General features: G+C 42.8%; 1 protein-coding gene, 1 long non-coding RNA gene and 1 other non-coding gene across 5 annotated transcripts; 1 reads left to right on the forward strand and 2 right to left on the reverse strand.

The window, feature by feature from the left end:
- Nucleotides 1–202,223: 202,223 nt before the first annotated feature.
- On the reverse strand, nucleotides 202,224–481,639 carry HS1BP3 (HCLS1 binding protein 3). Of its 3 annotated transcripts, none has more exons than XM_089657353.1 (7): nucleotides 481,515–481,639; nucleotides 470,661–470,826; nucleotides 438,240–438,447; nucleotides 431,579–431,798; nucleotides 363,397–363,566; nucleotides 343,220–343,352; nucleotides 202,224–202,792 (listed from the first exon to the last, which is right to left on the reverse strand). In XM_089657353.1, exons 1-7 carry the CDS (start codon nucleotides 481,538–481,540, stop codon nucleotides 202,753–202,755), a joined length of 963 nt encoding a protein of 320 aa, XP_089513479.1. In that variant the 5' UTR covers nucleotides 481,541–481,639; the 3' UTR covers nucleotides 202,224–202,752. The 3 variants fall into 3 exon arrangements, with proteins under 3 accessions (XP_089513479.1, XP_089513477.1, XP_089513478.1); XM_089657351.1 differs by lacking the exon at nucleotides 202,224–202,792 and adding an exon at nucleotides 322,087–325,114; XM_089657352.1 differs by lacking the exon at nucleotides 202,224–202,792 and adding an exon at nucleotides 337,199–338,163.
- A 120-nt stretch (nucleotides 481,640–481,759) lies between these two features.
- On the reverse strand, nucleotides 481,760–481,841 carry TRNAS-AGA (transfer RNA serine (anticodon AGA)). Its single transcript has one exon. It is a non-coding gene; the product is annotated as a tRNA-Ser (tRNA).
- A 283-nt stretch (nucleotides 481,842–482,124) lies between these two features.
- On the forward strand, nucleotides 482,125–486,285 carry LOC149441434 (uncharacterized). The gene is made up of 2 exons (XR_016307374.1): nucleotides 482,125–482,183; nucleotides 485,826–486,285. It is a non-coding gene; the product is annotated as an uncharacterized LOC149441434 (long non-coding RNA).
- The last annotated feature ends 31,721 nt before the right edge of the window (nucleotides 486,286–518,006 follow it).

The following is a 518,006-nucleotide window of genomic DNA, read 5'->3' on the forward strand; positions in this document are numbered from 1 at the left end:
TGTTGGTGTCAGTGGGAGGAACAGTGCCCCTTCATTGGTGTTAGGGGAGGAATAGTGCCCCATTGTTGGTATCATTAGGAGGAATAGTGTCCTCATTGTTGGTGTCAGTGGGAGTAATAGTGCTCCTTCTTTGGTATTAGGGGGAGCAGGGGTGAACTGACAACTCATGGGGCCCCTGGGCAATAGGGGATCATGGGGCCCCTGTGTCCTTGCCCACACCCAAAAAAGCCTATGAATAAGCCAATGAAAGGTACCAGGGGCATCTCATGGGGCCCCCTACTGACCCCAGGCCCTCGGGCAGTGCCCGAGTACCCTAATGGTCAGTCTGCCCCTGAGGGGGACGAATATTGCCCCTTTGTCGGTGTCAATGGCAGAAACTATGCCCCACTGTTGCTGACAGTAGGGGAAATAATGCCCCAATTCCCGTATAAAAGACAGCAAAGGGCCACATCTGGCCCCAGGGCTGCAGTTTGGAGACCATAAAAAAGAGGACCTACTCAATATTAGGTTTGTGGTCATAATGTTATGGCTAATCGGTGTATTTACAGTATAGCTGTAGGACTATACAGACAACGCCTAATAATAATGCTGATACCTGAGGTATGAATAATGTTTATACAATGTATATAGCATTTACTTATCTAAAACATGAATGTTTTGATGAAAACCAAATGTGCCAAAATCTGGCACTTGTCTGTATATAATCCATCAAACATGGGCTGCCCTGATGCTCAGGGACCAATTGCCCTTTTCACCCTCCTTGATATGTGATAGGGTAAGGTCACGCCAACTAATCCGCACATGAAAAAGAGTTGGATGACACTCCAGCTGTTGGCAGATCAGAGCTTCAGGAACTGTCCTTTGGAATTTGAAACTATTTAGGAGCTTGTAAGGGGAAAAAATGTGTATTTATCATTAATGAAGAGCTGTTTTATTTATGGTGTGCATATAATTCATACATTTGTTTCTCAAAACTCTGAACATTCACTTAGGGAAAGATGCAGGACAACCACCCAGACCACGGAGCACATAGTCCAATGAATATATTGTTGGGACCAGGGGCGGACTGACAACTCATGGGGCCCCCGGGCAATAGGGGATCATGGGGCCCCTGTGTCCTTGCCCAAACTCAAAAAAGCCTATGAAAAAGGTACCAGGGGCATCTCATGGGGCCCCCTACTGACACCGGGCCCTAAGGCAGTGCCCGAGTTTCCAAATGGTCAGTCCTCCCCTGGTGGGGACTGTGTCCTATGCAGTAGGGTCCTTAGCTTACATTTAGTGCTGCTGGCCTGAGTTTTGAGTTCATAGTTCTGCTTTCCTTGGGTTTTCCCTCAAGCTCAATAATATTGTTTGCTACTGCCTGCTGTGGAGGATTGTCCCTGACAATAGTGTGAGAAGATACACTAATCTGAGTTATGAATATTTATGTCTCCCTGGCCAACCATTAAAACAATAGTAAACCACAAGAATAAAAATGGGCTCCTGCAGGTGTAGGTCATAATGTACCAGTAGGTGCTGCATACTAGTACATTACGATAGGCTTACCTTTACACAGAGCCCTCCAGCGCAGCTCTGTCATGGATCCCTGGGGCTGCCATCTTTACCCGGTCTTCCTTCCGGTTTGCAGGCTCCACCCATATGGCCAGGGCCGTGATGACGTCACTCCCACACCTGCCTTTGGCTACGGCATGGAGCTCTGAAGGGCTGGCACAGTATGCCATCCCTTCAGAGTGCATGACGTCACCGGTTGCATGTTCTATGAATATCTCCTAAACAGTGCAAGTTTAGGAGATGTTTACTGTACCTGCAGATAAGACTTTTTATAGGTTTACCTATAGGTACAAGTTCTAAAGTTGATTTTACTCCCACTTTAAGAGGTTTAGTGTCAATGGTGAATGCTGGGGAAGGCTTGAGTCTCCCAGACCTGCTACCTGGAGGGGCATATTGCCAAAGTAGAGACTTGAATCTGGGGCTCCAAATGTTCTTTTGCTGTGCTGCTGGGGGTACATCCAGGGAAAGGTGAACAAGAAGGTGGAAATGTTTGGATTGGAGCACCAAGATAAAGACCTGGGTATTCTGTAGAGCTCGGTAGAACTTACTGCTGCTGGGTATTGCAGGAAGTTCTGTGGCTCATCTCTGGGGCTAAATTAAAGCCGCTATACAGTATCAAGAGTACGTATTGCTGGTTCTGGCTTAAAGGTCTTTTTTTCTGTATTCACTGTGATGAGTAGAGTCTTGAGACTGCATTTTGTGGTCATTTTTGGGTATCCAGTGCCCTAAACTTTCTCCCCCTGGTTTCATTGGTCATATATTAAATATATTAAAGTGACTGCCCCCAATTTTGTTTTACCCCACAAATATCCTGACCTGAGGTGAAATTCTAGCCCACTGACCCACAAGGGGTCTTTAACTGCCCCCACAGGGTAAGGAGGTGCTACATATTCATGAATCGATAATTACGTCTATGATAAAAAATAGAGTGTGTCCAACCACAACTTCTTTTTTTAATTTTGGATAGAGTGTAAATTACAGCTGGATAGACAGGTCCTTCTTTCTTCCCCCAATGATGACCTGCCCTAAAATGACCCAGAATTCCCTGACACACCTGTAGCAGTGGAACTACCAGGGTTGCAAAGGTTGCACTTGTGACTGGGCCCTGGCGTTCTCCACTGTGTGTGTACATGTGTGTGGGGGGCACTGAAGAACATGCCAGGGACAGATCGGTACCCCAGCAGTGGTCAGGCGGCTCCCCACTTTACTGATCATCCCCAACCGAAGGTGAAGCCTGCTGCGAAGTTTGCAGTAATTGGGGGGGACTCAGGGAGAGGGTATGGCCAGCATCAGAGGTGATTGTGCTCTGCCCCAGTGTATTTTTGTGAGACAAGGCTGCAAAACGGACTGGTATTTGAGCTGTGTGGTGGCTACTGAGTGGAGAGATAGTGATCTGGAGCTCACAATAACCCTTTCATTGCTAGAAGATGACTGGACACGATTAACCCTTTTATTGCTGGCAGATGAGATCCCAGTTGGAAGTGCATTATTAAACCTTTCTGATCTGTGTTGGAAGTGCATGATTAACCATTTCATTGCTAGTAGATCCCTGGTGGAAATAGCATGCAGTTCTCATAGGGATCTGCTAGCAATGAATTGGTTAATCATACAGTTCCAACACAGATCTGAAGTGGTTAATCATGCACTTCCAACTGCGATTCCATTTGCCAGCAATAAAAGGGTTAATCATGTCCAGCTTCGAGGAATCTTCTAAAAATGAAACTTTCATTGCTAAAAGATCCTTGGTGCCTGGACATGATTAACCCAGTAGTGGAACTACCAGGGTCACCAAGGTTGCACTTGTGACTGGGCTCTGGTGCTCCGCCACCATATGGGGCCCCAAGATGGCAGTGAGGGGGCTTGCTGCAGAACTGTAATAAAGGGCCCTGTGATGGTAGTAAAGGGCCCTGGTATTAGTGGGAAGGTTCCCAGGACCAGAGGATAGGGCCCAGGGGGCCTTTCATGGTTTCTTGCAACGGGACCCAGATGGTTCTAGTTATGCCTCAGACCTGTAGTGCAATGTGTGCATCATTAAAGAACACAACAGCCCTGTAGAAAGGAAGGGTTCATTAAGCAATTTAACAGCAATCAATCAACAATGGACTGTCTACAACATTGTAATTTGTTTTAATGGTGAGAGGTGGGGGTTTATTTTGCTGTTGGTATTTAATTTGATTATATTTTTTACAATAAAGTAATTTATTATGGGAATACCGCTGTTGTCCTCCTGTGGAAGTACTTTATATGGTGGACCTCTTTAGTCCCTATTTTCATTTGTTTCTACACACAGGAGACCCTAACTGGACAGTAGGACTATACACAGCCTGCCTGCATTGGGACCTGTGAACTCCCTTTGGAGAACTGACTCTCTACAGAAAGATATCAATGTTCATGGTGGACTCTCCACAGGCAGCTCTTAGCAACAGCAATAGAGTCATAATCAATACAGGTTGGCCAAAAGTCCTCTCACCACACTGTCATACGGCCATTGTTATATGTCTTGCTTGGCTTTGCTGCCATTTTGGCAATAGTTCTTTTTTGGGTGACAATTTTCTTATTTAGGTATTCAGATTAAAAGATAGGGCAGCACAGTTGCTTAATGGTTAGCACTTCCACCTGGCAGTACTAGGGTCATTGGCTCAAATCCCAACCACAGCACCACCTGCCTGAAGTTTGCATGTTCTCCCTGTGCCTGCATGGGTTTCCTCCAGGTACTCCGATTTCCTCCCACACTCCAAAGACATGCTTGTAGGTAAATTGGCTCCTGTCTAAATTGGCCCTAGTATGTGTATGTATGAATGTAAGTTAGGGACCTTAGATTGTATTCCCCTTGAGAGCTAGGGACTGATGTGAATGTACAATATATAGATATATAAAGCACTGCGTAAATTGTTGGCGCTATATAAGTACCTGAAATTACCAAAATAAATAAGATCTTCTGGTCTATAGCATTAACACAGCAGTTTTTGTTATTCTAAGGCTACAATCACACAGTAGTCTATCTGTGGCCAGGGGTGTCCCCCAGGCAAGAATTAGTAGATACTTGCCAGCAATTTTAGAGCTGTTTGCTCACACTCTATGCAAATAGCTACAGCTCTCAGCATGGCTGTCAGATTTGTAATTTTCAGAAATCTATGGCCGGTGTTGCCGCTGTTAACATGCAATCAAATATCTGGTCCTCAGACTGACCCTGGGTGCAGGGAACATGCTGACAGGAAGAGAGAGCAGAGTGAGCAGAGTATTATTGTATGGCAGCTCCTTCATTTGGCTAATCAACAGAATAAAGCCGGGAGGTAGTACACTATGGGGTAGATTTACTAAGGCTGGTGCACATAGAATCTAGCGCAGCTGTACATGGCAGCCAATCATCTTCAAACTTCAGCTTGTTCAATTAAGCTTTGACAATAAAACCTGGAAGCTGATAGGTTTCTATGCAGAGTTGCACCAGATTGTGCACGCTCCATTTTTAGTAAATAGCCCTCTATATTCCTTATCTGTATCAATGAAAGCAGTGCCATCCTTCTGGCTGTGCAGTCTGGCAGAAGTGTATGAATGACAGAAGTGGGTGGGCAATAATTACCCATACTTTTGGCAGATACGTTTTTAATAACAGGGGTGTCCAGATCACAAAACTCACTGAACAGTATTGCAAAAATCTGTCTGGTAAGGCAATTCATATATATGTGTTACAAGTGTGCATTTACCTGTTTCCCTGGAGTTTTGCACAGTCTTGTACTCAAACGGGGGCTGCTGTGCTCTGTATATGCAAGGCAGGGAAATTTGATTTTTTTATACTATATGTTTAATAGCAAAATGTCAAAAACAGTTTTTAATTTAAAATTGTTAATCTTGTTAATACCACCGAAAGAAAGCTCTATGTGTTGGCAAAAAGGACATAAACTTAATTTGGGTGCAGCGTTGCATGACCACGCAATTGTCAGTTAAAGTAACACAGTGCCGTATCGCAAAACAATGTCCTGGTCAGGAATGGAGGTAAATCCTCTGGAGGGTAAGTGGATATACAGTTCAGTGTTGTACCTTCCCTCACACCCATCTCCTGTTCTGTTATCTGCTAATTAAGTCTCCAGTAGATTTCCAAGTTTTTTTTTAGTTTTGAAAGTAGGAAAGAGTTAGAACCTCTGTAAGTTTTTTTTATTGCTGTCTGTGCCCCTGCTGGGTGGGTTTACCCTCTATTTGTCCTAGAGACCACTGTTTCTGTTGTGCCTACAGGACAGGAAGTGAAAAAAAATCTCTCCAATGGAAAACAGGCTCAGGCTCTTTCAGTGTTGTACAGGCTCCTCTCTTATACTGAAATTATTTAAACTGACAAAAAAACTAAACCAGTTCCCCTATCCACACACTCAAGGTGGAATCCTTCACCACTGAGCTAATGTATTCTGACAGTGGGGAGACTGCCCTGCTGTCAGAATACACTGATCAGTGCTGCAGCCCATTGGCTGCATACACTAATCAAGCAAATATGTACCAACAAGCCAATTCATGAGAAGTAAATCAATAGATCGACGTCCATTGAAAGGGAATGACCACATATGGATTGAAATTCTTCCAGTTTCTGCTGCACCAACAGAATTTTCATCCATTTATGGCCAGGTTTACTCTGATTTTACTGCACACTGTGAACATGTCAGATAGAGCTCACCTGCCGGAGAACATCTATCATCATCTAACCCAGATTGTCTTAACCTTTTTAACATAGAGGAATGCTTGATGATAATTGCTTTATCTACAGCATAGGCTACATTAGTGTGAACAGTAAACTGAGATGTAAGAATAAATAAAAAAGAAGAAGGAATGTGGCATACTTTAGAAATATTTTAGCAATTATATTTAAATTAAACAAATAAAATTAGTGACATGAAAGAAAATTGAAGTGTTTCCTTACATTGATGGCCTGTGGAAAAGTGTAGGCAGGTGCAGTTAGCCTTTCCTTCTGTACGTGGCTTCACGTCATTATTGGATGTTAAGAGGAGTTGATCCCTTAGTGACTCTGTACAGTGCCTTGAGAGGGGAAAGAAGGTTGATTGGACACTGAATGAACTCTCAAGAGACTTTGTCGGCCATCATGGTGAGGGAATCTTTTAAATACGGGACCCCATGTAATTTAAGCTCACTTCTAGCAAGTGGTGGGGACCCTTGCTAGAACTTGCATGAGAGGGACAGTGCTTAACATAATGTTCCAGATGAGGAGAGATAATGCAGGGAAATCTCCTTCTTCACTTTTTCCATTATGTGGTGCAGAGGTATGGAGCCAGTACAGACTGCAGAAACATCATTTGCCTATGTCAAGAAGGTACACTACCCTTGGTAATGGAAACCATCCTCTGGTAACATATCCTTTAGATACTAAGATGTTATATTCTCTGGATTGCTTGTATCAGTGCTGAAGATCAGTGTATCTTTGCTGCCAACAAACTGTGCACAAGTTCTTCCTCCCAATACAAGGTACCTAATCCAGGCCTGTAACCTTACATTGGTGGTCATTGCAGCACTCCTTTACATTGGTGGTCAGTGGAAAAGATTAGAGGTCAAGGGAAGAAGGACCACTTTACATTGGTGATCATTGAGGATTACAATGGTGTAACTGGGAGAAAGGAACCATTGCATTGGTGATTAATGAGAAGAATGTCCTTTACATTGGTGGTCAGTGGGAAGAATGACCTTTATATTGTGTTCGGGGAAGAATGGCCCTTACTTTGGTAGTTAGTGGAAAGAATGTCCCTTACATTGACAGTCAGTGGGAAGAATGCTCCTTAAACTGGTGGACAGCGGAAAGAATGCTCCTTACATTGGTGGTCAGTGGTAAGCATGCCCTTTACATTGGTGGTCAGTGGGAAGAATGACCTTTATATTGTTTTCGGGGAAGAATGGCCCTTACTTTGGTAGTTAGTGGAAAGAATGTCCCTTACATTGACAGTCAGTGGGAAGAATGCTCCTTAAACTGGTGGACAGCGGAAAGAATGCTCCTTACATTGGTGGCCAGTGGTAAGCATGCTCTTTACATTGGTGGTCAGTGGGAAGAATGACCTTTATATTGTGTTTAGAGAAGAATGGCCCTTATTTTGGTAGTTAGTGGAAAGAATGTCCCTTACATTGACAGTCAGTAGGAAGAATGCTCCTTAAACTGGTGGACAGTGGAAAGAATGCTCCTATATTAGTGATCTCTGTGAAGAATGCTCTTTACATTGATGGTCAGTGGAAAGAACATTCCTTACATTGGTGATCTCTGTGTAAAATTCTCCTTACATTGGTTGTCATTGAGATGAATGCTCTCTACATTGGTGGACATTGAGATGAATGCTACTTTTATTGGTGGTCAGCGGGAAGAATCTTCCTTACATTGGTGTCAGTGGTTACTGCTTTTGGAGAACCAATTGCTAATTTGTCAAGGAACCCTTAGCAACAGCTGAACTAACCCTAAGGATCTAAGAACCATCTAACCTGGCCTGCCCCTTTCAATTATTGGATCTCAGTTCTTTCAATCATAGAGGCTCAGCATCCCCAGTGGGTGCTACATCAGCTTTCTGTTTTCAAGAAGCTATGTCAGCACCCTGCTGGCCCCTCCTACCAACCATGCTCTGTCTGCACTGAATAGAGAAGCATAAAAACCTCGTAAAAATATCACTGGTTCTAATTTAGGTATGCAATGAAAATACAAAAAAACACTTTTATTTAATATAATAATTAAATTAGCATGTTAATGAGTGATGAAATGAGGAAACAGAGAAGGCAAAATATAAGCAGATTAAACTTCAGCTTTAAATATAAGAGCACCAGGGCGGATTCTGTGGTTTTATTTATCCTTCTGGTGCCAGGTCTGCTTTCAACCGCCAGCCCAGCAATGAGACAGCCTCCCAGCAGCTTCTGCAGAACCCTCAAAAACTTTCCAAGGTTGTTGAAACTCTCAACCCCCTTTCCGAGTTCCTCCAGATCTGTCCCAGCTGTTCTGACACTGTATACATTTCACAGCCTGGAGGATTTACTAGTCACTTGGGAGGTAATGGTAAGCCCCCATTTGCTTGGCTTTCTCCAGACAAATTGCTCATTTATAAATCATATATAGGTGTATGCTGCTGGTTTATTTTTCAAATTTACAGCTTCGGCCCAGCACATATTACAGAAACCTCTCTGAGAACTGCAGCTCATAAAGAAGCTCCTTATTGTGCATTTTACTGTGCCATAAAATCAGCAATTCAAAGATTTTACCAGTTTATTCTTTTTGCAGTATAATACACTGCGCTATCCCTTAAACAGCAACACTGGATATGTCATTCAATGAACTGCTAATTGGGGATGAGCAATATTGACAATGTTCATCTCGCTCTGCAGGAGATTTCTTAAAAACGTCTCCAGTTCGAGGAAGGAAAATTATAAATCTGAACTCGACAGTCTAGACAGATAAAAAAGACACAATATAATGCAGCTCTGTAATCATTAATATTTAATTCAATTTATTTTGTAAATTCAAGCAGTGTGTTGAACTTCATTTGGTATTAGCCTCTTGTAGTCCCTGTACTGTAGAGCTGGAGAGGATAAAGAATGACAAAAAGCCAATCAGTTCATGTGCTGACAAAAAGCTTGCTGATAGTGGGAGAAAGCAGAGAGCAAAAGAAGTGGGCTCATCAATGTGCTGCTTGTGCTGTCTAGTCACAGGCTTTGGGTGAGTCTGGGATGATGAGGGCTCCAAAGCGGTACTGCTGGGGAAATCTCTGGATAGAAGGTAAATATGGCAGCAAACATTGGTTTTGTTATTTTATCTTTTAATGAGTTTTTCATTTTACCCTGTTATTTTTGGCTGAATGTGTTTTTGGTGGTTTGTAAGGCTGCGATATGGTTTACCTCCTGAGGGTTACAAAAGCTGCTTTCAACTATCCTGCACTTGTTCTTGTGCCAAAAAAGTCATATGCGCTTCATGATTGTTTTTTTTTTTTTTTTTTCAGAAAAAAATTAAAACAACAATACACAAATAATGAAATACACAAAAAAAACACACAAAAAGAAGACTAAATTAAAATTAACCCCTTGACGTCAGCTATATGCACACGTGGCTGTATGACGGTGGGTCCTAATGCTGAGTTTCCACATATATCTGTACATATGGCATCCTTTGTTTTTTTGTGGGATTTCACTCACTTGGCATTCCCAATGCAGTGACTGCGCTGCCCAGGGGTATTTATAATTAGAATGGATGTGCTGAGTTTCCACATATATGTGTACATGCGGCATCCTTTGTTTTTTTGTGGGATCTCACTCACTTGGCATCCCCAGTGCAGTGACTGCACTGCCCAGGGGTTTTCATAATTAGAATGAATACACATATTAAAAGGTCAATCCACCAAAAAGTGATGTTTAAGTTATAAGTAGAGATGAGCGAATCGAAGTATCCGAAGTGGAATTCGAGTCGAATATCGGAAAAATTTCGATTCGTGCCGAATCCGAAAAACAGCCTAATTCGGACGCGCGAATCGAAATTTTTCCGAAAATGGCGGCTGACATGTGCGGCGACGGAGCGGGGATGTCGGGGAAGGCGCGCAGACAAGGCGCGCTGCCCCATAATGCATTCCTCAACGACATGTGATCGCATCAGCCAATCAGCAGCCAGCCAGCCAGCACTGTGTAATGGTCGAGGTATATATAGCGGCCATTTTGGAAATCTTCATTTGCCTGCAGTCATTGAACAGAGGCAGACCGCTCTGTACTAGGGACAGGGACAGAGTTAGGGCCACAGAAACGAGAATTGGGGACAGAGAGAAGTTACTTAGGGACAGAGAACCATTACTCAGGGACACAGACTTGTTAATGAGGGCCACAGAATCGTTATTTAGGGACAAAGAAACGCTAGTTAGGGCCACAGAATTCATACTCAGGGACAGACAGAATTGTTACTCAGTGCCAGAGAATTGTTACTTAGGGCCACAGAAACGTTATTAGGGCCACAGAATTTTTACTCAGGGACAGACAGAATTGTTACTGAGTGCCAGAGAATTGTTACTCAGGGACAGACAGAATTGTTACTGAGTGCCAGAGAATTCTTAGGGCCACAGAATTCATTCTCAGGGACAGACAGAATTGTTACTCAGGGACAGACAGAATTGTTACTGAGTGCCAGAGAATTGTTACTCAGGGACAGACAGAATTGTTACTGAGTGCCAGAGAATTGTTACTCAGGGACAGACAGAATTGTTACTGAGTGCCAGAGAATTGTTACTCAGGGACAGACAGAATTGTTACTGAGTGCCAGAGAATTGTTACTCAGGGACAGACAGAATTGTTACTGAGTGCCAGAGAATTGTTACTCAGGGACAGACAGAATTGTTACTGAGTGCCAGAGAATTGTTACTCAGGGACAGACAGAATTGTTACTGAGTGCCAGAGAATTGTTACTCGCACAGACACAAAATTGTTACTTGCACAGACACAGAATTGTTACTCGCACAGACACAGAATTGTTACTCAGGGCCACAGAATTCATACTCAGGGATAGACAGAATTGTTACTGAGTGCCAGAGAATTGTTACTCAGGGACAGACAGAATTGTTACTGAGTGCCAGAGAATTGTTACTCAGGGACAGACAGAATTGTTACTGAGTGCCAGAGAATTGTTACTCGCACAGACACAAAATTGTTACTTGCACAGACACAGAATTGTTACTCGCACAGACACAGAATTGTTACTCAGGGCCACAGAATTCATACTCAGGGACAGACAGAATTGTTACTGAGTGCCAGAGAATTGTTACTCAGGGACAGACAGAATTGTTACTGAGTGCCAGAGAATTGTTACTCAGGGACAGACAGAATTGTTACTGAGTGCCAGAGAATTGTTACTCGCACAGACACAAAATTGTTACTTGCACAGACACAGAATTGTTACTCGCACAGACACAGAATTGTTACTCAGGGCCACAGAATTCATACTCAGGGATAGACAGAATTGTTACTGAGTGCCAGAGAATTGTTACTCAGGGACAGACAGAATTGTTACTGAGTGCCAGAGAATTGTTACTCAGGGACAGACAGAATTGTTACTGAGTGCCAGAGAATTGTTACTCGCACAGACACAAAATTGTTACTTGCACAGACACAGAATTGTTACTCGCACAGACACAGAATTGTTACTCAGGGCCACAGAATTCATACTCAGGGACAGACAGAATTGTTACTGAGTGCCAGAGAATTGTTACTCAGGGACAGACAGAATTGTTACTGAGTGCCAGAGAATTGTTACTCAGGGACAGACAGAATTGTTACTGAGTGCCAGAGATTTGTTACTCGCACAGACACAAAATTGTTACTTGCACAGACACAGAATTGTTACTCGCACAGACACAGAATTGTTACTCAGGGCCACAGAATTCATACTCAGGGACAGACAGAATTGTTACTGAGTGCCAGAGAATTGTTACTCAGGGACAGACAGAATTGTTACTGAGTGCCAGAGAATTGTTACTCAGGGACAGACAGAATTGTTACTGAGTGCCAGAGAATTGTTACTCAGGGACAGACAGAATTGTTACTGAGTGCCAGAGAATTGTTACTCAGGGACAGACAGAATTGTTACTGAGTGCCAGAGAATTGTTACTCGCACAGACACAAAATTGTTACTTGCACAGACACAGAATTGTTACTCGCACAGACACAGAATTGTTACTCAGGGCCACAGAATTCATACTCAGGGATAGACAGAATTGTTACTGAGTGCCAGAGAATTGTTACTCAGGGACAGACAGAATTGTTACTGAGTGCCAGAGAATTGTTACTCAGGGACAGACAGAATTGTTACTGAGTGCCAGAGAATTGTTACTCGCACAGACACAAAATTGTTACTTGCACAGACACAGAATTGTTACTCGCACAGACACAGAATTGTTACTCAGGGCCACAGAATTCATACTCAGGGACAGACAGAATTGTTACTGAGTGCCAGAGAATTGTTACTCAGGGACAGACAGAATTGTTACTGAGTGCCAGAGAATTGTTACTCAGGGACAGACAGAATTGTTACTGAGTGCCAGAGAATTGTTACTCGCACAGACACAAAATTGTTACTTGCACAGACACAGAATTGTTACTCGCACAGACACAGAATTGTTACTCAGGGCCACAGAATTCATACTCAGGGACAGACAGAATTGTTACTGAGTGCCAGAGAATTGTTACTCAGGGACAGACAGAATTGTTACTGAGTGCCAGAGAATTGTTACTCGCACAGACACAAAATTGTTACTTGCACAGACACAGAATTGTTACTCGCACAGACACAGAATTGTTACTCAGGGCCACAGAATTCATACTCAGGGACAGACAGAATTGTTACTGAGTGCCAGAGAATTGTTACTCAGGGACAGACAGAATTGTTACTGAGTGCCAGAGAATTGTTACTCGCACAGACACAAAATTGTTACTTGCACAGACACAGAATTGTTACTCGCACAGACACAGAATTGTTACTCAGGGCCACAGAATTCATACTCAGGGACAGACAGAATTGTTACTGAGTGCCAGAGAATTGTTACTCAGGGACAGACAGAATTGTTACTGAGTGCCAGAGAATTGTTACTCGCACAGACACAAAATTGTTACTTGCACAGACACAGAATTGTTACTCGCACAGACACAGAATTGTTACTCGCACAGACACATAATTGTTACTCAGGGCCACAGAATTCATACTCAGGGACAGACAGAATTGTTACTGAGTGCCAGAGAATTGTTACTCAGGGACACCTAATCGTTGAATTAAATAGTATGTCAGACAACATGCAGAGGAGTGGCAGAGGAGGCAATGTTTTAGGAGCGAGCAGACGTGGCAGCAGAGGAAGGGGTCGAGGCAGCAGTATTCGCAGCCAGAGGCCAGTGCTCCCGGTGTCATCCAGCGGTCGTGTCTCCACCGACAACCCTGCCGTCATTGATTGGTTGGCTCGGTCGTCTTCCTCTTCCCAGGTCACCTCTGACACCTACAGCCAACGGTCGGTGGGTACGTCAGACACAACCGTTAGTTGGCATGGCCCGGGACCAAGCCCACTGAAATCACGTGTCCTCTACCTGCCCCTGTCCTTTGCTGTTCCCTCACCAAGCGAAGTATCGCATGCTGTGGGCTCAGCCCCACTGTACAGTGAGGAAGAGCTAACAGAGGGCGGTCAGGAACGGGGGGAGACATCGGCCTTTTCAGCAGCCAAGCGAACAAGTACTGGCGAGGAGAGTGGCTCGGTAGCCGGTCTAGAGACAGGTCTGTCTCCTGACCCAGACGCAGCCGAGGGGGCTAGTAGTGAGGCGGAGACCCTACTTGATGATGAGGAGGTTGATCGCACTTGGCAGCCTCGTCGTCATCAGGCAATTTCTTCCGCATCATCAGGAGAAGAGGGTGGCAGCTTGGCAGCGAGCAAAACAGTCGGTGGGTTGCCCAGGAGACAGCAGCAGGGTCGCATCAGTGTCAGTGGAGCCAAACGTCCACGGAGTAGAGCACCAGCTCCACTGCAGCCTACCACCACGGCCAGTAGTGGTGCCGTTGCGCACGGAGGAAGTAGCAGTCAGCCAGTGAAGAGTAGCGGGGGCAAAGTTTCCTACTCGGTGGTGTGGCAATTTTTCCTCAAGCCGCCCGAGGAAGTAAACGTAGCCGTATGTCGACTATGTGGCCAGAAATGCAAGCGTGGCCAGGGGGCCCATGTTGGGACTACAGCGTTGCGTCAGCATATGCAGCGTCACCATTCGGTGGCCTGGGAAAACCGTGATAAACATACGGCGGTTCTGCCTGCCCCAGCCCCCGCTCCATCACCCGCTCCGTTACTTGCTCCGTCACCCGACGTCGTCAATCGCCCTCTATCAGCCAGTCAAGGCTCCAACACCTCTGCTGAGGGGAGTTGTCGCTCATTGGCATCTTCCGCTCGTTCAGATGCTCCTTCTCCTGCTACTCCTCTTCTCGGATTCCGTCAACAGTCTTTCTTGGAATCCGTATCCAAGAGACAACAGTTTGCGAGCACGCACCCGACGGTGCAAAAGCTGAACGTCCTCCTGTCCAAGTTGCTGGTGCTGCAGTCCCTCCCTTTCCAACTGGTGGACTCAGCACCTTTCCGAGAAATGATGGCTTGTGCCGCGCCGCGGTGGAGAGTGCCAAGCCGTCATTTCTTTGCCCAAAAGGCAGTGCCAGCCCTGCATTCACATGTAGAAGAGATGGTGGGCCAGTCTTTGAGCATGTCGGTCTCTGCCAAAGTGCACGGCAGCGCCGACGTGTGGAGCTGTAACTACGGTCAGGGACAGTACATGTCATTTACGGCCCACTGGGTGAACGTGGTGCCGGCACAGCCGCACCAGCAACTTGGACAGGTCACGACGCTTTTGCCTCCACGTTTGCACGTCCTTGGTCCAGCAAGCATGTCCGCCTCTACCACCTCTTTTTCCGCCGTGTCCTCAGCCGCCACCCCCGTGCCAAGTCCCATTACCCGACCGGCATATCACATGTGCAGGGCGCAACGGTGTCACGCTGTGCTGCACCTGGTATGCCTTGGCGAACGTAGTCACACAGGGGAGGAACTGCTGAGTGTAATGAACAGAGAAATCGACAGATGGCTGTCTCCGCGCAAACTAAAAATCGGAACCATGTTGACTGACAACGGAAAGAACATGGTGTCTGCTCTGCGTCAAGGAAGGTTGTGCCATGCGCCATGCATGGCTCACGTGTTCAATCTGGTTGTCAAGCGGTTCCTAAAATCCACCATCCCACTGCAAGACATCCTTAAAATGTCACGTAAACTGTGCATGCATTTCAGCCATTCCTACACCGCAAAGAACACCCTCATTGAGCTGCAGCGGCAGAACGGAATTCCACAGCATCGCCTGATCTGCGACGTTGCAACAAGGTGGAATTCAACCCTACACATGTTAGACCGCCTTTACGAGCAGCGAAAGGCCATCACCGATTTCCTGATGTTACAAGCGGATAAAGGTACTCCCCTGTGTAACTTAGATGTCAGCCATTGGCAGCTCATGCGTGACACCTGCCGCTTGCTCAGGCCCTTTGAGGAGGCCACGCTATTCGTGAGTCGGCAGGACTATGGGATGTACGACGTCATTCCTCTGTTGCACGTCCTGGAACAAATGCTGTTAACAATGGCTGGTCAGGGTGCGGTAGACGTGGCGCACAGATCTCAACGCCACATGACCCCTGTGGGGGCAGGACAGGAAGAAGAGGAGGAGGTAGAGGAGGACATTTGTGCTCAGGAATTATTGAGTGAAATGGGTGGTTTTTCCACTCAGCGGACAGGAGTGGAGGAGCAGGAGCATCTGGTAGAGGAGGAAGAGGAGGAGACAGAGGACCCAGACGCACCGTGGCAGTATGCTGTGGAGATGGAGGCAGGGAGTCCCTCGCATTCCTTGGCACAAATGGCCCATAGCATGCTCGGTTGCTTGCGTAGCGACAGCCGAATAATAACCATCAGACAGAGGGATGACTTTTGGCTGTCCACCTTGTTGGACCCTCGCTACCGGTCCAAAATGGTGGCCTTTTTCACACCTGCTGAGAGGGAGGCCAAAATTACGTACTATAAAAACCACCTATGTAGTCAGTTGGTCTCTGCCTTTGTGCGCCAACGTCCATCCTCAGACACTGTGGGCCCTGTGCGCTCGCGTTCCGCTGGCATGGCAGCAGGGGAGGGGTGGGGTGGTAGGAGCAGTGGCAGCTCCACCAGCAGCGGCTGCCTCAGTCTGCAGTCGATGATGAGTAGCTTTCTTCACCAGCGCAGTGAGGAAACTACTAACCAGCCGCAGCAGCAGCAGCAGCAGCATCAGGTGGACCTGGAGCAGGAGCTCAAACAACAGGCTTGGGCCTACTTGGACAGCACCCTGCCAACCGAGGTAGACAATCCCCTTGACTACTGGGCAACGAAACTTGACCTTTGGCCCCAACTAGCTGAATTTGCCCTTGAAAGGCTGTCATGCCCGGCCAGTAGCGTGGCATCGGAGCGCGTGTTTAGTGCGGCAGGAGGTATTGTAACTCCGCGGAGGACACGACTGTCCACCCAAAGTGTGGAGAGACTCACGTTTGTGAAAATGAATCAGGCGTGGATTAGTCTGGATTTCAAACCACCAGTTCCTGACACAACTGACTAAATCCGCCATGAATCATGCCTCAAACATGTGCCACTTTCAGGTCTCCTCACACTGCTGGTGTGTTTAATTTTTTGACATAGGGTGCTGGCAGATTACGGGCCTCACATAGCTGCTGCCAGGCCCCTAATCTGCCATAGGCCCCTATATACCGCCTCCTCATGCTGCTGCTAGGTCCAGAGTCTCTCATGGGTCCCTGTACGGCCTCCCATTGCTGCTGTCTCCATCGCCACACTCTGCTGCCATGTGCCACTTTCAGGTCTCTTCACACTGCTGGTGTGTTAAATTTTTTGACATAGGGTGCAGGCAGATTACGGGCCTCACATAGCTGCTGCCAGGCCCCTAATCTGCCATGGGCCCCTATATACCGCCTCCTCATGCTGCTGCCAAGTCCAGAGTCTCTCATGGGTCCCTGTACGGCCTCCCATTGCTGCTGTCTCCATCGCCACACTCTGCTGCCATGTGCCACTTTCAGGTCTCTTCACACTGCTGGTGTGTTAAATTTTTTGACATAGGGTGCAGGCAGATTACGGGCCTCACATAGCTGCTGCCAGGCCCCTAATCTGCCATGGGCCCCTATATACCGCCTCCTCATGCTGCTGCCAAGTCTAGAGTCTCTCATGGGTCCCTGTATGGCCTCCCATTGCTGCTGTCTCCATCGCCACACTCTGCTGCCATGTGCCACTTTCAGGTCTCCTCACACTGCTGGTGTGTAGAATTTTTTGACATAGGGTGCTGGCAGATTATGTGCCTCCTATAGCTGCTGCCAGGCCCCTAATCTGCCATGGGCCCCTATATACCGCCTCCTCATGCTGCTGCCAAGTCCAGAGTCTCTCATGGGTCCCTGTACGGCCTCCCATTGCTGCTGTCTCCATCGCCACACTCTGCTGCCATGTGCCACTTTCAGGTCTCTTCACACTGCTGGTGTGTTTAATTTTTTGACATAGGGTGCTGCAAGATAACGGGCCTCACATAGCTGCTGCCAGGCCCCTAATCTGCCATGGGCCCCTATATACCGCCTCCTCATGCTGCTGCCAAGTCCAGAGTCTCTCATGGGTCCCTGTACGGCCTCCCATTGCTGCTGTCTCCATCGCCACACTCTGCTGCCATGTGCCACTTTCAGGTCTCCTCACACTGCTGGTGTGTAGAATTTTTTGACATAGGGTGCTGGCAGATTATGGGCCTCCTATAGCTGCTGCCAGGCCCCTAATCTGCCATAGGCCCCTATATACCGCCTCCTCATGCTGCTGCCAGGTCCAGAGTCTCTCATGGGTCCCTGTACGGCCTCCCATTGCTGCTGTCTCCATCGCCACACTCTGCCATGTGCCACTTTCAGGTCTCCTCACACACTGCTGGTGTGTAGAATTTTTTGACATAGGGTGCTGGCAGATTATGGGCCTCCTATAGCTGCTGCCAGGCCCCTAATCTGCCATAGGCCCCTATATACCGCTTCCTCATGCTGCTGCCAGGTCCAGAGTCTCTCATGGGTCCCTGTACGGCCTCCCATTGCTGCTGTCTCCATCGCCACACTCTGCCATGTGCCACTTTCAGGTCTCCTCACACACTGCTGGTGTGTTACATTTTTTGACATAGGGTGCAGGCAGATTACGGGCCTCACATAGCTGCTGCCAGGCCCCTAATCTGCCATGGGCCCCTATATACCGCCTCCTCATGCTGCTGCCAAGTCTAGAGTCTCTCATGGGTCCCTGTACGGCCTCCCATTGCTGCTGTCTCCATCGCCACACTCTGCTGCCATGTGCCACTTTCAGGTCTCTTCACACTGCTGGTGTGTTAAATTTTTTGACATAGGGTGCAGGCAGATTACGGGCCTCACATAGCTGCTGCCAGGCCCCTAATCTGCCATGGGCCCCTATATACCGCCTCCTCATGCTGCTGCCAAGTCCAGAGTCTGTCATGGGTCCCTGTATGGCCTCCCATTGCTGCTGTCTCCATCGCCACACTCTGCTGCCATGTGCCACTTTCAGGTCTCTTCACACTGCTGGTGTGTTAAATTTTTTGACATAGGGTGCAGGCAGATTACGGGCCTCACATAGCTGCTGCCAGGCCCCTAATCTGCCATGGGCCCCTATATACCGCCTCCTCATGCTGCTGCCAAGTCCAGAGTCTGTCATGGGTCCCTGTATGGCCTCCCATTGCTGCTGTCTCCATCGCCACACTCTGCTGCCATGTGCCACTTTCAGGTCTCTTCACACTGCTGGTGTGTTAAATTTTTTGACATAGGGTGCAGGCAGATTACGGGCCTCACATAGCTGCTGCCAGACATGTAATCTGCCATGGGCCCCTATATACCGCCTCCTCATGCTGCTGCCAAGTCCAGAGTCTGTCATGGGTCCCTGTATGGCCTCCCATTGCTGCTGTCTCCATCGCCACACTCTGCTGCCATGTGCCACTTTCAGGTCTCTTCACACTGCTGGTGTGTTAAATTTTTTGACATAGGGTGCAGGCAGATTACGGGCCTCACATAGCTGCTGCCAGGCCCCTAATCTGCCATGGGCCCCTATATACCGCCTCCTCATGCTGCTGCCAAGTCCAGAGTCTGTCATGGGTCCCTGTATGGCCTCCCATTGCTGCTGTCTCCATCGCCACACTCTGCTGCCATGTGCCACTTTCAGGTCTCTTCACACTGCTGGTGTGTTAAATTTTTTGACATAGGGTGCAGGCAGATTACGGGCCTCACATAGCTGCTGCCAGACATGTAATCTGCCATGGGCCCCTATATACCGCCTCCTCATGCTGCTGCCAAGTCCAGAGTCTGTCATGGGTCCCTGTATGGCCTCCCATTGCTGCTGTCTCCATCGCCACACTCTGCTGCCATGTGCCACTTTCAGGTCTCTTCACACTGCTGGTGTGTTAAATTTTTTGACATAGGGTGCAGGCAGATTACGGGCCTCACATAGCTGCTGCCAGACATGTAATCTGCCATGGGCCCCTATATACCGCCTCCTCATGCTGCTGCCAAGTCCAGAGTCTGTCATGGGTCCCTGTATGGCCTCCCATTGCTGCTGTCTCCATCGCCACACTCTGCTGCCATGTGCCACTTTCAGGTCTCTTCACACTGCTGGTGTGTTAAATTTTTTGACATAGGGTGCAGGCAGATTACGGGCCTCACATAGCTGCTGCCAGACATGTAATCTGCCATGGGCCCCTATATACCGCCTCCTCATGCTGCTGCCAAGTCCAGAGTCTGTCATGGGTCCCTGTATGGCCTCCCATTGCTGCTGTCTCCATCGCCACACTCTGCTGCCATGTGCCACTTTCAGGTCTCTTCACACTGCTGGTGTGTTAAATTTTTTGACATAGGGTGCAGGCAGATTACGGGCCTCACATAGCTGCTGCCAGGCCCCTAATCTGCCATGGGCCCCTATATACCGCCTCCTCATGCTGCTGCCAAGTCCAGAGTCTGTCATGGGTCCCTGTATGGCCTCCCATTGCTGCTGTCTCCATCGCCACACTCTGCTGCCATGTGCCACTTTCAGGTCTCTTCACACTGCTGGTGTGTTAAATTTTTTGACATAGGGTGCAGGCAGATTACGGGCCTCACATAGCTGCTGCCAGGCCCCTAATCTGCCATGGGCCCCTATATACCGCCTCCTCATGCTGCTGCCAAGTCCAGAGTCTGTCATGGGTCCCTGTATGGCCTCCCATTGCTGCTGTCTCCATCGCCACACTCTGCTGCCATGTGCCACTTTCAGGTCTCTTCACACTGCTGGTGTGTTTAATTTTTTGACATAGGGTGCTGCAAGATAACGGGCCTCACATAGCTGCTGCCAGGCCCCTAATCTGCCATGGGCCCCTATATACCGCCTCCTCATGCTGCTGCCAAGTCCAGAGTCTCTCATGGGTCCCTGTACGGCCTCCCATTGCTGCTGTCTCCATCGCCACACTCTGCTGCCATGTGCCACTTTCAGGTCTCCTCACACTGCTGGTGTGTAGAATTTTTTGACATAGGGTGCTGGCAGATTATGGGCCTCCTATAGCTGCTGCCAGGCCCCTAATCTGCCATAGGCCCCTATATACCGCCTCCTCATGCTGCTGCCAGGTCCAGAGTCTCTCATGGGTCCCTGTACGGCCTCCCATTGCTGCTGTCTCCATCGCCACACTCTGCCATGTGCCACTTTCAGGTCTCCTCACACACTGCTGGTGTGTAGAATTTTTTGACATAGGGTGCTGGCAGATTATGGGCCTCCTATAGCTGCTGCCAGGCCCCTAATCTGCCATAGGCCCCTATATACCGCTTCCTCATGCTGCTGCCAGGTCCAGAGTCTCTCATGGGTCCCTGTACGGCCTCCCATTGCTGCTGTCTCCATCGCCACACTCTGCCATGTGCCACTTTCAGGTCTCCTCACACACTGCTGGTGTGTTACATTTTTTGACATAGGGTGCAGGCAGATTACGGGCCTCACATAGCTGCTGCCAGGCCCCTAATCTGCCATGGGCCCCTATATACCGCCTCCTCATGCTGCTGCCAAGTCTAGAGTCTCTCATGGGTCCCTGTACGGCCTCCCATTGCTGCTGTCTCCATCGCCACACTCTGCTGCCATGTGCCACTTTCAGGTCTCTTCACACTGCTGGTGTGTTAAATTTTTTGACATAGGGTGCAGGCAGATTACGGGCCTCACATAGCTGCTGCCAGGCCCCTAATCTGCCATGGGCCCCTATATACCGCCTCCTCATGCTGCTGCCAAGTCCAGAGTCTGTCATGGGTCCCTGTATGGCCTCCCATTGCTGCTGTCTCCATCGCCACACTCTGCTGCCATGTGCCACTTTCAGGTCTCTTCACACTGCTGGTGTGTTAAATTTTTTGACATAGGGTGCAGGCAGATTACGGGCCTCACATAGCTGCTGCCAGGCCCCTAATCTGCCATGGGCCCCTATATACCGCCTCCTCATGCTGCTGCCAAGTCCAGAGTCTGTCATGGGTCCCTGTATGGCCTCCCATTGCTGCTGTCTCCATCGCCACACTCTGCTGCCATGTGCCACTTTCAGGTCTCTTCACACTGCTGGTGTGTTAAATTTTTTGACATAGGGTGCAGGCAGATTACGGGCCTCACATAGCTGCTGCCAGACATGTAATCTGCCATGGGCCCCTATATACCGCCTCCTCATGCTGCTGCCAAGTCCAGAGTCTGTCATGGGTCCCTGTATGGCCTCCCATTGCTGCTGTCTCCATCGCCACACTCTGCTGCCATGTGCCACTTTCAGGTCTCTTCACACTGCTGGTGTGTTAAATTTTTTGACATAGGGTGCAGGCAGATTACGGGCCTCACATAGCTGCTGCCAGACATGTAATCTGCCATGGGCCCCTATATACCGCCTCCTCATGCTGCTGCCAAGTCCAGAGTCTGTCATGGGTCCCTGTATGGCCTCCCATTGCTGCTGTCTCCATCGCCACACTCTGCTGCCATGTGCCACTTTCAGGTCTCTTCACACTGCTGGTGTGTTAAATTTTTTGACATAGGGTGCAGGCAGATTACGGGCCTCACATAGCTGCTGCCAGGCCCCTAATCTGCCATGGGCCCCTATATACCGCCTCCTCATGCTGCTGCCAAGTCCAGAGTCTGTCATGGGTCCCTGTATGGCCTCCCATTGCTGCTGTCTCCATCGCCACACTCTGCTGCCATGTGCCACTTTCAGGTCTCTTCACACTGCTGGTGTGTTAAATTTTTTGACATAGGGTGCAGGCAGATTACGGGCCTCACATAGCTGCTGCCAGGCCCCTAATCTGCCATGGGCCCCTATATACCGCCTCCTCATGCTGCTGCCAAGTCCAGAGTCTGTCATGGGTCCCTGTATGGCCTCCCATTGCTGCTGTCTCCATCGCCACACTCTGCTGCCATGTGCCACTTTCAGGTCTCTTCACACTGCTGGTGTGTTAAATTTTTTGACATAGGGTGCAGGCAGATTACGGGCCTCACATAGCTGCTGCCAGGCCCCTAATCTGCCATGGGCCCCTATATACCGCCTCCTCATGCTGCTGCCAAGTCTAGAGTCTGTCATGGGTCCCTGTACGGCCTCCCATTGCTGCTGTCTCCATCGCCACACTCTGCTGCCATGTGCCACTTTCAGGTCTCCTCACACTGCTGGTGTGTAGAATTTTTTGACATAGGGTGCTGGCAGATTATGGGCCTCCTATAGCTGCTGCCAGGCCCCTAATCTGCCATAGGCCCCTATATACCGCCTCCTCATGCTGCTGCCAGGTCCAGAGTCTCTCATGGGTCCCTGTACGGCCTCCCATTGCTGCTGTCTCCATCGCCACACTCTGCCATGTGCCACTTTCAGGTCTCCTCACACACTGCTGGTGTGTAGAATTTTTTGACATAGGGTGCAGGCAGATTACGGGCCTCACATAGCTGCTGCCAGGCCCCTAATCTGCCATGGGCCCCTATATACCGCCTCCTCATGCTGCTGCCAAGTCCAGAGTCTGTCATGGGTCCCTGTATGGCCTCCCATTGCTGCTGTCTCCATCGCCACACTCTGCTGCCATGTGCCACTTTCAGGTCTCTTCACACTGCTGGTGTGTTAAATTTTTTGACATAGGGTGCAGGCAGATTACGGGCCTCACATAGCTGCTGCCAGGCCCCTAATCTGCCATGGGCCCCTATATACCGCCTCCTCATGCTGCTGCCAAGTCTAGAGTCTCTCATGGGTCCCTGTACGGCCTCCCATTGCTGCTGTCTCCATCGCCACACTCTGCTGCCATGTGCCACTTTCAGGTCTCTTCACACTGCTGGTGTGTTAAATTTTTTGACATAGGGTGCAGGCAGATTACGGGCCTCACATAGCTGCTGCCAGACATGTAATCTGCCATGGGCCCCCGTACCGACTCCTCATGCTGTGACGTTGCAACAAGGTGGAATTCAACCCTACATATGTTAGACCGCCTTTACGAACAGCTAAAGGCCATCACAGATTTCCTGATGTTAAAAGCGGATAAAGGTACTCCCTGTGTAACTTAGATGTCAGCCATTGGCAGCTCATGTGTGACACCTGCGCTTGCTCAGGCCCTTTGAGGAGGCCACGCTATTCGTGAGTCGGCAGGACTATGGGATGAATGAGGTCAAATCGGCCATGGGCCCCCGTACCGCCTGTTCACGCTGATGCTGGTCCCACAGTGTGACCTGGGTCCCTGTACGGCCTTCCATTGCTTCCACTCTGCCATGTGCCACTTTGAAATCTCCTCACACTCCTGCGGTTGTCCATTTTGTCATAGGTTGCTGGCAGATTACAGGCCTTCCATAGGTGCCACCAAGCCCCATATCGGACATGGGCCCCCGTACCGCCTGGTCACGCTGCTGCTGGGCCCATAGTGTGACCTGGGTCCCTGTACCGCCTCCCATTGCTCCCACTCTGCCATGTGCCACTTTCAGGTCTCCTCACGCTCCTGCTGGTTTCCATTTTGTCATAGGTTGCTGTATGGCCTCCCATTGCTGCTGCCTCCACCGCCACACTGTGGCTCCAAACACTGGTTTTGGCCCCGTGACTGGCCAAAGGAGTGAAGTGTGCAGTGATTCTAAGATCGACGGCACTCATCTGCATGTCATACTGACAGACAGTATTATTTCTCTTCCCCAGCAGACTCCAAGGGCATTTAAATTAAAGGTACAGTGTTCTGCACTAATATTAAGTCTCTCTGAAGCCTAGAAACACCCTTTTTTAAGTTAAATTCACAGCGAATTTATTCGACTCGAATCGAATATTGTCCACGAATTCGCCGAATCAGTCGAATCGAATTTTTCATTTCTTCGCTCATCTCTAGTTATAAGTATAGCCTGTCATTGACAACAATAAAAATCAGATATAGGTTGTAACCTCTATATGTATGAGTGTACTATTTCTCTATCACACATGCCTTGATGAAGGGGTCCTGCACACCCCTGAAATCTTAATACTTACTGTGTGAGTTAAATGCAAAAAAACCTCTGGTATATGGATAACATATCTTTATGTAGTTTTGCTGATCAGACATCGCAACACCGGCAACAGGAAGTGTTACAGTACAGTGTGCAATGCAATATCCCCTCCCTGTCCAAAATTACAACACAAAAAAAAATTAGTTGGGGTTTTGTATCAAAGGTGGAGTAATATTTTAAGGCTCACTTCACACATGTGCTGAACATGCCTGCTATTGTGAGTTATTCTGCACTTTAACATGCATTGCATTAATCTCTTCCGATAGGAGTGATCAGTCTTCAACAACCCATTCGATCAGTATACCATGCAAGTGGATTGGAATTGATTGTTAAGATGGAATCATAACTTGCAATTGACTCAGTTTAAATGATTCCTATCCAAATTAAGCCTAAATTGATTGAAAGGGAAGTTAAGGCTATTCAATTGTTTGCAGATTATATCATTTTGATCAAATTGCACATCCATTGGCTAAAAAAAATCAAGTTGTGTTTAGCCACCGTAGGTTGCCCTTCGTTTTGGTCTGATGTGTACATCTCTATTCAAATTTTACTAACAAAAGTGCTGCACTGAACCTTTTATCCAACCTCTACATGACTAGTGCACCCGAGATAGGTTCATCCAGACCCCACTACACCACCGTTACCCTTCCATACCAATCCCCTTTACTTACTATACTTACAGAAAACACAACACCAATTTTGGAGTAAAATGGCCAGCACGGCCTTTTATTAACAAATCAAGTTTAAACACATCAACCATTCCTTATAACAGAAGACGTAAAGAGTTGTCATTGGTCTTTGAAGGCACCCCCAAAACGATCCGAAATGCACCTGCGGACAACCATATTCCATTAGGCCTCCAGCCGCAACCGACCAGCTCGGAGACAACCATACCGTCCGCAGTGCAGCACCACCACCTTCCAGTTAACCCTCGGTTAACTGGGAATGTTCCCGGGCACACCATACCAACGATGGGTCCCACACCATTTTGTACCTCCAAGATAAGAACCGCCTCCAAAGACCAACCACCGCCCAGGAACCAAAATAACCCCCCCCCCCCAGGAGGAACACAACATTCACCAAACAGGGCGGGCGGGAGGGAAGCTCTCTCTCCCGTGTCCAGCTCCCAACTGACGCCCCTCCCCAGAACACCCCACCCTAAAGTGCAGGAGACCCCACCTACACTCTCCTCTACCAACCAGATCCCCCAGCTATCCTTTACCAACTCTAAACAGTCATTAACCCTCACACGTCTTCCTTCCCACTCTGGGCCTAGTCATGCCTGCCCTTCGCTAATTCTTTTCTTCTTTTATCGCTGTGGGCATTTCTTTACTACATTTGTTGTTTTGAAAGGCCATTATAAAGGTAAAATAAAGTTTAAAAACCACTTGTACAATTAAGCCAATCATTTTCTGCATATTAGGTCTTTGTGGTAGGTGTAACCAGGTTCATGGCAGGGACATGTCCTGTGCCTACATACTGCATGCTGAAAGGTGTCCCTATTTATCATTTCAGAAAGTTGGGAGGTATATATGAGTCCATTTTTTCACCATCACAAGATTTCATTTCTATTCTGATCAAACTTGGGGGATCAGCCCAGAATCCTCTGCTGAGAAGAATGGATGGTGTCCATGTGAAAGGGGCTAAGGCAATACATTTTTTTTTTCAAATGGGGTGCTAATGCACTAAAAACCAGACATGTATTTAAAATAAAATATAGCATCCTACCTATCTGTGTATTGGGGTGCATTTGAAAGGTGTGTTGGGTTGCTATTTAAAAGGATCGGGCATTACCATGCACTGCTGTAATGCTCCCTAATGGCATGTATTACTTTCTGTTACCGCAACATACAGATGTGAAGCCAGCCTAAATCTTTGCCACAAAGCCTCCTCTATGTACTGTTAGTGTGCTGATCCAGTGTAGCTGAATACACAAACCCTTTCTCTAATTATGGGACTAAAATGTTAAACAATTATATAGCTAAATGATGTATCGCTATTTACAATGATTTTGCACTGACATCGCCCAAAGCTTGAGAAATGGAATTGAATTGTTCTCTTGATAATTAGGACATCCTGTAATGATTGTTGCATGGAAGTCAGGCAGACTAAGTGATCCAAAAGCCATCTGGGATCAATATCCAGAGACACAGAGGAAGCCACAAATGGGAGAGGCCAGGGACCATGATTCAGACACTTCTATATTTTATGCGGCCATTCACTTTTATAGATCATCCAAAACTTTCTTGTAAATAAGTTCTGTAAAGATATTCACACAGAGTATTGAAGCCAGAGACACCAAAGCAACTAGCCATTTCATAAGACTGACAGAGGAAGTGTTTGTGTGTCTATCATTGTGGGGTTTTCTCTACAGTCTGATGTGGATAAATATATGTATTATATAAAAACCAGAACTTTTCATATCACTATTAATGCCACTTTATGGGCTCCTGTGCAAGGACTGGCTGAGCCCGTATGGCTTAACTTTTGGAGTATTTTCTCCACCTGGGCAGCCCAGGTGCAGCATACAGCCTGTCATTAACATGAATGGTTGTGTGCTGCTGTACTTGAGTATATGCCAGTGCTATTGTAATCATGAGTATATAGGGAATGGGAAAAAAATAGAAAGTTAGGCTGAATGAGCTCAGCCAGCCCATGTACAAGATCCCTATAAATGCCTTGCTCAGACAGTACAGACATGGCATTTTTAATACAAGTGCTATTGTATATAAGTATTTTTGTTTTGATGTAAGTTTATATATATGAAAACATGTATTTTTCAAATGATCTGCTAGCGGTACTTTTTTAACAATTTAAAATGAGGTATTATTGAAAGTTGTGGGAAAAATATATTTTGCAGTAATTGATGCCTCTTTTTCCACCTCAGAAAGATGTGAAACATTTGAAACTTTTTTCATCAGGACTTTCTGATGAACAATTCGTAATCTGGAGGTAAAACAAAGATACATCAAACCCTCCCTTTCTGGAGATACCCATAGATATTAAATACCATAGGATACGCAGAATTCCCATGTAGAAAGACCCTGCCCCAAGGGTGCACTTTGTCCCATATCATAACCAAAACCTAGCTTGAGTGATCAACCAGATGTCTATTCAGTACTGATAACTACTGAGGACTTCTTTTGGTTGAGAAATCACTTGTAAGAAGTCCAACAAAGATGGAGTTTCTTGGTTGATCACTATTGTTCCCACAAAATAATATTGATACTGCAAAGATATCTGGTGAAATCATAGACAGGTATGTTCATAAGAAACATGCATGTGTTTGTGCAAATATGCAGAAAACAATTGTACGTTATATTAGGTATACATCCATGTGTAATCATGTGTAGTCATTCCCATCTCCTGGTAGCAACATGCTCACTGTGCTGAAAAAAATGTTTTTTAGATACCACAGGCACTGGCTTTCAGTAGGTTGGATCTGAATGACTGAAAGAACAGTGATAACACCCCGGAAATAATTCTATGCATATTGATGATATAACACATTAAAGCAGCCTTCAACCTTTTTACCCCACCTTAAAATAATGTTTAGGTCTTGGGGAACCCATTTTATAATCAATTAATTGAGCATCAGTGGAAAAATGTCCTGCACATTGATTGTCAGTCCTTACCCCTTACAGTGAGGATCACAATTCCACGCTAATTCCACGCTTTTAGACAGCTAAAAAGGTATTTGGATTCATGACCGTGGCTCTGCCAGGTAATGTTGGGCCTGGAACTATGCAGGGACTATCAGAAGGAAGGTCAATCAGACAGGACTCAAGGAACCCTTACAAACCTCTGAAGGAATTCAAGGGATGAGAATGGCTGTATTGCAGTGTAGTTTATACCTAAACCATAATACTGCCAGAATTCAGAGAAAGAACATGTACCTTCACGTCATGGAGCTTTGCTGTAAATTGTACGATGCTTAGATTTTATACAAAGGGTATATTATTTTTATTCTTATATAGATATAATTTAAGTCAATGCCTGCCGTCCAATGGCATGAGATAAAACCATTCATCACCTAAAATAAATTAATGTTGCTTTGGTTGGTCAGCTTGCCTTGAAAATGACCGATATGAAAGTGGTTTTACTAGCTATTAAATCTTCCTTAGTCAGTCAGTAATTTAGCATCAGTATGAGATTTCAGAGATCATGCAGCATAGTCAGAACAGAAGTTTGGACTCCAGAACTTATTCAAGGAGGCACTGGGAACTTTTAGACTTGCAAATGTAGTCAGATGAAGGAAAACTTCAAACAAGTTCAATATTTCTGGTGAAGTGGCTCCTAAAGAACAAGGCTTCCCTTGATTTCCATGGCTCAAGCCATAGAAATACAAAGAGTGTCGGCAGACCTAACCAAATAATGGGTGCCAGAGCTGTATTGGCCACTTAATGGAGTGTTACCTGGGACTGGGACCTGGGACAGAAACCTATTAACCTACCAGTATGTCTTTGAAATGTGACAGGAAACCCACACAAGCACAGGTAGAAGATGCAAACCCTATACAAAGAATGCCCTAGTTGGGATTCAAACTGAGGACCCCAGTGCCACAAGGCAAAAGTGCTAAGAACTGAACCATAGAGCTACCCATGAAGACTTTATAGAAAGTTATAGATAGCAACAGATTGACCATCTTAGTTTCCCACAATTTGAATTTCAGCACCTGTGGTAGTGAGCCCTTGTAGATAGTCAAATTGGGGTTCCCCAGGGTGCAGAGTCTAAGCCCCAGCCTGCTTCTTCACCAGAGCCCCTGATGGTGGGGGTGGACTTGCAGCAAGCTGGGACCAGGTCGCGGTCCCCCGGTACGCCCAGCTGAGGATGAGCAAACCGCTCACAGGAACAGAGTACAATAATGGGAGGAGACAAACAGAAATCCGATAGACTAGCCGAGGTCAGGACGGGTGGAAGACAAGCACAGACAACGAAGCCGGGGTCAGTACATGAGTAATCAATGCAGGATACAGGCAATAGCAACACACAGGAGCTCAGACAACTAGGAAGTTGCTCAGGCAAAGTGGCCTAGACTGAGCATGTCTTATATAGGAAGGCAAACCTTCCTATATAAGGGATGGAAATAAAACCCAGAGAACAGCAGACAATGCCCATAGATGAGCACATACAAACACACATGTGAAAGGGATCAGGAACAGCACTGCAGCAAGGAGGTAAGAACACAAACAAGAAACTGCAGGCTAACTTGTGACATTGAAGTTATATACTTCAAAAAACACTACATAATGAAACTTAATAAAGTGGACCAATCTTAAAATATATTTTTCATCTCAAGTGTATGCAGGTTATGTGTCATTGTAACACTTACGTGTGTTTATTATATCTCACAGAAATCACAGTGCTTCCCATGACAAGGTCTTCTGCTTTTCTCTCCAGAAAGACAGAGCCATCTTTGTTCAGTTATCTTCTGGGGTCAGGATCTAGTTCCTGGACTGAGATTCTACCTCATTGATGAGAAAATCATATAAATCTTGGTGCCTGTAGAGATCTTGGATGTGTTAACAAATGTCACATGTCACAGATCAGCTCTGCTCCAGTCTTTCACCTTACGACTTGCTCCAAAGTTAGAGTATTAAAGTGTGAAAAACCAATTACAAAGAATACAGAAAAGTGTGGGATTTTAACGGTACTGAAACCTTCTCTCAGCATGAAAAACAATAATCCTTTATAGTTAAACCATCAATTTTATTACAAAATGAGTTAAAATAGAGTGGGATGAAGCATTCTCAAAGTTAAAAACAAAAACAGCACCTCATATCTACCATTGGCACCACAACCCCCCCAAGATACAGGCACAACCCCTCCAGATAAACTTCTTGAGTAATGATGTAATGAATACAATAGATCACACAATATAAACAAGAGGGGGTGCCAAATCCTGATGCGTTTCGCACTATGGCTTCTTCAACGGATCTGGGGTGTGGTTGTAAGTAGCTGCTGAAAAAACAAAACAAAACAAAAAACAACATAGTATAATATGCAGATCCCATGTATATACCAATAGAACAAATCATCATCATAAAACACAAATATTGTTACACTTACAATTTCCATTGGAGGAGATAAAGATATAATTGAATGATACACTTTGAAAGGCATGTCATTGGCCGCAGAGGGCAGAAGATGTTAACACTATGGAGAGGATGTTCACATCCACATGGGCCACCCATTTTTGGCGTGTGCACACCATGGGCAGTCGCATGGAGGGAGCTGGAGGGATGCTGGGCTCCCTTATATGTTCCCTAGCAAGAATAGCATGACACTTTTGGATTGGTCATGGAAGTGGATTGTGATTTCCTACTGTGCATGGCATTTACCTTTTTCTTGATAGATAGGGTATTTATAGATTTTTATACCTCAGTATTGAGGGGTATGTTGTCTGTTTTGCCTTTTAGGTTTATGCTGTTTATTTCAGCACCCACCTTTTATATTCTGATATCCACACATGTACAGGGTGGATAGAGGAATCTGTTTGATTTTTTTGTTCAGCCCACAGGCTGAATGACAAAATTCTAATAGTGTATATCCAGTTTTAAGTATGAACAGGCTCTGATAGACAGAAACAAGCTGATCGGTAAGGGGTAGAGTCGAGGACGGAGAATGCATAATACAGACAACAGGACATGGCTTCAGTTTGCTGTAAAGTTCCAAACTGAAACGTCTTGCCAAAAATGTTTGCAGGCAGAGCAAAGTTGGGCAGTTGATTGGTAATGGAAAAAAGTTCAAAAAATAATTGGACAATCATATTGGCAAAACATATTTTTATTCTGTATTCCTTCCTTCTAGAAGGTGGAATTAAGCTTTCAAGGTAATGAATATTATGCACTCATGGGATCTGATCTTCTGCAAATGGTTTCCCTGTTTGGAAAGTCCTCTGTAGGTATTCTATTCTTTAAACTTTGGGCCTGTATAAAGGCAAACCATGGTTTAAGCATCCCTCCCTCTGGGTCTACCACAACTCTACCCACAGACATAGGAGCATGAGAGGAAGGTTGAAAAGTGGCCAATTATGTAAAGTGGGCTCCAACCCCACTAACAATGTGTGGAGCCACAGTATAGCTAGGTGCAAAGGTTTGTATAAAGTGTGGAGCATGGTTAGGACATCTTACAATATTTATATTGGTGTCTGTACTTCCTGTTTCTGGTGACAACTACACCCTTTATTTCCTAAAAGCTAGTCATGGGGACAGAAATTGAGGGATAATTTCCCCAATAGGCCAAAAATAAAAACTTGGCAAAAAAATTTAACTCTTTCCCTTGCTCAATATAAAAAATAATAAAAAATGACTGGAGTTAGACTCAAAGGGTAAATCGAGCAGAATTTCTGTCATTATGGTTTCACTGCTGCCTGGATAGCATTAGAAGTCCAATGACTGATGTTACTTATTTCTTAGAGCTAATCTTTAACACCTCTCATCTTCTGGTCCCCTAGACGATCCCACATCTAGTAAACCGTTCATCTTCCCATCATCCATTGGCTGCTCTCCAGCTCGGTCAACTAATGTCTCCAGTAAGAGGGGGAAAAGTTCATGCAGCTCTGGCTATAGCTAGTTTCAGCGAGTTGAAGCTTACAGTAGCGGCTCTTTATCATTCCCTATAGAATATGAATGCTGAACATTCCGCTGATGTTCTGCTCACATTAGAACATCCTGGGGGTCCTCATAACTAGAAAGGAAAAAGAACAGAGGATCAGAAACATATGGAACTGCACCACCAAATTCCTGGAGACAGATTTCCTAGACAGTACAAGCAGTTGCGGCCCCTATAATTGGGCCATAATTACTGCATGTGTAGTTTGTTAATTAACTCTGGGGTGTAATGGTCTGCACAGTTACATAATAATTCTATATGAAGATTAATTAATAAAGACTTTCATAATTATTTTTTTAAGCTGCCATGATGGAAAAATGCACATTCAAATATTTAAAATAGGCTGTTAAATGGGCTGAATACAGAGGGGCACCTCTTTGCAATGGTGAAGATCACAAAAGTGGTCATTGGTACAGTGATAGTGAGTGCTGAAGCATGCGTTGGTGCAGTTGTAATGAATACAGAGTTGGGCCTTGGAGTGGAATGTGAAATGGGGAATGTGGGAGTGGTGGTGAAAGTCTGAGAGAGTATGCAGATCAAACACAGTGGTGAGAGTGGGGTTGGTGTGCAGATGTGATGCAGGGGAGAAATGACGAGGGTCAGCTGGGGGTGGTGAGAGCACAGAGGTGGGTGCTGTGAAGGCACAGTGGTTTTGAGGTTTCAAGCATAGTGGTGAGAAGGGGAGTGCAGGCACAGTGGTGATGGGAAGAGTGCAGGGGTGCTGTGCGTTGGTGGTGAGGGTTTTTTTACAGGTGCAATTGTGAGCGATGCCTCTGTGAAGAGTTATCAACACTAACAATAGATTCAGTCATCCCAGCCAGCAGTAAAGTGACTGGTGGGGGTTGATGGTGTGAGCTGCCAAGCTGGAGATTGCGGTACCACTATAAGCTACAGCAGAAATTTGGGGGGTGGGGCAGGAAGCAGTGGCGTAGCATGTGGCGCAACATTTAGAGGGGTGCAGAAATTAGTCTTGTGCCATCCACTCTGATGCCCCAAAAAAGGCAGTTGCTTCACTCACAGTACTAGTGTCTGTGTCCCACTCCCACTGTCCTGACTGAGACCAGATTCCACCACTGGCCGCCACTGTCTGGTTGCTAGGAAGGCCTGGCATCTAGCAACCAGTGATGTTGCTAATACAGCTAATACAGGCCCCAGCATGCAGAGTGGAGGAGGATGGAACTTCCTCCTCCTAGTGCTCAGCTCCACTCACCTCCTACAGATTCTGGGGCAGCAGGCCCTTTGCTCAATGCTCAGAAAGGGAAGGTGGGAACTGGATTTGAGTCTGTGAGGTGTGGCTGGGGATAAAATCAGTTGGGCTGTCATGAGGGAGCTGCCTGCAGGAACAGAGAGGATGGCAGCTGAGCTGGTGCTGGAAAACAGAGTGCCCTCAAAGGGATGGAAAAGGGAGGAGGAAGTCACATTCTTATATCTCAAGGGTTCATGCTGGGACTTGTAGTCCTTCACTTTTAGGGGATGTGACCCCCCAAAAGTGAAGAACTACAAGTCCCAGTGTGAGTCCCTCAGAGCTGAGGATGTGCCCCCCTCCAACTAGTGAAGAGCTACAAGTCCCAGAATGAATCCCTGAGATCTAAGGGGTCACCTTCTTTAGATCTCGGGTTCAGGCTAAGATTTATAGTCCTTCACTTCTAGGGCATGGGACTCCCCCAAAAGTGAAGGACTACAGGCCCCAGCATAAACTCCTCAACGCTAAGGACATAACACCCCCCCAAAAGTGAAGGACTGCAAGTACCAGCAAGAACCCCTCAGAGCTCAGGATGTGACACCCCTCAAACTAGTGAAGGACTACAAGTCCAACATGAACCCCTTAGAGCTGAGATCATGATACACCCCCCAACTAGTGAAGGACTACAAGTACCAGCATGAACTGTACTAGTGGAAGGGACTCAGGGAGTGCTAAAAGTCTATGAGTTAGGGTATGCAAGTTACTTGCCTTTCCCCGGGCGCTAACAACCCACGCTGTGCCACTAGTAGGAAGGTGGTGTGAATTGATAGAGTCAGAAATTAGAAAGTCATGTAACACTGCAATACAGACATACTGTACCTACTGCAGGGACTACTCTGCATGTGTCTCCCACTGGATATGGAGCTTGTCTACAACAACAACAACGATACTGCGCATGTGCAGTAGCAACACAATGTAAATACCTTCCTACTGCTACTGCACATGCGCCAGGTATTGGCACCATTTTGGTTTATCCCAACGTTTCTACACTACCCCCAGAGTGGACCCGACATTGAGTGACATAGCTGCTGATCACCTTCAATCAGTAGTGATACAGACCATCAGTGTCCAGTACAGAAAGTCTCCTATTAGTTTCACTAATAACATATTTGTGGCTTCTACATGTCACATGATCTACTGCACGAAATTTGAAGATGAATGGACTTCATTGAACTGTATATACTTGTGCTGGATTACCTCATTAGTGGTGAGATGATTGGGGGTAAAGATGGTGGGGGCATCAGAGGACATTAATTACCTTGCCTATTCGGTGTAAAGGTACACTGTCTGTGTAAAGCTAGCCCCCTGACCTTTTAATACTCACCTCTCTAGCTTTCCTGTGGCTCCTTCCTGCGTCACAGTGGTCCCCAAAATACCTAGTGAATGGATGATGAGGGAACTCAGAGGCAGAGGAATGACATCACCCCCTCTATCATGTGATAGTGCTGGAACCTAACAATTGGCTGCTAAGTTCAAATACTGCATAATTGAAGGAGGCCATGTACTCCAACAGAATCAGAAGTATTGTGTATTTTGTAATGCTGGCCACAGAATGAGCACTTGAGGAGTGAGTATAGAGTGGTCAGGGTGGCAAAAAAATATTTAATACCTGATGTACCCAGCACACTGGTGTCATTGAGCATTAAGGGTTTTCTAGAAAAGCACAGCAGGAGTAGTTTACCTTCAGACTTTCCTCCTGATTGCAAATGTAAATATTATACAATAGATAAGCAGGAGCAGTTACTCCTTGAACTCAGTTAGTTGTGTGGCTACACTTGAGCTTCAGCTATTGAGCTCAGGAAACATCAGTACTTTTTAAACATAGCAATTAAAAATAGGTGAACTTGTGAAAGGGAGCCTAGAGCTTCATTGACTAAAGATATAATTACGACTTATCACTCTGTATTGTTTTTTTATATTTACTTTCCTGAAAAATAAGATAAATCTAATTTTCAAGTCTAAAACATAATACGTAAGTAAAGATAATTTACATTCACTGGACACTATATTAGGTACGCCTTGCTAGTGCCAAGAAAATATCCCTCAAACCATTACACCACCACCACCAGCCTGAACTGTTGATACATGGCAGGATGGATCCAAGCTTTCATGCTGTTTCCGCCAAATTCTGACCCTACCAGCTGAATGTCGCAACAACCAATCTGCCCATTCTCCTCTGACCTCTGACATCAACAAGGCATTTTCCTCCACACTAGTGCCGCTCACTGGATATTTATTCTATTTCGGACCATTCTTTGTAAACCCTAGAGATGGTTGTAAGTGAAAATCCCAGTAGATCAGCAGTTTTTGAAATACTCAGACCAGCCTGCCTGGCACCAACAACCATGTTACATGCAGCCATGTGATTGGCTGATTGGCAATTTGAGTTGCCAAGCAATCTAACAGGTGTACCTAATAAATTGGCAGGTGAGTGTATATACAGTACATACAGATGCTCAGGGATGGACTGACCATTTGGAAGCTCGGGCACTGCCCGAGGGCCCGGGGTCAGTAGGGGGCCCCATGAGATGCCCCTGGTACCTTTTTCATAGGAATTTTTGAGTTTGGGCAAGGACATAGGGGCCCCATGATCCCCTATTGCCCCGGGCCCCATGAGTTGTCAGTCCACCCCTGCAGATGCTACATACCCCTTTAAACAAAATATCACTAGGCTTGCTATGCTGCCACAGCAGCTTGTTTTATTTCAGTAATTTGTGTGTTTTGATATGCTCCTGTGAGGTGTTCAATGGTTTAGCCTTTAGCTAAACATTCGCTTCCTAAACATATGTCCTGTTAGTTTCAGTTGTTTCCTGATTTAGGGGCTTTTATAAAATCCTGTAGCTTTGGTTTTTAAATTAATTTTCACCTCTAATCATCATACATTTATTTATGTATTATTATTTATTACAGGTACTTATATAGCGCCATCAATTTACACAGTGCTTTACATATATATTGTACATTCACATCAGTCCCTAACCCTCAAGGGGCATACAGTCTAATACATGTTACAATTTGACATACAGTCTTTGAACAATCAACCTTATATTTACCAGAACTATGTCATATAAGGACCTAGTCAATTAATATATATCCAATCAGACAGACCCTTGTACCACATAGTTTTTAGTAAATTTACAGAAGATTGTATGGTCAGATTGTAATGTGTGTGGTGAGTTTAAGAGACAAAAAAACACCCTCTGCAATCTGCTAAACTAGAGTAAACCTACATTTGGATTCTACTTCTTGGTGAGTTGACACTGCCTGTGGATCTTGAAAGGTCAGCAAGTTGTTAAACTCTTCATACTAACTGGGTCTCAGCAGGTATGTCTTTTGCACAAAGTGTCATTTAAAGCAGAACACTTGCTAGCATATGACACATGAACACAGTGGGCTAGATTTACTAAAACTGGTGCACTCAGAATCTGTGCACGGTAGCCAATCAGCTTCTAACCTCAGCTTGTTCAATTACATTTTGGCAATAAAACCTGGAAGCTGATTGGTTTCTGTGCAAAAGTGAGCCTGATTTTGCACTCTCCAGCTTTAGTAAATGACTTGCTAGCCTCGGGGTGTGGTCCCATACAACTAGGCCTGGGGCAAATGCTTATTCTTCTTCATTCAAGGAAATCTATCATGAAAGAAATTGCATTGCTTCTAAAAATGCAATTCACCTGACTATCAAAGCATCACTGGATCGGCCAGAAGAAATAGGAAGGAACTAAGCAACATAGAGATGAGCGAATTATTCAAAAATTCGATTTGGCTGATTCGCCGAATTTGCGGGAGAAATTTGATTTGATGCGAATTTATTCGCCGCGAATTTAACTTATTTAAAGGGTTTCTAGGCTTCTGAGAGCCTTTATATTAGTGCAGAACACTGTACCTTTAATTTAAATGCCCTTGGAGTCTGCTGGGGAAGAGAAATAATACTGTCAGTCAGTATGACATGCAGATGAGTGCCGTCGATCTTAGAATCACCGCACACTTCACTCATTTGGGCAGTCACGGGGCACGACGAAGAAGAAGAAGAAGAAGAATGAAAAGAAGAAGAAGAATGAAAAGAAGAAGAAGAAGAATGAAAAGAAGAAGAAGAAGAATGAAAAGAAGAAGAAGAAGAATGAAAAGATGAAGAATGAAAAGAAGAAGAAGAAGAATGAAAAGAAGAAGAAGAAGAATGAGAAGAAGAATGAAAAGAAGAATGAAAAGAAGAATGAGAAGAATGAAAAGAAGAATGAAAAGAAGAAGAAGAAGAATGAAAAGAAGAATGAAAAGAAGAAGAAGAATGAAAAGAAGAAGAAGAAGAATGAAAAGAAGAAGAATGAAAAGAAGAAGAAAAATGAAAAGAAGAATGAAAAGAAGAAGAAGAAGAATGAAAAGAAGAAGAGGAATGAAAAGAAGAAGAATGAAAAGAAGAAGAAGAAGAATGAAAAGAAGAATGAGAAGAAGAATGAAAAGAAGAATTAAAAGAAGAATGAGAAGAATGAAAAGAAGAATGAAAAGAAGAAGATGAATGAAAAGAAGAATGAAAAGAAGAATGAAAAGAAGAAGAAGAAGAATGAAAAAAAGAAGAAGAATGAAAAGAAGAATGAAAAGAAGAAGAAGAAGAATGAAAAGAAGAATGAAAAGAAGAATTAAAAGAAGAATGAGAAGAATGAAAAGAAGAATGAAAAGAAGAAGAATGAAAAGAAGAAGAAGAAGAATGAAAAGAAGAAGAAGAATGAAAAGAAGAATGAAAAGAAGAAGAAGAAGAAGAATGAAAAGAAGAAGAAGAAGAATAAAAAGAAGAAGAAGAATGAAAAGAAGAATGAAAAGAAGAAGAAGAAGAATGAAAAGAAGAAGAAGAAGAATGAAAAGAAGAATGAAAAGAAGAAGAATGAAAAGAAGAAGAAGAATGAAAAGAAGAAGAAGAAGAATGAAAAGAAGAATTAAAAGAAAAATGAGAAGAATGAAAAGAAGAATGAAAAGAAGAAGAAGAAGAAGAAGAATTAAAAGAAGAAGAAGAAGAATGAAAAGAAGAATGCAAAGAAGAAGAAGAAGAATGAAAAGAAGAAGAAGAAGAATAAAAAGAAGAAGAAGAATGAAAAGAAGAATGAAAAGAAGAAGAAGAAGAATGAAAAGAAGAAGAAGAATGAGAAGAAGAATGAGAAGAAGAATGAAAAGAAGAATGAAAAGAAGAAGAAGAAGAATGAAAAGAAGAAGAAGAAGAATGAAAAGAAGAAGAATGAAAAGAAGAAGAAGAATGAAAAGAAGAAGAAGAAGAATGAAAAGAAGAATGAAAAGAAGAAGAAGAAGAATGAAAAGAAGAATGAAAAGAAGAAGAAGAAGAATGAAAAGAAGAAGAAGAAGAATGAAAAGAAGAAGAAGAATGAAAAGAAGAAGAATTCCAGTACAGCAAAAAGTGTATCTGCAGAGAGCTCCGCTATTTCTGACAGTTCTCTGACAGTTCTGACAGTTCATTTACAGCGGTTGAAACATTGTATCTATTTATTTCTGAATAAAAACATCTGTATCCTAAATGGAAACAAATAGATACAATGTTTCAACCGCTGTAAATGAACTGTCAGAACTGTCAGAGAACTGTCAGAAATAGTGGAGCTCTCTGCAGTGACACTTTTGCCGGCTGATCGGGGAAAATTCGATTCGTGCATCCGAAGTTTGCTAAAATTCGGATTCGATGCGAATCGAATTTTTCCTAATATTCAAAACGAATTCCACTTCGCCAAGTTCGATTCGCTCATCTCTAATAGACAATGCGGGGAGGAAAAGAGAAGAAGGATCACTTGTGGGGGCAGCATGGATCCTGGTGTTGGGCTTTCATTTTATGTTATTATTTTGTTTTTGTTGTATTATCAGTGACTAATGTCTTATATAATATGGTTTTGTCTTGGATATCTCAGACTGAAATGTGGCACTGTTGCCTGTAACATATGCTCATTCATTGTATTGCACAAAAAACTGAATTTTGCTTTTATAACCCGTGAAGAGGATAAGCGTAGCTGATATTCATCTGTGTGTGCAATGTAGTAATGTAGAATGCAAGGAATCTTAATTCTTTTTGCTGGCAGTAGCTCTTATGACTAAAAAGGGCACATTTTCCCTGTGAAATGACCTCCCAACATGCATTGCACTCTGATGATGTCAATACAAGGTCTCCACTGTGCCCTTTGTCCTTTGCTTGCTGGCCGTAATTCAGTATCAATGACAGCGGATATTGTGTTTGTTATGAATTAAACTTTCCTTCAGCGCGATATCAATGGAGGAATTCTCGTAAAAAAACAAAACAAACTGTAAATAGTACAAACGTAACTTGGTTCTGACATTCTTTCCAGAACTTTTTAGATGTTGTACGAAAAAAAAGTTTAGCCAGCTATGTATAATATCATCTGATTCTACAATCTCCATTTTAGATCTACCAAGAATGATGTAGTGCAATGACTTACCTTATTGGATGTGAATTGAATGGGTTGTTGACCCTGACAATAGAATTGGTAAATTTAAAGGAGATTGTATCATTTTGTTGTAATTGTGTTGCAGATTAAAACTCTCTGCATGCAGCTTCCACACATACCTGCAAAACTATCTAACCTCTGTTTCAGTGTTGCAATAGATAAGACATGTCTTCTTGTTGATTGGTAAGGCTTATGGGAATTTGGTTTGTTGTGTTATGCCAGTGGTCTCCAAAAATGCAACCCGAGGGCTGGATGTGGCCCTTTACTAGCTTTTATCTGGTTCTTGGGGCACTGTTCCTCTCAATGATATGAGACACTATTCCACCCACTTACACCAACAGTGGGGTATAATTCTTGCCACTTTTCCTCCCACTATTTCCAAATATGGAGAACTATTCCTTCCAGTGATACCAATGATGGGGCACTATTCTTCCCACTGACATCAACAATAGGGCACTATTCCTCCAACTAATACCAATGATGGGGCACTATCCCTCCCACTGATATCAATGATAGAGCACTATTCCCCCACTCATACCAATGATGGGGCACTATTCTTCCCATTGATACCAATGATAGGACACTATTCCTCCCACTGACATCAACAATGGGGCACTATTCCCCCAACTAAAATCAATGATGGGGCACTGTTCCTCACACTGATACCAATGATAGAGCACTATTCCCCTCACTCATACTAATGATGGATCACTATTATTCCCACTCATACCAATGATAGAGCACTATTCCCCCCTACTCATACCAATGATAGAGCACTATTCCCCCCCCCATACCAATGATGGGGCACTATTCCTCCCACTAGTACCAAAGATGGGGAACTATTCCTCCCACTCATACAATGATGGGGCACTATTCTTCCCATTGTTACCAATGATGAGGCACTATTCCTCCCATTGACATCAACAATGGGGCACTATTCCCCCCACTAGTACCAATTATGGGGCACAATTCCTCCTCCCACTGATTCCCCTCACTCATACTAACGATGGGGCACTATTCCTCCCACATTACCAAAGAAGGAGAACTATTCCTCCCATTCATACCAATGATGGGGCACTATTCCTCCCATTGATACCAATGATGGGGCACAATTCTTCCCACTGACATCAACAATGGGGCACTATTCCTCCCACTGACATCAACAATGGGGCACTATTCCTCCCACTGATACCAATGATGGGACACTATTCCTCCCACTGATACCAATGATAGAGTACTATTCACCCACTCATACCAATGATGGGTCACTATTCCTCCCACTAGTACCAAAGATGGGGCACTATTCCTCACATCGATACCAATGATAGGGCACTATTCCTCCCACTGACATCAACAATGGGGCACTATTCCTCCCACTCATACCATTGATGGGGCACTATTCCTCCCATTGATACCAATGATAGGGCACTATTCCTCCCACTGACATCAACAATGGGGTACTCTTCCTCCCACTAATACCAATGATGGGGCACTATTCCTCCCACTAATACCAATGATAGAGCACAATTCCCCTCACTCATACTAATAATGGGGCATTATTCCCCTACTCATGCCAGTGATAGGACACTATTCCTCCAATTGATACCAATGATTGGGCACTATTCCTCCCACTGACATCAACAACGGGGCACTATTCCTCCCACTGATACCGATGATAGAGTACTATTCCCCTCACTCATACTAATGATGGGGCACTATTCCTCCCACTAATACCAATGATGGGGCACTATTCCTCCCACTAATACCAATGATGGGGCACTATTCATTCCACTGATACCAATGATAGAGCACTATGGCTCCCACTGATACCAATGATATAGCACTATTCCCCCACTCATACCAATGATGTGGCTACTATTCCTCCCACTAGTACCAATGATAGAGCACACTTCTTCCCACTCATACCAATGATGGGGTGTTATTTCTCTCAACTATACCAATGATAGGGCACAATTCCTCACTCTAATACCAATGATAGGTCACTATTCCTCCCACTGACATCAACAATGGGGCACAATTCTTCTCACTGATATCAATGATGGGGTACAATTCCTCCCACTAATACTAATGATGGGGCACTATTCCTGCCACTGACATCCACAATGGGGCACTATTCCTTACACTGATACCAATGATGGGGCACTACTCCTCCCACTGATATCAATGATAGGGCATGATTCTTCCCACTAATACCAATGATGGGGCACTTTTCCTCCCACTGATACCAATGATGGGGCACTATTCCTCCTTCAGACATCAACAATGGGGCAATATTCCTCCCTCTAATATCAATGATGGGGCACTATTCCTCCTACTGACTCCAACAATTGTGCATTAATCCTTCCACTAATACCAATTATGGGTCATTACTTGTCCTACTGACCACCAACCTTGAGGCAATGTTTATTCTCACTGATGCTGGAACATTTTGTACCCCCACTGGCCACAATCCGGCCCCCCTAAAGTCTGAAATCAGTAAACTGTCCCTTTGTTTGAAAAGTTTGGAGAAGCAGTAGGGATAAGCAAATCTCCTGTAGGGGAGCGCCTATTTACTTACCATTGAAAGGCAAGCCCTTTAATCTCCTTTTACCAGAACTCCCTGGGTTTATGGAAATGCCTAGGGAACATACGTTTCTCACCTTCTTTTCCTCAGGAGCTCAAAGAGGCCACACATGATGAGGCAGAGGTATCTGGGTGAGAGGTCCTCCATTGTCAAAACTGAAGGGTGGGCAGCTGGGCTAGAGCCCAATACCATGCAGCTTCTCAAGCAGAGCATGCTATTGCGGGAGGTCCCTACCAATTGCTGGCAGAGTAGTGAAGTTCCAGTTGGGTCCTTTATTCTTGGATCCCTCCAGCTGTTCACCTGTGTTATCATTGATACTTTGGACTTCACTGTGAGGGATGCTGTTTATGAGGATACTCACAAGCAGTTGTTCTGATTCTCTTTTACTGAATAGTATTTCTCAGCTAGAATATCTGTTGTTATCAAATCTTTAAAGAATATACTATCCGGTGTTTTTTGAGTTTAAAAAACACTAGTGTGCATTGAGCCTAAACATCTGGCTCTTGTGACTTAAATGACAAGGAGCAAAAAATATACATTGACTGTACACATTATGACTAGTTCCTCATTTCTGCCAGGGAACCATTTCAGCCAAAGGTTTGCTATTTGAGATTCTAATGCATCCAAGGGAATTGCTGTGACCCCCTGGTAGCGACAGCCCTGAACCTTATCCCTAAAAGGCAAAAGGGAGATTTTTGCACTGCAGGTCCTCAGGTACAGCTCCCTCTCCAGCAAGGAGAAAAGTCAGCACAGCGATTGTAACATGACTAAATCTCATGAGACTGGTAGTCAGAGGAAGCAATGCCTTTGTAGCACTACCCCTGTAGGAGCCGCTTGTTTTTTTGCATGGGTATCCCGCTATCTTCGCCCCGCAGCCAGGCGCAAGATATATTCTACAGCAAGTTGCACGCACACTTTCGATCGTTGTCTTCAATGGCCAGTCTAGGGGATGTTGTTTTCTACTTTTATTGTAGACCTTGGATGGGGAATTTAGTAGGATACTCCAAAATTAGAACTAATTACAGTTGAGGACACTTGTCCGATCTCTTAAAACTTGCCCTCCAGAGGTTTTACCTCCCTTACTGACCAGGCCATTTTTTGCGTTACGGCACTGCGTTACTTTAACTGACAGTTGCGTGGTCATGCAACACTGCACCCAAATGAAATTTACTTCCTTTTTTCTCACGAATAGAGCTTTTTATTTTTTGCGCTTTAAACAAAAAAAGACCAACAATTGTGAGAAAAAAACAATATTTTTGACTTTTTGCTATTAAACATGTCCAGTAAAAAAAATTAAAAATCAAATTTCATCATAAATTTAAGCCAAAATGTATTCTGTGACATGTCTTTGCTAAAAAAAATCCCAATAGCTGTAAATTAATTGGTTTACGTGAAAGTTATAGCGTTTACAAATGGTGGTATATATTCTGGGATTTTATTTTTTAATTTTTACTAGTAATGGCGGTGATCAGTGATTTATAGCAAGACTGCAGGCATTCTGACACTGGGGGGAACTGACTTGGTGTCACTGACTTCCCCAGTGACACCAATACAGTGATCAGTGCTAATAAAAAGCACTGACACTGTACTAATTGCACTGGGTTAACATGTGGGTTTATCAAAGGGTTAACTGTGGGCTGTATGCCATTTTGCATCATGTTCTGTGTTTGTGCTTCACAGTAAGCACACTGGTTTGTACGGCTGTGCTATGCACAGCCATGCACAGCCATGCACAGCAGTGTGCAGGAGCTGACAGGGGAGAAAACTAATGTTTACAAACAGTTCTCCCCCCTCCCCCATCAGAGATGCTCAGCAATCACCGAGTGTCGGCGAGTAATCACCAGCCGGGACCCGATGATAGACAACTGAGGCAGTATGGGATCCAAATAATGGGGCTATGGGACTGTATCTCTGAATAGTTAGATCAAAACAGGATTCTCTGCATTTTTTAGCCTAAAATCAAAGTGGAGAAATCAACTTGATATGTCATATGACATGGGAGTAACATTATCAGTAACTGGACCACTTAGCACTGTGACAGATCAAGGTGATCAACACTCCTGGAGCTGCAGTGAGAAAGGTAAGTATTCACTCTCTTATTTTGCAAGTATATCTGTTTGGAATTCTGGAATTATTGGGGTCGCTTTAGTTTGGGACTTGGAGTTCACACAAGTTTTCGTCTACTCGCTTCTTTTAATATTTTTTGCAAGTATTATTTCTTCTCTTTCTTGTACCCTTTCCCTACTTCAATTCACACATACCCAAGAGTGATGTATATAGCCCACCCCTGCAGCCTTCTGGGATACCCAAGTCACATTTCCCAGGAGACTGCAGCAGCATGGAAGTTATATGAGATCTTGCTTTATATAAACTGAACATTATGGTACCAGATCTTGGCATTTTACAAGATCTGGTGCCAAGATCTGGTGCCATGCCATCAGGGAGCTGTTTGCAAGAACCAGGAAAAGTCATCTTTCAACCTGAAGATGTAGGAGAGAAAGATGGTGGTGTGAAACCAGGAGTGTAGCAGTGGAATGGCAGATTAGAAGAGGACAATGTGAAATTCACTTTGGTAGTAAGTCTATTTATTGAGCAGCATTAAACAGTGAAAAGGGTAAGATGAATGTAAGATTTTATATGTAGAGGTGAGGATCATCTTTAAGGTTCAGTGTAAATTAGCCATATATCATGGGTACCTCTGACAGTACTAAATGCAAAAAAAAAAATTGAGGTTTTTCAGTGAACACTGGACTAGACATATGTTATTTACCCGCCTGAGAAAAATGTTAGTATTGTCTCAGGATTTATTAGTCTTGGGGAAACTCCCATAAAGAAGTGTGGGCTTCTATTCTGAGAGTCAGCCAGGAGCTGCTAGTCTGTAAATGTTCATGTATGCTACAAATAATTAGCATGGCCATACAGACAACACACCCCCGCCATTCCCAACAAAGAGCTTACTTCATATTTGAACTGCAGCACATTCGTTGTGTCCGGAGCTGCAGCAAATACAGGAGCATACCCTAAACACAAGACCACAGGCCACCACATGTCACTGGTCCTGCTCCTATTTACTTTCCCAGGCTTACACTGCTGTGTGAAGCACAAAGAAAAGACCAAGTCTGGTCCTTTCTCAGGTACAACACAGAAACGTCTTCCTTCACAAGTATCCAAAAAAAGAAGATCACAGGTTTTGAACTGCTATAGGAGAACCTTCAGCAGCATGGACATGGTCACAAATGAAGAGATGCTGTAAAGAGCAAATGGAATTTTAGACAGAAAATTCCAATTGCAAGAACTTGGCTGGAGAGGAGCATGCATGTTTTTTTTTTAAAAAAAGAGAGCAGATTACAGAAAAGGAGAAGAAGAACATCATGGAAGGATGACATCCAGGAAATGACAGGCAGTAGAACATTAACCTGACAAAAGACAAGACCAAATGGAAAGCAGTGGTGTAAGTAGAGTTCCAGGTTTGAAGTTCACCAAAGACCACAAGCAGTTTTGGTATTTTTAATGAAAGGGACAAGCGGCATAGCACTTAGTGAAGTGCAGTCCCATACTGTGTGTAATAACATACATGGGAGGGTTTAGACTGATACCATGTAGATGCAGACTCACAGCACTCATTAGGTATAGACAAAAAACGTTTTTCTTGTGTGTACATGTCTGTAGACCACTGAGCAGGAACCAGATGCAGGAGCACCGAGGTACCAGAGCAGTTGACAGGAACATAGCCAAGACAGGATCCTTCTTTCATTTCACATATGACAAAAATTGTGTTATATCACCTTTTGAATGGTCTTTATGCTGCTCCCGTAAACCAATATTATTATTATTATTATACAGTATTTATAAAGCGCCAAAAGTTCGCTCAGCGCAGTACATTACAAAGGGGGACAGAACAACAACAATACAATGCAAAACATGAGGGGATTGAGGGCCCTGCTCTTTCGAGCTTACAATCTAGGAGGGAGGGGATGGGGGCACAGGAGGAGATAGCTGTGAGAGATGGGGTGGTAGGAAGAGTGGAGGAGGTTGGCAAGTTAGCAGGGGGTGGGGTAGGCTTCCCTGAAGAGGTGGGTTTTCAGGGTGCGCCTAAAGGAGAGGAGAGTAGGTGATAATCTGATGGGTTGGGGCAGGAAATTCCAGAGGATGGGTGACACCCTGGAGAAGTCCTGGAGGCGGGCATGGGAGGAGGAGACCAGGGAACTAGAGAGAAGGAGGTCTTGTGAGGAGCGGAGTGTGCGTGCTGGGCGGTACTTGGATATTAGGTCAGTGATGTAGTTCGGGGCAGTATGGTGGAAAGCTTTGTACGTCAGTGTTAGGATTTTGAATTTGATCCGTTGCGCAATCGGAAGCCAGTGGAAGGATTGGCAGAGGGGGGTGGCGGAGATGGAGCGGTTGGAAAGGTGAATGAGTCTGGCAGCCATATTCAGGATCGACTGAAGCGGGGATAGCCAGCGGCGAGGCAGGCCAGTGAGGAGGGAGTTGCAGTAATCGAGTCGTGATATGATGAGGGAGTGGATGAGCTGTTTAGTGGTTTCCGGGGTTAGGAACGTGCGGATTTTGGCGATGTTGCGGAGGTGGAGTCTGCACGAGCTTGTTAAAGATTGGACTTGGGGCTGGAAGGATAGGTTGGAGTCCAGAATGACACCAAATACTCAGGCCTATGTTACCTGGTTCCAGCACTGCCCTCCATCTGAGACCACTTTAGCTCCCAAAAATAGCGAAGATGGAAAAAAAGACTGCGCAGGACAGAATCATGTGACAAGAGGCTGCATTACTGCTTAGAAACACCATGAGAAGCTTACAAAATCTGTTTTTACAAACCTCATCCTGAGTAAGCATTCATTTTTTTTTAACTTGAGCACAGCTCTAATTTTTCGAAGCAGTTCTTTTAGGCTATCTTCAATAAAACATCCATTGAATATAATGCAATAGAACAGCTATCGCAGTGTATTTTTGGGCTAAACCCTCTCTTGCCTGGGATGAGGACAGCTGTGAGAAGCAGTAAGTGGTAATAGGTAACTGTGGAATAACGCTTACTGTAGCACTGCCAGCTGGTCTGCAATGCTCCAAATGTCAATGAGTGAAGTATGATGCAATAGAGCATCCATTGTGATGTGTTTTTGGGCTACATTTTGCCTAAAGATGGGTTCACACCAGTTCGTGTGCATTTTTTGTGTGTTCTGCACAGTCTGTTTTTGAAAGCTCACTCACTTCAATGGACAGACAAATGCACAAAAAATACAGCAGACACTACTTTTAAAAATCACACTGGATAAAACCACATGGTACTGCAGAACCAGTTAATTAATGGCACCTGTGCACATCTAAGAAGGGAAATGCATTCATGTGCACTAAAATGCACCATTTTCTGGGGTAAACAGGCCCTAAAGCTAAACCCCTCTCCTGCCTGGGTAAGGACTGCTGTGAAAAGCAGTAGATGGTAATAGGCAGCCATGAATTAACTCTTCTTGTAGCATTCTATCATCTGGGACACAATGCTCTAAATGTCGATGAGTGAAGGATGCTATTCAGCTCAGTTTGCAGATTTAGACACCTTATTTTTGGGTGCTTGGCAGAGGTTGCAACCACCCAAAGAACACTCTCTGTAAACAAGTCCTAAATGAATACAATTTCTTTCGACCCTATTACACCTTGCTTCCAAATATCCATTGGTGCATACAATATTTTTATTGCTCAGCTGTAGTTTAATCCACTTAATCAGAAGCCTAGCACACACAGCGATAGCAGTTCCAGTATACTGACAGCTGCTATCAGTATATTAGTCATTCACAACCCTTGTATGGTGTGGGCCAACAAGCCTCCTGTCTACAAGCCTCTTTACCACATCAACAGCTGCAGTATCTTCAATATTCAGAGCCACGTCCCATGGGGAGCAACACTTCTCTGCTCCATCTACTCTCTACACTTTGTCACCATATCATTGTACTGAGTGTGTCCTTTCTCCCCATGTGTTTAATCCACATGTGTTATGGAGCCATTTGGTCTTCTGATGAAAGACATACCATAAAAAAACTGAACAGCCTCCAAGGTCTTTTGTATGAGTAAGACATCATCACTAGAGCTTGCCCAAATCCATTAGTCTGCAATGAGCTTCATAATGGATCAAACAGGTTTGCAGATGCCAAAATATTCAAAAATGTTCCAACATTTAGTCTGCAAAGAAGTCCAATTCCCATTCTCTGTGCAGGGAACTAGAGAGAAGCTCCTTATTAGTTTCTTATCAGCATTCTTATTTAGTAAATTTAAAGATCCCAACTGCCCCCTATTTGTAGGGATAATTACTCTTTTGTAGCCCAAGTCTCATGTGCCTCTCTCCTCAACTGTCTTTCTTTTTGCTCGGATACATAGACTTTTGTTTCCTATTTAAAGCTGAAGTGTGGGGAAAAAATACTGATCTGATACAGTCTACCTTGCATTGACGCAGTGGTTTTTCTGTCTCGCTGTAATACCTGTTGATCCAGCCAGGAATTGTTCTTTTTCAACTTCATGCAAAGTTTGCAGGAATAAAATGTGAATTTTTTTTTTGTCTTAAGAGCCTGCAATGTATCACATTCATGTGTAGACAGGTGCAGTTAGCTACTTTGCCACTAAGTGACTCTGTACCAGAACAGTGTCCGGTTTCAGCAATAGTGTCATCAGGTTCTAGGTCCCTTTTAGGTAGAGCCCTCCTGCAGTGATGTCAATGGGTAAGTCAGTGCCCAGTTATAAGCCAGGTTGAGAGAAGCCCTGCAGCACTTGGGGCATTGGAGCTAAACACCCCACCCCTCTGTGGATGCAACCTGCACATGTAGGCCCTGGATAGGGCAGGAGGCCAGGAGGAGAGGACCTGTACTCAGGATGAATCAGCTGTAGTTTTTCTGTTCCTTATGGAGATGGGGGCTAGGTTGGCCAAGCCAACAGTTCTCTGTGTGGGGCTGCTTCCCTAGAGGGTCCCCAGGAGAGGTGTACTTGAGGAGGAGGTGACTACAGAAAGCACAGTTCTATGAATACTAATGAGCCTCTGGCAAGGAGTGGGACACAAGATGATGGAGTGTTCGGCCTCAGCAGGTGGAACAGTATTTTAGCAGGACGGGAGGTTGTAGGGACTTGGGCTCTTGGCGACAAATACAGCCAACCATAAAGCCCCTCTTACAAGTGATCAGTGAATTGCAGGTGCAATGCCTGGCTCCTGCAGACATGTCCTGCAGCTCCCTGCCTGTAACAATATACAGGCTTTCAGTTACTGAGCTGGAGGACATGTCAATGGACTATGAGTGTGTGATTACCACATTTGTATTCCATTGAGAACTACAAGTCTGTGTGCCGCAGTTCATGCAGATCTCTGTGAGTGAACAAAATGGCCGTGTGGGTGGATCCCCATGTAACCGCACTGATTTCAAAAGTGGTGACGGCAGCTGCAGGAAAGGAAAACCCATCACACACTGTCATAGTAGGGAGCAGTCCGAGGGGATCATTGGCATCATGTTACATGTCATTCTCTAAACGCAGGTGTAACATGGTGGAAAAGATGGAGTTAACCTTTAACAGACCAAGCTGGCCAGCTAAAGTGGCAGTTAGACCACTGACAGGGGTGCTTACAATTAGTCAGCTTTTATTCATTTGTGTAAAGCGTTTATCCCAAAAGGAAAAAAAACTGTTGCTGTAACTTCTTAAAAAGAGTTAGAGGGAGTTAGTACAAGGATAGACATACATTATTAGAAAACAGGGATTTTGGAAGCACCAAAATATTACAACAAAAGAAATATGTAAAACACCATTTTAATAAATCCAATCTTAAGAACAAGAAGAAAGATACATTTGTAGACAATATTATACAAAGATGGCAATGATTTGGCTGCACGTCACCAGAAAGAGAAACCCCAATGCGTTTTAATTCATAATATTTATATTTTGAATCTTCTTCAGTGAGAAACAATATAATACAGCACAAAAGTTCTATAAAATAGCAAAATATTGATAATATTATTATTAATAATATGATATTATTATCAATATTTTGCTATTTTATAGAACTTTTGTGCTGTATTCTACTGTTCCACACTGAAGACGATTCAAAATATAAATCTTATGAATTAAAACGCATTGGGGTTTCTCTTTTTGGTGAAGTGCAGCCATATCATTGCCATCTTTGTATAATATTGTCTACAAATGTATCTTTCTTCTTGTTTTTAAGATTGGATTTAATAAAATGGTGTTTTACATATTTCTGCTGTAGTAATATTTTGGTGCTTGTAAAATCCGTGTTTTCTAAAAATGTATGTCTGTCCTTGGGATATAAGCACCATTCATATTTAGTATAATTATACTTAGTTAGAGGGAGTTAGTTTGGCTTTAATTTGTTAGTTACTTATGCAGCGTAATCTACTAGTCCATCTATCACAGGTTGACAATGCCGCTGTTCAAGGGTGGCTTGAACCAGAGTGGAGATACTCTAGGATGGGAAGTATGCTCTTGGCTAAATCACTAATGCAGCCACCACATCTAAGGACTGGAAATAGGGACTTTGTTCCAAAAGTTGGACAAGTCCCTATAAATAAGGGACAGTTGGGAGCTATGGGTCACAATCTTGCACTATGCTGTATTGCTTTAACTACAGCAGAGAAAAGTAAATGATCAGGGCCTTATTATGGCGTCTAGAAGGTGTGCCTAGATTAGAATCTAGGCTGAACAGAATCACAAGTCTTTTGACAAGACCATTAACACATTTCTCAGGTGCTTACTTAGCTGTTTGCCTACATGCATGTTTTAAACTCTGTAAGTGATCATTCTAACTGATGACTTAGGCAAGCAGATGGCCTGAACAAGCAGTGTCTATTGATCGCCAATCACTTAAACTGTCCATTTCATAACGTGTCAGTGTATTGATTCCCTGACTCCGATAAATTTCTGCCATCCCATTAACAAACCCCTTGGTGGAAAGAGAACATCTGAGAGATAGAGCCTTGGACTTTGTCTTTATGCTAAGCTCAGATCAATCAATCTTCCGTATCTAGAAGAGGAGGTAAAGGGTTCTTGTATGTTATGCCGTATTAGCAATTAATGTCTGACATTTTTTCACAATTTAATGTAATTTAGAATGCATGTGGAAAGTGGTTAAGCACAAAGATTGGCCTCTTCATAGGCTCCATTAACATCTATTACTTTCCGTAATTGTCCAATACTGTATGCAGTGATTTTTTTACCGTCATTTTGACAGTAGTAACACAGACAAGTCATGCTGTTGGTCAGATATTAAAGGAAATCTGAACCCAAAAATAAAAATGTGATAAACTGTGGGCAGCACAGTAGCTAAATGGTTAGCACTTCCACCTGGCAGTACTTAGGTCGTTGGTTCAAATTCCAACCATGGCACCACCTGCCTGGAGTTTGCATGTTCTCCCTGTGCCTGTGTGGGTTTTCTCTGAGTACTCCAGTTTCCTCCCACACTCCAAAGACATGCCAGTAGGTTAATTGGCTCCTGTCTACATTGGCCCTAGTATGTGTATGTATGAATGTAAGTTAGGGACCTTAGATTGTACACCCCTTGAGGGTTAGGGACTGATGTGAATGTACAATATATATGTAAAGCGCTGTGTACATTGACGGCGCTATATAAGTACCTGAAATAAATAATAAATAAATAAATTGCAGCTTACCAGTTAATGTGGTGGCTGCATTAGTTATCTTTTCCCAGACCAGAATTTGTGTCCTCGTAAGGACCGATCTGCAGTGGATTGCTTATCAAAGTGTGGTAGAACAGGCACTGTAAGGCTTTCAGGAGGCCTTTTTTTTTTTCCAAATGGCCATTTACAATGGGGATATTATACCATGAATGTGAGACAATCATTTTTCTTGTGGCTGTGGCACGGACCGGTTGACTTGAATAAGCAAGTTTGACAGTGGGAGCCACCTGTCAACATGACATGCTATCTTAAAGTGGTTGTAAAAGCTCAAGGTTTTTTACCTTCAAAAATTCTATGTTTGAAGGTAGAAAAAAACTTCTGTGTGCAGCAGTACCCCCAGCCCCCCCCCCCCCCCCCCAATACTTACCTGAGCCTCATCACGATCCAGCGATGTAAACGACAGCCTTGGCTGTCCCGGGTCTCTGCTTCCTCATTGGCTGAGGCAGCAAACGGGAGCCATTGGCTCCCACTGCTGTCCACAGCCAGTCAGCCAATGAGGAGAGGGGGCCGTGGCTCTATGTGTAAATGGACACACAGAGCACTGGGTGCCCCATAGCAAGCTGCTTGCTATGGGGCACCCGACAGGAGGGAGGGGCCAGAAGAGCCTGCAGGGGACCCAAGAAAAGGAGGATCCAGTCTGCTTGTTGCAAAACCACTGCAAACAGTAGGAATGTATAGCATGTTTGTTATTTTCCACAAAAAAAAAGAACCTTTTAGAATCGCTTTAAATGTGCACAGCCACAGCAGTAAAACCACACCTCAGTCACCTGTTTTTACCACCCTCTGGCCACCCGTGTAGAAGAGGCCATACTTCCTCTGTACTGAACTGATAGAAATGTTGTCAGTTTTGCCTTCTGTGAACTACAAAGAAATACTTCTTTAAAGCTAAAGCTGGACCAATGTAACTATGTATATAATATCCATACCTGACAACAAATGCAGCTGTTGTGCCCTCCTAGTTAGGAGGCTTGGTAAATTTAGTTTTTGTTTCCTTCTGTAATCAGGGGAGCAGTAACTGTTTGACCTGGTCTGTTCAGGGTTTCACAGGCTGGTAGTTAGATTGCTTCCCCCTGAAGTCTCTGGAGTTTAGGGAGGAAGGATTTAAATAACCGGCCTGAATAAAGAGCAGAGCCTGGTCAATCCCCGGGAAGGTGTGCCCAGATGGTGGCTGGGATGCTGTTAAATAGTCTGGAACCCTAAAGAGACTGTCTTTTCCCTGTGAAGGATTGGATCTGCATTCTTTAGGGGGCTGCTGCCCCTGGAGTGCTTCTAGACTGGATGCTGGACTGCTTTTCAAGGGAACCTATGGACTTATTGTTTGTGAGCAGAGCCCCTTTTATCCATGTCCCAAATTTTAATTGTGGTCTCCAGCTGCGAATCTACAGACTGTTGCACTCTACCTACACCTGTGCTATCGAATACCTTGTAGTTCCCAGTCGTGAGGATTAGGGATGCACTGATACCAGTACAAATGCAAGTACCGATACTTCTTCTCAAGTACTCGCCAATACCAATTACCAATAACTATTTTGCCCTTGGATGCATTTATTTTTTACAGTTCACACCAGTGCAATTTGTCATGCAATTAGACAGTTCAAAATCGCATGGCAAGTCACACCCCATTTGCGATTTCATTGCAACTTGAATTGACATCTTGGTGCCGGGACTAAGCATTGTACTTGTACTCAGGCAAATGCTCTGATCCTTAAACCAATAGTTTTTTGTGATTTCATTGCGACTTGCATTGACTTCGGTTAAATGAAGTCATAAGCTACAATGAAATTAGAGGTCCATGTCTTTGAAATCACTGCTGCACTGTGCTACTTTGAAATCCCACTACTTCAGCACGATTCAAAGCCACAGATTAGTGTGATTTGGACTTCCAATTTCATTGTGGCTTGCGACTTCATTTAGCAGAAGTCAATACAAGTCAAAATGAAATCACAAAAAATTATTTGTGCAAGGATCGGAGCATTTGCACGAGTACAAGTACTTATGAATATGCTTACTTTCAGCACCGAGATGTCAATGCAAGTTGCAATGAAATCGCAAATGGGGTGTAACTTGCCATGTGATTTCAAACTGTCAAATTGCATGACAAATTGCACTGGTGTGAACAGTAAAAGATAAATGCATCCAAGGGAAAAATAGTTATTGGTAATTGATTTCATTGTGGCTTGTGACTTCATTTGACAGAAGTCAATGCAAGTCGCCATGAAATCACATAAAAGTATTGGTTTACTGATCGTGCATTTGCATGAGTACAAGTGCTCGTGCAAATGCTTAGTATCGACACCGATACTGGTACTGAAAGGGCTCGTTCACACTTGACTTTATTTCTAACTCTTGCCAAAGGCCCCTATAGTGTTTGACAGGCGTTAGACAGGCGTTTGGGATGCATTTTTAACACTCCTCAAACGCTCCCCAAATGCTCTCCAAACTCCCTATGCGCGGTTTTGAGGCGGTTGATAGGCATTTGCCAAGCGTTAAAACTGCGCCACAAACGCCTATAATGAAGTTAAATGGTATTAACGCCTCGCAACCGCGTTGCAACCGCACCACAAACACCTGCCAGGCATTTGCGGAGCGGCACCATAGACTTGAATGGGAGGCTTCAACTCCTCCTGACTGGACACGAGGCGTCAGTTTTGCTGCGTCGCAGCGCAATGCTAACGCTTCAGTGTGAACAGCACTGTGTGCTGCCAAGTGCAGAATTTTCATAGGCGTTTGAGAAGCGTTAAAAACGCTTCCCAAATGCCTGTCTGACGCCTGCTGACAAAGCTAGTGTGAACTGAGCCTTTATTGCAACCCTAGTGAGGATACAAACTGTTCCAGTCTGCTTTTACCTGTGCTCAAACCTGTGTCATGGTCCAGCTGTGAGCGGTAGACTGTGCTGCTGAGAGAAGTGTCCTCTGCTTGTTGTGCTTAATGTTTTGGAGGATCCCACACCCCACTGTCCTCTCCTGTTACAAGTTTCTGCAAGCAATAAAAACAAAAAAAGATACCCCCTAGATCAGGGGTCCTGAACCTTTTGAAGAGTGAGGGTCACTTAAGTGATCTGGCAACCAGTCACAGGCCACAATGAAGTGAATTGGTTCAGAATTTCAAATTCTTTATTTTGAATAACATAATGAAGAATTTTCTCCTGGAGTCGCTGAATGCTAGTGGAAAGGAGAAGAGAAGAAGCCAGCTTTCAGTGGTTGCAGGAGGAAAATGGAATTCGGTTCTTGAATATGCTGCTCCCACCACATCACCTGTCCAAGTGTAAAACAGAACATGACAGGGAGGCCTCAAAGGGCCCCTGAAGCATTGGGCTAGGTCGCCATTGCTACCCCTGACACTACACCAGTGGTTAAGGGGGTGGTAAAACATGTCACGAATATGGGGTTTTAATGCCCCTGAAACTGCAGATGTAAACAATCCCTTATTGTCTTGAGCCCCCTATAAGGTTGCTTTTACACTGAAGCGCTGCGTTCAGCTGCTTTCCTGCAGGTTAGCTGCACTTTGCCATAGACTTCTATTATAGCTTGATGGTGTGGTGCACTTTCTGAAAGGGCCCCAAAACTCCTGCATTCTAGAGTTTTGGGGTGCTTTCAGAAAGTGCACCAAACCCACGGGATATGAAAGAAGTCTAACCCACATGAAAACCGCAGGTGCACTGCACTGCACCCGTGAATCAGTGAGAAAGCAGCTTAACAGTTGTTAACCCTTTTATAGGTACTAATTTGCCTATTGAAAAAGTGCAGTGTATGTGTTGTTTAATACACTGACCTTCTTTTCCTCTTCCAGCTTCTGCTGGCATCGCTTTCCAGGTTCCCAGGTGAAGTGCACATGGTGTCACTCCTCATGGGACAAGAACTGGTGCTACAGAGGAAGCTACAGCTTATGCGGCTCCTGCTTAGTCTGCGGCCGCCTGCTTCCTCCACTGCTGGTATTGGCTCTAAGATGATGTGTTGGCTAGCCCAGATTGGGATAAATAGGTTGACAACCCCGGGCATGCACTTCTCTTGTTTGAGGTCACAGGCTACATCAGAAGGGCTCCGTGGGCCATGGGTTAGGCACTAGGGGTGTATTTACCAAGGCATTTGCCTAGGGTGGCATTTTTCAAGGGGGGCAGCACTGCCCCTTGGAAGAAGGGATGGAAGAAGGGACACATGCGGCATGGGGACCTGGTGGGTTCTGAGAGATGCTGTGGGTTTCATGACGGTGTATGCACAGCCCAACTCTCATTCCTGGGGATGTCCAGAGCTGTGAAGGTGAGTGTCTTTCACTCTCTCTCCATGGGGGATAATGACTGGTGTATGGGGGGCAGTGGTAGTGGAAGGCTCGGGTGGAGGGCAGGGGTGCTCTTGGTCAATGTCAGGCTCTTTCTGTGGGGGACTCAAATTTTTGTGTTGTCTAGGGCAGCACAAAACCTAAATACACCACTGTTAGGCACCATTGCTCAAGACTGTCCATAGGAGCCAAAATGAGTCACATCATGTCTGGGTGAACGGGTGGCCTCTGCACTTTTGGGGAAGAACCAGCTAAATACAGCAGACCCTGCGGGGGTAGTGCTACACATCTAAGCCGTCACATCTAAGGATTGGTAAGCTGCAATACTTGACATTTTTGTTTTGGGGTTTAGATACACTTTGATCCTGAACCCCTCAGAGAACCATGTTTGGAAAAGAAACTTTGTGAATCGTTACGCTCAAAGTTCAGTAACTATTCTGAGCCATGTCTGTTTATAGACACAAATTCATTTGCATAGCTCAGAGCATTAAACTGTGATTCATAGTACTCTGGGCATGGAAAATCCATCAAAACACTTCAACAAAAGGGAGGAAGATTCTTCAGTCCTGTGAAGGTTTTTTCTGGCTCCAGAGGGTGACAAGGACCCCCGTGATGTCATGAATGCATTGAGTGTGAGCACATCTGGAGTCTTCAGGGACAACACAAGCCATGGCAGTTTGTTTGTTGCTACAATTGGGCCAATTTCAATTCCTATTGATCCTTTATCATGTATTTAGGATACAATAGGGTCATTGTGCTGAGGTAAGGAAATGTTAATGAGTGAAATAATATTCCTGATTGCCAGTTATCTATTGACACCTCCATGGTACAGCTTGTAAATCACTGTGATGTAACCAAGACGTTTGAGAGAGCAGTAGAGCCGGCCATAGACATTAGTTAATGGTTGGACAAGCACATTCTGACATTATCTGCCCCAAGGAACTAATCACACTTGTCCATTTTCGTCACCCCATTCATCACTTTGTGGCTAGATTATATCTATGTATTGCTGTCCAGGCCTTTAATGGAGGCCACACATGTATCAACATGATCATCCAATGTGACCTAAAGCTGAAGTCTAGGCAAACCGGAGAGCTATTTTACCAGCCAAAGGATTTGTATCTTTGTCAATCCGGTCCTGAGATGTACATAGCTCGGCCAAACAGCACAGGTCTTCTTGATAGACAGAACTGATCTTTCTTTGCATCACTCTCACATTGACTTAAGCCCAGTACACACAGGCTGAATATCGGGCAAAATCAGCCGTTACACTAAAAATCGGCTGACTTTCAGCCTGTGTGTACAGCTGCTGGTCTGAAACAGAAGCCGATCTGACAAGCGGCTTCTATCAAACATGTATGTTTGAAAACATGCAGCTGACTGGCTCCTGATCAGCGCTCACAGCCAGTGGCTGCGAGTGCTGACCAGTGTGTTCTGGCGGGGGGAGGAAACAATAGCACAGGGGGGGAAATCGCTGCAATAACATTGTTTGTGTTAGTACAGCGATCTGCCAGTCTTTTTTTCATTCACCCTGCTGGGCTGAACAAAAAAAAAACTTCCCAGGCTTTACAGGTCTCCTTACCACCTAAAGGCTTTAGCTCAACAGCAATTGGTGAAGCAGAAGACTGATGAGCTCATCACTTTGTTACTCTGCTCTCTCCTCCTATCAGCATGCTTTTTATACTGTGGCACCCCTGATTGGCTCCTTGTGCTGCTTCTCCCTCTCCAAGTCTGAGCTCTGCTGTACATGGACTGCAAGAGACGGATACAAATCAAATTTAAGTGCATACCCTGTTTGCATTTAAAAAAATAAATGTAATGATGTATTACTGTGACAATAAACTGTGTCTTCATTCTGCAAAAAATCCAAACACATTCACTTCATAATGGCCTCTAATCTATTTTTAATAAAATTGTATCTTACTTTGTTTTTTCTGCCTCCTTGTAACATCCTTCGTAAGCTCCTTTTCTCCCTTATTTGTGATTGTTTGGGATGAGCAGTGTATGTCAGTATCAGGCATGTACACTGCTCTATGCGCACTACAAATCCCATAGTCCATCTCAGGAGCAAGCAAGGCAGGGTGGCTACATTTCTACATACAGTGGAACCATGCAAAACTAATGTAGACACCATCTAACAGGAACTCAGATCACAGCTGCAAAAAAATAAAGAAAGAAATGAGCTGCATCAATTTGTGCCTTATATATCTGCCTAGAATGTTGCTTTAATTGATTGAACTGAATAATATTTGCAGATCAGGGGCCCTCAGTTCTGTTGATTAAATGAGCTGTTAATTAGTTTTTACTATGACAAGTCAATCGGCTGTGGCAAAATGCTGTTGATCATTACCAAAAAGGATAACTGCACGTATATCAGAGAACTGATTGTAATACTGATCAATTAGACCATCCTCTAGATTTATGATAGAGAGATGGGGCTACTGTTAGAAACCACGGGGCCCAATACAGCCAACATGACAGGGCACCTCTCCCCAAACAAAAGCACAGTTTACTATGCTTCAGTTATGAATGAACACAGCAAGTGATTGTTAACGATCACTCGTTGTGTTCATTCCGGAAAGGAAGGGGCTTTTAAATGTGACATATTTACTGGAATCTAACCCCACTTTCCATCCTGAAGGATCCTATTGTGTGCTTGCAGCTTTCAGTGGGAAGGAGAGGGAGGAAGCCAGCAGCACTGCGGGGGTGGGGGCATACAGGAGGTCCAGGGTAGCTGAGGGGAAAACGTATTGTACACAGGGAGGGTGATGGGTGCAGTGAAGGGGTCAATTACTGGAATCGATCCCTTGTATGGCTCTCTCTGCAGCAGCTGAAAGCCAGCGGGAGGGAGAGGAGAAGAAGCCAGCTTTGAGCTGCTGCAGAGAGAAGCATACAGTGGATCAGTTCCAGTAATTGACCCCCCCACCACCACTACCACCATTCCAATCACCCTTCCTGCCCACATCCAATTAACCCAGCTGCCTGGATCCCCCTGCTGGCCTGGGCCCCGTACAGGAGAACTGGTGGTACCCCCTTCTCCACAGCCCCATAGATAGATCGTATTTTTGATCAATGCTTTCAGTGTTTAAGTGCGTAACGATCACATGTGTGTTGCACCACTTTATATTTTAGTAGGGAATGAATCGCTTGTTTGTGATCGCTTATAGTTTGTTCAATAACAAACTGCCACCTGTATGACTACCATAAGGCTGGCTTCACATACTGTATATGTGCTGGGGCAACTCTAGCACTGCCCCTAGAGGAGCCTCTGGGTAAGATGGGTTGTCTGATCTTTGCCATGACCTCACTTCAACCCCTATGACACACTAGGTTGATTAAACACAGTTTGTAATAAAGCCGTCCTCACTGCTGGTCTATCAGGAACACAATAATAATACCGCATCAGGAAACATACATCAAGCAGATTGGCAGGGATAAATCTCAATGTATTGAAATACCTTTCAAATGATAAAGGTAAAAGCATAAAACTAGGCAAATAGTTGATAGTTGTACAGATCAATGTATAGTAGAACCAGTATACAGAGGCAAATAAATGACAACATTATGTACCAGTATCAGCATAAACTGTAGCAGATCACCCAGAGAGCTAATGTGGACAGCAAACAGATTAGATTTAACTGCATTCAGGAGGCTATAATGCCAGAGTGCATTAGGGGTGACAATGCTAGACATAGGATCATGGTGTAGAAATACCCGTTAGAGGGAAAAGGGGTAGAGGCTAGTGAAAAGGCCTTATATGGGATGGACAGTCCTTTATGAAGTTCTTCTGCCAGCTATAGTTGGGGCTCTTTAATAATGTTGGTGCACTTAACAACAGTCTAGATGGTCCAGCATATAGTGTACGTGCATTTCATATTCAAGGCAGGCACAGTATGGGGGTAGTGTTGTGATAGTGACACAGTGCAGGTGCAGCATTGTTCAAGTATGGACACTGAGTGTCTTAATGTCCTGCTCTCAGCGATCTAGTCTCAGCTTAATAGTATGATAGAAATGGGCAATCTGCCCTCTCACCAATCCATGTGGCAGAGATGCAATGTTCCTACAGTAGAAAGTAGATGGTTCTAGTGATTGAAGGTGTGAGGGAGGGAAGATGCTCCCCTCTCTGCGTGACAAGTGCAGTGTCAATGTGAATGCCATGGTCCCACATGGTCTCTCTCTCTCTTGAGCACTACCACCTTCCATCCTTGAATCCGTTTATTGCTGTCTCAGCCTACTGGTGTTCTGTGGGCAGATAAGCAGATATGCTCACCACACATTCCCTTGTGCAAAAGCCCTCCCCTGGCTCTCATTATAAGCTGTCTCTCTCCCCACTGTCTTCTCAGGGTCTTTTGGGAGTTGTAGTGTACGCCCCTATGAGACTTATAATGCCATGGATGTCCTGAACTTCAAATCCCATTTTTTCCAGTGCCTTGTAAAGAAGTCCATAGGCTCTCCTGTGTAGTTCTCCCCCTGCTGGCCATAGGGCATAGTATGTTACAATGTCCAGCGTATCTGTGAAAAGTAAAGTATCTAACTGTAAGGAAGCAATGGAGTTGATTTATTAAAGGCAATTAGACTTTGCTCTTTGCAAAGTGCAATTGCACTCTGCAAGTATAGTTGCTCCACAGCTTGGTAAATGAGCAGAAGCTCTGCTGACTGCCATCATCCAATCATGTGCAAGCAAAAATGCTGTTTTTTTTATTTTCCTTGCATGTGATTGGGTATTCTTGGCAAAGGGAAGCTCTACTTGATTTATTAAGCTCTGGAGCAACTGCACTTGCAGAGTGCAATTGCACTTTGCAAAGTGCACAGTCTATTTAGTAAATCAACCCCAATGTCTCTTCCTCCATGATCTTGTAGTCCAGCACTTGGCTACAGAACAAAACCCGTTTTACCATAAAGAATGATAATGCGTTGCCCTCCGTGTGGTGCCATTCATTTAAAGATGCAAAAGGTGCCAACAGACCTGCTCTACAGTTCTCCACCATACAACTGTTTGTCCAGAATTATTTCCACATTTTTCTGAAGCATGTGAATGGCCTGCTCCAACACACCGCATCAGCACACAAAAATGCACCCATAGATGTAAACTGGCCATCAAGAATAATTTCAGGATCAGGTCAACCTCGCCTTCCACTGTGGGGATCACTCCAAAGGAACATCACCAGAGATAACAATGGAGCAGAATTTGGATTTGATCCCCAGAGGGGAAGGCGAAGTTGACATGATATACGCAGGTCCAAAGCCGGAGGTGCGCACAAAGGCATAGTGGTGGTGGGATTAATCATATATGTGGCTTGATATTTTGAATATTGAAGAAAAAATTACACACACATATTGGAAAAAGCAGAATATTAGAACTTTATTGAGCACGTAATACACCAGAGACTTTGTGATATAACAATATTGTTTTATTTTATATACTGGATATTGAGGTATAAGAAAATAATCCTTCACTTGTACTACTGTATACTTACTGAATGTAATGGTTGGCGCAGCATATATACAGTATATACATTATTATTTGGATGTATATCTCCTATAAATGTAGCAATTCATAGATTAGCCACTAAAAGTAGATAACTAGATAAGTCACTATTGTTACTCAACAGACCTTCTTACCAACTGTTGCAATATTGGCCAAACAGTTGTATTGAAGCCCTGTCCGTGCAACACAGCATCCCAATAGACATGAATAGGACTGCCTGCACCCGAATGCCTAGAACACCTGTGCATCCCATGTGAACAAACATGCTTAGGTACGCCCATGTAAATGAGGCCTACAGTAATTGTTGAAATGCTCCTCTTCACTGTGGCTGCTGCAAGTAATCGACTGGTCAGATGGGTTGAATAACTGCTTCCCCTGCTGCATGCCGTGGTTCCTCTCGTCAGCTCATACATCCTGTAGTAAGGTATGAGCAGGTGGGAGAAACCACAGGGAAAGGTGGGCTAGCAGTTTTTTTTATTTCAGAACTGTTTGCACAGCCAGCAATTAACTGTTATAATTAGAGATGAGCGAATTATTCAAAAATTCGATTCGGCTGATTCGCCGAATTTGAGGAAGAAATTCGATTCGATGCAAATTTATTCGCTGCGAATTTAACTTATAAAAAGGGTTTCTAGGCTTCAGAGAGCCTTTATATTAGTGCAGAACACTGTACCTTTAATTTAAATGCCCTTGGAGATGAGGAAGGAGAAGGAGAAGGATGAGAAGAAGGAGAAGGATGAGAAGAAGGAGAAGGATGAGAAGAAGGAGAAGGATGAGAAGAAGGAGAAGGAGAAGGAGAAGGATGAGAAGAAGGAGAAGGATGAGAAGAAGGAGAAGGAGAAGGATGAGAAGAAGGAGAAGGATGAGAAGAAGGATGAGAAGAAGGATGAGAAGAAGGATGAGAAGAAGGAGAAGGATGAGAAGAAGAAGGATGAGAAGAAGAAGAAGGATGAGAAGAAGGAGAAGGATGAGAAGAAGAAGAAGGATGAGAAGAAGAAGAAGGATGAGAAGAAGAAGAAGGATGAGAAGAAGGAGAAGGATGAGAAGAAGAAGAAGGATGAGAAGAAGGAGAAGGATGAGAAGAAGAAGAAGGATGAGAAGAAGAAGAAGGATGAGAAGAAGGAGAATTCCAAGCCGGCAAAAAGTGTATCTGCAGAGCTCCGCTATTTCTTAGCGGAGCTCTGCAGATACACTTAGCGGAGCTCTGCAGATACACTTTTTGCCGGCTTGGAATTCTTCTTATTTTCATCCTACTTCTTCTTCTTCTTCTTCTTCTTCTTCATCCTCATCCTCATCCTCAGAAGAAGAAGAGGATGAGGATGAGGATGAAGAAGTAGGATGAAAATAAGAAGAATTCCAAGCCGGCAAAAAGTGTATCTGCAGAGCTCCTCTATTTCTGACAGATACACTTTTTCCCGGCTTGGAATTCTTCTTATTTTCATCCTACTTCTTCTTCTTCTTCATCCTCATCCTCTTCTTCTTCTTCTGAGGATGAGGATGAGGATGAAGAAGAAGAAGAAGAAGAAGAAGAAGTAGGATGAAAATAAGAAGAATTCCAAGCCGGCAAAAAGTGTATCTGCAGAGCTCCGCTAAGTGTATCTGCAGAGCTCCGCTATTTCTGACAGTTCTCTGACATTCACATTTACAGCGGTTGAAACATTGTATCTATTTGTTTCCATAAATGGAAACAAATAGATACAATGTTTCAACCGCTGTAAAATGTGAATGTCAGAGAACTGTCAGAAATAGCGGAGCTCTGCAGATACACTTAGCGGAGCTCTGCAGATACACTTTTTGCCGGCTTGGAATTCTTCTTATTTTCATCCTACTTCTTCTTCTTCTTCTTCATCCTCATCCTCAGAAGAAGAAGAAGAGGATGAGGATGAAGAAGAAGAAGAAGAAGTAGGATGAAAATAAGAAGAATTCCAAGCCGGAAAAAGTGTATCTGCAGAGCTCCTCTATTTCTGACAGATACACTTTTTCCCGGCTTGGAATTCTTCTTATTTTCATCCTACTTCTTCTTCTTCTTCTTCTTCATCCTCATCCTCTTCTTCTTCTTCTGAGGATGAGGATGAGGATGAAGAAGAAGAAGTAGGATGAAAATAAGAAGAATTCCAAGCCGGCAAAAAGTGTATCTGCAGAGCTCCGCTAAGTGTATCTGCAGAGCTCCGCTATTTCTGACAGTTCTCTGACATTCACATTTACAGCAGTTGAAACATTGTATCTATTTGTTTCCATAAATGAAAAGAAGAATGAAAAGAAGAAGAATGAAAAGAAGAATGAGAAGAATGAAAAGAAGAATGAGAAGAATGAAAAGAAGAAGGAAAAGAAGAATGAAAAGAAGAATGAAAAGAAGAAGAAGAAGAATGAAAAGAAGAAGAAGAATGAAAAGAAGAATGAAAAGAAGAAGAAGAATGAAAAGAAGAAGAAGAAGAATGAAAAGAAGAATGAAAAGAAGAAGAAGAATGAAAAGAAGAAGAAGAAGAATGAAAAAAAAGAAGAAGAATGAAAAGAAGAATGAAAAGAAGAATAAGAATTAAAAGAAGAAGAAGAAGAATGAAAAGAAGAATGAGAAGAATGAAAAGAAGAAGAAGAAGAATGAAAAGAAGAATGAAAAGAAAAAGAAGAATGAAAAGAAGAAGAATGAAAAGAAGAAGAAGAAGAATGAAAAGAAGAATGAAAAGAAGAATGAGAAGAATGAAAAGATTCTTCTTCTGCTTCTTTTCATTCTTCTTTTCATTCTTCTTCTTCTTTTCATTCTTCTTCTTCTTCTTTTCATTCTTCTTTTCATTCTTCTCATTCTTCTTTTCATTCTTCTCATTCTTCTTCTCATTCTTCTTTTCATTCTTCTTCTCTTTCTTCTTTTCATTCTTCTTCTTCTTTTCATTCTTCTTTTCATTCTTCTTCTCATTCTTCTTTTCATTCTTCTTCTTCTTTTCATTCTTCTTTTCATTCTTCTTCTCATTCTTCTTTTCATGAAGAAGAAAAGAAGAATGAGAAGAATGAAAAGAAGAATGAAAAGAAGAAGAAGAAGAATGAAAAGAAGAATGAGAAGAAGAATGAAAAGAAGAATGAAAAGAAGAATGAGAAGAATGAAAAGAAGAATGAGAAAAATGAAAAGAAGAATGAAAAGAAGAAGAAGAATGAAAAGAAGAAGAAGAATGAAAAGAAGAATGAAAAGAAGAAGAAGAAGAATGAAAAGAAGAAGAAGAAGAAGAATGAAAAGAAGAATGAAAAGAAGAAGAAGAATGAAAAGAAGAAGAAGAAGAATGAAAAGAAGAATGAAAAGAAGAAGAAGAATGAAAAGAAGAAGAAGAGGAATGAAAAGAAGAATGAAAAGAAGAATGAGAAGAATGAAAAGATTCTTCTTCTTTTCATTCTTCTTTTCATTCTTCTTCTTCTTTTCATTCTTCTTCTTCTTCTTTTCATTCTTCTTTTCATTCTTCTCATTCTTCTTTTCATTCTTCTCATTCTTCTTCTCATTCTTCTTTTCATTCTTCTCATTCTTCTTTTCATTCTTCTTCTTCTTTTCATTCTTCTTTTCATTCTTCTCATTCTTCTTTTCATTCTTCTTTTCATTCTTCTTCTCATTCTTCTTTTCATTCTTTTTCTTCTTTTCATTCTTCTTTTCATTCTTCTTCTCATTCTTCTTTTCATGAAGAAGAAAAGAAGAATGAGAAGAATGAAAAGAAGAATGAAAAGAAGAAGAATGAAAAGAAGAATGAGAAGAAGAATGAAAAGAAGAATTAAAAGAAGAATGAGAAGAATGAAAAGAAGAATGAAAAGAAGAAGAAGAAGAATGAAAAGAAGAATGAAAAGAAGAAGAAGAAGAATGAAAAGAAGAAGTAGAATGAAAAGAAGAAGAAGAAGAAGAATGAAAAGAAGAATGAGAAGAATGAAAAGAAGAAGAAGAAGAAGAATGAAAAGAAGAATGAAAAGAAGAAGAAAAATGAAAAGAAGAAGAAGAAGCAGAATGAAAAGAAGAATGAAAAGAAGAAGAAGAAGAATGAAAAGAAAAATTAAAAGAAGAATGAGAAGAATGAAAAGATTCTTCTTCTTCTTCTTTTCATTCTTCTTTTCATTCTTCTTCTTCTTTTCATTCTTCTTCTTCTTCTTCTTTTCATTCTTCTTTTCATTCTTCTCATTCTTCTTTTCATTCTTCTCATTCTTCTTTTCATTCTTCTTCTCATTCTTATTTTCATTCTTCTTCTTCTTTTCATTTTTCTTTTCATTCTTCTCATTCTTCTTTTCATTCTTCTTTTCATTCTTCTTTTCATTCTTCTTCTTCTTTTCATTCTTCTTTTCATTCTTCTCATTCTTCTTTTCATTCTTCTCATTCTTCTTCTCATTCTTCTTTTCATTATTCTTCTCATTCTTCTTTTCATTCTTCTTCTTCTTTTCATTCTTCTTTTCATTCTTCTTCTCATTCTTCTTTTCATGAATGAAAAGAAGAAGAAGAATGAAAAGAAGAAGAAGAATGAAAAGAAGAATGAAAAGAAGAAGAAGAATGAAAAGAAGAAGAATAAGAATGAAAAGAAGAATGAAAAGAAGAATGAGAAGAATGAAAAGATTCTTCTTCTTCTTCTTTTCATTCTTCTTTTCATTCTTCTTCTTCTTTTCATTCTTCTTCTTCTTCTTTTCATTCTTCTTTTCATTCTTCTCATTCTTATTTTCATTCTTCTCATTCTTCTTCTCATTCTTCTTTTCATTCTTCTTCTCATTCTTCTTTTCATTCTTCTTCTTCTTTTCATTCTTCTCATTCTTCTTTTCATTCTTCTTCTCATTCTTCTTCTCATTCTTCTTTTCATTCTTCTTTTCATTCTTCTTCTCATTCTTCTTTTTATGAAGAAGAAAAGAAGAATGAGAAGAATGAAAAGAAGAATGAAAAGAAGAAGAATGAAAAGAAGAATGAGAAGAAGAATGAAAAGAAGAATGAGAAGAAGAATGAAAAGAAGAATGAAAAGAAGAATGAGAAGAATGAAAAGAAGAATGAAAAGAAGAAGAAGAATGAAAAGAAGAATGAAAAGAAGAAGAAGAAGAATGAAAAGAAGAATGAGAAGAATGAAAAGATTCTTCTTCTTCTTCTTTTCATTCTTCTTTTCATTCTGCTTCTTCTTTTCATTCTTCTTCTTCTTCTTTTCATTCTTCTTTTCATTCTTCTCATTCTTCTTTTCATTCTTCTCATTCTTCTTTTCATTCTTCTTCTTCTTTTCATTCTTCTTTTCATTCTTTTCATTCTTCTTTTCATTCTTCTTTTCATTCTTCTTCTTCTTTTCATTCTTCTTTTCATTCTTCTTCTTTTCATTCTTCTTCTTCTTCTTTTCATTCTTCTTTTCATTCTTCTCATTCTCCTTTTCATTCTTCTCATTCTTCTTCTCATTCTTCTTTTCATTCTTCTTCTCATTCTTCTTTTCATTCTTCTTCTTCTTTTCATTCTTCTTTTCATTCTTCTTTTCATGAATGAAAAGAAGAAGAAGAATGAAAAGAAGAAGAAGAAGAATGAAAAGAAGAATGAAAAGAAGAAGAAGAATGAAAAGAAGAAGAATAAGAATGAAAAGAAGAATGAAAAGAAGAATGAGAAGAATGAAAAGATTCTTCTTCTTCTTCTTTTCATTCTTCTTTTCATTCTTCTTCTTCTTTTCATTCTTCTTCTTCTTCTTTTCATTCTTCTTTTCATTCTTCTCATTCTTCTTTTCATTCTTCTCATTCTTCTTCTCATTCTTCTTTTCATTCTTCTTCTCATTCTTCTTTTCATTCTTCTTCTTCTTTTCATTCTTCTCATTCTTCTTTTCATTCTTCTTTTCATTCTTCTTCTCATTCTTCTTCTCATTCTTCTTTTCATTCTTCTTTTCATTCTTCTTCTCATTCTTCTTTTCATGAAGAAGAAAAGAAGAATGAGAAGAATGAAAAGAAGAATGAAAAGAAGAAGAATGAAAAGAAGAATGAGAAGAAGAATGAGAAGAAGAATGAGAAGAAGAATGAAAAGAAGAATGAAAAGAAGAATGAGAAGAATGAAAAGAAGAATGAAAAGAAGAAGAAGAAGAATGAAAAGAAGAATGAAAAGAAGAAGAAGAAGAATGAAAAGAAGAATGAGAAGAATGAAAAGATTCTTCTTCTTCTTCTTCTTTTCATTCTTCTTTTCATTTTTCTTCTTCTTTTCATTCTTCTTCTTCTTCTTTTCATTTTTCTTTTCATTCTTCTCATTCTTCTTTTCATTCTTCTCATTCTTCTTTTCATTCTTCTTCTCATTCTTCTTTTCATTCTTCTTCTTCTTTTCATTCTTCTTTTCATTCTTTTCATTCTTCTTTTCATTCTTCTTCTTCTTTTCATTCTTCTTTTCATTCTTCTTCTTCTTCTTTTCATTCTTCTTCTTCTTCTTTTCATTCTTCTTTTCATTCTTCTCATTCTTCTTTTCATTCTTCTCATTCTTCTTCTCATTCTTCTTTTCATTCTTCTTCTCATTCTTCTTTTCATTCTTCTTCTTCTTTTCATTCTTCTTTTCATTCTTCTTCTCATTCTTATTTTCATGAAGAAGAAAAGAAGAATGAGAAGAATGAAAAGAAGAATGAAAAGAAGAATGAAAAGAAGAATGAGAAGAATGAAAAGAAGAATGAAAAGAAAAAGTATTCCAGTACAGCAAAAAGTGTATCTGCAGAGAGCTCCGCTATTTCTGACAGTTCTCTGACAGTTCCTTCACATTTACAGCGGTTGAAACATTGTATCTGTTTCCGAATAAAAATATCTGTATCCTAAATGGAAACAAATAGATACAATGTTTCAACCGCTGTACATGTGAAGGAACTGTCAGAGAACTGTCAGAAATAGCGGAGCTCTCTGCAGGGACACTTTTGCCGGCTGATCTGGAAAAATCCGATTCGCGCACCCGAAGTATGCTAATATTCGGATTCGCCGCGAATCGAATTTTTCCTGAAATTTGAAACGAATTCCACTTCGCCTGGTTCGATTCACTCATCTCTAGTTATAATCTTGGCTGGAAGCAGTTTGTGTGCATCCAGCCATGACCACCTCAGTTAACCACTTGCCTACCAGGCACTTTTACCCCCTTCGTGCCCAGGCCAATTTTCAGCTTTCAGTGCTGTTGCACTTTGAATGACAATTGTGCAGTCATGCAACATTGTATCCATATGAAATTTTATCTTTTTTTCCACACCAATAGAGCTTTCTTTTGATTGTATTTAACTGCTACTGGGTATTTTATTTTTTGCACTATAAGCAAAAAAAGAGCAAGATATTTAAAAGAAAAAAAGTTTTTCTTTGTTTCTATTATAACATTTTTCAATGTAATGGGCACTGATAGGCTGTAATGATGGACACTGCTGGGCAGCGCTGACTGGCAGCACTGACTGACACCACTGACTGGTGGCACTGATGATCAGTGCACATGTCCTCTGTGTCATTTGCCGGTTATTGGCAGTACTTTCCTCGGGCTATGATAACATGAGGAAAGTGCAGCCGATAAACGTCAATTGTATTTACATTGTGTTCTGCTGTGTTATTGGACACAGCTGATCACGTGGTAAAAGGATGCTGTGATTGGCATTTTACCTCATCATGTGATCAGCTGTGTCTGTAGGAGAGCGCCAGGTGCGCGCCCCTGGGGGCACGCGGGAGGGCGCGTTCTGGGAGGACGTCATATGATGCCCTCCCAGAACTGGACAACCGTGCTGTCGCCGTCATTCGGTTATAACGCGGTTGTCAAGTGGTTAATCACTGGCTGCACAAATCTGTCAATCCAGATGCAGGAATCTGCAGATCTCACAGGGCATGATAATCGCCCCTCTAGATGTAGCATAAGAATTAATCCACTAATAGGTAAGGAACAACACTGTTGCCACAGCAGGTGTGCAATCAACCTCACATAACATAAAACACATCATAAACCACACTGCAAACTCTACCTTGGATCCAAATATTTGTGCCAAGTATCAAGTCACTTTGATACTGTAGTATCCTAGACACCACAATAACAAACTTGTGCTGCATTAAAAATATCTAGTTGTAGCAACTGGGAGAAACAGAAAGTCTGCTGTAATATATGTAGCACTATCCCCTTAGGAGCTGCTGAAGTTTTGGGTCCTCCTATAGTCCTGCACAGCCAGGCAGCATGCATTTTTTTTAACACTTTTTTTGCACACTGAAGTCAGTAAACACTCCTTGAGCTTGGTTTTATGTTTATGAAGATACATTCCTTAGCAACTATATACAAGTCCATAGAAGAGTTTCTCTTCTTAGAGAGCTCCCCAGCCTTTCCTGGTGAACCACCCCAAACCACAGATAGTTCTCTTCTCTCCAGCTGTCTGGAGGAATCCCTGGGCAAGGGGATCCAGTGCTGCCACTTTAAAAGGAAACAGTCCTGGGTAAGGAGCTAATCAGGTTTGCCACCAGAGTGCTTTTTTCCACTTAATTGGCCCAGCAGGTAGAAGATTACTCACCCAGTTTCTTTCCTGTGGGCTGGTTTAGGTAGGTGGCTGCCTTCAGTCCTTCTGCTGGGCTGGCTCCTTCCCTGGCTCCCCAGGTGGTCCTCGTTCTGGGGCCAGTGAAACTGTAGGTCCTCCTGTCCAAATCCCAGCCTGTAGGTAGGCCCTTTCCCATTTGGCCCTCTCCCAGGTTCCTGGATCTCAGCCTTCCTCACATCTTCCACCCGAACTCTCCTGCTACTGCTGTCCTATCCCCAAGACAAGCTTCCTGCTTGGGGATTAGTCAGGATCCCCCAAGAGTGCAGACCAGCCCCTCCTGACTGCAGCCCACTGAGTTATAGAGACGTCTCCAAGTCTCCAGATCAGGGGGAGGTATCAGAGAGCTGATCTGTAGAGCCTCTCAGCCCTGACCTACATTTGATGCCTCTGACTATCACCCAGGCTGCTGCTAAGCCTCTCTATCTAAAAAAAGAATCTGCAAACTCCCTCCTAGCTAACTAGGAGGGTGCTACATATAGATATTACTCACAGACCTCTATCAGCAGAGAATTTCCTTTAGACAGGTAAAGATGTTGTCTCTTACTCTTATGGAATAAAGTGTTCTCTGCTTCGCTGTTAAAGAGGAACTAAAGGGTGAACTAATGGGTGAATACTTACTTATCCAATTGTCCTTCTCCTGCATCTTCTTCTGAATGCCGGTCTTTGGGTCTCTTAATCAGTGGGCCAGCGGGAATGACGTCACTCATGTGCCTGAGCAGGAGCTAATCATCCTGGCACCCAGAGACCAGTCTATCACTGTAAGCTGAGCTACGCATGTGCAGCTAAGTTTACAGCAAAGGAGAAGACAGCAAAAGGCAGGTAGGGGCATTTTATTGCAGAAGAGATAATGCATGTCTCTTCTGCAATAAAATCCTGCCTGCTTGTTTTTTTCCACAGCGAAACTTCAGTTCTACTTTAACTGAAATTTCCTGCTTGATAATAAGCTGCTCTCTCAAAGCAGGTTTGCTCAATGGAATCCATGATCAGTGCATTCACACACTGTCAGTACAGCCACAATTGCAGTAGCATATCAAGTCTCATGCTCCCTACTTGGTCATGGGCTGGATGAACTCCAGATTGAAATCATTGCAAACACAATCAAAGCCCAAATAGTTACTATATACTTAGGTCTGCACTATTGGTGGTTTGTTCAAAGGGCAGAAAGGAAGGGTGGAAAAACCAAGTGTTTAAGACCCACTGAAAGAAAACATGCCATGGCTGTGATGCTTTGCTTTGTAGAAAATATTAAACACCCTGTCATGTTCCAGAGGTAGTACCACTGTTGAAAATAACCCATTAAAGTTAATGGGGCCGAGCCACAACCACCCTGCAACTACATGCAATGCACTGGGTTGCAGCATGGTGATTTGGATTTTTAGGGTTAAGAACAAACGAAGAGGGTTCTTAGTGCATTACCAAAATAACAATTTAGTTAGAACGTGTAAAAGAGGTAATCTACTCACAAACACGACATGCATTAGCATGCAGTATAATAGGATGCAGACACGACTTCTTCCAGGTCCATGGTGCTCAGGCAGTGGTATGGGAAGTCTCCTTAGCGTCCTAAGGCTTTAAGGCGTTTCAAGGGTCAGACCCTCTTCCTCAAAGCCAAATAAAGCAGTGGATCTGAGTGAGTATACCTGCACCCCCTGGACAGATAGGGGAGGGAGCGCTCTGGTGGAAAACCAAATTAGCCCCCTACTAGTGACTGTTCCCCTATTGAAAGGGACAGGATCCAGATCCCCTGCTCAGGAAAACCTCCAGATTGCTGGGAAGAGGAGAATTTCATCTAGGTTCTGGGGTGGTACATTAAGGAGATGCTGGCTAGTTCACGGAGACTGTGCTGCAGAAGAGAAACTTGTGCATAGTTCCAGGAAGTTTGTCCTCAGTTGTGGTTTCTCTTGGGCATCCTATACCCCCAGGGGCGGATTGACCATTTGGAAACTCGGGCACTGCTCGAGGGCCCGGGGTCAGTAGGGGGCCCCATGAGATGCCCCTGGTACCTTTTTCATAGGCTTTTATGAGTTTGGGCAAGGACACAGGGGCCCCATGATCCCCTATTGCCCCGGGGCCCCATGAGTTGTCAGTCTGCCCCTGTATACCCCCCCCTTACCATATCCACGTTCTAATCCCCTCAGTGAAAAAAAGAAAAGCTCAAGGATTGATTTCTGACTCTGAATGAAAGCTTGTGTGAAAAAATGCTAAATGACTGGCTGGCAGGACCATAGGGGGACCCAATTCATCAGCAACTCCTAAGGGGGTAGTGCTACATAAGCATGCAAAGCATTCCCTGCCCTGCAGTCACATGCATACAAGCTCATAGTCAGGGGCGGACTGACCATTTAGAAACCCGGGCACTGCCCGAGGGCCCGGGGTCAGTAGGGGGCCCCATGAGATGCCCCTGGTACCTTTTTCATAGGCTTTTTTGAGTTTGGGCAAGGACACAGGGGCCCCATGATCCCCTATTGCCCGGGGGCCCCATGAGTTGTCAGTCCGCCAATGCTCATAGTATACATGAGCTGGAAATGCCTCGGCCACAGATTATTGGCCTAGTATAGGTGACAGCATCCTAGCAGACTTGCTCTGTTGGTTTCAGACTGGAATCTGAATACGTCTGAGCTCACCACTAGGTTACAGGAAATTTCAGCAAACAGGAGATATTCCTTATTCCTTGTACTATCTACCCATATTTTGTAAAATGCTGTGAAAACTGTTGGCTCTTCATAAATCCTGTATAATAATATTAATAATAATAATAATTCTTTAGGCGTAACAAATAACATCTATATCTACATAAAGAGGATCCTATGCCTGTAGCAGTCTGGAAGTATAATCTACATTACTGCAGACTTTACTTTCTGTTCTTCCCTGTTGCTACAACTAGATACTTTTATTACAGTACAAGTTTATCATTGCGGTTTCTAGGATGCCATAGTATCAGAATGATTGTGTTTATGAAAAATCGTTAACACTTGGCACAAATAGTTGGATGCAAGGTGGGCAGTGTGGTATGCTTAACACACAGGACGTCTAGCTACTCTACCTCCAATCTTGACATTTTAGCGCCCCTGGGAGGCACAGGTGCAGTGTCTAGTCCCACTGCTTGCGGCCTGTTAAAGTCTATAGGGGGAATTTGCTAAGACTGGAGCAATGCACAGTAACCAATCAGCTTCTATATTCGGCTTGTTCAGTTAAGCTTTGAAAATGAAAGGTAGAAGCTTGTTGGGTAGGTGCAGCGTGGTGTGCGGGAAGCAAGCACACAAAGTCCTGATTTGCCAAAGGTGATGTAGCAGTGCAGCGTAGAGACGGCAGTATGTAGACTCAGTACTGCCGACAGCGTCTGCCACGAGGAGCAAAGTGCGGCCTGGCCAGTTCAACCCAAAGGGGAAGCTTCCTGAGAAGGTAAACATAGTCCCTGCGCTCTCCCTACTCTACTGGAACCTTTCCCTATTACTAGTGCTGTCCCTGACAGACGGGAAACCTGTTTCTACACTAGCACGCCAAAACCCAGGGTCAGAGTCTTAAACAGACTCTGCTTGACCCAAGATGGATGCCAGGGTCACATGGAAATACGCTGCACTGGACAGGGACCTGAACACTAGTACCAATCGGTATAGTGTTCAGTCCCATCCAGCATATTTCAGCCCATCATAGACTTTTAACAGGCTGCAAGCAGTGGGGCTAAATGCTGCACCTGTGCCTCCTGGGCACACTAAAATAATGAGATTGTAAGCACAGGAGCTATACGCCTCATGTACAATATGATATCCATCTATGAAGGGAATTCTTCTAATTTAGGAGAGATTTCCTCTAACTACCTGTTGCGTCTACAGGACAGATAGCAAAGGGAAATCTCAGCCAACAAAACACAGGAATTAAAAAGAAACTAACATAGATTGATCCCTTCCTACTCTATGCCAAACTATATAAAAAAATCTGGCTAGGTTTTAATCTTCACTTGGAGAGTAGTAAAGACCCTATATAAAGTCTGAGCCTATGATCTCAGGAGCTCCACTGGGATTAATGTTGAGCAACTATTAGGCCAAGCCAGACACACAACATTCATGCAAGGTACTGAAAAAAGTACACAACATACAGAGATGCATCAGGCATCCAGGATACAACTAAAATGTAGATACTCAATCTTGTATCTGAGTAGTGTGGTTTCCATTACAGGAAAACACAATACTTTTTGACATATTTATGGACAGACTTATTTGGCCTTCATTTCTATAGACTTTCTGGAAATCTCTGGCAACCCCAGAGGCAACTAATAGTCAGTGAGCCAAATTGCCCAATAAAATGCTGAGACACTTCTTGTGATTGCGTGCCAGGCATCAAGAACAAGCATCAAGTGATCCCTTTTGGTGCTCTTATTTATTACAAAGTCCTTACAATGTCATATTTGTCCTTTACGATTTTGCATAGTCATATTAACTATGTAAGTATTGAAACATTTTTGTTTAAATATAGATCATTTTCATACATGATACATTTTTGCTATAAGTATAAATATTTGTATACAAAGACCTATTTATATTTTCTTTTTAAAATACGGTTCTTGCACATGATCAGAATATTCTGATCTATGATGCATTTGTTCCATATGAAAATATTTTTAATACATTACCCTCACAGCAGAGGTGCTTAGCCGGAGGTCCCTGTGCTTCTCATGCTCGGGATGTGCGGTGTGTGCTTCTAAGAAGCGTTCAGGTACGGTTTGTTATGTTGTGAGCCGGCCAAAGGTCCCTCACATCCTGATCCTTGTATGGACATCAGATTGGCCCTTGTATGAACATTTGTTCTTTCATGTTTATGGCCAATTTAAATTGGCACTTGAGGCAATACTGAAAACAAAAAGGAGAGTTGAAAAATGTAAATAAAAGATGACGGCAAATCAAAGTAACAAAAAACAGATGTAGAGGCAACTATTCCAACTACATGTATAAGGATGGGCACTAGAGTTGTACCTGATGGGGAGGATGAGCAGATATACAGTTGCAAGAAAAAGTATGTGAACCCCTTGGGATTACGTGGAGTTTTGCATGAATTGGGCATAAAATGTGCTCTGAACGTCATCTAAGTCACAACAATAGAAGAACACAGTCTGCTGAACATAATACTACACAAACATTAGATGTTGCCATGGTTTAATTGCACATAACATGTAAACATTCACAGTGCAGGGAGGAAAAAGTATGTGAACCTTTGGACTTAATAACTGGTTGACCCTCCTTTGGCAGCAATAACCTCAACCAAACGTTTCCTGTAGTTGCAGATCAGACCTGCACAACGATCTGGAGTAATTTTGGACCACTCCTCTTCACAAAACTGTTTCAGTGTAGCAATATTCTTGGGATGTCTGGTGTGAATCGCTCTCTTAACCTCCTTAGCGGTAATTCCGAGTGTAGCTCGGGGTAAAATTTCTATACCAAAAGCGGTAACCCCGAGCTACACTCGGGCTTACCATGCGGCGCTGCTCTGGGGGTCCCTGCAGCACTTACCTTGTCCTTCGCTCCCGCGATGTGTCCCCTGCAGCGTCCCTGGCCATCTCCTCCGGCCGATGCCGGCATCCGGCTTCTGTGTTCCAGTCCCTGTGATGTCGGGATGTACGGGCGCCGGAACCGGCGGGAAATTTGAAATTTTAAAAAAATGTCATTTTTGCTGTCATTGCTGTTTTAATGCATTTCACATATATTTTGTCCCTAGTGCTTTGTCCTGTGCCCTGCCTGCATTTTGAATGTTCTTTCTGCCTGGAAACTTAGAAAAGTCCATGGCGTCCAAAAAGCGTCCCTTTACGTCAAAAGCGGTTTTATAGCAGCGATAGTAAATCAGAACCACTTGCAGAATTGAGTGATAATGATTCGTGGGGAAATTCGTCATCAGACACTGAAAACGATTTTGCGACTTTGCTCAGCGATGTGCGAATTTGCCTCTGTATTTCAAATTTCAGTGTTTTTGGTTTGATTATATTATTGAATTAAATGTATTATTATTATATTATTATTTTTTATGATTATTTATTAAATTATAATTTATGATTTCGTGTTTCAAATTTTATCATATCCGGAATGTTTAATAGACTCTTGTTCGTACAGATTTCAGTGAGTTATTCCTAAAAATTACAGCCTATGTTGCACATACGGTAAATAATTCAACTGTGCGAAGGATGGATCGGGTGAAACCAGAAGTGCTTTATTAGGAATGGCTGTAACAAACACAGAAAACCCTTTATTACATGTGACTGGATATGTTCACTGTAATCACTGTCCTGTAGGAAACAAAGTGTTAGCTTTTTTAGTTCCTACTTCTGTGTCTTCCTATTATCACAGGAAGTAGTTCTGCCCTCTTGTGATGGTACAATAAAAATGCAATCACTAGTATCTTCTATTGACAAAGATAGATTACTGTTATATTAGGTATTAGGCTTTGGATTTAAATTTTATGGGGCTGCCTATTTTCTACACCTCTTACACTCTCCCCCACAAATTTGTTATGTCGTCCCTGACATACGCAGAATTTTTTTAAGAAAACATTCTTTTACTTGTCTAGTAGTAACCATAGGAAGCCAATGGTAAGTAGTAACCAAGTTACTTGAGGAAACATCCTCCCTGTGACATCTACTCCCTATTACATCACAGCTTCCCACCAGGCCCACAGCGCTATAGTACCTGGCAAGATATAGTTGCGTGTAACCAACTATTTAGTAAAACCCCTTTCTATACATATTTGTATAGGTTACTAAGTTTAGACAAAGGTGATGAGAAACTAGGGAACATTTTATTACTTTTATACCTTTTTATATCATAATGGCGGAATACCCATTGTACATCAACAATGCAGCATAACGTTGCCATCTACTGCTCTGTACTTTTATCGGCCGACTCTGTCTCTTTGTAACATCTAGTTCCCTCACCTAAAACTGTTTCTGCCTGACTTACAATATCTGCAGTACAAATGCAATTACATTTTTCCTTACTTGAACCAACAGAAAAGCAACATATAATTATTCTGGTTTTGGTAATTAACTTTGGTATAGTGTCCCAAATAGTAAACAATGGATCAATAAACATAATCACTTCTACCAACTTCTATAGTCTTCAGCAAAACATTCTGAACTGAAATACCAGCTAGAGTCAACAGGTAATGTAGGAATACTGTCTATAACCTGTATAGATGAAACTCTGGTAACACTACTGGGTTGACCTAAAGTGTCATATGTCAAAATCTTTGGTTGTCTCCCGTTCCTGTAGGGTTGTATTCTACATTGTGTATTGAGGAAGTGAATCTGAAAGGTCCTCATTCTCCTCTACATCACTTTCAACAAGTTGTTCTGTGTTCTCTGTTGCTGGGCATTCTTCTTCTATACCTCCAAATGCATACTCAGTTTGTTCAATTTGATCTATAGGCTCAGTCTCTCTGACTCCTTCTAAATCATACTCACTTACTTCCAGCTGACGTGGGTAGAACTCATTAGCTTCTGGATTTAGCTCTGTACTTTCCTCTGAGTGGTAATGCTGGGTGACTGGGATGAAAGATCTCCAGTGTCTTTGTTCGTGATCTGATTCATTTTCTGATTCTCCCTCAGATATCTGTGTAGGTTGTTGAGTTGTATTTCGATCCTTCACTTGCTTTCTTGCATTGGTTCTTTTGGGTATCTGTTGACCTTGGTCACTAGGTAGATAATCACATGGCAATAGTAAGTTGCGATGTAAAATCCTTGTTCGGCCTTTTCCAGTTTCTGGTTTGATTTCATACACTGGACTGTCTGCACACTTCTTTTTAAGAACAACATGTATGGTATCTTCCCAAAATGATCTCAATTTTCCTGGACCTCCTCTTTCGGTAAGATTTCTGACTAGAACTTTGCTACCTGGTAGAAGTTCAGCTCCATGAATTTTCTTGTCATAGTGTTCTTTTCCTCTCTGTGCAGCTTGAGTAGCTATTTTTGAAGCAACCTTATAGGCCTCAGACATTCTATCTGTCCATATGTTCACATATTCAGAGTAGTTCTTGTATTTTTCAGTTACTGGAGTGTCAAACATACTATCAATGGGTAATCTTGGAGACCTTCCAAACAGTAGAAAGAATGGAGATTGTCCTGTAGCTTCACTTCGAGTACAATTATATGCATGGACTACCTTTGCTAGTGAATATTTCCAGTCCTTTTTGGAATCTGGTGACAGGGTACGAAGCATAGATAGCAGGGTACGATTAAATCTTTCAACTTGCCCATTACCTTCTGGGTGATATGGTGTTGTGTGAGAATTTTGGATGTGGCAGTGCTTCCCTAATGTCAAAAACAAGTGATTTTCAAACTCTCTACCCCATATCATGGTGAATTCTGGTAGGAAATCCGAATTTCAAGACAAAATCATTAAATATTTTGTCAGCAACAGTTTTTGCGGACTTGTTCTTGGTTGCATATGCCTGAGCAAATCTTGTAAAATGATCTATTACCACTAAGATATACTCATATCCACCTTCACATTTCTCGAGATGAAGAAAGTCAATGGAGACCATCTCAAAAGGATAAGTTGTTACAATATTGTTCAACGGGGCCCGAACAAGCTTATTTGGCCGTTTGTCTTTCAGACAAGTACATTGACGTGTGATGTAATGCTCAGTGTCCCTTTGCATATGTGGCCAAAATAATCTTTCTCTGATTAAATTTACAGTCCTTTCTACTCCTAAGTGTCCCATCTCTTCATGTAACTCTTTCCATACTAAGTGATGGTACAACTTGGGCAACACTAGTTGAGAACCAGATGATGTTTTCCGTCTCAAAATTTTATTGTCGTCGAGGTAGTTTGGTCCACTGTTTCATAAGTATGAAAAGATCAACAGGTTCACCTTGTCGTTCCTGTTTGGATGGAAACTTGTTTTGGCTTTTGTACTTCCATACTTTTCCAATCACAGAGTTTTCCTTCTGTGCGGTTCTTATTGTCTCTTTTGGTATTTGAGTTACCTTCTTTGGTGTTGCATCGGTTGTATTGGCAATCGTCATTGGACATAGCCAAGGTATCCTTTCTTTTTGATGTGCTTGAATTGCTTGGGTTATGCAAGTGATGACTTTGGGGTCTACTGCTTGTGAACATTGTTGCATGTATTGTTCAGGACTCAATGGCATACGAGAAAGTACATCTGCATCAGCATTCCTTCTCCCAGGACGATATTTAATAGTGAAGTTGAAGTCAGCTAGTTCTGCAACCCATCGATGTCCTGTAGCATTCAATTTTGCTGTAGTGAGGACATAGGTTAGTGGATTGTTGTCAGTATATACAACAAATGATGGACAGTAATATAGGTAATCTCGGAATCTATCACATATTGCCCACTTCATTGCTAGAAACTCGAGCTTCCCTGAATGCATGTGGTAATTTTTCTCAGCAGGTGTGAGAGTTCTAGACCCATAAGCAATCACCTTTAGTTTCTCCTCTTGCTCTTGGTATAATACGGCTCCTAGTCCTTCTTGTGAGGCATCACAGTGAAGAACAAAGGGTTTGGAACAATCGGGGTAACCCATAACTGGAGGATGAGTTAACACTTCAAGGAGCTGGTTCAGTACTACCTGATGATGGTCAGTCCAGGCTATAGACTGATAGGATGGAAGTTGACCTTTTGACTTTGGGATTGGTTTCCTCCTCTTCTTTGTCTGGTGATCTGGTGTTGAGGTTGTGGTAGGTGTCAAACCTGCTGACAATAGTTCATAGAGAGGTTTGGCAATTCTGGAGAAGTTTTGAACATAAGGGCGATAGTAGGAAATAAATCCTAATAGTTTCCTGAGTTCTCCGACAGTCTTTGGTTGGTTGTTTCTTAAGGCAAGAACAGGTGTCGTGTCGGCCGGGTCCATAGAGTGGCCTTCTTTTGACACAATCTTGCCCAGGAATCTGACTTTATTTTGAAAAAGTTCACACTTCCTGGCTGTTAACTTGATTCCGTGTTGTTGGTAACGTTGGAGTACTGATCGGACATGCTCCACATGCTCCTGGAATGATTTACTATGGACAAGGTTGTCATCTAAGTATGGCAGGCAAACCTCATCTCTCAGTCCTATTAAACATGTCTCCATACTGCGTTGGAATTCGGCTGGTGCAGAGCTCAGACCAAAGGGTATTCGGATCCATTCATACAAACCCCAAGGTGTAATGAATGCTGTCAATGGTCGACTGGCTTCTTCCATAAATCCTTGATGGTATGCTTTCCCCTGGTCTAGCACAGAAAACCATGAACTTCCTCCTAGACTGTCCAGCATGTCTTGGATTCTAGGAATTGGATGACGGTCAGGAATGGACTTCTGGTTCAACTCTCTATAATCGCAACACAGTCTTAAACTGCCATCTTTCTTTCTTACGCACACAATGGGTGATGAGTATGATGATTTCGATTCTGCAATCCATCCTCGATTTATCAGATCCTGCAGATATTCCTTAACTTCTTGGTGCAGTGGTTTTGGCACAGACATGTAAGTTCTCGTGACTGGTGTACTGTCTTTGAGACGAATCTGTAACTGTAAAGAAGGAATACATCCTACATCAGAGTCATCTTTGGCAAAAGCATTGCATTCTTCCCTTAGCATTTCTTTGACGATTTGTTGATCTTCAGGAGGGAGGTGTTTCAAAGGCACTGGCGGGTCCCAGCACTCCTGATTGTCATCCCCCTCCCGCGGATAAGTCTCATTTGGATTTCCAATTTTCCCTTTTGGTCCTACCTTGAGTGTCTGTGGTTCAGAGGTCACCGAATTAGTAAACACATTTGCTGATTGTTTCAATTGTACTTGAGCCGGATATGTTGTTTTTATGGGCTCTACACCTCCAATCTTTGTTTGACCTGGTAACACAATGTCCCGTTTAGTTGTATTCCAAACTGGAATGGTCAGTTTGGAGAATTGTGCTCTTTGAAATGAGACTAGTGTCTCACCAATATGCAGTCCATCCGGCAGGTGATAAGCCTCACTCGGTGTAAACAAAACTGTCTGAGCCTGCAAGGACGGTTTGGTGTGAGCACTACACCGGATGTATGTTACAGTATTTGCAGGGATTCTTCGGTTCTTAGTACCAGTCTTTACGATAGCACCACTGGTTTCCCTACAGTTGTCTTGTAGTAAGCTTACAAGGACTTCTGATTTGGGGGTTGGCAGTTCCAAAGCTGTTCTTAATATGTCCACAAAACCTGGGATGACTTTCTTCCCATCAGCAACTGTCTCTTTGAATGTTTCTTCAATTATATTATAGCCGATAATTGGCTTCTCAGCTACTTTCTCATCCTCAGAGTCTACTAGTGGTACTAATAACTGTTTGGTAGTATTATTGCTCGATGTAAGCTGAAAGGTTACCTCAATCCAACCTGAGAACGGAATCTCTGTCTCATTGGCTGCTTTCCCTTGGAGTACCCCTGGTCCCAGCAGTTCTTCAAACGATCGGAGCACAGTGTGTGGCAGTACTCGCTGTCTCCAACCCTCATTGATAATTCTAACCTGAGAGCCAGTATCCCATAAGGCCTGGACAGGAGTGTTGTCTATTTCACAGTTCACAAGGCATCTCTTTCCAATAAGACCCAGTAGCTTGTTGTGCTTTTTCAAAGTGATGTCATTCACATTGGTTGGCAATTTTTCAGCTGTCGGGGATAGTCTTTGAGCAGGGCAGGTTGGCGTTTTCCTCCAGTAGTCTGCGTTTAACTTTCCAGCCAGGGCTCAGATTTCTTTTGTTTCTGCTCCCTTTCCATCTCCATGTTTGTAGCCTCATTCATCTTCTCTATGAGCAACTCATCTGAGACTGTAGGATCGTCCAAGTGTTGTTTTAGTTGAAACTTGATATGGTCACTTCTCAGTCCGGTGCCCACTGAATTTATACAAAAGAAAATTCAGTGCCGAAGTGTTCATCTGAACCTTCCCCTTGTGAAACGAACAGCAAACAGTCCTTCAATGCAATGGCCCTAAATAGGAAGTTCTGGGGAGTCTCTTTACTATTCTGTGATATATTGATCAATTGTTGGTATAGTTCGGAAGCATTTTCCTCTTTATAGTGGCTTTTTAGGATTCTCTTGAGTGGCACTAGGGTCAGTCCACTCTTCAGCTCTAGCATGCCTCTGAGACTTGACCCAGGACTAATGGCATTCACCACAGCTTCCACAAGCTCTGACTCGGGATATCCCTTTTGCAGTCCCATGTCAATCTGGTGCATGAGGTTAGTATAGGACAGCTTATCTTTCTGTTCCTTTTCACCTATCTGGCCAGCAATTTGAAAGTCCTTTCTGATTGTAACTTCTGGCAAGTTAGTATGGGAAAGTCTCTGAGCAACTAGATTAGGGTCTTGATTTGCAGGACTTCCTTTTGAGTCTTTGTCTTTAGTGCTAAGTTCTTTCATCTGTCCCTCTATCATCTTGGCCGTTTCTTGAAGTTTTTCCTGTATACTGTAGTATTGCTGTTTTAAATCCTTTAACTGTTGTTCTGCTTGAGGGTCTTTGCCACTATCGCTTGGTGCTTCAATGTTATCTCTCTTCTCTAACTCACCAATGAATTTCTTAGTTGCCTGCAGAAATTGTGTCACCACTTCTTCACTTTCAGTCTCTACCAGTTCATCTAACACCTCATTCACTATCCGCATGTAATGGCGCCGGGTTTTTCCTTTTGCCATACTTGCTTCGGAGGCCTTTATAAACTGGCAAATCTCCATGAGATCATCAACTGTCATGTGAATCAGGTGTTCACTGATTTCATCTTGCAACTTTTCGATATCCATACTCCTAATGTTTTTCTGTAACTTCACCACGGACAGCGTAGTCACTCCTTTTCACTTCCGTGACCTTTCGGCGTTCCTTTCACCCGGCCCCATGTTGGGCGCCAATTTTGTTGCACATACGGTAAATAATTCAACTGTGCGAAGGATGGATCGGGTAAAACCAGAAGTGCTTTATTAGGAATGGCTGTAACAAACACAGAAAACCCTTAATTACATGTGACTGGATATGTTCACTGTAATCACTGTCCTGTAGGAAACAAAGTGTTAGCTTTTATAGTTCCTACGTCTGTGTCTTCCTATTATCACAGGAAGTAGTTCTGCCCTCTTGTGATGGTACAATAAAAATGCAATCACTAGTATCTTCTATTGACAAAGATAGATTACTGTTATATTAGGTATTAGGCTTTGGATTTAAATTTTATGGGGCTGCCTATTTTCTACACCTCTTACACCTACAATAAAAAACTACATATTTCCATGCAAAAAAATGGTACCGCTTTCAGCACAAAAAATCGGAAAGAATCATACCGCCAAGGAGGTTAAGGTCATGCCACAGCATTTCAATCGGGTTGAGGTCAGGACTCTGACTGGGCCACTCCAGAAGGCGTTTTCTGTGCTGTTGTAGCCATTGTTTTGTTGAATTACTTGTATGCTTTGGATCATTGTCCTGTTGCATCACCCATCCTCTGCGGAGCTTCAGTTAGCGGACAGATGGTTGTACGTTTTCCTGCAAAATGTCTTGATAAACTATGGAATTCATTTTCCCATCAATGACAACAATCCGTCCAGGCCCTGAGGCAGCAAAGCAGCCCCAAACCATGATGCTCCCTCAGCCAAGTTTTACAGTGGGGATGAGGTTTTGATGTTGGTGTGCTGTGCCTTTTTTTATCCACACATAGTGTTGTGTGTTCTTCCCAAATAACTCAATCTTGGTTTCATCTGTCCACAGTATATTTTGCCAGTAGTGCTGTGGAACATCCAGGTGCTCTTTTGCAAACTTCAAACGTGCTGCAATATTCTTTTTGGACAGCAATGGCTTCCTCCGTGGTGTCCTCCCATGTACTCCATTCTTTTTTAATGTTTTCCTTATTGTAGATGTGTCAACAAAAATGTTAGCATGTGCCAGAGATTTCTGTAGGTCTTTAGCTGACACTCTGGGATTCTTCTTTACCTCGTGCAGCATTCTGCGCTGTGCTCTTGCAGTCATTTTTACAGGATGACCATGCCTAGGGAGAGTAGCAACAGTGCTAAACTTTCTCCATTTGTAGACAGTCTGTCTTACCGTGGACACATGAACATCAAGGCTTTTGGAGATACTTTTGTAACCCTCTCCAGCTACATGCAAGCCAACAATTCTTGATCGTAGGTCTTCTGAGAGCTCTTTTCTGCGAGGCATGGTTCACATCAGACAGTGCTTCTTGAAACCAGTAAACCCAAAACAGGTGTGTGTTTTTTAAGGGCAGGACAGCTGTCAGCAACACATCCAATATCATTACACTGATTGGAGTCAAGGTTGGCTCACTCCTGGCTCCAATTAGCTCTGGGAGAAGTCATTAAGCTAGGGCCTCACATACGTTTTCCTCCCTGCACTGTGAATGTTTACATGTTATGTGCAATTAAACCATGGCAACATCTAATGTTTGTGTAGTATTATGTTCAGCAGACTGTGTCCTTCTATTGTTGTGACTTAGATGACGTTCAGAGCACATTTTATGCCCAATTCATGCAAAACTCCACGTAATCCCAAGGGGTTCACATACTTTTTCTTGCAACTGTAATTGAGGCTGCATCTCCCTGCCAGGCAGAACAAATGATACATGGTAATGTGTGCAAACAGAAGAGAAATATGACTAGGAGATAATTTGTTTACAGGAGATATTCTGCAGGCCTGGCTTCACATTCACTCACCAACAGTCAAGGGTTGGAGAACCCAAGAGGCAGCAGCATCTGTAAAAATAAAAACACCAGGAAGGTGTGTCAGCCAGAATCACACGGGAAATGCTGGCACTCATGGTTCACCTACAGCTATTGCTGTTAAGGGTGAAGAGAATATAATTCATGCCAGTGAAGCCAGAACTGCTAACTCTCCATGTTGCCTGGCTTGATGACAGCAGATAAGGAGTTTCATGCAGGATTTGGTCATCCTTCTAAGTGGGAGCAATACAGCGCAAAGCTAGCCAGCTACCACCTTGGCTTGCAAATGACCGCCACTCTTGGCAGAGCTACAGCAATACGCATCTCTTACCCTGAGAAATATGTGTTGTGGGGGCTTAGATAAATTAGGAGCAAGTTTTGGGTCATATGAATCCTATGTTCATTGAGCATTTTAGAATATTTGCGAACAATCACTACATTCACTCTCTGTGAATGTTCTCATTGATACATGTCATGGTGTATCTAGTAGCAGTAAGTCACATTCCACTACATTTGTTCTGTAATGTTAGAGACGTTTTATAGCTTCTCTAAGATACAGTATCTCTTCCGTTCTAATGAGTGTCAGGAAAATCCCCCAGAATTTATAGTTACAAAGGTAGCACTGACACCTTGATGTAATCATCATGGAAAGGAATATGGAACAGGATGGGAGGTGTAAAAATTGTGGAACCACCATGTCCCATCCTTGGTGCCAGGAAGCCTTCATAGGAGTTAATTCTCTGATTTACTTGGCTGAAAGCATGAAGCCTTCCTGACACCAAGGATAGGATCACATAATTAAAACACAGTGGTTCCACAATTTTTACACCTCCCATCCTGTTATTGGACAATAATATCAGCCTTTCAATGGTGATTGGATCAAGTGGACTTGCTACCTGTGTGGATATAAATGCTGGGGTATTTTCCTCACACCTATAGAACTGAAGACACGGCTTGGGTAAGCTATGAAACATCTTCAACATTACAAAACAAGTCTAGGTGACATATAATCAAAATATACAGGCGAGAGCTAATAAATATATACGAGCAGCTAGCACGTAAGGTATAGGCAACAATTCCAACAAAACTATTAATGTAGAAGTGCAGCGCTAACATAAATATATAAAGTGGAGCAGTAAAGTACAGCATATAAGAATAAATAAATAGCCTTGCGTATGTAAAATTCAAGAAAGCAATAAATCAAGTCCACAAGTAAAAAGTATACAGATACCAAAATGGCCGCCGCTCCATCTTTCGGCAGCGGCGGCATGACGTCAGCAATGTAGGCTACACCCTACTCCACTCCACAATGTAGGTGGAGCCTACATTGCTGACGTCACACCACCGCTGCCGAAGGACAGAGCGGTGGCCATTTTGGTATCTGTATACTTTTTACTCCACGTATATTATATGGAAATGACATTTTAATGTAATAATAAAATACTACACTGTATTAGTACTCTTGGCTCCTGTGGTTGAGCTGTTTCCCTAGGACAAGAGATTCCTATTCCATCTACATCTGGATGATACAGCAGGATTAACCCCTCGGCTGCTGATGCACCTCCAGATGTGACATGATATGATATACCCCATATATTGTATATCTTCTGGTGAGTGTACATCAGTCCAAGGTGGTGGATTCCATATGTGAATATTCACACATTCACACTCTGCACTTGGTGATTTTGCACATAATCTACTTAAGGACAATGAATGAAATACACTGGATGAATATGATTGATTATTTTGATATATGCAGTCATGGACACTATCATTTATTCACTATATTGCACTTTACTGCACAGATTAGCACTTTTTACTTGCGGACTTGATTTATTGCTTTCTTGAATTTTACATAAGCAGGGGTATTTATATATTTATTTATTTATTCTTATATGCTGTACTTTACTGTTCCACTTTATATATTTGTGATTTTAGCGCTGCACTTCTATATTCATACAAAGTCTAGGTGACAGCTACTACTAGGTGCAGTTGTGGGTGGTGCTTAATATGCCCAATTGGGGACACTGGAAACTTCCCTCGCTACTTGGCAGTACTCCAGACTCAGAAGGCAGCACAACTCTCAGTACAATTAACTCTTTGTGCACTATACCCTCCAGAGCAGCTTTACACTTGCTTGACCGTACTTAGACTTCTTCCGCACAGTGCAGCACTTCTGAAGGAATACCTCAAAGCCTGTATCCCACTCCTCCGCATTCCTCTCCCAATTTATAAACAAGATGGACTCTCCTTATATGGTGGGACATGGTTACCATAGGTCCATTCCGTACCTTTCCCGTTTAAGAGGATATATGTAATAGCACCACTGGGTCTTCTCCACTCCACAGTAGGTCCTATTAGTGCCCCTTCCCTTTTAAAGATGACAATTGTAACACCATTCCACTCTGCAGGTGGGCACAAATATTTTCTCCAAAGTTAAAATGAAAACTAACAGTGCTCTCTATTTAAAATGTTTACTAAAGATAAAAATATAAAATATACAATGATATTAAAAGGTACACAAGACCTGTGCACGAGGATTAAAATTCATGCAAAGCCTGCCACTGTCTCCTTCAATGTACTCAGCAGCACTCCCAGCACTACCTACTTGCAATGTGATGATGTCATTAAGTATGATGTTTCGTCACATCAAGACTTTGTGATAGGCAAAGACAACTAATTTCCATAAGAATAGGCAAGCTTTTAGCAACATATAACTAAAAGGGTGATGCATGTGTTACTGAAATTCTCTACTAAGGTCTGAGTAAGAAAACAGAATGTGGGCTCCTCGACTCACTGTCCCTGCTTCTTTACCAAGCAATCAGACTGCATAGAGCTTCCTTCCCTTTAAACTTCAGTCATGGCAGCAGTATTACTACAGTACAGGGGCGGACTGACCGTTTGGAAACTCGGGCACTGCCCGAGGGCCTGGGATCGGTAGGGGGCCCCATGAGATGCCCCTGGTACCTTTTTCAAAGGCTTTTTTGAGTTTGGGCAAGGACACAGGGGCCTCATGATCCCCTATTGCCCAGGGGCAACTCATGGGGAGTTGTCAGTCCGCCCCTGCTACAGTATGTGCTGAAGTGGAGACTGGCACAGTGGGCACACAGCACAGACTAAGGCAAGGGGGAGGTAGGAGCAGGGGGTGATGAGGACACATGCTAGGAGCCATCCACATCTGCAGGATTATCTAGCCGCTGAAAGATTTTTCTATTGAAATATTACCATGCATATTATAAAGCATTACTGTTTAATCTTTGAAGATACAACATATTCTCCATTTAGCCCTGGTTCACATTGGATCTGTCTTTAAAATAGTGCAACTTCACTTGAAATCGCATTCACATTTCAAAGCCACATGTCAGTGCGACTTCAGGTGCAACTTGGCTGACATATATGTGACTTCAAGCACAGATGTCTATGCAAGTTGCATCTGAAATCACAAAAAAAGTTTTTCAAATTGGTGCAGCACCGCAAAGTTGGAGTCGCACCAATTTGAACAGTTGCATTGCCGATAATAGGTTGCGACTTGTCATGAGATTTGAAACTGTAAAATCACATGACAAGTCGCACTGGTATGAACCAGGGCTTAACGTAAAAACACAGCTTTTTATTGAACGCATTAATTATAAGTTCACCTTTTAGTAAAAAGTAATAAATGCACATTTTTTTGCAGGTAAAAAAGTAGCATTTATTATTTTTGTCTGCAGGAGCCTGGAAAGTATTGCACCAGTGGTTAGTAGATCGCTGGTGCCATGCAGGTCTGCTGCAGACCTGTCAGTATATCTGCTTGTCCGTATGGGATATACAAGCAAGCAGATATACTGACAGGAAGAATGAATGAGCTACCACAGCACTTCACAACGCCATGGTAGTTCATTAAGGACTATAAGCCAACAGCCACCAAGGCTTTCGGACTTGTAGGCTCTCATTCACAGTGGACTGTGAATTAGTGACACGGCTGGGCAGGTGGAGCCCCACGCGGCTACAGTTTTTAAAAAATTTGACAGATAGCGAGGGGGGAGACGATTCCCCGCTAGCTGTCAAAGGAGGGGCAGTGGAGGCCGGTCTGATCATAATATGTTACACCCTGAATATGGGTATAACATGTTACAAAAGGTGAACTTATCTTTTAAATTCCATAACAGGCAGAAGCATAAAACAGAACATCTTCCATCTTCCCCTTCTCAACCCCAACTGTCATGTGATTTCTGACTTTCTTATCGCTTTTTTTTATTCTTTATTTGAGAGGAAAGGACAGTCCAGGTCATATACATGATCCAGGAAGTATTTTAAAACATTACTGTACGATATCATTACACGATAAGTGCATTGTGACCTGATAACAACTGCCTTTTCTCTCTAATCATGCTTTAAAAGGTAAACTGGAGCATATTAAGAAAAGAGAAGGAAATAACAAATAAGCCACCGGAGTTCTTTCCAGAGACACATCTGTAGGAGTCTTGATTGTAAGCTCTACCACATCTCAGAACTCACACAACTTTTGGGAACTCTCCAAAAATATGTAAGCAAGCATCTCCAACAACTGGATACTTTTGGAAACATTTGATGGAGAATGCTGGGGGTCTTGTACCACCTGGTGAGCAATTTATAGTTACTTTGTTGATATTTACAGGTGATACATGCCTTGTGTGTGAAAAGCATTATATGTTCCTTTTGTGATTCAGAGAACCCCAGTCCTAGGTCTGCTACCCAGCACCTAAGAAACTGTGGTTTGTTCCTAATCCCATTATCAGTTAAGAAAGAGTGATAGGGAGTGTCTTATGGGGCATCCGTCAAGGCAAATTTGTTCAGGATAAGTGGGAGTACGTATGTTCTTAAGAGACTCTTGAAGGTCATGTAAAAGCTATTACACTGAGTCAGTCGTAAGAAGTCTAGTTGGAGTGAAAAATTTGTCTCCAACTCTCTTAGACATAGTTATAAGCATTGATATAAGCATTATAAGCATTGACAAATTTGCTAACTAAAACGTCCTGAAATGTTTTATAATAAAATAGTGTGTATCCGCCTGGGCCTGGGGTATTTCTGGACTTCATAGCTAAAAGGGCTTGTGAAAATTCTAAACCTGTGATCATTAGTTCTAGGTCAAAAATAGCCTCCTCAGGTAACTTAGCCATGCTGACCCTTGAAGGTATTGATGAACCAGGAAAGTTTCATCCCAGTAAGGGTTTCCACATGCAGGTTTTAGATCTGTTCTTAATACTTTGGCTATGACAGGAGAGGAAGTAATTGTTCTGTCTTCTGGGGTTTTAATTATATATAGTTGCTAGTTCTAGATTTCCAGAGGGAATTGGCAAGCATCTTTCCAGGTCTCATAGAAGGCCTTGTGGCACCTAGTAAGCTTAGCCTTGGCTTTGTCTATCAGTAGAGGGTTTATTTTGTCACATAAGATCTGAAGCTGCTCTCCTACTGGTTGTGTTGTGGATTTTTTATGATAATTTTTCAGCTTTTGAATATCAGCTAGCAGCCAATTTGCCAGCTGAAAAATTTCTTCCCATGACAGCCCAATTTGATGAGAGTGCCTCTAATGAAGCACTTGTGGGTTTCCACACAGGCAGAAAGCTGAGGTATCTGCAGTGGAGTTGGTAGAAAAGAAAAAGTCTAGATCCCTTTGGATTTGGCTTTTGTATAATGGGTCTTGTGGAAGAGAAGGTTCATTAAGTTTCTATTACCAGCGTTGTGGCATACGTTCCCCTAGCATCAAGGAGCAGTGGGTGAGAGCATGGTCAGGAAGTGTGATAGAGCCTATACTAGCATCAGTTAGAATAGGGAGAATGTCTTGGTTTACGAAAATGTAATCAATTCAGGTATAGTTCTGGTGGGTAGTTGAGTAGAAGGTATAGATCCTGTCTCTTGAGTTAAGGTTCCTCCAGGTATCAACTAATTGGTATTCATGCAGCTTTTTTTATCTCTATGCAGTTTGGCAAAGGAAAGGTGCTAGGACCGTTTGGACCCATCCATAGCTTGCCTCTGGAGCTACATCAAAGTCACCTCCTATCAGGAGTAGACCTTCTCTGTGTCATTCTATTTTGTCTAAGAATGTCTTGAGATGCAAAATTTGGGTTTCGTTGGGAAAGCATAGACCAACCAGCATCATTCTGGTCTTGAAAAGTTTGCTTTTAGCTACCATCATACATCCTTCATTGTCCATAGTGTAACACCCTCCTAGTTTAGCTAGGAGGAGCTAAACCCTAATAGTTAGTTAGGAGCTGATTATCAGCTCAGGTGACATAGCCAGAGGGGTCAAATTCTGGTCAGGGCTGAGAGACTCTGCAGGCCAGCCCATCTGGAATTTCCCCCTGCTCTGAGGCTTTTGGAGGAGGGCCTTGGAGGCAGTAAGTGTATCTAAGAAGTGGCTGGCTACACTCTTGAGGGACCTCAGCTAATCCAAAACAGGAGGCTTGGCAAGGGGCTGGGACTTCCTTGAAAGTGAAAGACTGCTCAGTAACAGGAGTGTGGTGGTGGGAGAGGAGTGTGGAGTGGGAAGATGTGAGGCTGGAGGAGAAAGGCTGCCAGGAGGCCTAGTGAGATGGAGCCTGTCTGCAAGCCTGGAGCTGGAAAGGAGGATCACTCAAGACTCACTGGTCCCCTGAGTGAGGACCACCTGTATAGCAGGGAAGGAAAAGCCCAGCTGATAGGCCTGGTAGCAGCAGCCATCCACAAGTGGTACAGGAGAGGATCTAAGTGAGTACACCTGCACCCCCTGGGCAGATAGGGATAGGAGCACTCTGGTGGAAAACCAGATTATCCCCCTGTTAGTGACCATTACCCATTTAAAGGCACAGGAGCCAGATCCCGTGCTCAGGAAGAAAGTATCCAGATTGATGGGTAAAGAGGAGTTCATCTAGGTTCTGGGGTAGTACAACTGGAGCAGTACAACTAGAGCTGCTGGCTACCACTTCAACAGAGACAGTATTGGAGAAAAGAAGCTGTTTATAGTTCAGGAAGTTGTCCTCAGATTTCGGTTCCCTTAGGCATCCTATACATCCCTTCCTTACCCTATCCAAGTTACAATCCCCTCAATAAAATAACAAAACGAATGCTCAAGGACTGATTTCTGTCTGCAGATGAGAGCTTGTGTGGAAAAATGCTAAATGACTGGCTGTGCAGGATTATAGGGGGATTCAAATTCATCAGCAATTCCTAAGGGGGTAGTACTACAATTATTACCTTGGTCACCTTCCAAGACATGTTTTTGGAGAGCAAGATAGAGACACCTCTAGAGCTACTTTCTGGGAAAGTGCTATGGCATGCTATAGGAGATTCAGAATATGTTAATCACAGAATTTTGTCAAAGCAAAAATGTGTCTCTTGTAGAAATGTTATGTCAGTATATTGTTTCCATAATGCAAAGGCCTGGTTCTCTTTTCTGGACTATTAAGCCCTTTAACATTGTGAGAGGTAAAATTTTCAAATGAACTGTAGAATCAAAAAAAGAACTGAGGTACTAGTTGAGCTAAATAAGATGAAGAAGAATGGGAGTACCAAGAACTAGATTTGGGAGAGGAGATAAAAAAAAGGGGTTGGAGGAGACCAAATAGGGTTTGCAAGACGTCATGTGGTATCACATAAAAGAATGCCAAGAATAGGAAAAGAAAAAGCTGAGTAGAGTGCAAATTGATGGACTTCCTCAGTGGAAATAAGAGAGAACAACGCTCCTCTGAAAAAGGTGGAGAAGTGACCCTTAGGAGCATTTATCACAATAAGAACCAATAAACAGAGTTATGCACTGTGGTGCTAACAAAGTTTAAACTGAAGACTTGAGCAAACTGAACATTACTAGATGGAGCAATCAAGTACTGTACTATTCTATGCTCATTCACTCGCAAAATATATAATAAAGAGGCAATGTTTCGATCAAATCAGAGATGTCAGCAGACAACTACGCTATGGTAAATGAAGATTCCAATAAACTACCATATTGAGGGGGAGGAGGACTAGTCCCACAGGTCTCAAAAAAGATGATGGTATCAAATGACCCCCCGCCCCCCCAATGGGGGATAGAATACAAAACCATGTATCAGCAGAACACAAGGTCTGTCTTCTACAAGGTAATGGATTCCTCCCATTTGGCACAGCAGATGAAGAACCACATACAATATAAACATAAAAACTGCAAATCCTATTCACATGAACAATTATAACTTCAATACGCTACAACTCTGCAAACTGCTAAGAAGTGCGTGTGCCACCATTTAATGTTTAACACAGAGGTGTATGTGTTAAATCCCTGAGACTGCAAGAGGGGGTGGATCTACCTAAGTGAAGTAACTTAGTGATATATCTTGAAAATAATGGAAACAGCAGTACACAAGATTCATCTGGGCTCAGGAGGTAATCACCCAGGAAATCAGAGTGATGTGGCACCAGGATCTGGAGAATATACACCAGGAGAATAGATTGCATACTGGAAGTGCTGGACAGAAAGACTGGAGAGTTGTATGAGTTGACTGAAGAGTACCTTAAGGTGTGATGAGAAAAGCTAGTGTCTCTGCTTTCATGTGTGGTGTAGTAAGCTATACAATTACAAGCAATAACGCCTCCAGGTGGAAGTAGTCAGGAATGTTGAGTAATAGCAGGCTGCAGTCAGTATACTTTGTTAAAAGCATACTGGAAAAGCTACATGGGTGTACCTGATGAACAGACTACAGGGAAACATAGTTTGTTTAGACAACTGGAGGAACATAACAAACTTAAGGAACAAGGTGTTCACTGTGATTAAGTAAAAGAATACTCATCTGAAGACAAACAGTCCATGTGCTAAAGGTAGTTTCTGGCTGTTTGTACAGCTTGTGATATAAGAGACAGCATAGGTGGATATCATCAATGATTTTGACAAGTCCTAGTGTGAGAATGGTATCTCTGCTCAACTTCAGTCCTGGCAGTCCCTCTTCTGCTTGGCAGCGTCATTGAGATCTAGATTTCTTCTGCCTCTGAGGGTGCATATGGTTTATGGTCGTGAGTCTTATAGAATCTCCAGCCAGGATATTGGATTTTTTCACATGCAAAAAAATCAAAACGAATCTGACAGTTGAGTGGGATGGTGAAGCATGAACCAGAGTCCATCTTTTTTGGACACGAAGGGAAAAGAGGTAGCCCCATTTATACGCTGTTCCCACTGAACGTAAAAGATCTAACAATGTTCTCAGAAGACGCTACCTGTATAGGGTTTGGCGGCACAAATCTGTCAGAATCTGAATGGTTGCTCCATCAAAGTCTATCGAGCCCCTCCGCCAGGCTCTTCTGATTATGTGACTCCCTGGGATGGTGGGCCTGTATCTGGACACTGTTGAGCTCCAGCTGGTCTGTAGGTGACTTCCCAAATATGTAATTGAGGATGGCTGAGTAAGCACCATTAATGCCTACAGCTCTCTAAACATCCCCACACCACCGTAGTTAAGACACGCCCCCTTATCACTTTTTTACTGTGCAGAAGTACATAGTTCTAACCAATCACATTTCCATATGCAAAGTGTGTAGCCATCTTGTTCTGACATACCCTACAATGGTAAAAACACACCTTTGCTATACTCCCAAGCATCCTGTACAAAGTTGATGAGAAATGTATTGATCTGTCTTGTTAAAGACCCAACTTTATCTTGTTTTTTACTGACCTCTATCGCACTTATTGATTTAATGATGCCCAGCATCATTCAACCCCTTTATGTAAGCCCAGACTATGCTCTTTGCAGCCTCCTTTGACCCTGACCTCTACCCCACTTCTTGATTTAATGATGCCCGGCATCATTCAACCCCTTTATGTAAGCCCAGACTATGCTCTTTGCAGCCTCCTTTGACCCTGACCTCTACCCCACTTCTTGATTTAATGATGCCCGGCATCATTCAACCCCTTTATGTAAGCCCAGACTATGCTCTTTGCAGCCTCCTTTGACCCTGACCTCTACCCCACTTCTTGATTTAATGATGCCCGGCATCATTCAATCCCTTTTTGTAAGCCCAGACTATCAATGACACACCGCCATCATGCAGCCTGGGCTTTCAGTGTACAAGATGGTATTTACATGTCAAAAGGTGTGTGCCATTCTGTGCATCATTGAAGACCACTTACTGTCTGATGTTGGAAATGAAGAAAAGGACCATGCAGATCACATGACATCTTGGAAGACACCTGGAATTATGAATTTTTTACAGACTAGGTGTTGTTAGGGAGAAGGAATCATGAGAAGAGGTAAGTTGGGGACTGGAATTGAACTTTAACAAAAAAAAACATGGCCCATTATTTTCCTGCTATGAATGTCATGGGCTTTTCTTTTAACTTATATGGTTCTGACCAGTCATGTGGAACCAGGTCATGGCACATGTGACATTGAAACAAAAAAATACTATCCAGCCATTTATGGTTAAATTGGAAAACATATTCATAGACCCCCTCTTTGGCTAGTAAAATGGTGCTGAACCTGGCTAGTAAAATGGTGCTGAACCTGATTGTGATTAAGTTGATTGACTCAGATGGATTTTTCTGGGTGATTAATACAACCATTAGCAATGGCACTAAAATGGAGGTTTTAATTGCATACATTTGCTAACAAAATGTAGAAGCCATGCTGCCTCTTCCCAGTGCTTCTGTGAAGTGTGGCCCCTAACTCTAATTTAACAGGGGTCCCATCTTTGGAAAAAGCACAACATAATGATGCCAGGGGCCTCAGAGGGGAGGGGTTCCTGTAGGAGACAACATACTGCTCCCAGAGTTGATCTTTAACCAAGTTCATTAATCTTTCAGTTGTTCCATCAAAATCATATATCATATTCACTGCAATTACTTAACTAATTTAATTTTGCAACCGTCTGCCAGGCCTCAAAATGCATAGAAACACAAGACCTGATAACTTGTCTTCTGATCGCTAATAAAAATCAAATAATTTATTCCTATGCAGTCTCTATAAAACAGGGATGCACTTTATAGCATCCAAAGCTCTAGCTCTATCTGTTTTGATCTTAGCAATGTTCCTGTTCCACTCTGATCTCCATAATGTAATTTAACAAAACAGATTATATACATAGTAGGAAAACATATTCATTATGTTCATGTTCCTTATTACTCAGAAACTCAATAGGATAACTGAATTTGTGGTAATAATTGTATTAGATAAGTAAAGATGTTATAGTGTTTCGTGGAACCTGCTCCTTGTTTGTGCTGATGTAATTTGTTTCCCCAGAACGCATTACTGGCGCAAGGTCTCGACCACCAGACTGGTGATAACAATAATATACAAGGAGTATGAGGTCATAGAGAGATATTGGCATTGGGAGCTGGCTGCTGTTAGTGTTAGGTCATCTTCACAGTTGTCTGCAACTTGTGTCTTATCTCAATCACTGCTGTACAGGACAAAGAAAAGAGAGTGCCAAGTGAAATATATTCTAAATCTAGATTTATGGTGGGTCAGAATAAGGACACAGATAATAGGTTGAGACAGCCTACACTATATTGCCAAACGTATTGGGATGCTTGCCTTTACATGAACATGAACTTTAATGACATCCCAGTCTTAGTCCGTAGGGTTCAATATTGAGTTGGCCCACCCTTCGCAGCTATAACAGCTTCAACTCTTTTGGGAAGGCTGTCCACAAGGTTTAGGAGTGTGTCTATGGGAATGTATGACCATTCTTCCAGAAGCACATTTGTAAGGTCAGGCACTGATGTTGGGCAAGAAGGCCTGGCTTGCAGTCTCTGCTCTAATTCATCTCAAAGGTGTTCTATCGGGTTGAAATGAGGATTTTGTGTGCCTTAAGAGTCCCCTTCATTGGAACTAAGGGGCCAAGCCCAAACCCTGAAAAACAACTCCACACCATAATTCCCGCTGCACCAAACTTTACACTTGGCATAATGCAGTCAGGCAAGTACCATTCTTCTGGTAATTGCCAAACCCAGAAACATCCATTGGATTGCCAGACAGAGAAGCATGATTTGTCACTCCAGAGAACACATCTCCAGTGCTCTAGAGTCCAGTGGCGGCGTGCTTTACACCACTGCATCCAACCCTTTTCATTTCAGTTGGTGATGTAAGGCTTGAATGCAGCTGCTTGGCCATGGAAACCCATTCCATGAAGCTCTCTACACACTGTTGTTGTGCTAATCTGAAGGCCACACAAAGTTTGGAGGTCTTTAGCTATTGACTCTGCAGACAGTTGGCGACTTCTGTGCACTGTACACTTCAGCATGTGGTGACCCCTCTCTGTCATTTTACGTTGCCTACCACTTCGTGGCTGAGTTGCTGTTGTTCCCTTTGCTTCCACTCTGTTATATTACCACTAACAGTTGAATATTTAGTAGCAAGGAAATTTCACGGATGGAGCTATTGCACAAGTGGCAACCTATCACAGTACCACACTTGAATTCACTGAGCTCCTGAGAGCGATCCATTCCTTCACAAATGTTTGTAGAAGCAGTCTGCATGCCTAGGTGCTTGATTTTATACACCTGTGGCCATGGAGGTGATTGGAAAACCTGATTCTAATGATTTTGAGGGGTGTCCCAATACTTATGGCAATATAGTGTATTTTAGAATTTATTGTTCTCTGTCATGCTTTTGTGACAAGAGAGTGCAATTATTAATGGTGAACCAGTAAGAGGTGCATATATACTGATTATTAAAAAAAAAACATTTTTGTTTACACTTGTGGTGCCCTCTGAAGAACAATCAGTGATTGGATCGCCCTTCAGAAAGCATTTGATAAGTGTTGAAGAGGAGTTATATGGCCTCCTTACTGCCTGCTTTAACCTCTTAAATGTTGTACTACTGCACTGCGACTGCACGCATTGAGTGCAGTTGTCTGGCAGATGAAGAGCATTCCCATTTACATGGATCATTTGCGTTTGGTAATATGACAGAGGCATAATTCCTGCCATGGCTGAGAAGGAAAGTATCATGGCTGTGCCATATGTACACCCCCAGCCACTGCCTTCCCAGCTAAAGGGAGAGCAGATGAGAGGTAAAAAGGCAGCTCAACCACAGAGTTTTACCAACTCACCTAATTGTACACAAGCCCTTACAGAATATCCTATCTAGGTGCAGACTGAGTAAAACTGGCACATTTGTTTACAATAAAGTACAAAGTAGCTTGTATAGCATATGTTATATAAATTTGTAATAAAACTGGAGTTTTACTATAACTAAGATAACAGCCAGATATACAGCAGGTTATAGAATAACTGTCAATGCAGGAAGGGTTAAAGTGGAACTCTTACAGATGTTTTTGTAAATCCTGATGTGTAAAGAAATGGTACTTCTTTTGAGTTGTGATCAATGGGCAGATCTCTTCACAGTACCATAAAGTCAATACTTTTGTTTCTCCTGCTGTACATCTGGCCTGCCCCGGATCTGAGAACTACAAGTCTCACAGACGGGAGCCAAAATGTTGTATTTTACACCACCATCACAGCTTAGACTTTCACAATATGCTGAACCCTTCACATAATGTATTACTGGAGAGAAAACATTTCTTTACAGATCAGGTTATACAAAAATATCTGCGCTTGGAGTCAGGTCCGGGACAAGGTCATCTAGTGCCTATAGCGAAGATGCAAAATGGCATCACCCCAAGATGTATGAGCATTATGTGTCAGCAAAAATCCCCTCCCTCCCCTCAAATAATTCAAGTAAAGTACTAATCTGCACGCTTATCCCCTAAGGTTAAAGGGGGTTGCCCTTAATCCCCCTTCCAGCTCAAATCTTTCCCTTCCAAAATACCCCTTCCCCCATCAATAATCCTCTACCATTCAATTTCCCCCTTTGAGCACAAATCCTCCTCCCCAAATCCTCCTCTCCTAGCAAAAATCCCCCCAAAACCCCTCTCCAAGCACAAATCCTCCCCCTCCCAAATTTTCCCTCCTAGCACAAATTCCCCTAATCATCCCTGCTAGCACAAATCCCCCTTCCTAATACAAATTCCACCATCCCAAATCACCCCTTCTAGCACAAATCCACCCCCCACATTCCCACTTCTAGCACAAATCCCTCCTCCTGTCAGCTTATAGACAGGAACTCTCCTCATAATGCCCCACACATAACATGATACCACTGCGCCCAGTGCAATCACCGGTCCTGTCCACCCCTTGTCCTGTCCCTCCTAAGAGTTACACTCTAACCACTTGGTAACCCCGCTATAACCGAATGATGGCTACAGCGCGTTTACCCAGTTCTGGGAGGGCGTCATATGACGTCCTCCAAGAACGCGCGCACCCGGCGATCTCCGTGATCACTGTGTCCTATGGACACAGCTGATCACATGATGAGGTAAAAGGCCAATCACAGCGGCCTTTTACCACGTGATCAGCTGTGTCCAATGATACAGCAGATCATGGAGTAAATACAGTTGCCAGTTATCGGCAGCACTTTCCTCACGCTGTCACAGTGTGAGGAACATACTGCCAATAACCGGCCGCTGTCATAGAGCAGATCGGCACTGATCATCAGGACACTGATGATCAGTGCCCTGATGATCAGTGCCCAGCAGTACCACCCACCAGTGCCCATCAGTGCCTCCCACCAGTGCCCATTGGTGCCACCCAGCAGTGCCACCCATCAGTGCTGCCCAGCAGTTGCTGCCATTAGTGCCCAGCAGTGCCGCCCATAAGTGCCCAGCAGTGTTGCCAGTCAGTGCTGCCAGTCAGGGCTGTCAGTGCCGTCAGTCACCTCCGCCCATCAGTGTCGCCTATCAGTGACCATCATTGCTGCATGTCAGTGCAGCATCATCAGTGCCTCCTCATCAATGCCCACCAGTGCCGCCTCATCAGTGCCAGCTCATCAGTGCAGCCTATCAGTGCCCATCCATGCTGCCTATCTGTACCACCTCATCAGTGCCCATCAGTGCTGCCTATCAGTGCAACCTCATCAACGCACATCAGTGAAGGAGAAAAATTACCTGTTTGCAACATTTTATAATAGAAACACCGAAAAAAAAAATTTCAAAATGTTTTGCTCTTTTTTGTTTATAGTGCAAAAAATAAAAACCCCAGTGGTAATTAAACACCCTGAAAAGAAATCTCTATTTGTGTGAAAAAAATTATAAAAACCTTATATAGGTACAATGTTACATGACCGTACAATTGTCAAAGTGCAACAGTGCTGAAAGTTGAAAATCGACCTGGGCATGAAAGGGGTATAAGTGCCCGGTAGGCAAGTGGTTATGGTGTAAGTTCACCTTTTCACAAAAAAATTTAAAAAAGGTGAACACCCTACACTTCTTACCCCCCCCCCCCCGGACTCACCTCCGTGGGAGCCTAGCTGTTACTGCCCTAGTATGTACATATGCCCTAGTCACTGCCCTAGTATGTAAATATAGGAATGTGAGTTAGGGACCTTAGATTGTACACTCCTTGAGGGCAGGAACTTGTGTGAATGTACAGTAAATATATATATATATATGTAAAGTGCCATGTAAATTGACGGCACTATTTAAGTACCAGTAATAATAATAATAATCATGCTTGTGTAATGTGTGATGGATCATCCACTTGTTAGTTTGCATTGGAAGAGTGTGTGACAGCTTCACAATGTAGGTGTAGAGTTGGAAGACAAGGACCAGTATTGTCTCAACTGGGACCTTCACAGCAGAATCACCAGATATCATTTTAATAAAATCTGCAGATTTAAAATAATATTGGACATGATTTGGATTTTTTACATTTATTTTACATTGGATTTTTGGTATTACATTAACCTGCAGAGATTTTAGTGACTGGGCTTACATATACCCTAACTCCCAGAACCCGCTTCAACATTACTTTCCTGCAATATCTAGGCCATGTATGGGGAGCCTCCTATCTTTCTCATACATGTTGTATATCAGTAAAATTTCCAGTTCTAAGCCAAAATATATTTTAAGAAATCTGCAGTTCACTTATTATATAGAATTATTATGGGAATTTGGAATGTTGATAGTATTTTTTTAGTTGAATCCAGATGTTCACACATCACGGACTATGATGTATTGATACATTTCTATAATTTATAGTAGGTCTCATAATTCTCCTAATGCATTCATTTAGTAGTAACTGTCAGGTTCGCATGCATTCAGGTTAATAGACAAGTTGATAGAGAGCAAAAACATAAGAATGTACAAACAACAAATGAAAAACCATTGGTGGAAAATCCTAAATGTGGGTGAAATTACATTAACCCCTTGGCGCTGTGCCTCCCATCAAAAGGGGTTTGTTAAGCCGGGAGGTGGGATTTATGTACATGTGACCAGCTCCTGATCGCAAGTAGTGATCGGGAGATTTCCAATAGGGAATGTGAAGGGAGTGCGCTCTCGCCACATGTTTGGTCATATCTGGTATGCAATTATGTGGCCTCTCGGCGTCAAGGCCCGCCCACTAAGAGGCTGCATATCTGCGTACTGCCAGCGCCAAGAGGTTAAACAATATCCCTATTCTCCAAACATAATAACTACTTTAGTTGCTCTATGCACACTACAAACCCCTTAGTCCAGGACAGGGCGGACTGACAACTCATGGGGCCCCCAGGCAATAGGGGATCATGGGGCCCCTGTGTCCTTGCCCAAACTGAAAAAAGCCTATGAAAAAGGTACCAGGGGCATCTCATGGGGCCCCCTACTGACCCCGGGCCCACGGGCAGTGCCCGAGTTTCCAAATGGTCAGTCCACCCCTGGTCCAGGAGTATCCAAACATTTCAGTATGAGAGCCACATTGTACATTTTATACATTTTCATGGTCTGAAAAAAAATTGGTTTTAAAATGAAAAAATTACTTTTGAAAAAAATAGTTTTACTTGGAAATTTTTGTAACCAGCACAATATGTATTAGAACAGCAGAAAAAAAAAACTTCAATAAAACAAAGTAAAGAAATTCTCAATGAACTTGTGCCAATCACAGTCCTCTTACATCAAACTCCTCCTTTACATAAGTGTCCACGTTGAAGTCCCCTTCATAAAATCTTGCATCGGGCCAGATTTGGGGACCCCTGCCATAGTCCATATTCCATCTTAAGACTGAGCAAGGGAGGGTGGCTAGGTTCTTGCATACAGTGGGACTATGGAGAAAGAACATAGCAACCCTCAACAGGAAGTCAGCAGCAAAAAAAAAAGGGATTTGGAGATTTGAAAGAGGAAAAGCAATAAACGGAACCTTTTTGAGCTAAATACTTGAATATAATTTCTTCTTTTTAAACCAGTTTAGTGTCAAAATCTGTGAACTGAATCCCAAATGACAATGCATAACTTTTAGTTTTAAATGCAGTGGTTAAATTAACGAGATACAAAAGAAAAAATATAAATCAAAGATTTATATTGTTGGTATGCTGTAGTTAAACTTAATGGAGAGATAATATTTTCAACATTGCATCTTCTCAGTCATTGTTAACACTTTGTCCATTTCTGGGCAGCTACCAACCCTTGTGTGAGTATGGAAGATCTTCAACAAGCATCATTACACAAAATCACATTAGTGGTATCGGAAAAGAAAATACGAGAATGCTAACTTAATAATCATCAGCCGTTTCCTGCCGTTGGTTTATTCAGCAAGGTCAATGTTTTCTGTACGTGCGGGAGACTCATTCATCATCAGTGTGAAATGCTTATCGCTGTCATGGCCTAATGTCACAGGAGAATGACCTGACTTGGCTGACGTCATAATAGTAGAAACGTTAAATGGGATCATTTCTCCTGATTGCTGTGGTTTGGAATTAAGAGCTCCAACTCCTCTGCAATGAATTGTAGAAGGGTCCTTGTTCCAGTGTCTTCTACAGAGGTATGTATTGATCCAATTTTGTAATCTAGAAGGTAAGGCCAATAATATTCCAGGAAATTGTTGTTTGACCAGGTTGCATTGTTGTTTAAAATGGCTATACATGGAAAACATGTTCATTCAATCATTACTAAGGTTAATATCACACTATTATCATTATTATTATACAGTATTTATATAGTGCCAATGGTTTGCTCAGCGCTGTACATTTTAATGGGAGTCAGTACACGAGACAGTACAGAAACAATACAATACAATACACAAGGGGTTCGAGGGCCCTGCTCCTTGGAGCTTACAATCTAGGAAGGAGGGGAGAGTGGTACAGGAGGAAATAGCTGTGGGGGATGGAGTGGTGGGAAGAGTGGAGGAGATCAGCAATTAGGTGAGGACAGGGTAGGCTTCTCTGAAGAGATGGGTTTTCAGGGTGCGCCTAAAGGTGAGGAGGGAAGGTGACAGTCTGATGGATTGGGGTAGTGAGTTCCAGGGGATGGGGGAAGCCCTGGAGAAGGGCATGGGAGGAGAAGACCAGGGAACTGGAGAGTAGGAGGTCTTGTGAGGAGCAGAGAGTGCGTTTTGGGTGGTAGATGGATATCAGGTCGGTGATATAGTTTGGGGCAGTGTTATGAACAGCTTTTTACATCAATGTTAATATTTAGAATTTTATGCGTTGGGCAATTGGAAGCCAGTGGAGGGATTGGCAGAGGGGGGTGGCGGATACGGAGCGGTTGATAAGGTGGATGAGTCTGGTCGCAGAATTCAGGATAGACTGAAGTGGGGATAGTCTGTGATGAGGTAGGCCGGCGAGAAGGGAGTTACAGTAGTCAAGTCGTGATATGATAAGGGAGTGAATGATTTGCTTTGTAGTTTCAGGAGTTAGGAACGTGTGTATTTTGGAGATGTTGCGGAGGTGGAGTCTGCATGAATTTGTCAGCAATTGGATCTGGGGCTGGAAAGACAGATTGGAGTGTAGAATGACACCTAGTACTCTGGCTTGCGGGGTAGGGCTGATGGTGGCGTTGTTGGTCGTGATGGAGAGGTCGGGGGGGCGCGGTCTGGGGGGAAAACTAGGAGCTCGGTTTTGGCAAGGTTTAATTTGAGGAAGTGGAGTGACATCCAGTCTGATATGTCGTTCGGAAGGCTAGTGATTCGGGCGGAGACTGAAGGAGTGAGGCGAGGGGTAGAGAGATAAATTTGAGTGTCATCGGCATAGAGATGGTAGTTGAAGCCGTGGGAGTGTATCAGTTGACCAAGTGGTGGTGACACTAGTGGTGGTGTTTACAGCATCCCCAAATCCACAGTGAACTGCTCTTCAGAGGACCAGGAAAGGAGGTTTGCAGGCATTCAGAAGGTGATCCTGATGACTGTTTTTAAATTGCCGAATGACAATTTTGCATTGTGGGACTGTGCCGCAACTGGAAGCCAAGCATATGCCTTACAGTTGTGGCACCGCCACATTTTCTTACATGTGAGAGTTTCAAAGCTGGTGCCAACTGTCAAACTTAGCATGTAGCGATAGAATTGATGTACCCATTGTATCAGTGTGTTCTCATCCAAATGGCATCATGTCTGCTTGTAGGTGGATGGTCAGAGGGTAGTAAAAACCTAGACCAACCTCCTGTTTTAATTCTGCCTGTGTGAAAGGAGCCTTAAAGTGTATCTCCAGCCAAATTTTGTTTTACATTTAGCTATAGTGGATAAGGACCAGAACCCCTAGCAGGTCTTTACTGATAAGTGGGGCTCTCAGTGGTTCCGCCATTGCAGCAGATTTATACAGCTCTTCTTGCACTTCTTACTGATTGACACTCTTGTTGTGGTTCTAACGTCCAACTGTTTTTCACCTGAATGCATTCCCAGCATTGTGTCATTTTTGTCATTTCTCAATGGATGCACACAGAACAGCTCATGAACACACCTGCATGGGTGCCGCCATAGCAAACAGCTTGCATTGGTGGCACTCACAGAAAGAAGATGGCGCCAGTAGGGGGCTGCCAAAGAAGAGGTAAGGGACCGCTCTGTCTAATATTGTTGCACACAGCAGGTAAGTATAACATCTTTTTTAGTTTAATGAACAAAATAGCCTTTAAAATCACTTTAAAGTTCCAGCTGCTGACGTCACTACAATAAGTAGAGGAAGGTGAGAGGAGCAGTTCACATTGAGCCATCAGCATAAGATGAAAGGAGTGGCTCCCGTCTTCTAGATAGGGAACACCTTTGAACACCTTTTGGAGGTTGGGTATACATGGCATGCTTTCCACACCAAAGAGGCCACAGGGAAGAGATACATAGTACATAGTAACTTTTCAGGAAATTAACACATCAGGGGTGTTTGTATGGGACTACAAGATTGTAATGAACTGTGAATGTACTCACCTCAACCTTTGTGACCACATTTGGCCTGTTTAACATCTGTCAAACTTCCATAATATAGAAATACTGTATATTACAGTATATGTAAACCATCACCTTGTAAAACAACCCATTCAGTTTAAAAGAGAAATGAAAGGCAAAATATTTGTGTATAGATATAAAAAAAATTAAAAACACCTCACCCTCCCTTTTTTTATAAATGATGACATACCCTCTGTTCTCAGCTGCGTGGAGAGGTGAGGATGGAGAAACAGCAGTACACTGATCTTCCCAGAAGTGAGCAGGCTGAGTTCCCAGCATAGCTAGCTAGCTAGCTAGTGTGGTCAATTTTTGATAGGAAAGCAGAGGGACTGCCAGGAACACCAGGAAGCAATAGAAAGAGAACAGAATACTTTTTTATACAATTAAATGTTACAATAGAGATATATCAAGAATATGACATGTTGGGTGTACGTATTCTTTAAATATGACACTTTGAGTGAGAAAATAAAAGGTTTACAATAGGCGGTACTAAGGTTGATGGTTCGAATCCCAACCATGGCACCTCCTGCCTGTAGTTTGCATGTTCTCCCTGTGCCTGTGTGGGTTTTCTCCGGGTACTCTGGTTTCCTCCCACACTCCAAAGACATGCTGCTAGGTGAATTGGCTCCTGTCTAAATTGGCCCTTGTATATGAATGTAAGGTAGGGACCTTAGATTGTACGCCCCTTGAGGGATAGGGACCGATGTGAATGTACAATATATATATCCCCAAAACTCACATGCCCTATATTAGGGCCAATTAACCTACCAGCATGTCTTTGGCGTGTGGGAGGAAACCAGAGTACCCACACACAGGTAGAACATGCAAACTCCATGCAGGTAGTACCATTTTGGGATTTGAAACAACAACCCTAGTGCTGCCAGGTGAAAGTGCTAACCACTTAGCCACTATGCAGAATTGTGAAGATTCTTAATCTGGTTTGAGTTGGCTGTATGTATAGAAATCCCTAATATTAAGCAATTTCCATTTGTATAACATAGTCAAATCAGAGTAAGAACTTTACTAGGCTTTTCAGGATAAAAATAAAAGATCGCTTAATTATGATACCAGTCCTGAAGACCATGCTTAAAGTGGTATCAAACTCCCTCCCAAAAAAAATTATAATGCAGCTTACCACTTGTCATATGTGGAGGCTGAATTTGTTTTCTTTTTATTTAATCTTTTTCTTCCTTTGTTTACATCTTTTTATTTTCAGCTTCCTTTAACAGACCACGCGGTCCAGCAAAAGTCCATCTAAATCTGCTAGTGCACCTAACACTACTCTCTCCACAGGTTGACAATGCTGCTGTCCAAGCATGGCTACATTGCACCTCCATCCACAGTGGAGACAGATCACTGGCCAGATCACTGGGGGAAAGTAAAAGAAAAACCCTTAACATCCTCGGCAGTATGATTCTTTCCGATTTTTTGTGCTGAAAGCGGTACCATTTTTTTTGCATGGAAATATGTAGTTTTTTATTGTAGGCTGTAATTTTTAGGAATAACTCACTGAAATCTGTCCGAACAAGAGTCTATTAAACATCCCGGGTATGATAAAACTTGAAACACGAAATCATAAATTATAATTTAATAAATAATCATAAAAAATAATAATATAATAATAATAAATTTAATTCAATAATATAATCAAACCAAAAACACTGAAATTTGAAATACAGAGGCAAATTCGCACATTGCTGAGCAAAGTCACAAAATCGTTTTCAGTGTCTGATGACGAATTTCACCACGAATCATTATCACTCAATTCTGCAAGTGGTTCTGATTTACTATCGCTGTTCTAAAACTGCTTTTGACGTAAAGGGACGCTTTTTGGACGCCATGGACTTTTCTAAGTTTCCAGGCAGAAAGAACAGTCAAAATGCAGGCAGGGCACAGGACAAAGCAGTAGGGATAAAATATATGTGAAATGCATAGAAACAGCAATGACAGCAAAAATGACATTTTTTAAAAATTTCAAATTTCCTGCCGTCACAGGGACCGGAACACGGAAGCCGGATGCCGGCATCGGCCAGAGGAGATGGCTGGGGACGTTGCAGGGGACACATCGCGGGACCGAAGGACAAGGTAAGTGCTGCAGGGACCCCCTGAGCAACGCCGCATGGTAAGCCCGAGTGTAGCTCGGGGTTACCGCTCTTGGTATTGAAATTTTACCCCGAGCTACACTCGGGAAAACCGCTAAGGAGGTTAAAAAAGGAAAATTATTACAGCCACCATATCTAAGGCTGGCCCTACACTATACAATTTTCTTTAGAAAATTGCTTTAGATTTACCAAAAACCATATAATATGAGGTCAAACCTAAACAACACTTTCAATTGCATCCAATTAGGCTGGCCATTGCACTACACAGTTGAAGGTAAATCTAAAGAAAATTGGGTAGAAATTGGACAGAAAATTGTATAGTGTATGGCCAGCCTTAAGATTGGTAAACTGCAATATATAAAACAGAAAATCTAATGTGCTTGGTGTAACGTGAAATTGCAGCGCTGCGTATATTTGGATACAGTAATATAAACTATAAAATCAAAACAGTGTGCAAAACCATGTCTGTAACCAAATATACTTTTGCTCAACAAAATATATTTCTGCTGTGTTTAAATCAATAAAAATAATAAAAAAAATAAATGATTACACAAACATAACCTAGATTGTAAGCTCTAACGAGCAGGGTCCTCTGTTTTCTCTTGTACCAAATTGTATTGTAACTGTAATGCCTACCTTCATTTTGTAAAGCACTGCGCAAACTGTTGCCACTATATAGATCCTGTATAATAATAATAATAACAAAGTACAATCAAAAGTTAACAACTGTGCATAATACGTAAGAGAAAAATAAAGTCCACAAATAGCCCAAAGGGCTGCCAATGCATGATATGAAACTTGTGCATTGAAATCAAGAATTCAGTGCTCCCAACTTTCAACACCTCCAAAAATGCCAACGCCTTCGGAAATATATGCTCTCTGCGTTACAGAGGTCAAATGTGCATGTGAACAGGGTTAAACCCCGCCGTACACACTGTATTTCTCCTTCTGGAATACAGCCAATATCCTAAATGCACAGCTCCCCAGAAATAATGCATATGATCTCTATATCACTCGTGATATAGGGTTAACCCCCACCAGATCCGCTGTATGCTTCCATGTGTTTCTCCTTCTGGAACATAGCCAATACTCTCGGACACAAAGCTCACCTCAGTAATATTAGGAAGAAAAGCAACCCAATCATGGGTACTAATGCTAAAATACCTCTTTATTAAGTAAGAAAAAGTACAAATATCACAGGTTACAAATGTCAAACACCACAGCGTTGTACACCTGGGGGCAGACTATAAAGTCAGTGGTCACAAGTCCTGCTTCTACACACTTTTCATCTGCAGTAGGACTTCCTCAGGGAGCATCTAAGGAAGAAACTGCAATATATTACATTTTTATTAGGGTTTAATACCACTTTAATGCAATTTTGAGATAAAGTATATGTTACCCCAACATTTCATATTCCTGATATGTGCGTGCTGTACTATGTACTTGTATTAAAAAGTATCCTGTTCTCTTTGCATTGCTTCCTTTGTGTGAAAAACCTGGTGACTCTGACAGTCCTTTTGCTCTCCTACTTCAAACAGACCACACTAGACATAGATGCACATCCATTCCAGTGTGGTGAGTTTTGCTTCCATCCCAGTGTGGTGAGTTTTCTCTTTTGCATGCCAGTTGAGAGCACAGCCTCCCTGTACTCCAATGACCAGACTTGTGTCGACATGCCCCCCTGCACAGCTCTTCACTGTCTCCTGCTGACATCACCCCCCTTCCCCAGTCTCCATGCCTAGCTCTCTAAGCCCCATTCACACCTGAGTGATTTGTAGCTCGAAGCTCCAAAACACTTGAGGAGAAAAAAATCAATTATTCTCAATGGAGACGGTTCATATCTCCACTCTAAATCGCATGAAGCTCAAAGTATGGAGCTTTTTTTGTCACTCCAATTGGGCAGATATGCGCATTTTTATTTCATGGAAATGAAAGGAAATGTGCGATCCATGCGTTGTTGTGCTTTTTTGTGCGTTTTTTCTGCTCAAAAGAAATATTTTAATTAATAAATGAATAAATAAATGTTAAATAAATAAAATAATCATAAATAATTGTTAAATAAAGTAATAATCATCATAAATAATTGTTAAATAAATCAAATGTAATTATAAATAAATATCCTCTAACCTTTACTAAATAAAAAATAACAATCATAATAATAATAAATAAATGAACACCTTAACAAAAAATAAATACATTATTATTATTAATAATAAAAATAATAACAAAAATTATTATTATTATTATTATTAACACCCTAAAATGTTTTTATTAATAAATAATAATAACACAATAAATAAAGAATTAATCCTAACACCTAACCTAACTCTAACCCCTTTACCATAACAAAAAAAAAAGAATAATAATTAAAAACTAAATAAAAGCTAATAGAAAAAGCTAAAAAAGCTGAAAAACCTAGCAACATTGAATGATGAAACAGATGAGATTTTTCTCTATTGGCTATTAAAAAATGCCAAAGCTCAAAAATGCTTTAAAAACGCATACAAATGTGCGAAAAAACCCTAAAAGTTGCAACACTCAGGTAGCTCCACTACGCAGCTGAGAGCAGAGATCAATTAATCACATATTAAAAAAATGTAAAAAAAAAAAGTGTTTAGAATGTTTAGTCATACACAAACATTTTGCCATGCATTTCTAATATATACTGAATGGGTTAATTTACAAGATAAGAGTTCACATACACTTTTAATATTTGTATTATAATGTGTACACTGTAAAGAGAAACCCAAAATGACTTTTCTTACTTCCATATGGAAGACTGTGCATAAAATACAACTTGCTGATCACACTAATGTGCTGTAAGCTGTAGGTCCAAAAATGTTTCATAGGCTTTCTGAGATCTTAACATTTTTTCAAGGGTTCCTCCAGGTTATATCAATTAAGAAAGGCTGTTCTAAGCCCATCTGTAAGATTCAGAGAATGGAGCCAGGTGCTGGGATGATGTTCAGGCATAATATCATGTGTGTCTAAAGAGGATAGACACTGATGGACACAAAACAATTGGCAGAGAAGATAGATTGAGTGGTGAAGAACAATTCTGAAATATCAAAGCTGGAGAAGGGTAAACACAGAGGTGAGTCTGCTATAACGTGCAGGTATGCTAGGTATGGAAAGAGCTTTCTTTAGTTGGGACTCATTTGCTGTAGGCCAGTCTTTCTCAAACTTATTTTCCCAGAGGAACCCCTAAAATAGTTTTCAGGAATAATTTGAGTAACCCCTTCTTAAATCTATTTATTGGAGGTCAAAAGAAGAATGAAACATGCCCCTGGCATTGGTGGTCATTTGGAAGAATGAAAGCCTTACAGTAGTGGCCTAAATGCCACCCTTACAAAAAAGATCCAGTGCAAAGTGGCACTGAAACCAGAACTATGCATGTACTGCCAGATGGGAGGTCAATCAGACTCAAGGAGCCTCTAGCAACCTCTAGAGGAAACCTGTTTGAGAACGGCTGCTGTAGACAAATCACCCTAGGTTCAATTTACAAAGCTAATGACCAACTTAACATTGGTAGCAGTATCAGGACAAAGCCCATGAAAGCTGGGGGTCTCCAACATTTCCATCCCATTTCCATGGCAGCAGTCATTGTTAGCAGGTGCATGGAGTTCGCAGATGGTGCCATGAGCCCGATCATCTTTCCTCGATGAAGGCAATAGAGAGGGGAAGTGCACACCCTAGTGATGAAGGTGATTGACAGGAATAGGAACTAAAGATTTTTTTCCATACAGTAGGAGAGGGTTGAAATCCCTGTCAGTATTAGTGTTGCCATCACTCATCATGCAAACTCACCTATACATCCATGTCTCCATACTGTATTTTGCTGAGAAATCACCTCGAAAAACACTCCCTTCGCATTTCTGGTTGTGGCCTTCTTGAGTAAGGGTAGATGACTCATTTAGCATTTACTTCCTGGAATCCATCTGCCCTTAGTGCAGGCATGCAAGCAGGAGGGCGTGTGCTTAGCTGAGAAAACGTCTCCTCCCCTCCTAAAGATTCCTGGGATGTAGGACATAATTTTGCCTGCAAAACTGAAAGTAACTGAAGAAATGTAAAAAAAAAAAAAAGTTTAAACACAAGTAAATATGATATATTTTCCTATCTACTTGCTAATGCTATCAGCATAAGGATTAAATGATTGAGAATGAAGTTCTGATAATTTAATGTCATATTTTTTAATGAATAACGCATTGAATAATTTAACAAATTAAAGTTTAAGTAACTTAATTAATAACTAATTTAATTTTACAATTTAACATGTAAATAAAAAATGTTGTGTTTTGATACACTTCCTTGCGCATATTGCTTCCATCCCATCATCATAAAAACTGCTGAATCAGTCATATCAACCTTTTTCTCTGTCTCTCTGGAATAATTATCTAAAAATCCTAGATAAAGTGCAGCGACTTCCGCCTGACTCCATTGATACCATCCCTCGCTGACCCTGATTAAACCAGCCTTATGTCAGGAAAAACTATTAATATTAATGAGACGCTGTTACATTCGACTGCAAATGAAAGAGGCTAATGAAGCCTTTAGGGCCATCACCTGGATGCAGAGGTGGTGTTTGATTCTGTAGGGTGACTCTATTTATAGCAGAATATACTGATGATGAGCACTACATTTATATCTTGTGTGAAGTCCTGATGACACAAAGTAAACTTAAAGTGGCTCTTAAGGCAGAAAAGGCAGAAGGTTTTTTTTTTTTTTTACCTTGATGCATTCTCTGCATTAAGGTAAAAAAAAAACTTTTGCATGCAGCAACCCCCCCCCCCCCCCTTATACTCACCTGAGCCTGATTTCAATCCAGTTATGTGCACAAGAGCAGTGGCCCTCTCAGCTCTCTCCCTCCTAATTGGCTCACAGACAGCAGAGGGACCCATTAGCTCCTGCTGCTGTCAATCACAGTCAGTGAGGAGGGAGTGGGGGGCAAGGCCAAGCCCCTCTGTGTGTCAATGGATACAAGGCAGTACACAAATGGCTGTGTACTGCATGTATGTATAGCAGTAATATGTATTAAACCATGTACACTCTTCAAAACATTTAAAGGAACACTTTTTAATCAGAGTCTAGCATCAACTCAATTAAACTCCTGGGATATTAATCTGGTCAGTTAAGTAGCAGAGGGGGTTGTTAATCAGTTTCAGCTGCTTTGGTGTCAATTAAATTAACAACAGGTGCACTAGATGGGCAACAATGAGATGACCTCCAAAACAAGAATGGTTTTACAGGTGGAGGCCACTGACATTTTTTTTCCCTACTCATCTATTCTGACTGTTTTCACTAGTTTTGCATTTGGCTAGGGTCAGTCTCACTACTGGAAGCATGAGGTCATACCTGGACCCTACAGAGGTTGCACAGGCAGTCCAACTCCTCAGGGATGGCACTTCCATACGTGCCATTGCAAGAAGGTTTGCTGTGTCTCCCAACACAGTCTCAAGAGCATGGAGGAGATTCCAGGAGACAGGCAGTTACTCTAGGAGAGTTGGACAGGGCCGTAGAAGGTCCTTAACCCATCAGCAGGACTGGTATCTGCTCCTTTGTGCAAGTAGGAACAGGATGACCACTGCCAGAGCCCTACAAAATGACCTCCAGCAGGCAACTGGTGTAAATGTCTCTGACCAAAGAATCAGAAACAGACTTCATGAGGGTGGCCTGAGGGGCCGATGTCCTCTATTGGGCCCTGTGCTCACTGCCCGGCACCACAGAGCTTGATTGGCATTTGCCATTGAACACCAGAATTGGCAGGTCCACCACTGGCACCCTGTGCTTTTCACAGATGAGAGCAGGTTCACCCTGAGCACATGTGACAGACATGAAAGGTTCTGGAGAAGCCGTGGAGAACATTATGCTGCCTTTAACATTGTTCAGCATGACCGTTTTGCTGGTGGGTCAGTGATGGTCTGGGGAGGCATATCCATGGAGGGACGCACAGATCTCTGCAGGTTAGACAATGGCACTCTGACTGCCATTAGGTATCGGGATGAAATCCTTGGAACCATTGTCAGACCCTACACTGGTGCAGTGGGTCCTGGGTTCCTCTTGGTGCACGACATGGCGCCGGTCCAGATCTGGGAGGAAATACCCCAGGACATCATCCGTTGGCTCATTAGGAGCAAGCGCCGACATTGTCAGACATGCATACAAACATGTGGGGGCCATACAAACTACTGAGTACCATTTTGAGTTGCTACAATGAAATTTCAGCAAAATGGACTAGCCTGCTGCATAATTTTTTCACTTTCATTTTTGGGGGTGTCTTTGAATTCAGTCCTCTGTAGGTTGATCATTTTAATTTTCATCAAACGATGGGGCATCCTTACATTCCTGACACATTACCCAGTCCATATCAGTATAGATATCCAGTATGATATTTTTCCCCATTGATATCTGATGTGTTTTCATAATGTTCCTTAAATTTTGTTTGAGCCGTGTATTACACATAGGTGTAAAGGCAATCATATAGGTTATAAAATGAGTCTCCCCTAACTGATATTTGACATGGATTAAGCAGATTTAAGAGTTTGTCTGTGAAAAATTCCCAGTAATAAGTTCATCCACACTAGTGGAAGTTAGATGAAAAGAGGTACTTTGGACCCCTTACCAGTTTCAGCAGTCCTGTGACCTCCACCTGTTATAGAGGGAGGATGGCGCAGTGACATGGAGTGAAAAGTCCATGGTTCACATGCATGAGCTACCACAGCTTAGAAATGAACCGCTAGCGGGTCTTGAATAGCAGTAGGAATCAAGTGGTTGACTTGCCTAGTATGGCTCTTTGCAATGATAATTCTACTTTCCACAAAGAAAGAGCATGGCCATTTAAAGAGCCTGGGACATCAACATTTAAAAAATTGCTGGTAAAGGTGCAGAAAAATCAAGTATTTTAAAGTGATATTAAAGGCTGCTTAAAAAAAGCCATCAAACATGCTATACTTGCCTGCTCTGTGCAATAGTTTTGCACAGAGCAGCCCTGATCCTCCTCTTCTCAGGTCCCCCAATGGTGCTAGTGGCCCCTCCCACCTGCCTAGTGCCCTCATAGCAAGCAGCTTGGGGGCACTCGAAGACTCGCCCCTGAGCCACTGCTCTCTCTGTCCATTCAGACACGCGGCGCACCTCGGCCCCACTCTCACCCCAGCTCTATCCTCATTGGCTCACTGGCTGTGATTGACAGTAGTGGAAGCCAATGGCTCCTGCTGCTGTGTCCACCTCAGAGAGCCACTGCTCTTGTGCACATCGCTGGATCGAGATGGGGCTCAGGTAAGTATTGGGGGGCTGCTGCACACAAAAGGTGCAATAGAATGCATGAAGGTAAAAAACTACGACCACTTTAAAAGCATACTTTTCCTCCCCATACAAAATTTCTTATTCACTTGCAATGTGTCTTTGAACTTTCTGGGAACTCGCCCAGCTCCTCTGCCCTTCTCTACATAACCTTTATGTAACTGCCACAGAAATATTGATGGGGAATACTTGAGGCTGCTGACATCACATCCAAGATGGCAGTGCCCAGCAGCTTACTCAGGCTTTTTGGATGTCTACACACACATAACATGCCTAAAATATAAATAGGCCTCATTCACATTGAGTGTAGGAGGAAACCCACACAGGCATAGGGAGAACATGCAAACTCCATGCAGGTAGTGACCTGGTTGGGACTCAAGCTGACAACCCCAGTGCTGCAAGGCAGAAGTGCTAACCACTAAGCTGCCATGTGTTTATGGCTCACCTCTTTGAAACTCTGTTACCCAAGCGAGAAGGACAGCCGCTGGCTGTGTTTAGTTACCTTTTATTAAGCTGCAAATATATACATGTACAGCCTGTTCTGCAGGTGAAGGACAGAAAATAGTTACCATGGTAGTGTGGAAGAAACATAAACCTGATGATACAGAACAAGCCAAAATATGTGCCTATGGCTAAAACACTTCATAAAAGCCATCATTTCAACACTAAAGAACATTTTATGTCTTGTAGCTGTGTTTTCCAGACCGCCTGTTTTCACTGATTTATGCGTTTTAATTAGTAATAATGATAACATTTATAGTCGTTACCTTAGCATGAAGAAAAACCTAAGGGGATATGCTGAGAACAAAAAATTCTCAAGTTTAAAGATCTGAAATAACACATATATATTGCAGTCCAATCCATTAATATACCTTGCATTAGTTTCTGTATTGGGGCTCCCTTCTGCCCCTGGGCCTGTAGTGTCTAAAAAAATATTAATAGATTATGGTCCCAAGCAGTTGTCACCCTATGATGGCAGCTGCTTCCTATCAAAGAGCCTGCACCAACCTCTGTTTGGCCCATCTCCTCTGTAACTAGCCCTATGGGCCACTGACACCCCTTTGCTTTGATGTGGATGCACAAAGAGGAACTGGCAGTGGAGAAAGGCTAAACCTGGAGTTCAAAAGCAAAACTAAGTAATGTTAAAGAAAAAACACAGCCATGCATCCACTGAGCATGCTCAAGTACAGAGATTATGGACCAATTTTCTTATTTTCTATTGCTTTTGTTTTGTTCTGTTTTTCTGTTGGGAATTAATTTGTTTATACTAGAATCCATTTTATAATATGAAAATCTTAGGTGGTTCTAAAGGCTGAAGGTTTTTTTTTACCTTCATGCATTTTATGCATGAAGGTAAAAAACCTTCAGTGTGCAGTCGTCCCCCCAAGCCTCCCCTAATACTTGTCTGTGCCCAAGCCTGATCCAGCAAAGTGCATGAGAGCAGTGGATCTGCCAGGTCTCTCCCTCTTTATTAGCTGAGACACTCCCGTTGCTGTCAATCACAGCCAGTGAGCAGGGAGCAGGGAGCAGGGGGTGGAGCACACAGAGGTCGCACAGAGGAGGCTCAGCAAAGTGCATGAGAGCAGTGGATCTGCCAGGTCTCTCCCTCTTTATTAGCTGAGACACTCCCGTTGCTGTCAATCACAGCCAGTGAGCAGGGAGTAGGGGGTGGAGCACACAGAGGTCGCACAGAGGAGGCTCAGGAGTGAGCTTGCACAAGTGCCCTCAGAGCAAGAGTGGGGGCACTCAGCAGGGGGGAGGAGCACTGGCGGAGGACCCCAAAAGAGGAGGATCAGAACTGCTCTGTGCAAAACCATTGCACAGAACAGGTAAGTTTGACATGTTTGTTATTTTTTTAAAATTGAACCTTGAAAGCAATACTAAAGGTTTGTTTAAAAAAAAAATTAAAAATACCAAACATGTTATACTTACCTGCTGTGTGTAGTGATTTTGCACACAGAAGCCTGGATTTTCCTCTTCTTGGGTCCCCCACAGGCTTTTCTGGCTTCTCAATTCTGTCAGGTGCCCCCATAGCAAGCATCTTGCTTTGGGGGCATCTGCTGCTCCATGTGTCCATTCACACACAGAGCCTCAGCTTGGCCCCTTCCCCTTTCTCTCCTCATTGGCTAACTTGCTGTGATTGACAGCAGAGGGAGCCAATGGCTTCCGCTTGCTGTTCCAGCCAATGAGGAGGCAAAAACCCGGGACAGCCGAGGCTGTTGTGCACATCGTTGGATCTTGATGGGGCTCAGGTAAGTATTCAGGGGACTGGGGGTACTGCTGCACACAGAAGGTTTTTTACCTTTATGCATAGAATGCATGAAGGTAAAAAACCTTGAGCCTTTACAACTGCTTTAGTATCACTTTAAAAGGAGTAGACCAGACAATTGATATTAGAAACCCAAAACTCCATAATGGATAAGAACAGACTGGAAGTCTTCAAAAGATATAATGTCATCAGGTGATTTAGCCCACCAGACTTCTCCTATAGTTCAAATATCACATTTGGTGGACTGATCCTTTACCACAGTGGTCTTCAAACTGTGGCCTGTGGGTTGGGTGTAGCCCTTTGCTTGTTTTTATCCGGCCCTTGTGGCACAATTTCTCCCACTGATACGAGGTACTCTTCCTCCCACTTACACCCACAATGAGGCAACATTCCTTCCACTGACACCAATGGTGGAGTATAATTCTCCCCATTGACACCCATGATGGGACACTATTCCTTCTACTAACACCAACAATGGGGCATAATTGCTCTCATTGATGTAAATGATGAAAAACTATTCCTCCCATTGACACCAATAATGGGGCACTAATCCTCCAACTGACACCAACAATTCTTCCCACTAATACCAATGATGGGGCACCATTTCTTCTCCAACTGACCACAGGTACTATGTCATTTTTTTACTTCAACTGACCACCAAGTCCGAGGCATTGTTTACCCCCTTCTGACACTGGGACATTTTCTACTCCCACTGGCCACAGTCTGGGCCCCCTAAAGTCTGAAGGACAGCAATCTGACCCTTTGTTCACAAAGTTTGGAGACCCCTGCTTTTACATATTGACATTGAAGGCAGCCTATAACCCTGCTGAAATTTTAGCTGATGAACCCCCCTGAAATTTGATCAGTGGGTGGTCCCATCAGCACCACTCTGTCCAACATCCTTAGAATGACAAATTGAAAGAGCAGGGTAGAAAATTGTTGAGCAAACAGTGCTTGCATCCAGTCAGATGCAAGCACTGCTCAGGTTCTCTGACAGCCAGAGGTGTCGGCTCTCAGCATACAATAACCAACAGGGGATATTTCTCTGTGCACATGGTTTATTGTAGATGGAGGAGGAATTGGCAAGATTTCTTTTGTTCAACTGCAGGCTGACTTAACAAAATCTATGTGTATATGGCCAACTTTTAGTCTGGGGGTTACTACTGCCATTCTGGAAAACCTCTTTTCAAGGTATTGGAGGCTGGTAATGACACCAGTTGCATTTAATGAAAACATTAGTGCAGTTTTTATATTTGCCTGGAGTTCAGCTGTATGAATGTATGATTCTGAGTCAGCCATTTGTCTAAGAAAATATGTGAATGTTAAATATTTCCTCCTAAAGACCAACAGCAATCAAATAAAATCAGATCCCAAGAAATCAGCCACAAATCTGGCACCGACTGATGTGTATGGGTAATATATGCCATAAGTTCAAAATGCTGAATGGACAGACACAAGAGTGAACAGTGTAGAGTAAGTTCAGCATAACCGCCCTGATTGCAGAAAGCAATTAGTCATGTGTACAACCTGCTGGGGCCATTGTTAGCTATGAATGGAGGCAGCAAGGTCCTTGTTCTCATAATTGCAGGCTTTGCTATGCTCGTCATGCCCTCTAGGTGTGTGGTCTAGCCTAAGTCCTAAAGACTGGAGAGCAGGGTGGTCTGACACGCCTTGCTCCACTTAATCGTTTTCCACAATTAGTTCAGCATTTTTTATTCTTCATAATGGTTGTTTTAACTGACATTTGTTACATACTGTATTTAGAGTGTTTTGCCTCTAATAGTCCACACTATCTTATTTTCATTCATTTCTACTGCCACACGTACAGTTCTACACAGGATGTAAAGGTACAACTTGTACATGCATTACAACACTCTAAAGGTACAGTATGTATCTTTTCACTCTAGGACATGGTACGAAGATGTAAATTCACAATCATTAGTTGAAATGCACATATGCAGCAAGAGTGAGGAAAAAGATCATAGCAGGAGTATTTAAAACAAAGCTTATATATATAACATATACAGATCAACCATAACATTATGGCCACTGACAGGTGAAGTGAATAACACTGATCTCATAACAATGGCTCCTGAAAGAGGGTGGGATATATTAGGCAGCAAGTGCACATGGTTTCCTTGAAGTTGATGTGTTGAAAGCAGAAAAAATGGGCAAGCGGAAGGATTTCAAAATCAAAATCCAACCCAATGTCATTCTGCGCTTGGATAAAAAATATGAACATTAGCAGATAGCACAAGTAAAATATACTAAACCACAATAAACATAATACATAAAGTGCAGAGCTAAAAATTACATTCAAAGTAGTGACAATCCACTGTGATCAAATAATGTCCACATCAATAAATGTCTGTGATAATGAGTGTGTTTCCAACAATCAAAGAAGAAAAGACCCACTTTTCCAACAGGACTGAAGAGAGAGTGACACTTTAGGATACTTCTAGTGACCACAGGTGAGTGAACCCCTACCGAAACTGTTGGGCTTTCAATTCAATGAAAAGCCAAAAGCGTGTAAAGGCATCAATCCCACAACAAGTTCATGCTGTATGGCGATACTCCAATTTTATAGCTCCAGGGATGACGTCAATCCTACGACGAAGCGCGTTGGGTGGAGCCTGACATGACATCACAACGCTGAGTGACCATCAGCCGGAACTTGTTATGCATCAGGATTGCTGTAGCTCTGTGATGTTTACACGATTTTTTGATATCTACCTATTTTAAGTGCAAAAATTTTAATAAATATATTTCTTTTGGAATGTACTGCACTATTGGTTTTTATGTATTTTATATACCGCTATTGATGGAGAGTGAAGCTACAGTGAAGCCCTAAGATTGGAGTATCGCCATACAGCATGAACATGTTGTGGGATTGATCCCTTTACGTGCTTTTGGCTTTTCATTAAATTGAAAGCCCAACAGTTCTGGTAGGGGTTCACTCATCTGTGGTCACCAGAAGTATCCTAGAGTGTCATTCTCTCTTCAGTCCTGTTGGAAAAGTGGGTCTTTTCTTCTTCTTTGATTGTTGGAAACACACTCATTATCATGGACATTTATTGACGTGGACATTTATTTGATCACGGTGGATTGTCACTACTTTGAATGCATATTTTAGCCCTGCACTTTATGTATTAAGCATAAGGATTTGAGCAACGTTGACAAGGGATGAATTGTAAAGGCTAGACAGCTGGGTAAAACCAACTCCAAACTTGCAGCCCTTGTAGGATGTTTCCCGTTCTGCAGTAACCAGGACCTACCAAACAGGGTCCAAGGAAGGAAAACCAGCAAGTCGTTTACAGGGTCATGGACAGCCAAGGCTCATTGATGCAAAGGCTAGCCCAGGGAGCAAAGGTTGGCCCGTGTAGTCTGATCCAATAGAAGAGCTACTGTAGCTCAAATTGCTGATAAAGTTAATGCTGGTTCTGACAAAAAGGTGTCAGAATACACTGTGCATTGTAGTTTGTTGCATATGGGGCTGCCTAGCTGCTGACTGGTCAGGGTACCCTTGCTGACCCGTGTCCATGTGAACATCAGAACTGGACCTTGGAGCAACAGAAAAAGGAGGCCTGGTCTGCTGATACATGTTTTCTTTTACATTATGTGGATGGCTGGGTGCATGTGTGTCTCTTACCTAGGTAAGAGATGACACCAGGATGCAGTATGGGAAGAAGACAAGCCGGTGGAGACAGTGGGTTTTATTTACTAAAGTTGGTCCATTCAGAATATCGTGCACTTCTACATAGAAACCAATCAGCTTACAGGTTTTATTGCTAAAGCTTAATTGAACAAGCTGAGGTTAGAAGCTGATTGGCTACCATGCACAGATGCACAAGATTCTGAGTGAACCAGCTTTAGTAAATAAACTCCAGTGTGATGCTTTGGGCAATGCTCTGCTGGGAAACCTTTGGCCTTGCCATTCATGTGGATGTTATTTGTCACATACTACCTACCATTGTTGCTGATCAAGTACACCCCTTCATGGAAACAATATTCCCTGATGGCAGTGACCTCTTTCAGCAGGATAATGCTCCCTGCCACACTGGAAAAATGGTTCAAGAATGGTTTGAGGAACACACAAGTTCAAGGTTTTGACTTGTCCTTCAGATTCGCTAGATCTCAAGCCAATTGAGCCTCAGGAAGGGTTAGAAATTCTGACAATGCTGCAGGCAGTGTTTATATTGTTGTCCGCGATTTCCTGTCCCAGTAACAATGAATCCTCTTATTTGTTGCAATGACATTACCAGAACAGAAAAATCTACCTTAAAGATCCAGTACATTAAAAAAAAAAGTCTGATAGAAATTTTAGCACTTCCTGACTCTATCCAAAATTAGACTAAAAAGTTTGGCTGGAGTTAATCTTTAAAATATATACAGTCAGGTCCATAAATATTGGGACATCGACACAATTCTAACATTTTTGGCTCTATACACCACCACAATGGATTTGAAATTAAATGAACAAGATGTGCTTTAACTGCAGACTGTCAGCTTTAATTTGAGGGTATTTACATCCAAATCAGGTGAACGGTGTAGGAATTACAACAGATTGCATATGTGCCTCCCACTTGTTAAGGGACCAAAAGTAATGGGACAATTGGCTTCTCAGCTGTTCCATGGCCAGGTGTGTGTTATTCCCTCATTATCCCAATTACAATGAGCAGATAAAAGGTCCAGAGTTCATTTCAAGTGTGCTATTTGCAATCCGCAGCACACAACTTACACTTCGTCCCCACACAGGACTCTCGTAAAATGGCACCAAACTCCTCCCATTCGCGACATTTCCTGTTTCGAAGCACCGCAATAGTCAGTCACTGGGAACCCAAAGGACTCCTTGGATATAGGACCCTACATCCCAGGAGACTTTGCAATTCGCCTTAACACGTCATCGCCTAGGCGGCCAGGACCAGAACTGCAGTCCTGAAATTTGATTTAAAGGTATTTATAATACAAAAAAAAAATGTTTATCCAAATCGTGCTTTACAACACAGGTACAATGTAAATATAGGCACCTTAAAAAAATGAGTGGCATTCCGCTTTAAAGAACTAAAAAGAGGTGGGGGCATCTAGTGGTAAAAAGTGATAACGACATTCCTAACACCTTGCTACATGGGGGCAGGGCTTAGCTCTGGAAGAGGTGTGTCAAGTTTTATTTTGGGGAGAAGTCAAGGACTAAAACTTGCTTTCTGCACTGAAGGGCTTCTTAAATATAGGCTATCCTGATGAAGCCACGTGATATCGTGGAGTAACGCGTAGAGCGCAGTGACGTACTTCTGGTTAAGCACTTCCGGCAGACGCCATCATTGAACACCCAGCACCTTGCAGTACACCCACAGCACATGGGAGACCAGCTGTATGAGATCTGCTATACTGTGAGTGTTCTCTTTTGGCTTGTTTTTATCTGCTATATAGAATAAATGGCATTTCACTATGGAGGCTCTCTTTGTCTACCTCTCTATGACCTTGTGATTATCCTGGGGGTATTACCATCTGAGGGCATAAGTGACCTGGCAGAGGAGATTGAGTGGTACTACAGGAGTATTATACCAGAGATCCCCAGTCTGGTGGAGCTATATTACCTAAACCATTATGGCCCTTAGGGGTCGCATGGTTAAGGTGAGGAGGCACTTTAGCCACTTTTGGATTATGATATACACGTGTGGCATGCTAACACGCATCATGTTTGGAGTGAAGAATTGAAGCACTGACATCGCGGTGTTTGTTTGCACATGAAATATTGCACTTTATTGTGGATTTTACTTTTTACCATTATTCATACTCCTACTGAGCACCTGTCACTTTCAGTTAGAGTGTGCTATGTTATTGTGTATTAATTCACTGTGCATATATTGTATATTGGCACGATTTAGTCAGCAAACGCATGACCTGTTTTGCACTTTATTGTGGATTTTACTTTAACCTATATTCATACCCATACTGAGCACTTTCCACTTTCAGTTAGAGTGTGCAATGTTATTGTGTATTATGTTTACTGTGCATATATTGGATTTTGGCACGATCTAGTCAGCAAACGCATGACCTGTTTTGCACTTTCAGCACTTGGCACTTATATATTTTTTGGGGGGATTATTTAGCACTAGTTATCTATACCTTTCAATACAGTGTGCTCACTTTATATGTATTATTATATCATTGCACCTACTTATTTAGTTTTGCATGTTAAGCGCTTCACCAATATAGTTTTTTTACTTATTAAATATTGCTTTCCTGTCAAATCCAATAGCTGCATAGTCTTCTTCTTCTTGAATGGGGGATAGTGGTTGGGGACTGTCTTATTACTATCAAGTCCTGTTGTTTAGCAATCTGACTGGTGTATACAATTAGTTGGCAATCCTATGCATCCAGTCTTGAGCACAATCCAATGTGTACTGCCAGTTCCTTTCCCTAGCATTGAAATAATCTACAACCAGTCCAGTCACTGCCCAGATCTGTTTTCTCTGTTCTTTATCACTGACATCTTATTTAACATATTATTCCTCTTTTCTTTCATTACTATCCACTGGTGTCCTGTAAAATTATAATATTGCATGATAAAATGAACACTCGAAGCAGAACACGTGATGAAGCCAGCACATTGTGTAAAAAGCAAAAAATGCCGACATTTTCCATTGTTTAAATGTGTGAGGAGACCTCGTTGTTCTACAAAGAGAAAACTGAAGAACGTTCAGTCAGCTGGAATAGCATGCGCCCTGTAAAGTCTGATTCCAGTTGGATGCCTGAGTGTTGAGGAGAGCCAAGACTCACGGTCATGGGACAATCAGATTATCAGATGGGGCTGATAGTAAAATTGGAAAATTGTGATTTGTAGATAAGTAAAGTCAGAAGGGATTGTACAAGTCATAGATCCACATCTGGATTTGATTATACTTTGTGTATTCCACGACCAGTTAGCTTCTAATTTCTCAGAGTAGCAGTACTGTACTGAGGTTTCAGCTATTATAAATGGGTTCAGTAGCTCATAGCAGGGAGCTTGTGCCTCGTCATAGGATGAAGCTGGTTAGCAGCTGTTTTACATTTTGCTTTCAACAATTGAAGCATACCTAAAGCCAAACCTTTTTTGTCTAGTTTTGGATGGAGTTGAGAAGGGTTAAACCACTAACAGGTGTTCTCTTCGCTGTCCCATTGGGAAGAATCTCCTTCAGCTTGTCTTGAGACTCAACAGAAAGTGAGAAGAGATCACTCAAAAGTGAGGGAAAGATGGCTCCCATTGAAACAAAAAATTCTTCCCTAATCCTGTTCAACTGAAATTCAAAATTGTAGATGATCTCTCACTTTCCGCCCTGGTAAAACAGTGAAAAAGATAAATAAAGTAAATCTCCCCATGGTCACATGGTCTAATCTAGGCACACATTTGTCTGGATTATGATGCACACTTCTTTCTTATCACATTTAGAATTTTCCCACCAGCGGTGGAATGCCAGCATATGAAAATGGATTACCTTTACATAGGCAATACCTCCTTCAGTCCAACATGAGTGCTATTGCCAGACTCATCCACCTTATCAACCGTTCAGTGTCTGCTACCCCTCTCTGCCAATCTCCGTTCATCCAGGAATTAATTTCAAAATGCTATCAACTTACAAAGCCATCCACAACTCTTCCCCCAGCTACATCACCAACCTGGTCTCAAAATACCAACTAAATCATTCTCTTTGTTCCTCCCAAGACCTCCTGCTCTTTAGCTCTCTTTTCTCCTCCTTCCATGCTAGCCTCCAGATCTTCTCTTGAGCCTCTCCCATCCTCTGCCACTCACTACCCCAATTTGTCCAACTATCTGCTACTCTGTCCACTTTTAGGCAATCTCTGAAAACCCTTCTTTTGAGAGAAGCCTATCCTGTCTCCACCTACTAACTGAACTTTTATTTTCTCCCTCAGCTCATCCCCAACAGATATTACCATTTGTATCACTTGACCCCCCCCCCTTTTAGATTGAAAGCTCTAAAGAGCAGGGCCCTCTGATTCCTTTTGTATTTAGTTGCATTGTAACTGTACTGTTTGCCCTCATGTTGTAAAGCGCTGCACAAACTGTTGGTGCTATATACATCCTGTATGATAATATTAATGAGGATTTTAGCTTAAAATTGTGAGTATGCAGAGTGTGCAGTGACAAGTAAGCATTTCATTTATCCATATGGAGAGATGGTCTGTGCTTATACTGATTTACATGTGTCAGTGGACACACACTGAAATGTGATTTTAAGAATAAAAGAAACGTTTTAAGGAACTTATGCTATATAAGCTCTTTCTCTCCTCCTCCTTCATATTTTATTGCTGATTGTGATACCACATACAACATCGGTGATCGTGGGAGTGTACAAGATGATCTTACAGGTTCTGCAGATTGTTACTCCCAAAAGGGAATGCGCTGCAAGCTGGTTTATAATACACCAGCATTTACCTCTGGTGAGTTTATCTGGTATTAGTTAGTGGTGGATATCACATTGGTGTTGGTGGAAGAAAAGAAGAAACAATAAGAAAGAAGCATTTTGAATGAAGTTATTACATTGAGACTGTTTAAATATTTATCAATTTGCATGGCCTTTTCTCACAGTTAATTTATGATATGTTTATTTATATACTATTTAGATTTATTGGACACACTTGTTGGTAATGCATTGTTTGCACATGCCGCACCCTCCTAATTTAGCTAGGGGGAGCTAGACTCCAATTGTTGGACTATGGCTGAGCAGCAGCCTAGGTGTAATAGCCATAGAGGGGTTAAATTGTGGTCAGGGCTGAGAGTATCTGCAGGCCAGCTCCTCTGGAATTTCCCCCGGCTCTGGGGATTTTGGAGGAAGGGCCCTATAGGCAGTGTGTTGATCTGAGGAGTGGCTTGTTGCACTTTTGAGGGATTCTAGCCAATCCTCAAGAAGAGCTTGGCAAGGGGCTGGACACCCTTAAAAGTGTTGGAACCTGCTCAGTTGGAGGAGCATGGAGAGTTGGAAGGAGAGCTTGGGCGGAAGATCGGGAGGAAAATGGGAGGCTGAAGGAAGGAGGCTGCGAGGAGGCCCAGTGGGATGGGGTCTACCTGCAGACTCACTGACCCCCTGAGAGAGGACCACCTGTATGGTCAGAGAAGGAGAGGCCCAGCTGATAGGCCTGGTAGCAGCCACCAACCTACAAGCAGTACAGGAAAGGATCTGAGTGAGCACACTTGCACAACCTGGGTGAATAGAGGAAAGAATGGTAGGTAACCAGATTAGCTATCTACCAGTGACTGTTTATCTTTTAAAGTGTCAGGAACCTGATCCCCTGCTCAGGGATACCTCCAGATTGCTGGGTGAAGGGGAGAAGTTAATCTAGGGTCCTGCATGGTACACAAAGGAGATGCTGGCTAGCTCTCCAACAAAGACTGTGCTGCAGAGAAGGCTTGTAAATAGTTCCAGGAAGTTGTCCTCAGTTTATCAGTACCCTTGGGTATCCTGTACACCCCTAACCCTATCCCAGTTCAAATCCCCCAAATTAAACAACAAAACAAGGACTGATTTCTCACCCTGGATACAAGCTTTTATTAAAATGTTTGATGCCTGGCTTTGCAGGACTATAGGGGGACCCAGATCTTTTAGTGACTCCTAAGGGGGTAGTGCTACACACACATTGCATTTTTTTTTGTTTTGTTAGTGTTTTGTTTGCACAAGTTTATTAAAAAAAATCTCAGTAAATCAGTATGGTTAGCAGAATGGCACCTTAACAAATGTAGATATATGAATTTTGGGTATATGGTAGACAGACTTTGAAATAATTACAATATAGCACAGCGATACCTTTTTTTTATAATTTCACATATATCTATATTTATTGCTAAAATCAATGATTTACCATTTGAAAACAGGTAACTGTTCCATTTTCTGTATCACAATTTAATCCTTTCTTCTCAAATGTTGTTATCACATGACAGAGAAAGGAAAATATATAAAGTAACCCTGTTGAGGGAGAAGAATGAGCCAAATAATGGTGCCCTGCAAGAAATAAGCTGTTATAACCACCTCTCTAGTGGCCCATGTGTCCACACCTCTGTTCCAGCTTCCAATTACTGTCTTTACCATTTGTCTCTTCCAAGGGTCCAAGTTCCAAGAGTTCCAAGACTCTTCCTGTACTCATCGCCCATCTAGTACCTTCCTCCTACCCATGTGTCACTACAGGACATAGCAATAATGTAGGGGTCAAAGGAAGGAAGCGCAGCATGTGGTGGGGGACACATGCATCTAGCATTCAAGGAAGTGTTGAAAGCCAAAGACACTGATAGAGGCTGCAGTTCTGGAATGGAGGAAAAGGAGGACACATGTGCTGCCAGAGAGATCAGTATAATCATTCTTGTTTTGCAGGGCACCGCTATTTGGATTATTATTTTCTCTTAACCTTTGAGGACCAAGGGATGTATTTGTCCCATGTTTGTAATTGCGTGTATCATTTGATTAAAAACTTGAAACTCTTTTTTTTTTTTGGTTTGAGTCAAAATATTAGTTCTTATCAACAAACAACAAATGGATCTAGCGTTTTGCCAATTATTTCATGAAATGGCTTAGTTACAGCAACTGAAGTGTACGAACTTTAAAAACAAAAAAATTGATTCTTTTGGCGTTCCAAAACCTTATGGTCCTCAAAGGGTTAACAGGGTTACTTAAAGGGCTCGGTTATACATGCATGGCAGCCCATGAAGAGCAGTCCGTGCCGGATAACTTTTTAGAGGGCGTTTGAGTGGCAGTGAGGAGGCATTATGTTGCTTCCTCACTGCTTGTTTTAACACCTAAAAGCCTGAACCTCAGAGGGATGGGTGCGGTGTAGCCTCATTCACTTAAATCTGATGGGGGGTACATTTTTGCTATGATTCAATTGCAATGCACCATGGCCACAGTATACCCCATACAGCTACCTTTGAAGCTTGAGGAGGTTCGTTAAAAACCAGCTTGATTTTACCACTCCAACTGCAAGTGTAAACTAAGCCTAAAGGCATCAACAAAGTTGCTCAGTTTGCTGAAAGGTTAGTAAAATCTTGCTTTGTAAACAGCTCTTATGCAGGCTATGGCCCATGTAAACAAGGTTTAGCATGTCCACATTGTCACACTACAGTATCAATGGGCACATGCATAGCATAGCCAATGTCCTACTATAATTGTGCGTGGTTTCACCCAGCCTCCATATGGATGCATGCGTGTACCTGTTGGCCCGGCTCTGAGTGCAACCATTTATCCCTATTGGGCTGAAAACATGTTTAAGGGAATTTACAAAAACTAAAGCAAACAGAATCTGGAGCAGCTGTGCATAGAAACCAATCAGCTTCTAACTTCAGCACATGTGGCAAATTCAGGTAGTTCTTAATAGCACCACTTTTACAAAGTGGTGCTATTGCTGCACCAAATTATAAAAGAATTACCTCCAGTTCATAGATAACAAAACTGGAGGCATTGAGGATGAACTCTAGGTTAGTGTACAGAGACAGGTAGAGTGCCTGTCTCTGTACACTGTGTAGCAGATCATCATGTTTGCCACTTTTGTCACTGGTTGCCAAGAATGCTGTTGGCCACAAAGCCAAAAGGCTCCTAATAACCAGTGATGCCAAAACTGGGCGGAAGCTGAAGGAAAGCTGAGGGTCTACTCTCTGCTTGTGATTGACAGTGGGCAGTAGGCAAATTCTATAGAGGAGCATCAGCTGATCTGAATTCTGATCATCTCTTCATCGGAAATTGGCCTCAATTCTCTGAACTACTTGCTAGCCATATGTTATGGCAAACAACTTGTTCATGATTGTTCTCCTGCTGACAAGCTGACACAGCTCCTGTTCTGGACTGTCCTCCTTCATATACGTCATATGACTGAGCCAAGCTTACAAATATATAGTGTTCCCTGATACCTGTGTGTAGATGTATTCAGTAATACAGTGCAAGGAGCAAAGAACAAGTGCTAAGTGCAGTAACATATCTCAACCAATCCATCTTGTGCTTCTTGGACTATAGAACGGGAATTCTGATTGATTGCTATGGGTAGCTGCATCTAACAACTTGGCACTGTTTATAGAATAAGTATTTGTTAATAGGTGGAAATATTCCTATTTTAGCTTGTCTCCCCAGTGTCCTGAATATTTTACATAGTCATTTACATAAAGACAAACATTGTGTCCTATGAGCAACATGATACTTTAGTGTTTGCCTTAACACCCAGAGACCGGCACCTGTTTGATAAGTAGAGATAAGGAAGAATATTTTGTAAATCGCATGGAAATATATCTAAGTTTTGCATACTTATCTGGCAAATAGTTTCTGCTAACTGGTCTGTTTTATTAAATGATACAAGATTTTTTTTCCCCTTGTAGTTGTAACTGGATTATACTGTAAATTTAACAAAGGACATCGCTTTGCTACTAATTAAAGTGGAACTCCAGCTGAAGGGTTTTATTTGTATTTATTTTGCAGAGTGGGGAAGGCCTTGCTGCTTGGACATGTTTTAATTACTTTTAGTGTCCTTGTTGTCTAGGATTTGCCCTCACTTCCAGTTCTATGGCTAGTGGTCAGGGCAGGAAGTACGAGTAAATCCTCTTAAAGAGGACTACCCCATATGCAAAAAAAATGTCAATAATACATAATACAATACATATAAACAAGCACACTTACCTATGTCCACGCTGCCTTTCCATCCCGTGGACCCTTTTTCAGGCTGCCTCTGTGCAGCTTGTGTACCTGCTTCTACACCGCCATTTTGAAAAAGATGTCACCCTGTGCATGTACAAGATGGAATGCATGACATTTCGTCCAAGCATCATATTACCTTACACTAATTTTTTTTTTTCTAAAAAAAAAAGCTTTGCCCCAAGATCCCAAAAGATCTTGTGTAGATTTTTTTTAAACCACAAATAACTTTAATGCTGCACATGCATGTGACAAAGTGCATGTCGTGCTTTGCATTTTCTCAATAAATGCAAAGTGTTCTTTGATTGTACAAGGTGGAGAATAGAATGTCACTGCCCCTCATATCCACCTTGTCCTGTCAGAGAATGCTTTGCATTCATTGATAAAATGAGATCTCTGAATGGTGCCCATGCCTCCTGTGTTCACAATGTAGCAGGACAGCCAGAAGCTTGTGGAGGTGATTGTAGCAATGGTCATTCTACAAAGGTTTCCAGCTTTTAGGGGGATTGATCCATCAGATATAGTATGAGCATAGTTACATTGGTCCAAGCTGGCCCAATATAAATGTGCAAAATATCCACACGTGGTTTTCTTCTTTAAAAATCTCTGAAGCATGGAATTTGGAAAGCCCAACTGACCACATGAATTTGTTTTACGTCCTGCCTGTCATATTTGTGTGGGTGTTGTATCCGTTCCTTTGTTTCCAAATCTTGCCAACCCTTTTGACCAACTCTCTGGGCATGTCTAATACAACCAAAAATCTTTTCCATTTAATTTTTCTTGGCAAACTCTAGGTGGGTCGCCAAGTCTTTCCTCAACCCTCACTATCTGCATGGGCTTAGGACTGGCACACAGATAGTGATAACACATACCAACTTGTGCACACATGCAAGGGCTAATTTAGACAGGAGTCTATTATCCAACCAGAATGTATTTGGAGCATGGGAGGAAACTGAAGAACCTGGAGGAAACCCATGTAAGAACTGGGAGAACTTACTAGCTCCATATCATATTTAGGTCAGACAAGAAAGATTATAGATGTCTATCTCCAATGCCCATATAAACTTGTCACAGACATCATCTCCAGCCCCTGTCTTGTAAAAGTGAACTTCTCAATTGTAGCAAACAAAATATTGATAAGGTGACCCTGTCACTAAATTCAAGTGTGAATGAACAATGCCCTTGTAAAAGAAAAAGTAAAAAACATATCTCTTTTGCATCACTTAACAGCATTGAAAAGAAATCGTCAACTGAAGTCTTTTAAAAGCTGACACATCTTGGAGTATAAATAATATAATAGTGTAGCGCTTGATAACATATATAAAACAACTAAAATAAATAAATTAGGTACATAAACCTAGTGACAACTCACATAGTGTCTAAAATATAAGTGCTCTAAACAAGTGTAACTTAACTCATGAGTGAAAAACCTCATAAAACATATTAGTGTTGTTATAACCATTCAGCATAATAGTTGTGTTAGTGCCACTCCTAATCAATAATACATGTGATCGTGCCAAATCACTAAAGTAAATGTATTGTCCAATATCCAAAAAACAGTGAAGTCCAAGTGATGCTTAAATACACATGCAATGTGTTAACATGGTGTCACTCGTGAAAAATCCACTCTTCCACTTTGGCTGCAATGCCTCCTCACCTCCTTCCTACGACCCCTAGGGGCCAACAAGCCTTTAGGATCAACTTGGATCCTCAGCACTCCTGGATGGTACCTCTCAGGTTATCCTTCTGTTTGTCCTCCTCCACACCTTTCCGCCTCACGGAGACCTCTACTCCAATCCTCTGTAAATCCTCACTCTCACAATGGTGAGTTCAAGAAAAGAAATCCTCCATAGTGTAGTAGTTAAAATACCAGCATTTTATTTATAGAATAGAAAGTCACTCACATTGTGTACAGCGTTTTTCTTCTCCCCTGCATGGGTAAACTGCACTCATGTAAGGCTCTAGGAAAATGGCGTCCCGTACCGGAAGTACGTCACTCGGGACTCCGGAAACTTCCGTGACCGGAAACTGCGTCTGGGTCATGAAGTCACGAGGTACGTGACGTAACGCGTAGGCACGCAGAGACGCAGTTTCCGGAGTCCCGAGTGACGTACTTCCGGTACGGGACGCCATTTTCCTAGAGCCTTACATGAGTGCAGTTTACCCATGCAGGGGAGAAGAAAAACGCTGTACACAATGTGAGTGACTTTCTATTCTATAAATAAAATGCTGGTATTTTAACTACTACACTATGGAGGATTTCTTTTCTTGAACTCACCATTGTGAGAGTGAGGATTTACAGAGGATTGGAGTAGAGGTCTCCGTGAGGCGGAAAGGTGTGGAGGAGGACAAACAGAAGGATAACCTGAGAGGTACCATCCAGGAGTGCTGAGGATCCAAGTTGATCCTAAAGGCTTGTTGGCCCCTAGGGGTCGTAGGAAGGAGGTGAGGAGGCATTGCAGCCAAAGTGGAAGAGTGGATTTTTCACGAGTGACACCATGTTAACACATTGCATGTGTATTTAAGCATCACTTGGACTTCACTGTTTTATATTTGTTTTTTGGATATTGGACAATACATTTACTTTAGTGATTTGGCACGATCACATGTATTATTGATTAGGAGTGGCACTAACACAACTATTATGCTGAATGGTTATAACAACACTAATATGTTTTATGAGGTTTTTCACTCATGAGTTAAGTTACACTTGTTTAGAGCACTTATATTTTAGACACTATGTGAGTTGTCACTAGGTTTATGTACCTAATTTATTTATTTTAGTTGTTTTATATATGTTATCAAGCGCTACACTATTATATTATTTATTTGTACACTGTTTGTGGGTATCAGCTAGAGTGTTAGCGGCTGTTAACTAGGGAAAGGGGAGGGTGGTCCATAGCAGCGCAGGAGGACTCCCAATATATACATCTTGGAGTATACCTCTCCTTATCCCTCTGCGGTGAATTGCTTTTCTCGGGGGTTTGACAGGCAGTGTGGAGGTGACGTGATGCCTCCTGACAGCCTGTTTCACCTTATAAAGGCAATGTACATGGTTGCAGGCTGGTTGCAGTGTGGTCCTATACACTTAAATGGATCATGTTCCGCATCGGTACAGCCATGCAACATGCAGTTTGTTTTTTCTCTGTGGTATATGTACAGCACTGAGTGACTGTACACCTTCTTTCAGTGGGCAGTTGGGGGGGCTTAAACCTGCTCCTTGACCACCTGATTTTACCGCCCCTGACCACTTGCATGAATAAGCCCTAACAGGGGATTTCCCTTTGCTTTAGAGAAATTTCCTCTTGCATGCAGACACCAGAGAATGCTGGAAACTGTAGTCTTAAGTGGCATTGTACAATATGATTGAATGGCTGCAAAACTACAGGAGCCACAATTCCCTGTTCTTAGAGGAGGAGAGATTCACCGTTTTCCCAGGCATATCTGCTAAGAGCCTGTCTAGAGGGGAGAGCAAAAGATCTACTGTTAGGGTCTGTATAGCACATCTACGGGACAAGAGCTGTGTAGAGGAGCTAGCGAACCCACTGCTTTGCCTGTCCATCTACACCAGAAAGAGAAAGAGATGGCGGACCTGCTACTTACTCTGCCATGCTGCCCCAAAGACTGGACTTGAGGCAGAGAGTTGCTCTGCCTCCAGGAACAGAGTTGAGAGACTTCATCCTGCATGAGGATCTGGGACCGGATGTCTGGAAACTACTAATTGCCAAGCCACTGGGACCAAACTAGTTTCCTGCCAGGAGTAGTGAGCTGAACTATACATCTTAAACTCTTGTCATACACATTAAATGCCATAGAGAATGGTCTTAGCCAGCTGTTCATATACATTCACTGCCACCACTCTTAAAGGGAAGGCTTACATGCACCACCTAAAGAAGGGCCCCACAGAAAGCCAACATTAACTATTAGGCAGCAGGTACTTCCAGCCACCTTAAAGAGGTACTCTATACATTATGAACGCATAACCACACCTGCTGTGGACGTTACATGCAAAGTGTGCATGCATGGACCAAGGACTCTTTTGAGTTATTTGATGCCGCTGCAGAAACCCTATATCCTAGTTCTATCCATTATACTGTAGTTCACGTTGAATTTGCTAAAGTCTTTTAAGTGAAAGTCAGTGATTCATTGCTGACTTTTCTGTTATAGTGCTCTTATATCTATGAATTTATCTGTTTGTTGATTTACACCATAATGCATTGAATTGTCTTAACACATTTAAATAATTTACCTCCAAGTGGTTGTAGCTTAATTCCTGTGCATTTTTATATTGGTAGATTACTAACTCTTAAATCACACAGGTGTAAAAGGTATTTAGTCTACGACCAAGTGTGTCAGAGGGGATTGAGCAGCTAAGAGAGAACCCATCATCACCAGCAGCTCCCGTGGGGGTAAGCGCTAAATGGACATGAAGAGATTAGCCTTAAACAGAGGCAGATGGTACATAATAAGCATTGCATCCATATTCTGCTCAGATTTATTACAGGTACTTTCAAACAGGAAGATGTGAGCCACGGTAGAATGTTGCACAGATGAGTCACTGTGCTGTAACTTCATTATCCTGCTGAGGATCATTACTATTAAATCCTAATTTACAGGATGAACCCAGTTCCACAGAGCAAGGCTGCATGCAGCTCAGAACAGTGCTGTAATTATGTCAGGACTTCCTTCGTGTTTGCTTTGAATATATATGGAGAACAGAGAATACAGATCATTGCCATCATTCTCATGCAACTTAAACACGGCTCCTCAGGCCAGTGATGTAGGGCTACATTTGAGGCTTGTACAAACCAGGGTCCTTTGTTGCTCCCAGTTCTATAAACCCTTTTCTACACCTATGTATCTGGAGCAAGAACATGTGTAAATACAATGAATTAGAAATGTCTGGTACTGGTCTAAGATAGCAATATTTCCTAGCACAGGAAGGTTGGTCTCCAGTGTAGAAGAACCATGTGCAGAGGAGGCAACCATTCAAACAGGAGATTAAAGAGAACCTGCAACATCAGAGCTGTGCCTAAAAAAGAAAGCAAGCAGGGTTCAAAGTACTAATTAAAGGCTTTGCATGTAGACTCCCTGCAGATGATCTTTTCCCCATTTCTGATTTATTATGCCTTGTTCTGTATTGTTTCTCTTCTTGATAGAAGCAAGGCTTGGCTGCCTTTTGTCAGAGCTTCCCTTAAGATGACTGCTGATCTCCTGACTGCTAGATTAATACTCAAGGAGCAGCAGGAGAGATGGAAATTCACTGGATGAATGCAGCAGAAGCAGGAAGATCCTTGCACTGTAGGTCCTCAGGTATAGCTTCCTCACCAGGAAGAACAGTAAGCAGGATAGTAGGGACATCACCAAATCTCATTGACATCAGAAGTCATATCACTAACTCTCTCTCCAGATCTCATAAGACTGCGGGTATACAGCTTTGAGGCACAGGAAATGCACTGACATTTCAGGAGAAATGCAAGGCAAGAGGTAGGTTTTCATGGTACTGGTTCAGCACATTTAACATTTCTAGATGTTTCCTTTTTTGATAGCAGATCTTCACTTTTGGGGTTCTTGTCTACTTTAAGATTATTAATGGCTGTATTATATTATTAAGGGTGGGGGTTACAGGAAATATTAGTGCGAAGGGCCTTAAAGGATGGCTAAATGCAATTTGTCCTTAAATGTGGTGGCTGTGTTAATCAGCCATTAAAAAGCCATTTTTGAGCAACTACAAAAAATACCTGTTGATCTTAGCAGAAATGCTGTGTCCTCATCACTTCCTGTGAGTTGCATTGAAGAATATCTACCTCCAAGGCTTAGCTTCTTCTGTAAACTTCAGATTGCCCTGCCCTCTATGTAATGGAAATTAAGAGATATGGACATGTTTGTAGTCCACATCAGGAGAGCAGCCAAGGGTTGAAAACCTCCTTAGAAACAGTTGAGAAGTTGCAAAGCCTCTACAGACAGGAAGTATGTTATCTGCAGAACAACCAGGTGAAAATAAAGCAAAAGAAGTTTGAAAAAAAATAAATGCAGCCACCATACCAGAGACTAGTTTTCAGGAATATAAAACTTTTTTTATTTTGGGTTTAGACACACTTTAAGTCTGTACAGAAAAAAAATATTCCTAATCTCCTGATCCTTAACCCCTTGACGCCGACTTCACACAAATATGCGGCCTCACGGAACTGGACTTTTTTCCGTGGGGCCGAATATTTGCGTACCTGTCTTTGTGCTGGGAGCGCGCCATTCTAACGATCGGGACTCCCAATTCAGGGTCACATGATTGCTGTGATAGCCTCTGATTGGGACTGGCCCTTGCTTTTTTCTCTCTCTATGAATGGAGGAGAGAGATACATTGTCTCTCTCTAACTCCTGGCATAGAGAAAAAAAAAACGTTTGTTAAAAAAAAAAAAAAAAAAAAGATAAATAAATAAATATTAAAAAGTAAAATAAAAAATAAAGAAAAATACCTAGATCAAGGTTTGATCTAGTTCAGTGCCAGGGTTAGTGTTTGGGTCAAGGTCAGGGTCAAAGGGCAAGGTCAAAGGTCGGGGTCAAAGGTCAGGATTTAAAAAAAAATTGGTATCAGTGTCAGTTAGTGTCAATGTCAGTGTGTTTTAGGTAAAAAAAAAAAAGACAAAAACAAAATGCACACTATTGTTTCTGGGCTGTACTACGGGTACAAACAACAAATAATATGCACATATATGGTATCGCTGCGATCGTCAAGAGCTGGAGAATTTATTCTGGCTTGTTCTTTGGTGGTAGGTTATGGTAGTAACAAGAAACACACAGCTAAATTAAAAAGAAATTTTTTTTTTTACTATTTTGGGACAGTTTTCCTTTGATAATAAAAAAACAATCAGGAGATATCCATTACCATTTACCACCAAATGAAAGCCCAATTTGTCCTGAAAAAATCCACCTGGATGTACAAAGTAGTTGTGATGATATGTACGGTTTTACTAACACATGTCAACATTGCAGAATTGTGCTTAGGCATTTAGATTTGTTTTACCCTTAGGCCTGAAGTGGTTAAAGCTAACATACTGTACATGAACTGTCCTTGAATACATAAGCATACAACTCCCTCATTATGACCTATTTGCCAGTGCAGCTCTTGCTGTTTATTATAGACAAGTGTCACATGGATTCTGATTGGTTGATATTTCCCCTAAATGAATATGCTGTTCACAAAGTCTAAGTGGGGAAGATTTCTTATGGTTGACAGTACAGTATATGGTCATCATAGGGTAATGGGCAACATAATCCCCAACCTTTAGGTAATCAAGAACAGTGGTAACCCTAGAACTCTATACCACCAAAGATGCATTAGACATTTTGGCAGCACTTCACACTTCTTTGGCAGTTATAACCCTGAAAAACAAATGATGAACAACAGAATGCCTGTCTGTACTTACCACACTGCATCCAAATAACATCTCCATAACTGTGTGGATAGATGTCCAACTGCAGTGTGATGATCTACATCTGCAAGATGCAGCACACTACTCATCTAAGCTAGCCATTACATGAAGAAAAATACAGAGGATGACATTGGTGACCTTCTCAAAATGAATATTGTATGGCAATGCTGTTATGATGGTTTCAATACCTTCTAAATCTCAGAAAATTAAACCAGAAATCCTGATCTGTATACTTGTTTTCAGTCAGTGAGAGAGCAAATACTCCATTTGATTGCCATAATTGAACAAAGTCCTGTGTAAGCTTCAGGTCATGACTTGGTGCTTACACAAAGCTGAGATCTTTTGCATGCCCCCATATGATAGCAATAGAAGCGGCCAGTCACCAAACACCAGTGATATCCCATGGGAAAGAATGATTCTCATTCTCCCCCATACCCAGAAGTGTCTGATATTTTTGTTTTCTCCTTGTAGCTGAGCATGCAGCATAGGGAAGGTGGGCATGTGAGGATGGTGGGACTGACATTAAATTAGACCTGCTGCTTTTCCCTGTGTAGCATGAGAGCCAGGTAACAAGGATATTCAGAAGGTACGGTCAGAAATGGTAGCCTACATATTTTTGAGCATTGGTTATCTTTATAGAAAACCTTGCATTATGATTATATTAATAAAGATAAACATACTTACTTTATTTAAGTTTATGTTGTTAAACTATCATTTTTTTCATACAAGAAATCCCTTTTCTCCATAGGCAATTCTTTAGCCAGCTGTGTACCTGCACTAAGGATGTATTCCGCCCCACCTCGTTGCTGTGTGGCTGGTTGAGAAGAACACTGGTGTAATCTCCAGTTGGCCCATCCCCTTTCACTGCCCTGCTGTGCTGCTGGAATAGCTCTGTGAGAAATGCCCCCCACTTTTCTCCCCCTTGCCTGGAGCTGTTGATGGCAACAATCACAGGGGCGAGACTGGATATGCAGTTGCACAGAGGACATTGGGAGATGCCATTTGGTGTTCTGTGTGACCACAGAGTGTGAGGACCTAAATCGTGAGAAATGAACCTTCTAGGACAACTGAGCACCAAAGTACGGCACCAGACCCATTGCATACGGGGAGTGGTTAGCAGTATAACCATGCTGAACCCCTCACTGCCCACAATTAGTGCCTGTAGAGACTGTTCCTTGCTAAGTAGCCCATCAGCCATCCATTGCACACTTTTAAAGGAATGGCTTCATCTGCACCACCTCACAGAAGGGCCCCAACATCAGCCGTCTTAAAAGTTCACACTAGGCGTCAGGTATCAAAACAAATGTACTTCAGGATACTTTCTTTGAATTAGTTATTACACACTTACTCTGAGACTTCTTTTACTGACGTTATGTATTTCAATGTTTATGCGGTTCCTTAATAATGCAGTGGAATCCATGATAGTTTGGTTTAGCATTATTATGTTGTAAGCTAATTGCCATACTTAAGGCTAGTATTCAAATTAGTTAGCCTAACATATTATAACATGATCTTTGACTATTTACTGGTTTTTGTTTTGTATTACCTTGCCTTGCATAAATACACTTATTTTATTTACCACTAAGATGCTTGTGGCCTATTTTCTGTGCACTGTTAAAGTAGTTACAGAGGTGTGAGTGGCCTTCTTCCTATAACTAGTTTCAGTGGTGACCGAGCAGCTTAAATATTTTTGGCGCAACAGATATCCCTTATTAAGAGGCTCCTGCAGGGGGTGAGCGCTAAAATCATAAATGGACAGATATATTATCACTATAGACATGACGCACTCATCAGTTTCCAGCACACAACCCCTTCGGTCTGCAGTATTTTTTGTGCCTTATTTGTTTTCCATAGCTTAGACACCAAGAGGCCATTTACCGCTTATCTCGTCTTCCTGACAATCTAGACGCATTGTTGTTGTATAAGGAAATGCCATTTTGCTGAACAATGGCGCTTTGGCGAAAGGTCTGTTTTTGTTTCTGTCTTAAGCAACTATCGCACTTGATGGAGACACATCTTAGATTATTTGAACTACGCATCCTGAAAACTGCTGACAGTTTAATACTCTTCCAGTCTAAATATTTACCATCTAGCCATATTCATCTGGACTGTAATGAGGTGTAATTTCTGGAGAGGCCAAAATATTAGGTCATACAAGGAAAGTTCATAGACGTAGTCAAGACTTGAATAGTTTAATTCCCTTAAATAGACACCATGACATGGGATTGTGTGTGGCTACTCAAGACACAATAAATTTAATAATGAAAAGACCTAAATAGAGACACACACGCAAACACATATAAATGCCCACACGTATTAGTCGTGGCACTTTTATCACTTGGCTAAAAACGTATAGCTTTTTTTTAATAATAAATAAGCCAACTGACTCAAGCAAACCAACAGCAAGCTAAAACAATTTTACTTCAACCAACCCTATTAGGCTACAATAAAGATTATGAATGCATGGGACAAACAAGTTAAAAGTGATAGTAGATGAATTTTGATGACATTGTTCAAACTGATCACAGCCAATAAAGATGGACATGTTGTCTTTCTGATTTTTTTCTTCACTACCTGCCAAGTCACTGATCTGCTGCAAGCATATATCAATGAAGAGTTGAAAACAAGTACCAAAGAGTATTCAAGCACAAGAACATATTTGCTTCAAAAGGTTCAGCAAGTCCCTCTTCAATGTGCACAGGAGGACCCTAACTACTTAAAAGAGAAGTATGGGATTAAAAAAAACAAACAGTTATAATTGCCTGTATGGATGCAGCATTGAACCAATGCTGCATCTGTCCCCTGCCGCTTCCAAGACTGAGAACTGAATGATCAAAGACCACTGATCGCTTGGTTTTTGGTATTCAGTGAGCAGAAAAACAGTTACTGTCAGTCACCGGCTCTTTGCTCTGCCCCTCCAGCACTCACTGGCGGGCTGGGCTGTGGAGGGGGCAGAAGCTGCTGGCTCAGGCTCTCAGTGTCTCACATGTGGGTGGATCCTGACTGTAAAGTCAGGATTAACTCAGAGTCTGGACCAACTGAGTGGCATCAGCTGACAGTGGACTTTAGCCCGCTGTCGGCTGAAAACGGGTCACAGGAGTGCAGAAGGAACTGTCCTCCTGTGTTCAGTTGGAAAGTACAGCCAAAAAGGCTTAGGCCATACTTCTCCTTAAAGGCATTATAAACCTTCCTGCACCTGCATAAGATGTGCACTGATCATGTAGTTTCATGGTGTTATTTGTTGCTCTGTACTCACAGCTTATAGGAGCAAATCTTCACATTCCGGTGTCAGAAGTTTCAGCTTGTGTTTAAATATGAGGCATGCAGGATGGCACTGCACAGGTTAATGCATGACCACTGTCAATAGGCTAAGAACTGACACTTCCTGTGAAGAAACTACATATCCTACAATTCCTGGGTCTCTCATTCTAGTGTTCTGCAGGTTAGATAGACACAGTAATTACTGTAGATCTGACACAAGCAGAGCAATCAACAGAGAGATCACCATGCTGGAGGAGGTGTGTTTACATTACATTAGCACTCCCACATTTATGATGAAACACAGGAGAAATGGCGAGGCATGGATTGGAGGCTGTGTGACCTGGAACAAGAAGTTGCCTGTACCTTTAACAAATAGGGACAAGCTAGGTAACTTAATACAGTATGTAGACAAAGGGGAATTGATCAGCCCTAACACTACAAATTGCAGCCACAACATGTGAGCCCATCACTACACAGCATGGCAAACAAACAACACACATAAAGTGTGCACACTGTGTTTTTGCCCAAAGCTAAACCAGCTGGAATATTAAACATTATTCTTATTAGTAGTATAATGTTCTGTGTCTTGCAACTTCCTGTTGCCCTATGGGAGGAGTCTGCCTCCACTAGTGTAATTACAGTGCCTTGAAAAAGTATTCATACCCCTTGAAAATCTCCACATTTTGTCATGTTACAAACAAAAACACAAATGTATTTTATTGGGATTTTATGTAATAGACCATCACAAAGTAGCACATAATTGTGCAGTGAAAGGAAAATGATAAATGGTTTTCAAAATTTTTTATAAAAAAGTATTTGAAAAGTGTGGCGTGCATTTGTATTCAGTCACCTTTACTCTGATACCCCTAACTAAAATCTAGTGGAACCAATTGCCTTTGGAAGTCACCTAATTAGTAAATAGAGTCCACCTGTGTGTAATGTAATCTCAGTATAAATACAGCTGTTCTGTGAAGCCCTCAGAGGTTTGTTAGAGAACATTAGTGAACAAACAGCATCATGAAGGCCAAGGAATACACCAGACAGGTCATGGATAAAGTTGTGGGGAAGTTTAAAGCAGGGGTAGGTTATTGCCCTTCTTTGCACTTTCTACAGTTCCTGCATCTTCAATCTAATCCTACATCATCAGGTCAGTCCCACATCATCACTCCATTCCTACATAATTAGTCTAATCCTGCATCATCAGTCCAACCCTGCATCATCATTCTAGTCCTACATCATCGCCCAGTCCTACATCATCAGTCCAATCCTGCATCATCAAACCATTCCATCCTCATTGGTCAAATCCTTCATCATCAGTCCAATCCTACATCACCAGTCCAGTCCTGCATCATCAGTCCAATTCGGCATCATTATTCCAATTCTACATCATCAGTCCAATCCTGCATCATCAAACCATTCTATCATCATTGGTCAAATCCTTAATCATCAGTCCAACCCTACATCATCAGTCCAGTCCTGCATTATCAGTCCAATTCTGCATCATTATTCCAATCCTACATCATCAGTCCAATCCTGCATCATCAAACCATTCTATCGTCATTGGTCAAATCCTTCATCATCAGTCCAACTCTACATCATCAGTCCAGTCCTGCATCATCAGTCCAGTCCTGCATCATCAGTCCAATTCTGCATCATCAGTCCATTCTGCATCATTATTCCAGTCCTACATAATAAGTCCAATCCTTCATCATTAATCCAATCTTGCATCATCAAACCAATCTTGCAGCATCAATCCAGTCTTGCAAAATCAGTCCAATCTTGCCTCAGAAGTATAATCCTACATTATCTATACAATCCTGCATCATTAATCCAATCTTGCAACATCAGTTCAAACCTGCATCAGAAGTCTAATGCTGCAGCATTAGTCCAATCCTGCATCATCAATCCAATCCTGCAACATCAATGCAATCCGGCATCATCAATCCAATCTTGTATCATCAATCCAGTTTTGCATCAGAAGTCCATTCCTGCATCATCAATCCAATCCTGCATCATCAATCCAATCCTGCAACATCAATCCAATCCTGCATCATCAATCCAATCCTGCAACATCAGTCCAATCCTGCAACATCAGTGCAATCCTGCATCATCAGTCCAATCCTGCATCATCAATCCAATCAATCTAGTTCTGCAACATCAGTGCAATCCTGCATCATCAGTCCAATCCTGCATCATCAGTCCAATCCTGCATCATCAATCCAATCCTGCAACATCAGTGCAATCCTGCATCATCAATCCAATCCTGCAACATCAATGCAATCCTGCATCATCAGGCCAATCCTGCATCATCAGTCCAATCCTGCATCATCAATCCAATCCTGCATCATCAGTGCAATCCTGCATCATCAGTCCAATCCTGCATCATCAGTCCAATCCTGCAACATCAGTGCAATCCTGCATCATCAATCCAATCCTGCAACATCATTGCAATCCTGCATCATCAGTTTAATCCTGCAACATCAGTGTAATCCTGCATCATCAGTCCAATCCTACAGCATCAGTCCAGTCCTTCATCATCAGTCCAATTCTGCATCATCAATCCATTCCTGCATCATCAGTCCAAACCTGCATCATCAGTCCAAACCTGCATTATCAATCCAATCCTGCATCAGAAGTCCAATCCTGTTTCATTATTCCAATCCTACATCATCAATCCAGTCCTGTATCATCAATGAATTCCTACATCATCAGTCCTGTTCTACATCATCAATCCAATCTTGCAACATTCAGTCCCGCAACATCAATACAATCCTGCATCATTAGTCCTGTCCTGCATCATCAGTCTAACCCTGTATCATCAATCCAACCCTACATCATCAGTCCAATCCTACAACATCAGTCCATTCCTGCGTCATTAGTCCAATCCTGCATCATTAGTCCAATCCTGCATCATTAGTTCAATTCTGCATCGGATTGTGAAAAATACCCTAGTATATATTTTTTATGGTATGTAAGAGTGTTCCATGATCACCAGAATACCAACAGAAGGGACTATTGTGGATGGTTGCACTGCAATGTCTGGATGTAAAACTGAAGTAAGCTAGGCTTCCTGTTCGCAGCTCAATTTTGCCTCTTCAGCAGGAATTTGCACCATTCCCTATTACCTGTTCAGGCACTAGGGGCATATTTTCTAGTTAATAATAATCGGTTATGGATCACCTGACATTTATTTAAGACCTCTGTAACTGCTTGCATTCAGGGATCTCCACGGCACTTAACAAGAACATACAGTTGCAAGAAAAAGTATGTGAACCCCTTGGGGTTACGTGGCGTTTTGCATGAATTGGGCATAAAATGTGCTCTGAACGTCATCTAAGTCACAACAATAGAAGAACACAGTCTGCTGAACATAATACTACACAAACATTATATGTTGCCATGGTTTAATTGCACATAACATGTGAACATTCACAGTGCAGGGAGGAAAAAGTATGTGAACCTTTGGACTTAATAACTGGTTGACCCTCCTTGGGCAGGAATAACCTCAACCAAACGTTTCCTGTAGTTGCAGATCAGACCTGCACAACGATCTGGAGTCATTTTGGACCACTCCTCTTCACTAAACTGTTTCAGTGTAGCAATATTCTTGGGATGTCTGGTGTGAATCGCTCTCTTAAGGTCATGCCACAGCATTTCAATCGGGTTGAGGTCAGGACTCTGACTGGGCCACTCCAGAAGGCGTATTCTGTGCTGTTGCAGCCATTGTTTTGTTGAATTACTTGTATGCTTTGGGTCATTGTCCTGTTGCATCACCCATCCTCTGCGGAGCTTCAGTTGGCGGACAGATGGTCCTACGTTTTCCTGCAAAATTTATTGATAAACTCTGGAATTCATTTTCCCATCAATGACAACAATCCGTCCAGGCCCTGAGGCAGCAAAGCAGCCCAAAACCATGATGCTCCCTCCGCCATGTTTCACAGTGGGGATGAGGTTTTGATGTTGGTGTGCTGTGCCTTTTTTTTCTCCACACATAGTGTTGTGTGTTCTTCCCAAACAACTCAATCTTGGTTTCATCTGTCCACAGTCTATTTTGCCAGTAGTGCTGTGGAACATCCAGGTGCTCTTTTGCAAACTTCAAAGGTGCTGCAATATTCTTTTTGGACAGCAATGGGTTCCTCCGTGGTGTCCTCCCATGTACTCCATTCTTGTTTAATGTTTTCCTTATTGTAGATGTGTCAACAAAAATGTTAGCATGTGCCAGAGATTTCTGTAGGTCTTTAGCTGACACTCTGGGATTCTTCTTTACCTAATGCAGCATTCTGCGCTGTGCTCTTGCAGTCATTTTTACAGGACGACCACGTCTAGGGAGAGTAGCAACAGTGCTAAACTTTCTCCATTTGTAGACAGTCTGTCTTACCGTGGACACATGAACATCAAGGCTTTTGGAGATACTTTTGTAACCCTTTCCAGCGTCATGCAAGTCAACAATTCTTGATCGTAGGTCTTCTGAGAGCTCTTTTCTGCGAGGCATGGTTCACATCAGACAGTGCTTCTTGAAACCAGTAAACCCAAAACAGGTGTGTGTTTTTTAAGGGCAGGACAGCTGTCAGCAACACATCCAATATCATCACACTGATTGGAGTCAAGGTTGGCTCACTCCTGGCTCCAATTAGCTCTGGGAGAAGTCATTAAGCTAGGGCCTCACATACTTTTTCCTCCCTGCACTGTGAATGTGTACATGTTATGTGCAATTAAACCATGGCAACATCTAATGTTTGTGTAGTATTATGTTCAGCAGAATGTGTTCTTCTATTGTTGTGACTTAGATGACGTTCAGAGCACATTTTATGCCCAATTCATGCAAAACTCCACGTAATCCAAAGGGGTTCACATACTTTTTCTTGCAACTGTAGGTGCCGTTTCCAAAATGAAGCATATACAGTAAAGCACAAAAAGCACTGTGATAATTGTCATACACAGGCTCTTTAGATTACTGAATTCCTAAGATTTCTCCAGCTTGCTATAAATTATCAGCGGTTTGTAATGCCGGAGGCAAGCAACTTTCTCCATTATCATGTCTATTCATGCAAAATTACACCCTAGCACACACAGAAGCTGTGCACATGGAAGGACATCATACATGGTTTATAAGACATCAAAACAGCGCAGATATATAAATAAATATACACTCCAGCAAAAAATTGAATAAATAATAATGAATAAAAAATGAGAATTAATAAGTCCCACTCCAAATCACTAAAGTGAAAAATAAAAATAAAAAAAACATATTCATAAAAGTTCTTTTTCCTTTTTTTTTTTTTGGAAAAAGGACTTTTATGAATGTTTTTTTTATTTTTATTTTTCACTTTATTGATTTGGAGTGGGACTAATTCATTTTCATTTTTTTAACATTTTTTTTATTAATTATTATTTATTTAATTTTTCACTGGAGTGTATATTTATTTATATATCTGTGCTGTTTTGATGTCTTATATTATTTTTTTGTGTTTACACTAATGAGTAGCAGCATTTATTTATTTATTTATTTGGTATATATTTTCACAGTTTTGGCACTGGTGATTTTTTTTATATATAATCATACATGGTTTGCTTATACCCCCTAACTTTCTGTTCTCTTTAATGTTTACCTTCTTTTACAAAGGGTTTTATTGTAGATGAAGCAAAAAATAAACAAACATATGGATCACAGAAATAATGACCATCAAATATAAATTGTACTGAAAAAATGGAAGTCAGTTCAAGTCATGCATTGGTAGAGGCATAAATCGAAAGATTTACATAAATGTTTCATATTTCTAGATAGTGATGCAAATGTAGCACATGAAACAGTAAATTCAATCTGTAAAGTATGATTAAGGATAGTTTGGACAATAGATTAGAAAGAGACAAACAGTAGAGAGACACGGACGAGAAGAGGAAAAAAAAAAAAAAAAAAAACACAAACCCGAGAAGGGCTCCGAGGCAATCACGGCAATATCCATCCTCATATCGAAAGAAGAGACTGGTCAAATCTCGAAGGCTGAGCTATATCCAGCCAGGGACGCCATACCTGCAGAAATTTTGTATGGGTATCCAACAATATGGCCGTCAGTTTTTCATTAACCATTATGAAGTTCATCCGGTTTTTGACAGCTTCAAAACTAAGGAGAGGAGTTTTCCAAGCTCTCGCAATTGTCAGCTTCGTTGCCACAAATAAGTGTGATGCCAGCTGCCGTTCAGAACGGAGGAGACCCTCCAATGGTTTAAATAAGAGCGCTTCATACGGATTACGCTTAATGTCTGTGTGAAGCATAGTGCGAAGGAGGGCATACACCCTAATCCATAGTCTGTTCACTTTAGAGAAAGTCCACCAGATGTGGGCCATGGTACCCAATTGTTGGCATCCCCGAAAACAAACCGGGGAATATGTAGGGATAAAACTAGCTAGACGGACAGGCGTATAGTACCATCGGTACAGAATTTTGTAGGCATTCTCAAGGATAATGACATTCCTGGAACACTTAGTTAGCGCTTGGGTCATGGTCTGCCAATCCTGTTGATCCAAGGTCCCCCCTAATTCAGACTGCCAACGTTGGTGATAGGAACTAACTGGAGGGGTTCTATAGGATATATTGGAAGAATAAATCAAGGAAATCAAACCCGGGGGTTGAGGTCTATGTCTGCACTGACTTTCAAAGGGAGACAAACGATAAGGTCCCATATGAGTGCGTATTAATGTATTAATGAAGTGGCGAAGTTGGAGGTAGCCAAAGTGTTCTCGCAGAGGAATGTTATAGGAAGATCGCAAAGTTACAAAGGTAATTATTCCGGTGAGAGATAGGAGCGAATGAACATCAAAAAAACCATGTGTCTGCCACCAAACAAACTGTTTGGGATTGTCCTTAGGAAACAGTGGGTTATGCAATAGACGTAACAACGGCAGGTGAGGAGAAATGAGGCCAGCGGAATATTTAATAGAATCCCAAAGCCGTAGCGAAAATGTCAGCGTCGGGCTAAGGGTAGATGGACGTTGAGAGATAGGAAGCCATGGCAAAGAGGAGAGCGGTATCGGGTGGGAGTCCATCATATCCACCATAGCCCACAGGGGGAAGTGGTGGGAAGCATGAACATGAGCTAGGGGGGCAATGTTGGCCGCCAAGTAGTAAGACTGGAGATTTGGAACCGACAGCCCTCCCATACTCCGTCGTGCAAATAGGATATGCTTGCTAATTCTGGGTCGAGAAGAACCCCAAATAAAGGACAAAAGTTTTCGCTGATGGGTAAGCAATATATGCAAAGGTACTGGAACCGGCAAAACACGAAATAAGTACAATAGTTTCGGAAGATAGGTCATACGAATCGCATTAATTCTGCCAAACCATGAAAGTGGTAAATGAGACCAGGAGGACAATAGCTCAGTCAGCTCATGAAAAACAATGGGAAAATTAGCCTGATACAGTCCGTCATATGTCGGGGCAAGCTTAATTCCTAAATATGGCAAGGCCGAAAGCCATTGAAAAGGGAATGTTTGTTTTAAAGTAGTCAAAAGTGATGGTGGAATGGTAACTGACATAGCTCTGGACTTAGCAGGGTTAACACGTAGGCCCGAAAGGATCTCAAAGGAATCAAGGACCGTGAGCAAATTTGGCAAAGTAACCCCCGGGTTCGAAATTGACAACAATATGTTGTCTGCAAACAAAGACAATTTATGATGGGAACCCGCCACATCAATCCCCTTAACATCGGGATGCATACGAATGGCTTCAGCCAACGGTTCCAAAGCTAAAATAAAAGCAAAGGGGAAAGCGGGCAGCCTTGTCTAGTATCTCTGGCAATCGAAAACGTGGAGGACTCAAATCCATAGTATCTGAGTTTCGCTCGAGGGGATGTGTATAGCGAAGAGATCCATCGTAGGAACGAAGGGCCAAAGCCAAATCGATGAAGGACCGATAGGAGGTATGGCCAAGATAGAGTGTCGAAGGCCTTGTTGATGTCTAAAGATAGGAGCATCAAATCAAGTTTACGGGTATGGGCCAGATGTTGCAGTTGTAAAATACGTCTGATAGCATCACCGGCCTGCCTGTGGGGAACAAATCCCACATGGTCCTTTTTAATCAGGCGAGAAAGGAAGGAGTTCAATCGAGTAGCCAAGATCTTAGTAAATATCTTCATGTCAATATTGATGAGAGAGATAGGCCTATAGTTTGCCCAGGAAGAGTGATCTCGGTCCGGTTTAGGGATCATAACCACATTAGCAGTTAAAGCATCCGGGGAAAAATTCGAACCTCCCTTCACCGCATTAAACATAGCGGCGAGGTGAGGAGCGATAACATCAGCTAACTTCTTATAGTATAGTGCCGTGTATCCATCAGGACCTGGGCGCTTACCCGTTTTCAGGTCTGCTATGCATTGCAAAACCTCAGATACTTGAATATTACGGTCCATCAAGTCCCTATGAGCCGACGTTAAGGTTGGCAGGGGCAGACGAGATAAAAATTCAGAAATAGACTGAGGATCAGCCCAGGTAGGATCAGAATAGAGTTTAGCTAGTCGATACCGGAACTCCTCCAAAACCACTACAGGATTGCTCGTAAGGATATTGTGACGAGTACGTAAAGATATCTGTTTGGGTTGCTGCGCAAAAGAACGCAATCTACGGGCCAACATAAAATCTGGTTTGTTTCCCTTACTATACCACTTCTGGCGGGTCCAACGTAAGGAGCGCACAGCCTCATCCGTTAAGCAAAGATCCAGTTCCAAACGAGCCTGATCCAACTGTCTACGATTCGACGGGGAAGGTGACTGTTTAAATTGGGTCGACGCGGAGGCTAACTTTGATTCCAACTGATGCTGTTTAAACCCCTTAACTTTCTAAGATGAGAAAGAAGGACACCTTTTAGCATAAAGTATGTAGGCAAAGGACATACCATTATCATGATGGAGGTAGAAGAAAAGGTTCCAAAAACAGATAATCCTTCCAAATGAGGAACAGTTGGGAGCTATGATTTTTTTCTTTACTGCCTTTTCATCACTATAGGAAGTAATATGTCTGGAAACTGCCACTTTAGTGGCATCATTAGCAGGCACACACCTAATGATATACAGATACTGAAGGCAAGAAAACCGGCACTGAGAAAATACAGAGACTGCCATTACAGTCCTTGCTAGCTGCCTGGCTGTCATATTGATCATCATTTGCTTTCAGTACTTTCCTCGATGATTCATAGCAAGTTGAACCTGAGGTTGGTAATAAATGTACAAAAATTCTCAAATGACAAAGGCTTTTATTTTGTTTGACGTAGAAAAATTGTAGTGTATATTATTGTTTATTGTTTCTGATCATGTGCAGTGTTTCGTTTCCGATTTTTCTCATACAAGAACAGTACACATTGAGTGAAAATCGTACTTTGTGTTCATGTACAAGAAACTTTTTGTAGTTTGTTTCTTCAGAAATTTTCATTTGGAAAGTCTGAATTTGGATGTTGAACGTTTTGTAAACATTTGTTCTCCGTACAGAATTTGTATTCTGATTTTCTCATAGTGTGTACCCCACTTTAGCCTAACAGTCAAGCACATATCCTTCCCAGTACAGAAAAAGGATATTGCTCTCAAATGAGTAGTTACTGAAATCACAACATAGTAGCCAAGAATTTTTTTTTTTGTGTACAGAACAGAATGGTTAGAATCCAATGTAATTTACCAAATTTAATGCCACTTATGGACTTGTAGCAAGTGATATCCGAGAACTCCCCAATCTTCCTGCCTCATTGTTAGACCTCCCCACTGGAGGTTGAGAAAAGGGGAATGAAGTAACATTTTCTTTCTTTAGGATTATGCTCCTCTTGAAGGTAGTATAAGTTCAAATACAAGCATTACATGTTTTATTTATAATTACCCATTTTTCCCTATCTGCACAGTGGAAAACAGGTTAGGGATTTAAGGGACCTCTATCACCAGTTCACCATGTAATGGAAACCACCTACTTTCTCCCTATGAGGAAGATAGGTAGGCGACATATTGATCCATGATCACCCTTTGCTGGGACTCTTTTGTAGGCATTGGGGGTGCCCCCTAGCCTGGTGTCAGCATTAGGAACTTTTGCTTTGGGAGGGGTACTCTCTAATTTGGGTGACCTCTCTTACAAAACTCCCCAAAGCTGAAGGGCATGTTGGTTGGGATTAATTTGGCTAGAGTCTGCACACCCAATTTTCTCTTGCCATGGATATACCTACTGGTGTGCCAGGGATCACTTTGACTTTTAATTCAAAATGTTCTAAAAGTAAGAAAAATTAAAAGTGTTTTAAATTAAGCCTCCTGGTGCTAAAACAATTTTAAAATGATTTCAACCCTACATAGGGCTCAGCTTGGGAAATTAGCCATGAACATTTGTCCTATTATAAAATGGGTGAATAAGACTGGGGAATGTCCAGTGAATGTTAGCAAATGTATTATAAAAACAGTCACTAGTGAATGTGTTGAATGTTTTGCACATACATCCATTATCTGTTCAATGTTGGGAAAAAGTAATTATAAGCTCTTATATACCAAAAAGATATTGATCAATATGTAAAATGGATTGTCCTATTGTTAATGTATTGTTGTAATAGAGGACAATAATTTTATTCAGGAAAATAACAAAAAACAACAACAGCACCAGCCACCTGTAAATTCCAATGCATGTTTTTTTATGGAAGTATCTGATTAAAGGGTACATTTCCCTTTGGAACATTCAGACAACAATGGATAACACCTACATTCTGTTGATTCCTTACATGTCCTAGGACAAAACATATTTCCTTCTATAGAGCGTCTTGTAATTTGGGGGGGTATATGGAATGTGTGGAATGTTGGAATTGTTCCAAAAATAATCAGATGTTGTTCTTAAGCAGTGGATTCCAACAAACATAAAATAAATATGTTTTGCTTATGTGTAACTCCGAACAATCCATCGGGGAATGGGGTGATTTCAAAATGTTTCTTGACCTCTGACCTGTTTCTTTAAGTCAGCTGAGAATCCAAAGCTTTCTGCCAAACAGTCGCATTCCTATCACATAATTGTGTATAACACTTCCTGCCGACCCGTCCAGGACACATTGAGGAATAATGACTTTAGAGTTAGAGAAATAAAAGATGTTGGCTGTCTGTTTCTATATCTTTTGATTTTGGTGCCTCTATAAATCGGAGTAAGGAATTTGGCACATCGTATCCTGGAGCCAAATCTTTTGTTGCATTGATTTGTTGTGGCTTGTGGTTTGTCCCTTATAATAGTATAAATGCTGCAGCTGTTGCCCTATTAGTATTACCACTTCATGATATACTGTTTGCCAATGCTGACCTCCAATGCTAGCTGCCTGGCTCTCATACTGAACCTCATCCTTTATTTATTTATTTATTACAGATACTGTTATAGCGCCATTAATTTACGCAGCGCTTCACATATATAAAGTATATTCCCATCAGTTCCTGCCTTCAAGGAGCTTACAATCTAAGGTCCATAACTCACCTACACATACTGCGGCCAATTTAGATAGGAGCCAATTAACCTACCAGCATGTGTTTGAAGTGTGGGAGGAAACCAGAGTACACAGAGGAAACTCACACAGGCACAAGGAGGGCATGCAAACTCCAGGCAGGTAGTGCCGTAATTGGGATTTGAACCAGTGACCCTAGTGCTGTTAGGCAGAAGTACTAACCACTTAGCCACTGTACAAGAGAATTTTCAGAGCTACTGATCTGCGTACTTGTTTCAGGCCAGTGAAGGTATGGAAGGCTCTGGAAAAGCATGACAAGCATATCCAGAAGGAGAAGTCAATAACCGTATACTGTACATTGATCAACCTTAAATTTTATGACCACCCACTTAATATTGAGTAGGTCCCCTTTTGCCAACAAAATATCCCTGCCCTGTCGAGGCATGGATGCCACTAGACCCCTGAAGGTACAGCATACTGTAGTTTCTGGCACTAAGCTGTCAGTAACATATCATTTAAGTCATGTAAGTTGAGAGCTTGGGCCTCTATGGATCGGACTTGTTCCAGCACATCCCACAGGTGCTTGATTGGATTGAGATCTGGGGAATTTGAAGTCCAAGTCAACACCACAAACTCGTTGTTGTGTTCCTCAAACTGTCCTTGAACCATTTTTGCAGTGTGGCAGGGTGCATTATCCTGCTGAAAGAAGCCTATGGCATCACGGAATACCATTTACAAGAAGGGGTGTTATTGGTCAGCAACAATGTTTAGGTAGATGGTAGGTGTCAAAGTAACATCTACATGAATGGCAGGACAAAATTTTTCTCAGCAGAACATTGTCAAAAGCATCACACTGCTTCTGCTGGCTTGCATCCTGGTGCCATCTCTTCCCCTGGTAAGTGACGCACATGAACCCTGTCATCCACATGATGTAAAGGAAAACATGTTTCATTAGATCAGGCCACCATCTTCTATTTCTCAGTGGTCCAGTTCTGATGCTCACATGCCCATTGTAGGCACTTTTGGCTGTGGATACAGGTCAACATGACCAGTCTGGGATTACAAAGCACCGTACATAACAAACTGCTATGGAGCAACAAGTTTGCTTGTCAGTGGTCATAGAATTATGACTAATCTGTGTGTATCATATTTCTCACATGACAGGTTTGCTATGAATTCCTTTATTATTAAGGTTAGGTTGTAGTCAGGGGTCAGATTTATAAATTAGGTTATAGTTAAAGGTCAGATTTTGCATGCAGTTAAGGCTCCTCTTCAATGCCTACTGCACTTGTGCAGTCAACCCTCATAGACTTTTATAGGGAAGACTCCTAAACTGCTCCAGTCTTCAGTCTCCGGTATTGGTAAAATTGAATGCAGAAAAATTATGATTTGCTATGATGTAAGAAATATCTAAGAATGTTAATTAATTATGACTAAGCATTACTCTGAAAAATATGCTCAGGCTATCTGCAGCGAGGGGTCATCTAAGGAACTATGTCTCTGACTGTTGGTGTTGTGAGATTGCTGCTACTGTGCTGCTCACTGTTCTCCTTGTTAGAGCTGTGCCTGAGGACCTACAGTGGAAGGATCTCCTTACTCCTGCTTAATTCATTCTGCAGATCTCTGCTACTCACACCTCTCCTGCTGCATCTTGATCAGATAACCATTCATCAAGAGGGCATTTCTGACACAAAGCCCTGACTCTACCAAGATGACCACCTCCACACTGAGGCACAGTGGACAGCAAGACACGGTAAGCCAGTAATGAGAAAAAGATCAGTTGCATAGAGTCCACAGGCAATACTGCTGACTAATCATTTGCCTTCTGCTTACCATTATTTGGAATAGTTTTTACTGTTTAGGTCCTCTTTAGGTTCAGGAGGGCTATAAAAAGATGGATGAGCATACTTTTAAAAATGCATTTGTATTTAGGTTTCTGAGAGTATAAAAAATAAATGTTACTGGTGTATGCTGAAATACAGGTATACATGCAATAAAACCCACCAGAATGGGAAATGTGTGTGCAAAAAATATGGTGCCCAAAATATTTATACCAATTTTCAGAAACTAAAACTATTGTGTGTACTGTACTGTGGCATTTAAGTGGTGTGAGCTGTGAAAATGATTTATATTATGAGGTGAATTCAGCTTTTTATATGTGAGTAGGGTAATAGCTGGATATTTAATATACTGTATGTCGGACAATATGTACACTATGGGGGGATTTACTAAAACTGGTGCTCACTGAATCTGGTGCAGCTGTGCATGGTAGTCAATCAGTATTACTACACTAGTAGAAGTACCTATAATATATCCTTTTATTATATTATGTTTTGTGTAGCCAACATTCCATGATCATGCCAGACAATTAGCTTAACCTCTTCCTGACCGTGCTATAGCCAAAAGATGGCTACAGTGCAGTCAGCCAGTTCTGGGAGGGCATCTATAGACATCCTCCCAGAATCACACCCCCTGGGGCACGCATCTGGGCCGCTCTGTGATTGCTGTGTCCAGGGGCGGACTGACCATTTGGAAACTCGGGCACTGCCCGAGGGCCCGGGGTCAGTAGGGGGCCCCATGAGATACCCCTGGTACCTTTTTCATAGGATTTTTTGAGTTTGGGCAAGGACACAGGGGCCCCATGATCCCCTATTGCCCGGGGGCCCCATGAGTTGTCAGTCCGCCCCTGGCTGTGTCCTTAGGACACAGCTGATCACATATCGTGGTAAAGGGCCAATCACATTGACCCTTTGCCATGTGATCAGCTGTACCCAATCTCAGCTGATCACATTGTAAACAGACTTGCCAGTTATCGGCAGTCCTTTCCTCATGCGATGTCACAACATTACGAGAGGAGAGATGGTAGCTGGAAATTCTGACAGGGGACACTGATTTACACTGATAATCAGGGCACTGATGATCAGTGCTCTGATTATCAGTGCAGCCCAATCAGTGCCCATCAGTGCCGCCTATCAGTGCCCATCAATGCTGTATGTTAGTGCCTATCAGTGCAGCCTCATCAGCATACATCAGTGAAGGAGAAAAATGACTTCTGTACAGAAACAGAAAACCTTTTTTTTTCAAAAGTTTAGGGTTTTTTTCTGTTTGTTTAGCAAAAAATAAAAAAAACAATAGTAATTAAATACCACCAAAACAAATCTCTATCTGTCTCAAAAAAACGATACAAATTTCATATGGGTAGTGTTGCATGACCACGCAATTTTTATTCAAAGAGCAACAGCACTAAAAGCTGAAAATTGGCCTGTGCAGGAAGGGGGCGAAAATGCGCAGTACTGAGTGGTTAAAGTGTAACTAAAGTCAAAACTATTTTTTCATTTTGGATACAACAAGGGAGGGTTATAACCCCTGTGTGTTTTTTTTTCTTTTGCCATCTGTGTCCCTTTGTGAAGATTTCCCTTAACTTCTTGTCCAATAGCCACAACAGGAAGTGAGAAGAAATCTCTTCAAAGTGAGGGAATCCTGGAGTATCAGCAGGGTCACCAGAACTAGTGTCCCCATCGGAAAATTTCACCTCTGTTAGTGTTCTGATGTCAACCCAAAATTTGGGATTTACTTTTACTTTTGATGATAACAGTAAACAGGGAAAATAGAGAGAGTGAATCTCCCTAACGGGCACAGACAGCAATAAAAACTGACAAATGTTCTGCTCCTTCTCCACTATATCTGAAATCTAGAAAGAAAAGTCTTGCCTTAAGTTACACTTTAATTTACAAGGATAAGTATCTTTATTCTCTGCCATTAGGTTTGAATTTTCAAATATCACTGGACTCTCACTGGAATTTAAAAAAGTTCTCCTTTAGTTTGAACATGATCAGCTGGCAGTCATCTGTGCAATCCACAATTCCAGGTGAACATTAAATATCATCCAACCCGGCCAATTGATTTCTGGGCAGATGTTTGTTGAATGTAATTCATAATTACAGTTTGAGTTCTACCAACTGTATTCTAACATTCAATCTAATGAATGGTTTATACTACACAAGGAGATGCTGCGACGATGTCTTACAAAGTGATAGATTTTCTCTAAAGTAATTCCATGTGATTAAGAATGTTGCAGGTTCTAGAACCATACAAAGTGTGCAGGGGTGACTGCAGAGGAAAACCATCAAGTCAATGGAAAGGAACCTTGATTGGGGGGCATTGGCTAGGAGGAAGAAGGGATGGCAGGTTTGGATCATGTTAAGGGACACATTGAGAAAGATATTGGTGTGATATCTGGGGGGTGAATGATGTCAATGTTGAATAACTGAATTCAAATGAACGTCCTTCTGTCCTGCAGGGTGAAGCAGTACCCGCCTTGGCAACAATAGTGGCATGGCTGTTAGAAAAAACCATGACAGCAACAAAAATAACCCCCTACCCAAAAAAAGGCTATTTTTATTGCAGAAGTGGGAGCTAGTACCTGTTAAAACAAGGTACCTACTCCCCCCCCCCCCCAAAAAAAAAAGTCCAAAAGTTAAAGGGGGGGGGGGGAGAATGCAGAGAAGTAGAAGTAGAGGTGAAGTCCCACTTTAAATACTTGATTTTTCTGTGTTTTTACCTGCAATTTTTTAAACAGATGACAGTGACTCAATAAATGGTACAGAGAAATGCTAGTATCCAGTAGCTTCTCTGACGTTTTAAAATAACATCATGAAACACAAGAGAAAAGTCTTTAGTGGGTAGTTCACAAAAACTCTTTTAATCAGTAGCAATCCATAAAAACATTCTGTAGACTGGAAGTGTTATGTGTACAAATTGGAGCTGACTTAAGCTCTAAATGACTTCCTCATCTGACAGAGTGAATTTTATTTGGACTAAAAGGCAGCAATGCCAAGAACAAGGGGTTGACCGGGGAGCTCTGGAGAGGGAACATAGACCTGACTCATCCAGATGTGTTTTCAGCTGCTCTGCCGTGGACGTGTCTTCTGTACAAGGAAATCCGCATGACGTCCCTCGGTCCTCTAAGATGTGTACAGAACATTGTCAATAACATTAAGGGTTAACAAAAACAAGCTTTACCGTTAAAGCTCACCAGAGACGTAAAACTAAATATTATTGTACAGAAAAAACAGAGTGTCCATTTACTACAGAATAAGAAAGTACATAAACAATTTACTGTAAGCAATACCCCTATCCTGGCATGATGTGGCGGTTTTGTAGAGGCGTTAGAAGGAACAAATACAAGGGATTGTTCCTACAGAGATTTTCCTTTCTTTGATATCTCATTATGGGTGTAGTTGGATAAGCTTTGTGAAAAACAATAGTAAAGTGACTGTCAGCACCTGTGGTAGTAAGCCCTTGTAGATACTCAACTTAGGGGTCCCCAGGGCGTGGAGTCTAAGCCCCAGCCTGCTTCTCCACCAGAGCCCCTGATGGTGGGGATGGACTTGCAGCAAGCTGGGACCAGGTCGCGGCCCCCAGGTATGCCCAGCTGAGGTTGAGGAGACCGCTCGCAGGAGCAGAGTATAATGGGAGGAGAAAAAACGGAATCCGATAGACTAGCCGAAGTCAGGACAGGCGGAAAACAAGTACAGCCAGAGAATGAAGCCGGGGTCGGTACACGAGAAGCCAATGCAGGATACAGGCAATAGCAACACACAGGAGCTCAGACAACTAGGAAGTTGCTCAGGCAAAGTGGTCTACACTGAGCACGTTTTACATAGGCAGGCAAACAAGGAGGCGGGCCAGGAAGTGATGGAAGGGAAGGAAATAGAACCCAGAGAACAGCAGAGGACGCGCATAGGTCAGCACAGACAAACACACATGTGAAAGGGATCAGGAACAGCACTGCAACAAGGAGGCAAGAAACAAGAAACAAACAAACAAGAAACTGCAGGCTAACTTGTGACAGTGACCATCTCTCTGAAGTTCTAGCTCTGCCCTCTTCTTTTCTATTTTCTCAGAAAACTGAGAGACCTTTATGATTAGGGTCTGATATCAGTATGCTGTCTCCATTAGTCATTTAGAGTGCCAGGGGCATAGTTAAAGGGGGGAATATGGGGGTCCAACTCTCCCCCCCCCCCACACACACACATGGAGTCTCTCTGCAGTCAGGCATAGTAGCTAGGCTAGTGTTTGGCTGGCAGACCCTTTAAAGTGGGAACCGCAATATTTCAAGCACCTTCTCAGCTGTGATTGGTTGCATCAGTGGGCAGGCAAGCCGCATTCACCGAAACCAAGGGGAGAAAAGAAAGGAGGAACTGCAGCTGGGAACTGAACTGTTGTACTTGACCCATGGAAACCCATAGAAAGCCAGGGAGATAAACAAACAAAAGAAAGCCAGGAGCAGGCTGGGGGGAGAGGGAGCTAGAGGACCATGGCTAGTTGAGGACTAGCAGACCCATCAGAGAGGCTCTACATTGCATTATATTCTGCTGATCTTCAGGGACTGCAGTGAATAGGAATGTGGGGTTTGTAGCCCTTGCTGACCCCTTCCCCAGACCAGCAGCTTGGAGTCAGAGCTTGGAGGGAGAGATAGGACAGTGTTCATGAGACTGAATGTTGCCTGAAAAGCATTATTAAAACAGTATTAGGTGAGTAATAACGCTTGCTGTTTAGGGAATCTTGCTGTTACCCATAGAGCTCTGCCCAGAACACCACCATGCACACCTTCCATACATGAAGGTAAAAAACCTTCAGTATGCAGACTTCCCCCAGCCTGCCTTATACTCATGTGAACCCAATCCTGATCCAGCAATGTGCACAAGAGCAGAGGCACCCTTGCTCTCTCCTTTCTCATTGGCTCAGCCATTGACTCCCAATGCTGTAAATCACAGTCAAGGAGAAGGGGGGCGGGGTTGAGACATGCTCTGTGTGTCTTATGGGCACAAAGCAGGGAGCGAACCTGCACGAGTGCCTCCATAGCAAGTGGGTTGCTATGGTGGGCATCCAGCAGGGGGGAGGAGCCAGGAGCACTGGCAGGGGACCCAAGAAGAGGAGGATCAGGACTGCTCTCTGTAAAACCATTGCACAGAGCAGGTAATTATAACATGTTTGTTATTATAATTGGATTTTTAATGGTGCTTTTATCAATTACTTGCATTTGGTTAAAAATGTAAGGAGCCTAGCAAGAAGAGAATGAAATTTATCATTATCCTTGCTACCTTTGTTCATTCTGAATTTTTTTCCCCTACTCAAAATAGAAACTGTATTTTGTGAAACCATCATCTTTATTTAAGACCCTTATGTTGGTATATTTTAAACTGAAATTTTTAGTTTGCAAGTTTTAAGAATTTTATTCTCAATGATGAATAACAAAAGTCAGGAAGGTGGCTGAAACAGAAGTACCCTCAGGGCTGAGTGAGGGAATAATGGTCCTGCAGCTGAAATGATGCACTAATTGTGACCTGCTTGAAATGTACCACCAACCATTAACAGCTAGGCTAAATACAAATGCCCAGCATTTGGTGATACAAGTAAAGACATAACTTATAAAGACATGACTGAAGTAAAGACATAACTTCTGATTTTATATATTTAACATAACTGCAATAGATTATTTTGTTTTGCAATTTAAAGTGGTATTAAACCCAAAAACAAACATGTACCGTATTTTTCGCTCCATAAGACGCACCTGACCATAAGACGCACCTAGGTTTTAGAGGAGAAAAACAAGAAAAAAAATATTCTGAACCAATGGACTGCAGACACAGTACAGGAGATGACCAGAGACTGCGGACATAGTACAGGAGATGACCAAAGACTGCGGACACAGTACAGGAGATGACTAGAGACTGCGGACACAGTACAGGAGATGACCAGAGACTGCGGATACAGTACAGGAGATGACCAGAGACTGCGGACATAGTACAGGGGATGACCAGAGACTGCGGACACAGTACAGGAGATGACCAGAGACTGCGGACATAGTACAGGGGATGACCAGAGACTGCAGACAGTACAGGAGATGACCAGAGACTGCGGACACAGTACAGGGGATGACCAGAGACTGCGGACACAGTACAGGGGATGACCAGAGACTACGGACATAGTACAGGAGATGACCAGAGACTGCGGACACAGTACAGGAGATGACCAGAGACTGCGGACACAGTACAGGGGATGACCAGAGACTGCGGATACAGTACAGGGGATGACCAGAGACTGCGGACATAGTACAGGAGATGACCAGAGACTGCAGACATAGTACAGGAGATGACCAGAGACTGCGGACACATTACAGGAGATGACCAAAGACTGCAGACACAGTACAGGAGATGACCAGAGACTGCGGACATAGTACAGGAGATGACCAGAGACTGCAGACACAGTACAGGAGATGACCAGAGACTGCGGACATAGTACAGGAGATGACCAGAGACTGCGGGCATAGTACAGGGGATGACCAGAGACTGTGGATATAGTACAGATTGCCAGAGACTGCAGACAGTGCAGGGGATGACCAGAGACTGCAGACAGTAAAGGAGATTACCAGAGACTGCGGACCTTTGGGGAGGGAGGGGGAGCGGGCACCTGAATTTGACAGGTACCCACTCCCACTTCCACGGAGTTGTCCTTCCTTCTTCCCGCGGCGGCTTCTGTGACTGCCGGGTGCCCACTGCGCATGCGCGAGAAGCGCTGCGCTTTGTGAATGGCCCAGAGCCTTCTGGGACCTGTCATGTGTCCCAGAAGACACCGGACCATTCACAAAACGCAGCGCTTCTCGCACATGCGCAGTGGGCACCCGGCTGTCACAGAAGCCGCCGCGGGAAGACTGCAGCGCTGGAGCGAGGAACAGGTAAGGTCCTGCAGGAGAGAAGAGCTGAGCAGCCGGCCCGATATTCTGACATGGTGGCGGCAGAAATACTGGACCGGCCACTTTACATTCGCTCCATAAGACGCGCTGACATTTTCCCCCCTTTTTTGGGGGGAAAAAAGTGCGTCTTATGGAGCGAAAAAAATGGTAATATATTTTAGCTTACCAATCCTTAGATATGATTGCTGAATTCATTTTTTTAGGCTTTTCGTCTTTTATTTTCACCAGGTGATCCATCCAGTAACACAAGTGCTGAAAGTGTGATCTCTATAACAGATCCAGTTATAGTGCGATAGCTTAACTTACAATTTAGTAGCTTGGCAGACAGTGACTCGATCCAAATAATCGAAAGCGCTTGCAGATCTTCACAGTTGAACATAAGATAACCCAAAAAAAATCATAGTGTGCCTAGATCCAGCAGAATATAGCACATGTGATAAATGGAGGCTAAGGCAGAAGAGGAAGGGTGGGAGTAACTACATAAAACATTCCCTAGCTGTGGAGTGAGGACAGGACAAAATTATTTAAAAGCAAACAAACAACAATGCATGTGTTACATGATAGTAATCCTGAAATCTACAGTAAGTGGAGAAACTGTTCTGATGTATCAGTTTCATTTAAAGTGTTACTAAACCCAGGAATTTGTAAATTTGTTAGGAGTTAGGACCACAGGATATCGGGGTGCCGTGACGTGGCTCTGTGGCTTACGTATGTGTTTGCAAATGTGTGCTAACTAAACCCCTGTTTTTATTGCATACTGTTAGACAGGTTAATTTGGTTGTTGGCAAGCTGGCTGGGAACTTTCTTTTCTTTTTTTTTACATGCGTTGCCCGTCCATATGTTCCTTGCTGTAAAAGCCAGTTGTAGACAGGGGCAGTGGCCATTTTTTGTACTTACTAAACCCAGGACCCTGTATTAACTATATCTGATCTCCCACAGTACACAGGACATGGAAGTGCAATTATTTTAGTAAATATAAACTGCTAAATACCTTTTCTCATCAGCAGTTAGATCAGTCTTGTGACTTCTATCAGTGTCCAGCAGAGCACTAGTTAAAGCTTGTAGAAGGAGTTTTCATTCTGCTCTAGGAGGATGCAGAACCCTTGACCTCTTTCTGGACAGTGCTGGTTGGCCCTGTGCTGATCACATGCACTCTCCCAAGAAAAAAAAAAACTCTCTAGCCATGCACACCTAACTGAGCATGTGCAGAGTGACTCCACACAATATGTCTTTTAAGGAGATAACAGGGGGCACTGGAAGAAGGGGAGGATCAGAGAAGTCAGGAGCAAACAGCGTGCCCCCTGTCCGGAAATGCCAATCACATATATTTAGGTGATTTTGCACATCCCTGCCGCCCTGTAGCAATATTTTTGCTATAGGGTGGTTGGGAAGAGGTTAATCAGTAATCTAAACAAAGTAACTGAGAACAGAAGAACTACTGCAGTCAGCATATACATTAACCATAAGTATATAGATGCACACTAGTATAGAAATAATACAAGAAATGAATAACGCTACATACACCCAATGTACAAATAGGTATTATCAGCAAAGTCCTGGTTGAATTGTACACTTATACCAGGGTATATATAGTTATTATTAGATATACCTCTAGAAGAATGTTGCAGTAAAGTCCTGTTGCAGGTGCCCCTGAGGATAATGCTGCATCTGTCTTTGTGTCGGAGACCTGAAAAGATGGGGAGATCCTCCAACTGTTGTCCAACCAGCCTGGATATGAGCTTCTCACCAGCAAAAACTGTGCTGTGGCACTGGAACTGTGGCAATGGAACTGAGATGCAACCGGACCTCTAAGCTAATGATCCCAACAGGGCCATCGGATACCTAACCTGGCTCTAGCCTATGCTGCTTATTGAGCCCTAAGACAAAACTTGCTATAGATTCCAAGTCCAGAAGGTACAGGATTAATTAGAATAACAGGAGCTGCATATCGTCTGTATTGCAGTATACTGGAAGGTGACTACTATACATGCAGTAGCACAGACCTAGCTATCTGACACTGTGCATGTGACATAATTACAAGGGCAGAGATACTCTGTCTGTCACAAGGATTTAGATATACACTCAGTAGATGCATGCAGTTAAACTATTAGATCATAAAATACTTGCTTAATAGTCCTTTCTGGCTTAGGGATTAACAGCATGGATAGGACATGTATCTGAGACTGTCTTTCTCTCTTCAATTTCTTCCTCCAGGGTTTCAAAGCCAAAAACCCAGGGGCAGGAAATGTACTCATAATATTTACAGGCATTTACACATTCAGACAGCAGAGGGCAGCAGATCCCTACACTTTTATAATTTCTTTTCTCTTCTTTATGTACTCGTGTTCTTTTAATAGCCACCTTGCTCTAAGTGGGAGTGATTGTCCTTAGTTTGCATGGTGGTAAACAGCGCAAGCTGATTTGTAGTCTGTACCCATTTGATCTTTCTCAGTATTGCTGTTGCCTCTGCCTGCTGCCAGTAGGTGTCACTGGCAGAGTGAGAGGCCACAGTAATACTGGGTAATAAATATTTATGTTCCCTCTAGGAACATACCACTAGGAGGCTAATTGGATGGTATGGGAGGATGCAGAGAGGCCTGAAAAGATGCAGAGAGGCTTGGGAGGATGCACAGGGGCCTGGGAGAATGTAGAATGGTCTGTGAGGATCCACAGGGGCCTGGGAGGATGTAGAGTGGTCTGTGAGGATGTAGAGAGATCTGGGAGGATGCACAGAGGCCTGGGAGAATCTAGAGTGGTCTGTGAGGATCCACAGGGGCCTGGGAGGATGTAGAGTGGTCTGTGAGGATGTAGAGAGGTCTGGGAGGATGCACAGAGGCCTGGGAGAATCTAGAGTGGTCTGTGAGGATGCACAGGTGACTGGTAGGATGTAGAGAGGTCTGGGAGGATGTAGAGAGGTCTGGGAGGATGCACAGAGGCCTGGGAGAATGTAGAGTGGTCTGTGCGGATGCACAGGTGACTGGGAGGATGTAGAGAGGTCTGGGAGGATGTAGAGAGGTCTGGGAGGATGCACAGAGGCCTGGGAGAATGTAGAGTGGTCTGTGCGGATGCACAGGTGACTGGGAGTATGTAGAGAGGTCTGGGAGGATGTAGAGAGGTCTGGGAGGATGCACAGAGGCCTGGGAGAATGTAGAGTGGTCTATGAGGATGCACAGGGGCCTGGGAGAATGTAGAGTGGTCTGTGAGGATGCACAGGTGACTAGGAGGATGTAGAGAGGTCTGGGAGGATGTAGAGAGGTCTGGGAGGATGTAGAGTGGTCTGTGAGGATGTAGAGAGGTCTGGGAGGATGCACAGAGGCCTGTGAGAATGTAGAGTGGTCTGTGAGGATGCACATGTGCCTGGGAGGATGTAGAGAGGTCTGAGAGGATGTAGAGAGGTCTGGGAGAATGTAGAGTGGTCTGTGAGGATGTAGAGAGGTCTGGGAGGATGCACAGAGGCCTGGGAGAATGTAGCATGGTTTGTGAGAATGCACAGGGGCCTGGGAGGATGTAGAGTGGTATGTGAGGATGCACAGGAGCCTGGGGGAATGTAGAGTGGTCTGTGAGGATGTACAGGGGCCTGGGAGGATGTAGAGTGGTCTATGAGGATGTACAGGGGCCAGGGAGAATGTAGAGTGGTCTGTGAGGATGTACAGGGGCCAGGGAGAATGTAGAGTGGTCTGTGCAGATGTACAGGTGACTGGGAGGATGTAGAGAGGTCTGGGAGGATACACAGAGGCCTGGGAGAATGTAGAGTGGTCTGTGAGGATGCACAGGGGCCTGGGAGAATGTTGAGTGGTCTGTGAGGATGTACAGGGTCGTGGGAGGATGTAGAGTGGTCTGTGAGGATGTACAGGGTCCTGGGAGGATGTAGAGTGGTCTGTGAGGATGTACAGGGGCTTGGGAGCATGTAGAGTGGTATGTTAGGATGCAGAGGGGCCTGGGTGGATGTAGAGAGGTCTGGGAGGATGTAGAGAGGTCTAGGAGGATGCGCAGAGGCCTGGGAGAATGTAGAGTGGTCTGTGAGGATGCACAGGTGCCTAGGAGGATGTAGAGAGGTCTGAGAGGATGTAGAGAGGTCTGGGAGAATGTAGAGTGGTCTGTGAGGATGTAGAGAGGTCTGTGAGGTTGTAGAGAGCTCTGGGCAGATGCTCAGAGGCCTGGGAGAATGTAGAGTGGTATGTGAGGATGCACAGGAGCCTGGGGGAATGTAGAGTGGTCTGTGAGGATGTACAGGGGCCTGGGAGGATGTAGAGTGGTCTATGAGGATGTACAGGGGCCAGGGAGAATGTAGAGTGGTCTGTGAGGATGTACAGGGGCCAGGGAGAATGTAGAGTGGTCTGTGCAGATGTACAGGTGACTGGGAGGATGTAGAGAGGTCTGGGAGGATACACAGAGGCCTGGGAGAATGTAGAGTGGTCTGTGAGGATGCACAGGGGCCTGGGAGGATGTAGAGTGGTCTGTGAGGATGTACAGGGTCCTGGGAGGATGTAGAGTGGTCTGTGAGGATGTACAGGGTCCTGGGAGGATGTAGAGTGGTCTGTGAGGATGTACAGGGGCTTGGGAGCATGTAGAGTGGTATGTTAGGATGCAGAGGGGCCTGGGTGGATGTAGAGAGGTCTGGGAGGATGTAGAGAGGTCTAGGAGGATGCGCAGAGGCCTGGGAGAATGTAGAGTGGTCTGTGAGGATGCACAGGTGCCTAGGAGGATGTAGAGAGGTCTGAGAGGATGTAGAGAGGTCTGGGAGAATGTAGAGTGGTCTGTGAGGATGTAGAGAGGTATGTGAGGTTGTAGAGAGCTCTGGGCAGATGCTCAGAGGCCTGGGAGAATGTAGAGTGTTCTGTGAAGATGCACAGGGGCCTGGTAGGATGTAGAGAGGTCTGTGAGGACGTAGAGAGGCCTGGGAGGATGCTGAGAGACCTAGGAAGATTAACAGAAACATGGGAGGGATGCAGAGGATGCAGAGAAGCCTGGGAAGATGCACAGAGACATGGGAGGCTGCAGAAAGACCGGGGGGGGGGGGTGCACAAAGGCATGGGAGGATGTACAGAGTCCTGGGAGAATGCGCAGAGTCCTGGGATGATGCACATAGACTTGTGAGAATGCCTAGAGACATGGGAGGATGCACATAGACATGGGAGAATGCACAGAGTCCTGGGAGGATGCACAGAGACATAGGAGGATGCACAAAGGCCTGGGAGGTTGTACAGAGAAATCTGTTAGCCAGATGGAGTGTGCTACTTGTGCTGCTGGTATCAGCTTGAAGTTCCATTACACTGTAAGAACTGGAGGTGGATCTGTAGTTTGCTAGTGTTGCTATACCCATCTACAGCCCTTAATGCGGAGCGTCACCCAAGAGGGGAAGTTTTGTTTTTTCTTCTCCTCCTCTGCCAAATTTGGAGGGTTTTCTGGAGGGGGGCAGATATCTGTCAAAATAAGATACCCGCTCCCACTTCCGCTCCGGCCACCTAGGCAAATGACACAGAAGTTCCTCCCCCCACTTCCTCCGCAGCCTCCTGGGACATGTTAGAGATCCCAAGAAACTTCGGGACCACTCATGGGGTGCAGCGCGGCTCACGCATGCGCAGTGGGTAACCAGCTGTGAAGCCGCAAGGAGCCCACAGTTTAAATGCCGCTGCTGAGGACTGAAGAAAGAACGAAGGTCTGAGTCGGGTGAGGACATCGCTGGATTTTGGGACAGGTAAGTGTGTGTTTTTTTTAAAAGCCAGCAACTACAGTATTTGTATCTGCTGACTTTTAAAGTTTTGTTTACATGGTGAAGTTGCGCTTTAACCTTCCCCCCTGTGTGTTTGAAGCAATAAATTCTTTAAAAAGACACCAAAGCAGCTGGCACCCAATGCCCCTCAGTCCATTACTAGCTATAGCCTCAGCCTTGGAGTAAATGCTGTCCCACCCTGTCATAGAGGGTCCCTCACATGCCTCTGGGGGTCAGGGGCATGCTACATTTTTTTTTATGCTTAATACTGATTTTCAAAAAAATTTGAACATGAAGGTAATTTACATGGACAATGAACAACACTGACAAGATTAATTGTAATGCCTGACTAACAACATAATTGAATTAAAGATGCCGTGTAATCCTCCCACCTCTGTGTACAGCAGTTTCCTGGATTTTTATGAACTCAAGTTTTTATGGTAAATTTATGGTGCATATCAAGACAAAGTAATTGGATTCCTCCCTCTATAGCTGCATGGAGCAGAGCCAGGAGATTGAAAGCAATTGTACAATTGTCAGATTTATCATGGCCTCCTTGCAATAAATTTCCGGCATGCTGAAAAACAAGTTTCAGGGTATTCTGTGCTGTTTCTTTCTAGTAATATTATCATATTAGCTTAACAACATTTAGAATGCACCTATGTTCACTCAAACGCTTACATAGATTAAGTAGATATGAAAAAGGAGCACCTAAAGGTACCAGCCTGTAGTTCACATTTCTCTATGAGCACACCAGGGACACTTACACCCTACAAACTCCCTCATCATATCACGACTTGATTACTGCAACTCCCTCCTCACTGGCCTGCCTCGCCGCTGGCTATCCCCGCTTCAGTCGATCCTGAATACGGCTGCCAGACTCATTCACCTTTCCAACCGCTCCGTCTCCGCCACCCCCCTCTGCCAATCCCTCCACTGGCTTCCGATTGCGCAACGGATCAAATTCAAAATCCTAACGCTGACGTACAAAGCTGTCCACCATACTGCCCCGAAATACATCACTGACCTAATATCCAAGTACCGCCCAGCACGCACACTCCGCTCCTCACAAGACCTCCTTCTCTCTAGTTCCCTGGTCTCCTCCTCCCATGTCCGCCTCCAGGACTTCTCCAGGGTGTCACCCATCCTCTGGAACTCCCTGCCCCAACCCATCAGATTATCACCTACTCTCCTCTCCTTTAGGCGCACCCTGAAAACCCATCTCTCAGGGAAGCCTACCCCACCCCCTGCTAACTTGCTGACCTCCTCCACTCTTCCTACCACTCCATCCCCCACAGCTATCTCCTCCTGTACCACCATCCCCTCCCTCCTAGATTGTAAGCTCGAAAGAGCAGGGCCCTCGATCCCCTCATGTTTTGCATTGTATTGGTATTGTTCTGTCACATGTTCTGTCCCCCTCTGTAATGTACAGCGCTGAGCGAACTATTGGCGCTTTATAAATACTGTATAATAATAATAATAATAATACCTGCTCTCCCCCTCCAGGTCCTCATTATTGGATTTAGACCCTAATTGTGATGGATCATAAGTGATGTGCAGGAGGGGCAGTGTCTGGGAAACAAAGATGGGGTCCATAGTAGTCTATTAGGATCGTCTGCACAGGCAGAGCCAGCAGAAAGAAGATTTTGGCTCTGGGATGTAACAATTGCTGCAGGTAATGAGATTCAGGTAGAAATATATCTGGGGAAGGTGAGGGTGGGGTACTTTACAATATGTCAGGAGGGATGCAGATCTTGCTTTTGCATAGTGAGAACTGCTGTTTCCAAGAGGTGCAAGAGGCTGGGAAGCCAATACAACACCTTTCTACTGGCACTTGCAATGTGTTAGGCCTCTTTCACATGGGCCTAGTGAATCACAATCCATGGTGTATGATGTTGTCAGCAGCTGGTCCACAAGATTTCTGGTCAGGTCTAAGAAACCATTGAGGATGACAGCTGTAGGAGTCTGATGGGGAAGCTGGGACACTATTTCCCAATCAGGTCCACTCCCGTTGTGATTGACAGCAGGCAATGGGCGGATTTCAAAGGGAATAGACAGCCTGCTATTGACTATAAAATCTGCCCACTGTCTGCTGTCAATCAGACTCTGACCACTGTCAGCATCATAGCTTTCTTACAGCTGACAGCATCCTTCACAACCAGTGACAGGTGTGGAGCAGTAACAACAGCAAACATGTCAAGCTGCTAAACAGCATCCAGAGATAGGCACTTTGCCTATCTCCATACAACAGTCTAGAGTTGGTCTTGATTACTTCCAGTTTTGTTATCTATGAACAAGGGGTAATTAATTTTTAACTTAGTGCAGCCATAGCACCACCACCATAGAGCTATGGTAAAAAGGGCACTAATAAAGTGGAACGTCACCCAAAAGGAGATGTTCTGCTTGTTTGCATCCTCCAAACAATGAGGGCCAAAGAAAGCCCGATAGGAGATTACAAGGTAAACCAGGAAGCTTATGAGTAAAAAACAGGCTTTATTATGTTTAAAAAATGAAAAGAAATTAAAAGAGCACAGATTACCTTCACACCATACACAAAAATTAAAAGAGACAATGTTGTCTGGTCAAAACGAAGGGCTGTACAGCCTGCACACCATACAATCACCATACTCATCCACACATGCATATTCACATGAATAGATGGAGGACCATAGACTAAGTACAGTATGTGTGAAAGTTCATTAGTAGTTAGTAACCAGTTATATTCTGTGTGTCCAAGAAACAATCCAGGCCTTTTTTAAAGCAATCCGCTGAGATGGCCAGAACCAACTCTTGAGGGAGTCTATTCCACATTTTCACAGCTCTCACTGTGAAGAAACCTTTCCGTGTTTGGAGATTAAATTTCTTTTCCTCCAGATGTAAAGAGTGCCCTCTTGTCCTCTGTGATGACCTCAGGGTGAATAACTCTACACCGAGTTCACTATATGAACCACTGATGTATTTATACATGTTGATCATATCCCCCCTTAATCTCCTCTTCTCAAGAGAGAATAAATTCAGTTCCTCTAATCTTTCCTCATAGCTGAGCTCCTCCATGCCTCGTATCAGTTTAGTTGCCCTTCTCTGTACGTTCTCCAGTTCCCCAATGTTTTTTTTTGTGAATTGGTGCCCAAAACTGAACTGCATATTCCAGATGAGGTCTTACTAATGATTTGTACCGGGGTAAAATGATATCTCTCTCTCTGGAGTCTATACCTCTTTTAATACAAGAGAGGATTTACCAGAACTCCCAGATCCTTCTCCATCATTGATTCTCCCAGTTGTACTCCCCCTAGTATGTATGATGCATGCATATTCTTATCCCCCAAGTGCAGAACCTTACATTTATCAACATTAAACCTCATTTGCCACATAGTTGCCCAATTAAACAGTGTATTGAGGTCGGCTTGTAAATTGGAGACATCCTGTAAGGATGTTATTCCTCTGCACAGCTTGGTGTCATCTGCAAAAACTGAAATGGGATTTTTAATCCCAGACCCTATATCAGTGATGGCGAACCCGTGGCACGCGTGCCACAGCCGGCACGCCGAGCCTTATCTGTGGGCACGCCAGGAGAATACCGTATTTTTCGCTCCATAAGACGCACTTTTTTTCCCCCAAAAAAGGGGGGAAAATGTCAGTGCGTCTTATGGAGCGAATATAGAGCGGCCGGTCCGGTATTTCCACCGCCGCCGTGTCAGAATACCGGGCCGGCCGCTCAGCTCTGCAGTGGGACCGTACCTGTCCCTCTATCCAGCGGCGCGCTGTCTTCCCGGCTTCTGTAGTGTGCGTGACAGCCGGGTCCCAAGTGCGCATGCGCAAGAAGCAGTGCTCTTTGTGAATGGTAAGGCGGTACCTGGGACACATGACAGATCCCAGAAGCCGCCGGACCAATCACAAAGCGCAGCGCTTCTCGCGCATGCGCACTGGGCATCCGGCTGTCCGACGAGCGCCCACACTACAGAAGCCAGGAAGACAGCGCGCGGCTGGATAAAGGAACAGGTAAGATAAAAAAAAAACTCTGCGGAAGTAAGAGCGGGTACCTGTCAAATTCAGGTACCCGCTCCCCCTCCTCCCCAAAGGTCAGCAGTCATCTGTACTGTCCGCAGTCTCTGGTCATCCCTGTGCTTTCCGCAGTCTCTGGTCATCCCTGTACTGTGTCCGCAGTCTCTGGTCATCCCTGTACTGTGTCCGCAGTCTCTGGTCATCCCTGTACACTGTCTGCAGTCTCTGGTCATCCCTGTACTGTGTCTGCAGTCTCTGGTCATCCCTGTACTGTGTCCGCAGTCTCTGGTCATCCCTGTACTGTCCGCAGTCTCTGGTCATCCCTGTATTGTTAATTAGTTTGCACTACTGTACGAGTTGTTTTTTCTAAACCAAAAGCTCGATATTCAGGTTTCATTGCAGTGTTGGCACTTTGAAAGAAATAAGTTGGTTTTGGGTTGCAGTTTGGGCACTCCGGCTCAAAAAGGTTCGCCATCACTGCCCTATATCATTTATAAATATATTAAACAGTAAGGGTCCCAACACTGAACCTTTGGGTACACCACTGACAACCCTAGACCATTCAGAGTATGAATCACTAACCGCTACTCTTTGAATACGATCTTTTAGCCAGTTTTCTATCCACATCTACATATGGATTTGTGGGGAACTGTGTCAAACGCTTCTGCAAAATCCAATGACATGTTTATGTTCACTACTTGATTCACTGGCCACCTGACTACTTTCCTACTGTGAGCACACAATCACAGGGAAGAACAGCTGGACCTCAGTGACGGCTTTATTGCTATTGCTGATATTTACCAGACTGAACTATGCTAATGAACTTTCACACATACTTAGTCTATGGTCCTCTATCTATTCATGTGAATATTCATGTGTGGATCTAGAATTATGGACATAGTACCCACATCTTCAGATAGCTGAGGCAGCAGCCACGTCAGGATTTACTGCCTTCGAGTGGTATCTATCCAATTTTCATGGACATTAGTCCCCTTTGCAAACTACAATTAGGTTTATCTGGCATGTGTGGATGAGTATGGGGATTGTATGGTGTGCAGGCTGTACAGCCCTTCGTTTTGACCAGACAACATGGTCTCTTTTCACTTTTGTATATGGTTTGAAGAAAATCTGTGCTCTTTTAATGCCTTTTCATTTTTTTAACATAATAAAGCCTGTTTTTTACTCATAAGCCATCTGGTCCGCCTTGTAACCTCCTATTGGGCTTTCTTTGGCCCCTCGTTGTTTGGATAATAGCAGTGAGTTATGCAGATCACACCATTTATTTAATGTATTTCTAGGTGTGTTGGCTTAACCTCATGTGGTTTAATTGATATTCTTCAACAACAGTTTAATTGATATATCTTCTTCAACAATTCTTATAATAAGCTTCTGAGTTGTAAAACCCAACACCGCCGTGTAATCCACCACCAATTGAATTAAATACACTCACCAGAGCTCCATGCTGTTAAAATTATAAACCAGCTACAAACGTTTTAGCTCTGGGAGCAAAGATCTGCAGAGGCACCCGCTGGCTATTGCAACTCCTTGAAATGACAATTGACTCTTCATGCACTCAAAATGGGATCATAAAGAAAGAAAGAGTAATCTACATAGCATAAAACCATCCAGACATTTTAGGCAGTTAAAAAGCTTCAAATCCGCTCACATTGAACAGTGTCAAAGCCGACACTAGCGTATATTGCATACAACAATGATAATCATAGGTTTGCGCTGGTCCCAATTAGACATCAGCAGCTCACTCATACGTGGTGACGTCACCTCCGAGGCCCCTCCCTACGCGCTTCGTCATCCGACGTCCTCCAGGAGCGGTAGCGTGTGCCTCTGCAGATTGTTGCTCCCAGAGCTAAAGCGCTTGTAGCTGGTTTATAATTTTACAAGCATGTAGCTCTGGTGAGTGTATTTAATTCGTTTGGTGGTGGATTTCACGGTGGTGTTGGGTATACAACACAGAAGCTTATTATAAGAATTGCTGAAGAAGATTTATGATCTCACTATTATTTTTATGGACATTTTCTTTGGACATTTATTTATTTGTGTATTCACAAAGTTTTTCAGTCATGTTTTTTTGCAGGGTATTATTTAGTAAACTACTCTATTTATTTAATTATTTAATTAATATTTTTCCTTTTATTGCACCAATATAGATGTTTTTGGTTCACACACTAAGAGGTATATTATGATTGAGGAGCGCTGTCTTAAGTGATTGTTTCAAATTGCACCTTGTCCTCCAGGATGAGATAGCTGCTCTTTCCAATATATCTTTTCTCTCTGATATTTTTTATATAGTTTTTCTTGGTGTTTCCAGTAGCGCTGTCCATATTTTTAATATTACCTCTTTAAGAACTACCTGAATCTGCCACATGTAACTTTACAGGAACTGGTGTCATGGATTTTTGAATTTGGTGCACACATTTTTATATTTCAATGTTTTTTATTAATTTTTAAACAGTACAAAACAGAGGCAACAAAACACGCCCACGCAGGAGCTATCAATTGCACATATAAAAAATAAAAAAAAAATAGAAAAAACAGTGCTCTAACGCCAACCAGGCAAAAGGTATGCCCACGCATGGGCTATCGATGGCACATAAATTACAAGAACATTGATGCAACTCTGATTGTAACAAACTAAAAGCAGCTATCCACTGTCACACCAGAAACAAACAGAAAAAGAAAAGAAAGGAGTACAAAGAGAAAGGGGATACTCGACATCTGTTCATTGAGCATCATAGTGGTCATACGATCCCTCACCTCCTGAAGAGGGACAAACTGGCTCTTCCAGGCCTGAGCAATTGTTCTAGTGGCCGATAAAAACAAATAGGAAGCCAACTTCTGCTGGTGATCCAAGAGGCCCGGTATGGGGCAGTGAAGCAAAGCATACCGAGCATCCCAGCGTATGGAGAGATGAAACAAGGTGAAAAGGAGGCCAAACACACGAGACCAAAAACGAAACAGTCTCGGGAATGACCCCCAGATATGCAATACATCTCCACGATGGCTACAACCCCGAAAGCATCGATCACTACAGGCAGGGTTTGCCTGGGCCAAATGAGCAGGAACCCAATACCAACAAAACAATACTTTATAGGCCGCCTCCAGGGTGGTCGTATTAAATGAGCATTTAGCTATAAGTGACCAGGCCCTATTCCAGTCCTCCGGATCCACAGCCACTCCCAGGTCACGCTCCCACTGGACAACATATGAAAGAGAAGTATGCGACGAGCGTCTGTTCAAAGCTGCATAAAGAAGGGAGATAAGGCCCGGGGCACGCGGACGCTGTTGGCAAAGCTGTTCAAAGGCAGATTTCTGGTATGGGAAAGCAGAAGTGCCCCGTATAGAAAGCAGCCAGTGCCCTATTGAAGGTATCGAAAAAATTCCACCGGGGGAACATCCCGGGACTCCCGAAGAGAATTCCAGGTGAGGAAGTTGCACAAATTTTTAATGAGGGCATACCACCAGAAAGTATTGCATATGTTTTATTGAATCCCCCCAGTGTGCCTCTGACATAAGTGGTGTTTAACCAGGACCTTTTTCAAATGTTGTGATATAGTAGCAAATATTTTATTTAAAAGCTGTTGAGCATTTATTTCAGACCTATACATAAAAACATAGAAAACATAGGAAAGTGACTCCAGAAAAAGACTGAGTGGGCCATCGAATCCGGCCGTTTTTTTTTTTGTGTGTGTTTTTTTTTGGGGGATGGTGGGTGTTGTTTTTTTGTATTTTTGTGTTTGTTTTTGTTAACTTCTGCTTTGTGTATTTTTTTTTACCCCTTTATCCTACATTTTTGTAATGAGTTATGGTTGTCTTCCTTCTCAACATCCCAGCTGTTATTGCTGGCAAGACTTAGGCGTTTTATCGGTATCCTGGTCTGGCAATCAGACCACCGTGACGCATGTTGTACATAAGAGGTCACATCTGTAAAAGTGGTTAGGATGATGAATTATTAAAACTGAACCCTAATTTGACCCCCAATTTACCGCTTGCACTTTATATAATTTAAAGTTAAGTTGTCATAAAAAGGAATATGGGACTTCTCTTTCAGATGTCCTTTTGAAAATGCTAGCTGCCTGGTTGTCATTCTGAGCTACTGACTTTAACACAATTTGCAACACCGATCTGAAAGAAGTAAGCAGGTTGTAAAGGTCAGATGCCCTTTTCTGCATGAGTGTGCTGGTTCAGTCACTGAAAATATTAAAGGCAGAGAGAGCCAGGATTCTGTTACCCAGGCAATTAGCATCAATGGCAGCCTCCACATTTTTTCGTATAACAGGTTTCTTTTAAAGGGAAACCATAATTGTTTTAGCTGAATGGCAGGCTATTTTTTAATGGTCCCCCAACTAGCTTTGAAATTAGAGTCATGGGCCTGCCACTAACGGAGCATCACCAAAAAGCCCTGCACTCTCATTGTGAGAATGCAAAGAGCAGCACTAATGCGATGACATCAGCTCTACTCTCTGCATAATCGAGGATCACCCAGTGCAGCAAAATAGGTGAGGAGGACTCTGCATTGTCTGACAGGCCTGAAGACTCATGGAAAAAGTGAGTACTTTTAAAAGGCATAACATTCTACTGGGCTGACCGGCTAGCAGGGGTTTGAGTCCGGAGTTGGGCTTTATGTTTATAATGTTCTAAATTATGTTTTGAATATTTTTTTTACTATATGTACATAGTCCTTGTTTTACATAAGTCCTTGTTTTACATAAGTAAATAGTTAACACATGATAGAGGACTCCCAGAGCACTATAGGGTCACATTTTTAAAAATATTTGATTCTATCTTTTCATGCGACAACACTGAAGAAATGACACTTTGCTACAATGTGATATAGCAAGTGTACAGCTTGTATAACAGTGTAAATTTGCTGTCCCCTCAAAATAACTCAACACACAGCCATCAATGTCTAAACCGCTGGCAACAAAAGTGAGTACACCCCTAAGTGAAAATGTCCAAATTGGGCCCAAAGTGTCAATATTTTGTGTGGCCACCATTATTTTTCAGCACTGCCTTAACCCTCTTGGGCATGGAGTTCATCAGAGCTTCACAGGTTGCCACTGGAGTCCTCTTCCACTCCTCCATGATGACATCATGGAGCTGGTGGATGTTGGAGACCTTGCGCTCCTCCACCTTCCGAGGATGCCCCACAGATGCTCAATAGGATTTAGGTCTGGAGACATGCTTGGCCAGTCCATCACCTTTACACTCAGCTTCTTTTGCAAGGCACTGGTCATCTTGGAGGTGTGTTTGGGGTCATTATCATGTTGGAATACTGCCCTGCAGCCCAGTCTCCGAAGGGAGAGGATCATGCTCTGCTTCAGTATGTCACAGTACATGTTGGCATTCATGGTTCCCTCAATGAACTGTAGCTCCCCAGTGCTGGCAGCACTCATGCAGCCCCAGACCATGACACTCCCACCACCATGCTTGACTGTAGGCAAGACACACTTGTCTTTGTACTCCTCACCTAGTTGCCGCGACACACACTTGAAACCATCTGAACCAAATCAGTTGATCTTGGTGACATCAGACCACAGGACATGGTTCCAGTAAGCCATGTCCTTAATCTTCTTGTCTTCAGCAAACTGTTTGCAGGCTTTCTTGTGCATCATCTTTAGAAGAGGCTTCCTTCTGGGACGACAGCCATGAAGACCAATTTAATGCAGTGTGCGGAGTATGGTCTGAGCACTGACAGGCTGACCCCCCCACCCCTTCAACCTCTGCAGCAATGCTGGCAGCACTCATACGTCTATTTCCCAAAGACAACTGCAGCTCAGTTTCAGGGTCTTGGCAATCTTCTTATAACCTAGGCCAGTGATGGCAAACCTTTTTGAGCCCGAGTGCCCAAACTGCAACCCAAAACCAACTTATTTCTTTCAAAGTGCCAACACTGCAATGAAACCTGAATATCGAGCTTTTGGTTTAGAAAAAACAACTCGTACAGTAGTGCAAACTAATTAACAGTACAGGGATGACCAGAGACTGCGGACAGTACAGGGATGACCAGAGACTGCGGACACAGTACAGGGATGACCAGAGACTGCAGACACAGTACAGGGATGACCAGAGACTGCAGACACAGTACAGGGATGACCAGAGTCTGTGGACACAGTACAGGGATGACCAGAGACTGTGGACACAGTACAGGGATGACCAGAGACTGCGGACACAGTACAGGAGATGACCAGAGACTGCGGACATAGTACAGGAGATGACCAGAGACTGCGGACACAGTACAGGGATGACCAGAGACTGCAGACACAGTACAGGGATGACCAGAGACTGCAGACATAGTACAGGGGATGACCAGAGACTGCAGACATAGTACAGGAGATGACCAGAGACTGCAGACACAGTACAGGGATGACCAGAGACTGCAGACACAGTACAGGGATGACCAGAGACTGCGGACACAGTACAGGGATGACCAGAGACTGCGGACACAGTACAGGGATGACCAGAGACTGCAGACACAGTACAGGAGATGACCAGAGACTGCGGACACAGTACAGGAGATGACCAGAGACTGCAGACACAGTACAGGAGATGACCAGAGACTGCGGACAGTACAGGGGATGACCAGAGACTGCGGACAGCACAGGGATGACCAGAGACTGCGGACAGTACAGGGATGACCAGAGACTGCGGACAGTACAGGGATGACCAGAGACTGCGGACAGTACAGGAGATGACCAGAGACTGCGGAAAGCACAGGGATGACCAGAGACTGCGGACAGTACAGATGACTGCTGACCTTTGGGGAGGGAGGGGGAGCGAGTACCTGAATTTGACAGGTACCCGCTCTTACTTCCGCAGAGTTTTTTTTTTATCTTACCTGTTCCTTTATCCAGCCGCGCGCTGTCTTCCCGGCTTCTGTAGTGTGGGCGCTCGTCGGACAGCCGGATGCCCAGTGCAAATGCGCGAGAAGCACTGCGCTTTGTGATTGGTCCGGCGGCTTCTGGGATCTGTCATGTGTCCCAGGTACCGCCTTACCATTCACAAAGAGCACTGCTTCTTGCGCATGCGCACTTGGGACCCGGCTGTCACGCACACTACAGAAGCCGGGAAGACAGCGCGCCGCTGGATAGAGGGACAGGTACGGTCCCACTGCAGAGCTGAGCGGCCGGCCCGGTATTCTGACACGGCGGCGGTGGAAATACCGGACCGGCCGCTCTATATTCGCTCCATAAGACGCACTGACATTTTCCCCCCTTTTTTGGGGGAAAAAAAGTGCGTCTTATGGAGCGAAAAATACGGTATTCTCCTGGCGTGCCTACAGATAAGGCTCGGCGTGCCGGCTGTGGCACGCGTGCCACGGGTTCGCCATCACTGACCTAGGCCATCTTTATGTAGAGCAACAATTATTTTTTTCAGTTCTTTGCCATGAGATGCAATGTTGAACTTCCAGTGACCAGTATAAGAGAGTGACAGCGATAACACCAAATTTAACAGACCTCTCCATTCACACCTGCGACCTTGTAACATTAACGAGTCACATGACACCAGGGAGGGAAAATGGCTAATTGGGCCCAATTTGGACCTTGTCACTTAGGGGTGTACTCACTTTTGTTGCCAGTGGTTTAGACATTAATGGCTGTGTGTTGAGTTATTTTGAGGGGACAGCAAATTTGCACTTTTATGCAAGCTGTACAGTCACTACTTTACATTGTAGCAAAGTGTAATTTCTTCAGTGTTGTCACATGAAAAGATATAATCAAATATTTACAAAAATGTGAGGGGTGTACTCACTTCTGGGAGATACTGTATATATATATATATATATATATATATATATATACTCAATACACGTTCCTAGTAAAAAAAAAAAAAAAACATGCTTGTGCATTGCACTGCAAACGACAAGTAAAAACTTTAAATATTAAAAATTGCCCAATTTAAAATTTTTATTGGCAGAATAGTAGGGAAGGTAAACTCCTCATTAGTGTATTTTTTAAACAAATTAAAATTGTATGCACTTTAGGATAGTTGCAATGTTTCCTGCTATCTAAAGTCAGAAAGGCCAATCAGAATACCATAAAGTAGACCTTTCAATTATTTTACTGGTCTGCATAAACACATTCCTGATTTGTCACAATATACAGCACCAGCATCATATCCACCTTCAAACTCAAAAACTTTACACCTTTCATCAGTAAAAATCTGTTCTTGAGGTTTAGTCTTTGAAGTTACTTTGCCTAGGCTAATGTGATGTCATCACTCTGCTGCTGGTAGGAGGAACCATATCCTCCCTCTCCTGCCATCCCCTAGACGGCTTGTAACTTTTTACCAAGTCACAAGGTGAAAGGCTGCATCAAGTGGATGAGATGTGTCGACGTTTGTTCAATGAACCAGCATCTTAGTCCAGGAAGTAGATGTTAACCCTGGATAGCTTCTAAACAAAGATGGTGCTATCCTTAAGGGGAGAAAAGCACCCAAAGACATTGTCAAGGTGAGTGAATGAAATACTATATCTGATAGTAGGTCCACTTTATTTATTACAGGTATTTATATAGCTCTGACAATTTATGTAGCACTTTACATGCTGTACATTCACATCAATCCCTATCCTTGAAGAACTTACAATCTAAGGGTCCTATCTCACATGGTATATACTAGGGCCAAGGCAGACACAAGTCTATTTAACCTATCAGCATGTCTTTGGAGTGTGGGAGGAAAACAGAGTACCCAAAGAAAACTTCCACAAGTACAAGAAGATCTTGCAAATTGCATGCGAGATAGTGTTTGCTGTGGTTCAAACCGCAGACCTCAGAGCTACAAGGCAGAAGTGCAAACTACTAAGCCACGGCTATCTGAGCCATATGTGATCCACTGTATTCACATTCTACAAACACCCCATGATTACATTTGTCTTGAAAATTGCTAAAGAAACACCACCTCTCTGCTCCTTTGTGAACCATAACAGGATCCTCTATTATTTTTAGTGTTCATACTAAACCTAACCTTTCAGAATCACTGGTTCTGTTAGAGCTCCATTTTATGCTTGGTAATCCTGCATCCCCAGATTTCACCAGCAGGTGGAGGTCAAAATCTGAAATGACAGCTCCTATGTAAAAGAAGGAACTAGAACCCTTATGTTACATTGGAAATCCCAAGTGAAAACTACAGTAGATCTGTCAAATAGATTAAAGATCCAATAAAACCCATTCTTGAATAAACACATAAGCCTCAATGAAACTAGTATGATATGACATGCTTGTTCATTGTCAGACAAAGTCCCCAATGTTATCTGTGTAATTGAAGATACCCATCTGTAATGTTAAAGCAACCTTAAAAGTTAAAGTGCCTATTTTATGACTGCTCTACTGTGCTTTACATTGGTTCTGTGAAGGGCTTTTTTGGCACAGCTCACCACAACCTGTCGGGGTTATACTTTGTGTTGTTGCAGTCCTACTGCAAGGAAGTCAATGTTTCCATAAACTGCACTTATGATGGCCAACACATTTGAAAGATCTTTATGTAGTTTGGGATAAGATGCTTTATAATTTTAGCCTACTGTATATCTACAATAAAACAGGTGTTCTGAAAGTACAGTTGGCCAAGAGTCAGAGATTGATATGAATGTCACCCAATAGCCCAAAACAAGGAATAAACCTCCTTTGGATAGAAGTGGAACATCTCTTCTTCATTCCTAAACAGCCATCTGTCCTTTATTAATGGCAAGCATACTAATGTCTCAGCAAACAGTGGCTAACACATTTACTTTAGTTACAAACCACTCACTGCATCCTTCGCAAACCACAACAAATTCTTTTCACCAATGTTTTCTACCGCTTACCTGACTCCAAATACTGGAATGGGGGCTATGACTTACTAGGTTAGGTTATATTAGACCTGATTGAAAGAAAATCTGACCCTATATATCTGCTTGTTTATCAAAATGGAATATCTGGTCATAAGATCACCACATCTGTATGTGCATAGAGTTGTTAAAGGGACTATTTATAAAAAGCTTTAATCCAAGATTCACACGTCTTTCACCTAGGGTTCACACATTTTTCAGTTGAAATCAATTAAAAAATGGCTAAATCTCCTGAGAAAGGTGTGTGAATCTTGTGTGAACAAATTTAAAAATACACTCCATTGTGTTTCAAATTGTATTGTCTTCTGCGAAATACTGAAAATCGGTTGGATAGATTTGACCTAAAGCATGTAGAGTCGAATCAGTTGAGCTTGCGCCAAATCTTTGCACCTATTTAGAACATATTAATATTTTTTTGATACAGATATAAGTGATAGTCTGCCTTTATTAATGTGTCTGCTAGGAGAATGAGCTTCACAGTTTGTCGTCTTCATCTTTTCCATTCTGTTCTTCTATAATGACCCTCTCTGCAGGGTCTTTTTATTAGCATCATGGTTCCTGGGCAAAGTACTGCACTGGGGCCTCTATCAGCTTGCCCCAATTTATGTACCTACTCTCAAGAATTAAAGTATAAATAGTTAATAGAATTAAACATTTACTTATTGTATGGGGGGGGGGAATCCCACAATACTGGGATCAGGAGGGCACAGTACAGATTCTGGAACGCTGCCCGGGACATGGCCATCCCAGGACAGCTTAGTTAAAAACATGACTGTCCCAGCAAACCCAGAACAGTTGACAAGTATGATATAATGCAAAATTATCATGGTGCCCCCAATGCACCTGGGGCCCCTAAGCAGTGCTCAGGGGCGCCCATTCTTTAAGACAGCCCTGCCTCTCTGGATTACTGTTCTCTCTGTTCTTCCATGCTGAACCTCTCCAGATTCCTGCTCTCTACATTCTTTATATTTATTATTTTTATTGTTAACGCACATTGCTTGAAGGCACCACAACGAACCAAAATGTATACGTATATAGCAATTTTGACAAGACAGTGCAACAAACAACGATGGAAAAAAGGTGCATTGGAGTGACAATGGACCCTTAAAGTGGAAGAAAAGCTTTAGTATAATTATTCTTAAAAATATTCCCTCCCCCTCCTCCAACCTATCCTGCCTAACCTGTATTAAAATGATTTGTGCACTTACCGTACCTATTTTCATTCTGCTCAGGTCCAGTCATATGATCCTGCTGCTCTGTGCAAGGGAGCACTCGACAATGGCTGGGAATTCTGGTGATGTTACCCATAGGCTCCCATAGGCTCTCATAGCCCTGTTGTCAATGCTTCCTCCTCTCCTCTGCAGCAACTGCTCACTGACATTGGGGAGCCAGAGCTTCAGGAGGGGACTGGAGCGTATTCAAAATTGGTAAATTTTCATGTTAGGCAAGATAAGTAATAGGAGGGGGGAACATTTTTAAGAATGGTTGCACTTAAGCAATCATAGATGCATTGAATCTTGGTTGGTTCAGCAGGGACTAGACGAGATTCGATCAATCTATGAGCAGGCTGGTTTGATCCATCGACTGACTTCAGTACAACCTGCCTGTTGGATTTTTTGCATGCAAGTACTGTCAGTAGCTATAGCCACCAGCAGTGCTCATTGTGTTCTGCTGACAGGGAAGGCTCCCCATCAGCAGAACACAATAGTGCTGCAAGAGGGATTCCCCCATCAAAACTGACCTGTGGTTGCAGGAAACAAAATTGTATTATCTGTGGCTTGCTTTAGGCTATCCTTACACTTTAAGGTAAACTGAGTGTATATCTTTATTTTAACATACCCGATGTCTTGCTTTCACCTGTTGCCTCCAATTCCTGTTTAAGGTCTCATTCACACCTCACACTTGTGGTGTTTACTTTAATTGGTGCTCAAAGCACCTCTGAAGCACATGCCTTGAATGGCACTACAATGCTTGGTAATGTACTATTGCGCATTGTGGTGCACTGAATAAAAATAAAATGGTGCAAGTCCTTTTTTGGGGGGGTGTTCTGGTGCTTTGGCAGCAAATTCATTTGAATGATCTGCCTTATCACAACACAGGTCAACAGTCAACATGATGTGTGTTAATGTAGCACACCAAAATGGGTAAGTGTGAATGGGCACTAGATACAGTCATGGCCAAAAATATTGGCACCCCTGCATTTCTATCAGATAATGCACAACTTTGCCTAGAAAATTGTTGCAATTACAAATGTCTAGGCATTCTCATGTTTATTTAATTAGTTTGTTTTGGTATGACACAAAAAAAGTGGAGAGAAAAAAAAGCCAGTTCTGACACATTCCACACAAAACCCCAAAAATGAACTGAACAAAATTATTGCCACTCTCAATTTTATTTTTGGTAGCACACCCCTTGGAAAAAATAACTGAAATCAATAGCATCCTGTAACCATCAATGAGTTTCTTACACCTCTCTACTGGAATTTTGGATCACTCTTCTTTCACCAACTGCTCCTGGTGTCTTAGATTGGAAGGGTTCTTTTTTTCCTTCTGTTTTGAGATCTCTCCACAGGTGCTCTATGGGATTGAGATCTGGACTCATTGCTGGCCAGTTCAGTACTCTCCAGCACTTTGTCTTAAACCATTTCTGGGTGCTATTTGACATGTGCTTTGGGTCATTGTCCTGCTGTAAGACCCATGACCTCTGACGGAAACCCAACTTTTTGACACTGGGCCCTACATTGCACCCCAGATTACTTTGGTAGTCTTCAGATTTCAGAATGCCATGCAAAATGGTCAATACATCCAGTGCCTAAAGCAGCAAAGCATGTTTGACTGTAGGGACTGTATTCTTTTGTTTAAAGACCTTATTTCTTTTTCTGAAAACAGTAGAATGAGGGGCTTTACCCAAAAGTCAAAGCACAAAATTGACAATTTGACTTTTGGCTTGTAATTTTGTTTTGTTTGTGTTTGTCTGTCCACAGCACATTCTCCCAAAAGGATTTTAGCTTCTTAGGGTAAGTTTTGGCAAACTCAAATCTGGATTTTTTATGTTTCTATGTCAGCATTTCTATGTCTCCTACCATAGCATCCCCTTTAATTCAGATGGTGATGTATACTGTGAGCTGACACAATTGTACCCTATGCCTGAAGGTCAGCTTGAATTTGACTGGAAGTTGCTTGAGGTTCTTCATCCACCATTTGAACAATCCTTTGTTGCAATCTTTGATCAGGTTTTTCTCTTTCATCCAAGTCCAGAGAGATTAGGTAAAGTGCCATGGGCTGTAAACTTCTTGACAATGTTGTTCACAGTGGACACAGGAACATTAAGATCTGTTATTTGATACAGGTGAGTTTAATTACAAATTACCGGCGCATCACAAACTTGGAATGAGGGTATTTCTTACAATTTCGAGAAGGTGCTAATAATTTTGTCCAGTCCATTTTTGGGGTTTTGCGTGGAATGTGTCAGATTTGGCTTTTTGTTTCTCCACTTTTTTTGTGTCATACCAATACAAACAAAAGAAATAAACAAGAGAATGCCTAAACATTTGTAACTGCAACAATTTTCTGGGCAAAGTGGTGTATTATCTGACAGAAATGCAGGGGAGCCAATATTTTTGGCCATGACTGTATCTATGTTAGTCTTATATGCAGGATTGTCAAGATATCAAAACAATTGCAAGAGGCACTTTTATGCCTAAATGTAGTATCTGAACATGTGCAAGATAACTCCTTGATGGGCAATAGGAACTAAATGCACAGTTATATGTGTGTGGTATCTGTGCAGTTGTATCTGATTCTAGTGCCAGCTCTTTGGGCACCATGTCTGAAATGCTTGGGAGCCTTTTCTATAGAATTATCTTGGGGAGTTTTTTTTCATGGGGTAGGTTGTCAGGTATTTCCTCAACTCTCTCAAATTTCATGGGCTTGGGACTGGCATGCAAAATGGGATTACATATACATAGCTAATTTGTACACACATACTTGGGCTTAGGTAGACAGGAGCAGATTGTGTTTGGAGTATGGGAGTAAACCCACACAAGGACAGGGAGAACATGCAAACTCTATGCAGATAGTGTCCTGTCTGAAATTTGAACCAAAGACCCCATTGCTGCAAGAGCTAACCACTGTGTTACCAATAAAATTGAGTTATAGCTTTATTTTTAAATGACAACATGTAAAACATATTACCTTATAATCATTGTCATCTTTATTATATAATGAGTAGTAGATGATGATAATGCAGATAAAAAGAGATTTTATGGAGGAGTTGGTGACTTTCAAAAAGCAATAACATTTCCAAGGACACAAATTCCAAGGGATATATAAAAACTGAGAACTGTCCCTGGAAAGCAAGGAAGGATGACAACTATGGGAATACTGCCTTGCTTGTATGTGGCTTAAATTGTATTGTATGCAGTCCAACTATACAAAGAGTGATTTGAAGAGAGTACAAAGTATCATAGACAGTTTGCAGCTAAAATTGGCACGTCCCCATGGCCTGGAGGTGTAAGGGAGTTTATCAAGACCTTCAAATGTGAAAGACACACTGTATGAGAAGCTGGGTTGCTGAAAGATTGGCCGAGTCCAGTAGGAAGTGGATTAGGTCATTGTCTAATTAAACACTGGCTGCTTTTGTACTGCAGATTTGAGGAGGGTGTTAAAAGACAGTGTGAGTCATACAGAGTGTCCTCTCTGCCTCATTCCCATATCTGGACCGAGCCTAAAAAAGGAAGCCAGTGATTGCATCATTCCTCTCTGTGTGTATGTCTGTCAATGGAGGCCTGCAGATACTGGCCCCTTATGTCATGGTGGTACCATAGCTGATCGAAATCTCTGCCTGTTGCTACAAGACATCAAAGATCCCTGACATTGATCATAGGAAAGGACGGCACAATGTATTTTTAGTGATGGCACTTTATGAGTTATTCACTGACACGACACCTACGTTTTTACTGGCATTTCCAAAAGTTAAAAAAAGTGACAGTTTTAAATTTCAGTAATTACTGCAAATTTTAGTATTTCAGTAGTTAGGCTACAAACAAGTACAGAATGCAATCAGTAATGTGATTTAAGGTAGATGTTAGGGCAAAAAACATATCTCTTATTTTTCTTCATTATAGTAAGTAAGTAGCTCTGGAACAGGAGGACAAGGAGTTAGAATGGGCAGGAAGACACACATGAAATTGACTCTCACAGTGACGCTGACAGCAGAGTGCAGTAGCACAGATGATAATGACACCTCAACAACATGCCACGTCCCCTCCTGAGCAGGGCCAGATTTACATCACAGGAGCCTATAGACAGAGAATTCTGAAGAGCACCCCCCCCCCCAAAAAAAAAAAGACAGTAAGACCTACGTTTTTTTCTTGCCAAAATATTTTTATATGTGTAAAGGAGAATGCTGCAGACGTTGATGTAAAGGGGAACACTGCAGACGTTGATGTAAAGGGGAACACTGCAGACGTTGATGTAAAGGGGAACACTGCGGACTGTGATGTAACATGGAATACTGATATAAGGTGGTCTCTGTTCACCAAGCCCTCCCCCCCTTACATCACAGTCAGCAGCATTCTCCTTTACATCAGGGTCCACAGTCCATTCAGTGTGATCCACCCTCCCCTCCTTCCCTTCAGTGTGCATTTTTCATTTTGACTAGAATGTGAAAGGTTTAGCACCTTTGCTAGGTTTTTACTACTGTGTGTAGCTATGTTGGCAATATTCTCTTTTACTTGCTGTCCTAGTGACAACACTGGCACTGAGACAGATGCAGCAAGTTTGAATGCATTAGCAGTTTGTTTGTTTCACTCTGTGGGGAGAGAGAGAAGGATAGAGACAGAGAGAGATCTCAAGCAGTGTCCAGGAAGAAACAACTTGAAGGGTGACATGAAGTGATCTTATATGTGAAATGTTGGTAAGAGGAGGATATGGAGTCTGACAGTAGACCGAACCCTTCAGACTATATGGGGGTACACAGAACCCCCCTCAGTGCCATCAGTAGGTGTACAGCTCTGGTACAGAGTGCCAGGTATGAGCAGAAGATAGTGCTCACCTAACGCAACCCCCAGTTATCCAGCTACATGATCCTCCGTCCATACAGACCTAATATCCAGCAAAAGCAGTACAATGTTATGTCACCGCACTGTCCTGTTGGGCCTGTCTGGCTAGTAATTCCATAGAAAGGGTTGGAAATCCAGGTGAGAGCGCCAGAACGCCTTACGCAGCCTGGACACAGTGCAGCCAACGGCCGCTCATAACCTTCCACTGCAACTATGTCAGCTCCAGCTGACATAGTCAGGAGGAACTTGAGAGATTTCCATAGACCAGCCTCCTCCTCCAGAGGACCTGAGAGAGACGGGCACCCCTCTAGGAAGGGAACCTGTAGGCACATGCCTAAAATGCCTAAAACTGGCCCTGCTCCTGAGTCACAGTGACAGTCTCTCTCCACGCCAGGTGGTCCCTTTAGTCAACTCCAGTCCAAAAAAGCACTGACAGTCCCACTCCCAGCTTGCCTTACTCCCATCCATTCTTTAAAATGTGACACTCTTAATATTGCATCTCCTATCCTCCTTTCCCCACTGGATTGATAAATTCAAAAACATTAACATCAAAATTCCTAAAATGTTTAATGCATATTAAAGTGTATTTCTATAGACATATGAAATGTTGAGTGTTAAGATATACCACTGGTAAATATTTCTTCTTGTTCAGACAAATCTATTAAATGTATGTTAAGAAGTTGTATCATTAGTGTGACACTAAGCCTAGGTTCACATCTCTGAGTGTGGGGAATGCGTGTAAAATCACACATGTTACTGACCCACAGAGAAATGTGCTGCACATTAGGAGACTCATGGTCGTGTCATTAACTCTTATTAGCGCCCACGCATCGGCAACCGTGGAGTGTTTTCGCATGCACCAAATCACAAGGTTCCTAGGCATCATGTGGTTTTGATGTGGCCAAATTTAAAAAGAAAGGTCAGGGCCTCCTTTCCCCACATTTCTCGAGGGCAGGGCAGCCCTTTGAAATGAACAGGCTGCCCTTTTCGAGACGAGTGTCTGTACAAGCGAACATGCACAGATGTGAAACCAAGATTACCTTAGATAGAGAAAAAATACAAGCAGTAGCTGAAAAAGACTGGAGGAGATCAACAGCACTGAGATGCAAAAAAAGAAAAAAACATAATTTTATGGTAATATATATATATACATACAGTATACAGTTAGGCCCAGGCACAATTTTAGGTTTTTTCAGGTATTTACCAAAACATATTCAAGCTACAGTTATATAATGGATATGTTCTGAAAGTGCACACTCTCAGGTTTAATTTGAGGGTATGTACATCCAAATTGCAGGAAGGGTCTAGGAATTACAGCTCTTAAGAGTAGCCATGCCACCTTTTTCAAGGGACCAAAAGTAATTGGACGTTTGAATATAATAATAAATAAAATGTTAATTTTTAATATTTTGTTGAGAATCCTTTACTGGCAATGACTGCCTGAAGTCTGGAACCCATGGACATTACCAAAGACTGGGTTTCCTCCTTTCTGATGCTTTGCCAGGCTCTAATTGCAGCTGTCTTCAGATGTTCTTTGTTTGTGGGTCTTTCTGCCTTTAGTTTTGCCTTCAGCAAGTGAAATGCATGCTCAATGGGGTTGAGATCAGGTGGCTGACTCGGCCATTGTAGAATATTTCACTTCTTTTCCCTCAAAAGCTCCTGGGTTGCTTTTGCAGTGTGTTTTGGATCATTGTCCATCTGTACTGTGAAACGCCTTCCAATCGACTTTGCTGCATTTGGCTGAATCTGGGCTGAGAGTATATCTCTAAACATTGCAGAATTCATCCGGCTGCTTCTGTCACATCATCAATAAACACTAATGACCCAGTGCCACTGGAAGCCATGCATGCCCATGCCATCACACTGCCTCCACCATGTTTTACAGATGACGTTGTGTGCTTTGGATCATGAGCTGTTCCAATCCTTCTCCACACTTTTTTCTTCCTGTCATTCTGGTAAAGATTAATCTTAGTTTCATCCGTCCAAAGAATGCTTTTCCAGAACTGGTCTGGCTTTTTTAAAAAAATTTTTTGTCAAAGTCTAATCTGGCTTTTCTATTCTTCAGGCTTATGAATTTCACCTTGTGGTGAACCCTCTGTATTTGCTCTCCTGAAGTCTTCTCTTGATTGTAGACTTTGACAAATGATACACCCACCTCCTGGAGAGTGTCCTTCACTTGTCTGGATGTTGTGAACGGGTTTTTCTTTACCACAGAGAGGATCCTGCTCATCCTGTTTCTCCTTGCACAAAGGAGAAGATACCGGTCCTGCTGAAGGGTTAAGGACCTTCTAAGGCCCTGTCCAGCTCTCCTAGAGTAACTGCCTGCCTCCTGGAATCTCCTCCATGCTCTTGAGACTGTGCTGGGAGACACAGCAAACCTTTTGGCAATGGCACGTATTGATGTGCCATCCTGGAGAAGTTGGACTGCCTGTGCAACCTCTGATGGGTCCAGGTATTGCCTCATGCTACCAGTAGTGACTCAAGCCAAATACAAAAATAGTGAAAAACAGTCAGAAAAGATGAGTAGGGAAAATAATGCCAGTGGCCTCCACCTGTAAAACAATTCTTGTTTTGGGGGTCATCTCATTGTTGCCCATCTAGTGCATTTGTTGTTAATTTCATTAACACCAAAGCAGCTGAAACAGATTAACAACCCCCTCTGCTACTTAACTGACCAGATCAATATCCCAGGTTTAATTGACTTGATGCTATACTCTGATTAAAAAGTGTTCCTTTATTTTTTTTGAGCAATATATATATACACCATATTTTTCGCTCCATAAGACGCACCTGACCATAAAACGCAAAAAATATTCTGAACCAATGGACTGCAGACATAGTACAGGAAATGACCAGAGACTGCAGACATATTACAGGAGATGACCAGATACTGGTGACACAGTACAGGAGATGACCAGAGACAGCAGACATAGTACGGGAGATGACCAAAGACTGTGGACATAGTACAGGAGATGACCAGAGACTGCGGACATAGTACAGAAGATGACCAGAGACTGCGGACATAGTACAGAAGATGACCAGAGACTGCGGACATAGTACAGGAGATGACCAGAGACTGCGGACATAGTACAGGAGATGACCAGAGACTGCGGACATAGTACAGGAGATGACCAGAGATGGTGGACATAGTACAGGAGATGACCAGAGACTGAGGACATAGTACAGGAGATGACCAGAGACTGAGGACATAGTACAGGAGATGACCAGAGACTGCGGACATAGTACAGGAGATGACCAGAGACTGCGGACATAGTACAGGAGATGACCAGAGACTGAGGACATAGTACAGGAGATGACCAGAGACTGCGGACATAGTACAGGAGATGACCAGAGACTGCAGACATAGTACAGGAGATGACCAGAGACTGCGGACAGAGTACAGGAGATGACCAGAGATGGCGGACATAGTACAGGAGATGACCAGAGACTGCGGACATAGTACAGGAGATGACGAGACTGCAGACATAGTACAGGAGATGACCAGATACTGCGGACAGAGTACAGGAGATGACCGGAGACTGCGGACATACTACAGGAGATGACCAGAGACTGCGGACATACTACAGGAAATCACCAGAGACTGCGGACATACAACAGGAGATGACCAGAGACTGCAGACCTTAGGGAGTGGGGATGGAGGGGGTATCCAAATTTGACAGGTACCCGCACACACTTCCGCGGAGTTATCCTCCCCCCTCCCCGTAGTCTTCTGAGACATGTGACAGGTCCTAGAAGACTACAGGTGGCCGTTCACAAAGTGCAGCGCTTCTCACACATGCGCAGTGGGCACCCGGCTGTGAAACCACAAGCTGCCACAGCCGGGTGCCCACACTGAAAATGCCGGTGCTGGGAAGAGAAGAAGGCTGGTGAAAGCAGGACATTACTGGACCAAGGAACAGGTAGGACCAAGAAGCAGGTTCTTCTGCACAGTAGAGCCGAGCGGCCGGCCCGGTATTCTAACATGACGGCGGCGGGAATACTGGGCTGGCCGCTCCATATTCGCTCTATAAGATGAAATACGGTGTATATATACTGTATATATGTATATATATATTATTATACAGAATTTATATGGCGACAACAGTTTGCTCAGCACTTTACAATATAACGGGAGACAATACAGTAACAATACAGTTCAATACAAGAGGGAAAGGAGGACCCTGCTCCTTGGAGCTTACAATCTAGGAGGGAGGGTTAGTGGTACAAAAGGTAGTAACTGTGGGGGATGGACTGGTAGGAGGAGTAGAAGATTCCATTATTAGCTTATGGACAGGATAGGCTTCCCTGAAGAGATAGGTTTTCAGAGATCACCTAAAAGTAAGCAGAGTAGGCAATAGTCTGATAAATTGGGGTAGAGAGTTCCAGAGGATGGGGGAAGCTCTGGAGAAGTCCTGGAGACGAACATGGGAGGAGAAGACAAGGGAGTTAGAGAGCAGTAGGTCGTGCGAGGAGCTGAGAGTACAGTTTGGGTGATATTTGGAGACAAGATTGGTGATGTAATTTTGGGCAGACTTATAAATGGCTTTATATGTTATTGTTAATGTATTGAATTTTATCCGTTGGACAATGGGAAGCCAGTGGAGGGATTTGCAGAGAGGGGTGGCAGATACGGAATGGTTAGTAAGGTGGGTGGTGAGTCTGGCAGCAGCATTCATGATATACTGAAGAGGGGATAGCCTGCGATGAGGTAGGCCAATGAGGAGGGAGTTACAATAGTCAAGGCGAGAGATAGCAAGGCAGTGAATAAGTTGCTTAGTAGTTTCCGAGGTTAAAAACGGCCATATCTTGGAGATGTTGCGGAGGTGAAGTTTACATGATTTGGACAGTGATTGGATTTGAGGCTGAAAGGACAGATGGGAGTCTAGGATTACACCTAGCACCCTGGCATGAGGGGAGGGACTGATGGTTGTATTATTGGTCTTGATGGAGAAGTCAGGGGAGGGAGCACAGGCTGGAGGGAATACTAAGAGCTAAGTTTTGGAAAGATTGAGTTTGAGGAAGTGAAGTGACATCCATGCCGATATGTCACTTTATCAAATAACCAAGGGAGGAGGTGTAGATGGAGAAGAGAAGGGGTCCAAGGACAGAACCTTGAGGGACCCCTACAGAAAGAGGAAGTGGAGAGGAGGAGCCAGAGTTATAGGCAACACTGAAGGAGCACTGCAATAGGTAGGAGGAGTACCAGGAGAGAGCAGAATCTTGCAGGCCAAGAGAGTGGAGTTTTTTGAGGAGGGGATGGTCAACAGTATCAAAGGCTGCAGAGCGGTCAAGTAGTAAGAGTACAGAGTAGTGGCCATTGGTTTTAGCAGTTAGTAGATCATTAGTGAGTTTTAGTAGGGCAGTTTCAGTGGAGTGTAGTGAACGAAAGCCAGACTGTAAGTGGTCAAGAAGGTTGTTGTCAGTGAGGTAGGAGCTCAGGCGATTGTAGAGTAAGCGTTCTAAGAGTTTAGAGATAAAGGGGAGCAGGGAAATGGGTCTTAAGTTGTTCAGGTTGGAGGGGTCCAGGGAGGGCTTTTTAAGCATGGGAGTGATGTGCGTATGTTTTAGAGGGGAGGGGAAGGCACCAGTAGAGAGGGAAAGATTGAAGATGTGAGTGAGTGAGCATAGGATGGAAGAAGAGGGTGACTGTAGCAGTTGTGAGGGGACAGGATTCAGGGGGCAGGTAGTGAGATGGGCTTCTGAGAAAACCTTAGTGACCTCTTCGATAGTAACAAGGTCAAAAGAGGAAAGTGTTGACGGAGGTTTAGTGTGAGGTATGCTAAGTGGGATGGGTGCCTGTGTAGTAGAGATGCTCCTACGAATTGCATCAATCTTGTTCTTGAAATGATTTGCAATCTTGTAAGCAGGGGGTGAGGTGCTGGGTGGAGGTGAAGGTGGAGAAAGTAGAGAGTTAAAAGTAAAGAAGAGACAATGAGGTCTGGATGACAAGGTATTGATGTGAGTGACAAAGTAGGCTTGTTTGGCAGCATGGAGGGAGGAATTGTATGTTAAGAAAGCAGATTTATATAGGGTGAAATATTGGTGTGATTTGGTTTTACGCCACATTCGCTCCAGTGCATGACTATGTCTCTGAAGATTTCTGTTGTCATCAGTCTGCCAAGGTTGTAATGGTCGGGGCTGGATGCTTCATGTGGTTAGAGGAGCAAGTGAGTCTAATGTGGATGATAGTGAACTATTGTAGACAGCGGTGGCCAGGTCAGGGCAGGACAGGGGAGAGAATCTGTCATAGAGGCGGTCAGTTTCAGAGTAGAAAAGAGAAGGGTTAAAGTTGTGAAGGTTTCTGCGGGTAATTGTTTGCTGCTTGGAGGGATAGGTGTTTGAAGACGAGGACACTGTAAAGGTTATGAGATTGTGATCAGAGGGAGGAAAGGGGGTGTTTGTGAGGTTGTAGGGAGTGCAAAGACGGGAGAAAATAAGGTCTAATGTATTCCCATCAGAGTGAGTGGAAGACTGTATCCATTGTGTTAAGGCAAAAGATGTTAGGTTAGGTTGAGTTGGGTTGTAGCTGGGTTGTTCACATTAATGGGGATATTAAAATCTCCAAAAATGATAGTGGGTATTTTAGAGGAGAGAAAGTAGGGTAGCTAGGCAGAGAAGTCATCAACAAAGTGGGATACCGGTCCAGGAGGTCGGTAGATAACTGCAATCCTCAGAGAAATAGGACAAAACAGCTGAATGCAGTGAGTCTCAAAAGAAGAGAAGCATAGAGAAAACTTGCGCATGGGCAGTAAGCATACACGTCACACCAGGTGGGCTATTTAAACCTGCAGAACTGTAAAATCAATGCCTTCTGGTCTACAACATTCCTGCACATATTCCTGATCCTGTTACCTGTATTCTGATTTGCCTGACTAAGAAAGAACTCCGCCTGCACCGACCTCGGCTATCCCTGACCATCCGCTTGCCTGCTCCCTTGTACTTAATCTGCTGCTAGATACTGACCCGGCTTGTCTGATTCTGCTACATTTACTTACCTGCACCTGCACCTGCACCTGGCTTGCATCCTAACGGCTGCCATACTTACCTGCTGCTACATTACACCCACGGTCCTGCACCTGGCCTGCATCCTGGTCACTGCCATACCTGCTTGCTACTGCATCCATGCTCCGGTGTCCGGTCCCAGTCTGCATCCTGATTGCCGCCATACCTGCCCGCTGCTGCACCTACGTTCCTGCACCCGCACCTGGCCTGCATCTGGATCTCCTGGGTCCAGGGGCGGACTGACCATTTGGAATCTCGGGCACAGTAGGGGGCCCCATGAGATGCCCCTGGTACCTTTTTCATAGGCTTTTTTGAGTTTAGGCAAGGACACAGGGGCCCCATGATCCCTATTGCCCGGGGGCCCCATGAGTTGTCAGTCTGCCCCTGATAGAGAGGGAGGGTCATGGAGGACTTTAAAGGTGCTCAGTGGGGATAGAAGCAAACTAACTCCACCACCTTTCCGACTACTGGGTCTGGGTGAGTGAGTCCAAAGAAGGCCTCCATAGGAAAGTGCTGCGGGAGAAACAGAATCTGCTGCTTGAAGCCAGGTTTCTGTAATTGCTAGTAGGTTAAGGGAGCGGGAGACAAAAAGGTCATGGACAAAGGTGAGTTTATTACAGACAGAGCAGGCATTCCATAGCGCACATGAAAAAGGGAGCGTGGTTTTTAGGAGCACGGGGATTGATATTAAATTAAGTGGATTGCAGCAATTTCCGGAGGAAAGAGGGTGCCTGGTGTGGGGGTGAGATAGTGGAGGACCAGGGTTTAGGGAGATATCCCCAGAGGTTAGGAGAAGGAGGGTGAGGAAAGTAAGGTGGGAGTGGGATGTATATGAGTGTACATGCCTTCCTGCCCTGGTGTTTGGATCAGCAGGAGGTGATGAGAGCAGTAGTAGGGAGATGGTAGCAGTGAGGGTGAGATTTATAAGCTTTGGAGTGGATCACAGGGGTAAAGAAAGGAGATTTTGGGAACACAGGATAGTAATATGAAAATTAGGAGTAGAGGTGGCATATTAAAAAGGTACACGAGCGGGCTCAGACTTGTAGGAAATGTTTCCCAGGGTGTTTGCTTGCAGTCCATCCAGCGTGCAGTAGAGTTACGTATGATGCACAGTGCTAAATGCTATCTAGGTAGGTAGGGTTTTAATCTACAACAACTTTCAAAAGAGGCAGAGAGGTACAGGTAAATAGAAACCCCTTTATAAAGGCAAATAATATTAGTGCCCACTCTGTGTTCTTGGAAGTGGAGCCACAGTGTTTTCACAACAGTAGTGAAATGTAACATTGTTAAAAAAGAGAAAATCAATACATAATACTTCTCAGCTGAGTATGTCTCAGCAGGGAAATCTTATCCCTTCTATTGCTTCACTTCAAACGGCTCAGTCAATAGATGTTTGTAATAACCACATTACATAAATCTCTCAGAGGGAACAACCTGCATATTGCTGTCAAACAAACCACATAAATCTTTATGATGGATGGCCAGTCTGCTGGAAGTTCCGGAGGATGGAGTGGGAGGCTGCAGAGAGTTCTGAAAGATTCTGAAAATACTGGAGAACATTTCAAGATTCTCCCGTAAAGGAGAAGCCCAGACAAAACAGAGCATGCAGCTAATGGGTGGATCTACAGGTTTTCTCATCATAGCTAAGAAGTGGCACTGCACTGTTGGGGATGGCCACAAAGGTGCCTGGTGTAAAAAAACAAATTGGCCACTAGGTGTTGCTATAGTTAGAGTTGGGAATCCTGTAGTGAACAGTAGGAAGTGCAGGTGTCTAGGTAGTCCCTAGAGAGTAATGAGGATGTGACATACTTGGTGGGTTGGTGACAGCCCTGCTCCTGCCATCTTGGACCAAGGCAATCTCAAAGATTTAATCTTTGTGGATGTAGCTTCTGGTAGCTTCCCCTTAGGAAAGAAGCAAGGAAGAAGCAGGACTAATGGGACTAATCAGAGCCTTGAGGTGTAGGATGTAGAAATTTGGCAACACTCCTCTAAAGGTATGGGCTGCTTCTCATATCTGCTGTTTTCTGTTTGTGACTAAAGAATGTGCTCTCAATATTAGGATGACTGAAAAGATGTAAAGATTTAAATGGACTTTGTCCCAGTGAGTAGTTGTCTGGACTCTTTCTTCTCTTAAGCTCAAGATGGTCTTTTGGAAACAAAACTGGTGCAGGGTGAGGCTGTTATTGGGGTCCATTGTCGTAAGGCCTGAGGAAGGTTTGGGTTACTAGTGGAAGAAAGGGCTAGTGGTGGTGTTGGTTAGACCAGGAGATGGACCTCCTAGGGGGTGCCTCTGTAATGCTTCTCAGGGGAGGATCCCGTGCCCATAGCACCTCGTGAGTCTTGGTACCAGGCTATGATGTCCAGGAATGGGTTAAAGTGCTCCCACACCTTATGGCTGTGTATTTGAAGGACATGCCCCTCAGCAGGAGGCTAGGCTTCAGCACAACACTTCTAAAAGGTGCTGTGAGGCTGAGAGTGTGGAGAATCCCACAGTTCAAAGTGGGATACTTTATGGGTATACATGTTGGGGTAAGAGTGAGTAAACGATGTTTGTTATTTCAGTTCCAGTTTAAAAAGTGTCCCACCAAGGATCTTTTACATAGGATATATGGCCAGTATATCTCCAAAGAATAAGAGGCAGTAGACCTAATGACAGAGCAGGAGATGACTGAAACTTTACCTCAAGCTCTATGCTGACCTCCAGGAAAGCAGTGAGCCAATCATGTTAGAGTCAATATGGAATTTTTTTTCTGTACAGGGTCATGTTGCAATGGAGATAAATCTGAAGTGTTCAGGGACAGTTATAGACAATTTGATTATTTACTAATGGCAAATAGGCTGTTCACTTTGCAAGAGAGGTTGCACTTTGCAAGGGAATTTTCTTCAGAGCTTAGTGGATGTTGGCAAATTTCACTTTTCAAAGAACACTCAATAAACATGCATGGAAAATTTAAAAAAAATGTATTTTGGTTTGCAGATGATTGGGTGATGGAAGTAGGCAGAGCTTCATCTCATTCACTACGCTTCGAGGAAAATTCCCTTGGAAAATGCAGTTTTCTTTACAACCTTTAGTATACACTGTATGTATATGTATTTCTATATTGGGCATGGAGTTCATTTTGTTTTCCTAGGATAATCTCATGGAATTAAGGACAGGTTGTCTCAAAGGTTTCTATAGGCAATAGAATGTGAATGCATGTGACTTGGCATTTGCACACAACGGACCAACATTTTAGAAACAGTTTAAATGCATGCCATTCAGGGTGAAGTAGCATGTTCTCCTCATAGCTCACCTCCGTTGCTGCTAATACTTATCTTCCAATGCTCTCCCACTGCTGGTTCATCAGCCAGAGCCCCAAGAAGACAGCCTAGTGTCAATCTGTGTTAAAACGCACACACACACACACTAGATAGATAGATAGATGGATAGATGGATAGATAGAGGGTATAGAAAATAATCACCCACCTACAATATTCACATGTGGTTGCTTTGCAGCCTGAAATGAAGACAGACACAGTTTTTGTTTTATCCAGCTGTATTTACCCAGTGAAACTTATAGCATCCAAGTGAAAGATATAACATCAACATGACAGAATTTTGTTTTTCTTAATTCAAAAACAGAATTACTGAGTTAGAAAAAATGATCACCCCCTTGTGTCAGTATTCTGTTGAACCACCTTTTGTTATAATTCCAGCCTTTAGTCTGTTGGGATATGTCTCTACTAACTTTGCACATCTAGACTTTGCAATATTTGCCCACTCTTCTTTGCAGAACTGCTCAAGTTCAGTTAAATTTGATGGTGACCATTTGTGGAGTGCAGTCTTCAAGTCATTCCACAGATTTTCAATGGGGTTTAAGTCTGGTCTCTGACTAGGCCATGCAAGGATATTCACCTTTTCGTCCTTCAACCACTGTGTGGACATTTTTGCTGTGTGCTTTGAGTCATTGTCATGTTGGAAGGTAAACCTTGTTCCCATTAACAACTTTCTGGCAGAGGACAACAGATTTTCCTCAAGAATTTGACGGTATTTTGCCCCGTCCATTTTTTCCTTCTATCCTGTCAAGTGCTCCAGTCCCTACTGCAGAGAAACACCCCTATAACATGATATTACCACCTCCATGCTTTACTGTAGGAATGGTGTTATTTGGATGGCGAGCTGTATTGGATTTCCGCCAGACATATAGTTTGATGTTGAGGCCAAATAATTTAATTTTAGTCTCATCTGACAGTAGTACCTTTCCCCATGTGGCCTCAGAATCTTCAAGGTGCGTTTTGGAAAAACTCAGTGGTGACTGCATGTGGTCTTTCTTGAGGAGCAGCTTTTCTTTTTTGCAACCCTCCCACACATTTGTAGAGACTTTTTGATATTGTCACATGCACACAATGACTGCTCGTTGTAATAAATGCAACTGCTTCAGAGTTGCTGCAGACCTCTTGGTAGCCTCTCTTTATTTCAGACAGCAAAGGAAGAATATGTGATTATTTTAAATGGTGTGATTCTTTTCTATACCCACTGTATGTATAACACGCATATATATGAAAACTGTTTTACTTTTAAAAGGACTGTAATTCTGTGCAGCTGTTTTTTGATCTATGCACTTCTCACTGACAACATAACCAGGTCCTGGATCTCCACTGCAGCAGCACAGGTTGGCCAAGATCACTGTTCTAAACAAAACACTATGCCACCTTGCTCAATGGACAGTAAAGGGGCCGCTGTGAAGTGAGAAGGTCATCCTGACGCTTATTCAGATTTTTTCTTCTGCCAGAATGTTCCCTACAAGCTCATGTGCATGTTGCAGAGCCTTTTGGGTAGAAGGCTTATGCCAACTCAAATCCAGGTACTTACACTAGTAGCATTTAAAATATTTCTAATACTGTTTAATTAATACATAATATAGAGATAAGAGAAGGCATTAAAGGGCTATCACTAACCATCAAAGCACCACATCTCACAATTTTATGAAAGACCTAAATCAGATGCAGATGGGACTTTGAACTGAGATTGCCACGAATACTATTTGCCAGCTAGCGTTTGCCCATAGATGGCTAGTAAGTGATGGTGGAGACTGCATCACAGTATAGGAGGCCTCCCGTCTTGGTTCTTTTGAAAGTTTAAAACTTGCATTATACAGAGGCACAAGCTCCATCTTGACACTCACTCTTTCTATAAAAGCTATTAAGGCATGTGATCTCATGCAAAAACTGACACACACTCAGCGTCCTTCTACCCACCGTTGACACAGTTTTACACAATTCTGGATCTGGCCCTATTGGCATCCAGAGGTATTAAGCTAGTGGGAGACATAGTCAAAGGGAGTAGGCTAATGACTTTCGATCAACTAAAAGCTAAGCATGACCTTCCCAATCATTACTTATTTTGCTACCACTAATTATGCCATGTGTATGTGTCTCTGTTTGGTAGCTTGCCATTGGAGACTCAGCCTTCAGTCTTAGAATCTCAACTCTTGGACAATTCTGCAAAGAAAACCCTAAGGATTACAAAGAGTCTTTTCAAGTCGTACCACCTTTGGTGGCATGCTGCAAGTCCAAATAGGAGGAGGACATTCCTGATCTCCACAGAGAGGATTGGGAGGATATCTGGGATTACCCCCTAACATCTCATTTCTGCTAGAGATTGCCTAATTCACTCCAGATTCCTACACAGGATTTATTTGACACCTGCTAGGGTGGTTGGTATGTACTCCTCCCAGACGGCTGAGTGTTTGGGATGCGTTCACTCCCCTGCAGATTTTAGCCATACAGTCATCGCCAAAAATATTGACATCCCTGCATTTCTGTCAGATAATGCATAACTTTGCCCAGAACATTGTTGCAATTACAAATGTTTAGACAGTCTCATTACAAATGTTTAGATAGTTTATTGCATTTGTTTGTATTGGTATGACACAAAAAAGCGGAGAAACAAAAAGCCAAATCTGACAAATTCCACGAAAACCCCCAAAAATGGACTGGAGAAAATTATTGCCACTCTCAATTTAATGATTGGTAGCACACCCCTTGGAAAAAGTAACTGAAATCAATTGCTTCCTGTAACCATCAATGAATTTCTTACACCTCTCTACTGGAATTTTGGATCACTCTTTTTTCACTAACTGCTCCAGGTCTCTCAGATTGGAAGGGCTCCTTTTCCCAACTTCTGTTTTGAGATCTCTCCACAGGTGCTCTATGGAATTGACATCTTGTCTCATTGCTGGCCAGTTCAGTACTCTCTGGTGCTTTGTCTGAAACCATTTCTAGGTGCTGTGTGATGTGTGCTTTGGGTTATTGTCCTGCTGTAAGTCTCATGATCACTGATGAAGACTCAACTTTCCGACCCTGGGCTCTGCATTGCAATCCAGAATTCTTTGGTAGTCTTCAGATTTCATAATGCCATGCACACGTTCAAGACATCCAGTGCCTGAAGCAGCAAAGCAATCCCAAAACATCAGTGAACCTCCACCATGTTTGACTGTAGGGACTGTATTCTTTTTCTGAAAACAGTAGAATGATGGGCTTTACCAATAAGCTGTAATTTTGTTTCATCTGTCCACAGCACATTCTCCCAAAAGGATTTTAGCTTCTTCAGGTAAGTTTTGGCAAACTCCAGTCTGGCTTTTATATGTTTTAGTTGGATTTCAACTAAAGCAGCAGCCATCAATACAAGGAACACATTGCATTGATAGAAAGTACTGGGTCTTGTGCTGAATAAAGAAAAAAATGCTGGACTAAATTTAGGCTTTACACTTTGTATAACTAACTCAGAGATTAGTTAGAGAGGGGTCAGGAGTAGGAGCAGTGCCTGGAAGTTCAGCTTTAAAGTGGAACTATACTCACCTCTGTTCCAGCATTGTGAAATCTGTGCTTCAGTCTGCTACTTTGATATACTAATGTGAGTGCATACATGTTTTTAATACATTTTTTTTATGGTGTACACTATGAAGATTTTTTTTTTCTTTCAGCTGGGCTTAAACTTGTGCATGAGTTGCCAAGTCCATTGATAATCCATAGAGGCACTCACCTGCAGTTGCTGCTCTAGATTTCTGGATGTGTAAAGCTCCAGTTGCCCTTGTGATTAGGGCCCATCAGGGAGGTGAACACACACCCTTGGGGTCCCTGGTGGTCTTCATGATGTTCCTGATGATGTTGCACAATAATTTTTGGGGATATTATCTTTTATTCCTGGGCTTTAATAATCATGGACCCAAAAAATTGTGTTTTTGTATCCACTTTATTGGTTTGTTGATATTTTTGAGCTTCATATAGTCTTTTTTTATACACATTTATATTATTTTACATATTTATAGTGACTTGGCTTATACTTATAGCGGAGCACTATACTCATATGCTAAATACTGGTGTAACGTAAAACATGGTCGGAAAGGTGGAATTATCCTTGAATACAGTTGGGGGCCTTTATGTAAAAAAGTAGCTTGGAACTGGGCTTTAAAGGTAATTATACTTTGATTGCTTGCTTAAAAACAAACTTAGTTTAAAAAGAAATATTCTACACAAGAAAAAACTTCTAGCTGATGGTCAATCTTTCAAATGAAAGAATCTTTCTACAATTATGCAAGTTCACATTCTGCATGTGGGTGGGGTTTAATGCGCCCAAGTGTGGATTCTCTAGCAGCGCTTGCTAATGCCTAATCACTAGGCCATGGTCACCCTGATCGGCATCAAAGCAGCTCTCCAACTTAAAAGCGAACATGTTTCACATTAATCATAACGCTTCCTGTACATCTCACTACTTTCTAAGGCATACTTCATTTTTGGCTGTTCTTTAACTTCTCCCAGAGGAAATAGCAATACTAAGTGATTACAGCTGTGCCTGTGCCACACTCCACCAGAACAACCCAACATGCCACCTCACTCCAAGTTGCATTATGAAACTTCCTTCCAAGAAACCATAAAGTCGCTTCTTCACATAATCCCAAGTTTCTTCACCCTGAAGCCTGTCACTCACTACTCCTCTTCCACGACACCTCAGGCTAGGTACCTGTGCCGAGACATCAGTCCCTACATATGGGGCACCAGTCACTAGAGGGGGAGCCAGGCTCGCGAGCCCCTCACTACCAGGACCTTCCATCACCCATGCTGTGTGACCATGATTCCCCCACTAGCTGGGTGCTTAACCACCCATTGTCATTCTTGTTGTCACTAGCAATGGCAATATAGCCCTTTCTATTCTAGCTTCACTGCACGTTGGATCTATATAATGTAGCTTCAGCTGACATCTGACAACTGACTTCTTCATCCCCATTCTAAGCCCTTTTCTTAGATACGTCATGCATGCACCTCTCTTTCGGTAACTTACAGACCAGGCACCACATTTTGGATTGCATAACTTTTACTAGAAAGCACATGTCTGTACAGAATAGTCCTCCACATACTATAAATTGCCCTCTAGTTAATTATGGCTTCAGGCTGCCCAGCATCATACCTTAGTGCAAAGTCCATAGAATAAAGTCCATCTCTGGTGAATCTGACTTCAATGCCCCAACTGGGTACCCACCAAAGGGAGCTTGATGGCAAAAGCAGTCCTACATGCAGCAGTAGTCCTCCATGCAATTCCCCATCAAATGACCCAGCAAGGTTGCTTCCCCATACATTTATAGCTTGCCAGAAGGGTGCAGTGCTTTGAATACCTGGTAGCTGGCAAAATTAACCCCTTCCTAACTCTCAGGCAGTCTGGCAACAGGATAAACAATAAACAAATTTAATTAGTAAAAGACCATACAGGGATAACAAATATGAGGTAGAACATAGCCAAGTATTCACCCAAAGTAGGCACTTGCCTACATCCATGGTGGAGGAGAATGGACTGGCAACTTGGAGGAAACAATTGTGATTGGAAAGAAAATTCTATCCTAGCCAATCAACTTTCCTCTGAGCAGGCTCAGCCAGTTAGCGCCAGCCAGGGTCATGGAGGTGCCTACAAACACATGTACCTTCCCCCAACCATAAGCAGCCACATTAACAGAATGTTGTCTATGTCTTTAGGCATAGAACCTGGATAAGGAGAGGAAAAGAAAAGAGGAAGTAAAATAGAGAAAGATAATCACTATAATCTCCAGCTGTTCAGAGACTTGATATATTGGAGGATAGTGACAGGACCTTAGAAAATGTCATTAAAAGCAGAACAATTAAGGACAATGTACTGAACAATTCCACAGGACATTTCCAAATATTGAAGAGGATTTTTATTCTTTAAATTGATCATCAAACAACATTTAGCTAGAGATGCATCCAAAAAAGAAAACATATTTTCACAAGCTGTGGAATCAGTGTGAAAATCCACAAGTATTTTATTACTGGGTAAATCTGCTGGAGGAATAAATGCATTTAATTTGTTCAGCTTGATGAGAAGGATTAAAGCTGGGATAGGGCGATTGCATGTCAGACATGAAACATAAAACCCCCAGGATAACATACAGTAGGCAGACAGCACGGAGCCTGGGATTAATGTGCCCATTCCTCCACCGACTAATAATGTGTCAACTTATGTAACTTATAAGCGATCTTTAAGATGAATTTAAAATATACATCATTATTGCTGTTCGTGTGGTTTTGCCACTGTGGTATATTTGTAGAATGGTTCTAAATTTGGTTAGTGCTAATATTGATGTGCACTTTATATGAACTTTTGCTTGAGAGAACATTTTAGTTTCAACATCTATAGACAAGAGTCTTGTTATTAAAATTCTTCTTTTAGCCTTATTTCCATAAGCGTCTTCTCTTGAGCTTTGACAAGAACCTATAGGGAAAGGTCAGTGAGCAATTGTGAATTATTAATGCAAAATTCATTTTTAATGTGACTTCCCAATTTAGGCATGCTTGCTGTACCATATTTCTATTCATTTATTACATTTACCAAGGGCGCCAAGCCATAAAATCAATTTTACCAAAGTGATAACTCTCAGCTCCACTCACTTGCATTTGTGATTTTTCTTTTTGTGTATGTGTGTTTGTGATCTGTATTTGTGTACTGTTGCTTGCTTTACATTTTTATATTTCTTTTTTGTGTGCTGGTAATTATTATATCTTTGAAGGCTGAGGGGCTCCTGAGGCTAATGAGGTGCCATTTTGTGACCATAGAAAAGGTTCAGGATCACTGAAAGAAACTTCTTTAACCCTCAGAAGCCATCTAAAGCCAATTGCATTATTAAAAACCACCAAAAGCCACCTTTGTTTTGCCTTTCCCTTTGACTCCACTGCCCTTCAATAAAAAGGTAGTTTATGAAATATGAGGGTCATTCACACAATACGTGTTTGGCTTCTGGAAACCTTGCCCAATGCATAGACAAGGCAATTTGCCTTATGTCCAATTCAGTTCACATCACTGCACCACAGTGGTGTGCACTATTTATTTACAGTATTTATTACATGTACATAGTGTCAATTTACGCAGCGATTTACATATATTGTACATTCACATCAGTCCCTAACCCTCAAGGAGTGTACAATCAAAGGTCCTTTAAGCTGCGTTCACACTTGAGTGTTTTGTAGATTGGAGCTCGAAGCTCCAAACAAAAAATCAACTGTTCTCTATGGTGCTTGTCTGCGCGATCAGATGTGATCAATTGATATTGATAGAGAACAATTGATATTAAGTATAAGCTTTTTTGGAGCTTCGAGCTTCAAGCTACAAAACGCTGAAGTGTGAATGCAGCCTAACTCACATTCATACATACACAAGTAGGACATATTGTACTTATTTTCAGTGTAGAGTATTACAATGCAGTATATGGCATTGCAACTCGCAGTGGTGAATAAAGATGAATGAAGTGCCCAAAAAATAAAAAATACACCGACAAGATACAGTGCCTCGAAAAAATATTCATACCCTATTTTGCAAAGAAGAATTTACAAAAACGTCACTCTCTAGATGTACAGCTGATAGTGACATCCCCAAAAAGACTTGCAGCTGTAATTGCAGCTGTCAGGGACTCCAGGCTTTACCGCGGCGCGCGAGTCTGCGCATGCGCGATATGACTGGGCGCACTAGCGTGTGGGCACTAAGACCTGGGCGCCCCCAAACGGCAACGGCGGTCGCACATGCGCACTCGCGATCGCGGTTGCGCGTCTGGCACCAATGAGAGCGCCCTATTTAAACAGGCTCTGACTATGCTCAAATTGCCGTATGGTCTTTTCCTGTTATCCTGTGTCCTGAGAGATTGCTTTGTTGCCGACCCTGCCTGACCCTGATCCGTTGACTGTCTCCTGCTCTGATCCCTGGCTTGTCTGACCATTCTCCTGTCTAATCCTGTACGTTTGACCTCCTGTTGCTGAACCTGGCCTGTGACCCGTTTATCCTTCTGCCTGCCGCTTTGTACCGTTCTGCCTCCACCGTTACCGACCTGGTCTGTCTGACTTCACTCACTCCACCTCTTCACATCAGGCTCTCACCTGCTACGTACCACCGGCAAGTGCCTCTACCACAGCTGGTTGCACCCAGGGGCCGCGACCTGGTTTTGGCCTGCTCCAAGTCCATCCCCACCATCAGGGGCTCTGGTGAACAAGCAGGTCGGAGCTTAGATTCCGCGCCCCCGGGGAATCCCAGTCTGTAGAGTGCTAGGGGATACCACTGGTCGGTCCCTAACAGCAGCAAAAGGGGGGTCCTGGGGTCCTTTGAATGACAACTGCATGACCGCGCAATTGTCATTCAAAGTGCGACAGTGCTGAAAGCTGAAAATTGGCCTGGGTATGAAGGGGGTATAAGTGCCTGGTAGGCAAGTGGTTAAAAGAAAATGGGTATATCCCCAAAATTGGGAGTCTCCTCTGTATATATTTCCCTCTGAAGATACAGGACTAAAATAATCAATGATAAGGATAGTACAAAAACCATCCATATAGTCAAGATTCTCTTGTCCAGTTCTCGCGGTCAGCGCGTTTCGCTTGTATTGCAGCTTCTTCAGGATCGTATGACATAGAGGGAGCAGCACTACTATCATTAAACAGAATTTGGCTTATACACATTTTCATAATCAGCATGAATAAATATACAGAGACAGCATACCTTAGTACCTCTGGGGTCCTTCCTTTTCTGATAATCAACAGCTTTTTAACATAAAATGCTTTTAAATTTGTATATTAAAGTGTATAATTGTTTTAAGAATTTGTTTCGTCTCATGCTGTGCCTTTAAAGTCCGCTATTTGCCGTACAAGATATCTTGTTGGTGTGTTTTTTATGTGTTATTTGGCAGTGGCCCTCTGAAAGGTATGATGTTTGATGAATGAAATGCCATTTTATTAAAGTCTTAAAGAAGGAAAAAGTAAACAGTGTGATGCGTTATATCACTGGTGCTGGCATCAACCAGCACATAAGCTTGTGACCTCACTTATTATTCCGTCAGCTGACCCCACTGCTGACAGAATACACTGATCAGCAGTTGCAGTCAATTGGCAAACGTTTTCCAGCATGTCTCTTCGGTAGAGGTCATCGACTTAAACAAGGAGGGTCACACACTGATCGAAATCTGTCCAGTCCCTGCTGAACTGGCCAAATTGCAGTCTATGCCCAGCTTTGGGGGAAAGTTCAAACTCTTAATTTCTGTCCTCCCTAGCAGAGGCTAGAAGTTCCATAGAAGTCCATCTGGACAAATAGACTGATGTAACTTTGGCCAATGACTGGAACCCTTGGTCCACATGAATATTCCTGTTTAGGCTATACAGGACAGGAGGGAGAGGCAGGTGTAGTTGAGTGCCAGTTTATCTTCATGGGGGAAGGGGACGGTCTCAGGCTGCCCCATAGACACAAGGTCATTACCAGATACAGCAGAAAACAGATAGCATGGGAAACTAGCCTGATGTTTCTTGAGGGAAGTAATGACTAGACAGACAAGAAGACCTTATCCAGATGTTGCGGTTTCCCCTGAAATAAACCAGAACTAGGTGTGTGTGCATCTGCCCTTTTCTATAGCATAAACTCCAATGCTGAGACAGCTGTGCAACATACCCCTCTGAACCGAGAATGAGGGCCACCATTTAGCCAAAGTGTGTAGCCAAAGGGCTCTCTCAGCTTGCCCCCACACTTGGATCACAAACAATTAATACGCAAAACAAATTGGTTAAAGTAAACCCACAAGCACATGACTTTTCCATTATATTGGCTTTTCCAAATACCAAATACGATCACTTAGAGGTTGGATGAAAAGGTTAGTGCACAAAAATACTCTTCCTAGCTAGTCAACTGTATATATAGAACCAAAAAGATGGACAAATGAGAAGGAAAGAGGGACAGGGGGATTTGGTTCAATAACAGGGACAACCCCTTCAAATGAGGGATAGTTGGGAGCTATGCTGAAACAATGGTGCCTGAGGTCAAGTGTTGCTGCATCCATCCACATTCTACTACTAGCAGCCTTGGTGCCCAACAAGCGACTTGACATGGACCTGGAGCGCAGCAGGTTGCACAATGAGTGAGAGTGGCTCTGGAGGACTTTAGAGCTAGAACCACCGGCTGCCAGTGACAGCCCTGGCCTTGCCTGTTAATGTAACAGTGAGTCGGGGTACCTCTCTACCACTATGTCCTATTGTATGTATGGGTCCCCGTGGTTTCTAACAGCAGCCTTGCCTGTCAAGCACAATTTATTCATGTGTATGGGGCCACACTGTAACCGCCCCACAAACACGCACAACACATGCGGTTGCAGAGTGGTAGGCCAGTATTTAGGGGGTTAAAACCTATAAAATGTTCTCTGAGGAGTGACCAGAAAGTGGATTGCTGTTCAGAGCAAAGCAGGTTTGAATTGACACAGTTCACATGTTGGATAAAGGGAGATAAAAAAGCCTGCTAATGTAACAGAAATAAAAGAGAACAAAAAGGGGTGGTCACTCAAAAAAAAAAAAGTCAGTTAATAGAAAAAAATGGTTGATTAAATGAATTAGTTATATGCAGGGGCAGACTGACAACTCATGGGGCCCCCGGGCAATAGGGGATCATGGGGCCCCTGTGTCCTTGCCCAAACTCAAAAAAGCCTATGAAAAAGGTACCAGGGGCATCTCATGGGGCCCCCTACTGACCCCAGGCCCTCGGGCAGTGCACGAGTTTCCAAATGGTCAGTCTGCCTCTGGTTATATGATAACAAAAATGCACAAATATTTGATGTAAACCCTTGGATATTTTTTCCACAATATTCATAGAATATTTATTCATATTTATTGTCAAATATGGGAATGAAAATGGAAAATAGATAAACTATTCTTAACTTGCTTAAGTTTTTCTCCGGAAACATTCTTGGATTGTGTTCAGAAGATGCCTTTGGAATCACTCAGCATATAATAGGATTATCTGTCCTTTATCGGATTTTACAAATCAGAAATGTTTTTTGCAATTCTCGCAGCCCAAAACAGGATGTAAAAGTCGATTTATAGATACAATCTAGATAAATTGTACATTTGGCCAAATTTGCTATCAAAACAGCAACAATTTTCCAGAAAATGAGAAAGTAATTCATGCGAATTTGTATTTTACATGAGTAAAAGCTAAAGTAAATAGAAGGCAAATGGTTACCCTCCAGGGGCCTGCAGACCTAATAAAACATGTACGTCAATAAATAGTCTTCTTTTTCTGCCTGTATTCTAAACAAGCTTTCTGCTATTCAGATCCAGCAGAATTGTCCTCTACCGGCTATGCAGATGCTGCCACCTAGCTGTCAGTCCTGTAAAGGAATGGTATTTACTGGATTCAACTGCACATTACAAGGGAGTGTTGGAGCACAAGACCTCTTTCACATGGGCATCCGGGAAATAATATTATTATACAGTGCAGTGCTTTGTAACGTGAGGGCAGACAGTACAATTACAATACAATTTAATATAGTAGGGAACAGAGGGCCCTGCTGGTTAGAACTTACAATGAAGCTGAGCCATGGTTTTACCACCCCAGATCCCGCACCTAGCACCTGCCATATAGATGCCGCAGCTTGGCTCACAGTTGCAGCACATTAGACCCAGTGCATGAGGCTTCTGGTGTTTAACGATGCACTTAGCAGTACTTCCAGTTAGGACAGTATGGTACCCAGGGACAGATGTCCAGGATGCGAGAAATCTGGGCATTCTTCTCTGAGTGCATAGTGCTAAGTGTGAACTTAGTCTTTGGATTTAAAAAAAAACATTTTAAAAAATGCTTCAACCCCAAATTATTAGTAAAACTTTGGCTGGATGATGATAAGGCTACATGCATAAAGGACAAATCAAGTCATCGTACATGAATCCGAACCATGGTGTGACAGTGTGAACAGTTGACTTCCAGCTGATATTACCCCCCTTCATTACCAGGCCATTAAATCCAGAAACGAAAATGTAATATATTGCAGCTTACCAATCATTAGATATGGTGGCTGCATTAGTTTCCTTTTTTTAGGCTTTTTACCCTCTGTTTTCACCTAGTGATCTGGCCGGTAACACACCTCCTGTATTAGAGTGCCTTCACTCTAGATCAGGGGTCTCCAAACTGTGGCCCATGTGCCAGATGTGGCCCTTTGCTTGCTTTCATTCCACTGATACAAAGCACTATTATTTCCATTGACACCAACAATGGGGCGATATTCCTCCCACTGACACCAATGATGGGGCGCTATTCTTCTCATTGACACCAATGATGGGGTGCTATTCCTCCCACTGACACCAACGATGGGACACTATTTCTCCCACTGACAGCAATGATGGGGTGCTATTCCTCCCACTGACACCAACGATGGGACGCTATTTCTCCCACTGACAACAATGATGGGGCATTGTTCCTCCCACTGACCCCAAGGAAGGGGCACTGTTCCTCCCACTTACACCAATGATAGGGCACTATTCCTCACACTGACACCAGCGATAGGCCACTGTTCCTCACACTGACAACAGCGATAAGGCACTGTTCCTCACACTGACAACAGCAATAGGGCACTGTTCCTCACACTGACACCAGCGATAGGGCACTGTTCCTCACACTGACACCAGCGATAGGGCACTGTTCCTCACACTGACACCAGCGATAGGGCACTGTTCCTCCCACTGACACCAACGATGGGACACTATTTCTCCCACTGACACCAACGATGGGACACTATTTCTCCCACTGACAGCAATAATGGGGTGCTATTCCTCCCACTGACACCAACGATGGGACGCTATTTCTCCCACTGACAACAATGATGGGGCATTGTTCCTCCCACTGACCCCAAGGAAGGGGCACTGTTCCTCCCACTTACACCAATGATAGGGCACTATTCCTCACACTGACACCAGCGATAGGGCACTGTTCCTCACACTGACAACAGCGATAGGGCACTGTTCCTCACACTGACACCAGCGATAGGGCACTGTTCCTCACACTGACACCAGCGATAGGGCACTGTTCCTCACACTGACACCAGCGATAGGGCACTGTTCCTCACACTGACACCAGCGATAGGGCACTGTTCCTCCTATTGACTCCTATTTAACATGATTTTGAATGTGATTGCTTAATTCTGAACACAGCTACATCCCCAGTTATAAGAAGGTGTGCACACTTATGCAACCACATTATTTGAGTTTTTTTATGTTCATTTATATAAAATATTTCAGTTTGTTGTTCAATTGAGTTGTACAGTTTATAGGTCACATTAAAGGTGGAAAAAGTTCTGAAATTATTTATCTTTTGTCTAATTTTTTTACTTCACAGAAACCTGACATTTTAACAGGGGTGTGTAGACTTTGTATATCTAATATATATATCTTTATGTCCTTACACAGCAATAAATATGAAAGAGGGTCTATTCCTTTAGGCCTCGCTCACATCATATGGCCATAAACAGTTAGGCTTGTTCACAGAGATGGATGTTTTTCTCTGCAAGGTCACAAAGAAAACTTGTTTTCCATGTGTCCTGTTCACACCACAATGTTGATCTCATGTGAGGATTAATTCTGTGCCGGAAAATGCATGCAGGTTGCAGAAACAATACACACACTGCAGGGGCGGACTGACCATTTGGAAACTCGGGCACTGCCCGAGGGCCCGGGGTCAGTAGGGGGTCCCATGAGATGCCCCTGGTATCTTTTTCATAGGATTTTTTTAGTTTGGGCAAGAACACAGGGGCCCCATGATCCCCTATTGCCCGGGGGCCCCATGAGTTGTCAGTCCGCGCCTGCACACATGATACCAATGTTGTAGTGAACAAAGCACATAGAAAATAATTGTTTTCTCTATGTCCTTACAGATAAAGGTGCTACAAAACTCCCAAATGTGCACAAGGCCTTACTGTTGCTTGTGACCCCATTAGAAATTCTGTTCACTTCCTAGTTCAGTGACCACAAAAAAAGTGAAGGGAAATGTATTGACTGTGGATATAGACAGCAATAAATGGTAGACAGAGGTTCTAGCACTACTCCATTCTATCCATAAATTATTATTATTATACAGAATTTATACAGTTTGCACAGCACTTTACAATATAAAGGGAGACAGTACAATTACAATATACAGTAAATGAAAAATGAGTTCTGTTTTCTGGGTATGGTGTCTTTTGTGCTGTGGAAATTCCCATGTTGATCGCGGCTGTACATTGTGGCAGTTGGCAGTGTGACCTCGGGCCGTCTGTCAGTATGAAGTATACAGTCCAGGGGGATTGTTCTATTCTGAAGTACAGTCTGTCTCTCCAGACTCATTGTCTGACTAATCAAAACAACTTAGAGAACACAAATGCTGCCTAAGAACATCAGGAAAGCTGTTTTTTCCCCTTTGTGTTCTTAACTGTGCTTGGAAGGGATTTTCTGTATTGTTCTGCAACATGTTTACAAGGCATGTGATTGGTGGGAATATTGTAAAACACGAGCAAACTGAGAAGCACACGTTCTAAGTCACAGGGGGGGTTGTCACCACAAGCACTATTACAATTACTTCTACATGAAATGTACAGCTTTAGAATGCTGACATTAAGTCCTCATTCACATGGGCACTGAGGCCTGTATGCCACAAATGGGCCATTTGTTTATGTGGCTGGAGCTGCCAAGTACTGCATGCAGGCAGACAATTCAAGAGTTATTCACCCTGAGGTCATCACAGAGGACAAGGGGGCACTCTTTACATCTGGAGGAAAAGAGATTTATTCTCCAAACACTGGAAGGTTTCTTCACAGTAAGAGCTGTGAAAATGTGGAATAGACTCCCTCAAGAGTTGGTTCTGGCCAGCTCAGTGGATTGCTTTAAAAAAGGTATGGATTCTGTCTTGGATACACAGAATATAACTGGATACTAACATTTATAGGTAAAGTTGATCCAGGGAATATCCGATTGCTTCTTGGGGGATCAGGAAGGAATTTTTTCCCCTGCAGGAGCAAATTGGACCATGCTTTGCTGGGATTTTCACCTTCCTCTGGATCAACTGTGGGTATAGGATTATAACTTTTTTTTATAGTTGAACTAGATGGACTTTTGTTTTTTTTCAGCCAGATTAACTAACTATGTCTATGGAGACTCAGTGGCTGCATGGACACAGCTGTTCATCCTAATTTGACAGGCATGTGGGTGCGGGTGAGCAGCCTCAAATGTACACTCACCTGTACCTGGTTAGGGGCCACTCACCTGGATGCCACTGAGCCACCATAGACTTACCCAGGCTGCCTGCACACAGCACCTTTTGGTTTCATAAGCAAAAGCACCATTTACGCTGTATGGATCTCAGTGCCCATGTGAGTAAGGCCTAAAGCTGAACTCCAGTCGAGCTACAAAAATGTTTGCTTACCTATACCTGCGCAGTATCTTTGTTGCAGTGCATTGCATTTCCGTAATGTCATCAAATCTGTGTTCTTTTAAGGCATTTTTTAATTTTGGAAACAACCAAAGATCGCAAGGTGATAAGTCTGGGGAAAAAGGTGGTTGGTCAAGTTTCAGAATTGATTTCTGGGTCAGGAACTCACAAACACTTAACGCTTCATGTGCAGGAACATTGTCGTGGTGGTGATGTCACTTATCAAGCCAGAGTTCCAGTCTTTTCCTCCAAACAGATTCCCTTAACATTTTCAGAATTTCAAAGTAAGAATGTTGCAGTTTTGGCTGCCCACTTCTTGCATCATTGAGGACATTTTCCCTCCCCTCCTTAACCCACCAATGACATTTAAAAATACTTGCTTTTTTCATGTAGTTCACCATAAGCCTGTTGTAACAGATTTAAAGTTTCACTCACACATTTGTCAATTTTCACACAAAATTTGTTGTTAATCCTCTGCTCCAGATTCCTGTTACTCATATTCTGCCAAGAGCACAACGCACACACGTGTATTCCTTCGACTACTCCATAAAGACTGAGTCAGCTGGTCTGCGACCCGGGTAGGTGCAAGTTAGAACATGTCATGTCTGTGTGACTCACCCCCATAGTGCTATGCTGCAGGCATTCCTGGAATTAAATTGTCACACCTTGTATATGTAAAGTGACCTGCCAGAAGATTTGTAAATCATTTTTGTCATCTGTCTGACAGATATCATAGCCAGTGCCCTGACCTCCATTCTTGTTAAACATTCAAGTTTGTAGGCAGGTGTTATGTGTGTAACCACTGTTGCACCCAACAAGTGGCAATATCACTCAGGCGTGTGACAGCCATGGAAATCTGTAGATCATTCACTCATTTTCTGGTTAGCTGCCACAACACAGGGATCGCATGATGCTGCTTACCCCTATCGTCCTCTGTACTGGGCTTTAGGTAGCCATTTTGGGGGAGTCTATGTCTGATTGAAAAAATGTAGCCAGGTGCTTGGCTAGAGACAAACAAACAATTTAGGATGCCATGCTGCAACTAAATGGGTTAACACTACGTTGTCTCCATCCACCATAGGTTGCTGACAGGCAGGGAGAGCTCAAGAGACTTGATGGTTGGCAGCGTTGGACTTTTGGACTACAATTCCCAATGCAAGCCTGGTATAAAGAGAGAGCTATAATTTCACAGGCTGGATCCCCAGTAGCTTTCTTTTTGGAGGAGACCGAGGTGTGCACACCGCTGCTCCTGTGTGCACAACAACCTGCCACAAGCCTGGGACTCTGTGCTGAGGACTAGAGTTACTCCAGGCAGATCCAGAAGAGTGCTGATATCTGAACAGCAGGACCCCAACTGGCGTATTACTGGGACTGGTTAGAGGACACTGCTGCCATTAACCTGTTGCTACTTGCAGAGGCTGAGAATATAGGGACTGGCCATCTAACTAGCAGCATTATTTACTGCATGCAGATTTTACTGGGACTGTACTTATGTGCATCATTGTAAAGACTGGGACCCAACTCTAGCCGACTGAAGAACTAGGGCTAAAGACTGCTCACTCAGATAGCTGCTTCACAAGAACTTTGCCTAGTGTCCATAGTAAGAGGTACCTATTTAGTGAATCTTATAGTTCAACACTGCCATTCATATAGAGTGCATTCTAAAATGGATATAGCCTACTGATTACAGAGCAATTATTGTAGTATTGATTATCATTGCTGTTACTGTTTACTAATGTCATTATTTCAGTTTTTTTTGGATTACCAGGTTTATTGTAACTTATGCATTAACAGGCAAATCACACTTTTAGCATGTTACATGTGTTATTGAGCTGCAGTACTCCTAATTTTGAAAGGCACCTCAATGCACAGCAACTCACTACTTTGTTGGAATAAAAGCTGCATGCACATTTGTCAGTTGTGGTGACCTAAAGAATGATACAATAAGTTTGTGTGTTAACGCAATGCACCAGCACATCAAAGTCTGGATGCACTTTAGGCAGAATTTTACTTCTCCTGAGCTATAGATACATACACTATATTGCCAAAAGTATTGGGACACCTGCCGTAACACACCCATGAACTTTAATGGCATCAAAGTCTTAGTCTGTAGGGTTCAATATTGAGTTGGCCCACCCTTTGCAGCTATAACAGCTTCAACTCTTCTGGGAAGGCAGTCCATAAGGTTTAGGAGTGTGTCTATGGGAATGTTTGACCATTCTTCCAGAAGTGCATTTGTGAGGTCAAGCACTGATGTCGGACGAGAATGCCTGACTCACAGTCTCCGCTCTAATTCATCCCAAAGGTAATCTATCAGGTTGAGGTTAGGACTCTGTGCAGGCCAGTCAAATTCCTTCACCCCAAACTCACTCATCCATGTCTTTACAGGCCTTGCTTTGTGCACAGATGCACAGTGATGTTGGAACAGGAAGGGGCCATCCCCAAACTGTTCCCACAAAGTTGGAAGCATGAATTTGCCCAAAATATCTTAGTATGTTGATGACTTAAGAGTTCCCTTCACTGAAACTAAGGGGCCAAGCCCAACCCCTGAAAAACAGCCCACATCATAATCCCTCCTCCACCTAAGTTTACATTTGGCACAATGCAAGTACCATTCTCCTGGCAACAGCCAAACCCAGACATGTCTATCGGTTTGCCAGACAAAGAAGCATGAACACGTTTCCACTGCTCTAGAGTCCAGTGATGGCGTGCTTTACACCACTGCATCCAACATGTCAGGGACCATCGCGACGCATGGGTCTACACATGCGTAGGCGTCTGTCAAGGCATACAGGTAGCAGGGCACTAGGACCCAGTCGCACTCGTCATCTTGACAGTACTAGGCAGGCACTGGGACCTAGGCGGCGACTGTCAGGTGCAGGGCGGGCTACTTAAGCCAGCCCTGCACAGATGCTTGTTGCCGAATGGTCTTTTGTATCCTGTTGCCTGTGTAGTGAGTACTCTGATCTGGATTGTCTGACCTTGTTGCCTTCTCCTGTCCTGACCCCTTGGCTTGCCTGACTCTGCTCCTGGATGTTCCCTTATAGATCTGATCTTTTGGTATTGACCCTGCGTGTGACCCGACTATCCTTTGCCTATCGTCTTGTACCTCACCGACCCGCTAGTTACCTACCCAGCTTGTTTGACTCTGACTTTGCTCATCCGTCCATCCATCCCTCAGGGATCCCTGGGCTCCCTCACATCAGACTCTTAACCCGCTGGAGCCCTTGGCAGACTCCTCTACCTCTGGTAGAGATACCTAGCAGCTGCGACCTGGTCCCGGAGCGCTCCAAGTCCATCCCCACCATCAGGGGCCCTGGTGAACAAGTGCCCCGGTATTTAGACTCCGCACTCTGGGGAGGCTCTATCAGGGGACTGATAGAGGTACTGTCAGGCGGTCCATTACACAACACTTTGCATTGCACTTGGTGATGAAAGGCTTGGATGCAGCTGCTTGGCCATATAAACCCATTCCATGAAGCTCTCTATGCACTGTTGTTCTGCTAACGTAGTTTGGATGTCTTTAGCTATTGACTCTACAGACAGTTGGTGACGTCTGCACACTGTGTGCTTCAGCACCTACCACTTTACTGTTGTTCCCAGTTGCTTCCACTTTGTTATAATACCACTAACAGTTGAATGTAGAATATTTAGTAGCAAGGAAATTTCACGGATGACTTATTGCACAGATGGCAACCTATCATGGTAGCACACCTAAATTCACTGAGCTCCTGAGCGCGACCCATTCTTTCACAAATGTTTGTAAATGCAGTCTACATGCCTAGGTGCTTGATTTTATACATCTATGGCCATGGAGGTGATTGGAACACCTGAATACAATGATTTGGATGGGTGTCCCAATACTTTTGGCAATATAGTGTATGTACTGTGCCTTGAAAAGGTATTCATCCCCCTTGAAATTTTCCACATTTTGTCATGTTACAACCAAAATCGTAAATGTATTTTATTGGGATTTTATGTGATAGACCAACACAAAGTGGCACATAATTGTGAAGTGGAAGGAAAATGATAAATGGTTTTCAACATTTTTTACAAATAAATATGTGAAAAGTGTGGCGTGCATTTGTATTCAGCCTCCCTGAGCCAATACTTTGTAGAACCACCTTTCGCTGCAATTACAGCTGCAAGTCTTTTTGGGGATGTCTCTGCCAGCTTTGCACATCTAGAGAGGGACAATATTGCCCATTCTTCTTTGCAAAATAGCTCAAGCTCTGTCAAATTGGATATAGAGCGTCTGTAAACAGCAATTTTCAAGTCTTGCCACAGATTTTCAATTGGATTTAGGTCTGGACTTTGACTAGGCCATTCTAACACATGAATATGCTTTGATCTAAACCATTCCATTGTAGCTCTGGCTGTATGTTTAGGGACGTTGTCCTGCTGGAAGGTGAACCTCCACCCCAGTCTCAAGTCTTTTGCAGACTAACAAGTTTTCTTCTAAGATTGCCCTGTATTTGGCTCCATCCATCTTCCCATCAACTCTGACTAGCTTCCCTGTCCCTGCTGAAGAAAAGCATCCCCACAACATGATGCTGCCACCACCATGTTTCACAGTGGGGGCAGTGTATTCAGGGTGATGTGCAGTGTTAATTTTCTGCCAAATTTTTAGGCCAAAAAGTTCAATTTTGGTACCATATGACCAGAGCACCTTTTTCCACATGTTTGCTGTGTCCCCTACATGGCTTCTGGCAAACTGCAAACGGGACTTCTTATGGCTTTCTTTCAACAGTTGCTTTCTTCTTGCCACTCTTCCATAAAGGCCAGATTTGTGGAGTGCATGACTAATAGTTGTTCTGTGGACAGATTCCCCCACCTGAGCTGTGGGTCTCTGCAGCTCCTCCAGAGTTACCATGGGCCTCTTGGCTGCTTCTCTGATTAATGTTGTCCTTGCCCGGCCTGTCAGTTTAGGTGGACGGCCATGTCTTGGTAGGTTTGCAGTTGTGCCATGTTCTTTCCATTTTCGGATGATGAATTGTACAGTGCTTTGTGAGATGTTCAAAGCTTGGGATATTTTTGTATAACCTAACTCTGCTTTAAATGTTTCCACAACTTTATCCCTGACCTGTCTGGTGTGTTCTTTGGCCTTCATGATGCTGTATGTTCTCTAACAAACCTCAGAGGGCTTCACAGAACAGCTGTGTTTATACTGAGATTAAATTACACACAGGTGGACTCTATTTACTAATTAGGTGACTTCTGAAGGCAATTGGTTCCACTAGATTTTAGTTAGGAGTATCAGAGTAAAGGGGATTGAATACAAATGTATGCCACACTTTTCAGATATTTATTTGTACATATTTTTGAAAAGCATTGATCATTTTCATTCCACTTCACAATTATCTGCCGCTGTTAGGCTCCGCCAGGTGGTGCCTCTGGCTGCCCACTGGACAGACCTACCCAGAGCGTGGAATCTAAGCCCCGGTCTGTGCTTTCCCCAGGGCCCCTGATGGTGGGGATGGACTTGTAACAGACCAGGGCCAGGTCATGACCTCCGAGCAGGCCCACCAGTGGCAGAGGGAGCCTCCGGGGATGTATGCAGGTACCGGGAGAGCCAGATGTGAAAAGGACGGCGGGACCTAGCAGGATGGTCACGAGCCGTGGTCCCGTGGGGTAAGCGAGGTACCGAATCGGCAGGCGAAAATAGTCAGGTCACACGCAGGGTCAGCCGGATAAGTCAGTCCGCAGAATGGTCAAACAAGCCGGGGGTCAGGATAGGAGAAGGCAGAGTAGTTAGGGCAATCCGGGTCAAAGCACAGGAGAAGGCAGCGTAGTCAGGGCAATCTGGGTCAAATCACAGGAGAAGGCAGCGTAGTCAGGGCAATCAGGGTCACTAAACAGGTACAGGAACTTCAGGATCACAGATAGACCTTGCGACAATCTGTGACAGTGCAGGGCATCTTTAAATAGTGCGCCCTGCACTGTCATTGGCCGGCCAGGATGCGCCCCCGGGCTGTCATTGGTCGCCCGAGGCGCGCCCACGGCTCCTACTGCGCATGTGCGGCGTCCTGTCAGCCGCGGCCCGCCGGGACCTAGTGCCTGTGTCCCGGCGTGAGCAGACGCCAGTGCGCGTGCGCCGGGAGAGGAGCCGCGATCCCTGACAGCCGCTTTGTTGGTCTACAGTATCATAAAATCCCAATAAAATACATTTACATTTTTGGTTGTAACATAAAATGTGGAAAATTTCAAGGGGTATGAATACTTTTTCAAGGCACTGTACATTTACATAAATGTGTACAAAAGTATTGTAAAATGTCAATATGAACTAGCTAGGAAAGCTTTACAGTTTACAAATTAATGTTCCACTAATTTTGTATACAATTACAACTGACAGTGAGCTGGATTTGGTGGTTAAGATATAAAAAGATTTTGAATCCGGCCATTAAAATGAAATGTTGGGCTAAATAGGACAGCTGGACTCCTTCATTAGTCAAATACTTTTCCTCTACATTTTTAATATTGGGTAGTTAAGAATGTGAGATTTTTTTCCTTTTGCTGAGCAGAAAGTGGGTCACAGGAAATGATCTTTAGATCACAATATATCAGCACGGCGAGGGGAATGTCAAAAATGGATTCAAATGGCTTTAACAAGCTTGCAAGCTGTTTCTTCTTATTGAATCTTGAATAAATAATGACTCCATCCCCCTTTAAGTCTCACCAAACAGAAACATTTTTTAATACACCAGAGTGAGTAGGATTCATGCCTCTATTTTTAACTATGGGGCCGTTGCCACGGCCTCCTTACTCCCAGGCCTCCAGCCACCTGCAGATCCCCTAACCTCCCATGTGCCTGCCAGCTCCCATAGTGGTCCACCATACCCCCCAACCTCCCACAGTTCCCTCAGGCTCCCTGAGAGCTCTCAGATCCCTACAGTGCACCCTAACCTCCTGACACAGTGTCACTAGCTTAGCTTTCTGCAGTGCCTCCAGCTCCCCATATTTCCACCAATCTCCAACAGTATGCAATAGTGTCTTCCCCCCGAGTCCCTGCAATGCATTTCAGTCTACAACAGTGCCCCTGGAAAGCCCCCAGTCTCGTGCTGAGACCCACATCCCCCACAGTTGCTTTTCTCCAGAAGCAGCCTTAAAATTTGCTGCAGATTACCCAAACTCCCTATCACCATCTACTCCCTTCCTGTAAAGATCTCACCTGCTCCCGCCCCTTTGCCAACTCTTCTTGGAAATGTAGTCTGTTCACTCCTTGTCTGAGTGCAGAAGTCCTGCTACCAGCATACAAGTTCAACAAGGCTTTGCTTTGATAAAGTTTGGATAACTGAACCGCAGAACACTGCCATCTTATGTTTAATTAACATCCTGCAACCTGTATTAGTGCGATGTGTAACAACAATGTTCTTTTTTTTTTTTTTTTACATTTTCTTTTCCTTTTTTTTTTACATACTGTGACCAGAGCAGTGCAATGTGTTACCATAGTGATCAAGATTTTTTTTTTTCACTATGATTGCTTATAGCAGCGATGATCACTATTATAAGCAATCATTTTGATGAAGGGCATCCATTCATTTATAGCCATTCATTGTGTACTATTAAATGAATGAAAGCCATTCATTGTGTATAACTGTAATGTGATCGCTGTGATTGGTCAAAGTGATCACATGGTACTAGGGCCGGCCCAGTACAATGATCTGTCATCCACTGTGTCTGGTGACAGATGGAGCTGCAACACGGCGTGTGACTGGAGGTTGTCATATGTTTTATTTATGGGAAACAACTTGAATAGGGTCTAGGGGTATATGGCATGCCCAAACATAGTTGTTTATGTAAATATTTTCATTAATGTGATCAACACTAATGCAATAACTTTTTGTAAGACAGGTAAATAGGAAATATTTCATGTTAGTATTTTATATTTTTATATGTAGCCAAATCACTGACTCTGAATATGAATGTACCAAGCAAAAGCATAACATCTGTTCTCACAAGTGTGATTTCTCCTGCATCTGCTGTCGTGCTGCGATGAACGACAATGGAAAGCATATTAATCTCTAATGCCTGTTCACATCAATGCAATATGGTGCAGTGCAATTTCTGGTGCAGCATCGCGCATTTTTGGATTCATAGACTTCAATGGGAATGCATGAAAAATGCATGTTGTAAAGGACACTAGGGATGGGTCCTCAACAGCAGATATTTTTCCCCACTATTTGGGCTATAGTCCCTTTAAAGGGGATGGTTTGAAGGCAATATTGAGTACTCAGGGGTTCTCATCCATGCAGGATGAGGGGTTCTGGGGTAGTCCAGCTACAGAGGAGAGGACTGACTTTCAGTACTCTCTGGATTGCTAAGTCCTTATTTGTGTAGCACCGTCTGGTGTACATAGTTTGTAGTGTAGTTAGATGCTTGTTAGAAACCTGGGTGTGAGTCAGTGGATTCACTTTAGGTCAAGCTGGAAGGCTCTACAGGTCAGTCCTTTGGTATCTCCCCCTGGTTCTAGAAGCTTGAAGACGTTTTAGAAGCTAGTGGGTGGAAATGTATGAGAATCTGTCCAATGCCCAGGCAGGAGGCCTGGCAAGGTGGCCTAATCAGCCCATAAATATGAGAGAGACCGGCCTGCAGGGGAGTTGGGTGGAAGATGGAGTGCTGATGTGTGCTACTGTGTAGCCTGGGAAGGGACCCCAGAGAAGGGGGGTTCTGCCTCCAGGCTGGAAGAAGGAAGATGACAGAGGGAGTCCCACTGCCTTACAGCCCACTGAGGAAGGACAGCCTGCTAGCCTGGAAGGATATTACCTCAGCGAAAGGCCTGAAAGCAGTTTACCCAAAGCTACAGGAAACAAGTACAGTGTGAGTACCTTCACACCCCAATGGTCTACAAGAGAGAGGGCTGCTAGGCACCATACCCAACCAGTTCTCCCTGGGTCAGTGCTGCAAGTCTGTTCTAGAAACTCTTGCTCTGGGATATTCTTCAAGACAGCCAGGTGTATGGGCAGTTTCTAGTTGGGGTCTTAAGAGGTTTATATAAAGGGGGGACCAAGTGCTCCTTGCAGAGACTGTGTTGCTGATCTATCAAGAGACTGATTCTACTCTGAAGGGAGTAGAAGTCCAGAATCTGTCCTTTTTGTACAGAATTTGAGGTTTTTCCTCATAGTTGTTGTTTCAAGTTATGTTGGACATCCCATATACCTTAGACCCTATCCAAGTTTTTTCCCTTAAATAAAAAAACAAAAAAAAAATAAGCCCATGGACTGGTTGCTGACTCAGAATGAAAGTTGGAAAAAATGTGTGTTGCCTGGCTGTGTAGGAAATAGAGGTACCCAAATCCAGTGACTCTCAAAGGGGGAGCACTACATTAGGGACCTGGAATTTTGGAGGTTCAAAGAGTTTTAGGTGGGAAAAACCTTCCAACCCTGAAGGGGATAACCCAGATGCCTTAGAGCTCAGAAAAAGGAACAGGAGAGTTGGCACCTGTCTGTGAAAGAGTGAACAGGCTGAACTAGCTTGGGACTGAACCATGGTTGCCCAAATTTGAAAGTCTTCTCTTTGGAACCCCTAAAGCAAACAGGAAACCCCACAACCCCAAAGAGGGCCGATATGTTACCGGTCCGCCATTATCTTGTTTTGTGCCAATGAACCAGATTTATGGACAGTTTTGTTTTTGGACTGTTTGCAAATTCCAGTAAAGATTGTCACTTTTACAAGCGTCTGGTGGTGATACTGGGCTCCCATAAGACAATGTACAGGCGTACCTCGGTTTACGAACGCCTCGGTTAACGTAATTTTTGGTTTTCGAATGAAAATCCATTGAAAATAATGCCTCGGTTTACGTATTTTTTTCACAATACAAACGGATTAATTGGTTTTCAATGCATTTACAAAAATTTTTTTAATCATGTCCCTGTACAGTACTATGCCTTTTAAAGTGCACTTTATAACCAGTTTTGAACAGATAGGACTTTTTTTTACTTTTTTCTGACCTCCGGAACGGATTAATTGGTTTTCAATGCATTTACGAATTAATTTTTAATCATGTCCCCGTAGAGCATTTATGCCTTTTAAAGTGCACTTTATAAAGAGTTCTGAACAGATAAAAGACTTTTTTTTTCTTTTTTCTGACCTCCGGAATGGATTAATTGGTTTTCAATGCATTCCTATGGGAAACCGTGTTTCGGTTTCCAAATTTTTCGCAATACGAAAAGTCCTGCAGAACGCATTAAATTCGTAAACCAAGGTATGCCTGTACATGTGATTTTCATGCCTTTTTGGCAGGGTTTTGTGTTTAAAAACCAGCTTCCTCCTCCTACAAAAAATGTAAGAAAAAGAAAAAAAAAGTTCATAAAAATGTCCAAAAACGTGCTACATAAATGCACTGAAAGCTTATGGTTATGCAGAAGCAATAGTGTGAACCTAGGCTAATTTTTCTGGGTCACTGACCTATAAAACTGTGTAGCCAGGGAGTTAGTATGAGAGCCAGGCAATTAGTCTAATAATAAAACAAAACCAAGGTTAAAGAATATGTACACCCAGCACTTCATATTCCTGATATGTTCATGTTGTACAATATGCTTGTATGAAAAAGTATCCCGTTCCCTTTTTATCGCTTTCTTTGTGTGAAATACTTGGTGTTCCTGCTGTACTGACGTACAAAGCTGTCCACCATACTGCCCCGTACTACATCACTGACCTAATATCCAAGTTCACCCAGCATGCACACTCCGCTCCTCACAAGACCTTCTTCTCTCTAGTTCCCTGGTCTCCTCCTCCCATGCCCGCCTCCAGGACTTCTCCAGGGTGTCACCCATCCTCTGGAACTCCCTGCCCCAACCCATCAGATTATCACCTACTCTCCTCTCCTTTAGGCGCACCTTGAAAACCCATCTCTTCAGGGAAGCCTACCCCACCCCCTGCTAACCTGCCGACCTCCTCCACTCTTCCTACCACTCCATCCCCCACAGCTATCTCCTCCTGTACCACTATCCCCTCCCTCCTAGATTGTAAACTCGAAAGAGCAGGGCCCTCAATCCCCTCATGTTTTGCATTGTATTGGTATTGTTCTGTCACATGTTTTGTCCCCCTTTGTAATGTACAGCGCTGAGCGAACCATTGGCGCTTTATAAATACTGTATAATAATAATAATAGTCCATCTCCATATCTAATAAAAACTGACGACACTGGGCATGAGAGCACATCGTGGTCAGTTTTTCTTCTGGCTGTGTTGAGAACTCAGCCAGCTCTCCTCCAATGATCAGACTTGTGCTGACATGCCCCCACTGCACATGTATTCACTGGGAAGATCAGTGTGCTGCTGCTTCTCATCCCACTGCTCCTTAAGACGCTGAGAACAGAGGGAATGTGATTACTTAAAAAAAAAGGGAAAAGGGTATTTATAATGTTTTTATATCTATACACAAATGTTTTGCCTTTCATTTCCATTTTTAAACTTAATAGGTTGTTTTACAAGGTGAGGGTTTGCAATCACTTTAAGAAACGTTTTATTGGGAGCTGAAATGCCTGCAAAAAAGATATTGGAGATGAAATGCTATCAGGCTGTGAATAGAGGACTACATTAACAGAAAAGCTTTTACCGGAGTCAGAGCAGGTGACCCCACTGACAGTATATGAAAGAAGTGAGGATGTGAGTAGGTAGCGCACGTTTTCTATAGAAATACAACATGGAAATTGGCAGAAACACGTGTACTGAAAGAGGAAAGAAACAGCGGAGAATGACTCAGGTTGGTTGACTCCTGGCAGCAGAGTAATTAGGAAAAACCAGTGAAGAATTACAAAGAAATACTGAACAAGGACACAGAAGGGCAAGATAAAAGAGCTCTGACAGCATGAAGGTGAAAAGGAGTTCATGGTTGAAAGAATCAGAGGTGAGCTGTTCTGCTACCATCTGACTGAAAATGCCAAGTGAGCCGAGAGGAGTGGGTATAAATGCATGCTGGGAAGCAATGGCCACCAACAACTTTATTAGCATGTTTTTAAGTATAGTATTTCATATTTTATTTTTTTTATTTTATAGAAGGGGCGTTCAAGTCAAACCGGGACTTTTGAGTTACATAGTTAGTCTGGCTGAAAAAAGACAATACCTGTAGTCCATCCAGTTCAAGCATTAAAAAAAAAAAAAAAAGTTATAATCCTACACCCACAGTTGATCCAGAGGAAGGACACTGCATTTATTTTTCAACATACTCCCCTGCTACATTTATACACCCATCCCAGCGTGGACTAATGCCTGGAAAGCTTCGGCATAGAAAGATTTGTCACAATGCCTGCACCATCTTAGGACAGCCGGCTTCACTTCATTAGTGCTGAAATGCTGACCACAGAAAAAGTTGTCTCTTGTGCAATTTCACAACAGGTTATGCGTCGATTATCCAGCATCAGGCATTCCACGCCCTGAATGTTCATAGGAATGACTGCTGTGGGCTGGGAACCACCAAGATCATCGCTAACAGATGTACAGAAATCTTTGAAAAGTTTAAACCATTAAAATGTCTTAACACAGCTGAGCGTCATCACCGTACTGTGCTTAAAGTCTTCTGTAGATATCCGAGAGTTTTACACCTTCGTTCACAAGAAACTTCATCACCACAGGCTGTTCCATGCACTGCCACTGTTGTCTGCCATCTTGATTAACGGTCTCTGGACTGGCCCATGACATGTGCGCTGCCTATCAGTAATAGGACACACTTACCACTTACTACTGCATGTAGTACCGCCACGCTAACATCCCTTTTTATACCTGTAAAATGAAAAGTCCCGCTTCGACTTTAACACCTATCATATTAAAGTATAAGGAAAGGCAATGCAATTATCACATTTAAATGTTGCCTTTTCATTATTCTTATACTTCTTGCATGCAGTTTCTAATAAACCTCAATGTAAATACCTTTTTAACTTTTTCCAAGCGGTCAAATGACACAAAGCTCCGATGGGTATCTATCTGTTGAGGGTCGAGAACACAGCTGAATCTGTAGAGCAGTGACATCATCACATCTGCTTTCATAGCAGATAAGGGCAACAGGGAGGAAAGATTCACAGGATGGGCAATTGGATTGCCCTTCCTTTTGCTTTATTATTTTGTGGGGTTTTTTGTGGTTATTATTCCTAGGCTAGCCTTACAGTATTTTTAGTACCACTCACATTTGTGAGGTATTTGTGCTGGCAGAACCTGCTCTACAATCTCCCAATACAGATAGCTGGTCTGGGCTTTAAAGTATATAGCACCACTGTCGGTGTTGAGGGGTTTGACCCAACTAAGCCATTTTTGCTGAACATTTTGGCCTGTTGAAGAAAGTAGAAATATAATGAGGAAAATGTATCAGTGTCTTTTTTCTTTTGTTCAGTAAAGCTTTCACAATTAAATATAGAAGCTGTTTGGTTTCTATGCACAACTGCTCTAGATTCTGCCTGCTACAATTTTAATAAATTCACCCCACTGTATTTACAGGATCAACAAGTAGTAAGCTGTGTTATGGGGGGACTCAGAAAAAATGTAAAAAATGCTGCATTATTGCTACTGACAAAATGCAATACATATCTACCGTATTTTTCGCTCCATAAGACGCACTTTTTTCCCCCCAAAAAAGGGGGGAAAATGTCAGTGCGTCTTATGGAGCGAATATAAAGCGGCCGGTCCGGTATTTCTGCCGCCACCATGTCAGAATACCGGGCCGGCCGCTCAGCTGTTCTCTCCTGCAGGGCCTTACCTGTTCCTCGGTCCAGCGCTGCAGTCTTCCCGCTCTGGCTTCTGACAGCCGGGTGCCCACTGCACATGCGCTACGCTTTGTGAATGATCCGGTGTCTTCTGGGACACATGACAGGTCCCAGAAGGTGCCGGGCCATTCACAAAGCGCAGTGCTTCTTGCGCATGCGCAGTGGGCACCCGGCTGTCACAGAAGCCGGCACGGGAAGAAGAGGGAAGGACAACTCCGTGAAAGTGGGAGCGGGTACTTGTCAAATTCAGGTACCCACTCCCCCTCCCTCCCCAAAGGTCAGCAGTCTCTGGTCATCCCCTGCACTGTCTGCAGTCTCTGGTCATCCCCTGCACTGTCTGCAGTCTCTGGTCATCCCCTGCACTGTCTGCAGTCTCTGGTCATTCCCTGCACTGTCTGCAGTCTCTGGTCATCTGTACTGTGTCCCTGGTATTTTCAATGTACTATGTCCGCAGTCTCTGGTCATCTCCTGTACTGTGTCCGCAGTCTCTGGTCATCTCCTAAACTGTGTCCGCAGTCTCTGGTCATCTCCTGTACTGTGTCCGCAGTCTCTGGTCATCTCCTGTACTGTGTCCGCAGTCTCTGGTCATCTCCTGTACTGTGTCCGCAGTCTCTGGTCCTCTCCTGTACTGTGTCCGCAGTCTCTGGTCCTCTCCTGTACTGTGTCCGCAGTCTCTGGTCCTCTCCTGTACTGTGTCCGCAGTCTCTGGTCCTCTCCTGTACTGTGTCCGCAGTCTCTGGTCCTCTCCTGTACTGTGTCCGCAGTCTCTGGTCATCTCCTGTACTGTGTCCGCAGTCTCTGGTCATCTCCTGTACTGTGTCCGCAGTCTCTGGTCATCTCCTGTACTGTGTCCGCAGTCTCTGGTCATCTCCTGTACTGTGTCCGCAGTCTCTGGTCATCTCCTGTACTGTGTCCGCAGTCTCTGGTCATCTCCTGTACTGTGTCCGCAGTCTCTGGTCATCTCCTGTACTGTGTCCGCAGTCTCTGGTCATCTCCTGTACTGTGTCCGCAGTCTCTGGTCATCTCCTGTACTGTGTCCGCAGTCTCTGGTCATCTCCTGTACTGTGTCCGCAGTCTCTGGTCATCTCCTGTACTGTGTCCGCAGTCTCTGGTCATCTCCTGTACTGTGTCCGCAGTCTCTGGTCATCTCCTGTACTGTGTCCGCAGTCTCTGGTCATCTCCTGTACTGTGTCCGCAGTCTCTGGTCATCTCCTGTACTGTGTCCGCAGTCTCTGGTCATCTCCTGTACTGTGTCCGCAGTCTCTGGTCATCTCCTGTACTGTGTCTGCAGTCTCTGGTCATCTCCTGTACTGTGTCTGCAGTCTCTGGTCATCTCCTGTACTGTGTCTGCAGTCTCTGGTCATCTCCTGTACTGTGTCTGCAGTCTCTGGTCATCTCCTGTACTGTGTCTGCAGTCTCTGGTCATCTCCTGTACTGTGTCTGCAGTCTCTGGTCATCTCCTGTACTGTGTCTGCAGTCTCTGGTCATCTCCTGTACTGTGTCCGCAGTCTCTGGTCATCTCCTATAGTATGTCCGCAGTCTCTGGTCATCTCCTGTACTATGTCTGCAGTCCATTGGTTCAGAATATTTTTTTTTCTTGTCGTTCGCCTCTAAAACCTAGGTGCGTCTTATGGTCAGGTGCGTCTTATGGAGCGAAAAATATGGTAATTTTTATTTTTCCCATACTTACACTTTCATTTCTGCTAAGCATACATTGCAACATTCTCTGATCAGAACACCTATGAAAGGCAATATTTATTCATGTTACCTTGTTACCAGGGACGGACTGACAACTCATGGTTCCCCCGGGCAATAGGGGATCATGGGGCCCCTGTGTCCTTGCCAAAACTCAAAAAAGCCTATGAAAAAGGTACCAGGGGCATCTCATGGGCCCCCTACTGACCCCGGACCCTCGGGCAGTGCCCAAGTTTCCAAATGGTCAGTCCGCCCCTGCTTGTTACTGTTCTTCACATTTACTGTAATCAATTTCCAATAAATTTTAAATCCCCTTTTCCTCATGTATAATTGCTATAACTGCATATTCAACTTCAGCGATATCGACATTTCCTGAAAGAGATAGTGTCATCTGTGATGAAATGGTTAATAAACAAGCCTTGACTGATGCACTGATTCACTTAGAAACAACATTCCAAAACAAAGGCAATGCAGTCAGTTATGCATCACCTTGTGTAGGTTGGAGATACTGTGGAAGATTGGTGTAGGAGAGAGGACATTGAAAAAAAAAGCATTTCAAGTGAAATAGAAATTCACGGAAAAAATCAAATAACTGGTCATTTATGGGGAATAAAGAATGAATATGAATATACACCTATAAACAGAGTGCTTTTGACTATACACTGATAAAACCATAACATTTTGACCACTGACAGGTAAAGAGAATAACATTGATTATCTTGTTACAATAGCATCTAAAAGTGGGAGGGATATATTAGACAGCAAGCGAACATGTTGTCCCTGAAGTTGATATGTTTAAAGCAGAAAAATGGGTAAGCATAATTATTTGAGCGACTTTGACAAGGGCCAAATTGTAATAGCTAGAGGACTGGGTAAGAGCAACTCCAAAACTGCAACTATTGTGAGATGTTCTGTAGTAGCCAGGACCTATCAAAATTGGCCAAAGGGTGAAAAACTGGCAAAAGGGTCATGGGCAACCAAGTCTCCTTGATGCATGTGGAGTGCAAAAGCTGGACTGTGTAGTCTGGATCCAATAGAAGAACTGCTGTAGCTCACATTGTTGAAAAGGTCATGCTGATTCCAAAAGAAAGGTGTCAGAACATGTGATACATTCCATTTGTTGTACAGGTGAAACTCGAAAAATTAGAATATCGTGCAAAAGTTAATTTATTTCAGTAATGCAACTTAAAAAGTGAAACTAATATATGAGATAGACTCATTACATGCAAAGCAAAATAGTACAAGCCGTGATTTGTCATAATTGTGATGATTATGGCTTACAGCTCATGAAAACCCAAAATCCACAATCTCAGAAAATTAGAATAGTACATGCAATCAATAAAACAAGGATTGTATATAGAACAATATCGGATCTCTGAAAAATATAAGCATGCATATGTACTCAGTACTTGGTTTGGGCCCCTTTTGCAGCAATTACTGCCTCAATGCGGCGTGGCATGGAAGCTATCAGCCTGTGGCACTGCTGAGGTGTTATGGAAGACCAGGATGCTCCAATAGCAGCCTTCAGCTGTTCAGCATTGTTCAGTCTCATGTCTCTCATTCTCTTGGCAATGCCCCATAGATTCTCTATGGAGTTCAGGTCAGGTGAGTTTTCTGGCCAATCAAGCACAGTAATCCCACGGTCATTGAACCAGGTTTTGGTGCTTTTGGCAGTGTGGGCAGGTGCCAAGTCCTGCTGGAAAATGAAGTCAGCATCCCCATAAAGCTCATCTGCAGAAGGAAGCATGAAGTGCTCCAAAATCTCCTGGTAGACGGCTGCGCTGACACTGGACTTAATGAAGCACAGTGGACCAACACCAGCAGATGACATGGCTCCCCAAATCAACACAGACTGTGGAAACTTCACACTGGACTTCAAGCATCTTGCAGTGTGTGCCTCTCCATTCTTCCTCCATACTCTGGGTCCTTGGTTTCCAAATGAGATGCAAAAGTTGCTCTCATCAGAAAAGAGGACTTTGGACTACTGAGCAACAGACCAGGTCTGTTTTTCTTTAGCCCAGGTAAGATGCTTCTGATGTTGTTTGTTGTTCAGGAGCAGCTTGACAAGAGGAATACGACATTTGAAGCCCATGTTTAGGATCCGTCTGTGTGTGGTGGCTCTTGATGCACTGACTCCAGCCTCAGTCCACTCCTTGTGAAAGTCCCCAACACATTTGAATGGCCTTTTCCTCACAATCCTCTCCAGGCTGCGGTCATTCCTGCTGCTTGTACACTTTTTTATTCCACACTTTTCCCTTCCACATAACTTTCTATTAATGTGCTTTGATACAGCACTTTGGGAACATCTGACCTCTTTTGCAATTACCTTTTGAGGCTTTCCCTCCTTATGGAGGGTGTCAATGATGGTTTTCTGCACAACTGTCAGGTCAGCAGTCTTTCCCATGATTGTGATTAGAGATGAGCGAATCGAACATGACGAAGTGGAATTCGTTCCGAAGATTTGGAAAAATTCGATTCGCAACGAATCCGAAGATTAGCAAACTTCGGATGCACGAATCGAATTTTCCCAAAAATGGCGGCGACATGTGTGGCGACAGGAGAAAATGGACAGAGAAGATGGGGCGGGGATCTCTGGGAAGGAGCGCAGACAAGGCGCGCTGACCCATAATGCATTCATGAGTCATGAATCATGACATGTGATCGCATTAGCCAATCAGCAGCCAGCCAGCACTGTGTAATGGTGGAGCTATAAATCGCGGCCATCTTAGAATTCTCCATTAGCCTCCGGTCATTCAAGAGAGACAGACCTGTGTGTATTAAGGGACAGAGTTAGGGCCACAGAGACTTTAGGGCCACAGAATTGTTACTCAGGGACCCAGAATCGTTACTCAGGGACACAGAATCGTTACTCAGGGACACAGAATTGTTACTCAGGGACACAGAATCGTTACTCAGTGACACAGAATCGTTACTCAGGGACACAGAATCGTTACTCAGGGACACAGAATCGTTACTCAGGGACACAGAATTGTTACTCAGGGACACAGAATCGTTACTCAGGGACACAGAATCGTTACTTAGGGCCACAGCTATCAAAGAATCGAAAATTTAAAGTGACATACACCCTTTTTTTTTTGGTGGCTGTCGTGCACAGTTGGTGCTTCAGTTTGCCGATTGTGCAAAATAAACTGACTTTCTGCTTCACAACCACTATTGTACGTTCAAAGAGTTAAATCCATTTACACGCCGGATGGCGGTAATATTTTTTGGGTGATTAGTGCATTCCAGTGACACAAACGTACAGTTTCCAGCCAACGGCAAGCTGCAATTGACCGATTGTGTACAATAAACTGACTTTCTGCTTCACAACCACTATTGTACGTTCAAAGAGTTAAATCCATTTACACGCCGGGTGGCGGTAATATTTTTTGGGTGATTAGTGCATTCCAGTGACATAAACGTACAGTTTCCAGCCAACGGCAAGCTGCAATTGGCCGATTGTGCTAAATAAGCTGACTTTCTGCTTCAGAACCACTATTGTACGTTCAAAGAGTTAAATCCATTTACACGCCGGCTGGCGGTAATATTTTTTGGGTGATTAGTGCATTCCAGTGACATAAACGTACAGTTTCCAGCCAACGGCAAGCTGCAATTGACCGATTGTGCTAAATAAACTGACTTTCTGCTTCACAACCACTATTGTACGTTCAAAGAGTTAAATCCATTTACACGCTGGCTGGCGGTAAAATTTTTTGGGTGATTAGTGCATTCCAGTGACAGAAACGTACAGTTTCCAGCCAACGGCAAGCTGCAATTGACCGATTGTGTACAATAAACTGACTTTCTGCTTCACAACCACTATTGTACGTTCAAAGAGTTAGATCCATTTACACGCCGGGTGGCGGTAATATTTTTTGGGTGATTAGTGCATTCCAGTGACATAAACGTACAGTTTCCAACCAACGGCAAGCTGCAATTGACCGATTGTGTACAATAAACTGACTTTCTGCTTCACAACCACTATTGTACGTTCAAAGAGTTAAATCCATTTACACGCCGGGTGGCGGTAATATTTTTTGGGTGATTAGTGCATTCCAGTGACATAAACGTACAGTTTCCAGCCAACGGCAAGCTGCAATTGACCGATTGTGCTAAATAAACTGACTTTCTGCTTCACAACCACTATTGTACGTTCAAAGAGTTAGATCTATTTACACGCCGGGTGGCGGTAATATTTTTTGGGTGATTAGTGCATTCCAGTGACATAAACGTACAGTTTCCAGCCAACGGCAAGCTGCAATTGACCGATTGTGCTAAATAAACTGACTTTCTGCTTCACAACCACTATTGTACGTTCAAAGAGTTAAATCCATTTACACGCCGGCTTGCGGTAATATTTTTTGGGTGATTAGTGCATTCCAGTGACAGAAACGTACAGTTTCCAGCCAACAGCAAGCTGCAATTGACCGATTGTGTACATTAAACTGACTTTCTGCTTCACAACCACTATTGTACGTTCAAAGAGTTAGATCCATTTACACGCCGGGTGGCGGTAATATTTTTTGGGTGATTAGTGCATTCCAGTGACATAAACGTACAGTTTCCAGCCAACGGCAAGCTGCAATTGACCGATTGTGCTAAATAAACTGACTTTCTGCTTCACAACCACTATTGTACGTTCAAAGAGTTAAATCCATTTACACGCCGGCTGGCGGTAATATTTTTTGGGTGATTAGTGCATTCCAGTGACACAAACGTACAGTTTCCAGCCAACGGCAAGCTGCAATTGACCGATTGTGCTAAATAAACTGACTTTCTGCTTCACAACCACTATTGTACGTTCAAAGAGTTAGATCCATTTACACGCCGGGTGGCGGTAATATTTTTTGGGTGATTAGTGCATTCCAGTGACATAAACGTACAGTTTACAGCCAACGGCAAGCTGCAATTGACCGATTGTGCTAAATAAACTGACTTTCTGCTTCACAACCACTATTGTACGTTCAAAGAGTTAGATCCATTTACACGCCGGGTGGCGGTAATATTTTTTGGGTGATTAGTGCATTCCAGTGACATAAACGTACAGTTTCCAGCCAACGGAAAGCTGCAATTGACCGATTGTGCTAAATAAACTGACTTTCTGCTTCACAACCACTATTGTACGTTCAAAGAGTTAAATCCATTTACACGCCGGCTGGCGGTAATATTTTTTGGGTGATTAGTGCATTCCAGTGACATAAACGTACAGTTTCCAGCCAACGGCAAGCTGCAATTGACCGATTGTGCTAAATAAACTGACTTTCTGCTTCACAACCACTATTGTACGTTCAAAGAGTTAAATCCGGTTTTATTTTTGGGGTGCTTATTGAATTAAAGAGTATGTCAGACAACACGCAGAGGAGTGGCAGAGGAGGCAATGTTTCAGGAGCGAGCAAACGTGGCAGCAGAGGAAGGGGTCGAGGCAGCACTAGTCGCAGCCAGAGGCCAGTGCTCCCGGTGTCATCCAGCGGTCGTGTCTCCACCGACAACCCTGCCGTCATCGATTGGTTGACTCGGTCGTCTTCCTCTTCCCAGGTCACCTCTGACACCTACAGCCAACGGTCAGTGGGTACGTCAGACACAACCGTTAGTTGGCATGGCCCGGGAGCAAGCCCACTGAAATCACGTGTCCTCGACCTGCCCCTGTCCTTTGGTGTTCCCTCACCAAGCGAAGTATCGCATGCTGTGGGCTCAGCCCCACTGTACAGTGAGGAAGAGCTAACAGAGGGCGGTCAGGAACGGGGGGAGACATCCGCCTCTTCAGCAGCCAGGCGAAGAAGTACTGGCGAGGAGAGTGGCTCGGTAGCCGGTCTAGAGACAGGTCTGTCTCCTGACCCACACGCAGCCGAGGGGGCTAGTAGTGACGCGGAGACCCTAATTGATGATGATGAGGCTGATCGCACTTGGCAGCCTCGTCGTCATCAGGCTATTGCTTCCGCATCATCAGGAGAAGAGGGTGCCAGCTTGCCAGCGAGCAAAACAGTCGGTGGGTTGTCCAGGAGGCAGCAGGGTCGCAGCAGTGTCAGTGGAGCCAAACGGCCACGGAGTAGAGCACCAGCTCCACTGCAGCCTACCACCACGGCCAGTAGTGGTGCCGATGTGCACGGAGGAAGTAGCAGTCAGCCAGTGAGGAGTAGCGGGGGCAAAGTTTCCTACTCAGCGGTGTGGCAATTTTTCGTCAAGCCGCCCGAGGAAGTAAACGTAGCCGTATGTCGACTATGTGGCCAGAAAGTCAAGCGTGGCCAGGGGGCCAATGTTGGGACTACAGCGTTGCGTCAGCATATGCAGCGTCGCCATTCGGTGGCCTGGGAAAACCGTGATAAAGATACGGCGGTTCTGCCTGCCCCAGCCCCCGCTCCATCACCCGCTCCGTTACTTGCTCCGTCACCCGACGTCAATCGCCCTCTATCAGCCAGTCAAGGCTCCAACACCTCTGCTGAGGGGAGTTGTCGCTCGTTGGCATCTTCCGCTCGTTCAGATGCTCCTTCTCCTGCTACTCCTCTTCACGGATTCCGTCAGCAGTCTTTCTTGGAATCCGTTTCCAAGAGACAACAGTTTGCGAGCACGCACCCGACGGTGCAGAAGCTGAACGTCCTCCTGTCCAAGTTGCTGGTGCTGCAGTCCCTCCCTTTCCAAGTGGTGGACTCAGCACCTTTCCGAGAAATGATGGCTTGTGCCGAGCCGCGGTGGAGAGTGCCAAGCCGGCATTTCTTTGCCAAAAAGGCAGTGCCAGCCCTGCATTCACATGTAGAAGAGATGGTGGGCCAGTCTTTGAGCATGTCGGTCTCTGCAAAGTGCACGGCAGCGCCGACGTGTGGAGCTGTAACTACGGTCAGGGACAGTACATGTCATTTACGGCCCACTGGGTGAACGTGGTGCCGGCACAGCCGCACCAGCAACTTGGACAGGTCACGCCGCTTTTGCCTCCACGTTTGCACGTCCTTGGTCCAGCAAAGATGTCCGCCTCTACCACCTCTTCTTCCGCCGTGTCCTCAGCCGCCACCCCCGTGCCAAGTCCCATTACCCGACCCGCATATCACATGTGCAGGGCGCAACGGTGTCACGCTGTGCTGCACCTGGTATGCCTTGGCGAACGTAGTCACACAGGGGAGGAACTTCTGAGTGTAATGAACAGAGAAATCGACAGATGGCTGTCTCCGCGCAAACTGAAAATCGGAACCATGTTGACCGACAACGGAAAGAACATGGTGTCTGCTCTGTGTCAAGGAAGGTTGTGCCATGCGCCATGCATGGCTCACGTGTTCAATCTGGTTGTCAAGCGATTCCTAAAATCCACCATCCCACTGCAAGACATCCTTAAAATGTCACGTAAACTTTGCATGCATTTCAGCCATTCCTACACCGCAAAGCACACCCTCCTTGAGCTGCAGCAGCAGAACGGAATTCCACAGCATCGCCTGATCTGCGACGTTGCAACAAGGTGGAATTCAACCCTACATATGTTAGACCGCCTTTACGAACAGCGAAAGGCCATCACCGATTTCCTGATGTTACAAGCGGATAAAGGTACTCCCCTGTGTAACTTAGATGTCAGCCATTGGCAGCTCATGCGTGACACCTGCCGCTTGCTCAGGCCCTTTGAGGAGGCCACGCTATTCGTGAGTCGGCAGGACTATGGGATGAACGACGTCATTCCTCTGTTGCACGTCCTGGAGGACATTGGTGCTCAGGAATTATTGAGTGAAATGGGTGGTTTTTCCACTCAGCGGACAGGAGTGGAGGAGCAGGAACATCTGGTAGAGGAGGAGGAGGAGACAGAGGACCCAGACACACCGTGGCAGTATGCTGTGGAGATGGAGGCAGGGAGTCCCTCGCATTCCTTGGCACAAACGGCCCATAGCATGCTCAGTTGCTTGCGTAGCGACAGCCGAATAATAACCATCAGACAGAGGGATGACTTTTGGCTGTCCACCTTGTTGGACCCTCGCTACCGTTCAAAAATGGTGGCCTTTTTCACACCTGCTGAGAGGGAGGCCAAAATAAAGTACTATAAAAACCACCTATGTAGTCAGTTGGTCTCTGCCTTTCTGCGCCAACGTCCATCCTCAGACACTGTGGGCCCTGTGCGCTCGCGTTCCGCTGCCATGGCAGCAGGGGAGGGGTGGGGTGGTAGGAGCAGTGGCAGCTCCACCAGCAGCGGCTGCCTCAGTCTGCAGTCGATGATGAGTAGCTTTCTTCACCAGCGCAGTGAGGAAACTACTAACCAGCAGCAGCAGCATCAGGTGGACCTGGAGCAGGACCTCAAACAACAGGCTTGGGCCTACTTGGACAGCACCCTGCCAACCGAGGTAGACAATCCCCTTGACTACTGGGCAACGAAACTTGACCTTTGGCCCCAACTAGCTGAATTTGCCCTTGAAAGGCTGTCATGCCCGGCCAGTAGCGTGGCATCGGAGCGCGTGTTTAGTGCGGCAGGAGGTATTGTAACTCCGCGGAGGACGCGACTGTCCACCCAAAGTGTGGAGAGACTCACGTTTGTGAAAATGAATCAGGCGTGGATTAGTCTGGATTTCAAACCACCAGTTCCTGACACAACTGACTAAATCCACCATGAATCATGCCCCAAACATGTTATTAGGGACAAATGGAAGACCTCCACCTGATCCGTACATTTGTATATATATTTTATTGAGAGGCTGCTGGTCGGCCGACTCATGTTTTGCACATTTTTAATGACTTATACTCTGCAGGTCGGGCCCCTCATGAATTGGGGTTTTTCAATTATTTATACGTCGCTGGACGACTCTCACATGAATTTAAACTTTTTAATTATTTATAGTCGACCAGTTCCAGACCGATGGAATAGCAATTTTTTAAAATATTTATTTGACACGTGTTGTCCATCTCATCAATGAGGTGGACTGTTTATTTATTGGCCACGGTTTGGCCCCCTCCTGTTTCTTACATTGTTAACTTGTTGTATCGGTCACGGTTTGGCCACATGTTTGGTTTTCTTGTTAAGATTTTCTGTAATGTACACAGTTACACTTGACTTGTCGACTTTCCACAATCTACTAAGGTATAGCATCGCATCAAAGTTTTTTTTTTTTTTTTTTGGTCTAAACCATTTCTTATAATGTCAATTTGTAGGATACGCCGCTGTAAGGCGACCTACTTTTTTGTCACTGTGTAGACATCTATTTATAGGCCGATGTTTGGCCAGAAAGATATATTTAGTAATAACCTAGCCGTTCAAGCCGCTCACTGAACACCTCGGGAATTGCTTTGTATATCTGTCGCCTTAGGGGCCGCTGTCTGGCGACATAATTTTTTGTCACTGTGTAGACATCTATTTATAGGCCGATGTTTGGCCACAAAAATATATTTAGTAATAACCTAGCCATTCAGGCCGCTCCCTGAACACCTCGGGAATTGCTTTGTATATCTGTCGCCTTAGAGGCCGCTGTCTGAACAGCTCATGAATTGCTTTCTATATGTGTCGCCTTTGAGGCCGCTGGCTAGACAGCTGATGAATTGATTTGTATATATGTACTTATTGTTCGCTGTCCGGACAGCTCATGAATTACTTTTTGTATATAGCCTTCCAAACCACTCTCAGAATAAGTCATGATATTCATGCTGTGTATAGCCTTATAGGCCAATGGTCAATCAAGTCATGATTGTTATAGTGTGTATAGCCTTATAGGCCGCTGTCTTTACAACTTTATAATTCCATGCAGTATATAGCCCTATCGGCCACTTTCTGGCATCCAGTTGCTGTAGCCCCCATCACCACACTGTGCCACGGGCCCCTGTACCGCCTTCTCATACTGCTGCCAGATCCATCCTCTGCCATGTGCGTCTTTGTCGTCTGCTCACGCTGCTGGGTTCCAGTTTTAAACCTAGGCCTGTGTATGGCTTCCGAATACTGCTGCCTCCACCACCACCCTGCGCCATGTGCCTCTGTCGTCTGCTCACGCTGCTGACGGCTTCCGCTTTTTAACCTAGGCCTGTGTATGGCTTCCGAATACTGCTGCCTCCACCGCCACCCTGCGCCATGTGCCTCTGTCGTCTGCTCACGCTGCTGACGGTTTCCGCTTTTTAAACTAGTCCTGTGTATGTCTTCCGAATACTGCTGCCTCCACCGCCACCCTGCGCCATGTGCCACTTTCGGGTCTCCTCACACTGCTGCCAGGTCCATACTGATTCATGGCCCCCTGTACCGGCTCCTCATGAACGTGGTTCAGCGGGTTTGCATCACTTAACGGCAAATCGTTGACAAATGCTGGGACGTTCAGTGTTGTGCGCATTAAGCCAGACACCAAAGGGCAGCACAGACCTGTTATTACTCGCTCAAGCATGGCTGAACAAAACCAGTCTCTACCACAAATTGGACCCAGACCTGCCCAGGGTCTCGTAACTAGATTGCACGGAGGAGTAGAGTCCGTTATCGGAATTAAATAGACAAAACGCCACACCAAAAAGAGTGGCCATTTCCAACACTTATTCCAGAAAGAGGAACAACCCGTTTCATATACGGCCCGTAGACGTTTCACGTCTGCCACATTCAGTCGATTTAAGACGCAAGCTCCACTTCCTGTGGTCTCTGACCGTCGATATACCTTTAAGTGTCAGCTTTGAAGCTGTATTCCCTCCGGAGCACTGACACTGGTGCCCTTCCGTCAACATGCCTTTAAGTTTCAGTTTTCAACCATATTCCCCACAGAAGCCAAACTCTTGGGTATCCCAGAAGCTGCTCAGCGGGTCAGGGCAATAAAGCTCCCGGTTCGCAGGTTGTTCCGTCTTATGGATGGAAGTACGACGGTATATGATCTTCTTCGCACCCACGGCATTACTTCGTAGAATTTCTGCATTGCATCTGCAATCACAACGCTGACTTCCCGGATCGCCACTCAGCCATTGGACTCTTGATAGTCGTCTCCCCACACTGCTGCTGGGGGGACTTTTTAACCTAGGCCTGTGTATGGCCTTCAATTGAAGCTGCTTCCGCTCCGCCACTCTGCCATTGGACTCTTGATAGTCGTCTCCCCACGCTGCTGCTGGGGGGACTTTTTAACATAGGCCTCTGTATGGCCTTTAATTGAAGCTGCTTACGCTCCGCCACTCTGCCATGGGCCTCTTGGGTATCCCAGAAGCTGCTCAGTGGGTCAGGGCAATAAAGCTCCCGGTTCGCAGGTTGTTCCGTCTTATGGATGGAAGTACGACGGTATATGATCTTCTTCGCACCCACGGCATTACTTCGTAGAATTTCTGCATTGCATCTGCAATCACAACGCTGACTTCCCGGATCGCCACTCAGCCATTGGACTCTTGATAGTCGTCTCCCCACACTGCTGCTGGGGGGACTTTTTAACCTAGGCCTGTGTATGGCCTTCAATTGAAGCTGCTTCCGCTCCGCCACTCTGCCATTGGACTCTTGATAGTCGTCTCCCCACGCTGCTGCTGGGGAGACTTTTTAACATAGGCCTCTGTATGGCCTTTAATTGAAGCTGCTTACGCTCCGCCACTCTGCCATGGGCCTCTTGGGTATCCCAGAAGCCGCTCAGCGGGTCAGGGCAATAAAGCTCCCGGTTCGCAGGTTTTTCCGTCTTATGGATGGAAGTACGACGGTATATGATCTTCTTCGCACCCACGGCATCACCTCATAGAATCTCTGCATTGCATCTGCAATCACAACGCTGACTTCCCGGATCGCCACTCAGCCATTGGACTCTTGATAGTCGTCTCCCCACACTGCTGCTGGGGGGACTTTTTAACCTAGGCCTGTGTATGGCCTTCAATTGAAGTTGCTTCCGCTCCGCCACTCTGCCATTGGACTCTTGATAGTCGTCTCCCCATGCTGCTGCTGGGGGGACTTTTTAACATAGGCCTCTGTATGGCCTTTAATTGAAGCTGCTTACGCTCCGCCACTCTGCCATGGGCCTCTTGGGTATCCCAGAAGCTGCTCAGTGGGTCAGGGCAATAAAGCTCCCGGTTCGCAGGTTGTTCCGTCTTATGGATGGAAGTACGACGGTATATGATCTTCTTCGCACCCACGGCATCACCTCATAGAATCTCTGCATTGCATCTGCAATCACAACGCTGACTTCCCGGATCGCCACTCAGCCATTGGACTCTTGATAGTCGTCTCCCCACACTGCTGCTGGGGGGACTTTTTAACCTAGGCCTGTGTATGGCCTTCAATTGAAGCTGCTTCCGCTCCGCCACTCTGCCATTGGACTCTTGATAGTCGTCTCCCCACACTGCTGCTGGGGGGACTTTTTAACCTAGGCCTGTGTATGGCCTTCAATTGAAGCTGCTTCCGCTCCGCCACTCTGCCATTGGACTCTTGATAGTCGTCTCCCCATGCTGCTGCTGGGGGGACTTTTTAACATAGGCCTCTGTATGGCCTTTAATTGAAGCTGCTTACGCTCCGCCACTCTGCCATGGGCCTCTTGGGTATCCCAGAAGCTGCTCAGCGGGTCAGGGCAATAAAGCTCCTGGTTCGCAGGTTGTTCCGTCTTATGGATGGAAGTACGACGGTATATGATCTTCTTCGCACCCACGGCATCACCTCATAGAATCTCTGCATTGCATCTGCAATCACAACGCTGACTTCCCGGATCGCCACTCAGCCATTGGACTCTTGATAGTCGTCTCCCCACACTGCTGCTGGGGGGACTTTTTAACCTAGGCCTGTGTATGGCCTTCAATTGAAGCTGCTTCCGCTCCGCCACTCTGCCATTGGACTCTTGATAGTCGTCTCCCCACGCTGCTGCTGGGGGGACTTTTTAACATAGGCCTCTGTATGGCCTTTAATTGAAGCTGCTTATGCTCCGCCACTCTGCCATGGGCCTCTTGGGTATCCCAGAAGCTGCTCAGTGGGTCAGGGCAATAAAGCTCCCGGTTCGCAGGTTGTTCCGTCTTATGGATGGAAGTACGACGGTATATGATCTTCTTCGCACCCACGGCATTACTTCGTAGAATTTCTGCATTGCATCTGCAATCACAACGCTGACTTCCCGGATCGCCACTCAGCCATTGGACTCTTGATAGTCGTCTCCCCACACTGCTGCTGGGGGGACTTTTTAACCTAGGCCTGTGTATGGCCTTCAATTGAAGCTGCTTCCGCTCCGCCACTCTGCCATTGGACTCTTGATAGTCGTCTCCCCACGCTGCTGCTGGGGGGACTTTTTAACATAGGCCTCTGTATGGCCTTTAATTGAAGCTGCTTATGCTCCGCCACTCTGCCATGGGCCTCTTGGGTATCCCAGAAGCTGCTCAGCGGGTCAGGGCAATAAAGCTCCCGGTTCGCAGGTTGTTCCGTCTTATGGATGGAAGTACGACGGTATATGATCTTCTTCGCACCCACGGCATTACTTCGTAGAATTTCTGCATTGCATCTGCAATCACAACGCTGACTTCCCGGATCGCCACTCAGCCATTGGACTCTTGATAGTCGTCTCCCCACACTGCTCCTGGGGGGACTTTTTAACCTAGGCCTGTGTATGGCCTTCAATTGAAGCTGCTTCCGCTCCGCCACTCTGCCATTGGACTCTTGATAGTCGTCTCCCCACGCTGCTGCTGGGGGGACTTTTTAACCTAGGCCTGTGTATGGCCTTCAATTGAAGCTGCTTCTGCTCCGCCACTCTGCCATTGGACTCTTGATAGTCGTCTCCCCACACTGCTGCTGGGGGGACTTTTTAACATAGGCCTCTGTATGGCCTTCAATTTAAGCTGCTTACGCTTCGCCACTCTGCAATGGGCCCCTGTACCGCCTCCTCTTGCTGCTGCCAGGTCCAGAGTGTGTCATGGGTCCCTGTACGGCCTCCCATTGCTGCTGACTTCATTGCCAGACTCTGCCATGTGCCACTTTCAGGTCTCCTTACACTGTTGGTGGGTTCCATTTTGTGATAGGGTGCTGTATAGCCTTCCATTGCTGCTGCCTCCACCGCCACCCTGCGCCATGTGCCTCTGTCGTCTGCTCACGCTGCTGACGGCTTCCGCTTTTTAACCGAGGCCTGTGTTTGGCTTCCGAATACTGCTGCATCCACCGCCACCCAACCTCATTGAAAGGCAGAACGTCAGTCGTATCTGTATAGGGATCCTGGTGATTCATTCTGTAGATGCTGGACCGTACTGTCCTCATATGACTTTTTATCCCTGTATTGGACAAGGCAAATCTAGTCACTGTTTTCTGAGTAAAATGTCATCTCATGCTCCTCACTCCCACAGTCATTAGAGCGATTCCAGCATGTAGTCCATAAACGTGTGATGCTCTGTGAAACGTTTTTGAAACATTTTTTTTCTCATAAATTCACTTTACCAGAATTAGCCGTACGTGACTTCACAGCTCAGACACTAAACTGACTCTTTCTGCTGTTGCTGGTCCCAACCAGTTTATTTTTATGTGTTTTGGGTAGGGGTTCATCTCACAGGAGTCACACAATGTGTTGATTATTTCCTTAAAGTAGATGACAAACAGGAAACCATCTCTAAACAAGTCTAAAATTTATCAGTGGCTTTATTATTCATATGCATCATACCATGTAAAGTGTAATGCAACCTGGGAATATTTAAATATAAGCAATGTACAGGCGTACCTCGGTTTACGAATTAAATACATTCTGCGGGACTTTTCGTACACAAAATATTCATAAACCAAAACGCTGTTTCCCATAGGAATGCATTGAAAACCAATTAATCCGTTCCGGAGGTCAGAAAAAAGTAAACACTACTAAAATACTTAGTAATATAGCAATAAAGTGAGCGCTCTTAATATATAAGCAGCTGAACATTCAAGGAAACCAGATAAAACCTTCTGAGAATAGCATGAAAAAATGCAGCGCTAATAGTCAATCAGAGGTAACTGATATATATAGCAATAGATATGTGATGGTGATAAAAATTGGTGAATAGATGATCTCTGATGAAAAACTGCAAGAAATTCCAGTCCTGTAATGGTGCTCCCTGTGCATATGGTATAAATGCACACTAACCAGAGGCGTATTAAAAATACGTGATGTCTAAATATCGTGAAGACCCCCCCCCCTCTCTCTGGTCAGGGTATGGGCTGGAACTCGAGATGGTGAAGATGAGACGCCCTCGTATGGATGAAGATGGATCCGGAGTGCCAGATGTCCCCTTTAAGGGATAAGCGGGTGAAGATTCCTGAGTTACAGGCAGTTCCCCTCTGTGGGACTGGTAGGTGGATCGCAGCAGGGCTCTGAGAATTTAAAGCTTCGGGTCTGGTATGGATTTTGAGGGGAACTCCCACGCCAAAATTTAAAAGAAAATGGTGTGGGGGTCCCCCCTAAAATCCATACCAGACCCTTATTCGAGCATGCAGCCCGGCAGGTCAGGAAAGTGGGGGATGAGTGAGCGCCCCCCCTCCTGAACCATACCAGGCCACATGCCATCAACATGGGGGGGTGCTTTGGGGCAGGGGGGGTTCCACCCTAAAGCACCTTGTCCCCATGTTGATGGGGGATCAAGCCCCACTGGCTCCAGTAGCAGGCAGATGGCTGGGAGCCAGCGTCGGGAGTGGAGCCTTTTTATTCAAATTTTTTTTTCGGGTCGGCAGCGGACATGTGATTGACATTGGATCTACTGCGGGGGGGACATTCTTTTAGCTTTTTTCTTTTAATAAAGGACTTGTCAAAGACCATGTCCTGTCTTTTTTCACACTACACTTTTTGTTTTTTGTGAATGAGTAGCGGACCATGTACCCTATACTCATTCAGATGGGATGGGCCGGGATCTGGGGGCCCCCTTGTTAAAGGGGGCTTCCAGATTCCTATAAGCCTCCTGCCCGCAGACCCCCACAACCATCAGCCAGGGTTGTGGGGAAGAGGCCCTTGTCCCCATCAACATTGGGACAAGGTGCTTTGGGGGGGAATCCCTCCTGCCCCAAAGCACCCCCCCATGTTGAGGGCATGTGGCTTGGTATGGTTCAGGAGGGCTGCCAGACTTCATGCTTGAATAAGGGTCTGGTATGGATCTTGGAGGGGACCCCCGCGCCATTTTTTTAAATTTTGGCATGAGAGTTCCCTTCAAAACCCATAACAGACCCGAAGGGCTTGGTATGAATGGAGGAGGGACCCCTCGACATTGTTTTATTTATTATGGTGCCAAATTTTTTTCACAATACGAAGTGTATGTCGGTGCCGATAAATAAATGTAATTACCGCTTTTTTTTCTTCACTATAGCTCAGAGAATCAACTGTCACTTTCCACTCAGCTAAAAGAAAGAAAGTTTGCTTTTAGTTTATTTCCCCGAGTTAAAAGAAACAATGTTATCTTTTAGTTTCTTAAAAGAAACAAAGTTTCCCTTAACTCCGGGGAAAGTGACAACAAATTCTGTGAGCTATAGTGAAGAAAAAGAAAAGGCCGGCAATTGCATTTAAAAATCTGCACTGACATACACTACGTATTGTGAAAAAAAATCGGAAAAAAATTCGGAAACCGAGGCATTAATTTCAATGGATTTTCATACATAAACCGAAAATTACGTTAACCGAGGCGTTTCGTAAACTGAGGTACAGCTGTATACATAAAATAAGATGCGCATTCCACTTTCAGTTTCAATTTCCATTAATACTGTATAGAAGCGCACAATAGCCCTCTTAAAACAGAAGGTATCCCCATGTCTCATTTTTATCACAAGTACAAAACATAAGGTGCTCATTCCTCATTTTATACCTACTTTGCAGGGATTTAGTAGGGAGCTTCTTGGTTCCTTTTGGTGTTCGTTCAAGGTCGGCCATTCAAGGAATGATTTGCATTCATTCAGAAACTGCAAATTCTCTACATGCACCCATGCCACGTGGGTGACCTTCTGTATGCACAATAAATCAGGCGAGCTGCTCAGACCTGGAAGCAAGTGGAGATCAATGGAGTAGTGGTGTCTACTTCAGTGATATTCAGCTTCCAGAGGCATTGGCCAGGTGTGGTATACACATACAGTTGCAAGAAAAAGTATGTGAACCCCTTGGGATTACGTGGAGTTTTGCATGAATTGGGCATAAAATGTGCTCTGAACGTCATCTAAGTCGCAACAATAGAAGAACACAGTCTGCTGAACATAATACTACACAAACATTAGATGTTGCCATGGTTTAATTGCACATAACATGTAAACATTCACAGCGCAGGGAGGAAAAAGTATGTGAACCTTTGGACTTAATAACTGGTTGACCCTCCTTTGGCAGCAATAACCTCAACCAAACGTTTCCTGTAGTTGCAGATCAGACCTGCACAACGATCTGGAGTAATTTTGGACCACTCCTCTTCACAAAACTGTTTCAGTGTAGCAATATTCCTGGGATGTCTGGTGTGAATCGCTCTCTTAAGGTCATGCCACAGCATTTCAATTGGCTTGAGGTCAGGACTCTGACTGGGCCACTGCAGAAGGCATTTTCTGTGCTGTTGCAGCCATTGTTTTGTTGAATTACTTGTATGCTTTGGGTCATTGTCCTGTTGCATCACCCATCCTCTGCGGAGCTTCAGTTGGCGGACAGATGATTGTACGTTTTCCTGCAAAATGTCTTGATAAACTCTGGAATTAATTTTCCCATCAATGACAACAATCCGTCCAGGCCCTGAGGCAGCAAAGCAGCCCCAAACCATGATGCTCCCTCCGCCATGTTTTACAGTGGGGATGAGGTTTTGATGTTGGTGTGCTGTGCCTTTTTTTCTCCACACATAGTGTTGTGTGTTCTTCCCAAACAACTCAATCTTGGTTTCATCTGTCCACAGTATATTTTGCCAGTAGTGCTGTGGAACATCCAGGTGCTCTTTTGCAAACTTCAAACGTGCTGCAATATTCTTTTTGGACAGCAATGGCTTCCTCCGTGGTGTCCTCCCATGTACTCCATTCTTGTTTAATGTTTTCCTTATTGTAGATGTGTCAACAAAAATCTTAGCATGTGCCCGAGATTTCTGTAGGTCTTTAGCTGACACTCTGGGATTCTTCTTTACCTCGTGCAGCATTCTGCGCTGTGCTCTTGCAGTCATTTTTACAGGACGACCACGCCTAGGGAGAGTAGCAACAGTGCTAAACTTTCTCCAATTGTAGACAGTCTGTCTTACCGTGGACACATGAACATCAAGGCTTTTGGAGATACTTTTGTAACCCTTTCCAGCTTCATGCAAATCAACAATTCTTGATCGTAGGTCTTCTGAGAGCTCTTTTCTGTGAGGCATGGTTCACATCAGGCAGTGCTTCTTGAAACCAGTAAACCCAAAATAGGTATGTGTTTTTTAAGGGCAGGACCGCTGTCAGCAACACATCCAATATCATCACACTGATTGGAGTCAAGGTTGGCTCATTCCTGGCTCCAATTAGCTCTGGGAGAAGTCATTAAGCTAGGGCCTCACATACTTTTTCCTCCCTGCACTGTGAATGTTTACATGTTATGTGCAATTAAACCATGGCAACATCTAATGTTTGTGTAGTATTATGTTCAGCAGACTGTGTTCTTCTATTGTTGTGACTTAGATGACGTTCAGAGCACATTTTATGCCCAATTCATGCAAAACTCCACGTAATCCCAAGGGGTGCACATACTTTTTCTTGCAACTGTAAGTAAGAAAAGAAAAAGTGCCATCCAAACTGGTACAATAATCGTATCTTAATAGTATCTCCGACTCACTTGTATAACAGTGTGGATTATAAACCTAAAAATACTAGAACATGCAAAAAAAATGTCAGTTGACTAGTGCAAAACCGCCTGGGAAGTGGTTAATCTAATCCTATGTGGAGTAATATTACTACAAATGTAAATGCGATATTGTATTTATTCGATCACTTAGATCATGAAAAAGGTTGACGTTGACAGTGTGAAAATGTTGCAATCACATTAAAATCAAAGAATTAAAACAAAGAACCGTTCAAAGTCTTCAAAAACGGCTGTATAGGCAAAAAATGACCAATATGAGGCAATGGAGTTTCCTTTCTGTATTCATCTGCAGTGAAGTTCCATATATAGTAGCCTAGTGGAATCGTTTCCTTCTTTAAATGTTCCTTCATGAGCACCACAGTAAAAATGAATGAACTCCTAGGAATTAAATAATGGATAATGATGAATACCAAGGAGACAGGGGATGATAATCTTGACATCAGCCTAATAGGATGCACATATTCAGATTAATTGAGTATACAGTATATCTCTCTTTACCTTCTCAATGACTGTGCCATGCTGTGTGCATAGTGGGTATAGACCAGCAATGGGCAAACTACGGCCCGCGGGCCGTATACGGCCCGGCGGACCTTTTAATCTGGCCCGCGGAGCTAGGCTCCTCTCACAGTCCGCCCTGAAGACCGGTGTAGCATGAAAATCTGTCTCCTATGAGGATCTGTCTCCCTCGACGTATCTGCGCATGTGCCGGAGATCGCCGATCGGCTGCTAATGCCTGAAACTGGCACATGCGCAGATACGTCGAGGGGGACAGATCCTCATAGGAGACAGATTTTCATGCTACACCGGAACGGCGCGGGAATACGGCGAGAGGAACGCGCGGAGCAAAGGTAAGTGAATTGACACAGGGGGGACTTGGGGACTTAATATGGGGGATGAATTAATATGGGGAATGAATTACTATGGGGATGAATTACTATATGGGGGATGAATTACTATATGGGGGATGAATTACTATATGGGGGATGAATTACTATATGGGGGATGAATTACTATATGGGGGATGAATTACTATGGGGGATGAATTACTATGGGGGATTAATTACTATATGGGGGATTAATTACTATGCTTACTATGGGGGAATATTACTATACTTACTATGGATGACACATACACATCATTCATCTACTCTTGGTCCGGCCCCCGGGTCCAATATATGAACCCATTGCGGCCCTCAAGTCAAAAAGTTTGCCCACCCCTGGTATAGACCTTCATGGATAGCCAACATAAGTGGAAATAAATCCACAGTAAGAAATGACTCTAAAAGTGAATAAATATTCAATAATGAGAAATAAATACCAATGGTGCTAAAGTGCCATGAGATAAGTTAATGTGAATTACCATGAGGAAGTTCAGAAAAAATTCTCTTCACTGTAGATGTGAAAAATCATTGGTGTATTGGTAAAGAAGTATCAGTCCAGAGTGGTTAATATGGATATTAAAATAGAGGGCATTCAAACATCAATAGTTCCTTTAATAAATGCCCCTCTAAGGGTTCCAAAAATTACTCTTTTTTTGCAGAGTTGGTGCGGTTCCTATAAGAATGCGTGAGACAGATGTCCCATATCGCTAGTTGTGTAACACATGGTATATAGTATATACCTAGTAAGTCCAAAAATTCCCCTCGATCTGGGGCTTCAAGCAAACATATAGATATATAGGGTATAACTCCCGTTTGTAAAAATTGCAGTCTAGAGTGACTCAGCTTAACACACTATTACTTGCCACTGGTGGATGTGAGTAAAGCCACTTGAATCGCCAAAAACTCTCCTCAGAGTGGTTGCCTTGTTATTTTCTATATAGCCTCATGCTTATCCAAGATGGAGCTACAACACTTGCTTCTTTCCCCTCATGGATACCGCAGCCTATGAAGACACCAAGCATGATGATGTCATTACGTTGACGCGTTTCGTCCCCCAATCATCGCAGAATTCATCAGAACTGGGAGGGGACAACTCATCCATTGCCTTATATAGTGCCTTAATTGTGCCTTTTTTAACCGCATACGTCGCCCTCTTGTGTTGAAATGTCATCACTACATTAAAATAAAAAATCCCATAGAAAAGCATATGATTGTAAAAGAACATTAGGAAAATGGCCCAATTTAATCAGAGTCTACTTTAGACAGTGTTTAAACTCTATTTGTTGTATTTTACATATAGTATAATCATATTAATCATATAGCCTTGTGGGCATATTAGATCTAACAAATTCTTTTTTCCTTCTTAATTCAAAAATACTTTGAAATTGAGTTCTGTATTTAATCCTTGTGGCAATAATGTACCCAAGATATAGATCCAATATTTTTCTTTCTGAAGAAGTACTTTATCAAAATCCCCCCGCCTTGAGGAGATATTCAACAAAAAGATTCCCTTTACTTTCAAGCCTTCCGTTCTCCCTTTATGTACATCCTTAAAATGTTGGGCTAGGGGGTTCTCTCTCTCCTTTTCACTTCTATTTCTATAATCATTCTTGATATCTCTCAAATGTTACCAATTCTTGTTCTCAGTGTTCTTTTGGTTTTTCCTATGTAAATCTTTTTGTATGGGCATTCTATCATATAAACCACTTTACTACTAGAACAGTTAATAAACTTTCTTATTTGGAAAGTTTGAGATTTGTTGGTATTAAAAAAATTGGTCCGTTTTATGTACAAAGGGACAAACTTGACAATCGCCACATGGAAACATACCTACCGTTTTATTGATTTTTGTTAGCCAATTATCTTTGGGAACCTTCTTAAATTCTGACTGAACCAATAGATCATTCAGATTAGAGGCTCTTTTAGCTACCATCAGTGGTTTTTCACCTACAATTTGCGCTATTCTTGGATTCAAAGTAAGTAAATGCCAATGTGAATTTAGGATCTTTTTAACCTCATTCCACTGTTGTCCAAATTTTGTTATGAACCTCACTGGTTGGTTCTGTGATTTGTCAATTTTTTTAGGGTTCAATTTATTGATTAGTTCATTTCTAGTCTTATGAGAAGCTTTACATTTAGCTCTTCTTAGTGTTCTATGTGAATACCCTCTTTCTCTAAACCTTTGATAGAGTTGGATCGATTCAGTTTTATATCGGTCCTCATCTGAACAGTTTCTTTTAATTCTCTGAAATTGACCAATTGGTATACCTTGTTTAAGACTCTCAGGGTGATAGCTAGCAGCATGTAAAAGTGTCTTAGCTGCTGTCTCCTTTCTAAGTGTCTTAGTAGTCAGTCTATTCTCATGTATCGATATCAAGAGATCAAGAAATGAGATTACTTTGCTATCAACAGTGTATGTTAATTTTATAATTCAGGTACACAAGAAAACTCTCCAATTGCCCTACATCATTATCCCAAAACACCAGGACATCATCAATATATCTTTGCCATTTCACCACATGTTGGTTAAAGGGAGTCGATGTATATACCAATTCTTCCTCCCATAGCCCTAAGTGGAGGCAGACATATGCAGGGGCCCAAGGTGCTCTCATCGATGTACCATGGATTTGTTGATAAAAGGTACCCAAAAATTGGAAACAATTATGTGTTAAGATGAATTTCAAAAGATCCAGAATGAATTCATTTTGGGCTTCCATTTCAGGGAATTGTACTTCCAGGAAATGTGCTATAGCTCTAAGTCCCCATTTATGTGGAATAGAGGTATAGAGGGATTCAATATCTATACCAACTAAAAGTGCTCCTCCCGGTACCATGAAGTGTTCAATTTTAGAGAGAACATCTCCTGTATCTTTAACATACGATTTGAGTCCAATTACCAGGTCTTTAATCAGATCATCTATAAACTTACCAACTGTTTCAAGTGTGCCTTTTATAGCTGATACTATTTGGCGTCCTGGAGGTTGGGTTGGGTTCTTGTGTATTTTTGGTATCACATAGAATGTGGGGATATTATAAATATCTACTGTTAACATCTCAGATTCTTGTTTAGTTAACAAGTTCGCTTCAAAATCCCATTTAATCTTCCTATTGATAGCCTCAACTATTTTAGGGAATGGATTTATATGTAGTTTATGGTATGTACTTGGGTCCTTAAGTTGTCTCATTATCTCTTTTTCATACTCATTGCTTTGCATAAGCACTACATTTTCCCCCTTGTCACTTTTCTTAATTACTATGTCTTTTGCATTTTTTAGCTCCATTAGTGCCCTTCTTTCATCTTTAGTGAGGTTATCTGGGTTTTCATAAATTTTTACTGTGGTGTTCATGAAGGAACATTTAAAGAAGGAAACGATTCCACTAGGCTACTATATATGGAACTTCACTGCAGATGAATACAGAAAGGAAACTCCATTGCCTCATATTGGTCATTGTTTGCCTATACAGATGTTTTTGAAGACGTTGAACGGTTCTTTATTTTAATTCTTTGATTTTATTGTGATTGCAACATTTTCACACTGTCAATGTCAACGTTTTTTATGATCTAAGTGATCGAATAAATACAATATCGCATTTACATTTGTAGTAATATTACACCGCATAGGATTTGATTAACCACTTCCCAGGCGGTTTTGCACTAGTCAACTGCCATTTTTTTGTGTGGTATACACATAGTTACACTGATCAAAGCTGGACTAACTATGTCGATGCCTGGAAATATTCTTTAAAGTGCAGGTTTAGGAGTTAGGCAATGGCTTAGAGTTAAGAGTAAGGTTCTGGTTTATGGTTATAAATAGGAGTTGTAGTTCAGAGTTAGAATTAAAAGCTACATTGCAGTTTAGGATTAGTTTTGGGGGTTAGGTTTAATTTCAGGATTATATTTAAGACTTACATTGTATTCTAGTATTAGTTCTAGGAGTTAGGCTGCAGTTTGGGTACACATTTATTGGGGTTGAGGATTAAGGTTATGAGTCAGGTTGCGATTTAGAGTTGACTTAGATGCTGGGTTGAACTGTAGAGTTCATAGTAAGGTTGTGGTTTAGGGTTATATGTAAGAGATAGGTTCTAGTTTAACCAATTCAATACCGGGCAATTTTACACCTTCCTGCCCAGACCAGTTTACAGGTTTCAGCGCTCTCATACTTTGAATGACAATTGCGCGGTCATACAACATTGTACCCAAACTAAAATGTTATCATTTTCTTCACACAACTAGAGCTTTCTTTTGGTGGTATTTAATCACCGCTGGGGTTTTTATTTTTTGCTAAATTAACAAAAAAAGACCAAAAATTTTGAAAAAAACACGTTTTTCTTTGTTTCTGTTATAAAAGTTTGCAAATAAATAATTGTTCTTCATAAATTTAGGGCAATATGTATTCTGCTACATGTCTTTGGTGAAAATAACCCAAATTAGGATGTATTTTTTAGTTTGTAGGAAAGTTATAGAGTTCACAAACTATGGTATAGATCTGAATATTGATCAATGCTGAAGTACTGACAGCCAATCTAATTTCTTGAGGTCCAAGAATGTCAGAATAGTACAGATATCCCCCAAATGACCCCTTTTAGCAGAGTAGACAGTCCGACGTACTTCATAAGAGGCATGGCGAGTTTTTTGAAGTTTTTTTTTCTTTTGTCATAATTTTTCGGAAAATGAAAAAATTAAAAAAATTAGTTTCACTATTTTTTTTTTACATACTGTCACCAGTGCAGTACAGCATCATCATATAACTGGCATGGCGGTGATCAGGGACACTGACTGGTGACAGTATGAAAAAAAAAAAATATATATATTTTTTTAATTTTTTTAATTTTTAATTTTTTATTAAATTTTGTTTCTTTTTTTTAAGATTTTTTTTTCATATTTCACTATGACCAAAGTAGTACAATGTTACCATAGTAATATTGTACTACTTTGGGGAAGTGATCAGTATTTTATTTTTTTTTACACAATTTGCTTATAGCAAAGAATTACTTTGCTATAAGCAAGCATTTACTTGAATGACATCGATTCATTCAGGGGTTTTTTTTTTTGTGTGCTTAGCTGTGATTTGGCCACAGCTAATCACATGACATGTGCATGTGATTAGCTGTGACCATTCACAGCTAGACACTAGTATACAATGGATGGCATGAATGAAGCCATCCATTGTATACAACTGTCATATGACCTGCTGTGATTGGTCACAGCAGGTCACATGGTACTGGCAACGGGGGCCGATACTCAGATCTGTCATCGGCCGTGTCCGAGGTACACGGCCGGTGACAGATCGCGCCACTGCGCGGCTCTGCAGGAGCGCAATCTGCCCTGGCGTCCACCCGGAACGCTGATGACATTTGGCAGCCGCCATTCGGCCATAGGGCGGGCGGCAAATGGTTAAGGATAGACTTAGAAGTTAAGTTGAACTTTAGATTTCAGAGTAAGGTTGTGGTTTGCGGTTATATACTGTGTGTGTGTGTGTATATATATATATATATATATATACACACACATACACATACAAATTTGTTGTGGTTTATGGTTAGGTTTAAGAGTTATGGTGCACTATGGGATTAGTTTTAGGAGTATGTCATACTTGTGATTTGACATAATTGTGATGATTATGACTTACAGCTCATGAAAACCCCAAATCCACAATCTCAGAAAATTTGAATATTGTGAAAAGGTGCAATATTCCAGGCTCAAAGTGTCCCACTCTAATCAGATAATTAAGCCATAACACCTGCAAAGGGTTCCTGAGCCTTTAAATGGTCTCTCAGTCTGGTTCAGTAGGAATCACAATTAGAGATGAGCGAATTATTCAAAAATTCGGTTCAGCTGATTCGCCGAATTCGCCGATTAAATTCGCTTCGTGCCGAATATATTCGCTGCGAATTTAACTTATAAAAAGGGTGTTTCTAGGCTTCAGAGAGCCTTTATATTAGTGCAGAACACTGTACCTTCAATTTAAATGCCCTTGGAGTCTGCTGGGGAAGAGAAATAATACTGTCAGTCAGTATGACATGCAGATGAGTGCCGTCGATCTTAGAATCACCGCACACTTCACTCATTTGGGCAGTCACGGGGCCAAAACCAGAGTGTGGAGCCACGGTGTGGCGGTGGAGGCAGCAGCAATGGGAGGCCATACAGCACCCTATGACAAAATGGAACCCACCAGCAGTGTGAGGAGACCTGAAAGTGGCACATGGCAGAGTGTGGCGATGGAGACAGCAGCAATGGGAGGCCGTACAGGGACCCATGACACACTCTGGACCTGGCAGCAGCATGAGGAGGCGGTACAGGGGCCCATGACAGATTACGGGCCTGGCAGCAGCATGAGGGTCGGTACGGGGGCCCATGGCAGATTACGGGCCTGGCAGCAGCATGAGGAGGCGGTACAGGAGCCCATGGCAGAGTGGCGGAGCGTAAGCAGCTAAAATTGAAGGCCATACAGAGGCCTATGTTAAAAAGTCCCCCCAGCAGCAGCGTGGGGAGACGACTATCAAGAGTCCAATGGCAGAGTGGCGGAGCAAAAGCAGCTTCAATTGAAGGCCATACACCGGCCTAGGTTTAAAAGTCCCTCACAGTTAATTCCAATAACGAACTCTACTCCTCCGTGCAATCTAGTTACGAGACCCTGGGCAGGTCTGGGTCCAATTTGTGGTAGAGACTGGTTTTGTTCAGCCATGCTTGAGCGAGTAATAACAGGTCTGTGCTGCCCTTTGGTGTCTGGCTTAATGCGCACAACACTGAACGTCCCAGCGTTTGTCAACGATTTGCCGTTAAGTGATGCAAACCCGCTGAACCACGTTCATGAGGAGCCGGTACAGGGGGCCATGAATCAGTATGGACCTGGCAGCAGTGTGAGCAGACGACAGAGGCACATGGCGCAGGGTGGTGGTGTAGGCAGCATTATTCTGAAGCCATACACAGGCCTAGGTTAAAAAGCGGAAGCCGTCAGCAGCGTGAGCAGACGACAGAGACACATGGCGCAGGGTGGCGGTGGATGCAGCAGTATTCGGAAGCCAAACACAGGCCTCGGTTAAAAAGCGGAAGCCGTCAGCAGCGTGAGCAGACGACAGAGGCACATGGCGCAGGGTGGCGGTGGAGGCAGCAGCAATGGAAGGCCATACAGCACCCTATCACAAAATGGAACCCACCAACAGTGTAAGGAGACCTGAAAGTGGCACATGGCAGAGTCTGGCGATGAAGTCAGCAGCAATGGGAGGCCGTACAGGGACCCATGACACACTCTGGACCTGGCAGCAGCAAGAGGAGGCGGTACAGGGGCCCATTGCAGAGTGGCGAAGCGTAAGCAGCTTAAATTGAAGGCCATACAGAGGCCTATGTTAAAAAGTCCCCCCAGCAGCAGTGTGGGGAGACGACTATCAAGAGTCCAATGGCAGAGTGGCGGAGCGGAAGCAGCTTCAATTGAAGGCCATACACAGGCCTAGGTTAAAAAGTCCCCCCAGCAGCAGCGTGGGGAGACGACTATCAAGAGTCCAATGGCAGAGTGGCGGAGCGGAAGCAGCTTCAATTGAAGGCCATACACAGGCCTAGGTTAAAAAGTCCCCCCAGCAGCAGTGTGGGGAGACGACTATCAAGAGTCCAATGGCTGAGTGGCGATCCGGGAAGTCAGCGTTGTGATTGCAGATGCAATGCAGAAATTCTACGAAGTAATGCCGTGGGTGCGAAGAAGATCATATACCGTCGTACTTCCATCTATAAGACGGAACAACCTGCGAACCGTGAGCTTTATTGCCCTGACCCGCTGAGCAGCTTCTGGGATACCCAAGAGGCCCATGGCAGAGTGGCGGAGCGTAAGCAGCTTCAATTAAAGGCCATACAGAGGCCTATGTTAAAAAGTCCCCCCAGCAGCAGCGTGGGGAGACGACTATCAAGAGTCCAATGGCAGAGTGGCGGAGCGGAAGCAGCTTCAATTGAAGGCCATACACAGGCCTAGGTTAAAAAGTCCCCCCAGCAGCAGCGTGGGGAGACGACTATCAAGAGTCCAATGGCAGAGTGGCGGAGCGGAAGCAGCTTCAATTGAAGGCCATACACAGGCCTAGGTTAAAAAGTCCCCCCAGCAGCAGTGTGGGGAGACGACTATCAAGAGTCCAATGGCTGAGTGGCGATCCGGGAAGTCAGCGTTGTGATTGCAGATGCAATGCAGAAATTCTACGAAGTAATGCCGTGGGTGCGAAGAAGATCATATACCGTCGTACTTCCATCCATAAGACGGAACAACCTGCGAACCGGGAGCTTTATTGCCCTGACCCGCTGAGCAGCTTCTGGGATACCCAAGAGTTTGGCTTCTGTGGGGAATATGGTTGAAAACTGAAACTTAAAGGCATGTTGACGGAAGGGCACCAGTGTCAGTGCTCCGGAGGGAATATAGCTTCAAAGCTGGCCGACCTTGAACGAACACCAAAAGGAACCAAGAAGCTCCCTACTAAATCCCTGCAAAGTAGGTATAAAATGAGGAATGAGCACCTTATGTTTTGTACTTGTGATAAAAGTGAGACATGGGGATACCTTCTGTTTTAAGAGGGCTATTGTGCGCTTCTATACAGTATTAATGGAAATTGAAACTGAAAGTGGAATGCGCATCTTATTTTATGTATACAGCTGTACCTCAGTTTATGAAACGCCTCGGTTAACGTAATTTTCGGTTTATGTATGAAAATCCATTAAAATTAATGCCTCGGTTTCCGAATTTTTTTCCGATTTTTTTTCACAATACGTAGTGTATGTCAGTGCAGATTTTTAAATGCAATTGCCGGCCTTTTCTTTTTCTTCACTATAGCTCACAGAATTTGTTGTCACTTTCCCCGGAGTTAAGGGAAACTTTGTTTCTTTTAAGAAACTAAAAGAAAACATTGTTTCTTTTAACTCGGGGAAATAAACTAAAAGCAAACTTTCTTTCTTTTAGCTGAGTGGAAAGTGACAGTTGATTCTCTGAGCTATAGTGAAGAAAAAAAAGCGGTAATTACATTTATTTATCGGCACCGACATACACTTCGTATTGTGAAAAAAATTTGGCACCATAATAAATAAAACAATGTCGAGGGGTCCCTCCTCCATTCATACCAAGCCCTTCGGGTCTGTTATGGGTTTTGAAGGGAACTCTCATGCCAAAATTTAAAAAAATGGCGCGGGGGTCCCCTCCAAGATCCATACCAGACCCTTATTCAAGCATGAAGTCTGGCAGCCCTCCTGAACCATACCAAGCCACATGCCCTCAACATGGGGGGGTGCTTTGGGGCAGGAGGGATTCCCCCCCAAAGCACCTTGTCCCAATGTTGATGGGGACAAGGGCCTCTTCCCCACAACCCTGGCTGATGGTTATGGGGGTCTGCGGGCAGGAGGCTTATAGGAATCTGGAAGCCCCCTTTAACAAGGGGGCCCCCAGATCCCGGCCCATCCCATCTGAATGAGTATAGGGTACATGGTCCCGCTACTCATTCACAAAAAACAAAAAGTGTAGTGTGAAAAAAGACAGGACACGGTCTTTGACAAGTCCTTTATTAAAAGAAAAAAGCTAAAAGAATGTCCCCCCGCAGTAGATCCAATGTCAATCACATGTCCGCTGCCGACCCGAAAAAAAAATTTGAATAAAAAGGCTCCACTCCCGACGCTGGCTCCCAGCCATCTGCCTGCTACTGGAGCCAGTGGGGCTTGATCCCCCATCAACATGGGGACAAGGTGCTTTGGGGGTGAACCCCCCCTGCCCCAAAGCACCCCCCCATGTTGATGGCATGTGGCCTGGTATGGTTCAGGAGGGGGGGCGCTCACTCATCCCCCACTTTCCTGACCTGCCGGGCTGCATGCTCGAATAAGGGTCTGGTATGGATTTTGGGGGGGACCCCCACACCATTTTTTTTTAAATTTTGGCGTGGGAGTTCCCCTCAAAATCCATAGCAGACCCGAAGCTTTAAATTCTCAGAGCCCTGCTGCGATATACCTACCAGTCCCACAGAGGGGAACTGCCTGTAACTCAGGAATCTTCACCCGCTTATCCCTTAAAGGGGACATCTGGCACTCCGGATCCATCTTCATCCATACGAGGGCGTCTCATCTTCACCATCTCGAGTTCCATCCCATACCCTGACCAGAGAGAGGGGGGGATCTTCACGATATTTAGACATCACATATTTTTAATATGCCTCTGGTTAGTGTGCATTATACCATATGCACAGGGAGCACCATTACAGGACTGGAATTTCTTGCAGTTTTTCATCAGAGATCATCTATTCACCAATTTTTATCACCATCACATATCTATTGCTATATATATCAGTTACCTCTGATTGACTATTAGCGCTGCATTTTTTCATGCTATTCTCACAAGGTTTTATCTGGTTTCCTTGAATGTTCAGCTGCTTATATATTAAGAGCGCTCACTTTATTGCTATATTACTAAGTATTTTAGTAGTGTTTACTTTTTTCTGACCTCCGGAACGGATTAATTGGTTTTCAATGCATTCCTATGGGAAACAGCATTTTGGTTTATGAATATTTTGTGTACGAAAAGTCCCGCAGAATGTATTTAATTCGTAAACCGAGGTACGCCTGTACATTGCTTATATTTAAATATTCCCAGGTTGCATTACACTTTACATGGTATGATGCATATGAATAATAAAGCCACTGATAAATTTTAGACTTGTTTAGAGATGGTTTCCTGTTTGTCATCTACTTTAAGGAAATAATCAACACATTGTGTGACTCCTGTGAGATGAACCCCTACCCAAAACACATAAAAATAAACTGGTTGGGACCAGCAACAGCAGAAAGAGTCAGTTTAGTGTCTGAGCTGTGAAGTCACGTACGGCTAATTCTGGTAAAGTGAATTTATGAGAAAAAAAATGTTTCAAAAATGTTTCACAGAGCATCACACGTTTATGGACTACATGCTGGAATCTCTCTAATGACTGTGGGAGTGAGGAGCATGAGATGACATTTTACCCAGAAAACAGTGACTAGACTTGCCTTGTCCAATACAGGGATAAACAGTCATCTGAGGACAGTACGGTCCAGCATCTACAGAATGAATCACCAGGATCCCTATACAGATACGACTGACGTTCTGCCTTTCAATGAGGTTGTATCTTCTACAGAAAATATGACAGAGCTTATTGAAATAGAAAGATAACTTAAAGTACAGCAACCGTAGTGTACATATGATTTTCAACAAAATCCCGGCTCTTAGAGATTTGTCCTTGGGACATTTTGTCTTCAGAAATGTGCAGAGCTAATTACATTGGTCACTTTCAAAATAAAATCCAAGAACTGTAACATGTCTTAACCACTTCAATACCGGGCACTTATACCCCCTTCCTGCCCAGGCCAATTATCAGCTTTCAGCGCTGTCATACTTTGAATGACAATTGCGCATTCATGCGACACTGTACCCATATGAAATTTTCATCATTTTTTTTCACACAAATAGAGCTTTCCTTTGGTGGTATTTAATCACCAGTGAGTTTTTTATTTTTTGCTAAATAAAACAAAAAACACCTGAAACTTTTGAAAAAAAACTTTTCTTTGTTTCTGTTATAAAATTTTGCAAATATATAACATTTCTTCATAAATTTAGGTCAACATGTATTCTGCTACATTTCTTTGGTGAAAATAATAATAATAATAATTGAATCTGTATTTTTTTTTCAAATTTTTTTTTTTTTTTTTACTACATTTTTTCTTTTTTTTACTATTTTATTTTTCGGCACACTGTGACCAAAGCAATACATTGTTACCATAGTAACACTGAACTAATCTGGACAAGTGATCAGGATTTTTTTTTTAACACATTTGGATTGCTAATACCAATGTATTTCATTGATATTTGCAATCGTTACTGAATAAAACTGATTAATTCAGTCTTTTGTTGTGATTAGCTATTTTTCGCTCCATAAGACGCACCTGACCATAAGACGCGCCTAGGTTTTAGAAGAGAAAAACAAGGAAAAAAATATTCTGAACCAATGGACTGCAGACATAGTACAGGAAATGACCAGAGACTGCGGACATAGTACAGGAGATGACCAGAGACTGCGGACATAGTACAGGAGATGACCAGAGACTGCGGACACAGTACAGGAGATGACCAGAGACTGCGGACACAGTACAGGAGATGACCAGAGACTGCGGACACAGTACAGGAGATGACCAGAGACTGCGGACACAGTACAGGAGATGACCAGAGACTGCGGACATAGTATAGGAGATGACCAGAGACTGCAGACATAGTACAGGAGATGACCAGAGACTGCGGACACAGTACAGGAGAGGACCAGAATCTGCGGACATAGTACAGAAGATGACCAGAGACTGCAGACACAGTACAGGAGATGACCAGAGACTGCGGACACAGTACAGGAGATGGACTAGAGACTGCGGACATAGTATAGGAGATGACCAGAGACTGCGGACATAGTACAGGAGATGACCAGAGACTGCGGACACAGTACAGGAGATGACCAGAGACTGCAGACATAGTACAGGAGATGACCAGAGACTGCAGACATAATACAGGAGAGGACCAGAGACTGCAGACATAGTACAGGAGATGACCAGAGGCTGCGGACACAGAACAGAAGATGACCAGAGACTGCGGACATAGTACAGGGAATGACCAGAGACTGCGGACACAGTACAGGAGATGACCAGAGACTGCAGACATAGTACAGGGAATGACCAGAGACTGCGGACATAATGACCAAAGACTGCAAACAGTACAGGGGATGATCAAGAGACTGCAGACAATACAGGGGATGACCAGAGACTACGGACAGTACAGGGGATGATCAAGACTCTGCAGACAATACAGGGGATGACCAGAGACTGCAGACAGTATAGGGGGTGACCAAGAGACTGCGGACCTTTGGGGAGGGACGGGGAGCGGGTACCTGAATTTGACAGGTACTCGCTCCCACTTCCACGGAGTTGTCCTCCCTTTAGTGTGGGCACCCAGCTGTGACAGCCGGGTGCCCACCGCGCATGCACAAGAAGTGCTGTGCTTTGTGAAAGGCCCGGTGTCTTCTGTGACCTGTCATGTGTCCCAGAAGATACCGGACCATTCACAAACCCCAGCGCTTCTCGCGCATGCGCAGTGGGCACCCGGCTGTCACAGATGCCGGCACGGGAAGACTGTACAGCGCTGGACCGAGGAACAGGTAAGTTTCTGCTGCAGAGAAGAGCTGAGCGGCTGGCCCGGTATTCTGACAGCGGCAGAAGTACCGGACCGGCCGCTCCATATTTACTCCATAAGACGCACTGACATTTTCCTCCCTTTTTTGGGGGGAAAAAAGTGCGTCTTATGGAGCGAAAAATACGGTAATTGGATACAATGGATGGCATGACAGGAAGCCATCCATTGTATACAATTGACATGTGATCTGCTGTGATTGGTCACAGCGGTCACATGACACTGGCAACGGGCCAGTGTAGTGATATGTCATTGGATGTGTCCCGTGGACACAGCCAGTGACAGATCGCACTGCTGTGCGGCCCCGTTAACGGTTCATTTTATCAGGATGTCATATGATGCCCAGTCACAATGGCGAGTGTCCCGTCCGGCCGTCAATCTGCTATAGGCCGGGAGGGAACATGTTAACCTATGTACTCTCCCATACTGCAACTGTTACAAGTGGTATTGCTATCCTTATTGGATTTGCAACTTTACATTAAGGAGAATATAGCAAGATGAATAAATGTAGTAGCATCTAGTAGTAGTCTCAAGTGGACTTGTTTTACAATGTTGAAGACGTGTCCTTGGACAAGATACAAAACATTTTCAACATTACATAACAAATCCAGTTCAATGTGACTACCTAAACTACTACTACTAGATATGCCATGATCTGGATAAATGAGAACATTCACGGACATAAACTTAGTAGTAGACATGTGCAATTCGTTTCATTAAGAATCGAAATTCGGATGGTTTTTGTTATTCAGAGATATATATGAATTTCTGAATCACAATTAAAACGAATTTCAACGAGTTCGAAATCAAGTTTAATGAAACAAATTATTTGAATTTGACAATTAATTTAAATTTGAAAATGAATTTGAATTAAAAATGGAAACATATTGCAAAAAACACAGTAAGGTATAAAAGTGAAATAAAATGATGATTCCTACTTAGGCTGCTTTACAGAATAAAAAAGAATACAATAGAATAAAATAGCATAGAAAATAAAAGAATAGAATAGAACAGAATAGAAAATAAAATAAAAGAATATAATAGAGTAAAGTAAATCAGAAAAGAATAGAATACAAAAAAAAAAAAAGAATATAATAGAATGAATATAGTCATCTTCCTAAATTTGAATTTCAAATCAATTTGAAAATAATGAATATATAAAACAAATCCAATAATATACAAAAATAATTCTGAAAAATAAAAATATTATTTTCTCATAGAAAAGAATAAAATAGAATAAAAACAGAATAGAATAGAATATAAACAAATAGAATACAATAGAATAGAAAATAATAGAACAGAATAAAAGAGAATAGAAAAATAGAACAGAACAAAACAAAATTGGAAATAAAATAAATATTGCTGTCTTCTGAAATTCGAATTTTGAAATTTGAATTTTGAATTGAGTTGAAAATGATAAATATACAAAACAAATCTGAATCTACAAAACAAATTCTGGAAAGAATCATTCTAACATAACGAATATGATGAATGAAATTAACTTAAACAAATTTGAAACAAAACAAAACAAAATTTTCCATCGTGCACATACTTGTACTACTTGGTAGTAGTTCGTTACATTCAACTGGACTTGTTCTGCAATGTTGAAGACAGTTGCCACACTCCTCCAAGTGGCTTCAACAGTACTATTGAGTATCAGAAAAATCCCATAGCATTTGTAACCAAACAAGTCATTCCATCAGCAAGGAGTGTGTTAAGGCAGATGCTGGTTATCCAAAAACAAGATGAGAGGTGTAAAAGTTTGTGAATCCACATTGTTCTAATGTTCCAGTTATCATGGTGTTATGAAGCCAGGGACATTTTGTAATAGTTTGAGTTGCATGGCCAGAATAGAGATGTTAATCGGCAATATATGTGGGGAAGAGATGGTGCTGAGGGCCCCCACCTCTGTGAAGGTTTGGTTGTTCCAGTTTGGTGAAGATGGCCTCTTTTGACACTATGGCCCTGATTCACTAAGATGTGAGTGTAATAGCAGAGACTGACCATTCAGGCAGACTCCGGTCAATCAATCAGTGGTCTGACCAGCGTCTAGCAAGCTCATTAACGAGCGTCTACTGACTACTTTGCCATTAGTGAATGAGGTATCCTGTCTGGCGTCTTTCTGATAGAAAATTCTAATACAGCTGTACTATTACATTCTGAAAATTCTCTTTTGCTATTTTTTTTTGGCTGTTTCTCCAAAATGATCAGGAAAGTATTGCATTTACTAATGAATGTCATACATTTTATTTTCAAATTTTTCATACTTATATCTCAAATAATTTATATACTTCTAATTTCCCAATATAGTTATATATCTTCATTCTCTTTAATCACATAACTATTCTATGTTAAAGACAAGTGCAGCACTATAAATGCATGTGATCAATAATGAACGCATGTAAAAACCAAAAAGTGCAAAGAATTGCAATAATGATGTAAACTGGTAAATCGTGCTAAAATAAGTTCATAGAATCATTCCTGAATAATGGAATGTCCTTCGTGTGAGAGTACCAACTCAGAGAGTGCCTGGCACGTGTGGTCTCTCCGTGACGGACAGTAGTGCATGAACTCGTGAAAGGTAAACCACCCTTGGGACTGGTCTACACTCACCAGAAAAAAAGTATTAATGTGCATGGGTTATACACATCGCACATCTGGGGGTGCAGCGGTATGCTGGCAGCTATGGGTTAGTCATCCAGCTCCATCCATCCATCCATCAGGGTGGGTGCCCAAATGGTCCTGGGGAGGAATTAGCTCAGCCACAGGAGCCAGAAAGGTGCTCAATAGTGTAGTACACTGTCACAGGGGTGGATGACCTTTCACGAGTTCATGCACTACTGTTCGTGGTTATATTTATCTTGTGTAATACCATTTTACTAGTCTATATCATTTGACCAGCGCTCGCTTTATCATTTTTAAACAATGTAACTATTCTACATTATAGCTCAAACTGTGTTTCCCACAGTGGTTTAGTGGTTAGAGCTCAGAACTTACAGCACTTGGGTCATGGGTTCTAATCCCAGTCTTGGCAACATCCCAAAAAAATGGAGATCAATTTTCTGGGTTGTGGCAGGAATATTGATCAATCAATTATGATTTTGCCTAGTGACTAGAAAGTGGATGAATGTTACTTGCGTACTGTTCTTCTGCCAATTAGGTCATGTGCAAGTTTCATGCCGTGTATATTTCATTGCAACTTTTTTCTCTTTTAAATCTGTCTCCTTATACAACTTGACCCCCTCCCCCACCCCATCATCACCTGTCCCATATGCAAATCTATGGATCACCGCCCCACTCTTTAACTATCTATTTACTGATCAAGTGAATGTGTCTCATTTTCTATCAGCTACAGTTCAGATCTCACATTATTATACAATTGCTGATTGTATCTCACCACTAGTCTGATTGAATTCACAATTCCTGGTCAGTCCTGTTCCCTGACCTCTAATAACCTTTAGGGCCAGTTCACACTACATGTGTTTCAGTTGCTTTTTCAGCATCACAAACGCACAGAAAGAAGGTTATATGGTTGTCAATGTCATAGTTCACATCAGCGCTGCATTGTTTCTGCACAGAACTGTACTGGAACACATTGAAACGTCCTTGAATGTACTAAAACGCACATGTCCCTAACTACATTGAATACAAAGAAAATAGAAAAAAATAAGTGGAAGGGATACAAAAATGCAATGTAAACATGTCCAAAACGCATCCAAAATGTACTGGAACACACTAAACATGCATGCCAAAAGGGCATGAAAAAAACCCATCAGGAACACATCTAGACTGTTTCTATAGTGTGAACCAGCCCTTAGGACTTGTTCACACCATTGGTGGTGCAGAAACGCATGCAAGAACACACATTTTCCAGCACAGCAAAGAAATGCAATGCCCTATGTAGATGTGCGCAGGTACCATGATGAAAACGTTGTTGCACCTACACACGTCTATTAAAAACAGCCCCATTCACAGCCACAAATACGCATGGCACCACACTACTGTGCGGTTAGGTGCGACACACTTGGAAAATAACATAAAAATAAGCCAACATTGCTAAAACATATCTTGAAAATATGGGGACTCTGATATCCGGCGACAGTCCGTTCACGAACGAGAAGCAATTCTGCACCCTAAAACCAACATAGAGGAAAGGGATGGTCAAATTGCTGTGCTGCTTCCAAACCACCTCTGGCATGCCAGGGTCATTATGCAGGTCCTCGATGCCAGTTCTTGCCTGCGGCCACAAAATATCCACTGGCCACAAGTGAAGGTGAGTGGAGGACGTGAAGGTGGATTTCTACCAGCTTCAACCGCAAGCAGTACCACTCCTGAAAAATGAGAGCAAATAATCATTGACACGTCATCATGACAGTCAATTCTCAGTGCAGGCTATCTAGAGTGTCTTTCCTTTTTAACCATTTCAAGAGTTTAAGGAAACATTCTTGGAGCATCTACTGTGTTTGGAAAGGCCAAAGGTCCCCCCCTCCCCCAGGCACACTAATGCTTATGCAGGCCATAGACGGGGAGAAAAACAGCCGATTTTTCTTTTAAAAAATGAAAAATCGGTTGTTCAAGCGGCCGACGTTACCAGCAATGGTAAAAAAAAAATCGGCCGATTTTCATCCCGTCTACAGCCGGCAAAAAGTGTCCCTGCAGAGAGCTCCGCTATTTCTTTGACAGTTCTTTGACATTTATAGCGGTTGCAACAATGTATTTGTATCCATTTCGGATACAGATGTTTTTATTCGGAAACAAATAGATACAATGTTGCAACCGCTGTAAATGTCAAGGAACTGTCAAAGAAATAGCGGAGCTCTCTGCAGGGACACTTTTTGCCATACTGGAATTCCTCTCATTTTTCATCCTTCTTCTTCCTCTTCTTCTTCATCATCATCCTCTTCTTCCTCTTCATCATCTTCTTCTTCTTCTTCATCATCATCCTCTTCTTCATCATCTTCATCATCATCATCCTCTTCTTCTTTTTCTTCTTTTTGTCTTCCTCTTGCAGGTCACTGCTCATGTGCAGATTTTTTATCAGTAAAAAAATCGGCCGATTTGCCCATCATTGCCGCGAAAATCGGCCGATCGGCAAATTCGGCCGTTTTTTTCCAACTTTACCGAAAAAAAAAATCTGCCAAAATACCGAAAAACGGCCGAACAAATAGCCCACTAACGATCCGAAAATCGGCCGATTTTATTTTCGGCCGAAAAATCGGCCGATTTTCGACCCATCTATGGCCTGCATAAGATATGGTGTGGCCCTAGGGTCAATGTGTGTTTAGAATACTTCCAAAATGCACATACAAAAACACTCCATCCAAATGCATGTTGCATTTCTATAGCATGTTAAACAGAAGAAAAATGCACTTCCATAATGTTAACATGCGCAAGTAAAAATAGACAAAATCCACATCCTTTTATTCTGGCTTCACATACATGCATTGTGGTCTAACACCGCACTCCTGGGCAAATCACATGCAATTTGTGTGCGTTGCAATTAGAGACAAACATTTTGCACACCTCAAATTGCACCGCATCCGGGCCAAAAATGTGCAGGACCCTTTTTCAGGGTATGCACATGGGTGTGAATAGGCATGCCATCCAATTTGGCAAATCGCAATACGCTTTGTGTACCAATATTGGTGTGTTGGTAACTTCACCTAGAAAGCCGCAGCAGGTGGCATGAAGGGGTTGCGGTTGTGATGCGGTGCAGCGCTTGCACAGAAAACACTGCAAATTTCACATCGCATCTGTGTGACACCAGAATGTGCCAATATGTGGCTTGACAAAGCACAGTGGTCAGTGCAGATTATTTTCAATCCATGTTTTTTTACACTTTTCATTCACTGGTTTAACTCAGGTGATCGTTAATCACAATTATCTCCGGAGATCACATGCAGCCCCTCAACCATCTACACATATCTCTGGAAATCTATACAGATCTCCTTGAAAAAATGTCTCCTCTCCTCTTCGGAAAACAATTGTCCTCCACCTCATAAACAGGGGGACAGAGAAGACTTCTCCTTGATAACTAAAATCAGATGAATTATCTGTGCTTAATAAACATACACCAATACTGCAAATGCATTGTACTGTCCAAGGCATTGCACACTAGAAATGTCAAATGCGTTAGTGTGTACAGTGCATGAGTGTAAAATGCTTTAGTGCACACTGCAGTGTACAACGCATTGCACACTGTAATACTCTGTACAAAGTAATACCGTGTACACCCACACATTGTAGACTGTAATGCACTGTACTCTGTCATGCAGGATGGAGCAACGCATTGCACACTGTGATACCGTGTACACCCACACATTGTAGACTGTAATGCACTGTACACTGTCATGCAGGCTGGAGCTACGCATTGCACACTGTGATACGCTGTCCACTGTCATGCAGAATCCAGCAACGCATTGCACACTGTAATACCATGTACACCAACACATTGTAGAATGTAATGCATTATACGCAGTATACATGTCCAGATATTCAAAGATTAGCCATGAAGGCCTAGCTGGTTACCTATTTGGCGACCGCAGATAGCCGAATAACGCTACACTGCATCCAGGCAGCTCTGGGAGGGTGTCATATGACATCCTGGCAGAACGCGCTCTCCGTGATTGCTGTGTCCTAAGGACACAGCTGATCACGTGATGTGGTAAAGACCAATCACAGCGGCTTTTTACCATGTGATCAGCCATGTCCAATGACACGCTGATCACCGGGAAATGCATTTGCCGGGTCTTGGCTGCACTTTCATCACGCTGTCAGAATGTGTGGAAAGTACTGCCGAGAACCAGCAGTTATCAAAGCAGGGGTCGGCCCCGATGATCAGTCCCCACCAGTGCCACCCAACAGTTCCGCCCACCTGTGGCCAGCAGTGCCGCCTCATCAACGCACATCAGTGTTGCTAAATTACCAGTTTACCAAATGTTATAATATAAACAGCCTTTTATTCATTATGAGCTATTTTGTGGTTTATCGAGCAAAAAGTAAAACTCACAGCAGCAAGTCAATACCACCCAAAGAAAGCTCTATTTGTCTGAAAAAACTGATACAAATTTAAGATGGGTACAATGTGGCATGACCGCACAATTGTCATTCAAAGGGTAACAGTGCAGAAAGATGAAAATTGGCCAGGACAGGAAGGGGGTAGGAGTACCCAGTAGGTAAGTGGTTAATATCATTGACCCATCAATACCCAGGAGCTAATGTACAGATAAGTAGCATGTGCACCAAGTGAGATTCTGCTAGGCCCCACCCACAAAATTACAATTACTTGTCCCTCACATGTTATAAACATATTTGCAATGGCCACTTACTTTACATATAAGGATCATCTCCTCAGTTGAGAACTGTGCTCTCGCCATGTCCAAATGCCAATAAAGTTATCAAAATTTTCAACCAACACAAAACCTCCAACCACTTCTCATCCACTTACACTCCCCACAACCACTTCCGGGTGCGCGCGCACCAGATGACGGACTTCCAGGAGGATAGCTGCTCGTGCACCATGGGGGACACCTGTTTGGCGTTTATTTGTGCACGATCGCGCATATCTATGCACGATCGCTCATTTCTATGCACGGCTATGATAGCTTTCGCGAATGTGTGTTTTAGTGATTTTTTTTCTTTTTAAACCTTGGCTAATATATCTTTGTTGCCAAAGGCCAAAAATCAACATACAGTGGGGACTATTTTATTACTGTAAATCAAATTGTAGAAAACCTGGAGCTGGCTGCACAGTGAATGTGACATTCATTAGTACATAATATTGTGGTGCAAGCAGGTTTTTTATTTTTTTGTTTGGTTTGGAAAAAGCCAGTTTGCACCCACTTGCATATTCACGCTCTTACAAGCTACATTTGAGCAGATTATATAAGTATACAAAGTAACTATTAAGGTTGTTCATATATTGAACATAAAATAAACACAAAAACATCGGTGAAACATTTATTGATCAAATATATCTTCATTTATTTGGTCAGCAGGAACAAGTAGGTACAGTCAATATCTTGGTGAGTCACAAAAATAGGATTGATGTGGCAAAAATAAAACACTCCTGCTCATAAGAGCTTACAATCTAAAGATACTTCTAATGAACTGTGTGTGCTCAGGTTATAGCAGGAAACAAAGGGGAAGATGAATCAAGTAACATTTTCGTGCACATAAGGTTTACTTACACAATCATTTAGTATAAAGATCCATTCACAAAAAAAGTCTACACATCAAAATATAAAGAAAACAAGACATATGTGAAAAACCCCTCCCACCTCTACAAACACCCTACACATACATTTGTCAGCAGGTTTGTAAGAAAAAAGCATTTGAGTCTAAATAAGCAAGCAAAATTAAAACAAGAGCAGATTTTAAACAAAACGATTGACATGTGTGAGGCTTTCAATGCAAAGAGAAAAAACACAATCATTGTGCAATAACACACAAACACACTTTACAAGGCCAAAAATATGCAAACATTTCCAGCCCACTTCCAAACACAGCCTGAGTGGTGTCTGGGGCAATTCAGCACAAAATCTCTTCCTCCCCCAAACCACTACAAGCAAGGACTTAGTCACAAACCACCCGGCCTAGTAACAGGCCAAATCACTCACTACTGCACGTCTTTATATAAGCTAGGTTGTATTTGGAGCGCGCCAAACAAGGCCCCACACCCAATGAAGCCACACCCACCAATGACCTTAGTTTGGTCAGTGAAAGTGTTTTCACCTGATGAATCCGCTTCCTACCTGCATTAACCCTTGGTATACAGGCCCCACAAATCAGAAAGATATATACAGTGAAATGTACGTGTGCAGCATACAACAGAACATTGAGCAGGGATGTGAAAGGGAACCCCAATTGGAACCTTTATTGCTACTATGGTCACAATTCCCTCCAGATTCTCGCATGAGTTAAGACAGTCACATGACCACATCTTGTATGCAATACTGAAAATGACAAATCGATTTGACTAGTATGGTGAATTTCCCATCAATTGGTAAAACACTCCAGAAATCAAACATCACCAAACATTACACTCTGGGCAAAGCTGATTTACAAATCATGCAACTTACAGTAAAGTTGACCATTTCAATGCAATTTTCAAGACATCTGACACAGATCTCTATGCAAATTGCCACTAAAGTAGTACATGTACTACTATAGAAATCAGTGTTTGAAACGCACCCATGTGGTCACTCTAATAGCAGACAATAGGGTGCGACTTTGCAGACGATTTACAGCTTGCATGTTGTGCAAATCACATGCCAAGTCCCACTCAATGAGCACGCTATTGGAGCGTTCATATTGTTGTGGTTCAAACTTGGTAGGAGCCGCAAGTAATAATAGAGTAATGAATACACTACTTTTCATGCAATTTGCTGAGAGATCGATGTCGAATGTCTTGCAAATTGCACTTGAAATCACCATGTACCCCGACTTTGAAATCATGCAACTTCTATGCAAGTCACATGATGTGACTGTGGTGTCAATAACACCACTTAGAAATCTGCTTTAATGTGACCGGGTAGCCCCCAGTAACATTGTTTGCGATTGCCATGCAATTGGCATGACAGGCGACTTGCAAATCGTAGACCAAGTCGCATCCTATTGGCCACTGTAGGCTCTGTTCACATCCAATTGGATTGTGAACTCGTGCAACTTCACTGTAAGTTGGACAATTGCCGCATCGGATTAGATGTGACAGTGGTGTTGGCCCCCAGTAACATTGGGTGCAATTTGCCATGCAAAGAGCAAGCTGCTGGCCATGCCAATCACATGACAAGTCACATCCAGGGTGTGCATTTTCAGGTGCGATTTGTGCATTGACATCGTACCTGATATTGGATATAATGAATGTGAGTGTATTAACATACACCATTTGTTGCAGCGAGAGTTCAAAGGTATTTGAGAATTGTGGCCATTTATTAGCAATTTAACATCTAGACTCAAATAGAAATCGCAATGCTACACACAATTGAAAACACAACTAGTTAGTAATTCTCTAGAAAACACATTAAAATTGGCAACTTAAAGAGTAATTTTCAATTGCATATAGTGTGAGCGAAGCAGGAAAATCAACAAAGGAAATAAATCTTTGAAGGCGTGCGGTACCTGCCTGCTGGGATAAGGGTCTGCTATGCATTTGGGGGAAAAATGCACGCCAGGATTTGTGACAAGTTTGATGTGTGGATTCACCAACCAAGTCTTTTCTCTCTCGTTCACTCTTCTGAATGTCTCTCTTTATCACTCTTCAGTATGTATCTCTTGCTCACTCTTCTTTGTCTCACTGGCTCGCTCTTCTCTCTCGCTCACTCTTCTGAATGTCTCTCTTTATCACTCTTCATATGTATCTCTCGCTCACTCTTCTTCGTCTCACTCTTCTCTCTCTCTGTCAGCTCTTTGCTTGCCAAATCCTTCACAAAAGTGGGTGGAGTGTAAACCATCATTATCAAATCTATTAGTGATTCAGGCCCTTATCTTATCCCATTGTATGACATTTACATAAGGTGCAGCTTTGAAGGTGTTTCAACAGACAAGGCCTCATTCTAATTCACATTTTAGGGATCATTTAGACAGAAAGCAAAGATGTTGCCAGAATATGTATGTGAAGACAGCCACACACGGAGATCATGCTACTACCTCGCCGGGGTTGGGATTCAAACCGACAACCCTAGAGTTATGAGGCAGTAGTGCTAACCACTAATCCACGGAGCTACATTGCTAACCCAGCCTGTATTTCTGTGCTGTGAATCAATCCTAGGTCCCTGGGCATGGTCAGTATAACTAGCCAGATATCTCCAATGTGACACAAATGTTGTGCTATGTTGCCAATTCAGATGTATGTTGGTTCTATGTATCCCAATACAAAGGATTGCAATACTAATACAGGCGTACCTCGGTTTACCAACGCCTCAGGGAACGTCATATTTGGGGTACAAATGTCAAACCATTTCAGTTAATTGGTCTGTTTACAAATGTTTGAATAATTTGGTATGGGCATGTGGCCTGGTATGGTTCAGGAGGGGGGGAGGCACTCGCTCGTCGTCGTCCCCCCCTTTCCTGACCTGCCGGGCTGCATGCTCGGATAAGTATGTGTTATGGATTTAGGGGGTACCCCATGCTGTTTTTTATTTAATTTCAGCGTGGAGTTACCCCTTAACATCCATACGAGACCCGAAGGGCTTAGTATGGATGGGAGGGGGGACCCCACGCCAGTTATTTAAAGAACTGTTTATAAATCACTGCAATACTTTGACATTCAACTGTCAGTGGGGAAATCCGCCGACAGCTGAAACATGAGCGCTGCATTGGTTTTCATTACTAAAATGCTGCATGAGTTGATAACATAACTCATGCGGGATTGTAGGAGCGACAGCCATGAGTTAATGTTTCATCTGTCAGCGGGGTTCCCCACTGACAGCTGAATGCAAAATAATTCCCTTTATTGCATAAATAATAAAAAAAAAAGCGTGGGGTCCCCCCTCCCATCTGTACCAAGCCCTTCGGATCTGGTATGAATATTAAGGGGGAACTCCACGCTGGAATTAAAAAAAAAAACCAGCGTGGGTCCCCCTCAATATCCATACCAGACCCTTATCCGAGCATGCAGCCCGGCAGGTCAGGAAAGGGGGGGGACGAGCGAGCGCCCCCCCCCTCCTGAACCATACCAGGCCACATGCCCTCAACATGGGGGGGGTGCTTTGGGGCAGGGGGGCTCCCCCCCCCCCCAAAGCACCTTGTCCCCATGTTGATGAGGACAAGGGCCTCTTCCCCACAACCCTGGCCGGTGGTTGTGGGGGTCTGCGGGCGGGGGGCTTATCAGAATCTGGAAGCCCCCTTTAACAAGGGGGCCCCCAGATCCCGGTCCCCCCCCCCTACGTGAATGATTCCGCGGTACACGGTCCGCAGACTCATTCACAAAAAAACTAAGTGTGGTGTAAAAAAAACACAGTACAGGGTCTTTGACAAGTCCTTTATTAAAACAATGTCCCCCGAAGTAGATCCAACGTCAATCGCGGCGGCGGCGACCCGAAAAAAGGAAAAAAAAAAAAAAGGTTCCGCTCCCGTCCAAGGCTTCCAGCCTAGTGAAGAAAAGCCTAGCTGACAGTTCTTATATAGGTATGGGCGGGGCCAGCCGGGGACATCATCCCAGTGACCCGCCCCATGTCACATGCTTGCTGTTCCCGGCTGGCCCCGCCCCATACCTATATAAGAACTGTCAGCTAGGCTTTTCTTCACTAGGCTGGAAGCCTTGGACGGGAGCGGAACCTTTTTTTTTTTTTTCCTTTTTTCGGGTCGCCGCCGCCGCGATTGACGTTGGATCTACTTCGGGGGACATTGTTTTAATAAAGGACTTGTCAAAGACCCTGTACTGTGTTTTTTTTACACCACACTTAGTTTTTTTGTGAATGAGTCTGCGGACCGTGTACCGCGGAATCATTCACGTAGGGGGGGGGGACCGGGATCTGGGGGCCCCCTTGTTAAAGGGGGCTTCCAGATTCTGATAAGCCCCCCGCCCGCAGACCCCCACAACCACCGGCCAGGGTTGTGGGGAAGAGGCCCTTGTCCTCATCAACATGGGGACAAGGTGCTTTGGGGGGGGGAGCCCCCCTGCCCCAAAGCACCCCCCCCATGTTGAGGGCATGTGGCCTGGTATGGTTCAGGAGGGGGGGGTGCTCGCTCGTCCCCCCCCCTTTCCTGACCTGCCGGGCTGCATGCTCGGATAAGGGTCTGGTATGGATATTGAGGGGGACCCACGCTGGTTTTTTTTTTAAATTTCAGCATGGAGTTCCCCCTTAATATCCATACCAGACCTGAAGGGCTTGGTATGGATGAGAGGGGGGACCCACGCTGTTTTTTTTTTTTTTTTTTTATTGCGGACCTTTATTTTTACATTCAGCTTTCAAAAAAAATAATATCTAGACCTTCAAAATAAGTAAAATCATAACAGAAATAATTATAAAGGATAAGAAACAAAAATATAATCACTAAAACGAAGGAAATCTAATTAGATTACATGAAGATATGCTTAATGCTGTTTATTAAACACAGTAGTCGCGACCGAGTGCCGGCTGTCAGAGGAATCCACAATCAGATTCACTATTAGTCAGTGGCTAAAAAGCAAACGCCCATGGCAGAGGACTAAAAGGTGTTCTGCACATGCTCAGTTCTATCTGCCAAAGACACTGCACGGGCATCTAGATTTTTACTGTGTCGATTTCCTTGAAAAAAATGATTTTTAACACATTCTTAATTTTTTTGGAAATAGCAGATATTGTTTAAAGTGAAGTCCTGATATTTGGCAAAGCAAATTTCTAAGTGAACATGTCTCTACAGTGATTTTTCATGGTGTTAGACGTGCTTCTTAGCAAGTCTGCTTTTGTGAGTCTGATTCCGGGCGTGTGTCTTTTTGTGAATTAGATTGGGCGTCTGCTTATGGGCTCTGCTCAATAGTGAATTAGGTTGCAGGGTAAAAAATGGACGGACGCCCATGAAAATTGGGCTTAAGCCCATAAATATGCGCCCACGCCCAATAGTGAATCAGGGCCTCTATGTTGATTGGATTACGAAGGTGATCTAGCTACTCATTTTACTTTAGGAGTTGCAAAACACTCTAATTTGAAGGCTCCATAATTATTCATAGGAATGGCCCAGGAACTATGGACATTTTTGCATTACTATTCAATTAACAATTGTCTTGAACTTTATTTCACCATCTACTGCATGTTAGATGATCTAAATAAACAGGATGCTTCAGACACTTCCATACCTCCAATCGTGTTCTTGGGCAATCCACATCTGTCTTGACCAATTCTATCATAATTAGATAAAAGTCTATTCTTGATATAAATGCTGTTGTATGCTTCTGACTCCAATTAGAGCTGAATAAGCTACCTGGATGAGCAGCAAAACACTTTCAGAATTACAGAACAAATCCAGTTGAATGTGATTAACTATTTGTATGTTTATAACCTGGATAAATGAGAACCTTCACAGACATGCTGGATGTGTAGGAAACATATCTAATTGATTGGACCTCAGACTTTAATGCCCATGTCAGATTAGCAATCCAGATGCTGAAAGTAATTTACCAGCAACAGGATTGTTAAATAGGACTCTTACCTGCTTTTGGCCATAATGCTGCAGAACATCTCTTGTTAGTGAAAGAAAAGCAGCGCAGTGTTTCTCAACCTTTTTTCAGCCAAGGCACCCTTTACAATTCTGCACAATCTTGAGACACCCTTTAAAATTCTGCACCATCTTGAGGCACCCATTACAAAATGTAAGAAACTACACTAATAGTTTTACAGAACAAAGCAATGTCTGAACATATGGGACACCCAACATCAGAGGTAATTTATTCTTCCAAAGCAAATGCACCTTTGCACACTGGTACTGGCTAGTATTCCATTTTTTCTCTTCTCTCTCACTCAACTGGTGTGACCCCAGTGCTGATGGAGAGGAGCAAGCAAGGATGCTGTGCAGGTGCCAGATGTCCTTCTTATCAAGTGAGGACATCATTGTTTTTTATGTCATTGGCAGCTAGAAAGTTGTAATGGTGCACAATGAAAACCTATGGCTTTGTGCAACTAAATGGCAGGCTTGTTCCAGCTGCTGGCTTTTATACAGTTTTTGGACAATTTTTATGCATTTTACCAAGGTACCACTGAAGAAAACTGAAGACACCCTGGTTGAAAAAGACTGAAGCAGTGAATTTTTGGACAATTTTTAGGCATTTTACCAAGGTACCACTGAAGAAAACAGAAGACACCCTGGTTGAAAAAGATTGAAGCAGTGAATTGACTGGTCCAACCAATGAGTGAGTAAAGCCATAGAATCTACTAGAGATCCTGCCACTGGTGAGTTACTGCCAGTGTGAGGATAGCTAACGTGGCATGGACCTTAAAACAAACCTGTACTTTTCTCATGCAGGGCAAAGCAACAGGTTCACTTTATTGCCCCCCCTCCAAAACCCCTACCCAGCATTCTTCCCTTTCCCATATGCTGCGTTTGGCTGCAGGACCAGCACCAATAAAGAATGTTGGGCTGTGTCCCTGAGAGTGGATACTACAGCATTCAAAAGCCAACAGAATGGCACAGTCGTGAAATACATTATGTTGGGCATTATTTATGTAACTATCTCCTCCCTGTTCAGACTTACATACACTGTGTCTGCAGAGGGAAATATTCTAGCATTGACTTCCTTTGTTGCTCTGGCATGTTGTGCAACCAAATGACAAAAGAAAGAAGCTGAAGGATGTAAAAAGATGTGTCACAGTAAACAGTGTCCTTCAGAAACACCCATCTTTTACCATTCCCACCAACTATGAAGGCACTATGGCACACTTTGCTTGGTACACTTTATTTAGGCCACATCAATCTGCCTGTACCATAAAAGGGTTAGTTATTTGTGCTTGCCCCCAAGGGCCTTAGGTTCCTAGTCTTCTACATTGGTGGGGCCACCATTAGGTGAACCTGTAACTTTGCTGCTAGGCCTCCATTAAATTGAATCTGTTGCTTTGCATAGGCACAGGTTCTCTTTAAGCACTGCAAATACATTTAAATTGAGTGTCCCACAATTATTTTTATGGGGGCTCCAGGACCTGAGAACCCTTTTGCATTACTATACAAAGAGGTCACTAGCAAAGAGAGAATTTCCATTTTTTTTCTGGATATCCCCTTTAAGCAATGACAAATAAAAGTCTGTTGACCCGCCTGATACATTTCCTGTATTGGAGTATGCATGTTACAGCACAACAAAAATGACAGTGAACAGTCATGATTCATGACAGTTTGATCATCTTTTAGAGTTGTGTCCTGTTAATCATCTTTCTTACAAAACACTTTGCTTGTGGCGGAGAATGGCGTTCATAAAAAAAACACATAAAAATGAAACTAGCCAGGACCAGAATAAGCAATATGGAGTTTGGATTCCAAGCAGAGTTTTTACCGCAACAGACCCTCAGAATTCCGGGCAATGTAATTTAATAAAGAAACAAATATAGGTACTAATTTGGCCACACACGCTACAAAGATTGTGCAATTTCTGAATAACTTCCTTTAGATTGATTAACTGAAATATAGTGTAAGGACCCACCTACAATGATCTATATTGAATCAGATTATCACTCGCACTTCATTGTTGGTGCGCCTAAGGAGAATGCACCATCATATTATGTAGCAATATTGAACCCAACAAGAGCAATGTAATATTTGGCGGCTTACCAACCCTTAAATGTGGTGGTTGCATTACTTTTCTTTTTTCTTTTATTTTCACCTGGTGATCTGGCCAGTAACACACTGCCTGCTCTAGGGTGGCTCTACTCTGGATGGAGGAGCAACAGAAGCACCTTTGTACAGCAGCATTGTCAGAAAGTAGTGTTAAAGGTTTTACATAAATGAATAAAAGCTGACCATAGTTAAATGGTTTGTCTTGACCCTCTAAGGCGCCTTTCATAAAACACTGTCAAGAGGCAAAAGCAGACAGATGGGGCTTATTTTTAACTCCCCTCAGCCACCTGTCTAAACCAGGCAATGGGCGCAACAAAAAAGTAGGCATGTTGCAGACAGCAGGCAATACCACCAGCCACCACCCCCCATAGAGGTGAATATGGCCCTGTTGCAACTATGAAAAGAGGAATTTCAGTGTAGCATGTGGGATGTTCCTTCTGATTGCTGGCTAACTGCGGACCAGGCACTGCTCACAAAGTGATCCACTGCTGATCGCTACTCAACAGCTAGGCTTAAATGGCATAACTGCCATTTTTGCTGGACAGTTTGGTCTGTTAAAGAAAAAAAAGTGTGAAATAATACAATTGTCAGTCAGCAGTTGTTTGTGTATGTGGCCACCATTATACCAGTCTGACATTAGAAATAGAAATATGAATGTGTGTAGAATGCATATTTTCAGAAAATAAATTCTATGCTTTGACACATTTGTAGAAGAAGGGAGTCAGATGATAGAGAGAGAGAGAGATTTAGAGATAGATAGATAGATAGATAGAGAAAGAGATAGAGAAAGAGAGAGGGAGGGAGATAGAGAGATTTAGAGATAGATAGATAGATAGACAGACAGACAGACAGACAGACAGACAGACAGACAGACAGACAGATAGAGGGGGGGGGAGATGACAGATATATATATATATATATATAAAGATAGATATATATAAAGATAAATAGATATTAGATAGATAGATCATTCCTCCTATGACGGACAGAGGTTTTGTGAGCAGTCATGTTTATTGTCCCAAAGGTAATTTAATTTCACATTTGACATTTCACATTCCCAGACAAGCATACGCCTGTATGAAAACGTTCTCTTCTTTACTTATGCCCATGTGCTGTACAGGTGTTTATGCTAGCACCGCCATATAGCAGCAGCGCACAGCCATTCCGGTCAAAGGCAAAGCTGTACTCTACACCTAGGCATCATGGGCAGAGGAAATAGAAAGTTAGGCTAGATTGACACCGCTACAATCTGATTCTGATCTGAATTTCAGTATGATTATGTAGTGCAACTTTGATAAAGTTTGTATATTATATGGAAACAAAATCAGGCTGGAATGGCACCAATGTAGTACAGGACATTTTCCAAAAATCACACCATGCTGAGTTGCATTGATGTGAGTGTGCACCATTGAAAACAATGTGATTTCCATTGTCATGCAATTCTGTGCAACTCAAGTTGCAGCTGAAATCACACTAATGTGAATGAAGCCTTACAAAAATGGAGGTAGGATGTCTCTGAAATCATTTTTATAACCAACCTCTTTTTGTAAGGCCTGTGCTTTAGTGAATGAATGGCATTACTGTTGCTTTCTGTTTATCTACTCTAGTCAACCAGCCATTGCTAAAGGAACCCATATCAACCTCAGGAGGAGGCTCCACAGGACTCTGGTTTAGAAAGACTAATATAGCTGCATTGCCTTCACAGGTGACCTTGCAATACTTTTTCACGTTATATATGACAGAATGTCCATTACAGACTGTTGGTCTTAAAAGGTAAGTCCACATTGTCACGAAAAATGAAAAGGTGGACTAACTCCAAATATCCTAGCCACCCCTTCAGATGCAATTCCACATAGCAGTCCATGATGTCCAGAGCTACCAGTGTAGCAGGCCGCACACTGCAATACACTGCCCCATAATGAGTATCCATCATAATGCTCCCAATGGCAAGTGATTATTGATTGGTTCAGTACAGCCATGTGACTAATCTGACCAATGAGAAGTGCACTTGAGGTTTTTTTTTAGTAAGGTCAAGCCATTAAATGGATACTTGCTCTGCAGCTGTGTACTGATGTGTACAGTCCGCTACATTGACATCACAGGGCATCAAGGCCAATATGTGCAGCAGGGCTTAGAGGAGTGGCCAGGATATCTGGAGTTAGTTCAAATTTTCATTTTTTGTGAAAAGATGAACGAACCTCTCAAAGGAATCCATAAGCTGCCATAATTGGGCCCCTCTTCTAAAAATGTTAGCTGCCTGAATCTCTCACAATACGGCACCATGTCCACTGGCCATTTGACCCCGGTCATGGGTTAGGTTCAGCGTGGTGCAGGAGGAATAATCACACTGAGGCTCAGAATGCAGAAACCAGTGTATTGAAGAACTCGCAAAACAGTACAACAGCCTGGTCACCGGTCCAGGAACTCATAGTTAATGCAATGGAGAGTCAGTGGTAGTAGACTTGAGCTGAAGACATCGCTTGCTGAGGGAGGTAGAGTGCGGCATGGCAAGTCCAATCCAAGAGGGAGCTTGCGGAAGTGTAGACGTAAGCCCTGCTCTTTCCCTACTCCTCTGGAACCTCTCCCTACTGCTGGTGCTGTTCCTGACAGGTGGGTATGCTCTCCTTACACTAGCCACTTGGCAAATGCACACCAAAACCTGGGGGCAGGGATTTAAAGACTCTGCTTGACCCAAGATAGCCACCAGAGTCACCTGGATGCAGCATAGCCAACTGGAATGCTGCTCTGGGGGACCAAGGGAATCACAGAGAAGCCAATTTTCTCTTGAATTCATCTCTAGCTGCAGTATTACTTAGTTGAGCACCACCTACATGAGAAAACAGACTGCACCTTCCTACATGATGCTTGGGGCTCTGGCGTTTAACTGCAGGCGGAGGACACAGGCATTCCATCCAGCCCCGCTGTTGGCAGCCTGTCAAACTCTGTGAGGCTTGATGGTATGGTGCACCTAGTTGTACAAATATATAGGGCCTGGAGAGGAATTTCTCTAATGCAATAAGGATGCATTGTGCCTAATACTTTAGTCACTGACCCAGAACTTCTGATTTTCTCTGAACACCCTGATCTAAAAGGGGTACTTTTTCTTGATAACCACCAAATCTGCCTGTCTACATGAGTGATGTTTTTCTAACAGCATATCTCTTTATACATATACCCCAGCCTTCTATTTCCTTGAAATTCTGCTTTAAACACGAATAACCCCTAATAATTGCATAAGGCCAACATAAGTACATGGCGTAATGTTGACTAAATAAACCCTGCTACTGAAACACGATGTGTGCTCAGTGATCTGAGAGGGCTGTTTTCTGGGGACTGAATACAGAGCTGGCCAGGGACTGGGCCCTGAGCCAGGAAGAGTTCTGGGAAACCGTGTCTGATCAGAATACGTCATGTGATCTTTTCATGTTGGCGTTGTCAGCACACATCAGCTTAGGAACTGTGCCAGGCTACAGGTTTATGTGTGGCTGCTGAAAGGACCAAACAACCAAATTCTAATACTGCATGAAATGGATTTGGAACTTTGTTTCTAGGTTTTAGCTTTTAATGACTCATGAACAGACGTTCATTAGCTAGGCGGGGTGTTACAGTAGTACAGGCGGGATGTGATGGGAACCTGAGCAGCAATAAGCACAAGAAAGGAAAGGGAAGGGTATGATGGCAGTTGTTAGCACATGAATGTCTGGACAGAATTAGGATGAGGTCACAAATGACCACTGAGCTAGGAGCTGGGAAATTGGAACATTGTCAAAAGAGACTGCCGTCAGGAAATGAAGCTGATTTATATGGAGGAAGGAATACTGCTTGTGTTTTATCTACGTTAGCACTTAAAGCCCAGCTGAACTTTTTGTTAAATCAGCTAAATAGGTTACAGGTGCATGAAAACTAAAGGGGTGCAAAGTCTTACAGTTCATTGTTTTTGGAAAGCAGACATCCTGAGTACAAAAGCTGGTCACATGCCAACCTACTGCAGAGAAGGGTCCCTGCTTTCTGTGTGGAAGCAGTTGTCTCTCTGCAGAGCACCAAACACAATACCTATAGCAATCAGCAAGGCTCATGATCTCTGTTGATTGGAGAGCTCTATCCGTGACTCCCAAGAGATATGTCAGACCATCAAAACTGAAGGGGTGCAAAGCCAAGCTGCCACATCCAGAGTAGAAAGGCCTGTCCCCTACCATTGTGCCTATAGCTCCACAATCAGCAAGGCTCATGAGCTCTGTTGATTGGAGAGCTCTATCCATGACTCACTAAGGATGTGTCAGACCATCAAAACTGAAGGGGTGCAAAGCCAAGCTGCCACTTCCAGAGTAGAAAGGCCTGTCCCCTACCATTGTGCCTATAGCTCCACAATCTGTAAGACTCATGATCTCTGTTGATTGGAGAGCTCTATCCGTGACTCACAAGAGATGTGTCAGACCATGAAAACTGAAGGGGTGCAAAGCCAAGCTGCCACATCCAGTGGCCAGTAGAAAGGCCTGTCTCCCCTACCATTGTGCCTAGAGCTCTCGTTCTGACTTGGGGGGGGGTATCAAACCTCTACATAGAGGCCACTGCTTCCACCCAGAGAGTAGGGGTCCTCTGCTGCATGTTGGCAGGGGACAGGTTTTCTACTCAGCATGTGGTTGCTTTTTAAGAAGAGGAAATATAAGACTCTGCACAACTTGGCTTAAGGCAGCTAAAAGAAGAACCAGGTGCAAGGTGTGTACTTTTTAAAGTGGCTCCAAAGTTTAAGTATCTTGGTATTTTTTACTTTAGTTTATTGCACTCCCTGCATTAGGGTTTAGGATTTTACACTTCCAGGTCGGATGACTGAGTTACTGTAAAGCATGACACTTACTGAAGGGAATATACAGGTGTGATATTTAGAGGGCATTCGCTAGAACTGAGAACAAATGAGGGTCAGGTCATCTGTCAGAGACTTACAGGAAATCAGTGGATGGGATGAGGTATGGAAAAAAAAAGTGTAAGAGATCTAAATCAGTTGTGGTGCAGACAGCATCTATGAAGTTCTATAAAATGTATTCCTGGTACAGAACACTGGGTTTCTACAAATCCTTACTAGAGAAAGCTCTATCATACTATTTATGGCCCCTTTTGAAAATGCTAGCTGCTTGGCTGTGATAATAAGCAACTGGTCCATAAATAAAAATGCACAATGTCTGCTGATTAGGCTATCTAGGTCCAGTGCATCCCTCCTGGCACTTTAGTGCACCAGGGAGGGACAGGTGCATTCCAGACCTTCATTCTTAAATGCACAGAGCCCTAAAAGCAGATACTACTCGGTATAATGTTCAGCATTGTCCAGACAAGGCCTCAGACAGGCTGCAGGCAGTGAGGCTGGGCACTGCACCTCTCCTTCCCAGGTGCATTAAAAAGGTGGAGGGGATACAATGCACCTAGACCAGGGGTGTCAAACTGGCAGCCCTCCAGCTGTTGCAAAACTACAAGTCCCATCATGCCTCTGCCTTTGGGAGTCATGCTTGTAACTGTCAGTCTTGCAATGCCTCATGGGACTCTTTGGCAACAGCTGGAGGGCCGCCAGTTTGATACCCCTGACCTAGACAGTCCTGTGTGCAAGGGGCCTTATGCTGATATATTGGCTTCAGTGCTTTTAATTGCTGACCTGGAATAAGTCAGAATTCTTGATTTGCATACTTGCGAAACTAAAATCATCTAACTATTGGGTCAGAAATGGTAGATCTAATGGTTCTCTATTATAGGCCCTCTTTAACTCCTTGGCACCGACGGTACGCAAATATGCGACCTTTCTGCGGCTTGGCCTTGAGGACGAGAGGCCGCATATTTGCATAGCTGATATAAACAAATATGTGCCAAGAGCGCTTGCCACTCCTGGCAAAGTTACCGGCGCCTCACGGAAAGCTCCCAATCGCTACTCACGATCGGGAGCTTTTTGATCATTTGACCGCTGTGACAGCCAATCATGCCGGTCACATGACCCTAAACCCTCTGGATCATCCAGATGGTCATTGGCAAACTTCAGACGGGCCTGGACATGTGATGACTTGATCAAGGGAACCTTCCGTGCAATGCATGATTTGAAACCATGACGGCGTAGTGTTCTACTGACAGTGAGCTTTGAAACTGTGGTCCCAGCTCTCTTCATGTCATTGCCCAGCTCCTCCCTTGTAGTTCTGGGCTGATTCCTCACCTTTCTTATCATCAGTGATACCCCACAAGGTGAGATCTTGGAGCCCCAGTCCGAGGGAGACTGACAGTCGTCTTTAGCCTCTTCCATTTTCTAACAATTGCTCCAACAGTTGATCTATTTTCACCAAGCTGCTTGGCAATTGCCCCATAGCCCTTTCCAGCCTTGTGGAGGTCCACAATTTTGTCTCTGGTGTCTTTTGACAGCTCTTTGGTCTTGCCCATAGTAGTAGTTGGCATCTGACTGACTGTGGGGTGGACAGGTGTCTTTAAAGAGCTCAGACAGGTGCTACTAAGTTAGATTAATGAGTGGAGTAAAGGTGGACTTTTTAAAGGCACAGTAACAGGTCTCTGAGAGCCAGAATTCTTGCTCTTTCTTAGGTGTTCAAATACTTATGTTCAGCAGTGCAAGACAAATAAATTCTTTAAAAATCATACAATGTGATTTCCTGAATTTTTTTTTTAATTCTGTCTCTCAGAGTGGGAATGCACCTACAATGTAATGTACAGCGCTGAGCGAACTATTGGCGCTTTATAAATACTGTATAATAATAATAATGTGAATTTCAGACCCCTCCATGATTTCTAAGTGGGAGAACTTGCAAAATCGCAGTGTGTTCAAATACTTCTGTTCCTCACTGTAGATAGATAGATACCGTATTTTCCGGTGTATAAGACGACTTTTTAAATCCATGAAAATCTTCTCAAAATTCGGGGGTCGTCTTATACGCCGGTATACAGCATGCTGACACTTGGTGTCAGGGCGGCAATTTTTAGGGGGTGGCGCGGTGCCGCCGCTGCCCCCCCCTTCCAACGGAAGGGACACTAAGTACAGGGGCAGGCAGGTGACTGCTGTTTCTTACCTGGCTCCGGTCCCAGTCCCACGACGATCCAGTCCAGGAAGCGCGGCTGCTCCTTCATTCAGTTCAGCCACTCGATGTTTGCGCGGCCGCTCAGCTCTGCCTCCTCACCGGTGATTGGGCGCCAGAACTGTAGCTCAGGAAAGGCACATAGGCAGCCAATCACTGGCGAGGAGGCGGAGCTGAGTGGCCCTGCGAAAATCGATTGCGGGAGCGGCCGGTAAGTGTGCCGTGCAGAGATGATGCTGCAACCACGTAGGCTGGCTGCAGCAGCACCATGCTGGAACAGGGGTCAGCAAGTGTCATTGGTTTCAGTGGGAGGAATAGTGCCCCATCATTGGTGTCACTGATACTAATGATGGGGCATTATTCCTCCCACTGACACCAACGATGGAGCACTATTCCTCCCCCCACTGACACCAACGATGGGGCACTATTCCTCCCCCCCACTGACACCAACGATGGGGCATTATTCCTCCTCCCCACTGACACCAACAATGGGGCACTATTCCTCCCCCCCCCACTGACACCAACGATGGGGCACTATTCCTCCTCCCCACTGACACCAACGATGGGGCACTATTCCACCCCCCACTGACACCAATGATGGAACACTATTCCTTCCCCCACTGACACCAATGATGGGGCACTATTCCTCCCACTGACACCAACGACGGGGCACTATTCCTCCCACTGACACCAAAGATGGGGCACTATTCCCCCCACTGATACTAATGATGGGGCACTATTCCTGCCACTGATACCAATGATGGGGCACTATTCCTGCCACTGATACCAATGATGGGGCACTATTTCTCCCACTGACACTGATGGAGTACTATTCCTCCCACTGACACTAATGATGGGACACTATTCCTCACACACTGACACTAATGATGGGGCACCATCATTGGTGTCAGTGGGAGGAATAGCACCCCATCATTGGAATACCATACCATATTGAAATCAAATCTGATGTTTTTTAATTTTTATTTTGTGTGCGTTGGAAGAGGGGTAGTCTTATACGGCGAGTATAGCCCAAACCCTATATTTTAACAGGAGAAGTAGGGGGTTGTCTTATACGCCCAGTCGTCTTATACGCCGGAAAATACGGTAGATAGATAGATAGATCTGGACAGATAGAATTACTTGTATGCTTTGGGTCATTGTCCTGTTGCATCACCCATCCTCTGCGGAGCTTCAGTTGGTGGACAGATGGTCGTACGTTTTCCTGCAAAATGTCTTGATAAACTCTGGAATTCATTTTCCCATCAATGACAACAATCTGTCCAGGCCCTGAGGCAGCAAAGCAGCCCCAAACCATGATGCTCCCTCCGCCATGTTTTACAGTGGGGATGAGGTTTTGATGTTGGTGTGCTGTGCCTTTTTTTCTCCACACATAGTGTTGTGTGTTCTTCCCAAACAACTCAATCTTGGTTTCATCTGTCCACAGTATATTTTGCCAGTAGTGCTGTGGAACATCCAGGTGCTCTTTTGCAAACTTCAAACGTGCTGCAATATTCTTTTTGGACAGCAATGGCTTCCTCCGTGGTGTCCTCCCATGTACTCCATTCTTGTTTAATGTTTTCCTTATTGTAGATGTGTCAACAAAAATGTTAGCATGTGCCAGAGATTTCTGTAGGTCTTTAGCTGACACTCTGGGATTCTTCATTACCTCATGCAGCATTCTGCGCTGTGCTCTTGCAGTCATTTTTGCAGGACGACCACGCCTAGGGAGAGTAGCAACAGTGCTAAACTTTCTCCATTTGTAGACAGTCTGTCTTACCGTGGACACATGAACATCAAGGCTTTTGGAGATACTTTTGTAACCCTTTCCAGCTTCATGCAAGTCAACAACTCTTGATCGTAGGTCTTCTGAGAGCTCTTTTCTGCGAGGCATGGTCCACATCAGACAGTGCTTCTTGAAACCAGTAAACCCAAAACAGGTGTGTGTTTTTTAAGGGCAGGACAGCTGTCAGCAACACATCCAATATCATCACACTGATTGGAGTCAAGGTTGGCTCACTCCTGGCTCCAATTAGCTCTGGGAGAAGTCATTAAGCTAGGGCCTCACATACTTTTTCCTCCCTGCACTGTGAATGTTTACATGTTATGTGCAATTAAACCATGGCAACATCTAATGTTTGTGTAGTATTATGTTCAGCAGACTGTATTCTTCTATTGTTGTGACTTAGATGACGTTCAGAGCACATTTTATGCCCAATTCATGCAAAACTCCATGTAATCCCAAGGGGTTCACATACTTTTTCTTGCAACTGTAGATAGATTAGATAAAACTGATTAATAGACTGGACAGAATAAGACATTTTCTGAAAAATGTATTCTTTCCTATGAATAACACATCATCCTCCAAAAAGTATACATTAGTAATGGCCGTTTTTTCTTTTTATTTAGTTTTTATGAATTATGTATAAAATCAGCTAATCCTGGAGGACGGGGTAAAGAGGCTGTGTGTGCCACCTAAATTCACTTTCCTGTTTTCCTGGTAGTGCTGGCCTGATGTTTTCTCTAACATGCATTTTTAATGTTTTTTTTTCTAATTGAATTTCCTGTGTAAACTGGATCTGTTAGATCTATAGTAGCAGTTGTTTTCTCCTTAAAGGGAAATCACTATTTTGAACAATAGTGTAACCCATATAGACATTATTATTATTTATATTTTTTCTTTCTCTTTCTGACTTTAACTTTTTATATAGGTGACTTCTTGTAAAGGGACACGTTCTTGTAAAGTTATGTGTACAGCCAGTCCCTTCATGAAGGGGTTTGATAATAAGGTTGGCCGCCAGACTGAGGACATCTAGTGGCTGAAAAGAGGTACTGAGGAAGGGGTCATCTCTGGATTGAAGGTGACTATTGCAGCAAAGGGCCTTTTAAATTTGTTCTTCAATGGGATAAAAATTCTTAACTTTGTTTGGCTGGAGTTCTCAGTGATAACTCATAGGTGAGGGTTACCTTTTGCTGCACATTCAGAAATGCACCCAAAGCCGCACAAAACCCAGCAGATCAGTGTATGAAAGAGGCCTAACAACCAAATTTTGGTGCTCCAAAATAAAGTAACAATCATTTTCTGTCTCAGCAATTCTTCATCCTCATGCTGCTGCTAAGGTGACTTACAGAGGAATGACGTTATTGTATAAAACTGGCATTTCGACATTGATGTTTAAGTCCCTGCTTCATTCTGCAAAGCCATTTACACTTAAAAGTTCTCCAAATGCCTTGATTCAGCATAATAATACCTAGCGGACACTTTATAATGATCTGCACAGCATGGAGTAATTTTGTTCTGCTGAGTAAGGAAGGTGCGTGAACAATATACAAAATGAAGCAGCAACATCTCTCCAATTATAATAGAAATACAGTTAACACTTTCTGGTTTTATTTTTTATATAGATGAAAATATAGAAGAGGTTCCCAATGTGAGCTGACCATACAGTACATGGGAAGTGAGCTCGACATACATGTGCCAGAAAAGCAATATAATTTGCTTAATTTTTGTCAGAAATGTTTAATCAAACTTTTTAGTTGATTTATATAGTTAAAGTATATGTAAACCCTCGCCTTGAAAGACAACCCATTCAATTTAAAATAGAAATGAAAGGAAAAAAATGTATAAATGTATAGATACTGTACAAAGAACATTATACGGTACATACTTTTTCTATAAGTGATCACATACCGTTTGTTCCCTGCTGCAGCTGGAGCTTAGAGAGCTGGGGGAGGAGAAACAGCAGGACACTAGTCTTATTTTATTCCATTTATTTATTACAGGTACTTATATAACGCCATCAATTTACACAGCACTTTACATTATATATTGTACATTCACATCAATCTCTAACCCTCAAGGAGCTTACAATGAAAAGTCCCTAACTCACATTCATACGTACACATACTAGGGCACATTTAGATGGGAGCTAATTAACCTACCAGCATGTCTTTGGAGTGTGGGAGGAAACCGGAGTACCCGAAGGAAACCCACACAGGCACAGGGAGAACATGCAAGCTCTGGGCAGCTAGTGCCGTGGTTGGGACCCCAGTGCTGATAGGCAGAATTGCTAACCACTTCCCAGTGAATGGCTTTGCAGGAAGGGGAGGGGGGGTGTCAGCACAAGTCTGACCATTGGAGGAGAGCAGGCTGAGTTTACAGCACAGTTAGAGAACTGACCATGCTCTGCTCTCATGCCTAGTGTGGTCAGTTTTTAATAGGAAAGCAGAGGGACTGGCAGGAGCATCAGGGATTTCACACATACAGGAAGCAATACAAAGATAACAGGGAATTTCTTCATCCAAGTACATAGTACAGCAAGCTCATATCAGGAATATGAAATGTTTGGTTTGTATATTCTTTAAACTACTCTTCCAATCTATAGAAGAAATGGCCTTAGTAGGCCTCCCATGACCAGCAGATTCCTGCCTGAATATTAATACAAAACCCTTTTGACCAAGATGCCTCACACTGGCAGGGATAGGGCTGACACCAGGGCCGTGGATAAGGGCGTACCACCAGTCCTCCTGTACAGGGCCCAGGCCAGCAGGGGGGCTCAGGCAGCTGGGTGCATCAGATGTGAGAAGGGAGGGTGATCGGTATGGCAGGAGGCGCAATTACTTGAACCGATCCCCTGTATGGCTCTCCCTGCAGCAGCTGATATCTGGCTTGTTCTCCTCTCTCTTCTGCTTGCTTTCAGCTGCTGCAGAGTAAGCCATACAGGGGGATCAGTTCCAGTAATTGCCCCCTCACTGCCCCATCACCCTACCTGTGCACCATACTTTTCACCCTGCCAGTTTCCCCTTTGTGCCCACACCCTTGCAGTGCTACCGACTTCCCTCCTCTCCTTCCCACCAGCAGCTGCAAGGACATAATAGGATCCTTCAGGATGGAGAGTGAGGAAAGGGTCTGGTAAATAAGTCATAATTACCAGCCCCCTTCCTTTCCTGAATGAACACAATGACCGATCAGTACCAATCACTCACTGTGTTCATTCATAAATAAAGCACAGTAAACTGTTTTTCTTGGTGTAGAGGGCCCTGTAAAGTTGGCTGTATGGGGCCCCGTGGTTTCTAACAGCAGCCCTGGCTGACACTATGGTACACCCCACTCACTACTCTGGGTACCTCTACAGACTTCCCTGGCACCTACACTACCTACTCTTCACCTATAGTGTTCCCAACCCTAACTATGGAGACGTCTAGTGGCCAGTTTAGGTTACTACACCAGGCACCTCTGTCCCTACCCTACAGCTCTTGCAGCAGAAGCAGACGTGGGGAGATGCTTTTTTAACACTGTCTGGTGGAAAACACTGTCTGGCATGCAACGTTCCACCCAGTAGCTTGACACTAGCACTAAGTCCCACAGTGTCAACCCCTTCCGATTTGTTAGCACAACTTCCACAACTTAATGTGCATCACGTTAGGGTAGGCCATTCACTTTAACATGCTCCCCTATGCACCAAAATATTTATTTATTTCAGGTACTTATATAGCGCTGTCAATTTACGCAGCGCTTTACATATATATTGTACATTTACATCAGTCCCTAACCATCAAGTGGTGTACAATCTAAGGTTACTAACTCACATTCATACATACACATACTAGGGACGATTTAGACAGGAGCCAATTAACCTACCAACATGTCTTTGGAGTGTGGGAGGAAACCGGAGTACCCGGAGGAAACCCACGCAGGCACAGGGAGAACATGCAAACTCCAGGCAGGTGGTGCCATGGTTGGGATTCAGACCAATGACCCTAGTGCTGCCAGGTGGAAGTGTTAACCATTTAGCCACTGTGCTGCCCAAATAGTACAAAAGAAGTCATTATATCTTTTTATTTGTAATGCTGCACACAACATATGGTACAACGCATGTGTGTTAGCAAAGGTGTGTTTGGTGCCATTAAGAATGAGTGACACACGAATGCAAAACAAAAAAAAAAATGCACGTTACTGCAACATACAGGTGCAAACAGGGCCTAAAAAGTGTAAATTATGTAGTTGACAAAGTTTCATCAAAACAGAAACACTCAATCTTACTAACTGAGCTACATCGGGCTACTTTCTTTCTACTTTATTTAAAGGGTGTTTGTTGGAGAGGGTGTATTTGGAGTAGTTTATTTAATTTAATTTTCTTTGTTTTTTTTTTATATTTTTTAATAATACTTTTTTTTTCACTTTCTGTATTTACTTTCAGGTCCAAGATTGTTGGAAGGAGCTTTTGTAACCCTCGGAAGCCATTTAAAGCCCCTTGCACCCTTTAAAACTACTTTAATTATATTGTAAAGCGCTGAGCAAACTATTGGCGCTATATAAATCCTGTATAATAATAATAATAATAATTATCCCTTCTGATTTTTGCTGAAAGTCGCCAGAAATTAGAATTGTGAATTTCATTCATCACTTGTGACCACCAGAGCTGTTTTATTCATTTATGCTATCACTTAGAATCAAAGTAGCAATAATCTCCTAACTGATTTCTCCATTACAGACACCCTTATTTGCTACTAAGTGCATTCCTGTGGCTAGACAACTATAACTCCATATAGAAAACTCCTATATAAAGGCAGAACACTGATAAAAGTCTCTCGCATTCCGGAATGTCATACTTGTTTTGCCTCCAGCCATTGGTGTGAGATTCCAAAAAACACAAGAACATTTATGTTGTTTTAAGAGATTTACCAGGAAAATGTAGCTGTGATTAATAATAAAAAATATTGTGTCTCTTAAAATAGAAGAGAAGTCAGATTAATTAGCATTTGATTGCTGTAATCTTGGAAACAGTCATTAGATACAAGGGAACAAAGAGTGGTGTTGGCATAAAGCCTGTGCTACTCTTCTAACCTGAAAAAAACAGGTTGGGATGCTCCCAATTAAAGCTGAACTCTGGGAATGCAACCACTCTGGAAAATGTTCTGGGCTACTATGGGCTAAGTCCAACGAGGTGCATGAACTTATGTCTTTTATTTACAATTGACATTTTTATGGAGCACTGGAAGCATAACACTTCCATCCCATGCTGGATCTTCTGATCTCAGATTAAGTAGATGCAGAACAGCATGGAACCGCTTTGGTAGTGTGAGTCACTTTCAGGATTGCAGTTCATAGTTTTTGGTTTATACTGTTCGTGGGAGATTGTTCATTACATGAGAGTAGTGATAGCTGTACTCCGAGAGCTCTTATAAAATTGTCAGATGTACCTCATGCGCCTTGTGAGACTTAACTCATAGTATGCCAGCACATGATACAGACTGGCTGAATTCTTAGAATTCAGCATTAACAATGGGGGGGGGGGGCAAACCCCTTTGTTAGTTAGGAGTTACCTGCTCTATTTTCTATGAGATCTCCGGACAAGGCAAGGAGAGCAGGAAAGCTGCAGCTGCCTGCTCCGGCTCCCTCTGACTGCCCTTCACCCCCCCCCCTCGCTCAGCTGAGAGCAAGAGAGAGGGGAAAGCTGCAGCTGCCTGCTCCGGCTCCCTCTGACTGCCCTTCTCCCCCCCCCCTCGCTCAGCTGAGAGCAAGAGAGCGGGGAAAGTTGTTTAACCCTGCATTTGCCACTGTTTCCAGCTGGGTATATAGGCAGGGAAAGCAGCTTTAATGCAGTGTGAATGAGGGCTTGTTTCAAAGTGTTTTATTTTGTATAGTCTGGGCACAAGTTTTAACTAATAGGAGTCACATTCGAGGCTTAAGGTAGCCATTAATGCAGATGTAAACCCAATCCAACACCCCCCCGACATAATCTTCTTTATAAACACTTTAATCTTGTCTCCAAGTTGCAATACTTTGTTGTTACCATGTCACATGTACATCTGGTATAGACTATAAGTGGCTGTACCAAGGAGTCAATGTGCAGGCATATTCCGCTGATCTCACCATGGAGAAGCCCACCCTTGGAAATGACATGCCACCAGGGCTGCTGTTAGAAACCACAGGGCCCCATGCAGCAAACTGGACAGGGCCGCCCCCAAAATGCTATGCTTCAGTTATGAATGAACACAGTGAGTGATTGTTACAGTTCACTCATTGTATTCATTCAAGAAAGGAAGGGGCTGGTAAATGCAACATATTTACCGGACCCTTCCCCCACTCTCCATCCTGAAGGATCCTATTGTGTGCTTGCAGCTGGGAAGCCGGCAGCACTGCGAGGGTAGGGGCACAGGGCAGCATATGGTGCACAGAGGGGGTGATGGGTGCCGCAGAGGGGCAATTACTGGAATTGATCCCTTGTATGGCTCTCTACAGCAGATAAAAGCCAGCAGGAGGGAGAGGAGAATAATCCAGCTTTCAGCTGCTGCAGAAAGAGCCATACAGGGGATCGATTCCAGTAATTGCCCCCCCCCGTCACGCCGATCAACCTCCTTCCCCATATCCGGTTCACCCAGCTGCCTGGGCCCCCCTGGAGGACTGGTGGTACCCCCTTATCCACGGCCACTGCTGGAGTGAGTGCATGCAGTCGGGAAGTGATTGCAAATAAGCTGCAGGAGATCAGCAGCATTGAAATGCAAAAGTGAAGGAAATAAAATACAAAAGTGGTATTCTCTAAAAGACAAAAATATGCACTTGTTTAGGATACATGGTGTTTTAGCAAACTAAACCATTTATGGTTTAGATCTAATATAGGGTAAAGGAACACATTTAAAAAACAATGAAAGCAACTGATGGAGAATGAATCACTGTCATTGTACAACTGAAAGATTCACCTGCACTGAATGTTCAGTGAATGTTAGATAGACTGCTTTATGAATAATCCTGTAAGTTTTAGGAGACATGTCAAGCATTTATTGTAGGGTTTAGTTTGGTTATCCTGCTCATATTTGAATTTTAAAAATAAATTTGGCTCTCCTAGCCAATCCCAGCAGTATATTTAAACTCTTTGTTACATGCAAAGGCTGATCTCAGGAAACTGTGTCGCTGATCTTCCTGTTCGGAACAATGGGACAAAGCGTCTGGGGAACAGATATAAAAACCCATATCCTGCCTAGAAACCAATGTATTCCATGTGTTACTATAAAAACACTCCTGTCTCTGTTAGTTTAATAATTTGAACAATGCACCCTGTGCTTGTTGGGTAGAGTACAAAATCCTCTTCAAATGTCCCAGTTCGAAATGTTTTCTCAGTGCCACAAGTACTGTTCAGTATTGTGTATATAGCTTATCAGCATGCTTGTGGCTGGCAGGATGACTGGATGCATAGCTCGTCACTGTAGGTTAAAGTCTCACTGTGCGTGACATTTTATGATGCCAAATGTACATCCACTGGGGTCAGATTGTAAGAGAACAACATGTAACCGATTGGATACAATGGTATGTTTTGCTCAGTAATTTATAAATCCAAGGACAATTTCTATCAAGAAACCATGATAAACATTACCATGGATATAAAAAGCCTACACACCTCTGTTAAAATGTCAGGTTTCTGTGATGAAAAATGAGAGAAAGATAAATAACTTCAGAACTTTTTCCACCTTTTAATGTGACCTATTAACTACAACTCAATTGAAAAAAATCTGAAATCTTTTAGGGGCGGGGGGGGGGGGGGGGGGGAGTAAAGATAAAAAACTAAAATAATGTTGTTGCGTGTGTGTGCACACCCTCTTAAAACTGGAGATGTAGCTGTGTTCAGAATTAAGCAATCACATTCAAAGGCATATTGAAAAAAGGAGTCAGTACACACCTGCCATCATTTAAAGTGCCTCTGATTAACCCCAAATAACGTTCAGCTGTTCTAGTAGGTCTTTCCTGACATTTTCTTAGTCGCATCCTACAGCAAAAGCCATGGTCCACAGAGAGCTTCCAAAGCATCAGAGGGATCTCATTGTTAAAAGGCATTAGTCAGGAGAAGGATACAAAAGAACTTCCAAGGCATTAGATATACCATGAAACACAGTGAAGACAGTCATCATCAAGTGGAGAAAATATGACACAACAGTTACATTACCAAGAAATGGATGTCCCTCCAAAATTGATGAAAAGACGAGAAGAAAACTGGTCTGGGAGGCTGCCAAGAGGCCTACAGCAACATTAAAGGAGCTGCAGGAATATCTGGCAAGTACTGGCTGTGTGGTACATGTGACAACAATCTCCTATATTCTTCATATGTCTGGGCTATGGGGTAGAGTGGCAAGACTGAAGCCTTTTCTTACAAAGTAAAACATTCAAACCTGGCTAAAAGCATGTGGGAAAATGTGTTATGGTCTGATGAAGCCAAGGTTGAACTTTTTGGCAATAATTTCAAAAGATATGTTTGGCGCACAAAAACAGCACTGCATATCACCTAAAGAACACCATACCCACAGTGAAGCATGGTGGTGGCAGTATCATGTTTTGGGGCTGTTTTTCTTCAGCTGGAACTGGGGCCTTAGTCAAGGTAGAGGGAATTATGAACAGTTCCAAATACCAATCAATATTGGCACAAAACATTCAGCCTTCTGCTAGAAAGCTCAACATGAAGAGGAACTTCATCTTTCAGCATGACAACGACCCAAAGCACACATCCAAATCAACAAAGGAATGGCTTCACCAGAAGAATATTAACGTTTTGGAATGGCCCAGCCAGACTCCAGACCTGAAACCAATTGAAAATCTGTGGGGTGATCTGAAGAGGGCTGTGCACAGGAGATGCCCTCATAATCTGACAGATTTGGAGTGTTTTTGTAAGGAAGAGTGCCAAGTTAATATGTGCCATGCTGATAGACTCATACCCAAAAAGACTGAGTGCTGGAATCAAATCAAAAGGTGCTTCAACAAAGTATTAGTTTAAGGGTGTGCACACTATCACGTGACTTCATCAGGATTCATCGTGATTAACGTGACACAACGCGTCGGCACGTGGTGGCGCACTTCTGGTTCGGATGCCATATTGGTACACCCATGCAACTACACCTGTCACATGGAGGTTTCATTTTAATGCTGTGATCAAGCTGAATACAAATGTGAGTGCATTTTATGAAGGATTTATTCTATTTTAGTCCAAAATAAATGGTATTACACTATGGGAGTGTTCATTTATGTCTTTTAATGAGATAATTGGCCACAATTTACCTATCCATTTGGAGAGGAGGTCCATTACCAATAAGCTTGTATCTGAGGGGAGACGATTGTGGGGAGAGTGACCAGATCCCAGAGGATTTCCAGGCATGGATGATCCATGCTAGTGGTCCTATAAGTGTTTTGGCCCTCACGGGTTGAAGAGTAGAGGTGAGCGCGCATTGCAGCTGATTTAGGATAAGCTTCCTGTCACTTGAATCCACCTATATATTCACCAGCACGAGGAGTTCTCAGCGTATAGGAATTTATGGTGTTTTTTCACCACATTGGACACTGTGATACACTATATGGTGGTATTTTGCCCCATTGGACACTTTTTCTTTATTGAAGCAAACGCACATGAAGTTTCGTGCATTATTTGTGTTACATTCCTTTTGTGTGAGCACATTTTATGTTTTTTTGTACTGTCACGCATGTCAATTTAAATGCGTTTTATTGTTTTTGGCAGTTACCTGTGAGAGTGGGGAATTTTTTATTTATTCAGTGCGTTTTTGGGGTCAGTCAGCACCTGAACATCACTTATTGCTTAGTCTATTTGGACTTTTTCACTTTTTGATCCATTTAGGATCATTTGGAGCACATCATATTTACAGTTCCATTTGGACTTGTTTTTTTCACGTTTATGACCCATGAGGATCATATCATACACATGGTGGTGTGAGTGTTGTTAACACTTATTGGATTTGTACATTTGTATATTTTATTTGTCTGTGTATGGTTATTCACATCATCATTTAACCTCTATATAGAGGCAGTGCCTGAGAGGTTTTTTCACTTTGTATGTCCTTTCACTCATTATGTTACATGTTATTTAGCATATATTGGGGGTTTTATATATTCATGCTTTACAATCTTGTTATTAATATTAGCGCTACATCCTTTTTTCTGTTTATTTGTCACATATCATTGGGAATATGATTAGATGTTGGCAGCTGTATGTATTCAATTTAATTTATTTCATTTTTTTATTCACTTTGGTATTTTAGGGATTTAGATAGGAGCGCAGGAGGTTTATTCTATTACGCCCTGTTACATGTCATGCTAGACCAACTACATAGGTACCAGAGGAACATGATGGACTTCAAATGTATCTAAACCCAAAACTAAAATGTTATTATATTGCAGCTTACTAGTTCTTGGTGTGGTTGCTGCCTTTTTTTTCTCTTTCCAAGTGTTTGCTATATTTTCACCTGGTGATACTGCAAATAACACACTTTCTGTCCCTGGGTGGCTACGTCACTCGCAGGGGTGGACTGACCATTTGGAAACTCGGGCACTGCCCGAGGGCCCGGGGTCAGTAGGGGGCCCCATGAGATGCCCCTGGTACCTTATCCATAGGCTTTTTTGAGTTTAAGCAAGGACACAGGGGCCCCATGATCCCCTATTGCCCGGGGGCCCCATGAGCTGTCAGTCTGCCCCTGGTCACTCGTCCACTGTATCTATGGGGAGAGCCATTGTTGGAACCATAGGCTGCACTCCTGATATGCACAACAAACATGTCAAAATCTCCTAGCTGAAAAATGAACCAAATCACCCCTCTACACAGTTGAGGTGGATAGGGGAATCCTCCCGCCTGTGTCATTGTATTCAGACAGCGGAGAAGTCAGGTGGACTCCTCTGCTTTCAGAATTCACTGATCAGCACTGCAGCCTTTTGGCTGCAATGTTGATCAAACTAGAGGCAGGCCATACATGATGCAAATTTCTTTCCTGCAACCACAGGTTGCAGTAAAGAAAATCACTTGATTCACCATTCAAGACAGTCAATGTTGAGGGGGAATCCCTCATGCGGAGCTACTGTGGTCTCCTGGTGGGGAGCTGTCTCTACTTGGAGAACTCAGTGATTACTGTCAGCGGCTCTAATATACGCTAACAATAATCACATGTAAAATTCGACATACGTGTACATGGGTTCCTTGTTAACTCTCTAGCATTCTAATGGACTTTCATGAAAAGTTTCAGGATTTCGATGCCTTGGCTCACTATTGACCTCCCTACCCTGGAACCAGTGATATTGACTCTAACATAATGGGCTGTACACGTTATAGACCTTCCATGGGGGCTGATGCTTGGATTTACCCCCTACATACCTCTATCTGCTCCCCCACCCCCATACCTCTTATTATTGTTTCTCATCTCTTTTCTTCTACTTTCTATACCTTTCCAGTTTTTTTTATATTACACTTTTATGAACCAATTGCAGAGGGTGAAGTGGCTTGCAATGATCCAGTGTAGGGAAAAAAACACAGCACATAGTGAGTATGCGCACTAATGTTCAGATACGATATCAGATACACATGAGTTGCATTTTTTTTCCAGTTAGCTGACTTTAACCTATTTTACACTTGCAGATGGGGGGCAGTAGAAACAGGCAGTTGAGCTGCGGTTTTACTTCCCCTGGCTGCCGTTCTTAATTGAACATAATGCTTTGCTTCCATGCTGCGGCAATATTTATACCCCCCATCCACCAAACAAGACCCATTCAAGTGAAAAGGGCCACACAATTTGCAGTTGCAGCATGATAGTGTGGGATTTGCAGGTTAAAACAGGTGGTGAGGAGACCAAATATTGGCTCCTGTCAAAGCCCTCTGAAAGGCAATCCATTGCTGATCACATTTCAGAGGAAACTTAATTGTAAATGAACCCTTATACTGTTGAATCGGGAGACGGAGCAGTAAAGCACAAAGCTCTAGTTACCACTGCAAAGCGGGAAGCAGAGGTTGAATACTATATATAATAGGAATATAAGGATGCCACTATATACAAATATCAAAAAAACTATACACCACATTTGAAAATAGGTTGTAAACACATACACCCAGGGAAGTGACTAGACTAGACTAGGTGATATGCAGAGATGAAACAAAAGTGGGTACCTGTTTATCAGTGGCCCTGACTTCTCTACCGCTGTTCAAGGAATGGAATTTAGACAGCTCCAGAAGGTCGGGGATGGGAATCTGACACACACTGCACAATATAGAGAAGGAAGCTGAGTGTAATCTGTGACCTGAGTGGAGGGAGTGGACACACCCACTTTACAAAGTCTCATAGGAAAACATGCACAGCTGAGGCTGCAATCACATGCTGCATGTTGGGGTGGGGGTTGTCCCATGGTTGTCTGGAGTGTATCTTTTAAGCACTGATGTAAAGGTTGTGGCAAGGAAGCCACCCAGGCTAATTTTAAGATCTGAAAAATAGCATTTAGGCTAACCACTGAAGAAACATAGACCTTTATTTCACAGACATGGTGACCTCTGTGTATACATAGCAGGCATCACTAAATGGCAGACCGGGGTCGGGATGCAGATCGAGTCACTATCCTATCCCATCTGGACCGATGCAGTCCCTCCATTTAGGAGCCTTTTCTTCCCCCAGCTGTCTTGCGGTCATCCTCAGGACAGCTGACAGCAGGAGACAGGACAGTTCTTGATAGAGGGCGGAAGCTTCCCGTGGAGCAGGTGATTGGTTGCTAGGATGAAAGGCAGTTTTAGCAATCAGTCACTGTCTGTGTAAGGTAGGAGCAGGGGCGGACTGACAACTCATGGGGCCCCCGAGCAATAGGGGTTGATGGGGCCCCTGTGTCCTTGCCCAAACTCAAAAAAGCCTATGAAAAAGGTACCAGGGGCATCACATGGGGCCCCCTACTGACCCCAGGCCCTCGGGCGGTGCCCGAGTTTCCAAATGGTCAGTTTGCCCCTGGGTAGGAGTGTGTGGAGGTGGGGGAAAAGTTAAAGGGGCTAAGGACATTAGAGCGAAGGGTGGCTGATGTGAAAAGGAGGCAAGGACTGAATGTGGAGGGACTGAGGACTGAATGTGGGGGGGGGCTTAGAGCAGTAATATTGGGGGACTGAGGACAGTAGTGTTGGGGGGAGGACATTAAAATTAAAGTGGAGGAGCTGAAATTGAAATGTGGGGGGGCTGAGGACAGTAATGTGGGGGGTTAAGGGCTGCGGTGTATAGGGGCTGAGGACATTAAAATGGGAGGGGGCTAAGAATTGTAATGTGGGGCTAAATACAGTAGTGTGGGGTGGCTGAAGACAGTAATGTGAGGGCAGCTGACGAAACTAAAGAGAACTGCAATGTGGGGGCTGAGGACAGTAATGTAGGGGGGATGATGTAAAAAGGGGCAGCATACTCTTCAGTGAAGGGGGCAGAGGACAGTACTGTTGGGAGGGGGGGTGGGGGGGTTGATGTCAAGGAAGTGTGAGAACACTACTGTGAAAGGGGTGGAGAGGGTGATGTGAAGGGGGAGCTGAGGACACTCATCAAGAGGGGATCTTGCTGTGAACAAAGAGGGCACTGTGATGTGCAGTGGGGATTGAGGACAGTGATGTAAGAACTGGCTCAGATCTGTACATGTACATTTGGTGCACACGTCATGGGTAGCTCAGCCCATTCAATTTAATGGGTTACACTACCCATAAGGAATACAAAGAAGTCCCCGACCCTTTTTTCAAAATTGTACCACAGCAAAACATAGTTTGGTGCACACGAAAATGCACCACGGGGGCCTACATGAGATTCGGACCTCTGATGGATGAACATTTTACTGCCTGGACCTTGGTGAATTTTAATTCAATATTCCTGACATATAGGCTCAGCTATGTTCCTTTGTGCTCTGATATAGATTTGGGAAAATCTCTGATTACCCATGATGGATGGCTGGGATCACCTACAAAAAGAAACATAAACAAGTCACAGGGGGTTCATTTTGGGTGAGTGCTATTGTGGGAATTAATCCTATAGGGACTGATGTATTTACTATCAAAATGTTGTGGGGGAGATTGATTGATTGATAAATCAAAATCTAAAGTAGGAAACCTCCTTTTAAAGCAGACCTCGTGTCAGATATAGATTTTTTATTTTTAGGTGCATGTGTAAGGGCCCTGTTTTGGCAGTCCATTTTTGACCCACGATTACAAAGATAAAAGTCACATTGCAATATATCCAAATGGGTAGCCAGATGAATGCGTCTGCCTATATCATCTCAACATCCGACTCTGTTCAAGTTCATTAAGCCAAACGCAAAATGTTTTTATCCTTGTAATTTTGTTGACCTGGCCAGATGTGAGTGGATATACATCGATGCACATCCACTTACATCTGACCACCTCAGGGACAGACTGACCACTCGGACACTCGGGCACTGCCTGAGGACCCGGGGTCAGTAGGGGGCCCCATGAGATGCCCCTGGTACCTTTCATAGGCTTTTTTGAGAGTGGTTTGAATGTGGGCAAGGACACAGGGGCCCCATAATCTCCTCTTGTCTGGGGGCCCGATGAGTTGTCAGTTTGCCCCTGGACCACCCATTAGGAATTACATGAGTCACAGTTTAGGATCCCCTGCTTTGATGGAACAAGTGGAGTCTCACGTTTACCCCTTATTACCTCTCACAAAGATCACAGTATGTCCCTGACAATGCCGTCATTTACTCAGGCATCAACGATGTCACGATCGCGGCGTCAGACCCCAGACCTTCTCACCCAAACTCATGACCGAAGGACTAGCCGATCTAAAACCGTGATGTGACGTGCATAACAATGCCACACCCAGCTGCACCCTGCACAACGATTTTCCAGCTAATGGGCCACAATTGATGTACCGGCAGCCTGGGCGATTGTTACTGGGTCAGGTTAATTATGCAATTAACCCTTCACACTGCCACCACCTCCTTTTTGTACAAAGAAAGAGGAAACTCGGCGTTATCAGCTATAACACTAAAATGATTGAGATAATCGTCTGTATAAAATGGTCATAACACAGGCCTGTTATACAGAGGGTTAAGCAAACAGTAGCGTTCTCTTTAGAGGCAGGGACTCGTAAATTGCAATACAGAGCTATAGAAACCGTTCAACACTTTCAGAAAGAAAGATTTATTACTAAAAGGTCAAACGGGTGCAATAAAAATATTTACAGAAAAAAGATGTAACTAAGATATATATATAAATATACAGAGCATAACAGCACAGCAAAGAGATAACAGAGAGAGGTTAAAGGGTTAAGGTACTTGCCATTAAGCCTTGGATGTAAGCAGATCAAGTTTCTGAGCAGAAGGGGCACGGGTCTCTCCCAGGTGGTATTGATGTTAAAATGGGAGATGTCTTCAACTTCCTCTCTTAGGCCTGACAGCCCAATTTTATAGTCCCCAGCAGGGGGTGGCTCTGCAACCAAGGACCAATCTCCGCTTAGGGCGTGGAGAAATGGGTGGATGCTTCAACTAGAGCAAAAATCTCCCATAACTCATATTTGGCCCATAACTTTTCATCTGCACAAGTGACATTCCACCCGTGGGTAGATTAATATGCAGACAAGTCTGAGGATTGATTAGATATGAATTATGAAAGTGTACACTAAGCGGTTCACGAGATCTATTTTTCTGTGTGTCCGAGACAAGGCGAGTGACCCATCAAACTGCTCGCCTGCTCATCGTCCATCTGACGATATGTTCGGTTTTTATGTAAGTCTCTCATATTCCAAGATATGAGACATAGGGGAAAAATGGTTTTAACCGAGGTTATCTGATTCTGTCACCTATGCTGAGTTATGTTTTATGAGGTTGGAATCTCTCTCAACTCCTGAGAAAGCTTGCCTGTTCTCTTCCGAGGTGTGAAATGGTACAGCTTTCCGAGACAGCTAGGCACCTAGCTCAGAGATGCCTTGACCTGCCAGTGACCCACAACCAGCACACACACACACACACACACACACACACACACACACACACACACACACACACACACGCTGGCCAAATGTCTCCTCTCAGAGAGGGAGGGGAGAAAATGGATACTCTTAACAAAATGGAGTCTGCGTCCTTCACTGTGTGTTATGCACATTTGCGACAAACAACTGTATACTATAGTAGTGAGATGCAGGCTCATAGACATAGTATTCTGAATCTTATTGCCTTTGCAGTTGTTGGCTGTGTACTAAGATGTCTAACACAGATCAACCTATGCTGCAGCTGCTCACCTTGTGACTTATTACAAAGATATAGGGGAAGATTTGCTAAAAATGGTGCACACAGAATCTGATGCAGCTGCGCATAGTAACCAACCTGCTTCTACAGGTGAAACTCAAAAAATTAGAATATCGTGCAAAGGTTCATTTATTTCAGTAATGCAACTTAACAGATGAAACTAATATATGAGATAGACTCATTACATGCAAAGCAAGATAGTTTAAGCCGTGATTTGTCATAAAATTGTGATGATTATGGCTTACAGCTCATAAAAACCCCAAATCCACAATCTCAGAAAATTAGAATATTACATGCAATCAATAAAACAAGGATTGTACATAGAACAATATCGGACCTCTGAAAAGTATAAGCATGCGTATGTACTCAGTACTTGGTTTGGGACCCTTTTGCAGCAATTACTGCCTCAATGCAGCGTGGCATGGAAGCTATCAGCCTGTGGCTCTGCTGAGGTGTTATGGAAGACCAGGATGCTTCAATAGCGGCCTTCAGCTCTTCTGCATTGTTCGGACTCATGTCTCTCATCTTTCTCTTGGCAATGCCCCATAGATTTTCTGTGGGGTTCATATCAGGCGAGTTTGTTGGCCAATCAAGCACAGTAATCTCACGGTCAATGAACCAGGTTTTGGTGCTTTTGGCAGTGTGGGCAGGTGCCAAGTCCTGCTGGAAAATGAAGTCAGCACCCCTATAAAGCTCGTCTGCAGAAGGAAGCATGAAGTGCTCCAAAATCTCCTGGTAGATGGCTGCGTTGACCCTGGACTTAATGAAGCACAGTGGACCAACACCAGCAGATGACATGGCTCCCCAAATCAACACAGACTGTGGAAACTTCACACTGGACTTCAAGCATCTTGCAGTGTGTGCCTCTCCATTCTTCCTCCATTCTCTGGGTCCTTGGTTTCCAAATGAGATGCAAAAGTTGCTCTCATCAGAAAAGAGGACTTTGGACCACTGAGCAACAGACCAAGTCTGTTTCTCTTTAACACAGGTAAGACGCTTCTGACGTTGTTTGTTGTTCAGGAGTGGCTTGACAAGAGGAATACAACATTTGAAGCCCATGTCCAGGATCCGTCTGTGTGTGGTGGCTCTTGATGCACTGACTCCAGACTCAGTCCACTCCTCGTGAAAGTCCACAACACTTTTGAATGGCCTTTTCCTGACAATCCTCTCCAGGCTGCGGTCATCCCTGCTGCTTGTGCACTTTTTTCTTCCACACTTTTCCCTTCCACATAACTTTCTATTAATGTGCTTTGATATAGCACTTTGGGAACATCCAACTTCTTCTGCAATTACCTTTTGAGGCTTTCCCTCCTTATGGAGGGTGTCAATGATGGTTTTCTGCACAACTGTCAGGTCAGCAGTCTTTCCCATGATTGTGATTCCTACTGAACCAGACTGAGAGACCATTTAAAGGCTCAGGAACCCTTTGCAGGTGTTATGGCTTAATTAGCTGATTAGAGTGGGACACTTTGGGCCTAGAATATTGCACCTTTTCACAATATTCTCATTTTCTGAGATTGTGGATTTGGGGTTTTCATGAGCTGTAAGCCATAATCATCACAATTATGACAAATCACGGCTTGAACTATCTTGCTTTGCATGTAATGAGTCTATCTCATATATTAGTTTCACCTTTTAAGTTGCATTACTGAAATAATTGAACTTTTGCACGATATTCTAATTTTTGGAGTTTCACCTGTAGATCTTAGTCCTCATGCACACTGGACGTTTTGATAATGCTGGTAACGTTAGCTGTGTTTTTTGCAGCTTTTTTTTTGTGTTTTTGCAATAGAGTTTAGCCATGTTTTTCCGCGTTTGCGTTTTTGGTAAAAAAAAAAATCCAAAAACACTGGTTTGCAGCAAAATATATTTGACCTGTGAGAGGGCAACAGGCTATACATGTACTTTTTGGATTTACAAGGGAAAAGATAAAAATAGTCAGGTGGAGACCCCAGATGCCCAGACTACATGGGGAGCAGTGGCAAAAACGTCGGTTTGCGGCGTTTTACCGCATTTTGTTGCATTTTTCAGCGTTAGAGCGTTTTTACAGCTAAAAAACTCCTCTAGAAACACAGTAGTCCTGTTTTTGTTTTCAGCCAAAAAAAATTGATTACAGTCTATGTATACATGAACACATAGGATAACATTCTCGGGGGTTTACTAGCTGTAGAAAAAAACGTCAAAAGCCAAAAACAGCCGCTGTAACAACGTTGAGTGTGCATGAGGATTTACCCCTGGTTCACATATCTGCGGCTGTGCGGTCGCGTTTTGCGCGGGCACAAGAGCCCATTCATTTGAATGGACTCCCATGCCCTGGGACACGCAGGGAAGAAGTCCCTGCACTTCTTTGGAAACCGCAGCCCGCACAGGAACTTTTCCAGTGCGGGTGGCGTGCCATTAGAACTAATAGCACCCGCCTGCGAGTTCGCATTCCTCTGTGCGGCTGCACGGATTTTCCTGCAGATCCGCAGCCACACCACCAGCACATACATGAGCCAGGGCTTACTGTCAAATCCTAATTGAACAAGCTGAAGTTAGAAGCTGATTGGTTACTACGCACAGCTGCACCAGATTCTGAGTGCTCTAACTTTAGTAAATCTCCCCCACAATATTGCAGTCTGATTAGTGTGGCAGAGAAGACTGAGGAAATGCTTCCCCCTACCTGCAGCATACTGATGGAATCATCTCAGCCTAGCGAACGTCACTGGCTGTCTTGTTAGTGATGAAGCTTTTCTGAAGAATAAAATGCTGTATATTGTGAATTTCCTCCTGCAGACTTAAAGTTACTGTGAGGTCTATAAATAAATAAAATAAATAAATAAATGCAGCAGTAAGAATTCATGAGATAGTGATGTGGAATACAGCATAACAATTTCTCCAGCACATTATTCTTCTAGGTCTTACAGATGTCTTCCTGTAACTTTCCAGAGTTCAGAAGACCTTGAGAATGTTCCTTTGTTGTTGAGATCACTGTTATGAAGTGATGCGACTCTCCTGCCTGGGCTTCCCCACACCTGTGTCCCTGTCTCTGCACTTTGATCAGTACGGGAGGAAGGACATTCCTACAGCATGACATGTTATTGTTCCCCCTTGTATAGGAATATTCTCAACCTGATGTCACCAGGAAACCACCAGTCAACCTGCCCATAGTAACAGCAAACACACAGAGATGGAACCTGTTGCTACCATCACAAAAAAACGTAATAAAAAGTAAAATCTTAAAAAACAGGGAGTGTGCTGGAATGTAAACTGAGCATGCGCAACTTGGTGTACATTCTAGAGGGAATTGCAAACAGGCAGGTAAGTATTTTATTGCAGAAGAGACATTGCATTGCATTTTCTGCAATATAAAGTCAACCTGATCACAATGTTTCACTTTTTTCCTTCAGCTCTGCTTTAAGAACCCCTTATAGGGCTGGCTCCTATCAGCTGGAAGAGGTTAAAGCGGAGTTCCACTCACCCTTTCAAAAAATAAAAGTCAGCAGCTGCAAAAACTGTAGCTGCTGACTTTTGAAATACAGCCACTTACCTGTCCCTTGGTCCCCCGGTGTGTCCTCCACAGCCCGTTTCTCCGGCCGTCCTGTATTCCAGGACGCCGGCATCTTCAGTGTGGGCACCCGGCTGTGACAGCTTCCGGCTTCACAGCCAGGTACCCACTGCGCATGCGCGAGTAGCACTGCGCTTCATGAATGAAGCTGTAGTCTTCTGGGACCTGTCACGTGTCCCAAAAGACAACAGGGAGGGAGGACACCTTCCGCTTCCGATCGCCTAGGCGATCAGACTGGAAGTGGGAGCGGGTACCTGTCAAATTCGGGTACCCGCCCCCCAAAGGTGCCAATCCTTAATGGGGAGCTGGGGAGCAGTCCTTAAAGCGGAACTTCCCCTTTTGAGTGGAGCTCCACTTTAATATTGGCTTTTCAGAATAATAAAGCCCATAATTTAAAGGCGAGAGGAAAGGCTTTTTGTATTGTGATACTTTTGGAAGCTAAAGTAGAACTAAATTGATTTGTTTTTTATTTTGGACAGAGTTTGGGAGAGGTATAACCTCTGTCATTTTTTTTTTTGCCATTTGTGTCCCATTGGGAAATTTTCCTTCACTTCCTGTCCCCCAAAATGATATAAATATCTGGTTGTCACCAGAACTAGTGTCTCTACTGGAAGATTTCCTCTATTTTCCTGTCCTGATGATCACCCAAAATTTGGTATCACTTTTGGTGATAATGGTCACCAGGACAAATAGAGGGTGAATCTCTCTAACAGGGACAGCAATAAAAATTCAAAAGGTGTTCTATTTTAACAATTTTTTGTTTTTCACAAAGTAGAAAATACAACAAGACTTTCTGATGGCAAAATGTACAGGTGTACAATGAAAATATAAAAATGTATATAAAACAAAGAAGTTCTAAATAGCAAAATATCCTTCAGTACACAGCTTGGCCAAGCATAATGCTCTTTGAGCAGGTGTTCTAATCCCCCTCCACCCTATCCAATACTTAAAAAAAAAAGTTTTGCTTTCAGTTATCCTTTAACACCTTCCCACCCGGTCTATAGCAGAATGACTGGCGGGACACTCGCCATTATGACTGGGCGTCAAATGATGTCCTGTCAAAACAAGCCGCTCACGCAGCAGTGGGGCTGCGCAGTGGCATGTTCTGTCACCGGCTGTGTCCACGGGACACAGCCAATGACATATCACTATACCGGCCTGTTGCCAGTATCATGTGACCAATCACAGCAGATCACGTCAATTGTATACAGTGGATGGCGTCCTGTCATGCCATTCATTGTATACAATTATGTTGTAAGCTGTGACTGTTCAAGGCAGTCACATGATACAGACAGGGCCAATCACAATCCATATGTATCATGTGATCAGCTCTGCCTAATCACAACAAAAGACTGAAGGAATCAGTTTAATTCAGTAACAAAGATTGCAAATATCAATGAAATACCGTATTTTCCGGCGTATAAGATGACTTTTTAACCCATGAAAATCTTCTGAGAAGTTGGGGTTTGTCTTATACGCCGATATACGGCGAGCCAGTGTCAGGGCGGCACTTTTTTGGGGGGTGGCGCAGCGCCGCCCCCCCTTCCAACGGAAGGGACACTAAGTACAGGGGCGGGCAGGGGGCTGCTGTTTCTTACCTTGCTCCAGTGCCGGTCCCACGACGATCCAGTCCAGGAGGCGCGGCTGCTCCTTCATTCAGTTCGGCCGCTCAGCTCCGCCTCCTCACTGGTGATTGGGCGCCAGAACTGTAGCTCAGGAAAGGCACACAGGTGGCCAATCACGGACGAGGAGGTGGAGCCGAGCGGCCCAGCGAAAATCGAGTGAGGGAGCGGCCGGTAAGTGTGCAGCAGCACCATGCTGGAATACTATTGGCACTATTCCTCCCCCCCCCCCTTGACACCAACGATGAGGCACTATTCTTTCTCCCCACTGACACCAACGATGGGGCACTATTCCTCCCCCCCCACTGACACCAATGATGGGGCACTATTCCACCCCCCACTGACACCAATGATGGGGTACTATTCCTTCCCCCACTGACACTAATGATGGGGCACTATTCCTCCCACTGACACCAATGATGGGTTGCTATTCCTCCCACTGACACCAATGATGGGGTGCTATTCCTCCCACTGACACCAATGATGGGACACTATTCCTCCCACTGACACCAATGATGGGGCACTATTCCTCCCACTGACACCAATGATTGGACACTATTCCTCACACACTGACACTAATGATGGGGCACTATCATTGGTGTCAGTGGGAGGAATAATGTCCCATCATTGGTATCAGTGGGAGGAATAGTGCCCTATCATTGGTGTCAGTGGGAGGAATAGTGCCCCATCATTGGTGTCAGTGGGAGGAATAGTGTCCCATCATTGGTATCAGTGGGAGGAATAATGTCCCATCATTGGTGTCAGTGGGAGGAATAATGCCCTATCATTGGTGTCAGTGGGAGGAATAGTGCCCCATCATTAGTGTCAGTGGGAGGAATAGTGCCCCATCATTGGTATCAGTGGGAGGAATAGTGCCCCATCATTGGTATCAGTGGGAGGAATAATGTCCCATCATTGGTGTCAGTGGGAGGAATAATGCCCTATCATTGGTGTCAGTGGGAGGAATAGTGCCCCATCATTAGTGTCAGTGGGAGGAATAGTGCCCCATCATTGGTGTCAGTGGGAGGAATCGTGCCCCATCATTGGTGTCAGTGGGAGGAATAGCACCCCATCATTGGAATACCATACTGAAATACCATACCATATTGAAATCAAATCTGATGTTTTTTAATTTTTATTTGGTGTGCGTTGGAAGAGGGGTAGTCTTATATGGCGAGTATAGCCCAAACCCTATACTTTAACAGGAAAAGTAGGGGGTCGTCTTATACGCCGGAAAATACGGTACATTGGTGTTAGCAATCATAATGTGTTAAAAAAAATAAAAAATCCTGATCACTTGCCCAGAGTAGTTCAATGTTACTATGGTAACATTGTATTGCTTTGGTCACAGTGTGCTGAAAAATAAAATAGTAAAAAAAAGAAAAAATGTAATAGAAAAAAAAAATAATGGAAACATTTGAAAAAAAAAACCTACAAATTAAATTATTATTATTCTCACCAAAGAAATGTAGCAGAATACATTTTGAGCTACATTTATGAAGAAATGTTATTTATTTGCCAAACTGTATAACCGAAACTAAGAAAAGTGCATTTTTTTTCAAAAGTTTCAGGTGTTTTTTGTTTTATTTAGCAAACAATAAAAAATGCAGTGGTGATTAAATACCACAAAAAAAGCTCTATTTGTGTGAAAAAAATGATAAAATTTCATATGGGTACAGTGTTGCATGACCGCGCAATTGTCATTCAAAGTGCAACAGCGCTGAAAGCTGAAAATTGGCCTGGGCAGGGAGGGGGTATAAGTGCCCAGTATTGAAGTGGTTAAATAACACATCTGTAAACACATTTGTCTATACATCAGATAAAAAAGGGGGACAACTGAGGAGGAAAGTGGAACTATGGCATAGTACCTTCAAAATATGTAACACTGCCCCTAGTGGGCATAGAATACAATTACGGAAAACATGCCTGAAGTTATCAAGGGATACCTTTACACAATTGGTATCGAATAAAATATTTAAAACAAAATATTTAAAATAATACAACTTTACTAATTCTTACAAGTATGTTCTTACAAATGCCTAACAACACAATATAAGTCTTGACCACTAAAGTGTTTCTGTTGATTTCTCCAGCCTTTCTGGTATAAGGCAGACTCATGATCCAGCAGACATTCCAGATTAATGTGAGATTAGATGTTAATTCTATTTACTTCCTAATTTAATGAACAGTTGCTTTGTTTTACGTACTAGTTGTTCTGCATTTTGTGAGCTTGCACAGAAATGTACAACAGAAACATATTTTGTGGCTGAGGAAGACCAGAGGTGCTCCACAAATGGAAGACACGCAGAACATTGTGTTATGGATCTGGACTCTTCACACTTTATCTTCTGACGTGTCTCATTACAATCTGCGCACTTACTGAACAGCTAGTGATTGAAAGCCAAGCCACCAACTTCCTCCTAGGAATACAAAATATGGATCGCCTAAGGCTGTTCTTGGTAGGAGCAAAAATGTTTTTGTCTTCTAGGTAAATGTTCATATGTCAGCCACTTATGTGTCTGAAATCAAGGTATGTACATATTATTTGTATTCTATCACAACAAATAGAACTAAAAAAGGAAAAAATACATAAGCAATCCACTGCATTTTTAAACAGGGTTTAATTGGATATTTTTTTTTGTTACTAAAAATAAATAGCATAAAATATATCATCGCAACAGAAGTTATTTTGCAATTTGATGTTTTTATAGACTACCTTTCATTTCAATCCATAGTCATCCATGATTTTCCAACAGTAATGAAAAAATTATTTCCCAGAGCTCCTACATCCCTACTTTAGTAACTTGCTGTTTTACCTAGAAGTCTGCACAGAGCTTGAAACTAAATTGCAGTTTTCCCCAGCTAGGTACTTGGCAGAATATTGGCAGGTTGTTAAAGGTTAATGAGGGCTGTGTGTTACGTTTCCTATTATAGAAATTAGACGAAAGGTGTGGGGAGTTGGATCTCACTAAAGTCTCCTCGGGAGTGCTCTTTGCCTCAGTAGGGACTGGGTGTGCAAAAAGGAAAGCACCAAATGCAAAGTGTATAAAGTTCAGATTCAATTTTATTCAGACTCTTAAGTCATAAGGAAATAATGTGTTTCAGGGGTTCAAAAGGTCCCTCTTTAACCATTTCAATACCGGGCAATTTTACACCTTCCTGCCCAGGCCATTTTTTAGGTTTCAGCGCTCTCATACTTTAAATGACAATTGCGCGGTCATACAACATTGTACCCAAACTAAAATTTTATCATTTTCTTCACACAACTAGAGCTTTCTTTTGGTGGTATTTAATCACCGCTGGGGTTTTTATTTTTTGCTAAATTAACAAAAAAAGACCAAAAATTTTGAAAAAAAAAACAAATTTTTCTTTGTTTCTGTTATAAAAGTTTACAAATAAATAATTGTTCTTCATAAATTTAGGCCGAGATGTATTCTGCTACATGTCTTTGGTGAAAATAACCCAAATTAGGATGTATTATTTAGTTTGTAGGAAAGTTATAGAGTTCACAAACTATGGTATAGATCTGAATATTGATCAATCCTGAAGTACTGACGGCCAATCTAATTTCTTGAGGTCCAAGAATGTCAGAATAGTACAGATATCCCCAAATGACCCCTTTTTGCAGAGTAGACAGTCCGATGTACTTCATAAGAGGCATGGCGAGTTTTTTGAAGTTGTATTTTTTTTGTCATAATTTTTCGGAAAATGAAAAAATGTAAAAAATTATTTTCACTATTTTTTTTTTTACATACTGTCACCAGTGCAGTACAGCGTCATCATATAACTGGCATGGTGGTGAACAGGGACACTGACTGGTGACAGTATGAAAAAAAAAATATATTTTTTTTTTTCAAATTTTTTTTATTTTATTATTTTTAATTTTTTATTAATTCTTTTTTATTTTTTTAAGATTTTTTTTCATATTTTACTATGACCAAAGTAGTACAATGTTACCATAGTAACATTGTACTACTTTGGGGAAGTGATCAGTATTTTTTTTTTTTTTTTTTTTTTACACAATTTGCTGATAGCAAAGAATTACTTTGCTATAAGCAAGCATTTACCTGAATGAAATCAATTCATTCAGCTTTTTTTTTTTTTGTGCTTAGCTGTGATTTGGTCACAGCTAATCACATGACATGTGCATGTGATTAGCTGTGACCATTCACAGCTAGGCACTAGTATACAATGGATGGCATGAATGAAGCCATCCATTGTATGCAACTGACATGTGACCTACTGTGATTGGTCACAGCAGGTCACATGGTACCAGCAACGGGAGCCGGTACTCGGATCTGTCATCGGCCGTGTCCGAGGTACACGGCCGGTGACAGATCGCGCTGCTGCGCCGCTCTGCATTAGCGCAAACTGCGCATGTGCGGGAGCATGCCAAATGGCGTGCACCCGGAATGCAGCAACACTTTTGAAGCCGCCAAACGGCCATTGGCCGGGCGGCTAATGGTTAAAAGGGCTTGGTACTATTGAATAAAATGTAAGGGATCCTGAGAGGTATGATCCAGATATGTGCATCTAGGGTGTTTATTTAATTTTCTATAATTTAGATAGTAATTTTGTGGGTATATTGATTTTTCTTATTCATGATCCAGATACTGGTTGGGCTTAACACCAGTATTCATTTCGTTGACAAAAATATTTTCATTGACTAAACTAAAACTATTGTAGTCAACTAAAATAACATGTAAACTAAAACAATTCAGATGACTAAATCATGACTAAAACTAAAATGGTATTTTAATAAAAAAGCTAAAATACGACTAAAACTAAATGGCATTTTAGTCAAAAGACTATGACTAAAACTAAATTGAAATTTGATGTTAAAATGATCACTGCACTACCACATAGGAATAAGTAGAGGCCATCTACTAAACTGCTAAAAAAAAAAAAGCCTTTTCTTATAATTTTTCTTAATATTTAATTTGACTACTATATTCAGGTAATATGTGCAATGGCATTACAGCCAATAGAGCTTGCAGTTTTTTAAATTTCTTTTTTATTTTAAAGTTGCATTTATTGTCAAAAAGCAAAATTAAAACTCAACAGCTACAAATACTGAAGCTACTGACATAATATTAGGACACTTACCTGTCCAGGGATCCATTGGTGTCCTCACCCCCAGCTGATTCTTCAATCAGCTATCGAGTGCTGGCACCGCCATCTTGATTAAGGGAAACTGGCAGTGAAGCATTGTGCGGGAGAAAGGAGGGGGATTTCTGGCAGTGTGTTTGTTTACATTGGGTACGCAAATATGCGGCCTCTCTGCATCAAGGCCCAGCTGCCCAGAGGTGGCATATATGAGTACCGTCGGCACCAACTATTGCATTACAGTTTAACTAAACCCATTAGATTTTAGTCGACTAAAATGTACTGGAGATTTTAGTCGACTAAAAAAAGACTAAAACTACAACAATTCAGATGACTAAAATAGGACTAAAACTAAAATGGTATTTTAGTCAAAAGACTATGACTAAAGCTAATCATACACACTTTGTTCAACAGTAGCCAGCTCTGATGAAGGGGGACTTTGAAACCCCGAAACACATTGAACTTTTATTATATAGGAGTCTGAATAAAATCAAATCTGGACTTCATATGTTCTCCTTTTGGCTCCTTAGTATAGTAGATTATAGCAGGCAGACATTCCTACTGTGCATTTTAATGGGGTGTTAAAGCACTAGATTTTGCACTGGTGATGGAAGACTTCATAACTTCATTTACTGAGGATCATATTCAATACTGATGTGTGGACTTTACTGAATGGACTCTATGAGGATTCTTTATATTAATTTATATTGCACATAATCATTTGGAGGTGGATTTATTCATTTACCTATTGATATTTTGTATTGTGAGTAGCGCTGTTATTTGTGGTTAATTTTTATATTGATTTATATATAATTGTGTCACATTTTGGATAAGACATTCCTACTTAGCACTAATTTTCAGCAGGCACACTTACCTAGCCAAGTCTAGAGATCGATGGAGACTTACAGAATGAAAGAAGGTAAAGAAGTGAAATAAAGCTCAACTGCAAAATGTTATAACATCAGTGCCATCTGCAAGCACTGTACTACAAGCCCAGGTGGGTGTGGCCATGACACCCTGGGTTTACAGGAAATGGGTGTGATGATCCTTGTCATCATACAACCCAAAGGAGGACCAGCAGCAGAGAACTCTGAAGGTAGTGCATAAGCATTTCTTAAAAGCGAAGGCCAGTTTCTTCTCTCCTAGCAGAGAAGAAACCTCCTGGTGTAGTTATAAACAGGGTGCAATCATCCATACAGTTAGTGCTAGGCTTTCCTAATAAAAAGCCCAGCATGCTTTCCAAAGTGAGTGTAATGGAAGCACCCTGTATTACATTTGTAACCAATGACAGCTCTCAATACCTTTCTTCCTTACTTTTTTTGCATAGTGAATTTGTGTCGCAATTCAATTTTTGCACATAAAAGGTTCCACTGGGAGTCTGACACTGCTTCTGGGGAAATTATAATTCTTGCAGTAAATTTATTCTAAAAATAAATTGCTTAAAATGTTTATCTGAGAAAATTTTTTTTATAGAAGCGATACAAAGTAAATCACCTTATAAACTTATAGCATAAATCCAGCACAAAGGGGATTGTTTATGACGCTGAATGGCCACTCTCAGTACTGCTGCCCCTTGGAAACTAGGACAGGAATTGAAAGAAATCTTCCTCCATGGAGTCAAACACAGAAATCAAAAACTGCTCAATTTGTAAGTCTTCTCTTGTCTATCCAAAACGAACAAAAATACTCACACCAGCGGGCACATGTGATGGTGTTGGTGCGCACCGTTCACGCAGGCCGCATTGTTACAATGCATCACAATGCTTACTTATAAAGTTAAACATTGAACTCTGTGCAGAATGGTGCGTTGTGCCGTACGGATGCACTTTGTAATGCAACTCAAAAAATAGAGACATAGGCAAATAGGGACATAGAGAACAACTGTTTTCCCAGTGCCCTTGCATTGGGCCTGGGTTGCATGAAGCACCTGTTGTGAATGAGTCCTTATGCAAATCTAAAGCCAAAATCAAAAATTTAAAATATTAGAGCATACCAGTCCTTAGATGAGGTGGCTGCATTAGTTTTCTTTTTTTTTTCCTGGCTTTCCCCCTTTTTTCACCTAGTAACCTACTTCCTGTCTCTTTACATCTACACTGATTTTTCCATTGTATCTATGGAGGCAGCCATGGTTGTCACACAGGTTGTACTTCAAACACGCCTGCCTTTGTTCATTATTATTATTATTATACAGTATTTATAAAGCGCCAATAGTTCGCTCAGCACTGTACATTACAAAGGGGGACAGAACATGTGACAGAACAATACCAATACAATACAAAACATGAGGGGATTGAGGGCCCTGCTCTTTCGAGCTTACAATCTAGGAGGGAGGGGATGGTGGCACAGGAGGAGATAGCTGTGGGGATGGAGTGGTAGGAAGAGTGGAGGAGGTCGGCAAGTTAGCAGGGGGTGGGGTAGGCTTCCCTAAAGAGATGGGTTTTCAGGGTGCGCCTAAAGGAGAGGAGAGTAGGTGATAATCTGATGGGTTGGGGCAGGGAGTTCCAGAGGATGGGTGACACCCTGGAGAAGTCCTGGAGGCGGGCATGAGAGGAGGAGACCAGGGAACTAGAGAGAAGGAGGTCTTGTGAGGATCGGAGTGTGCGTGCTGGGCGGTACTTGGATATTAGGTCAGTAATGTAGTTCGGGGCAGTATGGTGGACAGCTTTGTATGTCAGTGTTAGGATTTTGAATTTGATCCGTTGCGCAATTGGAAGCCAGTGGAGGGATTGGCAGAGGGGGGTGTTCATATCCATTCCATGGTGGACTGATGTGGCAAGTAGCTTATACAATAAAGAGAAGTATATTTGTTCTTTCTTTTTAGCTCACAGGAAGTGACAAGGACACTGCATTTCTGGCAAGATCTACTACTGTCTGTACTTGCTGAAAATGATCTTACCTTGAAAAAAGGAAACTAATGCAGCTACCATATCCAAGCTCTGGTTAGCTGCAATAAATTAGATTTAATGACATAATGACCAGGAACTGCTCTCTGCAGCATTCTTCCTTAGAGTCCAGGGCAGAGGGTGAAACCTTGGCACCCTGGGATCATGAAAAATGGGATATTAAAGATGCTGGGAATATAGGTCTGCATGTCATACTCCAGAAATCTCACAGGTTGCACACGGCTGCTGCTCTCCCGTTATTCTATGTGTGTAGAGCAAACAAGGCTCTGGGCCTGTACATTTTTCTCTCAGGTCAGCGGACAGGAATTTCAATACTGCAGCATAATTCCTCACCAGCGCTTACTATGACACATGAAGGATTTGTGTGACTAGACCAGACATTCCTAACTGCTTCAAATCAATTTTAAAGGAATATTGAGTCATGGGTTATGTCCACATGTAAGGACAAGTTTAACTCCGGAAATGTCTGAGGTAAACCAGACAGGGGCTGGCTTGGGCCACCTTTGTGTCTAGATTGATGGTCCTGATGTCATAATAAACCAAAAGAAAGGGTGCTGAAAAATGTTCTATTGTGAGGTAGGTATTATTAGCTAGCCCCCATTGGCACTACACTCAACATGCAGAATCCCATTCTCTCTAATTGTCCCTCTTCATACTTGTACGCTCAGGTACCCTACAATCCATGTTCTTCTTCTAAGAGGTCCTCAATATGGTATACTTACTATATGGTTTGGAGCACTTATACTATACAAACAAACCAAGAGGATGAACCATGCCCGGGCTTCGTTAAAACTGCCAATGTGAGTGCACCCTTAGCGGCTGTTGGGTTTATAATGATTTCTAAAAGAGGTTTAATGTATACAAAAGACCTCATTTATGAAATAGTCTAAGGAAACAACAGTCAACACATTCAGCCTATTTCCTATAGCAATTGTAGCGGTACCCCCGTAGAGGCCAGCAGTTATAGAGGTTCCTGAGGTATTTTCCCGTAGTTTTGCATCACAGCCAGGCATACAAACACAGTCTTTGGCTCAGTAAACAGTCCAGGGGTGTTTTTTTTATTATTTTTGGGGTAGATTGGATAGGGAACGGGGATGAGTGGGATACTCCAAAAATAACTACAGGTATGTACAAGATGAAGACATCAACTTTCTTCTGCAGCACTTTAAGCACAGTCGTTTTAGGGGCCAGTAACAGACTTGGCTTAGCTGAAGCAGATAAAGGCACAAACTTCTTTCTTTGAATAACTTGAGCAGAGCCCATTTATCACAGAATAGGATGGACTAAACTCTTCAGGATACCAGTTGGTAGCCCTTTTCCTGTGCTCTCAGCTGACTCTCAAGCACCACAGGGGTAGAAACAGCCCACAATCTCTAGGATCTCTCTCACAGTCTGTACTCACAGAGTCCTCAGACGAATGTATGCCTCCTTCCAATGTCTGCCAGTGGTCCCAGACCAGATCCAACAAGAGACAGTCCCTCAGTCAACCTGCAGGCCTTTCAGCTAGCCCAGCTGAGGCCTCAGAAACAGTAAGCACATGGCAGGACTGCTGCCCAGAGGGCAGCATGCCCTCCAAGCTGGACTTCTCTCCAGGAAAAGGCCTGGAAGCTCTGGGTCTCAGACTATTTATACATACTCCTTGCAACCTTCAGGGCCACCCTCCCTGGGATTGTCCAGGGCTGTATAAATATTCATGCTGCCTATTTGCCTTTGCTCCACTCCTATGTTTTAGAGCAGTGGTCTCCAAACTGCAGCCCAAGGGCCAGATGCTGCTCTTTGCTAGCCTTTATCCAGCCCTTGAGTCACTAATGATATGAGGCACTATTCCTCAAACTGACACCAAATTGGAGCATTATTCTTGCCACTGACAATAAAGATAGGGCACTATTCCTCCCACTAGTATCAACGATGGAGCACTATTCCTCCCACTGGTACCAATGATCCAATGATAGAGCACCATTTGATCTCCTACTGACCACCAACCCTGAGGCCATGTTTATCCACATGGATGCTGGGCCTGAGACATTTTCTACACCCACTGGTCATAATACAGCCCCCAAACGTCTGAAGGACAGCAATCTGGCCCTTTGTTTGAAAAGTTTGGAGATCCCTGTTCTAGAGAGATCCACAGTTCTCCAGAAAGCAGAGAGAGCAGTGAAACTTGCAGCAGCTGAAGTACTGAACAGACCAGAATAATCAATACAGCTCCACTGATTATGGTGAGCACAATTAAATTTGCCTAACAAAATAGCAGCTCCACTAGACGCAGTGAACCAAAATTAAATTTTCCTAATCCTAGCACCTATCTAGGAGGTTTCACCACAACGATTGGGCCATCTGAGAAAAGAATGCCAATGTATTCAAGTGTATCTAAACCCTAAGCTCCCAGTCACACTTGAGCGTTTTTCTGCTTGTTTCCATACGCCTGACTAAGGTCAACATGCAGAATCCAGTTCTAATTTTGCTTGCTCACCTTTATACACTATACGCCCTATATTCTGTGCCCTATGTTCTACACTCTAAGCCCTCATAAAAGTACATGAGCTATTTTTGAATGTATTTAGGCATTTTTGGTAGCAAACAACTCAATGGGAACACCTGTAAAGTACATCAGTTTTTTTTAGTGCATGGAGGCTTTTTTGGCAGTATAGAACTCAATGGGAGCACCTGTAATCAAGGAATATGATAGTTTTAATGCCTGATGAACTCTATTCCTTTAGGTTTTGATCATGCTGTCTATCTCTGCACATCAACACAACACAGGAATTACATCAAAATGTACTGTATGTGTATTATTAGATTCTGCCACTCAAAAAATGCAGCAGAAAGAATGACTTCAAATCTGATGAACGCACGTTCTGCAAATCATTAGCTTTATCAAAGAGAAGTGTCAGAGATAATTTTAACAAATTGCCAGCATTAATTTAGAATAGCTGGTAAAACTGTAGGTAAATGCAGTCCCAATCAGGGTTCATTCCAATGTATAGTTCCTTCATACTGTCCACAGTGGGGTGAGAGTGGTAAGTGATTCCTTTATACTGCTGTATTGGCAGGTACTCGAAGACCTCACTTTCCACCCACTGCCTCTCACACTTTAGGGTCAGACAGTTCAAACTAATTATCCCAGACTTTGACTCTATAGTGCCAGAGCAGTTAGAATGGGTTGAGCCACAAACAGGTTTAGTGTATATGTTCAACCTAATCACTAAAATCTTAAATACACTTTGAAGAGACAATTCCACAGAAAACTTCTCATATGTTTGTTTTTCTCCAGCTTACAAATGTATCTTTTGGTTGAATTTCTTATGTTACCTTCCAAAGAATTAATTAAATCTGTCTGGGGCATATATTTTGAAAGTGATGATTTACTGGTTTGCTGAATGTTCACCGTTTGCCACTAGGAACGTCTCCCACAGTCACAAAGGTCATGCACTGTCCAAAATTGCATTACAGTGCTGTGAAAAAGTATTGGCCCCCCTCCTTTTTTTTTTTTTTGCATACTGTATTTGTCACACTAAAATGATTCAGATCATCAAACAAATTATATTACCTCATATCAAATCACTTACAAACACATGCAGGCTCCACCTCCGGAACATCGCCAAGATACGCTCCTTCCTTACCCCAGACACCACTAAACTACTCGTACACTCCCTGATTATCTCACGCCTTGACTACTGCAACTCCCTCCTCACCGGCCTACCCCAGTGCAAACTCTCCCCGCTTCAGACCATCCTGAACTCAGCTGCCAGACTCATCCACCTCACCAGCCGCTCCACCTCTGCCACCCCCCTCTGCCTCTCCCTCCACTGGCTCCCCATTGCCCAACGCATTAAATTCAAATTGCTCACTCTGACCTATAAGGCCATTCACAACACTGCCCCTAACTACCTCACCGACCTGATTCCCAGGTACCACCCTACCCGTACCCTTCGCTCTTCACAGGACCTCCTTCTATCTTGCTCCCTGGTCTCCTCCTCCCACGCACGACTGCAAAACTTCTCCAGGTCCTCCCCCATCCTCTGGAACTCACTACCCCAATCCATCAGACTGTCACCTTCCCTCCTCACCTTCAGGCGCTCCCTGAAAACCCACCTCTTCAGGGAAGCCTACCCCACCCTCACCTAACAGCCGCTGCCCTTCCCTCCTCCTACCACTCCATCCCCCACAGCCGTTTCCTCCTGTGCCTCTACCCCCTCCCTCCTAGATTGTAAGCTCGAAAGAGTAGGGCCCTCTTACCCCTTGTGTGCTGTTTGATGTTACTGTATTGTTTCATGTATTGTCCCCCCCTCTATTGTACAGCGCTGAGCAAACCCTTTGGCGCTATATAAACTCGATAAATAAATAAATATTACAGAAAGATAACCAGAGTAAATACAAAATGCAGTTTTTAAATGATTTCATTTATTAAGGGAAAAAAGCTGCCCAAACCTGCCTGGCATGTGAAAAAGTATTTGCCCTCTAAACCTAATAACTGGTTGTGTCACCCTTGGCAGCAACAACTGCAATCAAGCCTTTGCGATAACTGGCAATGAGTCTTGCACATCACTGTGGAGGAATTTTAGCCCACTCTTCTTTGCAGACTTGTTTTAATGCAGCCACATTGGAGGGTTTTCGAGCATGAATGGCCTGTTTATGGTCATGACACAGCATCTCAGTTGGATTTAAGTCCAGACTTTGACTGGGCCACTCCAATGCCTTAATTTTTTTTCTTTTGAGCCATTAAGAAGTGGATTTTCTGGTGTGTTTCAGATCATTATCCTGCTGCATAACCCAAGTGTACTTGAGGTCACAAACTGATGGACGGACATTCTCCTTCAGGATTTTGTGGTAGATCACAGAATTCATAGTTCCATCAATTATGGCAAGTCACCCAGGTCCTGAAGCTGCAAAGCAGTCCCAGACCATCACACTACCAACACCATGGTTGACTTTAGGTATGATGTTCTTTTTATGAAATGCTGTGTTAGTTTTATGCCAGATGTAATGGGACGCACACCTTCCAAAAAGTTCAACTTTTGTCTCATCAGTCTACAGAATATTTGCACAAAAGTCTTCGGGATAATCAAGATGTTTTTGGCAAATGTGAGGCGAGCTTTTGCGTTCTTTTTGGTCAGCAGTGGCTTTTGCCTTGAAACTCTCCCATGGATGCCATTTTCACCCAGTCTTTGTCTTATTGTTAAATCATGAACACTGATTTTTTTATGAGGCAAGTAAGGCCTGCAGTTAGTTAGATGTTGTTCTAGGTTCTTTCATGACCTTTTGGATGAGTCGTCGCTGTGCTCTTTGAGTAATTTTGGTATGCCAGCCACTCCAGAAAGGTTCACCACTGTTCCACGTTTTCTCCATATGTGGATAAAGGCTCTCACTGTGGTTCGCTGGAGTCCTAAAGCCTTAGAAATGTTTTTGTAACCCTTTCCAGACTGATACATATCAATCACTTTGTTTCCCATCTGTTCTTTAATTTATTTTGCTTTTTGGAGGTCTTTTAGCATGCTTCACCTTGTCAGACAGCTATTATTTAAGTGATTTCTTGATTCAACAGGTCTGGCAGTAATCAGGCCTGGGTCTGGCAAGTGAAATTTAACTCAACTTTCCAAAAAAATGTAGTTAATCACAGTTCAGGGGGCAATCACTTTTGTCACACAGAGCCAGGCAGGTTTGGATAGTTTTTTCCCTTAGTAGATGAAATAATTTAAAAATGCATTGTGCTTTTATGTGGGTTATCTTTATGTAATATTAAAATTTATTTGATGATCTGAATTATTTAAGTGTGACAAATATGCAAAAAAAAATACTAAAAAAAAAAACAGGAAGGGGCAAATACTTTTTCACAGTTGCTACTTACAGTTCTTAGATGTAATGGCTGCATTCATTTCTTTTTTTTTTTTTTTTTAAGCGAAGAACATTTTCAAATGCAGAAAATCCCTGTTGATTCTGCCAGAAAAGCAGTGTCCTTGTCACTTCCTGTGAGCTGCACCCAAAACTATCTTCCTTCCTAGCTATCTTCAGTAACCTACCTATTGCTGTGCCCCACTAATCTAATGGAGATGAAGAGGTATGTACATGTTTGACATCCATATCAGAAGAGCAGCCTAGTGTCAGAACCATGGCTCCCTCCATAGATACAGTGAAGGACTGATGCAGCTACTCAGGGACAGGAAATGTGTTATTTGCAGGATTATCAGGTGAAGATAAAGAAAAAAGGAACCACATATAGTCACCACACACAGGGACTAGTATTCTGCAATATATTACATTTTTGGGTTTAGATACACTTTAACGGTTCATTCAAGCAGGCATTTATGGCTGTACAATGTAAAATACATCTGAATTTCAGCACCACGGAGCCATAGGCGATGCATATAGCAGTCTGTACAAATGACTTGCAGGATATGGCTATACACAAGTATACACCAATCCTATTGTAAACATGTGTAAGTGTACAGATGCGTATCTCCGAATGCATGCTGTCTACATATAAGGAAGTGTGAATGAGCCCTTACACATGCAATTTAATCTAACTAACACAGCTATCAGCTTCAATTTCTTTCAAGAAATTTGCAGATACTGATTCTCTGATATATATGATTTGTTCTAGATTCCTATGGAGGAGCCACTGCGACCCCCACCCACCAAACGCACATATACAGCACATTCAACACTCTAAAATTTAACTTAAAATTTATCCTAATCCATTTGAATTTTCTGGCATTCACCAAGTGCATCCACTGAAGATTGAAAGCCAAACTTCAGCCAAATATTACAAGTTAAAAATGAATAGCCCATTAAAAGCTAAAATAAAAAGCTTTTGTTAACTTCCAACCCAGAGCTCTACCCACAATACTTTTTTTCAGCCACAAGATGCCCTTATGCAGGCCATAGACGGGGAGAAAACTGGCTGGCTTTTTAACAAAAAAGAAAAATCGGTCGTTCAATAGGCCGACGTTACCACCAACAGTAAAAAAAATCGGCCAATTTTCTTCCCGTCTACGGCCGGCATTTAATTACTTCTGTCCCTGCAGAGAGCCCCGCTTATATTTGACATTAAAAAGTATTCCGGTTGTAACATTGTATCTATTTGTATCCATTTGGGATACAGCTTTTTTCGGATACAAATAGATACATTGTTGCAACCGCAATACTTTTTCATGTCAAATATAATAGCGTACTGGAATTCCACTTCTTTCTCTTCTTCTTCTTCCTCTTCTTTTTCTTCCTCTTCTTCTTTTTCTTCCTCTTCTTTCTCTTCTACTTCTTTCTCTTCCTCTTCTTTTTCTTGCAGGTCATGGCTCATGCGCAGATTTTTTATCGGTAAAAAGATCGGCCGATTTGCCCATCATTGCCGTGAAAATCAGCCGATCGGCAAAATCGGCCGATTTGTTTCCAACTTTACTGATTAAAAAAATCTGACAAAATCCAGAAAAACGGCCGACCAATTAACCCATTAACGGTGCGAAAATCGGCCGATTTTTTTTTTGCCCGATTTTCGACCCATCTGTGGCCTGCATTAGTCTGATGGCTAGTATCATTAAACCCACTTCCTGTTCCTCCAGGTCAAATTTAGTTCTTACACTTCTTTTGATGTGTGTCCAATATATGCCTAAAGTTCAGTTTGAAATGACAAGCAGTCTGAACTTGCAGGGCAAATGCTTTTTTTTTTTTTTTTTTTAAACATGATCTTGCATATTCCATCTCATCAACACAATACAAAGAGATTAGATCAAAATGTATTTTTATTTAAAGAAAATATACAGTGAGAATTATTTGAACTTGATCAGAACATGTTCTGTATATCATTAACTCTATGGGAGAAGTATGGGAGATGACATTAAAGCTTAAGTTTGGTGAACACTTTTTTTTTTTTTTTTTTTTTTAAATCAGCACCTGGAACTCACCATGAATGAAAAGTGTCTCTTGTGATGGTGGTTGCTGTGTTGCTTGAAATCTTCCATTCTTTGTTCCCTGGACACCTTCACAGCTGTGATCATCTGGTACTGCAAGGGTCAATCTGAAAGGCTGCACCTGTCACAGGCACTTGTAACTACGGTATTCTTGTATTTTCAGTCAGCAACCCCTATAACTCAAAGATGCAATGGCACCAAGCACTGCATTGGAGAAGGATATGGGAGTGGGGAGCACTGGATTGCATGCTGTCAAATTCTGAGATCATCAAGAATTCATTGACAGGGGCAATTGCCCTCATTCTAACCCACATTGGACCTGCTTCAAGCGGGTTTTTCATTGTATGGAAATGTGAACCTGCAAGAAGCAAACAAAAGCCTATTGACACAAGCCCTTAGAGTGCTGTGACCCCTGCAATGTTTGTAACTTACAAGTTTGGAACTTCTTCTCACCTATGCAGTATCTTCCTATAGGTCTCTATAAGTCTATAGAGGTCTACGAAGAGCTATGGTGCAGTTGTGGGCAGAAGATTTAGGCCTGTAGAATACGCACTGCAGCAGGCTGCCAATGCAAGGACTCGCCAAGTATGCAGTTGGAGTGGGAAACAAGGGGCTAGTAATGGTTAAGTGAGGAAGTTGGGGGGGGGGGGTGCATTTCCCTTACCGATTTCAGCTCTTTGTTGAATTTTCTTTTAAGAAATAAAATGTAAAGAAATGCTTTGTAGTCTATACCTAGTTAGACATATCTGTGATTGCTTAAAATGATGTTACTGTTGAAAATCACATTGCTAAACAACAGGAAATGTTTGATTTCTTCTAGACAGATTCACATTTTCCAACTTATAACATCTGATAAAAGTAAAAAAATAGTAATGTATTAGCTTACAGTGATACTAAAATAATGACAAGCAAATGTATATTCTTTACTACATAGCAGCTATGCATACAAAATAGATTAATGCCCAATATCAAAATCTTCGGTCTTCGGCTATAAAATTACAAATCAGCAGTTTAACATAAGCATTACGAAAATTAACTTTTATTTTAAACTTCATTGTGTATCAATTCTTTGCTAGCATCAGCTATTCACTTTAAAAAAAAGTTTCTGGTTAATTGTATTTATTCTGTCAGCCAGTCCAGCTCCATTGCAGTGCACGTTGCTATCAATTCAACTTGAAAAATGTAACTGGCTATACACTAGTAGAATTTCATACCAATTTTTTTGCTTTCAGAACATTCACTTTTGAATCATTGGTGAGTTCAAATTGATATTCACTTGCGACCACAGTGATGAGAAAATTTAAAGAAGTGGGATAGAATATTTTTCTTGAATTAAAGTGATTCTAAAGGTTATAATTAAAAAAAAAATAAACAAACCTTTTATACTGTACTTACCTGCTCTATGTAATGGTTTTGCACAGAGCAGCCATGATCCTCTTTTTTTTTTTGGAACCCCCCGATCCTGGCTCCTCCGTTCAGTGAGTGCCCCCAATAGCAAGCCTAGTAAGCTATGCTCCTATGAATGGACATTGTCCATTTACACACAGAGTAAAGTTCAGGCCCCGCCCACTGGCTGTGATTGACAGCATTGACAGCCATTTGCTTGTGGTGCTGTGTGAGCCAATAAGGAAAGAGACACTTGGGGGAAACACGGATCTCATGCACATCGCTGGATTGAGATTGGGCTCAGGTAAGTTATAAGGGGGAGCTGCAAACAGAAGGTTTTTTACTTTAATGCATTAAAGTAAAAAAAATATTCTGCCTTTACAACCACTTTAATTTCTAACAGTGAATCTGATTTTCAATTAATGAAATTCAATTACATTAATTTCAAAATCAAATGTTAAAAGCGAACAAAATTTAGAACTACTCTCCAACAACATTCATCCAGTCATTGTATGTGCAAAGAATTGTACAAATACTTGTATGAGCGTTTGAATATCTACCAGTGTATATCCAACCTTACTGCCAAGAGGAGAGAACAGAATGAACAAAGTGATGACCATGATGGTAAGGTGCAGAGGTACTTTGATGAAAATAGTGGCTATATGAATCTTTAGTGTCTGTACCACATGCCTGACAAGGAGATATAAACTAACTGTCCTATCTTGCTCATAAAAAAAAAATATTTAAGTCTACATTTTTCGTTGTACAGCTGGTGGCTAACAGCACAACGCTGTGAGACAATTAACAGAACTGTGTGATTTGATTGGCCATGCTGAAAGATATGCTCATGGTGTGACTTATACTTTAGTATTTATTGATGCCCTAAAATAGCCTCAGTCAGTGCTATAAATGCTTACTTACTTATAACTCAAGTTATTCAGGGCATTCGTTGCCCATTTCAATGCAGGCTTCTGCAGTTCCCTACTTCAGAGCCCGAATGAAAGATAATTGTACATTCTAGCTTCCAGTGAAAGCTGACAACATACAAAGCATGCTGAGAATTCTGGTAACTGAGCTGTTGCTGTAGGGCATCTTCACATTCCAGATGCAGTTAATGTTTATTAAACTTCTGCCACCATTAGTAATTATTACTGGAGGTAGCTCAGGAGCCGCTGTTTACGCAGCAGGGATAAAGGGCACTTCAAAGAGCAATTCCAGCATCTTCCTTCAAAACAGACTGAGTGAGTCATTGTCTGAGGACTCGTTTTCTTTAATGTAGCGGAGGATGTCTGACTCGTCCATGGCCTGTACGTTGGGCTGTGAGTCCACCTGTGCCAGGTTGTTGTCTGATTTCTTTGTCTCCTTTAGAAAACTGGGCTTGGCTGGAATTTTTGGCTTTGGTTTGCTCTTTGGCTTCACTCCAAGATTCAAGAGGTTCTGGAAATCTTCTTCAACTCTGGTCACAAAGATAAAAAAAAAAAGAAATCATGATTTAACAACGGAAATATGTTAACCATTTGCCGCCCGCCCTATGGCCGAATGGCGGGCGGCAAATGTCATCAGCATTCCGGGAAGACACCATACGGCGTCCTCCCGCACATGCGCAGACTGCGCTCCTGCAGAGCGGCGCAGCGGCTCGGACCTCGGACACGGCCGATGACAGATCTGAGTATCGGCCCCGTTGCCGGTACCATGTGACCTGCTGTGACCAATCACAGCAGGTCACATGACAGTTGTATACAATGGATGGCTTCATTCATGCCATCCATTGTATACTAGTGTCTAGCTGTGAATGGTCACAGCTAATCACATGCACATGTCATGTGATTAGCTGTGGCCAAATCACAGCTAAGCACAAAAAAAAAAAAACCCTGAATGAATCAATGTCATTCAGGTAAATGCTTGCTTATAGCAAAGTAATTCTTTGCTATAAGCAAATTGTGTAAAAAAAAAAAAAAAAAATACTGATCACTTCCCCAAAGTAGTACAATGTTACTATGGTAACATTGTACTACTTTGGTCATAGTGAAATATGAAAATAAAATCTTAAAAAAAAGAAAAAAAATGTAATACAAAATAAAAAATAATAAAAAAAATAAAAAACAAATATATATATATATATATATTTTTTTTTTTCATACTGTCACCAGTCAGTGTCCCTGATCACCGCCATGCCAGTTATATGATGACACTGTACTGCACTGGTGACAATATGTAAAAAAAAAATAGTGAAACTAATTTTTTAATTTTCCGAAAAATTATGACAAAAAAAATACAACTTCAAAAAACTCGCCATGCCTCTTATGAAGTACGTCGGACTGTCTACTTTGCAAAAAGGGGTCATTTGGGGATATCTGTACTGTTCTGACATTCTTGGACCTCAAGAAATTAGACTGGCTGTTAGTACTTCAGGATTGATCAATATTCATCTATACCATAGTTTGTGAACTCTATAACTTTCCTACAAACTAAAAAATACATCCTAATTTGGGTTATTTTCACCAAAGACATGTAGCAGAATACATCTCGGCCTAAATTTATGAAGAACAATTATTTATTTGCAAACTTTTATAACAGAAACAAAGAAAAACTTTTTTTTTTTCCAAAATTTTTGGTGTTTTTTTGTTAATTTAGCAAAAAATAAAAACCCCGGTGGTGATTAAATACCACCAAAAGAAAGCTCTAGTTGTGTGAAGAAAATTATAAAATTTTAGTTTGGGTACAACGTTGTATGACCGCGCAATTGTCATTCAAAGTGTGAGAGCGCTGAAACCTGAAAACTGGCCTGGGCAGGAAGGTGTAAAATTGCCCGGTATTGAATTGGTTAAACAGTACGTAAAGACTAGCTAACCCATTTAAATACTTTGTTCTTACATTTTTACCTAATCCCAGCTTACCTTTTCCCTTTTTAAAAAGTGAAAAGCTAAAGGTTTTTGTATGAAAAATATACCAACAAGAACATTGCTTATCCCAACGACATGCAATATCATTGACATATCATTGCCGTATCATCTACTGATCTTTCCTCCAGAGGATTTCAAACCTCCCCATGTCACTTTCTTCACAAACAGATTTAGAGAACACCCCTCTTTACATGCAAAACGTCCATTTGCTTCAAAAATCCTGGCGATATGGTACTACACCTCCAGTAGGATTCACAAGATGCTGCTGCAGTGCACAAAGATATGTTGGAGATGCGGTGGGAGACATACTTCATGTTTTCTAGATGTGCGGTAGGCTTCTTCATGATTATTGGTTGGACGTTTGCCACATAACCCAGAAATATACAGACTACGTGATACCTTAGGGCCCTGCCTTCTTTCTGTTACTCTTTCTGTTACACCATCATGAAGTTGCAAGACCTATAGGCAGTCTATTGTCCCTCCCCTGGCTAGTGCGGCAAAAGGTTGTAATGCGATTTTCTGGAAACGCCAAGCACCCTCACTTGCCATCTGGATAACTAAAGTTGGTGAAATCAATGGTATGGAGGACTTATTAGCAACAAAGAAGGGTTCACAGTAGACATTTTTTAAAAAATCGTTCTACTGCTATGAATTTGTACAGTATATTCCCCTGCTTACACATCTCTATTTGGCTCAACGCAAACCTAAGAGTATTTACTCAACATTAAATGGCTTTATGAGACCTGGAGGCTGGAGAACCTGATCTCCCTCCTCCTCCTTTCTGTAATGAGGCTGGGGGCTACCACCTGCCCTATGGAGTTCTTGTGTAATTTCATGCTTGTCTTTGTTGTGTATGGAGTATTTACTTTGGTTTATAAAGAATTAAAAAAAAAAAAAAGCTATGGGCTGCAAGAAATGTTCTTACTTTTGATAAATGAGCCCCTTAGGTGATTTAGCAGCCCTAGAGTTACTGTATATGACACTCTAATCAGGGGATTTACACTGTGGCTAATCCACATCAGGTCATAAATTAAGGGCACTTACACCTTTTGTAGTTTTGGAAACAGTAAGGAAAGGTTACAACCCACTCCCAGCTTATTGTTCTGCTTTGTGTGCAGCATAGTGGAACGTTACCTTCACTTCCCAGAGATGAAACAGGAAATTAGAAGAAATCTCCCAAAGTTAGGGAAATCTCCCTGTTAAACAGTTGTCCACAGAACAGGTGTCCCCATTGTAAGATTTCCCCCTACCTCTTGTTCTAGGGAGAGTTGTAAAATTTGGGATTTCCCCTTACTTTCTGTCACGGCAACATTAATTACCAGTACAAACAGGGGGGCAAATATTCCCGTGGATACACAGGCAGCAATAAAAAGTTGACATATTGTCTAACACTTACAAACACTATCCACAAAAAAAAAAAAAGTTTAAAACAACAACTCTAACCAAAAATAAAAAACAACTATATTGTAGCTCTCTAGTCTTTAGACGTGGGGCCTGCATTATTTTTTTATTTATTTTTTTTGTATTTCCCCCAGGTACTGGAGATGAACTTGAAGTCCAGCTTGTGTGACAATCATGGCTGTTTGCATAGATACAATGAAGAGTCAGGGAGTATGTTATTGGCAGAATTACCTGGTTAAAATAACGGGAGGAAAGCCTGAAAAAAATATGCAGTTATCACATCTAAGGAGTGGTAAGCATCAATATATTACATTTTTGTTTTTGGATTTACCCTAGCACTAACTAGCCCTATTTTGAAGAGATTATATTAGCAGCTTACTGTTGATGTACTTGTAGCGTTCACTCCAGCAGTTTTAAAGTCCCTATGGTTTTTACAGTTAATTGCCCTGCATACAGTCACTCCTTTGGCGCCATGAACAGCTTAGGGGTATGCTTTTTTATGCTGTAGGTTCAGGGTAAATGTGGGATACTCCAGTAACTTTTAGCAGGAACTTCAGGACACTAATCTTCTCTTAAGATCTGAGCAGAGTCCTTGCACAAACAATCAATGGACTGAGCTTTTCAGGACATCAGACACAATGTTCCCTTTGAACAAATTGACTCTAGCACAAGAGGGATGACAGCAGCACACAAGGATCTCTCACACTAGTCTGTACTCACTAATGTCCTTGGATACTTAATTGCCTCCTCCTATCTTCCAGACACTTTTCCAGTAATACCAGATTAGATTCCCAGGGGAAAAGTCCCTCTGTCTGCTCCAGCAACTTTCAGTAGATTAGGTCCCTAGCAGACACAGGCTTGCCCAGGGGGCACACAGCCCCCCTTCCCATGCTGTGATCTCCTCCTCAGGGAGAAGACACCTCTGTTCCAGGTATCAAAGTATTTATACACACTTCCAGCTACCACCTGGGTACCTCTCCCCAGGGATCAGAAAGGGCTGCATAAATTTGCAGCTGCTGATTTGACTCTCCTTGCTCACTTTCTTCCAGAACATCTCCAGATAGATAGGGGGAAGCAGTCAACCCTGCAGCCAGTGTAACACCGAACAGACCAAAATAATCACATGTAGCTGCACTGATCAAAGTGAGTCTAAAAGTAAATTTTACCTAAGCTTTAGCACCTATCTAGGAGGGTGCAACATATTCTTTAAATAAATCCACTGAAAAATGGCCTCAATTTGGAAGCAAGTGATGAACAGTAAGGTCCTGCAGCTGTAGCCACATCCCCTTTGTATTCATGCTAGCACTAGGACACTACCCACACCAGCCAAGTTATCCTCATTGTGAGAACTAAAATCACTAGTGACCATTTATGCAAGAGGCTTAATTAACAACAATAAGCATGTGAAGGGAGAGCCCTTGATGACTGACAGCTTTTTCCTCCACCAGGCCCTACTGGGGACCACAAGTCTGCAACACCCATCCCTGGATATCTGACTTTATTTAGACTACCAGTGGCGTCTTTTTGTTGACATTGTGGTTGCCAAAACAGAACACCTTCAGGTTTTACTATATTGGTCTTGAGCCTTGTTAGACCACTTTTCAATACCGCTGAGCTGGTTGCACTATTCCACTTTTCTATTATATCTGTTAAACTGCAATGAATGATTGTAAACGCTGAAAAAAAATCAGAAACTCAAGAAAAATGTACCGAACAGAGACTACAGCAGCACGTCTAAAGAAAGCAGTTACTGGATTTTTAGTCACTGCAGTGGATAATATTGCTTTGGTACCTTTGGTATGTGCTAGCGATACTCAGTACAGGTTTGCTTTTTGTCTGTCCTTTTCATTTTTTTTCTGTTATCATAAGTGATAATTATAATAGAGGAGCCTTCTTTTGATACTACAGGTCCACTTTTTTCTTTTTTTTCCTCATTTTTTTTTAACAGGTATAAACTTTATTAGAAGGTGGAATGGGGGCATGAGAGGGTCAAAGACCGGGGGGAAGATAGGGGAGTGAGAAGGAAAAAGGAAGGAGTAGGTAACGACTGATGGAAGGGCCACAGGAGGCACACTGTGAATGCGGCTCAGTGCAGCATTACTCACACCCCATGAATCAATCCATGCTGACTAAATTTTGTCAAATTTTTGGGGACAGTTACAACTTTCATATGATAATTTGTACAAAGGTAAAACATTATTGATAACAGTTCACCAAGAAGGTACAGAAGGAGGTGAGGAAGACTTCTATTTTATACAAATTTCTTTACGAGCGTAGAAAAACAAAATGTTTTACATAGAGTCTCAACTCTGAGCCAACCAAAATACCCAAAAGGAACACCTAAGGATCCAAGCTTAAGGCACAGGTAGCATTAATAGTTCCCAATATTGCTTTCCAAAAGGGACAGATCTTGGGGCCGGTTTTAAACCAGATGAAAGAATGTGCCTTCAGTAAGCTGACATTTAGCACATAAGGGGCTAACTAGGGAGTGAACGGCAGCTAAATGGTGTGGGGTGTAGTAGGCCCTATGAATGAATTTTATTTGAATAAGCCTGTTTTTGAAAGAAATCATATTAGTTGTATAATGGCATATAAATTAGTCTTAGTCATCTCCCGGAAGATCAGCCCGCCACTTCTGAAATAGTCTGTACAGTTTGACAGAGTGTGCAGAGAAGAGTCGAAGATAAATGGAGGATAAGGGTTTCCTCATCGCTCTAGAAGTGAGTAACCTCTCCAGAGGGTTTGATTCCAGGGTGATAGGGGCAGTAAACTCCAATAGCACAGCATGTCTGAGCTGCAGATCACCTTTTTTTTAAATAAGATTTTATTTTAACGGGCATTTTGAGAGATATTTCCCATCAACAGGTATGGGATTCAGTACAACAGAAACGATCGGGACCCGGGACTCCTGATTCCGGGTCACATGATCGCTGTGATAGCCTATGAATGGAGAAGAGAGATACATTGTATCTCTCTAACTCCTGGCATAGAGAGAAAAAAAATGACTGTAAAAAAAAAAAAAAGAAGATAAATATTAAAAAATAAAGAAAAATACCTAGATCAAGGTTTGATCTAGTTCAGTGCCAGGATTAGTGTTTGGGTCAAGGTCAGGCTCAGGATTTATAAAATGATGTCAGTGTGTTTTAGGTAAAAAAAAAAAGACAAAAACAAAATGCGCACTATTGTTTCTGGGCTGTACTACGGGTACAAACAACAAATAACATACACATATATGGTATCACTGTGATCGTCGAGAGCTGGAGAATTTATTTTGGGTTGTTCTTTGGTGGTAGGTTATGGTCGTAACAAGAAACACACAGCTAAATAAAAAAGATTATTTTTTTTTTTACTATTTTGGGCGAATTTTCCTTTGTTAATAAAAAAAAATTAGGAGTTATCCATTACCATTTACCACCAAATGAAAGCCCAATTTGTCCTGAAAAAAATCAAGGTATAATCCACTTGGATGTACAAAGTAGTTGTGATGATATGTACGTTTTACTATCACATGTCAATGTTGCAGAATTGTGCTTAGGCATTTAGATTTGTTTTACCCTTAGGCGTGAAGGGGTTAATTAACCTTAAATAGACTTAATTGTTCCATTTACATAGTCCCAGTATCTCTTCAATTTGGTGCACATCATAAATTTACCTTTAAAAGTTTAGACATTTCAACAAAGGCTTTTCTTCATGGTAACTGTAAATATGGAGGTTTCTCATTAAATCAACGCCTTCCAACAAAATATCTTTCATTAAAATTTTCTTCTCTCTTTATGGCACTGGTATCGGATCCATTTTCAAAGTTTTACAATAACAAGCTATGTGCCCGAAAGGCTGTCAAGATCACCAAGGATTTAGATTACGGCATTTTTTAAACAGTTTGTACTAATACACAATGTTCATTTAGCTACTTCGGTTTAAGTCCAAGAACCTCACTGGAATGGTGACAAAAATGTACTTAAGAGGGACAAATCTAACGGAACAATAACAGAAGTCTGCACTTTATGGAGTTTATTAATGATACACTCTGGTCAAATATGAAAAATTTGCCTTTAAAGTTATATAGAGCACACTGCTTACCTGCTGAGAGTCTCTAATTTTTATCCTTTCATTCATCTGGTGCATATGGTATTCCACCTGAATACAGAGGGGTGCCAATATTCCTAAATGACCCTGATTCTGTGCTCATGAAAATGTGGGTCAGTGCGTTCACTGGTTATAGCACTGTCCTCTTCCTGAATACACAGTGAACACAGTGCTCAGCCACCTGTTTTTACAGAAGACTGTGGGCAGACAGGTAGGTGCATTTTAATGCAAACGAGACATCAAAAATAATAGTAAATAGCCTGACTGATTGTACATTTAAAAAAAAAATGCCTTCAGTTCCACTTTAACGTTGCTTGAACTATTAAAGTGTATCTACCCTGTGTGCACAATATTGGCCAACTCCAAGCTGTATAAACTTGGATGCTTATTGGATTTAAGCATATCAGGTGATGTGTATTTGTGGAATGACGGAGGGTGTAGCCTAAGGAGATCAACACCCTATATCAAGGTGTGCATAATTATTAGGCAGCTTCTTTTCCTCAGGCAAAATGGGCCAAAAAGAGATTTAACTGACGCTGAAAAGTCAAAAACTGTAAAACGTCTTTTAGAGAGATGAAGCACTCTCGAAATTGCTAAGATATTGGGGCGTGATCACAGAACCAAACGTTTTGTTGAAAATAGACAACAAAGTCGCAAGAAACATATTGAGAAAAAAAAAAAAAGACACAAATTACCTGCCAAAGATTTGAGAAGAATCAAACTTGAAGCTACCAGGAACACATTATCCTCCACTGCTGTCTTATTCCAGAATTGCAACCTATCCGGCATGCCCAGAAGTACAAGGTGTTCAGTGCTCAGAGACATGGCCAAAGTAAGGAAGGCTGAAACCCGGCCACCACGGAACAAGACACATAAGTTAAGGTTGTGTCAAGACTGGGCCAAGAAATATATGAAGACAGATTTTTCAAAGGTTTAATGGACTGATGATGAGAGTGACTCTTGATGGACCAGTTGGCTGGGCCTGTGGCTGGATCAGTAACGAAATCAGTAACGAACACTTAAACTCAGATACCAGCAAGGTGGAGGTGGGGTACTGGTATGGTCTGGTATTATTAAAGTGCTAGTTGGACCTTTTCGGGTTGAAGATGGACTCAAAATCAACTCTCAAACCTACTGCCAGTTTTTAGAAGACACTTTCTTCAAGCAGTGGTACAGGAAAAAGTCTGCATCTTTCATGAGGCCATGATATTTATGCAGGACAATGCTCCATCGCATGCATCGAAGTACTCCACCGCGTGGCTAGCCAGTAAAGGCCTTAAAGATGAAAGAATAATGACATGGCCCCCTTCCTCACCTGACCTAAACCCTATTGAGAACTTGTGGGCTCTTCTTAAACAGGAGATTTATGGTGAAGGACAACAATTCACCAGTCTGAACAGTGTCTGGGAGGCTGCAGTTGCTGCTGTACAAAAAGTTGATCGTCAACAGATCAAGAAACTTGATCAAAAAGACAGACTTTATGGATGGAAGGTTTATGACTGTTATTGAAAAGAAGGGAGGCTATATGGGTCACTGATTTTTTTTTAAATGTTAGAAATGTCGATTTGTAAATTTTGGGTTTATTTATTATTCTTACTTTAACAGATGAAAATAAACAAGTGAAATGGGAAAATTTTCGTTTTTCATTTAGTTGCATAATAACTTTGCACACTAGTAGTTGCCCAATAATTGTGCACACATAGATATTCTCCTAAGAAAGCTGACACCTCACTTTTACTTTCTTAAATATTCAGGTTTGAGGTTTATTAACATTTTGGAGTGAACAAGAGCACTGTAGTTGTTCAATAATGAAATTAATTCTCAAAAGTACAACTTGCCTAATAACTGTGCTCACAGTGTACAGGTAAAAACCTTTTTTTGGTTTCGAAAAAGGGTTGGGAAGGCTAGATCATCATCAAGTTTTTATTGGTCCCTGTGCTCCCATTGGGGATAATGACCCCTCTATTTGTACTGTAGTGTCACCAAGAAAGAAAGTGAGGGAAAATGCTAAATTTTAGAGGTGTCCCCAGAACAAGAATTAGGCGGAAATCTTTCAACGAAGACACCAGTTATGGGTACAACTGTCTAAGATGGGAATTTCCCTCACTTTTGGAGATTTTCTCTAACTTTCTGTTGTGTATCTGGGACAGAAAGTGTACGGCAATTTCCCCAATAGTACACAGACAGCAAAAAAATAAACTGTCTGGGATTTTAACCCCTCTTTATGAAATAAAAAAAGATGGCAATTTCCTTCACATTGGGAGATTTTTTCTAACTTTCTGTTGCATCTCTGGGACAGGAAGTGAAGGGAAACACAGGCAGCAATAACAAAAAAAAAAACCTAACAGGGATATTAACCCTTCCCTACTATATAACAAAAAAGTTTAGTAAACAAATACTTTGGCATTTGCCGTTGTATCAACCACTACTATTAGCTGTTTATTTTCAGTAGTAAAGGATGTACAAGAATATCTGTTCTGAAACAAAAAGTCCCTCTTTTTCCCCAGGAAACCCTATGGGAATTCCAAATATATTCCTGAAAGAACTTCAGAGCAATGCAGACAGGGCCTGCTTCCTTTAAGGAAATCACCCTCTGTAGATAACAATCAGGGGTGAGTAATGTCATGGAGAAATCAATTATTCCTATTTTGTAACTAGTTTTGAAGACAGAGGGAAAGTGCGCTTAGATTACAACAGCAAAAAAAGTTAATAAAGAATAAAATTGCAGCAGATACCATTTTAGATACCTGGACAAAGAGGTCAAAACTTTTTCTACTGTCTATTTCCCAATTGGAGATTTTATCTCTCACATTCTTTCCAGGAGTCAATACAAGAGGTAAGATATGTTGTTTTGAGCACTGAAAACAAATCTAAAGTAAAAAATGTTCAATCATCACATCAAATTAAAATGTATCCCCAACAAAGAATCATTCTGTAACACTTAAATCCACTGAGCTGGCCAGAACAAACTCTTGAGGGAGTATATTCCACATTTTCACAGCTCTTACTGTGAAGAAACCTTTCCATGTTTGGAGATTAAATGTCTTCTCCTCCAGACGTAAAGAGTGCCCCCTTGTCCTCTGTGATGACCTCAGGGTGAATAGCTCTACACCGAGTTCACTATATGAACCACTGATGTATTTATACATGTTGATCATATCCCCTCTTAATCTCCTCTTCTCAGGAGAGAATAAATTCAGTTCCTCTAATCTTTCCTCATAGCTGAGCTCCTCCATGCCTCTTACCAGTTTGGTTGCCCTTATCTGTACTTTCTCCAGTTCCCCAATGTTCTTTTAGTGAATTGGTGCCCAAACTTGAACTGCATATTCCAGATGAGGTATTACTAATGATTTGTACCGGGGTAATATGATATCTCCCTCTCTGGAGTCTATACCTCTTTTAATACAAGAGAGGATTTTGCTCACTTTAGAAACCGCAGCTTGGCATTGCATGTCATTATTAAGCTTGTGATCTACCAGAACTCCCAGATCCTTCTCCACCATTGATTCCCCCAGTTGTACTCCCCCTAGTATATACAGTATGATGCATGCATATTCCTAGTCCCCAAGTGCATAACCTTACATTGTAGTTAAATGGCTGGCTGTTGCACACCCTGCACTGACAGGCTGTCTACAAATGGTCTTTTTTCTACAGTACTGCGCACGCACAACATGCACACAGTGCCTCGGCTCATGCTGACGGAAAACATTTTTTTAGTCTATTTTCCTTTATGTACATAAAAAACAGTGACTAAATACCACCAAATAAAAGCTCTATTTGTCTTTATAAATGATATAAAATTTATTTGGGTACAGTGTTTCATGATGGAGTAATTGTCAGTCAAACTATCACAGCGCTGAAAACTGAAAAATGGCCTGAACAGGAAGGGGAAGCAGTGGTACTTGGGGCTCCATCGTTTAGCTATGTGTGGAGGGCACATGATCATTGTCTAGCCCTGATGCTGACAGCTTGTCAGCCTGACAACTCCTGTGGCTGGACAGGGTCAGGCTGTAAACCCTGGGACAAATGCCATGAACACAAGAAGTCTGCATTCTGGGCATTCAACCCTAAACATATACTGCACTAAATATAGGTACTGTTCTGTGCAATGCCCAGTCCTGTCTACCCGCAGGAGCTGCCAGCCTCTCCTGCAGGCCTGGATGGCACACGGCTAAATGTTGGAGCCCAATGCACTGGCACTAAATGCTCACTGTGCATGGGACCTAACTTGACAGCATTGAGGTGATAGAGACTCCAGTAGAATTGACTTGAATGGTAATATGCAGAATGCAGGAATTTTTCAACAGTGTGTTGGTTGTGAGCACAGTGGCTAAATGGTTAGCACTTCCGCCTGGTAGTACAAGGATCATTGGTTCGAATCCCAACCATGACACCACCTACCTGGAATCTGAATGTTCTCCCTCTGCCTGCGTGCGTTTCCTCCAGGTACTCTGTTTTTTGTCCACACTCCAAAGACATGCTGGGAGGTTAATTAGCTCCTGTCTAAATTGGCCCTAGTATGTGTATGTATGAATGTAAGTTAGGGACCTTAGATTGTACGCTCCTTGAGGGCTAGAGACTGATGTGAATATACAATATATATATGTAAAGCACTGCGTAAATTGATGGTGCTATTTAAATACCTGAAATAAATAATAACCATGTCCCTCTATTTGGAAGCACAGGACAATGCACCTTGCATGAAGAAACCATGTATTGTATACATCAATGTCACACAGGATAATGAATGTGTTCTGGTGTGAACAAGTCCCAAGACAGATGAAGTACCTCAAAGAAACTATTCAAAATGATGTAAGCCAGATATCCTTAGCAGCGCATTAGAATAAATGAAATAATTACAGCTAAAGTAAACCGCTTCAAACACAGGCACTGGTGAGTCATGATTTTACGTATTAAAATGAATTTCTGTAGAGTGGTCTGGGACTGCAAAGCTGTTGTTATCGCCATGTATCTGGGAGACCAGTTTTTACCATTCTTACACATTGTCACTATAGCAATAAACTGTTAACAGCAGGGAAATGAAGTATGAAACTAAGGGGACTATAAAAAAAATTCCCTTTGCAAATGTTTGCATGTTGTGGGAACTCGCTTCAAGTGGTAGAGCTTCTTCAAAGCACACGGCAACTCGCTTATTTTTTAAGGGCCTGTTTGCCCACTTTTATTTAAATGTCAGTTCAATAACATAAAGGTTTCCCACGCAGGGGTATCCACCATCACACGAATTCAAATGAACAGTATTCAGCCTCCTGGCTTGTACGCAGTTTTAAGTCTGCCTCCTGCAGACTCTTCCCAAAGTATGGCACTAGCACACAGCTAGTCTGGCTTCCACCTCTCCTAGGTGTAGCCCACCTGACTCCACGGCAGAGACCTCCCGTCTGCCTGGGTGGAGCCCTCCTAACTGCCGGGGTGGAGCCCAGAACCCTGGTCCTGACTCTCTCTAAAGGCCTGCACACACCTGTGCAATCAGTCTCCTGGCCTATCCCAAAACCTGGTCCCAGGATTGGAGATTTCATCCCTCCCAGATCTCTTTGAAATCTCCAGGCTCCAGATCCCAAAACAGACCTTACAAACAAAGGAGGAAAGTGAAAAGCCACTTTCCTCCGTATCAAACACTTACCATGGAGCCCCTCAACCTGCCTAGTTGAGAATCCTGGGTGACAGATCGTCACACTGTCACAATGTGCACAAAAAGCCTTAACATTTGACCAAAAGAGATAAAGGTCATTTGATCAAAAGACAAAATGGACAAACACTACAGGCTTAATACATTTGACCAAAAGAGGAAATGATATGAGGGGGTCCTCCGCACACTGTAGACAGAGTATGGAGATTCCTGTGCTCACCATTGACAGTGCAATGAAACCAGCTACTGCAGAGAAGGAACCACTTTACAGAATTTATACCATTTATACCATGTTGCAAAGACAGAACTCTGTTGTCTAACAGGTTTATCGGACTGAAAACATTGACAGATGAGTAACAGCTCACCTAAGGTAAACAACAGCAGTCTAAGATTCTCAGTGTGAGGGTCCTGCATTGGATGTGAGGACTTCAAGGGACAGTCCACTGCCGAAGTGTGGGGGAGCAGGGTCTGCTGGGGGAGCAGGGAATAAGGTAAGTAAAAGTGCTTTGAACGACCCCTAGAGAGAAACAAGCATTTAACCCTTTCAGTGTGAGTGAAGCCTCAATGCAAAGGAGGTCTTTTAGTTTTCTCAGAGTTGGGCTTTAAAAATGGAAGGGAATGCTTGTAATAAAAATCAACATTCAAGTAGAACTATAGGAAAAAATTTTTTTTTTCATTTTGGATAGAGTAAGGCAGGGTCATAATCCCAGTCAGATTTTTTTGTCATCTATGTCTCATTGCAGAGATTTCCCTTGACTTCTTGTCCCATAAATAAATAGGAAGTGAGGAAATGCCTGCAAATTAAGGGAATCTCTTGGGGACACCAGAACTAGTGCCTCCATTGGAAGATTTCCCCTCTATTACTTTTCTTGGGACAACCAAAAATTTGGGATTTTCTTTTACTTTCACTTTCAGTGATAATGGTAAACAGGACAAATAGAGACGGTGACTCTCTTTAACCACTTGCCCTCCCTTAACTTTTGCACACTTTTTATGTTACAGTCTTATTCCAAAATGGATTAAATTCATTTTTTTCCTCAACATTCTACAAACAATACCCCATAATGACAACGTGATAGAAGTTTGTTTTGAAATCTTTGCAATTTATTAAATATTAAAAATGAAAAAAAAACACATGTACATAAGTAGTCACAGCCTTTCCCATGACACTCAAAATTGAGCTCTGGTGCATCCTGTTCTCACTGTTCATCCTTGAGATGTTTCCACAACTTGATTGGAGTCCACCTGTGGGAAATTCAGCTGATTGGACATGATTAGGAAAGGCATAAACCTGTCTATAGAAGGTCCCACAGTTAACAGTGCATGTCAGAGCACAAACCAAGCCATGAAGTCCAAGGAATTGTCCATAGACCTCCGAGACAGGATTGTATCAAGACACAAATCTGGGGAAGGGTACAGAAAGATTTCTGCAGCATTGAAGGTCCCAATGAGCACAGTGGCCTCCATCATCCATAAATGGAAGAAGTTTGGAACCACCAGGAACCTTCCTAGAGCGGGTTGCCAAGCCAAAATGAGAGATCGAGGGAGAAGGGCCTTAGCCAGGGAGGTAACCAAGCATCCGATGGTCACTCTGAAAGAGCTCCAGCGTTTCTCTATGAAGAGAGAACTTTCCAGAAGAACAACCATCTCAGCAGCACTCCACCAATCAGGCCTGGATGGTAGAGTGGCCAGACGGAAGCTACTCCTCAGTAAAAGGCAAATGGCAGCCCACCTGGAGTTTGCCAAAAGGCACCTGAAGGACTCTCAGACCATGAGAAAGAAAACTCTCTGGTCTGATGAAACAAAGATTGAACTCTTTGGCCTGAATGCCAAGCGTCATGTCTGGAGGAAACCAGGCACCGCTCACCACCTTGCCAATACCATTCCTACAGTGAAGCATGGTGGTGGCAGCATCATGCTGTGGGGATGTTTTTCAGTGGCGGGAACTGGGAGACTAGTCAGGATAGAAGGAAAGATGAATGCAGCAATGTACAGAGACAACCTTGATGAAAACCTGTTCCAGAGCGCTATGGACCTTAGACTGGGGCGACGGTTTATCTTTCAACAGGCCAACGATCCTAAGCACACAGCTCACATAACAAAGGAGTGGCTACGGGCCAACTCTGTGAATGTCCTGGAATGGCCCAGCCAGAGCCCAGGCTTGAACCCAATTGAACATCTCTGGAGAGATCTGAAAATGGCTGTGCACCGACGCTCCCCATCCAACCTGATGGAGCTTGAGAGGTACCGCAAAGAAGAATGGGAGAAATTGCCCAAAAATAGGTGTGTCAAGCTTGTAGGATCATACTACGACTTGAGGCTGTAATTGGTGCTAAAGGGGCTTCAACAAAGTATTGAGCAAAGGCTGTGAATACTTATGTACATGTGGTTTTTATGTTTTTTATTTTTAATAAATTGCAAAGATTTCAAAAAGAACATCTTTCACATTGTCATTATGGGGTACTGGTTGTAGAATGTTGAGGGAAAAAAAATGAATTTAATCCATATTGGAATAAGGCTGTAGCATAACAAAATGTGGCAAAAGTTAAGCGCTGTGAATACTTTCTGGATGCACTGTACCCCACTTCCTAAACAGGCCATTTATTGCAATATGGCACTGCATTATTTTAACTAACAATTGCGCAGTCATGTAACGCTGCACCCAAATGAAATTTACGTCCTTTTTTCCCCACAGATAGAGCTTTCTTTTGGTGGTCTTTAATCACCTGTGCGGGTTTTATTTTTTGAGCTATATAAAAAAAAAAAAAGACAATTTTGAGAAAAAAAAAACAATATTATTGACTTTTTGCTGTTAAACATATTAAGTAAAAAAATTTCAAAAAATAAAATTTCTTTATAAATTTAGGCCAAAATGTACACGGACACTGTACTAACGGCACTGGGCAGGAAGGGGTTAACATGTGGGGCAATCAAAGGGTTAACTGTGTGCTCTGTGTGTGTGTGTGCTTCACTGTAAGCACACTGCTTTGTATGGCTCTGCTATGCAAAGCCATACATAGCAGTGTGCAGGAGCTGACAGGGGAGAGATCTGTATTGTTTACTTACAGTTCTCTCCCTCCGTAGGTAATGCTCCTCGATCACCGGGTGTCGGCGAGTAATCACCGGCCAGGACTCGGTGAGTGACAGCCGAGGCCACGAATAGTGGTGCAGGTAGGGCACATGCACGTCCCCCAACCGGAAATACAAAATCACGTATATATACACGTGATTTTGTGCACCGGAGCCTCCCTATAGCAGTATTACTGCTATAGGGCAGACGGGAAGCAGTTAACAGACAGCAATAATATCTGACAGGGGTTATACTCCCACTGCACTCTCTTCAAATGCTAAAAAAAAAAAAAAGCTTTGCCTTTAGTTATACTTTCAGTATTCCCTACTGCAGAAAAACAGTATGTTCAAAACTGTTCCATACTGCAGTTTAATTTTTTTTTTAACACAACTGAAAATAACATTTAGTTTTTTGAAAGTAAGGATCCTTATCCTAGTTTGTTAGCTTTGTGAACAGAGACACTTACTCAAAGAGCAGCATGACTTCCTTGCTTTGTGCCCAGCAATCACACACAGAGCACAATCAACCCTAAACACAACACTAGATCCAAATATTTAAAGTGGAACTTCACTCTTTTAATCCTTACATTGCTAGCATTAGTAAATAGATCAAAAGGTATATTATATGCATGTTTTTATCCATTTCTTCAGTTACTTCCTGGTTTCTATGACTTGGCAAATGATAAAATTCCAGATGTCTTCAGGAGGGAAAGATGGGTTTTCTCAGCTAAGCACATCCTCCTGTCTGCATGCCTGAGCTACGGGCAGATGGATTCGAGGTGCAGTAAATGCTACATGAATCATCTGCCCTTTCTAAAGATGGCCACAGCCAGAAATGGTTGGGAGTGTTATTCTAAGTGACTTCCCAGCAAAATAAAGCATGGAGACACGGATGGATGAATTTGCTTTGAATTCTAAAAATTAAACAGTATCCTAGTTTTGTGGTGTTCAGAGACAGTGTACATCCGCTTTAACTACAAGATCATAGAATAAGAAAACCATGTGAAACTAAAAGGGTGACTCCTTTTGAAATAGTTTACTTGACTGCTAGAGATGAAGCTTCACTTTGGTTTTTATCATCTGTGGATCATTGTATGGCTGAGGTGTTGCTTTCTACAACCTGGTGTTGCTTTCTACAACCTAGAACAGGCTTAGGATTCAATGCCCACCAGAGACACTATATTTAAGGGGTTTGTATAGTCTTCTGTGTGCCCTGGTTTCCTACCACAATGCAGAAACCATATGGGTAGGTTAACTGGCTTCTTCCCAGTCCCTATGTGTTGACTGTAGAAGGGACTTTAGATTGCGAGTTCCTCTGGGGCAGAAAGTGGTGTTAAAGCTCTGTTAAGAATCTGAAGCATATGTTGGTGCTACATAAATTAATGATACAAAAAAAAAACAGAGAGAAGGATGACCTACATGGCATTGCATTTTTGTGTATGTATTCTATTTTATGTGTATATATATATATATGCATATTGCTTTTCATCTAACTTAGCACTGCAGAGCTGCTTCCCAAAACTCAGCCATACAGCTTCCGCAAATCAGTAACATGTAGAAGCTCTCTTCCACTGCACTTCAAGCTGTGCTTCTCCTGTATTGTCGCTGAGACTCCTATGTTGATGCGGTAGTGATGTCCCCAGGATTTAACATTTGACTAAACAAAGCAGTAAAGCCTATAAGCATAACAACACAACATAGCTACAACAAACACTAGGCTATTTTTCATTCCAATATTAAGTCATGCAACAAGAGGTTTGGACTGAAAGAAAAAAGGGTGGAGGAAAAGAAGTGTTTCACATTTTCCAAAATAGATTGGAAAATTATATCACCCATTAAAAAGAAAATGATGTCTAATTTACGCTGTTCATTTTTGCAGTTATCACTTTGCTTCCTCTTTTCTAATGCGAACTTGTACAGTTGAATAAAGAATGACCTCCAGCAGTCTATGGAATCTGTGAATCAGAGGATTGTGTAGGCCATTTTTCCAGTGTCCATGCACTGAACTACACAGTAGATTAATTTAATTGTGCAGTCTAGGGGAACGAACGGCTTCTAAGCATCACTGTGACTCAGGAGTAGGTTGCTCACACGAGACATACATTTTTCTGGCCAGAAAAAAAATACTCATATTAACTAGGAAACAAGTTACTGAATGTCCTAAATCTGAGTTTTGTATAATTACACGAAGCTAGATTCAGCAGGCTTTTCATGTCTTTATAGCAGACTGCAGCCTCCTGTCACATGATGCTATGGAGGCTCCTTCTCCTGCTATGTGTGAGGTGAGAGGGGTGTGGCGGGAGGGGGCTCTGATTACCACTTTAAATATCAGGTCATTTTCTAGTCTGGTAAAGCATTTTGCCATTGTTTGTAAAGAACTATGGATGCTGCTGATACTATTCATCATTGAGGAATTAAGCAGCATGGCAATGTCTTCAAAATTACAAAGACTGCTTACCGGAATAATTCATCTACATTCTCAGCACTTGAAGGTTTGAACAAAGGGTCATCATTGCAAGCAGATGGTAGTAGCAATAAGTCTCCTTTTCTCACAGTTCCACCCAAGTCCTGTTCTTCAAATAACTTAACATCTAAAAGAGACAAAAAGAAAATTAAAGCATTCGTAGTCATTTTTTCTCTATAAAATAAAACACGTTATACTTACCTGCTCTGTGTAACGGAATTGTATAGTGCAGCCCCGATCCTCCTCTTCTCGATCCCCTGCCAGCACTCCTGGCTCCTCCTCTTCTTGGTGTACCACCACAGGCAGCCGCTTCCTATTATGGCACACATGCAGGCTCAATTCCAAACCCTGCTGTCTGCGTCTATAGGCACAGACAGTGAGGCTCGACCCTGCCCCAGCTCGCTCGTAATAGGATTTGAACCAATGGCTCCCACTGCTCTCAGCAAAGCCTGTGAGAGTGTGGAGAAGAGGAGAGAGCCATTGCAGACAGGCACTGCGCTGGATCGAGTGAGGGATCAGATCAGTATAAGGGGGGGGGGGGGGGGGTGAGAGGGCGGTATGCACACTGAAATATTTTTTACCTTAATACAGGGAACGTAGTAAGGTAAAAAAGTTTAAGCTTTACAACCACTTTAAAGAATGTTACTGGGGATGTAGTGAAAGCACAAATATGAACAACAGAATTACTTAGGGCTAGCGTAGAGAGGCTTCAGACTTACAATCAAGTCTAAAACAAAGAAATGGAGAAATGTATAAACATTTTGAGAAGTGCTCAAATTGAATTGTAGTGAGGGATTAAAGCAAGACAATACATTGCAGAAACAAACACAAGTTCACACTGCTCCATTCAATATAGTTCATAATTAAGACAATTAAATCCAGGGTCATGTATACAGGGCACCCTTTTTATGGTGGTGGGTGTGGGATTTGTATGGCTTGGTCCCATGGAAATCTCTAGGCTAACTTTACATGGGCTTCAAAATGGGGCGCTTGGCAGAAGTTTCTAATGTGCACCAACTGTCGTGTTTCCATGAAACCATGCAAGCTTCAGGTAAGTTTGTACTGAGCTGTTGCTCAGAGTACACCGAGCTGATGTTTCTGTTGCTTCACGCAGGTCAGAACCAACTCATTGACCTATACTGACTTGCCCTATGCAGAAAAAAAGGGAGTATGGTTGCTGGATGGTCTACCTCTGCATACAGGTCCTGTCAAGGTCAAGAAGCACAATCTACAACTTAACAATCTTGAGAGTATGAAGAGACTGTGGCAACCTCAGCTTAGCAGATCCTTACCAAAGAAAGTGGAGATTTGTTACTGTAACCACCATCTCTCACTTGGGGAAATTTAGAGATTTAAAACAGTCAGGTGTCAGGACTAGAAATAAATTTTGTTGGGTATAAGTCCACTAACAGTGCCAACAATGGAGGCACACAGAAATGGGAAGTAGTCTCCTAAATTTACGACTTCTTTGGCCTTGAGCCCCCAGGTAGTTAGTTACTTAGATTACATTTTTGAACATTAAATTAATTTGAAAATTGTCTCCCACTGCTGTCAATCACAGCCAGTGAGCCAATCAGAAGAGGGAGGGGATGGGGCTGAGCCGTGACTCTGTGTGTGAATGGACACACAGAGCCACTGCCTGGGAGAGTGCCTGCTTGGGTGCCCCCATATCAAGCTGCTTGTGGTGGGGGGCACCCAACAGAAGGGATGGGCCAGGAGCACCGGCAGATGACCCGAGAAGTGGAGGATGCGGACTGCTCTGTGCAAAACCACTGCACACAGCAGGTAAGTATAGATATGTTTGTTATTTAAAAAGACTTTAGTATTACTTTAACTGGCCATGTAGGTGGCAGCATGCGGTGAGCAGTCAGACGGCCGCCTGGTGGTTTCCGGGACCGCCGTGACGTCATGCTGCCGCCATTCTTAAGTATGAGTGGTATGTAAGTTGGATGTTTGTAACTTGGGGACTGCCTGTACAGACAGAAGTGTTTTTAAACATTTATAAAGGTGTTTGCATATCCCCCAAAAAACCTGTTACTGCTTCTATGAATACCAATACTGCAAATGAGAAAATCACATTAGTTGTCAAGTACTCATCTCCTTTCATTCCCATATCGGTGGGCTGTTAGCCGCTGTGCCTTCCATTCCCAAAGCAACTCAGGGGTCTAGTAATTTCCCCATTATAGTTTGATGTGAGCCCATGAAACATGTAGTTCTTTATACCTGCATGGATGTGGCATGTGGCAAGGCAGAAAATCCTCCTGCCGGAGTATGGAAGCAGGGATTTTTATCTCTAGCATGAAGATGTCAATGGGGGGTGAAAATCATGGACTACAAAAAAAGTGAAACATCTCAATTTAAATTTCATCTGTGCTTTTAGAGCGGCTGAGGATAGGATCTGAAAAAGATAACCTAGAAATATCATGGAGTTCAGCTTTCAGTTACATCTGCTGAGCAAAATTGAAACATCTACAGTGCCTTGAAAAGCTCTGTCAGATTGGATGGAGAGTGTCTGTGAACAGCAACTTTCAAGTCTTGTCACAGATTCTCAATTGGATTTAGCTCTGGGCTTTGACTGGGCCATTCTAACACATGAATATGCTTTGATCCTGTCAAGGTCCTACCTTTTCCCTGTGGTTATGTTACTTCATGTGCTGGTGTCCATCTTGGATTCTGCTGTGCATGATGGGAGACCTTTTATGCCTTCAGGTTTCTGTGGTCCATCCTCCAGAGGGGTGTGGCTGATGACACATAAGCCTGTGGCCCGCACATGCTCTTTGCACTTGTGTCTTGTGTCTTTGTGTTGCTATTACTCTGTTCTGACTCTCGTGACTCTCCTGGTATCTGATTCGGCTTGTCTTGACTATTCTTTGTATTCTCCTTTGATCTGACCCTCTGTTGCTGAACCCGGCTCGTGACCTGTGATTCTCGTCTGCTGTCCTGTACTGTTCTGTCCTGTTGTTGTTGACCCCGGCTTGTCTGACTACTCTTTTGTCTCTTCCACCAGCTACACGCCATTGGCGGCGGCCATTACCGCAGCTGAGGTGTCTCGGGGGCCGCGACCTGGTTCCTGGCTGCGTCAAGTCCATCCCCACCATCAGGGGCCCTGGTGAAGGGCAGCCTGGGACTTAGACTCCGCGCCCTGAGGGACTTCGGTCTGTGGGTGGTGGTTGTCGTCAGCCAGTGCGTTACATTGTTAGGCCTGCCTGTCCGTTCCTCAGCTCCTGCCCTGACAGATCCAAACCATTCCATTGTAGCTCTGGCTGTATGTTTAGGGTCATTGTCCTGCTGGAAGGTGAACCTCCATCGCAGTCTCAAGTCTTTTGCAGACTCTAACCGGTTTTCTTCTAAGATTGCCCTGTATTTGGCTCCATTCATCTTCCCATCAACTCTGACCAGCTTCCCTGTCCCTGCTGAAGAAAAGCATCCCTACAACATTATGCTGCCACCACGTTTCACGGTGGGGATGGTGTGTTCAGGGTGATATGCAGTGTTAGCTTTCCACCACACATAGCGTTTTGCTTTTAGGCCAAAAAGCTCAATTTTGGTCTCATCTGATCAGATCACCTTCTTCCACAAGTTTGCTGTGTCCCCCACATGGCTTCTTGCAAACTGCAAATGGGTCTTCTTATGGCTTTCTTTCAACAATGGTTTTCTTCTTGCCACTCTTCAACAAAGGCCAGATTTGTGGAGTGCACAACTAATAGTTGTCCTGTGGGCAGATTCTCCCACCTGAGCTGTGGATCTCTGAAACTCCTAGAGTTACCATGGGCCTCTTGGCTGCTTCTCTGATTAATGCTCTCCTTGCCTGACCTGTAAGTTTAGGTGGACAGCCATATCTTGGTACTTATGCAGTTGTGCCACACACTTTCCATTTTGTTCATGATGAATTGAACAATGCTCCGCGAGATGTTCAAAGCTTGGGATATTTTTTTATAACCTAACCTTGCTTTAAACTTCTCCATAAAGTTCTCCATAACTTTATCCCTGACCTGTCTGGTGGGTTCTTTGGCCTTCATGATGTGGTTTTGTTCACTAATGTTCTTTAACAAACCCCTGAGGGGTTTACAGAACAGCTGTATATATACTGAGATTAAATTACACACAGGTGGACTCTATTTACTAGGTGACTTCTGAAGGCAATTGGTTCCACTAGATTTGAGCTAGGGGTATCAGAGTAAATGGGGCTGAATACAAATGTACGCCACACTTTTCAGATATTGTTTTGTAAAACATTTTGAAAACCATTAATCATTTACCTTCCACTTCACAATTATGTGCCACTTTGTGTTGGTCTATCACATACAATCCCAATAAAATACATTTAAGTTTTTTGGTTGTAACATGACAAAATGTGGAAAAATTCATAGGGGTATGAATACTTTTTCAAGGCGCTGTATGTTAAAATGAACATGTAACAAGTATAAAGTAGGTGTTATTCCAATTTGGCTGCAAAAGTGGAAACACACTTTAAACAGACACTATCACCTGGGCCCATGCCCTTACCATTGCTCCCTCGTGGTAAAGGGGGCTGAATACAAATGAACTCCACACTTTTCAGATATTTGTAGAAAATGTTGAAAACCACGTATCATTTCCCCTCCACTTCACAATAGACCACTTTGGGGTATGAATACTTTTTCAAGGCACTGTATTAGTAGCAAAGTGAGTAAAAGTTAGAAATAATTTTAGAAATGAGAAACAAATATTTTTTCTGCCAGTTCATCTCACAGAATGTGGCAGGGCACTGCATTTTTCACATGAACAACAGGTATTTTCTGTACTTGCTAAAAATGCTCTTGGATTGCAAAAATAAAAAACAAAAACGAATTCAGCCACCATACCTAAGACTAGTAAGCTGTAATATATTACATTTTTATTCTTGGATTTATTTATACTTTAACCATTAGAAGTATTATTAATTTTAATATTAACCTGGCTGCTGAGGATGTCACATTTATGCCGAAATGTGCAGATTGTTACTTCCAGCCGAGGTCATATCCAGTCACCTGAGACGTACAACGGTGCTTTCAGGTTACTTTAAAGACTATTGACAGTTTATGTGATTTAAGTGCAATACTTTCTTATTTTATTATAAAGTAATACTTTTCACTATGTGAGGCTTCCCTCTTTATCTTTGATATATACCCAGCGGATAAGGTTGGAGTCACTTTAAAGGGTCAGTTTTACAATATACCGGGGAGCTGAATGAAGGCCAACTAAGGGAGGGGAGCAGCTGCACAAGCCAGAATCTGTTTTTAGAATGCCTGACTGACTCACTTGCTGGAACAAGGGGTCATTACCATCCAGTGTGTGTGGTGTAGAATCCTTTGTGGTCTTTCTCTGGAAGCATCCCTACCTTTGATCATAATTTCTGGAGCACATTTTTTTATCAATATTATTTATATTTGTTGAAATTGGCACGGAGTACTGACACATGAGTGGACTATTGTGTTAATTTAGGAATTCTGAATGATGGATTTTCATCACATAAAGTGGCAATTAAAAAAAAAAATGAAATAAAATTATATATATATATATATATATATATATTTAATAAACAGTGCTGTTACCTAAATGTGGGGAGGCATACTCTATACTTTGAGGAGTTTAGCACTTTATAACAGCAGCTATGGTGGTTGGATATGTCATTCTAGCGTGTGTACTTATATGGTATTTATACTTTAACCATTCCCTGCTTAATCCAAATGTAAAATAGGTGTGCCAAAACATGATAGTGCTGCCCAGCTGCCATGAATTCAGGGATAAGGAGTGGTGTTTGGGCCAATGAGACACTTTTGAAATGGAGGGACACCTTTATATGTGTTTAAAAATTTTATCCAGTTTTTTTTTATCCTGCCTTTGACTTTGAAATAAAAACAAAATTAAATTTACACAGTTACTGTAAGTTTTTTTATGTGTTTAATTTCACTGTCCGACCCATAAACATTATTTATAAGTTTCCATTCATGTCTAGATACACAAAGAGATCCAGTCTGATCATCAATCTTTGCACACTCCACTTCCATAATATCCAATATAAATCAAGTTGGATTGTATGGCAGTATTACACGTAGTATTATTGTTTGGTCTGGTATACATATACAAGCCAGAAACAACTCCTCTTTTTGAAGTATGTGTCATTTCAATGCATGGAATTGAGGAAAAGTATTAACTTTATTTGCATTCTGACTACAAAAGTGATCCAGGAAAGGCCAGATAAGACCCGTCTTTGCTCCTTTTTTTTTTTTGTGTACTCCTTTGGCCACTGAACCACAACGCTATTTTGTAAGCATAATGTAAGCAATAGTAATATACAAAGTTTCAGCTCTTTTGCTGCAAAACCAATTGAATAGCATTTAAGTGAAAATCTCTGTGAAGAATGTAGATCTCCAAAGCTTCCTCACTGATTGTATATCTTAAACTGAGCTTTGGACATTGTCCCATCTCTTATCACAAAACCAGCAATCACCAAGACACTATTCTACAAGTGCATTTAGACCGACAGAGATGGCAGTGTACATGTTGCTCAATTTGTGTTGCAGCTAATAGGCTAATAGCTAATAGTGGTAAACATGTTGGAAAGTCTCAATGATAGTCTGCAGAAAAAAAGGAACACAAATTCAAGCAGCCGGGATGAAAGCACCAGTTATTTTAATGCTCACCATCATCTGAAAAAGGGGGTTCCTCAGTCACCAGCAATGTGTTGGCTGTATTCTGAAGTTGATTATAAAAAAAATCAGCAATTTTACCACTGAGATGTATCACTCTGTCCACTTCTAACATGCACCAATGTCATTTTACTGAAGAACCAGCACTCAGACTGGATCTTCTGCTGCAGAGCCAAGGACGACACGCAAGCCCCACAAACCGATATGATTTATTCACCAACTCCGATTCAGGATACTGGCATGACCTCAATTGGCCACCAAGTGCTACCACACACATTTTCTGACAGGGAGGATGGTGACTGGGTAGCAGCAATGGTTCAACTCAAACTTAACTCAAACTCAGTGAAGTTAAGCACTTTGCATATACAAGTGACCCAAAATCAGGCTACAGCCCACTGTCAGCTGACATCACTGAGCCATTCCAATCTCTGGAGGTTTCCCTACAATAATGTTGGGATCCACCCCGATGCCTGATCAGCAGCTGGCTCACACTTTCAGCTCGCAACAGAGAGCCTGAGCCAGCTGCACATGGCCACCTCCAGCCCTGCACCCCAATGAGCACTGGAGGGGAAAAGCAGAAAATGATGATTGACAGTCACCACTCTATGTTCAGAGCAGAGTAAGAACTGCGCAATCAGCAGTCATGTGATTGCTCAGTTCTAATGCTTAGAGCCAACAAGGGACAGTTGCAGAACCACACTGATGCTGCCACAAAGAGGTGAGTGTGTATGTTTATTTTTTTTTAATTTATAAAAACCATCTCCTTTAAGATTGTGAAAAAAATAGGTAACAGAGTTCACCTTAAAGTAGAACTATGGGCAAAACGTTTTTTTTTTTCATTTTTGGATAGAGTAAGGAAGGGTTGTAACTCCTGTCCATTAATTTTTTGCCATCTGTGTCCCATTGGGGAGACTACCCTTCATTTCCTGACCTATAGCCTAAACCAGGGCTTAAAATTTCAAGTCCTGAGCTACTAGCCAGGCCTTAAGAGTTACTCGCCACCAGTTGCCCCACCCAACCCCTACCCTGCGACACCCCTAAACACGCCCTCATAAATTATTTCATGAAATGACACTGTTAAATGTTACCCACATTACATCAGGGTCCCCAGAGTCCCCCCACATTACATCAGGGCCTCCAATGTCCCCCTAAACACTCCATCATATTTAGACCATGCACCGCATACAACCATAACCTCCCATAATCTTTCACTCACAAAACCATAACTCTGCCAAGCATATCCTACCTACTATCCAACCCAGCAATACCTCAAATGCCATACTCTACCACCCATAATAACCCCATAATCCTGAACCTGACCAAACCATCCATACATGTAGGTTTACATACAGACACATGTACATACACACAAAAACAGACACCTGTACACACACGCAGACATGAACATATACACACACACACATACAGAAACATGTACACACACGCACAGAGACACATGTACACACACACACAGACACATGTACAAACACACATACATGTACATACACACAGACACAGGTGCATACACAGAAATACACACACACAGACACATGTACATACACACAGACACATGTACATACATGCACATGTACACACAGACACATGTACGTACACACACACGTGTACATGCACACACATGTATACGCACCCATAGACACATGTACACACACGCAAACACATGTACATACACACAGACACATGTACATGCACACACACATACAAATACACACACACACATACAAATATACACACACACACACATGTACACACATACAAATACACACACAGCCCTATAAAAAGTTGCAATACTTTATGTTCACTCACAGAGCTGGGTACTGCACTCTAGGGGGAGGCAGAGAGCACAGTACACCCTCCTTCCTTTGCTTTCACTTTGCTCAACTATTGAGCAGTCTGACGGCTCCCAGTGCGAGTGACAGATCTGGCCCTGAGTTCCGAGCCTGCTCAACAAGACGGCCCTGGGGACACACTCGCCCCCACCATAATTTCCACTCGCGAATGCGAGCAGGCGAGTGGAAATTTCAAGACCTGGCCTAAACAGTAAGTGAGAGGAAATCCCTGAAAATGAAGGGAATTCCTTAGGGACTCCCAGGTCACAATAAGGGTAAACAGAACAAATAGAGAGGGTTAATCTCTCTAATGGGGACACAGACAGCATTAAAAACTGAAAAGAGTTCTAATCCATCTCTGTCCAACACTGAAAAAAAAATTGCCTTTAGTTGTAATTTTAGTTACTTTAAAAAAGTATTATTGTTTTGTACATTTTTTCTTATGTATTAACTTTTTGAAGCCCAACTAACCTATATGTGTGGCAGCAAAGAGGGTGAACCTTACCGCCCACACAACACACATATGCGTCCATGGACGGTCAAGGTTTCTATGCTGAGAGTGTGGCCACTGCATCATCCCAACACAGTGATCGAATGGTCATGGACAGCTTCCACTCTCTAGTAATGATTTGCGGCCAGCGGGATGGACTTCTCATCATGTAACCACTGTGACAGCCAATCACAGCGGTCATGTCATCGGACAGTCCGCTCTGCCCTGTAAAGCAGGAGCAGAGGAGGAAGAGGTTAAGGTCAAATCTAAAAGTAATATTTTTAAAAGTTTTCTTTTTTAGTCTGGTATATTTTTAAATATTGCATATAAATATTCTGTATTTTCATTTCCATCCAGCAGTTGGACCTCAGGGCTCTAAAAGTTTTTGCCTGTTGTTGTGTTGATGTAAATAAAGCTTGGACAAGCCACTTCAAAGGCGCATGACAGAGTATGGACTTCCTTGATAACCTGTATTTTTTCATATAACTTACCACTTGGCTCAGAACAATCCATCATAAATAATTTCTCTGGAAACAATAACATATATCAATGAGTCAGGTTTTTGTATTTTCCCAGCTACAGTATATTTGGGTCTCTGTACCAGACAGGCGCACACCCATGGTAAGAATCACTATATCATGTGTGTTATGACAGCTCTAAGGTCTGGGATTACATGTACTATACTAGTAAACCACGTGGAGGGCTACATCCTGCCCCCACCCCCGCTGCTTGGTAAAATAAGAAGTTTGGAAGTGATGGAACAATATTATTCATACTGTGAGAACTACAAGAGCGATGTCACAAGGAACAAAACTAAAGTACATGATAATCAATCACATAGTAAACTCCTTTTTATGGACAATGCCATTTACCAAAGTCGATTATTGCATTAAACAAAGACTTCTGTTTACTTACTACTTTAGAACAGAGATCTTTTATCTTTGTCACTTTGAAATAACAACTAGAAGAGAAATTCACCACTGGGCCTACGTTGTAAGCTAGCACAGACAGAAAAGATCAGTAGAAATACATCAGTACTGGAATATAATCATCACTCTCCCTGCAAATTCTTTGACCTGTTTTTCTATATGTGTCTTAAAAAATGTTTCCATTTTGCTGTCAAATTTGAGAAAAATCACACTATTTGTTTGTTGTGTGTTCCCATTCACTCAGCATACCCACCTTTTTTTTCTTACCTTTTAGAGGTTTCTAAGGAAAAGGTATCATTCCTGGCCATCCATTTTCTAACTGCAACCCCCATATTCGGCACCCTTCCTCCTCAGCCACAATCCACTCGGTTTAATTTCTATCCCCCTGCTTCCAAAAACCAGCACCCCCAATCTCAAGTGCCTTCTGGAATTCCCACTCTGTCTGTAAAAAGCTCACACCTGTGCATTACCTTTTGATTTCCCATTGCTTTAAAATAATTGCCATTACTGAAACCTGGCTTCAAGAATCTGACTCGGCTTCTTCTGCTGCCCTCTCCCATGGTGGCCTCCACTGGACCCACTCACCCAGACCCAGTGGACGGAAAGGAGGTGGAGTTAGATTCCTTCTATCCACACTGAGCTCCTTTCAAGTACTTCCAACCACTCCCTCTCTATCCCTCTCCTCTTTCATGAGCCACTGTATTTGTTTGTTTTCTCCAATTTCTCTGAGGGGTACCAGTAATTTATAGGCCTCCTGAACTCCTGGACCAGTGTCATGCTTCTTTCTGATGACGTCTCTGCCTGGTAATCCTACTTTTTCTCCTCTGAAATACCCACTAAAATACCCACTATGATTCTTGATGATTTTAACATCCCTGTAAATGTTAACAGCAAAACTACATCTCAACTTCACCTCTTTTGACCTAACACAATGGACACACACTTCCACTCACTCCAATGGTAATACTTTGACCTTGTATTCTCCCATCTCTGCACTCATGAAAACCCCGCCAACACCTCCTTTCCTCTCTCTCACCATAATCTCATCAGTTTCACAGTATCCTTGTCTTCGACCACCTATTCTTCCAAGCAGCAAATGATTACTTGTAGAAACCTTTGCCACTTAACCCTTCTCTATTCTGCTACTGACCACCTCTATGACAAAATCTCTCCACTGTCCAGTCCTAACCTGGCCACCTTCTGTCTACATCAGTTCACTCTCATCCTCACTGGATGCACTCGCTCTTTCAACTATATGCATAATCAGGCTCTGACCATTGCATTCTTGGCAAATTGACAACACCAGAAATCTCAAGAGACACAGCAGGACTTCACCCTATACAAATCTGCCCTCCTAAAATACAATTCCTGCCTTTATGCTGCCAAGCAAACCTACTTTGTCACTCTTGTCATACAGTCCTCGTGGGCTTTTCTCTACCTTAACTCTCTGCTTTGTCTTCCACCCTCTCTACCCACTCATGCATTCACTGCCCAAGAGATTGCCAATCACTACAAAAACAAGAACCGGCTACTACTGATCAGGTTAACAAACTTTTCTCAGATGCCCACAGAATAAATTGCCCTTTGAACCTGCTCCTTGCAGCTACTTCGGTCACCCTCTTCTATCCTATATTCTCTTACATCTTCAATATCTCCCTATCTAATGGAACCTTCCCCTCTCTAAAGCATGCACAGATCACCCCAATACTCAAAAAGCCCTCACTGGACCACACCAACAATTTAAGATCTATCTCCTTGCTCCCATTCACCTCTAAACTTTTAGAATGCTTAGTCTACAACTGCCTGAGCTACTAACACAATGGAAATAACCTTCTTGATCCCTTACAGTCTAGCTTTTGCTAAAACCAATGGTCACTACTCCATAAACTTACTACTAGACCTTTCTTCGGCCTTTGATACTGTCGACCACCTGCTACTTCTCAATAAACACTGCTCACTTGTACTCCAAGGTTTGTCTTTGTCCTGGTTCTCCTCCTATAACAGCACTCCTTCAGTGTTATCTATAATTCGGTTACCTCCTCTTCACTTCCTCTTTCTGTAGAGATCCCACAAGGCTCTCTTTTTGGACTCCTTCTCCTCTCTATCTACATCTCTTCTTTTGGTCACTTGATAACCTCCTACAGCTTCCAATACCATCTCTACACCGATGACACACAAATTTATATAACTCCTCACCTCACTCCTTCAGTCTCCTCTTGAATTACAAACTTATTAAATGACATATTAACATGGATGTCGCACCACTTCCTTAAACTAAATCTCTCTACAACTGAGCTGGTAATATGCCCCCCCCCCCTCATGTCCTCCTCCATGACTTTTCCATCACGGTCAATAATACAACTATGAGTCCCCCCAACCCCCCTTGCCAGGGTACTACAGTAGGTGTAATCCTTGAACTGTTTTTTTGGCCCCCAATCCTATCGCTGTCAAAAGTTTGTAGACTTCACCTCCATAACATCTCTAAAATGTGCCCCTTTTTAACTAAAGAAGCCACCAAGCTACCCATTCACCTCCCATGTTATCCATCGCCTTGACTATTGCAACTCCCTTCTCATAGGCTTGCCTCCCCATAGGTTATACCCTCTTCAGTCTATCAAGAATGCTGCTGCCAAACTTATCTACCTTACCAACCACTCAGTGTCTGTCACCCCTCTCTGCCATTCCCTCCACTGGCTTCTGATTGCCTAACAAATTAAATTAAAAGTACTATCAACAACATACAAAGCCATCCACAAGTCTCACCCTAGCTTCACCAATCTTGTCTCCAAATATCCCCCAAACTATCCTCTCCACTCCTCCCAAGACCTCCTGCTCTCAAGCTCTCGTTTCCTCCTCCCAAGCTCATGTCGATGACTTCTGCAAAGTCTCTCCCATCCTCTGGAACTCTCTGCTTCGATCTGTTCAGTTATCTCCTACTCTGGCCACCTTTAGGCGATACCAGAAAACTCATCTCTTCAGGGAAACCTATCAAGCTTTCAACTAACTGAACTTTTAACTGATCCATCAGCTTCCCCACAGTTATAACCTTTTGTACCACTTACCCCATCCTATTACATTGTAATCTCTTATGAGCAGGACACTCTTAACCCTCTTAATTTTATTGTATTGTAACTGTACGGTCTCCCTTTAGATTGTAAAGCACTCAGCAAACCGTTGGCACTATATAAATCCTGTATAATAATAATAATGGAGGATTCTAAGAATTTTTGGACAGTCGCAAGTGTTTTTGTACCCATACTATCCCTCATTAACACACAATGCCAGAAAGTGGTTTCTAAATGTTTTTCTTTATGTCATACTGCAGTGTCTTGAAAAAGTATTCATACCCCTTGAAATTTTCCACATTTTGACATATTACAACCAAAATCGTAAATGTATTTTATTGGAATTTTACGTGATAGACAGAGCAACACAAAGTGGCACATAATTGTGAACTGGAAAGAAAATGATATCTGAAAAGTGTGCCGTGCATTTGTATTCAGCCCCTCTGAGTCAATACTTTGTAGAACCACCTTTTACTGCACATGCAGCTGCAAGTCTTTTTGTATATGTCTCTATCAGCTTTGCACATCTAGAGAGCGAAATGTTTGCCCATTCTTCTTTGAATAATAGCTCAAGCTCTGTCAGATTGGATGGAAAGCGTCTATGAACAGCAATTTTCAAGTCTTGCCACAGATTCACAATTGGATTTGGGTCTGGACTTTGACTGGGCCATTCTAACACATGAATATGCTTTGATCGAAATCATTCCATTTTAGCTCTGGCTGTGTGTTTAGGGTTGTTGTCCTGCTGGAAGGTGAATCTCTGCTCCAGTCTCAAGTCTTTTGCGGACTCTAACAGGTTTTCTGCTAAGATTGCCCTGTATTTGGCTCCATGCATCTTCCCATCAACTCTGACCAGCTTCCTTGTCCCTGCTGAAGAAAATCATCCCACAACATGATGCTGCCAACGCGTTTCACGGTGGGGATGGTGTGTTCAGGGTGATGTGCAGTGTTAGTTTTCTGCCACCCATAGCGTTTTGCTTTTAGGCCAAAAAGTTCAATTTTGGTCTCATCTGACCAGAGCACCTTCTTCCACATTTTTGCTGTGTCCCCCACATGGCTTCTCGCAAACTGCAAAATGGACTTATGGCTTTCTTTCAACAATGGCTTTCTTCCATAAAGACCATTTGTGAAGTGCACGAATAATAGTTGTCCTGTGGACAGGTTCTCTCCCCTGAGCTGCGGATCTCTGCAGCTCCTCCAGAGTTACCATGGGCCTCTTGGCTGCTTCTCTGGTTAATGCTCTCCCTGCCTGGCCTGTCAGTTTAGGTGGATGGCTATGTCTTGGTAGGTTTGCAGATGTGGCATACTCTTTCCATCTTCAGATGATGGATTGAACAGTGCTCCATGAGATGTTCAAAGCTTGGGATATTTATTCATATCCTAACCCTGCTTTAAGCTTCTGCACAATTTTAACACTGACCTGTCTGGTGTATTCCTTAGCCTTCATGATGCTGTTTGCTCACTAATGTACTCCAACAAACCTCTGAGGGCTTCACAGAACAGCTGTATTTATCCTGAGATTAAATTACACACAGGTGGACTCTGTTTACTAATTAGGTGACTTCTGAAGGCAATTGGTTCCACTAGATTTGAGTTAGGGGTATCAGAGTAAATGGGGCTGAATACAAATGCACGCCACACTTTTCAGATATTGCATTGTAAAACATTTTGAAAACCATTAATCATTTACCTTCCACTTCACAATTATGTGCCACTTTGTGTATTCTATCACATACAATCCCAATAAAATACATTTAAGTTTTTTGGTTGTAACATGACAAAATGTGGAAAAATTCATAGGGGTATGAATACTTTTTCAAGGCACTGTATGTTAAAGGGAACATGAAAACTAGTATAAAGTAGGTGTTATTTCAATTTGGCTGCAAAAGTGTAAACACACTTTAAACAGACACTATCACCTGGCCCATGCCCTTACCATTGCTCCTTCATGGTTCACAGAAGTAGAGAGCGTCTGCTCACTCCCTAATCTTGTCTGAAGAGTCTTGGTGGCCATAACCCCTTCTCAGTAAATGACCTGAGAATAGATCAAATTTATTTCAATGCTTGGGTTTGAACACTTTGTATTTGTTTATTTTTTATTATTGTTTCTTTATGATGCATTGGGTTTTTTTGGGGGTTTTTTTTTTGCTATGTGGTCTTCTCCTGTAATCTAGCTAGGGTGGGATCATAGTGTCGCCATGGCCATGCACCCGGCACTTAATGCCCTCCATTCTGCGAGGGTTGGGGGGTGTTTAATACCATCTTGAGAGGTTGGGTGGCCATTTGGTCTGCCCTCCCTTGTGCCTGCTGGTCCTGCAGCAGGTTTGCTGTTTATTGTGTTGGTGGCACATCTCTTGATGCCACTCCTGGCTTTCCAGAAACCTTGCGGTGAAACCGGACATGACGCGGATGTCGGATGTGACGTCACTACACGATGCGTCATTGACCACGCATGCAGAGATGAATGCCAGAAGACCTGACTGGGCGCCATTTTCCTCCCTTAGAGGAGACCTGTTAGGAGAACCTGCAGTTTTTTCCTTGCAGGAGGATATTTGGCTCCCCCTACTGAGCTTGCCCTATATAAGAGATGTCATTTAGCACTTATTTGTTGAACATACATCCAAGGTGGAAACAGCTCATACAAGTGGCTTGGAGATTTTTAAACCTAAACCATGGATGGCCCATGGTAAGTTTATTTACTTCTTTGAATTTTTGTTCGGCTTGATCAATATGGAGGGAGATTATCTTGTGATAACAATTGATACTGGGATATATAATATAGTCTCTCTGACTGAGAAGAGTATTAATTTAAATCCTGAAAATTTATTTATCTAGTCCTAAATTATCCAATGTGTCTAATATCTGGGAGATATAGAATTATCCTACTCAGAATCAGATGTATTAGTATCATCCCCCCTTTTCTTCTATAACAGTGGGCGGTGAGGTCCTTGTGTGAATCCAACTGGGGCGATGGCGGCAACTGTTTGTCACACCTTGGCTATAGGAGATGGTTTCCATATCTAACAGACCATGATATATGCAAGAAAAATCTTTTATACTTGAAGGGAATTTATTATTTTTTCCTTGTAACATCATTTGATGTATTGTGGATGTTGTTGACTGTGGTAAGAAACTTATATTGCAGAGTGGTATGATTTCCCTGAGGAAAAAGCTAATGAAAAAATCTTTGAAACGCGTTGAATACCTGAAGCTAACCAACCAACAATCAAGAACCAACAGATTGTGTTAGTGTGGACATGTTTTGTACATGCAACATCTGGGGTTACCACTGTTTAGAGATTGTCAATATATGTATGGTTATGAAAATTAACCTTGTAACAGAGATGTACAAAAAATGTTATAACTTTGTGAAGAACATGGATATGTGAAGTAATGCCTACAAAGAAACTCTTTTTAAAGTTTTACTTTTTGTCATTATAAGGGTTTGAATAAATAAAATGCTTTTTATAAAAATATACATTTTGTTGTATGGTTGCATTAAAAACCTATGGAAAAGGAGTTTTCAATCAATTAAACATGGATGTTGGCAACCACACCCACAAAAGCCTTTCATTTTCAAATTTAATTAGTGTGGATAATACACCCAACCCCTCTGGTGGATGTGACTGTGGATGGATCCAAGCACTTTTAGTCTAATTATAATGTGGAATGAAGGGTCTTATTGGATCCTATACTAATTCAAAGAAGAATTATTTTTTTTTCATTCTTTCCTTTTTCTTTGTTTGTATACAATTTAGTACTCAGAATGGGGGACTATCAAGGTTAAGATTGGGAGGATTTGATGTTGAAATACCAGATTGATTTTCAATCCAAAGAACAGGTAGACTCTGATTTGTCATCACTTTTCTCAAGTCTAAGAAAGACTTTTGAAAAAAATCAACCATCTATTGGCATACTAAATCCTTTGAGAGATATATAAATGAGAATATCAATCCAATTGGATTGTGAATTCAAATATTTTCCACTCTTGAAAATATAACTTGTGATCTTAAAAAAGAATTGGAGAGAAAACTAAATGAGTGTTCTAGAAATTTGATAACATTAAAGGATGTATATTTTAACCTCCCTGGCGGTCTAACTAATCAATATTTTTGAATGTCAAAGCGGTACATTGTTTTTCATGGAAATTTGTTGTTTTATATTGTAGGCCTGTAATTCTTAGGAATAACTCACTTAAATCTGTCCAAACAAGAGTCTAGTAAACATCCGGGCATGATAAAGTTTGAAACACAATATCATAAATTATAATATAATAAATAATTATAAAAAATAATAATAAAAAGTTTGCACATCGCTGAGCAAAGTCGCATTATCGTTTTCAGTGCCTGATGATGAATTTCCCCACGAATCATTATCACTCAATTCTGCAAGTGATTCTAATTCACTACCGCTGTTTTCTAGCTGGTCTAAAACCTCTTTTGACTTAAAGGGACACTTTTTGGATGCCATGGATGTTTCTCAGTTTCCAGGCAGAAAGAACAGTAAAAGTACAGGCAGGGCACTGGACAAAGCACTAGGGACAATATTTAGATGAAATGGTTTGATACAGTAATGTAATACTAAGAGATTACAGTGTATTGTGTGTATGTCATGTTTTTACTTTTTTGAATCTCCCACCGGTTCCGCCCCCCCATACATCCCGACGCTCGCAGGGAACAGAATCCGGAAGACAGATGCCGGCATTGGCTGGCGGATATGGCCGGGGACACAGCGGGAGGACCTCGCGAGATCGTGGGACAAGGTAAGGCTCGAGGGATAGTTGCAGTGTAATCCCGAGTGTTGCTCAGGGTTACCGCTTCTGGTACTGAAATTAACCCTGCGCTACACTCGGGATTACTGCCAGAAAGGTTAAACAAATTCAAAGTTTGGATAAGGACATTGAAGCCCTTTATGTGCAACTGACTCCATTGAAGATTCATGCTCAATACAATGAGCTAGAAAATAATATAAATGAACATTTGGAAACCTTTAATAAACAAATTCTCCTAAAAAAAGGAGAAAAAGTATTGGCGAGATAAAACATCCTTCAATGAAAGAAGAGCATATAGGTGGCAAAATGTCCAGAGTTTTAGAAAAAGCCAACAAAGGTTTAAACAAAATGATGTAAATGATGGGAATAATCTATTAGATTCATTTTCTCTCTATATTTCCTCCTCATCACTTTCTTCTCAGACACAGAACCCATATCGTAAATGGATAGGTCCTTTTCATAAGCAACACCAAAAGGAGGGGGAAGTTGAAAAAATTATTAAGAAGCACACAATTGAATTCCAACTAGTGGAAGCATCACATGGTGAAAAAGGTGGGGAGTACAATAGCAACATTAAAGTAGGTGGTGCATGAGGTAGCACAGTTGCTACACTCACCAAAACTACTAAATTACAAGACACAATACGTAGAACTGAGAAAGACATGGGAGCTCTCTCAAAGAAACAAAAAGATACTTTTTTAGAGAGACAAAAACCAAACAATTTGATCACAAATCACAAAGGCATAGAACCCCATGTAGTCAAAATGACATCGAAGGGGGATTGAATATAATTAATCTTTCATCGTATGAGTTGTCTGTGGAGGAGAAACAAATGTTGTCACTGGGGCTATCCTTTTACCCCAATGAGAAAACAGATACATTTGAGGCAATAAAGGATATTAATTTGTTTGATAGAAAATTGTTGCTTAAAAGCTTTTATGTCAAACAGGAAAAGGAAGATGTACAATGTGCAATGGGCCTTACAATGGCTGATTTCAAGGCAATTAGGGATTTGAATTTGTTACTACAGGAGAATGAATAAGGTGATCCAATAGATACCCTAGATATAGAGGCTTTATTGGAGGATAATATTGAAAATAAACAAGAAAAGGAAGGTGGAACACAATTTTGTAGGATATCATCTAAATTCCCTTCCTTGAATCAAATTTTAAATATAGCCTTATTTGTGAAACATACTACAAGGGAAATTGAGTTACTGAATTTTGAGGATGAATTGCACAATCTAGATACAGCAGAAAAATCGGACCTAAAATCTTTAAGGCAAAATACTACAATAACGATCAAACCCTCCGATAAAGGAGGAAATATAGCCTTGATGGACAATTCGAAGTATGAAAAAATGTGTTTGAAGATTTTAAATAATAAAACATTTTATCAGAAAATTTTGAATTTTATGACCTGGTGGATGGGGCATTTAGAAGTGGTATTATCTCTGAGGAGTTGTGGGAATTTATTCGAACAAGGCACCCAAAAGTGACTGCGATCTATGCACTTCCCAAGGTCCACAAGGACTTGGCTGATCCCCCTGGAAGGCTCATTATCTCTGAAAATGGTTCTATTTCCGAGGGAATAGGCCAGGTAATTGATGCACATTTGAAATCCCATGTGATCATTTTGGCCTCTTATGTTAAGGATACAATACATTTACTACAAATTATTGAGAATTTAGACATTCCTGAAAGAGCATTTTTGGTTACCGTGGATGTGGAATCACTACATAATAGTATTCCACATATAAAGGGAATTGAGGCTGTACGATATAGTTTACAACGCAGTATCCAAGAATGGAAATTCAATTAATTTATTCTACAGATGCTGGATTTCATTTTACATCATAATGTTTTTTATTTCACGGCTCCCACTGCCTCCAGGTACAGGGCGTGGCAATGGGGACTTGTTGTGCCCCATCCTACGCCAACCTGTACCTGGGGGTGTGGAAGCAGAATGTTTTGTTGGATGAGGCTTTTTCGATGTACACATGCTTCATAGTGATGTGGCAGAGGTATGTCGATGACATACTATTCCTTTGGGATGGACAAGAAAGTCTGTTAAAACAATGCTTGGCTGCTATGAATTGAAATAATGCTAACCTCTTTTTTACCATGACATATGATCGTCGTAAGATTAACTTTTTGGAAGTAACTATAATGAAAGGGCAAGAAGGCTAGAAAAGGGAGGGAAGGAAGAAGAAGACAGGCCACATGGTTGATTGGAAGTCTGCATGATGTTAATTAAACTGTGCAAAAACGTGAAAAGTGAAAAAAAATGTCAGAAACAGAAGAAACAATAAAACAATGAAAAAAATATATCAATGAGAAAGTAAAAAATAAATTACTCAATGCCATTCACAACATACTGAGACTTAAATACCACTCACCGTCTGATGCCGAAAAGGATTTCTTGCCAGTGACTGAAACTCTTTTACTTGGCTCAAACAGATCTGCATCTGGATCCACTTCATCGCTGAACAAAGACATGGTGGACTTGGGTTTTATCTGGGGAGCTTCATCTTTCTTTGCGGTGACTTTTTTCTTTTTGATTTTTGTTCTGGAATAATGAAAGGATACCATATAAACAACACAATACAGTAATGGCGTACCATAGAATGGGCAAAAACCCATGTCTCCCTGCCTGGACAGCCATGAATGACAGCCTTTATTGTTTGTGCACTGCTCACTCTTTAGAATACTCTGCATGGAGGATGGGACAGAATAATGAGCCCTATCAACAGCTTAGCGCATGCACCTGGTAGATTACCATCATTCTCTGAAGACATTTCCTGTCCACTGGGCTGTGTGTAGGGAAAGAGCAGCACCAGTGGAGTAAAAGCCAGTAAAAGAAAAAGGAACCTCACATAAGACTGCAAAGGGAAGTCTAGTTTTACAAAGGACACCTTAGGTCTTGGTCCCCTAAGGCAGGGGTAAGTTTGCAGAAATGCAGTACAGTCCATTCAACATGATTTCCTATGGGACATGTTTACACATGTGCGTTTTCACCCAGTGCGTTTTTTTTTGGAAAGGGTCAGGGACTTTTTTGAACGCAAAAAGTTGTGTTTTTTGTTCTATAGACATCAATGGAAATGCTGCAGAAAAGCATGTAGTGCATTTTTGCTTCATTTTGCATTTTAAATCTGCCTAGCAACAAGAATAAAAAAAAACAAAAAAAAAACAAAAAAAAAACAAAAAACGTAAAACGCAAAATGCATCATAAACGTGGCAAAAATGCAAAACGGCTAAAACACAACCTGTATATGTGTGAACCTAGCCTTAGAGCTTGTTCACACATAAAGTAAGAGTGTGAGTGTGAGTGTGTTAAAACCCTGCAGTTGAGTCATGGTTTTACCGTTCCCAATCTTTACCCCCTTCCCTGAGGCAGCAGCCAAAAGTGTACACAAGCCGCAACAGGAAATAAACCCCTGTTGCTTTTAGTGGGTGCTACATCCTGCCAATAATTATCCATTCAAGTAAATGGAGCCTCCCTGCAAGCGCCCCATAACTATGTTTCTGCGGGGTCCAATGGGTTAAAGCAGGAGGTGAAAAGCAACACAACGCTGCCTGCTTTAACTCCTGGTTTGCTGTAATACACAAGGTTGCAGGGCACTTGCAGAGCGGCCTAATTCACTTGAATGGGTCATGCTTGGCAGGTGCTACAGCCACCAGCCATGACAGGGCGTATAACTCCTGCTGCGGCATGTCTACACTTCTGGTCACTGCAGCTAAAGGGGGTGCGGTTGGGGCAGGTGTTCTGCGGTTTACCTGCACTGTGGGTGCAGCACAGTGCATCTGTAACATTCCTGGGTTAGCTGCGCTTTTCCACAGACATCTATTATATCCTGCAGATGTGGTGCACTTTCTGAAAGAGCAGCACAACTCCTGGGGTGCACCAAACCCTACAGCTCCAACTTTACAAGTAGTCCCTCTGCATTGCACTCTGATGCTCTGGGATGACGGGTCAGCAAGCCCTATCAAGATCTACCAGTCGGCCACCAAATACTGGTTGCTGACCCCTGCCCTAGGAGATTCAAGAAGGATTTTTCATTTTTGGCAATTATTTTTCTTTAACTACTTGACATCCAAGGCCTTATATAGAAGGTCTGGAACTGCAATGGTTAAAACGCAAAACTGCAAAGGTAAGTCTAGTTTCACATAGGGATGCACTGAAATTTTGGTTGCCAAACAAACCAATACAGGTGCCGAAAATGTCCTTGGCCAGTGCTGTAGAGGAGAGGAGATTAAGAGAGTGCCGCTGCATCTTGGTTCCGCCCTGCTCCGTTCTGACCAGGGAGAGATGTGGGTTGTGCTGACCCTCCTCGTACAGGAGGGAGGAGCGGCTGCGCAGTGATGCCTTGGCACATGCACAGTGTTTGTGGCCGCGCCGCTTGATGGACCGAGCTGGGCTGCATTTTAAGTTTGCTACATGGTAAGGGGAACAGCCTATACATGGAACTGATTTCAGGGGCCGCAGGCTATGCATAAAATGGGTGTCAGGGGGGTCATGACACCCATCCCATGCACAGACTGCGCACCTGACACACATTCCATGCACAGCCTGCACACCTAACACCCATCCCATGACACTGTCAGGTACGCAGGCTGTGCATGGGATGAGTGTCGGGTGTGCAGGCTGTGCATGGGATGGGTGTCGGGTGCGCAGGCTGTGCATGGGATGGGCATCGGGTGCGCAGGCTGTGCATGGGATGGGCGTCGGGTGCGCAGGCTGTGCATGGGATGGGCGTCGGGTGCGCAGGCTGTGCATGGGATGGGCGTCGAGTGCGCAGGCTGTGCATGGGATGGGCGCCGGGTGCTCAGGCTGTGCATGGGATGGGCGCCGGGTGCTCAGGCTGTGCATGGGATGGGCGTCGGGTGCGCAGGCTGTACATGGGATGGGTGACGGGTGCGCAGGCTGTGCATGGGATGGGTGTCAGGTGCGCAGGTTGTGCATGGGATGGGTGTCACCTGCGTACCTGACACCCATCCCATGCATAGCCTGCGCACCTGAAACCCTTTAACTTCTTCCCACCTGGCCTATTGCACAATGACGGCTGAGCTTAAACCCTCCGATGCGATCTGTCACTGACTGTGTCCAAGGGACATGGCTGAAGACAGATCACTACACCCTGAATGTTTGGTATTGGTACCAGAATTTTCATTTCGGTGCACTCCTAATTTAACATACGACCTCCAAATTCCCCTCCACCCCAACAAGATATGTCCCCTTGTATTTTTTACACAGCTAAATGCTACAAACCAGTTCCCAGAAAAAAGGTGAAATCAGCTATAATTACAGGTTCACTTTAAATTTCAGTTTTATATAAGGTTAGACTGTATTTTGGAATAAAAGATTAAAGAGAAGTTTGACATGTGGCATGAGACCACTTAAACCCATTCTGAATATATTTCTCTTTATAATCTCTAATCTCAGTTTAATTTAATTGAAGGGGTTAGTGACATTTCCTGGTGAGTTAATACTGTACAGGTGAAAAATACTTGGAGTACTGCGGCCCGATTAATTGCATTCTTTATGATCTTAAAGGGAAATTTCTGTTAAAATTATAATCTCATATCCACTAAACACTTCTAAGTATTAAAAGAACACCATATTTTCAGTGAGTACATACAAGGAGGTACTATGTGGTCAATATAGGGAGAGTGGTGGTGTCTACTAGTAGCACAGGATCTAAAGGTATTTGAATAGAAACTACTTAACCCCCCCCCCCCCCATAAAAAATAAAACTAACCTCTGCATTATTATTATTGGTGTTATTTTATTTATAACAATAACACCCAATTTGTATAAATCACACAAGGTTAGAAGTGTGTTTGACAAGGATACTGAGCTGATTGGATGCAGCCAGTGTTTGAGAATTTTCCAGCAGGCTCCTTGGACAAAACTCCATTAATTGATTGACCTTTCAAACAAAGTGGAGCCAGCAGGGCCACCCAATAAGTGGATTTCAATTGTTTCAGAACCAAAACAATTTACTTAGTGCATGGCCAACTTTACTCTTCGAGGGATGCTTGTTTATTAAATCTTTAGGTATCCTGTCTTATATATCAAATTATATACATTTCCACTAATGTATGTTCTTTAGTAACCAATTGTCTATTTTATATATCTTTTTGCTGAGTGCCTTTCAAAAGTACAGTTCTGGCCTATGCTTACCAACTCTTCATTTCACCGTTTGGGTGGAGTTTTTTTTAACAGGATTTAATAAAAAAAATGACCATGCTAAACTGGATATCACGATATTTCTTATTATCAAGAAGCTGGTACAGACTGCTACACCATTACATTTTAGCAAAGCACCTAGTAGCATAATACAAAATAAAACAGAAACGAAAAAAAAAAACACACTGAAGACCATCTAATCACCCTTGTAAGTAAATCTATAAAAGCAAACAGTCCAGCACAAACTCCAAAACATAACAATATACTGAGATCCTGAACCTGTCGCCACCTCTCTATCCCAGGAACAAATTATTATACAAAGCCCAAAGCATATAATATATTACATCCCTATCACCCCTGCTCTATCCCATGACCAGTGAACTCTAAAACACACAATAAAGTGCGTCCCCATCACTACCTCTCCATCCCAGGAGCAATTGATAATACAAAACCCAAAGCATATAATATGCTATGTCCCTATCACCACCTCTCTATCCCAGGAGCAGCCTATTACCCGAACTTCAAAACATATAATATCCTGCACTCCTGAACCTTTTACCACCTCTCTATTCCAGAAGCAGGCTATTACCTGAATTCTAAAATGTACAATATACTACATCCTTATGATCACCTCTTTATCTCAGGAACAGATTATTACCTGAATTCTAAAATGTACAATACACTACATCCCCATGACCACCTCTCTATCCCAGTAGCAGGCTATTACCCAAACTACAAACTTACAATATACTGCATCCCTATCATCATCTCTCCATCCGAGAAGCAGACTATTTTACAACCCTCCAAAATGCACAGAGTGATTCAATAAAGTAATTGCGACTTTTTTTTTGAAGTATGGCCTTATTCAAAAGACCTGCTCCAAAATCTTAAAAACCTTGTCAGTTCCAATGCTTTTTCTGATGCATGCAGCAAATTCAGGCAGTTATCAAGTGCAGCACTTTTACATTTTGTTGTTATGGCTGTGACAAATTTCAAAGGAACAACCACCACGTTAACAAGAAAGGAGGTGCTAAATAAGACCCATTTTTTTGGAGTAAGTTGAAATGGTGGTTCACATACACCTTACTAACTTGTACATCAATGTGACATTTATCACATGAACAGAAGACAGATTTTTAGTAAGCGTGTACAATACACTTTATGAATTCCCAGGACAATGTACTGTGTTTCTGAACCTATCTGAACACAATTTTGTACCTATTTTGAGCCTTATGGAGTGGGTCATATCAGAAGGTTGCAAACATTTTTTCAATACACCCATCGTTCCGTATGCTATACAGGGCAACAATTGCATGTTTCCAAGAAGGCAACTTGGGAGGCCCAATTAACACAAATTGCAGAATGAATTTACTTTAGCCAAGATTATTTTTACAGAACGTCTCACACAATAACATAGATGCATAACAAAAAAGGTGCATTCCTTCTTGTTGAAGCTGAAATGGCCTGGCTAAATGCTTTCAAGTGTTTGAACTGAATGGTACACTGTGGAGACAAACTTTTCTTGCTATGGAACGAAATGTCCTAATTATGTGTTTTCATATCTTAGCAACTAAGACAAGTGCCTGTGGAGAGATAGTTTGTGGTGGGAGGCTGTGTAATCATAACACATAATGAAAGCACAATCTGGCTGTCTCTACTGTGTAGATGTACACTTGCTCTCAATGTTTCCTCATTATGTGCAGATACAGTGAATAACCATCTTGGATTACTTGCAGTGCTTACCACTTTCTTCTTCATTTAGCCTCAGTAAATTAAAGAGTACTACCAATGCAAACCAAGTTACCAATGCCGGATGCGCTTCTACACAGGGCCCAAAAATAAAAAGGGTGGGAGGTCATCAAGAAGGGTTAGCACAATCTCTTACATTGTTTACATGCTCCAAAAATAGTCATTTGGAGTAAGGTCCTATAAAGTCAATAGGGGGCCAATGTCAAAGAGGAGGTAAACTGCCATGGTGACTACAGCTGTCATTATGGGGTAACTATGTTTGGGCGGTTTAAGGTAAGTTAAGGAGGGTGACCAACAAAATTTTTACTAAAAATGAACATGTCCTTCAGACATTTCAGTGTAGCCCTCATCAAACAGCATAGTGGTCTTGGCTGGTCTTACCAAAATATTAATACTACATTGCTTAAAAAAAAAAAAAAAAAGGAAATCTAGAAAAACATCCTGAACAACCTGGCTGAATGCACTTACCCATGACAAGGCATTCAAGGACAGGAAATGAGCCAAACCAAACCAACTTCCATCCTCAAATGTGCTTTATCCAGCTCTGGGGTCGGGATGGTTCCTGTTTCTTTTATAAAAAATGGTATGAAATGCACAATATACCTGTATGTCTAAGACGTAAATTTTATTATGAAAGTATGTCAACAGCTTTTGTATGAACTCAAAGATCCACATGTAATATATATATATATATATATATACACACACGCACATAATTGGGGAATTGTTAGCTCAGTGGTAGTGCTTCCCAGTGCCTTTAGACCACTCCAAAAGTTCAATTTAAGGGCTGGCCCACTTTTATTAAACAAAACAGTCAAAACTCCACATAGAAAATAGTTGCTCACGCAGGGGTTTTCACCATCACTGTTAATTGCAAAACAAAATACTTCAGCCTCTTGGCTCGCTCTTGCTACATGGCTGCTTCAAGTCTCAAGCCTATTCCTTAGGTCTGATCCCCCCCAGACCAATGCACACGGCTTACTTTTCAGCTTCCTGCTGCTCTGCCACCAGCGGCACCTACCTTATGCAGACATACAAAATCTGGCTACCCCATGCAGCCTTACTGACTGCAGAACAAAGACTTTCTGTCTCTCAAGCGGAGCCCTGCCTCCAAAATGGGAGCCCTGAGCTATCCTCAAGCCTTCATTATAAGGGCTGTGTGCACCTGGACACATACCCTTCTGGTCTTTAACAAGACCCAGACACTGGGTTGGAGACTTCTTCCCACCCAAGGCACTTTGAAGTCTCCGTGCTCTAGACCTTGATCTGTCAAAAAAAATTATATATACAGTAATGGCCGAAATTGTTGGCACCCTTGATATTTTTCCTGAAAATCAAGTATTTCACACAAAAAAGGTATTGCATTAACACATGTTTTGCTATACACATGTTTATTCCCTTTGTATGTATTGGAACAAATATAAAACAGAGGCAGAAAAGCAAATATGACATAATGTCACACAAAACCCCAAAAATGGGCTGGACAAAAGTATTGGCACCCTTAACTTAATATTTGGTTGCACACCCTTTGGAAAACATAACTGAAATCAGTCGCTTCCTATAACCATCAATAAGCTTCTGACACCTCTCACCCGGAATTTTGGACCACTCTTCCTTTGCAAACAGCTCCAGGTCTCTCTTATTGGAAGGACACCTTTTCCCAACAGCAATTTTAAGATCTCTCCACAGGTGTTCAATGGGATTTAGATCTGGGCTCATTGCTGGCCACTTCAGAACTCTCCAGCGCTTCTTTGCCATCCATTTCTGAGTGCTTTTTGACGTATGTTTGGGGTCATTGTCCTGCTGGAAGACCCAGGATCTTGGACGCAAACCCAGCTTTCTGACACTGGGCCCTACAGTGCGACCCAAAATCCTTTGGTAATCCTCAGATTTCATGATGCCTTGCACACAGTCAAGGCACCCAGTGCCAGAGGCAGCAAAACAACCCCAAAACATCATTGAACCTCCACCATATTTTACCGTAGGTACTGTGTTTTGTTCTTTGTAGGCCTCATTCCGTTTTCGGTAAACAGTAGAATGATGTGCTTTACCGAAAAGCTCTATCTTGGTCTCATCTGTCCACAAGACGTTTTCCCAGAAGGCTTTTGGCTTACTCAAGTACATTTTGGCAAACTGTAGTCTTGCTTTTTTATGTCTCTGTGTCAGCAGTGGGGTCCTCCTGGGTCTCCTGCCATAGCGTTTCATTTCATTTAAATGTTGACGGATAGTTCGCGCTGACACTGATGCTCCCTGAGCCTGCAGGACAGCTTGAATGTCTTTGGAACATGTTTGGGGCTGCTTATCCACCATCCGGACTATTCTGCGTTGCAATCTTTCATCAATTTTCCTCATCCGTCCACGACCAGGGAGATTAGCTACAGTGCCATGGGTTGCAAACTTCTTGATAATGTTGCGCACTGTGGACAAAGGCAAATCTAGTTCTCTGGAGATGGACTTGTAACCTTGAGATTGTTGATATTTTGCCACAATTTTGGTTCTCAGGTCCTCAGACAGTTCTCGTCTCCTCTTTCTGTTGTCCATGCTTAGTGTGGCACAGACAGACACACAATGCAAAGGTTAAGTGAACGTCTCTCCTTTTTATCTGCTTTCAGGTGTGATTTCTATATTGCCCACACCTGTTACTTGCCCCAGGTGAGTTTACAGGAGCATCACATGCTTGTAACATTCTTATTTATCCGCAGTTGTGAAAGGGTGCCAATACTTTTGTCCAGCCCATTTTTGGAGGTTTGTGTGACATTATGTCGAATTTGCTTTCTTTCCTCCCTTTTTTTGTTTTGTCCCAATACACACAAAGGGAATAAACATGTGTATAGCAAAACATGTGTTAATGCAATACGTTTCGTGAGAAATACATGATTTCCTGGAGAAATATCAAGGGTGCCAACAATTTCGGCCATGACTGTATATCTGTATGTATGTATATCCACTATGGCTCAGATTATCACTATGCACAACTGTGGTGAGATTTATTTTTATTTATTTCAGGTACTTATATAGCACCGTGAATTTACGCAACGCTTTACATATATATTATGCATTCACATCAGTCCCTAACTCTCCAGGGGCGTACAATCTAAGGTCCCTAACTTACATTCATACATACACATACTAGGGCCAATTTAGACAGGATTCAATTAACCTACCAGCATGTCTTTGGAGTGTGGGAGGAAACCGGAGTACCCGGAGGAAACCCACGCAGGCACAGGGAGAACATGCAAACTCCAGGCAGGTGGTGCCGTGGCTGGGATTCGAACCAACGTCCCTAGTACTGCCAGGCGGTAGTGCTAACCATTTAGCCACTGTGCTGCCCCATCTGAAATGAAAGCCTCTCAGTTTGCACAAAAGCAGAAGACCACATCAGTTTCTACTTCTGTCAGTCGAGAACTAAAAGCTGAGGCTTTTAGTGGACAGTTGCACACTAGAAGAACGTAGCCTGGTCTGGTGAGATCTGAATTTGAAATTTGAATCTGAAATCTGAGGCATACAGATGGTAGGTCATTCACCAACTGGAATCCAAAGGGACACTTTGGGATGTGTTCATGGAAAGGGAGATTTGCAGCATCAATGTTAAACGAACAATCTACAGAAACTGTATAATGCAGTCATGTCAAATGGACCAGAAACTTAATGGAAATGCTTGTTGAATCTATGCCATGAAGTACTGAGGCCAAAGGGAGGTCTTACCCATTATGTTCTTAATAAACTGCTCAGTAAGTATATTTGTAAAACTAAGAAGCAAAACTAACAAAACATACCCGTTAGATGAAAAAGCTGCTCAAACCAAGGCATATTCTGTATGCAAAGTTTGAAAGTTGACCTATGGATAATGTATTTTATGATGCCCACTCACGCACTATAGACAGATGTGTGTTATTCTTTATGGGACATAGACTTGTAGAAATAAGGTCAATAATTACATTCCTACTGGAGACACTTGTCATGAAGTTTTTCTTCACATATTTGTGTGAGCTTTCTTCGGGTGTCCTAGTTTTATCTCACAGCCAAAAAACAGAATGTTAACAAGATGTAAACCTTAACTGAATGGCTTTTAGTTTGCTAAAGCAACATGTATCATAAACAATTATGTTTTTTTTAAATCATTTTTTCCTTTGGTTTATGATTTGTTTGCTGTTGATCTGTTGCAGTCTCATTCTATCTACCTGCACTCCAGTGATGAATCCAAAGGCGTCTTTCAGGGTTGGTCTCCTAATGATGACAAAAGACCAAGCCTGTTTGATGTGCACTGCAATGGATACTTATAATCTCCATCATTAGACTGTGTGATTAGCAGAAGTCAGAGCTGGGACACAGGGACAGAGTGTTGCTACCTTGTAACAGGAAGTACCTAACAAGGGCCTTCATGGCAGGATCACCAGGGGTTATTTTAATACAAGCTGCAGATGTAAAATATTGAAATAGACTTTTGAAATTACATTAACATTTTAAAGTGGTTTTAAACCTCTGAAATAAAAAATGAACAAAACATATATTCTTCTACAGTGTGTACTTGACTCGGTCCAAAGCTCCTAGTGTGATTTCTGTCTGTGGTTCTTCCCTCTGCTATCTGCATGAGTCACTTCTGACAGGTTATGCTGACTCCAAGCAATCATGAGTGACAGGGGAGGGGGTGCTCCAGCACACAGCCTGCGACTGACAGTCTCAGCAGTGCATGTTCCCTATGAGACAGTGTACAGGAGGAAATGTCCATTACCTCTACTCAGGTCTCAGATTACACTCAGCTCCCTGCTATGCTGTGTGTGACATCAAATTCCCTCCCTCTGTCTCTGGAAGCTCAGAAATGCTGTGTAGACTGTAAAATTTTAACAGCTGTGGATAAGAGATGGCTGCAGATAAACAGGTACAACTTATGTAGGAGGATTTTCTTCATCTCTGTGTATCACCTGAAGCTAGTCATTTCCCTGGGTGTGTATATAACAGTTTACAACCACTTTAAAATTAATAAAGGATTTGGGTGTTGTATGTATGACTGTGAAAGGGACATTAGGTTGTAAGCAAAGGCTGATGCGAGCAGAGAGATGCACTCTACTGTGGAATATGCTAGTGCTATAAAAGTGAATAAAAGAATTGTGGTGACAAACAAAACTTGCAGCTGATTTGCAGGGTGAAATGTCTCCGAATAATGTGGATTCTGCCCCGTAACTTGGCAGTGATTTATAAACATCCTATGAATTCTAAAATGGAAACATTTGTAACAGAATAAACTTTGTCTCCAGAGAATTTCTGAGCTGCTAAACTTAGAAGCGTTAAATTGGCAAGAAAAGGATAATATTAGGGTGGTAACCAGAAAACATTTCTCTGTTAGTACATACTTCTAAAACCTCTGAGTGTCTCATTTAATAAAGTAGAACTTTAGGCAAAACTTTTTTTTTATTTTCTATTTTGGATAAAATGAGGGAATGTTACAACCCCTGTCAGAATTTCTTTCCATCTGTGTCCCACTGGGGAGATTTTCTCTCACTTCCTGTTGTAGCTTTTTGGTAAGAGGTTAATATAATACCTAATCATCCTGACATAAAGGGCCTTATTCAGACTCTTCCTGCTGTAGTGGGACAGTCCCTGCCTCCCAGTTGGGCTCTTAAACTGTCACTCTGTCTTGTGATCGAAACTACAAGTGGTTGATTGTACACATATTAAACAGGCATTGTCCATGGTTGTCACTACCAGTGAACCCAACCTGAGAAATTCCAGGTAGCTTTACTGGAGTGCATGCAGGTAGACAAGGGGTTTATTTACTAAAACCGGAGAGTGCAAAATCTGGAGCAGCTCTGCATAAAAACCAATCAGCTTCTAGGTTTTTTTCTTGTCAAAGCTTAAAGTGGAACTTTACTCTCTCAGTCAACATGGGCTATTTTTAATCCTTATGCTATTGGCATTAGTAAATAGATAGGAAAGTAAATCATATTTACTTATTATATACTTTTTTTTTACATTTCTACAGTTACTTCCTGGTTTTCAGATCCAGGTAAATGATGTCATACATTGCAGAAGTCTTCAGGAGGGAGGAGGTCTCAGCTCAGCTTATGCCTGAGGTAAGGGCACATGGATTCCAGGAAGTAAATGATACATGAATCATCTGCCCTTACTAAAGATGGCCATAGCCAGAAATGTCAGCAGGTGCTTTTCAATATGATTTCTCAGCAAATAAAGCATGGAGACATGGATGGATAGAGGAGTTTGCTTTGAATAATAAAAATGAATTGAATAGCATTTTTGGTTTGTGGTGCTCAGATGCAGTGCAGTTCCACTTTAACTGAACAAGCTGAAGTTAGAAGCTGATTGGATGCCATGCACAGCTACACCAGATTCTGAGTGCTCCAGCTTTAGTAACTCAACACCAAAAAGGCTGCAGATCAGCAACACTGAGATGCAACTAAAGATGAAAAAAGAGAAAAGTGTATTTTAAGTTAAAAATCTGCAATTTAATGTGACACACATAGCTTTAACAAAATGAAATCTTACTCATATAGTAGAGTTTTACATACCACATCATTTGTATTTTTACCCATCTAGTTCTGAAATTTACACAGCACAGGGCAGGGCATGAGACCTGATTATTTCTACAGCAGTTATGTAACACATACAGGTCTTCTCCCTTCCCCAGCCTGTGACTAAACAGTGAAAGGAGAGGGAGAAGACTGATGAGCTCATCTCTTAGTCAACTCTGCTCTCTTCTCTTCGTCACTCTCCTCTCTTTTATCAGAATGCTTCTTTTTATCACATTGGCTCCTTGGGCTGCTTCTCCACCTCTAAGTCTGAGCTCTGCTCTACAGTAGAAATTCTAATTCAGGTAACTACAAGGCATGAAATAATAAAAATAAATAAAAAACATTTATTGATATAAATTAAACAAAAATATGTATTAATATGTGCCAGAAGTGATCTGGTGAGTGGTGTTGAGAAAAATAGTGCATATCTGCTTTTCAAAGCAATAAGGTGCTTTGCTATCCCATTCAAATTATGGAGGCTGCCATGACTGACCTGCTTCTATATGGTACTTCATCACACCACACTGTGTCAAATGTGTTGGTAAAACAATAATGTGAATGGGGACTAAACCCTACGTTGGCTATCCACGTGTATTGAGCTACTTGGCTAAAAACATTCTTTGACCTAATCAGATGCCTCATACCAAGTTACAGAGTAACTAAATGTGTCTACTAGCTCCTACATAGGACTGGCTGGTTCCTTAATTCTAAATTCATGAATTAGAATAATTTTCTATTCCTCAGTCCAGCCTAGTGTGCCTTCAGGCTTCATCAGGGGTGCCTTGGCAAAATGCCCAGAAAATTGTATAGAAGTCAGCAGGTGGATAGGTGGATCAATCCTGCCTTTTAGTACACAAAGCCACAGGTTTTCATTGTGCAATGTTATGACCTTCTAGCTGCCTGCATCCTAACAACCAATGACATCAGTTGATAAGGAGGACGTGGGGTGCATGCACATCATCCTTGTTTGCCCCTCTCAGTCAGCACTGGGTCACATTAGCAGAGTGAGGGAGATAAACAGAGGCACACTTGAATACTAGTCGGTACCAGTGTACAAAGGTGTATTTGCTTTGGAAGAATAAATCACCTCTAACATTGGGGGTACTACATGTGTGTAAAATAGTTTTTTACATTTTAGATTTGGGTGCCTTTGAAATTCTGCACAATCTCAAGGGTGACTCGAGATTATTCATAATTTTAAAGGGTGCCTTGACAGAAAAAAGGTTGAGAAACACTGCCTCAGTCTATCAAAAAATATGAACGTGACCTACCCATGACCTTTTTTTATTGGTGCCATTTTCATCATTATCTCTTTGTTGACAACATTTGTTGTCTCTCCCTCCCTCTGTGCATTAAAACTCACATTGTGCCCTGTTATGACCTCAAATCTAAAGTTCCATTTTAGAATAAATAACAAAAGACAAGCACAAGCGCCAGGACACAGTGCAGAGCAGACAGGAGACAGGAGTCAAAGTCCCAAGAGTAGGACAGGACAATCCAGACAGGAAGTCAGCTCCAACACACCAGAGGCCCCTTTTTATTGCCCATTCGATTGTTTGAACAAAACATATATTTCACCGCCTAAACTCCTGCATTGTTCTGAAAATCCTGCTCAGCACTTTGCTCAATTGAAAACCATGGAGAGGCTAAACCCATCTACAACAAGGAATAGCAACTCTTGGAGAGGACGCCTATTGATTCACCATTTCCTGTAATTCACCCGGGTCAACAGGTTATCGGAGGAGATGGAACCTCATCAGAAGTCCTCAACAATACAGAATTACTCATTATAATAGAAATTTAACTTGTGACCAAAAACATGAACAGATTACATCACAAGTGATTTTTTTTCAACAAAAACAAAGTGCAATACATCAAACCACCTAGCTAACTAGGGAATATTCATCACTTTAAAAGAGAAGTTGGGAATGTTAAAAAAAACAGTCATGCTCACCTAGGTGGATGCTGCATCTGTCCTCCAGTCAAGTTGAAAATAGACAAAACACATCTATTTCAACCATTAGAAAAATCAAACAGAAAACCATCATATACACAATCCTAAAACCCTACAGCTTGATTGTGGATATACAGTGCCTTGAAAAAATATTCATACCCCTTGAAATTTTCCACATGTTGTCATGTTACAACCAAAAATGTAAATGTATTTTATTGAGCTTGTATGTGATAGACCAACACAAAGTGGCACAGAATTGTAAAGTGGAAGGAAAATGATAAATGGTTTTCAAAATTCTTTACAAATAAATATCTGAAAAGTGTGGCGTGCATTTTTATTCAGCTCCCCTGAGTAAATAATTTGTAGAACCACCTTTCGCTGCAATTACAGCTGCAAGTCTTTTTGGGGATGTCTCTACTAGCTTTGCACATCTAGAGAGTGAAATGTTTGCCCATTCTTCTTTGCAAAATAGCTCAAGCTGTCAGATTGGATGGAGAGGGTTTGTGAACAGCAATTTTCAAATCTTGCCACAGATTCTCAATTGGATTTAGGTCTGGATTTTGACTGGGCCATTCTAACACATGAATATGCTTTGATCTACACCATTCCATTGTATTTCTGGCTGTATGTTTAGGGTTGTCGTCCTGCTGGAAGGTGAACCTCCGCCCCAGTCTCAGGTCTTTTGTGGACTCTAACAGGTTTTCTTCTAAGATTGCCCTGTATTTGGCTCCATCCATCTTCCCATCAACTCTGACCAGCTTCCATGTCCCTGCTGAATAAAAGCATCCCCACAACCTGATGCTGCCACCACGTTTCGCGGTGGGGACGGTGTGTTCAGGTGGATGTGCAGTTAGCTTTCCACCACAAATAGCGTTTTGCTTTTAGGCCAAAAAATTTAATTTTGGTCTCATCTGACCAGAGCATCTTCTTCCACATGTTTGCTGTGTCCCCCACATAGCTTCTCGCAAACAGAACTTCTTATGGCTTTCTTTCAACAATGACTTTCTTCTTGCTACTTTTCCATAAAGGCCAGATGTGTGGAGTGCATAACTAATAGTTGTCCTGTGGATAGATTTTCCCACCGGAGTTACCATGGGCCTCTTTGCTGCTTCTCTGGTTAATGCTCTCCCTGCCTGGCCTGTCAGTTTAGGTGGATGGCTATGTCTTGGTAGGTTTGCAGATTTGCCGTACTCTCTCCATTTTTGGATGATGGATTGAATAGTGCTCCGTGTCCTAACCCTGCTTTAAACTTCTCCACAACTTTATACCTGACCTGTCTGGTGTGTTCCTTGGCCTTCATGATGCTGTTTGTTCACTAATGTCCTCTAATAAACCTCCGAGGGCTTCACAGAACAGCTGTAGTTATACTGAAATTAAATTACACACAGGTGGAATCTGTTTACTAATTAGGTGACTTATGAAGGCGATTGGTTCCACTAGATTTTAGTAAAGAAGTATCAGAGTAAAGGGGGCTGAACACAAATGCATGCCACACTTTTCAGATATTTGTAAAAAATGTTGAAAACCATTTATCATTTTCCTTCCACTTCACAAATATGTTGTGTTGGTTTATCACATAAAATACATTTATGTTTTTGGTTGAAACATGACAAAATGTGGAAAATTTTAAGAGGTATGAATACTTTTTCCAGGGCACTGTAGCAGATTTAATTTACTCATTTATACATGGCTGGCAAGCTCAGTAGTGCTATACAGAGAACACTGAACCATGCAAATCCTTGAGTGTCTAATCTACAACTGACTGAGCAACCATTTCACTGAAAATACCCTTCTCGATTCCCTTCAGTCTGCATTTCACTCTCAACACTCCACAGAAACTCACAAGCAATCTAATGGCTAAAACCAATGGACACTATTCTGTACTCCTGGACCTCTCTGCTGCCTTTGACACATTGGACCACCACCACCTCCTCCTCCTCAAAAACACTCCACTGCTTTGGTCCTCATGACTGCACTTTTCGCTGGTTCTCATCCTACTTATCCCACCGCACCTTTAGCATCAATTACAATTTTACTTCCTCCTCTCCTCTTCCTTTCTCTGTCGGGGTTCCTCAAGGTTCTATTCTTGGACCTCTTCTAATCTTGATCTACACTTCCTCCCTGGGTTAGTTGATATGGCTTCCAATACCATTTCTACGCTGATGACACCCAAATTTATCTCTCTACCCCTCAGCTCACTCCATCAGTCTCCACACGCATCACTAATTTACTAACAGACATATCAGACTGGATGTCACACCACTTCTTCAAACTCAATCTATCCAAAACCGACCTCATAATATTTCCCCCCTCACGTGCCTCTTCCACTGACTGAAGATTGATGGCACAACTATCAACCCATCCCTGCAAGCCAAGGTGCTAGGTGTTATTCTGGACTCTGAACTATCCTTTCGGCCTCACATCCAATCACTGTCCAAAGCTTGCCCCCTCAACCTACGCAACATCTACAAAATACACCTCTTCCTAACCAATGACACCACAATGCTTCTAATTCACTCTTTGGTCATCTCTCCCCTCGACTACTGCAACTCCCTCCTCATTGGCTTACCTTTACATAGGTTATCCCCTCTTCAGTCCACAATGAATGCAGCTGCCAAAATCATCCACCTTAACAACCATTCAGTGTCTGCTACTCCTCTCAGCCAATCCCTCCACTGGCTTCTGCTCACCCAACAAATTAAATTAAAAATACTAACAACAGCTTACAAAGTCATCCACAACTCAGACCCCAGCTACATTACTTAGTCTCAAAATACCAACCAAACCATCATCTTCATTCTTTCCAAGACCTCCTGCTCTCTAGCTCCCTTGTCACTTCCTCCCATTCTCACCTCCAGGACTTTTCCCGAGTCTCTCCCATCCTATGGAAATCCCTACCCCACTCTGTCCCACTGTCTCCTACTCTGTCTATTTTTAGACAATCCTTGACAATCCACCTCTTCAGGGAAGCCTATCCTGCCCCCACCAGAAAATGTTTTAAGGGTCCAGGCCATCGTTGATGAAAGACCAATTTAAACTCCTGCTTTAAATCATCACAGATTGATTGAGCTTGGAAAATGCTTGCTTTTTGCACCCTTGCAACTAAGCACAGGATAACCCAAGCAATGAAACATGCAAAGAGTGTGGCTGTCTTGCAGGATAGGATTCATAGTTATATGAATATGTCATTTATTGGTGGACAGTATTCTACCCCCTGACTTTAATGAATCTCTCTTAGCGCCTTGATCATTTGGTGACATCCTGATCAGTACCTTCCTTTGTCGATTCAGCTACCTAGATGACCCCTGGGACTCACTTTGCCCTCTTATTTCCTTTTCCTCTTTTGTTCCCCTCTTTGTTTTCCTATTGTTCTCTCACCTGCCCCAAGCCTAGGTCATGGTGGACGATGGTACTTGTAGTTCATTTCTTCACAGAACTCTGTGAATGAATGAGGCGGCTGTGTGTTCAGAGAACCGCACAGGCACACTGTTTTAGAATTGTGAGAGCGGGTGCGAGAAGACAATCCCCCATCCCAATGGGGTATCAGGTCAGGGTGCGGGCAGGTGCTTTAGTAACATGTTACTAAAGGTGAACTTATCCTTTAATATTTTGCTTTCTTCTTTAAGGCCAGCAGGTGAAAGATTAGGATAGTTTTTTTTATATTTACAGTCTCCAATTAGCCTATGTTGTTTACAGACCATGAGCTCTCGAACTGCAATTTACTTACAAGTGGATGACTGATCATCAGTGAATCAAGGCAGTGGCACATCATGTATCAGAGAGTTCTGTCAGAAGTTTCAGTCAAACAAAGCTAGACAAAAATCAGCAGCCACAGTGCTACTTTCTGAGTCTGGAAAGAAGCATGCAGCCAGTGAAGTCAAAGAAAATTCCTGATCTACATATTTTTTCTGGATCATTTTCTCCTAAAACAATTAATTCTTTTGATGAAAAGTAGACTTATTTTATTGGTACACTTTCTTTATCTGAAGTCCTGCAGGGCATACCTAGCACACCCTTAATCCACAAGTGGCTAAGCATTTATATCAGCACTTGTCCTGAGAGAGTTTACATAATCCAACATCTTTCCTTCAGCTATATAGTAACATACGGTACAGTCATCCTGGATGCCTGCCAGTAAATCTCGAATTATGTTTTTTGACTGCAGCATGTCCCTGGTGGAATCTGAAATCAGAATTAATTATACCACTGTATTTATATCTAGTGAGCAGTGCAATGTCATTGATACATCTGGAAAAGGGGATGTTATATATGTATAAATATACATGGAAATCTCCATTCATTCTACATAAAATGATTTATCCTGATCCTCCAATTATTACATTGTTCTTGGGGAAATTAACCTTTGTGTTCCATGTCAAGTGGGTGAAGGAGTTTCTAAAACAGAAATGTAGGCTCAGAAATATTTTTGAAACCTGAAAATCCTTTTGCGAAACCTTTGAACCGGAAGGAGCGTGACAGAAATAGTTGTAATTGCTATGCACATCAAATAAAAATAAGCAAACCTTTACACAAAGCAAATATGGGTTCTATAAATCCTAATGTGTGTTATCTCTTTAAACAGCCTTTCTCAACAGGGTTCCATGGAACCCTGGGTTTCCTCTAGAGATTGCCAGGGGTTCCTTAAGCAATGAGCAATTTCTGCCTCTCAGATAAGTTCTCACTGACACCAACAGTGTTTTTAGCTATCTGTAAAGGGGGGACTGATCACCAATCTAAGGGCATTCTTCCTAATGACCACCAATGTAAGGAGCATTACTCCCAATGACCACCAATGTAAGGAGCATCCTTCCCAATGACCATCGCACTATATGTACCATGAGCTGCAGATATAGTAATTATTTGCAGGGGTTCCCTGAGGCCAGAAAGTGATTTCAATGGAACCTCCGGTTTATAAAGGTTGAAAAAGGCTGTCTTCGACCATAAATCCAGTATGTGTAATTGTAGAAACTCGTATACTGAACAAAATGAAAATACTTAACACATGGAATTTAAGAGAGTGAAAGGGGAATTTCACTCTTTTATTAACCTTTAGCGATATAATGGGTACTTGCATTGTAGTTACATTTTTTTGTTAGAGGGTTGATTATACTGTAAAGTGGCTGTAAAGGCATAAGGTTTTTAACTTATACCCACCTGAGACCGATCTTGATCCTGGAATGTGCACAAGAGCAGAGGCTCTCTCAGCTCTCAGTTTTCACTGGCTTAGAGAAAGCAGCAGGAGCCACTGGCTCCCACTGCTGTCAATCACAGCTAGTGAGGAGGGAGTGGTGGCGGGGTCAAGCCATACTCTGTGTGTCCCGCAATGGTGGGCAGCCTGAGAGGGAGAGGAGCCAGTAGCACCAGCAGGGGACCCAAAAAGTGGAGGATTGGAGCTGCTCTGTGTGAACCCATTGCACAGCGAGGGTAAGTATGACATTTGCTATTTTTTATTTTTTTTTAAAGGAATCACTTATTTAGACATAAAATTGTTACCCAATAAGGTCAACAGTGGCTGTTGCACAATGCTGCCCAGTCATAGTTATCAGTGGTATCCCATGGGAAATGGTGATAGGCCAGCTGAGCAGGGATTTATAAGGACAGTTACATATTACAGAGGGTTCTTAACAAAATAACAACACGGGCAGTTGAATAGGAAAGGACATTCAATGTTAATAGCATGTCCCCATTAGGAAGCCCAGCCCTGGTAGATGTACATCACATGGAAAAGCAGCTGCTCTATCACTATCAAGGTTATGGAGTTATATTCATTACTTTTAAACTTTTATCACCTGCTATCTAGATCACAGCAAATTGCCACACAATTACTTGGCTATTATTAATACTCTGGTGGTAATTACGTTCCTCATTACTCCTCAACCTTCCCCTTTTACTACACACCTTTCCTCACAAACAGGAAAATTAATTGTCTGATGTAAACTTCATACATGTTTCATGAAAGTGGATTAAAACAATAAATGATGTACTGTACATATCTAATTTAAATTGTCCTCTAATATCCGGGTGAATCATAAAATCTAGCTTACATAAACAGGAAAAGACAGTATAATTATAATTAACACCAGTTATAGAGGAACTCCGGTCTAAGGAAAATGCAGGATATGGTTATAAAATGCAGGAATCACTAAGCACATCCTAAAAGAAGGCTTTACAATAGTGTTACTACACAAAGACATTAGAAGCAAATGGGGATTTGGAAGTAAAAGGCCAGCCTGCTCAAATGTATTATTTCATTTTTGGGTAGATGCTAGTGAGTTGATATACCTATGAGCGTAAAATAAAAATATACAGCATCAAGTGTCTTTTATTTTACGGTTTAAATGTGATGAACACACATTATTGGTGATTGCAGTAGCTGAGGCACACAATTATTGGCAGTGCACAAATTATGTTTATTTATACCTATGATTTTTTTTAATGTGTTATTTACCTGGCAGGGAGATCCTGATGTTTTTGATTCCACATCTTCCCTCCTCTTTAGCAATTACAGCTGCTCTTACTTGCAGTTAGATGTTTTACTAATTTTGCACTATGAAGATTGAAATGTGAGTCTCAAGCCTTCTACAGGAAGAATAGTAGATTTTGCTTGGGGGAGGGAGACAGAAATTGAACCTCTGGGATGTATAAGAAGCTAGCATGTGAGTAAACCTACCAGATAGCCCCCAAAAGTACTGTCAGCATTGGGAGTACTGACCCTTTAAACAACAGTACATCTGCTGGTCTGTCTGGGGAAAATCTGCTACCATCAATCTCTGTTGTGCCACAGCAATCAATAAGATTCAAAGTTGTCCTGGAAAACGAAGTTTGGATAATGATAATGTGAATCCAAAAATGGTTTCCATGAGGCAATGCACACCATCTAAGACATTGATTCCCTGAGACACTTTGAAAAGTACAGCCCAGAACAAGGATGAGCAGCTCCAGCAGAAGCTAATCAAAACTGTCATAGGGAACTCAAATTTCGAGAAGTTAATTGTACATTAGCTGCCAAATCAAATGCAAAGTACAATTAGAAGCATAAGACATTCTACAAGCTGTCACAAGGAAGAAGACAGAATCTACAACATGAGGCTGCATGAAAAATGAAGGCTTAAAATAAAACATGCTTCTTTCTTCCTATTAAATATCCCACTGCGGGATTCACCAGAGCTACATGGAGCTTTTCCACATACTTAACTTTAAGCTGTAATTAAGCAAATCTGTTTGATTTTATCTTTGCATGATTGCCTGCGTCGCTGGATAAGGGGATAGAAGTCATTCAAACATTTTATTTCCTCTGCTAGTGATCATCCTTACTAAACCAGGGGATTAACGATCTCATGTATTTCCTTCATATACCACTGAGACAAGCCTTCACTGTTGCTTTGAAACCAATAAGTCGTTTTCTTATCAATTGGACTGCATATGTGGATTGCTGTGAATAAGACATTAATAATGCCTGGCTACATTACTATGGTATTTGAAGCCCACCTCTGTGCTATTTTTTAAAATATCCCCCAGGAGCAACCATTCATAACCAAAGTTATGTGGAACCTTAGGGTTCCCCCAGAAGATGCTACAGGGTCCCTTAAGCTGTAGTGGATTTATCCCCCATTTAATGGTGCCTGCATAGCTCTGGGGCCAATGCCACTTGGCAGAGCCAGCTGCAATGTTCTTTTTAGCTGTCGGCAAGGGTGGCATTCTGGCCACCACTCTAAGCGGGCATTCTTCCCACTGACCTCTAATGAATTGGTATTAGCAGGGATTTTCAGAGACGTGAAAATTATTCTAAAGGTTCCTCTGGGTAAAAAAGGTGGTGAAAGATTGGCCTGGAGGATAAAATAAAACTAAAAATGCAGCCCTGACTTTAAACACGTCCTCCACAGTACCTCCTTTTTGCAGTGTTCTGGGTTGAAAGACATCCAGAAATATACTGAACGATGACACCGCAGTTCACAGCCTAACACTATGCTTCCTCTGTGATCTCACTGCCCCCCTGACAACTGGCTGGACTATGACCAAGCATCAAACAAAAGATTTGGGGGGGGGGTCCTTCCTGTGCTGTCCTCATTCTGTAAGCTGCCTAAGAATTTCCCTATCCAGCTCCCAGTGTTGGATTTACAGCACACCAAGCCCTTACCTTTTACAGCTATCTGCTTCATGACAAGAACCAAATTGGTTTGCATAGTAACTTTGCTTTCTCTGTGCTTCCTGCAGCACCAATTGCATTCAGCCACCAAGGTAGTGTGAATTTGGTTGAAGGCTGTGAAGGTCTTTTTAGTACTCACAGGGGTGCTTTTGTTGGACAGCTTGGTTTACATGCTTGCAGAAAAATATAAAAAAAGGCATAAATAAAAATAACAAAAAGACCTATAATGCAGTCTGTCAGTCGCATTAACACAGGAGTTTTTGTTTTTCTGAATCCCACTGTAATATACTATTTTTGTATTATTTTTTGTTTTTATTACCATGTAATTCACATCTTTTTTTTTCCCCACTTATGTTTAACAGCAAAGCTGTCCAGCAAAGTTTAAGATACAGGGGCTGGATCAAACCATATAACACTGACCGGGTGTTTACAATAGTCAGCTTCTATTCGTGATAATAAACCTTTTTAAGGAAAAAAAATGTTGATGTAACTACTTACAAAATGTGTTGGGTGGAGTTTAGCTTTAAGGGGGTGTTATAGTTACAGAGAAATTTCACCATTACCAGAGCAGGTTAGAAATCCCCCCAAAGGAAATGCGTTACAGCGGCTAGATAGCTTCATGATAAAAAATAAAAACAAAAAATGCCTGTTCTGCTCACAGCTTGAGCCATTTGAAGAACATGTATTGATAATTATTATGAGAATTATAATGTAGATAAGGTCGAATTCATTTATAATGGGGAACAAGCCTAATGGGTCTTAAAAGAAATAATGTCATACAGATTTTATACTGATAAAATTGTCCAATTATATTAATACATGTGTACAAAATCTAATAAAAACTATACTTGTAAATTCTGAACATCGAACATCAAACCTATCAAATATAGAGTCTGGTTTTACCCATCTACATGATTTCTACAAAGATATTTTGTTGAATCAAATGGGGCTGTTCAATCTCAACTACTACAGAAGTTGTGATTTTTATATTAAACAACCTTATGTGAATGTTAACTATAACAATATGCTTGGACAATGATAGATTATTACCTTCACATGTTCTCCTGATTAAGCAGACCTTTGGTTCATTAAGATTTCATCACCTGCCCTTCAGTCCCATGTATGTGGAATTCTTTACTTCAATTTAAATAAATATCTTTGTTTGAATTTTGTAAAATAGATGGAACAAACCAGACTATAAGGGTTATTTACTAAAACTGGACAGTGCAAAATTTGGAGCAGCTCTCTATAGAAACCAATCAGCTTCCAGGTTTTATTGTCAAAGCTTAATTTAAAAAGCAATAGTTGGAAGCTGACTGGCTACCATGCACAGCTGCACCAGATTCTGAGTGCACCAGTTTTAGTTAATTGGGAAAGTATATATTTGATGGGTTTGCATTGGAGGTTTTGATAGATGTTCAATACTTACAAGTTCCAAGGAGTGTTACAAATACACTGTGATACTGTGTACTAGATTTTAACTTGTATTATTTAATCACTTTATTTATTTCTATACCTTAAACATCCCTGTAAGCTTTTCTTTTTCTTGGTTATTCCTTATATTAGAGATGTGGAACACCACAAGAGTAGGAGTTTTTCTTTGGAATCCATATATATATATATATATATATATTCACACTCCTTCAAATTTTCCAAATTTTGTCATTTTACAACCAAAAACATAAATGTATTTTGTTGGGATTTTATGTGATAAACCAACACAAGGTGGCCCATAATTGTGAAGTGGAAGGAAAATGATAAATGGTTTTCAACATTTTTTACAAATAAATATCTGAAATGTGTGAAATGCATTTGTGATCAGCCCCCTTTCCCTTTACTCTGATACCCCTAACTAAATCTAGTGGAACCGATTGCCTTCAGAAGTCACCTAATTAGTAAATATACTCCACCTGTGTGTAATTTAATTTCAGTATAATTACAGCTGTTCTGTGAAGCCCTCATAGAATTGTTAGAGAACATTAGTGAAAAAACATAAAGGCCAAGAAACACACCAGACAGGTCAGGGGTAAAATTGTGGAGAAGTTTAAAGCCGGATTAGGTTATAAAAAATGTGCCAAGCTCTGAACATCTCATGGAGCACTGCTCAATCCATCATCCGAAAATGGAAAGAGTATGGCACAACTACAAACCTACCAACACATGGCCATCCACCTAAACTGACAGACTGGCAAGGAGAGCATTAATCAGGGAAGCAGCCAAGAGGTCCATGGTAACTCTGGAGGAGCTGCAGAGATCCAAAGCTCAGGGGGGAGAATCTGTCCACAGGACAACTATTAGTTGTGCATTCCACACATCTGACCTTTATGGAAGAGTGGCAAGAAGAAAGTCATTGCTGAAAGAAAGCCAAAAGAAGTCCCGTTTGCAGTTTGCAAGAAGCCATGTGGGGGACACAGTAAACATGTGGAAGAAGGTGATCTGGCCAGATGAGACCAAAATTGAGCTTTTTGGCCTAAAAGCAAAACGCTATGTTTGGTGGAAAACGTACACTGCCCATCACCCTGAACACACCATCCCCACCGTGAAACATGGTGGTAGCAGCATCATGTTATGGGGATGCTTTTCTTCAGCAGGGACAGGGAAGCTGGTCAGAGCTGATGGGAAGATGGATGGAGCCAAATATAGGGCAATCTTAGAAGAAAACCTGTTAGAGTCTAAAAAAGACTTGAGACTGGGGTGGAGGTTCACCTTCCAGCAGGACAACGACCCTAAACATACAGCCAGAGCTACAATGGAATGGTTTAGATCAAAGCATATTCATGTGTTAGAATGGTCCAGTCAAAGTCCAGACCTAAATCCAATTGAGAATCTGTGGCAAGACTTGAAAATTGTTGTTCACAGACACTCTCCATCCAATCTGACAGAGCTTGAGCTATGCTGCAAAGATGAACAGGCAAAAATGTCACTCTCTAGATGTGCAAAGCTGGTAGACATACCCAAAAAGACTTGCAGCTGTAATTCCAGCAAAAGGTGGTTCTACAAAGTATTGACTCAGGGGGGCTGAATACAAGTGAACTTTCCAGGTATTTGTTAAAAATTTTGAAAACCATTTATCATTTTCTTTCCACTTCACAATTATGTGCCACTTTGTGTTGGTGTATCACATAAAATCCCAATAAAATACATTTACGTTTTTGGTTGTAACATGACAAAATGTGGAAAATTGCAAGGGGTATGAATACTTTTTCAAGGCACTTTCATTGTTGTATTTATGTATAACTTGTGTTTGTATTGTACTCTAACAATAAGGGACATGTAGGTGCTAATGTATCAACTGTTGTTTTGTCACGGTTATTATTGTAAGAATGGGAGTGGACACATGCAATCCTATGTGCATTCAGCTCAGAAACCTCATTTCGACACCCTTACTAGCCAGACTTGTTCTGAAGCTATTTTATGGTAATCTAGTTGCAAACTTGTACTGTATAAATCATTTAAATGATAATGAAGACTTCCCTTTTCAGGAATACTCTGGAACAGACCGCACACATGTATTTAATGCTAATGAATTTTAATAAACAGAGTCTGCTGAATAAATCCAAACTGAGGATCATGTTGCAACAGACAATGAATTTACAGTTCTGATGACAGGCTGCCAGAACATTGTGTGGTTGCTGTGTGTCACGTATTTAGCAAACATATCATTATAGCAGAGAATTATGTAATGCAGATCTAATATGTGCCAGATTTCCAACTGCTATAGAAAACTGTTCTTAACGATTGTAAAATTGTGTAATAAAAGCAGAGAATCATTTACCTCAAGCCCATCAGTAAACACGGCCAACTAATTGGTAAGGAAGCATAAGTAATGCTGTAATACCAATTTATATATTGACAACCTTGGAGATCTAGCAAGACAAAACAACCATAATTTGAATAGGAAAGTGTCCTCTTCAATTATAATTTTATGCTGAAATTTTTAAAGCATAAAAAAATAATTTTTAAAAGGACGCTCTCCTATTCATAATACAGTTTTGTCCTGCTAGAACTCAAGCTCATGTGATAGCATCACTTAAAATGCCCCCACTTTGGGCCATCGCCCTTAGCTAGTGCACTCCTGCAGTATCATGGTCTCTGGTACTTCACAGAATGGAAGCCATCAAACTGATGGAACAAATTCACCACACTATCCTAGACACCATGCATATCTTTGATCGCAAATGGGAATCATGGTCCTCTTATGGTAGTCTTGTGCGAAACCAACCATTGACAGGGTTGTAATGATATTGATGACTTATCTATCTTTATACCCTTCCTTCTCCTTTCGACACCCTATATGTACCTATTATTAGTTACTGTACCAAGCTATTCATATGATTAATATAGATTGGTCCTGGTTGGGACATAGTTAATGAATGTTAGATTTTCTAAGGTTTTTTTCTTTTTTGAATCACATGTACCTTTAATGATGTACCATTATGATACATTGTTTGGAACACTATTCTTGTGATGTTATTTGTTTTATGTTGCTATACTTCCAATAATAGTGACTGTATTAGCCAAAACCATTTTTGTTTGTTTGGAATAGAGTAGAGAAAGATTAGAACCCCTGTCAAGGTTTTATTGCTGCCTGTGTACCCACTGGGGAGATCCACCCTATTTGTCCTGGTGCCCATTATCCCTGAGCAGAGCTTTTTTTGAGCGGGAATGTGGGGGAACGCAGTTCCGACACCTGCAGCACTGAATACATGTAATGGCAAGGGGTGCTGGGTGTGTCGGAGGGTCTATTGATGCTGGTTGCTGGGGCATCTATTGCTGCTGGGGGGAACTATTGTTGCAGAGGGCGTCTATTTTTGCTAGAGGTCTATTGTTGCTGGGGGATCTAACGTTGAGGGAGGGGGTCTAATGTTGCTGGCTGCTGGGAGATCTGTTGTTGCTAGAGGGTGTCTATTGTTGCTGGGGGGTATTTTGTTGCTGGCTGCAGAGGATCCATTTTGCTGCTTTTATTCTTATCATTAACAAATTATATACAAAATTACTTAGCAACACAAAATTATACTTGCTTCTGTATTCTCCATAAGAGGTAGTAATAGGAGGTGGATAGGGGGAGGAACCAATGGATGTTGCTCAGAAGTAGGTAGGATATGGAACCAAAGGATGTTGCTCGGAGGTGGGTAGGGAAGGAGACAAAAGATTATTCGAAAGGGGAAGTACCTGCACCTATTCTCTGAGAAAAAAGCCCTGTCCCTTAGACAGAAAGTGAATTGAAATCTGAAATGTGTCTAACAGTTGTCACCAGAACAAGAGGTTGGGACAAATCTTCCACCTGTTGCAATGACAACTGCCTACCAGGGGAATTTGCCTCACTGTGAAGAATTGCTCTCACTTCCTGTTGTACCTCTTAACTGAAAACAGACCACAACAAAATAAGCCAACAGGTTTCCTTACTCTATCCAAAATTAAAAAAAAAAAGTTTGGATTATACCTAACATTTTTAAAATTTAGACAAATGTCCACACCCAACATTACTAAGGCCATATTCACACTTGTGAATGGGCCTGACACTAATTACATGCGAGAACCCCAGCAATGCAGGATGCAGCCCCAATGAAACCCCCATATATTCTTATGGATAGTCTATATTCAGCTGAGAAGAAGCCATGAGTACAAGACATCCATAGGAAAGAATGGGTTCACAGCAAGTGTGCACACTAGCCAGAGGATCAACAGCAATGTTATTCTTAGGCTGTGCAACACCTTCCAGGCCTACAAAGTGAGCAAATCCAGATAGAGTAAGTACCTTAGTGTGCGTGTTACATTGAGGGGGCCAAGTAGTATATTTAAAGAACAACATCAAAGTAAAGTTGCCCTTTATAACCTTTCTGTCCCATGAATAAAAGTGGGCTTCAGAAGCTTACACGTCCTATTTTGATATCCATATGCAGGGCCAGATTTTCATCATTTGAGTCTGCAGGCACACAACTTTTAATGCCCTAAGTAACCTGCTAGATTCAATTATTTCACAAAACTTTCTTTTTATTTTGTGGGACTAATCAGGCCTAGAGTTTTAATGTGTGATATGGTATTGATAATAATATATGAGCTGACTATTGGTACTGATCATGAGAAAAAAAAATGTATGACCAACAGCTATTATGGCAAAAACACTTCTTTGCATCTGCAGACTTTAGGCATGTGCCTAATGGTAAATCTGTCCCCCCTATCTGTTTGGGGATTTGCTGGCATATAAGCATTATGCAAGACCTATTAGCACCAGGTTGGCTACAGAGTGGTCCCAAGAAACAACAAGCCCCAGCATATGCTATACACCCTGTTCCAAATTATTATGCAAATTATATTTTTCTAATTTACCTAAATAATTGATGTAAATAACAGTCAGCATCATTCTCATGTTATCAACTATTAAGAGTACAATTCAAATTTTATTGAACAAACCTCCTAATGATAACAGCAATTTTTTTAAACATAAAAAACTTCCAATGCAATGTTCCAAATTATTACGCACAGTAAGTTTCAAAACACTTTATAGGTTGTAAAGAACTGAAAATTGTCATTTGTTATGTTTGCAGCATATTTACTGAAATCAAAACTTTTCACAACATTTTAACTTTTTAAACATTTTAACAGGTCACGTTACATTTTAACATAGGACCCCTTATTTGATAGCAGCTTCACAAGTTTTGCATCCATTGAACTTGTGAGTTTTTGGACAGTTTCTGCTTGAATTTGTTTGCAAGATGTCAGAATAGCCTCCCAGAGCTGCTGTTTGGATGTAAACTGCCTCCTACCCTCATAGATCTTTTGCTTGAGGATGCTCCAAAGGTTCTCAATAGGATTGAGGTCAGGGGAGGATGGAGGCCACACCATGACTTTCTCTCCTTTTATCCCCATAGCAGCCATTGATGCAGAGGTATTCTTCGCAGCATGAGATGGTGCATTGTCATGCATGAAGATGATTTTATTACGGAAAGCATAGTTCTTCCTTCTGTACCAGGGAAGCAAGTGGTCAGTCATAAACTCCACATACTTTGCAGAGGTCATCTTTACAACTTCGGGGACCCTAAAGGGGCCGAACAGCTCTGTTCCCATGATTCCGGCCCAAAACATGACTCCACCACTGCCTTGCTGACGTCGCATCCTTGTTGGAACAGGGTGGCCATCCACCAACGATCCACTACTCTATCCATCTGGACCATCCAGGGTTGTACGGCACTCATCAGTGAACAGGACCTGTTTGAAAATTAGTCTTCATGTATTTTTCTGCCCAATGCAGTCGTTTCTGCTTGTGAGCATTGGTTAGTGGTGGCCGAATAGAAGGTTTATGCACAGTTGCAAGACTCTGGAGGACTCTACACCTTGATGTCTGTGGGACTCCAGAGGCACCAGCAGCTTCAAATATCTGTTTGCTGTATGTAATGGTATTTTAGCAGCTGCTCTCTTGATCCGATGCATGGATCTGGCAGAAATCTTCCTCAATGTGTCTTTATCTGCACAAACCCGTCTGTGCTCTGAATCAGCCACAAATCTCTTAACCACTTGCCGACCGCGCATAGCCGAAAGACGGCTTCACCGCGGCCGGCCAGTTCTGAGTGGACGTCATATGACGTCCTCCCAGAACGCGCTCTCCTGCGCGCCCCAGGGGGCGCGCACCCGGCGATCTCCGTGATCGCTGTGTCCTACGGACACAGCTGATCACGTGATGTGGTGAAAGGCCGATCCCACCGGCCTTTTACCACGTGATCAGCGGTGTCCAATGACACGCTGATCACAGGAAAATGCAAGTGCCGGTTCTCGGCTGCACTTTCCTCACGCTGTCAGATCGAGAGGAAAGTACTGCCGAGAACCGGCAGTTGTCAGAGCGGGGATCGGCACCGATCATCAGGGCACTGATGATCAGTGCCCTGATGATCGGTGCCCAGCAGTGACCCCCGCAAGTTCCGATCAGCAGTGCGCCCACTAGCCCCGCCCACCCATTCCCAGCAGTGCCCCCACCTGTGCCCAGCAGTGCCCCCACCTGTGCCCAGCAGTGCACCCACCTGTGCCACTCTGCAGTGCCACCTACCTGTGCCCAGAAGTGCCACCTACATGTGCCCAGCAGTGCCACCCACCTGTGCCCACCCACCTGTGCCCACCAGTGCCACCCACCTGTGCCCACCAGTGCCACCCACCTGTGCCCACCCACCAGTGCTGTCCACCAGTGCCACCCACCAGTGCAGCCCAGCAGTGCTGCCAGTCAGTGCCACCAGTCAGTGCCCAGGGGTTGTGCCAGTCAGTGCCGCCAGTCAGTGCCCAGAAGTGATGCCAGTCAGTGCCGTCTATCAGTACTTATCATCAGTGTCACCTATCAGTGCCGCCTATCAGTGCTGCATATCAGTGCCGCCTATCCGTGACCCCTAATTAGTGCTGTCTATCAGTGCTGCCTATCCGTGCCACCTCATTAGTACTGCCTATCAGTGCCCTTTAGTGCTGCCTATCAGTGCCCATCAGTGCCGCCTATCAGTGCCCATCAGTGCCGCCTCATCAACGCAAATCAGTGAAGGAGAAAAAATACCTGTTTGAAAAATTTTATAAAAGAAACAAACTTTTTTTTTTCAAATTTTTTGCACATTTTTAATTTATAGCGCAAAAAGTAAAGCGCCCAGTGGCGATTAAATACCACCAAAAGAAAGCTCTATTTGTGAGAAAAAAATGATCAAAATTTCATATGGGTACAATGTTGCATGACCGCGCAATTGTCAATCAAAGTGCGGCAGCGCTGAAAGCTGAAAATTGGCCTGGTAAGGAAGGGGGTATAAGTGCCTGGTAGGCAAGTGGTTAATAGTGCGATGATCACGCTTACGGTTTTGTGAAATATCTAATGTTTTCATACCTCGTCCAAGGCATTGAACTATTTCACTCTTTTCAGCAGCAGAGAGATCCTTTTTCTTCCCCATATTGCTTGAAAATGGTACTCTGCTTAATAATGTGGAACACCCTCGTTTAGTAATTTTTCCTTAAACTGGGCTCACCGGCCAATCTAATTATCACAGGTGTCCCAGATTGTTTTCAGTGATCAAAAGAGCCCTGAGACACAATGCCATCCATGAGTTAAACTAAAAAACAAAATATTTAATCCTTGTGACACTTAAATAGAATTTGCATAATAATTTGGAACAGGGTGTAAAGAATGCTTGGAAGGGCTGGCAACATGTTTGTAGTTTCTGTCTAAAGGTTTTTTGTTAGCCATATCTGATTCACCTTTAGTCTGCATAAATAGGGTAACCTCAGATCTACAGATTTATTGACAACTTGTTCTCCCTCCTTATGTAAGGAACAAACTGTTCTACATTATGCAACCAGACTATTAGGTAACAGTGGTAGTAGGCAACCTCCCTCGGTGCTCCACCTTGTTATCTCACATTCACTGTCATATTGTCATGGCAGAGTGTGAAAGCCAGAAATAATTGCAAGAGATCTAAATAAAGAACAGAACAGAGTCCCCGGATAATGGGAATTGTTTTTTTGTTACAATGCAGCTGTTTTAAATCACTTTGTTTTTAATTGTCAAGTACAGAGAGGAGCATGCTGCAAATCATCTCCTGGCTCCCCGAGCAGAGAATATAAACAGGCAATAACAGTTTCTCATAAGAGATGCTGAACTTAACTGGTTTTCAACTTCTTAGAAATTACCAACAACTTTTCAACTTGAAATCTTAAAGTGTTTATGTAAAGGTATTTTTACACTCTAAAATTGCTGCCCACCCTGATGTCTTCTGAATCATTGCACTCCTGCAAACTGTCAAAGGCGTTCCCTGCAGCAATACCACCTCTGCTCTCATTTTATAGAAGGCTGATTCCTTTTTCTTGTTGCTGGGTGACCCCGGATCATTAGCAGGTCCAAAGGTGTCATCTGGGGATGTTTGTTCCTGCATCAAACTACAATCATACCTGCCTATGCATGCCTCACTGGGAAGTCCCTCTTAGGGCTCGTTCACACTTGACTGTTTTACCAACTCTTGCCAAATGCCCCTATAGCATTTGGCAAGCATTGGTCCGGCATTTGCGGAGCGTTTTTTAACGCTCGGCAAACGCTGCATGCGCGGTTCAGCGGTGGTTGCTAGGCGTTTGCCGAGTGTTAAAAATGCCCTACAAACGCCTATAATGAAGTTTGAATGGTGTTACCGTTCCACAAATGCCCCGCAACCGCACCGCAAACACCAGCCAGGCGTTTGCAGAGCGGCACCATAGACTAGAATAGGAGGCTTCAATGCCTCCTGACTCGACAAGAGGCGTCCGTTTTGCTGTGCCGCGCTGCGACGCGAACGCTCCCGTTTTTGCAAACATAGTAAAAAAAAAAAAGACATGTCCATGTAGTTCAACCATTAAAAGGGAAAAAAAATGTATGTATAAAAAGGATATTCAATTATAGAGGCAATCAATTCAGCTATGGGAGCAACACAAAATTATTCACTTTAATAGGAGAGTTTAGTTCTACTCTATGGCTAGCTAGCTATGTATTCCCTGCATGATGTGTTTCATTTCAATGGGCTGCTGTACTGGTGGAAAAAATAAGAAAAAGGTCCCTGCACCTTTTCAAAACTGCAGTTGCAGGGAAACCACATGGTGCTTTTGCACCATGTGGTTTCATGCACTTACAAAAGTGCTATGTTTTTAGATGCCTGGGGGTGCCATTAACAAAAACGCACTGCTAAAGAGCAGCACATTTTGTCTGTGGGTGCTTGCAGGTGTGGCAGTGTGTGCTATTTACACGTATTCCTGCATCCACATAAGTGTGAACCTATACAAAGTGTATATACAGTATCCCACAGAAGTGAGTACACCCCTCACATTTTTGTAAATATTTTATATCTTTTCATGTGACAACACTGAAGAAATGACACTTTGCTACAATGTAAAGTAGTGAGTGTACAGCTTGTATAACAGTGTAAATTTGCTGTGCCCTCAAAATAACTACACACAGCCATTAATGTCTAAACCGCTGGCAACAAAAGTGAGTACACCCCTAAGTGAAAATGTCCAAATTGGGCCCAATTAGCCATTTTCCCTCCCCGGTGTCATGTGACTTTTAGAGTTACCAGGTCTCAGGTGTGAATGGGGAGCAGGTGTGTTAAATTTGGTGTTATCGCCCTCACTCTCTCATACTGGTCACTGGAAGTTCAACATGGCACCTCATGGCAAAGAACTCTCTGAGGATCTGAAAAACAGAATTGTTGCTCTACATTAAGATGGCCTAGGCTATAAGAAGATTGCCAAACCCTGAAACTCGAGCTGTAGCACGGTGACCAAGACCATACAGTGGTTTAACAGGACGGGTTCCACTCAGAACAGGCCTCGCCATGGTCGACCAAAGAAATTGAGTGCACGTGCTCAGCGTCATATCCAGAGGTTGTCTTTGGGAAATAGATGTATGAGTGCTGACAGCATTGCTGCAGAGGTTGAAGGGTTGGGGGTCATCCTGTCAGTGCTTAGACCATACACCGCACACTGCATCAAATTGTTCTGCATGGCTGCCATCCCAGAAGGAAGCCTCTTCTAAAGATGATGCAAAAGAAAGCCCGCAAACAGTTTGCTGAAGACAAGCAGACTAAGGATGTGAATTACTGGAACCATGTCCTGTGGTCTGATGAGACCAAGATAAACTGATTTGGTTCAGATGCTGTCAAGCGTGTGTGGGGGCAACCAGGTGAGGAGAACAAAGACAAGTGTGTCTTGCCTACAGTCAAGCATGGTGGTGAGAGTGTCGTGGTCTGGGGCTGCATGAGTGCTGCCAGCACTGGGGAGCTACAGTTCATTGAGGGAACCATGAATGCCAACATGTACTGTGACATACTGAAGCAGAGCATGATCCTCTCCCTTCGGAGACTGGGCCGCAGGGCAGTATTCCAACATGATAATGACTCCAAACACACCTCCAAGATGACCACTGCCTTGCTAAAGAAGCGGAGTGTAAAGGTGATGGACTGGCCAAGCATGTCTCCAGACCTAAACCAGATTGAGCATCTGTGGGGAATCCTCAAATGGAAGGTGGAGGAGCACAAAGTCTCTAACATCCACCAGCTCTGTGATGTCATCATGGAAGAGTGGAAGAGGACTCCAGTGGCAACCTGTGAAGCTCTGGTGAACTCCATGCCCAAGAGGGTTAAAGACGGTGCTAGAAAATAAGGGTGGCCACACAAAATAATGACACATTGGGCCCAATTTGGACATTTTCACATAGGGGTGTACTCACTTTTGTTGCCAGTGGTTTAGACATTAATGGCTGTGTGTTGAGTTATTTTAAAGGGGACAGCAAATTTACACTGTTATACAAGCTGTACACTCACTACGTCACATTGTAGCAAAGTGTCATTTCTTCAGTGTTGTCACATGAAAAGATAAAATAAAATATTTACAAAAATGTGAGGGGTGGACTCACTTCTGTGAAATACTGTACCTACACAAACAACTGTAACAGTCTCAGCCTGCCCGTCATTTGTGGTCTTTTTCTAATGTAGCCAGCCATTGCTTCCATCACATATATTATGGCATTACCTTCAAATCTGACTGCTCTCTTCTCGGACTAAAGTTATTTTTCTTCACATTCTTTCTGAAATATTCCATGAACACTAAAGCTGGTAAATTAGTTTTTCAAAACTGGCATGGTTCTGCTGGGTATGAAATTTTCTGTGTTAGAAAGTTCCGCACAAACATTTCCATTGTCAACAACTTTTATTAGGTTTGAAATTTTGGCATACATTAATCATTGCTGAAATTGATCACACCTAAAGACTTAGTAGTCATTTATTGTCTTCTACAACCCTTAAAGTGGTTGTAAACCTCAGAAATGAAATATTAGTATATCCTTCTATAGAATGTACTTATCTAAATTAGGAGCATCAAGTGTCATTTCTGTCTGCTGCTTCATTCCTCTGCTATCAGCATGAATCACCTGTGACAAGGTTTCCTGACAGCAAGAGAAAAATGGTGACAGGGGAGGGACCTCCGGTGGATTGACAACCTCAGCTCTGTTCCCTTATGCTGTGTGAAGGGGGGAATGTCCCTTCTCTTCAATCAGGTCTCAGAGCTCTGCAGATTGTAACTTCAACTCTGTGCCCCTTTTCGCTGACAGTTCAGATAAGCTTCATACACCCGTGAAGAACTCGTGTGACTGTGACGACACGCGTTGAGCAGAGTCAGATGTTGAGTCCCGAGACTGGAAGTGATGCGGAAGCTGCAGCCCCACTGTCAGTTAGTTTTAATGCCTGTGTTTTCTATGAAATTGTAAGTGCAATACTTTTAATAAATTTACTCTGGTTTTAGCATACTACACCATGAGGACATCCTGTGTTTGATAAATTTGGTTTCAGAGCAGCAATCGGATTTTTAAAAGGGCCATACACCTGCTGAATAGGAAGCTACCAAAAGAAGTCTAGAGGGTTTCTAAATACAACGGAGTGAAGCATTGGACCAATGTAAGAATGCATATTTTATACCTGACCGATCCCCTGTGTAATCTGAAAATCACCATAGCAGCTACAGTCTGCCCTTCTGCATAGTAACTACAACGGGTCACTAACCCAGCACTGTTACCTTTCAGATATAGCCTTGGATTGATTTTCTCAATTAATACAACTTGTTCTCTGATTGGATGAGGTGTAGAGGTGGGGTGGTGGCATAATGTCAGTACCTTTGTTGTGAACTTTGATGACAAAATTTCTCTGCAGTGCCTGCTGCTGTAGAGGTCAGCAAGAGCTCTTTTATTGCTGGTTAAGAATATGTTAATACTTTAATGTGCATAGCCTGGCAATGGGTGAACTTTACGTTAACCCGTTTCTTTGCTATGCACTGGTAAAGGGCAAGTTCACTTGAAAGGTAAAGTATATGTAAAACAACCCATTCAGTATAAACTAGAAATGAAAGGCAAACCCTTTGTTTATAGATATATAAAAGAAAAAAAATTCTAAGTACTCTTTTCCTCTTTTTTATAGGTGATCACACACCCTTTAAGCTCCTTACGCAGCTGAGAACAGAGAGCTGGGGGAGGAGATACAGCAGAACACTGATCTTTTTCATCAATGGCTGTGCAGGGAGAAGGGAGGGCGTTTGAGCAGAAGTCTGATCATTGGAGGAGAGCAGACTGAGTTCCCAGCACAGCTGGAGAAGTGACCTTGCTATGCTCCCATGCCTAGCGTGGTCAGTTTTTATTCGGAACGCAGAGGGACTAGCAGTAACAGCAGGTATTTCACACACAGGAAGCAATACAAAGAACAGGATACTTTTTCATATAAGTACATAGTACAGCAGGCACATATTAGCAATATAAAATGTTGGGTTTACATATTCCAAGAAGTGTAATAATAAAGGACTACATTAACATTACTTACTAGTCAATCTTCAAGACAAAGCACTTTAAAAACACTGCCATCAGTGTAGATCTATTAGCACTGCAGTCATTGCAGCAGCGATAATGTAAAGAAATAATCATATTTGACTATGTCTAAAGAAAAGATCTTCAAGCAGAGAAATCTACATAACGTCAACAGAACAGTATCAGTACACCAATCTTCTACATGGATTAGGAGGCATCAGAGCAAAGTCTGAAGGGGGGGGAGGGATGTGTACAGATAATCATTTGTGTAATCCTGGGGATTTGTCTTAGAAAATAAGTGTATGGCACAGTTAGGCATAAGATCCTATTGAATTTAAAATGATGTTCAACTCTTATATATATTTAATAGGAGATTACACAGAACATTGAGCCCATTCCCAACTGTCCTTTCTTCAGTGGATCTCACAATCTAATGTCTCTATAACAGATTACACAATATTATTACAACTTTAAAACAAACAATTTGCATTTAAAATCTACTCAACCTAGGACCCTGCATTCACTATATCTGGTCTCCACAGTACATGAAAATGCAATTATTTTAGTAAATATAAACTGCTAAATACCTTTTCTCATTATCAGTATATAGCGTTCTTGTCATTTCTATCAGTGTCCAGCTAAGCACTGGTTAAAGCTTGTAGGAGGAGTCTACATTCTCCTCTGACTGTCCTATGAGGCTGCATAATCCCTGCCCCACTGTCTGGACTGTGCTGCTTGGTCCTGTTATGATCACATGCACCCTCCCAAAGAAAAGAAAAAAACTCTCTGGCAATACACACTGCACTGAGCAGGTGCAGAGTGTCTCCTAGAGATCTGTACTATCAGTAGATGGATTGGGGGCAGTAGAAGAAGGCAAGGATAAGAGAAGCCAGGATCAAAATGCATTTTTACACAATTCAGAGGTTTAACCCTTTAGGTTCCACAGTGAGTATAACAGGCATGCTTATACTGCGTATACAGACTGATCCCTTGTCTCCTCCTCCCATGCTCGTCTCCAAGACTTCTCCAGGGCGTCACCCATCCTCTGGAACTCCCTACCCCAATCTATCAGACTCTCACCTAGTCTACTTGCCTTTAGGCGATCACTGAAAACTTATCTCTTCAGGGAAGCCAATCCAGCCCTCTGCTAATTCTGGAATCCTCTATTCTTCCAACCACTCCATCCCCCACAGTTGCTACCTATTGTACCATTCACCCCTCCCTCGTAGATTGTAAGCTCCAAGGAGCAGGGCCCTCAAATCCCTCTTGTATTGAACTGTATTGTTACTGTATTGTCTCCCACTATAATGTAAAGCGCTGAGCAAACCGTTGGCGCTATATAAATCCTGTATAATAATAATAATAATTTTACTGTTGTGGGTTTAGTAACAGCGGTGCACCTCTCAAACCTGCCATCTTTATCCCTACAGCTGGCAGAACCCACTTCCTAAATGACACTGAATCTATTGCTACAAACATGCAGGCCATTGTATTCACTGGTTCATGTACTCACTCCATCTTCCTCTCTCTCTGGGCCTGCTTCAGGCTCAACCACAATAGAGTTTTACAGTGAGATTGCACAACACAGAATCATGAGAAAAGAGTTGGCAATTCAGCACAAAAGCACTGTAAGGGGTTTACTAAATCTGCCTGTACTGGATTTAATTAATCCAAGTAGCCTTTTTCTAGTCTTAAAGTGATTGTAAAGGGTTTTTTTTTTTTAAATAAAAAACATTTCATACTTACCTGCTCTGTGTAATAGTTTTGCACAAAGCAGTTCCGATCCTCCTCTTCTTGGTTCCCCCCCCGGAGCTCCTGCCCCCTCCGCCGAATGCCCCCATAGCAAACTGCTTGTTATGGGGGCACTCATGTGTGCTCACTACTGAGCCGCCTGTGTGTGTCCATAAGACACACAGAGTGTGGCTCTCCCCTGCCCCCTCCTCACTGACTGTGATTGACAGCAGCAGGAGACAATGGCTCTGAGCCAATGAGGAGGGGGAGAGCCAAGAGAACCTCTGCTCTCGTGCACTTTTTTTTTCATCAGACTTTACTACCAAGTTAAGTCCATTCTGCCATTTCACCCAGCCCTGAAGAAGGGTGATTGTATGACCCCCGAAACGCACTGGATGTCTTTTGTCCTGCTTGTTGTAATCAGTTGAATAATAAAGACTTTGGACTCCTAAGATTTTTCATTTGATGCTCTGAGTGATGCTCTGTATAATGTACAGCATGCAAAGTGCTGCTAGCAATGAAGACAGGTACTGTCTTGTTATTTATGGCTACATGAAGATAGATGGGTGACCTGTGTCACATATGCTTTGTTGAGCCTTATAGTTGAATCCGGTCACCCAAAATACAGGCAGTGGATCACCAGGTCATGATAACACCTAAAAGTGAGCAATCTTTATAAAAGCAACTCCCAGCAGTTGCACACACCGATCTTGTTTTCCTCTACATCCACAGTACTGAATTCCCTGTGCTGTCTAGGGCTTAAAGAATGCATTGAGTCATTCAAGTTAATACACATGAGCAACTGTTAAATATCAAACTATATATTATAATATTTGGTTATTTTATTGCCTTGCACACACAAACAAGACACTAAAAGGGTTATTTGATGAAAATGTATTTTTACATCTTAAGCTGACAAAGGTTCAATTTTAAAGAACCCATATGTTTCCTCAGCCATATGGTCTGCTATTTCCATCTTCATGGTCATAAACGCCCAAACAGACGTTTTATAAAGATTTTTAGACATATTCAATTGCACACTTTAACCCCCATGAACCCTTTCATACACATTTTCTATGCAAGCTGATGCTTTGGGACCACTGCTGTAACTATTATGAAGATTCTGCTATAAACTACAGCTTTGTTAATATTCAATCATCTTTGTTTTGCTCATATGAATAAATCTGTAAAGGAAACCCCATCCCCTCCCTTAGACCGATATACAGAACAGAGAAGTTGGGGGGCACAGCAAATTAAAAATAAATGCAACCCCTGTACCTGACGCTCTAGAACCAGTTTTTGATACCCAATTACCCATCAACAGTAGAGAAGAAATCTGTTGTTAGTCAGACTTCTACTAAGAAGCCCAAAATTACAAGGTCAGAGCTGGGCAGTAGGACATTTTTTTATATATTTTCATGTATTGCTCATAGTATTAGTACAATATTGAATAGAATATAGTTTTTTTTAGCCTTTCTTTCCGCTGCATACACAATAACTGTGTGTATATTATTATTATACAGTATTTATAAAGTGCCAATGGTTCGCTCAGCGCTGTACATTACAAAGGGGGACAGAACATGTGACAGAACAATACAATACAATGCAAAACATGAGGGGATCGAGAGCCCTGCTCTTTCGAGCTTACAATCTAGGAGGGAGGGGATGGTGGCACAGGAGGAGATAGCTGTGGGGGATGGAGTGGTAGGAAGAGTGGAGGAGGTCGGCAAGTTAGCAGGGGGTGGGGTAGGCTTCCCTGAAGAGATGAGTTTTCAGGGTGCGCCTAAAGGAGAGGAGAGTAGGTGATAATCTGATGGGTTGGGGCAGGGAGTTCCAGAGGATGGGTGACACCCTGGAGAAGTCCTGGAGGTGGGCATGGGAGGAGGAGACCACGGAACTAGAGAGAAGGAGGTCTTGCGAGGAGCGGAGTGTGCGTGCTGGGTGGTACTTGGATATTAGGTCAGTGATGTAGTTCGGGGCAGTATGGTGGACAGCTTTGTACGTCAATGTTATATATATCTAAAAACACTTGTATCATACATTAAAAGGGAACTAATGAACAAGGTTCTGTTTTGTGCCCTTTCTTATCTTACTTCCTTTTAATAGTACATAATTTCTGCTATTTGAGGATTGGTGAAGTCACAGTTTCCTTATAGTAGAGCAGTGATGACCTTACAATATGATGGGTATGTAAGAACATAAATGGACAACAACCAATCACCATATAAAGGGTTCCATGTACACCGCCTGACCCGTCTTGTGTCAGCTATTTAAAGCACATGCTACATTCTCATGCCAACTTTTCCCAAACTGTGAGGGGCACCTTACCACTTCCTGTGGGGCATACAAATAAGAATTAAACTTAAAAAACACATTCATGTCAGGAGGTTGCAGAAAATAACCTGAGAGCAAGCTAAGAGCAGCAAGTCCCAGCTACATGCAGTGCACATTTGATAAAAGAGTTCTTAAGCTGCTGTTATTGTAAAATTGGTCTGATGACAGCATATGAACTAATTAGATAGAATGGGTTTGGAACTGGAGGGCAGGGTGGTGCTGAGCTAGATATAAAAAAGAAGACATAGGGTAGCCCAATTTGGACATAAGGTGGACATATTTGACCAATAGTTGGTCAAAGTCAGACTAGAGCAAACTGTTGGCGCTATATAAATCCTGTATTATAATAATAATAATAAATGTAGGCAGAAGGTGGCCAACGTGAACAGAGGATGGACAGAATGAATCATAGGTAAAAAATGTAAGAAGAAGGTGGTATGGACAGAGTTGGTAGATGGTATGGGCAGATATTGAAGGCGATACAGAATAAGAAAGGCAGATGATGAACAACGTGAGCAGAAGGTGGTATGGACAGCAAACATAAACAGAAGCTGAGGAGGACAGAAGCAGCAGAGAGGAATAAAACTAGTATGGAGCTGGAGTACATAGTGAGAAGAACTTGTCTGCCATGTAGTGCTAAGTCAATATAGAAGTTAGACTGTAGAATTTGAGAGTAGAGGATAATACAAGTACTACAGAGATCAAATGTATCCTAGCAAAAGAGGCCACCCTTTCTTACATGCTTCAATTACTATTTAAATGTGACAGGCATCTTACATTTTTACTTTTAAAATTGTTTTTATTGTTTCATTTTATAAATATTTGGTGAATGGTTCACATTGTTGTATTTCAGAGCACAATGGATATAGATATGCCAGTTCTCGGATATTTACTTGTCATAGGTGGGGTGTGGAGGCCTAATCCACTCTGGTACCTCTTAGCACAGGGGTGTTCGGGTTCAAAATGCTACAAATTAACTGAGGGAGGAAATGATTATTATTATACAGGATTTATATAGCACCAACAGTTTGGGCAGCGCTTTTCAAAATGAAGGCAAAGAGTAAAGTTACAATACAATTTGGTACAGGAGGAATTAGAGGGACCTGCTCGTTACAACTTACAATCCAAGAGGGAGGGTTGAGTGATACAAAAGGTAATAGCTGTTGGGGATGAGCTGATGGAGAAAGTAAAAACGCAATTTATTACTTAGAAGCAGGATAGGCTTCTTTAATGAGAAGGGTTTTCAGGGATTGTCTAAAGGTGGATAGATTCGGAGATAGTTGGACAGATTGGGATAGGGAGTTCCATATGATGGGAGAAGCTCAGGAGAAGTCCTGGAGGCGAGCATGGGAGGAGATGACGAAGGTCTTGGAAGGACCGAAGAGAGTTGTGTGGTTTATATTTTGAGACCAAGTTAGTTATGTAGCTGGGGGCAGAGTTTTCGATGGCTTTGTAAGTTGCTGTTAGTATTTTGAATTTTATTCGCTGGGCGAGTGAAAGCCAGTGGAGGGATTGGCAGAGAGGGGTACTAGACATTGAATGGTTGGTAAGGTGGATGAGTCTGGCAGCAGTATTCATGATGGACTGAAGGGGGGATAGCCTATGTAAAGGTAGGCCAATGAGGAGGCAGTTTCAGTAGCAAGGCGAGAGATAACCAGGGAGTCAATTAGAAGCTTTGTGGTGTCATTGGTTAAAAAGGGACGTATTCTGGAGATATTGTGGAGGTTGAGGCAGCATGATTTAGACAGGAATTGGATGTGGGCCTGAAAGGACAGTTCAGAATCCAGGTTATCCTTGCACCCTGGCATGTGGGGATCTGTTGATAGTTGTGCTATTGATCTTGAAAGAGAAATCTTCCACATGATGTAAAAGAAAAGTGATTCATCAGACCAGGCCACCTTCTTCCATTGCTCAGTGGTCCAGTTCCGATATTCGCATGTTCATTGTAGCCACTTTAGGCTGAGGACATTGGTCAGCATGGGCACCCTGACAGATCTGCGGTTACACAGTTCTATACAAAACAAACTGCCACGTCAGTCTTTTCTGCTTTCAACACATCAACTTCAGGAACAACTTATTTACTTGCTGCCTAAAATATTCCAGAGAATTTCATATGTCATTGTACCAGATAATCAATGTTATTTATTTAACCAGTTGCCAACACTATAGCCGAATGACATCCTCCCAGAATGTGCCGTCCCGGGGGCACGCACCTGGCGATCTCCGTGATCACTGTGTCCTACGGACACAGCTGATCACGATATGGTAAAAGGCCAATCACAGCGGCCTTTTACCACGTGATCAGCCATGTCCAATGACACAGCAGATCACCGGTAAATGCAGTTGCCGGTTATCGGCTGCACTTTCCTCACGCTGTCGCAGTGTGAGGAAAGTACTGCCGATAACCAGCAATTTTCAGAGAACAGATCGGCAGCGATCATCAAGGCACTGATGATCAGTGCCCTGATGATCAGTGCCTGGCAGTTCCACCAGTGCCACCCACCTGTGCTCAGCAGTGCCGCCAACCTGTGCCCATTAGTGCCACCCACCTGTACTTATCAGTGCCCAGCAGTGCCACCCACCAGTACCGCCAGTCAGTGCCACCCATCAGTGCTGCCTATCAGTACCCATCATTGCTGCATATCAGTGCAGCATCATCAGTGCCACCTATCTGTGCCACTTCATCAGTGCCACCTATCAGTGCTGCCTATCAGTAATGCCCATCAGTGCAGCCTCATCAACGCACATCAGTGAAGGAGAAAAATTACCTGTTTGCAAAATTTTATAAAAGAAACAAAGAAAACCTTTTTTTTTTTTTCAAATGTTTTGCTCTTTTTATGTTTAAAGTGCAAAAAATAAAACACCCAGCAGTGACTAAATACCACCAAAAGAAAGCTCTATTTGTGTGAAAAAATGATAACAATTTCATATGGGTACAGTGTTGCATGACCGCTTAATTGTTATTCAAAGTGCAACAGCGCTGAAAGCTGAAAATTGGCCTGGGCACGAAGGGGGTATAAGAGCCCGGTAGGCAAGTGGTTACCCTGCCAGTGCTCATAAAGTTATGACTGATTGGTGTTGATTTTCAATATATAGCCACATTTGAAGTGACATTTGTAAGGGTTGGGGTCATCAGGGTTTAGCAAATAAAGTCTGTGTAGGAAAGTTTTAGAAGTGCTCTCCAAGATACATGATGTTCATTAAACCTCAAAGGGTCAACCTCACTTTCTCTGTCAGCCTAGAAAATGTCAAACACAAGTATATTACTCAGATTTAAATGTGTATTTTAAGGTAATTGTGTTAGTCTTTCTCTTTCTGTAGAACAAGTGGTTTCATTGTACTGACCTCAGAAAACTCATAATTAACCTCGCAGCTCAAGAACCTGCAGTTCAATATCTGATCCAAGACATTTTCCATCTCCGGCAATCTTAATTTACCTTTTATATCTTCCCATAAAATGTATCTTTACGAGTATATCATCAACTCCTATAATTTGAAGAGTTTGAAAAATTACTTGGAATCTGGAAAAAAAGGAACTTTGTTCTATAGATTTCTTCTTTGGAGCCTTTTCTACAACATGCCATAAAAATGCAAAAATATCAATATACGTAAGGCCAAAGGTTTGTAGACACATGATTATTGTACCTATATGATCATGCTGGCTATGCCACTCCAAAACCATGAGCATTAATGTGGAGTTGATGCCTCTCAAACACAGAAAGCCTCATTAAAAAATATCAATACTAAATGCTAGTCTCACATTCACCAATCAGATCCATACCTACCTTACACTTTCAGTGTGATTGGTGATGCAAGAAACAGAGTGGAGGAAGTTACACAGAGCTTACTTCAAGATGTCCATGCTTACTGCTCTACTTCTGACCTTCTATGGAGTTGTTTGCACTCAGGAGATTATACAGAACTCAGATTAAAGTAAAATAAGTGAACCTTCTGACTTTAGCATAGTTGCAGTGATGAATGGATAACATTAGCAGCTTTCACTTGTGGCCTGGAATGGCCCTTAACCTCCTTAGCGGTGTTCCCGAGTGTAGCTCGGGGTAAAATTTCTATAACAAGAGCGGTAACCCCGAGCTACACTCGGGCTTACCATGCGGCGCTGCTCTGGGGGTCCCTGCAGCACTTACCTTGTCCTTCGCTCCCGCGATGTGTCCCCTGCAGCATCCCCGGCCATCTCCTCCGGCCGATGCCGGCATCCGGCTTCTGTGTTCCGGTCCCTGTGACGTCGGGACGTACGGGCGCCGGAACCGGCGGGAAATTAGAATTTTTTAAAAAATGTCATTTTTGCTGTCATTGCTGTTTCAATGCATTTCACATACATTTTGTCCCTACTGCTTTGTCCTGTGCCCTGCCTGCATTTTGAATGTTCCTTCTGCCTGGAAACTTAGAAAAGTCCACGGCGTCCAAAAAGCGTCCCTTTACGTCAAAAGCGGTTTTAGAACAGCGATAGTAAATCAGAACCACTTGCAGAATTGAGTGATAATGATTCGTGGGGAAATTCCTCATCAGACACTGAAAACGATTTTGCGACTTTGCTCAGCGATGTGCGAATTTGCCTCTGTATTTCAAATTTCAGTGTTTTTGGTTTGATTATATTATTGAATTAAATTTATTATTATTGTATTATTATTTTTTATGATTATTAAATTATAATTTATGATTTCGTGTTTCAAATTTTATCATATCTGGAATGTTTAATAGACTCTTGTTCGTACAGATTTCAGTGAGTTATTCCTAAAAATTACAGCCTACAATAAAAAACTACATATTTCCATGCAAAAAAATGGTACCGCTTTCAGCACAAAAAATCGGAAAGAATCATACCACCAAGGAGGTTAAAGAGGAATTTCACTTTATCCTGAAAATTACAGCAAAGGCTCCCTCAGAACATACTAGCACATTATGGCTTTCACCACCAAGGACCCATGTTTTTTTTTTAAAGAAACTTTAGTACTGCTTTAAGATTTGTTCTTGTTTATTGTACTGGTGAGAACAGGATCCTGCTCTTACCAGGGACTGTGATGTGTCAAGTGAAATGGATATGCCCAGGCCCGGTCTATGACAAAAAAAAAAAAAAAATAGGCCTGGGTATTTTAGACTGAGCAGCCCTTTTTTTTTTAACCAAATTACAATTAATTACAACTAGTGATTTCTCAATGTCTTCTAGTTATATTTAGCCTGCTTCAGTCACTGTAATTTATCAATCATTTGGAAATATATAAATATATGATAGTAAATAAAAGCAATATATAAAGTGCTACATCTTTAACCAAATGCCCTCTGGAAGATTTTACCCCCTTTATGATTGGAACACTTTTTGCTAGTCGACTTTAACTGGCAATTGTGCGGTCATGCAACGCTGTACCCAAATTCAACTTATATAATTTTTTTTTCACACAAATAGACATCTTTTGGTGCTATTTTATCATAGCTGGGATTTTTTAATATATCAACAAAAAGACAGAAAATAATATAAAATATTTTTACTTTCTACTATAAAATATATCCAATGAAAATTTAAAAATAATCTAATTTCTTTATAAATTTAGGCCAAAATGTATTCTGCTACATGTCTTTGGTTAAAAAAACCCCCAAAAAATCCCATTAAGTGTATGTTAGCTGGCTAGCGTGAAAGTTATATCGTCTACAAACTTTAGTATATATACTGGAATTTTTATAAATTTTTTTAATACTAGTAATGATGGCAATCAGCGACTCAGTGGGATTGTGACAGTGTGGACACTAATACAGTGATCAATGCTAATACTATATACTCTTACTGTACTAATGACACTAGCTGGGAAGAGGTTAACATCTAGGGGCGATCAAAGGGTTCAGTGTGTGCCAGGCAATGTCTATTCTGTGAACTGTGTGCTGTGCAGGGGGGAAAAAAACCAGCAAGATCACCTCTCTGTGTACAGTGTTGTTTACCAACACTGTTTACTGTTCTTTGATTTGCTGAGCCAATCAGCAGGTGCCAGCCGTCAATCATTGGCTGAGACCCACTGATCGGCTTGTACTGTGTTTAATCACAGCACAGATGGGGCGGCAGGCGCGTGTCCCCAACTTGTATGTGTGAATCACATACTGGATACGTGGTCCAGCGCAAACCAACTGCGCTGTCGCCAAATATATATGAATGGGGCAGTCGCTAAGCGGTTAATGAGATGTCCATTGGGATCGCATGGACCGTCCAATCAAATCCACCTGAAAAAACAGACAGGCAGGTCTGATCGAATCTCCTGTCTGAAGCTGGAATTCTACATTAATCTTTCTAGAAATGCTGTTTCAAATATCCCTGCCCATTGGTGGTGCTAATTAACCCCTTTGTTCTGCATTAGTGACCAGTGTTTATGAACCCCTTTATGCTGCCCGCTCTTCCAAAGAGTTAACCACACCAGCCAGTTCACTGGAAGAGACTTATTACATAAGTGTAACACATTATACTGTCAATGTCTCAATAATTAATTAAGAAGGAGGATCTGCCAGCCTAGTCCCTGCATAGGTTTTTGCTCACTTGCGCACACGTTTCCTCCAGACGCCGCCGCTGCTTTCTCTCCCCTCTCCAATCCCACCTCCCAGCCTCTGAATGATGTCACCCTGGGCCGGGACTAGGAGGCATCTGTTAGGATGAGATCACGCTGCCTGACAGAGAAGTGAATGTGTTCCTTCCTTCTAGCTAGTGCCGGTGCAGGAGCACACTCGGCACACTGCTGTGACTCTGCAAGTGTTCGGCACAAGTGATGTTAGAGCAATGTGAGTCGACTCTTTTCCCAGCCCTGCCCGGTGTGCCCTAAGGCCAGCCTGGGCGTGGACATGCCAGCACAGCAAACCTAATTAAATCTAAACTGGGGAAATAGGAAGTCTTTTTGTCATTCAGATGTTCTATGTGATTAGCCTTGACAGACAGATACAGAATAGTGTGAACAGTTTTGTGCAACACAATTATCTAAGTTTGCTTCAAACTTTAGGAAGGCTTCAGCAGACAAACTTTGTCTGTGCCGTAGCACTACTTGAAACTTGCTAAATGCCTACTGAAGCCTGCTAAAGTTTGAGCTAGAACTCCCATTCTCAGATCGCAGCTGACGGGTGTTTCAAGAAAACTGCAGAACATGTTATGATGTCAGCTGTGCTATCTGCAGTATTGTGTGCCCAGGCCAATGTGGGGACACACTCATTGCTGGTGTGTCTGACAGCCTGGGCTCATAGAAAATGGATTGATGGATGCTGACCTTCATTCAATTCAGAAGACGACAGGCAGCAGAGGAAAGAGTATGTGAGGAAAGTGCTGGAGACAAGGTGATTTTTGCTGAGAACGTTATTTTTTTCTGGGAACAATCTCCTTAGAAGAAAGTTCTACTTTAAAACTGTAATACGCTACAAATGTCCATGTTATTAACCATTTGCCCTCCAGAGGATGCACCCCCCCCCCTCTTTCAGACCAGGCCATTTTTTGTGAAACGGCGCTGCGTTACTTTAACTGACAATTGTGCAGTCATGCAATGCTGTACCCAAATTAAATTTACGTCCTCTTTTCCCACAAATAAAGTTTTCTTTCGGTAGTATTTGATTGCCTCTGCATTTTTTTTGTGCTATAAGCAAAAAAATACTGACAATTTTGGGGAAAAAAAAACTATATTTTTGACTTTTTGCTATTAAACATGTCCAGTAAAAAAATTTTAAAAATCAAATCTCATCATAAATTTAGACCAAAATGTATTCTGCTACATGTCTTTGCTAAAAAAAAAAAATCCCAATACATGTAAATTAATTGGTTTATGTGAAAGTTATAGTGTTTACAAATGGTGGTATATACTGTATACTGGATTTTTTTTTCGTACTAGTAATGTCGGCAATCAGCAACTTATAGCGGGACTGCGGCAGGCATTCTGACACTGGGGGAAAATGACTTGGTGTCACTGACATCCCCAGCAACACCAATACAGTGGTCAGTGCTAATAAAAAGCACTGACTGTGTTCTAATGACACTGGGCAGAAAGGGGTTAACATCTGGGACGATCAAAGGGTTAACTGTGTGCTGTTTTACGGTGTGCTGTACATTGTAAGCACACTGCTTATTGCTCACAAAGCAGTGTGCAGAAGCTGACAGGGGAGAGATCTCTGTTGTATATACACAGGTCTCTCCCCCATCAGTGATACTTGGTAATCGTCGGGTGCCGGCGGAGAATCACCGGTTGGGACCCAGTGATTGACAGCCAAGGCCATGAATAGCGGTGCGCCCCCTACCCAGAACTGCAAAATCACATATATATACTATACGAGATTTTGCGCAGCCGTGCCATCATGTAGCAATATTTCTGCTATAGGGCGGCATAGAAGCGGTTAAACAAAGTTTTATAGCAGTTAATATAGTACAACATTTTTTTATATTATCCCTACAGAAAAGACAACGAACAGCTCCTACCTGTACAGACACATTCCAAGAAATCGTTGTGTGATAACGAGTTTTTCTAAAGGTTGGAAGGCCTACTGGCCCCTTGGGAGGCTCTGTTTGCCCATGTATGGCCACCCTAGGATTGCCTGTAAATAACAGTACATCGGGATATAGAAAATACTCATTACTGAAACCATGTTCCACCCCTGTTTTGGCTGGAAGGCCTCTAAACAAAGAAATTGCAGATTTTAATAATACACAAGGGACACACAAAAGAGGCACTCATTGATCTTTGCAGTACTGGGTCTCCGTTCAATACGATACAAAGAAAGCTTTATGAGCTCAAAAACCCAACACAAGTCCGTACTTGGCCAGACCTGAGTTCTCTTGGTGTTTACTGTGAATTCAGTGCGTACATATAAAACACATTCCCTTCCACGTGCCCTGCCTGAAAGCTGCGAGTCCAAAGAAAACATGGCTGTTCCCTTAAATTTGTTATTACAAACCTAAATGAAAGAGCGACACGTCACTGTTCCATGTGTAGAATATCAGCAATTGTGGTTGTATAAAGCAGTATTTTGTTCTGTCCAGGCTTTTAAGCTCCTGAAAAATTTGAATGTAGACTATTTGACATAACAGAGATTCAATGTTCACTGATTTCCTAATAAAGTCTGCTGCTAAAATATGGAGGATGCTAAAGAGAAATCCACTTTAACAGCAATAGACATTCAGAGTATTACTCTAAGACTGAAAGGCTTCTTATTGAGCCCTGCACTGAAGAGAAATAGAAAAGGTAAAAAGGATCTCACCACAGTTCTGACTTAATAATTCACCCATCTCCCGTCTGTCTCGGCTGGGCTCTGAGAGATGCTAAATGCGTCAGCCGCTTTCATATATTTCTAAAATGCCAAAAAGGTAACTATTTTGTTATTGGTTATACACTATATTGTCAAAAGTACTGGAATGCCTGCCTTTACACCCACATGAACTTTAATGGCATCCCAGTTTTCGTCCGTAGAGCCCGCCCTGTGCAGCTAAAACAGCTTCAAATATTCTGGGAAGGTTGTCCACAAGGTTTAGGAGTGCATCTATGGGAATGTTTGACCATTCTTCCAGAACCGCATTTTTGACGTCGGACAGAGGGTCAGGGGTCATGTAGCCTCAGAGGACATTCAGAGTAGAATGAAAACTCTTCCTGTAAGATTAAGCAGTGCTTAGATGGAAAGTGATAGAAGTCATAAGACTTCTATATACTGCTGATGAGAAAAGGTATTTAGCAGTTTATATTTACTAAAATAATTGCATTTCCATGATGTCTGTACTGTGGGGGACCAGGTATAGTGAATACAGGGTCCTGGGTTTAGTAACACTGTAACATATTTGGTATGTATGTACTCAAAAAAAACTATTTTTTCAAATTTAACCAATAAATTAAGCATTTTATTGTGTTTGCACGCAATAAAATTAATTTGAGTATATTTTTTAATGAAAACATAGCACAAATAATGTGTGATAAAATCAAACTACAACAATTTTATCTGCTTTTAGAAAAAAACTATTTTTGGGTGGTTTAAATAATCTTCAGGCCTAAAATGTGATTTTTAACATGTGTGCCTACGAAAAAAAAACCCCAGCAGCGGAAGGCTTATAATAGTTTATGCCAACTGTCATTTTAGCAGGACAACTTGAGCTGCACGCAAAACATGGAAGAAAATATAAAAATATGACATTTTAAAAATCCTATACTGAATACTGGGCAGAAAAACTTTCATTGAAATAAATTCCTTAATAGTCATAAATTATATAGATCCACATTTTTACCAAATTCTTGTACAAACCCTGTTATCACCTTGTAAAAGTAGCAGTAACGTCATCATTGCAATGCACATATCCTGCGCAGAGAGAACAACAGGTCCACCCACTACAGACTGCCTGAAGAAAAATACAAGGAGGGGAAAAGATACAAGACCAGTTGCCCTGCACACGAAGAGAGAGCAGCAATGACTTGCCTTAACACAAAGGTTAATGTTTGGTTACTGCACAGATCTGGAAGAAGTACACAAAGTATATCAAGTTTTAAATAAGAATACACGTCTCTTGTACTAAAGTGGAACTAAAGAAAAACTGCAAACAGGCAGGCTCTTCATTGTGGAAAATACACTCTCTTACCTGATTGCAATGCTTTGTAGAATGTACACTGAGCTGCACATGGGCAGCTCAGTTTACATTCCGGCACAGTGCCTGTATGTTGGGATGGGTGCACTCCTATGCATGTGCACGAATGACGTTATCTTGCGCCATCCAATAAAGATGGCAGAAGACCAGGACCCAGAAGAAGAATTTAGCACCGGAGAGGGATCTCACAGGCGTCGGACCACTGGAACAGAGGTATTTTTTAATTTAGTTCTGCTTTAGTTTCTGATTTTAGTTACGCTTATGCAGTGCATTGGCCACACACTTTAAAATGTGTTGTTCTGTGCACAAACATACGTTGCTTTATAGCAGCTCATTCACTTCAAATGGGATGACAACACAGGAAACCTCTCCTGAAACTAACACACAGTATTACACTGTGGTGTGCTCCAATGCAGGTTTGCTGCCTTGGTGCATGGCAGCCTCATTTACATTAAATAGCACATTACCATTTCTCTAGGGAAGGGAAAGTTGTGGGAGGGGATAAGCCAGACCTGGACATACTTACCAACATCTTCATTCCAGTCCCTGGGACACTGTCACCCCCATCCATGGCCCACAATTGATATGCCCACCACTTTCCAGGTGGTCCCACCCAGATCATGCTCACTTTCCAGGCTGTGCATGCTCAGTAACTCAAATAAGGGTGATGCTGTGATCTTAGGACACAGCATCATCAGGACAGAAGCGTGAGATGTAACACCATCCTGGGAAATCCAGGACAGCTGGCATTTATGCCTTGACTTTCTCAGAGAAAGTCCATATGGGAGCACCACTGGTTTCAATAAGTCCCAAGACACAAAAAATGTTGTCTAAATGTATAGGGGGGCACCTGATGGTTTCTGTACTGCATATGTCACTTTCCATTTTCCTTTTAATTTGCTATTTAGCTAAGGGGATGGATGGCAAACGTAAATCATAGCTCTACATCAGCGTTTCTAAAAATTATTATGCAGTGTACGACTTTATAACACTAGTTGTCTACGGCCAACCCCAGAGCATATCAGATTATCTACATAGGCTCAAATGACCCTACATTAATTACCAGGGCATGCTAATGGTATGCATTTACTTCTAAGAAACCTCTATGGTAGATGGAGTACCAATCTCCTGGAATCTGTAGTCCATGTCATATATATTTTGGATACACTAGGATAATTTCTATCTTTTTTTTTTTTTTTATGCATTCTTTATTTCATTGCATGACATATAGTACAACACATGGATGTGCAGAGAAGGAATTTTTTCTTTTTACAATGCCAAAACATGAAAAAGAACCATTTCAACACAGTATAATACAGTCTAAACCAAAGAGGTGAATACAATAAATCCTATGGAAGTGACATCAAAACTGTCTAGTCCAGCCTGCAGGATGTACTAACTTATACGATTTCCATAGAGAGTCACATACAGGCCATACAACCATTCAGGTGATGTGTAAGGAGCACAAGAAGACAGCCCTTTCAAGAACTACACAGAGGTTCAGGAAAAGTAGGCTCGGCTAGGTATAGTCGTCCCGGCATAGGATGAAAAGGTTAGAAAATAAGCTGAATAGGGAAAAGGGACAGAGCGAGGAGACAGGGTAGAAGGGGACTGGAGGGAAGAGCGGATGGGGGTGGGCTAGGCAAGGGGTGACCCCCAGGGTGGATCTAGACTCACTATGATGTCATAGAAAGAGCCACTTTTTAATCACACAACATTCATTTGAACTAGTCTGTACAGGTAAATTCAATCGATCATTTCTATCTCAGACCAGCTTAATATCTGAAAACCTTTTACTAATAACCCCGGAGCCTACTGCTCTATTATATACTGAGTACAATAATGTTTTGCAATAGAAAGGGCCTGAAAATAGTTAGAGGCTGATGTTTATCTTCGTGTTCACAGACCTAACTTGTGAACTTCCCAAAGTCCCAAATAAGAGACTTAATTATAAATCAACCCCATCAAAACAGGATCAGATGGAAACATTTGGCAGCCTGAGGCATTAGCAGTTTATATTTGGTGCGAGGAGGAAATGTGAGACTCCGGCCTAACCCATTATGTTTTTTACTGTTAAAAAGTCATGCACTTTTTCCCTCCAAAAAAAAGGTTTAACCCCTTTTACTGGTAGACACAAATGATGCAAATTTTTCTGAATTCTCCTTACCTTCATCAAAATTAGAACATATCTAGGGGTCCTCTGTTATACAAAGTCCTACCCCCTCAGATAGATGTGTTCTGTCCAAAATTCTCCCACCCCTTCAGCTCCATATTGACATATTGTACAATGAGGCAGCCTATCCCATTGACTATAGGAAGGTGCAGGGGGCAGCAGGAAACTGGCTCTTAACCTTTTTAAGATGGAGGAACCAACCCAATATGTAGGGTCCCCATGGATATAATTCTTTACAAATATCAATACTGGAAGAAGCAGATCAGAGCCTTCTTTTCTCCCTCCACCTTTATCTCCCCCCCCTCCAAGTCCTAATGTCGTCTCTTTCTTTCAGCTCATTCCTAGCTGCTTTTTCCCCCTCTCTTTTCCCTTCAGTTGCAGAGTGCACTGCATCCTGTATATACCAGTTATCATTAGCGTGGAAAATTGCTATGAGTAAAGAGAAGTACATAGTATTCTACAAATATTCTTATCCCATTGTAAATCTATCAATCGTGGATAACATCAGTATGTGACTATGTATAACTTTGTGAAAAATCTAGTAAAAATGAATGAAAGTGAAATAATTTTCAGGTCTCAGGGATAATAATAAATTTACAGCTCACAGTATGTTAGCATGATGGTCATTGGGAAGAATGCTCCTTACGTTGTGGTCATTGGGAAGAATTCCCCCCATCCCCTTACAGATAGCTAAAAAGATCATTGTTGTCTGAGTTTTTATCTGAGAGTCAAAATCTGCTCTACATTCAAGGAACCCTTAGAAACCTCTGGAGTTGAGAATTGAGAAAGGCTGGGCTAGAATGCAACCAACTGAATTCTGTTTGAAATTTTCATTACGACTTTTGGGCCTCCTGGAAAACTCTGCAAGAAAACCAAAGCCTAATTTACCAGGAGGTGCATCATGTAGAGCAGGGGTCTCCAAACTATGGCCCTCCAGGTGTTGAGGAACTGCAAGTCCCATGAGGCCTTGCAAAACTCTGACAGCAACAGGCAAGACTCGCAGAGGCATGATTGGACTTGTAGTATTTAAACAGCTGGAGGGCCATAGTTTGGAGACCCCTGATGTAGAGAGTACAAGACCATCCAACAACATTAGAATCAAATACAAACAAAACAATATGATCAGTTCACCCACTTTGGTTTATGCTATTGCAGTTATCTTCCAAATGTGATCAAAATAAAATCTAAATGGAAAAGAAACCTTGGAGTCCCTAGAAGTTGGCTTTCACTATGTTAAGTAAATTAGGTTTATACCACAGGCATCTCCTGGGATCCACCATTTTTGCATACAATGAACAGCTTCTTGGACCAATAAGGTGTAAGGGTGGGAGAAGGGGGCCAGTATTCAACCACAATAGCAGTAGTCAATATTTGTGTAACAGGGCACTCCAGGTACTGGGGACCCTGAGGTGGTCTGAGCATAATGACAACATAAGAGCAGATACCAAGAGGTGTCTGCTCCAAGATGAAACTGGGACATTTTTCAATGTAAGATGGTCCCACCGGTTTACCTAAAACTACCAGTTCCAACAGGATTCAGGTTTTCAAAATATCACACAGCCTATGTAAGCAATAATTTACATTTTAAAGCACATCTCCAGGCACCACCAAAGGTAGATTGGCAAACTAAGAATGCAAAGCTCATGCAGTCCACAAAAAATAACATACATAGCAATCCTCACCCTGTAGGGAAGAAAAATTAAATAAAGATAGGAATAAGATAAAACCTTGAGTTCCCAATGTGGTGTCAAAATCAAATGCTTTTTTGCAGGGCATAAAAAAGTCGTAATGATTCACCCTAAAAATTACAGCAAAATCAATTATACTAATACAATGGAAAAATCAAACAACCACGCTGATTCTTGAATGGTTTAACAACATAAATCATATGGTCAAAATAGAGGAAATTAGAGCTACAGAACTAGACAAATATCCGAAATGTGTTTTACACTTCTATTTCAGACTGGCAAAAAGAACCTCCTGCAAATCCATAGCCGGGATCCCAAGTGTTTGACAGCTGTGGCTGCAAGCATATATCCATAGGTATCAGCTAATCCGGTGGTTACTGCTGTTAGGAACAGATTTCCACCTCTGGACACAGATGGATTGCATCCGGGATGGGCATCTATCCCTAACCACAGGTAACTGCTGGATCTGTGGATACATGCTTACGGCCAAAAACAGTCCCGACCGTCATTCAGATGTACAGGCTTACCAGCCACTGATGATCGGGTCACCTGGGGCCCATGCTGATGGTATTCCCAATATACTTGCCACAGGAGGGTTCTATTTGCCCCTGTGAATGAGGCCTTAAAGTGGGTTTAAAGGCGGAAGGTTTTTACCTTAATGCATTCTCTGCATTAAGTGAAAAAAACCTTCTGTGTGCAGCCCCACCTTATTCTTAACTGAGCCTGATCTTGATCCAGGGCTGTGCCTGAGAGTAGTGGCTCTCTCCTCTTTCTCCTCACTGGCTCAAGGAATGCAGCGGGAGCCATTGGCACCTGCTGCTGTTAATCACAGCCAGTGAGGAAGGAACGGGGGTCAGTGTTGAGCCATGCTCTGTTTCAAGTACAGCCAAATCCTAACTATACTTAAAGTGGTTCTAAAGGCAGACATTTTTCTAACTTTGTGCATTCTCTGCATTGAGGTAAAAACACCTTCTGGGTGCAGCTTTCCCCTCAGCCCCCCTTTATACTTACCTGAGCCTGAGCTTGAGCTTGATCCAGCGATGTGTATGAGAACCGCAGCTCTCCTCGGTCTCTTTCTCCTCATTGGTGCACACACAGCAGCAGGAGCCATTGTCTCCTGCTGCTGTAAATCACAGCCAGTGAGCCAATGAGGAGATAGAAAAGGGCAGGGCCGAGCTCCATTCACTGGAGTGTGGCTTGGGAGTGAGCCTGCCTGAGTGCCCCCCATAGCAAGAGGCTGGGGGAAGGAGCCAGGACCGCAGGGGACCCAAAAGAAGAAGATTGGGGGCTGCTCTGTGCAAAACCATTGCACAGAGCAAAGAGAAGGTAAGTATAAATTTTTTTTTTTTATTACAACCTTCTGAATCCATTTAAACCTGTTTCCACCCTCATTTTAAGACGATTCTAACTACCTTATAAAAGAAAGATGTGTATACTGTACTTACCTATACTGCGATCCAGTCCAGTCACATGATCTCTCCATTGGCCAGCTTCAGTGAAGAGGAAAGATCACTGACAACTGCAGAGCCTGGGAGGTGACGTTGCCCATAGGTTTACTAAGGGCCATCCGTTGTCGACCGTCCCTCCCCTACACTGAAGCTGATGTGCCTTCAACATATAGGTATATATGTACACACATCTTGATCTTTAACGGGTAGTTAGAATAGCCTTAGAATTGGGGTGGGAGCAGGTTTAAGTATAGTTAGAATTTGACTGGACTTCCACTTTAATCTACTAGTCTACCTAACACTACCACAAGATGACAATGCTGCTTCCAAGGGTGGCTACACTGCTCCTGCATACAGAGTGGAGGGGTGGGTGTAGCCACCTTAAGGCAGAAGTGAGTTACTGGCAGGATCGCCAGATGGAAATAAAGGAAAAAAAAGAAAACAAATGCAGTCACCATATCTGCATTTGTTAAGCAGCAATTTATTAATTTTTGGTTTTTTTGGGGTTTAGTTACACTTTTAGCACAGTTGTATTGCTTATTGCGCAGTACTGGCAGCTGGTTGACTGATTTTACTTCTTGATGGAGTAGCTTCTTATGTACAACTATTTATATTTTTGCTTTACATCCACCCCAGGAAAATTCATCTCAGCTAATGGCAGTAGCAGCCCTGTCCCGTAGACTTCCTGTGATTCTCTATCTCACAGCTGCATAAATATTTTTGTAGAACTTTTCGGGGTTCTGGATTTTCTCCCATTGAAAACTATTAAGATTTCCTCCTATCTCCTACAAAGAATGGATCTAAAATAGCAGTTACTAATAATAATATGCTCGTAACCTGGAAATGAAGGCACGGTGGGGGACTTCCCTCTCCGTAACAGGGAATGTATCCTCACACCAACAGTCATCTGTGATATGGTTATACAGGAAAAGAAATATTTGTAGCAGAGATTCTGTTTAGTCAGATGATCTCCATATAAAGATATTGTAGACTGTATATGTAATACTACAATAGTAGCAATAGCAGTAGTAGTAGTGGTGGTGGTAGTTAGTAGTAGTAGTATTTGTGTTATTAGTGTAGATAGATAAGGTAATAGCAGGCATCTTGTTGTGGCAGCTCTTGGGCAGGAATTTTATTTTGAGGGCAGATGCACATTTTAGCAATGTATTATGATATGTTAGCGTGTGTTATTGCATGCATTAAAGTGATGCAGCCCCTTCATTAAGAATACGCTGCCAATGCACCATAACAAATGAAAAAAAGACTCTTTTGATGATGCACAACAATGCATGGTATGTGTGTGACAGTGTGCTGCTGGGTGTTGTGCTCTACTGTACAATGCGTTGGGGTGCTATTCACAATGAATGGCACCACAACACACCGCACATAGAGCAGGTAGGCTATGGAAACGCATGGCAACATGTGATACTAAACTGCTTAAGTGCAAATAGGCCATGAAAGTTTAAAACAGCTGATAGGTTCATTTTAAAGTAGAACACCAGATAAACAGGTAAATACATGGTTGAAATATATGTATATATGGTTTACCTTGCAAATGATTTGTAATTCTGATCAGATGATCTCTAAATCCTTCTCTGCATTGCAGGATGATTGCTGTGCTACATCCTAATTTAGCCGTATTGCTTCCTGTGTCACCTCCCTGGACAGAAATGGTGTTATTGACTTATAGTCCAATCGGGAGGCTAAAAGCAGCAAGCTGCACTACTTCTTTTTCAAGCTGAATGATGACCATGGTGCTGCTTTAACCAGGAAATACACGTCACTGGTCTGGCTATGTAGTGTGGCAGTTGTTTGTAAATGACAACGTTGGCTGTACAGAATTACACATTTTTGTTGGCAGTTTTTCCTTTAATTGGTTGTAAACCTCAGACATGAAATATGAACAAAGCATATCCCTCTATAGTGTGTATTTGTCTCAATTATTATTATTACACAGGATTTATATAGCGCCAACAGTTTGAGCAGCACTTTACAAAATGAAGGTAGACATTACAATTACAATACAATTTGGTACAAGAGGAAACAGAGGGCCCTGCTCATTAGAGCTTACAATCTAAAAGGAAGGGTTGAGTGATACAAAAGGTAATAGCTGTGGGGGGATGAGCTGATGGGGGAGATACAAGGCAGTTAAGAGCACTAAGTGTAAGTTCTGTCTGCTTCTTTGTTCCTCTGCTATCTGCATGAATCCTTTCTGGCAAGTTTTCCTGACACCAAAAGAAAAATGGTGACAGGGGAGGGACCTCCAGCAGATTGACAGCCTCAGCCCCATTCCTGTGAGCTGTGTGGAGAAGGGGGTGTCTTTTCATTCCAATCAGCTCTCAGAGCTCTCTTCACTGAGCACTGCAATGTGTTACATCAGTGGTTCTCAACCTGTGGGTCGCGACCCCTTTGGGGGTCGAACGACCCTTTCACAGGGGTCGCCTAAGACCATCAGAAAACACATATTTCTGATGTGTAAAGAGCAGATACTGTGTTGAAAGCAGCTACTGTGCTGAAAGCAGCTACTGTGTTGAAAGCAGCAGTATTGAAGGTAAAACGACACTTCATGAATTATAATTACTGGGTAAACAATTTTATGTCACCACAACATGAGGAACTGTATTAAAAGGTCGCGGCATTAGGAAGCTTGAGAACCACTGTGCTGCATAGTTAATCTGGCTGAAAAAAAGACACAAGGCCATCCAGTTCAATCAACAGAGAAAAAAAAACACAGTCTTGGTCCGCCTACCACTGCAAGTGGAGCTGAATTACATCACTGCTTCCTGGAGCAAGAACTACAGAAGGGATGTGCCAATCCAGAGCACTTGGGGAATAGGTGACATAGCAGCCACTGGCCTTACAAACAGGAAACCAAAGAGAGTTAATGGTTTGATTTGAAAATAAATAGGCTATTTCAGAGCAACTATTGAGTGAACCAGAAGATGTTGTTAAGATATGTAAAGAAGTTTTTGCCCCGGGGTGTGGAAATTTAAAAAAAAGACTACTTGTCCAGCGACTAAATCGGTGTCCCAATCTACTTATCCCTCATTATAATCTACTTGTCCTGATAAAAAAAATCTATTTTAACCAAAACTGTATTTAAATCTGCTTTAAGTAATGTCTGGGGCTTTATGGCGACTCAACCGTTTAATATTTTTAACATTGTGCTGTTTATCTCCTCCTCCCCTCCCTGCCTGTCTCCAGCTCCGCACCTGGGGACTAGCAGGGAGGGGAGAGACCTTGCAGTGTAATGAGCACTGATTGGCTGCTTGTCAGGAAAGGGGAGTGTCGGGCTTATCCATTATCCCTTTCGTTGCCAGAGCCAATTTTGCATTTTTTGCAAACGTTTAAAAAATAATTTTAGGCCTGAAGATTACACAAAACCCCCAAACATTATATATTTTCTGAAATCAGAGATCCTAGAGAATAAAATAGTGGTAGTTCTAATTTTTCATGTCAGACGATATTATCACAAAGGTGATACGCAAAATTTCACTAAAAAATACACTTAAGTTAATTTTAGGGCACAAAAAGCAATAAATTATCCAATTTTTTTGTACAATATAAAAGACAAGGTTGCATCAAGTAAATTGATATCCAACATGACAAACCTTAAATTTGCATGTGCTCGTGAAAAGGCAACAAACTTTAGTACCCTATATTTTATATAAGTGACATTTTTAAAGCCCCTGCAGGTCATCAGTTTAGTGTTATGGAGGATGTCTGCTGCTAGAATTATTGCTCTCATTCTGGCGTGCGCGGTGATATGTAACATCGCAAAAGCCATTTTCATGTGTAGGCGCCCCATTGCGTGCTTTTACATTTGTATTAAATTTGTATAAATTTGGGGGGGTTTATATGCTTGAGTGTAACACACATTTTTTAAAAATAAAAAACATTTTTTTTTACTTAACTTTTTTTTTTACATCACATAGGGGACAAAATGTCCCCATTATCATTAGTAATACCTCATCTGGAATATGCAGTTCGGTTTTGGGCACCAATTCACAAAAAGGATATTGGGGAACTGGAGAAAGTACAGAGAAGAGCAACCAAACTGATAAGAGGCATGGATGAGCTCAGCTATACGGAAAGGTTAGAGGAACTGAATTTATTCTCTCTTGAGAAGAGGAGATTAAGGGGGGATATGATCAACATGTATAAATACATCAGTGGTTCATATAGTGAACTCGGTGTAGAGTTGTTCACTTTCAGGTCATTACAGAGGACAAGAGGGCACTCTTTACATTTGGAGGAAAAGAGATTTAAAGTGGAACTTTAGTCAGAAGTGTGTGTGTGTCATTAAAAAAAAGGGCCTATACTGTTTAAAATCCAGTAATACACTCTCACCCTGCTCTGCACATGCTCAGTTGCTCTCCATTTTTAGGCACTGTGACTAATTTGTAGAGGCCAATCTGCTGACGGTCTAAAGATTTTAAAGCGGAACTAAACCAAATTAACAGTTTAAAAAAACTGTTACATTCCTGACATGCCAGGAATGCTAACTGTCACATTCTCTTGTGTACTTAACCGAACTGTCAAACCATCAAATGACTGGCGTTATAACTGATCATATATGAAGCACCATGGCAATTGCAGATCAAACAGATGGCAGCTTCCTTGGCTAAAAAGGACAGGAGGGTTTTGTTCTGCTTTAACTGCTGCTCAAGGCTCTGAGCTTCAGCAAAATGGCAGCCTCCAGTGAGAAGCAGGAACAATGCTGGAGGCAATTTACAGCATACAATCATTTTGGTAGCATAATTATTAATATGATTTGTATGTTCCTTGCTAAAGAATTATTATTACCATTATTATTTTTATCAATTGTTATGAATAAAGTTCTGCTTTAACCTCCACACATGGAAAAGCTTCATCACAGTAATAGAATGCTGGTGATCCTGCCATGAAGGTCCTTGTTCAGGCACTTCCTTTTATAGGGTGACAATACATTGCTCCTGTCTCCCAGTTCTATTCCTATGTTGTCATCCTGTCAGACAGGCTTCCATTGAAGTGGCCCTTTCAACACACATTATGCAGACAAGATTTACTATTGTCAGTATCAGGAAATAAGCCCTGAGAAATGCAATTCATTCATCACTGGAGTGCATGTAGACAAGAAGTGCCTGTAAAAAGGCTGTAGGAAACCAGCATCATTAAAATGTAGCAAAGAATAAAAAATAAAAGTGAAAAACTGCATTTTATTTTGTTTATGATAAACAGTGCTTCAACAAACTAAATATCATGCAGCTAATCTTCACAACCACAAAGTCGCAGATGCTGCAGAGTTTTCCTTCCTAGTAACAAGAAGCATACTGGAGCCACTTATAGTCCTTGATGCCAATACTGGCATAGAAAGAAGACAAGAAAGAACAGAGTAAAGGGCAGGCTGCTCCCCTGAACACACAGCAGCAATAACAATATCTCAGTGACTCCATTACGAGGCGTTCTACAATGGAGACAGAAAAAAAATAACAGAGATGACACACTCAGCAAACAAACTCCAAATCTGAGTTCACATGGCTCAGGCCAAGGTTTCACAATAGGTCAGTCCACTCAAAACTGACACTTCTATTTTGATGGAGGACAGAAAACTAAATAACTTGTGTGCTTATATGACTTCAGCAGCGAGATCTCCACATTCCCAGCTTGGTCCTCGATCTGTAGACATGCCAGTATGCTTCACTGACAACCCTCTATGAGAGGTAGGTTGTATGTACAAACTGTAACAAATATGTTTGTGTCTTGACATCAAACATTACTTATGAAATTTAATTAACAGCTTCCCCACTGCCATATAGCACAAATACTGCTAAAGGGCGGCAGGGCTGTGCAAAATCAAGTATATCTATGGGATTTTGCATTGCCAGGTAGGGAGCGAGTGCACCACCCTACCCGCGCCGCCATTGGCAGTTACAGCTGTCGATCACCGGGGTCCCAGCCGGAGATTCTGCGCCGGCACCAGGCGATCGCCAAAGAACACTGACAGAGGAGAGGTCTGTATATAAACAATACAGATCTCTCCACTGTCAGCTCCAGCGTGCTGCTTTGTTTTGCTCTGCGTAGCAGAGCAATACAAAGCAGATGCTTACACAGTAAAGCACACACAGCACACATAGTAAAACAGCACATAGCACACAGTCAACCCTTTGATTGCCCCAGATGTTAACCCCTTCCTGCCCAGTGTCATTAGTACAGTGTCAGTGCTTTTGTTAGCACGGATCACTGTATTGGTATCACTGGGGATGTCAGTGGCAGTTAGTCAGTGTCACAATGCCTGTCGTATACACGCAATAAGTCGGTGACCGCCGACATTACTCAGGGATGTTGAATTTGCATTGCCCGACACCCGGGACATGTAGTTCCGGACGTCGGGCAGGTAGCTTTTTTCAACCTTTAGCCCTGCTGCTGTAGCTAGAGGGGAAGGAGAAGAGCGAACACGTCCGCTCCCCTTCTTGTCCTCACCCAGAAGTGACTTTGGACATCACTTCCAGGTCCCCATTCACACACACAAAAAAAATTGAACCCCCACATATACGCACGTACAAAAGTAAAGGCACACGCTGGGCGCCTATGCATGAAAATGTTCATTGCGATACATAAATGTTACATAACGCCGTGAGAAATGAGAAATGAGAAATGAGAAATGAGAGCAATAATTCTAGCATGAGACCTCCTCCGTAACAATATACTGATGACCTATAAGGAGCTTTAAAATGGTCGCCTATAGAAAATATAGGGTAGTAAAGTTTGTCGCCATTTCACGAGCGCACACAAATTTAAGGTTTGACATGTTGGATATCTATTTACTCAGTCGAACCTCATCTTTTATATTTTACAAAAAAAATAGGGTCATTTATGGCTTTTTTTGTGCCCTAAAATTCATTTAACCATTTCAATACCGTGCAATTTTACACCTTCCTGCCCAGGCCATTTTTCAGGTTTCAGCGCTCTCACACTTTGAATGACAATTGCGCGGTCATACAACACTGTACCCAAACTAAAATTTTATCATTTTCTTCACACAACTAGAGCTTTCTTTTGGTGGTATTTAATCACCGCTGGGGTTTTTATTTTTTGCTAAATTAACAAAAAAAAGACCAAAAATTGTGAAAAAAACACAAATTTTTCTTTGTTTCTGTTATAAAAGTTTACAAATAAATAATTGTTCTTCATAAATTTAGGCCGAGATGTATTCTGCTACATGTCTTTGGTGAAAATAACCCAAATTAGGATGTATTATTTAGTTTGTAGGAAAGTTATAGAGTTCACAAACTATGGTATAGATCTGAAAATTTATCAATCCTGAAGTACCGACAGCCAATCTAATTTCTTGAGGTCCAAGAATGTCAGAATAGTACAGATATCCCCCAAATGACCCCTTTTTGCAGAGTAGACAGTCCGACGTACTTCATAAAAGGCATGGCGAGTTTTTTGAAGTTGTATTTTTTTTGTCATAATTTTTCGGAAAATGAAAACATTTAAAAAATTATTTTCACTATTTTATTTTTACATACTGTCACCAGTGCAGTACAGCGTCATCATATAACTGGCATGGCGGTGATCAGGGACACTAACTGGTGACAGTATGAAAAATATATATATTTTTTTTTTTTTTTAATTATTTTTAATTTTTTAGTACATTTTTTTAAGATTTTTTTCATATTTCACTATGACCAAAGTAGTACAATGTTACCATAGTAACATTGTACTACTTTGGGGAAGTGATCAGTATTTTTGTTTTTTTTTTTTTTTACACAATTTGCTTATAGCAAAGAATTACCTTGCTATAAGCAAGCATTTACCTGAATGACATCGATTCATTCAGGGTTTTTTTTTTTTTGTGCTTAGCTGTGATTTGGCCACAGCTAATCACATGACATGTGCATGTGATTTGCCAAAAGAGTGAAGCAAAAATGATATACTGTCAATAAAACGTCCAAAACATGTTTCCAGAAAGCTGCATATGTCCACAGCAAGCTCCAGCTTCAAAAAATACCTTGTGATCCACCACCAGTCAGTGAACGCTCTCACCTTAAACTCACGCCTATTCACAGGTCTCAATGCACTTCCAGGGGTCTTATCTGCTCCTCAGATTCTCTAATTCTCTGCAGGTAACCGTGCACTTACAGGATCACCACTCCTCAATGTGAGGGAACTGGGGAAAATGCAGAGAAGGGCAACCAAACTGATAAGAGGCATGGAGGAGCTCAGCTATGAGGAAAGATTAGAGGAACTGAATTTATTCTCTCTTGAGAAGAGGAGATTAAGAGGGGATATGATCACCATGTATAATACATAAGGGGGGATATGATCAACATGTATAATACATCAGTGGTTCATATAGTGAACTCGGTGTAGAGCTATTCACCCTGAGGTCATCACAGAGGACAAGGGGGCACTCTTTATGTCTTGAGGAAAAGAGATTTAATCTCCAAACACGGAAAGGTTTCTTCACAGTGAAAGCTGTGAAAATGTGGAATAGACTCCCCCAAGAGTTGGTTCTGGCCAGCTCAGTGGATTGCTTTAAAAAAGTCCTGGATTCTTTCTTAGATACACAGAATATAACTGGATATAACATTTATAGGTAAAGTTGATCCAGGGAATATCCGATTGCCTCCCTGCAGCAGCAAACTAGATCATGCTTTGCTGGGTTTTTTGCCTTCCTCTGGATCAACTGTGGGTATAGGTTATAGGATTATAACAGTTTTTTTTGGTTGAACTGGATGGACTTTGGTCTTTTTGTAACCAGACTAACTATGTAACTAATAGATTATGGCTCAAACACAACTATGCATAAACCATCATAAAGTTTTTCTATTTTAAAAGCTTGAGGTTTAATTACCTTAAAACGTTCACATTCTAAAGTGCACTAAAATCTGTGCATATAGATTTACAGCTTCCCAGGGTACATTCACATTCCCCCCTTTAAGAGTCCAAGATATCAGAAACACAGCATGTTTGAAACATGTCTACATGTGAACATGTGTCTGCATGTTCTCCAGAAGCGCTTGAAACGCGTTGAACCTTTTCATGTGGATTTTGTCATCCTTTAACCTCATATATGTGGCCTCTCGGCGGGTGGACCTTGATGCCAAATATTTGTGTACCGAAATGTAAACAAACCTGTGCCGAGAGTGCGCTCTCCAGACACAGTTACCGGCGCCTAACAGAAAGCTCCTGATACTTGAGGAAGGGAGCTTTCCGATCATATGACTTCTGTGACAGCCAATCACAGCGGTCACATGATCATAAACCCCGCCCTACCTCCCGGTATCAGAAACCCCTTAAAGGGCCAGGAGGCTCCGGAGTTATGGGTTTGTTCAGAAAAAAAAACATTCCCTTCTGGATGATTTATGTACATTGCAGGGATTTTAAAAAATGTTGTTTCCGATTCCTACCTTTTGTTCTTCTGAAGAAATAGCTGTTTGTTTGCCTGTGTCCGTGTGTAGAGTGAATCTGTATGGTTTTACAATTATCAATCAGCTGCTGCACCTGCAAGGCTCAAATGAGGAAAATTGTAGGGTCTGCATCCCTTTAGTCCCAGGTTCACATCTATGCGTTTTGCAGAAATGCACAGCAGTCCATTTAACTTGATTTCCTATGGGACAGGTTCACATCTAATGTTTTCACCCAGTGCATTCTTTGGAAAGAGTCAGGGACTTTTTAAAATACAAAACGTTGCGTTTATGGTTCAATGGACTTCAATAGAGATGCTGCATAATTGCAGCTAGTGTGTTTTTGATGCATTTTGCGGTTTAATCTGCCCAGCAACAAGTTGGGGGAAAAAACCGCAAAACGATCAAAAACGTGCAAAAACGTAAACGCACCACAAAAAGCACTGCAGAAACGGATCAAACGCAAACTACATAGATATTTTCCCTTCGGGAATATCTCACCAAAAATGACATTTTTGTTGCAGGGGATACTAAAATTCTGATTTGTATCTTAGTGCAGACTTCTGGGAAAATCAGTGACCAATAACACAAACAAGAAATTAGATTTCTGGAGGCGTTTTGTACACCATCTGTATACAGAACACCTCCAGGTAGTCATATTGCATTTTAAAGAAAATTACAGCTCTGAAGATTGAAAAGGAAAGGTCATATTTAATGTCATTCAATTACAGTATGACATGTAGCAATTGTATACGCTATATTGTTGTAATTTTGTTTTCTTTTTGTAAATTTTTTTCCCATGAAAGTGGAGTTACCCTACAAAAGGAATTTTCTGTGACTGAGATATGAGCCGTGTCATTGACAGACTGTATGGGCATAATATGATTTATCAGACACAATGCAACAATGTTTTTATCTATAGTGAATAAAGGAGATTATTTTTTTAAACGTGTGATTTCATCATTGCCACAATAATTGTGCCCTTAAAAGTCTAGGCTGCATGTATATCTTTCTAGTCTATGATATTCATAAGCTATTAAAACATGCACAGATAATTCCAATATACAATTTGCAAATGACATCGGCAGAACAGCAAAACACCTTCACCTTCACAGCATAACTCCAATTGCAGTAAAGCAAAGCTTAGTGATGGCACATTGCGATCAGTTTATTCTAACAGCATGTGGTTGGGCCGGTCATTATTAGGAAACCCAGTGCAATGGCTCCTTCATGTGGCTATGGGGCCAATTGCAAGTGAAAGTGAAAAGTGATTAATAAGGAATCCAGATTTGAAGAGGTAAGATTTAGACCTTCGCAAAACCACTTCTAAAACTTGGAAATATTTATGTTGGTAAATTGAATGGTTTTATGACAATTCAAGAAGTGATAAGATAACTCCTTTGGCTTAGTGACTGAACAACAATAATTTAACATTTACATGTTTTCTAAGGGCAGCACAGTGACTAAATGGTTAGCACTTCCGCCTGGCAGCACTAGGGTTGTTGGTTCGAATCCCAACCACGACACCACCTGCCTGGAGTTTGCATGTTCTCCCTGTGCCTGCATGGGTGTCCACCGGGTACTCCAGTTTCCTCCTACACTCCAAAGACATGTTGGTAGGTTAATTGGCTCCTGTCTATAGTGGCCCTAGTATATGTATGTATGAATGTAGGTTAGGGACTTTAGATTGTACGCCCCTTGTGGGTTAGGGACTGATGTGAATGTACAATATATATATATGTAAAGCTCTGCGTAAATTTTCGGCGCTATATAAGTACCTGAAATAAATAAGTAAAGGGTTTATGGAGAGCTTCCACCCAATTACAGCTTAGTTCTAGCTAAATATACCCATAGATGAAAGAAGGTCACATGAGCAGCAATTGGTCTGCTAAATAATGATCAGAAAACAAATGGTCACAAGGAAATACACTGGCCTTAGGCTTCTTTCTCACCAACTCCCAGACCTTTTTTTAAGTGGGCTGCTGTCTGCTGTGTACCAGCAGTGACTGGCAGTGTGTTGGGCAGTTTCATCACATTGCGATATTTACATTTTTTCTATTTATTGACGTGCTTCAATGACACGTTATCTGCCACAGATGTGTAGTGCGGTGACCAACACTGACATGCAGTGCTTTGAGCTGCACCATGGAAAATGTAGCATGTGTGCATTTTTCTTTACTGTTCCACACTTGTGTTGTGGGGTGATCGAAGCACATAGAAAATGTTTTCTATGTGCTCTGGTGGCGACCTGCATTGTTCTTGTATGGAAAAAAACTCAACTTTCTGTTTTACTAGACTATTGGTGATAACTGACAAGAAACTGAATACTTACTTCATTATTCCAAGTGGATCTAAATCTACTTCTTCTTCTTCCTCCTCCTCCTCCACCACCACTTCCTTCTGTGGTTCAGGCTTTGTATTTCGCAGCTTGGATGCAATTTGCAGAAGGGCGTCTTCTGGCGGGTCTTCCTCTCTAAAGAAATCTACGTCTTCTGACGAATTCCCATAAGGCTTTGTGCTTTTTGACTCAACATAGTCACCAAAACTACAGCCTGTCAAGCAGATTTTACAAAGCATTAGAAAGTATACATCAAAGGCTTGTTCACGAGTGCGCAGTTATACCCACATACATGTATAGATGTACATTCATGACACAGTTACACACAGTTATAATGGGAACCTTAAAACATGCTATTAAAGTAGAACTAAAGGAAAAACATTTTTTTTAAATTTTGGATAGAGTAAGGAAGGGTTATAACCCTTGTCAGATTTATTTTATTGCCCCGTGTCCCATTGGGGAGATTTCCCTTCACTTCCTGTCCCATAGCCAAAACAGGAAGAAAATCCCTCAAAACTAAGGGAATCCATGGTTTTTACCAGGGTCACCAGAGCTAGTGTCTCCATTGGAAGATTTCCCCTCTATTCCTGTTATGGGGACAACACAAAATTTGGAATTTTCTTTTACTTTCACATGCAATAATGGTAAACAGGACAAATAGAGAGGGCGAGTCTGCCTAACAAGGGCCACGACAGTGGAAAAAACCTGAATGGGGTTCTAATACCTCTCAGCTCAATCCATGTCTTAAAAAAAAAATAGTTTTGCCTTTAGTTATACTTTAACATTTTTTATGTGTTTTGGAGTGTATATCCAAATTAATTAGTTTTGGATAGAGTTAGGGAGGATTAGGACCCTTCTTAGATTTTTACGGCTATCCGGGGGCTCCCTTAGAGAAATCTACCCTGCTGACAATGGTTTATCAGACAGAAAGTCAGGAGAATTCACAACAGCAACAGACAGAAAAAAAAAGTTTTTACTAAGAAGGCTAAAACCCGTCAGTTTTATTTCTGTATCCCCATTGCAGATTTTTCCACTTATGAAACTGTTGTCAGTAGGACAGGAAGTGAGGTCATGCCCTTATGCTACATGAGAAGACTGGGCTTGCAATCTGCACTTCAGTTCATCCCAATGGTGTCCAGAAGGATTGAGGTTAAGGCTCTGTGCAGGTCACTCAAGTTTTTCCACACCAAACTCATCAAACAATATATGTATGGAGCTGACTTTGACTTTATGCACATGGATGTGGAGACAGAAAAGGGCCCTCACCAAACCATTGCCACAAGGTTGGAAGCACACAATTGCCTAGGATGTCTTTGCATGCTGTATCACTAACAGAATTCATCACTGGAAACATCCAAACTCAATCATTTGGCCATATAGATTGGTGTGATGGTTAGCTGTCCACATACCTTTGGCCAAATACTCTACCTAAAATGGTCCCTAAATATTATCATCAGCAGGTTTTTTTTTTTGTTTAGGGCCCATTCACTCTGTGCAGTTCCTGTGCGATTCACTCGCAGTTCTGTGTTGTGCAACGTCAGCCCATTCATTTTAAATGGGCACCACACCAAAGTAGTGCACTTACTACTTTTCAAAATGTACTGCAACCGGATCACATTGTAGTTTTGCAGCATGCAACCTGGTGCAGGCTGGTGTGGGCAATCGCACTGTTTGCGAACTATGTTTGGAGTGTTGTTAACTCTGCACTCACCCATCTGTAGATTGCAAGGGCAGTGCATTTGGAATGCAGTGGGAAACCGCACAAGAACGCAGGTTTCCCGCACTGAATTTTAGTGTGAACTGGTCCTTCATGTACCTGGGGTTAGTATATATCAATTGACATATTGGATGTGATATTCAATACCCACTTACCAGGTAAACCCCATTAGAGAACACATATAAGTACTCCTCTCTAAGATAATATATACATACACAGTGTATATATATATATGCATTATATTGCCAAAAGTATTGGCACACCCCTCCGAATCATTGGATTTAGGTGTTCCAATCACCTCTACGACCACAGGTGCATAAAATCAAGCACCTAGGCATGAATGCTGCTTCAACATATATTTGTAAAAGAATGGGCTCAGGAGCTCAGTGAATTCAAGCGTGGTACCATGATAGGTTGCCATTAATATTCCAGGCTATGTTCTCTTTCGCAGAGACAGGGTAAAAAGGAAAGGTGGTGGTGTCTGTCTCTATATGAGAAGTGATCTCAGAGAGAGAAAGAAAGAAGACCTAGTTGATGGAGAGTGTGATGAGGCTGAAGCATTATGGGTAGAACTGCACATGGGGGTGCGTACTACAAAGGTAATCATTGGAGTTTGTTATAGGCCTCCCAGTGTTAATGAGGAGGTGGAGACTCAGCTCCTTGCACAGATCGAAAGGGCTGCAAGGGCTGGGACAGTGATAATAATGGGGGATTTTAACTACCCGGAAACTGACTGGAGTAATGGTACTGCAGGAACAGTTAAAGGGCAAAAATCTATAAACCTACTACAGGACAATTTTATGGTACAGTTCATATAGGCCCCAACTAGGAATGATGCTCTGCTGGACCTGGTAATCTCAAACCATGCAGAGCTTATTATGAATTTCCATATAAAAGAACATCTGGGTAGCAGTGACCATAGCATGATTTCATTTATTGTTAGCTGTAAACATCAAGCACATGCAGGAAAAATAAAAACGCTCAACTTTAGGAGAGCTAATTTTCCAAGGCTGAAAGCTGCTCTTCAAGACTTAGGCTGGGAGGAAATATTGGCATCGATGAACACAACACAGAAATGGGAGTTCTTTAAAAAGACTGTATGTGAACACATTGCAAAATATATTCCCATGGGCAACAAGTTTAAAGGGTTACAAATCAAACCTATGTGGCTTAAGGCCAAAGTTAAAAAAGCTATAGATAATAAGTAAAGAGTTTTTATTAAATATAAAAATGAAGGAACATTGGCATCGTTTACACATTACAAAAAATATAACAGAATATTAAAATAAAGGAAATAAATGCCGCAAAAATTGAAAATGAACGACAGATTGCAAAAGATAGCAGGACCAACCCCAAACAATTCTTCAAATATATTAATAGTAAAAAGGTTTGGTCCGAGCATGTAGGCCCTTTACAAAATAATCTAGAGTGGGTCACTGGGGACAAAGAGAAGGCAAATTTATTAAATACCTTCTTCAGCTCTGTGTATACAAAGGAGCATGGAGGAGCTCTTGTCCATAATGGGCATGGTATTGACACAGCTCCAGATCCACATTGGTTCACAACTGCTATAATCCAGAAATATTTAGACAGAATAAAGGTGAATAAAGCACCTGGACTAGATGGCATACACCCACGGGTCCTTAAAGAATTGAGCTTTGTCATTTCAAAGTCATTGTTTCTCATTTTTAGGGACTCTTTAATGATTGGCATAGCACCACCGGATTGGCGTAAAGCCAATGTGGTGCCAATATTTAAAAAGGGGTCATAATCTTTACCAAGTAATCATAGACCTGTTAGTTTAACTTCTACAGTTGGGAAGATACTGGAGAGTTTAATAAAGACCACATAGATGAGTTCTTGCTGGAAAAAAAAAAATTAAGCAACAAACAGCATGGATTCGTGAAAGACAGAAGTTGTCAAACAAATCTGATTTCTTTTTATGAGGTGAGCAAAACCTTGGACAGAGGGGTGGCGGTGGACGTCGTATACTTGGATTTTGCAAAAGTGTTTGACACAGTTTCCCACACATGGCTAATGTGTAAGATAAAGTCTACAGGCTTGGAAAAATCTGTATGTAAATGGATAGAAAACTGGCTAAAAGATCGTATTCAGATAGTAGTGCTTAATGATTCATACTCTGAATGGTCTATAGGGTCATCAGTGGTGTACCTCAAGGTTCAGTGTTGGGACCCTTACTTTTTAATATATTTATAAACAATATAGGGTCTGGGATTAAAAATACCATTTCAGTATTTGCAGATGACACCAAGCTGTGTAGTGGAATAACTTCAACTTACAAGCCGACCTCAATGCACTGTTTAATTGGGCAACTATGTGGCAAATGAGGGTTAATGTTAATAAATGTAAGGTTCTGCACTTGGGGGCTAAGAATATGCATGCATCATATATACTGGGGGGGGGGGTGTACAACTGGGGGAATCAATGGTGAAGAGGGATCTGGGAGTTCTGGTAGATCACAAGCTTAATAATGGCATGCAAAATCTAAAGCAAGCAAAATCCTCTCTTGTATTAAAAGAGGTATAGACTCCAGAGAGAGATATCATATTACATCTGTACAAATCATTAGTAAGACCTCATCTAGAATATGCAGTTTAGTTTTGGGCACCAATTCACAAAAAGAACATTGGTTGCCCTTTTCTGTACTTTCTCCAGTTCCCCAAACGGATACGAGGCATGGAGGAGCTCAGCTATGAGGAAAGATTAGAGGAACTGAATTTATTCTCTCTTGAGAAGAGGAGATTGAGGGGGGATATGATCAACAAGTATAAATACATCAGTGGTTCATATAGTGAACTGGGTGTAGAGCTATTCACCCTGAGGTCATCACAGAGGACAAGGGGGCACTCTTTACGTCTGGAGGAAAAGAAATGTATTCTCCAAATACGGAAAGGTTTCTTCAAAATAAGAGCTGTGTAAATGTTGAATAGACTCCCTCAAGAGTTGGTTCTGGCCAGCTCTGTGGATTGCTTTAAAAAAACGCCTAGATTCTTTCTTGGATACACAGAACATAACTGGCTACATAACTGGTTACTAACATTTATAGGTAAAGTTGATCCAGGGAATATCCGATTGCCTCTCGGAGGATCAGGAAGGATTTTTTTCCCCTGCAGGAGCAAATTGGATCATGCCTTACTGGGTTTTTGCCTTCCTCTGGACCAACTGTGGGTATAGGATTATTACTTTTTTTTTCTTTTTTAATGGTTGAACTGGATGGACTTTTGTCTTTTTCAGCCAGACTAACTATGTAACCTGTGCAATAAGTCCATCCGTAAAATTTCCTTGCTACTAAATATTCCACGGTCAACTGGGATCTCTAAAGGCGTCAGCATACCATGACATTTTAGACAATTTCATGCTCCCAACTTTGTGGGAACAGTTTGGGGATGGCCCCTTTCTGTTACAACATGACTGCACACCAGTGCACACAGCAAGGTCCATAAAGACATGGATGAGCAAGTTTGGGGTGAAGAAACTTGACTGGCCTGCACAGAGTCCTGACCTCAACTTGATAGAACACCTTTGGGATGAATTAGAGCAGAGACTGTGAGCCAGGCTTTCTCGTCTGACATCAATGCCTGATCTCACAAATGCGCTTCTGGAAGAATGGTCAAACATTCCCATAGACACACTCCTAAACCTTGTGGACAGCTTTCCCAAAAGAGTGTAAGCTGTTATAGCTGCAAAGGGTGGGCCAACTCAATATTGAACCCTACAGACTAAGACTGGGAAGCCATTAAAGTTCATGTGCGTGTAAAGGCAAACATCCCAATACTTTTGGCAATATAGTGTATCAGCCACTGGAAAGCTTAGCAATGTCAACTGCACTTTGGCAGTATGATCGGAAGGCAGGGTGTGTGGTATGCAGGCCTGGACTGGCCATAGGACACACTGGGTAATTGCCTAGTGGGCAGGGGCAGCCTGGATAGGAGGGCAGCATATAGAGGAACCGATCCATCCATTTCCCTCCTGCCATCGCTGATTGCCCACTTCTCCTTCAGGCATTCAGCGGCTGCAGGAGAGAAGCAGACAGATCAGTTCCTCTATATGCCACCTGTCACCCCTCCTATTCATCTTCTTTCTGCTGCCCCTGGTTGCCCTGTGCTCTCTCCAAGCCCCTCCTTCCCTTGCAGCACTGCCGGGCTCCCCCCTCCCCTTTCCAGTTGGCTGCAGTGGGACATCTGTCAGGATGGAGAGCAGGAAGGGGCCAGTAAATATATCATTCATTCGTTGTCTAATTGGCCAGTCAGTGATCAATATTAATCACTAACTTTGCCCATTCATAACTGAGGCATAGTAAACTGTGTTTACTATACTTCAGTTTATGAATGAACGTAAAGCTCTGTACAGAGCTATTCCTGTTCTTTCATTCTGTGCTACTGAGGCTGCAGAGATGGAGATTGAGGGCAGTGTCCTTAATTTGCTTTCTCTGTCTCAAAAGGCGAGAGGTCAAGGGTCTGTTTATACCCCTGATATCTCATAAAAGCCCCCAAATGGGGATCCTAAAAAAAAAAAAAAGCTGTAGAAAATAAAAAATAAAATTGTAGAAAAAAATAAATATTATAAAATAAATTGGTAAAAAATAAAAAATGACTGACACCAGTGGCAGAACTACCAGGGAAGGCCCCCAGGCTAAGAGCTACTCAGTCTAAAATGCCGGGTTTATTTTTTGCCCTAGTCCTGGCCGGGTGGTAAGTCAATTTTCTCCTAATGTCTTTTTGGGTGGATTTTTTCTTCTAATGTTTTTATATAGGGAGTGGGGCTCTGCTAAATAGCAGTACCTGGCATTTTGATTTTGATTCAGCATCTGCTTTGATCAATCGCCAAATCTTCTTTCACATATATTTAGAACCATGAACTCTGATGACTGCTGAAAGGAACAATTAATAGTATTATGACCCTGCAATAAGCACACACCTAGAAAATCAAACAACTCAGCGGAGGACGACAGATCCCTGTCCTGGGCGATGGCCTTCACAATGTCATTGAATGCGGCTCTTCTCTCCCTGATATCTGTCTCCCCAACAAATAACACCTTCTTGGGGAAAGGTGGCAGTGAGTGCTTAGCATGACGAGAGCAAATCTTCTGGTAGAATTCCTCAATCTCACTGTATTTCCTGGACACCTGAAAAACACAACAGAGGACATGAGAGGAGATATTTGGCTAAGGCCCACAAGCTTTTTATTAGCAATTCCACAACTGCTAGACCAGAAATACAATGGCCAATTTAAAGTCATAAAGAAAAACTTTAACAAATCCACATAACATCCCTAATTATATGCAGTATTTTGGTGCCTATTAGTTGTAAGGAAAACATTTAAAACATTTTTAGACTTTTTTGTGTGCTGGTCATTAGTTTCCCTTCACACATTTTTCATGCATTTTTTTGCAGGTTTTTGTAGCGACACCATTCATTTGAATGGACCGCCCTCCACTCCATCACAGCAGGCACACCAAAGTAGCTCCTTTCCTTTTTTCGAAGCCAATTTTGGCACGTTTTTGAACAGCACAATCTTGGGTGGTGTTTACTTGTTTTGCTGCACAACAAAACACATGCTTTTTGGTTCATTTGTCGTGCTGATAGAATTATTGGCAGTCAAACACACATTGTGAGTTTTGCTACGATTTGGAATCGCAGACAGAATCACATGATTCTGATGTGTTTAAAGGAGCCTCAAAGTTGAAACTCAATCTCCTTATCTTTTTCCCTCCTTACCCCCTTCACTTACATGTTAATGCTTGTTTGCCTGCTTTCGGTACATAATCAAAAAGTGAAATGAAATAATGTTGCGCTACAGAAACCAATGGTTCAAACCATTACCAACAAAGTGAAAAAATAAATCAATTATTAGAAGAAAAATAGTAGTAGAAAAAATATTAATATTGAAATAGAAATATAGGTGTGTGTGTATATATATATATATATATATATTTATATTTATTAACCACAAAAAAATTTAAATATATAAAAATAAAAAAATATTTTAAGTATGAATCAAATGAAAGTCAATCAAAAATCAAGTTCAATCAATAAAGTGTTCATTCAGTGAACCCTTCTTTGGATAACGAAAATATGTGCATCTTCATCAATTCCCATGCAAAGACATTCTCCACCATATATCTGCTCACCTCATGCAGTGTAACCTCACATTATACAATGTTACGGTCTAACTGCACTTTTGGTCCCATATGGACTCGAAAAATCAGCTTGCTGAATGAAGACTCCAAATTAAGTTCTCTCCTGATGGGCATCTTTGTATCAGCCGTATTCCTCATTAAAAAGAACTCGAGAACTTATAAACTTTTATTCATCAATTAAAACATATGAAATACACTCACGTTCCGGAGGTGTATTTTGCACCAGGTATGATGAAGATCCTGTGATGTACTGATTAAACACAAGATGGCAGTATCATCTCAGCAACAGAGTCGTGTACAAGCTCCAAACAGACACCATCAGGAGGGAGCTTAATTTGGAGTATGCATTCAGCAAGCTGATCTTCTGAGTCCATATGGGACCAAAAGTGAAGTTAGACTGTAACATTGTATAATGTGAGGTCACACTGTGTGAGGTGAGCAGATATATGGTGGAGAATGTCTTTGCACGGGAATTGATGAAAGATGCACATATTTTCGTTATCCAAAGGAGGGTTCACTGAATGAACACTTTATTGATTGAACTTGATTTTTGATTGACTTTCATTTGATTCATACATAAAATATTTTTTAATTTTTTTTGTTTTGCGGTTATTTTATATATATATATATATATATATATATATATATATTCATACATCTATATTGCTATTTCAATATTAATATTTTTTCTACTACTATTTTTCTTCTAAAAATCATTGATTTATTTTTTCACTTTGTTTTTTGGTAATGGTTTGTACCATTGGTTTATGTAGTGCAGCATTTTTTCATTTCACTTTTTGATTGTATATTCGCTCCACTGAGACATGGGTTGTGTGCACTAGCAGCTACAGCAATATATTGTATTTTTGTTTTTTTTCACCATAGTTAGCACTTGAGTTATTCAATATATATTTTGCTTTCATTACATAGTCTGTGCTTCTGCAAAGCAGCCATGGCTGGTGGGAGGGACCAGCAAGTGCTGCACATAGCTTCCTGAAACATTACAGCACCTCTCAAGAGCCCTCAGCCCTGATGCAAGCAGTAGGCTGGCTCTTGGAAAGATGGATGCAAATATCAAAGTGTCTTGATGGGTAGAGGTTAGTCTGAAGGAGTGAGTGTTCCTTGGCAGACTGCATTTGTATACAGATCTTTCTAGGTAGCAATTAAGAATTATTCAAGTAAGGTCTGAAGGCTCTTGAGAGGAGTACTGATGCAGGGTGCTCCCTGGCGGCCCCTCCCACCAGCCATAGTCTGCCTGCATTTTATAGAAAACACAGAGACCCAATGATGACATCACATAGATTAAAACAAGATATGTAATGAAAGTAGAAAGGTTTTATTTAAAGCTGAAGTTTAGTAAGAAAAAAAAAATGTTTTCACATATAGCTGAATTTTCAGCACTGAGGCAGTTAATAGCTTCTGATCTTCTATGAGCAGCAGTGAAAAAGGTTCAACAGAGACCCACCCCCTCCTCCCTTCTCATCCATGGAGAAAAGCCCCTGAATAGTTTACACTGCATGTAACACGACCTGTGAATGGGGAGAGTCGGATGAATGGTAGGATTCTCTCCCCTATTCCCAGATCATGTTTATAATAAAAAGGATACATATTACATATTTTAAAATGTTAAGATTGTTGTAGGATACTAGAAAAGTCCCACTCTCTGTGGATGGGGTGTAGTTCTAGCAGGTAATACTGGTACTTCACCGGTAATGTGGGTATTGAACCCAGGTGTAGTATCTAACTAAAAAATACATTTTTTTATTAAACATGAGCTTTAAAAAATGTCACTAGAATGCTGATAGGGAGTTGATTGGCCAAGGTGGAACAGCAGGCAGATGAAGTCACCTCAGTCAATCTGAGGTGACTTCATTTATTGAATTTTATTTATTGATAAAAATGCAAGGCCTCTCCTTAATGGCTAAGAAGAACTTAGCCTGACTCAATTTTGTTCCAGCAGCGAATGGGAAGTCATCTGTGGTGCTGCCAAAACACAGTGCTGAATACTGTATGTAGATAATGCTACTATAGCATGATACAGCACTCACAGTTCGTTTAGTTATAGAGAAAAAATATTTGGACATTTTAAGTGAAAGGAAACCTGGACTCTGGCTTTACAATCTGTAGGATACATAGATTAGAAAAAGAAACATGCATCAAGTTCAAACAAAATACAAAATTAATGAATTAAAATAAAGACAAATGCAAAAAGCCCTTATAAAACAATTGTCCAATTAGCTTCGAGAGAGAGAAAACATTCCTTCCTGACACCCTAAAGCAATTGAATGCTCCCTGGATCAACAATCTACAAATAAAGTTTGAGATATATATATATATATATATATATATATATATATATATATATATATATATATATATATATATATACACAGTATAAATATAACAGATTTTATCTAAGCTAATATATGAGGCCATGAAAATAAATCTAAAAATCCAATTACAAAAACCATAGTTTTATTTTATTTTTCTCAATTTTGGAGACGTGATAAATGGTAAAATATTGCCCTCTACTGGAACACTTTAACACAGCATGCACAAACTTCTATGTGCACAGTACGGTATCTTAGCCCCCTCTGCTGGACCACAATAATATTGCAAACGTTCACAGTCACAACATAATGTCATTTTAATTACTTCCGTATTATAAAGCAGGGGTCTACAAACTTTCTAAACAAAAGGACATTTTATTGTTCTTCAGTCTTTAGGGGGGGTGGAGTGGCCAGTGGGAATAAAAAAATGCCCCAGTCTCAGTGGGAGTAAACAATGTCTCGGGTTGGAGATGGAATAGTGCTCCATGATTGTAATTAGTGGAAGGAATAGTGTCCCATTATTGGTATTAGTGGGAGGAATAGTGCTTCATGATTGGTATTACTGGGAGGAATAGTGCCCCGTCATTAGTATCACTGGGGGCAATAGGGCCTAATTGTTTATATCACTAGTAGGAATAATGCCCCATTACTGGTGTCAGTGAGAGATATGGTTCCCCACTGTTGATATCATTGGAATGAACGGTGCCTCCTCGTTGGTGTTAATGGGAGGAATAGTGCCCCAAGGGCTGGAAAAAAGGCAAGCAAAGGGCCGCAAGGTACTTTGCTGCCTGCAAGCAGTGATTCCTGTACTGACTCTGCCTCCTGAATCTCCTCCTCTCAGCACCTTTGTAAACTAGGCAGGCTCTGTGAAATGTGTGACACAGCAGTGTCTACTCAGAGTGCAGTGTCTACTCACAGAAGCAGTAGGGCTCACCTGTCACACAGCCCAGGGTAGCAGGGTTCACCTGTCACACAGCCGACTACAGTGCCACCAGAAACCCCCGCACGTGAACCTCCCCCCTGCTGCTATGTCTCCTGGGCTCCGCTTGCCCATTTGCGGGCCCTGGACTGGTTCAGCAGATGCCAGCAGATAGAGGGAAGGGAGGAGATTGGAAACGTCTGCTCCTCTCCCCTTCTTGTCCTGGCCCGGAAGCGACATTATGACATCATGTCAGCTCACCTCCTCTCTTTTCCTGACTCGGAAGTGAAGTTATGACGTCACTTCTGGGTCCTTGCTGACGGATTTCCCAGCTATCGAGGCCGCAAAAGAATGTAATGCAGTGTGATGTGCACTGCATTGCATCCAGTGGAGTACAGGGGAGAAATGCAGGGCCTGGATGTTTCAATAAAGAAAATCTGTAACCAAAAATCATAACATAGGGGACCTTTTTAACTGTAAAAGTTATACCCAAGCACCCAAGTTACCCCCCCCCCCAATTTTTTCTTTTGAGACACCCCCACCCCTACACACGTACAAATGTAAAAGCAAACGCCAGGGCAACTACTCATGAAAACGGTAATTGTGATACACGTTACATATGACCGCGCATACCAGAATGAGAGCAATAATTCTAGCACCAGACCTCCTCGGTAACACTATACTGATGACCTATAAGGGGCTTTAAAAACATTACCTAAAGAAAATATAGGGTACTAAAGTTTGTTGCCGTTTCATGAGCACACAAATTTAAGGTTTGACATGTTGAATATCTATTTACTTTGAGGTAATATCACATGACATAAAAAAATTGGAACTACCACTATTTCATTCCCTACGGTCTCTGCTTTCGAAAATATATATTTTGGGGGTTTTATGTAAGCCTCCGGCCTAAAAGTGCTTTTTGTAAACGTGTGCAAAAAGCGCAAAATGAGCTCCGACAGAGAAAGGATAAGCTCGATACTTTTCTTTCCTGACGAGCACCCAATCAAGGCTCATTACACTGCAAGGTCTCTCCCCTCCCTGCTAGTCCCCGGGTGCGTTGCTGGAGAGAGGCAGGGAGGGGAGGAGGAGATAACCAGCGCAATGTTAAAACTATTAAATGTTTAAGTCACTAAAAAGCCCCTTTTGTTTTTAAAAGCCCCAGACATTCATAAAAGCACCTCAGAATTAAATACAGTTTTGGTTAAAATTTGTTTTTTTAATCAGGACAAGTAGATTAGGACACCAATTTAGTCCATGGAGAAGTAGTTTTTTTCGAAATATTTCCACACCCCTGGCAAATTATACAAACTATAAGATTGTTCAGATTAAGGTGACAACGATTGAGTGTAGCAATATCACATTGTGAATGGAGTGACCGGCTGGCACCAGGGATTTTGGTGCCAGCTGTGACAGAGGAGGATTGGAGGGGGAATGCTAGTAAGGCGAGTACAGAATAGGCACCGTGTCCCTTTTATGCTCTCTAGACTGTTTAAAGAACTCAAAAGTTTAAGGGCTCAAGTACACGGGATGTTTGGAAAACACTTCTGAACGATGAAAACTGACTGCTGGAAAACGTAGGCTAAAAAACGTCTGTTTAGCCACATTTGCATACCGCATTTATGCACGTTTTGCGTTTAGAAGTGTTTTTTAAACATAACCTCAGGACACCTTCCAAAATGCCCAGTAAAAAATTAACTATTTCAGACATTTTGAGAGAAATAGAGAGAGCAGAACTAGAGAGAGCAGTATGTGTTGAGATTGCCTATCTTTTCTGGTTGTATTCACAATGGATCCCATCATGAGCATAATAGGGCATGTTCTACTATTTTTTCCTTCACGCGAAACCTGGAACTGACTGCGCTGGTGTGCTAGGTCCATTTGAATTACATAATAATATATAATCAAGTGAGTGCTTCTTAAAATAGGAATAAAAGCAGCTTGCATAAGGAAAAAAACCTTTAGATCCTTTGAACCATATATATCAAGAATGCAGCGCTAAAACATATATAAAACATTAAATAAATTGTAAAGTCATAAATTCAAGCGCTATTGGTGAGCGCTGCAAAGTGGCAATAGTGCGTCGTCTTAGAGTAGACGAAATGCAATGACATAAACGCACACTATAAACGTATAGCAGTCGCCCAAAACGCGTCAGCGAGGAGCTTGCCGCGCTGACGTCACTTGCTGCCAAGACCACATGCTAGGCTGGCGGCCATCTTTGCCATTCATGAATGCAATACTTACTATGCTGAATTGAGCTGCCTTGCTGTATGCACATTATTGGCTTAATAAACCTACTACATCATATTAGCTCTTCTGTTTGGTGGCTTGTTCTTTGAGCTACTTAAGGTGGATATCCATTAATGCTGATCTTGTTTGATGCCGGGTGTAAGTGAAACCAAGGAGCAGTCCCAGTATGCTGTGAGGGTCCCACTGAGAGGTCTGGAGTCCGTTCCAGGGTGTACAAAGTGCCTATGGAGTGTCTCATCCTTACCGGTTCCTAGATGACCACTAATGCCCTTCTGAGTATTACATACATGCGCAATAATATTGTGCGTCTGGTGAGTGCAAGCACACCTCTTTTCTTGACCACGAGCACGTTATTTATGTAATTCCAGTGAGAGCGACCAGTACCCCCAAACACTGGATTGTCGATGCACCTATAAGAAAAGTTTTTTTTCAACACTGATGTTGGACTGCTATACGTTTATAGTGTGCGTTTATGTCATTGCATTTCGTCTACTCTAAAACGATGCACTATTGCCACTTTACAGCGCTCACCTATAGCGCTTGAATTTATCACTTGTCACTTTACAATTTATTTAATGTTATATATATATGTTTTAGCGCTGCATTCTTGGTACATTTGAATACATGGAAAACACTTTGCATGCATTTCCGATGATGAAAAAAAGGCTCTGGACAGCATCTGGATATGGAACAGTTAAAACACACTTCTAAGCGCAAACGCTTATAAACGCGGTTAGCCGCGTTTACAAGCGTTTGGTGTTTCAAACGCTGATTAAATCTACTCCTGAATGCAAATTTGGTGCGTTCAAAAAATGACTGTAAACTCAACTGCCTGTAAATGACATAGTGTACATGGACACATAGGAAAACATTAGGGAGAGTTCAGGGGCAGAAAAGCTCCTGAACGTCAGTTTATCAGCTGCAGTGTACATGAGCCCTAAAGCAGTTATACGGGTTTTTTTGTTGTTAAAATAACAAACATGTTATACTTACCTGCTCTGTGCAATGCAATTGCACAAGGCAGTCCTGAACATCCTCTTCAGGGGTTTTCCCCTTGTGCTCTTGGATTCTCCTCTTCAGTGTCTGCCCCCATAGCAAGCCGTTTGCTATGGGGGCAGACACATGGGCTTGTTCTTGAGCCGGCCTTGCCACGCCCACACACACACTATCTGCTCACAGGATTTGATTGACAGCAGCAGAAGCGAATGGCTCCACTGTCCTGTCAATGCAGGGAGAAAGGAGAAAGACGCTACAGATGGGCGAGTGAGGTAAGTGATAAGGGGATGAGGAGGTGATATTGCTACTGGGACATTTTTTAGCTTCATGCAGGGAATGCATGAAGGTAAAAAAAATGTATTGGCTTTCAGAGCCACTTTAAGCTGGAATTTGCACGTACAAGTGCCTAAGTCATTTGTGTACTTGTTCAGATTGAAAGGGTGAACTACTCAGATAGTAGATACACAATAAAAAAAGCGACCAGGCAGGGAAAAGGCCTTATCAAAGAAGCATAACAGTTTATCATTACCCTCTTTAAAAGGAGATTTCTTTACAGTACTACTGCTCCTAACAGAACAAATCTGGCATAGCATCGCAGTAAATCGCTGATCCAGAACAAGCATGCAGACCGTGAAATGTCAGGTCACATGACCTCCACATTTTTCCAGGTTAGTCAATCAGTAAGTAGTAAAGTAACGGATGACACCTCCAGCGCCTGCACCTTTAAAAACTGATCCGCAATGGTAGTTTCCATGTTGTGTAGTTGAATCTTAGAACTCAAGGACACTGCAACAAATCAGGTTAGCTGAACTTTAGAAATGTGACATTTAAGAGGCACACAGCAGGAACCGACACAAGCAATCACTTTTTTAAATCTTTGTTCTTACTAATCAAGCAAGAACAATTCTAAATAAATTGTGCTGTACATTCACATAAAAGAATGATGTTACGAATATATTCAGATGGGCGAACAACCTACTGAAAGAATAACCGCCCTACAGGGACAATGACAGCTAAAGAATCGGCTCTAAAAGTGCGGCTATCCTTTATAGGACAACTAATCTGAACACTGGTACTGGTGTGTTTATAACATTTTATATCATAAGAAGGATCAAAGTGCCACAAAGCTTGTAATCATTTTATTTTCCACTAAATGGGAAGCAAAAGCTAATGTTTCGGGTGCTCAAAACTCCCCTTTGTCAGGGAATGAGTTTCTGGTTGCCAGAAAGTGAAGTTGCCACCTCATACCTTTAACCACCTACCTACCGGGCACTTATACCCCCTTCCTGCCCAGGCCAATTTTCAGCTTTTAGCGTTGTCACACTTTGAATGACAATTGCGCAGTCATGCAACACTGTACCCATATGCTATTTGTATCATTGTTTTGAGACAGATAAAGCTTTCTTTTGGTGGTATTTAATCACCTCTGGGTTTTTTTATTGTTTGCTAAACAAACCAAAAGCAACTGAAAATTTTGAAAAAAAAAAAAATTTTCTTAGTTTTTTTAATAAAATTTTGTAAATAAGTGATTTTTCTCCTTCACTGATGTGTGCTAATGAGGCTGCAGTGATGGACACTGATAGGCTGCACTGATAGGTGGCACTGGTAGGTGGCACTGATGGGCACTGAAAGGTAGCACTCATATATGGCACTGACTGGCACTAATAGGCGGCACTAACACTGACAGGCAGCACTGACAGGCGCTGATAGGCAGCACTGATGGGTGGCACTGACTGGCACTGATAGGTGACACTGAAAGGCAGTTCAGATGGGCACTGATATGTGGCATTGATGTGTCACTGGCAGGTGGCATTGATGAGGACTGACAGCTGGCACTGATGGACACTGACAGATGGCACTGCTGGGGCTACACTGATCATCAGGGCACACGGATCATCAGTGCCCTGATGATCAGTGTACATGTCCCCTCTGAGGGATGCCGATTACTGGCTCTCCACTCATCACGATCTGTCAGCGCGACAGCTCCTGAGGAGAGAAATGCTGATAACCGGCATTTCCCTATTTACATGCGATCAGCTGTGATTGGACACAGCTGATCACATGACCACGCCAACATCTTTGGCTCTTTCCGTTGATCGATGATCTGCTGTGTCTGAGGGACACAGTGCACCACCGATCGCCACGCTGCACGCTCCTGGAGCCGCGCATGTGCGGTTAGAGTGGGAGGACGTCATATGACGTCCTCCCGGAACGAGAAAACCGCCTTGCGCCCGTCTTTACCTTATATGGCAGGCGGGAGGTGGTTAAAAACAAACACATATTAAACACACATTAAACTCACATTGTGCCTTATGCGCATTAAATTAGCCGCAGAACCTTTGTAATTAACCACCTGCCCTCTACAGAATTTACCCCCCTTACTGACCAGGCCATTTTTTGCAATACAGCTCTGTCCTGCTTTAACTGACAATTGAGCGGTCATGCAATGCTTCACCCTAATGAAATCTGTGTCCTTTTTTCCCCACAAATAGAGCTTTCTTTTGGTGGTATTTGGTCACCTGTGGGTTTTTTATTTTTGCGCTATGAACAAAAAAAGGCCGACAATTTTGAAAAAACAAAACAATATTTTTGACTTTTTGTAAAAAAACATTTCCAATAAAAAAATTTAAAAAAATCAACTTTCTTCATAAATTTAGGCCAAAATGTATTCTGCTACATGTCTTTGCTAAAAAAAAATTCCAATATGTGTAAATTAATTGGTTTACGTGAAAGTTATAGCATCAACAAATGGCGGTATAGATTCTGGAATTTTTTTTTTTTTATACTAGTAATGGCAGCGTACAGCGACTTATAGCGAGACTGCATTACTGCAGCGGGCATTCTGACACTGGTTGGGAACTAACTGCCACTGGCATCCCCAGTGACAATAACACAGTGATCAGTGCTAATAAAAAGCATTGACACTGTACTAATGACACTGGGCAGGAAGGGGTTAACTGTGTGCTCTGTGTGTGTTTTACTATGTGTGCTGTTTTACTAGGGAGACATGCTGTTTTGTATTTCTCTACTGTACAGAGAGATACAAAGCAGCATACAAAACAGAATGTCCATGTTGACAGGGGAGAGACCTGTGTGGTTTACACATAGGTCTCTCCCCTGTCAGCTTTACACAGGTATCGCCGAGTGCTGGCCAGGAATCGCCAGCCAAACTCGGTGATTGGCATCCCTAGCTGCCAAATAGCAGTGTGGGTAGGGAGGCACGCAAGCGTGCCCCCCACCCACCCGGAAATGCAAATCACGTACAGTCAGGTCCATAAATATTGGGACATCGACACAATTCTAACATTTTTGGCTCTATACACCACCACAATGGATTTGAAATGAAACGAACAAGATGTGCTTTAACTGCAGACTGTCAGCTTTAATTTGAGGGTATTTACATCCAAATCAGGTGAACGGTGTAGGAATTACAACAGTTTGCATATGTGCCTCCCACTTATTAAGGGACCAAAAGTAATGGGACAATTGGCTTCTCAGCTGTTCCATGGCCTGGTGTGTGTTATTTCCTCATTATCCCAATTACAATGAGCAGATAAAAGGTCCAGAGTTCATTTCAAGTGTGCTATTTGCATTTGGAATCTGTTGCTGTCAACTCTCAAGATGAGATCCAAAGAGCTGTCACTATCAGTGAAGCAAGCCATCATTAGGCTGAAAAAACAAAACAAACCCATCAGAGAGATAGCAAAAACATTAGGCGTGGCCAAAACAACTGTTTGGAACATTCTTAAAAAGAAGGAATGCACCGGTGAGCTCAGCAACACCAAAAGACCCGGAAGACCACGGAAAACAACTGTGGTGGATGAGCAAAGAATTCTTTCCCTGGTGAAGAAAACACCCTTCACAACAGTTGGCCAGATCAAGAACACTCTCCAGGAGGTAGGTGTATGTGTGTCAAAGTCAACAATCAAGAGAAGACTTCACCAGAGTGAATACAGAAGGTTCACCACAAGATGTAAACCATTGGTGAGCCTCAAAAACAGGAAGGCCAGATTAGAGTTTGCCAAACGACATCTAAAAAAGCCTTCACAGTTCTGGAACAACATCCTATGGACAGATGAGACCAAGATCAACTTGTACCAGAGTGATGGGAAGAGAAGAGTATGGAGAAGGAAAGGAACTGCTCATGATCCTAAGCATACCACCTCATCAGTGAAGCATGGTGGTGGTAGTGTCATGGCGTGGGCATGTATGGCTGCCAATGGAACTGGTTCTCTTGTATTTATTGATGATGTGACTGCTGACAAAAGCAGCAGGATGAATTCTGAAGTGTTTCGGGCAATATTATCCGCTCATATTCAGCCATATGCTTCAGAACTCATTGGACGCCGCTTCACAGTGCAGATGGACAATGACCCAAAGCATACTGCAAAAGCAACCAAAGAGTTTTGTAAGGGAAAGAAGTGGAATGTTATGCAATGGCCAAGTCAATCACCTGACCTGAATCCGATTGAGCATGCATTTCACTTGCTGAAGACAAAACTGAAGGGAAAATGCCCCAAGAACAAGCAGGAACTGAAGACAGTTGCAGTAGAGGCCTGGCAGAGCATCACCAGGGATGAAACCCAGCGTCTGGTGATGTCTATGCGTTCCAGACTTCAGGCTGTAATTGACTGCAAAGGATTTGCAACCAAGTATTAAAAAGTGAAAGTTTGATTTATGATTATTATTCTGTCTCATTACTTTTGGTTCCTTAATAAGTGGGAGGCACATATGCAAACTGTTGTAATTCCTACACCGTTCACCTGATTTGGATGTAAATACCCTCGAATTAAAGCTGACACTCTGCAGTTAAAGCACATCTTGTTTGTTTCATTTCAAATCCATCGTGGTGGTGTATAGAGCCAAAAATGTTAGAATTGTGTCGATGTCCCAATATTTATGGACCTGACTGTATATATACTTCTACTTCTACTATAGGGTGGCGAGCAAGCGGTTAATATGTGTCCGGTTTTGAAGGGATGAGATGTCAAGCATACAAGAAACTAGCCTGCTTATTGGCTATTTTGGTCACCATTTGGTGAAAAAATATTTTTGGAATGAACCTAGCTTTGTGGCACTTTTTAGCAAAGACATTTAGTAGAATACATTTTAGCCTAAATTTGACGAAAGTTGATTTTTTACATTTTTTTTATTGGATATGTTTTATAGCAAAAAGTAAAAAATGTTTTTTTTTAATCAAAATTGTCGGCCTTTTTTTGTTTACAGTGCAAAAATAAAAAAAACCACAGGTGATCAAATACCACCGAAAGAAAGCTCTATTTGTTGGGAAAAAAGGGAAAGGCTGCACATAAGGTTGTTGTTCTAAACAGGAGTGCGCACACAGTGGAGATTTCAGCAAGACTCCATATTGTGGGTCCCAGCAGGTACAGGGGAGCACCAATATACCCGGAATCAAGCAGCATGGTTGGGGGCAGTATAAGGAGGGAGCTCAGAGGAGAAAAATTATAAAAAACAGTGCTTGCATGTACAGTGAAGGAAATAAGTATTTGATCCCCTGCTGATTTTGAATGTTTGCCCACTCACAAAGAAATGATCAGTCTAAAAATCGAATGGTAGGTGTATTGTAACACTGAGACACAGAATAGCAACAAAAAATTAAACAGAAATGCATGTCTAACAAATTATACACTGATTTGCATGACTGAAATAAGTATTTGAACTCCTTCACAAAACATGACTTATTACTTGGTGGCAAATCCCTTGTTGGCAATCACAGAGGTCAGACGTTTCCTGTAGTTGGCCACCAGGTTTGCACACATCTCAGGAGGGATTTTGGCCCCCTCCTCTTCGCAGATCCTCTCCAAGTCATTAAGGTTTGGTGTCTGATGTTTGGCAACTCAAATGTTCAGCTCCCTCCACAGATTTTCAATTGGATTAAGGTCTGGAGACTGGCTAGGCCACTCCAGGACCTTAATGTGCTTCTTCTTGAGGCACTCCTTTGTTGCCTAGGCCGTGTGTTTTGGGGCATTGTCATGCTGGAACACCCATCCACGACCCATTTTCAATGCCCTGGCTTAGGGAAAAATGTTCTCACCCAAGATTTGACAGTACATTGCCCCGTCCATCGTCCATTTGATGTGGTGCAGTTGTCCTGTCCCCTTAGCAGAAAAAGACCACCAAAGCAGAAAGTTCTGCTATTAGCATCTCATTTAGCAAAAAAAAAAAAGACTTTAACATAACTTTAGGCCTCCAGTTATTTAATTTCAATGCCTCATGCAGGTAAGTGTCTCCAAATGCAGACAGTGTTCATTTGCGGACATGCAACCACACGTGCATGGCTGTCAAATTGGGACCTGGGGCTGTGTCCATGTAGCCTTTGTGTCCCAATAGACACAAATGGGATTGCTTGTATAAGGAAGCATGCGGATGCAGGCAATGAAAGCCCTTCGCATGATTGTACGCATAGATATTCCCATGTCAACAAGGCTTAAGTATTGAAGCTCACAAAAATAAGTCTACAAAGAAGGAAAGTATGTAGGCCCTCATAGAAATACACCTTAATATCAAAATTAACAGTATACAAGACTATATACTGTATGATGTAGGGCACCAAAAAAAGGTTAAAAAAATAACCATTTACACAAATAAATCAGCAACACTAGACTCATATTTCCCTCACTACAGGTTCCCTTTAAGTTAGTTTTACTGAAGAACCACAAGTGTGCGCTACTTTAAACCAAAGTCCTGGCAAGCCTTATAACGGCTCATTATTTTTTGGCAGTAGTGGATCAGAATTTAAATGAAAATAACATGAATGCTACATGCCAGCAGTAGATACTATTAATTCAATTTAGTGTGTTTTAATATCAGGCATGGCTTCACACGTTTCTTCACGATGCTAATGCCATTGGAGGGTCTGGAATCAATCTGATGTCATCTGACTCTCCATCAAAATACCGAAAAAATGCCAAGAACGGTAACTGTATCCTAAGTCAAAGAGTGTGTCGGTGGATTCCACGCCGCTCTCCCTGGCCCACAGTTTAACACATTGTCATTTAGAACAATAAAGGCCGTGTACTAAAGTGTTAGATTCTGTTATTATAATCCCTACGGCAAATCGGCATATCCTAAATCTAAAGCTGAGGCTGTGCCCCTTCCACATGTGTTTATCTCTGTGTGCTTTCACGAACAATTAGTAGGGTAAGATGCCAGAGCGGTGTCACCAAGCATCTGCAACACCTCCTTTGTTGGATATTTCACTGTCAGAAGAAATTAACACCCACAAATAAAGCATAAAGGTTTTGAATTGCCTGCAGTGTAAGTTTATTGTTTCCATAACAATTGATGTGAGCTCTTTTTTGTTATCTTTCCCTCTCCTTTTTAACAATTTTTGACTTTGCAGGGACCTTCTGGCTTTGCCTGCATTTGCAAATGTTGCTGCCTGCCACAATATCTTGAAATATTGGCTGCTGAACTCACATGAACTGTATACAAGATCCAGCCAAAAGTATCTACCACAGTGCAGGTCATGTAAGCATCAGGAAAGAACCTGCAATGCGGATTGCCAGTGGCATCCTCTTCTGCCTCTTCCTTGACAGAAACAACTGGCCTGACCACATGCTCCTGATTATGGTATCTCTGGTGCTGGAGGAAGGTCAAATCACACCTGCACACCTATAGTTGTGCTCAAATGTTTGCATAACCTGGCAGTAATTGTAAAATTTTGGCATTGATATTGAAAATATGACTGATCATGCCAAAAAATTGTCTGATTTTAGGATAGTGCTCATATGAAGTCATTTATTATCACATAGTTGTTTGGCTCCTTTTCAAATCATAATGATAACAGAAGTCACCCAAATGGCCCTGATTAAAAGTTTACATACCCTGGAATGTTTGGTTTTGGTACAGACTGCCAAGGTGATACACATAGGTTAAAATGGCAATTAAAAGTTTCCCACATACAGTATGAGGCTTTTTAAATCACAATTAGTGTTTGTAGATAAATAGTGAATTAGTTTGTTAGCTCTCATCTAGATGCACTGAGCAGGGTAGATACTGAGCCACGGGGAGCAGAAAAGAACTGTCAAAAGATCTGCGTAACAAGGTAATGGAACTCTATAAAGATGGAAAAAGATATAAAAAGATATCCAAAACCTTAAATATGCTAATCAGTGCTCAAGGATATTCAATTTGTATAACCCGGGACAAGTAGTTCCGGGTGCCAGCAGCAGGGCTCACCTGTCAGGTGGAAGCATTGCTTCCACACAGCCTACAGTACCAGCAACCTTTACCACCCTGCATACCTCTGTTTTTACGTTATGTCTCCTAGGCTCCGCTTGCCCATCTGCGGGCCCAGGACCAGTTAAGCAGGTTCCAGCATGTAGAGGGGATGGAGGAGAGTGGATACGTCTGCTCCCCTCCTCTCTTTTCCTGACTTGGAAGTGAAGTTATGATGTCACTTCCGGGTCCCGTTGACAGATTTCCAGTGTGATGTGTACTGCATTATATCTAGTGGAGTACACGGAAGACATACAGGTTCTTTTGAGCCCCGGATGTCTCAATAAAGAGAACCTGTCACCAAAAATCATCACATAGGGGACTGATGAAGTAAAAAAAGGTTTTTTTTTCATTGTAAAAAATTAAATTTACACCCAAGCACATCCCCTCCCCCCCAACAAAAAATTGAGGCCCCTCCTCACCCCCACATATATGAACATAAAAACCAAAAGCACATGCCAGGGCGTTGATTGCGAAACACATATTACGTATTGCTGCTCATGCAGTGAGAGCAATAATTCCAGCACCAGACCTCTGTAACACTAAACTGGTGACCTATAGGCTTTAAAAGAGTCACCTATCAAAAATATAGGCTGCTAAAGTTTTTCGCCATTTCACAAGCACACGCAATTTTAAGGCTTGACACGTTGGTTATCTCTTTACTCGGTGCAACCACATCTTTTATTTATTTATTTTGCGTTTCCTAGACCTTTGTGGTAATATCGTGTAATATCGTGTGATATAAATTGGAACTACCACTATTTTATTCTATAGGGTCTCTGCTTTCAAAAAAAATATAATATATGTTTTGTGGTTTTATGTACTCTTCATGCCTAAAATTATTTTTTAAGTGTGTACAAAAAAAAGCAAAAAGGGCCCTGGCAGCGAAAAGTAAAAAGGATAAGCCTGACACTCCCCTTTCCTGATGAGCACCTAACAGATGCTCATTACACTGCAAGGTCTCTCTCCTCCCTGTTAGTCTCTGGGTGCGGTGCTGGAGACAGGCAGGGAAGTGAGCAGGAGATAAATAGCGCAATGTCAAAAAATATTAATCGTTTAAGTCGCCATAAAGCCCCTTCTGTTTTTTAAAAGCTTCAGACATTCCTAAAAGCCCCTCAGATTTAAATACAGTTTTGGTTAAAAAAAAAATAAAAATTTTATCAGGACAAGTAGATTGTCATGAAGGACAAGTAGATTGGGACCCTGATTTAGTCCCTGGACAAGTAGTTTTTTAAAACAATTTCCACACCCCTGGTACTGTTCAGTCACTAATTAAGAAGTGGAAAACTCATGGATGTCTTGGTTCCAAGCCAAGTTCAGATAGACCAAGAAAGATTGCAGTCGCAGCTGCCAGAAGAATTGTTTGGGATACAAAGAAAAACCCACAGGTAACCTCAGGAGATATACAAGCTGCTCTGGAAAAAAAACAGTGTGGTTATTTCAAGGAACACAATACGACAATACGTGAACAAAAATAAGCTTCATGGTTGAGTTTACTGCACCAATGCCACACAAAAAAGCCCGGTTACAATATGCCTGACAACACTTTGACATGCCTCACAGCTTCTGGCACACTGTTATCTGAAGTGACGAGACCAAAATAGAGGTTTATGGCCACAACCATAAGCACTATGTTTGGAGAGGGGTCAACAAGGCCTATAGTGACAAGAATACCATCCCCACCGTGAAGCATGGTGTTGGCTCACTGATGTTTTGGGGGTGTGTAAGCTCTAAGGGCACGGGGAATCTTGTGAAAATTTTTGGCAAGATGAATGCAGCATGTTATCAGAAAATACTGGTAGACAATTTGCTTTCTTCTGCATAGGACGCTCTTGGACATTTCAGGATGAAATGAATCTAAGCACAAGGCCAAGTTGACCCTCCATTGGTTGCAGCAGAAAAAGGTTAAGGTTCTGGAGTGGCCATCACAGTCTCCTGACCTTAATATCATCAAGCCACTCTGGAGAGATCTCAAATATGTGGTTGCTGCAAGATGACCAAAGACTTTGCATGACCTGGAGGCTATCTGCCAAGACGAATAGGTAGCTATCCTGCCTGAAAATATTTGGGCCCTCATAGACATTAATAACGAAAGACTGCACGCTTACATTAATGCTAAAGGAGGGAATACACAGTATTAAGAACTAATGGCATGAAGACTTTTGAACAGGGGTCATTTCAGTGCCCCCTGCCCCTCAATACTTACCTGAGCTCCATCGAGATCCATCGATGATCACAACAGCCTCGGCTGTCCTGGGTCTCTACCTTCTCATTGGCTGAGACAGCAAGCAGGAGCTATTAGCTCCCGCTGCTGTGAATCACAGCCAGTCAGCCAATGAGGAGAGAGGGGCGGGGCCAATCCGCAGCTTCGTGTGTGAATGGACACACGGAGCAGTGGGTACCCCCATAGCAAGCTGCTTGATTTAAATATAAATCCCAGAAAAAAAATAAGAAATGTGTTTTGCCTGCTCACTCATGTTTTCTTTAAAAATGGTACATACTGTATATAACCAATTCTCCAAGGGTATGCAAACTTTTGAGCACAACTATATGTCCAATGTTTTTGTGGAGTCCCCATCTAGAAATATGGTAGCTGCTATGTGATAGGGGACTACCAGCGGAGTGGGAGTTAAAGTGAACCTTGCTGTTAAAATTACCAATATACACTCTGTTATATAGGCTATCCCCCTCCAGTCCATCATGAATGCTGCTGCCAGGATCATCCACCTTACCAACTGTTTAGTGTCTGCTACCCCTCTCTGCCAATCTCTCCACTGGCTTCCACTCGCCCAATAAATAACATTCAAAATACTAACTGTAGCAATTGTGCACACAGAGATGGATGCGGTCATCCATCTTGCTAGACCCTCCATCTTGTATCTCTCTATTAGATATTAGATATTTCTATTAGCTACATGTACCTAGGAAAGGTTATTGCCCTGGCATAACTTGTGAGGGATTTTGGTTCTAGCCTGAGTCCCCCGTCTACAACACCCTCTCCAAATGAGGTGATTGGTTCTCTGCTTCAAGGAGACACCCTGCTGAGTTTCTAGAAAAAGGCTGCTATGCTTGGAGCAGAGAGTTAGAGCTAAGTTGAAGAATTCTCTTTTAACATCAAACCAACTTGGGAGAAAAGGCACCCTTTTGCTCTGAAACTTGATCTGCTTAAACCAAGGCTGACGGCAAGTATCTACCTCTCTAAACTTCCTTCTGTTATCTCTTTGCTGTGTTATTGTTCTCTGTATTTTTATATATATATTGGCTACATCTTTTTCTGTAAATATTGTTATTGTACCCTTTTGACCTTTTTAGTAATAAATCCTATTATCTGAAAAGTGTTGAACTGTTTCTAAAGCTCTTTAATGCAAACTAAGAATCCCTATCTCTGAAGAGCGCTACTGGGTGTTTTTAAACCTCTATATATCTCTGCCTGCAGTGACAGTGGTATACAAACAACTCTACCCTCAGCTACACCACCAACCTGGTCTCAAAATATCACGCAAACCGCTCTCTTCGATCCTCCCAAGACCTTCTGCTCTCTAGTTCCCGTGTCACCTCCTCCCATGCTCGGCTCCAGGACTTCTCCCGAGTTTCTCCCATCATATGGAACTCCCTACCCCAATTTGTCCGGCTATCTCCTAAACTATCCACCTTTAGACAATCCCTGAACAACTCTTTAAAGAAGCACATCCTGCTTCTAACTAGTAAACTGCCATTTATTTCCTCTATCAGCTCATCCCCCACAGCTATTACCTTTTGTATCACTCAACCCTTCCTCCTAGTGTAAGGGACCGCCTGGCGGTACCACTAGCACTCCACTGAATAGGCGTCCCCAGCGCACGGAGTCTAAGTCCCAGGGTGCTTGTTCACCAGGGCCCCTGATGGTGGGGATGGACTTGGAGCCCCCTGAGACCAGGTCGTGGCTACTGGGTGCGTCCGTCAGTGGTAGTGGTATGCGCCAAGGGCTCCCACGGGGAAGAGTCTGATATGAGGAGGTCAGCAGACCCCACTGCACGGGATGGATGGATGGATGAGCAAGGTCAGACGGGCCGGGTCGGTAACAGAGAGGACGGCAAGGTACAAGGCAGCGGGCATAGAATAGTCGGGTCACACGCCAGGTCAGCAACAGCAGGTCAAATCCAATAGGGGGCATTCAGGAGAGAGGTCAGGCAAAGCAAGGGTCTGGGCAGGAGAAATACAGCAAGGTCAGGTACAATCCGGGTGAGCAACTTACAATACACAGGTTCACGGATACAGGATACAGGTAAGACCAGAAGGCACTCAATGACAGCTCAGGGTCGTTTAAATATCCCACCCTGCGCTGCCATTGGTGCCCAGCGGGCGGCCGCGGCTTCTACTGCGCATGCGCGAACTCGAACGCCGCGGCCGGCCCGGACCCAGTGCTCGAGTCCCTGCACAGGGCGGCACACTGCTCCTGCGCCGGGACCATCGCGGCGGGGATCGAGGGGATCCCTGACATTGCCCCCCCCCTACGGGCAACCTCCGGATGCCCACCCGATCTCTCCACCACGGGTGATCGCGAAAGAACCTCCGGACAAGTCTAGGTGCATGGACATTCTGGGCTGGTTCCCAGGAATTGTCCTCAGGGCCATAGCCCTTCCATTTGATTAGGAATTGGGCCTGGCCCCCCCTCCTTCGGCACTTCAGGATTGATTCCACCTCAAATTCCTCTTCACCCTCGACCGTTATGGCTTCCGGGGGTCTAGATTCTCGGTCAGGGAAGGCATCTGGGATCACTGGCTTCAGCAGGGACACATGGAAGACTGGGTGGATTTTGAGTGTGTAAGGAAGGACGAGTTCGTAGGCCGCTTCGTTGACCATCCGTTTAATGCAGAAGGGGCCTATAAACTTGGGTCCCAATTTCTTCGACGGACAAAGCATCTTTAAATTGGACGTCGCTAGCCAAACCTTCTCCCCAGGCCGCAACACAAGATCTCCCCTCCGTTTCCTGTTGAATGCCTTCCTGTAGTCTTCCTGGGCCCGACTGATGGCCTCTTGAAGCTTCTTATTGTTCGTGGAGAAAAACGTTACTACGTCTTGCGATGCTGGTACTGGGCATTCCGGGACCAAATCCGGGAGGAAGACAGGGTGAAAACCATAGTTGGCAAAGAACGGGGACTGGCCCGTCGCTGAGTGACGGGCATTGTTGTATGCGAATTCCGCTAGGGGGAGAAGTGGCATCCAGTCATCTTGAGTAAATGAAGTGTAGCATCTCAAGTATTGCTCCAGGGTCTGATTGGTCCTTTCGGTTTGACCGTTAGTTTGAGGGTGGAACGCAGAGGAAAGGGACAATTTGATGTCCAGGGCCTTGCACAGTGCCCTCCAAAATCTCGACGTGAACTGGACCCCTCGGTCTGAGACAATGTCTTCGGGGACCCCATGCAGCCTTACTACCTCACGAATGAAAACTCGCGCAGTCTCGGCTGCCGAGGGGGTTTTCTTCAACGGGATGAAGTGGGCCATCTTGGACAAGCGGTCTACGACCACCAGGATTGCCGTGTGGTCTAGTGATGGCGGAAGCTCGACTATAAAGTCTAACGATATCTTTTGCCAAGGCCGTTCAGGAATCGGTAAGGGTCGCAGCAGACCCCAAACTTTGTTTCTGGAAGGCTTATTCTTTTGGCAGGTGATACAGGACCTTACATAGCCCTTACAATCTTTAGCCATGTCCGGCCACCAGAAGGAGCGTCGGAGAAGTTCCAGGGTCTTTTCTGGGCCAAAGTGCCCCGCCATCGGGTGGCCATGGCAATGGCCCAAGACCAGGGTTCGGGCTTCCTCCGGCACCACAATCCGATCTTCCCTCCATAGGAGTCCCCCCTTGTTCTGGAGGAGCCCTCCGGCTGGGGTAGAGACGGTTGTGGATGCCTCCATTATCTTGGAACGAAGGTCCGACTGAAGGGCCAAGAAGTTTCCCGAGGACAAGATGGTGTCGGGTACTGGGGTCTCCTTGGCGTCCTCGTACATACGTGATAACGCATCTGGCTTAGTGTTCTTTGATCCAGGCCGGTACGTAATGTGGAAGTTGAATCTAGAAAAGAATAGTGCCCATCTTGCCTGTCGCGGGCGTAGACGCTTGGCGGTTCTCAGATATTCTAGGTTTTTGTGATCAGTAAAAATTAAGATGGGGTGCACAGCACCTTCCAGCAGGTACCTCCATTCCTCTAATGCCGTTTTGATCGCCAGTAGCTCTCGATCACCGATATCATAATTCTTCTCTGCTGGGGTAAGCTTCCGTGAGAAGAAAGCTACAGGATGGAGCAATTCCTTGGTGCCCTTCCGCTGGGAGAGAATGGAACCTACCGCATTCTCCGATGCATCCACTTCCAGGATGTAGGGCAGGGCGGCGTCTGGGTGACCCAAAATGGGTGCCGAGGTGAACAACTTCTTCAAGGCTTCAAAAGCTTCCTGAGCTTCAGGTGTCCATCTGAACCGGGTTCCCAGCTTGGTTAGCTGAGTAATGGGGGAGACCAGACCCGAGAAGTTCTTGATGAACTTTCAGTAAAAATTTGCAAAACCAATAAATCGTTGGACGCCTTTCCTGTCCGTGGGTTCAGGCCAATCCAGTATTGCAGCGACTTTCTGGGGATCCATCGCGACCCCCGCGGTGGAGATGATCAGGCCCAAGAAAGTAATGCTGGATTGTTCGAAACAACATTTCTCTGCCTTGGCGTACAACCCATGCTGCCGTAATCGCCCCAATACCCTTGCTACATGTATTCTGTGTTCCCCCAAGGAAGGGGAGAAAATCAAAATGTCGTCTAGATAGACGATAACAAAGACGTCCAGGAAGTCCCTAAAAATATCATTCACAAAGTGTTGAAACGTGGCCGGGGCATTACACAACCCGAACGGCATGACCAAGTATTCAAAATGGCCGAAGCGGGTGCGGAAGGCCGTCTTCCACTCGTCCCCCTCCCTTATGCGAACCAAGTTGTATGCTCCCCTCAAATCCAGCTTTGTAAAAACCACTGCTGTTTTTAAACTTTGGAATAATTCTGGTACTAACGGCAGTGGGTAACGGTTCTTTATCGTGACCCTGTTCAACTCCCTGTAATCGATACACGGCCTCAGGGTTTTCCCGCCCCCGCCGGTGAAGTGGAGGGGCGGATGAACCCCTTCTGGAGGCTGTCCTCGATATATTCCTTCAGGGCTCCCAATTCGAGCTCCGAAAGGGGGAAGATTCGCCCAAAAGGAATTTCTGAACCGGGTAACAGGTCAACGGGACAGTCATAAGGGCGGTGGGGGGGTAGAGTATCAGCTCCCCGCTTGCTGAACACATCTAGAAACTCATGGTAGGCTGCCGGGATTACCTGTTTTAATTCAGCTTCCCCCTCAGAGCACAGGAGGATTTGGGGGACCCCCGGGCCCGAAGTGCGGCAGTATACCCGACAGTATGGAGAAGGGAACGATATTACTCCGGTCTCCCAGTCAATTTGGGGGTTATGGGCCCGTAACCATGGGAGCCCCAAAATGACTGGGAAGAGGGGTGAAGCTATAGCATCCAGGCGGAGCAGTTCCTGGTGCTGGCCGGCAATGACAGTGGCGATGGAGGGGGTTTCCTGGTTCACCACCCCTGATTTTATCCGGGAACCGTCAGCCAAATAAATATTGAACCCCTTCTGTTTCAATTGGAGAGGAATACCCTGCTGGTGAGCAAAATTAATGTCCAGGAAGCAGCTGCATGCCCCCGAATCAACTATGGCCGATACTTCCACGGTCCTTTCCGGAAGCTGAAAGGAAAGGGGCACCACTAAGTATTGGGATGGACTAACATTGCCAATGGACAAGGAAGAAGAGGTGCACTTACTCAGTTTCTGCGGGCAGGATCGTACCATATGACCAGCTTCGCCACAGTAGAGGCACAGGTTCTGGGATCGTCTGCGCTGATGTTCCTCTGGAGATAGTTTAGGCCGCGCCAGGCCGAGTTGCATAGGTTCAGAGATATCTCCAGGTGGCCGGTTCTGGATGTTTGGCCTAGGTGCTTGACTGGGCCCTTGAAATGGCCCCCAGGGATTTCCATGACCCTGGCCGGACCTCTCAAACCTGCGTTCCCGCAGTCTACGGTCAATCTTAATAGTCAGTGCAATTAAGTCCTCTAAAGTCTCAGGCACCTCCACCCGGGCGAGCTCATCTTTCAGGCCTTCTGATAGGCCTATACGGAACTGATGCAGGAGAGCAAACTCGTTCCAACGTGTGTCCCCCATCCAGCGCCTAAATTCAGACGCGTACTCCTCCGCCGCTCGGCGGCCTTGCCGGAGGGTGAACAAAGTAGCTTCAGCAGAAGCTGCCCGCTGTGGGTCATCGTATAGGATGGCCATTGCGTCAAAAAAAAAGTCAACCGAGCTAAGGTGAGGGTCATTTTTTCCCCGCAGTCGGTGGGCCCAGTCTTGGGGTTCACCCTGCAGGAGGGAGATGACGAACCCCACCTTCACGGATTCAGTCACAAAGGTTCGTGGTTGCAACTCAAAATAGAGGAGACAGGACTCACGGAATGACCTGAAGCGTGTGCGGTCCCCATGAAACCGTTCCGGTAGGGGTACTCGGGGTTCGGCCGCCGGGAGTGGGGCGGATGCCCCAGAAACCGTACAGGGGCTGCTACGGCCGGAGGTGCGGGGACCGCGGCCTGTGGGGCAGAAACGGATATAGTGCAGGTCTGGAAGTGATTCTCAATCTGCTGACATCTGTCCTGCAGGGCCGATACGGCCTGCGTCAAGTTAGACAGGTGCCTGCAGATCTCCTCAAGCGGCGTGGGCCCTCCTCTAGACTCAGTCATGGCCTTCTGGTACTGTAAGGGACCGCCTGGCGGTACCACTAGCACTCCACTGAATAGGCGTCCCCAGCGCACGGAGTCTAAGTCCCAGGGTGCTTGTTCACCAGGGCCCCTGATGGTGGGGATGGACTTGGAGCCCCCTGAGACCAGGTCGTGGCTACTGGGTGCGTCCGTCAGTGGTAGTGGTATGCGCCAAGGGCTCCCACGGGGAAGAGTCTGATATGAGGAGGTCAGCAGACCCCACTGCACGGGATGGATGAGCAAGGTCAGACGGGCCGGGTCGGTAACAGAGAGGACGGCAAGGTACAAGGCAGTGGGCATAGAATAGTCGGGTCACACGCCAGGTCAGCAACAGCAGGTCAAATCCAATAGGGGGCATTCAGGAGAGAGGTCAGGCAAAGCAAGGGTCTGGGCAGGAGAAATACAGCAAGGTCAGGTACAATCCGGGTCAGCAACTTACAATACACAGGTTCACGGATACAGGATACAGGTAAGACCAGAAGGCACTCAATGACAGCTCAGGGTCGTTTAAATATCCCGCCCTGCGCTGCCATTGGTGCCCAGCGGGCGGCCGCGGCTTCTACTGCGCATGCGCGAACTCGAACGCCGCGGCCGGCCCGGACCCAGTGCTCGAGTCCCTGCACAGGGCGGCACACTGCGCCTGCGCCGGGACCATCGCAGCGGGGATCGAGGGGATCCCTGACACCTAGACTGTAAGCTCTAACGAGCAGGGCCCTCTGTTTCCTCTCGTATCAAACTGTATTGTAACTGTATTGTCTACCTTCATTTTGTAAAGCGCTGCATAAACTGTTGGCGCTATATAAATCCTGTATAACAACAATAATAATAGATATCCTTCCATGTAAAATATTTGGTTTAAACCAAATAAGAAAAAAGAAAAAAAAAATTAGTAATAAAAAGGTAAACATTTGTAAGTCTAAGACTTCAACTTCTGCCCCAAATGCCTAAGTGCCAGTGACATAATGCAGTTTCAAATGAGAAACCGAAGGATCCCAAATGTGCTTCTGCTTGCTTGATTTTTCTTTTTTTAAGCCCAACTCAGCGCACATTGACTATTACATTTTTAGTTAATTGTTCTTTGTCTACCCACAGAACAGTCAGCAGTGTTTAATTACAGTAGTGCTTTTCTATTAGCTCCACAGATCTACAGCAAGAGTGCCACTTCTGGCTCCCAGCCACATTGCAACTGGGTCTACCACCAACACCAATTCCGCAGTTATGCATCCACCCCTTCTCCGGCTCAGCCATTCATAAAACAATGATGAATCGTCATCAAATGGCTGTGCTTTATGAATGGCTAAGCAGGGGGAGGGGGTGGAGGCATAACTTCCAGACCTGGTGTTACACCAAGTTTCAATATGGTTGGGAGCCAAAAGAACAGTTCCTTTCTGCACATTCTGGAAGCACTTACCAGTACTTTAGCTAACAGAAAAGCATTTGACTGTTCTATTGGTAGTTAGAGGAGATATAGCTGGCTAAAATGTTTCACTACAAATGTTTTTAGTGATTTATTAGACATAGGAGATCTACCCTGCATGTTCCCTTAAACAAATAAAAACAAAGTTCATTGTGCAAGGCAGGGCCTCCAAACTACATAAGCAACAAATTTTATCCAGCTAGAGTCAATGGCCTATCCTCAATGTGCACAGACTGAGGATTAAGGTCAGCAGATGCTACTTTGCTTAAACCCTCTCTTCCCCCATCCCTCTGCCAGACTCTGTAATGGGAATTCTGATGGGGAAACTGATGGAGACCTGGATATAAGAGGAACTATGATGTAAGGGGGACTCTGATGGGCACCCTGACTCTACAATATTCTGATCTTAGAGCCGAGCAGCCTGGGTATCCTTGACGGACAACTTGTAACAAAGCATAATAGACTCAGATCTGCTAGGTCTGTTAGTGATAACTAAACTTTGAGAGGCAGCACATTTCTGAGATTCTCCACATAAAAGAACAAGAAACATTAAAATGATCAGTTCACTCCGTGCTGGGTGGGTAGGCAGGCTAAATACATAAACTGACTTTTGGCGCTGCTTCTCGTGTACCACATGTGCCAAATGGCAATCACATCTGCAGGTGTGAAATTGGAAGCTTCAACAAAAACCTATATACCACTGTTACTGTGACCTGGCCATCAGTGAGTCAAGATCAGACAGTATAAAAACCAGTTCGACCACTAACCAATTCATTAGTAGCGGTTGTTTACCACCTACAGATCAGATCAATTTTTACATTACATCTATAGATCCGGCTGCAGTTCTGTCAATGCTTACACATTTGTTCACAGAACAAAGTACCAGTGCTGCAACCAGGGACAGACTGACAACTCATGGGGCCCCGGGCAATAGGGGATCATGGGGCCCGTGTCCTTGCCCAAACTCAAAAAAGACTATGAAAAAAGGTATTAGGGGCATCTCATGGGGCCCCCTACTGACCCCGGGCTCTCAAGTTTCCAAATGGTCAGTCCGCCCCTGGCTGCAACCCAAGTGAGGTGAGGAAATATCCCAGAGCAGTCGGGTGCAGGATGAGCAGTCGCAGGTTGCAAACATAGTATTAAGAAAAGCAATCCGCAACTCCTTCCTACTCTTAAAAAAATCAAGGTTTATTGTTCCTCCATAAAATACACAATTACATTGTTCATAACCAAGTAGTGAACAAGGCAGACAAGGCTGAAACGCGTTAACATCTGCTACATGTAATTGTGTCTTTTATGGAGAGTTAATAAACTAAGTAAGGAGTTGTGGATCACTTTTCTTCTTACACATTTTTTACCTAGATATATAAACTCTTTGTATAGCAACAACAAGGCTTTCTTTTACTGAAGTTCACTTTTAATTATTTTATTTTTTATGTATATCACAGTCATTTGTGTGAAAAACAGAAACACACATATATTTTCCATTTTTCACAAGGGATAATTTTAAAATAACAAATGTTACTGCCGATACAATGGCCTCATTCACACGGGCATACTTAAGCGTATGACTGTACAAGGGCCGTGTTCGTCCGCAGGGTGTTCTGTGCATTCCTGAGGGCAGTCACATTTAGGCCAATTGGGACACAGTAACTGCACAGACACGGCCGCAGCTCCCAATACGACAGCTGTGTGGGTGCGTGCATATCCTTGAACATATCCTGTCTGTCTTTGAGGACCTGCACCCACACAGCTGTCAAATTGGGAGCATCGTCTCTGTCCATGCAGCCAATGCTTCCCAACTGACATTAAAGAGGACCTTCAGCCTCCCAACCCACATGGAAGAAAAATATATTTGAAATATATTTTAAAAATATTCTTCCCAAATATATTGCCATATATTTGAAATTTTGGCCATATTCAATATATTTTAATAAATAATTATAGACTGCATGTTGAAATGCGTTTTTATTACAATATATAGGAAAAATATTTTTAAAAATACATTTCAAATATACTGTATGTTTTAAAAATACAAATCTACAGTTTTGGAATGCATTTACAAATATATGTAAAAATATATGTTAAAATGACTTTTTTATGTTAAAAAAAATCTGAAGAATATATTTTAAACACCCCCCATGCCCTATACAGGAATTGGGCTTTTTTTTTCTTCTTCTTTTGTCTACCTTTTTTGTTTGTTTGTTTTTAATAAAATGTCTTCCCCAACTCCCCATGCACGTTGTTTGCTTTAGGCGAATGATGAGCACACTGCCTGCTGTGCCTCCCAGGATATGTGCATCACATATAACAGGAGGCATAGCCTTTCATTGAGGAAAGAGGGATGGGGCAGGCCTGCCAGAGCGTCATCGGGAGGCATGCTGACTGAACCCGGAACAGCCGGCAGACTAGTGATGATGTCACAGGAAAACATGGCAGCACAGGACCGAGCACTGCCAAAAGAGAAGAGGCTCTCAGCTGGACAGTGCTGAATCTGCTGGGTGGGTGAGTATCAAAAGTTAGCAGAACTCACCACCAGGTAGGTAAGGATTAAAAAAAAAAATATGTTGGTGAAGGGTAAAGTGCCGCTTTAATGAAACTGCCTTCACAGGGATACAGAGAACATCTGTGCATCCTTGTGTAGGCAAACATGACCCTCGCATGGGCGTACATTTAAGTACACCTGTGTGAACGAGACCAAGGAACAAGTTATATTCCAAACTTTTCCTATTTATCACTAATGCTAAAACTACCACAAAGGACTTTCAGTCCCCTCAGTTTGCTAATTCATAAGTTCCACCATCCCCCATGTAGGATTCTTCAAAAATTTAATGCTAAGTGGAACTTTTTTGGTACCACTTAACCTCCTCCCGTCTGGCCGTTGTATATAAACGGCCGGTCGGTGGCAGTGCAGGGTCAGGTGGCCGTTTATAACTGGCCTCCCCGCACCCTGCTTGTGCGCGCTCCCTGGGACACTGTACTGCTAGGGTGACAGTATGTAAAAAAAATAAAAAATAATAAATAATGTAAAAATAATAAAAAAAAATGTTTAAAAATTATAATTTTTGGTTAGAAACTAATTTGGGTTATTTTTTTTTTACTAAAAATATAACAATAAATTTTGGCCAAGATTTATGATGAAATACTATTTATTTGCAAACTTTTATTCAACACTTTTTTTCAAAATTTTTGGACATTTTAATTTACATAGCAAAAAAAAATAAAAATCCCAGTGGTGAATAAATACCACCAAAATAAAGCTTTATCTGTCTCAAAAAAATGCTAAAAAATTCATATGGGTACAGTGTTGCATGACCGCGCAATTGTCATTCAAAGTGTGATAGCACTGAAAGCTGAATATTGGCCTGGACAGGAAGGGGGTAAAAGTGTCTGGACATGAAGTGGTTAAAGCAGAGTTCCAGCCATTTTTTTTTCTAAATAACACCCCCATGATGGTCTCAGCTTATATAATACATTCCGGCATATGTATTAAATGTAGTCTTTTTTGTTATATTAATATGAAATGTACTTACTATCACCTCTGTAGCAAGAGTACTCCCATCTTCAGTGTGGGCATCTGAAGTCCACTCGTAGTTCCTTCAGGGATACGGTGCTGCTGGCTACCCAGCATACACCTCCTGATCTTGCGCATGTGCACTGCGTACAAAGTGCAGTGCACTCACCTCCGCTTATCTCCGCCTGGCACTGCGTCATTTCCAGTTTGGAAATACTGCGATGCTAAAAGCGGAGGCTGCCCACTGACTCCTGGGATTGGTGACACTTATATCCCAGGAGCCAATGGGCGGCAGGAAATTACGTACCTCGTCGCAGCAAGGTACAGCAGAAGTGGACCTGTTTAATGAACATAAAATGCTTTAAAAAAAAAAAAAACATTCCAAACATTACTGGCACTGTGATCAGCACCGTGGGGGGCACAACTTCAAAAACTGTGTGGAACTCTGTTTAGTTATTCCAAAATACAATCAGATGTAAAGTCCCTAACCTTTAATGATATATCATAAAATTACAATTACATGATAATATCACATATCACAACTGATAAGTCCATTCAAAAATGGATGAAGACAGTTAAAACATACACATAAAAATATTTTCTCTCAATGCTTAGATAGAAGTGCGACACATGATTTCATAATGATTGAAGAATATTCCAGGCCTACATCCACTTTTAATCTTTCCTGAAGAAGTGAACATTGTTAATGAAATGCGCTGGGAGAAAACTCTCTCTCTGTATTTTTTTTCATCCGGCGATTCCTTTTCTACTAAAATTGAGCCTAGCAGCAGATTTGCCACTGGATCAACTTTTAGAAGTCCCCCCGCCCACACACACACACCGCTTTCCAGTGTCTCTTGGGCTTACCTGGATGATTGGTAAGCCTGAGAACAGATCTGACAATCGCAGCAGCTGGGCATAGAGATAAGTGAAGGAAAGTTGGCCTCCACTCATATTTATGGCCTAGAAGGACCGGAGCGACATTATTACATCACTTCCAGTTCCGGCCTAATGTAAACAAGGCCATTTTTTTAAAATCATTAAATCAATGGGGTTTTTTTTATCTAATGCTTTACATTGTTGAGGAGAGATGTTGGGTCTTATTGACCCCAGATTTCTCCATAAAGAGAACCTGTCAAAAAATTGTTTAACGGGACAGTGTCAGGGATCCCGTCCCTGCGCAGCGGTGCGACGGGTCCCCTCGAGTCGCGGCAGTGCAAGTGCGCTGACGCGGTAGTGTGCAGCCGCGCATGCGCAGTAGCGCAGAAAACTCGCGCATGCGCAGTAAGCGCACACGTCAGGCGGGCTATTTAAGCCTGCTTAGTAGTAAAATCACTGCCTTCTGGTCTACAACGTTCCTGCATATATTCCTGATCCTGATACCAGTATTCTGCATTACCTGACTCCACTTGCACTGACCCCGGCTATCCCTGACCATTCTCTTGCCTGCTCCTTTTGTACTTTATCTGCCCGCTTGATACTGACGCGGCTTGTCTGACTCTGCTATATTATCCTGCCTGCACCTGACCTGCATCTTGTCGGCTACCATACTCACCTGCCGCTGTACCCACGGCTCTGCATCTTGCCTGCATCTGGATCACCGCCATACCTGTCAGCCACCGCATCCACGCACTGATGCCCTGTCCCAAACCCGCATTCTGACTGCCGCCACACCTGCTTGCTGCTGCACCTACGTTCCTGCACCCGCACCTGGCTTGTGTCCGGATCTCCTGGGTCCCCAGCTTCGAGATCTACACGGCACTCCTGGCTCTGCGCTCCTGTTCCCACTTCCAGGGGCTCCAAGCGGGAGTTATAGGAGGACGCCCTCTCTCTACATCAGGCTCCCCAACCAGGTATGTGACAGAAAGTGTAAAAATAAACAAAATGTAATAAAATAAATAAAAAAAATTTAAAGTGCCCCGTCCCCCCATGCAGTGGTGAACATATACGTAGGTATATACTTAGGACTCTGACATATGTAAATGGTATTAAAACCACACATTGCTGAAAACGTCAGGGTGAGAGCAATAATTCTAGCACAAGATCTCCTCTGTAACTCTAAACTGGTAACCTATTGAAATTTTTAAATTGTCACCTATGTAAATTTTTAAGTAGTTTGGTGTCAATCCACGAGCATGCGCAATTTTAAAACATGACATGTTGGGTATCTATTTTTTTGGTGTAACATCATCTTTCACACTTTTACAAAACATTGAGTTATATATTGTGTTTCTTTTTCATTTTCATTAAAGTTAATTTTTTCCCAAAAAAACTGCGGTTGAAAAATTGCTGTACAAATACCGTGTGACATAAAAAATTGCAACTACCACTTTTTTATTCTCTAGGGTCTTTGCTACAAAAAAATATATAATGTTTGGGGATTCTAAGTTTCTAGCAAAAAAACATTTTTACATGAGAGAAGTGTCAGATTTGGCACAGGAAGGAAGTGGTTAAACACCTGACAGCATTACTAAAGAAGTACCTGTTTGCTCCCATAAGATAACCGCACCTCACCTTGCAGTTGAGCACAATGTATACAGCGGCCAGCAGCTGAACCACAAAAAGGAAATTTCAAAACTAGATTAGAAATCCGCTTTATAGGTCTTAGGTCATTAAAGGGTAACTATAACTACACCCCATGGAGGGAATCAAACAGGCCCAGGTCTGACACATACCGTTCTAAAACTTAGCCATGTAGATCATTGAGCTATACTCACAACAAATTGTACTACATCCTCGAGCCTGTGTTTAGCCGATTTGAAAGCAGGTAGCGTAGTGACTACAATAATCTGATACTCGACATGTCCGGTCATCATCTTGCCACGAATCTCCTGGTATTCTGGAACCCACATATCAAGGCCTGTGTGTGCATTCTGAATCTGCCTAGAAAAGTCATTAAAACACCACAGTAAGGATACAGGGTTACCACTGGTTATCAAACAAAGAACTAGTAAATGCTGGAACACAGATAAGTTGTGAGAGCCAGCATATACGCATCAATATTAAAGTAACTAAAGGAAATGCTTTTTCTTTCATTTTGCATAGAGTAAGGAAGGGTTATAAACCTTCTGAATTTTTTTTATGTCATCTGTGTCCCATTGGGGAGATTTTTCTTCAATTCCTGTTCCATGGCCAAAACAGGAAGTGCAAAGAAATCCCTCTAAAGTGAGGAATCCCGGGGTGTCACCAGAACTAGTGCAGCCATTGGAAGATTACCACTCTAGTCCTGTTATGCTGTCAACCCAAAATTTAGGATTTTCTTTTGCTTTCACTTTTGATGATAATGGTAAACAGGACAAACAGGTTTGCCTGTAGTTACACTTTAAGTAATAATGTTGGACTTTAGATTTCATATCTCACAACCAAATGTATCAATATACCAGTTAATTATTTAAAATGTATATGCAATACTGTATTTTGTATCTAAAAGTAAAACAATTGAGTACTGTCCCTGATACTTGTTTTTATTGCAAGTGCACCAATACGGCTACAGCCACCTCAAGTATCTAAAATATCTAAAAGTAGAAATAAAAACATACATACAGGAAAAGGAGGGTCACCAACCTCCTACTATTAAAACATACTGTATACATAACATTATCCATGCACAGACCACCAGGGGCTACTATTAGTCTTCAATAGTGGTAAAAAGGACAGTCTGTGTCTTCAGTACCCCAAGAACAACCGCAGTCAGATGAATTCCGTTGGATAAAGGTGGACAAGGTCTTGGTGCATATACCATCTGATAGATTATAAAACCAAAATACACAGCTGCCTCCAAACAAATTATGAACATCTAAATTGTATAAAGAGGTGTTCCTCAGGTCCTATGGAGGAAAACAACACCCCAAGAAACCACCTGACTAAATTGCTGATACTACAGCACCTTGATCCACCAGCCTAGTATATGTTTTAATAGTTGGAGGTTGCGGACCCTCCTTTTCTTATGCAAGTTTGCATTTCTACTTTTTGTTAAGAAATAAAATATTGCATATAAATTTCAAATAATTTTCTGTTATATTGATATTATGTGTGGTTGCGAGAAATATTCATACGTTTTAGATAGCATAAGGATGGGTTAACTGGCCATGTGGGATTGCGGACAGGTCCACCGAGTAGGTGGCAACATGCGGTAAGTAGCAAGATGGCCACTCGGTAGTTTCCGGGACCAGTGTGAAGTCATGCTGCCTCCATTCTTAAGTCGTATGCAAGTCACATATTTGTAACTCGGGGACTGCCTGTAATCATAAACAGGTGCAATGAACCAATCAGTACATAAAGTGTAAATTACAAATGCACTTATAAAGATACTCATACTGTATATTAATAAATAATACAGGTGGAATGATGGCATGATCTCAAAGCGGAGTTCCAGCCATTTTTGTGTTTATTAAAAGTCAGCAGCTACAGTTTTTGTAGTCGCTGACTTTTAATAAACACACACTTACCTTTCCCAGAGTCCAGTGATGTGCTCATCCGCCACATCCCTTCTCTCCACGGCACCAGCATCTCAACTGTGGGCAGCAGGCTGTGACAGCTTGTGGTTTCACAGCCGGGTGCCCTTTGCGCATGTGCGAGTCGCGCTGTGCATCCTAATTGGTCCAGCAGTGTTCTGGGACCTGTGAAGGTTCCCAGGAGACTGCAGGAGGGTTGCCGAATTTCCGGCTCACTTCACCGTGGTGAACTGAGCCAGAAGTGGGAGCGGGTACTTGTCAAAACCCAGTACCCGCTCCCCCCTAAAAGGTGCCAAACATGGCAGTGGAGGGGTGGAGGAGGCAAATAAGCAGAGCTTCCACTCTTGGGTGGACTTTAAAAAGTGCTTATACAGTTCATAAAATCAAATGTTGCATTATAGTGAGAGTCCTTCAAAATCTTGTGTGTATATACACTAATACACTTTCTTGCGCCTAAACATGTTTCTATAAAGCAGTCTTCCCATCACACCACCATGATCACACTGTTCTCACCTTGGTAATGTGACCTACATGCATGTAAGGTCAAACAACCCTGGGTGATCACAGACCACAAGTGACTTTTTCAACACATTTGTGGTATCTTTGGAACACATTATGGACATGCAAGCTGATGTCCTGTGAGTGCAGTTTTACTTAATAAAGTGTGTAAACTTTAATAGTACATCATTGGAGGCTGTTCTTTCCCCAGTGTTTGCATGTTATCTGAGTGATGCAGCCTGAGTGTCAAGCAGCCTTAAATGGACCAGCACCCAACTCCCAGGAAGAATATTCCAGAGAACACACGGGCACCCTAGTGGACAGAAGAATCCGGGGTTCCACCACAAGTGCACAGAGGGCGATCTGAGGATTAGGCAATACCTGCTGGATACATCATATGCATTGTTTGACCTTACATGCGTTGTAGGTCACATTACATTACCAAGGTGAGAGCATTATAATTACCTCTGAATTATTTTTTATTTAACATATGAGTATCTTCCTAAGTGCATTCATAATTCACACTTTTTATGTACTGATTGGTTCACTGTACCTGTTTATGATTATTATACAGGATTTATACTGTATAGTGCCAACAGTTTGCTCAGCGCTTTACATTATAGTGGGAGACAATACAGTAACAATACAGTTCAATACAAGAGGGAGTTGAGGGCCCTGCTCCTTGGAGCTTACAATCTAGGAGGGAGGGGTGAGTGGTACAATAGGTAAAACTGTGGGGGATGGAGTGGTTGGAAGCATAGAGGATACCAATATTAGCTGAGGATAGGATAGGCTTCCCTGAAGAGATAGGTTTTCAGTGATCGCCTAAAGGTAAGTAGAGTAGGTGATAGTCTGATAGAATGGGGTAGGGAGTTCCAGAGGATGGGTGATGCCCTGGAGAAGTCTTGGAGACGAGCATGGGAGGATGAGATAAGAGAACTAGGGAGTAGGAGGTCTAGCGAGGAGCGGATTATTAGCAGATTTGAGATTGGCTCACTGAAGTGCACAGGTGGTGCACCACTAAATACTAGTGTCTTTTGTCTATTCTAAATTGGTCCTAGTATGTGTATGTATGAATGTAAGTTAGGGACCTTAGATTGTACACCCCTTGAGGGTTAGGGACTGATGTGAATGTACAATATATATGTAAAGAGCTGCGTAAATTGACAGCACTATAGAAGTACCGTATTTGCCGGCGTATAAGACGACTTTTTGACCCTTGAAAATCTTCTCAAAAGTCGGGGGTCGTCTTATACGCCGGTACACATGTTAGGGGGGCTGCGGCATTAAGTACAGGGGTTTGCAGGGGCTGACGTCTCTTACCTGGATCCAGTCCCACGACGATCCGGTCCAGGAAGCGCGGCGTCTCCTTCAGTTCGGCCACTGGATGTTCGTGCGGCTGCGCGGCTCCGCCTCCTCACCGGTGATTGGCCGCCAGAACTGTAGCTCAGGAAAGGCACACAGGCGGCCAATCACCGGCGAGGGGGCGGAGCCGAGCGGCCCCGTGAAAATTGAGTGCTGGAGCAGCAGGTAAGTGCTCTGTGTAGAGGTGCTGCTGCAACCACATATGCTGGCTGCAGCAGCACCATATGAGAACAGGGTCAGCAAGTCTCAGTGGGAGGAATAGTGCCCCATCATTGGTGTCACTGATACCAATGATGGGGCACTATTCCTCCCACTGATACCAACGATGGGGCACTATTCCTCCCACTGACACCAACGATGGGGCACTATTCCTCCCCCCCACTGACACCAACGATGGGGCACTATTCCCCCCCCCACTGACACCAACGATGGGGCACTATTCCTCCCCCCACTGACACCAATGATGGGGCACTATTCCACCCCTCACTGACACCAATGATGGGACACCATTCCTCCCACTGACACCAATGATGGGGCACTATTCCTGCCACTGATACCAATGATGGGGCACTATTCCTGCCACTGATACCAATGATGGGGCACTATTCCTGCCACTGATACCAATGATGGGGCACTATTCCTCCCACTGATACCAATGATGGGGCACTATTCCCCCCACTGATACCAATGATGGGACACTATTCCTCCCACTGATACCAATGATGGGGCACTATTCCTCCCACTGATACCAATGATGGGGCACTATTCCTCCCACTGACATCAATGATGGGGCACTATTCCTCCCACTGGTGTGCATTGGAAGAGGGGTAGTCTTATACGGCGAGTATAGCCCAAACACTACATTTTAGCAGGAAAAGTAGGGGGGTCGTCTTATACGCCCAGTCGTCTTATACGCCGGCAAATACGGTACCTGAAATAAATATTCAAGCATTGTGAGAACACAATACAGTGGTTGCTTCTACTATTTTCATTATAGTTGTGTTTTGGTTTTTGGAGAGCAGGACTTCTCTTTATTGAAATACATAAAAGGAAGAGATGTATTGGGTTATCAAAAAAAACAAAATCCATATTCACCTCCTTGCTGAAGAATCAGTGCAATGCTGCAACTCTCCCATGTCAGCTCTAAGCCCTGGTTCGCACTAACGTGGTGCACACATCGCATGTGATTCGCATCGCATTCCTGTGTCAATCACATGCAATATCTGTGCGGTGCGATTTGAGTCATACATTTTGTATTGCTCAAATCGTAACCACACCAAAAAGGAGTAGTACCCTTTTTTCCCGCACCCGATTCGCATCCCATGGGTGTTCACAACCATGCGATGCGACTTCTGGTAATTGCACTGCGTTTTGCGATTTGTTTCAGGGTGTTGTTAATTTAACATTGACACCCGTGCCAGATCACATGGATGTCGTGCGATTGCAATACGGTGTGGGAAGCACACAGGATTCACTGCGTTTCCTGCACCGCATTAGTTTGAACCAGAGATAAAACTGAGAAATGATCGATCACATGACTGCTGATTGCTCAGCTCCCAATCCAAGAGGAGAGCAGTGACTGTCAGTCACTGCTCTCTGCTCTGCCCTTCCACTGCTCACTGAAACGCCGAGCTAGAGAGAGGCAAGTGCAACTGGCTTTGGCTTACAGCATTGTGCTAAGAGCCAGAGCCAGCTGTCAATCAGGTAGCCAGGTGAATCCTGACAAGATGTTGTCAGGTGACAAGATGTTGTCATCGAAAGAAGGCAGGGGACTGCCAAAGATCACTACACAATATCACTGCACAAATCCGATAAGTATAACTTCTTTTTATTTTAAGAAAAAAATAAACCTTTAATATCCCTTTAATGCCCCCCCCCCCCCCCCCCATAGCTGGAATTTCAGTTGATTTCAGCTAAATCAGCCAAATTTGAGCCATGGGTGACCTTGCAATCACCACCAGGCTCAACGAAAAGTAAAATTCAACTGAACTGGGTAGAAAATGATCTGCAAAACATCGACTGCATCCATTCAGACATATCATCCTATTAGACATGGTCACTGTTCTTCAGCGCCATTGTATTTAGACAGCCATGCGTTCCATGGTTGCAGGAATATGAAAGCCAGCGAATGACAGGTCCGCATTCCACTCCATTTATGCAGAGCAGACACAGCCTGCTTTCCTTGAATGTAAATGGACCACTCGAGCGCTTACATCTCACTGTCATCCAGGGGCGGACTGAGAACTCATGGGAACACCCGGGCAATAGGGGATCATGGGGCCCCTGTGTCCTTGCCCAAACTCAAAAAAGCCTATGAAAAAGGTACGAGGGGCATCTCATGGGGCCCCATACTGACCCCAGGCCCTCGGGCAGTGCCCGAGCTTCCAAATGGTCAGTCCGCCCCTGCTGTCATCTGATCTGATCCGCTAGACAGATGGGGAGCAAATCGGACTGAATGCAGGTTCAAGACAAATCACCAGCTGCAGGATCACTAGAGAGGCTTCCTGCATGTACCCATTGAAGCCTTCCCTCTGTAGCCAGGAGTGGTGAGTTGTCACTGGACCGAACGTTGCTGAATCTCTATCGCTGGTAATGGGAGCAACATCTTGCGGCCTCAACTACAGAGGGAGGGTTCCATAGGTACAATCACACAGCCTCTTAGCAACCCTGATACTGGAAATTTCGACAAAGCAGGATCACGATCAGTGGAGTCGCCCATCTGACATCAGCCTTAAAGCGTAACTATGGCCAAAATGTAAAATGAAATTGGATACAATCTGTCAGTAGCACCTGGAGATCCTGCCATTAACTCTCATATTATTAAACTTCCTTTAAAAAGTAGAATTCAACCCTCCAACTCTTTACAGCCAAGGAAGCTGACGTCTTGGCTCCTACTTGATTTGCAGTTGCCATGGTGATGCACATGTGATCAGCTTGAACCTCAGCCATATGATTGCTTGACTGTTCGGTTGACAGCACAACCTACTGTGTCGGTTATCATTCATGGCATGTCATGAATGTTATTCTTTTTTTGGAAACAGATAAATCAATAGGTTTATTTCTGCATTCACAGATCAAACTGTTCTGCAAAAATGGCAGTTATGCAAGCCATAGATGATGCCATTGCTGGATTCCCCATCAACACAGTCATTGGGGAAAACCCTCCTGCAGCGCTACTGTGTTCTGGCAGCGGAACACAATGATTACTGCTATAGCCACGGGCCATGATCGCATGCAAAAAATCCAACAGCCTGGGTGTACTGAAGTCCATAGATGGATCAACTTCAGTACAGCCAGCCTGCCCATAGATGGAAAGAATTTAGGCCGGTCATTGCTGAACCTGCTGAGATTTGATCCATGTATGGAAACAAACCACTTACCACTGGACAGGGTTTCTTACCAGGGGTGGACTGACAACACATGGGGCCCCCGGGCAATAGGGGATCATGGGGCCCGTGTCCTTGCCCAAACTCAAAAAAGCCTATGAAAAAGGTACCAGGGGCATCTCATGGGGCCCCCTACTGACCCCGGACCCTCGGGCAGTGCCCAAGTTTCCAAATGGTCAGACCGCCCCTGGTGCTTTCTTAGATACACAGAATATAACTGGATATAACATTTATAGGTAAAGTTGATCCAGGGAATATCCGATTGCCTCTCAGGGGATCAGGAAGGAATTTTTTCCGCTGTAGGAGCAAATTGGATCATACTTTGCTGGGTTTTTTGCCTTCCTCTGGATCAACTGTGGGTATAGGATTATAACCTTTTTTTTTAAATGGTTGAACTGGATAGATTTTTGTCTTTTTTCAGCCAGACTGACCATATAACTATATGTAACAATGATCAGCTTTTAGTTATTTAAATCCTTTTTCCCAAACAAGTGTTTCTGCCAATCTGTTAACATGCGCAACATGCTTGCAGTAACATTATTTCTTAAATGGCATTCCAAATGTGGGTAGTAGTTGTACAATAAAACGTGTAAAAAACGAGCAATGCAAAAACGCACTTGGTTCATGCCACCAAATTGGTATATGAGCTTTTTTAGCGTGTTTCTGGAGCAAAGGGAGGGCTATTCAAATGAATGGTAAAAAAAAAGAGTGCAATAAATTGGTAAAAACACAACACAGTAGCATCGTTCAAGTGTGAACGGGGCCTAAGTGTGTGCTGAGCTGCCCACCTTAACCTAACACGGTGGCTGGAGGGGGTGGTATGCAGGCCGCAGACACATTGCTTTGCACCCACAGCACATGTGACATTTGGCAGATAGTACTAGTAGAAATGTGTCGTCTACTGCATTGTGTGAGGGGGCATGCAAGGGTTTAAACAGGTATCCCAAAGGTGACATGTTGCCACTCAGCCCTGTGTCAACTGCCCTCTAAAAAGCAATTCACTGAGAATCTCTTTTCAGCGGACACGACATGTGGTGTCAACGAGGCCTTGTGCTAGGATCACTCCAGTACAGTGTAATCTGTGCGGTTTTTTTGCGCTTCCCAAGCATTGCATGTTAGGCACATCTATGGTTGGTTCACATCTATGCATGTCGAGAACGGGCACAAAATCACGCCCAACATGCAAAGAAATGCCATTAATTCTTAATCGTTGGCAAACGAGCGCACCAAACTGCATGGTGTCGCACCTCCATGTGGTTTGGTGTGACACAGTTATACTAAAGGGTCCAGGACTTCTTTTTACACGCTTCACGTACGTACGATAGCCCACTGCAATGAATAAGCTGTATTACACGCAAAGTGTGGGAATGGGTGAAAAATGCACACTGTTTCACCGTACTGGTGTGAACCTAGCCTTACCCTAGGTTCACACCTAAGCATTTTCCTCAGCGTCTTGCAGAAACACAGTACAGTCCATTTAACATGATTTCAAATGGGACACATTCACATCTCCGTGCTTTTGCCCAGTGCGTTTTTTGGAAAATGTCAGGGACTTTTTTTAATGCAAAAAGTTGCGTTTTTGGTTCTATAGACTTCAATGGAAAGCTGCAGAAAAGCATGTAGTGCGTTTTTGTGGTATTTTGCATTTTAAATCTGCCTAGCAACAAGAAAAAGAAAAAAAGATGCAAAACGCATCAAAAATGCAGCAAAAATACAACACAAAACACAATGCATAAATGGCCGAACACAACTTGCATTGGTATCAACCTAGCCTTAGGGCTGATCGCACCTAAGTCACAAAGGAACATGTTCCTGTGTGGTTCCTGCGTGATGCAATTTTGCAGCCCGTTTATTTGGATGGGAAGCAGCTGGCTCCGGAATGCAGTAAAAGGCTTCATGCACATTTTTACGAACGCTGCTTTTAACACGTTTACATGCATCAAGCTTTTTTTTACCGAAACACTGCTGCCAGGAGGAAAGGGGTTTAGGCAAGCTGGGCAAATGTCCGTTGTGCATGCATTACTTTTCAAACACGTGCTGCACCAAATTGCATGGTACTACAGTAACGCGTGATCTGGTGCTCACAAACATGCTGCATTTGCGATCTGTGTTCGGAGTGTTGTTAACAATGTAGCGGTACCTACAGCAGATCCAAAAAGCAGTATGCTCTTAGGCCTCATTCACACCTGAGCGTTTTGAAGTGCAAAGCTTGAAGCGCCAAACCGCTCAGGGAGAAAAAAAATCAATATCGCTTTATGGAGATGGTTCACATGTCCACTCCAAGTCGCCTGAAGCACATTGCCTGAAGCTACTTTTGTAGGCAATTGATGCATTTTTGGCGTGTTTTCAATCCCATAGCAATACATGGAAGCACGCAAATCGCGCGGTTTCATGCACTTTCACACGTTTTGTCACGCGACCAAGAGCGTTTTTCTGGCATGGCAAGAAGTGATGCCACAGATGAAATTTTACTCTATTGGCTAATACAAAAACGCCAGAACTCAAAAAGCTTGAAAACTCCTGAACAAATTGCGCACAAAAGTTTGCAAACACGCAACAAAATGTTGTGAAAAAACACAAAACCGCTATTATTATTACACTGGATTTATATAGCGCCAAGAGTTTGCTCAGTGCTTTACAATATAACGGGAGACAATACAGCAACAATACACAAGAGGAATAGGAGGGCCCTGCTCCTTGGAGCTTACAATCTAAGCTATAGTCAGATATGAATGGAGCCTTAGCGCAGTGCAAGCAACAGGCACAGAACGCACCTTTCCAGCACCATGTTCTGGTGTGAAGTGGCCCACAAGCCTCGTTCACATCTCATGATTTGGAATCAAGGGTGGAATCACTGTGATTCTCCCTGCATTCCCAAATCGAGTGGCAATCGGGATCAAGGGCGGAATCGCTGTGATTCTCCCTGCATTCCCAAATCGAGCGGCAATCGGGATCAAGAGCGGAATCGCTGTGATTCTCCCTGCATTCCCAAATCGAGTGGCAATCGGGATCAAGGGCGGAATCGCTGTGATTCTCCCTGCATTCCCAAATCGAGCGGCAATCGGGATCAAGAGCGGAATCGCTGTGATTCTCCCTGCATTCCCAAATCGAGCGGCAATCGGGATCAAGGGCGGAATCGCTGTGATTCTCCCTGCATTCCCAAATGGAGTGGCAATCGGGATGAAGGGCGGAATCGCTGTGATTCTCCCTGCATTCCCAAATCGAGTGGCAATCGGGATCAAGGGCGGAATCGCTGTGATTCTCCCTGCATTCCCAAATCGAGTGGCAATCGTATCACAACGGCTGAGTGTTTTCAGGTGCCATTATCCTTCAACGGCAGCCCAAACGTAATGCGATTCTGTCGTGATTGTTGTGTTGCAAACCGCACCTTCACAAATTGCGTGAAGCTTGTCGCCCGATAAGGAGCACAAGCTACTTTTGGGGGTGATAAACACACATAGGGCTGCCATTTAATTTGCAATATTATGTGAAAGCCGCAATGTCAAAAATGTCCCTCGCGGTGTTACCCTCGGTAACGGCACACCTCTGGATTGGTCAGCCCCCCAGGCTGCAGACCTCAGCAACTAAACTGCAGTCAGAAAACAGCAGAATTCCAGCAAACTGGGCCCCAGAAATGCAATTGTATATAGGACACCCCCCATAAGGCCTGGGCCCCAAATCTGACTAATAGGGGGGCCAATCCCCGGGAATACAGAGAAGTGGGGGGCAGGTCCTCTTCATACCAACTTCCAGACAAGTTATACTAGGGGGGAGGGGATATGTGTATTGTACACACTCGGCACCTCAGAGCCCGCTCAAGGCCGGTCCATGAGGCCCGGGAAGGGGGAGGACGTGGAGCAGCACTGACCTGAATGTGAGCACCGGGGCCGCCATGGCTGAGGAGGAGGAGGAGGCGGCGGCTGGTCACGGGACCCGACGGACGGGGCTATACACACACCCCTCAGTCACAAACAGCCGGTGCGGGGGAGCCCAGTTCTAGAAATGTCTGCCCACACCAGCCCCGGGTTGCTATGCAGCCAAAGAACGCTCAGAGAAAAACATTAAAATATTATCTTTTTTTTTCATTTCATTTCTGAGGAAAGAAAAATAACTCGTAGTCGGCAGGATTCGAACCTGCGCGGGGAGACCCCAATGGATTTCTAGTCCATCGCCTTAACCACTCGGCCACGACTACTTGTGTGATGCAAGCACAGGCTGAAAGATTAACCAGTCGATATTTAGTCAGTTATGGCTCCTTCCTGCTCATGCCAGACCTGAAAGTTGGACAGACGTGCTGTAGTAGAGTCAGAGGTCATGTGACCAGAGTGTGACGTGTACGGTGCATAATGTCAGTACATATTCATTTCTTCAGAAGTCACGTGACCACAGTGTGACGTGTACAGTGTATAATGTCAGTACATATTCATTTCTTCAGAAGTCACGTGAGCACAGTGTGACGCGTACGGTAGATAATGTAAGTACATATTCATTTATTCAGAAGTCACGTGACCAGAGTGTGACGCGTACGGTACATAATGTCAGTACATATGCAGTTATTCAGAAGTCACGTGACCAGAGTGTGACGCGTACAGTGCATAATGTCAGTACATATTCATTTATTCATATGGTGTGAAGAGGAGAACTCCCCAACTGACACGCATCCCTCATGACGGTTTAGGGCCCCTTCACACCAGAAACTGAATGTATCCGTGTTTTTTCACATACCTTTGCATTTGATGCACGTTTTTTTATTATTATTACTATACAGGATTATTTCCACGTTTGTCATGTAAGGTCTCTTCCTTCTTTCTTTAGGCTTTTATGCGTTATTGCGCTGAGGTGCATTTGCCCACGTTTTTGCGCATTTGCAGCAGGGTAAAAGGCAACATGCTGGGTTTTTTTTCACTTCACTGTAATGGTATGAACTATGCCTATAGGATAACCTGGACATTGCACTGTCTATGCGGTTGGAATGCGGTCAAAAATGCACTCAACTGCATCTGCTGTGAATGGGCACCTTAGTGCCCCAGGAGCAATAGGTGCAGCGACCAGCCCTGCAGCAGACAGCCTGTCTATGGCAGGCAGAGTGGATGGGGCTGAATGCTGTACTGAGTGGTACCTGATCTTTAGGGCCCTGTGGATTGAGGGAAGAAGGTCTGGAAGGCAGAAGACGTGCATTCTGTGCATTCATTCCTGAACTCACAAGGCCATAAACACCAGGTACCACTCAGTACAGCATTCAGCCCCATCCACTCTGCCTGCCATAGACTTTAACAGGCTAACTTGTGCTGGACACCACACCTGTCCCTCCTGGGCGCACTAAAACACCGAGAGGGATGCACTGCGGTTGTGCGCAAGGGGCCTAATAGGAAGGGCATGATGGAGCAAATATCACCCCCTGCTGGTCTCTAATTCTCTGCCACTCCTACTTGGTGGTATTGTTCTCCCCCACCTTTTACTGTGCACTGTGGTTCCCTGCCACTCCTACTGGGTGTCACTGTTCTCCTTGACCCCCTGCTGAGCACTAGTGTTCTCCTCCACTCCCACTGCACACTATATTTTTCACTCAACCCAGCTGGGTACCATTGGTTGCGCCACTCCTGCTGGGCACTACTGTTGGCCCTCTTCCCATGCTGAGCACTATTGTTCTCCTCCATCCCCACTGGACACTATTATTGGCCCCCTTCCCATGCTGAGCACTATTGTTCTCCTCCATCCCCACTGAGCACTATTATTGGCCCCCTTCACATGCTGAGCACTATTGTTCTCCTCCATCCCCACTGGACACTATTATTGGCCCCCTACCCATGCTGAGCACTATTGTTCTCCTCCATCCCCACTGGACACTATTATTGGCCCCCTTCCCATGCTGAGCACTATTGTTCTCCTCCATCCCCACTGGACACTATTATTGGCCCCCTTCCCATGCTGAGCACTATTGTTCTCCTCCATCCTTACTGAGCACTATTATTGGCCCCCTTCCTATGCTGAGCACTATTGTTCTCCTCAATCCCCACTGGACACTATTATTGGCCCCCTTGCCATGCTGAGCACTATTGTTCTCCTCCATCCCCACTGAGCACTATTATTGGCCCCCTTCCCATGCTGAACAGTATTGTTCTCCTCAAACCCCACTGGACACTATTATTGGCCCCCTTGCATGCTGAGCACTATTGTTCTCCTCCATCCCCACTGGACACTATTATCGGCCCCCTTCCCATGCTGAGCACTATTGTTCTCCTCCATCCCCACTGGACACTATTATCGGCCCTGTAACAGAGGAAAGGCAGGACAGAACACACAGAGTGGATAGCAGATGCACAAAGCTTTATTGAGACAAACAGACGCCTGTCCTTCAATACGTTGGGTGGCAGAGAGGGTGGATTTGCCACTAAATTGTAACGACAGGGCCCCACCCACTTATAGTCCACTAGGAGAGCCAAGGGGGTGTCCCTGTAACGGGTAGTCCGACACAGGAGAGGGGTGCGAGGAGTCACCACCGCAACAGTCCAGGTAACACAGTGGGGAAGCAGGTACTCACGGATCCAACAGGGTGCCTGGTCTCCCAGGGGTAGAAGCAGAATGCAGGTACCTGTGGAGTCCGGATCAGGCGGGTGGCCTCTGGCTCTGGCAGACGGGCTGTGGTAGTCTCTCCCCCTTCTGTGGGGTCTCTCGCAATCGCAGGCAATCTTTGTCTGGTTGTCTCTTCCCTCCTGTGGGGTCTCTGTGAGGCTGGGGTAGGCTTGCAGAGTCTATTCACAAGGGTCTCGCCAAAGCTTGAGATCCCTTGCAGACTACACACCAGAATGAATAGGAGCTCCCAGCATCCACCTCTTAAACTGCTGCAGGACGCTCCCCGGTCACCTTGGCAACCGGGAGGGGGAAGGGAACACTAGACCCCAGGGAGAATCAGGCTGGTGACAGGGACATCCTGGGGGCAGGGATGCTGTCTGCATAGATGAAAAGCAGGTTGGGAGGTGTGCAGAGAGCTCCCAGCCAGCTGGCCAGGAGGGAGGGGGCCCAGAGTAATTTGATATGGCCATTTGGCCTAGTGACACATGGGACAATTGGAGCAATACAGAGCAGGACTCTGAGGGCATGTGATACAAGGCATTAATAAGGGGATTAATAATTGGCAGGCTCCCATACCATGACAGGCCCCCTTCCCATGCTGAGCGCTATTGTTCTCCTCCATCCCCACTGGACACTATTATCGGCCCCCTTGCCATGCTGAGCACTATTGTTCTCCTCCATCCCCACTGGACACTATTATCGGCCCCCTTCCCATGCTGAGCACTATTGTTCTCCTCCATCCCAACTGAGTACTATTATTGGCCCCCTTCTCATGGTGAGCACTATTGTTCTCCTCCATCCCCAATGGACACTATTATTGGTCCCCTTCCCATGCTGAGCACTATTGTTCTCCTCCATCCCCACTGAGCTCTATTATTGGCCCCCTTCCCATGCTGAGCACTATTGTTCTCCTCCATCCCCACCGAACACTATTGTTCGCCCCCACCCCCTGCTCAGCACAATAGTTTCCCCTTCCCCCCGCTGGGCACTAAAGTTCTCCTTCCATTCACCACTGAGCACTACTGTTCTCCTCCATCCCCTTCCCTGGGCAATGTAGTTCTACTATTATTCTTCTCCACCCTTGCTTGGCACTATATTTCCCCCCTCCCTGCACCTGGCAATGTTGTTCTCCCCCCACCCCTGCTGGGCACTATTGTTTTTCCTGCTAGGCACGATTGTTCTCATTGCTGGACACTCCCCCAGGGCACTATAATTCTCCCTACCCACTGCTAGGAACTATAATTCCTGCCAACCCCAACTGGGCACTATTGTTCTCCCTCACCTCCTTCTGGGCACTATTGTTGTTTCCCACCCCCAGCTGAGTCCTATTGGTCTTCTCCACAACATCAGCAAACTATATTTCTCCACCTCCCCTTGCTGGGCATTATAGTTACACACACACACACACACACACACACACACACACACACACACACACACACTGTACACTATTGCTCTCCCCCCCCCACCGCAGATGAAATCAGTTCTATCTTATCCACTCTATACAAAGCTAAAACATAAAAAAGCCCATGAAGCAGACACTCAGGCTTTGAAGACATCCAAATGAAAGGATTCTGGCTGATTTAGGAATTTTTTTTTGCTACAGGCCTAACATGGATCATAACCAGGTCTGCTGTTTCTCCTGGAGGAGCAGGAAGAGGAAGGGCTGTATCAGTCCCATGATGGAGATCTGGAGCATCTTCACCTGTGAGGACCATAACATCGAGGTCTTCTCCTTGGAGTCACAAGATTGGTCCTATGAATGCATAGAGCGGTGCTGATATGGGGCAGAGCAATGCAGGCCTGTATAAGAAGATAAGGCATCATCAAATGTATCCAAACTGATGTTTTTCAGCAAAAAGAAGAGATGTTTTTAACTAATAATAATAATAATAATACAACTCTAATGAGTAAATAGAATACTACCCTACCTATGCTCTCCTGCTAATGGTTAGCCAACAGTTAGCTAACAAAACTGACAGAAGCAGTGTTGTGTTTCATTTGAAAACTGAATTTACTTCTGTGAAGAGTTCTGTAAAACTGCAATACAATCATATAAACTGAAATTATAATATGTTTGTAGATATGTCTCTCACAAATTCTTACAATGAATACATTTCTTGCAAACTGCTACCTACAATCACATTGAATACATTTCAATGCGATCTAGCTATGCATATGACTTTGACAAACACAATGAAAGAACTTACAGACATACGTGTATCAAAGAGAGAATAGAGGACACCTTTACTGGTAGTCTTCTGGAAGCTAAAATCACTGCAATGGTTTATGGAAAATCTTTATTCTTAACAAACATGAAACACTTCCTGTTCTTGTTGAAAGGGAATAATAAAAACAGGTGCAGTTGCAGTGAACACCCATTAGATGGTTCCCTACTCAACACAATGATGATATACGACAGGGGTATTGAATTAAATTCAAGGAGGTTCGGTCACTAAATTTTTCTTCTGGCCGAGGTCTGAATAGGGTGTGCCCATCAACGTGCTCCCTTACATTACGTGTCGCCATCAGAGTGCAACTTTATATCATGTATTTCCATCACGTCAGGTGTGCCCATCAGAGTGCTCCTTTACATCAGTTGTCCCCATCAGAGTGCCCCTTTACATCAGGTATCCCCATCACATTGCCACCTTACATCAGGTATTCCCATCAGAGTTCCCCCTTACACTCAAAGTACCCCTTTCTATCATATTTCCCCATCAGACTGGCCCTTTACATCATATTCCCCATCAGAGGAATACACAACGGAAGCAAAAGAATGTTACATCACTTCCGTTTCAACGCGAAACATGTCATCACTTTCACACCTGCAAATCATGTAGTGTTTCCATTTTTTTTGTCTTACCCCTGTAAGAAGAACAAGAATAGAAGGCAAACCTTCCAATGGGGACGTTTGTTGGAACCTTTAAGAAGAACAAGAACAGAGAGGAAATCTCCCAATGGAGATGCTTGATGGGACACATTTGTTTGTTCAGGATCCCCTATCTAAGAAAGAATTTCCCTCATATTGGGCAGCATGGTGGCTAAGTGATTAGCTTGACTCTGGCAGTACTAGGGTCATTGGTTAAATCCCAACCACGGAACCACCTGTCTGGAGATTGCATGTTCACCCTGTGCCTGTATGGGTTTCCTCCCACACTCCAAGGACATCCTGGAAGGTTAATTGGATCCTGTCTAAATTGGCCCTAGTATGTGTATGTATGAATGTGAGATAGTGAATGTACAATATATATATAAAGTGCAGCATAAATTGACAGCGCTATATAAGTACCTGTAATAAACAAATATTGAAGAGATTTCCTTTTGCTTCCTGTTCTGTCTATAGGACACAATATGCAGCATATACTATACAGCACAGCAGAAACATAGAAAAGTAATGGCAGAAGAAGACCGAGTGGTCCATCGAGTCTGTTCGTTTTTTGTTTTGTTTTCTTGGGGGTTTTTTTGAGGGGGGGGTATTTGTGGTTTTCTTGTGGGATTTTTTTTGTTATTTGAAGCTATTTACTGTTGACTGGCTCACTACCTCTGCTGAAAGTTTATTCCAAGTAACTACTCTTTCAGTAAAATAGTACTTTCTGAGATTAGCTTTGAACTTTCCTCCAGTTAGTTTAAGGTCATGTCCCCGTGTTCTTGATTTTGGTTTCATGTTGAAAATACTGCCCTCCTGAGCCTCATTTACCCCCTTGATGTATTTAAAGGTTTCAATCATGTCTCCCCTTTGCCTTCTTTCCTCCAGACTGTGCATGTTAAGTTCCTGAACTCGCTCTTGATATGTTTTATCCCCCAGACCTTTAACCATTTTTGTTACCCGTCTCTGGACTCCTTCTATCTTATCAATATCTTTTTGAAAGTGAGGTCTCCAGAACTGGACCCAGTATTCTAAATGAGGTCTAACCAGGGGCGGACTGACCATTTGGAAACTCAGGCACTGCCCAAGGGCCCAGGGTCAGTAGGGGGCCCCATGATCCCCTATTGCCCGGGGGCCCCATGAGTTGTCAGTCCGCCCCTGGGTCTAACTAAAGATCTATATAGAGGAATCAGGACCTCCTTCCTCCTGCTGGTGACCCCTCTAGTGATGCATCCTAGAATTCTTTTCACCTTCCCCACTGCCTGGCCACATTGTTTGCTCGTTTTGCAATCATCTGAAATAAGTACCCCCAAGTCCTTTTCCTCTGAAGTGCTGGCCAACACTGCACCCCCAATGTTGTACTCTCTCAATGAATTCTTTTTCCCTAGGTGCATTATTTTACATTTAGAAATATTGAACTGCAATTTCCACTTTTTTGACCAATCATCCAGCAATGCCAGATCATATTCCATTGTACAAACACCTCCAGGGATATCAACCCTATTGCACACCTTTGTGTCATCAGCAAAAAGACATCCCTTACCCAACAAACCTTTAGTTATATCACTTACATATAGATTAAATAGAACAGGACCTAGTTCAGAGCCTTGTGGTACACCACTAGTGTCTGGTCTCTTTTCCAAGTAAACCCCATTTACAACCACACTCTGGTATCTATCCTTTAGCCAGCTGCATATCCACTGAACCACCCAAGGACTAAGTCCTAGCTTGTACAACTTTTGTATTAGATCATTATGTGGAACTGTATCAAATGCCTTGCTGAAATCAAGATATGCTATGTCCACAGCATCACCCTGGTCCAAAACATTGGTAATATAGTCAAAAAATCCAATCATATTAGTCTGACATGATCTGCCCTCAGTAAAGCCATGCTGCTTTGGATCCAGCAAGTTGTGTGTTTTTAAGTGATCAATGATCCTTCTTTTCAGGAGTGATTCCATTAACTTGACTACAACCAATGTTAAACTCACTGGCCTGTAATTGTTAGCTTCTACCTTGCTGCCCTTCTTGTGGATAGGTACAATATTAGCTGTCCAAAAGATCATTTAATAGTCCAACAACTATACCTTGAAGTTCAATCCTGGGAGGAATACCATCAGGGCCTATTGCTTTACTAATCTTACTAATTACTTCCTCTGCTACCTTGTCCTAAAAATAATCCATCACTACCAAAACCAATATGATTTCCCAACCTATTATTGTTCATATAAGTTATTTCTGAGAAGACTGAACAAAAGTAATTGTTTAACCACTTGCCCTCCTGAGGATTTACCCCCCTTCCTGACCAGGCCATTTTTTGCATTACGGCACTGCGTTACTTTAAGTGACAAATACGTGGTCATGCACTGCTGCACCCAAATTAAATTACGTCCTTTTGAGCTTTCTTTTGGTGGTATTTGATCACCTGTGTGTTTTTTATTTTTTGCGCTATAAAAAAAAAGATCGACAATTTTGAGAAAAAAACAATATTTTAGAATTTTTGCTATTGAACATGTCCATTAAAAAAACTTTAAAAATGTCATCATAAATTTAGACCAAAATATGTTCTGCTACATGTCTTTGCTAAAAAAAAATCCCAATAAATTAATTGGTTTACGTGAAAGTTGTAGCATTTACAAATGGTGGTATATATACTGGGATTTTTTTAAAATTTTTTAATAGTAATGGCAGCGACTACAGGACTGCGGTGGACATTCTGACACTGGGGGGAACTGACTTGGTGTCACTGACATCCCCAGTGGCACCAATACAGTGATCAGTGCTAAAAAAAAAAGCACTGACAGTATACTAATGGTACTGGGCAGGAAGGGGTTAACATGAGTAGTGATCAAAGGGTTAAAAGTGTGCTGGGTGTGTTTTACTATGGGGCGGTGTCTGTGTGCTTCACTGTAAGCATACTGCTTTGGATGGCTGGGCTGCGCACAGCCATCCAAAGCAGTATGTCCGAGCTGATAGGGAGGAGAACTGTTAGTAAACAAAACAGTTCTCCTCCCTGTCAGACAGCCCGATTACACTGGGCACCGGCGAGAAATCACCGGACGGGACCCGGTGATTGACAGCCGCGGCCCCCCTACCCGTGAATACAAAATCACGTATATATACGTGATTTTGGGCACCCATGCCACACCGTAGCAGTATTTCTGCTATAGGGCGGTCGGGAAGTGATTAAGTAGTTTGCTACATTCAGGTCTCCCTCAACATAAGTGTTGTTCCCAGTTTTCATTTTAGTGATCCCGTTGTATTTTTTTTTTCTATCACTAATGTACCTAAAAAAGGTTTTGTCTCCTTTTTTAAAAGATTTAGCAATCTCCTCCTCTTTCTGTGCTTTGGCAGTGCTGATAATGTGTTTGGCCACCTTTTGTCTATTCTTATACTTTTCTCTGTCAGCCACAACTCCTGTTTCCTTGAATGTCATATATGCTTATTTTGTTTCTTTACTATCCCACTTGTCTCTTTAGTGAACCATATTGTTTTTTTCTTCTGTTTATTCTTACTAACCTGCCTGACATATAATCTAGTTGCCTCCAGGATGGTAGACTTTAACAGTGCCCACCTTTGCCCACTTTTATTCCATTCTTTCAATTCATATTTTAGAAATTCACCCATTTCAGAAAAATTTGTCTTTTTGAAATCTAAAACTTTGGTTTTTGTATATGATTTTCAGTTCTTATTTTAATATCAAACTAAAGACATTGGTGATCACTAGAACCCACATTTTCTCCCACTGCAATATTAGACAGTTGATCCCCATTTGTCAGTACTAGGTCTAGAATTTGATCACCTCGGGTTGGACTTTTTACTAACTGTTTAAGAGAAAGCCCATTCAGTGCTTCCATTACATCTCTGCACCAGCTTGTAACAGCAGTTTGAGAATTCCCGTTAATGTCAGGCATGTTGAAGTTACCCATAAGCAAAACCTCCCCCTTCATTGCCATTTGAGTTATCTCGATAATCAACAAGTTATCATAATTATTATTATACAGGATTTATATAGCGCTTCACAATATAAAGGGAGACAATGCAGCAACAAAACAGTTCAATACAAGAGGGATAGGAGGGCCCTGCTCCTTGGAGGGAGGGGCTAGTGGTACAAAAGGTAGTAACTGTGGGGGATGGACTGCTAGGAGGAGTAGAAGATTTCATTATTAGCTGAGGGCAGGATAGGCTTCCCTGAAGAGATAGGTTTTCAGAGATCGCCTAAAAGTGAGCAGAGTAGGCGATAGTCTGATAAATTGCGTAGGCAGGGCAGAGTAGGACTGGCCATAGAGGGATTACTTTGACGCAGTTGGCCAGCTTAAACATGTATTGCAATATGTGTGAACCAAATATCCCTATTTGTTGCATAGTTTGCTTGAAAGGGTATATACCAGTGTGCAGAGGGTCCTTCAGAATTTCTAGAGTTAATGTGGTTACACCCCTTTAGCACCTGATGGATAAATGCATGCACTAGCTGTATGGATTTGAGCACAGGGATCTCTTGTTTGTTGTATTGTTGGGTCAGTAGCCAGACCTGAACCTTGTAGCTCTCCCCATTGTGTCTTTTCCCCTATGCTAGCATTGTGTCCACAGTAGCACTTGCGTAGGCAGGGCAGAGTAGGACTGGCCATAGAGGGATTACTTTGACGCAGTTGGCCAGCTTAAACATGTATTGCAATATGTGTGAACCAAATATCCCTATTTGTTGCATAGTTTGCTTGAAAGGGTATATACCAGTGTGCAGAGGGTCCTTCAGAATTTCTAGTCTGATAAATTGGGGTAGAGAGTTCCAGAGGATGGGGGAACATAGCATAACATGTGTAGTTAGACTTCCAGACTATGCTACCTTCAGTTCTTCAAACTGATAAAGTAGAAAGTTGTCCCTAAAACACATCCAGAGACCTGACATGTGGATGAGTCTTTTGATGCTTGGACACCAACAACTACATTGCAGCCACTGGCCACGGTGGAGAAAAAAAACCTGGGAGGAGCACAACTCTTAACTCTAGATGCACCATGTAAACTAAGAACCTATTCACATTAATACATATGCACAGGTTTGCAATTGTTTTTTTAATGGTGCTAATTCATATATATGCAGCGATGGCAACACAGAGTACATTGGATAATAAATGTTCATGTGCATTGTTTCATCAGTAGTAAGGCATTATAGGGGCTTTGGATAGTAATGGCAATGCATGTCCACCCATCATGGAGCATGTCAAAAACACACCTCACAAAGGAGCTGCAACCCAAGTGCTTAACTGTAAATTTCAAGTTCGTGAATGCATTTAACTCTTTCTCTTAACCAAAAAAAATGAGTATTTATTTGTTGTTATGTTCTCTGTTATGTGACACTGAACAACACGTCTACTAAGTGTGGAACTAAAATATGTCCCTCTATCCCATCTCTGTGGATGATATGCACGCTGAAAGATTTCTGGATGCTAACAAATCTTCCTTAGAATCCTCTAAATTCAGAAAAACTTTACAAAGCATTACACTTCTGCTAACTCTGAAAATCTAGTAAATCTGTATAAGACAAGTTTTCCTCTATATTTTTTAATATATGTGAGTCTAATAAATAAATCAAATTCTACCTGGTGTGCTCCTTTTTGGGTGAGAATTTCCATCATCAGTAATGATTCACTTTATAAGATCGTAACTGAACCGCATATTTCTCAAAATAGGAAACTGCGGTAAAGAATAGCAAATGTTTACTGAGTTCCTAAGAATGTCTGTTTGACTGTAAAAGGCCACTTCATTTTAATAAAGCTGAACACCAAGCAAACATTCAAGAAATACACATATGAAATACATAAGGGAGCTGTTTTACAGTATTACTATAGGATTCTGTTTATGTCCATACATTCCCAAGATTTACTCCCATCAGCATGTTGCCTGTCAACATATTTGCATATCTGAGAACTCTCTGGAAATGATCCAGCAATGCCGTAATTATGCATTGGTTGCTGGGTTTCGACATGGAAGAAAAATATATTTCAAATATATTTTAAAAATATTCTTCCCAAATATATTGACATATATTAAAAATACTACCATTTTGGCCATATTCAATATTTTTAAAAATATATTTAAATATATATATATATATATATATATATACACACACTGTATGTTGCAATGCATTTTTATTACAAAATATATGACAAATATTTTTAAAATTACATTTAGTAATTATATATACTGCATGTTGAAATGCGTTTTTTTATATATTTTTGAAATATATTGAATATGGCCAAAACTGTAGTATTTCAAATATATTTCAATATATTTGGGAAGAATATTTTTAAAATATATTTCAAATATATTTTTATTCCATATGGGTTGTTGCGAGAATCATTTACATCTCCATAATTCTGATTCCAAATATGTAAACAGTGCGGAGCAGCGAGCGTGATGTAGTTTCTCTAAATCACACATGCTGCACTCTGCATTCACTGACTGTTGTGCCATGGAGTAGCCGCTGCAGGGAAGAGAAGGGAATGCCAACAATGGATGGGCAATGGAAGCTGGCGAGTGATGTCAAGGCTCTGGCAATTCAGTCCTGTTGTCAACTGCTGTAAGACACAGGGGAGCCAGAGCTTCTGCATCGCACAACCGCAACGGAGCAGAGTGGAAAAAAGGGATTTACACTCATCTTTTTTACCTACAGTATACAGCATAGGTAGGAGGAAGTGAATGCAGTGTTTTTAAGAAGACATAATTGGCTATTCACACCGGAATGCAGTGCAGGAAATCCATGTTCCATGTTTGTTTCCTGCATCACAATCCAAATTGAGTCTATGATCTGCTGCGTGTGTCAGTTGATTCCTAACAACATCCCAATTGCAGGTAACAAATGCAGTGCATTTGCCTGTACTGAATTGCATGGTACCACAGTACCATGTTGCATTGTGTATTTAAAAGTAGTGTATGAACTACTTTTGGTGCAATCCAGTGCCATTTCAGCCCACTCAAATGATTGGACTGAAGATCACATCACACAAAATCGCACAGGAACGTGAAGTGCGCCGGCACTAATTGTAGCGTTCACTTTCACTTCAAGCTCAACTTCAAGCAGATATATTATTTCAGCTTTGTATACAAATCTTCTGTCACAAGTGTACAATACAACACTGAAATCGCATACAATCAGCCCTGCCTACATTCTTTGTGAATTACAGAATACCTCCCACTAAGTTATGGAAACAAAGAGAGGGAAATGTGTTCTGTAGTCCATATCAACAGCAAGTAGCCTAGGGTGACCATTATATATTTATATATATTTAGCACAATGCATAAGCATTGTCACCCTGGGACACAAGGCAGTTGGTTGACAGGATCACCAGGTGAAAATAAAGGAAAAAGCCAGAAAAAAAGAAAACTAAAGAAGCCACCAGGGACTACTTACATTTCTGTTTTCAAGTTTAGTGACGCTAAACAAAACCCTTATTATTGGGGCGTGGCCGGGATGTGAACCTGACTGGGTGCAAGGTGCTGGAGCTCCAATCCTGACTTCTCCAGCAGCTTCCATTGTACTTCTTTCAGTCTTCCAGGACTGGGCACTGAGCCTTCCTCAGTGCCCAGTTGTGGCAACTATTTGGCACTTCTTATGGCCCTGAGCCTGTCATGCTCTACACACGCTGAAGCTGCTATTCTCTGCTCTTCTTCCTCAGCGGTCATCTTGCCCATGCGGTTTTCAGCTAGAGCCATGTCGGTCGGCACACAGACTTCTCCGGGTGATAGCGTGGAAGTGTCTCCTTCCAGCGTGGACATTCTAGCAGCCATCACCACCTGCAAAGAGACTTTAACTGCCAAAATAAACTTCCTGGACTTGGACAAGTTCCACTCCAAGGTGTCAGAGGTGGAGCATCGCATCTCAGAGGTAGAGGACACGGTGTGGGCAGGCTCCAGAGAACTCCATGCCCTCCAGGTCAAATAGACTAAGGAGGTACATATCTGTTCCCTCAGTCTCCAGGAGAAGGCGGAAAGGACCAAGCCAGTGGAGTTTTCTCAGCTCAACAGCTGCTTACCAAGGTTTTTGATCTAACTGACATGTTGCCCACCTTCATGGTTGCACGGGTCCATAGCATTCCACCTACACCTCCCACACTGGGGTCCCCCGTGCCCTTTCCTACTTCGCCTGCTCAACTACCAGGATCGGGACCTGGTCTATGAAAACACCAAACTCCTGTTCTTATCAAGTTACTCCCCAGAAGTACAGCAACACCACAGATCCTACATATAAGTCCAGAAATGTCTCCACGACAAGCAGGCTTTACTCTAGCAGGCTCCAGGTCAGAGATGGGGACCGTGTCCATTTCTTCAATATCTCAGAAGTGGCATTCAACTGGCTGGATTCCCGTTAAAAGCTGCTTGCCCCCATGCCTTTTACTGTATCCTTCAACTTGTTACAGCAAGTATTCCAGCTCCAGTTTTCATTTATACTGTTTGTTCCCGGTTCTCTTCTGGTTGACTTTTTGTTTTAAATCTATACTGGACGAGGGTGCTTTTCCCAATGTATCATCTGGCCAATTGATGAATCTAAAATATATAACCTTTATTGAAATATATAAAAAAATGTATGCTCAGCTGTAATTAATGCCTATTGGAGTAGAATGTACTACGCATAACAATATGACTGTATACAATTGCAATTATTTACCTTACACCAAATGGTTAATAACACCAGACCAAATCAAATACTAAACCGTTTTAGATGAAGTGATGGCACAAAAAGAAACACTGTAGTTTGATCATAAGCCTATCAGCTTGAATATATAATCTCTATAAAGGAAATGGAGTTACCCCATGGACAAAACTAATTAGATAGTATAATATATCTTGCTACAGATATGTAATATGGGTACACTCATCCACGGGCTTAAACGTCAGCCTTTCATGGACAAGCCCCATACATCACCATATCCAGAAAAAATACCTCACTGTCTTGAGGAATGCAACTGATGCATTGTAAAGTGCAGTACAGACCTCTCCAAAAAAAGGGGGGAGAGGAATTTATACCATGTGCATTCAAAAAGTGCTCCCAAAGAAAGACCCAGAGAAAGAAACTCTACATGTTTCGCGCCAGAAAACAGAGCTTCGTCAGGAGTATGAAGAATAAAAATGGGTCACATAGTGGCTGGAAGTTGTGCTTAGCTGCACATGGTGGCAAAATGACACCTATCTTTTGTTTCACCTCTATATATAGAGATGGCCATCAAAATGGCCCCCTCACATGCTCAGTTCCTCAACAGACACCATCTTGTGGACAAAACCTGCACATGCTCAGTACCTCAACAGAAGCCATCTTGTGTACAAAAAAACAACACCACAGCAGCACATCAGTCCATAACACAATAGACACTGCTGGTGCTCTCAAACACTGTTAATGCCCCACTAGTTAAGAACCAAAATTACAGTTCATACCATTATATAGCATTTATGGAGCAGAGTAAAACAAAAAGCACAGAATCCCTAATCACACACAAAGGGAAGGAAGGTAAATCCTTCATTTAATCCATAAGGTGCCCTTGAGCCTAAACGGAAAATCCATTTTGCTTCAAGTTTCCAAAGACATTTATCTAGGTCTCCTTTTCTAGGACCCAGATTATATTTGTCAATAATCCAAAAATTTAACAGGTCAGTCTTACCATCATGTTTTTGTATCATGTCTTGCTACTGGTCTATCCTTGTTTTGAGCAATATCATTTACATGTTCAAGAACTCGTCTCCTAAAGGGGTGAATTGTTTTTCCTACATATATTAGGGGGCATGAGCATTTTAAAGCATAGATAAACCCCTCTGTGCTGCAATTATAGAAATCTTTTATGTTAATAATCTCCCTATTTTTAGGGTTAACAAACTCCTTGGTATTACTCAAGAAAGTAAGTGCCTTACAGTTACCACACCTGAAACTACCTTTTGGGTTTTCAGGTAGCTAAGTGTGTTTCATTGATGTTTTAGAGGTTTTTCCTAGGTTTATTTATTTCAGGTACTTGTATAGTGCTGTCAATTTATGCAGTGCTTTACATATAGATTGTACATTCACATCATTCCCTAACCCTCAAGGGGTGTACAATCTAAGGTCCCTAACTCACATTCATACATACACATAATAGGGACAATTTAGACAGGATCCAATTCACCTACCAGCATGTCTTTGAAGTGTGGGAGGAAACCAGAGTACCCAGAGAAAATCCACGCAGGCACAGGGAGTACATGCAAACTCCAGGTAGTTGGTGCCGTGGTTGGGATTCGAACCAATGACCCTAATACTGCCAGGTGGAAGTGCTAACCATTTAGCCACTGTGCTTTGTGCTAACATGTTTCTCAAATTCCTAGCCTATCTGTAGGTTATCTTAGGGTCTTTAGATAGGATCTGTGATAGATATTTGTCCTCATGCAAAATGTTCCAATATCTCTTTATGATGCTGAAAATCTGCCCTGATTGATTTGAGTATGTACCTATGATACACATGCCTTGCTGGTCATCCACTTTTATGGTTTTCTGACCCAACAGAGATTCTCTCGGAACCCCTTTCACTTTCTCATAGAATTTAATTAAATCAGTCTTATGATAGCCACGTCTCATAAATCTGTCAAACTATGTTTGACTCTCTATTTGGATTGCCCCTTCCGTTAGAAGCAATTTCTCTTTGCTCTCATATATTGACCATAGTGGATTCCTCTTTTCAAGGCTGCTGGATGTGAACTTCCCCAATGTAACAGGCTATTCGTGGAAGTCGGTTTTCAATAGATTATTGTATTAATATTGCCTCCTTCACCCCTTTTAATCTCCAAGTCCCAAAAATGTATGCTATCATATTTTATTTCACTCGTGAAGTACATCCCAATATTGTTTCGATTTAAAGTGGCTACAAATTCCACAAACAGATCCTTTTGACCCTGCCATAATATGAACACATCATCAATTAATCTTAGCCACATAAGGATGTGTGACATAAAGCATTCTAGTTCTTCTACAAAGACCATAGTACATTCCCACCACCCAAGAAAGAGATTTGCATATGAAGGTGCGCAGGATAAACCCATCGCAGTTCAAGGGGCAGCTTCCTTTCAGGAGGAGATCCTGGAGGCATTCCATCAGTTTTACAGCTCATTATACAGTTCAACTCTCCCCTCCGACTTCTGCCCTGAAACCCCGTCCTCCCTTCTAGACCAGGTGGCTGACTGGAGGCCTTCCATCAGCTTTAAAGCTCATTATACAGTTCAACTCTCCCCTCCGACTTTTGCCCTGAAACCCTGTCCTTCCTTTTAGATCAAGTGGTTGACTTTCTGAAGAAGTATGCATCGTTTTGGTACGTCCTATTATCCCTTAGGAGGTCCTTGCAGCCATACAATCCTTTCCTTCGGGGCAAGCACCAGGCCCTGATAGCCTCCTCCATTGACTTTAATATGGTAGGGTGGCCTTTCCAATGGGAAGTGCTACGGAGAATAGGGTTTCCACTACTTTTTATTGTTTGGTTGAAGGTTTTCTAGAAATATCCTATGGCCTCTGTCAAATACAGTAGCGGACTGTCTACTTCTTTTCACTTACATAGGGGTACACGACAGAGGCCCTTCATACCTCGCCTGATATTAGATGGTTTCGCATCAGATGCCTGGCGGAGAGGGTGGCCCTGTATGTGAATGACCAATTCTTGTTTCTTAATGTGGCTGGTCTCTCGTTACAGAGGGTGCTCCAGGTTTTGAACTCCTAATCCTTGGTTACAGGTGAATTGGACCAAATCCCTGTTGTTCCCGATTGACTCTGAGGCCCAATGTATGGCCCCACCTGATATACTGCTATACCGGTACTTCAAGAGGTCAAGCTAAAATTGAAAGCGTCAGAGTCCCTGCCGTTCTCCTTACTGGGACAAATCAATTTAATTGATATGAAAATCCTCCCCAAGTTCTCATACTTATTTTGCAACTCCCCTCAGTGAATTCATAAATCCTTCTTTAGTCGTTTACACCAACTTTTCTTCTCCTTTTTGTGGGGCCCCCAAACTCCCAGATACAAACTGACTACTCTCATGCGTCCCCTCTCCCAGGGGAACTTGGCCCTCCCAGATTGTTTAAATACTTCCTGGCTACCCAGTTGGCTACTGCCGCTTGGTAGCTCTGCCTAGATAGAACCAACCCCTCCACCATGTTGGCAGTGGCCCGTTTGCCACTTTTATACATGTTACCTGATCTGGGAGCCTACACCAAACATAACATCAAGTTAGGCTCTCAAGCTGCAGTGTACTGCTCCCTGAGATCCCTAGCTCAATTATCCTTGGATTTCAACATTCCAGCCTACTACTTTTTTTGTTATATGTAGTTCTCCCATGCAATAGCCAGATTCTGCAAGCCTCTCCTTTGGTGATACAATCGGAACTGGAACATATGGTCGGAATAGTGCTGAAAAAACTACTTGTCACTTATATGCTCATGTTATTTTTGTGTCTTTACCAGCTTTGGAGGGCTCAGTGGCAGCGCAACATTACGCACTTAGATAATGATGACTGGGAGGCTATCTGGGATCTCCCTTTACACACTTTAGTTTCCTTGCAGGATCTGCTTATCCAATTCAAGATAGTACATAGGGCCTACTACACTCCATCTCGGCTCCATAAGATAAATCAGTTGCATCTACTGGAGTACTGGAGGTGCAGCCGTTCCCCGGGAGATTTCTCCCACATTTACTGGAGGTGTTCTGCTGTCGCTGGGTTCTGGGAAGAGGAGTTGGCAATGATCAACACTGTGACATCTACCACTCTGAGACCCACCATGGAAGTTTGTTTGTTGAGCTTGGTGGAGAATCACAACCCCACAGCAACAGATATCACCCTGATAAGCCTTCTCCTTTTTTATGCTAGAAAGGTGTAGCACTACCCCTTTAGGAGCTGCTGAAGTTTTGGGTCTCCCTATAGTCCTGCACAACCAGGCAACATGCATTTCCACAACAACTTACATTCTGGAGTCAGTAACCAGTCCTTGAGCTTGTTTATGGATTTTTATTAGGAAGATTTCAACGTGAATAGAGTAAGCAGTGTACGAGATGCCCAATGGAACTGAGAAACTGAGGACAACTATCTGGTACAATGGTTCTGGAAAAAGTTTCTTCTGGAGAGCTAGCCAGCATCTCCTGTAGTGCCATCTCAGACCCTAGATTTTCCTTATCAGCTGTTCTGGGTGAATCCCTGAGCAGGGGATCTAATGTCTAGCACATAGATAGTGAAACAGTCCTGGATGGCAGGCTAATCAAGCTTCCCACTAGAGTGCTTCCTTCCCCTATCTGGCCCAGGGGGTGAAAGTCTACTCCCTCAGGTCTAGTCCTTCTCCTATGCTGCTGGTGGGTTGGTGGCTGATAACAGGCCTTTTAGCTGGGATGCTCCTTCCCCGCAACAAAGGTGGTCCTCGGTTTGGGGGTCAGAAAAGGTCTAAGCTTTCCGCCTTCCAATCTTCACTGCCTGCAGGTGAGCCCATCTCCATCTGGCCCCCCTGCCAGGCTCCTCTCTTCAGCCTCACTTCTTCATCTCCAACATCCATGCGAACTCTCCTGCTGCTGAGCAGGCTCCGTTTCTCCTAAAGGTTGTCCTAGGCTCTTGCCAAGCCTCCTGTTTGGAAGAATACACACTTCCCATACCTCGGATCCACCCACTGTTTCTAGACCTTTCTCTAAAGTTCTAGAGCAGGGGAAAATTCCAGAGGGCTGCTCTGCAGAGTCTTTCAGTTCTGACCATAATTTGACCCCTGGTAGCTATCACACCCAGGCCGCTACTCAGTCCTCCTTGCTAACAATTGGAGTCTAGTTCCCCCTAGCTGACTAGGAGGGTGCTACAAAGGCCATCACATTGCACTGAAAAAAGCAGGTCCCCCCAACCACCTCCTTTTTAAAATGTCAGCTTACCGTTATACAAAGACACCTATGTAAATTGCAACTGTCCAAAAAGTACAACAGAGTGTGGTCCAAGTGGCTGTCAGAGCCTATGACTGCCTCCTCTTTACCTGCTAGTTAGATTTTGCCACTGAGTACCTTCTGGTGCAAAATTTTCCATGATGGAGGCATCCTTTTGCTTTCAGTTCTAATATACCATCTCTTCTTGTTTTGTATATTTTATTGATTGTCTACAGCTGCAAGCCACACCCCCTCTTGTTAGAGGTGATACCCTTGCCATGCCATGCTATCAATGATATGTCAGATAGTTTGTACCCCTGCGTGGGTTTTCACTTGTATGATGTTTTGTTTGTCTTGTCTGTTTTTCTTGATAAAGCTCAAATAAACAGATTTTCACAAAAAAACAAACAAAAAAAACCTAACAAAATCCTTATTCTCAAAAATAATCTCTGATGGCAATGTAGACTCGGTTCACACTAGTGCCATTTTGCGGGTTGCAGTACAGCATGGCATGGCAGCCCATTCATTTGAATGGGCTTCTGTGCCTCGCAAAATGCAGGGAAAAGGTCCCTACACCAGTCCTGAAATCGCAGCTCACACTGGGAACCACACTACAGTGTGATTTCGAGTACGGATGCAATTTCCAGTGCGGGTTGTGTGCTATTAAGAATAAGGCACCCACCCACAGGTCCCACGTTTTGTGTGTGGGTGGTTGCAGCTGAGGGACAAAGTGCGGGTCTATTTTTTATTAAATCATTCCTACTGTGTTTTTCTACCTCCATATTACATCTTCTATGACCTCCAAAATCTCTCCTTTTCTTCCTTCTGTTTGTTTGGAACGAGCTGTGCACACTAATTGCAGTCATGTGCACTGCTCTATGCACAACCCAAAGTCCATAGTCTAGCTCAGGAGCAATCAGAAGAGGGTAGCTTCATACCTACAGTACATACAATGGGACCATGGAGAAGGAACGTATCCACCATCTAACAGGAAATCAAATCACAGCAGTTAAAAACTCTTAAAAAATAGAAGGGACATTTGTGAGTTAGGAATACATACCGCAATAGATTTTTTTCTTTTTAAACCAGAATTTAGTGTCACTTTAATGACCTTGTAGTACATTTTTTATAAAATTGTTTCATACAGTGTTTTTCTGCCTCTCTGCCTCCTTGTAACATTCTCCATAAGCAACCTGACCTCTCCTTTACCTTCTCACTTCCTTTTGTTTGGAACAAGCAGTGTATGTCATTAATGTGTAGGTCATGCACAATGTTCTATGTGCAATACAAATTCCATATGCCATAATCTTTCTCAGGAGCAAGAAAGAGAAGATGGCTATGTTCTGACATACAGTAGGGCCATGGAGAACAACCATTGCCACCCTCTAACAGGAAGTCAGATCAGGCCAAAAAAGGGATATTGAGATTTGGAGGAGACTGGGAGCAATAGAAGGAAGGTTTTTGAGTTAAGAACACATGCTTGAATAGAATTTTTTAAAACCAGAGTTTAGATACACGTTAAGCTCCACTGAGGCAGGAACTGATGAAATAGTTACGTTGTGTGGTGGAGCATGTTGATGTGGATGGTTGATCTTGTTTGAAAGCCTCCTAAAATGAATAAATGGAAAATAATAAAATACTTTGATTTCTCCCAAATGACAGACTCTTCCTGATCTATGCAATAAAAGCGACACCTTAGAGGCCACATTTCTTCCCTGTAGCAGGAGAGACGATAGACTGGCAAGGTTTTGGATCACAGCTTAAGCAACTACTGTGCTGAGAGCCTGTTTAGCTTGGCTGATCCATCCAACCTTCATGGTCTGGCATCATCCTCGTACACCTGCAGATTCGCTGGCATCCTCCTCCGTGTGAAGGATTGAAAGAAGTGTCTGCCTGGCTCTGGAGAGACCCCGAGTAAACATTCCATTTATTTTAATAAAACCCCTGACGCTTCAGTGTTTATTCTGGTAAGCTTTGATTGCACGTACTCTCCAGTCCAAACCACTGCACCTGTGCCTACAGGCCAGGAATAGGGCTCTGCCAGAGCAAAGCTAAGGGCAGGACTTTTATTGAAACCCCGGTGTGTTATCCGTCAAAGGACAGACTTCTGCCCAAAATAGACGATAACATTTACCCTTCCGCCTGAGTCACAGCAGGAGGACAGAGCAGGAGGTACACCAGGGTTAAAAAATAAGCTGCAGAAGAAAAATACTTTTTTCTCAAATGAGCTACTAAAAAATGACCCTTACATGCCTAGTTACAAAGTTTGTTTTTTAGAGCTTGACCTAGAAAATCACCTTCAAAGACATACCCCCTTAAAAATGTAAGTTCAGCCATTGGAGGCATAGGGGAATACTGGAGGTTAGGGTTCTTTCTGGGGTAACCCACATTCCTGTTGTATTTGATAGGGCAGGATATAGGAAGGTTTTTGGCTCATAGAATAACATAGATGTAAATCATGATGGGGGAACCTAGCTTTATCACTGTGTTTCATACATATTGGCCATTTTTTCTCTTTTTTAAAAATTATTTTGGAATCTTAGTGCTCCTGATCTCCTCCAGGCACCTCCTGTCTATTTGCAATCATTACAGTGTTATCTGCACACCATTGGTCTGGAACGGCTTCACAATACTGGCCCATGGCTGAACATTATGTGTTGGAAAGGCCACTTGTAGTCTCATCCAGGGGTGACAATGCAGGAGAAAAATTGGATTACCATTGTCACCCTATAACAGAAAGTGCCCGAGCAAATACCTTTTTAAGTTGAAGTTTAATCTACCTTCCCTGGTTCCTCCATTTTGATTACATACCTTATTTTAACACTTTTGCTGCCACTGATATATATCATACATCAATAGCAGCACTAGGGTAGGGGGTGGTTAAGCCATCCAGCACCCATACAGCCACCCAGGTAGTGCACACAATGGTATTGCAGGCCCAGTTTCAACATTTCTCAAGCACACTCAAATTTAAAGTGTTACTAAACCCAGGACCCTGCATTCACTATATCTGGTCTCCCACAGTACACATAATTATTTTAGTAAATATAAACTGCTAAATACCTTTTCTCATCAGCAGTTAGAGCAGTTTTGTGACTTCTATCAGTGCCTAGCAAAGCACATGATTAAAGCATGTAGGAGGTGTTTTCATTCTGCTCTAGGAAGATGCTGTCTGGACAGTGCTGATTGGCCCTGTGCTGATCACATGCACTCTCCCAAGAAAAAAAAACCTCTCTAGCAATACACACCAAACTGAGCAAGTGCAGAGTGACGCTACATGATATGTCTTATCAGGAGATAAGAGGGGACACTGGAAGAAGGGGAGGATCAGAGAAGTCAGGATCAAATAACCTTTTTGTACAATGCAGTGGATTAACCCCTTAGGTTCCACAATGTGTATACCAAGCATGCTTTAAGGCATATACAGACTGATTTTACTGTTGTGAGTTTAACACTTTAAGGCTTGACATGTTGGGTACTCAGCTAAACCTAATTTTTTTTTTAAAAATTGGGTGATATATTGCACTGTGTGCCCTAAAGATAAAGACGATCTTTAGCCCCCCACCCCAAAAAAAAATAAAAGTCAGCTGCTACAAATAATGTAGCTGCTGACTTTTAATTTTAAAAAAAGGAGAGAGGGGCGCCAAACTAAGTGCAGTATTAAAAGGTTCTTTTTATTAAGCAAGGTAACTGAGGTAACTCACTAGATAGCAGTAGAGAAAAGGCATGTATCTCAGGATAGATGTCATCCTTCAAAGGTAGGCTGGTGGAGAGGGCAGAATACTATGTAGGAGCTAAGGCTGCTGTGGAGACCTGGTCTCCTGGTTCCACGCTGGTAGCATCCAGCAGCTGTGATAGAAACCAGGCTGAAACGCAAATGGCGGCCGGGTGGACGTGACGTCACCACGTGAGCGTAATGCCGCAAGAGGGGATGGTAACGCATTTCGAAGCGTCAGCTGGTCTGACAAAGAAGCTGACGCTTTGAAATGCGTTACTGCCCCCTCTTGCGGCATTACGCTCACATGGTGACATCACGTCCGCCTTGCCGCCATTTGCGCTCCAGCCTTGTTTCTATCACTGCTGCTGGATGCTACCAGCATGGAATGGGGAGCCAAGTCCCCACAGCAGTCTTGGCTCCTAGATGGTATTCTGCCCTCTCCACCAGCCTCCAGGACCTTTAAAGGATGACGTCTATCCTCAGATACATGCCTTTTCTCTGTTGCTATCTAGTGAGTTACCCCAGTTACCTTGCTTAATAAAAATAACCTTTTAATACTGCACTTAGTTTGGTGCCCCTCTCTCCTTTTCTTCTCCATGCACAGAGTTCAGCTTTACTCTTAGGCTGCTGCCTCCTGATGTTGCTGATTACACTATACTCCTCATTGGAACACTCTACAGTACGGACTACTCCCCTACAATTTTGGACTTTCAGTTCTTCCTTTCTCTGCAGCGCCAATTTTATTAATTTCTGACTTTTAATTAAAGGACACTTACCTGTCCAGGGATCCTGCACTGTCCTCACCAAGACTAGTTAATCACCGGGGCCATGGTGCTGCCATGCTAACTGCGGGAAGCTGGCTGTGGCTCCTTATGGCTATACAGCTGGGTCCCTTACGAGCCATGCTGAACCCTGTGAATAGACCTGTGATGTGTCCCAAGAGGCTGCGGGTGGAGAGGGGGGTTGAATTTCAGCTCCAATTGTGTGGTGATTTGAGCAGAAGCGGAAGTGGGTACCCATCAAAATCAGATACCCGCTATCCCTCCCCAAAAAAAGAATGTCCAAAAGTTGAAGAGGAGGGGGGAGGAGGCAGAAAAGCAGAACTTCCCTACAGGGGTGAAGTTTCACTTTAACTTAAAGAAGAACTCCGGGATAGGCAAAAAGTCACCCATTAGTACACCCCCCAACATTAAACAGTTAATAAAATGTTTAAAATCCTTACCATTTAGGAGAAAAGTCTAATTGAGTTTTCACAACCTCATCTCTGTAATTAAAAAAATAACAGCATCTGCTCTGCCAAGATGGATGTGTAACAGCAAGGATCACATCATATCCTCTCCTCTCTTTCTGCAGTAAAAGGAAACTACAGTACCAATCAAGCAAAGGGAAATGTAGTGAGTGTAGGTGGGTACACTAGGCCTGTATTTGCTGAATGTGTCTGAGAGTCTCAGTCCACCCACTACTGCAAGTGGGGCTGTATTACATCACTGCTTCCTGGAGAAAGAACTACAGAAGGGATTTGCTAGGGTCAGTGGCTGGGAGAATAGGCGGCATAGCAGTCACAGGTCTTACAAACAGGAAACCAAAGAGAATAACGGTTTGATTTGAAAATGAATAGGCTATTTCAGAGCAACTACTGAGTGAGCCAGAAGATGGAGGACATGCTCAGTGAAGGTAGGAAATCAGCAACAAGGACTTGTAAAGAAGTTTTTGCCCAGTGTTCTGCTTTAAGTGTATTTTTTAACTGAAATGTAAAACTGTTGTACTAATATCATGTGACATAAACATTTGGCACAACCACTGTTTTATTCTTTGCCATTTTAAGCCTCTGCTTTAAGAAAATACAGTATATTTTGTTTTGGAAGCTTTAAGTAATTTTCAAGCCTAAAATGATTTTTCAAACGTATGTGCAAAAAAAGCAAAACCAACTCTGATAGCGAAAGGGTTAAACTCAGTAATGTCATTACTGGGTCTTCGTGCTTCTTTATTCAATACAGGCAGATCATACTGGTGGGAGGGGCTGGCAGGGTGCTGTGCATAGCTTTCTGACCATTACTCTCAAGAGCTCACAATCCTGATGCAAGCAGTGGATTGACCTTTGGAAAACGTTATGCAAATATCAAAATGCCTTGATGGGTGGATGTCAGTCTAGAGGAGTAGGTGTTCCTAGGCACCCTTGATAACACCATGTGAGTGGGGAGGAAAGAGCTAGATGATGCCAGGAAATGAAGTCAGGCAATGAAGCAGGCTCCATTTGCACACTGTGAGAGGTTCACAATGTGCAATGAACTCAAAGTAGGCATTTTCAGTAAAGGAGAGGAGCCTGTACAACTGAGCAAGACTGAAGGAAAGGTTAGAATTCAGCTTCAATTAAAGCAGTCTAGCCAGTTGCTGGGCTACAGCAATATGGATAAGGAGACATTGCCTTTTATTCTTCTCTTTCTTTACTGAGATACTGATATTATGCCACACCATTCTCCTCTGGCCAGCAGGGGGAGTGCTAAAGCCAAGGAAGCCCATAGACATCTATGTAGAACGCCGAGAATCCTGGGAGATGTAGTTTGAGACAGCAGCCATATAATGGGGCCAATTGACTCCTTACACTACAGATCCCAAAAGGCACTGTGCAGTAGGAGGAGTGGAGAGATGATTTTTATTAAACTGCCTGAGAAAGTTCTTCCTCCTGGCAAAGAAGGAGCTGGAGAGAGAGCATCTCTGTCTAAATGTTCGCCTGCCAGCGGGAGACCATACCAGCAGAGATCCAAGCCCAGGACTGGGAGTGAGGACACCTGGGAGCAGAGCAGCACCACCCACATCACAGCACCTTCACTGCTGCCACAGGGAGACTGGTGCATCCATCTTTCAGGGAGAGACCGACGGAGCCTCCCTTTTACAGCAAGAGGTCAACGCAGCATCCTGGGGATTAATGAGATGGGTGTTTGCCCATTTCTGATATTACTATCAGGGAACTGAGAGAGTACGACACCAAGTGTACACAATCCATACTGCATTCTATATCGCACTTACTCCACGCCTGGACTGCATCTTTACCAACCCTATACCGCATTATACCAAGCTTTTACCACATCTTAACCACACTTTGCTCCTGTGCTGAGACTATACCGTATCTATACTGTACCCATACTGCACGCAGGTTACATGGGACTGTCCTTAAGTGCACCAACACTCTTAAAGGGATCTACCATTAGCCAGCAGAAAAACAACTCAAAGGACTGCCACTCACATAATAATTATTCTGCAAGCTCCCTTTGCATACACTTTTAGCTTGTTGGAGTCAAAGACCACACTAGGGGTGTTGTTTTGTAGTTTTATTTTAGAGGAACTTGGATAGAGTTAGGGGTTTGCAGTAGAATACTCTGAAACAAAACTATTCACATCTTGAGGACACTAACTGTTCTAAGATAGAGCCTTAGACAAAGTCTGTAAGCAGATGGTAAACTTCTCCTGTAATGGCAGTGTAGTAGTGAAAAGCTTGATCAAAGTCTCTTGCAGGACTTGGCAGGTAGACAGAGCTCTTTGGATCACAAGCTAGTAATCCCTTTAGCTGGGCCCTTAGGTGACTAGAGGACAGCAGAGGGGGGGTTAAAAGCGCCAGGTCCCTGAGATCCCACAATGTCTGTACTCACAGGCTCTTGTAGAACTACCAGCAGCCTCTCTCAGTGATACCAAATTGATCCTCAGCGGACTACCCCCTCAGTCAGATTTTAGGAGAACCAAGGCCACTCCCCAGTTCCAGTCTCAGGCCCTCAGGTCACCCACCTGAGGCCTCTTGGCAGCAGGTGACAGTGAAGGCAAGCCTGCCTCGACCCTGGTGTGGTGCAATCCACTCTGGGAAGGACACTGAGCTCATGTGCTTCCAGAATATAAATACCAGCTCCCAGCATGCAGTGGGGCCATCCTCCCCCTGTAATTGGCCAGATCTGTATCCATATTAATGCTGTTCATTTGCCTAGTTCCCACCTACTGTATGTTCTGGAAAGCTCTAGTGCAGTGGTTCTCAACCTTTCTAACGCCGCGACCCCTTAATACAGTTCCTCATGTTGTGGTGACCCCCAACCATAAAATTATTTTCGTTGCTACTTCAGAACTGTAATTTTGCAGTGGGAGGAATAGTGCCCCATCATTGGTATCAGTGGGAGGACTAGCGCCCTATCATTGGTATCAGTGGGAGGAATAGTGCCCCATCATTGGTATCAGTGGGAGGACTAGCGCCCTATCATTGGTATCAGTGGGAGGAATAGTGTCCCACCGTTGGTATCAGTGGGAGGAATAGTGCCCCATCACTGATGTCAGTGGGAGGAATAGTGTCCCATCGTTGGTATCAGTGGGAGGAATAGTGTCCCGCCATTGGTGTCAGTGGGAGGAATAGTGCCCCATCATTGGTATCAGTGGGAGGAATAGTGCCCCATCATTGGTATCAGTGGGAGGAATAGTGCCCCATCATTGGTATCAGTGAGGGGAATAGTGCCCATCATTGGTGTCAGTGGGAGGAATAGTGCCCCATCATTGGTATCAGTGAGGGGAATAGTGCCCATCATTGGTGTCAGTGGGAGGAATAGTGCCCCATCATTGGTATCAGTGGGAGGAATAGTGCCCCATCATTGGTATCAGTGGGAGGAATAGTGCCCCATCATTGGTATCAGTGGGAGGAATAGTGCCCCATCATTGGTATCAGTGGGAGGACTAGCGCCCCATCACTGATGTCAGTGGGAGGAATAGTGCCCCATCATTGGTGTCAGTGGGAGGAATAGTGCTCCATCATTGGTGTCAGTGGGAGGAATAGTGCCCCATCATTGGTATCAGTGGGAGGAATAGTGTCCCATCATTGGTGTCAGTGGGAGGAATAGTGTCCCATCATTGGTGTCAGTGGGAGGAATAGTGCCCCATCATTGGTGTCAGTGGGAGGAATAGTGCCCCATCATTGGTGTCAGTGGGAGGACTAGCGCCCTATCATTGGTATCAGTGGGAGGAATAGTGCCCCATCATTGGTATCAGTGGGAGGACTAGCGCCCTATCATTGGTATCAGTGGGAGGAATAGTGTCCCACCGTTGGTATCAGTGGGAGGAATAGTGCCCCATCACTGATGTCAGTGGGAGGAATAGTGTCCCATCGTTGGTATCAGTGGGAGGAATAGTGTCCCGCCATTGGTGTCAGTGGGAGGAATAGTGCCCCATCATTGGTATCAGTGGGAGGAATAGTGCCCCATCATTGGTATCAGTGGGAGGAATAGTGCCCCATCATTGGTATCAGTGAGGGGAATAGTGCCCATCATTGGTGTCAGTGGGAGGAATAGTGCCCCATCATTGGTATCAGTGAGGGGAATAGTGCCCATCATTGGTGTCAGTGGGAGGAATAGTGCCCCATCATTGGTATCAGTGGGAGGAATAGTGCCCCATCATTGGTATCAGTGGGAGGAATAGTGCCCCATCATTGGTATCAGTGGGAGGAATAGTGCCCCATCATTGGTATCAGTGGGAGGACTAGCGCCCCATCACTGATGTCAGTGGGAGGAATAGTGCCCCATCATTGGTGTCAGTGGGAGGAATAGTGCTCCATCATTGGTGTCAGTGGGAGGAATAGTGCCCCATCATTGGTATCAGTGGGAGGAATAGTGTCCCATCATTGGTGTCAGTGGGAGGAATAGTGTCCCATCATTGGTGTCAGTGGGAGGAATAGTGCCCCATCATTGGTGTCAGTGGGAGGAATAGTGCCCCATCATTGGTGTCAGTGGGAGGAATAGTGCCCCATCATTGGTATCAGTGGGAGGAATAGTGTCCCGCCATTGGTGTCAGTGGGAGGAATAGTGCCCCATCATTGGTATCAGTGGGAGGAATAGTGCCCCATCATTGGTATCAGTGGGAGGAATAGTGCCCCATCATTGGTATCAGTGAGGGGAATAGTGCCCATCATTGGTGTCAGTGGGAGGAATAGTGCCCCATCATTGGTATCAGTGAGGGGAATAGTGCCCATCATTGGTGTCAGTGGGAGGAATAGTGCCCCATCATTGGTATCAGTGGGAGGAATAGTGCCCCATCATTGGTATCAGTGGGAGGAATAGTGCCCCATCATTGGTATCAGTGGGAGGAATAGTGCCCCATCATTGGTATCAGTGGGAGGAATAGCGCCCCATCATTGGTATCAGTGGGAGGACTAGCGCCCCATCACTGATGTCAGTGGGAGGAATAGCGCCCCATCATTGGTGTCAGTGGGAGGAATAGTGCCTATCATTGGTGTCAGTGGGGGGAGGAATAGTGCCTATCATTGGTGTCAGTGGGGGGAGGAATAGTGCCCCATCGTTGGTGTCAGTGGGGGGAGGAATAGTGCCCCATCGTTGGTGTCAGTGGGGGGAGGAATAGTGCCCCATCGTTGGTGTCAGTGGGGGGAGGAATAGTGCCCCATCGTTGGTGTCAGTGGGGGGAGGAATAGTGCCCCATTGTTGGTGTCAGTGGGGAGAGGAATAGTGCCCCATCGTTGGTGTCAGTGGGGGGAGGAATAGTGCCCCATCGTTGGTGTCAGTGGGGGGAGGAATAGTGCCCCATCGTTGGTGTCAGTGGGGGGAGGAATAGTGCCCCATCGTTGGTGTCAGTGGGGGGAGGAATAGTGCCCCATCGTTGGTGTCAGTGGGGGGAGGAATAGTGCCCCATCGTTGGTGTCAGTGGGGGGAGGAATAGTGCCCCATCGTTGGTCTCAGTGGGAGGAATAGTGCCCCATCGTTGGTGTCAGTGGGAGGAATAGTGCCCCATCGTTGGTGTCAGTGGGAGGAATAGTGCCCCATCATTGGTGTCAGTGGGGGGAGGAATAGTGCCTATCATTGGTGTCAGTGGGGGGAGGAATAGTGCCCCATCGTTGGTGTCAGTGGGGGGAGGAATAGTGCCCCATCGTTAGTATTAGTGACACAAATGATGGGGCACTATTCCTCCCACTGACACCAATGATACTTACCTTGCTGACCCCTGCTCCAGCCTGGGCTCGCTCTCTCCCTCTCCCATCTACAGCCTGCAGAAGCAAAATTTCCACTTACCTGTCAGCTGTCTTCCTTCTCTGGCCTCTCTCCTCTTCACTCGGTTCTGCAGCTCCCTCGATCTTCTTCGATCTGCGCGCTCTGCCGCTCGGCTCCTCCTCTCCAAGCTCCACCTCCTCGCCGGTGATTGGCCGCCTGTGTGCCTCTCCTGAGCTACAGTTCCGGTGGCCAATCAGCGGCGAGGAGGCGGAGCTGTTGAGTGATCCCGGAGGTGTGGCCAGGTTACAGGAGCAGCATATCATCCCGCCCACAGATCGCGAGACAGAGCAGCGGTGTCTCGGTTCCTAAGACCATCGGAAATATGTTTTCCGATGGTCTTAGGCGACCCCAGGTTGAGAACCGCTGCTCTAGTGGCTTTCAGAGGGCAGGAGGAGCTCAAGGCAAACTCAACAGCACCAGAGCATTATGAGCAGTCCTGACTAATAGATTACAGCACTCTGCTACGCAGCATGCCAAGGATAGGTTTACCTACTAGCTCCCCTGGGAGGCAGAAGAGCAAACTACACTAATCTAACTATGTACATCCTAGCACCTATACTAGGAGGGTGCTACATATGCTTGTCTAGTGACCATCCATTATGGATGACAATATATTAGGTTTGCCTTTACTACCTGGTTTGGTGCCTTTTTCTTTGTTATATCACTACTATTGGGTACTAAGTATTACTTTCAGTGATATCCTGTGATACTGTATGTCTGTACACTCAACCTGGCGTGTCAGAGGGGCTGAGGTTCTTGAGAAGGTTGAGGCAAAGAACAGAAGACCCATCCTATCCAACGGCTACTATGGGGTTAGTGCTAAATGAGTAAACACCCTTTTTAATGCATGCTAATAGTCTGCTAGCCTTGCCGCAGCTTGGTATTGCATGCTATTGCTGAACCTGTGATATAGTTGGGCCCCCAGATCCTTTTCAATCCACCCAGAGGATTTCCCCAGAGGTTCTACACCCTAGCCAGTAACTTGCATTCAGATTTTTAGCCTCCAAGTGGATTTGTATCATCAACAAACATTGAGATTGAACTATTCCAACCTCTATATCAGGGGTCTCCAAACTTCCTAAACAAAGGGCCAGTTAACTGTTCTTCAGACTTTAGGGGGGCAGACTGTGGCCAGAGGGAAAATAATTTTTTTTTGGCATCGGTGGGAGTAAACAGTGTCCCATCTTTGGTATTCAGGATAGAATAGTTTCCCATTGTCATATGTCAGCGGGAGAAATAGCACACCATTGTTGATGTAGGTGGCAGAAATCATGCCACATTGTTGGTGTCAGTGGGCAGAATAGTGTCTTGTATAAGTGGGATGAATAGTATCCCAAGGTCTGGATAAAGGCAAGCAAAGGGCCGCATCTGGCCCCCGGGGACGCAGTTTGAAGACCACTACTCTATATAATTTATGAACAAGCAAAAAAAAAATTGTTCTACTTTGTGTACACTGACCAGCCTTACAAGACCCAAAATAGCCAGTCAGACACTAGATGGTGCTCTATTAAAACAAATGCCAGTGCAATGCCTTATCCTAAACTCTTTGAGGCCATATTGCACAATAATAATCAGCTAACATTTAATGTTTTCAATTACCATCAGGTCTGTGCTAATGATGAATAGAGTACATGGTATTAGCTAAAAAAGTGGATTGATGGTTCTACATGGTTATGTGATACTCTTAATACTGTATGATTCTAAGCATTTTCACTCTGATGGGGATAATCTAAAACAAATGTTCTCAGGCTTGGAGATGAGAATTGAAGCCTCAGCTATTTGTTCATTTTTCTCATGTCTTCTATGGCAATTAATACAGAGAACAAAGCCAATAAGTAGTTTGAGGTTCTTCCTGATTATTTAACAACCTTTCGAATCCTAAAGTAATAATACAAAAAAAATATTGGTTCAAAGGATTAATTGACCCAAAATCTGTTTGAGTTATTGACAGATGTCTGTGCACCGTGTCACCTACTTGCACCTTTTATCCATCAGAAGCTTCAGTGACAAGATCTACAAATCTGAGTTCCCAACTCCACCCACCTGCTATGACAACTGTGAGTCAGGGGAACATGACTGAGAACTGCAGCCATCAGCTCTTGTCACCGCAGTAATTGAGACTGAAAAAAGCCGGTGACTGGTTCAACTCTGTAGCATGTAGAGCAGTTATATTAATTAGTAATAGGTGGACTAATCCTTTAAAGGGAACCACCTACTTATTGTGATCTCATTAAAGGCCAATTTCACAGTTTTGACCATGTTTCATGTTAAACTCATATTTAAGATTTTACATTAAACATGGTTACATTCTGCAGCCCCCACCTTCCCGACTCACAGGCTTTTTCACCCTACAGCAGCCTGTATTCTTTTTATTTTGGCACAGCCATGACATCAATTTACAGATCTGTAAATGGAACACTACAAGCCTCAGTCTCTGCAGCAGCAAAGGAAATTGTAGATCTCAATGGAGAGAAGTGTGGTGACTTCACCAAACTCGTAGTCCATTGATTAGTTTCTCCAGCCCCATAGCTAACCCTGTAGACTCCTCATGAGCCCTTAAAGTGATATGAAACACACAGTGTTTAATTGCCATTATACCTTTTATTTATGTATAAAGATAATGCCACTGTATTTAATCTAATAGAAAAATCAACTGAGTACCTTAATCATTGCTGTTCAGCGGTCACATGATGTTTTCCAGGTATTTCCTGTCCTCAGGGAAAGATCCAAGGAAAGAGTTTCTAGTGCTGATGTATGCTCTATAGCCATGGGTGTAGCAATGGTGATCCTGCCCATGCTCCAGGGGGCCTCCTTGTCACATTAGGTTTTACAGAACCTGGACAGGAGTGGGGGTGGCATTTACTGGAATCGATCCCTATTCCCACTTGCAGCAGATGAATACCTGCTTCTCTCATCGGCATTCAGTTGCTGCAGGAGGAAAGGGGATCAGTTACAGTAAAAGCTGTCCCTCCTGTCCAAGTTTCCCTTTCTTTTGCTGCTCTGGCCGACCTGTGTGCTCCACTGGTCCCCCTCCCTGCATGCAGCGCTGCCGGTTTACTTTCCTTTCCTATCGTGCTGTGGGGGATGTTTCAGAATGAAGAGAGGGGCGAGGGGCCGGTAAATATCACTCACTGTGTTCATTCATAACTGAAGCATAGTAAACTGTATTTACTATGCTTCAGTTTGTGAACGAACAGGGAGACAGTGCAGAGCTCTTATTATTCATCCATTCTGTGCAGCTGAGGCTGCAGAGATGCAGATTGAGCACTCTGTCTGATTTTTCACCAAAGCCCCCCAACAGGGTTGCTAAAAAAAAAAAAAGTAAAAAATAATAAAAAAAAACTTTGTAAAAAATAATTAAAAAAATAAAATAATACAAATAAAATACTTCTGACATGTCTACTTCCCTACTGACACAATATACTGCTCTCCTGACCACATCCTATGCCCTACTGACACCATCCACTACTCTACTGACACCGTCCTCTGCCCTACTAATTTACTAGAATTTTTTTTTAAAGGGTGGTTAACCCCCTGTGATCTTTGATCCTCTTTTATGCTGTTCAGGTAGATCTCTGCCTCTCAAAGGTTTCCTACCCCTGTTTTACACAGTCTTGCTAGGGAAAAGCGCTTGCCAAATCACCCTGTGTAGGTAATTCAGTTAGCGAAGAGGGCCCAGGCTGGTGGGTCAGGGACCCGCCCATGTCTGTCCAGGGCCCTCTGAGTTTTCTGCTTCACCTACAAAGGTGACGGGGCAAGCCCTTTACCCCAGCTGCACACTCTGTGCTCTGCCCCCCGCCCAGCCCAGTACAGTCCCTCCCTCCTTGCCCCACCCAACTCTGCTTAACTCTGCACATGCTCACAAGGTGGGGGCAGGCAGGCCACACTCTGAGCTGCCAGGTGAAAGCAGTGGGCTTGTATGTGAATATGAAACTCAGAGGGCCCACCCACCCTTGGCAGGACACAGGCCAGGCCCTTTGAGTTTCCTCTTTTATATACAAGCCCATCGAGAGCATCTCGGCACTTGGTGGAAGCGGTGGGCGGTAATGGGGGGACCCCAGATCAACTTTTGCATCAGAGTCTACAAGCTTCAAGTTATGCCTATCTATAGCAGCAGAGGACATCTTGACTATGAATCTGTGTCTGCACTGCACTGATTGGTGCTGTGCCAGTTAAATGACATAAATAAAGGCTTTCAAAATAGAGATTAAAAAAAATTAATTGCAATAAAGTGTTTTAAAGCTTATTACACATCTATATTTCAAAGCATTTTTTTTAGTTTCTGCAATAACATGGTGTAGGCATGGTTTAGGACTAACTATAGCTTTCACTTTGTTCACAGTGTAAAAAGATCTGGAGGAAGTTCTGCCAAAAACTGCCTGTGTCTATGGTGTGTATAAACTGGGACTACAGGAAATTAAGCCTCTATCAAGCAACATCTAATATACCTCCCCCATAGTGTATAGCAATCCGAGGGCATGGAGGAGGAAGGAGGGAAGGGAGTGTCATTTACCACTGTGTATACGCCCACATATGTGACTCCATAGACTTGTGGACTGCACAGATAAGCAAAATAAAATGAACAGTATAGATAGGAACTAAAACTGGAGCATGCTCAGTAGATGTGGCAATGGCTGGTCTACACAATGTAAAGCTGCAGTGACACAGACAAGGAGGGAAGGACAGTGAACAGCAGTATCAACCAGGTTTTTTGCAATTCACAGAAAACAAATGTACTATTTAAAGTGAGTATGACCACAATGTAATATAGCATGTATTGACAGTTTATAATGATTTGAGTTTAATGACACTTTAAACCTATGGGCCCTCTATAATGTAAATACCAACTAGGAAATTGGTACTCTTGCCCAGGGGTCCCCAAATTTTCTAAACAAAAGGCCAGTTTATTGTCCTTCACACTTTAGGAGGCTGGACTGACCCCAGTGGCAGTAAACAATGCTCCATCTTTGGTACTGGGGGAGAAATAGAGCCCCATCATTGGTGTCCGTGGGAGGAATTTTGCCCGATTGTTGGTGTTAGTGGAAGGAATAGTGCCACATTGTTGGTGTCAGTGGCAGGACTACTACAGGAATGTAACTTCCCAACTTCCTGAGGTGGAAAAGAGGGACATCTATTAGCCAAAAGTATGTAGGCAAAGGACACCCTCCCTGTTACACGAAGAATGAATAAATAAAAAATGATTGGTTATACCCAAAAATGCTTTTTTTTACCACTAGTTTTCCTTTATACTGGCATTTGGTATTAGCACTGTATTGCTAGGTTTATCACTGTAAAACACTTTTTGATAGATAAATAGTGCATTTATATACAGGTATATACATCAGACCAAAATGAATGACAAATGGGGAGGAAAGAGGGACAGAAGGACTTTGTTCAAAAAGAGGAACAGTCTTTCTGAATAAAGGATAGTTGGGAGCTATGTACATGTAAAGCAAACCTGTACTTTGCCATTTAGGAAAAAGCAACAGGTTTGCTTTAATTCTCTAGCAGCATATACTTACCTTTCCTTCATTACCCTGTTGTTCTATTCAGCACCAACACACTAAGAAGATACCTCACATTTCCATTATATGGAGGGGGATGTAACTCACCCATGATGGTTTGGGTCAATCACTGTTGTCCCAGGGAAGTCCATAGCTTCAGCAACTTGTAGCTTACACAGGTCATAATCTTCACTCCTGATGGTTAAATGGATGGGCAGAGATTGGAAAGGAAGCCTCTGTCTGAAATAAAGTAAACCTGTGGCTGCACCATGCATGGGCAAAACACAGACTCACTTTAAAATAAACTCCTTATAAAGTCACAAAAGTTAGTTTTGACCTTTTTATTGTGGGAAAATACCACACAAACTCCATTCAGATGGTGTCCTTGATGACAATATAACATAGGACAGGACAGTACCACTGTGAGATATGAGGGCTAACTAACTTTTCTTCTCTATCCTGCTCTTACTGTGGGGTCTTATTTATTTGGGTGTGCAAAACAAGAATGTGTATAAGTTGCCCAATAGATTTTTTTGTATAATCTATTTTTATTGAAAAATTTTCATTTCAATGAACATTTAGCGGTCTGATAACCTCAGACAGGTTAGAATCACACAAGGTCTAAGGCTTTACAAAAATACAAAGTTTCCAAAAGGCACAGTTTAAGGGGTGCACCGAGCCATATACTGCAATCACACTAGAGCAGGGGTGTCAAACTGGTGGCCCTCCAGCTGTTGCAAAACTACAAGTCCCATCATGCCTCTACCTTTGGGAGTCATGCTTGTA

Source organism: Staurois parvus, unplaced genomic scaffold (assembly GCF_062004578.1).
Source record: "Staurois parvus isolate SC_StPar_1 unplaced genomic scaffold, SC_StPar_1.0 ptg000985l, whole genome shotgun sequence".
In the NCBI taxonomy this organism is placed as follows: domain Eukaryota; kingdom Metazoa; phylum Chordata; class Amphibia; order Anura; family Ranidae; genus Staurois; species Staurois parvus.

Bases quoted from the DNA above. Each gene is read 5' to 3' on its own strand.
- HS1BP3 (XM_089657351.1), bottom strand. From the start codon at position 481,540: ATGGCGGCCCCGGTGCTCACATTCAG. The intron at 431,799-438,239 runs GTGTGTGCTTAT...TCTGCTTGACAG, and splicing joins TGAGTTGTTTGATTTTCTAG to GCTGTAGTTTTGGTGACTAT. The intron at 363,567-431,578 runs GTAAGTATTCAG...TCATTATTCCAG, and splicing joins GATCCACTTGGAATAATGAA to AACAAAAATCAAAAAGAAAA.